General features: G+C 37.7%; 4 protein-coding genes, 1 non-coding gene and 1 pseudogene across 13 annotated transcripts; 3 read left to right on the top strand and 3 right to left on the bottom strand.

Moving 5' to 3' along the window:
- Positions 1-27,024: 27,024 nt before the first annotated feature.
- On the top strand, positions 27,025-36,034 carry LOC129249881 (uncharacterized). Its single transcript, XM_054889557.1, has 3 exons — positions 27,025-27,786; positions 27,846-28,006; positions 35,460-36,034. Exons 1-3 carry the CDS (start codon positions 27,179-27,181, stop codon positions 35,618-35,620), a joined length of 930 nt encoding a protein of 309 aa, XP_054745532.1. The 5' UTR covers positions 27,025-27,178; the 3' UTR covers positions 35,621-36,034.
- A 25,243-nt stretch (positions 36,035-61,277) lies between these two features.
- Positions 61,278-185,483, top strand: LOC129252918 (mucin-5AC). 5 transcript variants are annotated; one of them, XM_054891083.1, is made up of 7 exons: positions 61,278-61,344; positions 62,830-62,856; positions 125,680-125,930; positions 181,915-182,016; positions 182,133-182,283; positions 182,521-182,642; positions 182,717-185,483. In XM_054891083.1, exons 3-7 carry the CDS (start codon positions 125,847-125,849, stop codon positions 184,451-184,453), a joined length of 2,196 nt encoding a protein of 731 aa, XP_054747058.1. In that variant the 5' UTR covers positions 61,278-61,344; positions 62,830-62,856; positions 125,680-125,846; the 3' UTR covers positions 184,454-185,483. The 5 variants fall into 5 exon arrangements, with proteins under 5 accessions (XP_054747058.1, XP_054747057.1, XP_054747055.1 ...); XM_054891082.1 differs by having other exon boundaries at positions 61,289-61,344; positions 62,742-62,856; XM_054891080.1 differs by having other exon boundaries at positions 61,290-61,344; positions 62,655-62,856.
- On the top strand, positions 125,175-125,247 carry Trnak-uuu (transfer RNA lysine (anticodon UUU)). Its single transcript has one exon. It is a non-coding gene; the product is annotated as a tRNA-Lys (tRNA).
- Positions 185,484-189,470: 3,987 nt separating the features above from the next.
- Positions 189,471-204,270, bottom strand: LOC129236049 (uncharacterized). 5 transcript variants are annotated; one of them, XM_054870241.1, is made up of 5 exons: positions 203,941-204,233; positions 195,807-197,581; positions 195,663-195,737; positions 191,812-191,949; positions 189,471-191,727 (listed from the first exon to the last, which is right to left on the bottom strand). In XM_054870241.1, the coding sequence occupies exons 1-5, from the start codon at positions 204,134-204,136 to the stop codon at positions 191,428-191,430; spliced, it is 2,484 nt and encodes an 827-aa protein (XP_054726216.1). In that variant the 5' UTR covers positions 204,137-204,233; the 3' UTR covers positions 189,471-191,427. The 5 variants fall into 5 exon arrangements, 2 of the variants coding, with proteins under 2 accessions (XP_054726216.1, XP_054726215.1); XR_008581620.1 differs by lacking the exons at positions 189,471-191,727; positions 191,812-191,949; positions 195,663-195,737; positions 195,807-197,581 and adding exons at positions 198,837-199,065; positions 199,137-199,388; positions 201,208-203,352 and having other exon boundaries at positions 203,416-204,270; XR_008581619.1 differs by lacking the exons at positions 189,471-191,727; positions 191,812-191,949; positions 195,663-195,737; positions 195,807-197,581 and adding exons at positions 198,838-199,065; positions 199,137-199,388; positions 201,181-203,352 and having other exon boundaries at positions 203,416-204,270.
- Positions 204,271-204,296: 26 nt separating this feature from the next.
- LOC129236047 (putative leucine-rich repeat-containing protein DDB_G0290503) lies at positions 204,297-370,247 on the bottom strand. The gene is made up of 11 exons (XM_054870239.1): positions 370,223-370,247; positions 310,949-310,986; positions 259,168-259,728; positions 258,971-259,072; positions 251,171-251,305; positions 250,923-251,075; positions 208,789-208,992; positions 208,527-208,727; positions 206,075-208,159; positions 204,967-206,004; positions 204,297-204,855 (listed from the first exon to the last, which is right to left on the bottom strand). Exons 2-11 carry the CDS (start codon positions 310,973-310,975, stop codon positions 204,694-204,696), a joined length of 4,668 nt encoding a protein of 1,555 aa, XP_054726214.1. The 5' UTR covers positions 310,976-310,986; positions 370,223-370,247; the 3' UTR covers positions 204,297-204,693.
- LOC129240591 (ceramide transfer protein-like) lies at positions 334,931-336,165 on the bottom strand (annotated as a pseudogene).
- Positions 370,248-423,250: the final 53,003 nt, after the last annotated feature.

A 423,250-nucleotide genomic window follows, 5' to 3' on the forward strand; every position in this document is an offset into this window, starting at 1 on the left:
TGTCAGCTGAATAAAGCGAGAAAAGTCGACAAACATCGTCGCTTTGCCGATTTCGGGAATGCCAAAAGGAGTTTCGCATATACCGCGATGTGTGAAATTAGTATCCCCGTAGGATTATTGCTACACAGCCGCCTGCCAAGTACGTTGATTAAACAAGGTTTCAGGCAAAACGATTTCTACACGATGTCATTTGGGTACGAAGAATCAGCTAGAAATACTGGCGCACTAAGCCAATAAAGGGGAAAAAATAATAATTTTCGTAGTCCCCTCCTCGACCTTTAAAGTAAATTTAAGCTTATAATTAACTGTGTTTTTGTGGAACAATGCCAAAACGCATAGCACTCCGAAGAACTCGGGGAAAGAGCTGAGGCTGTAGAGGCTTTGCGTGCTTGATCACCAGGACTAGTATTACTTGGAGCAATGCTATCATCAGTTCCACCTATTGGTTCGATTATTTTTTTGCGGTCTTGGACAGTCGGTGTAGCCGGAACCGAAGTGTTTGATTTCCTGTTGACATCGTTGGATGTAGGAGTTGAGGCACTAGATCTAGCCTCTACAGGAGTCTGTTTTTTCTGTAGGAGGAGTCTGTACCTGTAGCAGCATCCCCACCCTATTTTTCTGAAGTAGATGATTCGGTGTTAAATAAATCTTTTGCAACTTGTGCGGCTACTAGCTCCGCAACTGCGGCTGTAATTTCTGCTCTCAGTTACCTCAGCAAAAAGTTTATTTGCTACCTCAACCGCTTTTGCTCTGACTCAACAGCGGCATTAACGGCTTCATTTGCTCCATTATCTGTATTTACTATAGCCGTATCATCTGACTTTGGTGGAACACTGGGTGTTGGCGTACCTGGTTGTCATAACGCATTCGCTTGTAAGCCACGCCACCCTCGACAAAGTTCGACATCATTTCATAAATGAGCGATAAAAAGCCATTACGCATGGTGATGAAGCTTTCCATCTGTACCAATATTTGCTTTTGCATTAGCATTCGCCCCGGTCCCGGTCTCGTTCCCAGTGGTTGATGTGATGATGGATATGTTGTCGCCGGCACAAGACCAAGGCAACAGATAAATTAGCAAAGCCTGCAAACTAAGCACCTTGTCTAGTATTTTAAGATTGTTTTCCTTTGTAGTGTTTAAGTCACTTACTACCTAAATACCGAAATCGTATCCACTCCAAAAACCATTGGAATCTACTAAGTGTTCATTCTCGTTTTATGAAATGAACTATCAGGGAAGTCATTGTTTCTTTTTTGGCAACAGAAAAATGTTTTACATCCACTGAGGTATTTTAAATAAATTAAATATGTAATATATGCATACCCACAAATAAACTATTTTTATTTTTTATTTTCCGCAAATGGTTAAAAACTGTTTTATCGTCGATCTTTAGCTCCAAGGCGATGCTACTTTTTTTGGGATTTTATCGACATTTTCGATATTATCGATATTTTCTTTAACACGAAAAATATCTGAACGGAATCGACGAAACCAAAATTGCACGAAATTAGATGCTACAGTATTGGTACCATAAACACCATACAAAATTTCAGATTGTAAAATGTACCGAATTTTCGCTTTGCTTACTTCCGTTGTTAGCACCCTGTAATGCACAACTGAATGGAACAAACAAAAAACAGCAAAAGAATTATTATAATATTATAAATTGTTTGATCGATGCTTTACGAGATATCAATCACAACAGCCAATCTATTGAGAAAATAATGGATTTCTTTTTCTCCAAACTAACATGACTTGGTTTCATATATTAATATATAATATTAACACAACCATGTTTTACGCTTATAATATAGGTTTTTTTTAATAAGAGGTGTTATTTTGATATTCAAAGAAAAATTTTATTTTTTAAATAAATGATCGGACGTTTATTTCATTATAAATAGGCAAATGACCACCACGACTGCTTACAGGACAATATCTTTTTCATGAAATTTTCCATAACCGAATTGCAAAGTGGCTGCCCTATGTCCTCGATAGCCTCACGAATTCCACCTTTGAGGTCTTGAATCGACCCTGAGCTATAGACCTTCTCTTTCACGTGGCTCCAAAGAAAAAAAGTCACAAGATCTCGATGGCCAATTGTGATCACCTCTTCGAGAGATAACACGGTCCGAAAACTTTTCCCGTAAAAGATCAATGGTTTCGTTGCTTGTGTGGCACGTAGCGCCGTCTTGTTGAAAATAAACGTTGTCCAGATCAATACCATCCAATTCCGGCCATAAAAAATTGTTAATCATCTCTCGATAGCGCAATCCATTCACACCTGTAACACCTGTTATTGGAAAACCCTTTACTATCTAACTTAAACACTTGGTCGGAATCATCGGGTGCCAACGTATCTATTAATAAATGCAAAAACTTTCATATTTGTCAGAAACATAAATGTAATTCCTTTAGTTTAAGTTATAATAACATGTAAATTGTAAATTGTGTTAACTTAAAGTTTTTGGGTGTAATTTTTGAAAAAAATTAACTTTCTAAGAACATTGTACATATTTAAGAAAACAACTGGCTGCTAGGCTTAATATTATCAAATACTTGTCATCTTCTTCTTCCTCTTAAGTTTAACAAAGCGCGCCAGTCGCTTCTTTTTCGTGCTAACCGGCGCCAATTGGACACACCAAGTGTAGCCAAGTCCTTCTCTACCTGATCTTTCCAACACAGAGGGGGCCTTCCTCTTCCTCTACTACCACCAGCTGGTGCCGCATCGAATACTTTCAGAGCCAGAGCGTTTGTATCCATTCGGACGACATGGCTTAGCCAACGTAGCCGCTGGATCTTTATTCGCCGCACTATGTCAATGTCGTCGTAAAGCTCATACAGTTCATCGTTCCATCGTCTACGATATTCGCCGTTGCCAATGTGCAAAGGTCCAAAAATCTTACGCAGAATCTTTCTCTCGAACACTCCAAGCGTCGCTTCATCGGATGTTGTCATCGTCCAAGCTTCTGCGCCATACGTTAGGACGGGCATGATGAGAGTCTTGTAGAGTGTTAATTTTGTTCGTCGAGAGAGGACTTTACTGCTCAATTGCCTACTTAGTCCAAAGTAGCACTTGTTGGCAAGAGAGATTCTACGTTGGATTTCAAGGCTGACATTGTTATCGGTGTTAATGCTGGTTCCTAAATACACGAAGTCTTTTACAACCTCAAAATTATAACTGTCAACAGTGACGTGGGTGCCGATACGCGAGTGCGCCGACTGTTTGTTTGAAGACAGGAGGTACTTCGTTTTGTCCTCGTTCACCACCAGACCCATGCGCTTTGCCTCTTTATCCAGTTTGGAGAAGGTAGAACTAACAGCGCGGTTGTTAAGGCCGATGATGTCAATATCATCGGCATACGCCAGCAATTGTACGCTCTTATAAAAAATTTTGCCTGAGCGATTAAGTTCTGCGGCTCGTACGATCCTCTCCAACATCAGGTTAAAGAAGTCACACGACAGCGAGTCACCCTGTCTGAAACCTCGTTTGGTATCAAACGGCTCGGAGAGGTCCTTCCCAATTCTGATAGCGCTGCTGGTGTTGAGCAACGTCATCTTGCATAGCCGTATTAGTTTTGCGGGGATACCAAACTCAGACATCGTGGCATACAAGTAACTCCTTTGGGTACTGTCGAATGCAGCTTTGAAATCAACGAAAAGATGGTGTGTGTCGATTCTCCTTTCATGGGTCTTTTCCAAGATTTGGCGTATTGTGAATATTTGGTCGATGGTAGACTTTCCAGGTCTGAAGCCACACTGATAAGGTCCAATCAGTTGGTTGATGGTGGGCTTCAGCCTTTCACACAATACGCTCGCTAGAACCTTATAGGCGATATTTAGAAGACTAATCCCGCGGTAATTGGTACAAATTGCAGGATCACCCTTCTTGTGGATTGAGCAGAGCACACTTAAATTCCAATCGGCAGGAATGCTTTCATCCGACCATATTTTGCATAGGAGCTGATGCATGCACCTTATCAGCTCCTCGCCGCATGTTTCAATAGCTCAGCCGGGAGTCCGTCGGCGCCCGAGACTTTATTGTTCTTCCCCACAATTGCTTTATATGAAGCAGTGGTAGGCGAGCTTCAAAGTAGTAGGACTCCACGACGCAAATCGACGATTGCACTGTGCATCGATTATGCCAGAGAGAGTGGTATCACTTCCTCTTCACTTCGCCAAAATGTACTGTTTCCGCCATGGTTGATGAAAGAATCTATGTAATTTCATATTAAACTTAGCGAAATATGGTAAAAATCACACCAATGCTATTGTTTACCCACGCCTTTTTGCAGAAGTCACAACTCTTCTACTTCCCTGGAGCCTAATTTTCACTGATGGGTCTAAAACTGATACTAATACCTCGTTTGCAGTTGTCAATTCGAAAGGAGAAACAATCACGGCCGCCTTCCTCCCTAGCTATGCCTCCGTTTACACAGCGCTGCAGCGATCCTTCATTGTATTACCTTCGCTGAAAACTCTTTACCGAAAGCAGCAAATCAGTCATTTACTCGATAATGAACACAATGAATAAGACGCGCATCATCTCCTGTATCCGGAGTAAAATATTAAAAACTAGCGACCGCATAAAACTTATGTGGGTTCCAGACCATGCAGGCATAAGAGGGAACAATCTAGCGGACGAACGGACTAAACTCGCTGGGAAAGAACCACTAATAACTTTCGACTATATTTCGAAAAAAAAGACCTATACAAATTTATACATCAGAGGCACTATAATGCACAAATGCTCAATTGGGGATCCTCTTCTCATCATTATATCGCAAATAATCCAAACAGGATAAAACAAAACTACCCACTAAATTGCCGTTGCAACGATATCAAATCATTTGCCCGCCTTCGTCTAGGGCACACAATCGCCACACATTCATATGTTTTCAATGGTTCCAGCCTTCCATGCTGCCAATATTGTCACTCACTATCTTTAACGGTCTGCCACCTACTCGACGACTGCCCACATTTTGAACAAATCAGGAAAAGTATCTTCCAGAACCAAAGACCTTCTACACTGTTAAGACCTACTTCCTCAGAAAATATATCAAAAATGGCAGAATTTCTAGTTACTATATTTTTACCATAGTCTTAATTAATTAGCTTTCTAGTATCCTTTTACATGTAAGACCTTTAAGCTTTAAGTTGTTACTTTTACATCAGCGAGCCGAATGCCCTGGCAGCTAGTGCTCCTTTTTTTACGTTTAAAAATAATTGTATTATTATTTCACGTCTGTAAATAAATAATAAATGAATAAATAAATATTGTTGTTATATACAAATGCATACATACTTTTCCTCAGTGTAGTGGTACTAATCTACTTATATTAACGGAACATCAAGTTCCAATTAAAATTAGCCTGAAACCAATTGAAATCATCCAGCTGCTCTTTGCTCCCAAAGATGAATGTGACTGATTCTATTTTAACGAATGTGCATATGTATGTGAGAGTTACTTAAGCTGATCCATTTAGGGGCAATCAAGTGCAATGGCAGCGTAGTTGGAATTAGCAACAAGTAACAGAATTTTTAGTTGTCTAAGAGACAAATAATAATATTGAAACTACATGCAACCGCAACTGAGGCACACCAAAGCACCATCAAATCACATGAAAATCGACCTTCATTGCTATGCTGTCTGCGGCCCAACGTTTCAACGCTCCAACGCTTCATTGGCACACCTCAGCACGTAATGTCAAAACAAAGAACAGTGGAGCAGCACATCGTGGATGTCACTAACACTAGCACAGCTGCTCCCCTTGCGGCTAACATGAATTGCTCACGCGATGCGCTAAGTTAACTGCTATGCGGCCTTCTATACCAGCAGATATTTGTTGTTATAATAATGCGCGAAAGAGCATTTTTCGCTTAAGCTTACAAATACTTGCATGCATATACGTACATATATGCGCCTGTGTGTGTGTGCACATTGATTGGTTTCGCATCTTCAAGCATCCTCAATTATTCACAGTCGCATCTCCATATGGTATGAGAATTTGTAATACCTACCACGGTTTGTTTTTTTATTTTTAGTAGGCATGCATAGACTGCTTATGCGTATGCGTGTAAAAAATCGTATGCGTATTTTGAGTGCGAGTTGATAGCTGGCGCTTGTTGCATGGCTGGTATTGTTTGGTGGGTTTAATGATGGTAGTACAGCGCATCCAATTGCAGTGACCCAAAATGGCAATTCGCTTTGAATGTGCACCAATAACAAACATACATACATACACTCATAGATAATAAGCGTCTGCACGTCTGTATGTATGCATGTTTCTATAATTATTTTCATGATCAAAGTCATTTGGTTACGCAAGCGTCAAGCCTGAATATCAGATTGATAAATGAGAAACAGTAGTTAATGTCTATGTGTGGGTTCAACGTATAAAGCAAACGGCGCAAGGCAAATAAAGCCAAATTAAATGTGACAATAATAACTGTTTTTATGCTTAAAAGCTGTCAAAAATCACAATTCATCGCTGAAGAATTGCAAACAAGAAAGATTGAGGGCTTGAAAAATTCTGAATTGATGAAACGCAGTTCTACGATTATGTCATTCTGGGCGCTGATAATAAGCACTTATGAATTTTGCAACAGAATACTCAATATGCAGCAGCTTACGCTTGGTAATTGGAGAATATGCTTATGATTACATCATTTTAATACAAATATTGTAAATCAGTATAGTAAACACCGCACATCACCAAAAAGAAAAATGTATTATAATAATATTCGCAAAGTAGCTTGCCGCAAAGGAGGTCATGAAATAATGACTGCCAAACAACAATAATTTTTTATTTTTTATTTTATGCAAAATTTTCTGTTTTAGGGGAGTCTGAGTTCATATCTTCTTGAGTCGAAACCACACACGAAATCCCAAGCCTTTACAGCTGCAGCATGAAATATTTTCAGCGGGAGCGTGTCATTATTCTGTATTACAAAATTCTGGGTGACAAAATTCTGTAAATTGCAAAAAAATTCTGCTTTTTAAAATTCTGCTTTTTTAAAATTCTGCTTTTTAAAATTCTGCTTTCTAAAATTCTGCTTTTTCAAAATTCTGCATGTTTAATGCGAAAAATTCTGCTTTATTCAAGTTTTGTGATTTTCGTCATACCAGAAGTACCAAAATAAACATTTATTCCATAAATATACATATATGTTTAAGCGATAACAATATTTTAGTTTAGCCAATTACAATATTTTTTGCAATTCTTTTTAAATATGTAGTGTGACTTAATTCATTTCTTTTCTTAATAATTCTTCGCAGCTGTTTGTTTTTTTTAATTATTTTCCTTTTTCTTCTAACTCTTTCTCCATTTTCTTTTCTTGATATTTGAGTTTTCGCTAAAATAAGTTCCTTTTGCAAACTTAGCACAAGATGGTAAAATTGCGAATTTCTTCTTCCAACAATAACTTTCAGCCGCCGCTGCCACGCTTCAATATTGTTTTGTGTTCTAGGAAACGTTTCTGTTTGCGATGCATTATGGTCATGCACTGACCAAAACTCGGGAGAATATTTGGAATTATTATTATTTATATCAATATAATTTTTATCAAACCAAACTAGTAATTTTTTTACACTTTCATCATCGCAGTTATTAAGTAATGTTTGAAAGTAATTCGGTATTTCGCTTGGCAGAAGAAAGCTAAGCTTTTAATCTTTCGGACTTGCAGTGCGAATTCCACCGAAGTCCCATATTTTTGAGCCAATCTATACATAAAAAGAACATACTATTACTTAGTATACATACACAACCATAAAATAGGCTTCAATTACCTCTCCTTCTGAACCTTTCGCCATATTATTTGTCCAAAATGGAACAAACAGCCGCGTAAATCAGTATTTAGGAAACATTGCTTAATTGCCGATATGATACCCATTTCGAAATCGCAAATTATACGCTGAGGGTATAAATTTAGTTCATGGTTACCTGCAATCGTCAGCAACTCGTTAAAAACAGCGACATATGACTTCAACGTTTTTTTGCTCATCAAGCAAAAAACGAGAGGCACGATTTCGCCATGTACTCTGCCATGTATGGAAAAAAGTTGCCTCATAACGCGAGGAACAACATGGAAAGTAAGTTCCATCAACAGCCCAGCAGTCACTGCTACTCAGCATTTCCAATGAAGATTTTGTCCCCAATATTATAAAAAGTTCATCATCGACCCACTTTTCTGCTAAGACAAAAAGCTCGCCTTCAAGGACATATAAATTAAGTGGCATATCAATATCATCTACAGTTTTTGGTTCTTTCATGTTCCATTTCTTTTTTCTAGTCCGCATTATTTTACTTTTTTGGGCCATTTTAGAAGGTAAAGCATCACGGCTATCGCTCGGAGTTAGCACAATGGTTTCTCGAATTATCTGGCTAGCCGGCAAGCATGTTTTTTTAGATAACTCTTTAAGCTTTATATTAGCATCGCGAACAAAACCTTCCACTGCCTCAGGGCTATGGGTATGTACACCGGACCTTTTAATCACACAATGGATACCGTCTTTTAATTCAGTCACCAATCGAGATTTACAGTGACACGCTATTCTCTTGGAACACGACCAATTATATGTCCTTTGTTGTGTTATTCTTTCTAAATAATAGAAATACCCATCAACACCCAACATTTCCTTATTTTTATTTGTTTTCAAAATTCTTATTTCGGACATTTTTATCAATATAATATTAAACCACGCTCTTTCACAAAAAGTCAGCACTTAACAGAAGGTAAACAAACAATATAAGAACCGTTGTAGACAGGTGTGGTGAAATTGTAATTCCTCATTTGTGATAGAAGTTCTCATCTCCAGGTAATATTTGATTGCAAACATACCTATGTACATACCAATGTATAAATGTTGTCAACTATAATTAACGTAGGTATGTACATAGGTATGTACGAATATGTTAAAAACAATGGGGCGCATATACTCAAATTGTGTAAAAAGTTTTACTAACAAATAACCATACCTAAATTTGACAATGAATATCCCACAATGTTCTGTATTACAAAATTCTGTATTAAAATAATAATGTTAACAATGTTAAAGAGGTAATGTAATTATTTTGGAAAAGTGCGCACTTTTTCAAAATAATTACATTACCTCTTTAACATTGTTAACATTATATTTTAATACAGAATTTTGTAATACAGAATTTTGTAATACAGAATTTTAGAAAGCAGAATTTTAAAAAAGCAGAATTTTAAAAAAGCAGAATTTTAAAAAGCAGAATTTTAAAAAGCTGAATTTTGTTTTTAGAATTTTGTACATACAGACTTTCGACACCAACCCATTTTCAGCAATTAAACGTGCAATACTAAGAATATAATTTTCTCGTCCTTTGTCATTTTCACAGAAAATAGAAAAAATATTTGGTATGAGACTAAATTTCCGTCCTTTCTTAGCCAAAGTTACGAATTATCTAAATAAAAAATTAAATAATACATGAAATTATGTGAAGTATGTGCCATTGGAAGCTACAACTTTACTCTACCTTTCAGGCAGCCTACGGATTCCTCTGGCAAAAAATTCAAGTTCTTTTGACTTGATTCAATCATTGAGCCAGTTTGCGATGCTCTCGCAAGGAGTGAAGGGCGCCCTAATAAGTACTGACTGCATTGATCGGAGCAGACAGTAACCTGAAGGTGCAACGTCTGGGGAATGCGGCGGGTGGCGCAAGATTTCACAAATTAAGTCCCTCTAATTTTTCTGGATCGGTTTCGCAACGTGTGGCCTGGCATTGTCATGCAACAAAATCAGTTTTTCATGTCTACCGTTCCATTCCGGCCGCTTTTCTTTAAGATCTCGATTCAAACGCATTAGCTGCAGTCGGTAACGATCGCCAGTGATGGTTTAAGGAGTTCATAACAGATGACACCCTTCTGATCCCACCAGATGCACAACATAACCTTTGAAGCATGAATCTTTTTTTTCGCTATCGATGGACCTGGTTCACCTGTCAGGCTCCATTCCACCATTGTAGTGCTTTCCAAGCAGAAGTAGCCACAATTAAAGAAGCTGTGAATTGTCTGCCCGCCGCAGTAATTACAGGTAAAGGAAGTAAATATTTACTCCGACAGTCGAGGAAGGCCTGACTTCAATCTCGATTGCATCAGAATGCTTCGATATTAGGCTCATTTGGGTTCTCGGTCACAGCGGCATAGAGTGAAACTGCTGCGCCAATGAGTTGGATAGACGGGGCACTCTGGAGACGGCTTCATCGCAATATGAAAGGGTCTGCTGCTGCAAAGATGGGCCTCGCGTCAACTCAGCGAGCGCTGAGCTAATGCACAAACGGCCAGAAAAACGCTTCTTAATTGTGGAACTTTTATTAAAAAATAAATAAATAAATCCGTGGACAATTTTACGTAATTATCTTGGCTTCGGTATTTATAAAATACAGATCGTGCAAGAATTGAAGCCAAATGATCATCGTTTGGTCGCATTTTTGCTGATTGGGCTCATTTAGATTTATTATTCAGATTTATTGGGAAAAGTAGTCAAAAATTTAACTGACCGAATGTCCCACGAAACTCGTAGCCGCGGCGGACATATGTATGCCGGATATCAAATTAAAAAAATAAATGCCATACAATCTTCTCTTATTAATTGGAGCGAGGGAAAGTATCTACTAAATTATAAAAAAAATATTTATGTTTTTTTTATCATTTTAAGTCCAAAAGCTCTTAAAAAGCTCTTTAAGAATGTACTGTTACAAAGTACGCCACATCCAGCAATTACCTGGTTTCAGAAAATAATTTTCAACCATAAGTTGGATCATTGTGCGTCTATCCATTCCATTTCGAAATCATGGAGATGAACACCGTGTACAGTTTTTGAATTCCATGCTGCGATCATTTCTGCTGGGGATTTAAGAAAAACGTTTACTGTAAAAAGTTTCGGGCTACGAGTACATGACAAGAATTAAGTAAAGCTGCAGAAAGCATGTCGAAAATTAAAGATTCTGGGAGTTGAAGAGTTTTCACGTTGTCTGCTAAGTTTTTATGCATGAGTCCGTGGGCTGAGATGATAATTGGTAGTATGTACACCTTCCTTAGCATCAATCATCAATGCCTAAGTCAGAATATTTGGATATTTTTTCTGCATATGTTTTTTGCATGTTTTTGCCCAGAGGAACAGCAATACCATCTATGTAACCAGTCGTTTGAGATTTAACAATCAGGAAAATGTCTGGCCTATTGTGGTCTCTGGTAGTATTTGTTAAAATTGTTCGGTCATAATACAAAAGGTAGTTGGAGTCTTATTGAACAGGTTCTAGGGTGTACGTGAAGTACGGCATTTTGCTTTGATTGGAGTTGTACATCTGCGTCAGTTTTAGATGGATTATTTTCGCGATATGATTGTGTCGCTTCAGGTACATTGAGTTTGTGCCAGTGTGGTGCATCCCGCTAGCACGTGGTCTAATGTCTCACTCCGACTATTGCATCTTCGACATGTGTATGCAGCGTCATTTGGATCTCCCATTACATATTTAATGTAATTTATTGTTGGAATCACACCATCTTGTATTGTGAAAATGGTATACTCCGTTTCGGCAAATATCGACCTGTTGGTAAGCCCTAAGTGGGAAAATTTTTAGTTGACATGTGGGCTCAGCAAGTCTTTTCGATATACGCCGTGAACAGCCATTTCAGACCATCTTTGAATCTTTTCATCTATTGTGTTTGCGTTCCTGATTTCATAGCATTGATTCATCCGAAGTGGGGTGTAATTATCATCCGCAGCAATTGCAGCCTTGTACAGATCCGATTGGGAGCACTTATGTTGAAAGTATGCTCTTATGTTTAAGATAAATTTGTTATGCAGTACTCCAACGTCAATCTGTCCCCTTCCGCCCGCCTTTGTAGGTAGCATCATTCGATCGACAGAGATTTTTGGATGGCGTGACTTGTATTTAGTCATAATTGTACGTATTATTTTATTTTTGTTTATTTTATTTTATTTTATTGATTTTATCTTTGCTTAAGTAGATATAACTAATATTTGGTTTTATAGTAAATTGTATAATTTTAATGCTTTTCAATTTCATGAAAATGTTGTCCGTTCTACTTACCTATTACCTCTGAACTTAATATAAAAAAAAAATATTTGTATGTAGAAGCAGTAGCACGTTAATATGCATCAAAAATGAATCCATATTTTAAGCATACTTTTATTTCAGCTGCAATAAACTTCATATTTTGTTGGCGGAACCTTAATGGTATGGAGAAAGCTGAATTTTGTTGTGCAGTGTAACATTTATAAGCTCAATTTTTTTGAGCTAAAAAGTAATGTCAATTTCCGTTCAAAAATACGATTTAAGCGTAAAAATGAAACCCCTCATTTTTTTTAATTTTCTAATTCGTAGTTTTTATTTATCAGCAATTAATTATGCGGAACCATTCAATTAAACAATTAACTGCTTTTATTTGGCAAATTATTTTAATCAAAAATTTCGCGAATTAACTTTAATTATTCGCACACATTCAGCAATAATTGGAGTTATTAAAAATTACGCAAATCTATTTTATCGGGATGATTATAATATCTAATTTTTATATCTTTGCTTGTTGTGAAGATTCATCTGCTTCCAAGAAATGCTTTTTAAGTCGCAAATCAGCACGCTTGAGCTGACTGACGTTTGTGAACATTTTAAAATTACCTAATAACATTAAAATACATTTAAGTATATATATTTACTTGAAAGTTTATTTTTTTATTTTCAGAATTTCTATTTTTTAAAATAGCTTTAAATTTTGTGGAAATAAATTGCTTCTTGTTAGCGCATCAACACATCAAGGCTACTTGACACCATTAACACATCGCTTCTTTATGTAATTTTTTCACACTTTTCACAAGTTGAATATCCATTCAAAGACTGCACTTATACAGGGTGATATAAATACAAGTTTCTTTTTAACCAAATCGCATCACGGCATCCATTGTTGCGAGAATGTGGCTGCTGTAGCCGAGGTTGGCCAACTCATTGCTGGAACATCGAATTGCTATGGATTTCAATAAGACACATCAGCCGAGTCAGTATGGAGCAAAAGCCAATGCATTAACAGAGAGAGAGAGAGAGACCAGTATAACGGTGTGCAGAATGCAGAAGGTATCGCCAGGTACTTTAATATTCGCTATTTTGGCAACCGATGACGTCAATACTGTGAATAAACAAACAAAAGGAAGAGACGCAAAATAAAAAAATGAAGTGCAGCGTGTTAAGTTGGAAAGTACGAATATTAGAAGTACCCACAAATCAAGTGCTGGTTCTTGTTTTTTTTCTTGATGGTAAGATGGGGAGGAAGGGTATAAGTGTGTGTAATTTCTAGTGTTTGGCAGTTTACATATGTTTTGGCTTACTTTTCCTTTTCGCTTACACTTCCTTTTTGTATGTTCGCAGCAGTGACGTCACGCCGAAATGGAGAGGCGCAACCTTCTATTATATCATTCTTGCCTCAGTATATGTGACGAAATTCGACGTGAATGGATTTAAAATCAGCTCTCAATGAAAAATATAAACAAATCATCACATTTAAAACTTTGCTAATATGAGTTAATAGAAAAATTTGAGGAGTCTTCTTATCGCTTTTGAAGTGAACTTCGTTTTGGTTCTGTTTAAGTGGGCTAATTGTTGCGATGAATATCACTTGACGAATTCGCTCCGTCGGACGAATTAATTCTGTTTATAACAGATGATCAGATTGAAGGTACTTTTCCAGTAGGGGGTTTTTGTCAAGCTAAATGCATACTTTTTTTCAATATTCATTGGCATTTCATCATGGAAAGACTTACGCTTTTCGCGTGGAAAATGTTCATCACGCGCTCAACCCGCCCAACTTGTGGTGTTCAACGGTGTGCCCCATTTTTGGGCTTTCCAACCATGTGCAAGTCTTGAAAATTTGGTTGTAAACCAACAACAGAATCGCAGGAGCAAATGCGCTTTCTAATTTGAAGTTGCTTTGAATATTCTCTTTCAGTAAAAGGACCATAATTCCCCCAATTGTGCTCCGATTGCCTTGAAGCTTTCATTGCGCGATAGCTAAGGCTCCGACGTAGCCTCACTCAATTAATGGCTACTTCAATAAACAAAATTGCCATATTTGGACTGAAGAGCAACCCGAAGCCATTCAGGAACAGCCATCCGTTTGGTGCGGCCTATGGGCTGGAGGAATCATCAATCGTCAATCGTCAATGTAACAGTGAATGGTGAACGCTATCGCGACATGATAAACGTCTTTTCGAATCCTGTAATCTTTACAATATTTGGTTCTAGCAAGACGACCATTGCGGCTACTTGCCAAATAGTCCGTGAAACAATAGATTTACTGCGTCGTTTGCTGTCGTTTCGGTGAGCGATTTATCTCTCGTCTCGGACCAGTGGATTGGCCATCAAGATCGTGTGATATCACACTTTTGGATTTTTATTTGTGGGGGTATGTAAAGTTTAAATGCCTTGTGGATAAACCAGCTTCGGTTGAGGCATTGGAAGCAAACATTATTAAAGTTATTCACCAGATAGCGACCGATGGTCGAATTACAGCGCAGTTGCGGTCACAATTTGAAAAGAATTCTATTTAAAAAATAAATGCCATGAATTGTGCCACGCAAGCATAGTAAAGGTTGCCCAATCAATTTGAATTTCCCTTGTTTTATTTCAATTTAAAATCCGATACCTCTAAATTGATCACCCTTTACTACAAGATAGAGCCAGAAAACGTTAAAAAATGGTGAAAAATTGGAAATTAGCCGAGGTAGGAAAAAATTGAAATAGTGGAAGTGTTTGCGGAAATCATCGGTTTTATCCTTTTTATTTAATAATTAAATTTTTTTAATAAAATTTGATTTTACTTAATGAAAACTTTTTTTTTTTTTATTTAATTTTATTTAATGAAAGAAAAAAAATATTAAGGCCACCCTTTATCGGCACGTACAAATACAATAAAAAGAAACATGGCTCCTAACACCAGGCACTCATATTGAATGTCAAGATTAAGTGGCAACACTTGGCTAAACGCTTGTTGTCATGGCTATGCACTCAGGCATTTACAGATATGTACATTCGTAATTGTTGTTGTAATTCGATTTATTTGTAATTGCATATATAATGTATTTGGGTGATGATAAAAGGCTTGTTAAGGAAACAAAACGGGGAAAAACAATTATTATCGTACAGACCGCATGTTCAAAAAGTACTCGGAATCTTATTTCGAACAAATTGAGGGCATCGGAATTTTATTATGAACATGAGAGGTAATATCGCACGTCTATGCCAATAAGCAACAATCGGCAGATGACTTCAAAATCCTCATAGCACAGACCATTGCTCAAATTGAGTCGGATCTATGTAGCATAGCAATTAAAACTTGCCACTCGCGGTTATATGAGTGTTGCTCTATTCCATTCATATTTCCATAACTCGCATTGTTAATAAGGCTCACACAGCTTGTTTCATTCAACTTCGACTCGCCCTTATTGAAAATATAAAAATTTGTAAAAAAAATATAATTGTGACGATATCTCAAGCGAGATTCTTTTATATGAAAAGTTTCAATTACTTTTTGAACAGATGTTATGTGTGTATGTATGTAGTTGCTTTTACATAGTATTTTGCTTGTCATCAAAAAGTTTACCTGTTCTTTGATGTAACTTCCAAAAAGTTGCAGCATCACACTGTAGTGCCATAAAAGCCACAACGCTGCAATGCTGCCCATACCGAATGTTACGCCGTCAACAGGTCGTGTGCCCAGTTCTGCCGCAACGAATTCAGCGAATGGTTGAGCAGTTGATTGTTGTCTCCCTTAGGACATAATTGCAGGCAGAACAAGCAATTGGAGGTTTCTGCTGCAATTCTTTACGGCAGCTTATTTCGTGGTTGATGGAGAAAAAAAAAGAAAAAATATTAGCATATGCTTAGGTACAAGGTGGCGCAAAATTAATTATGAATTTGGTTTTTGAATAACGATTTTAATAAAAAAATTTTTTTTTAATATTTTTTAATAATAGTTTTTTAATAAAAAAATGATTTCGAGAGATGGAAATCTTTATTTTTACTTTTAGCTGCTCCATTGCCTGTCTGTTTGAATACTACAGCTGACTAGTTCATAAGCGTCAAATACTAGGTGGTTTCATAAGTTTTACGGTTCGATAAGGGAGAGCCTAAATGTTTTTTTTCTGTATGTTAGTACACTCTTCATATGAATGTATGTGAAGTTTCATTTCAATCTGGCAATTTATTATTCGTTTTTTTTGCCGGGGCCATATCCAACCAAATAGACAGGAGAATCTTCTTGGGGTGAAGGCCATCTCTAGGGGTCGGTTCTGGTATTTCATCTTTATCTAACCATTGGCGTTTGTGTTTTATTGTAAAGGATTATTGTAAAGGACTCATTGTCATCACCAGTAACGATACAGTTAAAAAAACTTTCATTCACACATTCACTCTCTGCTAACGGTTGGCGACGGAAAGTCTATGCGGAACCCATTTTCCCAGCTTTGAAGTCTTTCCCAACTGAACCAAGTGTCTGTGAACTGTTCCATGCGATGAATTTAACCTCTGAGCTATCATATCGACTGTAAAATTGGGCTCAGCTTCCACGAGTTTGAGCAAGGCGTCGGACTTAAAGACTTCAGGACGACCTGCGCGCGGGGCATCCTCCACGCCGAAGTTACCACTTCGGAATTTTGAAAACCACTTTTGCGCAGTCCTTACATTCACGGTATCCTCTCCGTGAACAGTGTTGATTTCTGCAGCAAAAGTTGTTGCATTTTTACCACTTTTATAAAAAAAATACAAAATATGCGTTCGAAGATTCCATTTTATTTTTTAACAACACGTCCTTCTATCCGCTATTAAAATCACTTGTTGAGTGCACAATATATCAAAGAAAATATAAATAGTTCCGTTATATTCCGCGAATAATTTTTTGTATGCAAAAATCGTCTAAAAGTGAATTTATGGGTAAAATACGCACGAACTTATAGACTGACCTGATACATCAGTGCCAACGATCTCAAGCCTGATTCGAGCGAAGGCGGGGCAGAGGAACAGGAAGTGGTCCGCTGTCTCATCTTCCTCTTCACTAGCTGCGCAGGAGTCAGAGGTCTCGTTATCCACGATACCCACCACAGTTCAGCCTGAATTTGCAGGATTCGACTACCACTGATGGGGTTGGGGGCTGTCTAAGACCATGAGCGCAGCTTGGCTGTCGCTACAGACACATATAGATCTCCATTCTTCGCTTACAGGCTATTTAGTAACGAGGTGTCATAGAATTTTTTATAATACAAAAAATCAAGTCTCGTGCAGTGATTGAATTGAAAGTGTATGTTTTTGCTATCAATTAGTTCAATAGATAGATGGGTTGCTGAATTTAAACGTAGTCGTACAGGCCTCGAAGACGGTGCACGTCAAGGATGTCCAGAAACAGTAATACAAAATAGCAGAAATCGTAGAAAAAATACAAGAAATCGTAGTGGAAAATAATCAAGTGACTGAAAGAGTTTTAGTAGAAGCCCTAGGCATATCACTAGGCAGTGTAAGAAATATTGGGTTTCGGAAAGCTGTGTGCATAATGGGTGCCGCATTCGCTGACAATGGGAACAAAAACACATACTTTCTCAGCAACATTTAGAGCATTTTCGAATAGTTAAAGCGGATTCTGTGCGCCGAATCATCATTAAGGATGAGGCTTGGGTCTATCACCATGGTCCTTAATCTAAACAATAGGCTAATCTAAAGAAATCGCCCAAGAAAGGGATTAGCATCGGTTTTTGGGATGCGAAAGGAATTTTGTTTGTGAATTATCTACCTGCAAATTCACCTCCTTCATAATGGTATCACAAAGGACGAGTCAGTTTATCTTCATCCAAGAGAGATCATTCCTTGGGCAACCATTCCAACCTAACCTAATCTATTGTAGCTTTTAGACCACCTGAAGAAATAAATTCGAGTTTGTCAGAGAAAAAAATTATTAGGATACCGCACCGCGTCACAAGAGCATTTTGACAATGGCTAAAATCCATGAACTAAAGATCGAATTCTTGGGGAATCCACCGTATTCACCACATTTGTTTCCAGACCTAAAAAAATGCATACCTGAATTGGGGTTTTTCATCAAAAGATGAGGTCATTCCACCTGTGGAACTGTATTTTGCAGCCCTTCCAGAGTCTCACTTCAGGGATGGAATGCATAAATTGGAATTTCGTTGGAATATCAATACACTTCAGGGAGACTCTGCTTAATAATAAAGAGTATTTCAAACCACAAAAATGTGTTTTTCTTTTCGAGCCGCAAAACTTATGGAAGAACCAAGTATGATTGACGTACAATGCCGATGGAATCCCTACATTTGCGCCACCTTGTGCATACACTAACAAATATGAGCATGTGAGACTGGTCATTTCTTCAAGTACATACAAAAATATTGCTAGTAGACGCAAAAACAAAAAATACAAAAATATTTATTACCAAATCTAAGAGGCTTTTTCGGAAGTTACAAGCTTTGATCCGTAGTTTTATAAATTTTCGATTTTAACATTAAGGGGACCCGGTGGTCTAGAAATTTCAACAAATCGATTTTTTGTTTTTCAATATTTCGAAAGTATAGTATCTTAAGAATATACTGTGATATTTTCGTGTGGAAATTCCCAATATTATAGCTTCTACAGCCCATTAACCAGGTAGAGAGCGGTGCGCGTGCTCCTGTACCTCAAACTTTAAACTCATTTATCATGAAACGACTTTTTTCGGCCTGGTGTTGTCAAAAAAAAAGAAGCTATTTAACCGAATCGTCTGAAATTTTAATATGTTGTTCACAACATCAATGGCCATCGCCCGTACTACATAGAAACATTTTATTATTTCAATTACTTCGTATTTGTTTGATTAAAAAACTGAAAAAAGCCCGGTTTTTAGAGTGTCAAATTCAACTATTATTGGGCTACAGGCTGTGGCCTAAGTTTAAACGCGCGTAAACAGAACTTATGCTTTTCACCACCAGATATAAGGTACCAATTTTTACTCTACCAAACATTAACGGACAAACCCTCTCACTTTCACCCAGTGCAAAGTACTTAGGGGTAATTCTGGACTCCAAACTTAGCTGGAAATTAAACATTGAAGAAGGGTAAAGAAAGCAGAAGTTGCTTTATATGCCTGTAAACGTATGCTGGGAAGAATATGGGGTCTTCAACCTAAGTATACATTATGGTTGTATAGTACAAGGCGGTTATACGACCAATTTTAACGTATGGCTCGGTAGTTTAGTGGAAAGCTCTAGAGAGAGAATAGAACATCAAATTACTTGGGAGAATAAAAAGATCAGCCTGTGCAATAACGGTCGGTACAATCAGATTATGTCCTAGGGAGGCCCTCAACGCACTGGCAAACGTTATTCCAATAGACCTACATGTTAAGAAAATGGCAACCATGAGTGCATTTAGGTTAAATGAAGCAGGTCGATGGGAAGAAAAAATTTATGGTCATGCCAGTCAAACTCAGTTAACCTCAGTTAACCTAACATGCCCCGACGGTAACATTCAATAGGAATTTTGCCATTCTCTTTCCATCTATGGTAGGACAAAATATTCACCCTGTGTAAACCGCTGTTCGAGAGTCTGGAACAACTGTCTGGCTTAGATGTCAACAACCTTATAAGGTTCCTGAACCGCACAGACAGGATATAGTCATGCTGTAAATAACTGGTAAACAAGTTGGTAACGAGGATGTGGCAAAAAAATGGTGTGGAAGCACTATTAGGATTCTGGAAGAATCCCCAGTTTAACCAACCAACCAACCAACGGAACATAGCTTTAGTTATACTGCTTAATAATTTTTTTGGTTTTTGGGTTTCAGATAAATAGAAGAGCCAAAATGGACAACAACGTCCAGGTCCAATTTTTCGAGAAATATAAATATCGTTTTCAATTTTTTTTATTGTTAAAAAAAATTCCTAAAAATATCCTAAATTTTCGAGCTCTAGCCCACCGGGACCCCTTAAGATAAATATGTAAACTTTATAACTGATTTGCCGCGAGTTCTTCTGCACACCGCAAGTCATTCCATTGATGAGATTAAGCGTGTACAGTTACAAGTTAAATAAATTGATTTATTTTTTTGTTTCTCTATGGTATTATTGCCATTAATTTGTCTTTAATTTTTTCTTGTTTTGCATTTCGTACATACGTACGCATTCCATATATGGGCCCTAGTGCATGTAACTTCCATAGTTTCCAAACAAATTTACATAACAACAAAGTGTTGCTCAGTTATTGCGCTACAATCTTTGATTCGCTGATATTCATTGGGATACTTCACACACTGCATTATCATCACCTTCATTCGATGGGGGCGCAGCACACACATACGCACTTATGCATGCAGGTGTACCCAAGTATGACTGTTTGCATGTGTGACACAAAGAGCAGCAACAAATCGATGAATACTGCACGCTGCCCGGCATAGATAAATTAAATTTGTAACACATTTTTTCTGAAATGTTTTTCATTTCTGTAATATTTTTTGCTGCAATATTTTTTGTTCGAGGCGTTTGTTTGCTTTTTAGCTTGCAAATCATTGATATTTAAATTCCAACGCATCTTGCATGCAAAGCATGCAAAGAGATTGGAAATTTACATAAATTGAAAAGGGAAATGATGCATCAGCAGTCACATTGCATAAAAAACATTTCATTAATGTGTCAAAGGGGAAATACATAGCAATTTTAATAAACTGCATTCAAAAGCCCTTTTTTAGTTTTTAAGTAACGTATGGAAGTTTTAATGTTTTGGGCAGTAAGATTAAAATGAATATTTTTATTATATATTGAAAGTAAAACTGACGACGAACAAAAAAAAACACACTTATAAATATATATGTGTACAAATCTATGCACAAAAGCGAAAGGCAGTTTGATTGATGTTTATACGTTTGTGCCACCATTCAATTGATGGCGATGCAATTTTGGTGAATTGTGCTGGTGCTGATACCCAGAAAGGTTTGTGAGTTTGCTTATATATAATTGAGATATATTGAAAATTTATATTTATAGCTCGTTTTAGTTCATATTAAGAATTATTATTACTATTAGCCTACTGCGCACTGCGAATAAAAGAGATCTACTGTTGAGATACCCTTTTTAAAAATTTTAGCACATTCTGCGACTTATTCTTCTATAATTTATATGATTGCACGGCAATGCGATACGGCGTAGCCTTTTTCTGCCTAATGTAGGCCATTCACAAATAATATGCCATTCACAAATAATAAACCGAGAGATGATGGCCTCAGAGAGACCAATTTTGTTTAAATGATATCTCAGGCTTGAGCGGCTGACAGTTAAAAGTACCAATTAAAGGTCTTAAATCTGCCGAGTGAAAATAGTTTCTGTCCGGCGTTGAGAATTATTTCGCTTGTCGCTGAAAAATAAAATTTTAGCGAATTTTTCAAGCATTTCAAGTTTTTACTACGAATATGGGTGAACGATATGAAGTGTTACCAACTTCACACTGCTTGTATCTGTAAAACAGCTCATGACATCAACATCAAAATAGGTCTAATGACAGGTCAATACATTGTTTATAAGTCATCAAAAGCTTTTGCGTCTCAGTTTTGTTGAATTTTTTTTCTGTGATGGAATTCAAACGTAATAGTGTGATTGCGTTATATTTGGCTGGTAAATTTCAACCAGCCATTGTTCGTGAGCTCAGTCACCTCAAAGTGAATAAAATGTTTGTGTATCGCACTATAAAACTTTACAATGATACTGGTAGCATTGCAAAATGCTTCGGAGGTGGACCAACCCCAGCAATGGTTCGGAAAGTGAAGGCTCGACTTGAACGAAATCCACGTCGAAGTGGAAGAAAAATTGCCAAAGAAGTGAATGCGACTTATTATCGGGAAAATGTTTTAGAAGTTGCTTTAGAGCCGTGTGAGCCAAGAATGGTTAAAAAATCATGTTCCACACTTCATTTCGTCCACACAATGGCTTTCGAATTCGCCAGACGCAAATCCGATGGACTATTCCATCTGGTCCATTTTGGAGAGCAAGGTGAGGACTAAAAAATATGCCAGTATGGATGCGTTGAAAAAAGCGATTATACGAGAATGGGCCAAAATACCTCAAGATCACATTCGTGCAGCATGCAACTCATTTTTTGACCGTTTGAAGGCTATAGTCAAGGCCAAAGGTGGTCATATCTAGCTAAATATATGTTAAAATTTTAATGATTTTTTAACAATTTTGTCTTTGAAATCAATAAAAACTAATTTCACACAAAAAAGTTATGGTGTTTTGAATAGGTAACACTTCATATCGTTCACCCTCGAATACTAAGGGAAACGGCGGTATTACCTGTTCGATAGTTTGTAATAATGCCAGAGTTACACTCTATTGAATATCGGGACCGTTTCCCTTAGGCATTGCTGAGATTTTGGAAAGGCTGTGCTCAGTCGCTGGGCTGCGGGTTGAGGCCTCAGAGTCAGTTCTGATAACCACAATTTAGACTAACCAGCCGCCGTGGCCGAATGAGTTGGTGCGTGATTACCATTCGGAATTCAGAGGGAGAACATCGGTTCGAATCTCGGTGAAAGATCAAAATTAAGAAAAATATTTTTCTAATAGCGGTCGCCCCTCGGCAGGCAATGGCACACCTCCCAGTGTATTTCTACCATGAAAAAGCTCCTAATAAAAAATATCTGCCGTTCCGAGTCGCTGCTTACTGTTAGTATTTTTCAGGCAGAATTCTTTGCGATCCTGCAGGCATGATCAAATCTTACATTAAACATTTCTCTGATCTGGGTTCTAGGATATAGAAACATAGAGGAAAATGAAATTGCTGATGAGCTTACCAGGAAGAGGTTGACCGAATCGGTCTCAAAATTCACCTACCCGGTCATCGGCTTCCACCTGACTGTTGTTGAAGAGGAATTGCACAACTTATTTCTCAGAAAAGCGCAGAAAAGATGTAGCTCCATTTCTTCATGTGCTATAAAACCCTTTGGCCCCAATACGATATACATACGAAGAACTCAGAAAGTTCTTTTGACTCCTCGCCATACAATTTCCAAACTCGTAGCTGTGTTTACCGGTCATTGGACGATCGGCACACACGCGGAAACTCTGGGTTTACCATTTAATCCCCATTGCAGAAGCTGAGGGGACCTTTTAGAAAAGGAGAATGTTGAGCACTCTCTCTGTAAAATAAATGTCCAGGTTTGGCAGTTAGACGATTAAGGTCACTGGCTGCTCCTTTCTTTTACAACCTGGGGCAGTGCGCTGGCCTAAGTCCCATCAATTTTCTCCATTATGTCGACAACTCTGGCTGTAGGTATCTGCCCTTTGGAGGTATCATAATGGCATCAAAACGGTGCTTTACTGCTACTTGGGAAGTGCCTGAGTCAACCATTTCACCAACTTACTTATTATACTGAGAAAATACTCAGCTGCATCACATTTATATTTAATCTCACTCCTCTTCACTTAGCAGGAAGGTAACCTGAAAGGTAATGGAGCTGCTGCTTCTAACTATGACCTGCAACGGGCTATGATTAAAAAAAAATCGGGAAGTAGAATAATTCATAATATATAATAAACAAATGTCGGAAATATTTCAAAATTTAGAGATATTCCTTCCAATAATTTTAAAGTAACAACACAGGAATTTTTCTGAATTTGGTTCGAAAACCCATCATAAGTAAATAAATTACAAAGAAATTGTTGCTTCACAAAATTTAATAAACCTAAAGGATAATGGACCGATTTCATATCAGAGATTTCATCACAAAGAAACGTGTTTTTTTCCTTATTCACTCCTTTCGGGAGCATAGGGCCTCGACAAGACTTGCCTGGCGTTGGTCTCCTAAATCTATTTTGATTTCTGACAGGGTGGGTGATTAGCCTGCCGTTATCAGTCCTAAGTAGTGCGAATGCCCACCTGTCGTTGCTAGGAACAACGCCTTCTTACTGCTTGGAGCGCCATCTGTGTATCACAGAAGGATCACACAGGTGGTTGAGGACTTCGCTAATTTTCGTGTGTTGGCGCTATTACCGCGGCTGCCCGCTTCCTCTTGCTGCCACTGATGCAATGTGTAACTTTGTGTTTTTCTTTGTTTTTGCTTGTTTTAGCAGCCACAATGCAAATAATGCGCAGACTATTGTGTGGGAGTGAGGAAAGGATAAGTTTTTGGGCTTGAGGAATGAGTTTTTTTTTTCATTTTTTTGTTTTTGATAGAGGGAAAATAGGTAAATTTGCAAAAGTGCGAGGACCGTCCTTTACGGTGGATTTGAACCCACAACCTCTGGGATGGCAGACTAGTGCACTTACGCTAGACTACCTGTATTCAATTTTTTTGCAGTACCACTTTAAAATTGTTGAAATCATTTTATTTCTCAATTTGAATAGAACATTTCTTCTTCCTTTTTTAACCACTCACGCTGTTTTGAACGAGTTTAACAGAGCGTGTCAATCGTACTAACGTCCAAAGCCCGTCGTAACGTACGGCGCAGAATCTTGGACGATGACAATATCCGATGAGACGTCCTTCGGAGTGTTTGAGAGAAAGATTCTGCGGAAAATTTTTGGACCTTTGCACGTTGGTGACGGCGAGTATCGTAGACGATGTAACAATGAGCTGTATGAGCTTTACGAGGGCATAGATATAGCGAAGCAAATAAAGATCCAGCGATTTCTTTGGCTCGGTCATGTCGACCGAATGGATGCAAACTGGCGCCGGTTAGCACGAGAAAAATGGAAAATTTATTTATTCTAAATATTAACACGCTCCCACTTTTTGATTCTTTATTGCCTAAATTTGATGATTTGATGTTGAGCCAAATTAACATTTTTTTATTATTATACTAGCAAGCCCGGCCCACTTCGCTGGGCACACTAACATAGAATAGATATGGCTTAGAACAGAAAAGATATGGTTTTCATATTATTTATTTTTTTAATCTTTATTCAAGCGCTTTGGCATAAACAATATTTTTTGTTTTTCGATTTGTTTTTGAGTAAATATAAAATATATATAAAATATAAATTGAAAATCAGGAAAAAACAAGATTGTTTTTAAATTTCAAATCAACGCATATGAATAACTAAGAAACAAATGTCTTTTTTCCTGATCATCCATTAATTTTTCGTTTCAATTTATATGTTTTATTAAGCATTGGAGCTTTTTTAACCATTATCCATTTATATTTTTCAAAAAAAAAAAACGAAAAAAATTTCATTCACACATAATTTCATTCGGATTTCACATTAAATTCTCAAATTTCGTAAGAAGTTATTCACTGTTCCAAAATCCACTCCAAAAAAATTCACAAACAATTTTTACATATTGCACTTACGTTTTTCCTTATGGCATCCAAATCAGAAAGAAATATTTACACATTGTAACTCACACTGTCAATTTGACAGTTCAGTTCCGCCCCAAGCGTTAAAAAAGTAAGCGACATTATGGCTGGATCAAAAGAACGCTGTACCCGTGGTTGTAATTCGGTGCAAAGACACGGCGGGTCCACGTTTTGGCATATATTTCGAGACCCTAGTCATCAATAGGTATGAAAATTAACCCGTATTAAAGCACTTATCAACAGCTTTTATTTGATATCCATATTGTACAAACACATTCTAGGGTCCACGTTTTGGTCTCTATCTCGAGACCCTAGTCACGGAGCGGATGGAAATACTCTGAACTAAAGCATTCACCAACAGCTTCCATTTGATACCCATATTGTACATACACATCCGAAGGTTACCCGGGTCCACGTTTTGACCTATATCTCGAGACCCTATCTACCAATAGGTATCCAAACTATACGGAAACCATCTTCAATACCTCCTTAACAATGTGTGTAAGTTTGGTTTAATTCGGTTTAAAGACACGGCGGGTCCACGTTTTGGCATATATTTCGAGACCCTAGTCATCAATAGGTATGAAAATTACCCCGTATTAAAGCACTTATCAACAGCTTTCATTTGATACCCATATTGTACATACACAACCAAAGGTTACCCGGGTCCACGTTTTGACCTATATCTCGAGACCCCAGTCACGGAGCGGCATGAAAAATACTCTGTACTAAAGCATTCACCAACAGCTTCAATTTGATATCCATATTGTACAAACACATTCTAGGGTCCAAGTTTTGGTCTCTACCTCGAGACCCTAGTCACGGAGCGGCATGAAAAATACTCTGAACTAAAGCATTCACCAACAGCTTCCATTTGATACTCATATTGTACATACACGTCCGAAGGTTACCCGGGTCCACGTTTTGACCTATATCTTTATTCGAATTTTTCTCACCTTTTAAACCTTCCCTAGACCTCCACGAATAATTCAAGACCAAGATAAGATAAATCCGTTCAGCCGTTCTCGAGTTTTAGCGAGACTAACGAACAGCAATTCATTTTTATATATATAGATTGAAAACTTTCAAATATGTCGATCGTTTCTTTCGTTTTACAGTGAATTTATGATAACATCCTAAACATCCTAAATTAAGAAAAAAATTGTAAAATAGTATTAGAATTATTAGTTTTCTCAAATGAATCTCAAATTGATAAAATCTTTTTCAAACATTTATCAATTTAGAATATTCTCAAATCTGAGTATACGTGAAATCCAAGGCGAATCTATTAAAGGTGGTATCGGTAGATCAGCTGATTTATTTCTTTTCTTTCGCCGTGTCCACATGGCTGTCAGCCCAGAGTGAAACAAGGCGAATTCATTCTTTTTTTTCTACTTGCGAATACTTTTCTTTGACATTCAAACGTACAAAACATTGTTGTTGGTCTAGTGTTACCATTTTTAATGAATTTGCCTTGGTGAAATCTGAATGCTTACTGGGCCAATACTCATTCAATTAAAACTGAAAATTCAATCAAAAAATGTTTACTCAAAATTTTCTTTTCTTAAACTCATACAACTTTTGAAAGGAAACAAACAAAAATCGTAAACCAAAAAGACAAAAAAAAAACGAGCTTTTACTGTTTGACATTTGAGAAAAATAAATTCGACATTTACATATTTTTCGTGTTGTTCCCTTTGTATTGGAAGGAGGAAAATTTTATTTGACATTGAAATTTGCATATATTTTTGGTAAAAAAATTTGATATTTTTATTTTTTAATTCGTTCGTTTAAGAAAAGTCATACCCCAAATGGACCTCACCGGCTCTACAAAGCGCAACTCTCAACAGAAGCGACAACGGCAGCCGCGCTCCTTAAGTCTCGATGATGATGACACCCTAAGCAACAACTCCTCAAGTTCCCTCAATGTTTTGCTTGCCGCCGCTTCCGATTCGGAATCGCAATCGCCAATTAGCGTGCGTGACATGATCAAACGTTATGACACAGCCGCCAAATTGGGCCCTAAAGGTGGTTCTCGTCATCCACAACTACATCAAACACATCATAAACAGCAACAACAGCAATACGGTTTGCCTGCCATGAAATCCGCATATTTCGGTGTGAATCAATTCGGCACCCACTCCACCACAAACCGGTTCCCATTGCGTCAATATGTGGCACAAGTGCAACAGAATACCGGCAGCAAGTGGACGCAAACACAATCGAAAAAAAGCATCCACAGCGGTGAACACAACAATAATAACACAACTAAAAGCAGCTGTAAGCTAAGTGACAACACTTTTATGACAAGGAACAATGCGGATGCAACGGAAGATGGTTGGTTGGTGTGCGAACGCCATGCCTCAGTGAGTGATAGTGAAAATGTGTACATAGCTGATCACACCGAGCGCAGCTCAAGGTTGGTGGTGAGACAGTGAGTTCAATTTAAATCTAAACTTTCTTTGCTGTGCATTGTAGGTCGCCAGCTCAGAATCTAAACGAAGTCTCATGCAATTTGCAAGAGATTACTTCAGGTCAGAGAACGAGTTCAGAGGTAGTCGAGGGCATTGAAGAAGCGAATCCGCAACCAGTGGAGACTTCGTATCATAGTAAAACTACAATTGCCAAGACTGCTGGAGGTAAGTTCAAGGAGGGGCTTTCGGATGTATTGGATAGTATAAGCTTCGAGTTTATAGAAATCGGTTTCAACAGGACTTTCGTATATGCGAAGTAGGGCTTGGTATATATTTTAGTATTGATATGCATGGGAGTTAGACTGTAGGCAGATGGTTGGACTGATGACGGGCCACCTTCTATGAGCAAAACACATGGAAAAGTTGGGCATCTCAGACAATGCACTCTGCCCAGCATGTGGAGAGGAGGATGAGACGGCGGACCAATTTTTATGCGTATGTCCCGCCTTCGCTCGAATCAGGCTTGAGGTCTTAGGCACTGATATGTTAAGAAGCGACCACCTGGGGAAAGGGAACCCGAGTGCAGTACAATGGACTTAATTGTGTCTGAGTGTTGTACTTGCTAGTCTGTTCCGACTAAAAAAAAAGGGATTTAGAATGCATTTCAGAATGCTCCAGTCCATATGTCAACAATATTCAATAATACGAAGAAATTTACATTTCAGGAAATAGTGAACGAACATTTATGTGATGCAATCATATACTGCGGCGGCCGTAGCTGAATGGCTTTGTGCGTGACTACCATTCGGAAGTAGATGGGTTCAAATCTCCGTGTACGCAATACTAAATGATAGAAAAAGTTTTTTTTTAATAATAATCGCCCCTCGGAGTGCAATGGCAAACCTCTGAGTAAAGGTTGGCCACGAAAAAGCTCCTCATAAAAAAAAAAAATATTTGCTATTCGGAGTAGGAGTCAGTTTAAAACTGTAGGTCACTCCATTTCTGGAAAAATATCAAGACGGGTGTAAGAGTCAATACATATATATGAAGCCATATCCTACAAAGCATGATGGTAGATATTAGTGCGATAGGACCTCTTATATAATACAAACATTTATTTACATCCCTCCGTCCGTCTATGTATCTGATTGCCATTCGAGATCCTTTTGCCAATTTTATTAATATATCTTGCTTGATGACTTAGCCTTGTTAAATTTAGAGGGGGTCTGGATTGACACAAAGCTTTGTTTTAGTTAGCATTTAATAAATACAAGTTCCAAGGCGGATCCTGTCAATGGTGCTCTAGGGCGGATCCTCCATAATGTAGGAGACCCCAAGGTAATCGCAGGCGACTACTGTCATTGGTTGTTGACTCCATAAACCTTTGTGAGGCATCCATTTGGGCAGGAACAAAAATGTAGAGTCTCCCAGGCTAAGCGCTCTACGTGTATCTTGCATGTATAGAACTGCTGAACTGAACCCTCTGGTCTTCGTAGCAGACGAAATGAACAGGCTCTATAACGTGCAAGGAGCTCGGTCCATTCCAGAATAAAAAACATCTGAGTGATTGCTGACAGTTGGTCGGTGGCAGCAGCGGTGGGATCAGTCGCAAAACAAGCGTTGGACTTACAAATTTATACCACTTGTTGATGAGTGGTTAGGAAAAAACATGGACTACCACCATTTGCAGTTGCTTAGCGAGCATGGCTGTTTTAGGCAATACCTGAGCCGTTTTAAGCTGCTAGACAGCCCTTTCTAACCAAACTGCCCAAATACTTACGAAAGCGCAGAACACGTGACTTCGACGCTTCCGAGAGAAACGAGTTATTCTCGAACAAGTCTTGGGTCCTCAACCTTCCCCTAGCACCCTCATATGAGTTATGTGCTCAAGCAGTAGTTAGTGGAAGGCAGCCCAAACGTTCCTAGCGAAAATCATGACGCGACTCAGCAACGGCTACTGCAGCGGTGAAGCACGCACAGAAGGGAAGACGGTAGTGGGTTTATCATATTTAAATAACTCTATTACAACCTTTCCGATGTCCATTTTATTTAAGAACACAATGTAAGTAATTGGGACTATCGGCACGTATTCTTCATAAGACTGTAGGAGAGGAGCTTGGACACGTGTACCTAGTTTCGGACATAAACGCGGCTCTACCTAGATGTTATATTTTTGCGGTCTCAGGGTAAGATTTAGCTGAGGTGAGAAGATTGTTATAGTATTAGTGGGAGCGTGTCCCACATACCCTTAGAGTGTCGGCACCTTTAAGATGTTTCTGATATTTTGATTAAAATTTCCTTCAAAAAACAAAAAAAAAAAAATACTTAGTTTGATTCGCCCTTCCAAGTTGATGTAACATTGCTGCAGTATTATCTTCGTATGTATAGTTTATGTTCTCAGAAAATCGGTTCTGCGTTACCGGAAGAATGGTGGTTAATATTTGGCCAAGGACTGTCGTTTCAGTTGCATTTCTTAAAGATTTATGAAGAATTCGTATGCTGTTACATCAACAACCAGGTTTCGACTTTACGCAGTTTAGTTAGTTTTTTGTTGTTCTACGCCTTTATAGCCTTCTACGCCTGTAAATCTATGTTCGGCAAAAAATGGGGTCTCAAGCCAATTGTCGTACTTTGGATGTACAACTTAGTGGTTCTGCCAATTTTGACATACGGTTGCCTAGTTTGGTAGGTAGCTCTCCAGAAGGGCTACAACACCACTAAACTAGAGAGAATGCAGAGAACTGCATGGGAGGGCATCACTGGTGCTTGTAGAACATGCCCTACTGTTGCGCTCAACGTTATTCTGGACTTACTTCCTGTGGATCTGCAGGTTAAATCCATTGCTGCTCAGAGCGCTATCAGGTTGAAGGAGCTTGGCCTCTGGAGACAATTTCCTGTAGGACATAGTCGCATCTTGAAGCAGATCTCCCTTCCTTCTCTGTTCTTCGCACTGATCTCTTCATCCGCAAACTGTGTTTTGAGGGTTGTGCTAAGGCTTTCTTTCCGAGCAGGCAAGACTGGAAGGAGGGGAGAGTCTGCACGGATATAGGTACCTCTGTTTTCACTGTCGGATCCAAAATGGAATCTGGAGTGGGAGCGGGGGTTTTCTCTAAATCAGCCAGCATTTCGGTCTCCTTTAAACTCCCGGAAACGATCAGCGTTTTTCAAGCAGAGGTCTTCGCGATCCTGGAGGCATGTAAAATAGTTCAAGATCGCTGTTGGGAGGGAGACATTAATATTTTTTCCGATAGCCAAGCTACGATCAAGGCACTGTCGTCACCGTATTGCAGCTCTCTTCTGATGAGCTCCTGTAAGGAGGAACTCAAATATCTCGATCGAGCAGGAAACATCTCCCTTATCTGGGTTCCTGGGCACAGGAATATAGAGGGAAATGAAATTACCGACGAGCTTACCAGGAAGGGGTCGACAGAACCAGTTTCAGCTGTCTTCCTCGCTGACATCGGTGTCCCGTTGTCCGTTGTTAAAGGGACACTACACAATTTCTTTCTAGGAAAAGCGCAAGACAGATGGAGGTCTGTCTCATCGTGCGCTATTTCGAAAACACTATGTCCTCAATACGATAGAAAAAGAGCACTTAGGGTGATGGGAATCCCCCGCCATTCAATTTCCAAACTCATTGCGGTGTTCACTGGCCACTGGGTGATCGGTACTCATGCGGAGAAGCTTGGAATTCCGTATAACCCCTATTGCAGAAGCTGTGGGGATCCTACAGAGAAAGAGACTGTTGATGACTTTCTCTGCAAATGTCCGGCTCTGGCGGCTAGGTGCTTGAGATTCCTTAGAGTGCCTTTTGGGGATGACTTGAAGAAATTCTCCAGCCTAGATCCCCTTTTTCTCCTCCACTACATCAACAGCACTGAATGACTGTAGAAGGTTTTCTGTTGCCATAACTTTTCTTTGCGCAGGTCCACATTATGGTATCAAAACGGCACGTAAGTGCTACTTGAAGTGTGCCTGTGGCACTCTTGCCATTTTACCTACCTACCTACCTACGTCTTATTGGGCCACGAATACTGCTTCATATTCAATACTTGCATTTATTCACCTTGAAGTCTATTTGTTCTTCCGCTAACCTTAAAAATTCTTGTGTGGCTGGGCTGTTACAGTAGATTAGACTGGCGACTCCATAAATATTGCTAACATTGTTTCGTTTTGTAATTTTTCTCCATTGAATTAACGTTTTATTTTTTGTTGTGGATCGATAATTGTGGCAATTATAAGGCGAATTATTGCAATATGAAGAAGCCCTTAGCTCTGTCCGCCCCTCGCTTAATATGCATATTAGGATCGCCCAAGAGAACATATTAAATTTTCTTTATGCTATCCCCGAGATTTGTTCTCTGGTCAAACAAATTTTTACAATTATTTCCCATAGTTCCAGGGACGAACAAAGGGCCACAACAAATTCCTTCCATTCAGATCTGTTCTGCGCTAGTCTCTTAGCTTCACTCCAGGCTAAATTTACGGCACGCGTCCCAAACTCCAACAATCATCTTGAAAGTCGATGGTCTTCCTCGTCTACAACTGCCTTGGGGATTCCACTAAATAGCACCTCTTGTTAACTCATCATATTGCCTACGAAGGACGTGGCCAATGCAACCCCATTTTCTGCTGCAAATTTCAAGGAGTATTGCGGTTTGCTGAGTTGTTCTTCACAGATCAGCCAGCATTCAAGATTTTGTTTGGCCAGAAGATTTTGCCATGATTTTGCGAACGCATCGATTAGTGAAAGCATTTATATCGGCCGTTGTTGCATTCCACGTTTCACAGGCATAGAGTAAAATGACTTGACTTTAGACTCAAAAATGCTCAGATTTGTGCGTTGCGAAATATGTGATGCTTTCCAGACTGGACTTAGGGAGCCAAGAGCTTTCCTAATGCGGTTTCTGATGTCTACGCTCGAGCCACCAGACTCCAAGACGATACTGCCCGGACAGAAAACCGACGATCAGCTGTTCTTCTTACTTGGGTGTTTGCCCGATTTTCTCCTTCTATTTGTGGAGTACGTCTTGATGTGGTTTCACCAATTCAGGGATCCATAGTTTTAAGCCGACTTCGAACTGCAAATGGTTTTTTATGAGAAGTTTTTTCATGGTAGAAATGCACTCGGTGGTTTGTCATTGTCTGCCGAGGGGCGACCGCTATCAGAAAACACTTTTTCTATGTGCTTTGCTGTTAGACATCTTACATCACCCTTAATTATTACTGTGTTAGAATTAACCTGGTAGAAGATGTAAAGGGTTTTCCAATAACAGGTGTTATTTTGAATTTGATTGCACTATCGAGAGATGATTAACGATTTTTTATGGCCGGAATTGGATGATACAAGGTGGCGCAAAAGTAACCTTGCGATGTTTTTTTGGCTGTAATTTAAAAAAAAAAGAAAAACTTTGATTCTTCTTGTGGATTATTTTTATTTGGTCTTTTAATAATATATTTTTTACATCAAGTCGAGAATATGATGTCATGTAAATGGCCGCCGCCACAGTTGATTGCCATTTGAGCCCTTTTTATGGCATTTTCCATCACTTTGGCCAAAACTTCCGGCGATAGGTCCTCACATTCTTGACGGATATTGTCTTTAAGAGCTGCAAGAGTCTGAGGCTTGTTGACATAAACCCGCGACTTCAAAAAGCCCCACAAAAAGAAGTCTGGAGCGGTCAAATCAGGCGATCTTGCTGGCCAGTGCAAACCGCCAAAACGGGAGATTAGGCGCCCGGGAAATGCATCCTTCAGCATGTCGGTTGTGGCACGTGCAGTGTGTTCCGTTGCACCGTCCTGTTGGAACCACATGTTTTCCAATCCCAATTCATTAAGTTGCGGCAAAAAGAACTCGTTGATCATTGCTTAGTAGCGCTCACCATTCACAGTAACCGTTTGGCCCGCGACGTCTTCGAAGAAAAAAGGTCCGATGACTCCTCCAGCGAAAACAGCACACCATACAGTGACTTTGAGCGGGTGTAATGGCTCTTCGTGGGTTACACGCGGGTTTTCAGTGCCCCAGAAGCGTAAATTTTGCTTATTTACGTACCCGCTGGGATGGAAATGGGCCTCACCACTCATGATTATTTTTGATGAAAAATCATCTTCCTCTTGGTGGTGATTAAGGATGGCTTGAGCATATGTTAGACGCGATTGGCGGTCAGTAGCTAACAGCTGATGCACCGTCTGGACTTAGTACGGAAAAATCTTCAAATCTTGTACCAAAATTCGCTGTAAAGACCGTCGACTGATACCCATTTGCGTGGCACGTCGTCTGGTCGATGTCGACGGCGCTTCCATGACATCCTCGGCTACAGCAGCAATATTCTCTGCAGAACGGCTTCTCCGGGGTCTGCCACGCCTGGCAGCATCTCGTGTTGTGCCAGTCTCTTCGAGGCGAGCGGCTAAACGTCGCAGTGTTTCACCAGTAGGCGTTGGACGGCGAGGAAATATGCGACGAAATTCACGTTGTGCCAAAGTCACCGACCGATTATTGGTCAAATAAATAGTCAGCAATATTCCGCATTCTGGAGCAGTGTAGCGTAACATGGTTTATTAACGTGTATTTCGCATGTGTTTACTACACAACTCTCAAAACAGAACTGACATTAGAGGCCAATCGCAAAATTTATAGCATTTTCTGATAGGAGGACTACTTTAGCGCCACCGTGTGTTTATCTGGACAACGTTTGTTTTCAACAAGACGGCGCTACGTGCCACACAAGAAACGAAACCATTGATCTTTTACGGGAAAAGTTTCCGGACTGTGTTATGCCTCGCAGAGGTGATCACAATCGGCCACCGAGATCTTGTGATTTAACACCTTGACACTTTTTTCTTTGGGGCCACGTGGAAGAAAAGGTCTACGCCAACAGCCCAGGGTCGATTCAAGACCTCAAAGATGGAATTCGTGAGACTATTGAGGACATAGGGCAGACACTTTGCAATGGAATTCGTGAATTCATGAGGCTATCGAGCACATAGGGCAGCCACTTTGCAATTTGGTTCTGGAAAATTTCATGAAAAGGATATTGTCCTGTAAGCGTGGTCGTGATGGTCATTTGCCTGATGTAATTTTCCACTATTAACGGCATACCTTCCTCTTTATAATGCAATAAACATCCCATCCTTTAAAGGGTGGTTAAATTTCAAGGGCCGATGTTGAATGTGAACCACACATAAACGTCAACGACACCGTTGGACTTCTTTCTTTGGGATCATTTGAAAGAAAAGGTGTACGTCGATAAGCCAGCAACAATTCAAGAGCTAAAGGATGGGATAATTTGGCACATTAACGGCATAGAACCTCAATTATGCCTCAGCGTCATCGAAAATTTAGACCATCGGATGGAGGTGTGCCGCTGAGGCCGCGGCGGTCATTTGGCCGATATTTTGTTTTATGCGTAATTAAGCCACACCAATATTATCATCATAAAGAGAAATTACAATAATTTTCTAAAAAAATTGTATTTTATTCAAAATCAACACCGGCCCTTGAAACCTAACCACCCTTTATATTATATTATATTACAAAGTAGCATTTTTCTTTGAATATCAAAATAACACCTCTTATTGGAAAGCCCTTTATAATGTTCAATACAATTTGTCTACTATAAATCAATGAACATCCACTGTAGAAATTTTATTTACTACATATTTTGGTAACTCTTTGCAGGTGTGCGCATTATTATCGACATCTTTTTCGATCAGGAACACCAGCCCGTTTCGGCGACCGAAGTGGTGGGCAGCCGCGTTGAGACGGATATACCACAAAGCCGAATACTCAACGAATTTCAGCAACAAGCTGCAGCGCAAGCGCAGCTAACGCGTAACTAAACGTGACCAAGCAGCTTTTATATGGATCAGTTTGAGTTCTGCATTGAAAATTGGAGGCGATAAAGTCACCAGTTAGCCAAGTGACGGAAGTGATGCCTGCTTATTGGATGATTGATGAAAAAAATGGTGTTAACTAGTCGGTGACAGCTCGACGAGTTCGTAGTCGAGTGGAGGAGCTCAAATCATTTATAGTTTTTATATTTTGACATGTTTTAAATCACTAAGCGTTATTGTATTTTTGTGACTTGAATTTATTTCTTAACTCTTTATTTAATTCAGTTGCTATGTGTGGATTCCGAAATCGCACGCACAATAGCATCCAATTTCAACAACCACAATAGACTGGAAAATTGAATTTTTTTTTTAGATTTTGAATACAAAAAAAGGCTGTAAAAATAAAAAATTGCAAACATCTTAAATAAACAATAAGAAGAGCTTGCTTTTGAATTGAGTCGTTAAGGCTGATATAAATTTTGCATGCAAAAAATTATGTTTGGGTGTATCAATCAATCCAAAGGAGTCTGGCACGGCTTCAAAGCTGAGAAAAATGCTGAAAAAATATAATAAAAAATGGGTCGTCTAGAGAGCGACAAAGAACATACTTGGCATAACTCATATGCTGGTGAAATCTCAGCTTTTGTTATTCAAATGGCTTTTTTTGGTTTTGTTTTTTTTTTTTCTAAAAACTTATTACATCATCATGTTGAGCTAATTTGTGTGAAGAGATGAGCGCATAAAGTTGTTGTTAATTATATTGACCCTACACACCCCCTTTGCTGATATAGCAGCTTCAGCTTTGACTTACCCTCCTCGCCCTTGTCAGGCATGCCACCGTCTGCCCAGCAGTCAAAGGGGATTCCGCTTTTCAAGCAAACGTTATTGGAAAGGTAAAGTGACAAAGCGTGGTAAGTTTTATAACCCAACTGTGTAGATTTTCTTTAACTTTTTAATGGAAATTTTTACTTTCGTGCAAGTTTTAGTAAAGGCATTTGATCGCGTCAGTTCGTGACATAGTAAGTGAGTGTTGCAAGCTATTTCATGTGTCTTGCAACAAAATGTTATTTTCTTTGAAGGGAGATGTGCCTAATCGTGCTACAGTGTGGACTCGCTTTTGCCTTTCCAATGGATTTCATACAAGAAATGGTTGTGTAATATTCAAACTTGTGAAAGAGTTGTGCACAAATCCAACCTAATTTAGTTGGCGTTGCAAAGGTGCGAATGTAATAGGACTAACAGCTGAATAGACAGGAGCATATGTAGTTTAGGGTGGCTCACTTTTGAATGGGGTTTTTTTCGTCTTAAGGCTTAACACTTGTTAAAAACTTGGCATAACTTTTATATCCGTAAATTTATTGTATTTTAAAGATATACAACGAAGCACTTAAGTCTAAAGTACCTGGCCATTGAATTATGACCGATGCCATTTTTTCTGAAAAATTCAAGTATTAGGTAAAATTTTCCATCTAATTTAAGCTTTTCCAAATAAAAAAGGGTATTAAGGGCTCTTTAACCTGTTCTTAGATGTTTTTAAGAATTTTCGGTCAATTGGCCTGCTACGATTTGAAAAGGATCAGTCTTTTGGCTTATAAGTGATAAGTTAAGTGTGCAAGTTCCAGTGCGAATTAATTCGATCTTGTATGAATCTCTGTGTGAAAGAATTGAATAGTAAATATTCATATACCTAAAATATAACAACAACAGTAAGTACAAAATATCACATGGATTATCCTTTTTTTCAAATTTAACCAGTTTTTTTTTAGAAAATGGGCCGAAAGTCGGATTTGACATGGGGACAAAAGCAACAAATTGAAGTTCTTTTGAAAGCCAAGAACCTGAGCTATGCATGCATAGCAAGAACCGTTGGAATATCCAAGGCGTGTGTGGTAAATGCTGCCAAAAAGTGTAAAAATACCCACAACGTTTTAGCGGTAACTTCAAACAATCGCCAAAATTGTCGCCGAGAAGGCATCACCTCAACCAGGCAGGATCGCAAAATCGTCCAAACAGTTCTCTGGAACAGGAATGATTTTAAGAGAAGTTCAGGAATTTGGAGTAAATATTTCGGAAAGAACGTTACGACGACGCTTATACGAAAATGGACTTTTTTGCAGGCGACCAGCAAAAAGGCCAAAACTGACAACGTGTATGCGAAATCGGCGGAAACTTTGGGCACAACTTCACAGGGACTTCAACGCGGAATATTGGAAAAAAGTAAGTTAAAAAAAAACATTTTTTTCCTTTGTCAAATAGCAGTAAGAAGATGTGAATATTCACACTTTTTTGTGGTTTTGTTCTTCTTCTTACATATCATCTTAAGCGATGAATGCCGATTGAAAGCGGTCAGAAAAACAGCAAATTTTGTTCGCAGGAGAGCCGGAGAACGATATTCTGAAGATTGTGTACTTCCAGTGGTCCCCAGAGGGACCAGGTTCGCTACATTTTGTTGAGAGAACAATGCGCTCTGTCCAGTACGTGGACGTGCTGGAAAATGTTTTGCTGCCATATTTAGAAACCCTGAAGTGTCCGAGAGACGACTATACCTTTATGCAAAATGAAGCTCCATGTCACACATCCAGGATAAGTATGAATTGCCTGAAAAAAATTTGAGAAAAACCTTCTGAACTCGCTCGATACGATTAATTAGAATTACTGGGATAAGGCCACCAAACGAGCGCAGCATATTCCAAATTGAAACGTACGAAAGACATGTAAAGTAGTTTAAGAGTATATGGACCAGATAACTGTGCACAGTTCCGCCTAACAAAGCCTAATGTTGAATAAGATTTCTTAACAGTATGACCAATATGACTTTTAAATGTGAAATTCGATGAAAAAAATAATGCCAAGGCCTTTGGTTTCATCAACAAAGAGTTGGATAAACTGTATCGAATCAACAAAACATTATGAATTTTTGAAAAAAAAAAGAATTATTTTGAGGCATTTCTTAATAGTCAAAGAAAGGTGATTATTAGTATACCAGATATTCAAATTATCAATACCAGATTGCAGTTTATCCACGTTATTTAGATGTTTCCTGATAGGAAAATGTTTTTTTCTGACCTTGTTTAATATTGGTTTTACTCAGATTAATAATAATAACCCATTAACCCACTATCCCACCTAAAACAGTGGCAGCTTCACCACATACACACACACACACAACTGCTGTTTACTACTGACCTATTTTCAGCCGCTTTATTTGAAGAAAAAGCCTCAGAAATATTGGCTAACCGCTAATTTGGCTGGCAGGCTGCCGCCGTTGATCACTCACTTCAATTTGGGCGCTCATAAATACTTTCCATTTGCGAAACTCTGGATGCCAGAAGGGCATACAAATTGAAGCGCCCATTCACTCAAAAGTGTAGCTAAGTAATTGATCATTAGCGTGCGGGCAAATTGATTTGAATTATATACTGGAAGAGCAGCTCTTAGGGCAGCGGAATTGTGATTTAAAAGAAAGGGTTCGTGGCACGAGTTTTAGTGCAATTCTTATAATTTTTAAAGTGGGTATTTGAAGATGTGCCTTTGTCTTATCTTTGGCCTGCCATTCTCTTTTTGTTTTCTTTTAGCTTTTATGATATTTGCATAATATTCGATGCATTGTGTGCATAAACAGGCGAGATCCAAGGCGATTTACTAAAGGAAATGACTCAAATAGCAGCGTACAAAAAGAAAAAAAAAAGAAAAGCATAATTTGTTTGTGTATTTTCGAAATAGACATTAAAGAAAAGTACCGTTTAATAAGTTGCACACAAATTAACGCTATTGTATTTCTTTATTTGCTTTGGCCATTCGAAATGCCATCATGAAATACAAGCCAAGTGAGAACCGTAACAAAATGCAAGCAAACTGCCAAACATTGCCACAACAACAACCAAATCAAAATGAGCTTAAATAATCGAAATAAAAAAACAGTCACAACAACATCACTATCATTGTACGAATTGCAAGAGTTACCGGATTCAACATAATACAACACCCACTGCACCCCACAACTACCGCTGGGTTGTTCATAATTTGATGTTCCGTGGAAAATTCGATTGTAATTTTTTTTTTTTTCATTAGACGCTTTGCTACTTTTTTTGACCTGCTTTAAATACTCACGAAACTAATTTAATGCACCACCAACATTGCCGTCATTTTTGCTGGCTCACAAGTAGCTGCATGCATGCGCGTGTGTGTGTGTGTGTGTTTTGGCAGCAGCATCATCAGCAAAAAGAGGTACATCAGAAGTGAACAGCCGTCAGTAGCAGGCCTCAACGATCTACGAGCACAGCAGCTGCCTCCGCAATACTTCCATGTACTCGTACTTGTAGTGTAGCAGTCGCCAGCAAAAAAGGGCCAAATTTGCCGCCAGCGATTGCAATATGCTTGTACATAGTTGCCGGTGATGTGATCCACCACGGTGTTACCGTTTGGTGGCGCTTCTGTTGCGTTGTTTGCGCCGCTGATGCTGTGCGGTGCGTTTGCGCAACTAATGCGCCGATGTCAATGTGTCTGCAATAGCGACTGTAGCGCCAGTAGTGGCAACAGCTGGGCGCAGCAAATATCACTCATGGAGTCATGGAGTGCCGCGCGTGCGCCCGACAAACAATTTCGGCTGTCAGCGGGAAAGTGCTTAGTATTTTCATGCCAATGCAACTGCGGCTTAAACGCTTTTCTGGTCTACTCACATTTTACTTGCCCCATTTCAAATTCGTTTTGAGCGCTCCCACAGTGTGTACCAATGTGTGCCGGTGTGTGTGTGTGTATGACAATCATATTCAATGCATTGGGCAATCTAATTTGAATGGGTCTGCGGCCGTAAAGTAATTACGGTAGCAAATTTCGCCTGTATGAATAACAATAAAATTGATTTTTTCTTATGTAAATTTGGGAATCGTTTTAAACTTGCGAAAATATTTACATATTTACATTACAACTTCATTTTTGATTACTCGATTAAATTGATTATTTTTTAGTGAATTGAAGGGAAAGTAGTGAAATTCAATGAACATCAAATATGTAGACCAGCCTTCGGAAAATAAGGAAATAATTCGATATAATTTTTTAAAATTTACAGTTTTCATTATAATGCGAGAAAGGAGGAAAGTTAATATGGAGCTTGGGATGCAATTTTATTTTAATCAGGAAACAAAACATGCTTAGATATTTGCGCGATTTTTAATTCCATTTTTAAAGTTGAAAGATATTTTTGGGTGTTTGGCCGAGCTCCTCCTATATCTGTGGTGTGCGTCTTGATGTTGTTCCACAATTGGAGAGATCTACGGTTTTAAGTGGACTCCGAAAGGCAGGCAGTTCTTCTGAGGAGATTTATCATGGCAGAAATGCACTCGAAGGTTTGCCATTGCCAGCTGAGGGGCGACCGCTATTGAAATTGAAATTTTCATTCGCCGAGTCAAGCTCCTAAAACACTCAGTCTAAAACGTCCATTGTATTTAGAGCTCTGGCAAGAGGGTAGATAGTCAAGGAGAAAAGGAGAAAAGTATCAGAGGAAGAGATAGGAACTAATAGAGAAAGAGACAGAGGTAATTAGTCCTATAATACTTTTCTAGATCTTTGGTAAATCTGTAAATATCCTTCAGTTTAATAGAGCGAATACGAGGGGTGCCTTTTATATTTCGGGATTAGAGAACAAAAACAAACTTTAATCATCGAAAATCACTTTATTGTTTTTCAAAATATTCTCCATGAAGATCTATACACTTTTGCATGCGTTTGAACCAATTGTCGAAGCACTTTTGCCACTCTGAATGAGGTACCTCCAAAACATGCATTCTGAATGCCGCAACCGCTTCTTCAGGTGTCGAAAAACGTTGACCTCTCAGTTTGTTTTTTACGTACGGGAATAAAAAGAAGTCATTCGGTGCCAAGTCAGGACTATACGGCGGATGACCCATTAATTCGATGTTTTGGGTGCTCAAAAATGCAGTTGTTTGAGCCGATGTGTGAGAGCTCGCATTGTCCTGGTGAAGAGTGATCCGTCTATGGCGATTCGTTTTCCTAATTTCTTGGAAGACAACTGGCAAGCAAATGGTTGTGTACCACTCAGAATTTACTGTTCTGCGTTGTTCTAGTCGTACGGTTGCGACATGTCCAGTTTTTCCGAAAAAACAAGCGACCATTTGCTTGGAAGTGCTTCATGCGCGAACAACTTTTGTTGGATTTGGCTCATCTTGAAACACCCATACAGTCGACTGCTGTTTACTTTCGGGCTCATACGCGTAAATCCATGATTCATCACCTGTCACGATGTCATAGACGTGTTTCGAAGCCCCGCGATCGTATTTTTTGAGCATTTCCTTCGACCAATCGACACGAGCCTTTTTTGAGCGATTGATAAATTGTGTGGGATCCAACGCGAACAAATTTTTTTGACAGTCAAATGTTTATGCAATATTGAATGTATGCTGGTCCCACTAATGCCTAAGATTGTCTCAATCTCACGATAGGTAACATGACAATCTTGCAATATCAGTTCGCGCACAGCATCAATGGTTTTCTGAACAACAACTGATTTTGGACGACCTTCACGAAATTCGTCTTGGAGTGAACTACGACCACGATTGAATTCACCACACCATCGATAAACACTGGTCCTTGATGGAGCTTCATCGCCAAAAAATGAATTAAGTTCATCCATGCAATGTTGCTGAGTTAATCCACGTCGAAAGTTGTAAAAAATACTCGCACGAAAATGTTCACGATTTAATTCCATTTTTGGACCGAGATGAATTTTTTAAGTTACTGTAAACAACACAAATAGCACTGGTATTTCAAAACGTTCTGAGTACGTAAAAACGAAAAAGTGTCAAACTTTGCGATACAGCTGTCAATTGTCAGATTGCAATACCAGGGTTGCCAAATCCCGACATGTAAAAGGCACCCCTCGTATTATTCATTCTCCTGATATCGGAACCCAAAACTTGTAGTCTTGCTATAGCAAAGGCAGGCCACTCACAGTGAAAGTGCTCACTGCCATCCGCCTCTTCCAAGCAAGACTGGTACACCGGATCCTTAATGATTCCAATGGTGGTCATATGCTGACCCCATGGGTTGTGTTCTGTAATAATACCGACCATAAATCGAACGTCTTTCCTTCCTAGTTTTAGTAGAGCGTTTGACAGTTTTCTGTTCGCACTTGTCAAAAACACTTTGGAGCTCTGCAGCGTTCTAGACCAGACCATCGCTCTTTATGTAAATTGCCTACAAAATCGCTGATCCAATTCATGATTCCTGCGGAACTGATTCCGATTATTGGCTTTGGCCCCTGTGGGGCTGATCTACGGTTGGCCAATTTATCGGCAATTTTGTTTCCTTGAACATCGGAGTGTCCTGGAACCCATATAAGTACAAGCCTGTTCTGTCTTGTGACAGAATTAAGCTTCTTCTTACATTCTTGAACAATCTTTGAGGTTTGCTTCGCGTTCTCCAGGACCTTCAGTGCAGCCCGACTGTCACTGAAAACTCCTATCTGTTTTCCGCTCCATCTCCTCTCGATTATACATTCGGCTACTTTCAGGATGACAGAAATTTCCGTTTGGAAAACAGTTGCCATTTCCCCCATAGCATAGTGATACTTATTACTATTGTTTAAGTACCATCCGGCTCCAGACTCTATTTCATTCTTGGACCCATCGGTAAAGAAAATATCCACATAACCTCCCTAAATGCATTCTGGATTGCTCTATTGCTCACGTAGTGGAAATCTGACATCAAATTTCCTTCCAAATGAAACTGTGGGTATTAGGTCGCCTTTAGGTGCCAAAAAAAGTGGATACTGCTCAAATAGTAACTTAAATATTTCTCCCGAAGTTCCGTCTTCGTGCCCGAAACCATATGGAGCTTACACAATGATTTTATTGCTTCCTGTTGGATCTTAAGATCCAAGGGGAGCAAATCAATCATAGCATATAGAGCATCGCCGGAGGTTGCACTCATGACACCCGTAATGCATAAACATAAACTTCTTTGCAGTCTGTGTAGTTCCCGGAGTGTGGACTTAACCATGCTTCGTCACCACCAGACCACCGAGGCATAAGTGATTATTGGTCTGATAAACGCCGTGTATATCCATAGGACCACAGCCGGTTTCAGACCTCAGGTTTTACCAAAGGCTCTGCGGCATTGCTGGAAAATCTTAATGCGCGATTCACCTTCAGTGAAACGTGTGTCTCCCAAGTAAGCTTCTTATCCAAAACCGCTATTAGAAAAAAAATGTTTCTCATTCCTCACTAAGACAATGAGAGCTCTTACTCAAAATATCGAATTAATGAGTCATCCACCTTACAACAATGATTTGGCACCTAATTATTTGCTTTTGTTCCCGAATATCAAAGATTATTGTAAATTCAAGGTTAACGTTTTCCAACGCCTGAAGAAGCTGTTAAAGCTAAGAAGCTTTTAAATAGCTTGAGCCACTTATAAGAGGCGAAAGTGCGTTGAAAATTGGTTGAAGGGAACCATTGACTTCCAAGGAGAATTGAAAAACAATAAAGCTATTTTCATAATTATTTTACTGTACTTTTATTATTAGGCGCAAAATATCGGGTGTTTTATTAGCTGCATGAGAACTATCGACATTGATAACTATGGTTTGACAGCTGAGAATGGCAAGCTGGGTTAACATGACTTTTCAGCAAAGTTCGGCAAGTCAACATTAATCATTTCATGACAGAACAACGCTTTCAAATTGTGGAAATTTACTATGAAATAAAAAAAAAAAATATTTTCATAGAATAGTGGCGACATCATCGGTCCTCATTTCTTTCGAAATCCAAGGGGAGACGCGCTTAACAATCGATGTATTGGACTGATGAAATGGACCATGGAATTCGTAGCCGCGGCGGGCATATGCCAAATACTATATTAAAACAATAAATGCCATGAAATTATCTTCTTTCTGCTTTCTTTCCTTAGGTGGCACCATAACCGTATGTGGGTTTTGGTCGAATCTAAAACATTGCGTCGTCTAGCTCGGTTCGCAGCTTGCTGGCGCCAGTTTTTGTTGTTTTTGTAACTTTGCCCTGTCAGTGTAAATCACCGGTCGTCTTCGTCTAGCTCATCTAACGGCAGGCCCAGGAAACTTGCGGTTTCGACAGGTTGGGTCCAGAGAGAGAGAGAGAGAGGGGTGCTAGATAAGTGGGTTTGATGGTGAAAAGGTGGTAAGTGTCGTGCGTGCCTTCATATGCCGGACATATGTTGAGTATGGCGGGGTTGATTCTGGACAGGTAGGAGCTTACCCTCCCACAGTATCCCGAACGTAATTGTGCCAAGGTTACGCGGGACTCTCGGCGAAGTTGGAGCTCTTCGTCTGCAATTGGTTGGGTATGGACTCCGATAACGGCGTTCGGGGATCAGCACCTTAAGAAGGTGGTAACAGTCTCCCGATGAATGCCGTTAATTGTCTGTCTGTACACTGTCCGATCCAGTAGTTGTCGGTCTGTTTTGTTCCGCGTAATTGAGGAGGTGCCTTCTGACGGTCTTGGCGACTCAGGTTCAAGCAGGCGTCTGCATGGATGGTACCTGCGGTAACATCCTATCAGGAACTGCTTGCTGTGCAGTTTATTAGGCTCCTTTACAGGTAGCATATGGGCCTGGTCATGTAGATGTTGAAGTAGGCACATCAGAAGACATTCTGTTGCAGTCCTAATGGCAGTGTTTTGACAAGTCTGTAGCTTTGTCCACTGCGAATCACTGGTTCCAAGCGACCAGACAGGCGTAGCATAGTTTAAAACCGGCAGGCCTATTGCCTTAAATGTCGATAGCAACGTTTCTTTGTCTTTGTCCTACGTGGTGCATGCAAGCGATTTGATTATCTTGTTGCGATTTTGCACTTTAGTGGCCATAGCGGTTGTATGCGCTGAGAAGGAGAGCAAACTGTCGAAGGTAACTCCCAAAATTTTGAGGTTGTTAACAGTCGGAATTGGTGTGTCATCGGAAAATTGTAAGTTCCTCGCAGCGAACAACCGGGAAAGGCAGGTGAGGTAGTTGTTTACCTTAGCGCAGAGGCCATCAATGTCATTGCCCCGTTGGTCGGTCACACCGAGTGCTGTCAGGTTATGCTTTACTTGGGCTCCGCAACGTAAACTAGGTCTCTCTCTCTTTCTGATCGTCCATCAGTGGGTTACCTCTTGAAGCACTGCCGTGCCGGAACACCCTCGTGCATTCTCGATACTTGGCCAAGACGTCACCGCAGCCGTATTTTAGTGTAGTTCAACTCATATTAAGGAAATAGACATGAAATTATCGACCAGACTCTAATAATAAAAAAAAACGCATTCCGACAATATTTCCTGTTTGTATTATCATTTAAAATTCTCAAAGCTCATAAAAAACACCCACTATAAATAAGGCACTCGCACATAGTGCTAATATGAGAACAATTTAGCAGTAAATAGGGTGTTTAGAATTACCTTGACTCCAATGCCAGCTAGCGGATGCAATCAAACGAGTTCAGAAAAATTTCTAAATATTGGTTCAGCGGCATCCGAATATGCGGGCCATACCCATACACATGCATTCAATTTGATTTACATACATATATCCACAGATTGAATTTCATTTAATTGATTTACTCCAAGACATTAGTACAATAAAATTTAAATATAAGAATCCCAATATTATAAAGGCAAAAATAAGATAAATAAATTACGGAAATAAACCACAATCGTAATAGAAGATAAGCTGAGTATTTTGTATTTATAGAGCAAGTTAGCACAATTTACAATTCAGATGATTCATAAATTCTAAATTCAATCTTCATGTCTTCACTATTTAGTGCCAATAATAAATACATCAGAATTTATAAAATTTTCATTGTGCTTTTTAATTATCTAAAGTGATTTAATACTTTGTTGAAATGATTCTAATACGCGAACAAAACTTAGAGGTGTGGCAATTAAGTTATGGGAATTCGTCAATAAAATACAGACAAATTAGATTATGAGCGAAATTTTATTGATGTTATTGTCGACCTTCACTGTAGCCTCCTCCTAAGTCTACAAAGCGATACTTCCACAATTTGAAGCACCCTTTGTAATTCCCCAAGGTTGACCCGTTGACCTCCTGTATGACATCATGATGAATTCCTTTTGCTCATTTAATATATACCAAGGGCATTAATATTTATATGGGCACCGAGCAGAACTGTAAAATGAAGATTTAACTCGCCCATAATTCATATCAAGAATGTCAATGCTTGATTGTAAATATAAAATCAACTTTTCAAATATATTAATAAACTTTAATTAACATTTTTTAGTATATTTTTGCATGACAGAAAAACATTGTGAATGCCACAGAATCATTCTGCAAACGGAATAATTAAGTAGTTCCAGGCGGTAGTTAAAAGAAATATGTTTTTGGTTTAATTTTTTTTAACGCTATGCAGACAAAATGCTACTTTGCATCTCCTCTATAGTGCAAGGGTGTCTGCAAACTATTTAAACTTTGTGTACTGAGTGGCTGAGGCCGAAAGAATGGATGCGCTCACAGCAATGATTGCATTCATTCAATGCTAAAAATTTGTATCTCAAAATTTGTTTTTCATTTTTGACGGTTGAATTCATATTTCCTTTGAGTGACTGCAGCCTCGACAAGACTTTTCCATCGTACACGGTTTTGTGCTGCTGTTTTTGCACCGTCCCATGAGATGTCGTCATCTGCTAGTTCGCGCAGCATCGACCATCTCCAAGTGTTTTTTGGTCAACCGCGACCTCTGCTTTCTTGCGGGTTTCAGTCCGAGCCGTTCTCGTGATGCATCTGGTGGTTTTCTCAATGAGTGCCCTATCATCGCTATGTTCTGCGTTTAATTTGCCTAAGGATGGGTTCCTCGTTCGTTAATCTCCACAGTGCGTCGTTATTGATGGTGTTTGGCCAGAAAATTTTGCAGATGATGCGGAGGCATTAGTTCATGAAGGATTGTAGCCTTTGTGTGATGGTGTTAGAGACCAGCTATGTTTCGCTTCCGTACAACAATACGAACTTCACGCATGACCCGAATATTTGTGGTGCGCCTGGAGAATTGCGAACTCCCCCATACTGTATGCATTCGTCCGAACGCCGCCCTTGCTTTGTTTAGCCTGCAGTTGACATCTTCATATCTCCTTCACCATCTGCCGTGATGATACAGCCATAGCCTTCGTCTTGGCGATGTTGACCTCCAGACCGACTGTGCGTGCCAGCGCGGCTAGTCCGTCTGCCTACGCTTGTGTGTCAGAGCGTCTGTGAGAGAGGAGGCAGATGTCATTGGTGAAATCCAGGCCCTTAATATGCCTGGTGAAACTTAATACGATGAATTTTTTGTGTAGGGTCAGTTGGCTCATGACGTCCTCAAGGACGATGGTGAAGAGAGGGGGCGACAGAAGACAACTTTGCCTTATGCCTGCGTTGGTAAGGAATTGATCGCTGATATCGCCTCTGTAAAGCACTGCCAGTACGGAGTTCTCGTAGAACGCTTGGATAAGGCGGTTTATCTTGGCGGGAACTCCCTTTCTACTCAGTGCCAGCCATATAACGTCTCGTTTGATAGTATCGACGCCTTCTTAAAGTCTACGAACAGCATGTAGAGCGGAGAGCGCCACTCAACTGATTGTTCAACTATAATCCAAAGTGTGTTGGCTTGGTCAACACAGCTTCGGTGAAGGCGAAAACCAGCTTGCTCGTCTCTTAAGGATCGTTCGATATCTGAGTGCAGAATAAGAAAGTTGCAAATGCTTTTCCCAAGCGAGGAAAGAAGTGTGAAATTTTAATAGCCAAAAATGAGTGATTTCAAACCGAAAATCACTTCACACCTCTACAACTCAGGCACCAATTTTTATTGGGTCTATCCCACTGGCGAACGGATGGACGGACAGATGGACAGTTGCATACTCCACTCCTCATTTTGAACTGTTGGCGTTTACTTACATACATATGTGTGTATGTATGCATGTCCGTAGGTGTATGCGGTTATCCTACGGTTAGGCTGCTACCAGCAATTGGTACTTATAACTCACCCGATTTACCATTAATATTGAATCTTATTTTATTTTCATAAATTCTTTTCAACTGTTTTTTCGGTTTCAGTTTTCACAAAAAACATGGACTTGCCTTGAAAATTTGTCCATTAAAAAATCAAATAAAAACTCAATACATACTAAGTATTTATGGCATTAGGGTAGTTCAAAATCCTTAAGACTGGAGGAATAAGAATGAAGCAACAAAATATAAATATATTACGAAAAGGAAAACAATTTCGAAACTATTTAAGACGGTTGCTAAGACAAAACTAGTTTTTGCCGTGCCTAGCCTCATAGCACGAATCAAGAGGGTTTTATAAGTGGAAGGTCTACAGTGGTTTACACTTTAATTTTTTATGAGGACTGCATTGATAGTTTTAAGGCTAGTAATCAAGTAGATGCTACCTATACTGACTTTTCGAAGGCTTTTTATAGGGCCTCTTATAAAATTTTGCTAAGGATATTAGCTTATTTCGGATTCTATTCCAGCTTCCTCACTTTGATCATAATACATGGACAGAAAAGTCCCGGGCCTAACAAAGAAAACACGTTTTTTTTTTGTTCAAAATTTGATTTATTGGTAAAAGTAATTTCCATCAGGAACAACGCAGTCCTTCCAGCACCGCTCTAACATTTCAATACCATACAGCTTTTGCCTCAAAATAGACCTCAGTTTCAGGCCTGTTCAATAGGCCTCTTCAATTGAGCAAAATTTCTTTCGGCGAACTATTTTTAGGTCATATATAGTCAGGTATAGTCAGTAGCCCCTAGAAACCAATTCTGGTGAATGCGGTGGGGGAGGAATTCGAAGTTCAATTCATGTAGATTTGCCAATATTTTGATTGACTTGTGACACGGTGCGTGGTTACTTTTTTGGTCGACAGTGAGCAAATGTGGCACCCACTTTTAACAGAGCTTTTTCATAGTCAAATGCTCTTGAAATATAAAGACAACTCGTTCTTTTGATATCTTTACGATGTCAGCTAACTCATGCAACTTCACTTTTTGATCATTCAAAACGATTTTGTGGATTATTTTGATGTTTTCAAGTAGTACCGCCTCATTTGGATGTCTACAGCGTTGCGCATCATCGGTGTCTCTACGACCCCGTTTGAAGTCAGCAAACTAACGTTTTATTGCTGCTTCTGATGGAGTGGAGTCCCCATAACACTTTTCAAACCATAGCTTCGCTTGAACTGTGTTTTTGCCCATCAAGAAGTAGTGTCAAATTAAAACACGAAATTCTTTTTGATCTCGAATCTCTTGAAAATAACAAAATTAGCGTCAATCCTAGAACAATAACTCACGAACTAGGCGAAAATGAGTGTGTTTGGTTTTTTTTTTCTTTGAAGTAAAGATTTAAGGTGGGCCTCTTATCAGTCGGCTTCAAAAAATCGTTTTTTTTTTACTGCAATCGATAGATATATTATATCAGACAATATGCCCACAAAATTGTATAGCGGAATTCGAAGTGATTTCAGAGTTACAGGCCTGTGTAACGTCCCTCGTGTGAGTATAGTACTGCCTACCTTCTGAAAACTTTGAAAGACGTTTTCTCAAAACCATGTTTTTAAAATGGCGTATAAGATTAAAAAAAACGACGAAAGTTATCGTTTCAAACCGATAATCTATGTAAAGGTAATTAAAATGCGCAACTAATTAACTAACAAAATACAAAAAAAAAAAAATCATTTTTTAATGAGAATAGCGAAAAAAGCACTTTTTTCAATAATTAATTGTGCGTTCTTTTTTCATATTTTTATACAAGTGTAGTATATTATATGCGGGAAAGCCTTCTGAATAAGACAATATTTTTCTTTTGTGTTTCAGGTGAAAACTACGACCGCAATCTTACACGCCGTTTTACTAGCTCACAACGAGAAGCTGTGCGAGATCCCTCATATGGCCGCCATTTTGTATTTTTTTATTTATGTTAAAAATTGTTTATTACTCTTCAATTATGCCTTCAAATAAATGCAAAAGATTATTCCTTTGTGTCGCTTTTTTCGCCTTGAAAAAAAAAATTGAGAAAAAACACCTTGTTTTGAAGCCACTGATAAGAGGTATCCCTTAAGGTTGTAATTTTTCAGAATAAAACTCATTTTTGTAGTGTTTGGTTTTTCGCTCTGTAATAATGGTTATGTTGAGAATAGTTATTTATTGCTTTTTTTTGCCAAAAATAATGATTATTTTTACAGTTTTTATGGTTCTTAAAGAAATATATTTCTTTTAAGGGGTAACACCACTCTACACGCGTAAAATAAACACGATTTTTAAAGAATTTTTTTGTATAGAAAGAAAGGGAAAACAATCACTCTGATTTGGGAAGTTATTACTTATATACTAAACTACAAAACTACAAAGTTTGATCGAAAAATTTTACAAAATGGCGGTATTGGAGACATTTTTGTAATGTGGTTTCTCTTGAAGGAGCTCCGCGGCACGCAGCACAGAGGGTGCAAATTTTAATCTGGAACAAGGAAATTTGTTTTTTCTTAATCTAGATAAGAATAGCTAGAGAAACACGTAGGGGATTTAAAAAATATTTATTTTTGTGGAATTAGCAAGCATTTGAAGAAAAAAACTCTATTTTGGACTAAAAAAACGGCACTTAAATAATTATAACAATCGTTTAAATTAATCTATCGAAAATCCTCTACGCTCTTCTCTTAAGAAGGTTATTATACAGACGTAGTGAAAAACCTGATTAAAAATATTTAAAATTGTTTGAGTTATGCTGCGTGCCAATTTCAGAAAACGTGTTTTGAGAAAAACGTGTTTAAAGTTTGGAAATTTGGAGAAATCGTTAGGTAGCAGTCACTAACGCTTGGTTAAAAGCTTAAAATATAAAAAAAAAATCAATTTTTTGAAATTTCTACAGTGGTGTTACCCCTTAAGTTAACTTTTTATTCGAAAAAAACTTATTTTTATTAAAATACTGATTTTTTTAAATCTAATTTCTTGATCGAAATAAAACTCAATTTTCGAGAGTCATAATTGATGATTAAAAATAATATTTACGATCGAGAATGAAATTAATTTTCAGTTGTTTTATATTCACCTACCCTGTCAGAAATCAAAAACAGATTGACGAAACCAACGCAAGACTGAGTCCTGTCGAGGCCCTATGCTGCCGAGAGGAGTGATCAAGGGAACACTTTTTTTTTGGCTCTGATATACTGATTATTGTGAAAGTTGTAATTTTTTTGATCAAAAATAATCTCAGAAATTTTTTTGTGTTTGGCAGATCGAAAAACTGAAAATACCACGGAAAGTGAGTGTTAAGGGGACAGATATCTGTAAACGGCCATACTTTCCCTGGTTTTCATTAAAATTATTTAAAATGAAGATGTCAATATAGTTTTTTCAAAATTGGCATACGGTTTATTTATACATTAAAATAATATAAAGTGTTTTTTTTTATTTTAATCATTTAAAATGACGGATGTACACTGAATTCCTCCAGGAAGGTCGCAGCGGGGCTTCTCAATCGGCAGGCATTGTAGCATCGGCGTCAGTGACCTGAATACAAAAAAACCAAAAAATTTTTTGTTTATTAATGTCATAATTTCTATATGAATTAAAAACATATGGAAAAAACAGTCGCTGAATGAAATGCTTCACAAAAAAACAAAAAATGAATTTTGGGGCGAATTTTCCTGCTATTTTTGTAAATTCACATAGAAATTAATATCATGAAAATATGTGTGCAAAATTTCATTGAGATCGGTCAATAACTTTTCGAGTTATCGTGTACGCCAATTCGAAAAATATAGTTTTGAGAAAAACGCGTTTAAACGGCAGCATAACTATACCTCTCCCAGCGCTCGAACGCAAAGAATACTCGTAGAGTCGTTACGGTTTACGATCTATAATATAGAAATACTTAAATTTACGTTCTAAACATTTTTTGACATACTCTTAAAGGATTATATTAACATTCTATGAAAAAAAAAAATAAATTTTTTTTTCGAAATTTTACAGGTATTTGTCTCCTTAATTTTTTGTTCTGAAATAATGATTTGAGAGTTGTAACTTTTTTCAAAAACAAAAATTCATTTCTTGAGCTTTATTTTTTCTCGTAGAAATAAAAAAAAAATTTTGTACCACCCTAATGCGCATACCTATGCCTGCTTTATATTTTTCGTTATCTAGTTTTGTTCTTTACATGCATCGTTTACAAATCATAAAACAAAAACATAAAAAACAATCAGAATTAATTAACAGATTTTCTTTCCCTCAAGAAGAGCAAATAAATATCGATTAGGTACTTATTGTACATACGTACAAACATATTAACATAACGCTCGTTTTGTTTTTTATGTATTTATTTTCAAAGTTGTCATTATTTATTCAAACATTTTTTATGTGTGCGTGTGTAGGTGTCGCATCCAAGCATTTCTGATAAAATTTTATTATTTCCAGCTAGTAATGAGCTGGTTTTTCAACTGTCAGCTCGATACTGCATACAAACCTACATAATTGGCTACTTTCAACTGATTGATTCCTATTTTGTTTCTTCGACAATAAACCAGCAAAGTGGCGCTTGGTGCAGCGAACGATGCAAATTCTCACGTTGATGCAGACATCAAGAAATGTGGCCGTTAAAATAGAATCATACGACACCACGCAAAAGCGAAATAAATTTTCAAACTGAACTCTATGATGTTCAAAAGCTGCCGATGTCGTTGTGTGTGTGAACTCTGATTTTTACCACTTTATTTTTGAAGATTTTTAGCAATTAGCTACTGGTTTTGCCATAACCCAAATTCGGCGGGACTTGCTCATACAAATCTATACTTGTTTCGAATGCTAGCGACATGAATAGAATATTAGACCGGCATACCTGGTTATGTACATACCTACGTACATACAGACACATTTACTGGCACTTATTGACAATTACTTCTAATAGTTGGTTTATTTGTTGCACGGGTTTTTTTTCGTTTTTTGTGTTCTTCATGTTTTTACGCGCTCAAACTTGTAGCCATTTACGATCTTTGCGCTTGAAGATGCACTTGTCGATGGCTACGAAAATGGTAAAAGCGTTGCTTAACATGCTGATAACGACTCTGACAGCGGCGGCAAAAATTGAAAAAATTGCAACAATGGCAAACAGAAGGTTTTGAATAATTTGTCCGTAACAGCCTTTGGCAAAAATTAAAAAAAAAAAAATTAAAAACATAAACGCTTTTTTGGCGCACTAGACGCACTCTTGCCACGATGATGGGTCTTAAGTAAAGTCTATGCACATACTACACGTACTACTGAAAGTATTGTAACACAATTTGATACTTCCAAATGTGTGCGCTGTTCGAGATAGTCGCGTTGGCGTTGGAGCAAAATGCATTGCGTTGACATTTTGATTGACATTTTTCGAGAGCTTTTGACAAATAGCAACGAAGGCGAAACAATAAATATATTTGATTAATGAAAAAAGACGAAAAAGGGTATAGCTAATATAAAAAAAAAATATGTAAGCATGTACTTTGTTGCCTAAATTTTATTAGTTTATTTATTTGCCAATTCGATTTGAATAGTGGTGACCTTATTGTATATATTGAAGCTTTTACCTTATAGAAAACAGCAATTAAACCGATATGGTTCAAATCAATCAAATTTACACATAAATCAAAGTAGGTTGCTGGATACTAGAGAGCTCAGTTGTTTGCCTCTCAACAGCAGCTTTTACGAAAGCCTCCCTCCAAACAAACCCTAGCGAAGGCAAGGCAGAGTTTTGTCAACTCATCTCATCTTATCTCAAAAAGGGCTTTGAATCAAGGCAATCAAGGTAGTTCGGGTTGTCGCTTAAGTAGAACATATTTAGAATTTGTAACTATAAAATTCAATAAATTTGAAATTAAATAAGTCACAGTCACACCTAGATATTTTTTTCCCCAAAGGCAGTGAGTGCCAAGCGCTTTTGATGAAAATAGTCAACATTGCCAAAGCAAAGTTTGTTTATCAACGCATAGAAAAAGTAGTAACGATGGATTATTAAGCTCTCCAGAATCTGTTCTATTGGCTAGTTTGGATTTTGTAGCTATTTTTATATGAAAACATAAAAAATTCCATGTAGGGCCTCCCGAAAACTTATTTTAAAAACTTAAAAGCTAATCTAAAACAAGCCATTTCGAACACTTTTATGCGACATGACACCACAGGTGGTATAAGATGTAGTAGAAAAACGTGTGACGTAGTACCTATTGGCTCTAAATTTCTCACTTACAAATCTAAAGGGGTTTTCTCACTAACATTAACTGCAATTTCCGACAGAAAGCTAACATGGAAGTGCAATATTGAGGAAATAGGGAAGGCAACAATCGTCTTGTATGGGCGCAAGCGCTCTATTGGCAAAATATGGGGATTAGAGGTGTAGTTTTCCTCTACAATAGCATTATAAAGCCAGTTTTGATGCATGCAGTCATTGCTTGTAGGAACTCATGGAAGAGGATAATATCGGTTAAAAATCTGGAAAGCTGATCTCATTGGAATCAGTGGGGACCTTCGAATTACTCCCACTCTAGCGCTTAACGCAATGTTAAATGTAGCACTTCTAGATATCGTGAGCAAAACCGCGCCGCTATTAGGCTGAGAGACTCGAGGCATCATCTCAATCTGACTTAGGGACACTTAAGGGGTTACATGGGTTTCGTGGGTTCAAAAAATCGACTTTTTTTTGCTTATTAATTTCTACAAAATTTCAAGAATATTATTCTAAGTTTTCAATTCGATCCGAATAAGAGTTTCGGAGATACAGCCTTTAGAAGGTGTGCGCTCCAAGCCACTTTTATTGTTACTCAAAATTTTAAACGCGTTTTTCTCGGAACCGTGCTTTTAAAGTCAGTTGTCAAATGTTCTCGAAAACTCAACCGATCTTGATGAATTTTTTCACAGGTGTTCGAGATATAATTAAAAAAAAAAATGTCAAGCAAATTTGATCGAAATTTTAATTTGTTTGGAAAAATGTCTGCCAAAACTCCAATTTTTACTTTTTTTCTTTCCTTCCTTCAAGCACGAGTTTATGGTCTTAACTAAAACACTTATTTTTGTTTTTTTCATTTTCTATGATCCTATTAGGAGTAACGCGAACGCACCTTTTTTTCGATTGGTCACGGGAAATGACGTCAAAATGGAGGAGTATTAATTTATTTTTTTTTTTATTTCAGAATTATTCTTTAAATATGTATCTATAAGAGAGAAAAAAGTTTGAAATAAATAAATAATTTTTTACATAGAAAAAAGAATATTGAAAAAGGCCGTTTTTACCCGACGAAATCCATGTAACCCTTAAGTATCCCTAGAAATTTTGGGTTCATCTTTTGAGGGACAGATCAATGTACACCCTCGCTTAGTTGAAGCGGAACTTCCTCCACTCATATTTTATCAAGGGGGGAGAGAGCGGTGGCAGCATTTGGAGACAGGGCCTGGTGAACCTTTCATGGCTGACTCGAAGTTGGGAAGAAGGGTTGGTGAAAGACTATTCTGCGAGGGGCGTGTGTTTCAAGCAATGGTAGCCGCAATCAAAGAAGCACCTAATTAGCTATTCACTTGTGTAATAACTGTACGAGAGTGATTATTTACTCTGATAACCAACCGCCAATAAGTTCCCTGCGCTCGTTGACGGAGAACTGGAAATTGGTCAGGGAATGCCTGGCTTTACTTTATTTAAGGCTCATCTGAGCACCTGGTCATATCGACATTGCGGGAAACCACGTACCGGACGAGCTGATCAGACAAGGTACCTGTGAAGTAGTTTCCCCGCGAATAGAGAGAATCGGGATCCCTTGACAACCTGCGGTCTGCTTCTGGAAAGATGGGCTTCGCGTCAACTCAGCGAGCAACTTGTAAGGTCGCAAAATATTTCTGGCCACGTCTGAATCAGAAGCGTTCGAGGAATCTTCTGAGGTTGACAATATCTCAGCTGTTGAATTATGTGGTGTCTCATAGGGCACTAATCGTGGGGTATGTGGGCTGAGACTCGGCATCTCTTGGAGGTCTTTTTGCGTCAGCTGCATGGAGGGTGAGGTGGAATCATATCAGTACCTTCTCCTAAGATTTAGGCATCTTGGCACTCATTTCTGTACTACGCCTGCAGATATAGCGGGACTTGTTCTTAAAAACCTGATGAACTTCATCAGCAGCATAAAGCGGTTAACACAACTGAAACTCAGTCATCGTTCGCAATCCACAAATACTCAAGCCCCTCCTGTTGTTACTTGATGGTAAGTTCCCTATATGATTCAGCTTTGCAAAATTTAAATTTCGGGCTTGCGTGTACTTGCGTACATAAATATTTTGCTTCGTTTGCTATTCTTCACTATGAATATCTGCATATGCATGAGTGTATGTGTATGTAAGTATGTACATGGGTGTGCAAATAAAGCAATAAATTAATAATGAAGTGTTGCTTATCAAAAATCAATGTTGTCATTTAATTAAAAATCCTCACAAATACATTCACCAATAAATGCAAAGAAGTGAATGCTACTCCAATTAATCATCCCACTCGAGAAAATTGCCGAATCAGCAATCTTTTGGCACGGCATTCTCCTTCGGTAGCAGCAAAAATGATTTCAAGTGAAAAATGGCCCTGAAATCAAAGTAATCAGCAAACAAAAAGGTATTTTGCTTTGCTGGAACAAAAAATTATTTTACAAAAGCATCAGCATTGTAAGTATACGCACTTCATATGTACATATGAACGCATATTTTGGCATTCAGCTATTCATTGAAGCCACCCGCACAAATGCCTTGGCAAATTCGGTTTCGATTATTTGAAATATAGAAATTGTTGTGCGTTTCCAATGTAGAGCGTCTAACCATAATAATCCATAAGCCATCAACGCCTTCTTGTAATGAGCAGCAATAAAGCAAACAACACTTCAACTGACCAAGTCAACCAATTAATCAAGTGGGAATTGCTGTATATTTGCAAAGCGCATACGCAACGCAAAATCTGCGAATGTGTGCATTAATTCCAACATAATAACACTGAATGAGAGCAAACAAAAACAAAACAAAAAAAAGATTTGCTATAGTTGTTGCTCTCACAGCTGCTAAATAACATAAAGAAGCACAATATTTAATTTACCACTTTGACGCTTTGAACATCTTTAGCACACAACACACGTATATGTATGTATAGGTATATGTGCATGTAGATGCCCAATTATTCATTTCTTTCGTTACGTGCGTAGTCTCATACACATACGCACACATACATGTATATATAATCACTTGTATGTGCATGCAAGCCTTAGTTTATTTTTTGCAATATTGCACTAAAAATAACACCAACATGAAATTGAGAGTGTTTAATAGTCATCGAAGGTGAAGTGCACACACTTATCCTACTGCTGTTATTGTTGCTTTTTTACATTGTTGCGTATGCTGCTGAGAAAGTTAATGTCTCTGCAGGCGCAGCAGATGTTTTACATTATTTAAATAAACTCTCATTGACGTATTTCTCAAACATATCTATGATCACTAGCAACATGTTGCTGAGGCGCTAAATGTTTATAAGCGAAGAAGAGAAAATTTAAACAAAATTTGGTATGGCAAATACATATAAATGTATGTAATTGATAATCAAATAACTTCCTTCTGTCATGAATAGGCATTGGCAAACCATCGATATGAGTAGTGTCGCTGAAATGAAAAAGTTTCTCTTAAAAATCCTATCTGCCATTCAGAGGTGCCATAATATGCTTGGAAACACCAAACCACGCACGAATATCTTTAAGAGGTGTGGGGGCTAGTTTTTTTATAATTATTTAAAAATTGGTGAGTGATAATTATTAATTTTTATATCTCTCTCTCTTTCTGTCCCTTGGAATAAATTTGTTTAAATACTAATTGATTGCTTAAACTCCAAACGATTCCGTGCTTACCTTAGAAATTTCTCTAAATTTAGTAATATTTAAAGTTAATGGGGGCAAGTAAATATGTACTACTTCTTTTATCATTAAATCAACTTCCTTTTCTAAGTAATGATCTGCCTTTTTTTCTCACAGAGAACATCTGCACGAACGATTCATTATTAAACAAAACTTATTTTCGCACAGAAAAGTTTGATTGTGAAAAATAGTGACACATTTTGTTCTTCACAACAACTTGCATGTATTTAAAATTAAAAATTAATTAATTTCAAATTAAATAAGTAAATATGTACTACTTCTTTTATCATTAAATCAACTTCCTTTTCTAAGTAATGATCTGCCTTTTTTTCTCACAGAGAACATCTGCACGAACGATTCATTATTAAACAAAACTTATTTTCGCACAGAAAAGTTTGATTGTGAAAAATAGTGACACATTTTGTTCTTCACAACAACTTGCATGTATTTAAAATTAAAAATTAATTAATTTCAAATTAAATACTTAACAAATATCGTCCATGGAGTGCAATATTACAGATCCAATATTGGTTTCCTTTTAAGTCGCTGAAAAGACACTGTCTGAGAAGTGAGTGTAGAAATATGGGGATTTGGATGATCAAGCATTTTCTGTTGGTGAGTAAGTGCAGGTTTTTTAATTTTTGAAGAAACAGTAGGATTTTAAGATCACGCAGAATTTGATTGTTTGTGACGTATAATGGTGCGCTCACAATCATTCTTACAGTCTTCGGTGGGAATATTTGGAGAATTTCTACATTTGAGTGAGTCCAATTGTTGAAGTGGGTTCATACGAGCATCATCGTGTCCGCAAATATGCCAACAATTGCTTTTTCGGATGCTGGTAAGTCATGTGTGTAAAGCAGATATAGATTGGGAGCCATTATACTGCCATGAGAAACATCAGCGGAACTTTCGTAGAGTTCAGACTGTTTTTGAAATATGATTCAATTAAAATGTAATAGTTAATGGGGAGACATTCTTTATTTTATAGAGTGAGCCATCATGCCTGACTCGATCGAATGCTTGAAATATATCGAGGAATGCAGCAGCACAGTACTTTTGTGTTTAAATGCAGAGTGAATGCAATTTACAAGCCTGTGAACTTGCTCGATTTTGCTGGGTTTTTATCTGAAGAATTAGTGATTTGGAATAATCAATCGTTTCACTAGTACTGGCATCAATCTTTTTAAAAAGGTAGTTTCCATTATTTTAGAGGCGTTGGGTAGCAATCCGATCGGGCGATATGATTCAACTTTGTAAGCACTTTTCCCTGATTTAAGAATCATTTTCACTTAGGAAACTTTCCATTGGGGAGGAAAAAAACCTCTTAGGAGAACAGCATTATAAATGTGAGTCAGTAGAGATATTCTTTCTTCGGGGAGCAGTTTAAATATTTCCCCAGGATTGAGTTTTTTGATCGCTTGTTCAATTTAAATTTTTGAGAATTTTTTAAAAGGTGGGCCCATTTATATCTACACATGCTATGAATCAGAAAACAATTTTTGACAGTAAAAGATACATAAAAATTTGAAACAAATGTTATAATACCAGTAGAAAATACAAAAAAAAAGAGTACATATATCGAATTTACTCAAAATTATTTTAATTTTGGGCATCAAAAATCAACAATAAACAAGCGAAATCATTTTGAAATCATACCCATCCCTATCGAAGGTAGTTGTCTGGTCAAATACTCATTTTTTATAAAATCCTGTTGACAAGCCACCTATCTTTATTTTAAGACGTTTACTTGGGTGCCACCCTACTACAAAAATATATATCAAAACGATCGCACTTTATTTTCTTAAAAAAAATGCCTAAAAAATATCTATAAAAAATGAGTATTTGACCAGCCTACTACCTGAAAAGCTTAAAAATTAAATACATAAATATCATAATTCATTTGAGTAACAAGGCATATATTCATCCAAATTCCTCGTTAGCTGCCTCTCATCCAAATTAAACACATTTTAATTGCTTACCAAGTAAAAGTACTCGTTTAAGAATCTAAAATACCTTCACGAGCATGCCATAAGTAACTCAGTTTGTTGAGAACCCTAAGATTAGCTTATAGCTGCCTACTTTCTTTAGTCTCCAAAACCAAAGACTTAAGCAACAAACCGCTGTCAGTAGCTCCACAACACATAAAGCAAAATAAACTGACAGACTACCGGCTTAAGTCTCCAGAGTTGATAGAATACCCTCACTATTCTCCTGCTCTACCAGCCTATTCCACTCTCTTACACTCTCCAATACTCTCTCTATACGCTTGTTGCCGCTTTCCGCTCTCTAGCAACATACCAATGCCTCAGTTGTTATTTCAACTTCCACTCACATATGCATGCACTCATACAAGCACATTTGTTAGCGCTTCTTCACACTTAAGCTTGTTTTGTTGCTTACAGTTGACAGCAACAGTTGCAACTATTCCTGCCGTCACTTGCTTGATGCTTTTGGTTGCTATTCGGCTTTGGTTTTTGTGACCAGTTGTACTTTTCAAGCACACGCCGCTGCGCGCTCGGGTTCATCTACGCTGCTCGGAGCATCTGCAGTTGCTGGTGTTGCTTTCTTGCTGGTTTGTTTTTCGCATTGTTTTGACGATTTGTGCCAACGGCATCTGCCAGCGCGTCGTGCTCTGCCTTGTGACCCAGTGCGAGCGCATGGGTATATGTGTGTGTGTGCACCTCACGCTGGCTGCTTGTGGCGGCGGCACCTTATGAATTTTTATGCCCAAATGTGCATGAATGAAATTTCAGTTCTTGATTAAAGTTCGAAACGAACGGTTGTGCGATTCCAATAGCTGCGGTGTGTGGCACGTTATAAAGTAAATATATTTGCAAATTGCCATCGACTGTGTTTTTTGTTTTTCTTAAAACTGCTTACACTGCTGTGTGTGTTATTTGTGTGCAATGCTATTTGATGTGGAATGGATTTATTTTTGAACAACTGGTTTTTTTTTAATAAAAACAAAAATCATATTTGGAATCAAGAACTATTTTTTAAACAATTTTTAATTTCTATATGTGCGCCAGTGACCCAAATTATATTTTATCAACCGGCCAACACACCACAAAACCAGACCACTCAACCAGGCTAAGCTGATGAGCCTTTGATTGTTGTGCCCTAAAATGGAAATGTAGAAAATGAAAAATCGCATTCTGCGCAAATGTTAACAAGTTTTCCTTGGCAATAATGTTTGCAGCGCCTACAACACAGCGCAATGCGAGACCGAAGCAGCATTGAAGCAACGCCAGCAGCCAGCAGTCAGCAGCAGCAGCAGCGATGCCACAGATTTAGCCTGCTGGCCGGTGAATTGGCAGACAAGAACGCTCCCCAATTGTATTGCGGTCGCGTCTTCATCGTTTGGCGCTCGTGCTAAAGTTGTTGCTGTTGCTGTTGCCACAGCACCGCTGCTGTTGCTGGTGCATTTGTTAAGCTGATGCTATGATGTTGCTTTTGTACTCGCATTCTCGGTATAACAACATTGGCGAAGTGGTAGACGATTCGCATGCGCTCGTTGTGATCTTTTGCACTTTAACCATTTCACGCGACTCAGCAACAACAGCAACGAAGCAAATAGTCACAAGACCATATTCCATTTTTCTATGGAAATTTACTTATTTTTTTTGCTAAAGACTTTCATTCGCTTTTGATAAGAAGTTGCAAGAGCAGTGTTTCAGTAATTGAGCGAAACTTATGGCGAGTTTCCCAACCCTTTTGGAAATTTTTTCGTTAGTTACAAAAACCTGATGTGGCTTTACTGCTCTGCCTTTTCTTTGAAATCGTTGCTGTGGTGCAGATTAAACTTGACTTTTATGCAAACGCATACATACATATTTAAATATCAAAGGCGTAATGAGATTATAAATAATAATTGCAGTATATCTCGTTTTCTCACATACTATTTTCCACCATTTCGGTATTTTTCAAAGCCACGCACAAAAGTTTTTCTTAGTAATTCTGATATTCATCAAACATTGCGCTGTAGCATCTATGTTTCTACTATTCCCACTGTGCTTTTAACAATGCAAATTTATTTGTGTTTATGTGTGTCTGTATGCCTTGCATCTTCACACTAACACTTGCGTAACAAATTTACAAAAATTTTAATAATCACAAAATCAAAAAAAAAAGTTACGAACAATAGAGGACCACGAAACAAAGCGACGAATTATTCTTTTCGCGCAAAAAATAAAAACACTTTTTGTTTGCTTTGTAAAGTGTGGGCGTGAGAAGAGTTTGAAAATTTTCGATATCAAAACAAAAAAAAACAAACAAGATTTATTAACAATATCGGATGATTTTACAGCTAGCGGAATATATCTAGAAAACCAAGGTGAGTTCAAATTGATTCACGTTTGTATTCTTTCTAGCGTAAGCGACCCCTCTTTAAGTGAAGTTTTACATAAAACAAAACAGAGTTAAATTTCAGACAAATTTATTTTATCTCCTTCAAAATATGACCCGTCTGAAGCAACACACATGAGCCAACGTTTAGCCCAGTCCTCCATGCACCCCTGGTAGGCCGACGAAGGGATGGCCTTCAGCTGCTTCGTCGCATTCTCTTTGATCTCCTCTATTGACTGAAATCTCCTTCCACGAAGTGGTAACTTTAACTTGGGAAACAAAAAGAAGTCGCATGGGGCTATATCAGGTGAATACGGTGGTGTTTACTTGGGGTTTGGTCAAATAATCCAGCACGATATGGGCTCGTCATCATCATGCAAAATCCAAGAATTGTTTGCCCACATTTGCGGCCGTTTGCGACGTACAGTATCTCTCAGACGCTTCAAAACGGATAAATAATATTCTTTATTGACTATCTGGCCCGAGGGAAGGTACTCATGGTGCACAACGCCGCCCCGGTACTTTTTGATCATAGGGTACCTGTAATAGGCTACGCTTTAGTGGGCTGCCCGTTATGTGAGGTCTGGCAGAGCTCTTACTTAGGGTATAACTAGTACCCTTGGAATGTTCGCGAGTTTAAGTTATCACGGTAGAACATTCAGCATGGAAATGCCCACTCAACTTTTTTTTCCTTGTTCACTTCTTGACAAAACTCTTCCATCGTACACGGTTCTGGATTTTGCGTTGGTGGTTACTCGCCTAAGCAGCGTTGGGAAGCGACTACTCGCAGTCTAGACTCAGGAGGACATGAAGAAATAGAAGCAATTCGCGGCTTTGGCTTAGTTTACAGACACAGTCGGCTTAGCGAAAATACAATATACACCCACTATTCCAAAAAAAAAAAAAACCCGAACTTTTTATCAGTGCCTATTTTATGATAATTGAATAAAAGATAATTGAATCTTGGCGCTTAGATACAAATTTTACAAAAAAAAATTGTTTCTCTATACTATTTTCATAAATTTAAATGTTTAAATTAAACCATAAAGGTTAGCTATTTTGAAACTTTCCTCTGATTTTAGTAGCTCCTCTGGAATCACATCGCGCCAAAATTTCGCTCATAATTCACTCATGAGTTTTCTAACCTGTACGATAAAGCAGACTGTGGAACAGTACTTGCAAGTTGAAATAAATATCTTGAGGTTAGGTTAGGTTAGGTTATGGTGGTAGTTTCTGTACGACCAACACATTTAGACCTTACAGGTCCAGATATATCCCCCAACTTTCGAGATATCCTCTCTTCAGAGGCTCAGGAGTTCCTTTGCCTTTTTCTTGTTTATTTACGGCCATTGTAGTCCAGCTGTTACGCATTTTCTTCATCTCTCCATGTCTTATTAGCCACATGGATGGTAATGGTAATGATAATGGTAATGGTAATGGTTGTACGGGTTAGACTAAGACCTTTATGCACTGCGACCAGATTGATCTATTATGCGCCCCTAAGTATGATACTTAATTTTAATTATTTAGTGTTGCGAGGAATCGAATCAGATGCTTAGGAGGGAGTATTTGTAAGACTTCATGCTCTGGTGGGTACGAGGCACAGAATTCTGTGTCTCCTGTGACCTAATGCTTCACAATTGGTTCCATGGACTGCTTTTCATCACAACAGAACCTGCATGAACTGGTGCTAGATAGTCCTATTGCACTTAAATATTTATTACAGGCAAAGTGACCTGAAAGTGCTCCACAGAGTAATCTGAGACCCTTTTTATCTAGGGTTAGAGCAGATTTTGCTCTGTTGGCATTGAAGTTCAAAAACTTTTTGGGGTGATTTGCCCCATGGATGATCTTATTCTTAATTAATACTTCCCTCGTGGCCATAGGTGATCCATTAGTATTTCTATCCCTGAGCAGTTGAAGGATAGTACCTTTCCTGGCTAGGTCATCGGATTCACAATTTCTTCTCATGGGATAAATAGCCTAAAAAATAGTTGCAGTGGCCTCTACACTGAAGCAAATATCTGAAATTTTTACAACACAGCCTGGTTAGGAGTACTACCATACATAGGTAAGTTACGAATTACCTGTTAGGATGATCTCGATCAAATATTTCATGCATCACTGCAACCCTTACAGGTCATTGGAAGGTAGCGGATCATGCAGCCTGACTCAACCTCCCGTTCAATCCAATCTGCGGAAGCTGTCAAGCGGAAGAGGTGAAGGAAAGTCTTTTCCACTACTTATGTGCATGTCCAGGGCTAGCTAGGGCACAACTTCGCTCTTTCGGTAAACCTTTCCTACAGGAAATTAATGAGATTTCAGACATCGAGATAAAGGATTTGCTGCTATACTTGGACCTCACAAGATGGATCTGACATAGAAACAAAAAAAAAAAAAAAAGAGGAGAGCAGTGTAGTAAAACGGTGCTGGTCGCTAATCAGAATTATTTCAGTAGAAACACTCATCCACTTCAACAACAACAAGGACAACCATACCTAGGAATTTTTTTATTAATTTTTTTTTTAAATATCGTTTAAACTACAATAAAAACCACATAGCTTGAACTTTCAAACTTTATGTAAAATGAAAAAAAAATTACAAATTTTCATGAAAATTTCGAGCTCTGTCAGAATTTTAGAAAATTTTGGTTATGCTGGCCGTTCAATTTGATTATAATAAAAAGGCAGTTTAAGGTGGCTGAAAATGCGCGTCGACTTTTTATAATTCTTTTAATTTTTCTAATGAATTAATTTTAATAGTTTAAACTACAACAACGAACATATAACTTGTAATTTCAAACTTTGTGCAAAATTAAAAAAAAATCACTTAATTTCAAACTTCTTTCTCAGAGGTTAAGAAAATTCTAGGTATGCAGCCTGTTCAATTTTGTTTTAATAAAAAGACAGATTAAGGCAAGGCGAATCTATTTAAGGTGGTGTTGGTAAATCAGCTGAGTTGTTTTTTTTTTTCTTTCGCCGTGTCCATGTGGCTGTCAGCACAGAATAAAGCAAGGCGAATTAATTTTTTGTTTTCTAATATACTTCGCCAATACCTTGCCATGACAATCAACCGTACAAAACATTGTTGTTGGTCTAGTGCCACCACCTTGAATAAACGCGCCCTGGTTTAAGGTAACTGAAAATTCTCTTTGATTTTTTAATAATTTTTTGGTTGACGATGCTATGCATTTTCTTTCATGCAAAGAATGCTACAATTTTTTTTACTCGTGTAATGGCAAACTATAGAAGACTGCCGCGAAGAACAATCAATGGTTTAGGCACTTTTAACTTGCACTTTGTAGTAACAAATTTCAATGGCTTTTAAAAGTGCTTAACCGAATTTTTTCTAAAAATTTCATTTAACAATTTTGGAAATTTTGTTGAGAATGTGTAAGATTTTTTTTAAATTTTGTACAAAGTTTGAAAGTCTAGGTTATTCAGTTTTTTTGTCCTAAAGCGTGTTTTTTTAGAGGTTAGGTTTTCCAGATGAAATAAAACGTATATAATTTAATGTTATGGCCAAGAATTTAGCTTTATTATAAAGATAAGGGTTTGCCATTATGTTTTAAAATAGATTTCGGGCAAGTGGCCGCCGCGGCTGGCTCGAATAAATTCCAGCCGAGAGGCCCAATTTTCGACCACTTTTTGTAGCAATTGGGGCCGTATGTCAGCAATAACGCGCCGAATATTCTCTTCCAAGACGTCAATCGTCTCGGGCTTATCTGCGTAGACAAGCGACTTCACATTGCCCCACAAGAAATAGTCCAGCGGTGTTATATCGCACGATCTTGGAGGCCACGCCACAGGTCCACGGCGCGAGATAATGCGCTCACCAAAAGTTTCCTTCAATAAATCGATTGTTGCGTTGGCTGTATGGCATGTAGCGCCGTCTTGTTGGAACCAAAGGTCGTCCACATCAACATCGTCCAATTCAGGCACGAAAAAGTCATTAATCATGGCTTTATAGCGCTCTCCATTGACTGTAACATTATGGCCGGCTTCATTTTTAAAGAAATATGGACCAATGATTCCCTCTGCCCATAGAGCACACCAAACAGTGACTTTTTGAGGATGTAACGGCGTCTCAGCAATGGCTTGTGGATTATGTTCCCTCCAAATGCGACAATTTTGCTTATTGACATACACATTCAACCAAAAGTGAGCTTCATCGCTGAACAAAATTTTCTTCGATGCATCGCGCGAACCGAACCATTATTTTCGTAATAAATTTGCACGATTTGCAAACGTTGTTCAGGTGTAAGTCTATTCATTATGAAATGACAAACCAAACTGAGTATAAATCAAGTGACAGCTGTCAAAAAGACCATCTACGAAAAAAGTAGTGCCAACTTGAAAACCTAACCTCTAAAAAAACACCCTTTAATAGAAACTATTTTTGTCTGGAAAAATAAAAAAACAATTAAATAAAAAAATAAATAGTCAAAACTTTGCAACATATTTTGTTGCTATTATTGTGAACACAACTGTACATATGTATAGTTATTGAATAGCTAATAAAAAATGTTAAGCAGTTTGTCTGAAGAAGACTAAATGCGCGTCTTATAAGTTTGGCTGGCCGCTGGAATCTAAAGCCTGATTGCCGCTGCATATCAACTGTTCACGTATGGTGTACATAGAATATTTCCAAAGGCATCATGAAGCATGATGAAGCTTATGCTATAATTCCGCAACGATTTGGAATTTGTTGCAAAAAGCGTTGGTCTACGTGTGAGCAGGGATAAGATGAATTATTTTCTGCATGTGAGCTATAATCTGTATTTTGAACACATTGCCAGACATGGCACTATTGTTGGTTACAATATCGAGGTGGTGAAAGATATCTCCTCTTTGGGGTGCAGTGTAAAAATGGAAGATATCCTTCTTAAAGCAGCATTTTGTTTTCTCCAGATTACTTCTTTAAGGATACTACAAGGCTACTCCAACGTACGCTATTAGATGGTGGTATTCCATTAACGAAGGCACTTTCCCAAAGAGGTGGAAGAAGCAACCACTTGTGCTTCTACCCCAGGGCAACAAAAATCCTGGCGAACCCGAGTCTTACCGACCAAAATGTCTAGACTAGACACAATGGGGAAAGTGCTGGAGAAAATTATTTGCGACAGGTTGTCGTCTTTCGCTGAGGATAAAGGTATTTTATCCACATACCAGTTTGGCTTCAGAATATCCCACTCAACAGTGGATGTTGTCAAATGCGTGGTAGATTTAGCAAACAGAAGCTGTGGTAACTCTGAACATTATAAATGTTTTTAACACAGCAAGCTGGCAGCGTATATTAGAAACCCTCGCAACAATAGGGTCGCCTAGTTATATAATCAGAATAATTGAGAGCTATTTCACTGACCGTAAACTGAGGTTTAGAAGTGACAAAGGTGTTGAGGAGTTTATCGCATCAGCAGCGGTTCCTCAAGGATCAGTTCTGGACCCACTGCTGTGGAACCTAATGTATGACGGGTTTCTAAGACTGGATATGGCCCATAGAACTAATTTCCTTGGATTCGAGGATGACATCGCGGTGGTAATGGTAGCAAAACATATCCACGAAATTGAGAGGATTGCCAGCGAATCATTAAGCAGGATCAAAACTTGGCTAAGGTCTATGAAGCTGGAATTAGCTGAACATAAGACCGATATAGTTCTAATAAGCAGCAGGAAGATAGTAGAAATTATAAATGTATATTTTGGGTCCGTAACCATTAGTTCAAACCCCGCTATTAAATACCTAGGAGAGTTGGTTGACAGTTGTTTAAACTTCAAATCGCATCTGGAATACGCTGTGAAGAAGGCATCGAGTGTGCAGTCCTGTCTGTCGCGAATCATGACAAACAATGGCGGACCTAGCCACAGCAAAAGAATACTAAATACTTTATATAGCAGGGTAGTCAGCTAGGTTCTTTTGTATGCTGAACTGATCTGGGCTGATGCACTGAACTTGAATAGCTTCACCAAAAAACTGACAGCCGTCTATCGGCCAAGCGCTTTGCGGACTATCTGCGGCTTCCGTGCAATTTCGGACGATACTTCCTTCGTTATAGCAGGACTAGTCCCTGTAGACATTTTGGCGAAATAAATGCAGAGAGTGTATATCGTCCCCTTAGTATTAAAATAGCCTATAAATTTTTTGATGTTTTGAGAAAATGAATTTCAAACTTTTTGTCGAAAGTAGCTCTCACTCAAATCTCGTTATGTCTGTAAATATAATATTTATTATATTTTGACTGACGTTTTGATCCACTTTGTGGAACTAGAAATTGACAAAATTTTGACCACATATAAAATCGACGATGGAGAATCCAAAAATTCAATAAAAAATAATAGCCTATGAGCACATAGGCTATTGTTATACTAAGGGGACGATATAAGCCTATCTGAATACGAAGGTAGACCACGTCATAAAACTATTGCAGAAGAAGAAAGGCGTCATGCGATCGCCCACTGGCAAGAGCGGTGGAACAGATCGCCAAAAGGTAGATGGACGCATGGGGTAACATCCATTCTTACGACGTGGTTAGAAAGGAACCATGGGAAAACAAACTTCCGCCTAATCCAATTTCTTTCAGAGCACAGAGTATTTCGAAAATACTTCCATAGATTCGGCCATGACAGTACCCCATACTGCCCAATCTACTATCGGGTTAGCATTGTACCAACTTGTGTTTATGGAAGGCTGTTTAGGTTGATCTTTTCCAGCCGGTCGTGGCTTCTGCTTCCCTGAGGAATCTGGCATAAGATGGGCTCCCCGAGTTCGTTGGTTTCCAGAGTTTGCCATTACTTATGATGTTGGGCTAGAATATTCTGTACATTATCATCATTGTTGGTGAAGCATTAGAGTTTCTGCGTGATCGTTTTCGAAAGAAGCTATGCTTCACTTCTATACAGCGGCGCCCACTTGAATTGGTACGCAAATGAGTCCATCTTCATTTTCCTCCTAAAATAATTGTTTAAAAATAATGTGTGCAGGAAGAAGGAAGTATTCGATTAGATGAAAGTTCGGCAGGTATGATGAGTTCTCAAAACTCCAATGTAACTATTTCTTTAAAGTTTCCTATTGCTTAGATCTGAAATGGTTGAAGGGAGTGCCCACATTTTATGCTCAATGAGATGCTGATGAGTACAACTTTCTCTCAACAAACTGCACTTAGGTTGGCTCAGTAAGTAGGTGCCGGATCAAGCAATGACTAAGTGATGCTCAGCGCATTCAAGATAGGAATTCTATAAGTGATTGCTGGCAATTGTCAGGGTAGACAGGCATTGATGTATGTAGTTGAATGCAGCAAAGCTCAGCTAATTCGTACGAAATGTTATTGCCGGAGAAGGTGACGATGAAGTGAAAATATTTTTCAGTAGTTGGCAAACGTGAACAAAGACCAATGCGCTTTAAGTTGAAGAATTATAAGAGATACAGAGCGATGTATCAGCGAGTAGATTACATGAATGGCACAACATTTAAACGATTGAACCTTATGCATACAGCTAACAATGAAGAGCAAGTAGAGTAGCGAAGAGTAAAACATATTTCGAACAAAACAAATTTCCAACATAATTTCGAAAATATCATGCGTTGTTGAGAGATTTGGTAGAAATGATGTTCAACAAGATTTTTGATTCGTTATTAATTGCGCTGTGTGTTTGTCATTAATTGCACTTTTATTAATGGGGAAATTAAAACGAAAAAAGCAACAAAGTTGCTGAACAACCATACATATAAAATAAAAATAAAATTTATGCCGCACAATACATTAGCTTTTCCTAATCCAGGCTTCCTACGCGCATAACTGACTTTTGATTGTGAAAACGCAAAACATTTGATTGCATAGTTGCGATAGAGTTAACTAAGTAAGTATTTACAAAAAAAAAGCATTTCACTTTCTGGCATGCCTACTACTGTAAGAAATATGTGATTGCATTCATATATATATACAGGGTGTCCAGTGGCCGAATTGGTAATTAAAAGCTAAATTAGAAAATAATTACTAAAGATGAAAATTTGCTTAAATAACAATTACAAATAGGATAAGTGCGGATTTTTTAAATTATTTCCTTTAAATGTTGGCCGTTATGTCGGATAGACTCTTGGAATCTGGACTCCGTATTCCGTGCCACTCGCTGGCGAAGTGATATCGGGCTGCAATTAACCACACCAATTTAGGTGTGGTTTACATTCAACATCGGCCCTTGAAATTTAACTACCCTTTATAAGCTCAAAAGTTTTAAGGCGAACAAAGAAATAATTTGCTTTCATGGCAGAAAATCTTGATGCTAAAATGGTGCATTATCAATTTTTTGGTCACATGTCAGCCTATGCGGCACAAATCTTGACTTGACCTTACGAGTCACTCGGTTTAATAAATTGAAATAAGAATTACTTCGTGGGCAATAGTTAGCATGGCAGGGATGGAGCTTTCGCTATGGCCAATATATTCTCATTGTATCATCAAAGCATAAAAATATATTACTTTAGTTTTCTGCTATTCGAAATTATGTTTTAAAGCAATGCCAAGCACACACACACACACACAACCAAACACCTTTGCCACGCTTCTACGCTTCTTCGCTTCTTTAGTATCGCACCACCCAAACATAATTGAAATTTAATCACTTCCGCAATAGGCAAGTAACTTTTTGAAAATTATGATAATAGGCAAATAATTAAAGAAAAATTCAAAAGTAGAGTATTTATATAAGCGTAATGAACGCTTGAATAAAAAAAGATGCACGCAAATGACAAAAAAGTAACGACTTTGCTTTCGACTTGGACGGAAATCAATGCAAACAGAGCAAATGCGAGACTTAACACATTGAAAAAAAAATATATATATAAAAATAGAAATACGAAAAGCATACAAATACAATAGACTTTTTTGCATTGTGGCAAGGCAATTAAGTAATTGCTGATCAATTAAATTGTGCAAAAATGAAAGTGCAACATTACCGCATAATCCCTATTTCGTGAGTTAAATCGCGCTTGCTAAAGAAAAATTCAAAATTGCGAAAATTCAAAAATTCAATAGAGTATTCAGCGGCGATGCACCTTTTTCTATTAGCAGGAACTGCGGGCTGCCAATTTCTATTGTTGAAAAATTTGCAAATGCTGCCGCTGGTTTTACTTTTCTATTATTCTCAGCTTTTCAAAACACTACGCCAACATGAATAGGTCAATAAACCGAAACGATGAAGCAAGAAATTATTTATAATATAAAATAACTGAAAGCACCAAATGGAAAGGAAAAGAATAACGAAATAATGAATAGCCAGCAGAGGTGCTTATGTAATTTATTTGAGTAAAAAAAGCGAAAGTCATCAAGCTGAAATTAGTCGTAAATTTTTTAGCTTAATTTGCAACTGAGACTTTTTTATTTGTTTTGTTTTTGTGGTTAATTTTGAGTTTAAAGTGGTCAAAGTGGGGGGTGCGAGAAGTCGCTGAGCGACTTAAGCATTTGCGTGAGCTTAAGCGGTTGACTAGAATTGATTGGATTTGAACTATTAACCTAGTTTTGATTTAAGCTAAATATATAACAGAAACTGAATATAGTGAAGTAGTGAGCATTCAAAGCTAAGCTCAGCTTAAACAGGTTACTGGTAATGGAGGTGCATGTTGCTAATTGTAATTCTGGCGAAATTGAGAAATTATGCACAAATAAATTTTAAAAAATCAATTTTTAAATTTAATATAATATTAACTTACTTTTAATCAGTTCGACCGCCGAATCTCGGCAAAACACCAAAACGAAGAAACAGTTTTTTTCTTAAAGCGGGCGCCCCTCAGCAGACAATGGCAAATCTCCGAGTGTTTTCCTGCTATGAAAAAGCTTCTCATAAAGAATATCTGCCGTTCGTAGTCAGCTTGAAACTGTAGGTCCCTCCATTTGTGGAATAACCTCAAAACGCACGTCACAAATAGGAGGAGGAGCTCGGCCAAACACCCAAAAGGGCGTACGCGCCAATTAGATATATATATGTAACCTCTTAAGTATTTTGTAGCCTACTACTGTTCAAATACCCCATTTTTTTAATCTATTAAGATTTTTTAATTTGATTGAATAATAAATCTTAAATAAAAGATATTCTCAACTGATTCCATGTCAGCCATCCGTGTCCTCTTCACCATTGTTAAAGAGAAACTGTACAATTTCTTTCTTAAAAGAAGCGCAAGACAAATGGAGTTCTATTTCATTCTATTTCCACTACATTTTTTTTTTTTTTTGTTTTTTTGTGGATGAGGTAGGATTCAAAATGCCTTCACACTTAGATCGACCGTCATCTCCTGCGTCGTGTAGTGAGGCCACTAAAACGATCTCTCCTCCCCTTCTGGGGAGACACCCTTCCCGCAACTGCTATCTATATTACTTCGTGAGGGCCCAGACCGCCTTCCATAAAGAACCAATTCTATTCACCCATGTCTGGGTCGGCGATATTTGTAGCCAGCTTTCATGCTATAGGATCGTCTTCTTGTGTCTATCCGCTGCACTGTCTTGAGGTCTATCTTTTTTTCCGCAGTACGTTTTCGATGTATTTCTTTACCGCGTTCCAGTTGTCCTCGCGTTCGAGCATTTTGCTGATTATGTTGCTCGGTGCGATATCGCCAATCTGCTCCCTCAGAGCATTTCTTTCCGAGCGAGCCATCTGTAACAACTAAAAACTTGTGTTCGGCGTCATGACTCAGCTCTTCGTAGTAAATGCTCTTGGAATGGGTTACCTTGCCCATGTGGTATAGATATCTTCGGAAGTAGCCGTGGCCTGAGAGGAACTGAGTTAAGAAGTAGTTTGATTTGCCAATTGATGGAATAACTTTCGCCGTCCATCTGCCATTCTGTTCAGTGTCCCATCGGCTTTGCCACCGCAGCATGGTTTGGCATCTCTGCTCTGTGAAGCTAGTGATGCCGTGTTTCTTTTTGTAGTCCCACGCATCCATTCGTTCTCGGAACTTGAGGTCGACAGGTATTTGCCCGCTGATCACGATAATTGCTGCGACTGAGACTGAGTGCTGCTGTTCGTTGCTCGACTTGCAGTGCTTTGCGCTTGGCTTTGCAGTTAGCAAAATTCTCCATGCCTCGCTGCTGTACAGGAGAATTGAGCTTGTGGCCGCCATTATTAGTTTTCTTTTGCTCTGTGTTGGTCCACCGATGTTTGCCATTAATCTACTTAGCATACCCGTGACCTTTACTGCTTTGGTAGTTGCATGCCGTATCTGGGCCCAGAAAGTCAGCCTGCAGTCAAGTTGAATACCTGAGTATTTCACTACTTTTTGGGTCACTAAGGACGCGTCACCTATTTGTATGCTGGCCTCGAGTGGCATGTGACCTCGTGCCATACGGATGACTTCGGTTTTATGTTTGGCAAGCTCGAGGCCATGGTCCTTAAGCCATATTTGCGTCCTTATCATGACTTGGTTCAGCTTCCTTCTAGCGTCCGCAGTGTCCCGAGCTGGTATGACCGCCGCTATATCGTCCGCGTATCCCACTAGATATGTATCTTCTGGCATTTCTATGCTAAATATGTCATCGTAGCTCTGATTCCAGAGATCGGGGCTGAGAATAAATCCTTGAACTGCGCCAGACGTTATCGCTTTTATTTTCTGACCATCTGGTTTGTCGTACAGCAGCATAAACAGCATTGGATGGATGAAAATGATTTTTCTTCCTTTAGGTTTTGTAATCATTTGCAGATAGAGGTCTTCATTATGGTATCAAAACGGCACTTTACTGATATAATACTTGTAGTGTACCCGTGGTACTCTTGCCATCTAACCTTCCTACCCAGCTCATTTGGCAGTATTTCAAACAAGTGCAGCAAAAGCTCATCTCGCAGCTGGCTGTCATAAACTTTCAACACCTACAATCGGATAAATATGGTATGTTTTTGGGTAAAGCATATACCCTTTTGGGGTTTTGTTAGAAAATGCTAGGCCACAAACGAACATCACTTATAGCCGTCCAAAAATACGAGAACTATGAGTGGTTGAGTATTGGAGATTTTATTTTAGTCGAGTTAGAATTAACATATTAAATTTGGTAGACTAATCTTTCTGAACATAAATTAATATGTATAGGGTTAATTGGTATAGGGTTAACACCTCTTGTGATATCCAAAGAAAAGTGCTATATTTTAATATAAATGATCGGATGTTTATTTCATTATAAAGAGGAAGGTATGCCGTTAATAGTGGAAAATAACATCAGGCAAATGACCATCACGAACACGCTTACAGAACAATATCCCTTTCATGAAATTTTCCATAACCAAATTGCAAAGTGGCTACCCTACGACCTCGATAGCCTCACGAGTTCCATCTTTGCCTGGGCTGTTGGCGTAGACCTTCTCTTTCACGTGGCCTCAAAGAAGAAAGTCACAAGGTGTTAAATCACAAGATCTCGTTGGCCAATTGTGATCACCTCTTCGAGAGATAACACGGTCCGGAAACTTTTCCCGTAAAAGATCAATGGTTTCGTTACTTGTGTGGCACGTAGCGCCGTCTTGTTGAAAATAAACGTTGTTCGGATCAATACCATCCAATTCCGGCCATAAGAAATCGTTAATCATCTCTAATCTAATCTAAATATCACCTGTTATTGGAAAACCCTTTATTAGGAACTGGAACTGTCTCTTTTTTCTTAGATTCACAGTCTGTGGTGGACCATAGCTTTATGAACAATCCTCCTCCTATACAGTCTCTCTCTTGCCTCATTTCTCCAATTACGAAGGTTCATCGCTTTTAAGTCTGCTTCGACGTCATCAAGCCATCTCTTTCTTGATCGGCCTCTCTTTCATCCTCCAATTGCATGCAAAGTAAGCACTCTTTTTTGGATTATTTCGTTGGCATTCTTATTATGTGGCCAATCCATCTAATCTGCTTCGAACGTTCGACTAAATTAGTTACGCTGCTATTTATATGGATTATTACTTTGAGGCGTGATTTTTTTTTTAAATAATATTAGTTTGGGGAAAAAGAAATGCATTATTTTTGTGTAAAATTTTTGCGTAAATGGTTTAACCTTTTTAATGATCGATCTTTAGCGCCTGGGCAATGCTATGACTACTAATATGCCAGTCAACTTCAATTATTTCTGTGATTTTATAGGCATTTAATTTTGCTGTTCGAACGGGTAATAAGTTAAAGTAACAGAATTTTATTTTCTTCAGTTCGAAGGCTCACTACCGAATGTGTGAAAATATGATATTTCAGCAGTTTTGTTGCTTAGTTAACCTGTTTCACCTGTTGTGCATTTCCTTAAACTACTCAAAAATTAATTATTTTGCATTTAATAATATATAATTTTTCCCAAGGCATTGCATAAGCTCAGTGAATGTTAGCTCAACTTTTTTGTTTTGTCGTTTAGTAGTCATTTTTAGCATAGGGCTTACGGTGGCTCGGCATGTATTTTAAGAGCAAAGAGTTAAACTGACAATCATCGTTATTTATGATAGACACCCATTTAATATTTTACGGTGTAATAAAATGTAGCGCGCAGCAAACAATAAAAATTCAAATAGGAGTATATCAAATTGCGATATGCACAATTTTAACGGTACATAGGTATCAAAAGAGCATATAATTGTTTGAGCAAAACAACAACCAAAGCAACGCTAAGGCTTAGAATAATAAAAGTGCAAAGTAAGATGATTTTATAACCGACAGCGAAATGAGTTGCTGCAACACTTTGTTGTTTGTTGCGCTGACGCCAAGAGTTACCCTTTTGTTACTTTTCCGTACTTTTGTAAAATTCAGGTTTATGGCTGAAGCGAAATCGCTTCACCTCAACTAATTTTTCTGCAAATAATTTTTTTTTTTTTTGTGTGGAGCTTTGTTGTTAAGATCTATTGAGGCAGACGCGACACAGGAATTCAATAGCAGGAGATGCAGCTTCAATCGATGTGCAGCAAAAGAAAAAGTTATGAAATGTAAAACTATGAAAAGCAGATGTGAAGATGTGAAGGTGAAAAAATAAAAATAAACAAAATTAATTTAGCAACGCCTCGCCTCAGTGTGGAAAGCACATCTCTTACTTGGAGGTTGAAATCGCAAGTATGGCAATTCTATCAGTAAGAAGGAAAAGGTGCTGCTGTATGCAAGCAACACCCCAAATGTCTAAATGTTTTGGGTGTTAGTCTCTAATTTCTTTAGTCTCTAATTGCGATGCACCACAAATGTGAATTTTCGAAAGTGACCAAGTGGTTTTGTGGCTCATAGTGAGGATAATTCATACGCAAACTCAGCGTAAGTAGTTCTACAGCCATGGCTTGGTCAAGTTTGTTTACAGTTATCTAGCAAATTTTATTTAAATTTATCACCGAAAAAAGTTCACTTGATTTATTAATGCATATTTTTATAGACTTATTTCGTTTTTGGCTGAATACTTTTTTCTATTTTTTTTTAATTTTTTTTTAATTTTTTTTTAATTTTTTTAAATTTTTTTCTTCAATAAACTTTGTCCCACAATTTGAGCAACTTTTTCACAGCTGACGTAATAGTGCCAAACATTCACCTGATTCTATACGCGCATATGTATGTATACAGTTGAGAAGTTTAGAATACCCTGCCTTGTGTGTGTGTGTTAGAGTGTGAAGGCAGAAGACAGAAGACTTAAGCAACAAACTTGTTTTGAGTGCTGCCACATTAACATACTAATGTGTGAATAAACTTGTGCGAAGACTTGCTGCAGTTGACAGTTATATGCGAGTGCAAACATAAAACGTGTAATGGTCATCGTATGGGTGTGTTACAAGCAGAAGGCGCGGCGAACAATTCCATAGAGCAGCAGAAGAGTCTAAACGAAACTGAAAGCGTGAGCGTTTGGCAGCAAACCTTTCAATTCTTTTCATTGTCGTCGCTGCACGTATTGCGTATTGTAAATTTGAAATAAGAATTCCGCATGAATAAGTCAACTGGAATCTGTCTAATTAATAGCTCCCACATCTTTCTGCTGACGGCTACTGGCAGTATTGTGCTTGTGAATGACAATAAATAATAGAAATTTAATGCAATTTCGCTGAGCAATTAATAAACCGACAGCTAGCGGCTAAAGTGAGGTAATGTAAGTGGATTTTCATACACACAAACAACAACAATAATGTTTAATGCAACTGCAAATGCTTAAGCAGTGCAAGATTCAAGTGGCAGCGATTGAATTTCATGTTCAATTTCAAATACAGTCAGCGTCAAAAGAAAGTGTATACCATATATTGATAAGTTTTAACTATTAATTTACTTATTTTGCAATTTCACTTATCTTCTTTATATATAAAAATGAATGTTTGTCTGTATGTCATCGATGTACTCAAAAACTACTGGACCGATTATTATAAAAATTGGTATATATATGCATTTTTCCACGGAGAATGTGTGTGTAGAATATGCTCATTGATGCCACTTGCCACCAGGTGCCGCTGCAGAGTAGCTACTTCTGCCCCGTTCAACCGATTGTCATAAAAATGAGTATGACGAAAGAGAAGAGCACGAGCAACGGGCATCAAGGTTGGAAAATCTTCGAGTACACACCTCTGAGACCCGTTTGTTTGAATCGTCTGAACAACGAGAAGTAAGGTTAGAAACGGATCGAATACATACTAATCAGACCCCTCTTCTGAGGCAACTGAACTACGGGAAAGAAGGCAGCAAAATGCTCGAATAAGCACGGCTCGATCAAGACGAACACTGCACGCTGATTTGAATCTTAGTGCATTCCATTATGACAGTAATAATGATTACAGTCTTCATGCAAATGTCGTCATTGGAAAAATGGATAAAATTTGCATGTATTGTAGTGCACTTAAATTTAAAAATGAAACACCTGAAATGTGTTGCGCCAGTGGAAAAGTTAAGCTACCAGAATTACATTTACCACCCGAACCACTGTCAACGTTTCTATCTGGTGTTAGACGTGTGTCAAAGCATTTCTTGGAAAATATCCGCTTGTACAATTCATGTTTCCAAATGACATCGTTCGGTGCAACGAACATCGTGAGCGAAAATTACATGCCAACATTCAAAGTCAAAGGGGAAATTTATCATCGTGCCGGATCGCTTCTACCATTGCCGGACGCAGATCGCAAGTTTCTTCAAATTTATTTTATGGCAAAGAGTGATGAACAAATTGAACAACGATGTCATTTCAATGAGGGCACTAGATGGTTTAGAATGAATTGAATATTTGTATACTGATTTTTTTTAAATTTTTTATTTTAGTTGTGGGTGTAACAACGCGCGCCGGGTACAGCTAGTGTTTTTATAAAAATTCTGTTCATACTGCAATAAAAACCATATAAAGCAAAGTTTCGTACTTTATATAAAATTTGTAAAAATTCCACAAATTTTCATCAAAGTTTCGAATTTTTTTAGAAAAAAGTACAAGTTTAAAATAGTTCGAAAATCGAGTTGGTTTTTGACAATTTTGTCTGCTGACAGTGTTGGGTGTTTTCTTCCATATAAAAAACTGTGAAAAACTAAGAAAATGAACAAAAGCGCGAGCGAAAAAATCTCCAAAAATCAGTGTGGTTTTTGACCTACTTGAACTTTGCAATTTACCACAACAAAATTCAATGGGCTGTAAAATTGCATACTTGAATTTTTTTTTTCAGAAATTCTGAGTAGAAAGTTGGAAATTTTGATTAAAATTTTCCAAATTCTTACAAATTTTGTACAAAGTTTTAAACTTTGCTTTATATGGGGTTTGTTGTAATGTGTTTTTATAAAATAATAACTTTTTTTTTTCATTTAGCACCTTTATTTGTTCATAGAACAATAAGCAAATTATATAACATTTTGCCTAAATAACTTGCATTATTGATCTCCAGTGAGCTATTTACATATTTACATAATAAAGTTAAGAAAAGCATTTTTAGGGGAATATGAGTGTATGACTAATTTCGATATGGAAGGTCCAAAACGTGAAGTCTTTTAAGTCTACGGATTTTATTGGTTTTATCTAAAAGTATAATTGCCAGAGAATTTTCGTGGTAGCTGATCCTGCGTAAGTAGGCTGTGCTAAATCTTTCCATTTCATCTTTTATTTTACTGGCTTTGTTAGTGATGAACCAGGCAGCACTTGTAATAAGTCTCAAAGTTTTCGACTGATATCTCTGTACGATTTCTATATTTTAATTCGAGGCCGTGCCCCAAAGTTGAATGCCATAAGTCCATAATGGCTGTAATATAGCTTTGTACAATAGTAATTTAGTTTCTAGGTATAGTGGTGACTTATGTCCAAGTAACCAAAAAATTTTTTGGTTTTGGTTTTCAACTGATTAATTTTTGCTTCGATATGGGCTTTCCATGTTAACCATTTGTCCAGATGCAAACCTAAAAACTTAAACTTAACGCTGTTACATTTTGGAATCGCACTGCCATTAATTCGCAAGAGAGGGCAGTCATAATTGAGATTAAAAATTAAAATTAAAAGTCAAAACTTGTCAATATGTGGCGTACACTTTTTGTTGACGCTGACTGTATACACACAATATATATATTCAAATACTTGCAAATACACATATACACATGAATATAAATAAACATATCTATACTTAGATATATTTTTGGAATAATATCACATTAGGGTGGTTCAATTTGTGTGCAACGAATTTTTCGACCTCGTTCCTGGCAAATTCAGATTCTACATGGCATTCTAAAAAAAAAGTTCATTGGAACAAATGAAGCCTATTTCGTGTCCCCCAAAATTTGATAAGCACCTATATTTAATTAATACGAAAATAGAGAGGAGCTTTGGCAATGAACGTAGAAAGTAGAAAAATGTAAAAAGAAATTAATGAAAGTAAGAGATATACAATAAAACTAAAGTTGTACCATAACACTAAAAAAATACATAAATACCTGTAACATAACAATTGTGACAACAAAATTTGGGATTCCACAAACAAAGTAAAAAAAATATTTTTGATTTAATAAAACTTTTACTTTAATTTCTATATAAAAAAACAAAGATCTGTTTTTCTTTTTATTTTGTGTAAGTCTTATATGAATTGCAAACAAAAAATGGTTTGTTTTTGTTTATTTTTTGGAAGTCTTAATTCAACAATTTACGTTAAAAAAAACAAAATGTTTTTATTTTCTGAAAGCCCTAATTTGATATACTTAAACAAAATTGGATTTACAATCATTTTTTTTAAGCCTTAAATTGATTTACATAAAAAGTTATTGTTTTTATATTCTGGGAAAGCCTTATTTTGAATTACATCTAAAACAATTATTTTTTTGTTTTTTGGAAGCCAACATATTTTGGTGAGTCTGGTATTCTTCATTTGACTTATATATAAACAATTTTTTTTTTGCAAGCCTACGTAACTACAAAATTTGTTTTTTTATTAAATTAAAAAAAAAACAGTATATGTTTTCCCGGAAGCCTAAATTTCATTCATATATAAGAAATATTTTTATTTTATTTTTATTTTATTTACATATAAAAAAATTTTAGTTTTTCTATATTATGGAAGCGATAATTTGACTTGCATATAATTTTTTTGTTTGAAGCTTAATTTTGATTTACGTAAAAAAATTATTTTTTTTTATATTTTGTGAGAGCCTTAATTTGAATTACATAAAAAAATATTTTTTTGTTTAATTTTGTGGAACCCTTAATTTGACTTACATATAAAACATTATTTTTTATTTTTTATTTTTTGGAAGCCAACACTTTTTTGTTTGTTTGGTAGGCTTGATTTAACTTATAAATAAAAACAATTATTTTTTCAAGGCTACGTATAAAAAACTTATTTTTTTATTAAATTAAAAAAAGTATTATAATTTTTTTCGAAGCCTTAATTTGATTTATATATCTTTTATTATATATTTTGTGGCAGCCTTTATTTGATTTAGAATAAACAAATTATTTGTTTTATTTCTTAGTTTTTTGAAGCCAAATTTTTTTGTTTGTTTGGTAGGCTTCATTTGACTTATATATAAAAAAAATACTTTTCTGCAAGCCTACGTGTACAAAACTTATTTTTTTATTAAATTAAAAAAAAGTATTATATGTGTTTTCGGAAGCCTTAATTTCTTTGATATACAATAAACTACTTTTATTTTATTTTTTCGAAGCCTTTATTTGACTTACATATAAACAAATTTTTAGTTTTTTTTATATTATGGCAGCCCTAATTTGACTTGCATGTAGAGGAATATTGCTTTTATTTTTAGTTTTACAAGCCTTAATTTGACTTATAGAAAACCGATTTTTTTATCAAATTAAAAACAAAAATATTATATTTACATATAAAAAAAATTACATGCCACATTTTTATCATAATATTGTATTAAAAATTATACATAATTAGCTGTGCAGTCTTTAAATTCAATTCCTTAAATAAGTTCTTCAGATAAGAAATACCCAGGAACAACTTTTTATTAAAAAGAAAATAACAATAACATTTATAGTACTTAAGTAACGGTTAGTTCTCATATTAGGTAGGCAGGTATAGCGGTTGTCGGTTGACACACCTAGGCCTATTGTAGGCCCATTGTGATACCACCAGGATGGTCCCCTCTCCTCACTCTACATTGCCCTCATTGAACCAATCTGTGGCTTTAATATATCTAACAAGGCTTGTTATTTTTATATTGGCTACTTCTGCCAAGTTATTCAGATAATTTTTTCCTAAAATATTGAACCTTCTGCTATCCAGAGCCATGCACCCCCATAGAAAGTGTTCTATAGTCTCTTCTTCTTCAAAGTCGTTACAGCTTCTGCATTAGTCGTTATTGGGTGCTCCCAATCTACTGGCATGTCTGCAAATCAGACAGTGCCCTGTTAGGACGCCAAGAAGATTTCTCATGTCCTTCCTGTTCAATTTCAATAGTCGGTTTGTGAGGCCCGTGTTCCATTCTGACCACGTCATTCTATTGGTGCACAAGTTAGCGACTGGGTCCATAGCCCGTTGACAGCTCTGGTAGTGTGTTTGTCTAAAAGAAACTTACAAGTTGCTAAAGGTATAGATATGTTCGCTTTGTCTGGTTGGATCGGTAATATGGTGCCCAATCTTGCTAGTTCATCTGCTTTGCAGTTGCCTTCTATGTCTCTATGACCTGGCACCCAGAGCAGGTTTATTACAAAATACTGTGATAATTCTGTCAAAACGTCGATACATTCTTTTACTGTCTTCGAGTTAATATTAGAAAGAATCCAAAAAAGGGTGTTTACTTTGCGTTCAATTGGAGGGAGACAGAGAGGCCGACCAAGAAAGAGATGGTTTGATGACGTAGAAGCAGACTTAAAAGCGATGAACCTTCGTAGTTGGAGAAATAAGGCAAGAGAGCAACTGAATTGGAGGAGGATTGTTGATGAAGCTATAGTCCACCACAGACTGTGATGCTAAGAGAAAGAGAAAGAGAGAGAGAGTTAATATTAGGCGATTTTAAAGCTTTCAGGGCCGATGGACTATCTGAAGATAGGTTTATATCGCTTGTGATGAAGACACTTTTATTTACGACTAGCAGGCCTTCCCTGATAGCCAGAATTTCAGCTTGAAAGACACTACAGTGAAGGGGTAGCCGGAATGAGATGTTGACACTCATTTACTCAGAGTGAAGACCTCCGCCTATTTGTTCATTTAGCATGGAACCATCAGTATAGATACTGATTCCACTTCTATTGTCCAATATCCCATTGTCAAATCTTCTCTCGTTGAGACAGTTGTGGTAAAGGATGTGTTTGCATGCAGCTCTACTGAGTTACGAAAGTCTGTCTTTTGATGTGAGGGGTATTCGTCTAGTATTCTTGTTTGACCACTTCTATTAGTGGCTAGGTTAGAAGGTTCTCTTAATTATATTAACTTCTCTCATATTAACTTCATATTAATTAATGATAGCCTCTTTTAAAATTTGGAGGCTCAAAATTGAATCTAGAACTTTGCACTCTGGAACTTTATTTCTAATGACTTTTTGTTGAACCCGAGTCTACAAAAAAAAAAAAACCGCCCGCCCTAATGCTCATATACCAATCTGTATATACGTGTTACATGTTGGCTTCATTGCGCAGCCTGTGAATTATCTGGCAAGTAAATGCATTGGGGATGCGCTCCGGTGCTTTTCCATTGCCGCCGCCTGTTGTGTTATATTTCACTTGAAGTTGGTTCGAGTTGAATCTATAGCGTTCGCTTTAATTTATTGGCTCGTTTGATTGCAGCATTCAATCCAAATCCATTTCCTTTTCAACCAAACGTTTCAGTTTAATAGTACGAGCGTGCATGACTAAAGCGGCGGACAGACAAATCGAATTGTTGAATGCATTTCGAGATCCATTGTAGTGCATTCGAGTTAAATTGTATCCACAAAAAATCGTCAGACCACAAACGACTGATTGCCATTTGACCCTAAGTGCCAACCATGATTTGCGCGATAAAAATAAGTTAACCGCAGCGCATTTGTTTGGTGTTAATGTAATTGTTAATCTATGAAATTTTCTTTTATTCGTTGCCTGTAAACACACACACACACATGTGTAGTGATACTCAGTGATTTAGTATGGCCAATTTGGGAATTGAGTGTAAGATCGTCGGTTTGGGCAATGTCGCACTTTAATAGTTGCATTTTGCACATTAGGTGTGCAAACACTTCGCTAACAATGCCTATTGTGCATGGTTAGGTGTTGATTTCCCTTTCAGCGTAATTTAAAAAAAAAAAAATTGAAATGGGTGATAAATTTTCGGTGCACTCCAATCAATTGTAGACTTGTTGTCGATTACAGCCCAAATGGTTGACTTTTACTGTCTACTGATTGAGATAATTGTTTAAAATTAATGGCCTTCGGCTTTTTACACACTAGAAAGTAATTGTAGGGAAAACCTGTCTGGAAAAACCTTTAAGGCCGCACGTTTCATTGAGGTTTACAGTTTATATGTATGTAACTCTCAGCAGCCTATGATCAACAAGACTTAAATCATCTACATTTAAAACTGTCTAATCGGTTAAAGTCATGGCTTCAAGTGCATTTGTTAGTACTTTGTTCTGTTGTAGGGAGACTTAAGGCTTCGATAGTGGATTTTTCAAAGACTTCGTATTTGAAACTTCTCCATGAGCTTCTACTGCTTCAATCAGATTATCAAGTGGCAAAAGTGACGTTCATTATGATTAAAGTGCAGAGAAACACACAGATATATAACCTGGTACTTCTGATACTCCATAGAAATTCACCCTGGCAGTAATGATTTAAATACCTGCTAAGGTAAAAAAGACCAAAATTTAAGTTTCCAATTAAGTTCCAAACTTGCTTCTATTTTCGTAACTTCTTTTTGCCATTTTTTGTACTTTCGTACCGTAATTTTTTTTCTTAAAGAATAAGAAAAAAGTGCGTTTTGTTATACAAGATATAATTTTTTGATTAAAAGATTTCTTAATCCTAAAAACACTATTTTTCCTTATAAGTCATTTAACAAAAAAATTTTCTCTCATGAAAATGCTATTTTTTGTAACAAAAAAAATAATGAAAAAATATATACAATGTCGATTAGTGCCAGTTTTACAATGAAGCAGGCAACAAAAATGGCTTTATGAGCTTTCAAAACTGTAAAAACACAATTTTTCCAATCAGAGGCCCGAAGATATGATGATTTTCAATCTTTTTTTTTTTTGCTAGTCAATTACTTTATTTTACAAAAATAAAAACATAGCATTAATACATCATGTTTCGACTTAACTGTAACAAATTAAAAAAAAATAATAATAATTGTAAAAGTTGTCGCTGTTTGTGTGCAGCCCATTTCTCCAGAAGTGCCTTGCGCTGATCATCACAAGTCCTTGGAGATTCATCTAAAATCAATCGGACAAGAAAAATTAGTTTTATTAATAGATAATCTTGTCGAGAAAAAAAAACCGACAGTTGCTATATTACTATACCTAGTTTGAAAAAAAAATCGAAATTTTTGAAAAAAATCCTTCGATTAGGCAGGAGTTTTTTATTGTATGTTTTTCAAAAGCAGTATAAATTTTATTGAAATCTACCAGGCGGTTTTTAAGTTACTGTGATTACCAGTTCAAAAAACATAGTTTTGAGAAAAACGCATTTAAAGTTTTGCTATCGAGCTCCAGAGCGTCCGAGCGCCCTTTTTTAATTGTTGAATAACTCGAAAATTATTAGTTGGACTCACTTAAAATTTTCACACAATATTTCTAAGATATTATACTTTAAGAAAATGCAAAAAAGTGGATTTTTTGAAAATTCATACCCCTTAAAAAGTTCTTGTAATTTTTGTTATTTTGTTGCACTGTATTTTTATTGCATACAAAGAATATTTTTTTGCTTTCCTTACTTTAGCTATAGAAAGGCAATTACTTTGTACTCAGCAATTTTTTTTAAATTAAGTTCACCTTTATTTCTTCATATTTTATACTATGACCTGACCATCCCATATGAGGCCAAATTGGTTTATGAAAGGCGATGGTATTAGGGTATTGATTGAGATTTTACTATGCCTTGAAATAATATATAATATTTGGAAATATTAGTTACTTAATAAATTTATTACCCCAAACTCTTCCCTCCTTACAATATTTGTTGACGATAAGTTACATGCTCGTAAGTACCATAGGTACATAGGTCCCTTCAAATACTTTTTGCTCGTCAATCACTTTTATATTCATTAGAAATAAACAAAGAATATTTACTTCACTCACATTCATCACTTCATTTCAGTTAATTTATTTTTTCATGCCTCCAACATTAATTTTGCAATAAATATTTCATTAATTTTTGCAAATATTTTTACTCCCGTAAGCTTCACATAAAAATTATTTCTGCATCTCATATTCCCTTTTTATAACTCCAGCCTGGGATTCATGATAACATATTTTCTTTATGGTTAAGTTTTAATACGAAAAATATATTGATCTATTTACATTGTCCATTTATGTGCATTAAATGATTTGATATCCAAAGCGGTCCCAAAAAGAGAAGGAAATAATATTTGGCAGCACCTTTCAAATCTTTGGGAGTACCTTTCAAATCTGTTTTATTTTTGCGTCAACAGGCGTAAAAATTTCGTAGTCCACATATCAGTTTATTTGAAACGTGCACTTATCCTGTTAACTCTATATACCTCCACACTTCTATAACTTTTTCTTGCCCTTCAAATAAATCACACAAGCATTCGCGGCGTTTGTTTCCCCATGAGTTCTTCTATCGACTCACGCCTCTGAGGATGATCCATTTTTCCATATTTGGAATGGTGAAAGAATTGAAGTAGTTATTTATATGGAGATATGAGGGTGCAATACGTAACTTCGTTCGATGTGATTACCGCTTGTATCCCTGAAAACTGCCCCCTTGACTTTGTTGGCCAACAGATGCATCTTGACCTTCATCAGGCTCGATACGACTGTTCTTGGTCGCTGGCGTAATAATGAAATTCGTATTATTCATTGGCGTAGCAACTCGCTCGAATTGCTATTAAAGATCGCCACACATTCCTTTAAAGTTGTCTAGAATTCAACTCCATTGCACTCCAAATTACAACATTAACTTCAAAAATATTCTGCATTATTCATCATCATTGTTGGTTGGACAACCCTGGTCAGGTCTTCGCCTGCTGTAGCCTATGCCTGCAATTGACTCGGTTTCATGCCTGTGCCCTCTATGCCCGAAATCGCAATAAGCCTGTGCCTTCTTCTGACAGATTCCGATGTAGTTGAAACTAGAGTCTTAGTCTTAGTTTATTTCTAAACCCATACATTTTGCTGCTCTTTCAATGCCTGCGAAGGCTTCCCTTTTCAAACTCGACAGCGAGGATGCGATTATGTCTATGCCGTCCGCGTAAGCCAGCAATTCAGTCGATTTAAACAAACAAGAAACCCCTTTGTGTTTACCGCAAAGTCCCTGATAACCTTTTCAAGGGCAATATTAAAGTGAAGAAATGAGAGCCTAACCCCTTGCCGAAGTCCGTTCAGGGTGGCGAACTGTCGTGATGGATTGTTCTGAACTCTTACTACGTCCCTTACATTCCGTTAAGAGTGAGCCATCTTCATTTTTACAGTAGTATGAATGTCTTTGGGTTAAACCCGCGTCTTTGTTCGTTCACGCATTTATAAAATCTTCGTGAATTATGGCAGTTGAAGTGTGCTTCTAGATGCTCCAACTTTTCCTTATTAAAAATTCTCTTTTTTTCCCTACGCAGTTTCTTCTCCACGCGTCTTACATTTTCATACATTTCTGTAGTTTGGCACGTTTTGTCTCTTATCATTGCTTTTCGCGCATTGTTCTTTTTTTCTGTAGCCATTTTGCATTCTTCGTTGAACCAGGAAGTTTTTCGTTTGTCCTCTGATTTCCTCAACACTTTTATAGCTGCAACCTTTATGTTTTCGCATATACTTCTCCAAACTTCATCTACGTCTTCAGAGCAGGTCACTTGGTATATGGATGTTTCAAGATGTTTCTGAAAAACTTTTTCTATATCTGGATAGTCTAGGGTTTCCAAGTTAGTTCTATGAGGTATGTTTGTTAGTTTTTCTTCGTTGTTGTTGTTGTAGCAGTGATACAAGCTCTGCCAGTGTAGTGTATATCACCGATCGTCTTCGTTTGACTCATCTAACGGTAGGCCCAGGAAACTTGCTGTTTCCACAGGTTGAGTCCAGAGGGAGAGGGGTGTTAGATGAGTGGGTTTGATGGGGCATGTGAAAAGGTAGTTAGCGTCGTGCGCGGTGCCTTAACATGCCGCACATATATTTAGTATGTCGGGCTCAATTCTGGATAAGTAGGAGTTTAACCTGCTACAATATCCAGAACGTTATTGTGCCAGTGTTACGCAGGTCTCACGGGGAAGCTCTTCATCTGCCGTAGTTGGTGGTTGGACTCTGATTATGGCATTCAGTGGTCGGGAGATTAAAAAGGTGGTGATGGCCTCGCGATGAATGTCGTTTATTGTCTGTCTAAACACTGTCTGGTCCAGTAGATGACTGTTCGTTTTGTCCTGGATCTCGTCGGCGTAATTGCGGAGGTGCCTCCTGACGCGCCTAGCAGGCCGCTCTGGCTCAAGCAGGGTGGCAAGCAGAAAATGGTCAGAGGCTACGTTTGTGCCGCGTAAACTTCTCACATGAAGGAGGCTGGATTTATATTATATATTTTACATGGTCGATCTGCTTTACCGTTTTGTCGTCTGGTGAAACTCATATAATTTTGCGTATGGTCTGTCTCTCAAACATTGTTCTGCCATTTGACCATGTTTTTGTTGCAGAAAAATTAATGAGACGAATGTTTTGTGTTCATATCACCAATAATTATTTTCATGTCATGCATAGGACACGCCTCATATATGTATGCGATCTAGCGCGTCATAGGAAGCTTCTCTTTCCTCATCTGATTTCTCTTCGGCTGGAAAGTGGTTATTTATTATGCTTATTATTATTATTCCATACTCCTTTAGGAGCTTAAGGATTCAACAAAAGTGTTCCAAATATTTCTATTTATAGACATAAATCTCAGTTCACTAAATGACTTTCCACTTTCATTGCGGATAGTCCTTTGCCAAGTCATCACCGGTCAAAGCGGCATGCGGTATTTCCTCATAAGGCTTTCGCAGAGTATGCCTTATCCATCCATATTTTCTTTTCTTTATTTCACTGTTGATGCTATTTTGGTGCGTACTTCTCCAGAGCTCCTCGTTTGTTATAACTCTTGGCCACCATACAGGTATCTTAAGTATATTACGCAGACAGCTGTTTATAAACGCTTGCTTACGTTATAAAATTTAGACCTTATTGGGATGGTGCATCATCTTACGTCGATAGATTGAAAATCTATTACATTTTGTTGGGTTTTGTCAAAGACAAAAAAAACCTGTTCCGAAGATATGGTGCTTTGGATTGCAGTTGTAGTAAAAATCATTTTTTGTATAGTTCCACTTCCTTTCCATTTAACTTCTTGTACTAGCAGGGTACCCTGCTTATAAAGTGCGAACATTCCATGTAAATAATTTTAAATTATCATAGTCCTTTTTTCGAGATTCCTGTCGTCGGCATAGTTTTTCCTTTTTAATTCGTGGCTTAGTTTCAGCTTCCATGACAAAATTTTCTTGCTTTTTTTTACTTGGGGCTATGTTGTAAGCCTTGTGCTCAAAACGGCCCTCTAGGAGGACTTGATCACCGTACTTCCTTTGTTTCCCTTCTTTCCACTGGGGTTGAGTGAGTACCCAGTCTCGAGTTGGGGTTAACGGTGCCTCTGCGGGAAGGCGAAGAGGGAGATTGGCAAGAGAGCTGAAAAGGCTTCATGCCCTATTAAGGATCTTCCATAAAATACATATCATTCCCCTTTGAGGCATCTTCTGCATTATTACTTTTCTACAAATCTATGAGCCATTTTAACTGCGAATTGTGCCTAAGTTTTTATAAAGGGTGGTTAAGTTTTAAGGGCCGGTGTTGATTTTGAATAAAATACAATTTTTTTAGGAAATTATTGTCAATTCTCTTTATTATGATAATACTGGTATAATTCAGTTATGTATAGAACAAAATATCGGCCAAATGGCCTCGGCGGCCCATTTCCAAAGAATACCAAATGCAAATACTTCCTTATCTAAAGGGTGGTTTAGTTTTAAGGGCCGGTGTTGATTTTAAATAAAGTACAATTGTTTTAAGAAATTATTATCACTTTTCTTTATTATGATAATATTGGTATAGCTCAATTACGTATGGAACCAAATATTGGCCAAATGGCCGCCGCGTCCTCGGCGACACACCTCCACCCGATGGTCCAAATTTTCGATGACGCTGAGGCATAATTGAGGTTCTATGCCGTTAATGTGCCGAATTATCTCATCCTTTAGCTCTTGAATTGTTGCTGACTTATCGACGTACACCTTTTCTTTCAAATAACCCCAAAGAAAGAAGTCCAACGGTGTCGTTGACGTTTAGGTGTGGTTCACATTCAACATCGGCCCTTGAAATTTAACCACCCTTTATATTTTCTTATTGCGTTGTAGTTATTCTTTAATTATTATTTTTGTCTTATTTTTAAAATGTGATTTCTAATACTTTTTGTAGTAATACATAAACAGTCTTATCTTATTGCAATAATGCTATCGAAATAAATAAAAACATTCCAATGTGCAAAGTGGCTTGAACAAATCCAAACATGTTTGTATGTATTTTATTGAAATTGCTTGAAGGCTGCAAATTATTCTGAAAGAAAAAAACAAACGCTCTGAAAACTAGTTTGCATCTTGTTTAAGAAATGAACGCCCAGTTTATTGATCATAACACATCGGAACGGGAAATTCTTTTATGTTTCAAACATTTCTAATTTATCTACGCCAAGCAATAAAAATTCTAAGCACAAACCCGTTACTATTCGAATATTTATAAGTTTGATCAGCATACCGGTATAAACCGCGCTTCGTTTTTTTGGCATCCCACATTGCAAATTCATAGGGAAGGCAATTTTTGTGTTCCTCGTGACAACTAAAAAAAATTTGATTGTGCAGCGCCATGTCCACTAACGATGGTCTATCAAAATTATGAATACTCCGGCAGAGTGGGAGCAAATGGTTTGAATAAAACTCGGCGGCTTTAGAAAAACTTGTTGTACCTACGTATGTATGTATGTGCCTAGACCGAAATACATTATTGTGCTTGCATGTGGGCTTGAGGATTCTTTTGCATTCTTACTTATATTTACAGGGTGAACGATATGAAGTGTTACCTATTCAAAACACCATAACTTTTTTGTGTGAAATTAGTTTTTATTGATTTCAAAGACAAAATTGTTAAAAAATGATTACAATTTTAACATATTCATTCATTTTAGCTCAATATGACCACCTTTTGCCTTGACTATATCCTTCAAACGGTCAAAAAATGAGTTGCATGCTGCACGAATGTGATCTTGAGGTATTTTGGCCCATTCTCGTATAATCGCTTTTTCAGCGCATCCATACTGGCATATTTTTTGGCCCTCACCTTGCTCTCCAAAATTGACCAGATGGAATAGTCCATCGGATTTGCGTCTGGCGAATTCGAAAGCCAGTTTGGGGACGAAATGAAGTGTGGAACATGATTTTTTAACCATTGTTGGTTCACACGAGCTTTATGAGACGGTGCCGAGTCCTGTTGGAACGTCCATGGTCTACGACCGAAATGTTTGCGTGTCCACGGCTCTAAAGCAGCTTCTAAAATATTTTCCCGATAATAAGTCGCATTCACTTTGACACCAGCCTCGATAAAAACGATTGGAGAGCGCCCTTCAGCGATCACTGCCGCCCAAACCATTACTTGCGATGGGAAATTGCTTCGAGTGGCCATACGTAGGCTCAAATTCTCGTATGAGCGTTCGGTCAAGTAAACACGATCGTTTTGAGTGTTTATGAACTGCTCAATTGGGAAATTTTTTCATCAGAAAACACAATGTTCGTGCAAGCACAATAACTCCTTTGCTCTTTCGCATCGACCTTTTTTTTGCTGGGGTGAAAGATCGTGCGCTTTTTGGAACTTCTAAGCCTTGACCTTGAGCTCATTTTTCAATATGCGTCGAATGCTGTCTTGCGATGTTTTCAGTTCTTTGGCCATTTTTCTTCCACTTCAACATGGATTTCGTTCACGTCGAGCCTTCACTTTCCGAACCATTTCTGGCATTGTTGCGGTTTTTTTGGTCCACCTCCATAGCGTTTTGCAATGCTACCAGTATCATTGTAACGTTTTATAGGGCGATACACAAACATTTTATTCACTTTGAGGTGACTGAGCTCACGAACAATGGTTGGTTGTGATTTTCCAGCCAAATACCTATAACGCAATCATGCTTTTACGTTTGAACTCTATCACAGACAAAAAAAATTCCACAAAATTGAGACGCAAATGCTTTTGATGGCTTATAAACCATATATTGAACTGTCATTAGAACAATTTTCACGTTGATGTCATGAACTGTTTTACAGATACAAGCAGTGTGAAGTTGGTAACACTTCATATCGCCCACCCTGTATATAAAGGGTGTTTTTTTAAGAATTTGAAATGGTAATAGAAAACGGAAATATTTTTGGACAAATTTTTTTTTTATTATAATTCTGTAGATAATTTCATGGTATTTATATTTTGAATATGATAACCGGCATATGTCCGCCACGGCTATGAGTTGCAAAGTCCATTCGATCAACCCAAATTTTTAACAACTTTTGCCAATAAATCTGGTCGTATGGCGTCAATGGGGGCTTGGATATTGCAATAGATCGATTGTTAAGCGCGTTGTGGGGCAAGTTGAGCCATTTTGTTCGAACCAAATTTCGTCGATGTACACTGGGTCAATAAGTCGTGGGCCTGGATAAGAACATAACATTTTTTGACGTGATAACGTCCTATAATTCGATTTAGCCGGCTGCACGCACAAAAAAATGTGTCGTTATCTTGCTCAATCGCCGTTACCTTGCTTGCAGTTCAAGCGCGGAATGAACGACAAAGAGCACAATCGGCCCCCGCATTCGGCAACGTTCGACATCTGGCTCTCTCCTACTTGAGTGAGCATATATATGTATGTATATGCGCATTTGTATATAAATTCACCTACTTGTATTTGCATATGCCTTCTTCCTGTGTGCATGGTAATGCACCATTTCTCTGTTGAGAATAGGAGATGATAGGAAAAGTAGGAAATGAAAGAGGGTGTTTCGAGTGTAAAGTGTCTTGAAAAAGGCAAATCGATGATGTTGCCTCTTAGTGTTGTTGACTTATTAACGTCTGATGCACAATCGAAATTGAAGATATCTTTCATGAATTTGATAAATTTTTCGTCATTTTTCACGTTTGTGTAAATGTAACTTGACCTATTCCATTGCGATTCCATTTACCTCCTTCTCTATATCCATACAAAATATCTATCAAACAAATAAAATTAAAACTTGCTTTTGTAAAATGCAACCATTCCATCATTATTTTCTTATGACGTTGTCACGTTAAACTATCGTAACCGACTTTACAGACAACCTCTGTTTTGTTTTTTCAAAAATTCGTCTTTACCTTTGGCGATGATACAATCATTCCAACGAGTTTGTAGCTTTTCTATGTCTGTTTTGTAGAACGATTTATCTTTGGCCTCAAACGCCTAGGCTTAAGTCTTATCGATAACTTCCCCATTTGATTGAAATTTCATTCCGCGGAGCATTTTTTTGAGGTCTGAAAACAGCCAGTAGTCGCTGGGAGCCAGATCTGGACTATACGGTGGGTGGGGAATCAATTTGAAACGTAATTCGTCCAACTTGTCCATCATTTTCATTGATTTGTGACACGGTGTATTGTCTTGGTAAAAGAGGATTTCTTTCTTCTTCTGCGATTTTCTCCTTCAATTGTTCCAATAATTCACACTAATAATCAGAATGAATTGTTTTGCCCTTTTCCAATTAATTAATGAAAATTATACCATGCGAATCTAAAATAAACCGACACCATAACCTTTCCAGCTGCCTGTTGCATCTTTGTTAGCTTTGGACGGCTTTCACAGGATCCAGTTCACTCAGATGACTGCCGTTTCGACTCTGGTGTGTAGTGGTGGAACCATGTTTCCTCCATTGTCACATATCGACGCAAAAACTCAGACTTATCCCGCTTAATAATGTCCAAAAAGCGATTTATATCATCAATTCGTTGTTGTTTTTGTTTCGGCCTGAGCAAAAGCGGCACCCATTTCGTCAACAGCTTTTTCATACCCAAATGTTCATTCAAAACAGTGAACGCACTGTCTTTTGATATCTTCAGGATGTCAGCTACCTCTTGTAATTTTACTTTGCGATTGCTGATTGATGATTTTGAGAGTTTTTTTCAATATTTTCTTGAGTAACTGCCTCATTTTATCGACCAGGACGTTCAGCATCATCGGTGTATGTACGGCGACGTTTAAAGTCAGCATACCATCGTTTGATGATTGTTTTCAATGGAGCAGAGTCCGTATAACGTTTATCGAGCCATTGCTTTGCTTTGACGGTATTTTTTTTTCATAAGAAAACAATGACAAATCAACACACGAAATTACTTTGAATTCATTGTTTTTTAAAAATAGCAAAAGAAGCGTCACTTACAGCACTGTAACTTGGAAAATAATACACCGAATGTCTTGAACAGTATACTTTTAGAGGTTAGCACTATTAAATAGCAACATCGAGATGCTATTAGTGGCGCCATCTAGAGGTCAGACCCATGATTTATTGACCGATGTTATAGCTTGGAAAGAAAAATGCAGTCAGTATGGCTCAATAGCGCTCAGCATTCACCGTACCGGCAGTTGCTTTCTCATTCCAAAAGAGATACGGACCAACGAAGACGGCAGTGCTCTTTGAAATTCGCGTTTAGATTCACCTTTTTCGAAGTAAATTTCCACAATTTGCAAGTGTTGCTCTGGTGTTATAAAGGGTGGTTCAGTTTTCAGGGCTGGTGTTGATTTTAGATAAAATACAATTTTTTTAGGAAATTATTGTCATTTTTCTTTATTATGATAATATTGGTATGGCTCAATTACGTATGGAACAAAATATTGGCCAAATAGCTCTTGAATTGTTGCTGGCTTATCGACGTACACCTTTTCTTTCAAATAACTCCAAAGAAAGAAGTCCAACGGTGTCAAATCACATGATCTTGGCGGCCAATTGACATCGTCGCGACGCACAGTGCGGCCGATTCCCGAAAAGCTGGCCAAAACTCAAAAAATTAAGTAATTGATTCAAAATTTCTTACTCGGGGGTTGTCGGGGTCGCTGATTACGAATTTGATCTTAAAATTTTGAAAATCCATCCCCTTTCCACCCCTATTGGCCACCCCTTCACGTGAAATAGCGTATATTCAAGAACATAATCAAGATGCATGTAAATTTATATGTTTTCGGGGTCGCAAGGTAGCAAGTAGTAGCAGCTGAATCTTGTTTTATTCAGTAACCATTACTTTTTTGAGTAACCTTTAATAGGTTTCAAAGCAGCATATGACGGCGTTGTATTACTATACAGTTTGAAAACTCAAATTTTATACAAAAAATTGCAAAAAATGTATCTACGTATTGCTGCAGCTAAAAATTTTGTGTCGAGGTATTGATATGTACTAAGATTTCTCGTATTTTACTAACCTTCCGAAGATGATTCCATTTGGTTTTGTTCAATTTACTCCATTACAAAATCTTTCAAATGTGTACAACTTTCACTATTCATCGACAGTAATACGATGCTCAAACGAAGGCCACGTTGCGACTGAAAATACAGAGGATACTTAGGGTACAGGACGTTGCTATGAACGGTTTTCACTAGTCAAGGCATTACTGTAGCCAACCCAAAGACAAAAAAACTCTATCTAGAAACTTTTTTTTTCGACTTTTGGCCAGCTTTTTGGGAATCGGCCGTACTGTGCGACGTGAGATTATTCGGCCATCAAATTTTTCGCGCAAAAGAGCCATTGTTTCGTTTACTGTGTGCCAAGTGGCACCGTCCTGTTAAAACCACATATCGGCCACATCCATGCCATAAAAAGTTCGTTATCATCTCATGATAGCGAACACTACTCACAGTAACTGCCTGCCCGGCCTCATTTTGGAAAAAATACGGCCCAATGAAGCCGCCGGCCCATAAACCGCACCAAACAGTCACTATTTGTGGGTGCATTGGTTTTTCGGCAATCACTCTTGGATTATCATTCGCCCATATGCAGAAATTCTGCTTATTGACGAATCCACTGAGGTGAAAATGTGCCTCATCACTGAAGATGAAGTGCGCGATATGCATTTTGATTTGAACGCTCGTTTTCATAATAAGCCTGAATAACTTTAACGCATTGCTCGATTGTGTATCTTTCCATGGTTCAAATTGAATTAATCCAAAATTGAAAAATGTGAAGTGAAATGTAGAAAAAAACTTGACGTTTAGGTGTGGTTCACATTCAGCATCGGCCCTTGAAAATATCAACAAAGTTTTGCATTCTCAGCTATCAAACCATAGTTTTCTATATCGATTATTTTCATATAGCTAAAACAACACCCGATACATTATATGCACACACACACATATATATATTAGTAAATAGAATTCTTCATTCTGCCAGTCAGTGCGACAATTTATCTGTTAGCATTTGCGTTCAGATTCCATCGCTTGCAATTTTAAATTATTTAGTTGGTAATTTATTTGCCGAAGCAACCAGTTCTGCCGGATCGCAAGATGTTGAAATTTAATATAAAGTGTTTGAGTAATTGAAAAAATTTGCAATTGCCACTAAATATTTGTTCTCATCGGTATAAATAATATTCTTTATATTCGTGACACACATTTGCTTACATAATTACTTTTAAATGATGCCACTTAACACTTTTAAAGTACCAATGACATTGCTTTCAAGTTTGCTGCTATTTGCTTAAAATAAATTTATATTTCATGTTTGATTATTTACATACTTGTATCTATATAAGTTTATTTGCTTTGTAGCTAATTTTTTTCTTTACTCGTCGATTTCCTTTTCCGTTCGCTGCATTTCAATTTACTCGTACAATTTTTTTGTTTTTTTTGGCAAACAAATATTGCCATTACTGAAATACGAAATTTTGAAATATTTGTTGACATGAATTTCCTTTTGTGTCGATAATTACAGCTTTGCATATTTCACTGTCATGAGAAAACAAAGCACGGCCTTTGGCCAAGCGGGGTATCAGCTGTTTGGCGAATGCGCAAAAAAAACCGGCATAACCAAAAATGCGAAAATCAAAACGAATTCAAGTTTATATACAATATATTATATCTTTAATAACTGTGGCAACATGGCAAAGAAACTTAAGTCCAGTTATCTTGTCACTTTAATAGCATGATTAGCAACACTTTCAGTTTTTATTACGCCTAATGTGCGCTCGCCAGTTGAGATCTATGTCATTGATAGCTGCTTAAGTATAGGTTTACATCAAATTAATATTATTTTTAGTGAAATAGACTTGCGGATCTTATATTTATCAGTGGTAAGGTAAACTTTACTCCATCGGAGTATATCTCTCCCATCACGCCAGCTGTAATGCATCATGACTCTATCATTCTTGATTAAGGTTAGGTTAGGTTTGGCAGCCGCATCGCACATAGAGACAGCGATGCTACTTAGACCACAATATTGCTCCGTTGTGAGCCATAGGGACTGGGCTACATTTCTCTTTCCATATTAAACCATCCTGAGCTTTTGACATAACGTAAAAGGTTGTTGATACCTAAAGTGTATAGATTATCTATATTCATTAAGAATTAGGATCTTAAATATCGGTTTCTGTTTCTGGCTAGAGCCGGGCATATCTAAAAAACTCTTACTTATTCCTGCAGCTACGACAGAAATCATGCATGTAAACGCCTAATCTCCTTGCATGATTTCCTTAGGGACAATGTCCTGTGAGGGCCCCTACTAAGGTCCTAATTTGAAGTCTACTCAATTTTATAATATTCTAGGACAGACGTAGATTTATTCATGCTTGCCTAGAAATTTCACAGGTATTGACACTAATCCATCTTTGATTTACAGAACTGATTAGAGAGTCCATAACAAGAAGCTAACAAGTTGCGAGAGGTACCCCCATAAAATTACTTATGTTTGACATACAGGTGTCTTCTCTTGCAAGTTGGTCAGCCCTACAGTTCTCTGGTATATCTCTGTGGCCTGGAACCCAGCATTAGATGATACGATATTGTTTGGCCATCTCATTAAGAGATTGGCGACAATTTAAGACACTCCTTGATGTTACTTGGAATGCATCCAGGGCGCGTAGGACAGCTGGGCTGTCTAATAGAATGCAGATATCTGTTGATGATATTCTGTTTATCTCTAACCATTTTAAGGCTTCATGATTAACATTTCACTGATAGAAAGCTCTTCGTAAAATATCCCTGATTCTACACCGGTGACCATTTTAAATCCGTCCGTGTAGATCTAAACAGGTGTGTTGGGTGTTGGATCTTCTTCAAGTCATTCCAGTCTAGTAGGGATTTTCATTAAGAAATTCTTTTCAAAGTATAGAATGGGAGGGTGATAATCACAATCACTGGGTATATCCATATAGGAGTCTAAGATGGTTGACTGTCCATGCGTGACAGTCTTCCATTTTGAGCTCGCTCTGAGCTTTAAAGCGGAACAGGCCGCTGAGTATTTGCAGAAGAGAGCTAGGGGTGGCAGATGTAATATAATATGATATCCAAAGCCATGGATCGCGTGGTTTTCATGACGCCACATATTGCTAATTGCGCTGATCTCTGCGTCTTATTCACTCTTGAGTTAGATTTTTATAACTTTGATAGTACATCGCCAGTGGATCGCATTATTAAGTTCGATTATAGTATAATGCGTATGATCTTGCTTCTTTTAATTGCGCTTTATCTAATTTAGTTTGGAATGATATATTCCAGCACAGTAATATCACCTCTTGCTACTCTCTAGGAACTAAGTTTATAGAGTATCCCAACTTTTAAGCAGAGAGTGTGTAGACTACTGTGGTATATCAAGCGTTTGAAATATCTAAAGAATTTAAAAAATAAATTTTTCAATCTATATAAATCATCCAGTGGCTCCACGCATCTTCTTAAATTTCGATACTTTCTACAAGAGTTGAACTGTTTAAACAAATTTCTATACCGGAATTATATTTTAAGTTTCGAAACCAATATTATATCGAATTCAAAGTCTTTCTGACGTTTCTGACTCTAGGGAATCTTGCGCCTCAATTCCACCTCATCTCTTCTATAATAGTCATTCCGCGAATTCTGCCTCTGACTCGGCAAACCTTTTCAACTGAGGTTGTAATTAAAAGTATTGGTGATCTTAGGAACTCGTCTAAAACCGATATAGATGGTCTATCAGCTATTTTTTTTTAATAAACTGCTTATGCCTAGCTGAGCTTCTTAACTTTATTTTCAATTAATACTCTCTGGCCTCAGGTATATTTGATGACAATTGGAAACGAACGTCTGTAATCCCTGTCTTTAAAAGTGGCAACAAAAATCATGTACGCAATTATAAGCCAATTTCAAAGCTATCTTCAGTTTCCAAATTATTTGAGATTGTTATGATTTGTAAATTGTCCTTTGTCGTTAAAAACCACATTTCTACAAAGCAACATGGGTTCGTCGCCAATCGTTCAACGGGTACAAATCGGGATATTTTCAGCGATTTCTGCTTCTCTGCTTTTGAAAATATGTTTCAGGTGGATGCACTGGCTTCTCGAAAGCTTTTGATTAAGTGTCACTTCGCTTGCTTCTGCTGAAATTGACCGTTTTTGGTTTTCGTTCAACATTCTTGTCCTATTTAAATCCTACTTAACTGATAGTCGCTGCTTTGCAGCTGTTGACAACGTTGTTTCTACAGCATTCACCGCGTCCTCAAATTGCGCGCCAAGGTGGTATTCTCGTACCCCTATCTTTTGTTTTTTTTTTTCATCAATGATATTAGATAGTTAATGCTTTAGATTTTTCAACTTCTTGCTTAACGCTGATGACCTTAAAATCAGTTGAAATTGAGGCCATTTATGGGAAGGTGTCATACAAAAGAGGCCATATAGAATACCTCCGAACGCGTTTGAAAATAAAACAAAAAAAGTTGTGGCTGTATTACTTACATTTTTTTACTTTATTGACTATTATTTTTTATTATTATTATTTTTTTTTTATATATATATTATATTTTTTATTTTATTTATATAATATTGAAGTTTGAGCGCTTTAAAAAAATCCATACTAATGTCAATGCCAATATTCAGACAGCAGTCACTAGTAAATATTAGTGACTTATTAGTGACGATATCAAGCAAGTGGTGACAGTTCAATGAAATTGTGTGATAATATCTTTAACCATAAACAGTTTTGAAAGAGGTGATTAAGATATAAATTTTTTTATAAAATATTAGGAGTTGAAGGGTAAAGTAAGAAGGGCAAGCAGAAGTCTCAACGCTGATTTATAATATTAAATGGCATGTCAATGTCGATTTTTTAAATTTTTATTAAAATATTTTAAATAAAAAAATTTGTTTGTAAAATACTTTGAATAACAAAGTTTGTTTATTAAAATAATAGATATATAGTTTTTATTCAAAAATTATTTTTTTGTTTATTTTTATGTTTATTACAAATTTTTATTAAAATACTGAAACATACTTTTTCATTTAAAAAATTCATTTTTTTAATAAATTGCAATAAAATTATTAAAATAATTATTTTTTATTAAACTAATAAATAACGCAAAAAAAAATAAATTTTATTAAAATATTTTGAGTAAAAAAATTTGTTTGCAAGATATTTTAAATAAAGAAACTTTCTTATTAAAATATTAAATATTTATACTTTTTAATTAAAAAAATTAATTTTAAATTTATTACAAATTTTTATTAATACATAGAATACATATTTTTTTGTTTAAAAAGAAATTCTTTTATTAAAACAACGAATAACGAAAAAAATAAATTTTATTAAAATATTTTGAGTAAAAAAATTTGTTTGCAAAATATTTTAAATAAAAAAGTTTGTTTATTAAAATATTAGATATATAGTTTTTTATTCAAAAATGTTTTTGTTTTAATTTTTATGTTTATTACAATTTTTTATGAAAATATTGAATACATATTTTTTCATTTTTTTAATAAAATGCAATAAAATTATTAAAATAATTGTTTTTTTTATTAAAATAATAAATAAAATAATAAATTTAATTTTTATTAAAATATTTGAAATAAAAAAATATTGTTTGTAAAATATTTTAAATAAAAAAGATTTTAGATTTTTTTGTTTCAAAAAAAAATTTGTTTTCAAATTTTAAGTTTATTCAAATTTTTTATTAAAACATAAAATACATAAATTTTTGATTTAAAAAAGTAATTTTTTTTTATTAAAATAATGAATAATAAAATAATTTAATATCTATTAAAGCATTATACATAAAAATATGTTTGTAAAATATTTTAAATAGAAACATTTGTTTATTGAAATATTAAATGTATAGACTTTTTTATTTAAAAAAGTTTTTTTTTAATTTTTATGTTTATTACATTATTTTTATTAAAATTTTAAATACATATTTTTTTGATTTGAAACTTAATTTCTGTGGTCAAATGCAATAAAATTATTGAAATAACTGTTTTTATCAAAATAATAAATAATATTATTTAAGCTTAATTTTTATTAAAATATTTGAAATTAAAAAAATTTGTGTAAAATATTTTAAATGAGAAAGTTTGTTTATTAAACATTTAATACAAACATTTTTATTTAAATATTAATATTTTTTTAATAAAATGCAATAAAATTATTGCAATAATTGTTTTTTATTAATATAACAAATAATAAAATTTTCTTATTTTCGTTAAAATATTTTAAATAAAAAAATTGCTTATGAAATATGAAATATATATTTTTTACTTAAAAAATATAAAAAAAAAACTACAATAAAACTATTAAATTAACTTTCTTTTTAATTATAAATATTAAAAAAAAATTTAATAAAAAATATTATTATTAAAATATTAACTAATATATATGTTTTTTTTATTCAAAAAATATATTTTTTTATAAAAATGCAATAAAAGATTAAATTGACTTTTTTTCTTGAAATCATAATATGATTTTTAAAAACATTTTTGTATATAAAAAAAAATTTAAATTTTCCTTTTTTTTAATGAAATGCAATAAAACTATAAATATAATTACTTTTTAGAAAAATATATTAAATAAATATTAAATATTAAAAAAAGTTTAAATATAAAAAGTTTTATTAAAATATTAAATAGCAGGTCAGTCCATAAGTTCGTGCTTTTTTTAAAGATGGTTTTAAAATTAATAAAAAAGATGTTTAAAGTATTTATTAATTAATATTATAATATATTTTCCTTCATTATTTTCAATGTCTTCCCTGCTGGAAAAATTGTTTGTCATTGGAGCCAAAATTCGCTTCGATATCCCTTTTTATAGCTTCTTTTGAGAAGCAGTTCTTGTTACTCATATGGGATTGAAGTCCACGAAAAAGGTAATAATCACAAGGTGCAATATCCGGAGAGTATGGTGGATGAGGCATTATCTCCCATAATGTTCGCCTTGTGGTATGAGGTCTTGCGTTGTCGTAGTGAATCAAACCTTTGCGTCTATTCACTAAATTATGGGTAAAATACGCACGAGCTTATGGACTGACCTAAAATTTTTTTTATTTAAATTTTCTTGTTTTTTAGTAAAATGCAATAAAACTATTAAAATAATTAGTTTTTATTAAAATTTAATTTTTTATTAATTTTAAGAATATTTTTTTAAATAATATATTAAAAAAAAACATATTACTTTTCTTTAAATATTGATTTGATTATTGCTTATTGCCCATCATTCAAACAACAGTCAGTGATTACTGATTTTTAATTGTTAGGCTATAAAAGTGACTAGAGACCGTTGTCCGAATGCCCACACCTCCATGTAAGTGTTATTTTGTCACTTCGCTTGTGAAATAATGCTGATGTTATTGCACTCTAAGAAAAAGTAGTTATTTCCGTAGTTATACAAATTTTGTAATCAAAAACCCGCAATGCAGCTGATTAAAATACATTTATTTGTTACAATAACGGACCACTAAAATTTTTCAACTAATTCCTCGACTTAGGCTTATACTTATACATACATGAAAACCAAAAACCAAAAACAGAAAACAGAAAAATCTCGCTAAGTCCAAAGCAGCAATGAAAATTAAGCAAATATCCGTTAATACGATTATTTGCAATACTTAAATGAGTGAATTCACTAAAAATAGTCAATCTCTAGAAAAAAATAATCCCAATAATTTTAAATGGCATCAAAAGTAATTAAAGCCTAAACGAACATTTTAACGTTGCGTTGCCGTCGCCAACCAGAATGCACCGCTGATTTGCTTCATCTTCTCGTTGGCCTTGTCATCTTTTCAGCCACTACACTTGACGTTGTTGCCGCGATTTGCACCAAACTATTGCGTTGGTGTTGCCTTTATCTGCACCGTAATTTGTTATAATTACGCACAACGCTTCAACGGTGTTGTGACTAGAATGGCCATGCGTTGCAACTTGCCAAACTTTATTTGCAATACTTAGAATGAGAATTCGTAGCGACAGATGTAACAAGCGAAAATACGCGAAAGTTGCCTCCTACGTTACAATCACTTTTTTGGCAAGGCCACTTAGCCACTGTCTGTCACTCACTAAGTTGCCACTGGCGGTACGAACAACAACAATTGCCATAATATGCCGGTGCCGAGAAGATGTTACGTGTCTGAAGGTTATGAGAGGTGACGGCGTTGGTCGATGCGCCACGCACACAAACCCAATGCTGCATGCTGTCATCTTGTTAATGTCTGCCAATAACAACAACAAGAGCAGCTATCGCTACGCAACAACAGAGCCGCTCAACGATTATAATCTTCGCTGCCTGCGTTGTTTGTTTGCTGTTTTTGTTGTTTGCTGCTCTGTTGGTTTTTATTAAATTTCAACTACGTTTCCATTTTAAATGATTAATTATGCTCGCCTTTGATGTACTCTACGCTGTATGGGGTTTTGCGTTGCTTTTGTTTTTCAATTCGAATATTTAGCATTTTTAATTTTATTTTAATTACTTTTGTATGCTTTTGATTTGCAAAATGCAATTTTTCCCACAGAAATAGCAGCACACCAATAAAAAAGCAGCGATTTGATAAATTTATCTGCAACTCTGAACTCTATTTTGGCTTCACTGCCACTCATTTATTTGCAGATATGCATGCATGTATGTTCGCATTTACCCACACATGCACACAAATTCATATTAATTAGACTAATGACCGTTAGATAAACCGTTCTTTTTTTAGAGATTACTTTTTTTACTTTGGTCAACTAATTGCGAACCGAGAACGGAGGTGTACCAACTTGACCTTGGCAATTTTTGCATAAATTAGCCAGCCAGTGGTGCAAAAGCCATAGCAACGGCTAATGTTTGTGAATTAAATTAATGCAACTGATCCAAATGTAAAGATAAAGTGGCGAAAACTTGATGAAGAAAAGTAATTAACAAGCGGTTATGGCGCAATTATGAAATTTGCCTAATTTCTAGGTTATTAAGTGGCTCAAAGTGTAAAAAAACTTGAAAAATTACTTAATAAAAGTATAACTTAATAAATTGTTATTATTTAATCACATTTTTTTTGGATTTTTTTTTTCAATATTTAATGCTGTATTTGAAGAAAATAAATTAAATAATATTAATATAGTACAACTAGCAGTAAAACAACGTTTGGCATAAAAACACTTCTTCTTTATTAACGCTTTTATGCGATTTTGGCCGAGTTTAACAAAACGCGCTAGTCGTTTCATTCTTGTGCTAACCGGCGCTAGTTGGAGTCACCAAGTGAAGCCAAGCCCTTCTCCTCCTGATCTTTCCAACGCAGAGGAGGCCTTCCTCTTCCTCTGCTACCACCAGCTGGTACTGCAACGAATACTTTCAGAGCCGGAGCGTTTATATCCTTTCGGACGACATGACCCAGCCAACGAAACCACTGGCTCTTCATTCGCTACGTTATGTCTATGTCTTCGTAAAGCTTATACAGCTCATCGTTCCGTTGCCTGCGATATTCGCCGTTGCTAACGTGCAAAGGTCCAAAAATTTTCCGTAGAATCTTTTTCTCAAATACCCAAGCGACGCTTCATCGGATGTTGTCATCGTCCACGCTTCTGCGCCATACGTTAGGACGCGCATGATGAGAGCCTTGTAGAGTGTTAGTTTTGTTCGTCGAGACAGGACTTTACTACTCAATTGCCTACTTAGTCCAAAGTATCATAGCACTTGTTGGCAACAGAGATTTTCTGTTGGATTTCTAGGCTGACATTCTTATCGGTGTTCCTCGCTGGTTCCTCGAAGTCTCTTACAACCTCGAAATCATAATTGTCTACAGTGACGTGGGTGCTCATACGCGAGCTCGCCGTCTTTTTGCTTGATGACAGGAGGTACTTCGTTTTGTCCTCGTTTGCCAGTAGACCATCGGCTTTGCTTCTTTATCCAGTTTGTAAAAGGCAGAACTAACAGCACGGAACAGAACTAAACATTTTTTACCAAGACGAAATTCCGTCAAAATGTTTCTTTTAGATTCTAGTGACATTTAAAAAAGGATCAAAGACAACCCTTTCAAAACTATTGCAATTGTTAATACCATTTTTTTAAATATTTTGGGAAAATTGTTATGCCAAAACCTAGTCTAAAAGCAGCCATAGCTCACTATTTTACTTCATGTCGGTAAAAAAGTGATCCTTTTCCCGAGTTCTTTGCCTGGCGTAGGGCTCAGCTCTGCTATATTGGTCATCGAATAGCACATTAAATGACTGCTTTAGATCTTAGGCCTTATGCAAAAGATCGGAAATGTTTTCTGGCTTATTTTAAGATCCTTGGCAATGAAAGAAGTGCGCTCGTGGCGTCCGACTTAGCGATTTCCTTGATTTGTTCGATAACTTCGACGTTCGTTCTACCAGCACGGAATCGTAGGTTCATTGAATTGATTTCCACATTTTGTATTGTTTCCCTAAATAACTAAAAATTTGCTCCTTTCACATCGACCGTAGTGATACTGATGAACGTATAGAGTTTTCTCTATTCTTTTGCTTTTATTGTGGTACACTATTACTCAAAACTGGCTTCACTTAACACAAAACTCTCAAAGAACTGTTTTTGATCCGGTAGGTTAAATGGAAATCAAGTCAACCAATGACGAGCTTTGGAAGAATACTCTCTTTCAGATCTCTCTTTTTATAAGTGAACCGACCTTTTTATTTCATGGTGCGCATTGTGACGGCCTTTGTCGTATTCCTGGAGAGAGTCAATAGCTTCTCCTAGACTCATCATTTTTACATGTAGTACCTTCTTCTTTTCAGTTGCACCATTAGCTTCTCCAGCGGGTTTCCCGATGCAGCACCCACCCACTCGGCCCTTATTAGTTCTCTGGCAATGTATTTTACTAACGGCGTGCTGCATAGCTCTTTGAGGAGTCCCTTTCATTTAGAGGATTGTTACGTACCGATTGTGCCTCCTCCGGGGATCTCCGAATAACCGACCTCTTTCGATGCCACCTGCTGTTATTATTTCATTTATTTGTAGGTTTAAAAATTTTTTCCATGTAGTAAGGGTCTCAACTCACGACCGCTATCTCCGCTAGTATACGTAGCTTCCGTTAGTCCCATGGTTATCTATGAGTTCAGGGAGGAGATGAGAGGGTTGGCACTGCCCTTTATGGGGTAAAGTGTTCAGAGCCAGACTTCAGGCCGGAATGAATGAGTCATCTCAACCCTACCTACGTGGCCACGAAAGGTGGCAACAGGCATTGAACGTATCGTGAGACTTGCCAAGTTTTAGTAGGACGGAGAGGCAGCGAACCCTTCTGTGAGTCGTTTCAGTTGGATTCCACTCCCCTTGCTAAGATCACAGAGATTCAATACCCCAGCCCAATCGAAATCTGCTTCAACTCCTGTATACCGTAATCCGGATCTTACTGGAATCAATCCTGATGGCTCGCAAGTCACTCCACATCATTAAAAAGAAAGCCGCTCCTAACATGGAGAACAGACGCTGACCAGGTAGCCGCCCACTATGGGTCAGTCGCTCCTGAATTTTTCTATTTTTCACCATGCGGTGATGGGGACACTTTTTTTTCTTCTTTTCTTTTTATTGAGGGCGGCGTCGAGTCGCCTTTAACACAGAAACCTAGCGCGTTCTCTTATGCCGCGCTCTCCGTTTTTGACGCTTAGTGTAAGAGCAAATTCTGAGGGGTTCTGTTTTCGTGGTACTGAGATTAAGTCTTGGTCAGACCAGGGACTGGTCTCCCTAGATCTTAGTCGCCTTTTACGACAGGCATACCTTACCTCGGGCAAATTCTAACTCCTGACCCGCTGGGGTCTCTCTGTCTCTGTCTTTGTCTCTGTCCCTGTCTTTGTCTTTGCCTCTGCCTCTGTCTCTGTCTCTGTCTCTGTCTCTGTCTCTGTCTCTGTCTCTGTCTCTGTCTCTGTCTCTGTCTCTGTCTCTGTCTCTGTCTCTGTCTCTGTCTCTGTCTCTGTCTCTGTCTCTGTCTCTGTCTCTGTCTCTGCCTCTGTCTCTGTCCCTGTCTATGTCTCTGTGTTTGTCTCTGTCTCTGTCTATGTCTCTGTCTCTATTCTTCCTATCTCTGTGTCTGTCTCTTTTCCTATTCTTCATATCTCCTTTTTTCTGTCACTTCTTTCCTTTCCTTCTTGACTATCTACCTCTTTTGTTTTCAGTCTTCCAGACCTTTTAGCCTGAGTGTTTAGAAATTACCAACCTCTCGGTGCTTCTTGGCTCCTCTTCTTCAAATTTTAATTTCAACAATGCCTGATGTAGCTTTGCAGTATTTTTATTTTTTTTTCAAAATGAGGTTCTTACTGTTTTTGGGAATTTCTGTGGGACACTCGAGGAACTTTTATTTTTATTTTATTTTTTTCAGTTGAAATTTTCGTGAATATCCTTTGTTTATGTTGACAGATAATAGTAAATCACAAATGCAGAAAGTCGCAATAGAGGAAAAAAATATTAATTCTACGTTTGGAATTTTAGCGCCCCCTTAAATTTTTCTTGCCTAGGCAGCTACGGTAGATCCGCTCTTGTGTACATTTTCTCTTTATCATGTAATATTTTTTTAAAGCAACATTTTGAATTAATTGATTTTTATTTACACAGTCCGTGCAAATTTAATTACTCTGTGCTAATTGACCATTGTCAATTAAGTTCAGAAATCTTGACTCCAACATTCAATTGCGTAATTTTCCAATTCACTGGTGCATTTATTATTCGAAAATACCTCCTATTAGGCCTTTTATCAATTGCCTTGTAATTGTAATTTTACTCCCATTTATTTATTTTTTTCTATAGTTATACAAATAATTTTGAATGGTGTACGAAATGAAAGCTTTGCTTTACATTATTGCTTACTTTTCAGACGAGTACTTTAGTGTTTTTTCATTGCATACAATCTTACAATAATGAAGAAGGCAGCGGAAACTCATCATTGGGAGTGAAAGTACATCAAAGTGGCGTATGCTACATACGCCTTACATATTCCACTTGATTGATGATTGAATGGTATATCGACAGACATAATTCATCTTGCGCCCGAGTATTACATGGCTGCTTACACCTCATTTAATTGTTATTGTATAATGAAGCAATTTAGTGTTGAGCGCTTAGTGAACATTGCGAAGCATGAAACTGGATATGTGTCAAAAAAGTACCACCAATTAATTTGAACAACATAGTTTGACGTTAAATTAGCTGTCAAACATGCCATTGGCTATTAGTGAGTTCCAAAACAGCAAAAAATAAAAAAGGGGGAAAAACAAAAAACAAAAAAAAAAAAAAACTAATAATTAAAAACTTATTTAAATAAATATATGTAAATTATCCACTTTAAAACACATTAATATCAAATCGAACCGAAAAGTAAAAAGTGGTCTGTTCACCTGAAGTTTTTGTGAAGTTCGTGCTAATTGGCCTTTGAGCTAAATTTTATAACTAAATTCAAAATTTTATTTATATAAAAAAATTATATTAAAAAAAATTAGAAATTCCAATACCTCGCTTGTGTGAACTAATTGAGACAAGTTCATGACTAGGAGATTGCAGCTAAGTATAAATATTTACATTAACATCTTTAACTCATTCATATCATATCATAATCTGGGGCTAATAGTGGGCTGTGATGCAAACTCACAGAACATTGTGTGGGGAAGCAGCAAATGCAACCCCAGAGGTCTCAAGTTACTGGATTTTATCCTGTCATCCGATTTGGTCATTCAAAACACTGGTAACAAACCAACTTTTGTGACCAGAAGGAGACAAGAGGTGATTGATTTAACACTTACCAATAGGTCAGGTGGAAATCAAATCAACCGATGGCGAGTTTTGGAAGAGGACTCTCTTTCTGATCATCGTCTTATCGAATTCCGACTGGGTAGATACTCAGAAAATATTTGAGTCTGACAAAATATTCAGAAAATGGGTGAATATTTAGGATACTCAGAAAATATATTTGTCTGATAAAATATTCAGAAAATGTGCGAATATTTAAGATACCCAGAAAATATTGCAGGAAATGCAGAGGGGATGTTGAGGAAACTTCAGAGCACCTTCTGTGCGTTTGTCCGGCATTATTAAAAATGCATTTAAAATGCCTTGGAGCCCCACTGTTTGAGAGGATGGAGGACGTTTCAAACGCAGATCTCTCAGCTATGCTTAGATTCGCTAAAAGCGTTGGCATCCTACATGATGTCTACTTTCAGTATTCATAGAAATCGGCCTACATCTAGGGACCCCCACCTAGAGAGCAAAAGGTTTATGCGTGGCTGAAAGCCAACCAGACTAACCTAACCTAATATTTTATATGGAACTCACGTCTAAATACTTGCAATGAAATTACTGGCAGTAATCTTTGACTCCACTTTTCAGTTTCTTAGTCATTTGAATTTTGTCAGCGCAAAATCGTATTCTACTCTTACACTTGCCTTCATTCGACGTTTTGCTTCCGATTTTACGGATCCAAACACTTTAAAGCCATTATTTACTTCTCTCGTACGAGCTAAGCTGGAGTATGCCGTTCATATCAGTGCCACATCAGTAGACTTGAACGCTACTTAGGCAACAGACACACCCCTCAAGTGTTCTATGCGTTCTAAAAAAACCCCATTACATAAAAACCACCATATCGATAATGTGTTGCCGAATGTATCTGCTTGCCAAAGCCCCCTTCGTACAACCAATTACTTGTATCTGGCACAACCAAGGAAGGCACAGCGCATGCCTCCAATTAACTGCCGATGATGATCAATATCCAGCAGCGAAATTGGTCATATACGAATACGCCATGCCCATTCAAGCCATTCAAGCGCCGAAAAGGCTGATATTAAATATGCAGAGACCTGTTGACACACAAGATGTGCATGTTTGGTGAGCTCTAGACGAAAATTTTGCAGCGCTGAGGCAGCAGCTCGTGCGTACGCGCATGCGCAGCAAATCAGACAAATTATTGATTAAAATTAGTAAGCATTAAGTATTGAGCAGGAATACCAAAAACAAAACAAAAAATTACAAAAATTAATGAAAATGTAAAAGAAATATTGAAAACTAGAAGTAGACAAATAACAAAAAACAAAATAAAAATAAGTGTGATTAAGAAGGCGAGATTAAAATGAAGTGTCTGCTTTGTCGGTTGTGGTGTTGCCGCGTCTCGCATTCGAAATGAGTGGTGTTGGATGCACAAGAACTGCTGTGTCGCTGAGTAGCTGAGGAAGTGTCTATCTTGGATGCTTTGCAGTTGGCGGGGGGTGAGGGCTGGGGCACTAACGACTTAAGCCGAAACTCGCCATTGGTCAAAAGGCCATGTCGGAAGATGTTGTTTGATTATAAATTACATAGCTGACAACTCAGAGGCTGTCGTAATAGCTGGCTCGATTAAGTTAACAAATATTGGAATTATGCATTTTAAGTATTGGAATTATGCATTTTAAGTATGCTTTTATGACAAGCGGGGGGAATTTCGATAAACAGATCAATCGAATTCGAATTTATAACGAATTACAATGATTTCATCTTCTTAATTAATTATATGGCGTCTTGTGATATTAAAAAAATTACGAGATATACATAAATGACGTCTAAGGCTACTGCATACACAACTTTGATATTTTACTAGCACGACATCCTTCATTTGTCACATAGCCATTAACAGAAATCATAGTAAAATGTAAATATTTTAATGGTATCGAATGCAATCGAAATAAATGTTCGAGGTTGCTGAGAGCAGCTGCAATTAAAGTATCAAATATTTAACTAATTTTTTATTACCGCTTTTTTGTAAACAATATGCCGAGTGTGTGATTAAGTTTCTACGTTCTTAATGCGATTTTAAATACATCTGATATTTCACATATGCCACGCACCACGGCCTTGTTTAAGCTATGCATACAAATATACAATCAATGTGCATACAAAACGGCGCATTAAGTAATATCGGAATATTTTTTAATATAATATTACAAAAAAAGTATTAATTAAAATTTTTTTTTTAATGTCAAATGTTTATTTAAAGTCATAATTTTAAATTTTCATGGGGCGCCGCCAGAGTTGATGTGAATTTAATATATATTCTTCTTGTTTCACTCTGCATGAAATTCGTCAATGTTTTTGGCGTTAAATTGTCAATTGCTTGGCGTATGCTGCTCTTGAGGGTCTATTGGGTCAGCGACTTGTTTCCGTAAGTAACCCTTTCTGCTTCCTTAAGTCATTCTACCGAAAGTAGGGCAATCAAGCTGCACCGAAAGCCCTTGCTAATCTACGCTGCTCTTCGAAGTTAGTCGGTGAATGTAAGACAAAACTGAACAGTGTTGCAAAACACAACAAAGTTAGTCTTATTTGGGTGCCTGAACATTGTGGCATTACAGGGAATGAAGGCTCTGCAAGAGTTGCCACTAGGTCCTGAACAATTTCTAGGTTTAAATACTACAGCAATTCAACTATGGATTGACGAGTTCATGAGGTCTACCCATAAAAGACGTTTCTCTGAGTTGGGTTACTGCAGAGTAGCCAAGTGCTTTGTGAAAGAACCAGGAACAGGAAAATAGCGACCTTTCTCCTGAAACTCAGCAGAATCGACCTGAGAGCACCACATTGAAAGGGGTAACACTGCCTTCTGAGGTTAATTACTTAGGAGTAATCCTGGATAGTAAGCTTACCTGGAAGAAACACGTCGAGCAAAAGTTCTCTCGAACACTAAAAGTCTTCTGACAGCATAAGAGAACCTTTGGCAAGACATGGAGTCTAAGACCGGAGTTAGTACACTGGTTGTATATCACCCTGATTAGACCCATTACTACATACGCCTCTGTAGTATGGTGGAAGGCTACAATGGTTAATTCCATAGTAAAACCCCTAAACAGGCTACAGAGAAGTGTGTGCTTGGGTATCACAGGTGCCATAAGTACGACATCTGGTGATGCCCTTAATGCAATTCTGAACTTCCAACCTCTAGATCTTCAAATTCGATAGGAATCAATGAAGGTGGCGTACAGGCTCAAGTTAAGCGGAGTCTGGGGAAATGAAGAAAGCACTGGCCACTGTCAGATATGCCACCAGTTGTCGGAGCGTTGCACACTGTTCTCGATGCCAGTGAACAATCGGGTGCCTGTCGTTAGCTTCGGTAGGAATTATGATGTTTTGATCGCAGATAGAGACCAATGGTTAAGTCCAGAGCACCTATTAACGGGATATCAGCAAACTTTCTAGACGAAGACATTAAGTACTCCTATGCTGCAGGACAGATGGTCACGGTATTCTTTACGGAAGTCTATGCCATCTTCAACGTGGCATACTGGCTATTTGAGAAAAAGAGTCGGGGTAGCAGTATTGGAATTTGTAGTGTAAGTCAGCATTTTCTCTGTAGCTGTTCGTCGTTTTTCAGAATAAGACTTATGATATTGGATTGCGTTATACTGAGTATGGATTAAGTTCATACTCTTCCTCTTTCGGATCTCTAAAGATTCATCAATGAATCCAAGAGATTTGTGGAAGAGTAACCTCAAACTAATTTTTCCGTTTTACCACCCACATTTTATTTTTCCTATCTCTCTATTCTTTCTACTGAAATCTATTCGGGTGTAGTACAATGGTCTCCTGACTGAGTGCTTGGACTTGTCCAATCTCCCATAAATCTAATCTAATCTAATCTAACACTTTTTACATCATTTTTTTACTTATTTCTATCTCTCCTGTCAAACATAAAAAAAACTAACAAAAACCAAAACAAAAACAAAAAAATTAAAAAGTTATATGTAAGTCAAAAAATAGGACGACACTTATTTCGACGCCACCTTGTAAACATGTGTACCCATAAATAAAAACAGAATCACTAATAAATGTGTGCTCAGTTTTGCGCAGTTTTCAAATATTTTAATTTTAATTTTTCAAGTCTTTTTATTCAAAACTCTTAAATAATCTTAAGTATCTTTGGAATTGTTGAATCATAGATGTCGCAAATTTCTCATTCTTCTTGTGGTTTTGTTTTTTGTGCGAAGAACTTGGTTGTTTGTGTGTGTGTGTCCAATACGCGTGTCTACGGGTATTTTATTCATCTTCACATTTAACAAATTCGATGCGGAAATTTTTGCATACTGAAGCACTTAAACATTTTTTTTTGCCTCATGAATTTACGTGTAGAGCCTAAAAATAAATGCTAGCGTTGGAAATATGGCTGATGTTTGAAGAGGCCAATTACTTTGCTGTGGGTACTAATATTTTTAAATTTACGGTAATTAGTAAAAAGGTTTCGCAACTTTGTTGTTCGATGTGACAATTTCGCGCCAAAGTCTTGCATTTGTGGTGGTAAAAAAAAACTTAAGAATAAAGAGAATAAAAAATAAAAATAAAATTATGTGTGCTGTAGTAATTAATAGTTTTTGTTTTGTTGTATGGGTTTCAGTCAAAAATGACAGAAACAAGATTACGCCCATCAGAGAGTGCGTGACGTCACGTTTGCCAAGTTATGCAGTGTTTCCAACCATTTGCTCTTCACAATAAATTTAGTGCTTTTTTATACCCAAAATGCGAAAATTTTTTAGTTTAGTGTTTGTTACTTTTTGTTTGTAATTTAAAGCGACCGAAACTGTAAGTTAAAAAACAAACTGTATTATTAAATAAAATAATGTTATAAAAAGTTCACTCTGAGAAGATTTTAGTGCTAATGCAAGTTTGCTGATTCTTATAAAATTTGATATTTTGAAAGTGCAAATTTTATTTGTTGCACCTTTTAAGGTTATGCAAGAATATTAAATCTCTTTCTCTCAACTCTTCTTAAGATTGAAAACCTTTTTACACATTTTAAAAAGCGTTTGAATTTATTGAATGTGAATTAAAACCATAGAGGTGTACTCGTTTCTTCCGCTCCTCAATCCTTAGTGGGACATAGGGCATCAAGAGGTGTATTCATAGTAAAAATAAGCAAAAAAATACAACAAAATACTGAAAAAACCATAACGACATATTTACAAAAAGAGTACCTTATCTAGTTACATAACCTCAAATATAGCAAATAGGTCATTCTCTTAACACAAAAGTTTCTCTTAACAAAAAATCATAAATTAAATTGTACATAACCGTAACATATTTATTAAAAAAAAACGCACTGTTTAAAGACAATTTTTCACGCATAAAAAATTCTTTAAGTAATTCAATAAAAAATTTGGTGTTTTAGTTTCTTTAAATGGGCATTTTAGTGCGTTTTTATATCCAAAGCTAGGCAACACTGCAGTACCTAGAGAGAGAGAGATTTGACTGCTGAAAGCAGAAGAACACCAACAATAACTGCAATCGGGGGCAGTGCGACCAGATGTTAAAAAAAGTAAAGCGAAATAAAACTGAGTGAATTATTGAACAAATTTAAAAAAAATGTATATTTTACAAAATTATTAACCTTACTTTTAATTTGAACGGGCTAGAAAAATGTTATGAAGAAAGAACTAAAACTGCGACACTAAATAACAACAAAAAAATGCTAAATCAAGTTACAAAAATGGTAATCTGGCCATACTGGTCATCAATTGTGCTAATATGACGTCACTCGTTGTCAAATTCGCTGAGAGCAAAGTGACGACACCACGATAGGCGCCATCTCATTATTCTTTCCATCGTGGGTTTCAGTAAGAAATAGTTTTTGTTTTTTTTTTTGGTCTTGCTAGAAAGAATAGAAACATAGTCAGAGGATTTTTTCAGTTCTAATCTTAATATGCAAATCTTACTTCACAATAGCAAAGTATAAAACCATATCTGGACTGTTTAAAAGCAGGCTTTAAGTGAAGTGTTGGCAGCCTGTGAACACTTCATTTGCTGTTGTCAACCAATTGCCTGGGAAAATTTTCACTCCATGTGATTGAGGAAGCAACGAGTATGCGCAAATTATTATATAATATTCCATCTCAAACATATATGCATGCATATATGTACATATGTATAAAGCAAAAAAAAAAGAAAAAATACATAAATTTATGTTGAACTAAGTAAATTCATTTTGAGCCAGTCTCACAGCATTAAATTTGCAAATTAAACAGATTAGGACGAATAAACTCGATTTGGACTGCAAACAAGATTTTTAATTTCCACTATTTCAGTTTATTGCATTTTATTCAAACTTAACATAGCTGGCAGTTTAGCTTTCAACAAACAAAGATGTGTACATGTCCCAAGCACAGCACAACTCTTGATTATAGAAAAAAAATATTATTTAAGCATTGACTATCGGGCTCTACTTTGACACTTTGATAGCCAACAAACACTGGAAAGTATTTTTTAGTTTTTTTTTGTAATGAATTTTCAAGTGAAAAATAGCTTGGCTTTCCCTGCAAATCTCTAGCAGTCGCAGAAATAAATTAAGCTGGACAGTATGCGAAATGAATGGCCTTCAGTTCCCATTTGCTATCTGCCGTAGAACCCAATGGAAAATTTATTTACTATAATCATGCAAATAAACAAGGCGAAAGTGCTGGTAATGGTAATGGTTGCACGGGTTAGACCAACGCACTTATGCACTGCGACCAGATTGATCTATTGTGCGCCCCTAAGTACTTAATTTTAATTATTTAGTATTGGGACGAATCGAACCAGCTGCTTAGGAGGGCGTATTTGTAAGTCTTCAAGCTCTGGTAGGTACGGGCACAGAATTCTGTATCTCCTGTGACCTAATGCTTCACAATTGGTTCCGTGGACTGCTCTTCATCACAGCAGAACCTGCATGAACTAGTGCTGGATAGTCCTATTGCACTAAAATATTTATTGCAGGCAAAGTGCCCACATAGTAATCTGAGGCGGTTTTTGTCTAGGGTTATGGCGGATTTTGATCTGCTGGTATTAAAGTTCAAAAGCTTTTTGGAGTGATTAAAGCCGTTTCCGTCGCTCCAGGAAGGAATAGTTGGTTTTTATTCGGGTCAATTTTTTGGTTGCCTGTTTTAGGTTGTTTTTGTTATAGCCGAAAAATGGGGTTGGTCCAATAAATGACCCTTACGCCCCTTTCTTGGCGTAAAAAACATTTTTTTTTTAATTTTAATAATTGTAGAAATGACGCTAAAGTTGACCCTTCCGAAAAATTGGACCTGGACGATGATGTCCATTTTGGCTCTTCTATTTATCTAAAACACAAAAACCAAAAAAAAATATTAATCAGTATGACTTTAGCTATGGTCCCGTACTAATATAGAATAAGAAAAAAACAAAAAATTGACAAAATGGCGCGAGTTTGAATTTGACACTCTAAAAATCTGTGGGTTTTTTCAGTTTATTAATAAAAAATATAAGAAATAATAATATGATTCTAGTACGGGCGATAGCCATTGATGTTTTGAACAACATATTAATATTTGACGATTTAGTTGAATAGTTTTTTTTTTTTTTTTTGACTTCACCAGGCCGAAAAAAGTGGTTTTGAGATAATTGAGTTTAAAGTTTTGAGAGTGGCCGCGTTTCGAATCTAACTCTACCTGCTCAAACGGCTGAAGAATCTGAAATACTGGAAATATCCTTTGAAAATTTTGACAGTATATTCCAAAAATTCCATACTTTCGAAATATCAAAAACAAAAAAGAATCGATTTTTTGAAAATTCTAGACCACTGGGACTTTTAAGAGTCGCCAGTTTATTGAGTGCATTTTTATACTCTAAAAGGATTTTTGAATTAAACTTAAAGATATTTTAGGCTTTGAGGACTGATTGGCTGATTGACTGCCCCAAAGTATTTTAATTTTTACTTTTTCGAACCCTCTTTTGTATAAGATTTCCAGTGCTTCCATTATAAGGAAAAGCTCCTGCTCGGACGCGGGTTAGTTTCAATCAGGCGTCAAATTAATCAGATGCGCTGATCAACGATCGGTGGACCTATATAACCTGGCAATAAAGCGCATAGGGGAGCCTTGGCCGGGTGCCCGCCTCTATATGATCCTCCGAGAAGACATCCCCAATCGGCCAAAATCTAGAGCCTGGATACCAGACTGGCGGTGATCATTTCGAATGAGGAATCACTGGATCCCCTCGCCAATCAGAAATCGAAGATTAATTACGGCTTCCAATCACTGACACTCCATATCTACAGACAGGATGTAGCCAGTAAAAGTAACTCCGCAGAAAATATGACGTCATCTGCGCGGAGACTACGGTTGCGTTAGACAACCAAACGGACGACGAGGTGGCATCCAATTTCGGCATGGTAGGCGAACTCTTCCGAAAGGTTACAGGGTTAGAGGACATGAGGGAATATTACGAGGTCTCAAATGCTTTAGAGGATGACGAGTATATTCCCACTTCTTCCGACGAAGAGTACTACGCTGACCAAACCGTGGTTGGCTGCCATATAACAACGTATACCAGCGATGGTGGGGGCTGTATAGATCAAACTCCTCCACATTAAGGCGGCTTCAGCCGCACTCCTCCTCCATCTCGCTGAAAGAGAAGAGGAAATCGCGCTCATCCATGAACCATAGGTCATAAATGGTCGGGTTTTCGGGTTGAGCAATAAAGAGTTCAAACTGGTCTATGTCACCGACAACCTTTGTCGTGTATATTAGCGAAAAAACATATGTTCTTATTGATATAATTTAGCGATGCGGATAGCGCAATAATATCAGTGAAGTCCTGCCGAAGGACAATATCGTTTGCCTCGTCAAGATTTGTGTGATCTACGCCCTACTATTTCTGCTTCTACCCCCACTATTCCTTCTTCTACCACCTGGAGCGTCGTACCATTTTTGCGAGTTATTATGCAACCATGTTGAGCTAGTTTCCATTTTTCCCTAAACGGGAAGGTGAAAGTCATACTATGCTAATGATGCAACATTTTATAATATCCACACCCAAGTAAAATAAGCAGGAATTAAAGAGTTTATCGGTCATATACGAGGATCGTTTACTATAAACTACTTAATTGTTTGGGGTGCACCCTTTTTTCTTTTCGCCATAGTCTTCTTTTGGTTTCATACAATTCGTGGCTCTAGTTTGTTAATCCCTTCCGAATAAAAACATTTGTCCCAGCCTGAAAAATAGCTATTCGTTTCTGCAGTCACCTCCTCGTTTGAATAAAATTTGTTTCCCGTCAGCCTTTTTTTGAAGCTGGGGAACAAATCGTTGTTCCAAGGATCCCAGGGAGCTAAGTGTGGAGTAAATATGGGATGTGAAACGAGTTGAATCTCTATTTCCATTAGTTTCGCGACCACAACTGTTGAAGCGTGAGCTGGGGCCTTGTCGTGGAAAAGAAAAATCACTCGACTTCCTCGATTCAAACGAATGCCAAACACAAAGAAATAGAGCGATCTGGCTGAAACTTGGCGTGCGTTCTTCCAAGAGATGCTGCCAACTAAACATAGCCTTGTCACGAGCGAGTAGTGTCATCTCTTTGACTTTACACGGATTTTTCAAGCAACCTTCTAAGGTGCGTTTCATAATCATAAGACACCTTTGGTATACAATTTTTGAACTACCATAAGTTCGCTTTTACTTTCCGGAGTAGCTTTTATTTGACGTCATTTTAACAGTTATAGACTTAAGACTTCCCTCCAATTGTTTTTGGTACGAAAGCTCACTCTATTTTGTAGAACCGTTATCTGCACTTTTGAAAGTCTTTTCGACGTTCATAATAATAAATAATAAGAGGAGCGTGGAAAAATGTTGGCTTACAGGGATTCAGCCTTATCAATCAAATTAATTGAAAAAAAAAACGGGCAGGAGTCATTGCGTTATGCGGAATTTTTTACGTAGTCCTGAGAATTACAACATTTTGAAGGCCGTTGAAAGAAATGTATCACTATCAGGCCGAGAACAGCGAGCAATCATAAGAAAAGCTTCTAACTCGACAAAGTCTTGGCCGCTGTTGTACAAAATAAGGTTTCAAAAACAACAGTTTGGCGCACATTACATCTCTTATTTTCCAAGCGCAACTTGGGTGGAAGTTCTGTTATGGTTTAGGGTGCATTTACATCGAAAGCAACTCTTGATATACAGTTTACGTCATCACCGCGAATGAATAGTGGGAACAACAAAAAAGTTTTGAAAAATAATCTCCTTCATTTTATTCAGGATAATCGGGAAGTGCCCTTCGTTTTTCAGCAGTATTTGACCGATTGTTCCATAGAAACTATGGGTTGGCCGGCGTGTTCTCCGGATCTAAACCCAATAGAAAACATTGGGGTATATAATCAGATCAGCGGCAATTAAGGCAGAGTGAGCTTCTCTAGATGGGAATTTACTTAAAAAGTTAGCAGAATCGATGAAAAAAGGTTACTTTGAGTCGCTAAAGCAAATGGTGCTTCCATAGAATACTAAAATATTCTAGACGACAGAAAAAAATTCGAAAAAGTATACTTCTGTTAAACGATCACTTTAATTAAACAGCGGCTTATCATTTTGAAACGTCACGAAATGCGTTTTTGCTAAACATTTTCTTTATGCATTAAAAAAAGTTCTAAATTCTGTAATGAAACATTTAACTTTTATTACTTTAATCGATGTGTAAAATTTTGATTTGCCTCTGAAATTTATAAGTTTAAATGCTTTGAAAAATTAGGGGTGCCTTATGATTATGAAACGCACCTTATATGAACGAAAATGCACAGTACCATCAACAAAAAAATTAATCAATCAAAAAATGGCTTTTGTTAAGCAATGAACTATATTTTTATTGAAAAATAGTTAAAATTAAATTATTGACTTTGCAAAAAGTTTTCAAACGACCCTCGTATGTAGTCACTTAGGGCGAGTACACCCTTTTAGTGTTTGGCCGAGCTCCTCCTCCTATTTGTGGTGTGCGTATTAATGTTGTTCCACAAATGTAGGGACCTACAGTTTCAAACTAACTCCGAACGGCAGATATTTTTATGAGGAGCTTTTTCACTTAGGATTAAGTGGATCAAAAACTTCTTTTGTCACTTTAAGTTATCTGTGAACAAAAATCATTTACATATAAAAGTTTAACTATATTTTTATCCTAAACTTTTTTATGCTTCGCAAACAAATTAAGTCCACTCAAATAGTTGACTTACTGCCATTCAAAAGCCATTAACGTAACATTAAGTAGTAATTAAATCGCTTTTTAATTGAAAGGTGTTTGCGAAAATCTCAATTTTTTCGCATTCGAATTTGCATAATCATTATCGCAACAAGTATTTCTGCATATACAAATAAAAATATAAAAAAAGTACTTAAAAATTTGCAGTGAATGTACAAAACATTTTCAAAGTAGTCTTAAATGTCGCACTTGACAACTTTAATATGACAAATGATCAGCATTATTGAGCGTTTCGACAGTGTAAATATGTATGTGTGAAAATGGACACTTGTCGATATGGCTTTTATAGTGTAAATATACCATATAAAACAAATAAACTTAGTAGTAATTTTCTGTATAAAACACACAAATAATCTTTTAGTAGAAAAAATAAAAAAGGAGAATCAATTTGTTTCCTTTCATCGCCTCTTAAACGGAGAAACTAACTTAATAAAGGTACGAGCACCGCTGCCCAGATTTTCCGCAGCAAGAATTTTACTGCGCACACTTGAAGTTTAATCGCATTGCCAAAATCTCACCGCAAACCACTTGCATGGAACAAAAAACTGGAAACTAAGCATGCAAATAAAAGGTGTTGGCACTGCGACGCAACGAAATCTTTTTAATGGGTTCGCCAATAACCATTTTAAGCTATTTAAATTTAATTTTGTTTATTTAGTTAATACTCGTATTAAATGGAAATCTCGCATGACGCTTTATCAAAATTAAATCCAATAAAAATTTAGTAAAAAGCTTTTTAATTACTAATAATTACTTCATTGGCTCAGAGTAAATTCGAAGTGGTGCAGAGACAGAAACTAACAGAAAAATGTTCCCACTCAACTGCATTGCAAATCCAAAAAAATTAAAAAATAGAAGAATACATACGTACATACAAACACCACAGGTATATATACATAGTTATTAGCATACATTCTACCCGCCTGCATCTCGCTTCAGTGTGCCCGGTACTTGAACCATAAAATGCAGATTTCTTTCACAACTGACTGGACATCAAAAGTGTCAAATTAACTTAATTAGCAAATGAGCAAAATATGCAAAAATGAAAGAATATTTGAAAGATTCAGGAAAATATGGAACTAGTTTCAACAAGGAAGCACAAAGTGGTGCTTTTAACTAACATCTGGAATAAGCGCGTGCGAACTTAACATTTACACAGTACAACAAATTTATTTATTTTTTTTTAATTTTTTTTTTAAAGCTTGAAAACCAATAGAATTACTAAGTAAGCAAAAAGAAAACGCAGCGCTAGCAACGGAGGCTTTCAGCTGGGCAACAATTTTAAATTTTTCTGCTTGAAATAGAAAAATGGAGTACTTAAACAATTCTGAAATTATAAAATTTTTCTAGAAAAAAATTATAGCAGCTCTTTTTTATTGGTTTATAGTGGGTCAAAATTTCAAAATTGTGATCATAGATATTTTTATATTGCGCTAAAGAAGTTTTATAAGTCGATTTCCGATAGAAATATTTTTTCAATGTTCTATAGTAGAGTTTTGCGAGGAGCATTATGAACCTGTAGCCACTTTTCTTTCGGGGAATTTCTGTGGAAGTTATGGAAAGTTCAAAAGCCAAAAAACACACAAAATATAATTATTTACTCATCAGTATAACTTTATTCTATAAAAGTGGTCTACTTAATATGTACGAGTATATTTAGGAAAACAGTGTACACCCAGCTAACGGACATTTTTCAAAAGCAGGCACTTTTTCAGTAAATACCACAAATCTACAAGAATTTAAATCCCATAACATATTATTAACTTTTTTACACTTTCCTCTTGAGCGGACCCCTCCCATAGGCCGGCAAACATTTTTTATTCCCATAGGTTTCCACTTAAGAGGGTCAGAGAATACACAAACATACACATTTATACGCTCATGGTGAAAAGATTTCAAAGGTGATCTCTTTAACAGACCGTTATTCGGCTCCGAGCGAATTTGACACAATCAGCGGATGGGTTGACGCCATGATGGAACAAAGAGATGGCGCCTATCGTGGGACCGTTACTTTGCTCTCAGCGAATTTTACAATGAGTTACGTCGTTTTAGCACCAGTATGGACAGATTATCATTTTCGTAACTTGATTTAGCATTTTTTTGTTGTTATTTAGTGTCGCAGTTTTAGTTCTTTCTTCATAACCTTTTTCTAGGCTGTTGTAATTAAAAGTAATGTTTATAATTTTGTAAAAATATAAATTTTTAAAAATTTGTTCAATAATTCTCTCAGTTTTATTTAGCTTTACTTTTTTTAACATCTGGTCGCATTGCCCGCGATTGCAGTTGTTGTTGGTGTTCTTCTTCTTTCAGCAGTCAAATCTCTCTCTAGGTACTGCAGTGTTGCCTAGCTTTGGATATAAAAACGCACTAAAATGCCCATTTAAAGAAAATAAAATACCAAATTTTTATTGAACTATTAAAGAACTGGCGGCCGCCGTAGCCGAATGGGTTGGTGCGTGACTACCATTCGGAATTCACAGAGAGAACGTCGGTTCGAATCTCGGTGAAACACCAAAATTAAAAAAAAGAAAAACATTTTTCTAATAGCGGTCACCCCTCGGCAGGCAATGGCAAACCTCCGAGTGTATTTCTGCCATGAAAAAGCTCCTCATAAAAAATATCTGCCGCTCGGAGTCAGCTTGAAACTGTAGGTCCTTCCATTTATGGAACAACATCAAGACGCATACCACAAATAGGAGGAGGAGCTCAGTCAAACACCCAAAAAGGGTGTCCGCGTCAATTATATATAATATATTATATATATATTGTATACCAAACGAGCAAACCTGGTATCCATCATCCTTGTTCTAATAGTGTATGACATAGTACTGGAAAGAATTTATCCACAGAATTGATGCTATGTAATCGGTTTCTATTCAAAGTACTCAGTATTTAGCTCAGCAAAGTTATTGGGTTGCTTACAGTACTCGAGAAAAGTTAATATTACATGAATGTTCGAGCTGTTTAAGTGATATTTTGATGGCACTAGTTTAGATTTCGTTTCATTTAGAGTTCTTTCCTCAGGCCTGTCATCTAAGTATTTCAAATTACGTTTACATAGAGCAGCCGCAAATGGGTCCGGATTCTATGGCGAGTACCCAAAATGAATACTTTGGAACATTAAATTAAATGCGCGCAAGAAACGCGAATGTGTTTTTGCAAAATTACCCATTTATTTGTGTCCCTCAAATATTTTTCTTTAGAAAATGTATTTTCCTCTGAAAATTTAAAAAATATATATTAAATAAATTTTTAAAAAAGAATCTGCGATGTTTCGCTTCAAAAATATCTTTACCATAATTTTCAATAAAATATTGAATGCATTTCAAAATTATTGAAATTTTTAAACACCTTTGTAATTTATTTCTTATTGTTCTGAAGTACCTACACGAAGAGAACAATTTTTCTAAAAAGAACAATTTTTACTATCAAATAATGAGAAAACGAGGAACTAATAACACTTTCACGATATGCAAATGTGTGCAACATTTTTCATTTTGTTCTTCAGCCTCACCAGTCTGAGAATTTCACTAGTTGCAAACTAGTTCTCAATAGTCAAGTGTAAATTACTTTTATTGGACGCGTTAGAAAAAATTATAAGTGTGTAGAAAATACTTTGTATAAGTCCGCCGACTGTGTTTTTGAAAAAAAAAATATATATTGTACATATATAAAATGATAAAGTACACATTTTGAAGATTTCTTACTAATTATAAAAACTTCCATGCCCTTCAATGAAGCATTAGTGCATAATTTTGCAAATAGTAGAAGAATACTAGCACTAGAATTGTGCTAGTAGGGCTATTTACTAGCAACATAAGATTTTTAGCGCATATGCATATACATATGTTTTCTTCTTGATGGACGCGATAACCGTTTGCGCGATTTTGGCCGAGTTCAACAAAGCGCGCCAGTCATTTCTTCCTCGTGCTACATATATGTACATACGCACATACACATATTTTTGTTCTTTTTGTTTTATTCAAATATAGATTAAATTGGGCGTACAGTTCTTGTTGTAGCAGCTACTGCTCTTATCAACCGGAAATTTATTCTCAATTTCTTAATTCAAACGGCAAACAACACTAAGCAGAGAAATGAGAAAAGGCAAATGCAATATATGTGTGTGTATTTACTTGGCTCATTTTCACTCTCTGTAAAATATGTTTGGTGTTCTCAGAGTTCTTGCTTGTTAACAATGTGGTGTTGTGGCGGTGCTGTTCTAGCTGTTGTGCTGTTGCCTTACACTCAAGTAGCGCATTGGTCAAATGATTAGTATGTGCCCGGGTAGCTCAGTCGGTAGAGCATTGGACTTTTAATCCAAGGGTCCAGGGTTCAAGTCCCTGCTCGGGCGGAGTACATTTTTTTTTTATTTTGAATTTATTTAAAATATATGAAATTTTATTGTTGAATTTTATGAATTTTGTGTGTTTTCAGCTTATTATAAAAGTACATGTAGTTATAAATACCTTTTATTTTTACTGTAATTTTTCACGAGGTTCTTGTTGTCTGAAACCAAATAATAGATATTATTTTTCGGATGATTACTAAATTTGCTGACTAAAATTAATAAATAAATTTCCTTAAACATGTTTATTTATTCCTTATTTCCTTATATACATATTTACAATGCAGTTTTTGCATAACTAAATTTTTTCTAATTAAAATATGACGAAATTCTTTTACGAAACATGCAACCACATGTGCAGGTATGCAGTTTCTCAGACAGTTTCAAAATTTTACCTCATACCATTAACGTCTTTTATTATTTATTATTTTTTTACAGTTTTCAAATACAACGTCAACATCGCAAAACTCTGCTCTTAGCTGCATCAGCGGCAATATTGTGCCAAAAACAAACATTTTGGTGTTACTTCGTTTCCTCATTTCCAACGTTAAATCGAGAAATTTTGTAATTCAACACCACCTGGAATAGAGTAAACAGCACTCAAGATGCTCAATCATAATTGGTTAAAGTGGCCGGTGCTAATTTGGTTGTTAAGCTGCTACTATTTGTTGACAGGCACCGAAGGACAGGTAAGTTTGTGTTAAAACATTCCATTGACGCGCGAATGCGCTGGTGTGCGCCTCGAACTAATAGTAATTCCTTATGCTATTTGTCATAAGTGGCATTTTGGCATTAGTTTGAAAATCTATTCATTTGTGAAAAATCCTTTTTATTTAATTAACTGATTAGTTTACATTTCGAATTCGGTTTATTAGCAATTTCCGCTTTTAAAATTTTTTTTACTATTTTCTGTTTAACACTCAATGTTGTTGCAAAAATACTGTTTTTCTTCGTTGGTTGATTACTTTATATCATATTTAAACCCCATCAGCTGGTATCTGAAGCTACAGTGACTCACAGCTTATTTGATGCATGTTTATTAAACTTAATAAAAAAACGATTTGTAATGAGATATTTATGTATTGTTTACCACTGCAGAAAGAACAATAACAAAAACAAAGCTTGCTGAAAAAATATAGAAACAAATAGTTTTCTCATCAAAATATGCTCACAGCTTAAATGATGCAGTGTATTTTATATTTTCTCTGAGAATGCAATAACGGTGAAACTTTTTGTTTTCTGTTTAGCTTAGCGTCTTGTTGTTGTTGTTGAAGTGGTTGAGTTTTTCCACTGAAATAATCCTAATTAGTGACCAGTACCGTTTTACTACCACTGTTCTCCTTTTTTTTTGTATCTAAGTCAAATCCATTTAGTGAGGTCCAAGTATAGCAGCAAATTCTTTATTTCGATGTCTGAAAACTCATCAATTTGCTGTAAGAAAGGTTTATCGAAGGAGCGGAGTCGTGCCCTAGCTGCTAGCCCTGGACATTCACACAAGTAGTGGAAAAGACTTTCCTTCGCACCTTCCGCTTGACAGCTCCTGCAGATAGGATTGAAGGGAGATTGAGTCTAGCTGCATGATCGCCTACTTTCCAATGGCCTGTAGGGGTTGCAGGGATGCGTGAGATGTTTGGCCGAGAGCATCCTAACAGATCATTCGCCCTTGGGATTTTATACGACGGCCATGTGTTTTTTGTTGTAATACATGTAGTTAGTTGCTTCCATCTTCTTTCGGCTAAAGCATGATAGTATGAAGCAATGGATGCTTTAAATGTGTTAGGTGGAGTTGAGACTGTCAGTGCCTCTGCTATTTCTAGTGTCGAGCCTTTTCTTGCTAGCTCATCCGCTATCTCCGGGAACCCATATCATAATGATTTCAAGCCAATGACTAAGCATTTCCAGTTCCTCTCTACACTGTAAGACTAGTTTGGATGAAATGGAGTTGGAGTCCAATGCCTTTATAGCTGCTTGACTGTCTGAGAGGATAGCTACTCTTGCACCAACTTCCTTGTAGAGTTTTAGTGATTTGCATGCTTCTCTGATCGCTAACAGTTCTGCCTGGAACACGCTGGCATAGTCAGGAAGACGAATTGACTGGGATAGGTTGAGCGGCTCCGAATAGAAGCCAGCTCCCACACCACGTCTTAGCGTCTTAAGTCTTTCTCAAAAAATGTTTATTAAGAAAAGTTGAAAAAAGTCAAATTTGTTAAAATGGGAAAACGGACCTTATTTGAAAAAAGGGAAGACGTTATTCGTCATTATAAAGAGCGCAAAAGCCAACGAAAAATTGCAGAAATTGTAGCTATTAGTTCCTCAACTGTCCAGCGCATTATGGAAAGATTTCGCCCCGAAAACAGGATAGAAGATAAGGGCAGATCTGTGTCAAATAAAATATTTAATGATGCAGATAATTACACAGGTCGACACTGAAAATGATTCAAGCATCGGACCCGGCCTATCTTATAGATTTTTCATCGCTGAATACGAATCTGACCTTAAAAAGTTTCCATCACGTCAAGATTTTGAAAAAAATTAGTTCAAAAAGTCAAAAAAACGTGTTTTTGACCATTTTTGACCAAATGTAGTGGATGAACCTGAGGGGATGGAAGCTTCTACCTAGCCTTAAACTGAAGCCTGAACCTTCAGTTATAAGATCCAAATCGAAAATACCCTGAATCAATTGTAAATTTTGATGTAGCACAATTTTTTTAACTGCTCGCGCACGATTTTCATAGGTGCAGCCATGCAGACTAGTTAGCCTTATCATAGTGGTGCGCTGACTTGTGCCTTTTACCTATCATGTTTTTAGTTATTGGGTTTGCTTAGCACGATTCGGAAGTTGTAATTTCAAAATTGAAAGTGTCGGATTCAAATTTTTTTTTATATGTGCTTTTTTTTATATTAGATATATATGTTATCAGAACTGCACTTTACATATCTTTTGTGATAAAAAGTTCATTTTTAATTGACACTTCAACATAAATTGGTCAATCAATATCTTCGAAGTTTCTTTATCATCAGTTTTTTTCAGGACTACATCTCAATTTCTTAATATTAATATAGAATCTGACCTTTACCTACATCAGATATTTTTCAAATATATAAGTTTTTTGGTTTTTATACTTTAACTGATTCCTCAGGTTTTACTATGCCTAGAGTTTGTAAAACGGATCCAAATTTATTCTGTTACATTTGTGGACAGTTTATGACAAGAAAGCAGAGACGCACATTAACTCCTGCTACTAAAGAGTCATATGAATATTATTTTAGTTTAAAAATAATAAATTTTGATAAAAGTTGGACTCCAAACTTTTGCTGTAATCATTGTACATCAAATTTGTTTTTATGGAGACGAGGACAGTGTCCTTTCATGTCTTTTGGTACTCCAATGATATGGAAAGAACCAATAGATCATTTTACTAATTGTTACTTTTGTAGTATAAATACTTCTGGTTATTCTGGGAAGAATAAATGTAAAATCGAATATCCAAATGTATCTTCAGTGACTTACCCGCAAAATCACAGTGAACTCTTACCTGTACCAAAACTACCAAAACTTGCTCAAGAAGACGATTTAGTGACAGATAAATGTACTTATTTACAATCAGTGGATGGTTGTAAAGAACCAGAAGAAATGTCCGATTCTGAGTGTTTTGATACCATTTCTGATTAACCAATTCATATAAATCAGTCAAAACTAAATGATTTATTTAGAGATCTGAAATTATCAAAACTTCAGAGTGAGTTACTTGGTTCTCGGCTCAAAGAATGGAACATGCTTGAACCCGGAACTTTTATAACTCAGAAAGACTAGAAAGCGACAGAGAAATTTGGAATCGTATTTCTCTATGAGTGGTGAACTTGTCTACTGTAATGATGTTGACGGCCTTATGATGGAATTAGGAAGAGAACATAAGCCATGTGAATGGCGTTTATTCATAGACGCATCCAAAGACAGTTTAAAGGCAGTTCTTCTGTTTAATGGAAATTTATATCCATCTGTCCCTGTTGCTCACGCTGCTAAAATGAAAGAGACATATGAAAATATGAAAGTGCTTCTAGATTGTATTAACTATTCAAACTACAAATGGCAAATTTGTGCAGACTTAAAAGTTGTAGCAATTGTACTTGGCTTGCAAACTGGATATACGAAGTTCTGCTGTTTTCTTTGCGAATGGGACGGTAGAGCAAGAGATAAGCATTACAAAGTTAAAGCGTGGCCTAAGAGAAAGGAATTTATTCCAGGAGCCAAAAATGTCTCAAGTAAACCTCTTGTTGATTCAAATGACATCATTTTACCACCACTTCATATCAAACTTGGCCTGATGAAAAATTTTGTAAAAGCCATGGATAAAACTGGTAAAGGATTTCTACATTTAAAAGAAAAATTTAAATATCTGAGTGATGCTAAGTTGAAAGAGGGCATTTTTGTTGGTCCAGAAATTCGCCAAGTGTTAAAAGATGAAGAATTTCAAAAAAAGCTCACTGCTAAGGAAAAAGCTGCCTGGATATCATTCAAGGAAGTATGCGCGAATTTTCCGGGTAGCAGACGATCTGACAAGTACAAAACGTTAGTTGCAAATATGTTGAAAAACTATGAACGCTTGGGCTGCAACATGTCCTTGAAGATACATTTTCTTGACTCGCATTTGGATTTTTTCCCACAAAATTGTGGAGACGTTAGCGATGAGCATGGTGAGAGATTTCATCAAGATATAAAAACTATGGAGAAAAGATATCAAGGAAAATGGAATCCTTGCATGCTTGCTGATTACTGCTGGGGCTTATTAAAAGATGATGATTGCAATTACTCTAGAAAGTCACAAAGATTAACCTTCCCAAGTCTGCCGAATAAAAATCAAATTTTAGAAAATGAAAGTACTCAAAACTAAATTCTTTATCCTTTGTGTGTTTCTTCTTATTCCTTAAAACCTTGAGAAAACTTACAAAGATTAGAAGCATCCGTGAAACTTGTATTTGAAGAACAAATTGTGGATTCAAAAAATTCAAACAAAGAAGGAAGAAATTCCTTTCTAAGGAATAACAAAAAATTACCACAAATGCGAGAATATTAATAAACAAAAAAAAAAAAACAAAAAGGAAAAAAAAAACAAACAAAAAAAATTTTTTAAAATAAAAAAGAACAAAAAAAACAAAAGTGGAGTGTAAAATACTGACAGCCTCCTCGTGGCACATTCTGGGGTCGTGAATTTAATAAATTTATTATGCACTAAAATATTGGTTCACCAGCTAATGTCAGATTATTAAATTTTATTACTACTGTCAAAAATTAGTCTAATATAACTATATAAATTCATCTTTCAATAGTTGTTCGTGAAGTAAAAAGTAATTTAGATCACCATATTGGTTTTTTATTTTTATTTTCGCCATCTTGAATCCGACACTTTCAATTTTGAAATGACAACTTCCGAATCGTGCTAAGCAAACCCAATAACTAAAAACATGATAGGTAAAAGGTACAAGTCAGCGCACCACTATGATAAGGCTAACTAGTCTGCATGGCTGCACCTATGAAAATCGTGCGCGAGCAGTTAAAAAAATTGTGCTACATCAAAATTTACAATTGATTCAGGGTATTTTCGATTTGGATCTTATAACTGAAGGTTCAGGCTTCAGTTTAAGGCTAGGTAGAAGCTTCCATCACCTCAGGTTCATCCACTACATTTGGTCAAAAATGGTCAAAAACACGTTTTTTTGACTTTTTGAACTAATTTTTTTCAAAATCTTGACGTGATGGAAACTTTTTAAGGTCAGATTCGTATTCAGCGATGAAAAATCTATAAGATAGGCCGGGTCCGATGCTTGAATCAGAAAAATAATCATTTTTTGTCGACCAGTGTTATCTGTGCAATCTATGTTTCGAAATGTTGTTGTTATAGCAGTAATTTTGCCCTGTTAGTGTAGTGTAAATCATCGGTCATCTCGTCTAGCTCATCTAATGGTAGACCCAGGAAACTTGCTGTTTCGGCAGGTTTCTTATAAGAGGTGGATTGTTCGCAAAGTTAAAGAAAAACCCGATTTAAGCGGGTCGAGCGAAATCGAAAAATCCTTAGGCAGGATCTGTAACCGTGAAACTGTTCGTAGAGTTCTGCGCGAAGAAAATTATCATGGAAGGACTGCCCGAAATAAGCCGTTGATTGATGCTCGTAATAGATAACAAAGAATAGAGTTTTGCAGACAACATTTGAACAAAGACATTTCGTTTTGGAAGTCCGTTGTTTTTGCGGACGAAAACAAACTTAACCTTTTAGGTCCGATGGGAACTCCTGCGTTTGGAGAAAACGAAACACCGCGCATCAACCATGTAATTTGCGCTCTACAGTTAAACTCGGCGGAGCTATGTGATGGTATGGGCTTGCATATCCTATTCAGGCGTCGGAAATTTAACATTTATGGAAGGAAGCATGAAAAAAGAGATGTATCTGGATCTGCTAAAAGATAATTTAGTACAAAGTGCGGATAAAATGGGCATTAGGGACTCGTTTAGGTTCTACCAAGCCAACAATCCCAAGTATACGTCTGGTAATGTAAAAACTTGGCTTATCTGGAATTGTTCATATGTAGTACAGACACCTGCACAGAGTCCAGATCTCAACGTTATTGGGAATTTGTGGTCAGTGTTGGAAAATAAAATAAGCAACCATGATATTTCTAATGCTTCTCATTCTGAAGCGGACACTACAGGAAGAATGGGGTAAAATTAGTTCCGATTATACAGCAAAACTTGTAGAATCTATGAATTCCCCGACTAAAAGCTGTTCTGAATCAAAAGGGATACCCCACTAAGTATTAGCCGTAATCATGAAATCGCAAAATTAATGCGTTTATGTTTTTTGAATACTTTTAATTTAGTGCATCATTTAGGCTGTGACCTCAAAACTGTAACTGAATTATTTTAATTTGCCATATCTTTCTTATGAAGAATCATTGTTTGTTATTTTTTGTTTTTGTTTTGTTATTAAATAAAACATGTTATTTAACAATAAAAAAAACTATACGATTTTTTTCTGTAACGGAAATACCATAAAATATATTTGATATATTAATAATTTTTTTTGGCTGCATCAAATAAGCTGTGAGTCAGTGTAACTAAATGTTTGAATAAACTTTTGGCAGCAGTAATGCATCATTGATTTAATTTATATTTACAATTTGCCATTGATTTAACATCCACTTATTTAATGCAGATTTTATTAATCGCCGATTATTTCTTCACTCTAAGCAAATTTCTTGTGAATGTGCGAAACTTCCGAATATTCAAAATGCAAATAAACCGCCTGTTAAGCGCCTTTTAGAAAAATAAAAAATTGAACAAAGCATTGATGGCAACCTCACGAATTTAATTTCCAATTAATTTATGGCTCTCGGGTATCGCCTTAATCTCTTTTTTATAACTACGTATGAATATAATTAAATAATTATGCTTGTCAGGCAGTAAGGTAATTTTATGTGCAATCTATGTTTCGAGATGTTGTTGTTGTTGTTGTTGTAGCAGTAATTTTGCCCTGTTAGTGTAGTGTAAATCATCTTCGGTCATGTTCGTCTAGCTCATCTAACGGTAGGCAAAGGAACCTTGCTGTTTCGACAGGTTCGGTCTAGAGGGTGGGTTTGCTAGGTGAGTGGGTTTGATGGGGCATGTGAAAAGGTGGTTAGTGTCGTGCGGGGTGCCTTGACATCCATCAATGTCGAGCTAATGTCGTTCAACGAAGAATAGAAAGCATTTCTTGTCCCCTCTATGAGTGCGCGGAATTCAATTTAGTCGATCATTTTATCGCTTGCATTTCGATGCATTTCTGCTTTAGAACAATCAGCCGTAGCAAATGCAAACATTTCGGTTTTTTAAACTAGTTTAAAACTAATAACAAATCTTCAATTAACAAAATTCAAGTTCAAATCATGCAATATTGATAACTATGCTTTGAGCTTTTTTGCCTTTAATCTTCTTGTAACAATTACCTATGGTACTCTGCTTCTTCACACAAAGCGATTATAACTCAATATTGGAAGCTTCTGGATTAATGTGCGCTTTATCCTTTCAGCATGTTTCACGACAAAAAGATTGACTGCATCTGATACAGTTTTTTTATAGCTTAGTCATTACACACGTACCAAAGAGCTTTAACGATTCACTAACTACTTTATTTTTGAGACTCTGTATGATATTATATAACATCAATGTTGGTCCTTGCGGCACATCCCCATAATTTAAGACAACAGGTTCCGACCGGGTTTTGCACTTGGTTGTAAATGAGGAGCTTGTTACGACTTGACAACTTAGAATTTCTGCCAGCTTTTGCATTTTTAAATTGAGTTCAACACCTTTAATTTTTATGTACTCCTTCTCCTACTTCTACATACAGTTAGAAGGCCGAGAAAAAGCGAGTTCTCCAGAATTTTTTCTGAGAAAATTTTTTAATTTATTGATCTAAAACTTTCTACACACATAATATTATGTTATCTTTTCTGGAAATCTGTATTCTAAGTCTTCGTATTAGTAAAACTATTTATTTGGAAAGGAGCTACAGCTGATCTCCTGGAGCTTCTCTCAAAAAATACGTTTTGCGTTGACATCTACATCTCTGAACTGGATCCTCTGAAATTAAAAAACCACACAGATTTCGTTAAAGTAATGTTAAGTCTAGTAATTAATCGAAGGAATAAGCAAAATAAATTTTTTTGACTAAATGGCGGTTTCTTAAAAACAAAAATCGATTTTTGAGCAAAATTTCGGCCTTAAATTGTTGATAAAAAAAAATTTATCGCTGAGAAAAAATCTTCGATTAATTACTAAAAAATATTATATATTTGAGAAGCTCGTGCTAAAATTTCACACTAATCGTTTTAGCCGTTGATCACCGACTTTGAAAACACCATTTAGAGAAAAAAGCGCTGCCGCTCCGGCCTTGCACTTTCAAGCACTCTGAAACGCCTTTTCAAATTTGCGTGTAACTACGAAAATATTCACGGGAACGATATACAATTTCTGTGTGTATTCTTAAATATATTTACATTAAGAAAAAAAAATAATAAAATCGATTTTTGAAAATTCTAACTGTATATAACCCCTTAAATTTTCTGGTCTATACAAAAATCAATTAATTTGTAGATCATCATTTGTATCATTTGACTGTACCTGTATTGATCTAGTCAATAGTCGATAGCCGTGGTAGTTAGTGCTGTAAGCATATCGCTTTACAATTTTAATTATAATTTATAAAGTACTTTCATTTGAAAGGTTTAAACCAGAAACAAATTATTGAGGATTTGCAGACAGTATTAGGGGAACATGCACCCTCAAATGCAACAGTTTACAATTGGCTAAACGAGTTTGAACGTGGTCGGATAAGCACCAAAGATGAGCCACGCTCTGGGAGGCCAAAAGAGGTAACGACTCCAGAAACGGTGGAAAAAGTGTACAAAATTGTCACACAAGATCGAAGAATTAAATTGAGAGAGATTGCTGACATTGTGAACATTAGTTATGAACGTGTACATAACATAATACATGATGAATTGAGTATGAAAAAGCTTTCAGCAAGATGGGTGCCGCGTTTGCTAACTCCTCTGCAAAAAATGAACCGAATGTCGACTTCAAAAGTTGGTTTAGACATATTTAACAGAAATCCATCGGAATTTTTGCGTCGTTTCATGGATGGAACGTGGATCCACCACTATACACCAGAGTCTAAAGAACAGTCCAAACATTGGGTAGAACGTGGCTCAAGTGCTCCAAAGAAGGCAAAGGTCGTTGCATTAGCTGGTAAGGTTATGGCATCTATTTTTTGGGATGCACAAGGTATAATTTTCACAGATTATCTTGAAAAGGGTAAAACCATCACAGCTGAATATTATTCATCTTTGTTGGATACATTGGACCAAAATATTAAGCAAAAACGGCCGCATTTGAAGAAGAAGAAAATCCTCTTTCATCATGATAACGCTCCTTCACATTCATCTTGGAAAACGCAGGAAAAAATAAATTAGTTAGGCTATGGATTGCTCCCTCATCCGCCAGATTTAGCTCCCAGTGACTTTTTCCTTTTTCCAAATATGAAAAAATGGCTCGGCGGAAAAAGATTTGTGTCAAATAGTGAAGTTATAGCTGAAACAAATGCCTATTTTGAAGGTTTTGAAAAAACTTATTTTAGAGAAGGAATAAATATGTTAGAAAAGCGTTGAAAAAAATGTATTGACTTAAAAGGAGATTATGTTGAAAAATAAATCAATTTTTGAATTGAAAACTTCTTTAGAACCGTTGGGAGTGGTTTGAGACTCGATGAAAGGAAAAAGCGACACTCTTGGCTACGAAGCGTTATATGTTGATACACGTATATGTGCGTGGCTGCGTACTGCTGAGCCACGCTAGTATAGTGAGTATTGTAGTATGTATACTACACTACCTAATATTTGCTTAGAGCAAGCGTCCTACGAATGTTTGTGTGTATGTTAGTACGTCTATGTAATATACGCCTTACGACGCTCATAATAGCAACCGCGTGTGCTGTATTGCGTCCGTATTTTTATATTCGTAAATATTTTCATTTTTAAATATTTACCGCAATTATGCCGAAAAATAATGCAGAAAAGTGTTGTGAATATCGACAGAAAAAAAATCAATAAATAGCATCACGGAATTCATTCACGAAAATTTAATAAAGTATACACCAGAAGTATCGCGGATACTTAGAAAAGATTACGATAAAGTTCCAAAGATTTTAAGTGGCGATTTTAACGTAAATTTTGCATTGGACACAGCGGTTCCTTTAATTGACTTTCTCAATACAACATTCAATTTAAAAATGTGTAACAATCGCACTGAATCGACAACACGATCAAAAACAACAATTGACGCGGTATTTCAAAGATATGTTGACAACATCGAAACCAAAGCATTTGTATCATATTTTAGCTATTATAAGCCACTCGTATCATTTGTTGAAATTGAAAAGATTGAGGATGAATAATAATAAAATGAAGAAAAGAAAATATGAACTTTATAGCAATATTATAATGAACCTATAATTATCCCGCTCCTAATGCTGCTTTCGTCTCATTATCTCTCAGTTGTTTTACGGAAGGTTTCACTTCTATCGCGTCTAACCGTTAGACTGGTATTTTTTTGTTAAAAAACCAATGCCTAGTTTTTCATTCTAAAGACTTATCAATCCACCCTCGTAGTTCGATTACTTCTATTAACTACCAATATCAGAAGTGAGGTTCGTCCATAGTAGTTTTTCTTTTCCCTCCCGGTATACCTGAAAATATTATATATTGCATTTTTCTTTTTCTGTGCGCAAAAATTTGCGTTCTTCAAATTAAATATGATTTGCTTTCATATTCTGTAATCGAATTTAATTTGAAAAGTCGCTCTCAAATCAGCTCTTATTCTCTTCCTTCTATGCAACCCATTTATGTGATTTGGTGCAAAATTAAAATTGGAGAAAAATATGTTAACTTTATTCATTTACACTACAAACCATATGTAACTAAAATAACATACACACATATACGCGCATACATACTTATAACCACAGTTGAACACAAAAAATTTAATAACAATATTTTTCCAATTTAAAACATGCACACCAATACAACCTTCTAATAACCTTTACGCTTTGTCAAGTATGAAATAGCAGAGCTTTCGGGAGACATGCAAATCTTTTCCCCATCACGCTCATCGATCACTCCTTCCTTGCTTTAACATTAACATCTGTTAACAGCATATCTACAGCATGCTAATCATGTGCGAAGATCAATAACATAATTGTTGTTTTTTGCCAAAGGAATGCGTTTTCCAATGCTGGCAATTTGTTATTGAATCAATCAATATATTTATAAATATTGTAATTAAAATTTATACGCAAAGGTCATAAGAAATTGCACACGTGACTAGTTGAGGGTTCAGTTGGTAATGCCTACCTTGAAATGGTAGCATAGAAATTTCCGCAAAAGATAAGGCACACTTTGTTCTAAAATCTTCTAGCACGACATGGCTGCGTTTATTATGTAATAATAATAAAAGTGTATGTATTTATCGTTACCGAAATAACAAATGACCCTAAGCGACGCACCTTTTTTTCAAATTACATTTACAGGCGAAGTAGATAGAAAAAAGTATAAACTTTATAGTTGTTATAAAGTTGTAGCATTTAATTTTAGTACTCCAATTGTTTTTGGATGACTGTAAAGTATTAAAGATTAGCCGAAATTGTAATAAAAAAGAGGCTTACAGATTTTGTACAATTTTGTAAGCACATTTGGCGTTCTCAACAAATTTAGATTTCCGCTTGTTTACTCATCTATAAAATTATACAATTTTACGAGCCGCCCATCCGTACATTGTGAACTAATCTTGTCTATCAAATTAATTACAATAAAAAATAAAAATTTTTTCGCGTGGATTACTCAACAAGTTTTGGCGTGCATTTGGATTGCTATCTTTAAACACAAATTATATTATCTAATTGAACAGTCTGGCACAAAGCACAAGCCATTTAAATTGGTTAGAAATACAGGCAAAAAGCAGGTACAATAAAAGTAAAAATCAACACACGTACATATTTGAAAAAAAAAAATTAATTCTAATATTTTTTTTTTTTATTAATTTTTTTTTTCTGTTTATATTTTTTTGAAGAAATGCGCCGATTTAAGCGTTCGCTGTTATTAATTTTTTTTTTGTTAAACAGATTTAAGCGCGTGGCAGTGGCCTATCGGTTAACACCTCAATCAATCGCAAAGGCAAACCGCCCACAAGCAATCAATTGCCGTTTGTGCTGACAATTACAATATGGCCATTAGCAGCTGCCACAGTACCAACCATTAACTACTTATTTAATTTAGCTGATGGTATAGAATTTTAGTCGCTATAGAATTATTGTAAGTGCAGTAAAAACAGCCAAGTAACTACTGGTTATACAGCAAGTAAAGATACACGACAACGATTGAGCTGCTTCGGTCGAGGAAGCAAACGTTCTGTTAGAACGTTACAGAAATAAAGATGTCAGATAGCGGCTAGTGTTGTCAGCTAATGAATATGAGAAAAAAAATATAATAGAAAACGATTGTCTGAAATTCGCAAAATGCAACAACTCATACCATAACATTTGCCAGTGAGTTGCCTAGAGTCGCTAGAGGGTCTGGAGTGCCTAGAATGCCTAGAACATTGCTGCTGCATGTAATCACCGACAATAAGGCGAGTTAAAACATAATTAGTGGCAATTGCCGATTGTTGCTGAGAATGTTGGTATAATTTGTATGTAGTTATCCAGTAACCTTGATCGCATAGTCAAAACTTGGTGGTAAATGCAGAGACTTTGACAAAGAACTTTGAGCGGCGACGACTAAGAATGAAAAATCTTCAAAACAAAAATACGAAAACAAAAGATTTGAGAAAACTCATTTAATGCAATACAAAAAAAAAACAGAAACAGAAAAAAAAAACAAAAAACAACACCAAAAACTGACCGCCAACGGCAGACAATATGCCTATTTAGTGAAGAAGTAATTAAAAGACAATAAGCTAAGTAATAATAAGAAAAAAAAAGTGGTAAAAATAAGAGAAAAAACATAACAAAAAGCAAAGGTAACTTAGGTGCAACATTTATCATTACATTTGGTTAATTTATTATTTATTAAAATAAGGGCATTTAACACATGACGGAAGCCCTCTTACATGCTTAAATAGCCATCAGGTATCATCACCCATAACTCAAGTCAGTAACAGAGCAGTTACTACGCATGCAGAGGTGCTAAAACTTCAGGGACACCCAACGATTTGGCTGCGTTGTCAATACGTTTAGTCAAAATTTCGTTAACCAGATTTGTAAAATTACTATCAGTTTCTAAAGCGTAAATAGTTCATGTTTTTTTTGCTGCTCAGTTTTTGTGTTCTTGATTAATCCCAACTGAGTAATCGTTTTGCTGTTGAGCACTGCGCGCAATTACGGCGTTAACAAAGGGCCTGGGGAATGAATGATGCAGCCACTAATGCCCGAAAATACGAGAAGAACATGGTTTACAACTGGGCTTAATTAAAGCCCATCAAAAATATAGAGTTTCACATGCGAGCGTTTGAGTTGGACGAATGCGCTGAAACTCGATAAGCGCGAAACGAATGCGAGTATTGGCGTACAAATGAGTTAAGTGGATTATGAGTGTTTTTGGCATTTGTACCTTATTATTGTTGTTATTTACTTTAGTATTAAACTTTATAAGCGATTTAATTTATTTAGGCATCTATGGGAGGTCTTATACGATTTTTTAATGAGTTTTTAAACAATAAAATTATTTATATTGCGTTGCACTAATCGTACTAGGAAATGTACTACTTAGGTGTGTTTTTAGTCGGAAGTTCTTTAATCGGAATTTTTATAATAAATGAGCTTATTAGAGCATACAATGAACGAGATATTTTACTTACTGTTAGTATGTGCGCAAAGGGTGATTTAGCAAGGCTTAGAATTTTTTTTGAACCAACTTTTGTATGATATTGATATGACTCGCGCACGGCAACGCCTGGTGCTATTTATCAGAAAATATAAGCCTTCTCCTTTTCGACTTCCCAAATTAAACAACCACGTTCTCCCGCTTTCATCGGAAGTTAGGTATCTTGGATTGATACTTGACTCCAAGCTCAATAGGAAGCTACACATTGAAAATCGGGTAAAGAAGGCCAGCATAGCTTTCTACCGCCTGTTCGGTAAAAAATAGGGACTCAAGCCACAGGTCGTGTTGTGGATGTATAATACAGTGGTGTTGCCAATTTTAACGTATGGATGCCTGGTTTGGTGGGAAGCTCTTCGGAAGGGTTATAATATCACTAAACTATGGAGGGTGTAAAGGACTGCATGCATTGGCATCACCGAAGCATATAGAACTTGTCCCAGTGCTGCCGTGAATGTCCTTTTGCACTTACTTCCCATCGAGTTTTACGTTATTTACATCGCTGCTCAAACTGCAATCAGGTTAAAGGAGATTGGCCTCTGGAGGCAATCTCTCAAGGGACATGGTAGCGGGCAGTCAGCACCGTATTTCTCAGAACTTCGAACAGATCTATCTACCCGCAGATTAGAGTTTGAGGGTCATGCTAGGGCAATCTTTCCAAATAGGCGGGACTGGATCGAGGTGAAAATCTGCACCGAAGCTTGCACCTCTGTCTTCACTGACGGTTGCAAGATGGAATCGGGAGTCGGAGCAGGGGTTTTTTCTAAACCAGCCAATTTATCTATCTCCTTTAAACTGCCGAATACTGCTATTGTTTTTCAAGCAGAAGTCGTCGCTATACTGCAGGCATGCAAATTGCTTAGGGAAGCGGGAGCGAGGGAGATATTAACATTCTAGGAACATAGAGGGAAATGAAATTGCTGATAAGCTTGCCAGGAAGGGGACTGAATTGGCCTCAGAGACCTCCTACCCGGTCATCGGCATCCCCCTGACAGTTGTTGAAGGGGAGCTGCACAAATTATTTCTCAGGAAAGCGCAGAAAAGATGGAGTTCCATTTCTTCAAGTGCTATTTCGAAAACCATTTGGCCTCAGTACAATATACGAAGGACTCAGAAAGTCCTTTGGACGCAGAAAGTCCTTGATCTGGTCCTGTGTCAAGATAGTTAGCTTAAGAAAGTGCACAGTCAGCTAATTCGAAAGCGATCTTTAAAAAATGGAAATGCAATTTATCCACACCTGAACAGCATAACTTTGAATGGCTCGACAAACAGACTGGAACATATTTATATTTTCGTTTTTCCAAAAAAACTACTCCGGTAGCTACGAGCATTTATACTTGCTATTGACGCGTTGTTTTTATTTTCGAAATGTTTTTCAAAGGACATTTTTGGTATAAATAACACCCCTGAGTAGCAATACTTTTTAGTTCATTTATAGTTTAATTTTTATAGATTATTTGTTTTTTAGCACTCGGAAATTCGCCATTACCAGTCGAGGGGCAAATGTCCTAACCAATTTTTTTTCTATAATTTTGCTGTTTAGTGCACGAAAATTCGAGCCTACGCACTCCCGAATGCTAGTCGCGTACCAACCCTTTATTATGTTATTTAAGGGGTTAGGGGTAGTCAGAATTTTCGAAAAATGGAATTTTTTTCTTCTTGCATTTTCTTAAAGTATAATATTTTAGAAATATTGTGTGAAAGTTTGAAGTGAATCCGACAAGTACTTTTCGAGTTATTCAACAATTAACAAAGGGCGCTCGGGCTCGGAGAGCAAGTAGCAAAACTTTAAATGCGTTTTTCTCAAAACTATGTTTTTTGAACTGGTGATAACTGTAACTAAAAACCGCTTGATTAGATTTGAAAACCATAAAAAACTCGAGCCTGATCGAAGGATTTTTTTTCGAAAATTTAAATTTTTTTTAAACAATTAACTGTCGGTTTTTTTCTAGAAACTTTAAAACATATTTCCTGATGCCGCCATGTTGTTAATTTAAAAAAAAAAGCTTCGATCAGGCATAAGATTATCTATTAGTAAAATTAATTTCTCCTGTCCGATTGATTTTAGATGAATCTCCAAAGACTTATGATAATCGCCGCAGCGATAACTTTTACTATTATTAATTTTTGTTTTTAAAATTTTGCTAAAGTCAAGTCGAAACATGATGTATTAATGCTATTTTTTTATTTTTGTAAAATAAAGCAATTGACTAGCAAAAAAAGATTGAAAATCATCATTTTTTCGGGCCTCTGACTACTTAATGAATGTTTACATAATTTAATTTCAATAGTAACATTGCATGAATTTTAACCTTTTAAATAATTGATATTAAAATGCAAATAAATATGTTGAAGACTAGTTGGCCACTGGAATATAAATTTCTTTCGAATTAAGGCGCTTTTCCCATGTTCCATTTTTTAAACTACATAGAAAATGTTGGAAACCTTATAAAAACTATGGCTTTATTTGAAGGAAGCAACATTCTCAATACTTTTAGAATATGGCTTTACTCATATAATTCAGCATTCACATTTTTTTGGCGTTTAAAAGACGCTTGATTAACACTCTATTTTTTAAATATTATTAATTTCAATAAAATCTGTTGTATTATACCTGTTACTATTTCTGCTAAAAGACTTTGAAAGTCATCAACCAATTTCAACTGAAAATACGGAGGCTTCGAAAATAGGCAGGCACTAAATTCCTCTTATTTAAAAAATAAATACTTAAATGCTTACTTTATTGTTGGCACATATTTATGCTATTGCTGAAAAAATATGCAAGCTAATTGCCATCTCATATTAAGTTCAATAAATAATGTAAGTAGCAAATTACTTGCCGCCGAAATCTTAAAAATGTAAGCCTTTTAATTGTTTACGAAAAATGTCATTGAAACGTTAGCATTACATCTGACCTGTTGCCCATCTTCCATCCGCCATCCTCCTTCCTCTTCTCTTGATACTCTCATTTTCAAATGCTGACATTTGCACAGATACCTCATTTTGCTCAAATGCTCTTATTTTTATTATTACTGTTTTATATTGTTGTTGTCTTATTGCCCTTAACCTTAATTTCAAATATTTGATTATGACCTACAGTAATTTTACATGAACTCACTCACATGGCATACATGCATATATACATACATACACGTACATTCAATTGTTCTTACAACACCAAAAGATCTCACACAGAGCTTAGCTGAGCGGAAAAGCAGAATACTCGTAATTACGAATACACCTACAGCAATGCGATTCAACTGTTAACATTAACAACAACATTCGTAAAACAAAATCCAACTTCGTTTAGAGTATTTACATGCAACAACAACCATAAGAGCACCGATGTCGGTTTGAAACACATCTGAACTATAATAAATTACTCAGCTCCGCGGCCCCAGGGCATTTAACTTGACTCAACTTGACTTCGCCTCTAGGCGTGTTGGTAGCGATGCCACGCACCTCAAATGGCAAATATAGAAGAAAGAAATATGAAAAATTGTTGTGTTTTGCATTAAAAAAAGAAGGGGAAAACGAAAATTGAATGCAAAGTTTTGAAAATATTTACAATAAAAGTTTTGTTGGATTTGTATGCAAAGCCCCAAAGTACAATAATAAATTAATTAAATATTTTTGTAGATGTAGCACTAGGCATACGAGTAGATCGATACGTACATATGTTTGGTATGTTCACATCGCCTTTGTTTTTTGTTTATTCTTATGCAAATGCATATGGCTATGTATATGAATCCTTATGTATGTGTGTGTGTGTGTGTGCATATAATTTGCATGTCTAATATTTGCAACTCTGACGTATGAGCTTGCAAATCATGACAAATGAGTTGTTGTTGTTTCATTTTGAACCACAAAGAACGTGTTTTGGGTAGCTTTTTGTTGTTGGAGAACTCAAAAGTAGACATTGTTTTGGTAGGCAGTTCAGAATGTAAATAAAGAAATATTTATTCTATAAAAAAATGAACTTTAGTAGCTGTGAATTCATTTAAATATGAAAACAATGACGAAAAGTGTTATATTTATAAAATGGATAAATTTCATATGGGGCTTATACAGGGTTTTACAATAAAGGTGTTATTTTGTTAAAATATTAATGGTTTCGTTGCTTGTGTGGCACGTAACGCCGTCTTGTTGAAAAGAAACGTTGTCAATACCATCCAATTCGGACCATAAAAAATCATTAATCATCTCTCGATAGCGCAATCCATTCACCGTAACTCTTGCTCCAGCTTCATTTGCGAAAAAGTAAGATCCAATGGCTCCGGCGGACCATAAAGCGCCCCAAAAAGTCATACGTTGAGGATAGAGAGGCTTTTCAACAATAACTCTGAGCCCCAGTTCCGACAATTTTGCTTGTTGACGAAGCCACCGAGGTGGAAATGGGCCTCATCACTCAACATGATTTTTCCATGGAATTCTATATCAATTTCATGCACGTCAAGAACCCAATCAGCAAAAACACGACGTTGTTAGCCGGCTTGAGTTCTTGTGTTAACTGGACCTTATAAGTCCTAAGACCCAAATCTGTATGCAAAATACGGTGTAATGACTTTTGTGGAATGCCTAATTCCAAAGAACGACGAGGAAAGGACAAACCTGAGTTTTCTTCAACACGTTCGGCTACAACAGCAATATTTTCGGCTGTTCTTGAGCGACGTACACAGGTTTTATTCTTCACATCACTAACTTGTCCCAACAGCTCGAATTTTTTCACCAATTTCTGTATTGCGGTCCGACAAGGTGCTTCATGATGACCTGAAAATGTTCAAGTATTACGAACTGTCTCTGCCAAATTTTCACCATTTTTGAAGTGAATTTTAATCTTTCAATGCGTTGTTTAAGCGTATATCGTTCCATTTTTATTAATGGCCGTAGTTTCTACTTGTCAAATATCAAAAAATGACAGCTTCAAAAGTAACATCTTCCGAAATAGCGGGCTATTCAAAATAACTCCTGTTATTGGAAAACCCTTTAGAAAGTTGGACATGGTTTTTCTCTGTTTTCGGTTATTTTCAAAATCATGCTAAGTCAAGTACCAATTGTTTGGGAGAGCATGACAAATAGGTTCATAAATACATGCCCACTCGAAAGTAGGCGGTGTCACGCCCATTTTTCGAAATTCTTAAATAAACGTATTCTATACTTATAGCTGCCGTAGCCGAATGGGTTGGTGCGTGATCACCATTCGGAATTCACTGAGAGGTCGCTGGTTCGAATCTCGGTGAAAGCAAAATTAATAAAAACATGAAAAAGCTCCTCATAAAAATATCTGCCGTTCGGAGTCGGCTTGAAACTGTAGGTCCCTCCATTTGTGGAACAACATCAAGACGCACACCACAAATAGGAGGAGGAGCTCGGCCAAACACCTAACAGAAGTGTTCGCGCCAATTATTTATTTTTTTTTTTATACTTATAGCTGAAGGTGTTAGATATTTTTTTTTTCCAAAAAAAGGTTGTTATTTTTTTAATTTTTTTCCTTTAGCTCCTATTGGAACAAAAAAAATGTAGAGCATTCTCAAACTTTAGAAATTTTGAGTAAAAGTGGAGGAAAAGTAAAGTGTGTAGTAAAAACATTTCGTTATCAAAATGGAGCGCTTATGAACAACAAGTCGCTCAGGGCTTTGTATCGGTATGTCCAGGACCAGAATGACTTGGCATACATCCCGAAACACGGTTTAAATCAAGATACCACAGACTAATTATTCCACAAGTAAACTTTGGCAAGAGGCCTGGTTTTGTAATAGAACAGAATGGCTGGTAGAAGGGCTTAGAACCCGATTATGACGCATACAAATTCTTTACAGATGGATCCAAAATGACGGAAAGAGTAGAAGCAGCTGTCTTCTGCCCACAGTTTGAACTCCAGAAGTCTTTCAGGTCTCCTAATCACTGTAGCACATTTCAAGCTGAGATCTGCACAAACATCTTAAACCATAGTTAAGCTAATATTAATGTAATAATGGCTGCAATGGCTAGCTCGAAATGCGTGGAACACTGTGTATTGGGTACGAAGCCACGAGGGAATAGAGGGAAATGAGAAAGTTGACGAGCTTACTAAGGCAGGTTCCCGTTTGTCTAGGATGGGTACATCGAATGTATATCCCTCACTCACCGTTTAGAAGTCGGAACTAGACGAGAAACTAGCTCTGGACGCATAGTCTACATGGGAAGTCTCGATCTCCCACAGGATTGCCAAAATAATTCTACGAACTTGCAACACGAAAACAACCAACTTAATGTGTTATAACTCCCAAGGAAGGAATGCAAAATATTAGTTGAAGCACTGACGTGGCATTGCGTCACTCCATATGACGCAGCTTAAATGGAATGGGTCCAAAAAGGCGCGTGTAACCAATGCAAAAAAAGAAAGGTCTACGTTAGAACACCTCCTTTGCACAGCACTACTCTAAACAGAACGGTTGTTGTTGTTGTTTTAGCTGCACAAAAATTCCCCGGGGAATGCTGCTTGAGTAACATTCCTTGGCCGGAAATAAATCCGGCTCGTAACGTAGAACCGACTGTCATGGGAACGAACTAAGCAGAACTCGTTACAACTGTCTGGGATTGGTATACTTTTCATCTCTAAAGGATATTGCTGTCAAAAGTTTAAACTGTTTATTAAAACTCGCCGAGCCTTGTACCACGAACTATGTTTAACACGGGCCCAACAACAGTGGTAACACTGCGGACCCTTGTGGTCTAAGTGAGATCTATTCAGAAAAGCCAGATATAACTTACCTAACCTACATTCAGATATTAATTTCAATTTATTTTTTAACAGATCACAGTTTGCTTCCAATTATTAAAAAACAAACAGTTTGTTGCAATAATTTTTAACAAAAGGTACTTAATTTTTTCCACTTTCTTCACAACCTTTTGTAAGGGAGTGTCAAAGCTCTAATGTCAGAAGTCAGCAAACCTTCAATAACTGAATCGTGGCTTAAACTCCCATTGGAACTGAAAGCCGTTAAGCTAAGCTACAAAGGTTATGAAGAAATAAGAGAAAATATTATAATGTGGTAATTCCCGTATCCATATTTTTAAGTCAAAACTTTTTATTGTTGTTGTTGTTGTTTTAGCAGTAACTAACCACCTTTTCCCATGCCCCTGCCGTAGATTGTTGCTTTTTCATTGCTGCATTTATAAAATAAAACTGTTTAATTAATCAGTAAATAAGTTATAGGTGTTGGCTTACAGTAAAAAGTTTAACTTTAAAATATAAAATTTTCATATTTTCTGCTTTCAATTCTTCAAATTTTCTACATCAAATCAAGCTGAAACGTACACACATACATACACATATCATACCATAAACTGTCACTCCTCTATAAAATAATAGGACAGTTCACAAATAAATACAGCACAACAACAAGGTGTACGGTAAATATGTCATAATTTGCAAATGTCTTAATGCCAGCTAATTTGCACTTAATTGTGGACTGTCCTAATGTAAAATAATTAATGCGTTTCAAATGTAAATTTGTGGCTGATTCATATCGCCTATGCGTCTAAACTTTTACTCTGCTTCAAATTTGTTTCCGAAAATTCCAAAAAAATTGGCTGTACGCAAAAAAGACACCGCATTTGAAATGATATCGCACTAGTAAATCCCCAGAAAATTATGCCACCACCGCGCGGTCTCTTTTGCAGTCTTGCCAAGCATAACGACGAATGCGTTTGCAACTGGCCGCATTTGGTTAGCAAAGACCGGAAAATGAAATTTCGTAAGTCGAGCATTTTTACGCTTTGCTTAGCTTTAATTTATTTTGCGAAGCGTGTTGATGGACAGCCCTGGGTCAATAAAATTCAAGCGGAGTTGAAGGCGGCGGAGCGATATTAAGAAAATGCAAACAATTTGTGAATTTCCTTTCTTTTGCATATTTTGCTGAGTTAAGTAAAAGTTGAACAATTGCGGATGTATTATATTATTAAATGTATTATGCGTGGGTATCATTACGGTGCAATAAAAAAAGTTGATGTCTGCAAGGCGGTATTTGTGGTAATTTTTATAAGTTCGCTATGTTGATTTGACGGACTTATTTTTATACGTTAAATAATGATTCTTATTTTGAATTCACAATAATAAATAATTATTTATGGAATACGATTTCATCCGCAAACTGGGTTTTGAGAATTGTGATAGGGCTATCTTTCCGAGCAGGCAAGATTGGAAAGAGGGAAGAGTCGGCACGGATACTGGTTCCTATGTTTTCACTGATGGATCCAAGATGGAATTTGGAGTGGGAGCAGAGGATTTCTCTATTTCCAATTTATCTATTTCCTTTAAACTGCCGAAAACGAGCAGCGTTTTTCAAGCAGAGATCTTGGCGATCCTACAAGCATGGAAAATGCTTAGCGATGCTGTTGGGAGGGAGACATTAATATTTTTTCCGATAGTCAAGCAGCGATCAAGGCCCTGTCGTCGCCGTATTACAGCTCTCTTCTCGTAAACTCAAACATCTCGAACGTGCAGGAAACATTTCCCTTAACTGGGTTCCTGGGCACAGGAATATAGAGGGAAATGAATTTGCCGATGAACTTGCCAGAAAGGGGTCGACGGAACCGGTTTCACTTGTCCGCTGCTCAGACATTGGTGTCCCCTTGACCGTCGTTAAAGGGAAACTACACAATTTCTTTCTAAAAAAAGCGTAAGACAGATGGAGGTCTGTCTCATCATGTGCTATTTCGAAAACACTATGGCCTCAATACGATAAAAACAGAACGCTTAAGGTGATGGGAATTCCCCGCCATTTATTTTCCAAACTCATTGCGGTGTTCACTGGTCACTGGTTGATCGGTACTCATGCGGAGAAGCTTGGAATTCCGTACAACCTCTATTGCAGAAGCTGTGTGGATCCGGCAGAGAAAGAGACTGTTGAGCCCTTTCCCTTCAAATGTCCGGCTCTGGCGGCTAGGCGCTTGAGATTGCTTAGCGTGCCCTTGGGGATGGTTTAAAGAAATTTTTCAGCCTAGATCCCTTTTCTCTCCTCTACTACATTAATAGCAGTGGATGGCTGTAGACGGTTCTCCCTTCCCAATATTTTTCTTTTCACAGATAGTGGTCCACATTATGGTATCAAAACGGCACGTAAGTGCTACTTGTAGTGTACCTGGGGTGTTTTTGCCATCTAACCTGCCTACCTACCTACGATTTCATTCAGGTGCCTGCCTCGACTGGCTTCGCAGTAACACACCTTGTTAACCCAGTTTTCCAAAAGCTTTGTGACGGATCCTGACTCAACTTCAAGGGCCAAGCAAGGATGTCACCAAGGGGGTGTTCTTCCTCCGCTGTTGTGGTGTTTGGTCGTAGACTCTCTACTAGCGGAGATGTAGGAACACGGGTTTGATGTCCAAGCATATTCGGACGATGTCTGTGCGCTAACATCTGATAAATCCCTAATGAGGCTTTGACTGGTGCATGAAACAAGGTCTCTCCGTCAATCCGAACAAAACCACCATAGTCTTGTTGACGAGAAAACGGAAATTGGATGGACTTAATCTTCCACCACTGAAAGGTATGACACTTGGTTTTTCCGATGAAGTTAAATACATATCTGGCAGTACTCTTGGATAAGAAGCAGACTTGAAGGTGAATCGCGCCTTAAGGATTTTTCAGCAATGCCGCAGAGCCTTTGATGAAACCAGGGGTCTGAAACCTTCTCTGGTCCTATGTTTATACACACCACTTATCAGACCAATCATCACTTACGTCTCTGTGGTCTGGTGGCGACGGAGCATGGTTAAATCCACAATCCGGAGACTATACAGGCTGCAAAGATGTGTATGTTTCTGCATTACGGGTGCCATGAGTACAACTTCTGGCGGTGCTCTAAATGTTATGCTTGATTTGCTCTCCTTGGATCTTAAGATACAACAGGAAGCAATAAAAGCAATGTGTAGACACCATAAATATGATTTCTGGCACGAAGACAAAACTTCGGGACTAAGAGAAATCTTTAAGTTGCTATCTGAGCACTATCCACTGTTTCTGGCACCTAAAGACGACCTCATACCCATAGTTTCATTTGTAAAGAAATTTTATTGCTCACGTAATGGAGCAATCCTGAATGCATTCAGGGAGGTTTGGTGGATATTTTCTTTACCGATGGGTCCAAGAATGAAATAGGGTCTGGAGCCAGATGGTACTTAAAGAGCGATGTTCCGTTCTAGAATGCTGCAGAACTGCAAAGAGTTTTGTGACAAGTTCAAACAGAAAACTGTCAAACTTTCTACTAAAACTTGGAAGAAAAGACGTTCGGTTGATGGTTGGTATTATTACAGCACACAAGCCATGGGGTCAGCATATGATCACCATTCGAATCATTGAGCACCCGGTGTGCCTGTCTTGCTTAGAGGAGGCAGATAGCACTGAGAACTTTCTCTGTGAGTGTCCTGCCTTTGCTAGAGCAAGGCTACGAGTTTTGGGTTCCGATGTTGGTAGAATGACTAATATTCGCTATCTAAAAGTGGATGATATTTACACATTTGCCAAAGAACCTGGAAATTTTTCACAGGACTAACTATCTTTGTCTCTGTCTGTATTCTTTCCTATCTCTTTTTCTGATACTTTTCTCCTTTTCTCCTTGACTATCTACCCTCTTTTCAGAGCTCTAAATACAATGGGGTTTTTAACCTTACCAGATCTCTTGGTGACTCGACCTATTCAAATTTCAGTTTCAATTTCATGAGTGACTTGCTCGTTATTGGCTTGAAGAGCCTAAATCGTTAATGGATTATTTGTATAACATCAGTTCCTCACGGCAGCCCACAAAAAAGGTCTAACAGCAACAAATTGCAGCTTCGTGTTGGTCAATTGGCATCACCGGGACGGCTGATAACACCATTACGGAACTTGGTGCGCGAACGTCGATTGGGGCATCTCAAACGTCATAAAAATTCAATTTCTTAGGTCTCGTGTTTCAACGGCGTGGCAGACTTGTACTTACAATATAATAAAAATAATTACGACGTTTCCAAACAATTATATCGCCCTTTGACCTTTGACACAATATATATGTATGCCGTTACGAAATACAATTCCAATAGGAAATGCCAAAAATGAAAAGCTTCAAAAGAATTTTTGAACTTCGCTTCTATGTAAAAAAATGTAAGTTGTGGTGACGTTTCCGCAACGTTTGCAGGCTTTGCAATTAGCAGCTATTTGTTTTCAGGTATTACACGCGAAATTAAAAAGTTCAATTATTCAATCCCAATAACTCAGTACATATTAACACTTTTTACAATTTATTATAAGATTTATTGTTGAGTTTACAACACCTCCTGAAAATTGCATCAAAACAATCAAAATCCTACTTTCTTTCACTTCGGCACTGATGTACCCGATAATTAATTATTAAATGCACGGCAGTCAGATATTTTTCATTTTGTTATTGTAAAAAAACACACAGGCATATTTGTTATTTATTACCGGCATTAAGTTGCTTAATAGTATAAAGTCTCACTTCCACCGCCGGCTGGATATTAATTAGTCATAATTTGTGGTAATTAATATTGACATACAAGGTTTTTGTTTATTAGGAGAAAAATCAAAAGCATAAAAAAGAATATCTTGTTTCAAAAACAAGATGTTGTATTTCAGCGCACCTGTAATCACCACAGTAACAAAAGAAACAAAATTATCTTAAAGTGTTAATGTATACAGGTCACCTTTACTTGAGAGAAGGATTCAGATTAGGTGATTTCCTCCATCGCAGTAGATGCAAGAGAAAAGAAGAAACCTCTGCTCCCTCTCGGGTTCCAGTCCAATGCTATTCTTGTGATGCTATCTGGTGGTTTTCTCAATGCGTGACCTCTCCATCGCCACTTTCTGCGTTTGCTTTGCCTAAGAATGGGTTCTTCGTTCGTTAATCTCCACAGTGCGTTTTCATAGTGTTTGGCCAGAATATTCTGCAGATGATGCGGAGTCATTTGTTGGCGAAGGATTGTAGCCTCTGTCTGATGGTGTTACAGACCAGCCATGTTTCGCTGCCGCACAACCATACGGATTTCTCGAATAAGCCGAATATTCGTAGTTTGGTGTGCCTGGAGATTTGCGAACTCCCTTATACGCATTTGCCCGAATGCCGCCCTTGCTTTGTCTAGCTTGCAGTTGACATCTTCATCTGCTCCACCATCTGCCGTGATGATGCATCCGAGGTAGCAGAAACTTTCGGCAAATTCCACCGGGCATCCGACAACCAATATCTGCTTTGCATTATTGTGGGTAACTCTCATAGCCTTGGTCTTGAGGATGTCAGATAGTTTGGGAGAGAGTTTGTTCTCAAGATGTCTGGTGAAACGCCGTACTATGCCTGTGTGCGCAGTGTCATTTGGCCCATGACGTCATCCAGGACGATGGCGAAGAGAAGGGGCGATAGGAGACAACCTTGCCTTACGCCTGCGTTGGTAGTGAATGAATCGCTGATATCTCCTTTGTGAAGCACTGCCAGTTCAAAGTTCTCGTAGAGGGCTTTGATGAAGAAAATTATCTTGACGGGGGCTCCCTTTCTACTCAGTCCTAGCCATATTGCATCTCGTTTGATAGTGTCGAATGCCTTCTGAAAGTCTACGAACAGCATGTAGAGCGGGGAACGCCACTCAACTGATTGTTCTACTATAATCCCAAGTGAGTTGACCAAGCTAACGCAGCTTCGGTGAGGGCGAAGATAAAATGTATAAAAATATTTCAACCCACAAAATTTATTTCAGAAAATACAACAACTAATTGCATATATTTACCTCATAATTTGTAAATTCGCTGATGCCAGGATATTTGCACTGAATTGCACTGTGTAATATATTTTGGCTAGCAGCAGAAACATTTCTAGTTACATAAATTCGAGTGCTGCTTTAGGGTGCTCAAATAAGATAATTTGTATTAGTTAGTTAGTTTCATAGGCCATAGAGCACTGCGACCTCTAAGTGATTTAACTATATCAGAATTGCAAAACAGGAAAAATAGATGAGATTAAACTATTTCCCTTCTGCTCGTAGCGTAACTTTCTCCCCAAAGATTTTATGAAAATTCATGTGAATGTATGTGTGTATGTACCTACAAATATCGTTCCATGTGTTTACATCACTCACCATGCCCTTTACTGCATGCTCAGGTGACTTCAACCCAAGCAAACTTCAACTTCATTTCAAGCTCTAACTTAGTTGTTTTCATTGCCTACTTTTGAACTTAGGAGCAGCTACTTTCAGTAAATTTGCGCCATGTAATTAAGTTGTTTGCAACTGAGAAGATAAGAAAAACCAAAACAACGATTATCTACTACTTCTTTCAGGCATTTACATACACAAACTTACATATGTAAATTGTAATTTGTTAGATGCCGCAGAATGTCAAATGCCAAATGCCAAATACCTTGTGATTCCCTTCACTTTCACAAAGTGCAACTCACCCAGCCAAGTCGTTTTGTATTCATTTACTTGTTTTGCAAGTAAATTGCAAGCGCTTAATTGCCCAGCACTCCAGATTGATGCCATGCTTTGAAAAAAAAAATACTAATAAACTTGAAAAAAGTCAAACTTAAAATACGCTTGCGGTATTTATGTTTTCTAATGACTTAAGCAGTCAAGTCTGTGCAGCCTTTAAGCGCATGATGCGCCGACTGGCTTGGGTAAGCTCCTAGCCGGCTCAGCAACTCGAGTTTAGTACTTTTAAATGCCAACCATTTTTTTTTTTTGCTGTATTTGGGATTTTTGATATTTATATTCTCAGTTTTGTCACACTTTTTTGAGTTGCTGAGTTGCTTTGGAGGCATACATTTTGCGCTTAAGCTAAGCTAATCGATTTAGATTGCTTTAAATTTGCAACATTCCACGCACAAAATCTGCATAGGAATGTTAATTCGATGTCATCTGCATTTTCAATTAACATTTTTTTTTTAATTATCTAGCACTGCTATACATCATTGGCGGAATCACAGTGAGTTTGAAAGATGGCCATGAAATTAATAACCGTAAAAATATGTTTACAGAAAACTGCTAACTTAACTGGTTTCACTTTAAAGTTCTTGAAACATTTCAACATTTCTACATATCTAAAGGCGTACATACATACGTATTTCTTTGATTTAGCACTTTTTATAAGTCATAAGGTTTTATAAATTCATTTTGATATTTAAATATTTCAAGAACATGAATGAGTCAAAGTAATTTGCACATTTAACAAATATTTTATAGGTGGATCTGAAAGATCTACAACTAGAATTTTTATGTCAAAGTCAAGCTATGCGACTTGTTATTGGGTGACTCATCGAAATGGAGAAACTGAGAAATAGATGTAGCTCATAGAAAACCAGCAAAAAGTTAGCGGATTCTCACAAAAAATTTAAACTAGATTTAAGGATCGGCAGCTCCGTCCGTCATTTCGAAAAAAATTGAGGCCGTTTTCGCGAGTATATTTTTTTTCAAAGTAAATTTCCACTATTTGGGAGCATTGTTCAGGAACTAAACGATTTGGGATAACTTTTCAAACCTGAACAGAAGTGTCGACACATTTTGCAATTCTTAGCTGTCAAACCAAAGTTATCGATATCGATAGTGCTCATGCAGCTAACAAAACATCCGATACAACAATTAATCGGAAAACACCATAGGTTTGAATAGTTGAAGCAATCCTAGCCAATTTGTGCAATCAAAATTGATGCGAATGCACTGCTAATTAAAATATTCGTATGACCACACAGGGAAGGATTGGATTTGCTTGGAGGGCCTGGTGCAAGAAATTCTGAACTGCGGCGAAATTAAGAAATCGAAAAAGAATTTGGAAAAATTGGTTAAGTTCGATGCCGTCTTTATCTCGTCAACCGTAGCGTAGCGTCGTCCTTTCATGGGCCTCTTCAGTTTCGGGAACAAGAAAAAGTCACAGGGGGCCAGATCTGGGGCATACGGTGGCTGTGGCATCATTAGTGTGTTGTTTTTGGCCAAAAAGTCGCGCACAGGCAACGATGTGTGAGTAGGGGCATTATCGTGATGCAAGAGCCAATTTTTGTTCTTCCACAAAGCCGGACGTTTTTGGCGGATTGCTTCGCGCAAATTGCGCATAACTTGCAGGTAATATTCCCTATTGACCATTTTGCTCTGTGGCAAGAACTCATGATGCACAACGCCCCTGCAATCGAAGAAAACGGTAAATTTTTTAAATTTTAAATTCGACCGAACTTGGCGCGCTTTTTTCGGTCTTGGTTCGTGCGGCAGCTTCCACTGAGATGATTTAGCTTTGGTTTCCACGTCATAACCATACACCCACGATTCTTCACCAGTTATGACCCTCTGGAGCAAATTTGGGTCGCCGCGGACAGAGTCCAACATCTCATTAGCAATGTTCATGCGATGCTGCTTTTGATCGAAATTGAGCAGTTTTGGTACGAATTTTGCGGCGATCTGTCTCATGCCCAAATCATTGAAAAAAATCGAATGGCACGAGCCAATCGATATGGCTAGGTCCTCAGCAACTTCTCTATCGGTGATTTGACGATTGGCCCATGCCATTTACTTCACTTCATTATATTGCTAGTCGGATAGTGACAAGGGAATCGATAAGGTTTTCCATATCTTCCTTTGAGAACTTTAAGTCCCCTGGACCTGACGGAATATATCCAGTAATGCTTAAAAAAGGAGGAGACAGGCTGATTGAGGCCCTGAAAAGGATCTTCACAGCCTGTCTTGCATTTGGTTATATACCATCCCAATGGCGACGCGTAAGAGTAGTATTTATTCCAAAACCAGGAAAAGATGACTATTCTCTAGCAAAAAGTTTTAGACCAATCAGTTTGACATCGTTCATGTTGAAAAGTCTGGAACGAGTGGTGGAGAAACATATTCGAGTGGGGGTATTGCCGAGAAGTCCACTTAGTAGAAATCAACGCGCTTACCAGAGTGGAAAATCATGTGAATCAGCCTTACACGATCTTGTTAGCAAGATTGAAGCTGGGCTGGAAGCTGACGAATACACAATGGGCGTGTTCGTGGACATTGAGGGGGCTTTTGATAATGCCACTTTCGGCTCGATATGTTCTTCTGCCGAACGACACGGAGTTAATCAAGCCATTATAAAATGGATATACTCCATGCTCTCTGAGAGGCTGTTAACCGCTGGTGGGAGCGACGATGAGAAAATCACAGTCAGGGCCAAGCAAGGATGTCCCCAAGGGGGTGTTCTTTCTCCGCTGCTGTGGTGCTTCGTCGTAGACTCCCTATTAGCGGAGATGCAGGAACTCGGCTTTCACGTCCAAGCATATGCGGACGACGTCTGTGCGCTAGCATCGGATAAATCCTTAAGGAGGCTTTGCACGAAAGTGCAGAGAGTCCTTGACAAAATCGATGATTGGTGCATGAGACAAGGGTTTCCGTTAATCCGAACAAAACAACAATAGTCTTGTTTACGAGAAAACGGAAATTGGATGGACTCAGTCTTCCAACACTGAAAGGTGTGACACTTGGTCTTTCCAACGAAGTTAAATATCTAGGAGTAATCTTGGATAAGAAGCTGACCTGGGAGACACACGTTTCACTGAAGGTGAATCGTGCATTGAAGATTTTTCAGCAATGCCGTAGAGCCTTTGGCAAAACTTGGGGTCTGAAACCTGCTGTGGTCCTATGGATATACACGGCACTTATCAGACCAATCATCACTTACGCTTCTGTGGTCTGGTGGCGACGGAGCATGGTTAAGTCCACAATCCGGGAACTATACAGGCTGCAAAGAAGTGTATGTTTATGCATCACGGGTGCCATGAGTACAACCTCTGGTGATGCCCTAAATGCTATGCTTAATTTGCTCCCCCTGGATCTTAAGATACAACAGGAAGCAATAAAAGCAATGTGTAGACTCCATAAATATGGTTTCTGGCACGAAGATGGAACTACGGGACACAGAGAAATCTTTAAGTTGCTGTCGGAGCAGTATCCACTGTTTTTGGCACCTAAAGATGACCTGATACCCACAGTTTCATTCGGAAGGAAATTTGATGTCAGATTTCCATTGCGTGAGCAATGGAGCAATCCAGAATGCATGCAGGGAGGTTTGACGGATATTTTCTTTACCGATGGGTCCAAGACTGAAATAGGGTCTGGAGCCGGATGGTACTTAAACGATAGTTATAAGTATCACTATGCTATGGGGGGAATGGCAACTGTTTTTCAAACAGAAGTTTTTGCCATCCTAAAAGTAGCCAAATGGATAATCGAGAGGAGATGGAGCGGGAAACAGATTGGAGTCTTCAGTGACAGTCAGGCTGCATTGAAGGCCCTGGAGAACGCGAAGCAAACCTCGAAGATTGTTCAAGAATGTAAGAAGAAGCTTAATTCTGTCGCAAGACAAAACAGGCTTGTACTTATATGGGTTCCAGGACACACCGGTGTTCAAGGAAACGAAATAGCCGACGAATTGGCCAACCGTGGATCAGCGGTGCCCCCACAGGGGCCAGAGCCAATAATCGGAATCAGTCCCGCAGGAATCAAGAATTGGATCAACGACTATGTAGGCAATCTACATAAAGAGCGATGGTCTGGTCTAGAACGCTGCAGAACTGCAAAGTGTTTTGTGACAAGTCCGAACAGAAAACTGTCAAACTTTCTACTAAAACTTAGAAGGAAAGACATTCGGTTGATGGTCGGCATCATTACAGGACACAACCCATGGGGTCAGCATATGACCACCATTGGAATCATCGAGGACCCGGTATGCCTGTCCTGCTTAGAGGAGGCGGATAGCACTGAGCACTTTCTCTGTGAGTGTCCTGCCTTTGCTAGAGCGCGACTACGGGTATTGGGTTCCGATGTCATGGGAATGAGTGATATTCATTCTTTAAAACTGGAGGATATTTACAGATTCGGCAAAGAATCTGGAAAATTCTTACAGGGCTAACTATCTCTATCTCTGTCTCTATTCTTTCCTATCTCTTTCTCTGATACTTTTCTCCCTCCCTCCTTGACTATCTACCCCCTTTCCAGAGCTTTAAATACAATGGGCTTTTTAGCCTGAGTGTTTTAGGAGCCACCAAATCTCCTGGTGCTCCTTGGCTCGACCTCTTCAAATTCAAATTCAATTCACTTCATCAATTTTTTCGTCTGTTGTTGAAGTGCTCGGACGTCCGGCACGCCGACACGCTTTTCGTCGTTCACATCTTCTCGGCCTTCTGAGAACATTTTGTACCACCGATTAACCTTACTTTGGTCCAAAGTAGCTTCTTCGTATGACACCGTCAACATTCGGAATGCATCTCGCACTTAATTTCGTGATAATTGATACAGGTTCTTTGATCCATCTTTTTGAATCGGTAAAAATCGACGACGAGCCGGAACACGTGCAAGCAAAGCAGCTGTCAACAATTAACTGAACATTCAAAATGGCCGAACTCGTTGGCATGAGTGAGAGACATGAGTACCAACATATCGCCACCAAAAAATCGAAATTTGAATATACGTAACCTGCGAAAATTCAAAATTCGCGATACTTTTTGAACACACCTCGTATTTCTCATTTAATTTTAATTATTTTTTATGAAAAAAAAACAAAACAAGGCGAATCTATTAAAGGTGGTATCGGTAAACCAGCTGATTTTTTTTTTTGTTTTGTTTTCTTTCACCATGTCCATCCGAATGTCAGCATAAAATGAAATGACGAAAACTGTTCCCTACTTTTCTTTTCTATGTACTTCCTTTTGTTGTGATATTCCAATACACAAAACGTTGTTGTTGGTCTAGTACCAGCACCTTTAATATCCGCCTTGTGTAAAAGCATTACTTAAATTCAAGCTTCTAACTTTGTGCAAGTTAAAACAAACCAACTAAGTTTCATCAAAACTTCAACTTTTTAATCACAATTAAAAAAAATCGGATATTCATTTTTATGGCCCATCGAGTTTAGTATAGCTCAAACTGCAAGCTTCCAGTGGCTCGAAAATCCATTGATTGTTGAAATTTTTTTGTTGGCGATTGCTCAACCTTTTTCTTATGGAAAAAAAAACTAAATTAAATATACTTTTAGATTATTTTGATAAAACTCATATCGAACATCTCTCAGATGTCTTTTTTGCCAGATTTAGAGTAAAATTTTATATTTCTATTTCTTAGCAATTTATGTTTTGACCGAAGACGCAAAAGTGCTGGCACATTGGGCGCAATAAATCTGCTTCTATTTAACCAAATTTTTGGCACAATATCCTTGACATACTTACCATATGTATGATTATGTGCTTTAAAATATCCCACAGATAATGCCGCTGCTTACTGCGATATGAAGGTAATCCGGAATTTTTTGCGACAGACTGTAGATTCGTATACATATTAGGTGCGCAACTAAGTTCTCGCTGTTTGTCAATAAATGCCGCCAGCAGTGTGTGCTAGTCGATTCTAACATAACCTAAACATCATGAACCAAGCTTAGACATATGGTAAACAAACTGGTTCGGCACATTAGTGATTTTATTTTGGTATCAAATACTTTTGGTTTTGTGAAAATGTCTGATTTTGTGCCGAATAATCGTCATTTGCGGGAAGTGTTGATTTTCATCTTTCACTCGAAAAAATACGGCGGCTGAAGCGCATCGAGAGCTACATAAAGTTTATGGAGATGCTGCTTTAGGTGAAACAACGTGCCGAGATTGGTTCCGTCGCTTCAAAGACGTTGATTTTAATGTTGACGACCGGCCGCGTAAAGATAGGACCTTCGAAGACGCTGAATTGGAGGCATTGCTCAATGAGGATCCGTGTCCAACGCAAAAACAGCTTGCTTCAGTATTAGGAGTTACCCGCCAATCCATTTCCAAGCGATTGCATGCTTTGGAAATGATACAGAAACAGGGGACTTGGGTTCCTAATGAGTTAAAGCCAAGGGATGTTGAACGTCGTTTTTTCTGTTTTCACCTATGAACAACTGCCTCAGCGGCAAAAAAAGAAGGGAGGAAGGGTTTTCTTCATCGCATCGTGACGAGTGTTGAAAAATTGATTCATTACAGCAATCCAAAGAAGCGAAAGTTATGGGGACTGCCCGGTCATGCTTCTACGTCGTCGCCTCGGCCGAATATTCACGCTGCGAAGGTTATGCTATGTATTTGGTGGGACCAAGTTGGTGTTTTTTTATTATGCACTGTTGAAACCAAGCGAAACCATCACTGCGGATCGGTATCGACTTCAATTGATGCGATTGAGCCGAGCACTGCGCGAGAAGCGGCCGCAATACGCGGAGAGGCATGAAAAAGTGATTCTACAGCATGACAACGCTCGACTTCACGTCACCAAACCTACCTGGAAACACTCAGATGGGAAATCCTACCCCACCCGCCATATTATCCAGATATTGCGCCGTCCGATTATCACCTGTTCCGATCGATGGCACATGGTCTAGCTGACTAGCAGTTCCAGTCATAATGAAGACATCAAAAATGGCTTGATCCGTGGATAGTCTCAAATGATGGGCAGTTTTACCGCGACGGCATACGAGATCTACCATAAAGATGGGAAAAAGTAGCAGCCAGCGATGGGCAACACTTTCAATGATTCACTTGTAACCATTTTATCAGAATAGAGTTGTATATTCATAAAAATAAAACAGCGAGAATTAAGTTGCGCACCTAATACTTATATGTGGGCACTTGTATTTATAATTAAAAAATATATTATAATTAGAAAAAGTTCACACTCATTACTTCAACCCTTGGCGTTGCTTCACTGTTTACTGTAGAACGTTTATCGCTATATTATCGCTTCTCCTATGCATTCACACAGATAAACAGATAATTTAAATATTTATTAAAGTCTCTTATTCCGCGTCAAATGAAGCTTACTCATTTGCACGGTGATTAGTTAAATATGTGTTGATAAATTGTTGTTATTACCCATAACAATATTTTTACTGCATCGCTGCTTTTGTGTGTCAACGACTTGTTACAAGGCAGCTACATCGGTACATACCTACGCATGCATGCACATAGCAACGCGGCGCCTCGCTTCACATTAATCTGGTGCTGCATTACACAGTGTTGTTGCTGTGCTGTGCTGTGCTGCCGTGTAAACTTGACCGAGTCAATTTGTCATACATTTTGTAAAAGCGACAGATGTGGCAAGCCAACCCATGACAATTCATTTCAAAAGCAAACAGCTGGACAAGCCATACACCCCAACAAGCCCTGCTTATGCCTGCATACTTGTATGTGTGTGTGAATGCATTAATGATCCTTCGCAATCACATTTGATCGTTTTCAAAGTTTCTATTACAGCATAAGTACATACACACTTACAAGTTAAATTTATTTTTGAAAATAAAATAAATTTGTTAAAGTTTTATTTTTATTAGTTTTATTTTTATTAAAATGGAACAAGTTTGATTACACTTCAAAATAATTTGTTCTTTACTCTTCAAGGTGACTTTGAAGACTACTTTTAACATTAAAAACTATACTTATTCAATTTATTTTAACAGTTAGATTTATACTTAAAATGAAGAGAGAAAGAGTTCCCCATTTACTATTACAACAATTACAACAATTAAATATATAACTTACATAGCTAATTATTACAGTTAGATAATGAAGAGAGCGAGAGCGAAAGGGGAAAGTTACTTATAATATATAACTCGCCTCTCCTTAAAGAATTCGAGTCTCGTCGAATCTTTTACAAATATACAATCCGAAAATTTAATAGTTTCTTATAGTGATACAGATTTAAATCACACTTAACTAATAACTTGAAATATATTTAAGTTGTTTAGCGGTTTTTTTTCCAAGATAAATATTAAACTATATTAGCCATAAATATTCATTTCTTATTCTATAGTTTACATTTAAAAAACAAAATAAATATAGTGTGATTTAATATAAAAAAAAATATTAACGAATAGTTTTCCATGTTTTGCTCTACAAATCCATTTCATTTTTTTTTTATTATTATTATTTTTTTTTTTATTTTATTTTTTATTTTATAGACTTTAATGGGCGTCTAAATTGTGCAGTGTCTACTTTATTAGGGTTGCTGTGGTGGTATCTGTTAAATCTTTTAGCAGTTTTTTGTCTAATTGCAGTAGGATTTTTAATATATAAATTAGATTTTTGTAAATTAAGTGTAATATTTTCTCTTTTAATATTTTCTCTATCAATGGTTTTCTTTTTAATTGCTTCAGATCTTACTTTAACCTCTTTTAAATTTACATGTACCTTATTTATAAAATCAATTGGTTTTAATTTAGTCGTGCTGTGAATTGTATTATTATAGTAATTAATTGCTTTTAGTACTAATTCTTCAGAGTCATTAATATTTTCAGCGTTTTTTAATATTCTTATATGCTCTAAGAGAGTCGAATGCATTCTTTCTACATCTGAATTTCCTGTGTGCGAATTCGGTGTTGTAAAATGAGTTTCTATATTATTTTCTTGACAGAACAGCTTTATAAGTGCATTATTAAATTCATTATCCATAATAATTTTATCAGGTTTTCCTAATAATGCGATTCGCTCTTCGATTTTAGTTTTAATTGTTACCATATTTTTGTCATTTAGTTTATGTGCGGTTCCTAATTTCGTAAATTTGTCTATTGTTGTCAAAAAACTAGTCTTTTGTATCTGAAAAATATCGATAAGTACTATTTCATTTGGTTTTTCTGGTGTTGGAGTATGTTGAAATATTTTATTTATTGGTTTTCTGTCATATTTGTTTTCATTACATATTCTGCAGTTATTACAATATCTATTTATAAATTTTAATAATTTAGGATTATAATAATTATCTTTTAATTCTTCGAAATTCTCCTGGATTCCTCTATGGTTACCTTTAATATGAATATCATCAATGATATTCAATAAAGATTCCTCGGATTCAATATCACTTGCAACTTTAGTACAATTTATGAAATTTATTTTATTGTTATTAGAAAATAATTCAATTAATTTGTTCTGTATTATATTATATTTATTATTGTCAAGCTCCGAGTATACCCCAATTTTTCCTTTTTTTATTTCACGTCTAAATAAATCATTCAAATAATGAGTATTATTTAAGTCATTCTCAGACACGTATATTATTTTATATTTTTTAAAAAGTATTTCGGTTTCTTTATTTTTATTTTTAACTATTCTTATTTGCGTCCTATATTTATTAACAATTTTATTTATTCTAAAGAAATTAATATTTAAATATTCTTCCGTACTATGATTTACTTCAACTCTGCTCAAAAAATCAGCTACTTTATTCTCCTTTCCCTTAATATATTCAATATCGAGATCAAATTCATCTAATAATATTTTCCATCGGATGATTCTAGAATTGGGCTCTTTAAGTGAATAAAGCCATTTCAAAGGCTGATGATCAGTTTGAACTAGAAACTTTCGACCAAAAAGGTATGGACGGTAATATTTCACTGACCATACAATGGCTAATAATTCTTTTTCCAGCGTTGAGTAGTTTTTTTCATGTCCATTTAAAGTCCTACTGGCGTAACTTACTGGTTTGCCATCCTGGCTCAACACCGCGCCAATAGCAGCATTGCTTGCATCCGTGGTCAACACAAATTTTTTATTAAAGTCTGGATAGCATAATATTGGTGGATTTGTTAAAATTTTCTTCAATTTTTCGAAAGCGTCAATATAAGATTTGTCATTAATATCAATTTTACTATTTTTTTTTAAATATTTTATTATAGGGCTAGCAACAAAGGAATAGTTTCTAATGAATTTCCGGTAATATCCGGTTAAACCTAAAAACGATTTAATTTCTTTTACTGACTTTGGTAGCTCCAAGTTTTGTATTAATAGGTCTATGAATAAGTTCGTGCGTCTTTTTATTTTTATGTAAAAAATTTTCTAATAACTTATTTTCTTCCTTATTTAAGTTTGTAGGCATTAAATCTTTGAATTTATCCGGCACATTTACTATCACTTCATCTATAATAATATTATTACCGACCAGGGTATTTAATAAAATTGGTTTTATTAAACTTTTCTTTATTCCTATATTGGAAAAAAAATTATAATCTCCGAGGGTAGTAGCAGCACCACTATCAATTAGGCATCTTGTTTTTGTATTATTTATAGTTAATATTACTATGGGTAATGATAATTTCGAGGCTGCACAGGAAAATTTTCTGTAACATGAATTGCATCAATTTCCATTGGTTCTTCATTATTACTTAAATGTCTATTATATGAATTTTGTTGATTTTGTCGTAAATTACTAAAATTTTCTAAGTCATAATTTTGGCTTTGTTGTTGATGATTATTTCTGTTAAAAGTGTTAAAAGTTTGCGTTTGAAAATTTCTGAAATTTCTGTTACAATTATTAAAACCACCACTATTATTTCTGTTATTACGGCTACTATAATTAGGAAAGTTGCTTGAATTTTGAAATCTTTGAAAACCATTCCTATTTAATGAATTATTTGCATTTTGAAAGTTATTATTTGGAAAGGCATTGCTATTTTGATAATCATTATTGTTTTGAAAACTTTTATACGCAAAACTATTCGCTTGTTTATTATTTACTAGTTTTATATCTTTTAATATATTATTTTCTAAATAAAATGTATAAGCTATGTTAATAGATCTAATATTATTTTGTAGCAAAAGAGATTTAATACTAATAGGTAAGTAGTTTACATAAATATCAAAAATTAGTTTTTCATTATGTTCAGGTGTATACAAAATGTCAGGTTCTAAGCTATACTTTGTGTTCATTAAACTTAAAATTTTACTTAATTTATAATGTAATTCCTCAATGTTTCTAGCTTCTTCGTTTAGTGCGTCACTTCTTAAATTAAAAAAACTTCTTTTTACTCCAAATTCCTCCTTAAGCTTAACTATTATACTTTCCCATGTAGGGTTAAATAAGGTTTCGACCGCCTTTAACGCCTTACCTTGCAGTCTATTGCTTAATACTGTTTTTATTGTCTGTACATGTTCTGCTGGCGTTAGCTGCAACACAGTTGCGACGTCCCTCAGGTAGTTGCTGAGCGTATATTCACTGCTCCCGTTAAATGCAGGCAAGCTCCTCGCTTCACGCAAGCTCTCAGCTAACGTCAAAGCCATTGTGGGTGTTGTTGTTGTAATTCTAAGCACACGCTGCTCTGCTCCTTTCTCTAATGGTAGCTGGCTTGCTTTCTCTTTCGTCTTTCACGCCGTTAGCACTGGAATGCACGCCGTACACTTTCTTCTCTTTTTCCGTTAACTTTTAACTTCTAGTAATTTCTTTTCCTTTTTTTTTTGTTTTTTACGAAGCGAATCTTTTTTCTTGTTTGTCAAAGATTTTGTCCGCTTTAAATATATGTATGTACGGTAGTCATATCAATTTGGGCAGTAAAATTGCTCACAAATTATGCACAAATTTGCCGTTTTGCACTCAACTAATAATTTGATATTTTGGTGAGAAAATGCACTTTTCCATTTGTTTTTATATTTACAAAAATCTGCAACTAATGCCACCCACCTGCGCTAAGTTCAAATTATTTTCAACGATCATAAATTTGTTAGAACTATTCTTTCGGATTAGTTATTACACGAAATATTTTTTTTAGTTTAGTTTTTAGTTTTTAAGTTTACAAAAATTTCGCTTTTTGCCACACTTTAGTAATGTCCACTTGAATTATTTGCGGTTCACATCGGTTTGTTGAAAATTTTAACCTTTTCTTTTCCCGATTATCACTGGATATGTTTTAAATAACATATCCCATCCTCGTCGCCAGTTAAATTTATTTTTGAAAATAAAATAAATTTGTTAAAGTTTTATTTTTATTAGTTTTATTTTTATTAAAATGGAACAAGTTTGATTACACTTCAAAATAATTTGTTCTTTACTCTTCAAGGTGACTTTGAAGACTACTTTTAACATTAAAAACTATACTTATTCAATTTATTTTAACAGTTAGATTTATACTTAAAATGAAGAGAGAAAGAGTTCCCCATTTACTATTACAACAATTACAACAATTAAATATATAACTTACATAGCTAATTATTACAGTTAGATAATGAAGAGAGCGAGAGCGAAAGGGGAAAGTTACTTATAATATATAACTTACATTCTTGTATGGACATTCAGGGTGTATGTTGTGATGCACGCAGTTCAACTGCCTTTGGCCGAGTGTTGCATTTGATTTTGTTTTCTGCATTTAAGTTTTTCTTATTGTTTTGTCTTCTTTTTTATTTTTTCTGCCTCAGCTGATTGTTGAATTCATAAGCGTTTCATTTGTACAAATGGTAATTTTAACAGCCATTGAATATTTATAAATGAATGCGAAAAATGCATTGACCAACTGAAGCGTTAATGGCTTTTGGAAATCACTTAAGAGGACAATTTAGCCAACGCTTAATGAACCTTTTGATTTTAGTGGTTTTTGTATTTGATTTGTTAATGAGCTACTGGGCAATGAGCAGTTGTGAAAAACAATAACTCTTGACTAATTTATGTGCTTCTCGCACTCTCGAAGTTTTTAATAGAAATCAAGTACTTCGAAATTTTTCAATTCCCTTCAGTTATTTGCTTGTGTGTGTGTCAAAGTATAAAATTGACGCTAAATTTTGTCAAAACAGTTCTGGGAGTGGATCACGTGAAAAGCTTTGTTGATTTTCGAAATATTGGCCATGAAGATCAACCCACTTTTTATGCATTTTACCCAATTTATGAAGCCTTTTTTGAGTGATTGTCAATTCAATTAAAAAACATATTTTTAGCGACGTGTGTTCTCTGAATATTGTATACCATCGTTTAAGAAAAAAACTCAAGTTGATGCTGTTTACACAGACTTTTCAAAAGCATTTGTTAAGGTTAATCATAGGGTTTTAATTTCCAAATTGAGTGCTATAGGACTCCATTCCCTTCTTTTAAAATGGATTAAATCCTATTTCTCCTCTCGGAAATGTGTTGTTAATGTTGATGGAGCGTCATCTATTTCTTTTATTGCGTCCCTTGGTGTACCTCAGGGAAGTATATTGAGTTCTTTACTTTTTATACTTCTTATTAATGACATTTCTAGTCATTTTAATAACATAAGCAAGTGCTTTTATGTTTCTTAATCTAAATCTTGTTCTCTTATACCCACTTCCTACCACATTTGTGGTTCTAGTTTATCCTATCGAAGTGAAGTTACTGATCTTGGTGTGGTATTTGATTCTAAATTCTCTTTTCAAAAACATATAAATCACACCATTCCAAAGTCTTATTCCGTACTTGTGTTTATTCGACGTTTTAGTTCGGACTTTGTTGATCCTTATACTCTTAAGTTGTTATATACGTCTCTGGTTCGCTCGAAGCTGGAAACACCGTCTTTATTTGGGGACCATATTATGCTTGTCATATTAGTAGGCTCGAACGTGTCCAGGAAGCTTTTGTGCGTTATGCTTTGCGTTCTTTAAATTTCACTGATCCAATTTCATCCTATAAAAGTCGGTGCTTGCTCATAAATCTAACATCACTAGATATTAGAAAGACTATTCTCTCCATTACTTTCCTTTTCGATTTGATAAATGGGGTTATTGACTCCTTATCGCTACTCGAGAAAATCAATTTCAATATTTCTCAGCGAAGTTTACGGAATCATGATTTTTTTTGGTTGGGGATGGTAAGAACTAATTATGCTTCCAATGCTAAAACTCTGGGTGATTTTTATTTCACTTTCAAATCATATTGGCCTGGATTTTTCTTCCACAAAGAATCACTTCAAATTGGTTCTAAATGAATTGTTGAACTAAATTCTTAGTATTATCTAATAATCTTCCTCTGTAAATTATAAGAACTGTTATCTTTTTCTTTCACTCAGTACAATTGAAACTAGTTAATTATAAGTTTAATTTTACTTTGATTAATTTATTCAGCATTAATCTGTTTTCATAGTCTGTAAGAGATACTGTATTTTTTAGACTATTAATTAATTAAATAAATAAATAAATTTTTCCAATATTGAATGTATGTGAAACTAGTGTCTAACCATGACTCAATCTCACGGTATGCCACATGAAGACAATTCTGGCTAGCAGCGATGTTTCTTTTTGAGGAACAACGACGGATTCACGAAATTCATTCAATTGAAAAATGCGATTGTATTCGGAAAACCTAAAACAAGTGGATTGACACACCGTTTTTTATTTAACCCAATCAAAAATTGTAGAAGATCATGGTATGGTTCAATTCAATTTGTTTTTTTTTATGACTTAAGTGAATATTTCAAATATCTGTAAGCAACACGAATTACACTATAAAACTTCTGTGATTAAACGCGTTCCGATTGCCATTAAAACTTTCCAAACCTCCTCTTGCAAACCTCCGAGTGTATTTATGCCACGAAAAAGCTCCTCATAAAAATATCTGCCGTTCGGAGTCGGTTTGAAACTGTAGGCCCCTCCATTTGTGGAACAACATCAAGACGCACACCACAAATAGGAGGAGAAGCTCGACCAAACACCCAAAAAGAGTGTACGCGCCAATTATATATACATATATATCTTTCAAAAAGCTCGTGCACAACTTTCTCTCCAGAAGTAGTGCTGTTCACTGGCCCCCACGCTCGCCCGATTTAACGCCTATGAATTACTTTTTATGGGGGTAAAGCCAGATTTATAGCAAAAAGTAGTCAAAAATTAGACTGATCGAATGGACCATGCAACGGCGGATATATGTTGGATATCGTATTAGAAAATTAAATACCAAGAAATTATCTAGCGGATTATAATAAAAAATTAATTTCAACAATACTTCTGTTTTGTTATATCATTTCAAGTTCTCAAGCTCTTAAATATTTACGCCTACTCTGGTGGCATTAGCAAATGCACAGTGGACATCATTGGAAGTGGTGATAGCGCCGTTCATATAGGTCGCCTCGCCAACGCACTGAAATAATCCTAAAAAGAAAGGAAGAGAAGCACACATGGAAAACCTTTTAATCTAAAAGAATATTGAAAAATATAAACTTAACACACCGGCCAGTTTCTGTATAGGCTGTGTGATGGGATAATTTTTCTCAATGGTCTCGAATGTTTGTAGGCCAGGTGAAAGTGAACGCTCCAGCTCTCACTTTTATATTCATCTCTGACCTTCTCCGCTGGCGCAAGCTTAAGCAAAGTCTTATTGAATAGTCCACAAGCCAGAGCCTTGCGGTATTCGGGGCTTGGATCATATAACACAACAGTGGGTAAAACTTCCGCATTTATTATTTTAAATATTTGCGCTACTGTTTCCTTATCGAATAAATTATTTCCTGCTAGGAGCTTTTCGGTACCAGTGGCATGCACAAAATCGGGATTGATGCCATCGAAGCAAATGCGCGCCGCGTTAACTATGTATAGCTCATGACGCCATATCCATTTCGAGTAGAAAGGCGGCATTAACAAAGGCATGCGCGTTTTGTCCTCTTGGTGTGATCTGTGGCGTGAATGCGTTTTGAGAATACCATAATTTGAGCTGAGAATCGCACATTTTTTATCAAATAAGCTGAGACATAAAGCCACTTACCTTGCATGAGTGATAAACAAATCTCTCTTTTTTACGTTCGCTGCAAATTCAAATGCAGTAATGACCGCTTTACCGGAGGGTGATTTAAGATATTCCAGTAGTGGTATGCTTTCGGAATAAAAACTTGGGCATTGAGTGTCTCGAATGAAAGAAAAATATCGGAGGAGAATTCCAAATGTGCCTTTTTTATGCTGATGTTACGCGCAAGTGTACCTATCTTGTGATTTATTTGTGATTTGAAATAAGAAACGATTTATAACTATAATCTGAGCTGTAGAATAAACGGTTCAATTCAATGAAAAAAAGTGCGCGTAGCATAGTACACATAACGGAAGTGAAACTTTCAAGGCAAACAAAGAAAGAGGGAGAAACCCGAAAGAGAATGAGTGAGAGAGAGAAAGAGTATATATCTAAATAAATTCACAACATTTGCAGAGAATACAAATAGACAAAATTTACAAAAAACGGAGAAGGGTCGACCGGTGTAGGTAAAAGCCGCACACAAACCGTGGCAACAACGCGCAGCCTCTAAGCGTTTATCACCCGCTCAAGCGCAGTGATTCCAGGACCGCAGCAACGGCTCAAATTACCGCAAGGCAATACCAATAAATTCGGCATCGGAATGGTTAGCAGTTTGTAATACGCATAAGCACTAGCCAGAAAGCGGATATAAGCGCAAAAAAGGAAGGACCAAAAAAAATACGAAAAAAATTGGGACCAAAAAACGCCCCAAACAGTAGGCACGAGAGAAATCTAACGCTAAAAAGTAGGCACCAAAAATATATTTCCTACAAGTTTGCACCTACAAACAAGCGCCAAAAAGTATATTAGTCAGTGTTATTTTTCACTTGAAATTAGCAACCACAAGGAAAAACTCAGGAAAAATAGCCTAAAGTGGAACTAAGATATATGTTAGGTATAGCTCTCTCTCTCCCCCCTTTTCCTCTACTTTAAGAAGTTTCACTTCAAAAACACCCGACAGTATGAGCGTATTTTTAATATACATATTAAACGTTTTTTCAGTATATTAAATATTGCGAATGATCAGTCATTTTCTTTTATTTAAATGTAAATAAGCGTATATCCGAGTACATTTAACTTTTGTTTTACATTTATAAAAAAAATTAATCGTTTTTTCATCGTGAAATAGTCTTTGTATAGAATTTCGCCTGAATCCATTGACAGAAGTAAATGTTTTTTTGGCTGACCTTAGTGCAGATCTCACGCATAGTTTCTTCCGTCAACGGCGGCAGCGAGGCATGTGGCACAAACGTTCGCCACATTTGTCAGTCGATCGGGCGCATGACAGACGCCATAGTTCGGCCAACACCAGCGGGTAACAACGATTCTATATTTTAATCACACAACTCATTGAAGTTATATAATAGTAAGTTCAAGGCCAAATCACGTGAATTGTTCTCGCAGATATACAATATTTTGTTCTTCTTATATATATTTTATGTGTTTATGTTGGTATGTAATTGCCATTTTATACTACGAGTATGTAGGTATTCATATTCTAATTTGTAAGAGGAATTTCCAGAGGCTTGGCATGAGAAGGCATTCAATAAACTTTGTGTTATGTTTTGTTAGCCTTTGATGCTGCAACATCTGAAATGACGTCAACATACTTACACACATATACACACACAACTTCATGAATCTTTAATTAAAAAACAGCATTAAAATACGAATCACTAAAAAAAAGTTTATAATAATGAGGAAAAGTTCTCGAAATGAATTTTCTAAACGCCGCTTAGACTGAATTTAAAACCATCATTCAAAGTGCATACATCTGTAGTGAAGTAAATAAAATAAGATGCGTAGCTTGGCATGCACGTAGATTTGTTTGGACAGCTACACCAGTCGGAGATTAGCGAATGCGTTTTTTGCTTTCTGCAGCCGTGTGAAAACATCACTTTTGCATCCTTCATCAACCGTAAATTTTCTTCCAAGATATTGCAACGCATACTGCTTACAGATTAATTACTGAACTGAAACGGATGTAAAACATAAATTTCCCAAATCACTTTCTTTAGCGCTTTAATAATTAATATGCATCCACATATACATAGAAGAATTTTTGTATGGGCTCATCAAATTATTGTTCAGCAATAAATTGTTAAATGATTATTATTTCAATAAAGCAACTACTAATTGCTAAAAACAACTGATTTGCAAAGTGATAAAACTGCGCACTCATGAAGGGTTATTTTTCTAATAAATCTTATAGAAAAAGTTTAATAATCACGTGTAGAAACGCCCTTCTGTCGAGCCATGCGTTTTTGAATAATAAAACATGACTGTGCATGTAATAAATATATATATAAATCTCACTTCGATGCAACGTGACAGCCGATAATGAACTGCAATGCCTATCAGACCTCGATTCGTGTTGCCCAACCTTTGACGGATGCAACAGAGAGCTCACTGAAATGGCGAAAAGCTGATATGGCTAAGGTGTATTTCACATTCTGAGTCGCGCAACTGACAATCATTATTTCACCACTGAAATTTTTTATCCAAACCGCACAAACAACAATAACGTATGTATGTACATGTGATTATTTCTGTATGTAAGTGGCTAACTCAAACATGCATATATACCTTTACATACATACAATATGCAAAAGATCACACACCAGGTGGTTGAATGTGCTTTTTTCCAATATAAAAAATATTTTTGCAAAATTAGAGAAATACTACACCCTGAGAATTAAAAATAGTCAATTTTGCACTGCTGGGATTAATACCGCGTATTCAGAAAGTCCAACTTGATTATTAAAAATTAAATCAATTTCAACAAAATTAGTTGATAAAAATCGTTCTTAAGAATCCCTCCTATCATGTCTGAGCCACTTCGAATTTGGGCTAGTGTTGGCGCAAGGTAACTAGTTTGTGCACTAGTGTTCAAACACCAAATACTCAAGAATTCAGCTCAATTCTTAAAAACAAACTTTTTTACCTGAATAACTGCGACTTTTTGACTAGTGTTGGCGTAAAGTATTTACTTTGTGCACTGGTGTTCAAACACCTAGTACTCAATGATTCAACTCAATTCTTAAAAACACAACTTTTTTACCTGAACCACTTCGATTTTGGTATTAGTTTTGGCGCAAAGTAACTAGTTTGTGCACTGGTGTTCAAACACCAAGTACTCAATGATTCAACTCAATTCTTAAAAACACAACTTTTTTACCTGAACCACTTCGATTTTGGTACTAGTTTTGGCTCAAAGTAACTAGTTTGTGCACTGGTGTTCAAACACCAAGTACTCAGAAAGTCCAACTCAATTCTTTAACACACAACTTTTTTACCAAAATTAGTTCATAAAAATATTTACGGAGAATCCCTCCTATGAAGCCTGAGTCACTTCGACTTTGACCCTAGTGTTGGCGCAAAGTAATTAGTTTGTGCTCTAGTGTTCAAACACCAAGTAAGCACCAAGTACTCAGAAAGTCTAACTCAATTCTTAAACACACAACTTTTTTACCAAAATTAGTTCATAAAAATATTTACGGAGAATCCATCCTAGTGTTGGCGCAAGGTAATTAGTTTGTGCTCTGGCGTTCAAACACCAACTCAGCACTGAGTAAAAAAATTTCCTCAAACTTAGTATAGGAAAGCCTTTCTTGAGAATCCCTCCTATGAGGCCTGAGTAACTTCGACTTTGGCACTATTGTTGGCGCAAGGTAATTAATTGGCGTACTAGTGTTCATATACTGTATTAACTAACGTCTACGTAAGATTGTGCGGTACGACTGCTGCAGCGGCGACAAACTCACCGGCAACTACTTCGTCACAAAATAAACTTCACCAACGACAACTCCGAAAAAAGTAAAAATTTAAGTTTATTACCACTTGTCATGAATGTCACGTTGACACGTTGTAACCTGCAACCAACAACCGTTCAGCGCAGCCGACCAACTGCCACATCAAGCTACTCATTCTGCTGATCCACACTCACGCCCCGAAAGCTAATACTCGTATAACAAAGCGTCGTCTACAGTTTCCTCATCATATTTTATGTCCAGCGCAACAGCTACGAGCGCTCACTGTCACTTTTTCCCCGCATCGTCTTCTTATTTTCTATTTGACTTCGACTTATCTTTTTTATGCCCTCTGTGTGGCTGTTGAGCAAGCGCGCTGTGTTGTTGCTTTCTTGGTTGTCGTTGGCTTGCAGCATTGCAATTTTGCATTCGTGCTGCTTCTCCATCCATATTTCACATACATACTCGTGTATAAGATATGTACTTACATATGTAGGTACTTGCAACATTATGCTGCTCGTTAGCTGAATAATTGGCAACATGCACGTTCACTTCGTCCTACGATTACATACATACATACATGCAAGCATATTAAATAGATTCATATCTCGAAAATGTATCAATCAGATTTCTGATTCTGTTAGTTATTGTCACCAGCTGACAGTTGAGCTGCTCTGCATTCCCTTTGTTCTGCTTGGTAATGGGTTATCCACTTTGAGTTTCGGAAAGTTATTTTAACACTATTTGCTTAATATTTCTTTCGGTTTGCTCACAACTGCAGACAATAATAGAGTCAGACGAATTTACAGGCAGACTAATTTGAGGCTTCCAGATCTTATAACTCACATAGCTTGCGAAGAAAAGCCCTTCATTTCACTCCCTTGCGGACTGTATAACTCGTAAGGTGATGATTGCCATAAGAACTTCGGAAGCCAATTGCCACGGGACGTCAAGTTGAAATAAATACACTTAAAACCCTCAGCTCTGAATGCGCAAGCACAAAGGCACCGTATAACCCAGCCTAACTTTCTTCTCTTAAAATAACATATACATACGTATAATACATACATACATACAGGGTCCGGCACTCGAAGAGTATCCCAATAAAAAGGGTGCTTGGAAAATTACTTTTATTCAATTCAAAGTAAAAAATGTGTGCATATAATACAAAATTGAGAATCAATTTACATTTGCTCGATATGACCACCTTTTGCCTTGAGTATGGCCTTGAGACGGTCCACGGTGCCCGAATGTGACTTGCAGGTATTTTGGCCCACTCGCGGACAATGGTTTTTTTCAGCGCCTCGAGACTGGTGAGTCTTTTAGTTTGGTCCTTGCTCTCCAAAATTACCCAAAGAGAATAATCCATTGGATTCGTGTCTGGTGAATTCGAAAGCAATTGTGCTGACGTTATGAAGTTCGGAACCTTGTTTTTTAGCCATTCTTGGTTCACTCCAGCTTTGCGAGACGGTGCCGAGTTCTTTTGGAACGTCCACCGAAATTTTTGTCTGCCCACGGCTTCGAAGCATCCTTCAGAATACTTTCCCGATAATATTTCGCCCATCTGCGGTTACAGCGGCCCAATCCATTATCTGTGCTGTCGGCGGGTGCTGCCTCCTGGTGGCCAATCCTTTACGAATTGTTCAATTTGAAAAATTTTCTCTTCAGAAAACTCAATGTTCGGAAATTTACCGCTTTCGGCCAAGCGAAGCAACTACTTCGCTCTTTCAAGTCTGGCATGTTGCTGCTTTGTTGTGCGATCAAGCGCCTTCTGGATCTTGTAAGGTTTGACTTTGAGATCATTTTTCAGTATGAAAGAACATTCCATATAACGCAATTCTGGCAAAAGTGGCGGCTCTAGCGGCCAATTCCCAAAGGCATATCTTAAATATGTGATAAATAGTATTTCGGTGAAGTCAAACTTCCTGCTTAGGTTTTACTATAATTAAGTGTTTTTAGAATTCTTTGTTAAATAATTAAAACATTAAACAAATCCATTATTTCCTCCGTAGATGGCTTTAGTGATCGATATCTGTAAAGTGTCGATCAAGCAATTAAAGTTTATGATCATTGCCAATTTGACATTTCACACTAAACAAATATTTTGCTGCTTTTTGTTTGCTCCATTCAGTTGTGAGTGTTAACAAATGGAAGTCAGATAAAAGTCTTCTTTGATAAAGGCAAAAATGCAAGCCAGGCCGCAGAAATTGTGAATGGTGTTTATGGAGCCGATACTTGTAATAGTTAATTACGTGCAATTTTAGTTTCATCGATTCCGTTCAGGCATTTTTGATGTTAAGGAAAATATCAAAAATATCCATAAAATCACAGAAATAATCAAAGTTGACCGGCATGTTAGTAGTCATACCAACGTGCAAGAGCTAATGATCGATCATAAAATAGTTTTAAACTGTTTGCGCAAAAGTTACCCGAATGGCAGATGGTTTTTTTATGAGTAGCTTTTTTATGGCAGAAATACACGCCGAGATTTTCCATTGCCTGCCGAGAGGAGACTGATATTATATATCTACATAGAAAACACTTTTTCTATCATTTGGTGTTTCAGCTCAGACACTCGAACCTGCGCACTTCCGAACGGCAGTCAAACACCAACCACTTCGGCTGTTGGTGGCTTAAAACCTCGTCTCGGCAAAACAATTTAGTAAAACCGAGATAATTTTCGTCCAATTACATACTATTTTTCATAATTTTCGACATGGGCGAGGGTCTATCGAATAATTAAAGGCGTTATACAGCAGCCGAGCACCGTAAAAAAACTGTATTTGTGCGAAAATGAGAAACTGCTGTGTGCGAAATGATTGAGTAAGATCGTCTTATCACATATTGAGGTAAATAGTAAGACCAAAACATCCTGTTTGTGCATGATCACCTTGGCTCCCTCATAATTTAAAAAATGCGCTGGAAACGCAACTGAAGAAAGTGTTTCCAAAGTTGAATGCAAACAAATGCAAAAGTATAGTGGTCACTGAAGAAATGAGAATATTTTGATAAACAATAATACCAGATTTGTTAATTTTTCTTTTGTTATGATAAAAATAAAAAAAGCAACTCAAATAGCAACCCTAGTAGCAACCCTCGTATACCAGGTGTAGGTTTATCATTTTCAGATATTTTGCCTACCAACACTTGACAGGGAAAGTAATGTAAAAAAAGGTGGAAAGGTAAAAGGGTAACATTACCTTGTATTGTTGTATTGCTTACACCAATTCCTCCGGATAGATCTATAAAAACTGGTTAATAGCTTCGCTGAACTTACCAACTATCCTGGTGGATGGCGCAAAGGCTTGGTTCCGAGGAGTAATACCATCAATGTATTCACTGATGGATCAAAAATAGTGGAGGGGATTGGCGCTGGCATATATTGTGCGGAATTAAGCATCAAAAGGCATTTAAACCCCCTAACTTTTGTACTGTGTTTGAACATATACATTTAAGTATGAAATTCGATTTCTTTTACATGACCACCGCGTGCACGTTTTACGAAGTCCAATCGTTGAACCCAATTTTCGACCACTCTTTTGCATAAATCGGTCGAAATTCCAGCAATTTCGCGTTCAATATTGGCTCTGAGCTCACAAATCGTCGCCGGCTTGTTACTGTAGACCAATGACTTCACATAGCCCCAAAACGGGACGGCTTGTTAAATGGACCGTAAAATGGCCGTAATGCTCTTAAAGTAGCAGCAACAGAACGATTATTTTCATAAAAAATTTGCACAATTTGCAATCGTTGCTCAAGTGTGTAGCGTTCCATGATGAAATGTATACTAATAAAGTTTATAAAGGACAAGCGAAAAATAAAAAATATTGCGTCGTTCGCCCTCCCTATCGGAAAAAAGTTGAAGCGCACCTATTGAAAAACGCTTTATGTACTGAAACAAAAATTAACTGCGCAATAAACTTTTACTTGGATAGTCAAGCGGCTATAAAAGCGATAAAATCATACTGTGTATCATCCCAAAATGTCCTTGAATGCAAGGAAGCAATCAACAAGCTCGCTTGCAACCGCAGGCTTTGTGTTTATTAGGTTCTTGGGCATAAAGGCATAGAGGGAAACGAGACAGTCGGTGGAATAGCTAAAGAAGGCGCGAAACTTGCGGCGGATCAAATAAGTCAGATACTTAAATCCCTGCGCACTATTCATAAAGAACTAGAGGAACGCTTGCTAACGAAAGGTAAAATGCAGATGACTTAGCCTGAACAATTGCAAAGTTGCCAGGATCATGTGTAAACACGCATATGATGACAAGTATACTAAATCGGTTGTATCGTTCGATAGAAGAAACTGTACAACTTTAGTTGGTATACTAACAGGGCACTGCTTAGTGGCAGCACACGCTTACAAGCCAAATTTAACCATTAACGACGTTTGCTGGAGATGTAATGAGCCGGGTACAAGAGAACCCTTGGAGCATCTTCTATGCTACTGTCCAAGTTTCTCGAAAACTACACTAAGCTACCTAGGTGCTTACAGCTTTGAAAGGCTGGAATCTATCCCTGAACTGGAGCTCGAGCGACTCCTAAAATTCGCGAACAGTACGCGCATCTTGAGTGAGGTATATTTTCGATAAATAGGATTCTGATCTGGTATCGCTATGGACCAAAATGGTCTCTGCGTGGCTTCGGCCAGGCAGTATAATCGAACCTAACCTAACAACTGTGCACTAGGAACTATTAAAGATGAAATCAGCAACCTGAAATTAGTACGAAACACGCAGAAAACCATGAAAATATCGTTTTTTGTAAATCTTAGATATTTTCAAAATTTTCTTTGCTTTTCCATGCACCAACGTCCCCAAATATTTTTTTAAATTAAGCTTGCATGTCAGAAAAGTAATGAATTAAAAATTTGAGGTTATTCATTAAGCCTCCACTACACATAATTTTTCGAATAATACGTATTGAAAGTTCTTTTAAAAATCTTATACTGATTTCATTTGTTTTTTTTTCATTATAACTATTTTTTTTTTTGTTTTTTGTAACAGCCTTCATCGAATATGGCATATCAATATTTCATATGCTTTATTCCACAAGTTTGAAGGCCATTTCAATGCATAGTAAAAAATATTTGCATGTATGGCATGCAAGCATTTGAAATTTGCAGTGATAAAATACTATACCCATTCAACTACTTAGAATGAGGCTAAAGTATCCATTTTGAACATCTTGTCATACAAAATACCGGTTAAGTGGTGTCTTGAATATTTTCCAGTTCACAACCGATAAATTTCAATAAAAAAAGCGGTAAATCAGATATAAGCTAATGATGAAAGGGTGAATTATTAGAAAATGTTATTCATGTCAAACTTCTTATTTGTCATACAAATTAACATTCAAAAAGGTTCATAAATTTCAAACGAGACGCTAATATTTGCGAGCTCGCCATGAAATTCTGCCTTGCTGCAATACATTTTTGAAATCAAGTTTACTTTAAAAATATTATATTGGGTATCGGACTAACTTTCCCTCCTTTCTTAGAATAAGTTAGGAATTGTTTAAAGAATAAAATAATATATGAAATTATGCGCCTTTGGAAGCTACAACTCTACTCCACCTTTTAGACAACATACGGATTCCTCTGACGAAAAATTCGAGATCTTTTCACTCGATCCATTTATTGAGCCAGTTTGCGATGCTCTCGTAAGAAGTGAATGGCTCTCCAATAAGGGAAAATGGTAATCTGAAGGGGCAACGTCTGGGAAATACGGCGTGTGGCCCAAAACTTCCCAATTCAGTCCCTCTAAATATTTCTGAAACGATTTAGCAACATGTGGACTAGCGTTGCCATGCAGCAAAATCAGTTTGTCATTTTCGACGTTATCATGGTAGATCCATTTTTCGTCGCCAGTGACGATGCGATGCAGAAAACCTCTTCTTTTCTGCCGTTCAAGAAGCATCTCACACGTCACCAAACGTCCCTCGATATCCCTCGCCTTCAATTGATATGGCACCCAGTTACCTGATTTCTGCTTTCTGGACAATTTCCATTCATCGATTCATCTGTCAAAAGCCAACTCTTCAGTCATATCATTAAGGGTTCGACATGCGACTTTATCCAATAATTGTTGTAGTTGAGTATCTTCGAATTTGTTCGGTGCCCCTTCGCGATCTTCAACACTCACGTCGAAATTGCCAATTTGGAAGCGTCGAAACCACTCTTTACAAGTTGGATTTGTTGGAGCGTATTACTATAAATATTGATCAACATACGATACGTTTCAGCTGCACTTTTGTTTACAAGGTTATAATGAAACAAGACTGCCCGCAAATGCTGTTTTTTCGGGACGAACGTAGACATTTTTGACTCAGACAAAAAAGGATATTTACGCTTCAAACGAATGTCAACTACTGTGATCGAGACCTCACATATACACCTTCAAATCACCAGTATATTACTAAAGCGAACACAAATATAGTATCAGCAGCGACACCTCTTTTACGAGGGCGGAAGCTTATTCCCATACCCATACATATAAGTTACACACCTATGAATGTATGTTTTCATCTCACATCTATTGTAAAGTAGAAACTGACCATTTGCAAACAACTCGTGGAAAAAAATTATCCTCTCCTAATGATGGGGCAAACATCAGTCTGATTAATGATTTTTTTCTGGTTAAGAGTTCTGTTTAAAAGTTACGGACAATAACTAGAGCTCCAAGGAAAGTTGTGCAAGCAGCTATCTTTTCGCTAAATAATCGAAGCTCACTGCAAGGATTGGAATCGTTATAATACGATGACTAAGTTAGCGTGAGCAAGGCTCTTTTCTATACCCCTTTGATTCCATTAAAACTCGTACGTGGCCAGAAATTTCACGTAGGACAAAACGGACAGACATTGTTTATTTAACTCAAATCCAGCGTAGCAACTGTTCGCTGTGGTAAAGTTGTGCAACATAAATTCAAAGGCGTTTTATTAATAATTTATCCCGTAATTGGTGAAATTAAGGATCACTGCAGGGTAAAAACGAAAGAGCTGCACTGAACAAGATGAAACAACTTGAACTTTCAGTTCAGCAAATGCTACATAACATGTAAGGCTGTTGGATATGTCTGGTCAGGAGTTGGTCAGAAGCAATTGAGAGACCTTAAAGACTTGGGGTAAATCCTTTGGGGGACCCTGCGTTACTACTACTTAGAAGATCACGAGACTGTGATCGAAACAATTTGTTTCATATTCCATCAAATTTGGTATGGATCTTTCTGGAGTAAAAGTTAGTTACCGAAAAAGCTTCCTTAGAATTACCAGTTCGACTTTCAATTTCATACATACATTCTTGTATATGCATACTTTAATGAAAATGTATGGCTCTTGAATATGCATTTATGGGGGTCGTTCGATGGTCCATGCATAAATTAACACTACTTAAGGGGTTAGGGGTTGTCAAAATTATAATAATTTGAAGTGAATCCCAAAAATACTTTGCGAGTTATTCAACAATTAACAAAGGGCTCTTGAGCACTCCGGAGGTCGATAGCAAAAATTTAAATGCGTTTTTCTTAAAACTATGTTTTTTGAACTGGTGATCACTGTAACGAAAAAACCGCTTGGTAGATTTCAATAAAATTTATACTGCTTCTGAAAAACATAAAAAACTCGTTCCTGATCGAAGGATTTTTTTTCAAAAATTTAAATTTTTTTTAACTATAATTGTCGGTTTTTTTCTTCTCGAATATCTGAAAAATATTTCCTGAGGCCATCATATTGTTAATTTTGAAAAAAAGTTTCGAGTGTGCTTTATCAAAAACACGGATCTACGAGTGGTATAAGAGTTTTGCAGACGGCCGAGAAACCGTGGAAGATGAACGAATGAAAACGTCGACAAGGTCAAGGAAATGGTGCTGGAAAACCATCATTTAAGTTTGAGGGGCGTGATTGGTGACCATCAATTGGGCATGAGACGCTCGAGGCATAAGGCTGCTCGACTCGTTCCAAGAGAGTTGAATTTCTTTAAAAAAATTCATCGGAAGAAGGTGGCTGAAGACTGGGTTGAGCAAGTGAATTCGGATCCAGCGTTTATCCAGCGCATCATAACAGGGGATGAGAAGTGAGTACATGAATTTGAAATGCACAAACCAGTCAACAGGCGGCTGAATGGCTCAATGGCGCTATCCGCATGAGCCGAACCCCAAAAAACCACGTCAAGTCGGTCAAAAGAGAGAGTCATGTTACTCGTTTTCCTGGATTATCATGGTGTTGTGCAGTCGGAATCTCGGAATTCGTTGCAAATGGTTCCACGATAAATAGAGATTATGAGAGAGAATGTGCGTAGTAAACGGACCAATTTGTGGAAAGAAAACTCATGGATCTTGCACCATGATAACGCAAAAATAAAATTTTGGCAAATATCATCGAAAAACCCACGTATTCCGGATTTAGCCTCCTGTGACTTTTTCCTTTTCCCAAAACTTAAGTTGCCACTCCGCGGACGCCGCTTTGAGTCGATAGAAGCCATTGGGGAGAATTCGCTGAAGGAGATGAAGAAGATCTCTTCAAACGCGTTTAAAGGGTGCTTTGATGACTGTACTAATCGTTGGCATATATGTATTGCTTCGAATGGAAGGCGACAAAATAAATTTTGATGATTCCCGGTACTTTTTGGACAGAATATATATAATTTTTGAAATATTTTCTCACATTATAGGCTTAGGCATGGCGAATCTACTGCAGGTGGTGTTGGTAAATCAGCTGAGTTTTTTTTTTTTTCACCGTGTTCATGTGGCTGTCAGCCCAGAGTGAAGCAAAGCGAATTCATTATTTATTTCTAGTTTCTCAATACTTTGCTTTGACAATCAAACGTACAGAACAGTGTTGTTGGTCTAGTGCCACCACCTTTAATGAATGCACATTGGGCTTAGGTATATAGCTAACAAAAAAGTAGCTGCTAAAAACATTTTTATTTTCAAATTTCGCTTTCTTACTTATTCGTAAATAATTTCAAATATTTTTTTTGCAATTTTTCCTTTCAGAGTGAAAACGCTATTGGCGCACATCGCGTATTTGAGAAAACTTCATTCTCCTGCTCTGGACGTCCGGCCGGCTACTACGCAGATGTTGAAACCGGATGTCAGGTACGCATACACACATAATAAATCTGACAATCGGACAACTGCTATTGGCTTATAATAAACGCGCTGCATTTTATTTGTAAAGATTAAACATTTGAAGAAATCCAATATTCCCACAGGTGTACCACATGTGCGATGGCCTGGGGCGTCAATTCAGCTATTCCTGTCCCAATACTACGCTCTTCCAGCAGCGTATGCTGATCTGCGATCACTGGTATATGGTGAACTGCTCGCGGGCTGAGAGCGACTATGCAGCCAACTTATTGATTGGTGAGTAAGAACCAACAGAGAGCCCATTGTGTGTTAAGCACAAACACAGGAGAGAAACAAACGAAAAGTAACGCTGTATTTAACATCACATAATACACGCATATAAAATGTAGTATAACTGATTAATGGTACAGAGCCATGCAAAAAAGTATCACTAGTCCGTTAGACCACTAAAAAATGTTGTATACTTTAAGATGATAATGGGTTAAAAATAACTTATTTTGCTACTCATTGCAGGCCAACGCGACAAGCCATTTGTGAATGATGAGGAGAATAATTTGCGTACACCACGTCCGGACCTCTTGGATCGCCCTTATGCTCCTGATTACTCTGGGGAATCCTTCAGAAACCAATATAAGGTTTGTGCCAATTCGACACATTCGAAATAAACTACTGAAAGCACATTAAAATATTTCCCGTTTTCATTTCATAGCAACTTCCCGCAGTCCAAAATCAAATTCGCGATGTCGACGCGCAGAAAGTTCAGAATAAATTAAATAATGCCGCACAGCCATCACCGGGCCAGCAGCACTGGAAAATACCACCACCCAGCCGCACTATACTCCCGCCTGCCTACGAAGCACAGATCTCTGACGATACCACCTCACAAACTGGCAGCGGCAATGTGCGCTTCATACCCAAAACAGCGCACACAACTCCACCAACCACAACAAAAGTGAACTTCGATCGCTCAAAAATGACCTTCGCGCCAACAACTACTTCAGCCGCCTCGCGTTTCAACAATGCCGCATTACACCAGCGCGGTCAGTCGGGCGAGCATGAGGATTTGGGTACGAGTCACAGCACGCGTTACAATACCTCGGCTGATTTCAACTCCGCTGAGCAGGCAAGCAGCAAACGTAAAAGCTCATTCAATAATAATGTCAAAAGTAGTCGCAGCTCATTCGCTTTTGCTGCGCCGACAGCATCTACAACTACAACAACGGCGTTTACCCCAACCATATCAATAACACCAGGCAACGTCACTACAGTTGCTTCCACAACGCCTGTGAAAGTACCATCAAAGGTATACGAGCCACCCTTCCTGCACCCCATCTACAATGAGAACGACACGCTCAGCACTCAGACGCCACTACGCGCTTCATCTGCCACGCCATTCACCTCTTCCCCTCTATTAGCCAAGTACACCATCACCACTCCAGTACCACCACCGAATCGGCTCACTACTCTAGCCGGCAAACCTTTCACCGCAAGTAATAGTGGCATCACCACAAAAGCGCCGAGTTTTGGCGGACGCAATCACAATAATTTGCTTGAGAATAGCTTTAGTCAAAATTCGAAGGATGCGCGCACTCCCACACCAGCACAAGGTTTTAAGCCGCCCACACCACGCCCACCTGTGAGCACCACAAAGCAGCCGGCAACACAAAACTTGGAAAGCTCACCCTTTGACTACAGTATTCCAACCACAAATCGCTTGCATTTGCCCACACCTGTGATCAGCACGACGAACACATCCACAGCAAGCAGTGACGCCAAGCCGCCAGCCAAACAGCTGTTGCCGCCTTATCAGGAGTACGTGCAACACGATATCGCAACCACACAGGGACCACCCATCTACTATGAGTGGAAAGTGCCATCGAATGGGCTCGAACCACCTAAGATGGATCCGCCAATAGGCGTTGATGGACGCGAATATCCAGAGACAGTAATCGATTACAATACTATTAGTGGTGTCAGCGATAATACGCATAGCGCAGAGCAGGCCAAGACCACTAGTAGTCATAATTTAGTGTCAACTAAAACGCCGCGTGAAAATAGTCAAACCGAACGCACGCCGATCTCGCGTTCTATCAAGGAGACGGGGCAGCCAAACAGCGTTTTCCGGGTGAATGCAGAAAAGCCAAGGGTTACAACTACGCCAGCACTAGCGACTGATCGCTCAGACACAGTAGCCACGCCAATATCAGATATTACACAGCTGCGCAAAGACTACTCGGTGCCGGAGTACCTATTCCCATTGGAGCCGATTGGCCGCACTGGTTACTTGTCGACGGACACATACAACTCGTTTCAACTGAAGATACCAGATCAAGCTGACGATGTACCCGAGGATCATAGGCATTGGTTTGGCGAGAACCCCAAGTGTCCGGAGTGTCATCCATCCTTTGTAGTGCCCGGCACTTGCGAGCCTTGTATACGAAGATAGATGAAGGAAGGGTAAGGAGTTCAGGAGATCTACGACGTCATGCGAACGACGTTAGAAATACTGCGAAATTGTAGCACAATAAAAAGTATATATTTTTTTAGTTTTATTGCTTTCTTGATTGATGTGCTGTTATGCACAAATACATAGCTCCTAATTTGTACCGTTAAGTTAATTGTTTCAATGCAAACAAAACGTGGAAAACTAACCTTAAAGTAAATATTGTAACTGTAAATAAGTATTTCCAACAACAGTGCCTAGCAGTAAAAATAATTAACCAGTGAAAAATCGCATAACAGTAAATAATACTCTATTGTAAATAAGGATGCGCAAAGCTACCAGAATGTGCCTGCACCTTTCCTCCTTACTTATTTCCTTTACCTTTACAATTCATGAAATATCTAACCAAATGCTATTCTTCATGTGAGACTTCATTCAAGTTGAGCGACTCTACTCATTAAAATGAATTCATGAAAATCCTCAAGCAATCATTCCTACCACTCCCAAGCAGCGAGCGCAGCCATTCATGCCTGGGCTGCTCATTCATACGCGTAAACGCACGTTGTAGAAGCCGAATTAGGTGCACTCGTACTGGTTGAACATTCGTAGCTGAATTGGCTTCTAAATTCAATTAAAAATGTTTTTATCGGAGTTCGATTTTTTTAAATAAAGAATGTAATTGAGCTTTAATTGACAATTCGGTTTCTAGATGCCAAGGCGAATCTACTATTATTAAAGGTGGTGTTGGTAAATCAGCTGAGTTGTTTTTTTTTCTTTCGCCGTGCCCATGTGGCTATCAGCTCAGAATGAAACAAGGCGAATTCATTATTTGTTTTCTAGTTTCTCAATACTTTGCATTGACAATCAAACGTACAGAACAGTTTTGTTGGCCTAGTGCCACCACCTTTAATGAAAGCGCCTTGCTAGATGCTATCCGTTGCACGAGCGTATATTTTAGAAGGTATTATGCATAATTTCTACTTACGGTTTATAATATTTATGTAAGTGTATAAGTAAAATAAAAAGTATAGTTTAATATATAATATGTATTTTATTATTTAAGTAAAATTTTTTATGTATTTTTATTTCTTATCTATTTGTTTGAATGTTGTCAAATAAAAATTCAACTGAAAATGCAAAAATGTTCGTGTTGTTATTCTAAGATCCTTTTTTTAAATGCGGAAAAATTATGAACCAATTTACACGATGGCATTTCGCCCAGGGTTTTTTTCACAAGCTCTTTCAAAGAGCTAGAAAATCTTCGTGCATTTACGCGTTGACTTTTTGTTTGCGGCGGTCCTTGTGTATTTGACGCTTCTCTCTCTCTATCTCTTAGCTTCACAGTCTGTGGTGGACCATAACTTCATCAACAATCCTGCTCCAATCCAGCCTCTCTCTTTATTCATTTCTCCAATTACGAACGTTCATCGCTTTTAAGTCTGCTTCGTCGTTATCAAACCATCTCTTTCTTAGTAGGGCTCTCCTTCTTCCTCCAATTGGTCGCAAAGTAAACTCCCTTTTTAGAATTCTTTCGTTGGGCATTCTTCTGATGTGGTCAATCCATCTAATAACCACCAATGAGGTTTCCAATTTCGTTGTTGCAAAGGATGCGATAAGTGACGTTTCCAAACCGATTTTTTTAATTTTTTGTTTTCCTTGTTTACTCCTCACGAGAGCATATACCCTCGATAAGACTCAGTCTTGCGTTGGTTTCTTTAATTTGTTTTTGATTTCTGACAGGGTAGGTGATTAGCCTGCAGCTACCAGTCCTAAGTAGAGGGAATGTCCACCTGTCGTCGCTTAGAAACAACGCCTTCTTATTGCTTGGAGCGCCATCTGTGTCTCACATTTTTGTGGCAGAAGGATCGCACAGATGGTTGAGGACTTCGCTAAAGCATGTGTCTGCGCTATTACCGCGGCTGCCCGCTTCCTCTTGCTGGCGCCACTGGATGCAAGGTGTAACTGTGTGCTTTTCTTTGTTTTTGCTTGTCTTAGGAGCCATAATGCAAATAATGCGCTGACTATTGTGCGGGAGTGAGGATGGAAAGGCTAAGTTTTTGGGTTTGAGGAATGAGATTTTTTGGTTTTTAGGAAAAGGGAAAGTAGGTAAATTTGGAAAAGTGCGAGGACCGTGCTTTACATGGGATTCGAACCCACAACCTCTGGGATGGCACGCTGGTGTACTTATGTTTGACTACCGAGGCTGATTTTTCTTATTATAGTTCTTTCAAATCACAATAGCGATGTCATAATGGCTTATGTCATTAACTTTCAGTGTCCAGATTTCAGCTTTCAGTTTTTGACGTTTAAGCGTGGTTTTGATGATGTGGGGCGGTAGGATATGTTCGCCTCCTTCAGTCGTCGTTCGATGGAGTTGATACTCACATCTATTCCCTTTTTAGCAAGAGTTGTGTGTGCTTGGCGTAGTCGCAAAGGAAGGTCCCGCCTTAAAAAGTTGGACGATCACTTTACCCTGCTTTTTTGTCGTCACTCACTTCAAGCCGCGTTCGAAAAAGTCATCAACATTTTCGTACACCATATACCGCTGATTCCACATCACAACAAACTTGTTTGATTTTTAAATCACTTTTACAGCCGCGGCGTAAGATAATTTCGGCCCTTTCGAATGCGTGCCTAAAAATACCGCCTCAAAACGCTTCGCGTACTTCTCACTCATTTCTGTTTCGTTACGTTGACGGGAAAGCTTCGAACGACACTAACCTGAGTTAGCACTGGCGTCGTATCCCTTGGGTGGAGCTATTACGCAGCAAAAAGCAGAAAGAAATATATCTTAAAGTTACAACAAAAATAATCGGTTATTTTCTTCTGGCACGGACTGTACATCTAGGTGCCACTCTTGAAAGACCCTTTCTCTAATACTTTAACAAAAGGTTTATCTTCTTTTTCTTGATAAGCGCAGTAACCGACATACGGGCCGCCCAAAATCAGTAATCACCGAAAACTCCATTGAAATTGTTCGTAAATTTATCAAAAATGAACCGAAATCATCGTTCAAATTCATGGAATCATCATCATCAGGCGAGGAAAGACGAGAACTTCCTGTGCAACATTGTAACTGGTGATGAAACGACGTGTTTCCAACATGAATCTGAGACTAAGCGCCCAAGGGCCGAATGGAAGGCCTCAGATGAGCCACTACCTAAAAAATCGCGTTTGGAGAAGTCAAAAATCAAGTCGATGCTCATTTGTTTTTACGATTCCAAAGAAATCATCCACAAGGAGTTTGCGCCAATGGGCCAAACCGGCAATGCAATTTTCTATCTTGGCGTTTTGAAGCGTTTGTTGCATCGCATTCGTCGAATTCGCCCTGAATACCGCGAAGCAGGAAGCTGGTGCTTATTGCATGATAATGCACCATCTCATCGATCCACTCTTGTGACTGAGTTTTTGACTAGAAATCGCATTTTAACCATCAATCACTCACCGTATTCACCTGACGGGACTTCTAAAGCGTTTTTCAGTAAGAGCGCTTCAACTTTTTTTTTAATAAAACAGAAATGGTTTGACATTTTTAACTAATTTTTTTTTTATTATCGAGTTTGAACATATACATTTAAGCATGAAATTCGATTTTTTTTGCATGACCACCGCATGCACGTTTTACGAATTCCAATCGTTGAACCCAATTTTCGACCACTCTTTTGCATAAATCGGCCGAAATTCCAGCAATTTCGCGTTCAATATTGGCTCTGAGCTCACAAATCGTCGCCGGCTTGTTACTGTAGACCAACGACTTCACATAACCCCAAAAAAAATAGTCTAGAGGCGTCAAATCACACGAGCGCGGCCATTCGACTGGTCCATTTCTGGAAATAATGCGCTCATCGAACTTACTCTTCAACAAATCAATTGTAGCGTGTGCTGTGTGGCTTGTGGCCCCGTCCTGTTGAAACCACATGTCGTCTAAGTCCATACCATTCAATTGCGGCCAAAAATAATCGTTTATCATGTCGCGGTCTCGATTTCCATTCACGTCAACGAAAAAATATGGGCCAATTACGCCGCCGGCATGTAAACCGCACCAAACAGTGATTTTTTCGGGATGCAACGGTGCCTCATGAATCACGTGTGGATTGCTTTCTGCCCAGTAACGCATATTTTGCTTGTTGACAAAGCCATTGAGCCAAAAGTCAGCTTCATCACTGAAGATGATTTTTTGGCCGTAATGCTCTTAAAGTAGCAGCACTAGAACGATTATTTTCATAAAAAATTTGCACGATTTGCAATCGTTGCTCAAATGTGTAGCGTTCCATGATGAAATGTGTACTAATGAAGTTTACAAATGACAAGCGAAAAATAAAAAATATTGCGTCGTTCGCCCTCCCTATCGGAAAAAAGTTGAAGCGCACATATTGAAAAACGCTATACATATTCAGAAAATTGCATTTGGCCATGAAAGGAAAACGTTTTTCATCCGTAGTGGCCACCCAAAAAGCTTGTACCAACATCCCGAAGGACATTCCGGTCAATGACCTGAAACCCTCTTTCAAAAAGCTTTTACATCGCGCAAAACAGTGTATCGAGGCCAGAGGGATTACTTTGAATAAAGAAACTCGAAGTTATCAGAACAAAGCTTCTGTCGATTTTATTTTAGCGCAGTCTTGTTTATTTTGGACTTCACCTGCACCTTGTATATCTCTTCCTACACTTAGGTGTACGAGTATAGGAGCAGTTCCTGCGTGCTTTTCCACCCAATTAAAATGCAGCCAACTGTTTCAAGGAAGTAATGAATTTATTAAAAATATTTTTTTTTTGTTTTTGCAATTTATTTATATTTTTGTGTTTTTTTGTTTTTTATTATTATATTTTTGTTTAAAATCAAAATATTTGAAATTATTTCTTTTCATATAAACGGTAAAAATTTGTATGTGTATGTATTGGTAACATGCAAAAACATACGCTATACAATTTTTCTTTAAAAATATGGGAGTTTCTACACGTGTTGAATGTTTATACATTTTACTACAATACATAATATTTTTATTTGGATTTTTCATAAAATTTTTTTTCCTTAAAATCTCATCTCTCTTACGTTTCCTACGTCTACCAAGGCAATAAGATGCATTTACAATATCCCACTCGGGTATGTTAAAAAATACCAAATGCATTAGCATGTAAAATAAATGTAAATGTAAAGGCAAACAAGTTTTCGTGAACAACAAACATCAGTTTTTTAATAAAAGCAACTTTAAATTCAGGTTTTCGAAAACCCTTAGATTGAGTGCTCGAAAGAGTATTTACAACACAATGAAAAAGGCGCGCGCATAGCGCAGATGGGAAGGTGGAAGAAAATGGCAACAAACTATGCATTGATCGGAGTAAAGAGGCCACAAATTCCGGAATTACGCAATGCAATTCACCGCTGATTTTAAAATCAACAGATGAGGGTTGCAATTCAAAAATTGGTCAACCAAAGCAGTGGCGTGTTGCGAAAACATTCATGAGAAGAGAAAATATGGAGAAAATTATGTTTAATGCCGAGAATGTGGCAGGAATTTCTTAACTCTTAACAAAAAATAATCGATATTTAGCTACAGTTTAATCGATTTTAGTTCTGAATTCTTATGAAATTGTGAGTTTTTTTCGACTCTAAGCGAAATGCCAACTTTCTCGCTATAGCGAATAATTACAAATAATTACGAGAGGGGAAATAAAATTTACAAAAATAAAATAAATTACATTACAAACTTAAATTACAAGCATTAAAACTTAAATGAAAAATCTACAGTTATGCGTAATTGCAACTAAATGAGCAAACATAAAATTTGTGATATTCGATTTGTGGTCGTATTGTACATTTGTGTGTATGTGTGTATATAGTTAATTAAAAATAAAAATTATTACGTATAAAATAAAATTGCATTAAATGTAAATGAATTGACTTTGGAGTCTTTCAAAAATTCTTCGCTTAATTTGCTCTTCTTCTTCTTCTCCTTCTTTATGTGTTTAAAATTAATTTTTAAGGCACTTTTTTACTTTCATTTAACATAGAAATTTTATTTATTAAGACGTACACATCAACATTTCACTTTGCTGGACTTTGCAGACATTCATCTGTTGTTGTATGTTCATACTTCGCCATTCATGTACACCCATACAAGCATAGACTATGCCAAATAACAACAACAAAAGCAAAATTGCTTTATATATCAGATAAACGCAAGCTTATCGTTTGGATCGGGAAAATCTTTGAAATTCGGTGCGCCCAAATTTGTTGCTGGAAACACTCGACTGATCATCAATCACAAACATTTAGCTGTTACACAGATCTCGTGCCATTTTAATCCATTTTAATTAATGAATCCAACATCAAATCTGCACCACTGAACATTTTAATTTTCTTTTTATATCTGAGTTTCTACTTTTACTGACCCAAATTTTGTGTTTCTTTTTAATTTTTTGTTTTGTTTTTTTTTTGTTTGTTAGTTTTTTTCTTCAATCGTACGTTTGCTACATTTGAATTTCCTTTGCGCATTGCTTTGCTCATTGCAATTTCTTGTAATTTTTTAATAATTATTTTTTTTTTGTGTTCTTTACGCTTTCATTTCTCATTTTTACAACGAATATTCGTTTGCGCCCAATTTTGGATTTGTGATATTTTAGATTTAACTTTCAATTTTCACTGACTAGCATTTCATATATATTTTTCTTGCGTTAAATTTTAACTAAAAGCTTAATTTTTAAGATGTTCCCCAAGCTTTTATGTTTTGTTATTTTGTTTTTTTTTTTTTTTTTTGTGAGTATTTCAGCCTACACGCGTTCATTTTGTTTTTCTTTGTTTGCTTCATAATTTCGCATTGCATCATTACCACAACGCCCGCGCGAATTCGCAGTATCAAATGTTAAAGTTTAGCCAACAGTTACTTATACGTAAGCATAATGCTATACTACACCCACACAAGCCCATACAACTCCATTGGACATTTTACATTTTACAGCGTAGGCGCAACTATGGATCATACGATGCCCCTATTCATAGGCGGCACATCCTTTTTGTCGCATGGATCGTACAGATAAATACTCGGCATCCACAGCGCCGCAGTTGACTCGGCAGTTTCATTCATTTTGTCAGCATCGCTCTTGCGCATCAACTCCTTGCATCTGTTTTCCGTGCTGTCGCCACAATTGCAGTCGACTTGTTTGGGCTGTGCCACCAGCACGACTTTATGCGCTTTCGTCACATCCACGTCGCACACAACAGCCGCCTCATGATTGCAGTGAAAATAGCGATTCGTCAAGTAGCCATCGACGTAGATCTGCATAAACAACAAAATAAATAAAAATAAAATAGCGAGAATTGGGAGCTGGCCGAGGGGTATGCAAAATTAACTATACTTTACCTCGTAGCCGGCAATTCCGTAACAATCATGGATTACCCACTTAACGTATAACGATGTAGCGCCTAAATCAGAGACTTCCGTGATGGTGACGGGGAAACTTTGACGTGGGCACGTCCTAGCACGTGTTGGAGTGATGTTCTGGAATTTGAAAGATATTGCTTACCTAACTTTACGTAGATATACTTATAAGAATAGATGATAAGTGATTTTTAGAAATATTTTTTGTTTTTTAATCTTCCATTTTTTGAATCGCATACACGCAGCAGCGGCTTTAGTTGGGGAAAAGAATTAAGGCATACAAACTTTCGAAGTCATAAAAGCTGTGCCTGGCAGGGCATGCAGAAGATGTCTACTCTTATATTGCATTTTTTTTTTTGTTTTTTGCACTCCTTGATAATAAATCTGTTCATGAACCAAATAACACAACAAATAACTTGCAAATAACACTTTGTAACAGTTGTTACAATACAAATTAGCAACTTTTGGTGTTTATGTACCCAAAAAACTTGAAAAGTAGGGGAAACAGAGAGAGAGAGAGCAAAATAACATTTCATTTTGAGGGGAAGGTGGTAGTGCATACATTTTTACGAGTACTTGTAAGAATTTGCAAGTGAGAAGAACAGTTGATCGCAAAGTAAAAACAAACACGAGTTGAAATTTGCGAATTGAGTCAAAGTTCTAAATTTAAATTAAATGGTGATTAAAATGAATAATAAAATATATATGAATGAGAATAAAGGAAAGAAAAAAGAGCTAAGAAAGGAAGAGAGACGTATTATCCGAAAGAAGAAACGAGGGGTCGAAATACGTTAGTGTGAGGAGCTTGAGATGCTGACCAATAGGAACAACGCCCGAAAATTTTACCAGAACGTTCGACGACTTACAGAAGGTTTTAAGACCGGGGCGTTTTCCTGTAAGAACAAAGACGGTGATATGGTGACTGACATCCAGAGCATACTTAAATTATGGAGGGAACACTTCTCGAAGCTGTTGAACAGTGATAGCTGCGCATGTCACAGAGAATGTGAAGATCCCGATACCCCAATCGTCGACGACGGAATTGACGTTTCGCTATCCGACCATGACGAGGTGAGAATAGTGATACCCCAGCTAAAGAACAACAAAGCCGCTGGCGCCGACGAAATGCCGGCTGAGCTATTAAAACATTTCGGCGAGGAGCTGGCAAGGTGCATGCATCGGCTATGCAAAATATGGTCGGATGAAAGCATGCCTGCCGATTGGAACTTAAGTGTGCTCTGCCCAATGCATGAGGATTGTGATCCTGCAATCTATACCAACTACCGCGGGATTAGTCTTCTAAATATCGCCTATAAGGTTCTAGCGAGCGCATTGTGTGAAAGGCTGAAGCCCACCATCAATCAACTGATTGAACCTTATCGGGCTGGCTTTAGACCTGGAAAGTCCGCCATGGACCAAATATTCACAATACGCCAAATCTTGGAAAAACCCCATGAAAAAGGAGAATCGACACACACCATCTTTTCATCGACTTCAAACCTGCATTCGATAGTACGAAAAGGAGTTACCTGGTGGCTTTGCTCAATACCAGCAGCGCCATCAGAATTGGAAAGGACCTCTCCGAGCCGTTTGATACCAAACGAGGTATCAGACAGGGTGTCTCGCTGTTGTGTAACTTCTTTAACCTGATGTTGGAGGGGATCGCTCAGGCACAATATTTTATAAGATCGTACAATTGTTGGCGTATGCCGATGATATTGGCATCATCGGCCTTAACAGCCGCGCTGTTAGTTCTGCCTTCTCCAAACTGGATAAAGAAGCAAATCGAATGGGTCTGGTGGTGAACGAGGACAAAACGAAGTACCTTCTGTCATCAAACAAACATTTGGCGCACTCGCGTATCGGCACCTACGTCACTGTTGACAGTTATAATTTCGAGGTTGTAAAATACTTCGTTTATTTAGGAACCAGCATTAACACCGATAACAATGTCAGCCTTGAAATCCAACGTAGAATCGCTCCTGACAACAAGTGCTATTTTGGACTAAGTAGGCAACTGAGCAGTAAAGTCCTCTCTCGACGAACAAAAGTAACACTCTACAAGAATCTCATCATGCCCGTCCTAACGTATGGCGCAGAAGCTTGGACGATGACAACATCCGATGAAGCGACGCTTGGAGTGTTCGAGAGAAAATTCTGCGTAAGATTTTTGGACCTTTGCACGTTGGCAACGGCGAATATTGCAGACGATGGAACGATGAGCTGTATGAGCTTTACGGCGACATAGACATAGCGCAGCGAATAAAGATCCAGCGCCTACGTTGGCTGGGTCATGTCGTCCGAATGGATACAAACGCTTCGGCTCTGAAAATATTTGATGCGGTACCAGCTGGTGGTAGCAGAGGAAGAGGAAGGCCTCCACTTTGTTGGAAAGATCAGGTGGAGAAGGACTCGGTTTCACTTGTGGTGTGTGCAACTGGCGCCGGTTAGCATGAGAAAGAAACGCTTTGTTAAACTCGGCCAAAATCGCGTAAGCGGTTATAGCGCCAATTAAGAAGAAGAAAAGATTTTGTGCATTTAGTATTGAGAGTCGGCCCAGTTGAAAGGCGGTTTTGCAGGTGACTCCATTACGCCATCTTTAGTTTGCTTTGCTTACGATTTCTTCAGGGATGAGCAGCTTACATGCTAGTAAGGGTGCCCCTATGTCATTGTCTATGTACTCATCGGTCAATTTGTTGCCGAGTCTCGCTAGTTTATCGACTATGCAATTACCCTCAATGTCGCGATGGCCACGAACCCATATTACCCTTAAGTGAAATGACTCAGCCATCTCGTTAAGAAACGTTCGGCATTTCATGGCTATCTATCTATTAAATAGGAAGCGTCCATTGAAATAGAGGTATGCACTTCTGTCTTCTGCCAAGCCTCCAGTCACCGTGCTGCAGTTTCCCAAATACAAATCGAAAGCATTGAAGGTATCTTTTGTGTTTTATGCTTGCACTTCTTGGTTATTAACAACTCTGGCAATCTACTATATAACACACATACATGCATAGACGGAAGTGAGGAAATATGAAGAAAGCTGTGAAAGAAAGCTGGCTAATGGAGTGGTCGTCATCTGACAGCGATAATGAGATGGAACAAATTATTGGGGACAAAATAAAATCATGTGATGCCAAGCTCGTCATTTTGCATTTTATTAGATTTTTTTTTAATTTAATACGAGGTAGCTTAACTTTTTGTGATTTTTCTCGCCAAAAATTTAACCAGCTGTTCGTAAAACTTGCAAATCATGACTGGTTTTGCGTTCATGTACTTTTGTTGTTATTTTTTATCAATGAGTGTCAATTCTCAGAAAATAATTCACTGGATAGTTTTTGCATGAACAAACCTAATATGTACCTACTTTTAGATGAAATTTTTAAGCACTAAAGACCTTCTATAAAAAAAGATATCCCTCTGCACATATTCTCACTCCTAGACGGAGCATAGGGCGGAAATTTTCAAATAAGTTGCATTTTTATAAGTGGGCGATTAAAAAAATAATTAAATAATTGGCGCGTGCACTTCTGTTATGTATTTAGCCGAGCTCCTCCTCCTTGTGGCGTGCGTCTTGATGTTGTTCCATAAATGGAGGCACTTACAGTTTAACGCCACCTCTGAATGGCAGCTATTTTTTATAAGGAGCTTTTTCATGGCAGAAATACCATCGGTGGTTTGCCATAAGAAAAAAAACTTTTTTCTGTCATTTGCTGCACTACGGAGTGGAAGTCACGCATCACCCCCTTTTGGCTACGGCGCCCACCGCTCAGTAACTAAGTAACTTAGACAGCATTAAAGCCACTTGCAACTTACAGTTATCGCATTATTACCTGTTCGGCTTGTTTCTTACGCCGCGCTTTCTCCATCGCATCCAAGTCCATTATAATAGAATCGATAAAGAATTTCTATTAAATAGAAAATAATGCACCATATAAGTGACACACAGCTTGGTGAAATCAAATCATATTACTTACCAACTCACTGCAGCTTGATTTGTTGAGCGAGTGCTCCGTAGTCGCAATTGTGGTGCAATGTTGTTTATCACGCATCGCTTGACAATGACAGCAGGTACATTCGCTGCTCTTCCTCGAACCGTTAGTTGTAGCTGATGGCGCGGTAAACATATGTGTTTTCGACTGGCTGGGTTCCGTAACTATTCCGGTACCCTCACCGTCCATGTATTCACACTCTTCTTCATCGATCGTTTGGGAACAGTCACGTGCAGCTGACGATTCGCCGTGTGCAGCCGCTGGCATGTAAAAACCATGTACCGGACAAATACAGGGCTGATTACAGATGCATTCTTCGGGACAAGCTTTGTTACATACCATGGAACTCGGTTCAAACGTTGCACCAGCTCCAAACTGGTCATTCGTTTCGCATGCCTGACTAGATGGTTCTGTGCGAGTTTTGCAATCGGCAGCTAGCGCGAAAGCCGCTATCTCCTCAATCAACTCGAGATCTCCAATACAACTGCAGGGCATTGTTTTCGAGCTGCAAAAGTCCTTCGCAGTTGCTTCTTTTATATGTGGCTTTGCTGTAGGCTTACAAGGTTCTGCTGATTGTGCAGCGATTTGCAGTTGGCCTGGAGTTTGTGCCGCCGCAATCGGTGCATGAGGGCAAGGTGCACAGGTCAGTAGGTTGGGTGTGATGATAAGATTGCAAGGTAACTGCAATGGTATGCTAATGGGCTCGCCTAGTGGTTGTGGCTCGGACATTTCTTTCTGAGCGCACGATGCGTTTGGACTGCTGCCTTTGCGATTAGGATTGAATGTAATTTTAAATTCGGAACCGAATGGGCCATTATCCGCTGCCGCTTCTTCGGAGCCAAGGGCGCCAATATTACGGATTTTCGTAGGTGCAACATCACAACCGCAGCCAGTGCCACTCTCGTCCGCCTGATTGATTAATTGTACAATTTCGCGCAATAGCTCGAGTATTGCCACATTTCGAGGAGGACTTGTAAACGCATTAGGGCTGTTCTTCTCAAGAGGAGAAGCACAAACACAATCCATAAACTTTGGTTTTGTGGCACTTTCTTTTTTATATTTTGGTCTGCTTCTTGGCATACAGTCATCCTGATCTGATGACGCTGAACTTAGGGAATAGAACTCTTCATCACTTGTCGAGTTTCGGCCGGGGCAACTGATAGTTGCCATGCCACTTGGCAAGCGTATTTCGTAAGACGGTTTCGACGAAGAGTGCGTCGAGGATATGGAGATTTCGAAGGGGCATCTGTAACTTAACTGACCGCCCAATTCTGACGTGGAACATTGGTAATAACTTTTATCGAACGGTCCAGCCGATGTTCCAGTGGAAGCTTGCGAATTTTGCGATTCTTGTGGACTGGATTTGCTTTTCGCCGAGGCTTGTTCTTCAGCCTGTTGATGCAGGCATGTTCCCAACTGTAGCGCCGGCGTTTGTGGGTGACTTTGGTGTTGCTGCTGATATGCTTGTGGCTGTGGCCTCTGATGTTGCTGTTGCTGTTGGTGCAGTTGATGGTGGGGCTGTTGGAAAGAACGTTGACACGAACACTGTACGGACGATAATGGTCGCGCGTCTGTTGGGGACTGATCGGCATTGCTCGGCGCGTTGGATTCCATAATTACACGATAGTTGGATGGGTAGTTGATGCAGGACATTGCACCGTACTGAGCATGGGGTTCAATTCTTAGGTGTATTGTTTGGGCGCTACTTAGATGCGCGTAATCTCGGTGAGTATCAGTTTGGGAGCACTTCTCTGCTGTGCCTGAAAACAGAAAATAAATACAAAGGACAATTCGCCAAAAACCGAAAATTAGATAACAAAAAATATTTTGACAAAATCTACGAATTATTTCAATAATAATTTTGAATTTAATATTTAGTCCGTGTTCTCGTGTCAAATATACAAAACAAAAACGTAGAAGTGAAAAAACAAATTCAAAGCAGGTGGAATACGTGAAAGTGAAAATAATTTTAGTTAAAACATTCATTTCATATCACATGGAAATAGCAAAGAGTTACAAATACGCAAATGTAATGGAAACAAGGGTGCCTAGCAAGCAACCAGAGGAAATGGCAATGATGATTTATTTGGGGAAAAAGAAATCCATTATTTTCTCAATATATGGCTCTAGGGACCCATATCTCTTAAAGTATCAGTCAAATAATCCATTTCACACTAAAAAAAATTCTTTGTTGTTTTTTGTTTGAACTTTAAACTGCACAAGCCTGCATATAAAGGGTTTTCCAATAACAGGTGTTATTTTGAATTTGATTGCGCTATCGAGAGACGATTAATGATTTTTTGGAATTTGGAATTTGGAAAGGAATTGGATGGTATTAATCTGGACACCGTTCATTTTCAACAAGACACCGTTACGTGCCACACAAGTAACGAAACCATTGATCTTTTACGGGAAAAAATTCCGGACCGTGTTATCTCTCGAATAGGTGATCAAAATTGGCCACTCGATTCAAGACCTCCAAGATGGAATTCGTGAGGCTATCGTGGACATAGGGCAGGCACTTTGCAATTCGGTTATGGAAAATTTCATGAAAAGGATATTGTCCTGTAAGCGTGGTCGTGATGGTCATTTGCCTAATGTTGTTTTCACTATTAACGGCATACCTTCCGCTTTATAATGAAATAAGCACCCGATCATTTATATTAAAAAATAGCATTTTTCTTTGAATATCCAAATAACATCTCTTATTGGAAAACCCTTATAAGTGCACTGAATTTTCGCATCTTTCGACAATTTGTTTGTTTCCCATTTCATGTTAATATTTTTTTTTTCATACTCCTTCAAAACCAAAAAGATCCCATTTTCAAACTTTGTGCAGATGTGTAAAAAAAATCCAACAAATTTTCATCAAAATTTTTTTTTTTTGGATACGAATCTTTGAAAAATGTTCGGGTATGCAGTTTTATAGTCCAATGAATTCTGGTAGAATAAAGTGCAAGTTTCAAGTGGTTTAAAAAACATAGAGTTTTTACCATTTTCTTTTTTTTTATGACGGGGTTGGGTATTTTCCTCCACATAAAAAAATTCGATCGTAAAAAATTTTTTTTCGGTGCGTTTAAAATTTATTTCAAGTAATATTCTAGCTATTATTATATTACAGATTTTTTCTTATACGTCGCGCATTTTTCCAAGATTTAGGCGAAAAATTATGCATGCCATAAGTGCAGGAAAGTGCAAAGGATAGCTTGAGTTGTTCTATACTTTCCTACTATAGAACGCTTGGCTGTGAAAAATATATAAAAAAACGAATAAATTAGAATTTGACGAAACTTTCTCCAATGAAAGTGTTCAGACCATTCAAAAATTAGGTGATTTAGCTTCGTATGCCACGAAAAATCCAAGGCGAGTATATTAAAGTTGGTATCGGTAAATCAGCTGATTTATTTTTTTTTTCTTTCGCCGTGCCCATGTGGCTGTCGCCCCAGAGTGAAGCAAAGCGAATTCATTTTTTGTTTTCCACTTGCCCAATACTTTGCTTTGACAATCAAACGTACAAATTGTTGTTGTTGGTTTAGTGCCACCACCTTTAAGGAGAGGCGCATTCATCTAAAAAGATCAACATGACAACTTTGTAATCAATTAAAAAGCCTTTTTGTGCCGCCCAAGTGTATGGCAGCAGAAAAAAGTTCTTGTGCAACTTCTTCAAGAGCAGCAGCCGCGAAAGGACCCTGTGGGATTTGCTCCAAAGGAAAGAGGAAAGAAGACCTTGTGGAGTTTGTTTAAGGGGTCCCACTTCATCGAACCAAGAAATAAAAGGACCAAAAGACCAACCGCAGAAATGACAGCTGTCTATTTTCCTACTATATAGGATTTCCTGTCTGTTGTCATGCAGATGCAGTTTCCAGCCACCGTTAGGGGTTTAAGTGTTGCGAGCATTTCATTCGGGCATGCAATCGTTTCCGGACCCGAAACAAGTAGGTTATTGCAGCTAATTGAAATTCTATTGAATGCTTTATGGATATATATGTAATAAGTTAATATTGTGCAAATTTTCGTGGTTTCATTAAATTTTCTTCATAATTTCGAACTAAAAGCTTATATAGTTCTACGCTGTTCCTGAAATACCGTACGCATCCTGCATATGTAATCGGCGCCTACTCCCTTTATTGGGTGTTTGGTCGAGCTCATCCTCTTATTTCTGGTGTGCATTAAAATCTTAAAATTTGTATGTAAACAGTGACAAGGTGAAGGCTAAGCACTCGCATGGATCTTAAAACAAATTATTTGAATTAAAAATCGTTCTTGTGTTTCTTTTCAAAAGATCCTTATTCAATCAATTTATTTAACTTCACATTTACAATGTCTTCACTGATTTTGTTGTACTCTTTACTGCAACATTTCTATGCACAAAAGTACGTATGCATATTTACAGTTGTACATCTTTGTCATACTGAATTCATCAATTGCCAATTTCGGGCATCACTGAGATACTCACTAACGGCTAATGCCCTTTACAAACATCAACAACAAATAAATCTACGTTACACATCGCGCTTGTATTCGACAACATCTTCCAGATTTACGGGTTCGCCGCGTATCCGTGCTCCCATCCTTTCGTCGACACTCCACATCTCTTCGCCAGTAATTTCCAAATACTTTGCCTCCGCTTTTTCGCGACAGGGGCAGCAATCGAAATAAGATGTATTGCTGCATTTAGCGCGTGATGTGTAGTCAGAGAATATGGATCCTCGCATGCGACATTTGCATACCTTGATTTTTTCATGTTTGACTTGCTCGATTTGGCTATCGGTGGCTCGTTTCCGCCAAGGGCATAGACAGCAGCCACAGTTGTGAGGGCAAAAAACATTTCCCTCTTCATCCATCAGTGGACTGGGATTGTAGCGGCATGGCGAGCAAATGTGAATATCTTTGTGCTGCGGCAATGCTTTGTAATACTTGGTTTGACTGACCGGCGCTGGCTCTATAGCATTTTCATTTTCTGGAGCACACATTCCACAGGGTGCTCCCACACTGCCGCAATGCCCACAGGGTTGAATATTGAAGGATGCTGTGTCAGGGGATATGGGTTTGCTGCAGATGCTACATGTTGCTATTTTCGATAACTCTTCTGGGACTTGACTTTTTTTGCAAATGACACAGATGCTTCGCGCTTCAGCCGATACGGCGGGTGTTGAACTCTTCTTGCAAATAGTGCAAGGGCCTTTTATTTCTTGGTTCGGTGAAGTGGGACCCCTTAAACAAACTCCACAAGGTTTTCTTTCCCCCTTTCCTTTGGAGCAAATCCCACAGGGTCCTTTCTCGGCTGTTGGTCTTGAAGAAATTGCACAAGCACCTTTTTCTTCTGCCATACACTTGGGCGCTCGTCGGGAACAAATACCACATGGTCCTTTTTCTTCTACTCCACCTGGAGCCACTCCTCTGGAGCAAATCCCACATGGTCCTTTTTCCTCTACTGCACTTGGAGCCGCTCCTCTGGAGCAAATACCACATGGTCCTTTTTCCTCTACTGCACTTGGAGCCGCTCCTCTGGAGCAAATACCACATGCTCCTTTTTCCTCTACTGCACTTGGAGCCGCTCCTCTGGAGCAAACTCCGCTTGGTCCTTTCTCGGCTTGCATTGGGGCGGCTGCCGCTCTTGAACAAACTCCACAAGGACCTTTTTCTTCTACTATAGTCTTGGGAGCTTGTAGAGAACAAATACATGGCCCTCTTTCTTCCGTTCCGACTGGAGGCGCTCCTCTGGAGCAAGCCCCGCATGGTCCTTTTTCGGGTTGAATTGGGGCGGCTGCCGCTCTTGAACAAACTCCACAAGGACCTTTTTCTTCTACCATAGTCTTGGGAGCTTGTAGGGAACAAATACATGGCCCTCTTTCTTCTGTTACGACTGAAGCCGCCCCTCTGGAGCAAACCCCGCATGGTCCTTTCTCGGCTTGAATTGGGGCGACTGTCGCTCTTAAGCAAATTCCACAAGGACCCTTTTCCTCTGTCATACTCTTGGGCGCTCGTCGGGAGCAAATACCACATGGTCCTTTTTCCTCTACTGCACTTGGAGCCGCTCCTCTGGAGCAAACTCCGCAAGGTCCTTTTTCGGCTTGCATTGGGGCGGGTGCCGCTCTTGAACAAACTCCACAAGGACCTTTTTCTTCCGCCGTACTCTTGGCTGCTCGTCGGGAACATATACCACATGGTCCTTTTTCCTCTATTGCAAGTGGAGCCGCTCCTCTGGAGCAAATACCACATTGCCCTTTTGCCTCTATTGGAACTGGCGTCGCTCCTCTGGAACAAATTCCACACGGTCCTTTTTCGGCTTGCATTGGGGCGGGTGCCGCTCTTGAACAAACTCCACAAGGACCTTTTTCTTCTGATACATTTATAGGTGCTCCTTGTGAACTAATGCCACATGGTCCTTTTACAAATTCTATTGAGGCAGGCGCGTTAGTCACTGGTCCAGCCACTCCTCGTGAACAACTACAGCAAATACGCTTAGTGCAAACTCCACATGGATTTGTTTTATTTTCAGCGGAATCGTCTAACTCTGCTTGTTGTTGACTTCTGGGAGACCCTGCGCTGTTGGTGCAAACATTGCAAGGTTTTATTTGAGATAGAACTGACGGTGCGCTCATAGTGGATATTAAACCTTCCGATAACTCTTTCGTTACAGGAGGCACGTCTTGAGATACTGGCTGTTTCTTTGAGCAAATGCCACAAGTTCTTTTCACATTCGTCAACGGTTCGAGTAGCGGTGGAGGTGGCGGGGGTTTTAAAGCCTGTTGCTCTTGACTAATGTCCCGTTCCTTAGGAAATGGTGTAGATGATGTTTTGCTGCAAATTATACCACATGAGCTTTTCGATAATGGTTCCTTTTGTTGTGAAAGGGGTGGCAAGGAGCAAATATTGCATAGGCGTTTTGAAGCTTTTGTTTCCATATTAGGTTCGGCATCTGCTGCAATACCAGGTTCAATCAATTTTGGCATTGGCGGCACCAGCTCTGCAGGAGATACTTGTCCTTTTGAGCACTTTCCGCACCCAATTTTCTGCGACTGTGATGGAAATTTGAGTGGCTGAGGCGGTACGGACTTTCCCTTCGAGCACATTCTACATGGAGTTCTATTAGCGGATTGTGGTTGCATATTCGAATTTTCACCCCCTTTTCCGCATAATGCGCACGCGCCTCGGCTTGCAGACTCCGGCAGTTGCTGTGCCTTCGATACAGCTACAGATGGCACCGATGATGCTGCAATTGTGGCCAAAAACGGTCCCTTAGTTACAGGTGCCAAAGATGGTGTTAAAAATGGATCAACCGAGGGGGTTTGCAGGCTTTCGATTGTGCAAACTTCACCACATAATTTTTTCGTTGTCGAGACCAAAGCAGTTTCAGGTGCTTGTATTGTCACTTTCGACGAAGTCCCTTGAGTGGGAGGTGCTTCCATTGGCAAGTCGTCGTCACCTTTGAAAGGAAATGGCATGAAACCAGCTTGGACGACTGTCATTTGCTGCAACAGGGCCGCATGCAAATCAAATGCTTGTCCAGGTCCTTCCATTGGCATACCTAATAGAGAATGATAATATAATTTGTGTTTGATGTTTGCTGTTTCGTGTTATGCCGCCTTACAGCTCACTTCAGTGTGTGGGGCCGTTATTATTGCAGTGCGTATTGGTTCCATCGAAGAACCCACTTTTGGCATCTGGTCGCGGTAGTGCATCGACATCGGTTCGCTCGCTTTAAATGACTGTTGAGACTCCGAAAAGGGTTCGTCGTGTTGCTGTTGGCTTTGCAAATGCAATTTCATTGGTATTGTAAATGTAATCGGATCAATATGAATATTTGTAGAGCTAGTCGTTTTACTTGCGGCGAACTTTGCTGTAACCTCCAATTGGACATTACGCGTTTGAGGTTTTATATTACGCGCCTTGCATCGACAACCCGCACCGCACCCCTTACGGCCCTTACGACCGCCTCTTTCATATTCCACCAGAAGCGTTTGGGCTGCGATAATGACTTTATTTAACGCATCATGCAACATTGCAGGATCTTTTCCAGGAGGCGGGGCACTTTGCCCTCTCTTGGAACGCACAACAGACCTTGGGGCGCTTATGTCAACATCGCTAAAGCAATCATAGAAGATGTCATACTCACTAGGAGTTTCCGTAAAGTTCGGCTCAACGTATAGTATCTGCGTGGAATTGCCAGCATTTGGTGAAGCAATTCTTCCCGAATGCGCTCCTGGTCTGTTCGAAATTTGAGGCGATCGCTTCGTCTCTTTATTCAATGGGGCACATTTCGTTTTATTTCCACACGATGACCGATTACAGGCCTTCCGTTCTTTATCCATCGTACAAAGTACTGCCAAACGGTTGGTTTTTTGCAATTTTTTTCCTTATTTCTACAGGGAATTTTGACGTACGAAAATTCAATTAACAATAAACGAAAATTCAAAGGAAATTCATTTCAATTTGCTTCCAGTTTGAAAGTTTTATAAATATTGAGCAAAATTAACTGACATTTCATAGTTTTTGGGCGTTTATTTTGTACAAATAAAATATTAGAGATGACATACATAGATTAGGGATGCACAACGGGTAATTAGTTGAAACAGATTTGGCTCTGTCTTCGGGCTCAAAATGGCAGACTATTTAATAAGTCTCGCTTAGCAGACTGGGAAAAGGGTACGCACGCATATTGCGTCATTTACTGTAACATTTCATCACAACAAATTTTTTTTGTTTGTTAATTTTTTTTATACAATTCTGTTCAACATCTCTTTAGAGCGCGCCCTACAAATGTGGTGCAAACTTGAAATACATTGATATGAATTTATACATATTTCAAAAATCAGTTCATAGAGGCTTCACTATCCATCACACAACTCGCGCCGATGCCCATTGATATTTACATTGGATTGGCCATGAGGATTCCATAACTATTAAATACCTCTGGCCGCATTTCTCTTTTAACCGGATAGTAGACAGTGCAGTAGAACTCCGATTCCATTCGTTTGGTATGGAAATCCATGAGCTGCTCATTAATTTGATCTTCGATTTGTTGCATAATCTGGGAAATTGCAAATAATCAGTCATTAATCAACGCAACTCTAGCAACTGTGTACTTGTATGTGGGTGTTTATGTGCAAAATGTATGTGAGCGCATAATGGCAATACGCACCGGCACCTTTAACGGCTTGAATAGTTCTTCGAGCACATGCAGGCACGACATCGCATTCACGAAATGCTCGTAGTTCTCCGCAGATACCTGTTCATTGTTGTCCGTGTCGAAAATCGAATAGGCTTGCAATATTTCTAAGCCATCACGAAACTCCTTGTCGGCTTCCCAACGCTTCAAGAGATTCTTATTGAACTCGTTCAGTTCTAGGGAATTTGGTGGAATCGACGTCTTTAGCATATTCAGAAACACGCGAGTCTGCGAAGGCACGCAATCGAGCAGGCGTTCTGGGTTCATATCGTCATTCACCTGAACGCTACTCTCCTTGCTTTCGATGCAAACGCCTTCAGTTTCTGTCTCTTTATCGATTTTATCAAAATCCGTTTCGGTGCAGACGTCTATTCTATGTAGCGACGCATCTTCGCGCAGCGAATGGAAGCTGTCGAAGCGCTGTAGTATTTCCGATTGGCTTATATCTACATCGCTTACATCATGAAATCGCATCGGTCGATATGCGTTGAAACACGACACAATGCGACGTACTCGTGTGTGTAGAGCGCGGCGCCTCAAACGTCGCTTCCAGTTCCTTCGAGAGGTTGGTAGCGAGAGCCGTTTGATAGTTTCTGAAGCTCTCGTTGTCTCGCGCTGACTTGCTGAAAGCATACGCAACTCGGATGGCACCTCGCATATTTGCTTCAGACAAGTGAGTTTTTCTTTGGGGGTCATGAATAGGGGCTTGAGACATTCGTCAATAACTAACTGTGGGATAAGTGCCATAGCTACTGTTAAATCTTCAACGGGCGCAGGCTCTTCGCCATGTTCCTCTGGTTGCTGCATATTTTCTGTTTGAGAAACCTCAGGAGGCTCCTCAGCGATTTGTTCTTTCACAACTAACTCAGTATTGAGTTCTTCAGTTTCGTCTAACTTAACGCTTACCTCATCGTCCAGCGAATCGCCATGCAGAAGGCTATCTGCCAGTCGCTTCACATCGCGCGCCACACTAGAGAATTGCTGGTGCGAAGGTAGACTTGTATCGCATTCCTACACAAATGGGGATATTAAATGAAATAAATTGTTTTTGAATGTTAATTAATGAATAACAATACGTTACCTTGAAGTTACGCAGGGCATTTCCTAAAGCGGAGCTGGCCGTTTTTAGATCCTTAACATCTTCTCGTTTGAAACGTTTCGATGGGCTACCGCTCAACTCCTGTGCCAAGCTATAGCCCTCCGAGCGCTCCAGCCGTTTCTCCAATTTCTGCACCATCTCCTCCTTGCTCTTCACCTCGTCTTGCAGTACGCGTATCTTGTCTTCAAATTCCTTCTCGGTGGTCTGCAATTTTGCAATCTGCTGCTCCAATGTGGCCACTTCTTCCTTCAGTTCGCTGTTGGTCACTTCGATATGTAAGAACTCCTTCTTCAATTCGAACAGTTGTGCTTGCAAAGCTTCCATTTCCGCTAAATTTCTTGATTCGGTTTCTTGTTGCAGTTTTCGCATAAAACTCAATTCATCGCTCAATGTCTTATTAAGTTTCTTTTCCTGTTCGAGTTGGTCAATTGTTGGCTTTTGCTGCGCTTTCAATGCGTCCAACTGTTCTTTCACACGTTCGAATTCGGTGTTGATCAGTTCATGATCATCCAGTAGGTCGCGATGTTCCTTCGACACACGCACAAGACAGTTCTTTAAGTCGCGCTCTGCATCTTCTAATTGACAGATCTTTTCATTGGCGGCGCGTGCGTCATCGCGCAAACAGTCCTGTAGTTTCTGTATTTTCGATTTGAGGCAACACTCCTTTGCGCGGAACGCCTCTTCGCGATCCTTATACTGCCGCTCCAGCTCCACCCAATGGCAATCAGCAGACTCCATGGCCTCGTAGTGACGAGAATTTAGGTCCCTAATCTGATTTCGCAAGCTTTCCACTTCTTCTTTCAGGTACTGGCACACACAGCTCGACACTTCAGGAGTTTCATTATTGTAAAATTGATTGTCGCAGTTAAAGTTTGTCATTCGGGAGGCGCGATCGAACTGATTACCCGCAAATGCAGGTAACATATCGTTCATACGATCGGAAACCATTGGTGCTACGTTACCCATTTTAGTCTCTATGTTCTTGCCGAGTGAATGACTCTCGTGTGTTTTCTTAGGCGTTTCTGGTTGGGATATGTATTCGTTGCTGTTTGTGCTCGCCCACTGCGTGAACGCGACCGTGGTGTGATAGGTCAATAACAATGGCAACAAATTATGAAGTATCTCTAGATTCTCTTTGGCTTTTTGCTTATCTTCCTCGAGGTGACGAATCTGCGTTTCGGTTGCGTTTAGATCGTCACGTAAAATCAAACACTCAGAACGACAGTCTTTGTACTTGGCACTCAACGCCTCTCTGGACATTTCCAGCTCAACGTTTCGTTGACTGAGAATTTCTAGCTCTACCTCAAGCCGCTGTAGGCGTAAACGTGTGTCGTTTTCAGCCTCCTCAAATTCACACTTTTCTTCCTCGAGTGTCAAGTTTTCACTCTCTAAAAACTCGACCCGATCACGTAGCTCCTTCAATTCCTTTTCGAGTAGAATCTCACGTTGGAGACGATCAGCCAAATGCTTGGTCTGCAAGTCACCGGAACTCTCGTATACCAGAACCTTATTCTCGAGCAATGCCACACGTTCCTTATAATACTGCAATCGCTTTTGCTCGCTTAAACTTTGTGAGAGTTGGGCAGGTACTTTGGTGGCGCCGACCTTATGTGTAGGATCAGTGTGCTGGAGTTTTTGTAATTCGTTGCAAAAATCGCGCGCTGCGTGTGCGACACTTTCGTCCTCGAAATCGGTCTGGGTGCAGACGTTATTTTCACTGACGTCACTCAAGAAATCTGACTCAACGAATACCCCACTCTCGCTAAGGCTGTTACTTTGCCAGGCCTGACGCGACTTACGCGGGGAATCGGTTGGTGTATTCGTGGGCACGAGCTGATTGCTACCACTATTTTGGCTATAATTTGCCTGATGCTGTGGTGAACTATTGTAAGGCGAAACAGTTGCAACAATACGCGCTGCGTTGGAGGGCTGTGTGGCAGGTACGACAGATTTTGTGACTGACTTTAAGTTTGGATGGCTGTTGCAAGTGTTGCTGCTCGCTTCGTATGCGGAACGAGCACTTGACGGCGATGATGCTGAACTATAGTCCGATATACGCGATTTTGCCTTTAATTTTCAGTTGTTTTATTTGGGGAAAAATTTAGTAAAAATATTTATTTATTAGTAATAATAAGTACACGTAATTTGAAAGTGAGTGAAAGAGTATTTTTATTTTATTTTGGTGAACGAGAACGCAAATACGCAACAGAGTAGCTGTCAAAGTAACTTTCAAGTACTCAGGTGGATGTAAGCAAGGCGAATCTATTAAAGGTGGTATTGGTAGATCAGCTGATTTGTTTTTTTTCTGTCGTCGTGTCCATATGGCTGTCAGCCCAGAATGAAGCAAGGCAAATTCATTCTTTGTTTTCTACATTGCCAATACTTTTCTTTAACACCTATAATGAATGCGCGTTAGGTATAAGTGAACGCTTACCAAGTCCAAACTGTTGGCTTCATCGCTCGAGCACGAGTTGGTATTCAGCGAGTTGGGTCCGCTGCGTTGCGCTATCAAATCCATGTGTTGCACCAATCGAATCAACTGTTGTAGACAGTCTTTGTCATCGCTGTCGAGCGTTGACTTCTTCAACATTTGTGAAATTCGACTACGTAGCTCTTCATTAGCGGGATCCAGTAGCTGGGGTGCGAAGAGAAATGTAAATTACTCAAGCGATTTATTATTTTATTCAAACACTTACCACATTAACTTCATCTTCCGCATGCTGCTGACTGTGTGGCGATGCAATGCCAGACTCAACGTTTGTGACACCGTTTCCACATTTGCCAAAAATCGTCTGCATGGGATCTTCTCGGCCCGCCCAAACGTTCTTTGCTGTGGGAAATGTGGCTGTTTGTGATGTATGCGATGCGGTCGAAGCTGTTGTATGGCTCTGCAGTGACCACTGAAAGAAGATACGAATACTCATTTATTATATGTATGTAGGTATGTATGTTTGTATGAAGGTAAGTTAATTCTCACAAAAATTCTTATATCATATCATATATATATATGAATGAATCATTCCCTAATTAAAAGATACAAAATGGTGCATTCATTTATGTGCATACGCACACTTGTGCTCACATAATTGAGGCGGTTTATATTTTTACAATATTCGCAGTACTTTTCTTCGATATTATTTTATAAAAATATAGTTCCTTGTATAGGGTCCGCCATATAACTTTACGGAATTAAAAATGCTATAAAAAAGAAACTACTCAATATTTTTCCAAACTGTTTTTTTTATTTTGATGGAACACAACTTCATTCATATGGCTGCCTCGGCTACCATACCAAGGTCTTTACTCAAAATTCGTCTCAATGATGTCTCCGAAATGTCCAATTGTTGAGAACGACGGTGAACTGATGTTCCTGGTGATTCACGAACACTCTCGGCCACAGCAGCAATATTTTCGGGGGTACCTACGCACGGTTTTTGGTCAGTCACGCTTTGGTTTGTTAATAAGCAACCCAGTTTCTCTTACTTTTTTCGCAAAGTAACGCACATACGCTGCATTCGATGCTTTTCTTCTTCCCATTGCCGTACGTAATTTTCGTACACATTCTGCAACATTACCATGATTTTCAAAGTAATGTCGCAATATTTCCCAGCTTTCTTTGAGCGTATACACAACCATTTTCGTTCAGCGGAAGAATAAAACTAATTTTCTGTCAAATCAGATGACACCTAAGTGTTACCATTCTTCAAATAATACCTAGTTCAAATCCGTAACGATAGATGGCGGGCCCTGTATAACAGGGACCGTAAAAATCGAAGGCTTCTAAGTATGTGCTTCGTATGGAAGAAAATGCTCAATATTGTAGGCAAACAAAAAAAAAAAAATTGTCAAAATACAACGCGAATCATCTCAACACCTTCTTCTCAGCTGCTTTGCTCTCGTCTGGCAAAGATTAAGTCATCTGGGCTCTGTAGTAAATGGAGCTTTTTAGTACAGATTTTGAACTGGAGTCATCATTAGGTCATACTTCTTCGAAAAAGAGGCAAAACATTAGCTTCTATTGCTGGCACCGGATATTACAATACGCTAGCCAAGTATAGGGTTATTCAATAGGTGCGCTTCAACTTTTTTCCGATAGGGAGGGCGAACGACGCAATATTTTTTATTTTTCGCTTGTCATTTGTAAACTTAATTAGTATACATTTCATCATGGAACGCTTCACACTTAAGCAACGATTGCAAATTGTGCAAATTTTTTATAAAAATAATCGTTCTGTTGCTGCTACTTTAAGAGCATTACGGCCATTTTACGGTCCATTTAACAAGCCGTCCCGTTTTGGGGTTATGTGAAGTCATTGGTCTACAGTAACAAGCCGGCGACGATTTGTGAGCTCAGAGCCAATATTGAACGCGAAATTGCTGGAAATTCGGCCGATTTATGCAAAAGAGTGGTCGAAAATTGGGTTCAACGATTGGACTTCGTAAAACGTGCACGCGGTGGTCATGCAAAAGAAATCGAATTTCATACTTAAATGTATATGTTCAAACTCGATAATAAAAAAAAATTAGTTAAAAATGTCAAACCGTTTGTGTTTTATTCAAAAAAGTTCAAAAGTTGAAGCGCTGTTACTGAAAAACCCTATATTTTATGGAACAACATCAATATGCACACCACAAATAGGAGGAGAAGCTCGACCAAATACCCGACAGATGTTTTTGACATTTATTTTTAACCAATTACTTTCTGCCTTTATTGGATAATATTGATGTGGAAGGCCGACAATTTCGACAAAATATTGCGTGCTTGCGTATTTGCCACGAAAGTAATTCACCCGATGTACTATTCCATACAAAAGATTATCGAAAGTAAAGTAAAAAAAACGGTTCCTATAATTTAGTGTTTTTTATACATCAGTAAAAAAATTACAAATCGAAGAAATGGGCATGGAACACCAAATTATAGGAACGGTTTTTTTTTAAAGCGGCTGCCTTTGGGCTGGCAATGGCATACCTCGGAGCGATATAAAACTGTAGGTCACTCCATTTGTGGCACCACATCATGGCGCACATCACAAAATGGAGAGAGGAGCTCTGCCAAGCATCCAATAAGGATTTAAATTTTATATAAATTTTAAACTCTAACTATTTAAGTGCTGAACCTCAAAGCACTTAAATAGTTAGGATTCTTCATAATGAACGAGTTTGGAAGGCAAAAACGACAACGATTATCATGTGTACATCAAATGACTGTTGGAACTCAGTTAAAAGTTTTGCACAGAGGATAACGCTGCACCTGCACCACGCGGAGTGGCAGCGCAAAATGCAGAGAAAAACAAATCAGCCCTCGATAGGAGGTGAACTGTCTACGAACTGGCGACAAATTACAGATACTCCCGTGCTTATGACGGGATAAGGCGGTATAATATTACTGCAACATCTTCTTTGGTGCAGATGCAAAAGAAGCCTTGATAGCGTATAACATCCATACGCCCATGTGAGAGGAACCTGAGAGCATGCCACGCATAGAACTGGTATGACATCAGAGAAACGTTAGAAAGCGAGAAGAGGAGGAGGGATTGTTTTAGTGGCTACATCCTTCGACGCAGATGACGACGATGAAACAAAGACAACGATGATGAGGTGAAAGATTACATAGGTATATATTTTTAACATTTACATATATTTATTTTTAATGTAACTTTTCTTTTATTTAGGGTGTTTGGCGGACTTGCTCGGAATATATGTGAAGCACAAACTTTGAGATTTGCGCCTTTTTAAGCCTTGATTCTCTCTCAATACTCAACCTCTCAAGAGAGAATATCTTGAAAGTCGTGGCTTGCGTCAGCGGTCATTGGCTGTTAGGTGGAAATTCTTCTAGGCCAGGAGTATTTTCGCATGAATGCTGCAGAAATTGTAGAGATGAGGAAGAAAACAGTAGAACACTTCCTCTATAATTGTTCAGTCTAGCTGGGAGTAGAGCAAGATTGTTAGGAAAATGCACTTTTGACTCTCTTACAAAACTATTCGGTCTTGGTATAAAATATACCTATCATCGCTTCATAAGAGAGTCTAATTGGTTCCATGAAAAAATGAGCAATAAGGCTCCCGTGTTACACAGTGATACCCCAATGAACCTACATGGTCCAAGTGAGTCGGCTACTCTAGGCCGACTGCCACAAAAAACTAGCCTAACCTTCATTTTTTCTTCCATACGTAGCCAAAATCAATAACTCAGGTACGAGGATTATTTTAAAAGTAGATGTCACGGCTACTAGTGGACAAAAAAATTAATGAACATAATGCGACTATTCAGCCGTATTTTACTAAAACAAATTATTTGAAAAAAAAAATGCAAATGTAGCTTCACAAACGTAGCATTTTGCGCTCAGCCACTATTGTGAATTTGAATCATAATTTATATGAATTTAGGCCAGAGAGACTAAGGTTCCACCCGGACTGTCAGGCCAGCAATGATGATGATGATGTTTTTTTTTTGTTGTTTTTTTTTTGTCTGTGAGGTTGGGTTAAAAATGCCTTCGCACCATATAGTAACCGTCACTACTTCGGTTATGATTCTACTAAAAATATCCCTCCTCTTTTCTTGGATTTTTCCCTCCACCCCGGGACTGCTCCCGCATTGCTTCGAGGTAGAGGGCCAAGACGGCGTCCTAGGAAGAACACTTATTTACTCTATCTGCGTCGCCTGTTTTGAGAAACCTATACTCAATGCTCTTCAGCATAAGTTTCCATTTCACACTTCTTTTTTTGGGATAATATTCTCCACGAAATTTGCGACGGCATTCCAGTTTTCTTCGTCTATCATCATTTTCTCGATTATTTCTTCAAGTGTAAGCACACCAATAGCTCGTTGCAGACCTGTTCTCTCTACGTTCCACCTCTCGCATTTAAAGGAGTGCTCCGCATCATCATACTCAGTATCTCCATATATGCAGTTTGGTTGGCTCACTTTACCCATTCGCCACAAATACCTGCGAAAGGACCCATGTCCGGACAAAAACTGTGTGAGGTAATAGTTAACCTCACCATGCTTTCTTTCTACCCACTTTTTTTAAATCGGGTATTACTCTCGCTGTCCATCTACCGTACCGTTCAGAGTTCCAACTTGCCTGATAAAGTGTGAGCGTTTGAACTCTAATATCGGAGAAGCGTAGTACTGGGATTCCTGAGATCCCTGGGATTCCTCCCATCTCCGTTTGCGCTCTTGTGCTAGAATATCTATAGGTATGGTTCCGCTAATAACTAAAACCGCTGCTTCAGATACTGTTCTGTATGACGAAGCCACTCTAAGAGCGCAGGTGTGTTGCGCAGATTGCCGAGTTTTCCACCGGCATCGCACTTTTAGCGAATCTGCACATATTTCGTATCCGTATAAGAGAACCGAGCTCATCGTGTCCATTAAAAGTTTTCGCTTGTTCTGCGTTGGGCCTCCAAGGTTTGCCATGAGCTTACTTAACATGCCGCTTACTTTGACAGCTCTTGTGGCAGCATGATTTATGTGCGCCCAGTAAGTTAGCCTTGTGTCTAATTGCACTCCTTGGTACTCGTATTTGAACACTCTTTTTGTCGATCAAGTGGCATAGAGTACTTGTATATCTACTTCTAATGGGATACGTCTGTTCGTTAGACGGATTAGCTCTGTTTTCTCTGGGGCCAGCTGTAACCCATGGTCTTCTAGCCATGTTTGAACTCGGATCATCACCTGATTCAACTTCCCTTTGGCTTCGTCAGTGTTTCGAGCGATTATTACAGCTGCAATGTCATCTGCATATCCCACTAAATGCACATCCTCAGGCATCTCCATTCGAAGGATCTCATCGTAGCTTATATTCCAAATTTCCGAGTATTGATTCTTGGGCCGCACCTGTTGCTATTTGTTTAGTCTTGCATCCTTCTCGCGTTTCGTATAAGAGCACGCGATTGCTTAGATAGCTACGAATAATTTTCAATCTTCAATAGATTATTCGGAATCTTGAATTTTACCTTTGATGATTATGAATGTGAGGCAAGTTGCTTACAGATTCGCCGATTTGACGATTATTTTAAATGCAAAATTGGGTTGCTAAGTATTCAAAGGCATTTAATCTAAATACACATTGAATTATTTTTATTTGAAAATCAAATTTTTGTTTGTTTGTTCGAATGCATTTGAGGCGACAACCCCAATGACAGCTGTACGATGTATCTGCAGCATAGCACAGTGCAACACAAAACAAAAACACAAAACAAAAACACAAAAAAAAACAAGAAAAATAGAAATAAAAAAGTACAAAAAACCGTTTAACTTAAGTAACACGCCATTCAAGCTAGAAAATTAAACGCATCTAACTAAAGAGCAATCAATGTAGCTTAGCATGCATGTGCCCATACACGTGCATTCATACATACATACATACATACATACATACATACCCGCATATGCATTTGTATTTGTATTTGTATATATGCGCTGGCAACAAGCAATTACAACTCGCAGTGGCACTCAGCCATCAGCGGCCAAGCACCAAACAACTGGTGTACATAAATGGCGCCGCTTATTTGGCAACAAATAATTGTTGCATTGCTAAGCTATTTCGCTGCATCGTTCGCGTGTAATCACCGCCATGCCACAACTATTCGCTGCTGAAAATAAGCTGCGTGCCAACGCTTCTCCATTCACTGATCCTTCTTCACCGTTTCACTGATTTTGGTGCTGATTTGCGCAATTAAAATGCACTCAGGTGCACAGCAACTGCACGCTCGTTTGTTATTGTTTTAATTTTTTATATATTTTCGTTTTTATTTATTCATAAATATTGCATTTGTTTGAACTTCTGCTGGTTCGCATTCGCTGCAAGGTTGGTTGGTTAGTTGGTTGGTTGGTTGGTAATTTAATTGATTTTCAACTCGACTGATTTTTAAGGTTTGCAAATATAATCACCTACAGAGCGTTTGTTGTTTTGTTGTGTACATTTTCTGGGCTCTGAAAATTGCGGTTAATAGTGATTTGAAAAAAGCACACAGTAGCTAAGCAAAAAATAGGGGCAGCAAAGATTATGGAAATTTCGCAATAACTCAAATGAATTGCGAGATTATTGCCAATGGACATGAGAGCGAAAGAAAGTTTCTGAGCAGTGCACTGACTTTTCAAAAATGTTAGTTTGATCTAATAAATATTTACTCCATTTTAAGTGTTAAGTGAATTGATTACGTTTTAAAACGAATAATAATAAAATATTGTGTTTCTCCTAACAAAAATGAAAAGTATGCCATGCCATTAAATTAGACATTTTAAAGTGCTTCACTTCAATAGCAACGGAAAATGGAAAATTGAGCTACGTGCTGGTACATTTTATTGATTTTAGTATTCATCTGCGTTAACACAGTTTGACAGTTCGAATATTTTTTTGTTTTGTTACTAACCTCATATCTACTTATGTAGTCAATATTTTGACAGTGACAGCTATTCTATGTTAAAGCACGCCAAAAAATCAATTAAATTTAATATATAACAGTGAATATTAGTAAACACACAAACCTTTTTTATTACAGTCAAAATGTCAAATTACGTCCCAATAAAACAGTATTTGCGGGGAGGTTTGCTTTTGTTATTCAATTTAAAGAAAAGTGCAACAGAAGCACATCGTTTACTCTCAGAAACTTATCCTGAATATGCTCCAGAGGTTAGAGTATGCCAGCAGTGGTTTGCATGAGTTAAAAGTGGTGATTTTGACACAGAAGGCAAAGAGCGATCAGGTCCATCAAAAAAAGTCTGAAGACGAAGAATGGGAGGCATTACTCGATTTAAGATCCATGTCAAACTCAAGAAGAACTTGGAAAAATATTGGAAGTCACTCAACAAGCCATTTCTAAACGTTTAAAAGCAGCCGGATGCATTCACAAACAAGGAAATTGCGTGCCATACGAATTGAAGCCGAGAGACGTTGAGAGACGATTTTGCATGTCTAAAATGCTGCTTAATCGCCACAAAAAGAAATCGTTTTTGCATCGTATTGTCACTGGCGATGAAAAGTGGATTAATTACGACAACCCAAAGCGTAAAAGATCATATCGCACTTGTTACGTTAAAGCGTAACAACTGAAAATCTGAACATTTTCAGTAGAGACGAAAAACTGTTTCCGTAAATATTCATAATATAGGTATTACAAGGGAAAAAATATGTAATTGCACGAAAATATCATTAAAAACAATATAACGGTTGTTTCATTCTTATTTGTTTAGTAGTTGCGCTAAAATAACAAATTTTTGAGTGGTTACTCTTTTCCTTTTCTTTTTGAGTTGTTACGCTTTAACGTAACAAGTGCGATATGTGAAGCCAGACCAACCAGCCAAATCGACACCAAAGCCGAATATTCCAGGTTTGAAGGTAATGCTCTGTATTTGGTGGGATCAGAAGGGTGTGCTGTACTATGAGCTGATACGTTTGAAGCAAGCAATAGCCAAAAAACGGCCAGAAGGCCAGAATGGGCGACCAGACACGATAAATTGATTTTCCATAATGACAATGCTCGGCCACATGTTGCAGTACCGGTCAAAAATTATTTGGAAAATGCCGGATGGGAAATTCCACCTCACCCGCCTTATAGCCCTGACATAGCTCCTTCTGATTACCACTTGTTTTGGTCGATGCAGAATCACCTTTCTGGAATACGGTTCGCCAATGTTGAATGTATTAAAAAATGACTTGATGACTTTCTCGGCGCAAAAGATGAGAAGTTTTTTTGGGATGGAATCCATAAATTGCCTGAAAGATGGGAAAAAGTTGCCGCTTCCGATGGACAATAGTTTGAATAAAATATTTTTTCACTTTTATACTTAAATAAATGGTTTAAAAAAAAAAACGAAATTAATTAGTTGTACAGCCAATAGTTCCGCAAATATGATTCTTAGATTAGTATCTCCTAAATGCACTACAGGGCCGCTAGGGTCGATAATATTTGAATTTATTTATTAGCGAATGCAATTAGGTTTGTAATAATATTTTAGGTGATAAAAATTACCAACTTATAATAAAGGGAGAATGGGAAATTTTTTTCATAAAATTTAAAAGGTTTTCAAATAACAGGAAAAAACATTTTTTTTTAGTTTTAAATTGAGTTTTAAATTTGTTTAAGTTTTAAATTTTAAGGTCATGCACATAAATGAAATTTTTTTGCCTCGCTTACAGCTTTAGTACTAAGTCTTTCATAACCATAGCATAGGGATATCTTGACGAGCTTCGTCAATTATTTGTTTCTTACTAAATTATACTTTATGGTGAACGGCGCCTAAAGAATCTTCATACATTCCGCCTATATTAAGCTGCGACTAGCTGCTTATGCATTACGAGCCTCGTCATGTTGGTCTCCTCGCCGCGGGGATGAGGCTTAAGTGGTGGTGGTTTGATCCCCATACCATGGTGACCAACTCAATACGAACTAAGAGGCAAGTTCCATATAGGGATTAGCCAACCATCCATCCGCTTTACGGCGAAATTGGTGGCCATCCAATCACCATGCGATGATCACCGTACCGACGAAGATCCCTTGTTCTTCTTAAACTCTCGTCATCCATTATTTCCTCTCGTTGCTCATCCTCTAATCCAGGGTGCTATGCGACACCGTGCCCATTGGATGGCTTGCAGCCAAGGGGCTTACCAGACCGGTTGTATCTTAACGGCGCCTCCCTAACACCGGGTCCCCTTAGGGAGTAACTGTGGCCTTGCCACGGTATGGAGCGCTGCCCTGGTGGACCATTTGAATTCCCCTTTATACTACTTAAACTACTGCGAGCAGGTGGTCGTACGAAAAAGATCAACTCAAATACTGACTCAAGCGACGAAACTTCTACTGTAACGGGAGCAAATTACAGTGGTCGTAATGCTACTACCAAACAGACGAAAAACGTTATGCAACGCATGGGTGCCATAGTCCACGAAGACTCGGACCTGGAAAGTGTTGCACGCGTGAATACTAACGAGGAAGAAGCTTTACTTCGCTTCCCGGTGAAGCTTGATGGTGCCAGTTCTGTGAGTAAGAAAGGGCCTAGAGCTAAGCCAATCAAGGAGGAGATGAAAGCGAAAGCACGCTACAAGGCTGAGGTCAAAATCTGCGACCGGTTTAGTGGCATGACCAATCTGACGCAAGCTGAAGCAGAATGATTGGCATGGGCTCAAAAGGAAGTTGAAAGTGGCCGTGCTCACTTTGCAAATCGCGCTGAGTTCGCCAATAAGGTTGAGGAGAACTGGTCGAAAAAAGGCAGCGATCGACCGAAAGCGGATGTAGGATGCCCATCACAAAGAGCAAGTGCAAAAACGTTGCTGCAAAGCCAAACGTGAAGCACAGCAAAAAGGGCGACGAAAAGCCGACAACGTCCAAAGCAGGGGCGGCGGCAAATGAGATTGCCAAAAAGCACCTGATTGTGGCACTTATTGATAGTGGTAGCCCGCTGAGGCAAATGTCGTAGGAGTAGTGGATCACAGATAGGTCATTTTGCACAAAACCTTGCAGCGAAATCTGCAGGAAGACTAAAAGCCCTAAAGGAACACTCATAGGCGACCTATGGGCAAATTAATGTGTTTTCTTTGTTAGGCCCGGTACTTTTCAGTCCATGTGTTGCCTATGAAGAGCAAGTTATCACAAATAGCTTGCAAGAGGATGGGTGCTGATTTTTAAAATATTTGATACTGTGAATTATACGGAAAAGTTAACTGAAGAATTGCGCATTGTCCAGACGATTTGTTAGAACACTAAAGAAAATTAGATAAATCTTTTTACTTCACCTAACCTTTAACCTAACCTCTAATTCTGGAATAACATCAGGACCCACGCCACAAATTGGAGAAGGAGCTCGGGCAAACACCCAATAAAGGGTGTACGTACCAAATATATATATCTATATTAGGCCGGGTCGATTTGTGGGGAGGCAAAACAATCGCCCATTGCTCTGTGAAAATCATATTCTAGGGATCAAAATAAGAAACTATGCCGAAGGAACCATACCTCTAAAACGAATTCTGATGTCCCCAAATATGGGTCGAACTTTTTAGATTATTTTCTATGTAAAGGCCAAAAATGGTGATATTTTGAAATGATTGTATGGGTAACCCCCCAAGGGAGTTCCAGGGGGTGTGCCACTGGCATGGGTTGATCGGCCGTCCAAAGTTAGTGGGGGTCGGTCATACATTTGGACTCGATTGGAGAACTCTAAATGGGTCAAAGTGGGATTTTTCGTTCGACCCAAATTGGGGGACATCAGAATTCGTTTTAGAGGTATGGTTCCTTCGGCAAAGTTTCTTATTTTGATCCCTAGAATATGATTTTCACAGAGCAATGGCCGATTTTTAAATCGACCCACCCTAATGTATATCCATATTTAATATTTAACCTTTTTTCGTCATTGAGTAAGCGTTTTGACCTCTTGCTGTAGTGAGTTGTAGTGCGACTTGTAAGCTTTTCTAATGTTTTTTTTTTTTTCAAAATTCTTAAGCCCTGATGTGTATTCTATAAAAACGTGAATGAAGTTAGAGGAGAAAAATTGCTAGCGCTTAATAGTGGCCGCTTGCTGAAAAAAAAATAAATATGTAAATTCTTCTAGGTTTAATTTAAATTCAGTCTCGTGCCATACTTATGCCGTTGTTAGCATTTACATATAAACAAAAGCACTAATTGACTTATTCACACAATCATTCATTCAGACCTTATGATAAAACTCATTTCAATAGTTTACTGAGCTCTCCGATGTCGCGCATGCGCCATTGAGTGATAACCACTACACAAACACAAATCTGTAAATGTGTGTGTATGTATTCATGTAATGCCTTTGGTAAGCTTCACAGCTGCGAGTTCGCGCGTTCTCATTGCTTAGTCGGTGAGGCAACGTCTCACGCCACAAACCAAGCGCCAGTTCACACTTCATTAATTAGCATAAACATAAAAGACGTATAAAATTATAATAGATTAACAAAAGACCGTCACTTTGGCATTAAAGTTTTAGACGAAGCGTAAAAAAGTTGTAAGACTGGGCTATTCGTACTGTTAATTGCCGGAAATATAGGTCAAGTTAGTGATTTAAAATCAGTGAGGCATTTAATTAGAAAATAAAATAAGTTGAAAATAAGAGGAACTTTGTGGCATAGAACTTTGTTTGAAATAAAACACAAAAAATCAGTACCAGTAGTTTAGCTTTAGAAGCTTGCAAATTTTATGACATTTAGCGGTTTATACCAGAAATTCTGTATCTGTCAAATTGTGTTCTCGATAATTGTAACCTTTTCTTGGAACCGCACTTTAAAAAGGACTATAGATTATCAGGTTTGGCCATCCGAAACAAAATTGTGAGAATAACTTCGGTTACCACGTCACTGGGAACTCGGCAGCAGAATTTTGTACGCTCATTCCAGACGTATTCACACACCATGGTGAAGAGAACTGAGAAGATGAGGCCAATAACAAACCGTTATCCGGCGCTCAGCGAATTCAACAGAATCAACTGATGGTCTGACGTCGCCGGGCTTATAAATAGGTTCAATCACTCGTTATTCAGCAACATAAGCGTAGATTGTATTGATGTAAACAAGCCGCTCTCATAACCCCGGTTACGTCAGACCATCAGCTGATTCTTTCGCTGAGAGCCACTTAACGATCTAATCTTGACCAGACTTCTGCAATTATGTCTATTCAATGCATGGTGAAAATATTTCACGAGTGCATAAATATGTATGAAATTCTCGTACAGATTTTGGCTGGCGACAAGATTGTGTTAGTTATATACGGAAAGAAGTCAGCACAATCTTCACTCATATGCTATGTGCCCATTTACACGCGGAAGAGAGAAGGGAATTTGTCTCCCATACTGGCGACATGGTTTGCCCTTCTTATTCGTATTGCCAATCTTAAAGCAATTCTTGACAGTTACTTCATTCACTTTCTGCTTTTATGGGAGAAAGTTCGGAAGAAGTCAACGATGACAAACATCAGAACGCTGCTTGGGAAATGCAGGATTATTTTTGCTGTTGGTATAATTTAAAATACTTATGGGACATGTTTATGTTCCATTCTAATTTTTCCCCCTCTTTTCTAGATATATATGTTTTTGGGTGTTTGGCCGAGCTCCTCCTCCTATTTGTCGTATGCTTCTTTATGTTGTTCCACAAATGGAGGGACCCACAGTTTCAAGCCGACTCCGAACTGCAGATATTTTTTAATGAGGAGCTTTTTCATGGCGGAAATACACTCAGAGGATTGCCGTTGCCTGCCGAGGAGCGGCCCCACAACAAAAATGTTTTTCGATGTTTCATTTTGGCCTTTCACCGAGACTCGAACCTATGTGCTCTCTGTGAATTCCGAATGGTAGTCACGCACCGCGGCGGCCGCCTCATGCTGTAGTTATTAAAAACAGTGAAAATTCCGTGCAACTTCCTATCACATTTTTCAGGATAACCAACTGAATTGAAGATGGTTTATGAGCCCTCACAAAAATTTACCCAAATTACTAAAATCACTTGTTGTTGTTGTTGTAGCTGACATGCAGTAGCTGCTGGGCTTCCGTCTAAAAAACGCATTTCAAGGGATGGTTCGTCCGACAGAAGTTCGCATAAATAATGCGTTGGTTTCACATTTACCTTAGATTAGTATTGAAACCAAAAAATTGGCAACAATTTTTCAGCATCACTCTACAGTAATACTTGTAATATAGTGACTACATCTGCAAATTTGAAAAAAATGTGGAGCTACCCATACCAAACAGTGATTTCGATCAGGCACAAGATTATCTATTACTAAAACTAATTTCTCTTGTCCAATTCATTCACGGCAGCGACAGTTTTTACATTTATTAGTTTTTTTTTGAAATTTTGCTTAAGTCAAGTCGAAACATGATGCATTAATGCAATGTTGTTATTTTTGTAAAATAAAGCAATTGACTAGCAAAAAAAATTATTCAAAATCATCATTTTTTCGGGCCTCTGACTACCTCTAACCCCTTGAAAATATAAGGGAGTGGAGATATTTCGCATTCTAAAATGTGAATGCTTATTCATAAAGCCACTGTGTCGGAATGAGCCCATAAATTTGGCGCACAGAGAGTGAGTTTTAGAAGTTAGTTAAAAAGTTAATTAGAAGTTTGATTCCACGATTGATAACGTTGTCCGAGCGGCCTGCCTGTGGCTACCATTTTGTTAGTCAAAGGCATCGCTGCCCACTGTGGACAGTCAAATGGAAATGGTATAAAATGTTCCCATTTTATAAAGCATCCACCCTCCAATAATAAACTCCATTCCAGACAATAATAAGCCACCCGCGTGCATTTTAGGTTCTCGTAGGAAACTCTCTGCCCTGCGGATGGGACATGCGGTGTTATTACAATAACACTAAGACGCACCATATAGTTCACGCTCACTCAAAAGCTTTGTAAAAAACTAGTATAAGTATGTAGTGAGAATTTGGATGCAAATTAAAATTAATCGATCATACACTTATAGTCAAATACCATAAGCCAATAAACAATAAACCAATAATAATTCCTTCAAAAAATTGTGTTTCATGCCGCTCGTATAACTGCCGCATCCAAATCGTAAAGTGAAAATAAGAATGCTGAAATGCTAACTAAAAATCACATCTCATTATACATTTGTATGTGTTAGTGTAAATATTTAACTATTTGCATTATTCAACTTCTGGCTAACCGGTTATTAAATCGCAAGATGCCCGTTAAAAATCGAGCTTTCTACAAATACAAAACAGAAATAAAAACAAGTTGAAGTCAAAGGTAAATATTTATATGCAAAGCAATTTCACTTTCCAAACAAAAAGTTGCAACATTTAACATATTATGCTGTCAATTTGCAATTAAAATGTGAAAAGAAAGTCCGCTGATGGGCGTTAATATACTGAAGTAGCGATTAGAATTCGTTAATAATTATTCAAATTCGCATTTCAAGTGCAAATGCCGTTAATTAGGAAAAGTAATTTACTAAAAATTATTAAGACCCAAAAAAACCACTAATTGCTGATTTATTCTATAAGTTTGACATAAAAAAAAAGAAAAAAAAATTAATAAATATTAATAATAAATAGTAATCTGGTATACCTATAAAAAAAAAAAATAAATAATTGGCGCGTACACTTCTGTTAGGTGTTTGGCCGAGCTCCTCCTCCTATTTGTGGTGTGCGTCTCGATGTTGTTCCATAAATGGAGGGACCTACAGTTTTAAGCCGACTCCGAACGGCAGATATTTTTATGAGGAGCTTTTTCATGGCAGAAATACACTCGGAGGTTTGCCATTGCCTGCCGAGGGGCGACCGCTATTAGAAAAATGTTTTTTTTATTAATTTTGCTTTCACCGAGATTCGAACCAACGACCTCTCTGTGAATTCCGAATGGTAATCACGCACCAACCCATTCGGCTACGGCGGCCGCCAATCTGGTATACCTATACATATATGTATAATTGGCGGGTACACCCTTTTTGGGTGTTTGGCCGAGCTCCACCTCCTATTTGTGACGCGCGACTTGGAGTTGTTCCACAAATGGAGGGACCTACAATTTGAAGCCGACTCCAGATTTTTTCCTGGTAGATTTTTTTTATGAGGAGCTTTTTCATGGCAGAAATACACTTGCAGGTTTTCCATTGCCTGCCGAGGGGCGACTGCTATTAGAAAAAACTTGTTCTTCATTTTTGGGTTAGTGTTCCACTCTTCCCTAGACGGGAAGATAACCTTGTGTCTCTTTATAAAATTGAGTACGGGTTCTGTGTGCTCATTCGCCTGGGTTATGCTTACTGCATGTTGCACCCTGTTCAAGATATTGAGGTGTCCAGTAAGACATCCTGGTTTAGGCTTTTCCTTCATGTAAAAAGAGAGTGCTTGCATAGTAGCTTTCTCTTGTATTGCTAAACGTACCGATGGTAAATTTAAAAGCGCTTCCATGCCACCATGGGGTAATTCTCATGGCCTCTGTTATGCTTAGGCACGCTAGCCTTTGTAGTTTACACAGTTTTAATATAGCTGTAGCTTGATTTGTTTTAACCCACCATACCAAAGCCCAATATAGTGTAATAGATCTTACCATTTGGTTGTAGATTCAGAAGGTTATTTTAGGGTTCAGACCCCAGGGTTTACCCAAAAGTTGTTTCGTTGTCCAAAGGTTTTTCGTTGCCATTTTTATTACTGAGTTGAGGTGTTGAGTTTTTTATCCAAGATAATGGGTATATTTAGAACCCTTTTCCTGGTAAATGGGATAATAGTGGTTTTGAAAGGGTTGATTGATAATTCCTTTTTTCTACACCCCCCCAGGTTATATTTAAGGCATTCTGCATTAAGTCCTTTCTAGTCTTTTCGTGGTTGCCTTTAATTATTACAGAAATGCCATCTGCATAGCTTTATACCCTTTATTGTTAAGGGTTTGTATCACAAATCGTCAGCCAGAATAGGCCAGAGCAATGGCGATAGTATCTCCCATTGTCGGACTCCTTTCGCGGCTGTAACACTTAGGGTAACTTGCCGCAGCTTACAGTGTTCAAAGCATTTTGCATTATATTCCAGAGGGTATTTGGGAATTTCGCCCTTATTAATGTTGCAACATCATCTGCTACTTTCTTGTATCCTTCTTTCTTCTAAATTATTTAACAATTGATTCATTGCCAGTATCCACAGTAGAGGAGAAAGTACACCGCCCTGAGGGGTACCCCTCTTGACGGATTCTGCATATGTAAACTATTACAAACATTAGCGAACTATCAGAACTTTGACAATTATTTTAAATATTATCATTAAGCTGGAATGAAAAACTATTCCATGACAAATATTCACTATGACTTGATAAAATAGATAGAAATGTTAAATGAAAATAAAAATAGAAACTAGTTTTACTTATTCGCCCATAAATATTACTGCCCCTGAATCAAACTCAAATTCGCATCACGAAGGCTATTCTTAGTCTATTCGCAAAGTTGTGCTTCAAGCACGCCCACATTTAAATCAGCGAGTCAGTGGCAAGTTAAAATATGAAATATACTCGCATTTTAATCTATAAATTAAATATTCCCAACATTTGATTTACTAACGCGATCCGTTGGCATGAGAACAACTTAAACTTGAAACCGATTTCATGCAGTCACACAGCCAATTATACGCGAATAATTAGTTTATTGCCTTTTGAAGCAGCGCTTTGTCCAATAGCAAGCAGGGGGGAAATATCTCAAAATCTAAGTTGAACATATCAATCAAAAATGAAATGGCTATACTAAATTACACACAACCAATGCTGAGGTGCAGCTAACGAACAACAACTCAGCCCACATTAGCGCTTTGGTTAAGCGCTTTGAAATATAATATAAAAATTAACAAAAAATTAATAAAAAAATAAAAAATAGGTTGACGTCCAATAATGTTTTATAAGTTATGATAGATTCAATTCTAGATATTATACGCGCTCAGTTACATAGACAGCTGCCGTCATAGAAAATATATTTGAACAAAACATAATAAATAATAAATGAACGACCGAACATAATAGTCAACGTTAGTTGGCGCACAACTTAAATCATATTCAATTTAGCTCAACTTTACTCAACTTTAGTCAGCTGCACAAAAGAACGCAACGATTAAATTACCATAATTAGGCGCGCTAATCTTGTTGACGCCGCCACCGTCGCCGTTTGTGCTCGTATGGCGAGGTTACTCATACTCCCCAGTGACCATTTGCGGCTACTGGCTACTTTGCGAACCAACAATAAATAGTCAAATGGCAAGAGGGCGATGGCAGCGCTTATTGTAGTTAGTAACAATTCAATCAACTAAACAAAAGAGTTGTGGAAAAGTGGAACAATAAATAAGTGAGCTGAACAAATTAGCCCCAAATGCGTATGTATGCATGCACGCGTGTATGTGTGTATGTATGTATGCATGCTCATTCATACACTATCGATAAAATATTATATAGTCATTATTATTGAGCCATATATTTCAGCTAATTCTTTAGAGCAAACGTGCATGCCGCTTTGCTGTCTTAAAACCCTTTATCAGACTGATTTCATTGAGTGTCACTGTCACACACCCGCATGGCTGAATCGAAACGTAAACGCCCATTGTGGCTCATTCATAATATAGAATACACAAAAAATATTTTTTTATTTTTTTAAGTTTCGAACTTTCAATTTGTCAAGTGTCCACTGTATGGAAGGTATAAACAGCCATGGGCATACCAAATGCTAGTTAAGATCATAATAGTACTTTCAATGGCATGTCGTGTAATACGATTCAATATTTTTGTTTAGCTTTGTTTGCCTATTTTTAGCCTTAAGCAGCTCTTATGACTTTTAATCATCGGAATTTTGAAAAACTCGCTGAAGTGGTAAAGTTGGTTTTTGCGTAAACAAACAAACGATAAGTATCAGTCTGTCACAATTCTGTCAGATAACTGTTTGTAATTTTGTTATTTGTATATCGGGTATTTTATTGTTTCATTCTGGCGTAGTTTGTACGCGTGTGTAGGTGTATTTCCGCGTACGGACTTAGTGACCACCACCTGTATACAGGCCGTCATGGACTCTGTTATGGTCTTAATCGCTTGGCGCCTTACAAATACACTCACACATAGATATTTATGCAAGAGCCGAGCACTTGGTTTTGTTTTGATTGAAAATCTTGGCACTAATCACCACTGGCCATATAAGAATTTATTGGCGAATAATGGCGCAACTTTTCAAATGCCAAAAGGCAGTAAAAGTAAAGATATTTATCTGTAAGACGATTAGAAAGTAAAAAAATATAAAATTTTTGTTACATTTTTACTGTCAAAATTCCACGGATTTCTACAAATTTCCCAAAGTATTTGAGTAGCAAAGTCGGATGGTCAATGAGTTATGAATTACTTAGAAATGTGGCCGAACAAACTATGTCAATGCCAGGCGTAGGTTTCAGTTATTTATTTTCGTTACAATTTTTAGAAAACCAAGCCAAATCTATTCAAGGTGAAATCGATCCTACAAATACAACAATTTGGTGTGCTATTATTAAAACTTTCTGTTATTCTCCCCGGGGGGGAATAAGTGGGACATAATTCAATAATAAAAGGTTTGCTCAGTAAGCAGCTTTCTCATTCCTACATGAAAAAGCAGCTCCCTTAGCAAGACCTGGGTTGCTAATTCTATAAGGTAGACATAGACATAGCGCAGCGAATAAAGATCCAGCGGCTTCGTTGGCTGGGTCATGTCGTCCGAATGGATACAAACGCTCCGGCTTTGAAAGTATTCGATGCGGTACCAGCTGGTGGTAGCAGAGGAAGAGGAAGGCCTCCTCTGCGTTAGAAAGATCAGGTGGAGAAGGACTTGGCTTCACTTGGTGTGTCCAATTGGCGCCGGTTAGCGCGAGAAAGAAATGACTGGCGCGCTTTGTTAATCTCGGCCAAAATCGCGTAAGCGGTTATCGCGCCAATTAAGAAGAGAAGAAGAAGTAGCCTGGTAACTTATTTTGAAAAATTCGAATTTCGGTTTTTTACATATTTTGAAAGTGCGATATATTGGTAATATACTGTACAAATTTTAGACCGAAATTCGAAATATTGACGAAATTATAGCACATACATCAGAGCGGCTCGTACTTGCGCGCACTAAGCCGCTAAAACTTTAAACGCGTTTTTCTCAAAACAACGTTTTTCCGGATGGCCGTCGTGAAAACAAAATTTCTATCTAACGGATTTTTGATATGTTTCCATTTTTTCCATTTTTTAGTCCGATTTCCATTTTTTAGTCCGATTTCCACTTTAAAAAAGGCAATTTTCTTACGAAGTTCGCCATTTTGTTATTTTTTGTCAAAATCATTTGATCTTACTACCCGCCAGAACGACAAGCACACACACAATTTGTTTTTTCTGTTTCAGATGACCACTAGTGACGAAATCACGCCGGCCAGCCACTGTACCTCTTTTTTTTGCCGCTTGCTGCAGTGTACAAAAATATTATCAAAACATTAAAAAAAAAAAATTTTTTTTTGTACACCTTCTGATACCTTTAATAACATATCAGAAAATCAAACCGATTGAATTTTATTTTCCCTTCCAAAAAATGTCCCAAACATGGCCTCAAAAAACGTGTAAGTTACCAGACTACTACCATAAATTTTGAGTATAAGTAGAGGAAAAGTAAAATTTGTAGGAAAAACAGTTCGTTTTCAAAATGATGTGTTTATGTGCAACAACTCGCTCGGGGGTTAGCATTGGTCGATCCAGAACCAGTATGACAAACGCTTAATCAAGACATTATAAAGCTTTTTTGTTCACAATGCACTTTTTGGCAATTTGAGTCCGATGCTTTTAATATATAGAGCTTGCGGAAGTACTACTAAGTAATTCATCACAGCCCGCAACAGCACAAGTTTTGCTGCTCACGGTAAAGTGCCCAAAAATGAAACCGACTAGTTTCGCATAAGTTACACAAGAATTTAAAAACTTTATTTCTGATGATGAGATGATTTTGAAGCAAGTCACGTTTTGCAACGAGCTACCACAGGGAGAAGAGTTGGATAGTCTCCATGAGGGCAATATCGAAAACTTTGTAGACTTAGAGGCTGGGATTGACGGAATGATGGGATTAGATGAAGCTTTTTCCAAAACAAGAATGTATCTTTTAATTAAAAATGTACACAAATAAATTTAAAAAATATATATATTAAAAAATTACCTAAGTTTGCCAAATAGTTAGTAATGTAAGAAAAATATTGAGTTGTGGGTCAAAGCTCCCAACTTACGTAGGAAAAGCGTTGCAAAGTAATGTGTAAGTATCTTAAACAGTCTGTGTTTAGTCAATTAAATTTATGATGGATCCACAATGAAATAATTCATTATGACCCTATTTTATTTAGGTAACATGAAAGCTTGCCAATAACGAAATTCATAACTTCACGATCTGTCTTAAATATAAAAACTAATTCGAAAATTAGAACCGTTTGTTTCTCCTCAATAAAAAGCGTACTCTTTGCTACCATTTTTACCCATTTTTAAATTTCCATTTCGAGTGTTTGTTTGATAACAGAAAGTAGTTATTTTAGAATATAAAAAATATATATTATATAATAAATTTTATATAAGATTTGGTTTACATAATCCGAACACCCCAAATATGAGTTAATTTTATAACCGAAACTAGTTGTGGAGTAACAAGAGACTACAACTGATTCAAAAGTGATCGATGTGTCCCCCAAAGTTGGTGCTGGAATAAATTTTATAGTATCCAAATAGTGTGAAGGCTTTGGTTTACATTGCATTGCGCTCAAATTATGCAGTTTATCACAAACAACTCTGGGTCGAAAGTATGCAGCAGTGTCTGGTAGAGAATGAAGCATAAACAAAGTAATTGACAACCCTAACTTACACAGCTAAACATACCAGCTGTGACTTAAGGGGGAGGTAGGGTTTAGCGCTAAAAAAAAAACACTTTTTTTGTGAATTTTTTACAGAAATATGGCTTAAGATACTTTAATAAAATCAGTTACATGTTATTGTACATCTTTTCAATAAGTTTTTAAAAAATATTAATAATAAAATATTGACAAATAAGCCCATGACAGAGTTTTTTTGGAGATATGTTTTTCAAGAGGTGCTCTGCGGTGCCAATCGGCATTCGTCGTAGAATCATCTGAAACTAAAAAAGTCGAATTTTTCAGTTAAAGTATGACGTAATGCTCCCCCCTACATTAATAAAATTTTTTTTTTTCATTTTTGTAGTTTTGGTGGCAAAAAAACGTAAAACGAGCATTTTTGGCGAAAAATTTCGCCATATTTGTAAGTGAAAAACAACCTTAAAAAACAAAAAATAAAAAAAAACAGTGTAGGGGGGAGGTATTTTTGATTTAGAAAACGTGTGCCGAATTTGAAAAGAATCGGTTGAATAGTTTCGGAGTTGTGATTGGCACCGACTTTTAAGAAGTCGTTTCGGGAAAAACGCGTTTGAAAAAATGACTCTGAGAAATTATCGATGCTCCGCATTCGAGGTAGAGTGCCTACAAAGGCTATAACTTTGAGAGTTCTGCTCCGATCCACTTAAAATTTTGACACAACATTCTTGAAATGATTTACTATGAGATGAGTGAAGAAAAAAAATTTCGATTTTGTGACCCTACCCCCCCCCTTAAGATTTGATGTTAACACAAGTACAATAAAAATACTAAATTAATCAAGGTTAAGTTAGGTAAGGTTATAATGACTGCCCAGAAAGTGGGCTCACTTGGACGAAGAATTTGAGTTCATATTTTGTGATACCATTGCAAGGGAAAAGAGGAGAAGAAAACCGATAGGGTAAAAAATTATCGAGGGTGGCGGAAGGAAGAGGGATTGAGTATTTATGGATTACGAACGGTGACTAATTTGCGGTTATGTTAGCCGCTTTATGCTGCTGATGTAGTTTATCAGGTTTTTGATATCAAGGCCTGTTATTTCAGCAGGTGTAGGAAAGAAGTGAGAACCAAGATGATTAAATCAAAAGGAAAAGTTGTTGCTATGATTCCCCCTCATCTTCCAAACAGCTGACGAAAAAACGATTCGAAATAATTCAAAGTCACACGGTTAATGCGCCGTGAGGACAGAAGGATTTCGCGAGCTTATAAGTAACTCGGTAAGTTGACGCGAAGTCCATCGTTCCAGGAGTACAGTGCAGGTTTTTTCGATCCTCTCCTTTCACGGGGAAACTACTTGACAGCTCGTCCCTTGACTGGTCAGCTCGTCCGCTTCGTGGTTTCTCCACAATGTCACTATGACCCAGATTAGTCTTATGTCGAAGAATTCGGATGCAATCGAAAGTGAAACCAGGCATTTCCTGACCAGTTTTATATGATCCATAATTGAACGCAGGACCCTAATTGCCGCTTGGCTATTGGAGTAAATATTTACTTTCTTAACAGTTATTACACAAGTGAGTAGCCTATTAGCCACTTCTTTGATTGCGGCTACCTCTGCTTGGGACACACTGCAGTGATCCGGTAACCTTAATTTGAGTTTAATGGGAAACTCCTCGCAAAATACTTCTCTGCCAACCACTCCGGCCAACTTCGAGCCATAAGTGAACAGGCGCACCAAGCCCAGTTCTGAAATGTTGCACCCAGTCCACTACTCTCTTGATAGAATATGGCTGGAGAAAGTTCCGCTTGGTTTAAGCGAGGATAAACACTGATCCGTTATTATCAGGTTCATCCCCTAAAGTTTTTAAGGATACTCAAATTAAATTAATCTGGAAAATACCAGGATTTATTGATTTCACAGCAAAGTTTGCTAAGGGCGATTGAGTTGTGTTGTGAAAAATGCGCAGATCTGTTTGGAAGTCTCTGACGAGTGACAAAGAAAAAATAGTTGCTTTCGTTCGTCAGCTTTTACCAACAAACTAACGACAAGCATTTAAGGTAAAATACTAATGTACAAAATGAGGTTGTTCTATTTAAAGAAGAAAAAACAAATTTACAACTTACTAAACAAATGAAATCATCATCACAAAGCATTGCGGCAGTTTTTGTACTCCTCTTCAATCACCGTGAATACTTGAATTAGCTGTTGTTGTAGATGTTAATCGTTGTACGTTGGCGGTTATAAAATATTGGATTCTTTTTAGTGAGTGCGAATCAAATTCTTTTCGTTTACTTCACGCGAAAAAAAACAAAAACGAAATACTGTTGCTTTACTGCTTTTGCTTATTGATGTTCTGGTTTATTTGTGTGTGTGCACTTTGTAGGTACAATATTTGTGTACGAATGATTGTTGATTTTAGTTGTTGTACTCAAATGAATAGAAGGAGGTAATCGTTTTTGTGGAGATGCTGTGGCTGCTGCGGATGATGTATGTAGCTGTTGCTGTTGCTGTGCTTGTCGGTGTATCAATAGCGCAGTGGGGAACAAGGTGAATTGGTGGCTTTTTCGTTGTTGCTATTTTGTAATTTCAGGGGAACACTGAAACTCAAGTAGCTGACGTAATATGCACGCGCGAAGGTGGGATCTGACAAATACGATCGTTTCAAATTGAAATCGATACCTTTTCACGGATTTGAGCACTTCGCTTCTCCTATCAATACAATTTTTTCAGTTAAGAAAAAAATTTGCATGAAGGATTCAGATCAAATGCCGGTTATTTGTATTGTAGCTTTTTTCTGCAGCTTAATAAGCCTTGATTACACTATTTTTTACTATTTATGCAGTTCAATAGTCAGCTTCTGGTTATGTGACTTTTATACTCTTATATGGATTAGTTTTTTTTACTTGATTGCTTCTTTCTTTAATTTTTTCACCTTTAGACAAAGCACAAACTTAAGCTTGATCTAGCAAGAAAACCAAGGTATTATTTTTAAGCTGACTCTAAGTTAATTACCGTCACTTGTTTTCTATAACGCTATTTTGGTGATTTAAAGTAAACTCTAAAATCGGGTGTTCTTTTAGCTGCATGAGAACTATCGATATCAACAACGATGGTTGAGGAAGCTGAGAAAGGCAAACTATGTTGACATTTCTGCTCAAAAAGATTTGGTTAGCGTCCTCAGTAGCCGAATGGGTTGGTGCGTGACTGACATTCGGGAGTGCGTAGACTCGGATCTGCGTGCACGAAGCAGCAAAATGATACAAACAGTTTTTTCTAATAGGGATCGCGCCATAGCAGGTAATGGTAAGCCTCCGGGTGTATTTCTGCCATGAAAAATATTCTCATAAAAATATCTGCCATTCGGAGCCCGCTTAAAACTGTTCCACTTGTGGAACAAAATTCAAGACGCACGCCACAAATAAGAGGAGGAGCTCGACCAAAGTATACCCGCCAATAATTTTGTTTTTTTTTTAAGGTTTCGCAATCATAAATCGATGAAGGTCAGAACAACGCTTCCGAATTGTGGGAATTTACTTTGAAAAAAAAAAAACGAAAAATAAAATTAAAAAATAAATTAATATCTGTTCGCGAAATTCATAGTGCACTGGCGACATTTTCTAATTTTTCCCTTATTTTTTTTCGGAATGAGGAAGTAGCTGTCGTTACGGTGAATGGCGAGAGCTGCTGGGCCATGCTGACTGAATTTTTGTTTTCAAAAATCAATCAGCTAAACATCAACGACATTTGGTTTTAACAAGGCAGCGCAACTTGCCACACAGTGCGCTTGACAGTCGGCTTATTGCAATATTCAAGCCACTTTTTATTGGAAAAAGACGTTCAGAATTAGACTGATTGAATGGACCAAGTAATTCGTGGCCATGATGGACATACCTATGTCGGATATCATTGACATAGAATTATCTACCAGATTATAATAAAAAAATTAATTTCAACTATATTTTTGTGGTAGTCTAGCTTAAGTGCCCTAGCCCGCCATCCCAGAGGATGTGGGTTCGAGTCCCACGTGAAGCACTTTTCCAAATTTATCTACTCTCCCTGTTTCTAAAACAAAAACTTTCAGTCCTCAACCCCAAAAACTTATCCAACCAACTAAACCAGCGCATTATTTGCATTGTGGCTGCTAAAACAAGCAAAAACAACGAAAAGCACATAGTTACACATTGCATCAAGTGGCGCTAGGAAGAGGAAGCGGGCAGCTGCGGTAATAACACAGACACACGAAAATTAGCGAAGCCCTCAACCATCTGTGCGATCCTTCTGCCAGAAAAATGTGACACACAGATGGCGCTTCAAGCAATAAAAAGGCACTGTTCCTAAGCAACGTCAGGTAGGACTGGTTTGCGGCAGGCGAATCACCTACCCTGTCACAAATCAAAATAGATTAACGAAACCAACACAAGACTAAGTCTTGTCGAGGCACTATGCTCGCGAGAGAAGTGAAAAAGGAAAAAAAAAACAGTTTTTTGTGCTTTATCATTTTAAGTTCTCAAACTCCTAAAAAACACCCTATAGTAGCTTTTATATTTCAACCTAAGCACGTCTTCATTTAAATAATTCTTTACTTTTTGCTCCATTCGTTTGTTGTTCGTTCTCCAGCTGGGAAACAAATGGCAAATGTCAGCTGCCACTCCTTACGGCTGCTGCAATACAGCAGCCACATCAGTGACTTATGGCCACACTAACAAACTCTTTGACTGCTTTTTGGTACAACAAAAAGTGCGCGCGTATCTGAGAAATCTTCCTGGCTGATGAATATATGGCGAAAAAGTTTTTGCGTGCAACGGTTTGTGCGATTTCCCACTTTGATACTTTTTACTTTTTCACAACAGGAGTCTGTTAACTTAGACTTTTTACGTTTGTCTCACTTAATTAGTTAACTTTTTCACTTCTTCTGTTTCCTGACTTTGTGTTTTATTTTTCCGTTTGCTATCTCGCTAATTTATCGCTTTGCATTTAGTTTTCTACTGCTGATTTCGCTAAAATTTCTACGCTGGTATTTTATTTTTATTAGCGAAATTTCGCCTTTTTTCGGGCGCACAAAATACTCCAAGTAAGGCACTAAACTCGCCATTGATATAAATTATTTGATCTTCTAGACACAAACTATTGCACATAGACGACGAAGCGGTACACATTTTTCATTCGCACGCGAAGCTCGTAAGCATGCGCAGTTCAACGCGTTCTATGGTGAACTAATGTAGCGGCAAATAAGAGAATGCCAGTTTGGCTACTTGGAGTGCCACACCACAGCGCTTGTAGGTGTGCTGAGTGAGTGCATGAGCACTTGAGTAAACTTAAGTCCCTTTTGTAGGAGCCGCTGGGGCTAGGTAGCTGTTGCAGCTACGTTCACATAGTCCACCTTTCGCTCCCACCAAGCGGCGGCACGGCACACTCATTTGAAAACATTTGAGTGGTTTTACATTTGTTTTGAGTGTTTTTGTTAACAACGTCGAGTAGTGCACGTTTTCGGCGACCAGTAAATGCAACAAATGTTGGAAAACAGGTTTTGTTTGCTTTACCATTTTTCTTCGTTTGTTGTTTACTTCCACGCGAATTTTGCGCGCTTATTTGCATGACCGCGTTTTGTAGCATTTTTCTATTTACTCCTTTTTGCTTGAACGCCACCGTCAATATTGAAGTCACATGAACAACAATACAAAGCATTGTTGCGATATTAAGATACAGCACAATTATCGTCTCTCCCGCGCCGCCAAGTGGGGTAACTTTTGCTGGGCATAGCCCCATTCGTTTGTGTGCTTCACAATTTCAACTCCAACAATTATTGTTCTTTCGCTTACATCTGTGCCTACAACCAAACATACATACATATAGGTATATGTATAAAAAAGTTCTAACCACAAGCTATCTTTCATTTGCTTTGCCTTTTGTTTACCCTCAATAGGTGTGGGACACACGTTCTATTCCCCTCTTCTTCCTTTCTTACACAAATTTTTCAATAGTCATACTCTAATGGCGCCAAATCTAGGCGCATACATACATACATATGTAGACCCGTATAGTTTTATAACTATTCATTTCTTTTTTATTCTATCTTAATATTTTATTTTTCATTTCTTATGCTTATTTGTGTGCTACATTCATGACACTGTCCGCACTGCTTAGCGGGAGTCATAAATATTTTTGCAATGGCAAAAATGTTAAACGCAACAAAACGTGTGTGGAAATATATTTATGTAGAAACCTGCAGAAGTAAACAAATACAAAGTAACAATTTTTCAACGTTTTTTTGTCAAACTACGAGCGAAAATGTAAAATTGTTATTGTATGCATTTGTAACTCTATTAGAAATGCTTTTCCCCTTATTCATGTTGACCATTTATGGCTATTGGGTAAATATTCTCACATAGCGCTTGAACTTTCGTTCAATAACCTCTCAGTATGCACGACACCCCACGAATGAGAATGATACCGTTTATTTAGAGAATCATACCTGCTTGCTTCCCTTGGCACGGCAAATGAATATTTAAGTGTAAATTCAACTTTTAATTAAATTGAGCTTCCACAATACTAAAAACTATTAACACTCTTATTGAAAAAGGTTTGCCTTAGTAATGTTTTAAAAATGTGGAAGAGGCTGCTTCTCAGTTTATGAAAACCTGAGAGCTGAGAAGGGAGATAACTTGGATAGTGGTCGTTGACTACTGCGGAAATATATATACATTTCTATATGATTGGGTAGGCCTTAAAGATGCTAGAGAGATGCCTTAGACTGCAAGACGCCTCATCTTAGATCCCAAACCCAGCTGAAGGTACAACGTAGAGTACAGGGTAAAGAAAGCGAATATAGCACTTTACACTTGTATGAGAATATTGGGTAAAAAATGGGTTCTCCAACCACAACTATCCAATTGGTCCTACACAGCCATTGTAAGGCCAATACTAACACATGCGGCACTATTCTGGTGGTCCACAATAGAAAAGAAATACAATTAACAACAACAACAAACAAGCCGAACAAGATACGAAGAACAGCGTGTATCTTAACTACAGGAGCGCTTAGCACCAGTCCTACTGAAGCGCTCAATGTACTCATCTGCTACCATTAGATTTACACATTAAAACAATCGCTACTTGCAGCGTGGTGAGACTCAGAGACATAGGAAGCTGGACAACAAGATCGCAGGGACCCTCACTGCTCAATAACAAATCAGACTACACAGTCCCCGACTTTAACTTCAAGAAAGATTTTACGGTACGTTTTCCACCGAGAGTCGAATGGGTCAAACGGAATTTGATTGGAAGATACGATATTGAAATCCACACTGACGGGTCTAAGATGAACTGTGGTGTGGGAGCTGGCTTCCATTCGGAGCCACTCACCCTATCTCAGTCAACTCGACATCCTGAATATGCCAGCGTGTTCCATGCAGAACTTTTAGCGATCAGAGAAGCATGCAAATCACTAAAACTCTACAAGGAAGTTGGTGCAGGGTTTCAGACAGTCAAGGACTTAGACTCCAACTCCATTTCAAACAAATTAGTTTTACAGTGTAGAAAGGAACTAGAATTGCTAAGTCATTGGCTTGAAATTACTCTGATATGGGTTCCCGGTAGGAACTTACGGGGTAATGAGATAGCAGATGAGCTAGCAAGGAAAGGCTCGACACTAGACATAGCAGAAACGGTGGCAGTATCCACCCCACTTAACACAATAAAAGGATCCATTGCTTCACACTGCCATGCTTTAGACGAAAGAAGGAGGAAGCAATTAACTACATGTATTACAACAAAAAACACATGGCCATTACCTGTTAGGATGCACACGCATCACCGCAATACTTACAGATCATTGGAGGGTAGGGGACCATGACTCCCTTTCAATAAGACTTAACCTCCCTTTCAATCCCATCTGCAGCAGTTGTCAAGCGGAAGGGGTGAAGGAAAGTGAACCACTACTTATTTGAATGTGCAGGGCTAGCTAGGGCACGACTTCGCTCTTTCAGTAAGCCTGACTTATAAAAAATTAATGAGATCTCAGACATCGAGATAAAAAATTTGCTGCTATACCTAGATCTCCCAAAATGGGTCTTAGAAAAAAAACGAAAAAAAATATCATCACACGAGAACAGTGGTAGTAAAACGGTGCTGGTCGCTAATTAGGATTATTTCCGTAGAAATACTCAACCACTTCAACAACAACAAAAAGTGTTTTCAAGGCAGAGAGTTATACCAGTCTAATGAGTGATAATCATACTCGCTAGCGGCGAATCTTGCTCGATAACTTTGTTGTTGCTTTCCCATGCAAGTTTTTCACCATGTTAATCGAGTATTGAGATAGCGAGCGGGGAAATGGCGAACAGAAGAGGCCTGACGAGTGATGAATATCACTAAATATTGACAAAAAGGAGAGTTGATGCTTAGGAAACTTAAATTTGAAATAGAATGCAGAAGTTCGAGTTATTAATGAACTGACAAATGCGAGACACATTCTTAGTCTCTTAGTCAGACAAAGATGTATTTTATCGCCACTACTCTTATCCCTTACGCTATAAGTTTTTAACAGATATCTTTAATGTATGTATGTATGTATGTGTCGTACTAAAATGTGTCAGGCCCGCAACAGAATTGGGCGGACAGCGCGTAGCGCATTGACTGGTGGTGCGCAGCTGATCCATTACCGTAGGAAAATTCGGTTGGTTAAACATAATTACGACGAAATTCGCTCGTTAGCTGACAATTTGTGGTTACAAAAAAATTAATTTTGTAGTGAAACCTTTTTGATTGCTATATTTGTGAAGCGGCTCGTTCAAGCACAATGTTACCAAAAAAAAAGTGCGTGTAGCGTAGTATACATAACAGAAGTGAAACTTTCAAGGCAGACAAAGAAAGAGGGAGAGACCCGAAAGAGAATGAGAGAGACATAGAGAGAAAATATATATCTAAATAAATTTACAACATTTGCAGAGAATACAAATAGACAAAATTTACAAAAAACGGAGGAGGGTCGACCGGTGTAGGTAAACGCCAGACACAAACCGTGGCAGTAGCGTTTATCACCCGCACAAACGCAGTGATTCCAGGACCGCAGCAACGGCACAAATTACCGTAAGGCAATACCAATAAATCCGACGTCGGAATGGATGGCAGTTTATAATACGCACAAGCAATAGCCAGGAAGCGGAAATAAGCGCCAAAAAGTAGGCACAAAAAAAACGCCAAAAAATTGGGACCAAAAAACGCCCCAAACAGTAGGCACCAAGGAAATATAACGCCAAAAAGCAGGCGCAAAAATATATTTCCTACAAGTTTGCACCAACAAACAAGCGCCAAAAAGTAGGCAGTGTAATTTCTCACTAGAAATTAGCAACCACAAGGAAAAACTCAGGAAAAATATCCTAAAGTGTAACTAAGATATATATAAGGTATAGCTCTCTCTCTCTCCTTTTCCTCTACGTTATATCTTTTTTCTCTCTCGCGGAACAAACAAGCGCCAAAAAGTAGGCAATCTTACTTCTCATTGGAAATTAGCAACCACAAGAAAAAACTCAGGAAAAATAGCCTAAAGTGTAACTAAGATATATAAGGTATCGCTCTCTCGCGGAACGAAAATACCCAAAACGTTGCATGGCCTTGAAATTTTATTCTCTATTCTTGCTCGTCCTTCGACGCCTAAGAAGTGTCACTTCAAAAAACTTATTTCTAAATTTTTTTACATTTATCGGGTTTTCTTATGCAAATCGAATATTATTGGCTTGTTATTTCCTGCTTTTGCTTGTCAAACAACAAATTGTCATCAAGTGATCGAAAAGCAAACCCGAGGCTTCAACCGGGCGGAGAAAATAGAAATGAATCCAAATATTTCCCCGCCGTAAAAAGAACCGACAGCAAGAAATTCGTCGCCGCCGCAAATCTGTACAGCGGCTACCCGTCAACTCGCAACCAAGGTGGATTTAATAAGGTGACAGCATTCACCCAGCTGAATTTTTCGCCGTAGGAATGGCTTACGTCAAAATGATATGCTTTGTTTGTATGTATTGGTATGTTTACATTCATATGTTTACATTTGCTTGCTGATTTTGACATGATGCTTGCACCAAACGCAACAACAAATACATGTAGGGTTTTACTTATATGTGTTTGCTGTCACCTGTAATAAATTCGCCTTGCTCGCAACCCACTGTCTCCTTAAATTCTCTTCAACTTCACTCGGAGTTGCCTGCGCACTACGCGTAAGTAAGTAAAATGAACCCAAGTGTTTTCTCTCTTTTTCAATAGGGGAAAGAGAAAGAGCAAAGAGATCAGCTTCAACCGTATTCAGGGGTACCACGCGATATTGTTTTATACCATTCTAGGGTGTTTAAGAGTTTTTCGGGTATTTAGGCAGCATCATTAAGATGTTTGCATCGCTTCGGATGAAAGAACTAAATTTAATTTGGTTATGGGTATGGGAAACTGCCCTAAATTAATTGAGGTTATAGAAATTCCAAAAATATTTTCGGTGTTGTAGGTGGGCGAAGGGCTAATTCATAAAGGAAATAGCATAAGTAAAAAGGAGCACAAGCTTATTCAAAATTATCAGACTCTCCTCACATGGATCCAATATTTGGTGTATTGTGGTAGATGGTAGATTTTTCAAGTCTAAAACTACATTGAGAGGGCCCAATCAGTTGGTTGGTCTTTCACACAATACGCTCGTTAGAACCTTATAGAGGATATTTAGAAGACTAATCCCGCGGTAATTGGCACAGATGACAGGATCACAATTCTTATGCATTGGGCAGAGCACACTTAATCCCATAACATTTTGCAAAGGAGCTATGAATGCTTCATCAGTTGAAAATACCACAAAAGAATGGAAGGAAAAACCCCTCAATTAGCCGACCTTGGAAGAACAAGAAGTAAGACCGGTAAAGGCAGGACTAAAGAGTGGTTCCGGAATGAACCAGCATGCTTGATTCAAAATATTCCTTCGCTCTACCTTATGCCTATAATGATTATGCTTTTAGAACAGAAAACAAAGGCTTGAGCAAAATCACGAAAAAGCTCTCAAAGAACCTAAGGATGTAATATAAGTATAATCGCACGTTTTATTTTTATTTAATAGTATTTTTTGGCTCTTGATTGCTCATTGCTTCAACGTTTATGGTCATTGTAATAAGTAGCATGGCAACATTACACACATAACTACAAATACACAGATAGAAAGCAGTGGTCAAATGCAATTGCAGGCCAGAAAATACCCAGGGCATGTAGGAGTATGTCAACACTGCAATAAGTTGCCTTTTGTGGATCTAAAATTGGGTGGGCCCATTGATACAATTTCGAGTTTCTTTTTTTGTTTTGTTGGCAACAACTACATAATCCATGCCTTAAGTGGTTCATGCTTTAAAAGGGAATGGCGCATAATAGAGGACCTCAAATGCTTGTAAAGCAGCATAGAAACTGCAATTTTATTATATCTGTGGCAAATGTCTAGTCTTTTAAGAGCTCAGTACTTCTGAATCACGCAATTGGCATTCAATAAGCAACTAAATTATTTTCCTTCATTGATAAGCCAATTAAGTTCATTTAAGACTCTTTGCCATCTGCCATTGTTGCCAGATAGCGATGTACTCGCATATATGTATGTTTGTATGTTAGCCGGAGTAACAAACACTTAAGTGCAACCATTTAAAGCGCACCGATAAATCACTCAAGCGGCACATAAAATTTATGTGGGCGCAATCACTCTCGAAATGCGAAGTCCGCGGTCTTTGCACAAAGTAAATGTGTCATTCAAGCGCTCAAGCTCACAAGTGGCTCATTCGCATTTCAGCATGCAAACAAATTTTTAGCAAATAAGCTGCATGTGGGCTTACCTTCGGCTAAATATGGTAAACCCTTTAAATATTTGTGTATATTTTTATTTCTATTTTTATTTTTTGTTTGCTTCTTCAAGTCAAGTGTTGCCAAGAGAGAGTGTGGGCAAATTAATTGCAGGTTTGTCGCTTAATTCTTTTGTTTGCCATCAGCGTACAGACAAATGCTGATTCACAGTAGAATGAAGATTCTCAAATGCCACTGAAATGAAATTCTACACATTTTCTAAATGATGTAATTTGCGTAGCACTGATACATTCAACATAAAAAAAGTCTACTGGATATGTAATTCAGTTGGTTGCAATGGTGCTCATGAAGCGTCTAGCAGTTGTCTTGTATTTTTATCGCATATTGCCTTTGCATTATTTTTAATTTACTTTCGCTGCTTTACATCAGAAATTTACTAGCTGAAAGCCAAAAGTCAAACCCCTTCTATGTATTTGAAAACGAGTCACGATTTTTAGAAGCTGCCAAGACTTCACCAAAGCCATGCCAGAGATGCTACCTTGCCAATAATGTGTCTGTTTGACATTTGAAGAGATAAGTAGTGAACAAAATTGAAAAAGGTCTCAAATTGTTAATGCTTATCTTACATTTAGAGCTTAGCTGGGGAAGGGATAGACAATAGGTTTAGTTAAGTCAGAGTTAAGTCAGACGTGATTTCTTTAGGCAGAGCGCCAGGGCAAAATCTTGTATTCATAACATTTGGAATAATGAATTATAAATTGTATATATTTATTTAATTTAAATGTATATGAAGAGAGTATTTTCATAAAGCTTACCTCAAGATGTGCGCTCGGATACTTCTGCCCTTATTTAACAACATCTAGAGCTCTGCAAGAATACCATCTGAATTAAAAGAGGGGGTTATCCTCCTTTTCCCGAACAAGCGTAAGCTATCTGAGTGCAAAAATTGGCGAGGAATCACGTTGCTAAGCATGGTGAACAAAGTAATGGCACACGTAATTCACAAAAGGCTGTCCAACTCATTGAATCAGGCACTAGGCAAAGCACAAGCAGGCTTTCGTTCCCACTACTCTTGCGTCGGCCATGTAAACTCCTTGAGAGGGATCGTGGAGCAGTCGGTTGAGTGGCGCTCGCCTCTTTACTTCTGCTTCATCGACTTCGAGAAAGCGTTCGACACTCTCAATCATGAGGCAATCTGGAAAGCTCTTGAATGCAAAGGAGTGCCTGAGAAAATTGTCACCATCATAAAAGTACTCGGCACTGCAAGTTGCGTGTGTGATCAGCAGGGGCATTTTCTGGAGTTTATGCGGCCGGCTTGAAGACCTACACTATGGGGATGACATTTGTTTACAATCGCACAAATACTCAGATGCATCCGTTAAACTACAAGCGATATGCCATGCAGTAGCACAAACAGGTCTAAAGCTAACATAGGAAAGATCAAAGTAATGCGGATTAACACCAAGAAAACGCAAGCCCTTCAAATCGCCGACACGCCGCTTGAAGATGGAGATGAATTTTGCTACTTAGGGAGCATAATTTAAAAAAATGGCGGATCAAAAACTGACATCCGCAACCGAAAATCTAAGGGACGCGTTACATTTGGATGCTAGACAAGGTATGGAGACCCACATCTCCAGTCACACAAGACTGAAAATACGAGTATTTGATGTCAACGTGAAGTCGGTAGTTCTGTATGGATGTGAAACACGGAACTTAACAACAAGCATATCACAATCATTGCAATCCTTCCTAAACCGTTGCCTACGAAAGATAATGCGGATATTTTGGCCTGATATTATAAGCAACGATGATCTTTGGGCGGCTATCGGGCAAACATCAGTTCACATAGAAATTGTGCGTCGCAAGCGGAAATGGATCGGACACACATTGCGCAAACCACGGGAAGACATCGCAAGGAATGCTAGACTGGAGTTCCCAAGGAAGCCGTAGGTGCGGGAGATCAGCCAACACATGGAGGCGACAAGTAGCAGCAGAGACGGACAGAGCAGATCGTTTCTGGAGTCTTGTTTATTGAGGCCCTATGTTTCATCTAGGAACTATGGGAAAATTTATATATTATATATTTTCATACAAAATTAAATAATAAATAAAAATAAAATAAAATAAAATAAAATAAAATAAAATAAAATAATAATGTAACTATCTTCAATATTAAAAAGTTAAATATGTAAGAAGTGGAATTTATAATATATTTTTACAATAGAGGTCAAAACAGAAAAAAAAACATATTTTTAAGTAAAACATTTATAGACAATGTCAGCAATCATTCAAAGCGTTGGATGTCACATCTGCTAGCGTGGAGATATCCACATCTTCAAATTATTTTATTTCTAACTTCAAATTTGAAAGAAGCGATGAAGGCGGCGTACAGGCTCAAGCTAACGGGGTCTGGGGAAACGAAGGCAATACTGGCCACTGTCAGATATGCCACCAGAAGTCGAAGCGATGCACACTACTCTCGATACCAGCGGACAATCGGCTGCCTTACGATAGCTTCGGTAGAAAGTATGATGTTTTGATCCCAGAAAGAGACCAATGGTTAAGTCCAGAGCACCTGTTAAAGGTATTTCCGCACACTTTCTTTACCGAAAGATCTAAAACCAGTAGCAGATGGTAGCGGATCTGGATGCTGCTTAGACGAAGACACTAAGTACTAAGTACGCTTGCGCTACAGGACAGATACCTACGGTATTCTTAACGAAAGTTTATGCCATTTTGAAGGAGACATATTGGCTAATTGACAAAAAGTGGAAAATAGTGACCTTCCTCCTAAAACTCAGCAGAAAAGACCTGAGAGTACTGGTGGGTGTAATCACATGGCAAAACGCCTGTGTTCAGCATATGGCTACCACGGGAATCATTGGCAACCCATATATCTATTCTACCGTCAGAATTAGGGCACTGCCGAGCATTTTCTCTGTAGCTGTCCGGTGTTTCCGAGAATTAGACTAAGGCTACTGAGGTGCGATGTACTGCGTACGGATACATTTCATAACCTTCCTCTTACGAACCTCTTAAGATTCGTCAATGAATGAAAAAAAATCGCAGAAGTGTGACCTCAACTCTTACTATCCATATAATATCTATCCTGTCTCTCTATTCCTTCCACTGTAATCTATCCGGGTGTAGTGCAATGATCATCCTTACCGACTGCTTGGGGCTGCCAAATTCCCTCCAAATCTAATCTAATATAACCTCTTTTTCACCCAGCAACGTCAAAGTGTAGCTAGTGCAGTGAAGCTAGGAAATATTAAAAACATAAAAATGTACAACGCATATTAGAGTATTCAAATAAATATTACCAATACGACTATTCTTTTATCAAAAGTTTCTGGCTTTGTTGTGAATGAACACATTAAACCTTCAAAACATTCTCAAGACTTTCACAGCTGTTTTTCATCTATCTGGCATCTTGAGCCGGTGCATGAATCGATCGCATTTTGGTGCTCTTCGAAAGCACAGATATACAGCATGGATCAAAAAGCTCGGAACAACCGCTGTGTGACGCTTTAAGTAGGCAGGTAGGTGAAATGGTTGAAGTACCAGTCTGCCACTCTCCAAGTAGCACTAAAGCGCCGTTTTGATATCACTTTGAGACCTCCAAAAGGCAAATATCTACAACCAGCTGTTGATGTAATGCAAAAGATGGATGAGATTTTGCTTGGCGTACTGTCCCAGGCTGTCAAAGAAAGGAGCGCCCAGTGACCTTAATCGTCCTAGCCCGGACATTTGCAGCGAAAGTGCTCAATAGTCTCCTTCTCTGAAAGCCGCCCACAGCTTCTGCAATGGGGGTTAAATGGTAACCCTTGTTTTTCTGCGTATGAGCCGATCGTATAAGGGCCGGCGGCCAGCTACAAGTTTGGAATTTGAGTTGTGTGGAGTGCCCAGAGTTCTCCGCATATTGCGCTTTCATGTGCCTGGGACCCAGTAGAAATGGAGCTACATCTGATCTGTGCTTTCCTAAGAAATAAGGGGGATGCCGATGGCTGGGTGGGCGGTATCTGAGACTAATTCAGTCCGTTTCTTGGCAAACTCATCCAGAAGTTCGTTTCCCTCTATGTTCCTATGTCCAAAAGATTTGATATCCTCCTTATAAGAGTTGTTTAATTTGGATCTGAGACCAATTCAGTTCCCTTCCTGGCAAAGTCATACGCAATTTCATTTCCCTTTATGTTCCTATATCCAAGAGATTTCATCTCCTCCTTAGAAGAGTTGACTAATTTGGATCTGAGACCAAATCAGCCCCCTTCCTGGCAAACTCATCAGCAAATTCATTTCACTCTATGTTCCTATGTCCAAGAGATTTGATATCCTCCTTACAGGAATTTACTAGTTTGGATCTACCCCATGGCGATGATCACGGCTTGGCTATCGAAATTTCCTAAGCATTCTGCATGCCTGCAGGATCGCAAAGACTTCTGCCTGCAAAGCTTTAGGAGTAGTAGCTCTGTGGTTACTTCTGAAATTCTTTTGTTGTAACAAATTTTGGTTGTGTCTGACATGAATCTGCATGCGGTGATGTCACTAACTTTCTACCTTTAAAATTTTGCACTCGCGCGTGGATTGACTTTCACCTCGAAATCACCACTTTTGCAGCAGTAAAAGTAAGTAAAAGTCATTAATGGCAAGTTTTTGTAATGGTCTAACGCCCACCATAAGTTCTTACAATCATTTGACAATCCTCGAAGGTAGGTTTGTTTAATTCGAAAGGTAAAATGCAACACTTGCTACAAATAACAATTTTTCGATGCAAATGTAGAGATGAAAAAAATATTATAAATAAACCTACACTAAAAAAGTTTGTAAATGTAAGTTATTTACAGATACCTATGCTATAGGCCTCTTCGAGGATTGCAAACTTGACGCGATGAAGGGGCTTAGTAGGTGTAATGAACTTGAGAGAAATGTCGACGGTAGCGTAGCTCCTTATAGGTGACCTTTCTAATTTATCTTCTTTTTTTTCTTTTTTAAAAACCATGGTAAGTCTATAGACGATTTTTTTTTTAAGTTTTATTCACTAACAAGCTGAAATTTTTTTGTATTATATTTACATTTATTCATATATATTTTTATATTATATGACATTTTTTTTACATTATTAGTATATTTATGTAAACGTAGAGGAAAAATCTCACAAGCCCTCTCAGCAACATAAAAGAAGGGAGAGGCGCAAAAGAAATGACATCAAAAGTACAAAATTACGTAATATCTAAAACGAATACAGAGAAAGGCAAAGCAGTTTGCTTCTGAAGGATAAATGAAAGCGGTAGATATTAAAAAAACTACAACAAACATGCAGACGTATAAATGTAATTTCCCATAAATCACAGCAGCAACAAGCGCAGTGCTCAGCCAACAGCCAAACTGTTGTTCAACAATCATTCAGACAAGTGACAAACATATGCATACATACATACATACACTTTATATGCAATGCATTTGGCACTTCTTAATCAATTCAGCGCACATATTTGCACACACACACACACACACATAGATATGGAAATATGCATGAAATCGTATTTCTTTTGGCCAGAAAGAAAGAAATCAATGTTCAGTGCACAATCTCTTGGCAGCATAGTGCAATTGCAACTTTTGTTGTTGGTTCTTGAATGCCACTGGTCACTGTCACTGACAAATTGTTGGTTGTCAATTGGTAGCCCGTTTTGCCGATTGCCGCGCACCACAGCTGCGTGGTGAATGACTCAATTCGCTATCGAAGTATCTCGACAAACGTCACTGAGTTCATTCATCGCCAGCGACTGGGCCTGGCAGTCGATTGGTTGGCGGTAATAAAATTATTGATTTCACGCCACGTTGCTGCTGTTGGTAGGAAAACTGTTGCTGGTGCCGATTCGTTGAAAAACAAATAGCCTGGGGCGGACAAGCAGGCGGCAAATTTTTGATATCTTTTAAGTATCAAAAACAAAAAAAAAAAACAAAAAAAAAGTGAAACGAGAGCATTTACATGACAATCTGTGTTGTTGCAACATGCGAAGTGCTGAATGGATCGGCCGTGAGTTCCAATAGGTGTACAATTGAATGGATGGAAAGGCTGGCTTTTGGGTTTTATTGGCCCAAAATGTGCAAAGAAAAGCTTTTTATTAGTCATTTAAACACGTGCATTTAGGAGTAATGCGCCATTACGTTGAAAAGAAAATAGTGAAAAAATCAATTGCTATGGCTACTTGTGTTTTGTCTTATTTTTCTTTTTTAATACGAATTTAAATTCCTTTTCTTCGCTTGTCAGCTTATCTTCGAAAAGTGCGCGAATGTCTGTCGCTTTATGAGAATTTATATTACAATATATATAATACAAATTTCATACAAGTTCCTTGTAAATTTGAAAATCAATCAGAACTTTTTTCCTTATGTAATATTTGTTTCTTTTTTTGCTGTGGTAAGCAACATCATAATATTTATTAAAAAAAAATAAATAAAAAAATCCTAGGTTCGGTCCTGCGATATACATAAGTGATTGAAAACTTTAGCCTGAGCAGATGGTCTGCGCGTAAGCACAGAGGAAACGAAATATACCCTTTGATCAGAAAGTACCGGAAATGTTTAAATAAAACAAAACAGAATTAAATTCTAGGTAAATTTATTTTATCTCCTTCAAAATATGATTAGTCTGAGGCAACACACATGTGCCAATGTTTATTCTAGTCCTCCATGCACCCCTGTTAGGCCGACGAAGAAATGGCCTTCAGCTCCTTCGCCGTATTCTCATCTCATCTATCGACTGAAATCTCCTTCCACGGAGTGGTAACTTTAACTTGGACAACAAAAAGAAATCGCTCGGGGTCATATTAGGTGAATATGGTGCTTGCACGAAGGTATTTACTTGATGATTGGTCAAATAATCCAACACAATTTGGGCTCGGTGCGATGGCGCGTTATCATCATGAAAAATCTAAGAATTGTTTGCCCATATTTTCGGCAGTTTGTGACCTACAGCATCTCTCAAACGCTTCAGAACGGATAAATAATATTCTTTATTGGCTGTCTGGCTCGATGGAAGGTACTCATGGTGCACTACGCCTTGGCAATCGAAGAAAAGAGTCAACATCACCTTCACTTTTGACCGGGTTTTACGCGGTTTTTTCGGTTTCGGCTCGTCTTCGAAGCGCCTCTCAGGCGATTGTTGCTTGGTTTCCATGTCAAATTCATAGACCCATGTCTCATCGCCAGTAATTATCCGTTTCATGCCGGTTGGATCACTTTAGGCTTCAGAAATCATCTCCTCAGCAATTGTATTTCGGTGGTATTTTTGCACGTAATTAAGGTCCTTCGGAACGAGCCTGGTTGTAACGCGTCTCATACCCAAAACATCAACCATAATATGTTGTGCCGTTCCGTATGAAATGCCAAGTTCACTAGAAATCTCTCTTAAGCTGGTATGTTGATTTTCAAACACGATTTCTTTCACTTTCTTCGCGTTTTCATCGGTGTTTGACGTCTATGGGCGTACGGAACGAGGCAAATCTTCCACCACTGTACAACCACTTTTAAAGTCCTTATACCACTCGTATGCTCTTGTTCTTGATAGAGCAGATTCGCCAAATGCTTTTTGCAACATTTTCAGTGCATCGGAACACGAAATTTCGTTCGCAACACAAAATTTCAAACAAACTCTTTGTTCAATAAAATTATCCATGGTAAAATGCGACAAATTGAAAAAAAGTTGACTGATGTAAACAAACGCCAGGCAGACACTTATGATCCGATGGCGTTAAAAAGTGACAGATGTGTGTCTTACAGTCCTACCAACATAAGAAAAAATATGTACCCGTTCCCACGTGCGCGGTTCATTTAAATTAAACATTCCCGGTACTTTTTGATCATAGGGTATGCACTTCGCAACGAAACCGGGTGACGATGCACACATTGAAATCGCTAATGCATACAAAGAGTTGACCAATTTGAACTCCTATGTCTCTTCATCGGCAGTAATTCGGACACTTCCGTGGCAATAAAAGACTGAGAAGGCACGGCAAGTAAAGCATTCTTAACACACATAACATAATTCAAGGCTCGATTGCTACTGCGGATATCAAAGCGAATAAGACACAATCACGAGCTGGACGCATTGCTACATAATGGCAACGCAGTACGCTTTATAAAAAGTCAACGAATCAGATGGATCAGAGGGCACATATACAGAATGTCTAAAAAAAGCGCTGCTAGTAAAGCGTCCCATAGACAATCAATTGGACGGAGAGATCAAGGGAGACCAAATAAATGCTGGGTTGATGAGGTCACGCTGGGTTGATGCGGAAAATTAAGATCACAAACTGGAAAGACGTAATGACGGATCGATCGGAGCGTAGTTGTGGAAGCAAAGGTCTGCACAAGACTGTTGTGCTGATGATGATGATGATGAAGTTCTGTCCTAGGCTGTCTGTTCATTTGCGATATCAAACTAACTTATAGGCACTGCAACTTATAGTTTTTAGCATCAGATGAATGTACACATCTACCACAATGTAGGCCCACGCAAACACATTTTATCAAAATTCTATTTGGGTCTTATGTTTTTTTATTTAGTGCATCATTTATGCCATATTTAAGTAGTTTTGCTTCATTTATCACCTTCATATCATATTTTTTCGTTTTTGAAAGTAAATCTAACTAACATGGTAAGCAAATATGGGTGTGAAAAAATGCTTGTAACTGTATACTTACATATATTGTATGGCAGTAAAATATCAAATTTCGCTTATAAATTTAAAATACAAAAAAAAAAAATAAACCAACGGATGATGCTAATGAAATTTGTTAATTTTAATCATTCATTAATATTCTCTGAAATTTAAAATTGTTAATTTTAATGTTTCATTAACATTTTCTGAACATATTTCACCTGTTTCTAATCAATCATTAACATTCTCTGTTGCTACTCTCTGTGTTTTCATTTTCTGTTTACAGATATCTCTGCTTAACAACAAAATGTACGCCATGTTCCATATTTTTAATTAAAAAAAAAAACAAAAACTAAAGGGTTTTTAAGTTTCAAGGGCTGGTGTTGATTTTGAATTAAATACAATTTTTTTATGAAATTATTATCATTTCTCTTTATTATGATAATATTAGTATGGCTCAATTACGTATGGAACAAAATATCGGCCAAAAGGCCGCCGCGGCCTCGGCGACACACCTCCATCCGATGGTCCGAATTTTCGATGTTGCTGAGACATAATTGAGGTTCTATGCCGTTAATGTGCCGAACTATCTCATCTTTTAGCTCTTAATTTTTTGCTGGATTATCGACGTACACCTTTTCTTTCAAATAACTCCGCAGAAAGAAGTCCAACGGTGTCGTTGACGTTTAAGTGTGGTTCACATTCAACATCGGCCCTTGAAATTTAACCACCCCATACAAAAAAATAAACCAGCGGAGAATGTTAATGAAATTTGTTAATTTTAATGATTCATTAACATTCTCTGAAATTTAAATTTGTTAATTTTAATGTTTGATTAACATTGTCTGATAATATTATATTTCACCTCTTTGTAACAGAGAATTATTAACATTCTGTTTCTACTTCACAGACATCACTGCTTAACAGCAAAATGTACGCCATTCTGTTAAATATTTTCCACCTTAATTTACAGCATTTCCATAGCCTATCTCAAGTGGCTTTACTAATAACTTCCTACCAAATAGTCATTGCCTACTTTTAGGCGTGTATTAAAAGTCGCACAACTCACCTTATCGTTCGTTTCCTCCAACTCGAGTATGCGGAATTCTAGCAGTTCATTTTGTTCACGCAGCTCATCCGCCTCTGTGCTTAACTGATGCTCCTGCTCCTCGAGTTGCTTCACACGTAGCATGAGTTGTTGTAGTTTGGCATTGTTGTTTACCTGTACCAAAACAAAAAACCAAGAAAAAAAAAATTAAAAATTTAATATAATATTTATGCGTAAGTCCCACCACCACTACTAAATATGCAATTTACCTCCATGCTCGACTTTTCAGCATCCAGAATGTGCTCCTTGGCCAAATTTAGTTCCGCATGCAAATGCTCATTTTCTTTTTGCAGTATTTCATTATCCTTTTGTAGTTTTTGCAAGTCTGTGCTGTAGGTGCGAATCTGCAAAAAAAGTATATTAGTAAAAATTTAAACTACCTTTAGACACATTCACACGCACGCAACTGCAAGCGGCTAAAGTAGAATTAGCAAGCAAAAAAGTTTGAGTCTGAATCACCAAAAAAATCAACTTTCAAGATGACTTGGGATTTATGGAGGATGTGCACAATACTAGTATCATTTGGAATAGTTACCAGAGCCATCAGTGTACATGTATGTGTGTATGTATGTATGTATATGTAATTGTTGTTGTATTTGCAAATGTTGTTTGACAAACCTTTAAGAGTGTTTGCATTGCCCTTTGCACACACACACACACATAAGTGCATTGATATGTATGTAGGCGTACTTTATGGTATGACTCCGCATAAGGTTGCGCCCATATTTATGCTCATGCATATGCATGTATGTGTGTATGTAAATACTTGTGCATGTTTGCATTTTTATTGCACACTTTGTTCAGATTCAACCCCTTTACAGCCTTTGCAGCCTCACAGGTTCATTAACGAGCGGCCATAAAAATCGCCATTAAAGTTGTCTCGCCACATACTCGTTAGGCCAATGGGTAAGCGTGTTGAGCGAGAGGCAGTGTGTGCGTGATGTGAATGATTCTAAATATCTGGCTTATTTCTTCAAAAAAGCGTCTTTCTTGCCATCTGCAAGCGTTCTGTGTGGCTTCTTAGCTTCTCACATAATGGCGATTCACTCAGAATCAGTGCCATCTACAATCACACAGCCAAATGCGCATGAAACGTATATATGTATACCTACATACACCTACCAACATAATTTTACAATCTGAATTCTAGTGCCACAATAGCAAAAAGTAAAAAGAAAAAAACGCGCGCATAGCGCACCAAAACATAAAAGCCTGAATTATTGCCTGCCTGGTTTTTTGCCACACTGAATTTGCAATTTTTGTCGGCTGCAATAAAAAACTTGAAAGGATCGAAATATCTTCGCTTTTCTTAAAAACATATAACAGTGTGACAAAAATGTATTTGAACCAAAGCATGGCAACATAATTTTTTGAAAAGTTTATGGACTCATATTTATTGGAAACTGACAACCATTTCGCCGTTTTTCAAAAGTGAGAACCAGAACTATGTCTGTCATTATACCATAGACCCATTTCAAAGCTCTCGACTGCAGCCGAACTGCTCGTATTTAGCAGCCAAGATTTTAATTTCATCTAACCAAGATGGGTTTGCTTCCAGAAGAAAATGTGGAGTCTTATCTAGCAGGGTTTAGTGTATAAAAAACATAAATCTTTTTTAGCAGGGTTTTACCCAATACGGGTTGGGAAATAAGTTAATAGCGTTTTAATATCTCCTTTTACTTTAAAACGATTTGTTCGCTGTTTGGCAAAGGGCCAGTATTCATTCGATAGAAATCTCTCTGCTCCACAAAACTATGTTAATTGCATTTTTGAGTTATTTAATTTTTTATTAGTTTTGAGGCTTAGAAATGGAATACCCGGTGGCAAAAATCAATATTTTCTACACCTGCTCTTCTTTGTTTTTCAGCGAGGTCAAAAAGCTGCCGAAGCAGCCCGGGACATTTGCGGCGTATATGGAGAAGGTGTCATAGGCGAGTCTAGAGCACGAAAATGGTTTGCAAAATTCCAAAAAGGCGAAGGAAGGCTTTCTGAATTTGGCAGCGGAAAGCTTTTTAAACTCGATGAAGAACGTCTCAAATCACTTTTGAAGAAGAACGGACGCCAAACCAGCCGTGAATTGGGGGAAGAAAGGAACTAATGAACTGCGATCATAAAAGGATTCTCAATCACCTTCATGCAATGGGATTTACTGAAAAATTGGAAACCTGAGTGGCTCGTGCGCTCAACAAAAAAAAAAAACAACAAAGAACAAATTGCTTCTCAGAACAAATTGCTTCTCAGCATCTCGCCCGCCATCGAGCAACACGCAGTCATAAACAGCGCTTTTTGTACCGAATCGTCACGGGAGATGAGAAATGGTGCCTATACATCAATATGCAGCAAAGAAAGGAGTGGGTGGCTCTAGGAGATACGCCAAAGCCCAGAATCAAGCCGGATCATTATGCAACGAAGATCATATTTATGTACTTGGTAGGATTGGGCGGGCATGGTGCACTGGGAATGCTCGATAAAAATGTCACGGTCAGCAAAAAGCTCTACATAGCCAAGCTACACCGCGTGAATGAGGCTATTCGACTGGAAAGACCTGATCGACATGGTCAAACCATACTCTTCACGACAACGCCAGGCCCCATGTCGCATAAGTCGTCAAAGCCGCACTCCAAGAGCTCCAATGGGAAGTCCTTCAGCATCCGCCATATTCTCCGGACCTCCGGACCTTGCACCGACCGATTACGATCTTTTCCGCTCCCTGTCAAACCATATGAGGGGTAACAAAAAGGTCCTTAAAAACTGGCTCAACAACTTCTTCGACACCAAAGCAGACGATTTCTAGCAGAACGGCATCAACAAATTGGTTGAGAGGTGGGCGAATATATAAATGACTAGCAAACCCGGCCCCCTTCGCTGGGCACACTAAAATAGAATAGATATGGTTTAGAACAGAAAATATACGGTTTTCATATTATTTATTTCTTTATTCTTTATTCAAGCGCTTTGGCATAAACAATATTTTTTGTTTTTCTATTTGTTTTTGAGTAAATATAAAATATAAATTGAAAATCAGGAAAAAAGAAGATTGTTTTTAAATTTCAAATCAACGCATATGAATAAACAATCGTCTTTTTTCCTGATCATCCATGAATTTTTCGTTTCAATTTATATGTTTTATTAAGCATTGGAGCTTTTTTAACCATTAACCATTTATATTTTTCAACAAAAAAAAACGAAAAAAATTGTTTTTTCCACGAACACATAATTTCATTCGGATTTCACATTAAATTCTCAAATTTCGTAAGAAATTATTCACTGTTCCAAAATCCACTCCAAAAAAATTCACAAACAATTTTTACATGTTGCACTTACGTTTTTTCCTTATGGCATCCAAATCAGAAAGAAATATTGACACATTGTAACTCAAACTGTCAATTTGACAGTTCAGTTCCGCCCCAAGCGTTAGAAAAGTAAGCGACATTATGGCTGGCTCAAAAGAACGATGTACCCGTTGCCACTGCTCCGAATTACAACCAAACTTTACGAAACCCATTTTCAATACTTACTTAACAATGTGTGTAAGTTTGGTTTAATTCGGTGCAAAGACACGGCGGGTCCACGTTTTGGCATATATTTCGAGACCCTAGTCATCAATAGGTATGAAAATTACCCCGTATTAAAGCACTTATCAACAGCTTTCATTTGATATCCATATTGTACAAACACATTCTAGGGTCCACGTTTTGGTCTCTATCTCGAGACCCTAGTCACGGAGCGGATGGAAATACTCTGAACTAAAGCATTCACCAACAGCTTCCATTTGATACCCATATTGTACATACACATCCAAAGGTTACCCGGGTCCACGTTGTGACCTATATCTCGAGACCCTATCTACCAATAGGTATCCAAACTATACGGAAACCATCTTCATTACCTCCTTAACAATGTGTGTAAATTTGGTTTAATTCGGTGCAAACACACGGCGGGTCCACGTTTTGGCATATATTTCCAGACCCTAGTCATCAATAGGTATGAAAATTGCCCCGTATTAAAGCACTTATCAACAGCTTTCATTTGATACCCATATTGTACATACACAACCAAAGGTTACCCGGGTCCACGTTTTGACCTATATCTCGAGACCCTAGTCACGGAGCGGCATGAAAAATACTCTGTACTAAAGCATTCACCAACAGCTTCAATTTGATATCCATATTGTACAAACACATTCTAGGGTCCACGTTTTGGTCTCTATCTCGAGACCCTAGTCACGGAGCGGATGGAAATACTCTGAACTAAAGCATTCACCAACAGCTTCCATTTGATACCCATATTGTACATACACATCCGAAGGTTACCCGGGTCCACGTTTTGACCTATATCTCGAGACCCTATCTACCAATAGGTATCCAAACTATACGGAAACCATCTTCAATACCTCCTTAACAATGTGTGTAAATTTGGTTTAATTCGGTGCAAAGACACGGCGGGTCCACGTTTTGGCATATATTTCGAGACCCTAGTCATCAATAGGTATGAAAATTACCGCGTAATAAAGCACTTATCAACAGCTTTCATTTGATACCCATATTGTACATACACAACCAAAGGTTACCCGGGTCCACGTTTTGACCTATATCTCGAGACCCTAGTCACGGAGCGGCATGAAAAATACTCTGTACTAAAGCATTCACCAACAGCTTCAATTTGATATCCATATTGTACAAACACATTCTAGGGTCCACGTTTTGGTCTCTATCTCGAGACCCTAGTCACGGAGCGGCATGAAAGATACTCTGGACTAATGCATTCAAAAACAGCTTCCATTTGATACCCATATTGTACATACACATCCGAAGGTTACCCGGGTCCACGTTTTGACCTATATCTCGAGCCCTATTTCCATAATAAAATATGATCCATGTTACTCGTGGATGATGTAGCTTTCGAATGGTGAAAGAATTTTTAAAATCGGTCCAGTAGTTTTTGAGCCTATTCGTAACAAACAAACAAACAAAGTTTTCCTCTTTATAATATTAGTATAGATTAACTTAGCGTCCGCCGTAGCCGAATGGGTTGGTGTGTGACTACCATTCGGAATTCAGAGAGAGAATGTAGGTCCGAGTCTCGGTGAAAAACCAAAAACGAAAAAACGATTTTTCTTATAGCGTCCGCCCCTCGGCAGGCAATAGCAAACCTCTAGGTGTATTTCTGCCATGAAAAAGGTCCTCATAAAAAATATCTGCCGTTTGGAGTCGGCTTGAAATTGTAGGCCCCTCCATTTGTGGAACAGCATCGAGAAGCACACGACAAATAGGAGCAGCAGCTCGGCCAAACACCCAAACTTGCTAAATTGGGCTTCCATTCTGTTTCATTCATTTCATTCTTTTCTCCAATGGTTGAAATATTGCCTAAGCAATAGACGTTGTCTAGTTACTATTGACGGTGTTTCTTAGGAACCTTTTACTGCCTCTTCGGCAGCTTCACAAAGAAGTATTTTGGGTGCCATATACTCTTAAACTCTAAAGCTACTCTTTTCTTGTTTTGTTCGGTCTACACTGGAATATGCAGCATTTACTTCGAGGCTTTATTTTCTCCCAGTTTTCTATAAACTTGAACGTGCACAAAAGGTTTTCTTGAAATTCACTCTCCGTTCTTTCAGTTTTGCTGATCCTACAATTCATGTTTGTTTCTTATTAGTCTCCAATTTTTTGAAAGGAGGGGAAATATTCTCTACTTTTCTTTCGATTTTAATATAATAGAAGTGGTCCGCCTTTGTTGTGAAATATCAATTTTCTTGTACCATCGAAATCTTTATGTAATTTCAATCCCTTCTATCCAGATAAGACACACCAAATTTAGCGAAGTCCTCAACCATCTGTGCGATCCTTCTGCCACAAAAATGTGACACACAGATGGCACTCCGAGCAGTAAGAAGGCGTTGTTCCTAAGCAACGACAGGTGGGCATTCCCACTATTTAGGACTGATAGCGGCAGGCTAATCACCTACCCTGTCAGAAATCAAAATAGATTAACCTAACCCACACACGACTGAGTCTTGTCGAGGCCCTAGGCCCTATGCTCTCGAGTTGAGTGAACACGGAAACAAAAAAAAAGTATGCAACGAATGCTCGCTCACTGCCTGCACCTTGCGAAATCAAGGAGATCTCGCATTCTGTCTGCCTTGATTTCTCATTATCTAAAGATTATTTTCCCTCTGTGTCATATTCTGCCTTGTAATACATTAAATATAATAATTTTTTCCTGTTAATTTATTACAGATATTTTTTTCATAATCTACTTTGATTGTAAATTCTAGCTTTAAGTTAAGTAGTCAGTAGGAGCTTTGTTTCTTGACTTATTAAATAAATAATTATTAGTTACTGAAAACCTTCTCCGTCTCTCGTTTTTCATTTCATGCGGGTTTACAATTAACTCAAACTGCATCCTTTTGCCGCTTCCGATAGTTAGCGAACCACCTCTTCAGCCCTGGCGGGAGTGTTGACTGAAAAATATCATCTAGTAGCGTGGAATGACTGACAGTATAATATAGAAACCCTTCTTCAAGTTCAACGCTACTAGGACAGTCCTCTCGCAGAGGCGGTTTTGGTTAAGCCTGCAGTTTATCTGGGCGTTTGTGACGGTGAGTGCTATGGTGGTGCTGTGCACTCGTCGGAGGTTTCACTCTCCCTGCTTTCCACTTGTCAGGGATAATGAAAGTGGCCAAGGACAGGTTGAAAACCCTTGTGAGAAATTCTACTCCCAAAGGACCCAGTTTAATCCGTCAGGGCCAATGGCTTTAGATGATTTGGTTTTGGGGATGGCCCCCTAAGTCTCATCACAGGAGAAAGTAAGTGGCGCACTGTCGTTAGTCAGTTTGCGCAGCCGTCTGGTGGCACGACGCTTGGATCTGTCGGCCGGAGGATACAGTGTGAATAGTCGGCTAAAATAGCAAGCGCAACTCTTCGGGTTCGAGAAAGTGCAACCGTTAATGGTGATGGCCACCTTGTCGTTGTGCTTCGTCGGGTTCGACCAGACCCACTCACACCAGTGGTGAAGTTACCAGTCTTCAGGTGCTCAACCCATTTGGTACGCTTATGTTGATTTAACAGTTGCCGGGTCTCCGAATTGAGATCCCTTATGCGAGGATCCCCGGGATCCAAGTGGTCTGAGACGATGTTGAAATAATCAGTTCAATAACAACGCGTCAAGGAAATCAAAGGTAATCAAAAACTGTCTGTTGACCAATCGGTCGGTCGGTCAACAGTAGCCTTGATTATATTGTTGGCAAAGACAACTCGAATGCGACGAATTCATAACTGAAGATGAGACTTGAATCTAAGTGTGCACAGGTCGCACGCGCAACACACTAAAATGCAGAGTTAAATTTATGGCTGTGGTGTATTTATGTACGAGTCTATATGGCAATTGTATTTTCTAATATTTCTCTACCTAACCAATGGCACAGGCAAACCGATACTGAACTGAAAAGGGAAAACTCAATATTTTTTTTTATCAATTAATGCCAAGACACATTCGATGGGAGACGGCAACTACCAACGGGTACATGCAGTATAAAATGCCCCTGAAAAAAACGAGTAGCCACTTGCAAGGCAAAAGAAACAAACAAAAAAACAACCCACAAGGGGAGTGCACTGCCCGGATCTGTAAGATAAAGTGTGTCACGCGCAGTCGAAGTGCATTGTCATCGGGCAAAAGCAGCAGCAGCGAGAAGATAGCAAAAACTATGGAAATTGTTTAAGCAAAAAGATAAAAAAAAATAAATAAAATTCACTTTTGCTTTTGCTATGACGCTATGGATTATCTGCTTTTTGCCTTCATCAGTCATATAGATGATATACATACATACAATCGAGTCGGTAAGCTTGTACGAGCGGCTTGAACAAAAGACTCAACCGCCAAACTTGTTTAACGCGAAATATAATAAAAAACACGTTTTAAACACTTTTTGTTCAGCGGTTTTTGCATTTAACAAAATAAAAAAACACAAATAGTGAAAAAACGCTTAGCCGCAGTCTCCATTGAATACTCACCATTTGCCAGATATCGGCCGTGTCCAGCCCGGCTGGTGGCGGCTGTGGACTTATGGATGGCGGCGCTGATGAGAGGGCCGAGTCCGAATCCGAATTGTTGTCCTGCGCACAAGAAGACGAAGAAGAAGCAAAATCAACAAACTAATAATGTTTGTGCAAATATTTGCGGGCAACAAAGCCACACAATTATTAATTACCTTCATTCGATCGTCGTGCATGTCGTTGTGATGACGATTATCCGTTTCAGCTGTTTGCTTAGTTGCTGTTGTCACTGTTGTTGTTGTGCACATATTGTCGATTGAGTTCGATTTTAGTGGTGTTGTTTCAGCGGGTATGTTTGTTGTTGATCTGCCTAAAGAACTTTCCGCTTCTTTGAGAGATTGCGTTAATTCCTCTCTCGCATAGTTGGTTGCGGTTGTTGTTTTTAGTAAATTGTTACAATTCTCATTATATGTTGTTGCTAATGATTTAGCTGATGGCGTTATGTTGTTGTTGTTTTTGTTATTATGAGTTTGTTCATTGTTGACATTTACATTTAAATTAAGACTAACACTTTCTAAGGTTTTCAGATTGAGATTGTTTTGTGTATCAGTGAGTATTTTGTTTGTATTTGTTGATGTTGTTATTGATGCTGTTGCTGCTGTAATAGCGGCAGTTGATTTATCATTTGCGGCGCCAGTAATTGGCGTTGTCGGTTTGTTATTATTTTGTAGATTTTTTGTATTATTGATCAGCTCAATATCCTTGAGTTTTTTCACCTGCAAAAAGGAATGAATGAGAAGAGGAACAGAGTTAGTGAAGAATTAAATAATCAATATGCGTAATTATCTATATATTTATATGAGTACATAAATTTAAAGTATAATCAACATAAATTCAAATTTAGTTTTCTATTTTTTTTATAATATTTCTTTTCTTAATTTTTACAAAAGAAGCTCCAGTAGTCATTAGCTGTTTCCTGCATATTTTCTATATTCTATCCGTAGAATGGTTATCTAGACTGGGTCGAAAAAAAGTTGCAAAAGTCCATCCCTGTATTTATGGTAAAGCTTAAGTTTAGAGGATTTCGGCGCATTAAAAATATTTCTTGATTCTTCAAAAACCATTATTATTTATTTGTTGGGTTATCTGTTATCCAATGCCAAACAGTTCATTTAGGCCACTACATAGACTCCATTGTGTTGCCAGTGTTATGTATCTAGAAGATATAATTGTATATAAGGGGGTAGGAGTAGTCGGAATTTAAAAAAAAGGTTCATTTTTGCATTTTCTTCAAGTATAATATCTTAAAAGTTTTGTGTGAAAATTTGAAATGAATCCAAGAAATATTTTTCAAGTTATTCAACAATTAACAATGGCGCTTGGGCGCTCAGTACCGTTCGCAAAACTTTAAATGCGTTTTTCTCAAAAATATGTTTTTTGAACTGGTGATCACTGTAACTTAAAAGCCGCTTTCAACCATAGATTTCAATAAAATTTATACTGCTTTTGAGAAACATAAAAAATTCGTGCCTGAGCGAAGGATTTTTTTTCAAAAATTTCGATTTTTTTTTACAATTAATTGTCGGTTTTCTTCCCAAAAATCTGAAAAATATTTCCTGAGGCCGCCATATTGTTAATTTTGAAAACAAAAGCTTCGCTCAGGCACAAGATTATCTATTAATAAAACTAATTTCTTTTGTCCGACTGATTTTAGATGAATCACCAAGTACTGGTGATGAACACCGCAAGGGACTTCTGGAGAAACGGGCTCCCCACAAACAGCGAAAACTTTTACAATTATTAAATTTTTTTTAAATTGTGCAAAAAATTATTGAAAATCATTACCTTTTAGGGTCTGACTACCCCTAACCCCATAATTCATAACGCACGTCTTCGTGAGTTTTAACAAGCCATACAGCCTTTTGTCAGAACCCCTAATATTCGCTTCGTTGCATGTGTTACACGCATTGTTCTGTGCTTATCCCAATTTGGCTGCGTCATGTGGGGTGAGAAAGTGTCCCGTAAGTACTCCAACCTATATTCTGCAATCTTTCTTAGGCAGTGATAAAATAAAATTTGCAGTTTTGGTATTCCAAGTTCTTAGCATAATTTTGGCAATTTTGTACGAGGTTGAGTGTTCCCATATAAATTGCGTTTCCAGAGCTAGTTCGTCATTTAATTCCATTTGCAGAAAGCAGAGACATATACATACCTGTCTCACGAGCTCAATCTTGGCAAGCGAATACCTGCCTTAGCGAGCTCATTAGCTCTCTCATTTTCTTCTATTCCTTTGTATCCTGGTACCCCATAGTGACCTGCCCATTTCCGTTGAGTTCATTCATTGTGGATCTGCACTGTTGAGCGAACACATGCCGAGTTAGCCGCTTGGCGGTCAATGAAAATGTTTGTCTGATTGTTAAGAGGAGCTGCTTTTGTTTTAACCCTCAAATGTGCAGTTTATTATTTTTTTTTTAGTTTTTAACAACATATTTTTTATTGAAAAACCCACCTAATATACCAATCATAATGGAAATATCATTTGAACGTTTCTGGAGTATTATTTCGGTGGAAAATGATAAGAAAAATATTGAAAAATAGTTTTGAAATACCTCAAAAGCTTAGTTTATCTTTGAAGTTATCTGTGCATCATTAAATTAGAAGTGGTTTGGAATAAAATATGTATTTCTTTACGACCCGACCAGCCAAAAATCACTTGAAGTTACCACAGTGGTGAACAATTAACCCATTAACCCTGCCACGTCACAGGGTACTCAGCAGCCGAATTCTGCATGATAATTTCACTTGCATTCACACACCCGTCCAATCAGTCGTTGTTCAGATGACAACGAAATGAGATTATGTTGATTTTTTCCTAATAGGTGGCGCTAAAGTAATCCTCCTATCAGAAAATGCTATAAATTTTGCGATTGGCCCCTAATGTCAGCCTCGAAGAGACTGGCACAACACGAGATGCTGCCAAGCGTGGCAGACCCCGGAGAAGCCGTTCTGCAGAGAATATTGCTGCTGTAGCAGAGGATGTCATGAAAGCATCGTCGACATCGACCAGACGACGTGCCACGCAAATATTTATCAGTCGACGGTCTTTACAGCGAATTTTGGTACAAGATTTGAAGATGTTTCCGTACAAAGTCCAGACGGTGCATCAGCTGTTAGCTGCTGACCTCCAATCGCGTCTAACATACGCTCAAGCCATCCTTAATCACCACCAAGAGGAAGATTATTTTTCATCAAAAATAATCATGAGCGATGAGGCCCATTTCCATCTTAGCGGGTACGTAAATAAGCAAAATTTACGCTTCTGGGGCACTGAAAATCCGCGTGTAACCCACGAAGAGCCATTACACCCGCTCAAAGTCACTGTAAGGTGTGCTGTTTCCGCTGGAGGAGTCATCGGAACTTTTTTCTTCGAAGACGTCGAGGGGCAAACGGTTACTGTGAATGGTGAGCGCTACAGAGCAATGATCAATGAGTTCTTTTTGCCGCAACTTGATGAATTGGGATTGGAAAACATGTGATTCCAACAGGACGGTGCAACGGCACATACTGCACGTGTCACAACCGATATGCTGAAGGATGCATTTCCCGAGCGCCTAATCTCCCGTTTTGGCGATTTGCACTGGCCAGCAAGATCGCCTGATTTGACCGCTCCAGACTTCTTTTTGTGGGGCATTTTGAAGTCGCGGGTTTATGTCAATAAGCCTCAGACTCTTGCAGCTCTTAAAGACAATATCCGTCAAGAATGTGAGGACCTATCGCCGGAAGTTTTGGCCAAAGTGATGGAAAATGCCATGAAAAGGGCTCAAATGGCAATCAACTGTGGCGGCGGCCATTTACATGACATCATATTCTCGACTTGATGTAAAAAAAAATTAAAAGACCAAATAAAAATAATCCACAAGAAGAATCAAAGTTTTTCATTTTTTTTTTTAAATTACAGCCAAAAAACATCGCTTTACTTTTGCGCCACCTCTCCAACACAGTCTCAGTTTCTTTTTAAAGATATCCCCTGTTACGTCATCCCATCAGCTGATTCTGTCAAGTTTGCTCAGAGCAGAATAACGGTCATACCTCCTCAATTCTCTTCACCTGGCCATTAGGGAGCTCAAAATTAATAAAATCAGAAATACCAGCATAATTAATTGCTATAAAAAAAGTACACGCATGCTGTTACGCAACACCAAAATGATGCAATCTCACCTTTTCTTCACGCAATAGTTGCAAGTAGCACTTTACATATATACATATGTATTTGTATATGTACCATAAGTAAGTCTGTAAGTAATTAAAGCCAAGAGATGCGCAATTAAAAATGTAAGGGCTATTAAAAATGCGAAACGAAGGAAAATACAAGTACAACTTTTTTATGATGCGCAAAAAATGCATAACTAATTGAATATGCATGGGTGTGTGTGTATGTGGAAATGTTGCAAAATTCACGTGCATCCCCTTGTCTGGTAGTTTTTGCAGAGTTCAAGCCGTCAACAGTCAAACCAATCAATCGAATTTAATTGCCTAATACAGCGGGTTGGAGAAGCTACCAACGAAGAAAAACAAATACAAACACAAAAACACTTAATAGTCTTGCATGCAGCAGCAGCAGCAGCAGCAACAACAACCAAAGTAGGAAATCAATGTGGCGGGACGCCCACTAATATTTGTACGGGGTCTGCCACAATTCCATCAACCATTGCATACCTCAGCGCCTGGTTGCTGACTGCCGTTGGTCGACCGCCGATCGCCGACCGCTGACTGCTGATTGTTGAAATGATGATTGAATTGTAAATGCAAACATTTGACTCGCATTTTTCGCTTTTGCCCGCAAAATGATTTCCTTCAACACACACGCACACACATATACAGCCGCGCATTATGTAAATACATACATACATATGTACATATATGAATGACGGCATTTGATTGAAATTAGCTGGTTGCCACATATCCGCATTTGGCGCGTTGCATGTCATGCGAATAGGGGTTTTCTTTCCTCAAACTATTTTCGTTATTAGCACAAAAGTTACTTGGATTGCATTGCATCGATGTTGTTGTTATTTATGTTACTGCGAACACCCACGCAATCTTTAGGCGAATTTTCAATAAACACTTTTAAAAGCTTAACTGCTATACGAAAAGAAAAGAACAACAACACATTCACATATGCATTTCCTATGTGTGCGTGCCTATGTTTGAGTTTGAGTTTGAGTTTTATATTTCGGCTGTCTGTTGTTTTCCATTCTTGTCCAACTGTCTACATCGAATGTGTTTGGGCTTTTGTTTGTGATTGACAGCAGACGGCAGTGAACAACGAACGGTACATATAGAGAAACAACGGCCGCGACATGTTGCACATGCAACGCAGACAACAGCCGCACGTAAATTTGAAACAATAAATCTTTTTGGGCAGTTTTTCGCTTGTAAGCGAATGCAGCAACAACAGCCAGAATTTCCCTTATAAAAAATTACATGCGAAAATATGCAAAATACTCGCAATTTGTGTAAATGCAGTACAATTTATGTTGCTGTTACTGTTGCTGTTGTTGTTGTTAGTACTATTTGAAGCATTTTGTTTTTTAATTTTCGTAATGTTTGCTGCACTTTTCGTCATTGTGTGTTGCCTCTTTTACTGCAAATATTTGAGTTCATTGTACAACATTTGTGATCAATTGTGTTGCAAGTAGTGTTGCAACAACTAGAAACCTTAAAATTTAGTTACAATTGGGGTTGCTGCAATCCATTTTTAAGTATTAAAAAAAAATTTATTAAATAAAAAACAATTATTAATTGCATTTGTATTCTACACTTGAAACGTGACCGCTATATTTTAAACTTAGAGTTCCGTTATGAAAAAAATTTAAAGGCTGCTAAATAGGCGTAATGCAATTTATTAGTTTTGTGAGAAATTTAGAAAGCTGCCCAAGAAAGGGGACTTGCGTGACTGCAGCAACTGGCGAGGAATAACCCTACTTAACACCATCTACAAAATTGTAGCTGTGATTATACAAAGCAGGCTCAAAGATATCGAACGCTCCTTAAGAGACGAGCAAATCTGATTTTCGCCCTCACCGAAGCTGTGTTGACCAAGCCAACACACTTCGAATTATAGTATTAGAATAATCAGTTGAGTCCCCGCTCTTAATGCTGTTCGTAGGCTTTAAGAAGGCGTTCGACACTATCCAACGAGAAGCAATATGGCTGGCACTGAGTAGAAAGGGAGTTTCCGCCAAGATAATCCCATAAATCCTCATCGAAACCCTTACGAGAACTCCGAACTAACAGTGCTTCACAAAGGCGATATTAGCGATCCATTCACTACCAACGCATGCGTAAGGCAAGGAGCAAAAGCAACAGCACAGAACCGTGTACGAAAAAAAAAAACAGTTTTTACAAAATGAGTTCAGTGTACCAAAGACGTATTCCTATGTGCATATCCTAATGGTTCACAAAGTGGCACGTACATCTGCAGCAAAATATTTGAAGACGTTCATAAATAAATTGGTACAACGGTATACTGAAGTTAAAAACATTGACGACTTCCCCAGAGGAAGTCAAAGAAAGATACTTCTCCAAAGCACAATCAGCAAATTATTGATTTGTTTGTGACAAAGCCGTACTTTTCATTGCATGACGCTGAAGCAATTTTAAGGAAAAAGTGGTGTTAATGTATTCAAAGACATGATTCGAGGATCTCGAATTCCGGAACACATTGAAAAAAATCTTATCGCTCTCATTATCACACATGGAAAAGTGACTTGCATGGGCTAAAGCAAATTCAGAACGGAATCGGGCAAACGCTATATTGACGTATGGATTTTCCTTTTGGACGAATAGTTGCATATATCGATTCTGGTGTGCTGTTGATAATCGACAACTTGAATGAACTGTCAAGCAACCAGTTAAGGTCCATGTTGTTGGTGTTGTAACAGCATAAAAATTCTCCATGCATGTATGGGAAATGCTGCTGGAGAGACCTTCGTTGGATCCGGTTAATTCCAGCTAGTTAGAACCGACTGTCGTTTGAACGAGTCTTAAGACTCATATTTGGGGCTTCTTCTCCGAAAAATATTTGCCCTTTATTTGTGTTTACCGTCAATTTGAACGCAGTTTTCATGAATAAAAGTTATCATATAATCATATATCATCATATAAAAATATAAAAGAACGACAAAAAAAATAAACAAAAAATAAAAAAATTAAAACAACATTAAATCAAAATCACAAAATCAATTACTGAAACATTTAAAAAAAATATTACAAAAATAGAAAACAAATTAAAAATAAGAAATAAAACTAAAACAAAAAAAATGAATAAATAAAAAATTAAAATTAAACAACTAATTATATATTTTTAATTAAAAAAAATTTTTTAACTTAACCAAAATTAAACACAAAAATAAAAAAAATATAAATTTGAAAAAAGGAAATAAACGAAATTAAAAAACTAAATTGGAAACAAAATTTTAATAAAAAAAATGTCTTTTTAAGGAAAAAAACACCTCGGGTAAAATGCTCAAAGCGGGTGTTCTCAATCGTTAATAATGTACCACAAAAAATAGTCTGATGGAGTCAAATCGCAGTCTTTAGGCAGTTTTCTACTGATTTTTCGATTTAAAAATTTTTTTTTTTGTTTATAAAGGGTATTTCAGACGCCTAAATAATTCCTAGACGGTACCTTTTTTAAGGCATCTTTGTCATTTGCCAAGTAGACAAATTTGCAATTTTACCCCAAAGAACAACACGTTAAAATTATTGAAACTTAGTATGAAGATTTCGTGAATTGGTTCGTTCAAAAGGATGCTGACCTTTGACACAAAATCAGCTTTAGTAGTGTAACTCATTTCACACTGGCTGGCTTTGTCAGCAAACAAAATTGGCGCATCTGGGGTAATTTAAAAAAAATCATTACGATAATTAAAATTTATAATGTTTTTCCGTACTCATATATGAGATGTTGATAGATACGTGCCAGTAGAGAATTTCCGATTCTTTCTAAAAAAGTTAATATTTCTACCTCTGAACACGCCAAACTACATGCTTCACCTAGAAACAGGATTTTTACCACAGTTTTTCGATACTCTGTATACTCATATGACTTTTATCGACTTTTATTTTATGACATAGTCTACCGGCAAAGAGACTCCCACGCATCTTAGCTAAGGAAGCAATAAGGCAGAAATCGCATTCGGTTAAGAAGTGAACTAAAATATACAATGGTGTAGAAAAGGATCTCTCCCTAAATTTTTGCCCCTCGTCTATTAAGATTAGCTTGCCCTTATTAATAGACAAATTGATTCAGAAGGAGGTGCTAAAAGGCATTTGTTTCTGAATGAATTTACTTAGTTTCAAATTGAAGTGCTATGCAGACATCCAACATCAAATGTTAAATTACTATGAATTAAATTAATTTCTCACTTTGCGTTCGTAAGTCAGAAATAATGAGGTTATCATTGTAATTTTTTACTTACAAAATTACCCATTTAACCTGAGCACTCAATGTGATTACATTAAACCATAAATTTATAAATATGCAAATACTCATATGAATGCATGCATGTACTTAGTAAGTATGTACGTTTAGTTGTAGATTTGTGGGCAAGGTGATTTAAAAAAAAAAAAAAACAAAAAAAAACACAGTTAACAGCAAAAATGTCAAGGTAGTTTCGGTAATCACCTTCATCATGCAAAATATCAGCACTTAACAGAAAACAAAAACAAAGTGCATACATGTATGTATGTATGCATGCATGTATGTATGGATGTATGTTTTTACGTAAGTATATGCATATTTACGATTGCGGATCATTGGATGTTCGCAGAGTAATGCACTGGTAGTAATTTATTGCTGATAGGCAAATGCAGAATGAAAAGAACATGGAACATTCTGTCAAAATAGTACCAGCAATTGGTCTATTGGTTTACTATCCATTAAAATTTATGGAAACTAGTGAACTTCTCTTTCGAAATATTGAACTTATGTGAACAAATAATACTGAAATAATTCAGAAAAAATTGCAAACATATTTTTCGAAATCTACAGCAGTCTCAGCCGCTGATTCTGTTTTTCGTTTTCTATCGAATAAAAAACGGGCAGCTGGTAGTGGTGATTTGGGTTTTCGAAAGAGGATTTCGTAGTTGTTATGCTAGTAAGATTAATGTTGGATTATGTGTATTTTATTTAGAGACCATATCACAACGTTTAGAACGAATATAGAAAAAAGAATAAAATTCGATCTCGCTTCTTTTAATTTTAGTGAAACCTTTCCTTCATATGAATCAAGTTGCGCACATCTAAATATAGAAACTCTAAGTAGTAGGTCTGCATCATGGTGAAAAGATTTCGTGAGGTGTGCTATTCAGATTGGCCGAGCGTGTGAATACACAGTGACTCACAGCTTATTTGATGCAACCAAAAAAATATATTAAAATATCAAATATATTTTATGATATTTCCATTACAGAAAAAAATCTTATATTTTTTTATAGTTAAATAACACGTTTTATTTAATAACAAAAAATAACAAAAGATGTTTCTTCATAAGAAATATATGCCAAATTAAAATAATTCAGTGACAGTTTTGAGGTCACAGCTTAAATGATGCACTAAATTAAAAGTATTCAAAAAACATAAACACATTAATATTGCGATTTCATGAGTACGGCTAATACTTAGTGCGGTATCCCTTTTGATTTAGAACAGCTTTTAATCGGGGAATTCATAGATTCTACAAGTTTTGCTGTATAATCGGAACTAATTTTACCCCATTCTTCCTGTAGTGCCCGCTTCAGAATGAGAAGCATTAGAAATATCATGGTTTCTTATTTCATTTTCCAGCACTGACCACAAATTTCCAATAACGTTGAGATCTGGACTCTGTGCAGGTGTCTGTACTACATATGGACAATTCCAGATAAGCCAAGTTTTTACATTACCAGACGTATACTTGGGATTGCTGGCTTGGTAGAACCTAAACGAGTCCCTAATGCCCATTTTATCCACTTTTTGTACTAAATTATCTTTTAGCAGATCCAGATACATCTCATTTTTCATGCTTCCTTCGATAAATGTTAAATTTCCGACGCCTGAATAGGACATGCAACCACATACCATCACACTGCCCTCGCCGTGTGTAATTGTAGAGCGCAAATTACATGGTTGATGCGCGGTGTTAGGTTTTCTCCAAACGCAGGACTTCCCATCAGACCTGAGAAGGTTACATTTTCTTTCATCCGCAAAAACAATGGACTTCCAGAACGAAATATCTTTGTTCAAATGTTGTCTGCAAAACTCTATTCTTTGTTTTCTATTACGAGCATCAATCAACGGCTTATTTCGGGCAGTCCTTCCATGAAAATTTTCTTCGCGCAGAGCTCTATGAACAGTTTCAGTTTTACAGACTTGCCTAAGTATTTTTCGACTTCGTTCGTTAATTTTGGAGCGCTTAAATCGGGTTTTTTCTTTAACTTTGCGAACAATCCACCTCTTATCTGCATTATTAAATATTTTATTTGGCGCAGATCTGCCCTTATCTTCTATCATGTTTTCGTGGCGAAACCTTTCTGTATGGGCTGGATAGTTAAGGAGCTAATAGCAATAATTTCTGCAATGGCTTTTGCCTTCTATATAATGACGAATAACGTCTTTCCTTTTTTCAAGTGAGGTCCGTTTCCCCATTTAAAAAAAATTAAATTTTTTTAACTTTTCTTTACAAAAGTTTGTTGAGAATGATTTAAGACGCTAAGCTAAACAGAAATAAAAAATATTTCACCGTTATTGCATTCTCAGAGAAAATATAAAATACACTGCATCATTTAAGCTGTGAGCATATTTTGATGAGAAAACTATTTATTTCTATATTTTTTTAGCAAGCTTTGTTTTTATTATTGTTCTTTCTGCAGTGGTAAACAGTACATACATACATATCTCATCTCAGAACTCGGCTGCCGAATCTCCCAAGTGACGTGTCAGCCGCAGTTCCCCTCACAATTTTCTTTTTCATCTTGGGCCTGCATATCTTGCTTGCTCTTTTATTGCCAACCTCTTGAGTGGAGCAGTTGACCTCATGGAAAGAGTTGCTATCGAATCTAAACAAAGTTGTATTTTTAAATGCCGCCTTCTGCTCTAATAATATTCTTTATATCCTGTCTGTCCTTTTTACGGACTTTTCCAAGGCCCAATTCCAGGCACTCTTTTAACAGAATACGCATACATATGCGCTTGCATACAGAGAGAAAAAAATTTATGTTCACAATCCCTCAGAAATCTCTGACAGCAAATAAGCGGCGGCTTAGTTAAACTTGAGTTGGCTTGAGGTATAAATAAATATTGTTTAACTAAATTTTGAATAAAGAAAATCTAGAAAAACAGTCATATATGTATTTATATTGAAAAAAAGTATTTTTTATACAATAAAAAAAAATTAATTAGACGTGCATGCGCAATTAGTGGCATCCATATTCATAATATTATAATATTTTTATTCATAAATTCATTTGACTTTTTCTCGCCTTTTTCTCACCCACACCCGTAGCATTCGCAGCTTGTGCTAATTTCAAATGCGTTTTTCCTCATTTCTTCGCTATTGTTTGCACCACAAACTCATACTTTCAATGAATTTATATGCATTTGGCCCTTCCTCTTTGGCTGCATTTAAAAAATCTGCTTTTCCATTGAACTGGAGCAATTTTATGTGTGAAATTGTTTTATGACCGTCTGCGTCTAAGCTACTTAAAATTTTTTTATCACCTACGCTTGATCTCAGGCACAACTACACGCAGAGGCGTGTGAATGTGTAAATGTTGGCAAAGTCAATAGCGCCAAGTATCAAATGCAGCCGGAGGGTACAGCATACCGGGCATGCAGAAAAAAGTAGTTATGTATCTGGTACAAGCGGCGGTAAAGTATTCTTGACTTTATGCATAAAAGTACAAGAGAATAGTTAGGTAAGTGAGAAGAAATAAATATAGAGATGGAAATTTCACTTCACTCTATAGGAAGCTTTCAACCGCACCTTTAGTTCGGATTTTGAATCTACACCGAGGATAATAGAGACGATGACGGCATTTCAGGTTTAAGTCCAATGACTATTTTGTGGAGAAGAAAAAGTTGGAGAAGTCATAGCTTACATTAGCTGTAGAAACTGTCAGGTGGACCGAAAGACGTGCACTACACTTCTTCGACTTCTACCAACTGATCACAACCAGTTATGGCACTTCCTACTTTGGTTAATGAAGTCAGCGTCAATAAGTAGATCAACATTTCGCTCAGCTATAACTGGAAGGTATCCATGAACTGTTGAAAAATCTAACTAGCAGCTGAAATTACATATAGCACAACAGATTGCTGACTAGTCACTTTTTATTATTAAATTATCTAAATAAATATGATCAGTATTAATAACAGCCTCGTTTACTCCGCCCAGCTAAAGAAACAGTATACGATGGAGCACTGAGTACTGAGAGGTGCCAGAGTTTAAAAGAAAACATGTTTCAAAAAGCAAACATCTCAGCTTTTAAGGCACGAAAACGGATTCCCATTTCTAGAAACCCCATTAGGGGGCACATGCAAGCTGCTGTGATGGAATGTAAGATAACTTAGTGCTATTTTTTGAGGGAAGCTTTCACCTTTGAGAATATAAAAGATAATATAAAGAGTCTACAGATGCCAAAGGAGCTCGAGGCACCGTTCTACGGCAAACTACAGTCACCTTGAAGCAAATATTTATAAAGCGTTTCGCTATTGAAAATGTGCGCTCGAAGGCGTCCACTGAATAATCACTCAAAAACGACAAACATGAAACGTTGCGATATGCAGTCACGTCAAACAAAAGTGTACGGTTCAGCAGGGATTCTCTGCTTTTAGCGTTGAGAGTCGACCACAATTACCGTTCGCTATTCTTAGCGGCCTCGGTAATCTAGCGTAAATTCACTAGCCTGCCCTCCAAAAGGTTGTGCGTTTGAATCCCACGTAAAGCACGGTCCTCGCACTTTTCCAAAATTTTCTACTTCTGTTTCTAAAAAAAAATCACTTTGCTCAACCCCAAAAACTTATCCTTTCCATCCTTAATTCCGCGCAATAATCTAAGCATTATTTGCATTGTGGCTGCTAAAACAAGCAAAAACAAAGAAAAGCACACAGTTACACATAGCATCAAGTGGCGCCAGCAAGAGGAAGCGGGCAACCGCGGTAATTGCATAGACACACCACTTTAGCGAAGTCCTCAACCATCTGTGCGATCCTTTTGCCAGAAAAATGTGACACACAGATGGCGCTTCAAGCAATAAAAAGGCGTTGTTCCAAAGTAACGACAGGTGGGCATTCCCACTACTTAGGACTGATAGCGGCAGGCTAATCACCTATCCTATCAGAAATCAAAATAGATTAACGAAACCAACGCAAGAGTGAGTCTTGTCGAAGCCCCTATGCTTCCGAGAGGAGTGAACAAGAAAAAAAAGAAACTCTTAACACAATTTCTCAAAAATAAGTAGCTTGTAAATCTGTTTATCTGTTTATGTACTCGACAGAAAGTTTAGTGCCGAGTAGTGCTAGCTCATTTGCCCAACAATTCCTTTCGTTGCCGAAAAGGCCAAGAGCCCATGTTAAATTTGGTGAAAATTATTTTGGGAGCTGTCGGCTACTTTGTGAGAGATTTTAACGCCGCGTAATTGCCAGTGGAAATGTAGAAATTCCTTCCAGGTATGTGAGCATTACGGTTTTTATTATTCAAGCTGAAAAAACATTACAGTAGTCAGGAAGCCGGAAACTGAAGGAGATCCCCAGACGTTCTGAATATACACCTGCGGCCATTTTACCCTCGAATTTTCAGCCATTTGTGTATATATGGATAGACTCAAACTGTCTTAGAACGTCTCATTTGTACACTTTGCTGGAGGGTAGAAGCATCGTAAAGGTTGATGGGAATGAATAGTCTATCACTAAGCTCAAAAATACCAGCTAGGATTTTATCGTGAAGGTAGCTTCTCTATACCACTTCCTACTGGATTCAATCTTATAACTGCGGTTCTAGCGTCCTGCAGGTCTACTGAAAAGTGGGTAAATGTGTCGAAAAAAGGCACAAGGAGGAAAGAAGTTCCATTTATCAAAAAAAGTTTGTCATTTGCTCAGATGTTAACATTCAGCACAACTTTATCCCAATGGAACTTTTTGGAATGCGTGAATTTTATATGAGATGTACGAGATGCTGGATTTTACTTATATTGAAATACGAAGCAAATAGGTAACAAGAAAACTGATAAATGCAAAAAGTTAGATATGAAATGTCTAGCTCCAAGCTGCTTCTTTTAGAATTACTATGATAAAAATTTGCATTTTGTTCACTCACAAATTTGGATTGAATTTTCGAGTAGTGGTTAATGAATCCCACTTAATTTCTACAAAGTCCGTCTGAGCATTTTCTGATGAACAGAAAAACGTTAAAGTGGTATTATGTAGTACGAGGGTTATTTGAAAAGTCTGCACAAAAACAAAAACTACTTAATTCTTTGGGGTAAATTTGTTTACCTTTACTCGACATAGTCTCAATTTGCCCAACACTTTTCTAGTTTGTTGAGCCCTTCCGAGTAATAGACTTCAAAGTACTTCTCAGCAACTGCAACACATTTATGCCAGCATTTGATCTAGCTCTCGAAACACTTTTGGAACTGTATTTTCGGTATAGCCATCCGAGCCGTCTTCGATGTTTCCCTTACTTCGGCAGCCACAACGCGTTCCCGTAATGGTTTTCTGACTCGATCAAACAGGAAATGGGGGCCATATCAGGTGAAATCGATGGCTCTAATGGCTGTTGGATGGTATTCTTTTCGTTCTTGGTCAAAAATTGATGGATAATGGTGGTCCAAATAATAGTCTTTATTAACTGTCTAACCTTCTGCCAAAAATTCCTGGTGTACAGTACCGTTATAATCCATAAAACCCCTGAGCATCGCTTTATTTTTTCACTGAAAACGACATAGTTTTTGTTTGTTCTTGGTTTACTCGGAGCTCTCCACTCACCCGCCTGATGTCTGGATTGCGTGTCGTACACAGAAACTCATGTCTCGTCTCCAGTAATGATGCGTTTGATGAATGCTGGGTCGGATTTAGCTTTGGAAAGCATGTCTTTGGCGATATCTACGCAATCCCTTTTTGCATGAAATGCACGTCTTTTTCAGCAACTCGGCGCAAACCCAAATCAATAACTATAATGGGCAGAGCAATGTTCAAGTACTCTGTCAGCTCTATGATGGTTAATTTGCAGTTATTGATTAACTTTTCTTTCAATTTATTGATTTTTTGATGATTGTTTCAATGGATTCACGAGCTCAGACACAGATGTGACAAAATCAGTTGGTCTAGAACGTCTCCTAACGGTGGTTCCGGGAACTTTTTGATCAAGGTGATACTTTGTCGTGATGAAAAAGGAAAGTCTCTCGACTTCCTCGATTCAAATGAATGCCAAATACAAAGGGGTTATTTGATTAAAAACAAGTACAAGAAGTTATTTTTTTTTTATTTAATACAAAAACACAACGAAATTCGACTGTCATAGTCTAAAATGAAAGGTGCCACATAACTTCTTTGAATATATTCGTACTTCTCACTTATAAATACTTTTATATATGTACTCCCATTTTGTCTATATCAGACCATAAAGAACAGCACCTATGGTAAGCACAAATTTGCTCGAAAAAAACACAAAAAAGCAGCATCCAAGTGTGTTGCATTTTGAACTTTAGTTGTGTAAATTAAGATTGTAATTTCTTTCACACACACACACACATAGTTTTTATTTATTATTTTCTTAAAATTTTATTGTACTCTACTTATTAAGGTCAAGTAACATTATTACTAAATTAACAACAAACTCAGTTCAACAGTCCACGAGCAGTACATTGGCCCAAAAAATAGATGGACGTGCTGACCAGTCGGCCGGCTGACAATTTGTACACCAGCTGAATGGGCGCATGTGTTGTCATCCACAAAATACGTACACACAACTGACAACTGTGTTAAGGAAAACAAAAAAATTTAAAAAAATAACAACAGCCAAAAACGGAGATCATTGTGACAGACGGCTTTCAATCGGCGACGTACAAATGTCCACAAGTGAAAAGTGCGAAAGCGCAAAGGTATTTTTGTTCATTTATACGTAAGTATGTGGATATGTAGAGGCCTGCGTTAATATGCGAACATTTAGCACAATGAGTTTAAATTTGAAAAATTGTTACTTTATTTACTGAGATTTTCATCATTTATTTTTATTTTTCTATACATTTAGAAACTATTCTGGAGAGTTTTTGTTAACATTTGTTGTTTCTTTTTTTATTTTTATTTATTTTTATTTTTTTTTCGTTTTTTTTTATGTATTTCGTTTGTGTAGTTGTAAGTTATTGTATTTTAATGATTTAGATGTTTTGGCATTTCACCCGCATTTTTTTTTTTTTGCATTGAACATTGTTAAGAATTTCATGAATATAATAGAAAAAATGGCACACTAAGGCAAATAACAATGTAAAGCATAAGCCGCGACAATTTGCGGATTTCCGATTTGAGAGCAAAGTAAAAAGAAGTAAAGTGATTTCCAAAGATTTTTATATATTACAAAAAAAAGTATCAAACAAAGTCTGTAGAAAATCATATATTTTGTCAGGAAACTACTTAGTATCGCTTCGATAATTCATTGGGTGTAAAAAATTTAAAATATCATGCAGCTGGAGTAATCGCCAAAATTTGTTAACATATTTTTCCAAGTTTGTTGCTTAAGTCTTTTGTGAAGTGGGCCCGTTACACTACATCCAGTATCCAGTCTTAGTTAAGGTATAAAAAAAAGTTGTTTCACAACTGCGGCATGTCGCGAATTGTAATTTTTTTAAACAAATCAATGCGACAAAGCGCGTAACATTAAGATTCTTCTACTAAAGCCCTTAAAAGGTATTTGCGAATGAGCTGCTATTTTAATTTCATATTCATATTCACATTCATATTCATATTCATATTTATATTCATATTCATATTCATATTCATATTCATATTCATATTCATATTCATATTCATATTCATATTCATATTCATATTCATATTCATATTCATATTCATATTCATATTCATATTCATATTCATATTCATATTCATATTCATATTCATATTCATATTCATATTCATATTCATATTCATATTCATATTCATATTCATATTCATATTCATATTCATATTCATATTCATATTCATATTCATATTCATATTCATATTCATATTCATGTTCATATTTAAATGCAGAAAATGCACAAGACCGCGACCGAAAAAAATTCTCAAAAATCAGTTCGATTTTTCACCTACTTGAAACTTGCAATTCATTATACCAAAACTTATAGAGCTATGCAACTGCATACATCAATTTTACTCAGAAATTCTGAGTAAAAGTTTGAAGTTTGGTGAAAATTTGTCGAATTTCTACAATTTTTGTACAAAGTTTGAAACTTTGCTTTATATGTTTTCTGTTGTATTATAAACTGTGTTTTTATAAAAGAAGAATAGAAATAAAAAAGAAAATAAAGAAATAATCTGAACCTGTCAATATATGGTGAACACTTTCTTTTGAAGCTGACAGTAATTGCGAAACTTGTGAAACAGTTGAAACTTCAAGACAATCAATCAAAATTGGTGAGTGTTATCAGTCCAACCCACTTGAAATGTACAGTTTCAAGAAAACCGCATTTAAAATTTTCCGAAACACGAAACATCGAAGCTCTTATGCAGATACATGCTTTTAGCGCTCCGATTCCCAAGAAGAACTGGGTCGAAAATATATTTCGCTTAAATTAAATTTAATCTACTTGATCGTCAAAGATAAGGAAATAAGATTGCACAAAAAAAACACAATAAAACTTTATTAAAAAACAAAATTAAGAACAAATAAGAAAAGAATTACAAAATATAAAAAAATAAGTAAATAAGTTTCACAAAAATAAAAATACAATTTAATTTTTCAAAAGAACTTAAAAGAAAAAAAAAAACGAAAAATAAAAAAACAAAAAAATAAAAAAAATTATAAAATAGCGCTTATTGCGTAAAAGTTTTACTTACACGTACAAATAATAAAATAATAATGAATAAGAATCAAACAAAATAAACAAATTCACCACTTTTTATGCAATAATTACTCAGGAAATACTTTTTAAAAGAAAGGTTGGCACCAGTTTTTTAATTAAAATTTAACAGATAAATTTAATGACATTTTTCTATTATACAATAAAAAGGTCAAAGGAACATAGAAAGTTCACCCAACGTCTTTGTTACTCTAGACTCACTTTGAGCTATAGGTGACACTGGAAACTGAAGGGTTAAAATTGAATAGACCTCCAACTAAATTAAAAATATTATTCCAAATAAGTGCGAAATAATTTCTCGAATGTTCGAATACAACTTAGAACTCACTGCATATCAGAAGCAAACAAAAATTATTTAAGTTCTCTATAATTTATAAAAAAGTTAGCAAAAATAAAACCACCCACTCAGATCTAAGAAAAATTGCTTGGGGCACCTGTGTACTCTCACGAGTTTGTTTTATAACTCAGTGTTGCCATATATGCGTAAAATTGTGTAAGGTGAATTCATGATGCATCATGCAACACAAATTTAATAAAAATTTATTTATTTTTATTTATTACTGAGTTTTTTTTTGCATTCAACTCGTTAGCTACTAATCGGAAAGTGAAAACAGCAGCAAACAAAAATGGGCAACGAAACTAAAAGTGGAAGTAGAAGTTGTGGGTGTAGCCATCGAACAACGCCACAACAAAAATATTATAGTTATTCAAAAATATTAGCTAATAAACTTTCAGCATTAACTACTGTATAGTTAACTGACTTTATTGATTTGTTTGCTAGTAGTGAAACATAAACCAGCCTGCGCCGCCTTTTAAGGCAGCTCAAATAAAAATTAGCGCGAGGTTGATTTGAGCTCAGCTAAAAATATTAAATATCTACAAGTAAAAGGCTGTTGGAAATGATATTTTAGCAAAAAGTCAGCAAGAATATATTATTGAAAAATATTTGTTGTTTAAAAATGTTTTGTTGATTTATAATAACTGTTGGCTTTTTCATACCTGATTTTTGCTCTTTAATTTGGTATTAGAAGTCTTCGAACTATATATTGGCAGTCAACAGTGCACGACAATTTTTAATTTTTTAACATTTTATCAAAAATTTTTTATTAAAAATCATTATTATTATAAAAAAAAGTTTACTAAAAATTTAAATTTTGTATACTACTTAAGTTTTCCATTTTTTATTGTAATATTACTTAGAGCAGTTTTAATAAAAGTTTTTATTAAACTTATTATTATAAAAAAATTTCTAAAATTGAAAATTTGGATAGTAGTTAACTTTTTCTTTTTTTTTAACATACATAAATTAAAGCAGTTTTACTAAAATTTTTTTAAAATTATTATTATAAAAAAGAGTTTACAAAAAATTTAAATTTTGGATATTACTTAAGTTTTCCACTTTTTAACAAAACTTAAAGCAGTTTTACTAAAAGCTTTTATTAAACATTATTTTTATAAAAAAGTTTTTTTCTAAAATTTAAATTTTGGATGTCAGCTAAATTTTCCTTTTTCAACATAAATTAAAGCAGTTTTATTAAAATTTGTTTATGATTAATTTTTTTTAACCTCTTTTACTAAAAATTATTAAGTATTATTATGACAAAAAATTTTACTAAAAATTTAAATTTTGGATATTACTTAAGTTTTACACTTTTTAAACATAACTTAAAGCAGTTTTGCTAAAAGTTTTTATATTAAAAATTATTATTATAAAAAACAATTTTCTAAAATTTAAATTTGTGATATTAGTTAAATTTTTCTTTTTTTTAACATAAATTAAAGCAGTTTTACTAAAATTTTTTTATGCTCAAGTTTTTCTTTAACGTTTTTTATTAAAAATTATTATTATAAAAAAAAGTTTTCTAAAAATTTTAATTTTGGAAATTACTTAAGTTTTCCATTTTTTTAACATAATTTAAAGCAGTTTTACTAAAAGTTTTTATTAGAAATTATTTTTATAAAAAAATTTTTTTCTAAAATTTAAATTTTGGATATTGAAAAGTTAAATCTTTTTAACACATAATTTTTTTAACATAAATTAAAGTAACTAGGTTTACTAAAAAATGTTTATTAAATTAAACATTTTGTTTTTTTAAGTTTTTATAGAAAATTATTATAATTATAAGAAAAAATATATTTTAGATTGAGTTAAGCACCAAATTTAAGAACTGACTGCTACTTTGTTTTGTCTAAATATTCTCTTGCTCACTTTTTGCTGGCCTGCTGCTTGGGCTTTTCAGCTGTAACATAGTGTAATTGGCCGAAGCAGCGCAGCACTCCAAAATATAATAAACTTTTGGCATGTGAGCTCTAAAAAATTGGAGGTATAAAACAAATATAACTTGCCCTAACCACTATTAACCCGATCCCCTACGATTTCTTCTGATATGCAGCCCGTTGCAGAATTATAAACAAACCACTTTTTTTATAAAAATATAATTAATACTACAAGCAAAGTCAACAAAAGCCAGCAAACATTTAAAAATTTCATCAAAACTTTGAACTTTGTAACCAGAATGCTTAGAACTTCTCTGGGTATGTAGTTTTAAAGCCCATGAAATGTTAGTGCAAAGTACGAGTTTAAAATGACTACAAAATATCTCTGAGCGGGGTGTATATGAGCAGAAATCGTAGGTGTAAGAATTAATGTTGATTAAGGCGATTTTTTATTTCTTGTAGATACTCGAATAGTTAAATTTCCGACGATATATAAATAATAAGCCTGTATACGCCTAGTTCGGTGGTAGGGCTGCTACCTTCATTGTTCTTTGATGAGAGATGGCACCCGAACTTGCCACGTATCCGAAGAAGCTGCTGATGAAGCAAGAGTTGAAAAGAAAACTGCAGTCATTTGTAAATGGATATTGGCGCCGTATTATTGTTATTTGAGGGCCACGAACCATTTCTAACCAACGTCTGTGGCAATTAACCAAACAAAAATCAATTGAGAAGGAAATTATGCGCAGAAAGTACAAATGGATCGGGCATACGCTTCGAAAAAACGCGGACGAAATAGCTCGTTCCGCTTTGAAGTGGAATCCACAAAGTGCTTGAAATAAGGGTCGGCCTATATTGACTTGACAAGAGTATTAACCCTTTAGCCTATAGCCACGAGTCTGACTCGTGGTAAAGAATTTGTGCCATAAGCGAAAACAACGAGTCTGACTCGTGATAAAGACTTTGTGATCAATTGATTATGATTACTTCCTAGACATCTTAAAATTACTATTTGTACCTAAACATTGTTTATTATTTCACAATTCCTTTCGTTGCATTGAAATATATATGTTACGAAAAGTATACACTTTGCGCCAGTTCGGGTATACGGCTGAACAGTTGAATGGCACGGCGCGCGAACGAATTTCTTGCGTATTATAGCTCGCGCAATTGGTAGATATCGTGTAGGCTAAGGGGTTAAGGGTAAGGGGACTAGCAAGTTATTCAACGAACTAAAATATGTAGCTAGAAACCGTGATTTGTGAAAACTTTCGTAGATCGCCCAAGTTCTTAATTACGTAGTGGATTGCAATTAGAATGAGGCAATAGTTAAAATTTGTATAATCGATGAATGGAGATTTCCCTTTTCTATGAGGTTACAATGCTACCTCTACGCTTCGCACCATCTTCGCACGCTACTTTTCAAACATTGCAACTCTAACCTTTCCCACTGACACAGTGAAATCACTACTAACAAGCCAAGTATTGGCAAAATGCCAATGGAAAATAAATTCCTGCCACACTAAAGATGCGCCAAAATGTGTGTCATAGGAAACAGACATTGCAACTACCAGAAATGCGCAAAAATGCCTAAAGGCCCAATCCACAACACAAATCGAAGTGGAAAGTAGCAGTCGCCAAGAGTCAACAAACTGAGTTTTAGCAGACAAAATACAAAAAAAGGCGCACAAAAAAAGCCACGAAACCAACAAACACAATAGCAAAGCAAGAAAAACCAAATAGGAAAGCAACAACAACAAAAAGAGCAAAGCAACAACAGTAGCAACACATGGAAATAATAAAAGAAAAAGTAAACAAATCAGCATCAGCAGCTATTGTCAACAAATATTTGCAACCAATATTGAGGAAAGCGACAATGCAACCTGCAGCGCCAGTAGCAATAACAACAAAAACCAAGTAATCATTGCTAAAGAGGAGGAAGCACTTGGGCGCACAACAAACAGGATTGGAAAAGTGCAATCGATGGCGGCGACGGTGGCAACACTTTAAATGCTGCTGGTGTTTAGTAAATAAACTGTAAAGTGACTGCGTGCAAGGGAGGGGACAGAGAAATAAGCAGCAAGACACCTCTCGCGCAATGACGAATAAAAACGTTTAGTGTTTTATGCGAGTCGTTGTATGTTATATGTATTTAGTTATATGTATTTAGTTTGTAGCCGTCCCAGCCATAGCCGCAGCGGATATCTTTGCATATTTTTGCTAGCTGTCCACTTTAATTAAACAATTTCACTTAGTGGGCGCATACACAGAAAACAGCAGCCTATGCAAGCGTACATGCACTTGTTGCATGCCACTTCGAGATCGAAAGCGCTGGCTTAGCGAATTGGAAAGTTGACGCTGTTAGAGAGTAAAAACAAATGACGCTAGCGGGTAGCTAGCCAACAATCAATCTCAAGTGAAGCATTTCTGGTGGCTCTTTTTTTGCAAATTGCAACTTGTAAACAAATGAAAGGTAAACAACAGCTGGAAAAAGTTATGCTGATGCCTAAAAATTAGAATACGTTGAAATGCGTTGAGTAATCTTGCGGTGATTTCTTAGCTTTCGTATGTGAGTCTGTAATATTCCGCAGTTTTGCAACTTAATATACGAATGCATGAAACTTCTGTGAAGCCGGAAGTCCCAGATGTCCAAATTGCAATCGCCATTGCCCTCACACACTTGCTCTTTGCCGTTAGAAGTCAGTGAACTGCTACGCATGCGCATGAAATGTAGCACTTATGGGCATTTCTTGACCAGCCAACTCGTCAAGTAAACAAAAGCACAAAACAAAAGACAAAAAAGGTTTCTTTCTTCAGAGTATTTTGCCTTTGCGCTGCCCAAGATTGGCTTAAGTAAATTAAGTCATAACCGTAAATCTGTATCCATAGTTCTAAGTATTAACGTCGCATACCCGTCGCATTGCTTTCCACGTTGCATGCATTCTCGCACACACACACATGCGCACTTCAGGCTAACACTTTCAATAGACGTATGTGTGTGTAAGTAAATACGTTCACATAAATGCTTACGATGTGGGTTTGTTCTGGCTCATGTTGTCTTTTGTTCTTGTTGACTGACTACTTGGGGCCGGTGGAGTGTTGCACGGCATGCAATTCTAAGCCATAATGAACGACTTTGGTTACCTTTTATTGTTAAAAGCGAAGTAGAAATGGATAAAGCACATTCGTGCATGCACACTCACACATACATACACATGTATCGAATTATGCTTGCGTCTATGAATGACTGCATTCATATGGAGAATCGGCAGGTATGGAGAAACCTTTAACGAGTAACAACGTGCCACCAAAGACATTCTTATTGTATTTGAAAATAAGTTTAATACTTAGCAGCAGCACCAGAACTCTCATTTCTAACCACTTTCTGTATGTGCGTATGTGAATACGCGTCTGAAGGGATTTGCGGTTAACTTGGGCCGCTACAAACAGCAAAAGCCACAAGCAAAGGTGCGCATGCAAACCTATTGTTGGCGGGCAGATGAGCAGAAAGGCAGAAAAACAGAAAATTAGAAGTGCAGAAAGCAATAAAATACTCAGACATTGTTGAGGTAGTGGTTTATGGATGTTTATCAATGCAATTGCTTTTACAGCAGAATACAAGCAGTGGGATTTGAGCCGCGTGCGGCAGTAAACCAACAAACCATTAATCAGTATGATGCTAATGATGACTGTACACAAACACATGCTTACATATATCCATAGTGGATAGCCTAACAGAAAACTCCTTGGGTGGCAAACTCTGATAGAAGAAAAATTATACACAAAATAAACTCAAAAGGCTGTAGGATACAGAAAGCGCAGGCAGGTTTTATTTACCCAAGTCCTTAGGGAAAACGGTTTTAGCCTGTAAAATGGTAATTATTCAAAACATTAAATATACAAGTAGGTTTGTGGTGATTTGTTTGACTTTTGAAAAGTTTTAAGGTCAACCACACAATTACTTAAGCCTCACCATTCAAGTTAAGGATGTTCTAGTCAGGATGGATCGATGTTGATAGACAATAGCGGTCATATTATTTTGGTTGCTTCAGTAAAATTTCTTTATTATGCAGCCAGTAATGCGGCGTCTCCAAAATTAAGAAACACATTTTTCTAATAGCGGTCGCCCCTCGGCAGTCAATGGCAAACCTCCGAGTGTATTTCTGCCATGAAAAAGCTCCTCATAAAAATATCTGCCGTTCGGAGTCGGCTTGAAACTGTAGGTCCCTCCATTTGTGGAATAACATCAACACGCACACCACAAATAGGAGGAGGAGCTCGGCCAGCGCCAGCAAATGATAAAACTTGATTAGGTCTCTCGCGGAGGTAACGGAAATTCGCAACAAAAATCGGGCGAACGGACACCGCTAGACTTTTTCAAGCTTGCAGGCCTATGATAAAAACCCGCAGTCAAATGATGCCCTCAAAGTCATCATAAGTACAAAATAGCTCCTCATCATAACCTAGGCCATACAGCAGACCCATTGAAAATTTAATTTGGATTCATGTCACCAAGCGCAACTGCGGTGGATATTTAAATGGGTGAGATTCCCAAAGAATAAAGAAAAAACACAGTTACACATTGCGCCAGCAAGAGGAAGCGGGCAGCCGCGGTAATAACGTAGACACACCAAATTTAGCGAAGTCCTCAACCATCTGTGCGATCCTTCTGGCAGAAAAATTTTAAACACAGACGACGCATCAATCAATAAGAAGGCGTTGTTCCTAAGCAACGACAGGTGGACATTCCCACTACTTAGAACTGGTAGCGGCAGGCGAATCACCTCACCTGTCAGAAATCAAAATAGATTAACGAAACCAACACAAGACTGAGTATTATCGAGGCCCTATGCCCCCGAGTGGAGTAAACAAGGACAAAAAATATTCCCTAGAAACAAACTTACGTGGAGCGCTCAAATAAAAAAAGTTGTTCACTAATATCTCACACAAAGCCTGCTTTATTTCATTTCTAGCCGTTCCCATGGAAAAGCCTATAGATTTTAGAAACACTAAAATATACATCGATTTTTGAATATAGGACGTCGAAGACCACGGAAGAGAAATGAAGAAGGCGTCTTGCATAGATAAAATGAGCGCCCAGGCCTTTCGTTGACCTTTTTCTCTAAGCGGTGATGTGTGTCTTGATCAGGCACAATTTTATGCCTCGAAATGGCAGTTATTTTTTATGGGTCGCTTTTTCATGTCAAAATACTCAACCAGCCAGTTTCCAATTTCCCTCCGGAAGACGACCGCTATTTGTATAAAATTTTCTGTTATTTGCCATTTCATGTTCACAGTGGACATCGAACCGGGTACCATTTGTTTTCAATGAGCTAAAATAGTCGAAAATTAATGCTGATAACCTATCAATATTTCATATTCTTTTAGAATAGAATAGAATACATTTGAGGTTTGCACTTTGACCTCATCGGTGTATTGCATCCTCTACTCATCACGGCACCTCATCCAAACGCAGTTCCCATATTAAACTTAGCAAAGAAATGGGTTGGCCTAAGCGTTTATACATGCCTTTCTTCGGGCTGCAATTGGCCGAGGAGTCTCAACCTTTTCCGCGCTATAGCACCACATTCAAGGAGGAGGTGTATTGGAAGGTCCATGAATTGGTTGCAGAAACAAGAAGAGTTAGTGGACCACATCCCAATCCTGTGGTGATGGCTGCGCAATCAGCAATGGCCTGTAAGAATGTCATTTTATTCTTAAGGAAGGTTACATCGCTTTTGATTGTAACCCCAGCAAGGACAAGGCAGACATAATTTGGGGCATATCTCTTCGCTCCTAAAGAATGTCCATAAGCATTCTCAGTTTAGTCTTAGCGAGTGTTATGCGTTTCTTAAACCTCTTTTGATTGTACCCCCAGCAAGGACTTCACCTGGCACTGCACCATAATTTGAGGCCTGCTAACTTCACTTAGACATAGCTCTTCACTTCTAAGCTTCTCCTTGAAGGTGTGTTGTCCCATAGCAAAGAAGGGCTGGAGTCCTTTGTAACGAGGCCGCAGCCTCTCTAACCAATGCGTCCGCCATTTCTTTCCCATTTCTTCCCCTATGCTCTGGAATCCATATGAGCCGGATGCGATTGTGCGTTCCTGAGGACTTAATCTGACAAGATGACTATACCTTGAGTGATGCCTGACTCGCTCAGAAAGGCAATTCGCTCTTTCCGATGGTTTCTGTCGTCATGTGTTCACAACCCTTTAAAGTGCCACAGAGAAACTTCTTAACTCCTATTCATCTAACTACGAGTCTTCATCAAAAAAAAGTGTTCCAGGCAGGCAAGCGGCATAAATTACTTGCGAATATTTATGTCAGTAATAGATTGCAAATATTTTGGTTTGCTGGGCAATCGCTCATTCGAAAGTGTTAGAGTCGCATTCATAAAGATTCTTTACGCCAGCTTCCATATCACTCTACTGCAGCACTGACTTTCATGGTTTGTCTCGAAACGTGTGATGGCATATAGCCCACCGCATGCAGATTGACTAGAAACATCCGCGTACTTTAATGGAGAACAAACGCTTTTCATAGGCAAGTCACTGAACCCACAACAAGCAAGCGAATTGAATTTCAAGTGCAAGCCCCTGACTCGTTGCTGAAGGGCAAGGCGACTGAAGCAGTTTTATACCTCTGCTTAATGCATTCGTAGTCCGCGTTGTGTGAATATATTCGACTGTATTTTATTGCAATAAAAAAAGCAAATTCTCACATGAGAATTGCCCAGCCCAGTCGCCAAAACAAGGCTGTGAGCAGTTGTCTGAAAATACATAGCTAAGCGCATTTCCTACGAATTAAAAATTAGCTACGAACTGATCAAAGTCACCAAACGCCAGAAAAAGCCAAAAACACGTAAGCAGCTCTCCCTACAGTCTGCGCATGCGCTGTTGCACTACTTTGAAATGTTGCAACGGCTTCGTTACATTTGATTGTTCTTTCTTTTTTTTGTTTTTTGTTTTTGTTTTTGATTGTTTGTTTTGTATTTTGTGCGCCGACGACTGCTTGGTTACTAGTTCAATTTGGCCTGCGGTCACATAAAATTTTCTTTTGATACTCGCGACAACATGCTGCGAAACGAGCACAACAACAACAACAACAACCACAGTGGTAATGGTAATGGCAATGGTAGTAATGAAAGAGGCCGCAGCAAAAGCCTAAACTGTAGCGTGCGTGCCCTAAAGCTGGCGCAAAGCCACCAAAATAAAAGCAGTCTTCGGCTGAATTTGAAGCCACGTTGTAGCTGCTTTTGACCCTTCAGCGGAACATCGTAAAAAGTGGCTTTTGCCGCAGCAAAAGGTTCATTAACGAGTTCAAGTGCATTTCGATGTTTTGCGGTTGGGTTTGCTTGTTATTAGTGCCTTTGCTTGATGTGTAGTTGTGCAGTTGTGCAGTTTGGCTGGTTCGTTGACAATTGGCAATGGGCACAAAAAAGTTGTTCGTTGAATGTTGCACGTTTATGTGGCAACAAAATGTGCTCGCTGCTGCACAGCTTTTGGCGTGGCTATTTGCAGGTAAAAATAGCGTTAAAATCAAGCTTACAAATGTTTAAGAAAATAATGCACCGCCATGTGTTGGTAGGAGCTCGAAGACTGGCAACTTCTCGGCAAGTGTACCGCGCCGATATATAATATTTTGGGACAGTGAATTGCAAGTGCACTTTTTTCAGCAATATATAAGACATGCATGTACACAAGCACACATACATATGCACTATGCATATATGTATGTGCAACATGTTTCACTTACTCTCCATTCAATGCATTTCTTACCGCGCGTTCGGTTTCGTTAATAATTGACTTGCACCGCAGCTTATCGCTTACACGCTCGCCATTGTTTCGGGTCAACATGCACAAACTATTGTGTTTGTTTTCTTTCGCCAATTTTAGCATACCATTTCTCGAATGAGGTTAAAATTTATGGCGAAAATAGCTGCTTAGAGTGAGTAGAAGTGATTATTTTCGCATTTGTGCGACGGGCGGAATTGAGTCGTGATTGAATGACCGAAAAACCGTACGCTATAACAGAAATCCTTGCTCAATCATGCTGCATATAGTTATGTGTGCTTATGTTTATAGGTCCATATGTTGCATGCCACAATCGGTCACTAATCACAATGCAGCTGCTGGAAAATTCCTGTTTCACTCAGGCTTCACATAAAACTGACGACTTGATTTCATTGTTCCAACTCTACTGTTGCTAGAGTTAGGCATGCACATATGTATATGTCTATGTGTATGTATGTTTGTATATATACATAAAAATATGTATTTTTGCAGTCCATTTAGCTTACAAACTGCACCGGCGGCTATCAAAACTTTTGCTGGCATTGATTTGCCTCAATTTGTGGCATTGAAAATTTGATTTCCTCTACTTTTGGCACGAGTCGCAAATCATATTTTGATTGAGGAAATGGTGGTGTTAATTTGGGGTATTAAAGATAGATAATCACATAAATATGTACATATTTTCGCGTGTACATTGTATCTGGTCGTCAATGAGCTGCTTAATAACAGTAATATTCACGTATTTAGGCCCAGCTACTAGCTATATTTGTTGTTGTGTCGCTTGGTTTTCCTATATTTGTATGTAGAAAACTACTGTTTATTGTCTACAAGTGACTTCGATTTGTCACTTCTCTGCTCGCTATGTTTGGGCTCTTCTCGCTTGACGAAAACTTTGCACGAGAAAGCAACAACAAAAGTTATCGAGCAAGATTCGCCCCTAGCGAACATGGTTACACCTCATAAAACTGGCATAACTCACTATTTTCAGTGCTGCCAAACAAATTTCATTAGACCGCGTTCATGCAGAGCACATTTTGTTGCTTCAACTTTTCGAATTCTTTCACGGTAACTTCGTTGTTCGGAATTGCTTGTGGTTTACAGTAACTGCAAAATTGAGAAGAATGAGAACCCAAAAAGTGTTGACAGATGCTTCCCTGTACGCGTGCTTACTAGTGCTTCCACGCCAATGTAATTTTTGGTAGCTCTTTTCCACTGCTGCCAAGAGTGGAACAAGACGCCCTATATTGGAAAGCCATGGTGAGAAAATTCAGAAGCAGTGGCCAATACAGGACCGTTAACCGGCTCTCAGCAAATTTGAAAGAATCAGCAGATTGGCTGACGTAACCGGGGTCATAGCAACAATTTTTTTTACGAAAAAACTGAGATTGTGTTAGTGATACACAAAACAAACCAGCACAGCTTCCGCTCAATTTACTTCGCAGCCGTCTGAACAACGACTGAATGGACGAGTGTGTGAATACTAGTGAAATGAGCAGGCAGAATTCTGCTGCGAAGTTCCTGTGACGCAGAAGCCGAAGTTATTTGGTCAATTTCGTTTTTTACCATAGCTGAAGACCAAATCTGGTTTTTTATCAGCTTTGATGGAAAACTAATATATATTTTTTGTTTTTATAGAATACCTATAGCATAGGCATGCACCTTAATTTAAGAAGAATACATGTCGGCATTTTTAGGCAGTTAACACCGTATTTCTCTGAACTTCGTACAGATCTCTCTATCCGCAAACTAAAGTTTGAGGATCGTGCCAGGGCAATTTTTGCAAGCAGGCAGACTCGTAACGAGGCATAAATCTGTACCGAGACTATTACCTCTGTCTTTACTGACGGCTCCAAGATGGAATCGAGAGTCGAAGCAGTGGTTTTCTCTAAATCAGCCAATTTATCTATTTCCTTAAGACTGCCGAATAGTGCTAGTGTTTTTCAAGCAGAAGCCTTTGCGATTCTGCACGCATTCAGAATGTTTAGGGATCGCAAGAGCGAGCGCGATATCAACATTTTTCCGATAGTCAAGCTGCGATCACGACTCTGACGACGCCAATGGTGCAGATCCTATAAGGATGAGATCAAATCTCTTGGGTGTGCAGGTAATATTTCTCTGAACTGGGTTCCTGGGCATAGGATCATAGAGGGGAATAAAATGGCTGATGAGCTTGCGAGGAAAGAGTTGTTGTTGTTGTGGTTCTTGTTGTTGTTGTAGCAGTAATTTTACCCTGTTAGTGAAGTGTAAATCACCGGACGGCTTAGTCTAGCTCATCTAACGGTATGCCCAGGAAATTTGCTGTTTCGACAGGTTGGGTCCAGACGGAGAGGGGTGTTAGATGAGCGGGTTTGATGGAGCATGTGAAAAGGTTGTTAGTTTCGTGTTGGGTGCCTTCACATGCCGGACATATGTTTAGTATGTCGCGATTAATTCTGGAGAGGTAGGAGTTTAACCTACTTCAGTATCCAGAACGTAATTGTGCCAAGGAGTCGACTGCATTGGTCTCAGAGGTCTCCCACCCGGTCATCGGCATCCCCTTCACTGTTGTTATAGGGGAACTGCACAACTCATTTCTCAGGAAAGCTCAGATCAGATGGAGCTCCATTTTTGTGCGGTATTTCGAAAATCAAACAATAGACGCAGGATGCCGATTGGCCTGAGGACTCCACGTCATTCAATTTCCAAACTTGTAGCTGTGCTTGCCGATCATTGGACCATCAGCATACACGCGGAAAAACTAAGTGCACCATTTAGTATCCATTGCAGAAGCTGTGGGGACCCTTCAGAGCAGGAGACTGCTGATCACTTTCTCTGTAAATGTCCGGGTTTGGCAGCCAGAGGATTCAGGTCACTGGGGGCGGCTTATTTTGACAGTCTGGGGCAGTGCTCCAACATAAATCCGGATGAATCTTCTCCATTACATCAGCAGCTCTGGCTGGCTATAGATATCTGCCTGTTGGAGGTCTCAAATTTATATCATTTTATGCCAATCTGGTATTTCAACCATTGTATTTTGCGTACCTGAAATCTAAGTCGAAATTCAACTGTAGCTGTTTTAAGCTCCAAGTGTTTTTTGGTCGATCGCGACCTCTGCTCCTTTGCGGGTTCCAGTCAAGTGCCATCCTCGTGATGCTATCTATGGTTTTCTCAGTGTGTGACCTATCCATCGCCACTTTCTGCGTTTGATTTGACTAAGAATGGGTTCCTCGTTCGTTAATCTCCACAGTGCGTCTTTACTGATGGTGTTTGGCTGGAATATTCTGCAGACGATGCGGAGGCATTTGTTGATGAAGGATTGTAGCCTCTGTCTGATGGTGTTACAGACCAGCCATGTTTCACTGCCACACAACCATACGGACTTCTCGCATCAGCCGAATATTTGTAGTTTAGTGCGCCGGGAGATTTTGCGAATTCCCCCATGCTGTATGCATTCGCCCGAATGCCGGCCTTACTTTGTTTAGCCTGCAGTTGACATCTTCATCTGCTCCAAAGCAGAAGCTTTCAACGAATTCCACCGGGCATCCGTCAACCAATATCTGCCTTGCGTTATTGTAGTTAACTCCCATAGCCTTGGTTTTGGCGATTTTGATCTCCAGTTCAACAGTGCGTGTCAGCACGACTATTTTGTCCGCCTTCGCTTGCATGTCGGAGAGTTTGTGAGAGAGGAGGCAGATGTCATCGGCGAAGTCCAGGTTCTCAAGATGCGATGCCTTTTTTGTGCAGGGTCAATTGGCTCATGAAATCATCAAGAACGATGGCGGAGAGAAGGGGCGACAGGAGACAACCTTGACTTACGCCTGCGTTGGTAGTTGGATCGCTGATATCGCCTCTGTGAAGCACTGCCAGTTCGGAGTTCTCGTAGAGGGCTTTGATGAGGCGGGTTATCTTGGCGGAAAGCCCCTTTCTACTCAGTGCCAGCCATATTGCGTCTCGTTTGATAGTATCGAATGCCTACTTGAAGTAAACGAACAGCATGAAGAGCGGGGAACGCCACTCAACTGATTGTTCTACTATAATCCGTAGTGTGTTGGCTTGATCAACACAGCTTCGGTGAGGACGAAAACCAGCTTGCTCGTCTCTTAAGGAGCGTTCGATATCTTCGAGCCTGCTTTATATGGTTACGGCTACAATTTTGTAGATGGTGTTAAGTAGGATTATTCCACGCCAGTTGCCGCATTGCTCCAGACGGCGGTGATGTGGGGATGAAGAATTTCCGCTGATATTTGCGGGTCAGCTGTTTTTAGTTCAGGCTGTATGCCATCTTCGCCCGCCGCTTTGTTGAGCTTCAGCTTCTTAATTACATCCTTAATCTCCGCTAGGCTAGGGCAGTTTGTTGCTATTTTATTGTTGGTTGTGGTTGTGCTGCCCACTTCAAAACTACATAGGTATACTGGTAGGTATACTAGGTAGTTGACTTTAGTCCGAGAAGAAACTAACTTTGGCACTAAGTGTATAATTTTTGTGACACAAAGTTGAAATTTTGCTTTTATAGCATTCACTCTTTTTTACGCTTCGCTATTTTTTCGCAACTTCTCGATCTCACTCTCAAATAATGCCAAAAAGGGTACGTGAACTAAAGGGCAAAAAATTTACGCAAAGTTCAATTATAATTGACCCACAAGTGTCTGCATCTCAGTGTCCGCTTGTGTATATGTATTCACTCATACAAAATCCAGTTAATTACATTCCGCAAATCACATCCAAGTCCTTTCAATAGTTATTCAACATTACCTCTTTCAAAATAGTATCGACTTTATTTCATATCAGGAATTTTAATTAATATGCAAATGATTGACGAATCAATGAGTTTTTCGTTAAAAAGAAGCATCCAAAACTTGTTTTAATCTCAAAATCAACTTTCACTAATTGAAAATTATGCAACCCTTCGAAATTCACGGGAAGGCTCGTAATGAAGCTGCAATGAGCGAAATTGCAAGTTACGTCTTTAATAAAATTGAATTAAGCTCATTTCGCTGATGAATCTCTTCCATTGCAACAGACAAGTGGCAGTATTAAAACGTCCACAGCTTAATATCTAGTTTGGTGCCTTTATTTATTTATTGTTTTTGTTGTTATTCAATTTTTTCTTGATATGAAAATCGCATAAATCAATCTTGCACTTTTCTTGAATTACAAAACGCACACTCAGTAGAAGAAATGGGCAGCAGAGGTAAAGCAGCTGCAAAATCATTGCAAAAACCAACATAAGGAGCTACATTTATACACACATACATACATACATACATACAGACATATATGCATGCAATACATGGTTCAATATGAGAGTGCGATATGAAATACGAAAACGCGCTCAGCATTACCCGGTAGTGGTAGCGGCAGTAGCAAGTAACAATTTTACTTTTACTCTAAAAAGTGAAAATAATATATTTACCAAATAGCCGAAAAAAACAACAAATGCAACAACCATTACGAGCAAACGCCGGCAATTGCTTTGTTGCTCTGAACTGCTGGTGAGCGGCACAAAATCAATTTAAAGACTTACAAATTCGTTTTTTTTTTTGGTTTTTTTACTTTTATGTTGCAGAGCAGAGCGCACTGCTGTTACCACACATGCATAGCGGGCTGCTGAGTGCCGCCTTTTCAATGTTGACTAGCAATGCATGCAACCGGAGATCACGCCGCGCATCTGTATGTGGACGATCAAGTGTCCAAAAAGTTTACTTGTATGTGCATATGTATGTATGTGCAGGTGAGCGTGTTGGTGTCGAATTGCCGGAAAATAATTGTAAGCTAAAGACACCCGCTGTAGTCCGTTAACCACCAAAAAGAAATTAATACTGCAAGCGATTAGACGAAATGGTGTGCAGTCAGCTTCGGACAAGTGTCTGTATGCCAGTTGATCACTTACCCAGTGGTTCGCCTCACATTTGTATTATATATTGTAGATTAAATTATTCTTCTTTGATTGCTTTTGTTGGAAGCGAATTAATCCAATTGAAGTATTGAGGCCACACGCATTCATATTTTTTAATTTTAATTTCAATTAAATCGAATATAATATTTATAACTCCCAATTCAGTGTAACATTAATGTTGGTAATGGTAACGGTTGTACGGGTTAGGCTAAGGCCTTTATGCACTGATCTATTGTGCGCCCCCAGTATTACTTAATTATAATTAGGAGCGAGCAATTGTAGGTCTTCCTCCTCTAGTAGGTACGAGCCCAGCATTCTGTGTCTCCTGTGGTCTTCTGCCTCACAGTTGGCGATTAAGTGTTCCATGGACTCATCTTCATCACAGCAGAACCTGCATAATCTTGTACTAGATAACCCTATTGTTAAAGGGTTTATTACAGGCAAAGTGACCTGTAAGTGCTCCTCAGAGTTATCTGAGGCCCTTTTTATCTAGGGTTAGAGCAGATTTTGCTCTGTTGGCATTGAAGTTCAAAAACTTTTTGGAGTGATTAAGGCCGCTTGTGCCACTCCAGTGTTCCCTAATTTTAATTTGGATCCATTTTTTGGTTTCCTGCCTTATATTATTTTTGTTAAAGCCGAAAAATGGGGTTGGTCCAATAAATATCCCTTCTGCCTCTTTTTTGGCATAAAAGTCTGCGTTCTCGTTTCCATCGTTCCATTGACTTTGAATTGTCAATGGGTTAAACTGTTTGATTATATAATTTTTCTCCCTTTTCGCGTTAGTAGATTTTACAACTACAATTGAAATTCTACCTCATTAAGGGGGAAAAACAAAATAAAACTAAAAGTAAAATTTCAAAGGAATCTTTAAGTAGCGTTCACCTGGAGAGCAAGTACTGTATAAGGTGGCGCAAAATTAGTCATCCAATTTCGTTTTTGAATCATTTTTTTACTGAATAGAATAAAATTTTGAGTAATGGAAATCTTTATTTGACCTTTACACGCTCCATTTCTTGTCTCTTTGTATACTGCAGTTGTTTAGTTCACAAGGATTAATGCCATTTGCACAAATTGTAAGTTTTCCTTTATAAACAACTCGAGAAAGCAAAAAACGGCCAAAACCAGCCAATGGAAAAACCAACAGACGCCGTTAGTAATTTGAATAAAACGCGACAGAAAGGCTGAACATATCTGAAATATCTACCGAAGATAGCATTTTTGGACCAGTCCGTAATAAACGTGCAAGCTTTTTATTAGAAAGCTTTGAATAGTTGCAAAATTTTAAATTTTTAAACAGATTGAATTTTCACTCTACACTAATTTTAATTTTTTTTTTAATTATTTTTGTTTTATAAACACTTATGTAATAGAGACTCCATTATTACTTCTTTTGCACGGTTTTTTGGCAAAATATTCAGTGTTCCTTCATCTTACATCCCAAATTCACCATAAGCCGTATGTACTTTTTTACACGAGTTTTTTTTGCACGCAAAGCTGTACTCTGTTCAGGCCGTAAAAAGGCTCGCAACATCCTGTCAACATGTTGCCATCAACATGATGCCGTCAACATGTCTTCACGTCTGTGTATAATCAAATTTATTTGGTACTTAAAATTTCGTGAATTCGTTCGTCGTTTTAAAATATTGTGTTTAGCAAGAAATGTAAAAGTCTGCCTAAAAAGTAAGTTTGCTTAAGACATGTTTTTTTATCTTATTGGCATAATTCTTGGCCTTATTAATGGAATGCGTAAATACAGGAAATACCATAAACTTCATTAAGAGGAGGGAGGTTTTCATCACCTTAATCAACAGTAGCACCATTTCTACACCCACTATGCAAGCAACATTTCCAATAAAGATTTTTTTTAATTTTACTGTTTTGAGTATTTTTATACTGATTTGATGATTTCTGACAATAGCTGCTGTTCATGTGAAATAAAATGATAGTGCCAGCGAGATTTGGAGGCGGAAAACGCAGAGCAACGCTTTGGCATGCCTCAATAATAAAAAGTTGCGTAAAGTTTGGCAAGTGATTTCGGATGCTACTTAATCCATTGGTGCGATTTGGAAGGAAGATAAAAAGGGACATAATTTTATACCATTTCTGAAAAGGGAGTAGAAAATTGAAAAAAGCTCGATGTAAATCTTAGAATCATTTTATGTTATTTTATGAATGTCGGAAATAAAATGCAGCTTAACTTTTATACTTTTTCAACTTTAATGTTGGATTTTAACAATTTATGCAACTTTCAATACGTTTCACAAAGCTTTGACAACCTATGCCTTAAAAAACAAAATTTCCCACAAAAATATATTTTCCCGTTCTTAGAGGGGAATTTTTGATATTCCCTGTGCCAAGCCAAATGAATTGTTTTGGTCCAATTTTTTAATCTGCCCGTCATGGTATTTGATTGATGTTGGATGTGAATTTATCCAGTTTCACCAGTCGTTCTTTAAGGGGGGAAGCTGGTCTAGAATTTTGAAAAAATCGAAAATTTTTTTTTTGTCTTAAAAGGTGCTTTAGGGTCTTAGAAATAATATACCATTCGAAATACCTTTCTCCGGAGACGTACGTAGGATTTTTTATTTATATTACATAGTTTTTTTTTTAATCAACAATTTTATGTCGTTCTTTATAGTGAAAATTGTAACTTTTTGTTCAAACGTGCACCATTTCGCGAAAAAACAAAATATCGAAAAAATCCTACGTACGTTTCTTTCTGTTGTTATATAGAAACTAAAAAAATTTTATTTTTTGATCCAGGACAAAAATTAAGGAGTTTACGTCTTCGGCAATGGACCCACTAGAAAAAAAGGCGCCTTAGGAGAACTGCTGGACAGCGGCCATTTTGAAATTAATTCAGACGAAAAATTTTGTATTTGTACCATGAAAGCTATATTATTAAACCTATTTCACAGATTTTCGATTGATTCCTTTGTTGAGTCAAAATAAATTCATAAAATATGCCCATTTTTTGCGCTCTAGACCAGCTTCCCCCTTTAAGGCTTTAGGGGTAGTCAACATTTCAAAAAATTCAATTTTTTTGTTTTTGCATTTTCTTAAAGTATAATACAATATCTTAAAAATGTTGTGTGGAAATTTTAAGTGAATCCGATAAATACTTTCCGAGTTATTCAACAGTTAACAAAGGGCGCTCGGGCGCTCCGGAGCGTTCGCAAAACTTTAAATGCGTTTTTCTCAAAACTATGCTTTCTTATCTGGTGATCACTGTAACTTAAAAACCGCTTGGTAGATTTCAATAAAATTTATACTGCTTTTGGAAAACATAAAAAATCGAAGGATTTTTTTTCAAAAATTTTGATTTTTTTTAACAATTAATTGTCGGTTTTTTTCTCGAAAATCTGAAAAATATTTCCTGAGGCCGCCATATTTTTAATTTTGAAAAAAGCTTCGATAAGGCACAAGATTATCTACAATAAAACTAATTTCTCTTATCCGATTGATTTGAAATGAATCTCCAAGGAGTTGTGAGGATCACCACAAGGGACAAACAGCGATAACTTTTACAGTTATTAATTTTTTTATTTTGAAATTTTGCTAAAGTCAAGTCGAAACATGATGTACTAATGCCATGTTTTTATTTTTGTAAAATAAAGCAATTGACTAGCAAAACAAAATTATTGAAAATCATCATTTTTTCTGGCCGCTGACTACCCCTAACAGTTTAAGAAGAGCCATGTATAACACACGGCAATCAGTAACTGATTCGTTTAAATAAGACTACACTTTTTAAATAAAAAAGGATATAATCTGTTTGCGTAGAAGCGCCAATCGAAGAATGTTCATCCTCTAGTTCATTCCATCAAGCATCACTAAACAACTTCGCCCTCTTCCGATTTGAGCTGATCTAGAAATCTGTTGGCGAAAAGTGATACACGCAAACTTTTTCGCTTGGTTTCAATCATTTTACTTTTCATTTATTTCATTTTCATTTTGTTTTTCCAGCATTCAATGATGTGCCGCACGATTTCACCCAATATTTTCTTTTCATTTTGTCTTTTGGGACCAGAACCAACTCTCGCTTACTTTTGCATACGTTTTGAGGCACAACAAAAGCAGTAATTTTTTTAGCAAAAGTTTCTATGCTTTTGAGTACTTTTTCTTTAGAATTGGCTCCGAAATAAAAATTAGCTTGTAATTAAGTAGCTCAAAATGGCTCAGGATGAAAATTAAACATCCTACATCACTTTCATCATCATTCATTTTTTTTTTTCAGTTCTATCAAAACATGCAAAATTCTTGAACGAATTCATAAATCACAACGTGCTGTGTTGTCAACATTTATGAATTAAACTAGCACAAATTTTGACAATCAGGTTGATTAACTTCAATAAATCTTTTTTATCTGCCCGAACTCAAAATTCGATGGCAAGCAATAAAGTTGTATGTTTTCAGCTATAATTATGAGCGTTGCAAAATGTTTCAAAATTTTCATGCTGTCATAAATGTTCAGATTTTATTGCTTCCGTTTCAAAACAAATACATAGCGTCACACGTATGTACAAATGCATGTGTGTACACTTGTACCAAGTCGTGTCTTTATGATTTCCTTGCCACATTGTTATTCATATTTACTGTCACTTTCAACAGCAGTCACACAAATATCTACATTCAGACCCATAAATTTACTCTTCAAATGCACTTTCAAATAATACTGCCGCCAACAGCAATCAACTTAAATGACATGATGGAGTTTTTAAGTAAAACTTACACAACTTTATCAATAAATGGAAGCGGCAGACGACGAGCATCGCAACAGTTTAGCAAATGTCATTGCCGCCACAGTGCTTTGTGCAACTGATGAGGTGTTGCGTTGAAAAGCATCATTTGTTTGATGAGTGCGCTGCGTCACAAAATAACAATGAAATCAGTTAAATTGAAAACAACAAATAATAAACACCACCAATTGCACACTCCATGTAATCTTTAGCGTTTTCGCAAATTGCGCGTATTTACATAAAAATATTTTTTCAATATTTTCAGTGCTTACAAAGATGATTATTTGCATGTCATTATTGATGTTCAGCTGTTGGTACATAGAAAATGTTGTACAGCCAATTTCGAAACCAAGGCTTTTGATGTGTACATCTCTCGTCGAAACACCCCAACGTTGTTATTTAGTGGTGATTTTCAGCTTGCATTTCCAGCCAATTTGCTGGGCACTCAGCGCAGTTAGGCTGTTTCAACACCGCAAATTCACTTGACTTCTAGCTTTACAAAGTTTACTTGCTTCGGCTGTCGCTCAGTACAGCTGACTAAGCGATTTGTTTTTTGTTTTTTGTTTTCAAAAATATATATAGACATACAAAGTTCGACTGGCTTGTTGGCCGATACCCATACACTTTCATGTGCGCGTGTGTGTTTGTTCGTTAGCAAGTTTAATAGCCACGTCGTTACATTGTTTGGTTGTTTGGTGTTCCTTTGGTGAATTTTTGTAATTTTTTTTTCACTCATCTATTTGTTTGATTTAGTTCAGTTCACTTTGATTTTGAGCCCCCTAAGTGAGCGACGCTTGCAAGTGTATTTTAAAATTTATTTACTTTCACTTGTTAGCCGCTGTAGTTGCTACAGTTGCTGTAGCAGCAGTTGCAATTTCGGCAGCTCAAAGTGCAAAGAAATGGAGAAAAATAAAAGTAATAAAAAAAACATGAAAAGAAAAGCGGCTTTTGTGAGCTGGCTGCTATTTATCATTCCTTTGGAACAGTCGGCGTATTTTTTTCTCCAAAGGATTTTTAAATGGAATTAACGAGTATTTTCAGAGCAATGCCGTTGGCAATCATTTGCAGTTAGCTATGCCATTGCCGAATTTTTGCATTTCCATTGGCTTGCAGTGAAGGCATCCGTCTGTAAATTACATTTTGCGGTACCTACCAACAAAGAAAACATTTTCACTTTCATTATACGATATTATACAAGGTGGCGCAAAATTAATCACCCCATGGGAAAATTATAATTTTTCCAAAATAAAGATTTGCATCACTCAAAATATATATTTTTTTTTGTGTGTTTTGCATTTATTAAAAAAGTTATTCAAACACCAAATTGATTAATGATTAATTTTGCGCCACCTTGTATGTTGTAGATAAATCTTCAAGTGATTAATGATCGTGCGCGGTAAGATTTTGATTGTAATATTTTCTAAACAAATGGAAATAGGCCATAGGGCATTTAAGTTTACTCTCCCTCAAGGCTAGAGAAATCAAATTAAGTGAATATAAAAATGTTTGAAACTTTCTGAGTTGTACATGTAAATACATATTTTTTTACATGCATAATTGTGCATATATGTGTATTTTTTTGTCGGGGCAACTAACAAGTACAGCACTCAGACAACATTAAGTCCATTGTACTGCTTTTAATTTTCATTAAATCTACCCGATCTCCGAGTAGATGTTGTGGGGCCAAGGAGCTTCTTAACACATCAGTGCCAAAGTTCTCAAACCCGTTTTGAGCGAAGGCCAGGTAGAGGCACAGAAAGTGGTCCGCCGTCTCATCCTCCTCTTTACAAGCTGGGCAGGGTGTACTATCTGAGATGCCTACCTTGTGGCCCTTCATCAGTCTAATCAGCTGCCTACAGTCCCTTCTGCTTAGTGACAGTTGGAACCGCGACAGTCGGTCGGACATGACAGGTAACTTGAGTTTCGTCCATCTGCAACCCCGTGCCAAGCTTGCCAAAGAAGTTGGTCTCGTTACTCGTGACACCCACGACCCATGTTAACATCAAGCTATTATGTCTACCAACATAGATCAGCCCGGATTTATAACTCGACTACCCTTGAATTGGTTGGACGGCTGTCTAAGGCCATGAGCGCAGCTTGGATGTGGCTGCAGACATATACAGATCTGCCTCTCCATATGTTTTCCACAAATAAGTTCATTACTTCTTGAACAGCATACACCTCTGATGGAAAGTGTAGTTTTGCCCCGCTAGATTCTAGCTAGACCCCAGAGCCGGAGCCGTGGTCGGTCCTGGAGTGACACAAGGCTTTTGCAGAGGGCCGAGAAGTCGTTGTAGGTTTTCCTCGATCTGTTTTAAATGGATGTAAATGTCGACAAATTCAAGAAAGTGGTGCTGGAAAACCATCATTTAAGTCCGAGGGAAGGTAGCTCCTGACCTTAGCGTGTCTCACGAATCAATTCGCAACATTTTGCGCCATCAATTGGGCATGAGACGCGTGGCTGCTCGACTCGTTCCAAGAGAGTTGAATTTCTTTCAAAAATTCATCGGAAGAAGGTTGCTGAAGACATGCTTGAGCAAGTGAATTCGGACACAATGTTTATCCAGCGCATCATAACAGGTGATGAGACGTGGGTATGTGAGTATGACATGCAAACCAGTCAACAGGCTAAGCAGGCTGAATGGCGCTATTCACATGAGCAAAAACCCAAAAAACCACGTCAATGTCGGTCAAATGTGAAAGCCACGCTACTCGTTTTCTTTGATTACCATGGCGTTGTGCACTCAGAATTCATTCCAAATGGTTCTACAGTAAATAAAGAATATTATTTGCAAGTTATACGACGTTTGAGAGAGATGTGCAGATGGCCCAATTTGTGGAAAGAAAACTCATAGGTCTGGCACCATAATAACGCACCGTCTCACCAGGCTCATATTGTGAACACTTTTTTGATCAAAAATTCGAAAAATATCATCGAACAATCACCGCATTCACGGGATTTAGTCCCCTGTGACTTTTTCTTTTTCCCAAAACTTAAGTTGCCACTCCGCGGACGCCGCTTTGAGTCGATAGAGACCATTAAGGAGAATTCGAGAATTCGCTGAAGGGGGGAGCCTGGTTTATAAGGTCTAAAAATTGCATCTCTTTGCGATTTTTTTTTTTAAGGAAAAAATTAATTTAGCAGTGCAAAGTTGTTTCTATCGTTTAATGAACATTTAAAAAGTATAAAAAAATTTTGTACTGGTTAAAATAAGTTGAAAAAAATGTTTAACATAGAAAGCCTTAGTAAATTAGTAGAGCGCTACAACGCTATAGTTTCCAACTGGCGTACAAGATACAGCTCGTAATTATTATCTAAAGCAAAAAATTCAAATGGATTTCTAATTATCCTGATTTTTTATTCTAGATGAACTAAGAAAACTGGGAGAAATTCCAAAATTTCAACTTTTTGGAGGTTTTAAAGAAAAAAATGCCTTTCTATAAAAAAACAATTCACTTCAACTTGGTATAAAAATCTTGAAACATTTTTTTTTATCTATTTTGTTAGTTCAAATAGAAGAGAATTTAATACTGAAGAAAACAAGCTATGATCCATTTCAAAAGGTTCATTAGTTTTTTTTCATTCATGTACGCCAATTCAAAGAAATCATAAAAATGAAAAGTCGAGAAAAGAAGATAAAGTTTGTACTATAGCTGTCCGGTCACAGCGTAACTACCTAACGCTCGCCTACCTTTGGCTTTGTATCTAGGGAAATATTGAGAATTAGGTTCTGTAACTTTGTGTGAATATTCTGAAATATATTAGGAATCGCTTAAAACGAAAAAAAAAATTGATTCTTTTGACCTTATAAACCAGCTTTCCCCCTGAAGGAGCTTAAGAAAATCTCTTCGAAATGTGCTTTGATGGCTGGACTAATCTTTGGCAAGTATTGCTTTGAATGGAGCCCATTTTGAAGGCGACAAAATAAATTTTGATGAATAAACAAATATTTTGCGTTTTATTCAACAATTCCCAGTACTTTTCTGACAGAACGTAAATTTAAAATCGGAAAATACTTTCGCAAGACACGTGGAAGGAAAAAGTGACAATATCTGTCTTTAAGGATACAAACTAAAAATGTTTAAATTATTTAAATTTCTCCAGAACTCAAATCTATTGCTTACATCACAAAAATGTGCCTCGCTTCGTAGGATTATTGTTTATATTAGAATTACAAAATCTCATAAAAAGCCACTGCATATCATCAAACGCATTTGAAATTATAAAAAATGTACTTTTTTCAATCATTTTATGCATATATCCGAATAGAAAATCACCAGCATAACCCCACTTATTCGTTGCTTCTTTGGTGTCAGAACAAAGACTGATTTTTAGAGCGTAAGAATTCGTGTATTGAGTGTTCTAATCGCATGAATAAGCTTTGCCGACCACTGCTTTAGCGCGATTCTCTAGTGGATTTTTTTTTTTCTTACATGTATTCAATTTTTTTTATGAAACCAAAAAATTGGCGAAAAAAATTTTACCCGACCTATGTGATATATATAAGTACATACATACAGCCATATACATATTTATGTACGCAATTAACCAACGCCAGCACAGCACCGTCAGCTCAAGAACTAATCGAGTTGGTGCGCAAGCTGTTGAGCGTGCCCATTTTTACTCCTGATCGCATGTGTTTGCACTGAACCTGAAACCTTTCCTCACCACAATTCTAAAATTACACATAACCACTTTACCCTCTAATTAATCGAACCATCACAGTGGCTAAGCCCACTTCACATTGCCTTTTCTTCAACCACAGCGCAGTAGCGAAAAGTTACTTAAAAAGTTTGGAAAAAAACCTTACTCAAGCAGCCATTACTCGACTGGGTTGGAGAGAAAGCATTGACCTTTCGAACTGATGCTTTAACTACTACATATGAATACATATACATGTGTGTGTGTGTGTGTGTGTCAATAACCACTAAAGTACTTGAATATCGATCTTTCTCATAGTCAATCATTCGAAAAGATTCTCAAACACTTCAGGTGCACGCCCAACTGCCGGCAGCAGCGTACAAAATTGGTGAGCTTTCAAATCTGCAACAACAACTAATTGAAATGCTAAGAAAAACGGAAGATGCAAAGAAAATGTTCAAAGCAGAAAACCCGTGGGGCTTCCTCTCTCCTCTGCTACTTCTTCCATTATGTAGAGCCTAAAGCATCAATGCATCAATGGGCACCTGTACTATTTAGTAGCAACCAAAAACAACGGCACCACCAAAACAAATGGAGAAATGAAGATGTTGTCTGTACTGTTTATAGGAAATACCCGCATATGCTGTTGCAACGTTTCGTTTAGCTGAACGTTGCTGAAAAAGCAAAAGCAAGAGCACAACAAAAAACGCTGATAAAAAGTAGAAAAATTATAACAGCGAAAAACAACAGCTAATAAATATAGCGCAGCCGCCAATTCAAGAAGCGTGGGAAAGCCACTGCGGCGCCTCATTCAACCACACCATCCAGCCCGTTTAAAGCGCTGGCGAGGCGAATTGCGGTAATTGCAATTATCTATGTAGTGCAACAACGGTTTGTAGTCTCAACGGTTTGCCCAGCACACTTGCGCTGTGCCGAAAAGGTTCGATAAAAATTGCTTACAAAATTTATGTAAACATTTAAATTCGCTGTAAAGTTGTTGTAAACATGATAATTAAAAACACTTTGTTGTGTTGGCTTCGTTTTCTTTACCAGGGCTTCATTTTCTTCACCAGGGCGGTGTGGGGCGCGCAAGCGCTCTATTGTGCTCGTCATGCTTAAGCGAAGTATAGATGAATATTTTCTTTGTTTTTTTATTCAAATTGTCATTAAAAGGAATTAATATGATTACAGTATTTTAGCTGAGCCAATATTTGCTGATCACTAATTACCGCGAGCTAAAAAACTAATTTCTTTTTTGTCTTTTGTTTTATCTCAGAGGAAATAATTGGACAGGTTAGCGAAAGTTAAATAAGCAGCCACACAATTTAGTTTTGGCTACCTACGAAAAATATATTTTAATATGAATACCCTCGCAAACAACAAACAACAAGCCATAATCATAAATCAAAAAAATGGATAGATGTTTTCACACTCTCAGCGGCCACCGGGGTCGAGCGTGGCTGGTGCGTGGCACATCGATTGCTAGTTTGCAGATTTTCACACATTTATCTGACCTGTAGCTATGCCAAATTTCCGCGCGCATTTTTCATACGAAAAAGTTTCTCGTAAAATCATTTGCCAAATCAAGACGTTCAGCAACGCCCTTCAACCGCACAAATTTGTCCGCTCGTCGGAATGGTTGATAAGTGGCATAAAAGGCATTAAAGTAATTAAAATTTCTAAATCTGCCACTGATACTAATAGACCAATTAAAATTTGTTGAAAAAAAAAACATTAGTGTGAAAAGAGAAGAATATACCCTATGATCAAAAAGTACCGGGAATGTTTAATTTAAACGAACCGCTCACGTTGGAACCGGTCCATATCTTTTCTATTGTTGGTAGGGCTGTAAGACATACAACTGTCACTTTTAGCGCTATCGGATCATTTGAGAAATGGTGTACGTAGCAAACGGCTGGAAATGTGGGCAAATAATTCTTGGATTTTGCATGATGATAACGCGCCATAGCACCGAACCAAAATTGTGCTGAATTATTTGACCATACACCAAGTAAATACCATCGTGCAAGCACCGTATTCAACTGATATGGCCCGTGAGAGTTCTTTTTGATTCCCAAGTTAAAGTTACCACTCCGTCGATAGAGGAGATCAAAGAGAATGCGACGAAGGAGCTGAAGGCCATCCCTTCGTCGGCCTACCAGGGGTGCATGGAGAGCTGGGTTAAACGTTGGCACATGTGTCTTGCTTCCGACGGGTCATATTTTGAAGGAGATAAAATAAATTTGCTTGAAATTTAACTCTGTACTTTCTGATCATAGTGTATTTCTGGTAGTTCATCGTTTCGAATAGGGCAGAAAGACGACTTGTATAAAGTTATTAATACAAAATAGCCGAAACAGTGTCAAGGGTGCACGAGACAAGATCTTTCTGTCAATCCGAACAAAACCACCATACTCTTGTTCACGAGAAAACGGAAATTGGATAGACTTAGTCTTCCAACACTGAAAGGTGTGACACTTGTTCTATCCGATGAAGTTAAATATCTAAGAGTAATCTTGGATAAGAAGCTGACTTGGGTGATACACCTTTCACTGAAGGTGAATCGCGCATTAAGGATTTTTCAACAATGCCGCATAGCCTTTGGTAAAACCGGGAGTCTGAAACCTGCAGTGGTCCTATGGATATACACAGCACTTATCAGACCAATCATCACTTACGTCGCTGTGGTCTGGTTGCGACGGAGCATGGTTAAGTCCACACTCCGGGAACTATACAGGCTGCAAAGAAGTATATTACGGGTGCCATGAGCTGGGCCGTAGAGAGCATATCGAGGCCCCGGGGGGAAATTGCAAAAGCGGGCCCTTTCCAATTATGTCTAATTCATATAAATACGTATAATCTCTAGTCCGGGCCCCTCTGAGAACTCCGGGCCTGGAGGAAAAAGTACCCGATCCCCCCCTCTCTTCGGGCCTGGCCATGAGTATAGTACAACCTCTGGCGATGCTCTAAATGCTATACTTGATTTGCTCTCCTTGGATCTTAAGATACAACAGGAAGCAATAAAAGCAATTTGTAGACTCCATTAATATGATGCCTGGCACGAAGACGAAACTTCGGGACACAGAGAAATCTTTAGGTTGCTAATATCCACTGTTTTTGGCACCTAAAGACGATCTGATACCCATAGTTTTATTTGGAAGGAAATTTGGTGTCACGCAATCCAGAATGCATTCAGGGAGGTTTGTCGAATATTTTCTTTACCGATGAGTCCAAGAATGAAATAGGGTCTGGAGCCGGAGGGTACTTAAACGATAGTGATAAGTATCACTATGCTATGGGGGAAATGGCAACTGTCTTCCAAACGGAAATTTTTGGCATCCTGAAAGTAGCCGAATGGATAATCGAGAGGAGATTGAAGCGGGAAACAGATTGGAGTTTTTAGTGACACTCAGGTTGCACTGAAGGTCCTGGAGAATGCCAAGCAAACCTCAAAGATTGTTGAAGAAGATGCTTAATTTTGTCGCAAGACAGAACAGGCTTGTACTTATATGGATTCCAGCACACTCCGGTGTTCAAGGAAACCAAATTGCCGATGAATTGGACAACCGTGGATCAGCGGTTCCCCCACAAGGGCCAGAGCCAATCATCAGAATCAGTTCCACAGGAATCATGAATTGGATCAGCGATTATGTAGGCAATTTACATAAAGAGCGATGATCCGGTCTAGAACGCTACAAAACTGCAAAGTGTTTTGTGCCAAGTCCGAACAGAAAACTGTCAAACTTTCTACTAAAGCTTGAAGGAAAGACGATTGGCTCATGGTCGGTATTATTACAGGGCACAGCTCATGGGGTCAGCATATGACCACCACTGGAATCATTGAGGACCCAATGTCCCAGTCGTGCTTGGAGGAGGCGAATAGCACTGAGCACTTTCTCTGTGAGTGTCCAGCCTTTGCTAGAGTACGGCTACGAGTTTTGGGTTCCGATGTCGTGAGAATGAGTAATATTCGTTCTCTAAAACTGGAGGATAATTACAGATTTACCAAAGAATCTGGAAAATTCTCACAGGGCTAACAACCTCTGTCTCTGTCTCTATTCTTTCCTATCACTTTCTCTGATACTTTTCCACTTTCCTCCGAGACTATCTACCCTCTTTCCAGAGCTCTAAATATAATGAACTGTTTAGCCTGAGTGTTTTAGGAGCCATAAAATCTCTTGGTGCTCCTTGGCTCGACCAATTCCAATTTCAATTTCATTCATTCATTCATAAAGGGCTTGGTAAATAATTTTACGATTGATGTAGAGACACATAGAAATGAAAATAATTCGATATGCCTGAGAATGGTAATGACCGAATTAAACCTCACTTGGGCGAACACTCACCGTCAGTTAGCTTTTGTCCATCCAAGGGGGAAAGAGGGCAACTTCTTTCTTAATTAAGCGCTGACCCTGCCTTCGGGAAGCAAATTATTTTCACTGAAGATACAAACCAAGTAAGCATTTAAACGAAGGTGTTTCACGGTTCTCATTCCACTTCAGGCAGTGCAGAATTGTTTGCTTTGCTCTACGAAATGTTCTGCCATAGTTCGTCACACAGTTGCAGTTATCAAGTGAGAATTTACTTTTGATAAGAAACCAAATTAGCTGCGTGTATTTACTGCTACAAAATAAGCGAACAACAATCGCCGTTACAAAACCAATTAAACTTCTTTTGCTGTCACTTCCTTACGACATCTAAAAATGTCAAAATCAATAGATGGAAAAGTGAAAGTGTAAATTGCCATCAACTCAATGTTGCCTGAAAATATTGGAAATATGCGTGCAGCATACCCAAATAGGTACAACAGCAACCTGCGCTATGCCAAAGTGTTGCATGCGCCAGTGGCAAAAAAGGAAGTGTGGCTGCGATATTTGGCGCATTCGATACGTAAACAAGTGGCGCGTGCGCGAATTTAGAAATATTTGCCAAAGTACTTTCGTCTCATTAGCCATACCCGATGGGGATTTTGCGCGTTGTGTCCACACGCGCAGCAGGCATTTGCGCGACAACTCGCTCGAATTGGTATTGCAGGAACAGAGTGTAGTCTCTAATGTGTGTGGAATGTCCACCAAGATATTTGATTTCAGCTCAACGACCTATGCATCCAATCGATTAATTATCCCATAGTTGCATCAGTCATTCATCCAACGTCGCATGCACTGAAGCATTCATTTTTGGTCTGCCTCTTTATATGCTGCTCTGCGGCTGTTTGCTTGCCTAATAACTACGCGCTGCCGTATTAACACGCGTGGCAATGGTGTGTGACATAATACGTACATATATGTATGTATGTAGCTTTGCATAGCTAAAATACGTAAAATGTAATTGCAAGTTTCCTAGTAAACGTATTTGTTTTATTTTTTTTAATTATTATTTTTGTGTTTTTTTCGTGATTTTTTTACTGTTGGTTTTTAGCTTTTATGTCTGAGATCATACAAAACTCAAATATCTAGCGAAATTTCAAGCAAGGGCTCTACACATTTCTGCTGTACTATTTAAAATTTTTACTTCTGTAAATTCTTCAAAAGTTTTGCTTAATCAAAGTGTTTCTGATGGTACTTCTCTCGAAAGTTGCTTCTTCAGAAACAAGCTTTTGAATTTGAGGTGGCAAAGAAATCTGCTCTAATTTTTGGGAAAATCACTAGCTCGCAAGTCTTTTAAGTGAAAGAAAATACTCAACATCGTACGCAAAAAAAAAAACATTCACAAACCAGGGCACTTTTAGAGCGACTTCAAAGTTGCATCTTATTGTACGAAAACTGAATGGGCTATAAAACTGCATACCCAGAAGTTCTTTAAAAATACTGATTAAAAATTAGAAAATTTTGCTGCCAATTTTTTGGAATTAAAAAAAAAATTAATTTTGTTTTTAATTTGTTTTTGTTTTTTTAAATTTAAATTTCATACAAAGTTTGGAACATTGGTTTATGATGTTTTTGCTATAAAATGAACTATGTTTTTACAAAAAAAAAATTGGCATACAAATTTTCACAAATATTGTAAAAAGATAAAGTGACTTAATTATGTGAGCACAAGTCTATATGAAAGTGAATTTATTCAACCTTTTTTTTCTTGAACCATAAATTCACAAATAACAATTAATTTGTTCTCCTATATATATATATAACGGGTGATTTTTTAGCTATTATCTTTTTAAACAGTTGGTGTAAACAGCTGACGCACGTTTCGTGTTTTGTTCCACGCTCAAACATCTTCAGTTTGGTCTATAATTTAACCATGAATCGTCTTACAAACGAACAACGCTTGCAAATCATTGAATTTTATTATAAAAATGCGTGTTCTGTTAAGAAAGTTTATCGCGCGCTTCCTCCATTTTATGGTCAGTTTAATCGCCCCTCTGAAGCGGCTATTCGAACTATTGCGACTAAATTTAGAACCAAATTTACATTATTGGACATCAATCCACCAACACGCTTACGTAGAGTGCGAACTGAAGAAAATATCGCAGCTGTATCGGCCAGTGTTAATGATGACCATCTACCTATTATCGACTCGTCGCCGTTCGCAGCAATTGGGCCTCTGTTACTCAACAACGAGGAAAATTTTGCGAAAGGATTTAGGTGTGAAGCCTTTCAAAATACAGCTGGCGCAAGAATTGAAGCCGGACGACCTACCGCAACGCAGAATTTTTGGTGAATGGGCTCTTGGAAAGTTGGCCGAAGATCCACTTTTTTATCAAAAAATTGTGTTCAGCGACGAAGCTCATTTTTGGATCAATGGGTACGTAATGGGTAAATTAAGCAGAATTGTTGATTTCGGAGTGAAGATCAGCCAGAAGAATTGCAAGAGCTACCAATGTAGAAAAGGTCACAGTTTGGTGCGGTTTATGGGCTGGAGGTCTTATTGGACCGTACTTCTTCAAAGATGCTGCGAATCGTAACGTAACTGTGAATGGTGAGCGCTACCGTGAAATGATATCGAACTTTTTTTTGCCCAAAATGCAAGAGCTTGACTTGCATGACATGTAGTTTCAGCAAGACGGTGCCACATGCCACACAGCACGCGTAACAATGGACTTGTTGAGAGGCGAGTTAGGTGAACATTTTATTTCACGTTCGGGACCTGTCAATTCGCCACCCAGATCGTGCGATATAATGCCTTTAGATAATTTTTTGTGGGGCTATGTTAAAGTTTATGTCTATTCAGACAAGCCTGCTTCAATTAACGCATTGGAAGACAACACTAAAGCATTTATATGTGAGATACCGGCCGAAACATTGGAAAGAGTATGCCGAAATTGGACTAAGCGGATGAACCATTTGAAGCGCATTCGCGGTCAACATTTGCATGAAATAATCCTCAAAAATGAAATTGTATGTACAGTACTATCGATTTAAATAAAAATTTCATGCATTTTTCTGAATTTTACGTGTGTTTTTTTTTTAACTTTCCTGTAGCTCTTACGAAATCACCCTTTATAATTGGCGCGTACACCCCTTTTTAGGTGTTTGTCCGAGCTCCTCCTCCTATTTGTGGCCTGCATCTTGATGTTGTTCCACAAATGGACAGTTTCAAGCCGACTCCGAATGGCAGATATTTTTTTATGAAGAGCTTTTTCATGGCAGAAATACACTCAGAAGTTTGCCATTGACTACCCTGGGGCGACCGCTAGTAGAAAAAACTTTTTCTTCATTTTGGTGTTTTACCGAAATTCGAACCTACGTTCTCTCTGAATTCCGAATGGTAGTCAGGCACCAATCCGTTCGATTACGGCGACCGCCGCTCGTTTGTTTTCCTCATTCGGTATTTTTTTGTATCAATGAAGGAGAAGGGCTTGGCTTCACTTAGTGTGTCCAACTGGCGCCGGTTAGCACGAGAGAGAAACGATTGGCGAGCTTTGTTAAACTCGACCAAAATCGCGTAAGCGGTTAAGAAGAAGAAGACATTTACTGTGAACTTTTCCTTTGCATACGATAACACTGATTTAAAGTTTTTATAGTTATCGAATAGTTTGCATTTACTTCTTATTGAATTAAGTGCGACACAATTAAAAACGTGGTGTGCATAAGAGTTTTCCTCTCAGCAGCCACATGCGCTGTATCGATAACACGAATCCTGTGTAAGTAACTGCCGTCATAAGTGTGGGAAACCAATATTTTTTTGATAAGTTTGATATCTTTAATATCGATTTTACAATTTTTGTACCAGGTTTTTGCTTGTAACTTTGTGAGAAATTTGTGCACAAAGCGGCCTAACCTTTTTGCATGACAGAAATCTATCGTACCACTCAGAGCAAATGTTAGAGTGCGAATCATTCTCGAAGCTTCTTCGACAGTGCACTCAACTGCGATGATAGTGCCATTTTCTGCTGCTTCGTTCGCAATTTCATTAAGGTTCTAAACTTAACAATGAAATATTCATTTATTGCAAAATATACCAAAATATGCGCTTAGAAATGTAGCTCAAATTTTGTATTTTATATACATATTTTTTTATTTGTTTTTTGTTTTGGAAAACGTTTACACATTTCATTAGCACGTTGCTAGCATGCATGAAAAAAATAGGCTCTTATATATTTTGGATTGCCCTGGTCTTTAGTAATAGTGTATAATATTTAGCATAATTGATTTAAAGTCAGACTTACGGTAACAAATATTGTAGTACATCGCATTATCAACTCACCTAAAAGAAAAAAGAAAGAAAACACCGTTAAATTTTGTAATATAGTGCGTATTTAAATATTTACATATATATTAAGGCATAAAAAATGTCAACCCATGCACTTTTTTGACGAATCATGCAACCAATCGAAAATTCCCTTAAAACAAAACCAAAAACTATACGAGTCTTACATAACACATACACACATCTACATATGTATGTATGCGCGTCTTCGACATTTCAAGAGTTTGTTAAATTTTATTCCAATTTTCCTCTCTAAGTGTTTTATTTTTTCGATATGGAGTCAGGAAAAAGTGTCTGCTACTTTTAGGAGTCAAACACTAAACTGGGCCAATGTTATAGTTTATTACACCGGTTAGAGTGCACCTTGCGACTGCATGCACACACAGACACATCTTTACGACTTAATCTCAATTATTAACATTGAAAATCAACTCATTCATAAATTACCTCAGTAAAGCAAGCGCAGCAGTAAAGCCCAAAATGAATTTCACTTTGAGCGATTTCCAATTTTATTCATCTCAAGCACACATACATACATATCAGAGAGGGGTGGGGGAAAATTGGAAACAAACTGTAACGACTTTTCTAACTGTAGTCGGCTGTTGGCGCGGCAAAAGGAAGTCCACACTGGCAGCCGCTGGCTCAGTTACAAGAAGTTTCACTCTTTAAATTGTCACTTTATTGTCAGTCAATTGCCAATGAACAACCAGCAATAATAACTGGCAACAACCATTTGCGGTAATCATTGAAGAATCAATGAAAACTCAACAGAATTTTCTCCATTCGCATTAGCAAAGCAGTAAAAGTAGCAGGTAACTGCTGCGCCAACAGTAACAGTAACGGTAACGGTAGTTTCAATTGCGAATAATGGCCAATTTTGGTCGCCGTCAACCAGTGCGTGCTGCCAATTTTCAACAAATCACAGGAAAATTGCAACTTCCCCAACGGCAGTAAATGACGCTCTTACTCCGCTGCACAACTGAATACATTGACAGTCTGCAAGTAGTTGCCATTCTACCATTATTGGCCATAAATGGCTTTGTTCACTGATTTCAATGCTGCCTATAAAATACAGAGCGAGTGAATTCGCTTTTTCTTTATTCAAAAAACACAACAAAAAAAAATCAATTTTAGTATTTTTCCAAACGAAAGTTCTTGTTTTGCCTGGAATAGAAATTTATGCCTCACCGCATGTTACCCAGCCATCCTGTTAGTCGTCGGCCAAACTGGCGGAAAAGCGCACCGTATTTAACCAGTTCACGTAGTTGTTGCACCTCTCGCTCACGGCTGTATGTAGTTGCAACTGTTGTCACTGTGGCAGCCCACTTCGATGTGGCGCACTTAACCCATTATGTACTAGCGTTGCCATATGGCAACACTGTAGGTTGAATTTACAGTTATCCAAAACAGCAAAAACCAGCCACCTTAGATTGTTTAAGTTATTATATTCGTGTAACGGAAAGCTTTCACCATTGACGAAGCGATTTTGTTTCTATTTTTTCCTTAAATTCGGCGAGTAAGTCTATGGTTTTTCTAGTGCATTTTGTGAATCGCGAAAAAATGTCGCATCGGAAAAGGTAAGTTGAAATATTTTTCATAAATGTACATATATTTTTTTGGTTGTAAATATTTTAGTATTATGAATGTATAAATATTCTAAAGCAACAACAATTTCTTGTGAACTAATTTCTAATTTTCTGTTGTCGAGGTTATTTCTCAGCGTTGCCAAATGGCAACGCTAGTCCATATGATGTACAACTATTCTAAATAATAACTTTTTTGTGTTAGCTTGAAATTGCATGAGATAGAAGATGAATTGGAACAATGGGATGATGCTCAGGATGTTTACATTGAGCCACCGGAGGTTGCAGAATACACCGACGAGGATTCAGCGGATGAGGATTCTGGTGGATTCATTGACAACTTGACTGGAAGACAACTCTTGGCTACTGCTGAAATCGTCACGCGGAGAACGTCTTTTGAGGAAACCGAAGATGAGGTTACAGCTCATGGTCCAGCTAAAAAGCGTAAAGTCAGCTATAAATGGAAGAAAGCTGACTTGCCAGATTTACCCTCCACCGAATTCGAAACGACAATTTCTCAGGACTACGAAGGCAAGACTTGTACGGATATGTTTGAATTATTTTTTGATGAGGGCGTTTGTCAGTTTCTAATTGACCAGACCACTAAGTACGCATTATTTTTGAACTGCCCAGATCCCCGTATAAACATAGCGGAACTTAAATGTTTTTTTGCCATTTTGATTGTCTCGGGTTATAACAAGTTACCAAGTAAAAAATCGTACTGGGAAACTGGCGATGATATGCGAAATTCTTTGGTATCTAATGCTATGCGGCGAGATAAGTTTATACAAATCATGCGATTTGTTCATGCGAGTGATAATACTCAATTGAACAAGAACGATAGAATGAGTAAATTACGACCGTTGATGAACGTTTTAAAAAATAAGTTTCTTGAGCACATTCCAATCGAACAAGATCTAAACTACGACGAAAGCATGATTGAATATTACGGAAGACATGGATGTAAGCAATGTATTCGGAATAAGCCTATTCGTTTCGGATATAAAGCTTGGTGCCTAAATTCTGTCAGTGGATATTTAGCTAATTTTGAGGTGTATCAAGGTTCGATTCCAGGCTCTAATTTGGAACATGAGCAGAAATTCGGTAAAGCGACAGCTCCAATGCTAACTATGATAAACGAGTTACCTCTAGCTATGCGGACACAAAAGCTGCGGTTTTATTTTGATAATCTTTTCACAGGTATTCCACTATTGATGCACTTGAAAAAGATGGGTTATGGTGGTACTGGTACTCTTCGCCAAAACCGATTACCTAAAGAATGTCCGATTGCTAAAGTTGAAACCATGAAGAAGAGAGAAAGAGGTTCGTATGAATATGCTAGTCAAGGCGACGTCGTTGTAGCCCGCTGGATGGATAACTCTGTTGTGACAGTCGCCTCCACCGATCATAAAGTACACCCGCTTGGTACAGCATCTCGATACTCGAAGGCTTGTAAACAGAAAATCAAAATTCCTCGACCCCATCTTATTGGTGCTTACAATCAATCAATGGGAGGCACAGATCTCATGGATGCTCACATAAATAATTACAGGATTGGTATTCGAAGCAAGAAATGGTGGTGGCCTATCTTTACTTGGCTTATTGATGTTTCAGTAAACAATTCATGGATTTTGATGCGCAAATCCGGTAGGAATATTTCTCAGTTAGATTTCCGTCGTGAAATTGCTCAAACATATTTGAAAAAGTACGCGAATCCTCCAAAAGCGGGCGGCAGACCATCAACCTCTCAGTTTGGAGGAAGGATACTGGAAGGAGTTAGGTTTGACGGATTACATCATTATCCCCGGTCTGTTGACAAGAAACGAAGGTGTGCTGGTGAAAATTGTCAAACTATAGGCAGGGTCACATGTTCAAAGTGTAATGTAGGATTGTGTCTCAAGTGTTTTGAAAAATTTCATACGAAATACTAATTATAATAAAAATAATGTATAACTCTATGAACTATGAATAACTCTACTACAAGATAAGAATAGTTAAACTATAATAAATACTTGTTTTCTTAACACAAATTAAGTTTTATTTCATTCAAAATAATTCATCAAAAATTTTGATTTAAGTACTCGTATGTGCCTTGCGTTGCCATATGGCAACAGTCTAAAACTCAAGAATTATAAAAAAATTTTATATTTTTTTTTCATAATATATTTATTTAGACATCATTTAGTATATCCATGAAAATACTATTAAATATAACGTGTTTTGAAACTCCGTCCCTAATGGGTTAATATTATATAAAAAATAATAATAAATAAAAATTTGCAGATTCACTGAGCTGCTCAATAACTTATCGCAAAAGTGGTCGCCCAAGAAGTAGAAGTTTTGCATGGGCGAGACCCAGCGAGAAATTTGGCATTAATGCCCTTATAAAAATGCATTCTTGTGCGTATTAACGAAGACGTAGCAGCAAAGTGGCATAAATACGGTGGCACTTAGCTATGCATCACTGCATCTCAAGAATGTGCGCCAAGCCTCTTTGTCAAATGTGCCTCCAAAGTATTTCAATTGTCTTGTGTTGCAGCTGAGCTACAAATACATTTAAGTTGGCAGCACTCGCCCATCCGCCGCTTGGGAGTGTCGGCGTGCTGTACAAATTTCGCGCTCGACTGCATTTGTTTCACTGTTCCGCCAAGGCAAATGAGGGAAATTGGCAGCGGCAACAATTTGCTGCCCACCTTAAATGGCCAGCAGCATCAAAAGGAAATTGCTGGCTTTCTTAGTTGGAAGCTTCTGTGTGTTTTTTTTTTTTTGCTTACTCGTATTTTTCTGTTTCTAATGCGCACCAGTACATAAATAACAAGCGCGATGTTTTTATTTCTTGCTTGCCTGCTTTTGGGTTAGGCGACGCTGACAAGTAGTTTAGATCCGCTGTTCATTTTTGGCGATGCCAAGAGTTTGCAGCAAAAGAATTAAAACAGCTGTTTATGCTGTGGCTAAGTAGGTTAGTAGTGGATGCAATGCATGCGTATGTGTGATAAGAAGTGAGAGTGTTGGCTACTTGACAGCAAAAGTTGCAGCAAGTAAGACGGCACTTTATCATAAACATATCTACAAACTGAAATTAGTAATAATGTAAGGCCGTGGACCAGCAATGGCAAGCCTGACGCATGCGACGATGTGTTTCCAGTCCACACTTCCCGTACATGAAACGTTAAAAATGGCAGACATTTTTTCTTGTACAGCAGCAGTTCCCAACAGTCAATTGGAAATTTTTTGATAAGAATCAGTCTCCTCTTAACGCATTTTTTACCAACCGGACAGATTACACATCAATACCTTTCGAGGGATTCAGTTTTCTGATTTATAATTGGCGCTCCCGCCCTTTTAGTGGTTTGGCCGCGCTCGTCGTTCTATTTGTGATGTGAGTATTGATATTTTTCCACATATGTAGGCGCCTACAGTTTTATTCCGCCTCTGAACGGCAACTGATGTATTGTCAACTATCCCAACCTGTGCCATCGTATGCCCCGAATTCTCATGAATGAAAAGTTTTTAAGTCAATTTTGTCAACAGTAGCCCCTACCGGCTAAAAGGAAGATTAATTTTAAAGGCACGTATATGGACAAATACTTTGATATAATTCGAACAGAAATAGTTAAAATGTGTGCACTTAAAAAAATTGTGCAAATGGTGTCAAATTAACACAAACAACGATTAAAGGTTAAGTCAATATATTTTGCAGCAATGCCGAAAAACCATCAACTGATCGGCGTCTTAGAAATGTTGTAGTTCATTTAATATTATTAAAAGTGAATTTTTCTAATTCATTACTCGCTAGATATCTTTCCCTTTCACACCACGGGCAAGACACTTCACATCCTACTGAGCTTTGGCGATTACAGAGAGGACAAATACGTTTTATGGAAAGGCTTTTTATATCTTTTCATTGGCGTGATTTTTAAGTAGCGGGTCCCAAGCTCAGCGCACAACCAGCTATCCTGGAATGATTCTCCTTCTCACGTTGGCTCACTCCCGAACGGTTGTTCGTAAGCTACCCAGAGGATACTTGGGCTAATCCCGAAATTGTGAGCTACTTGAACCATATGCAGAAGAATCGTCCTGGCCACTCCCGAGTGAATAGCGATCAGTAACTTTCCCAACTACCGTGGACTTCTATGGAACCATCCTCCATATGTAGAAGTTATGCCTTCTCCAAACTGGATAAAGAGGCAAAGCGAATGGGTCTGGTGGTGAACGAAATACCTCCTGTCTTCAAACAAACAGTCGGCGCGCTCGCGTATCGGCAACCACGTCACTGTTGACAGTTATAATTTCGAGTTTGTAAAAGACTTCGTATATTTAGGAACCAGCCACCAGGAACCTTGAATTCCAACGTAGGATCTCTCTTGCCAACAAGTGCTACTTTGGACTAAGTAGGCAACTGAGCAGTAAAGTCCTCTCTCGACGAACCAAACTAATACTCTACAAGACTCTCATCATGCCCGTCCTAACGTATGGCGCAGATGCGTGGACGATGGCAACATGTGATGAAGTGACGCTTAGAGTGTTTGAGAGAAAGATTCTGCGGAAAATTTTTGGACCTTTGTACACTATCGAAGGTGAGTATCGCAGACGATAGAACGATGAGCTGTATGATGAGCGCAGCGAATAAAGATCCAGAGGCTATGCTAGCTGGGCCATGTGGTCCGAATGGATACAAACACTCCGGCTCTGAAAATATTCGGATCGGTACCAGCTGGTGGTAGCAAAGGAAGAGGAAACCCTGCATTGGAAAGATCAGGAAGAGAAGGACTTGGCTTCACTTGGTGTGTCCAACTGGCGCCGGTTAGCACGAGAAAGAAACGACTGGCGCGCTTTGTTAAACTCGGCCAAAATCGCGTAAGCGGTTTTATACGATTTGGTATTTTAAAACAGCGTGGACTAATTTCTTTCCTCTAGCCATGCAATTTGATAGAAGCAACACTTTCACCTCTCCGTAATTAGCGCATCATCAAAAAAACCATCACCACATATGTATGTATGTATGTGCATTTGTATAAGAGGTGTGGCTATTAAGCAACGAGACTGACTCTGTAAAAATTTTGTTTAAGATTTCATACAGATTCACTTAATACTAACGCTAGGATTATACACTTGTCTAGAAGGTGCTAGAGGAACAATGCAGAATGAAGCGGCGCATAGTGTAGCTCTACTTTAAATTCAAGTTATTTCCAGCGAAACAAAAACATTTGAATATCAAGGAAGACTACGACTTCAATGACTTGTGTACAGAAGTGAGAGATGCTGTACTCGAAAGAGAAGGCTTCACGTTAAACAGCTGGTGGTCGCTGGCGTGTCGCGCATGCGCTTTTTCTAAGCAGTGTTGGAAAATTTAGATTCGAATTCCGTGTGGTGCAGCAAGAGTTCAAAAAATTTAAATTATGATTAATCTACCAAACACGTATGCGTTCAAAATATACTTTTTAAGTTTGTTAAATAAGCGTGGATAAATGTTTGATCGCATGCGGGTAAAATGCTTTGCTATGTGGCTTACAGTTACACCAAATCTAATGAATGCAAAGCTTAAAGAAATTGTGCTTCGTTATTATGATCTATAAACACCGGCAATTCAACCGATGGCCTAAACTGTTTTCACACAGTAGTTAATCTGATTGTGATGTACAAACAGCCGTTTTAACGCACACTTGAACAAGACTTCCGACAATTTAATTTCCATCTACATACAGCCATGTGAGCAAACCTCCCTAAAGTATTAAATTGAAACTGTTTAAAATAATGCCTCGCCCTTTGTCTATCCATCTGTCTTTTACTTTTTTTACTTCCATAGCTGAGTTATGCCACGTGCGGGAGCAGTTCATTAAAAAGACATGCAACATATAACGCAAATGTTTTCTTAAAGAACGAATTCAAGCAGCCACGCGCACACACACACAACATATATGCTATTCACACATATTGAGTAGGGGGAAATCACTCAACTGTAGTATTGTGGGGGAATTTTCGTCTTAATATTTCAGCAGAGAGCGCTGCTAAAAAGGCAACGGGACCACCGGCATTTTTATGTTAAGAATGAACTGCATTTCAGTAAGTGTATTATGTGCGTGTGCATTTAAAAGTATAAAAAAACAGTTGCGTACTTACACAAGCCAATATAAACGTGAAAAGGGCATTTATACAGTTTGCAAATAATTTGTTGAAAACACATCAAAGTGCTCCTATACGAAGGGGTAAAGTGGAAATACACGTGTTGCTCACAATTTGCATGTATAGTACAGGGTGACCACAAAAAAAAAAACACAAGTTTTCCTTGCTGCTATCCCTAAATTTGTGCTTTGGTAAAAAGAGCTACCTATTTTTAATTATTATTTTTTAATTTTATATGCACCCGTGCTGCCAATGATTTGCAAATTACCATAGAATTCCCATGGGGAAAACTCGCTTTTCAGTAATAATTTGGTATATAATTATTTAATCTCCGCTTTTATCTTCCCTTCAGAAATATATAAAAAATTATATACAATAGTTTATCTAAAAAAAAAATTAGTTATATTTTATTGAGACCGTAAACATTCTCTATAAATAAAAAAACTCCATAAATAGAAAAAAATGTCTAATACAAAAAATTTTAAAAACATTAAAAAAATTGACTATTTTTTATTGAGACCCGAAAAATTCTCTATAAATAAAAAACAAATTCTAATGCAAAACATTTTAAAAACATTAAAAAAAAATTTAGAATTTTTTATTGAGACCGTATAAATTCTATATAAATAAAAAACTCTATAAATAGAAAAAAATTTCTAATAGAAAAAATTTAAAACATTAAAAAAAATATTCCGCTCGTTATTTTAAATTTTTCTTACCATTTTTCGGCACTTGTGAAGAGAAATTACGATAAAATAATATCAATATGCAAACATTTATACCAAATTTTAGGGGTTACATACGTCCAGAATTTTCAAAAAATTGATTTTTATACAGATTATTCTTCTATATATCGATTGTAAAAATTCCCCATAGATCCAAAGTTATGATGGAAAATGTAACTGCTCGATGAGAGTTTGATGCGCACAGATGGCTGTCCTTCGTTTGCACTTGAAAGTTTAAACTCGTTTTTCTCGAAACTACTTTTTCCGGCACGGTCTGCATGATAACTCATGCAGTTTTTAATATTTTTTAGTGCGGTTTTTTTCTATAGTTCTATTTTTGATATTTTTATTAAAAAATTTGATAAACAAAATTAAAGTGTGACATTTATAACGTAAAACGCATACTTTTTTTAAAATGCCGCAAATTGCAATTTTACAACTTTATTTTACAAGCATTTTTTTACTTTTTACAGATCCATCAACATTTCAAGGAGTCACGTGCTTTTTTATGTACTAATTTTTGTAAAGAAAAATTAAAATAATTTTTTTATAAAGTTTAAGTGCTAATAAACAATGCATACAATTTTCTTATATTTACTTCTATTGTTATCCCTTCTAAAACCAGTTTTCCTTTTAGCGCATTCTTGGCGCTGCTGGACGTATAATATGTAACCCCTTAAATTGTATCATTGTTGTTTGCTTCAAAGGATATTTGTATAGAGTTACAGGTTAGAGCGACTGAGCATATGCGCCAGTAGTTCTATTTATTCTGGCCAGGCTATCCTCTCCCGCCTATTCTCGGCAGATATTGCACGGCCTAGGTAAGTAAAATCTTCGACTTGTTCAATTTCTTTGCCATGAAGCATAAAATTGTTGTCATTTGTGGTATTAATTTTTATTGATGCCGTTTTGTCGATGTTGACTTTATGGCCAAATTTATGAGGTGGTATCAAGAAAAAAAATTTTTTTTTTTGGACCATCCTAATGCATCTTCAGTGCGAATGCGAACCGCTGCAATTGCCACTGACACGCCTTCAGCGGAAATTGGCACGCGTCTCAGCTACAGCAACCGCAATTCAAAAATAAAAACGAAAAAAAACCTACAATGGTTTAATAATAACTTTGCGACAGTCGGCAACGCATCAACGACAAGACAGGAAAAAGGGGAAAACAGCTGTTGCTTTTAATTTGTCGCTAACACTTTTGACTGGACTGAATTGCGCAAAAGCAGACTCAGATGTTAAAGTGCAGGCCCACTCACTCATTTCTGTTTTGGTGCTGAATTGTTGTTTTTCGCTGCTTTTTCCTTAACACAAAGTTCGTGCAATCAGCCGTGCCATTCTGGCGTTTGCTTTATTTTAATCTCTTCGCTCACTTTGCTACCATTTAAATGAAATTTGCTAATTTTACGAGTACCGGATGTTATTGCAATGTTTTGTTATAAAGGCGTTGCTGCATACTTACACAAACAAATACATATACAGGCACACGTAATATTAGCCGGTAGCCGGTGCTTATGGCGACGTGTAGCTGGGTAGCTGAGGGCAGATTTGCTTACCATGAAATCAACAAATTTTGTGAGTTATTTTATTAGCCATTAATCTGAGCCAACTATTGTAGTGACCAGGCCAGGACCACTCAACCGCACAATCATACAACTATCGAATTTCACACGCTATTACTTTTTATTGTACAATGTAATTGCATACCCACAGACATATACATAGGCACGTATGAATGTATGTAAGTGCATTTGCTCGTATGATGCATGCATGAGTTAAATAATTTTTATGATGTTGCATAATTCAACACAATAAGTATGTATGTAGACGTCGCCTACACTCTGCACTTCCTTACTGCTTATGAAAAGTATACTACTTCCTACTTTTTGGAGATTCAATTTCCAGCAGTAAAATGAGGAATGAATGACTTAGGAAATCGGTAATTGATATGAAAATGATCTCATTAGCGCAGGTTGAGAGTGTTATTTACGTAATTTAACTTAACTCAGTTTACGTAACTTAACTCAACTTAATTCACGTAACTTACCTTAACTCAATGTACTTAACTTAACTTAATTTACGTAACTTAACTCAACTTAAATTAAGTAAGTTAACTAAACTTAATTTACTTTACTTAACTTAATTGACATAACATAACTTAACTAATGCACTTAACTTAACTTAACTTAATTTACGTAACTTAACTCAACTTAATTTTCTTTACTTAACTTTTGACATAACTTAACTTAACTAATGTACTTAACTTAACTTAATTTACGTAACTTAACTTGACTTAATTTATGTTATTTAACTAAACTGTATTAGTTAAAACTTAACTTAAGAAACTTAAAAAGTTGTAGATTTTATTATTATCTCGGAATCGGTTATTGATACGAAAATGATCGCATTAGTGCAGGTTGAGAGCGTGATTTACGTAATTTAACTTAAATCAGTTTACGTTTTAACTTAACTCAGTTAACTTAACTGTAGTTTACTCGTAATTTAACTTAACTTCATTAACGTAACTTAACTTAATTTACGTAACTTAACTCAACTTAATACTTTAACAAACCTGCTGTAAAACTGTGTTAGTGGTTAGTTAAAACTTAACCTCAGAAACTTAACAATGTGCAGATTTTATTATTAACTTAAATTTCGAAATTGGTTATTCATACAAAAATGATCGCATTAGTGCAGGTTAAGAGCGTAACTTACCGTAATTTACGTAACTTTACTTAACTTAATATTTTACCCGACCTATCATAAGAAAAATTGTGTTAATGGTTAGTTATAACTTAACTTAACTAAAGAAATTTAAGAAGCTATAGACATATTCTATTACTAACTTAAATTTCGATTTTAGGTAAAGCAGAGCAGTGAGGGAACCGGTCTTGCGATTTCCCCGATTTCACAATTCTTAAAAATAAATCCGTATAGAAAGTATTTTTCTTTGTTTTGTCGGGGCAACTAGCAAGTACAGCACTCAGACAACACTAAGTCCATTGTACTGCACACGGATTCCTTTTTAATTTTCTTTAAATCTACCCTACCTCCGAAGAAATCTGGGTAGATATTGTGGTGGCAAGGAGCTTCTTAATATATCAGTGCCAAAGACCTTCGAGCGAAGGCAGGTCAGACGCATCAGAAAGTATTTTGTAGTCTCTAAGCAAATATAATAAAAAAAATTTCCCAATAAAAAAGAACAATTCCTTCACTTTTGTCGTGTGATGTTGACAATGGAAAGTTGTAATTTCTTTGTAATTTTTAAAAATTTCTAGCGAAGTCTGTTCAATTTGAGCTCGCTTCGAAATGTGTCGGAACGAGAAAAGTAGGGTAGCTAAAGTTACTAACTTTATGAATGTTCTGAGACATTGTCTAACCCCTACATTACAATTGAATTTTTTTCGTAGTACACAGCAAAATCTAAACAACATCAGTACTCTGCTTCGATAATTACGCGTCAGTTTTCAAATGATAAAGCGATATCTACATTTTGTTTGTTGAACGCATAAAACCATCCCCTTGCATTAAACGCAGCATTTTCAACTATTTTAAACAAATTACAGCATAAGTCCTTGCATTTATGCACAATCATCCTAAAGAATCGCATTAAAAATTTGCCTGAAGAAGAAATTGCACGGCACTCAGAAGGCTCATTCACGAATTTCCTACACTCTCAATCTCTCAAAACTCGACATTTTCAAATATTCTCTGTGAATATACAAACTTCTGTTGGCACTCACTCGAAATGATATCATATGCCACGCACGCATTCGAACCTCTATTGCAGGCAGAGAATTGGCCATTAAAGCAAACACATAAATCTTGAACAAAAAATGCTTGCGTAACGTATTCTGGGCACCCAATGAATGTTGGATGAATGTTACGTATAACTGTAAATAATAGCTAAGAATACATAATAATATAAAAGGAAATATTTGAAAGCCTAAGAACCGAAATAGAATTGTAGTGGAAACAAATTTAAATTCAGCTAACAACAAAACACTCAACGATTTTATCTGGAGCATGCATCGAGTATTAAAAACGCGAAAAACAGGCATGAAGAACAAAAGAAGTACTGGCCTCTTAACACTCACTCAAACACAAAAAAAAGTCGGAGCACATGCTTCACATCAAACTTCAGTAAACGGCCACTTGATTAATTTTATACATCCACATGCATGTACGCATATGTATGCATAGGTGTGTGCTATGTAATTGCTGTGGAGCTGCGAGCATGCGCAGCACACTTGTACGCTGCTGGTAGATCAATTGGAGCTGATAATTTGGTGTTGTTGGGCATATAAAACGAAGAAAAAAAGCAACAAATACCCACGCATACAGTCGATTTTATAAATGTCTGGCCAGCGCTGTTTGTTATGTCAATTTATGTGCTACTATGTACTTATGCTTATTGCTATGACTTTTGCCTTAGGTTTGCTTTGCTATTACCTCTTTTTTGCTACTCCTTAATTTCTATGCTTTCTTCTGAATGACACTTTGCTTACTCTACTCAATTAGAAATTCTGAGCACTCTCGTTAAAACTTATTACAACAATAACACATTAGCCATTGGTGGTGATTATTAACCATGATTTTAACAGGCTTTGAACCAACTGCGGTTATGCTATGAGTATTTATTTAAATGACTTCACCTTGTACATATACTTATTTTCTCTAAACCAGCTTACATAAATACCCTGCAGAAAAGTTCACTGACTCTGAGGTAGTGAGTTCAGATCTGATACCAATTCGTACCCTTGTTTATGCGTTGATATCCCGTGGGACATTTGCTAACCTTATATGATATATTTTTGACGGCTTGGAACAAAAGCGCTTTCTATGCATCTTAGAGCTTTATTCACTAGTTCCAATTCAGCACAGCACCCAGTTTTGAGTAAATCAGCGTAACATAAAAACTACCCCTTACGATCAGAGATACGTAGTAGAGATCGAGGTAACGCCACGGGGACACACACATCGGGGCCTCCAATTGTATATAGGTGAAATGCACTAAAGCACCGTTTTGATATCATTATGAGAGCTCCAACAGGCAGATATCTACAGCCAGCCAGAGCTGTTGATATAATGGAGGAGAGTGGTGGGATTTAGGTTAGCGCACTGCCCCAGGCTGTCGAAGAAAGGAGCGTCCAGTGACCTTAGTCATCTAGTTGCCAAACCCGGACATTTACAGATAGTACATACGTACCCTCCAAGCATTTTAATCGAATTTAATTTAACATGGAAGTTTTTTTAACACAGTTTAGTGCCCAACGCTACGCCCATTAGGTTAGTTTAGGTAAAGGGCCCGTGTTACGACGCACATAGGACGAATAGGGGCCCCTGTGATACCACCGGAACTATCTCATGCTTACTTCCCTTCTTACTTCTTTAAGCCATTCTGGGGACTTTATAAATCTAGCTAATATTAGTCCAGCCTTTAATCGCCAAAACTTGAGCTTGGATTACGCGGCAATGATCAGGTAAGCAGAAAGCTATGCTCCTGCCTGTAGTATCCGAATAGACACAACCTCCCACTTGGTCGTTGTGTTTAGAACCGTCGGTATATATACTGACTCCATTTTCATAAAATATTCAACCAGTTTTCCAATTATCTCTAGATGGAAATTTTGATCGTAATATAAGACCTGTCAAGGTGAAAGTCTGTCGAGTCGTAAAACTCAGTGGTAACCAAAATGCAGGGAAACAACCTGAGAATAGGCGAATGCACCTGTTTTTCGTTTTAACCATGATTCGCTCAATTTTAGAGCCACTTTAACACTCACATTTTTATAGTCTCATTTATCAACACAGACCCATACCGCGTAGTTCAAAAGCCTGAGAACTGGAAATTTTTAAGACTGTAAGACTCCACAATTGCTTTTGCTCGACAGTACCTCCATCTCAAGTGCACGCCTTTTTGATCCCCTTTTCTTAAAATTAGTGTAAATATTATTGTACATCATTTCAAATGGCAGTTTGGATGTTTTCAGGGACACCCAAGTTACAGACTGTATAAGCGGTAGGGAGTGCAAAAGGTTTCGCATTTACGTTAAGAAGACTTCCGAGCACGAAAAATTGAGCAAATAGCGTAGACAGGAAAGTCATCACTGAAATATTTAACATCTCAAAGTGCTAAGTTAGCATACAAATCGTGTGATTCTGATTTAAAAGCAGAGTCCAGAAAAGCCGAAAGTTTTTTATTCTTAAGATTGTCTAAAAAGAAGGTCTGAACACAGACAAGAACTCAGAAGTAAAAGCGTTAAGAGGCTCCATATCTAACATTAGCCGGATATTCTTCCACTTTTTTACCCAATGAGCGCCAAGGCATGCAGTCTTCTCAGCAAAAATGTGCGAAAGCCTGTGACTTGGCAGAATAAAACACCGCAAGACAAAGAACATTTTAGCTCGGAATGCATGCAGATATTGCGGAAGCTAATCTTTTTCCAAGTGAATCATATAATTCGGAGTATTTATGGGCAAAAAAACGTAACGTAGAAACACTTGTTTCAAGAATGTTTCACAACACCGGCATGAATCACAATTTTTAAATATTATATGAGAACAGACCTTGCAGAATTACGCTGTACAAATCTATAGTCCGACTAGTTCTTTGTTAAAGATCGGAGTCTGGGACAATAAGTGAAAAAGACAAAAACAAACTTCAAATATTCGAGGAAAAAATGTTTAAGGCTTATCTTCGGTGAAGGCAAAGACAACGGCGGGGGGCGTATAAGATGGAACCATGAACTGGACCAACTTATAAGAGGGCACATGTTGGGCGGTTCATCAAAGCTCAAAGACTAAGGTGGCTAGGCTATACCCATGAGAATGGTCCCATGAGAGCTCAACGAAAAATAATTGACGCTAAAACTTTGTTGCAAATGCAGGAGGCAGACCCAGATGAACATGGATTGACGAACTCGAGACTACATGGGGAAACTCAGGGTCAACAACTGGAAGAAATCAACCAAAAATTGGAACAAATGTAGACATTTTGTACAGCAGATCAAAGCTTACAAAGAGGAGTAGCGCAAAATGATGACGATATGAGATAGAAATATCGTGTTTTGTAAATAGAAAGAACAAAATCAGCTCAAGATGGCTGCCCTAAGGATCTTCTAAGAAAAATTAAGTTAGGCTGGAGCAAAATTCTTGCGAGTAATTCCTTGTGTTGTATTATAGAAGTAAGAAGAGACCAAATACATTTACGTAAAATCAATCATTTGAACTCTCTTCACCAGGTGGAAATAAAATAACTGCCAATCACACGTATCCATTTACACAAATACCAGCAAATATTGCTCAACAACCTCAGGTTTCCCAGCAGGGGGCATTCATACATACAAACAGACTACAAAATATAAATAAAAGTTCCTGTAATAAATCCACGAATTTTTTTTCAGTTGAACCTTTGTAATTTGATTTCAAGACAGTCAGCGATACGTGAAAATATTTGATTAGGGAGCGTTGAACACTTGTTTTAATTTGCTAGATCCGCTGAATACCTACAAGTAAATTTAATAGAGGAAGAGTAATGACTACGCATTTACGCATTCTACACATTTGTAGAAAATTTATGCGCAAATTGCCATTTAACGAGAGATCACTGAACGAAAGCACAATAACCTCTTAGAAGATGTTTATCTTTGTCACGTGCTGCTGAAAGAGGAAAACTTTTTTTGGAGAGTGTTCACGCGCCATTCTTTACTTTTGTAAAGTAATGCAAAGCTTTACACCTATTGGAGATGTGGTAGCTGCCACCCTTGACAATTCATTGATACATCATCCCCGAATTCTTTTTAGCCGAGATGTTTAAGCTGTGCTAGCAAGTTAAATATTTGCTAGGCAATAGAACCTGAAAATGTAACTTTACGCATCAGAACTTTAGTAAGAGTAGAATCCACAAATGAACAAGGGTTCACTATTTATTGCTCCGATCAGGGCTGTCGTGTATCCTTGCTTGTTTCGTAATTCGATACTACGACTTGTCTGTAAGAGTGACTGGACTGGACTGGGCTGGGCTGACTTTCTATGAACGGTAGAATCACAAAATTGTAGGCAAATGCTGGTAATTTCAATGAAATATTCTTAAAATCAACTTCATTGCAAAAATATTTAAAAAGGGATTAGCTCTTACCATTTCTTCTGCCTATAGGTGTAGTTGCAAAAAATTAAGCCATGCTCAAAAGTGCCCAACGAGAACTATGTAACTGTTTTTTCTACTAAAAGACAGTACTACCATCACAGCCGTGAAATGTTGCTAGCGACATGAATTTGGCTTTCCACGAAATGTTGCTAGCATTATTGATCGACAAATGAGAAGAAACGCAAATTTAAGAGAAATTTATATTTATCGCCCCAGAAGCAAATGGCAAATTTTAATAAGAAAAGTGTTTTTGACCCTACGTTGGACACTTTTTTAAAACCTTCGGTTGGGCACCCGGGTCTGGCCTTTTTTCGTCCAGGTCGAGGATCCTTTTTATAAGGTTATATCCAAAATCGATAGAAAATTAAATTGAAGTAGCTGCCTAGAAACTCAAGTCGTCAGCTACTCGAAAAAGTTTTCACTCAATTTTAAATGCCAGTACATTTTAAATAGATGTGAAAAATGTTGCTGGTCACATGTTGATGGACACAAGTTGCTGGATACATGTTGCTCACATGGTGCGGTGCTTTCACGGTGTGAACTGAGTACTGCTTTGTCATGAGACACACACGAAATTTCACTTCAAATGCAGTTTGTATGGATTTTGACGCGAACTTAGCACAGGGCTTAAGTTATTATGCAGCAGTTTATGTATGCAGGTGCATCTAATGCCCACAGTTGTTTCATGTATGTCACACGATCATATTGCATTATCCTCTTGGTTGACATTCACGGAATTAGATCTTAAACGTGATTAAAAACGTTGTACCTGGGATTCACAGTGACAAGGGATGGAGCAGGAGTGGAAATATCGGCAACGCAAAACATGAAAATTACCCTGATATTTTCCACAAGCTAATTTCAATTAAACCTCACGAGAGCAATGTTTTTCATATTGATTTGCAGTAAAAATAAAAATGTGAATAAATACGAATAATCGGTACTCAATACATAATAATGGTCCCATAAGGAAATTAGCTAATGTTTTTACTTTGCTTAGGAAAATCAAAATTTTTTTTTTATTTAAAAATTGGAAAAGTAATGAATTACAATCACAATGAATTAAAAAGCATTAGCGGCTAGGCCATCAGCTTAAAAAATCAAATTTTTGTAACATTAAATATTTTTTAATTAATTTAATATATGGAAAATAACAATAAATTATTATTTTAATTACAATAAAAAAAAAGGAGCACTAGCTGCCAGGGCTTACGGCTCAAATATATATTAAAAGAAAAATAAATATATTGTAAAAGAAAAATTCACATTTAAACGCAAATTGGAAAACTCAAATACTATACACCGGCGTTAAACAACTTTATCACAGCGGCTTATTAATAAATTAAAAAAAAAATTTATTTCTCAAAATTTATTTTAATAATTTTTTATGAAAATGCAGTTCACGTTGCTGCACAAACCATAAATTTTACTAAGTTTTAAACTCTGTGCCTATTTAATTTTGGTATAGTTGTTGGCTGTGTGTTTTTCTACCATATAAAAAATGTCGAGCATTCGTTATATGGAGAAAATGTGCAAGAGCGCCAGCGAAAAAAATTTTAAATTCAAGCCAATTTTTGGGGCACTTCAAACTTGCACTTTGTTGAACAAAAATTCAATGGGCTATAAAACAGCCAAGTCAACGGTCCTATTTATTATATCGAAAACAAAGCAGAGTGGAAGTATTCTTCTTTAACTTAGTAGCGATTTTAAATTTAGTAATGCACGCCTCGCATTGTGTGAAGGAATTGGATCAATGAAGTTTAAAGATCTGAGTGCGAAACGAAAAATTCCTTTTGAATGCGTTTAAGCCTACTGATGTGGTACTGATGATATGGCCTCGAAATGAAGACGCCATACTCTTGGCTCGTACGAGTAAAGTAAATAGTGACTTTCAAGTGTAAGGATCCGTAAAAACGGAAGCAAAACGCCGAATGAAGGTAAGTGTAGAATATGATTTCGCGATTACGAAATTCAAATGACTAAAAAATTGAAAAGTAGAGTTAAACATTACTACCAAAATATTTAAAATAATTTTTTTTTTAATTCTACATATCCTGTTTTTCGCTTGCTCCATTCAGTTATGAGTGTCAATAATGGAGTCAAAATTCGGTATATTTTAAAGTTTTTCTTTGATAAAGCGGCAAGCCAGGCCACTAAGATCGTGAATAGTGTTTATGGTGGCGTTCATGTGACAGCTAATTACGTGCACTTTTGGTTTCGTCGATTCCGTGCAAGCATTTTTGATGTTAAAGAAATGATCGAGAATGTCGATAAAATCACAGAAATAATCGAAGTTGCCCGGCATGTTAGTAGTCGTACATCGTCAGGAGCTAAAGATCGACCCAAAAAATAGTTTTTAACCAATTGCGCAAAAATTTTAGACCAAAATAATGGATTTTCTTTTCCCCTAACTAATATTTAAATGGAGTGATTCCTTTTCCTTTCCTTATGCCTTTTTGTAGCTGTTATTAATTTTGCACCCATAGTGAAAAGGTGTGAAGCAAGTAACCTTCTCGAGGTGTCAATTGAAAAACATAATTTCATTTTTTCACTTCGAATAAGCAAATTTGATGATAACCTGTTGCTTTGTATGCATGTATGTATGTGCATACCATAACACCGAAGACCGCGAAACACGTGGAATAGTTTAAAGCAATAATTGGCTGAATTGTATTATACATATTTATGACGAATGAACGAAGACATGGAAATACGCCAATGACCACCAACGAGGGCTTATAAATTATTACTTTTTTGTTTCAATTAAATTGAGAAAACAAAACAGGCGTGCAGCTCATGTTGGCCTCAAATAGTCAAAGGGACCAGAGGGGAGCAAATATCAGAGACAACCAACTGCAACATTTATTCGCCTCTGCAAAGAAAAAGGAAGCCGGCAGCGCAAAACAATGGGCAATGGTTTGTAATAATAGAAGCAACAAAGGTATTTCCTCCATCTTCAAAAGGAGTGGAATGAAGGAGAGTACTTTGAAGGCCAGAGCGCATAGCAGTCGCAGTCGAATCGGTTCAAGAATGATAGAAACATAGATTGTGCACATCAGAGAGTGCGCGACGTCGCATAAGCTGAGTTGTGCAATGTTGCCAACCATTTGCTCTTAGCAATAAATTTAGTGCTTTTTTATACCCAAAATGCGAAAATTTTTAAGTTTGGTGTTTGTTTTTCTTTTTTTAATTTAAAGCTAAGTTAAATAAAAACTGTATTATTAAACAAAATAATGTTAAAGAAGCTCACTCTGAGAAGATTTTAATGTTAATGAAAATTTGTTGGTTCTTATAAAATTTGATATTTTGAAAGTGAAAATTAAATTTTTTGCTCCTTTTAAGGTTATGTGAGAATATTTAATCTTCTTCTCTCAACTCTTCTTAACATCGAACACCTTTTTACACATTTTAAAAAGCGTTTGAGTTTACTAAAGGCGAATTAAAACCTCTAATCGTTTCTTCCGGTTCTCGATCCTTAGTGGGACATATGTAGGTCATCAAGAGGTGTATTCATAGTTAAAATAACCAAAAAAATACCAGCAAATACTGAAGAAATCATAACGACATTTTTACAAAAAGAGTACCTTATCTAGTTACATAACCACAAATATAGCAAAAATGTCGTTTTCTTAACAAAAACTCATAAATTAAATTAACATATAACACATTTATTAAAAAAAACGCACATTTTAAAGACAATTTGTCGCGCATACAAGGTTCTTTAAGTAATCCAATAAAAATTTGGTGTTTTATTTTCTTTAAATGGGCATTTTAGTGCGTTTTTATACCCAAAGCTAGGCAACACTGTAGTAGCGAGAGAGAGATTTGACTGCCGAAAGCAGAAGAACACCAAAAACAACTGTAATCGCGGCAATGTGACCAGATTTTAAAAAAAGTAGAGCTAAATAAAACTGAGTGAATTATTCAACTAATTATTAAAAAATGTTTACTTCACAAAACTATAAACATTACATTTTAATTAGAACAGGCTAGAAAAAGTCATGAAGAAAGAGCTAAAACTCCGAGACTAAGTCACAAAAAAATGTTAAATCAAGTTACGAAACTGATAATCTGGCCATACTGGTGCTAATCAACGTCACTCAATGTCAAATTTGCTGAGAGCAAAGTAACGGTACCACGACAAGCACCATCTCATTATTTTTTCCATCATGTAATCAGTTCATATGAAGGCTTGGCCTCCTTCTGGCGCGTTACAAAATCCATTTGGCTCATTTACGTCTATTGAAATTTGTTAAAATATGATTTTATATTTAAATATGACTTTATAGTACATTTAAAAAATAATAAATTTGATATTGAAAACTAACAAATAAAAAATGTTTAATATTTCAAAAAATATATTTTATGATTCTACAAATTTTGTTAACGTACAACTTGAACCTTTTATTTTTTTCAGCGCTTTTGTTGTAGTTTACCATTTTTATACAAAAATTTACTTTCACACTCACTCGCATCGAATCTGCATGTGGTCACTAACACACGATTTTATGATTTTCGTGATTTTTTAACACGAATTTGATTGGATTGTGTGAATTGTGGCGGTTGCACTTATTACTCGCAGCCACACACACACACACACATACGCAAGTACATATCGCATACATAATTTCCCACCATTTCGTTTGCATTTCAACACACAATACGCCAATTATGACTGGTTTTTTTTCTGCTTTTTTTTTGTCAAAATAAATGACATGGATACGAAGTATTACATTCCATAAATTTAGACCCATACTCGCATGCGAATGCCCCTGAGCCATTTATACAAATCGCACATGACTTTCATTTTATATTCTGAATTTGTAGCTAAAAATTGCAGGCGCACGCAAAACTAAAGATTTTGAATCGGTAACTTTAAAAATATTACAGAAATTACGTTGTTATTTTACATGTGAATGATTTTGAGTTTTTGCGGAATTCAACAAAAATTTCTCACGCCTACGCGTACAAGTGTTCACCTTTGTGCGCATTAATCTTGGTGGTCTTCTTTTAGCTTAGTAATGAGAACACAGAAATTGATTTCGCTTCACCATAGATTTCCGAATTGAAGTTAAAGTCCAGTAAGACCCAAAGCGCGCCCCGCACTCAGCTGAAAAAGATACTGATTTGGACAAAAGCAAACCCAAATACCCACGCTGGGTATTTTGTAACAAAGCAGTTTTCATTTCATACTCTTCATTTGCTGCGATTGCAATTTTTCGATTTGCTATTGTCGTTGGTGCTCCAAACGAAACCACAGCTGCACATTGCCGCTTCTGCGGAACGACCCTTTCGAGCAAAATCGGCACTTTATTGGCTTTATTGCTTATCGATGCAATTGTCAACGAGGCTTGTTAGGGGGAACCACAAAAAAAAATAAAAAGAAAATATAAAAAAAATAAAAAATAAAAAAATACAAATAATAACTTCAACAGAAACTTGATTTTCGGCATCCTCTGTAATGGCAAAGAAGAAGCATAAGCGCCTCAATCACAGCTTTGTGTTTTACACACATCTTATAACCGGCGACCGGCGTAAAATTTAAAACATATGTATGTATTTGTAAATTCATATGTATGTGCGTGTACAATTTTTTTATAAATTAGTTGTTGCGAAATCCCCCCATTATTGTCGATATGATTTTCATTCTTCAGTTGTATATGAATGCAACACACACACACACAAACACATTTAAAGATGTTTCCTTTCGTACTCGCCTGGCTCGCCTGTGTTACCTGCAGCTCTGCAATGCATCACTACTTTGATCTGCTTCCAACAAATGACCAACTTTGAAGGAAAGACCGCAAGTGGACTACAGTCTATTGCTACTCAGGTGTCCGCCGTCTGCTCTGAGCTGTAAGTTAGCCGATTGAGGTTAAGCGGTTGTCGGTAGTTGGCTGCACGAGATCAGCCTATGCAACATCGTTGGGCATTTCGTACTTTATTCAATGGCAACAACTTCGATGCGGCAACGAGGCAAGTGGCATAGTTTTTAGTTTTTTTTTTGTTTTGACTTTCTGGACTTCAACGATATTGATATTAAACCAAAAAATGTAAAATCAGACAAACAGTAACGGATTACCAATTGTGGTTTGTGGAAAATTCAACAACAAAACTAAAGTATTCGGTTGCGAAAGAGTTTTAATGCTTTTAGTTAGACAACAAATTGGCTCTTTATAAATCAATTTCTGGTATTTTAGCAATTAACTCCAGGCATCTAATTATTTCCTGTTAAATAAAGGGTGGTTAAATTTCAAGAGCCGATGTTGAATGTGGGCCACACCTAAACGTCAAGTTTTTTTTGTATTTTATTTGACATTTTTTTTAATTTCAGACTAACTCAATTTGAACCGTAGAAAGATACACAATCGAGCAACGCGTTAACGTTATTCAGGCTTATTATGAACACGGACCTTCACATCAAAATGCATATCGCGCACTTCATGATTTTTTCGGTCAATTTAATCGTTCAAATGTGTGTACAATCGGGAAAATTGTGCAAAAGTTTGAGCAAACCGGGTCTGTAGGAGATGTGAAAACACCAGTGCATGCTCGTAGAGCTCGTACTGCAGAAAATATTGCTGCTGTTCGCGATAGTGTGGTTAAAGAGCCGTCCAACTCAACTCACGCTCGTCGTTGATGAACGTTATGCACAAAGACTTGCATTTACATGCTTACAAGGTGCAATTGACTCAAGAACTAAGGAACCTCTTGAGCATTCCAAGCGTCGTCAATGGCAGGAAATGGCAACAGTGAATGACCAATTTTCAAAGGAAATCATCTTCAGTGATGAGGCACATTTTCGCCTCAGCGAATAGTGTTCGCTATCGTGAGATGATAACGAACTTTTTGGATGGATGGTTTCAACAGGACGGTGCCACTTGTCACACAGCTAACGAAACAATGGCTTTTTTGCGCGAAAAATTTGATGGCCGAATAATCTCACGTCGCGGTGATGTCAATTGGCCGCCAAGATCATGTGATTTGACACCGTTGGACTTCTTTCTTTGGAGTTATTTGAAAGAAAAGGTGTACGTCGATAAGCCAGCAACAATTCAAGAGCTAAAGGATAACATTAACGGCATAGAACCTCAATTATGCCTCAGCGTCATCGAAAATTTGGACCATCGGATTGTTAAATCACAACCAAATTTTTTTTTTACCAAACAAGATCAATGCCTTCACATCCCAGATTTGCCCTTATCTCGCTTAAGCAAGGATTGAGTTCAACAAATCACTGCATTCACCATCTCATTTCCATAAACTGCCTAGCGCAAGTCGAGTCGTGATATCGTCCATTCGCTCTATCACCAGCCATAACCAAGTCAAAAATATACAGAATTGAGATATTTAAAACGGCTAGTTCGAGATTTCCTGAACTATAGCAACCGAATGGCTTGGTGCGTGACTGCCATTCGGAAGTATACAGGTTTGAAACTCCAAACAATTGACCTTCGCGAGCATAATGTAACTGGGATTATTTCTTTCTGTGTTGGGTGCATGCGGACCATGGGCCAACGCCAATGATTGCTGAGATTGCAGTTTTAACTTTGCGCGATTTTACATACCCTCTTCGATATTTTTCAGGACAGTTTCAACGGCATCAATGAAGTCATCTTCTGGTAACGTGGAATGCGGACCCTCCTCCAAATCTAGCCCTGGGTACGAAGTACGTTTCATTTTTTCTATTTCCTCTCCGTATTTTCGATTTTTTTCTTTAGCACTTTTTCGCCTCATATTTCATTTTCGCCATTCATAAATTATCGCTTTTATTAATTCAAGCAGTGTTGAGGTATTGTCAATACCCCCGAAGCGGTTCGACGAAATGTGATTGATTCTCCCTTAAATTGATTCTCGTCCAAATCTAAAGGTTTTCCTGTTACTTTATTAAGATCGACGCATGCGTCAAAGCACCTTTGCACAGTTTCAATCTGCCCGAAGAGTATATCCTTGAAAGTCTCTAATTCACCCACTTTTTCCTTTAGGTTTCTTTGTACTTTTTTCAGACTGCTGCCACTGGCCACAAACACCGTGTTTAATAGCCAAGATATCGCGCTACCATGGCGACCTTGTATCTGTGCTTGCCGACTCCTCCTTATACATTTGTAGCACCTCGACCCAATGAATGCGATCTTCGGGAGTATCCGCTCGTAAGCACCAATTGTTGTAAATATTTACAACCACATCGAATTGCAGTTCGTCGGTATCATGTGCCTTAATTGTAGCTTTGCTGAGGCTGATAGTTCCCCGGCAACCAAAATCTGATTCCGATTCAGATTTGTAGTAAGGAAGTGTAGCATTTTTTAAAATAATATAACGAGGTTGCCAGCCATATATGGTATATAATTTGTCCATTTGCTAAGATAATCACGGCGCTCTATACTATCATCTAAGTATTCATCTTCCGTATCATCGCTTTGAGAGCTTGTATCAAGGGGAAAATATCCCATATTCCATAGATCTTGTGACTCCACTGGTATAGAAGATAACATATTGATATGACTTAATTTAATATTTACACTTATCGGCATCGGATATGTGGAGTTATTGAGATTGTCGAGATTTGGAGATTCCGTAGACAAATTAGCATTCATTTTTTCCAAGAAGTACACATAAAACTGCGATTGCCCTTATTATTAGTACACAACGGACGCGGCAGTAAGTTATACTGTTCGATTTATTGTATTGATTAATCTTCATAAAACTATGACTTTGACGTATATTTTTGAATACATACATATGGTACATACATATGGTGATTGTTGCTGTTTTTATTCTTTTCTTACACACAGAATGGTTTTTAGCTTATATTTTCTAATAGCGATCGCCCCTCGGCGATCAATGGTAAGCGTCCGAGTGTATTTCTGTGATGAAAAAGCTCCTCATAAAAATCAACTGCCGCTCGGCATCGACTTAAAACTGTAGGTCCCTCCATTTGTCGCATCTCCAGCGTGCATCCCTCTTCTATCCCTTTAACACACCTTGCGCATTTTCATTGTGAGACAGTGGCAGAAGTCTTCTTTTGTCAGCTCCTTTACGACACTTTCTCTTTCACAGCTTCTAAGAACTCAAATCTTCTTCTTTTTAATGCAGAATAAGGCCGGCTCGACTAAAAACCTCTTAAGGGGGTATTCTGGTCTAAAAATTTGAAAAAATCGATTATTTTTTTTTTGTTTATTTTCAAAGTTTAGACCTTCAAAAATATGCCCTTCAACGGATTTTTCAAAATTCGAATTATTTTCGGAGATACAGCGGATTTCGTGACGTGACGTCTAAGCCGGCCGAGTGGAGCGAATCGCACAACGAACGGCAGATGTTACCGAACGATTTGAGGACTCGTTCTTTCCACAAAATCTTTTGTATTCCACACAACCTTTATTTATTCTATAATATACTAGCAAACCCGGCCCGCTTCGCTGGGCACACTAAAATAGAATAGATATGGTTTAGAACAGAAAAGTAATGGTTTTCATATTATTTATTTCTTTATTCAAGCGCTTTGGCATAAACAATATTTTTTTCCTATTTGTTTTTGAGTAAATATAAAATATAAATTGAAAATCAGGAAAAAAGAAGATTGTTTTTAAATTTCAAATCAACGCAAATGAATAACTAAGAAACAATCGTCTTTTTTCCTCATCATCCATGAATTTTTCGTTTCAATTTATATGTTTTATTAAGCATTGGAGCTTTTTTAACAATTATCCATTTATATTTAAAAAAAAAAAAAAAACGAAAAATTTTTTTTTTCCACGAACACATAATTTCATTTGAACATTCGGATTTCACATTAAATTCTCAAATTATTCACTGTTCCAAAATCCCCTCCAAAAAATTCACAAACAATTTTTACACTTTGCACTTACGTCTTCTCCTTATGGCATCCAAATCAGAAAAAAATATTGACACATTGTAACTCACACTGTCAATTTGACAGTTCAGTTCCGCCCCAAGCGTTAAAAAACTAAACGACATTATGGCTGGTTCAAAAGAACGCTGTACGCGTTGCCAGTGTTCCGAATTACCACCAACCTTTACGAAACCCATTTTCAATACTTACTTAACAATGTGTGTAAGTTTGGTTTAATTCGGTGCAAAGACACGGCGTGTCCACGTTTTGGCATATATTTCGAGACCCTAGTCATCAATAGGTATGAAAATTACCCCGTATTAAAACACTTATCAACAGCTTTCATTTGATACCCATATTGTACATACACACCCGAAGGTTACCCGGGTCCACGTTTTGACCTATATCTCGAGCCCTATCCACCAATAGGAATCCAAACTATACGTAAACCATCTTCAATACCTACTTAACAATATGTATAAGTTTGGTTTAATTCGGTGCAAAGACACGGCCGGTTAGCGAACACACACAAAAAGTTGACTTTATTTTATATATAAGATTTTTTTCAGTTTGTGTCCGAAAAATGCAAATATCTTACGGAACCCTTTTTTTCAAAATAAAATGTAATCCATGTTACTCGTGGATAATGTAGTTTTCGAATGGTGAAAGAATTTTTAAAATCGGTCCAGTAGTTTTTGAGCCTATTCGTTACAAACAAACAAACAAACAAAGTTTTCCTCTTTATAATATTAGTATAGATAAGCTTTATACTTCTATAATATAAACCTGGAAATATATAGGCGATTAATCCAGAAAGAGTAGTAAATATTATGATCTAAGTTATTCTATCGGAATTGTTGCTCAAACTTCAAACGCGATTTTCTCAAAACTAATTTTTCCAGATGGTCGTCATGACATCTCAAGTTCTATTCGACCGATTGCTTTGAAGTTTGATAAGAATTTTTTATTATACATACATCTGTCTACCGCGCCTGTCTTCGATTTTGAAAAATTTAAGTTTGAAACATTCTTCATTTTTCATTCAAATTTGAAAAGGTAAAAAATAGAGGGAAAAAATATTTTATTTTTTTTCAAGTTGACGCCATTTTGTGAATATTTTTTTTCTTTGATTTAGCGTAATGCGATAGCGACATCCTAACTAATGAAGAATTTTTTAATTTGTTTGTAGATTTGTAGATCACTACAAGGGTTGGAATCATGTCAACCATGGAGCACTGTTTTTAATGTAGTCTCCACTCCGCCGGCCTGTAATTCCACGATTTTTTAATTTTTTTTATTAATTTTTTTTATGCTTTCCAATATTAATAAAAACCATAAAAAATGGATAGTAAAAATATCTTAGTTTTAAATATACCTAAAATGAAGGCGTCTAGGGCGTCCAGAATACCCCCTTAACAGGCAATGCGGAAAGAATTGACGTATAGTATTTCTATAGATACTGCTCACAATTTTTTCAGCGAAGCACAAGCAGACCTCAAATTCCATAAACAGCTGATTTGTTTACAAAAGCGAGAGGCTAATTTTGGCATTTTGACGCCCAACACAGGCAGCAAAAAAAAAAAAAAAACAAATCAAAAAATCAACACGATTTTTGAGCTACTTGAAACTTACCTTGGTTATAGTAAAATTCAATGGACTATAAAACTGCATACTAGAACATTTTTTATAAAAGTGCTGATCAAAAAGTGTGAAATTTTGACGAAATTAAAAAAAAAAAATTTTATTTAAAAAAACTTTTAACTTGGGTTGCCGTATTTTTGGGGATTAAACTATATTTCATAAAAAAATTGTCAAATTTTCAAAACAAAATTGTTCATCAATAAGAACCTGTGCTAGAGCTTTTTAGGGCAGCGTGCTTATAAAATTCTGGAGAAAGTGTTGTCGATTTTGCCATAAACAGCTCTACCAGAAAGAACTCTGTTAGTGGCAAGAAGTCTGCAAAGCCTTCTAAGCTTGAGAAAGCTCAACAAATTGATTACTTTCAGGTTTTCTAGGCTTCGAAAATTAGCTGTACAGCAGTTCGCATTACTCTAATTATCTTTTAAGGCACCCTAATTTACCTCTTGGGGCATTCGCGCAGTAAGCCGCTAAACCTGAAATGTTTGGCATGGAGTTCTAGGTGGCTTTATTTCTCATTAATTCTAATAATTAATATGTCTACGGCCTGCGGGGTCAATTTATTACATTTATGAAAAAACAAATGCGTTTGCACACATCTTGATTATCGGCGCAGTTGTTTCATATCTTACATACATACCTACATACATACATACTCTTGTGCACTCCCCATTTCGTGGTGTTCATTTAACTTCGTATGCGCCTGCCACATAAAAGTATGTGCAGCCAATTTTTAATTTCCATAAATAAATATTTTTCTCCACAAACTCACAAGCTAAACTTCTTGAAATGCCTGCATTTAAATGCGCCCAAAAAGCAGCACGCACACATGCACAAACACCTGCGCGGATATGCGCGACGTTCATACATAATTTTCGCTGGACCAAAACCAGCTAATTGGCGTTGTTGTAAAAGCGAAAAGCGAAAGTAATGGCCACATTTCGCCAGCAACTACAGCGGCGCCGGTAGGAGCAGCAGCCGCAGGTACCAAACAGCACCTAGCGGGTTCTGGCTTTTCATTTATCTTAATTTTATTTCATTTTATTTTGATTTTTTATTTCTTTGTATATTTTGTTCGTTTTTGCTTTTTCTCGGCTGTTGACTGCATCGTTAATTCGTGCGCTTGTTGCCTGTTGCTGATACAACCTGAGAGATACAAGAACTTTCTCCTTTATTGCTGTTCACCTGACTGTAGCAGATTTGGTTTATTTGCTTTTTGGCGGCAACAGGTTTTCTTTTTTAATACGCTTGCAACAAATACAGCCGCAAAAAAGCGATAAGTCTTACTTTCGGCCGCTTAATGCGTAAATGTCGAATTCCCTACCTCGCAATTATGACCGCAACTATTTGAGAAAATAATTATATTGCGCGTAAGTAGGTACTAGGCTAAATCATGTCATTAGGCGCAGAGAGATAAAGGAAGCTTGAAAGCAAATAATACGCAAATCTATTCAGCAGGAAATGTTGCCAGCGAAGTTCTTCTTCTTTGCCAACTATGAACTATGAATTTGTAAAGAGCACTAAAATAATTTCATGGCTTTTTTTCTCACCGCCGGCTACTATTTGATTTTTTTTTTTTTTTTTTTTTTGCTATTTCGTTAGTTGAGTTCAATTGGGATTTCTTGGTTGCTGGCGCACTGAACTCAAATTATTGCCAAATTAATGTAATTTACTTTTTCTTTCATTGCATTACTCATTATTAGAGTTGGCGCATAGATTTTCTTTATCTGTATAATAATGCCAGTTGTTTCTTTTTTTCAACTAAAATTTCAAATTTATTTACCTCCGTTCGACAAAAATGAAAAATTTTTGCGAAGTATATAAATCCATTTATATGAATGAAATATTTTCTGAAAGAAATTTGATGAGCGTAAATATAACTCTTAGATATAAAAATCCCCCCCAATGAAAAGATATACAAAGCCTCGGCTGAGAACTAGCTTTACTCATGAAGACCCCTGCAAACGAAATAAAGAATACGATTTGCGTGCATACACCTGAAATACCCGGTCCCTTAATGGGGGAGATGCTTCTGCCCGGCTGGTTGATGTCGTCGTGCGAGTAAAGGCTGACATCACTGCCATTCAAGAAATGCGATGGACGGGGCAAGGCAAGAAAAACGTAGGACCTTGCCAGATTCCCGCATAAGAAGATACACCAAGCTACCTGGCTGTCTCCTGATCGAAAAACGCCAAACCAAATCGATCATGTTGTGATAGATGGAAGACACGCTTCTAGTGTATTAGATGTACGTACGATCCGAGGACCCAACATCGACTTGGATCATTACCTTGTTGCAGCCAAACTGCGCACACGCCTCTGTGCAGCAAAAAACGTACATCTACCTACCCAAAGAATGTTCAACATCGAAAAGCTGCAATCACAACATACATCCAGAAGACTCCCCACCCGACTCTCACTCCTGCTCTCAGAGAGTACTGCCCAACAAGTCAGCATGCACGATCCATGGATCAACATTTCTTCTTCTCTGCGTACCGCCGCCGGCGAAGAAATCGGATTCCAGCGAGCCCGAAAAACCAGTTGGTACGACGAGGAATGTTATGCTGCCACCGAAAAAAAGATGCTGCCTACAGAGCCACGCTGTGATTGGGGCGCAAGGCGAGCTATGTGGGATCGCTAGCGAGAGCTAAGAAAGGAAGAGAGGCGTATTATCAAAAGGAAGAAAGGACGGACTGCCAGCTGAGCTATTCAAACATGGCGGCGAGGAGCTCGAAAGGTGCATGCATCAGCTTCTAGGCAAAATAAGGTCGAATGAAAGCATGCCTGCAGATTGGAATTTAAGTATGCTCTGCCCAATCCATAAGAAGGGTGATCATGCAATCTGTGCCAATTACCGCGGGATTAGTCTTCTAAATAACGCCTATGAAAGGCTGAAGCCCACCATCAACCAACTTATTGGACCTTATCAATGTGGCTCTAGACCTGGAAAATCTACCACCGATCAAATATTCACAATACGCCAAATCTTGGAAAAGACTCATGAAAGGAGAATCGACACACATCATCTTTTCGCCGACTTCAAAGCTGCATTCGACAGTACGATAAGGAGTTACCTGATGACGTTGCTCAACACCAGCAGCGCCGTCAGAATTGCGACAGTTGGGACCTCTCCGAGCCATGGTGGTGAACCAAGCCAAAACGAAGTACACATCGAAGACATAGCGCAGCGAATAAAGATGGAGAGGCCACGTTGGCTGGGTTATGCCGCCGGAATGGATACAAACGCTCCGACTCTGAAAGTATTCGATGCGGTACCAGCTGGTGGTAGCAAAGGAAGAGGAAGGCCTCCTCTGCGTTGGAAAGATCAGGTGGAGAAGGACTTGGCTTCACTTGGTGTGTCCAATTGGCGCCGGTTAGCACGAGAAAGAAACGACTGGCGCGCCTTGTTAAACTCGGCCAAAATCGCGTAAGCGGTTATCGCGCGAATTAAGAAGAAGAAGGACTATCGATATCAAAAACTACGGTTCGAAAGCAGGAAATGGCAAACTGTGTTGACATTTCTGTTCATCAGGCAAGTCAACATGAATCGTTTAACGCCAGAACAGAGCTTCCGAATTGCGGAACATTACTTTGCAAAAAAATAAAACAATGCCAATTCGCGAAGCTCGTAGAGCAAAGTATTGAAGAAGACCCCGAAATGTCAATTTGTCGTAGCTATCAACTTGTTGGCCTTTGTTCTTCGACTACGTGGAAAATCTTATGTATAAAATACAGCTCGTGTAAGAATCAACGCCAAATGACCACAATTGCAGATTTGGCCCATTTAGATTTACTGCTCAGATTTATCGGAAAAAGTAGTTAAAAAATGGGCTGATCGAATAGACCATGAAACTCGTAGCCGCGGCGCACATATACCGGATATGGTACTCGAAAAATAAATGCCATGAAATTATCTAACAGATTAAAATTAAAAAAAATCAGTGCAACAGTATTTCTGTTTTATATTATCATTTTAAGTTCTCAAGCTCAGAAAAAACACCATTTTTAAGCTAACGTTAAGGAGTTAGAGGTAGTCAGAGGCCCGAAAAAATAGTCACACAAATTGAATACATGAAAAAAGCTATTCAACTTTTTTTTTTTTTTTAATTTTCCACAATTTTCAATAAGTGTTCCAAAACATGCAAAAAATTACTCTCCTACAGCTACTTTTCTTAGCTATACACAAAAAAATTTTAAATTTTTTAAAGATTTTGTGAAAAAGTACACAATTAAAAAAAAGCGTACAAATACATTCGGAAGGTGCGCCGACCCCAATTACACCCCAGTGTGCATGGAAAAACGTTTATGACCCCTTATTAGCTGTCAAGCAGGCACTAGAAACCCACTTTGGTCAAACCTGTTGCAGCCACGAACTTAGATAATTACAGCTGCAGTTACTGCAACATCTGTTGATAAATGGCGTCACTCAACGCATTGCGACCAACAGCCACTTCATCACCATCAACCAGGAAAAATTTATCAAAAGCCAATTACTAACGGTTATTGCGTAAAATAGCCAACGCACCAAATAAGCGCGCAATCGACGCATAAATCGCGAAGTGAGTAAATCTCGAACTAGCAGCCGTCTGAAATGCTTGATAAATATGAATGAAGTAATGAATGAAAATGTTTTTCACGCAAAAAAATTACGCCATTGAGTCAAAACTAAAAACCGAGGCGTTTTCTGCAGCACGTAATAAAAATCCATGATTGAAACCTGACAACGCGTACTGACGACGAAGGTTTCCACACCCATTCACAATCGCATAAATGTGCGTATGTGCATATGTATGCTAGTAGATTTGTATGTGTGTATGTATGTGTGTGAAACTCATTGAGTCCACTGCCGCTGTCCGGCTGCGAGCGAAACAACAGCAGCAACAATACAAAAAACGCATCTGATCTACTAACATCGTTTAAAAGTGACAAGTGAGCTACAAAGCGGCAGTGCCTAAATGGTGGGCAAACATGTTGCCGCCGCCACCAGCAAACAGCGCAAACCAACCGAGGCAGCGAGATAGCCATAGACAGCCGACACCGCCTAGCCAGTAGCATGTTGCAGCAGCAATTAAAAGTTGAGTGAAACAATCGCCAGCAATAAACAAAATATATTTTTTAACACTCGTGCCTGTTGCTGCATTGTACTCTCCGTTTTTGTTTGGCGCTCATTGCCAGCTGCTTAGCTGCATGATTGCAATCTCAACAAGCCTGCCACAACTCGTGTTCTTCCTGTTGGCGCATTTATTTATTTCTAATTAACATTTTTCACATTGCCTATTTTCTAATGCTCATATCTATGTCGGCTCATAAATATTTATGTATTGCGATTGCAACATGCCACAGCAGCGGTTATCGCAAATGTTGCACAGATACATGCACACCTCCTGCTCATACATATTTGATTAGTTCAGATGCAGGTATGTTTTTTTTCTAGTTTTGCTGTGTCGATAAACACTGCCATTTGTCACTGTTGCATTTCGCTTAATTATGTGCACACATACACGCATACATACATGCACGCATACATATGTATATACTATACACATACATGCGTGTGAAATAACGAGTTGCTAACTGATTAAAATTAATTTTTGTAATTAATTTGCTTTAGAAACTATCGCCGCTAGCCAAAGTTGTGTTCCGCTCACTTAATTACCTGGCCGATGTGGCATGACATATATCCAGAACATAATCATATGGTAGGAAAGAACGTACTAAGTATTTTTGAACGTAAATATGAAAGTTGCTGCATATTTCATGGCAAGGAAAACATTTTTCTTTATCAATTTTTTTGTTTTTGCAACGTTGTGGAACCAATGATAATACCATATTACAGGTTGGTTGAAAAGTAGAAAGCAAAAATAAGAAAATATGAATTTTTAAATGGAACTAGTTTTTTTTTTTTATTCAATATAACTTCGACGACGCTCCAATAATTTTATAGCATCTCTTACATTATTTCCACAAAGCACGACTCCACTACTCTCCATTGAATTCTTAATGATATATATGTATATATATATATATTTCCGAGGCTCCTAGATGGAGCATAGGGCCACAATAAACAAATTATAATTAATTTTATCCAAGGCTAAACATTTAATTTCGTTCCACACACGGCCTGCTTTTATTCCTTCTGCGTCGACCTGACGCTTCAACGTATTGGCTGGTCTCCCACGTCTGCGGCTGCCTTGGGGGTTCCAATCCAGTGCTGTTCTTGGAAATGGGGTTAGTGACGCGAACACATAGCCTATCCCACCCAAACGTCAACCTCACCTTCACGCGGTACCCCCCGTTTAGAACAAACGAGGCTCTGGCGACCGAGTGAAGGCGGGATAACCTTTCCACCAGCGAGGAGGAAATTCCTACGCCATGCCCGCCTGGAGGCAGACCGGCAGCCCTGGATCCAGGCTCGGATGCAGAAGGCCAATCCCCTACTCATATTAATTTAATGGATTACAGAAACCACAAAAAACAAAGAACTCTTAATGAAAGCAGCATTAAATATTCGAGCTGATTTTTCATTTGTAATTCTTCATGTAAAATAGAGAGTACTCGTTCAACTGAAATGGCTATGACACAGGGCTGCTATTTATAAAGCGCGGTGAAAAGACCGTTATTCGGCTCAGAGGGAATTTGTCAGATATACTGAGGTCATTCGTATCCAAAGTTCCGCTCAAAAAACATTTTTTTTTCACCAGACCTAACGAGCAAACCTGGTATCTATCATCCTTGTTTATAAAGGTTCTTTCCAAAGTGAACGTCTAGTAAATAATTTCTGGGCGGTAAATTTTTATACACTTTTTCACCGCTTTTTCGGTAGATGCCACTTTTGAAGCTGTCATTTTTTGATATTTGACAAGTAGAAACTACGCCATTAATAAAAATGGAACGATACACTTAAATAACGATACGCTTAAACAACGCTTTGAAATGAATAAAATTCACTATAAAAATGGTAAAAATTTGGCAGAGTCGGTTCGTGAAACTCGAACATTTTTGGGTCATCGTGAAGCAACTTGTCGCGATACAGAAATTGGTGAAAAAATTCGGGCTGTTGGAACAAGTTAGTGATGTGAAGAATAAAACCCGTGCACGTCGCTCAAGAACAGCCGAAAATATTGCTGTTGTAGCCGAAAGTGTTGAAGAAAACCCAGGTTTGTCCATTCCTCGTCGTTCTTTGGAATTAGGCATAAAGATTTGGGTCTTAAGGTTTATAAAGTTAAGTTATCACAAGAACTCAAGCCGGCCGATCATCAACAACATCGTGTCTTTGCTGATTGGATCGTTGAAATGAATAGAAATGATCCGGAATTCCATCGAAAAATCATCTTGAGTGATAAGTCCCATTTCTACCTCGGTGGCTTCGGCAACAAGCAAAATTGTCGGGTCTGGGGCTCAGAAAATCCCCTCTCTACCCTCAGCGTGTGACTGTTTGGTGCGGTTTATGGTCCGGCGGAGTGATTGGACCTTACTTTTTCGAAAATGAAGCTGGAGCAACAGTTACGGTGAATGGATTGCGCTATCGAGAGATGATTAACGATTTTTTATGGCCGGAAGTGGATGGTATTGATCTGGACAACGTTTATTTTCAACAAGACGGCGCTACGTCCCACACAAGCAACGGAACCATTGATTGAATATCAAAATAACACCTCTTATTGGAAAACCCTTTACAATTTCACGCGTTTGAACAATGCGTTAAAATTATTGAAACTTATTATGAAACAGGTCGATCTTTAAGAAAAGCATACCGCAAAATTCGTAATTTTTTTGGCGGAAGTAATAGTCCGGATAAGTCGACAATTCAAAGGTTGGTGAAAAATGTTCAAGTAACTGGTGCTGCCGATGATAGAAAAAGGATAAGCAGACCTAGAACTGGGCGTTTTGTTCGAAATATTGTTGCTGTAGCGGAAAGTGTTGCTGAACAACCTTCAGCAATATCTCAACGTTCTCAACAATTAGGCATTCATTCATCGACTGTTTGACGAATCTTGCCTGTAGACGTGCTCACGGTGGCTATTTAAATGCTGTCCTTTTTCACAGATAATTGTAAAAAGCCGTTTTTTGAATAAAAATAGTGAAATCTAAAGGAATCTAAATATTGACTTTATTTTAAAACAACGTCTAGGCGCGTGTTTTGAAAGCGCCACAGCTTTTTTACCACAAAAGTATCAGAGTAAAATCTCATTAATGCCCATCATGCTAATGTCCAAGAATACCTCAATCTCACGGTGTGTACCGTGACAATTTCCCACAATCATTTCGCGCACAGCATCGATATTTCCTGGCACAACAACTGATTTATGTGACCTTCCTGGAATTCCATTGTGAATTCCGAAAATCCATTGTACCAGTTTTTTACGGTGCTAAAGAATGGTGGTTGATCGCCGTATAATAATTTTAGTTCATCGATGCATTCTTGTTTCGTTAATTCACGTCGGAAATGTTCATGGTTTAATTCCAATTTATTGCCGAGATGAATTTTTAAAGCCACTCTCAACAAAACCAATATGGCTCACTCATGAAAACGTTCCGAATGCATTTATGTAAAAATATGTCACCTTCAAATGGCTTGCGAACAAAAAATTATTTAACTGATTGAAATAAAAGTGTTTGAAGTATTAAAACGGCGTTGCTTTCAATAGTTTTCTACCAACCTTAAGAAAAGGACAAACAATCTGGGCTTCGTTATCAGGGTTTCTTGGAAAAATTGATAGTAGAAATAATTCAAACTCCTTCTGAGATAAATTAAAGTGAATCTAACCCATTATTCTGAAGAGTTCAACACTTTTTGAAGTACAAAACGAGCTACTTCCTAATAAAAACAAAAACGAATGACCGAAATAAGTCAACTAAGCTTGTGTTGGGCTACACGGCCTCCGATACGAATATTGAATAGAATATTGAATAGTCTCTTACTTAATTTTCTTTTTCACTTAATTTGTCATAAATTTCCCGAAATAAAATAAGAATATCCCCATTTTGGAACTGATTTCTCCCTCTCTATCCCAGTTGCTTCTGGAAGTAATGCACGTAATGCAAATTTGAGCGAATTTTATTAAGACGTTATCGAGGTAAACTTATCTACCCAAAATTGTGTGCCTTCTTCCATTTTTTCAAAATTTTACTGAAGAATGATCTCATGGTCAAGCCTTACAAGATCCAAAAGGCGCAGGATCTAACACCAAATCAGCAACAAGTCAGACTTGGGAGAGCGAAGAAGTTGCTTCGCTTGACCGAAAACGGTCAATTTTCGAACATTGTATTTTCTGACGTGACAATTTTTCAAATTGAGCAATTCGTAAACTCTTGAAATGATAGGGTTTATTTGGCAAACGAAATTTGAGCCTTCGATTGGCCACGAGGAGACGGCACCCCCCACAGGTAATAGTTTGGGCCGCTGTAACCGCAGATGGGCGCTCTCCAATCATTTTCATCGAGCCTGGTGTCAAGATAAATGTGAAATATTATCGATAAAGTATTCTGGAGGTTACTTTGAAGCCGTGAGCAGGCAAACATTTCGGTGGCAGACCATGGACTCTTCAACAGGACTCGACACCGTCTCACAAAGCTCAAGTGAACCAAAGAATGACTAAAAACCAACGTTCCGAATTTCATAAAGTCCACACAACGGCTCTCAAAGTCACCAGACGCTAATCCGGTGGATTATTCTCTTTTGGAGAGCAAAATCCGAACTACAAGATTTACCATTCTCGAGGCGCTGAAAAAAGCCGTTGTCCGCGAGTGGGCCAAAATACCTGCAAGTCACATTCGGGCAGCTTGCGATTCGTTGATTCGTTTCTGGACCGTCTCAAGGCCATAGTCAAGGCAAAAGATGGTCATAACGAGCAAAAGCAAATTGATTCTTAATTTTGTATTATTTTCACACATTTTTTTACTTTGGATTCAATAAAAGTAGTTTGCCAAACTAAATTTATGACCTTTTTAATTGGTTACACATCGGGTGCCGTATTTCATAATTTTGCTTCACTTGTAACATAGATTTTTTTGTTTTTGAAAATTGCTGCTGTATGGTTGTTGTTGTAGCAGCAAAAACATTCCCCATACATGGACGGAGAGTGTCTGCTGAAGTGACAGTCCTTAGCCGGTTATAAATCCGGGTCGTTCTGGTTGTGCAGAACCAACTGCCGTCGGAACAGGTGTCGTTGGGTGTGCTACCGCAGCTCAATGTAAATTATCTGGACAGTAGAACCCCACTCAGTGTGTAAACCAAATTCAACTGCAAAACGAGTGGTTAAAGAGGTTGCATTTTTCTCGTTAATATTAAAAATAGATTCTTTTTGCAAAAGCAATTCTTACATTTACGTACGCTGGAGTGGAATTTATATTCACTCAACCCAAATTTTCCGTTTCTGAAATCAACTGCAAACCCTGCATCTTTTTTACGAAGAAATTAGGCTATAAACTGCAACCAGCGAGCAAGTGAAGCATAGCAGAAAACCCAATAACAGCAACCTCAAAAAGGCCGAGGACCACTCAGCAACGTCAGCAGCACACACTTTTGGCATATCCACGACAATACCGCCAAAGCAGAGTGAATAAAAGCAGCGAATGGCAAGGCAAAGGAAGCATTTTTTATTTGTTCGCATGATAAGAGTAGATTAATTTCACTTTTTCGCTTGTGAACGGACCACAACGAACTGGTTGGCTGCCGGACGGCGAATTGAGTGCGTGCTGGCGCATACATATTTACATATACTCGTGTATGTATGCGTGATTATGATTATAGTGATTTTGCGGTCATGAATGGGAAAAGATTGACGGCAGCAACAACAGCAAATATTCATATGTAGTTAAATAAATCAGTAACAACAACAGATGCTGCAACAGGTAACCGGCGATGCTACGAGTATGAAGTAGCGTTGTTTTGTTGCTGCACATGAAGATGTTGCCACTTAATCACATTCGGCAGCACACGCAAAATTGCGCAACACTTACAAAGGATGTTGTTGTTGTTGTGCACACTTTACACCAAATGAGCTTATTGACCCTATACGTATGTATGTGTATTGGGGGGAAAATAACGGTGAGCAAGAAATTAACGTAGCCAAGGAGGGAGGAGTGAACGAAATACGCAGATAAATGTCATCAATTTAGTTGACAGCCGTATTAATGATGGCAGGACGCGCCAAATCAGTGATCTCACACAGCAAAGTTACGCGCAGCATAATTCACGTATGCCTATGGTATCATATATATGTGTGTGTGTGTACACAGCTACATGTGCACATCCATATTTATTAAATAAGTCTTTAGAAAGGTGCAGCTTCTGCCCGAAGTGCTGCGTGATTGCGTGCGGTGCGAACATTAAGATGCGCCGCTCACCGACTCGTTGACCGATAATGCCGACATGCGTGTACGGGCTCATAATTTATTATAATATGTTTATCAGCAGCGAAAATTTGTTGCTATTTGGACAATTTTTATACAGCTATGCCTACATACATATTTACATACACATACACATAGGCAAGCACGTTGTTTCGCCGCAGTGAAAGTTATGTAGTTTTTCCTTGTGGTTGTTTTTAACTACTCAGACTCATAATAAGATGAATTATGGCAACTTAAGCTAGCGTTGGTGCTTTTTTTGTAGCCCTTGTTGTTGTAGTCGATGATGTAAGTGTTAAGCTGCGACATTTTTTAGGCTCATAATAACTTATTCTCATTTACGAAGGCAGAAAGATTTCAAAATCATGTTTTTTTTTCAAAATGCAGGCTCAAGATTTGCAAATAAAATAAATCAGAATTATTTTGGGAAAAATGCATGAAATTAAAACCACGAAAATCGCATAATAGCCATTACTGCTGCCAGACCATTTTAAAGTGTTTGACTTCAACTTATTTCGAGACACTTCAAAGTGCACAATGCACATACATATACACCCATATGTATGTATGTATGTATGTACAAGAGAGTTTGTAGAGCTGTGAAACCATCAGCGATAGCCGCTGGGTGACTACCTGTGTTTTTAAAATTGATTTATGGTTTCAGTTTTGTCAGTATATGAAAATAAAGAGGTTGTTGTTGTTATTGTAGCAGCATAAACATTCCCCATACTTACATACGGGGAATGCTGCTGGAGAGATAGTCCTTGGACCGATTTAAATCCGGGTCGCTTCGGTAAGGGAGAACCGGCGGAAAATAATGAGGTATTTATGGGTGTTGGAGAATTGATAGTTTGAGAGAAACCAGAGTCTTACACCTAACAGAAAGTGCATAGCGCAACATTTATTCAATAACCTGGAAATTCAAAAGCAGTTTCACTGAATAATTGTCATTTCTAGGAATGCCAGCTGAACCTTACAGTCCAATAATTTTAATTACTGCCGGGCTTTTTTAAGAGCTTGAGAACAAACAAAAAGAGCAGAAGAACAAGAAAAACATAAATTTTGTTGGAATGCATTTTTTTATCACAGAGGGTCCGGCACTCGACGTGTAACCAACTTCAGACCGCTCGCGCAGCTGTTTGCCCGTACATCAGCTGTCTGTTATTCGGGTAAATGGCAGTCCAGAGTACCTATTGCTAATAAAGTTTTTGTTTATCGCACCATTACTCGTTACAATGATACTGGTAGCATCGCGAAACGTCATGGAGGTGGTCATCAAAAGACTGCAACGTCACGTGAAATGTGTCAAATGTGAAGACGCGACTTGAGCGAAATGCCCGATGAAGTGCCAATCAAATGGCAAAAGAACTGAAAATATCTGACCATAGCATCCGCCGCATAAGCTCATGATCTCACATCAAAGCAGCAACAAGTCAATCGTGAGAGAGCGAAGGAGTTGCTTCGCTTGGCCGAAAGCCGACAATTTCCGAACATTCTGTTTTCTGACGAGAAAATTTTTCAAATTGAGCAAGCTCCCGAAGCTCCTAAAACGATAGAGCTTATTTGACCGACCGTTCGTTCATACCAGATTTAAGTCATCAATTGGCCACTAGGAGGCAGCACCAGCCACAGTTAGTGGTTTGGGCCGCTGTAACCGCAGATGGGCGCTCGCCAATAGTTTTCATCGCGCCTGGCGTCGAGGGAAATATTATCGGGAAAGTATTCTGGAGGTTGCTTTGAAGCCGTGGGCAGACAAACATTTTGTTGGCAGAACATGGACGTTTCAACAAGAGTCGGCACCGTCTCACAAAGCTCGAGTGAACCAAGAGTTGCTAAAAAACAACGTTCCGAACTTCATAACGTCCACACATTGGCTCTCAAATTCACCAGATGCGAATCCGATGGATTATTCTCTTTGGGCCATTTTGGAGAGCAAGGTCCGAACTAAAAGATTCAACAGTCTCGAGGTGCTGAAAAACGCCACTGCCCGCGAGTGGGTCAAAATACCTGCAAGTCCCATTCGGGCAACTTTCGATTTGATTCTGGACCGTCTCAAGGCCATGGTCAAGGCAAAAGGTGGTCATAATGAGCAAAAGTAGATTAATTCATAATTTTGTACTATTTTCACACATTTTGAATTAAATAAAAATAATTTTTCAAACTAGATTTATGGCCGTTTTAATTGGTTACACTTCGAGTGTCGGACCCTGTATTTTATTTTTTTTTTGACGTCCATTCATTACTTCTCGAGAAAAGTTCAAAAATGTGTAATTTCGTGCTTTTCCCGGTCATAAACTAAATCGACAACGACCTACTCCAATTCAAAACAGTGGAAAATTAATTTAATTATAAAGTTCAATTTTTTATTTCTACCGCACCTATATTCGCTCTAAATTTCCGTGGTTTTGACCCATGGAAGGTGCGTTTCATAATCATAAGACACCTTTGGTATACAATTTTTGAACTACCATAAGCTCGTTTTTTCCTCCCGGAGTAGCTTTTATTTGGCGTCATTTTAACAGTCATAGACTTAAGACTTCATCAATTGTGTCTGGTGCAAACGCTCACTCCAAGAAGCTGCAGTTTTGCTAGTCTTTTTGGCGCAAGAGCCCCTCTTATTTTCCAAGCGCAACTTCGGTGGAAGTTCTGTTATGGTTTGGGGTGCATTTACATCGAAAGAAACTCTTGATATACAGTTTATATCATCGCCGCGAATGAATAGTGGGGACGACAAAAATGTTTTGGAAAATAGTCTCCCTCCTTTTTTTCAGGATAATCGGGAAGTGCCCTTCGTTTTTCAGCAAGACAATGGCCGAATCCACGTGAGCAGTGAAACAAGACCGATTGGTCCATAGAAATTATGGACTGGCTAGCGTGTTCTCTGGATCTAAACCCATTAGAAAACATTTGGGGTATATTAGTGAAAGAGTTTACGCCAACAATCGCCAATTGGACAACACCAACGAGCTTAAAGCGGCAATTAAGGCAGAGTGGGCTTCTGTAGAGGTAAATTTACTTAAAAAGTTAGCAGAATCGATGAAAAAGGTGTTTTTGTGTCGCTAAAGCAAATGGTGCTTCCATAGAGTACTAAAATATTCTAGAGGACGGAAAAAAATTCGAAAAAAGTAGACTTTTGTTAAACGATCACTTTAATGTGCCTTATCGTTTTGACACGCCTGGAAGTACGTTTTTGCTAAAAATTTTCTTTATGTATTGAAAAAAAATTTTAAATTCTGTAATGAAACAGATAACTTTTTGTACTTTAATCGATGTGTAAAATTTTTACTTGCCTCTGAAATCTATAAATTAAAATACTTTGAAAAATTAGGGGCGTCTTATAATTATGAAACGCACCTTAGGTATACACATTTCTAATTTTTTTTTCCACTACTTCACACTACACTCCAAGTTGAATTCCTAAATATGATTATTATCTATTTTCTAATATTTCTTTCTCATAAATCACAAAAATCACTAATCCATCATTTCTTATTCATCGTCGCGCCGTTTCAATAGAAAAAGTATATGAATTTATATAACACCACTGGGAAACAGAAACACAGATTCTGCTCACGTACTTTTTGCGAATGAGTTACTAAGTAATTGAATTTCTGAGAATTTTGCAGCATTTACTCTAGAGGAAAAATATTAAAAAAAGATATACAAAACGCAAGGATGACAGATACTAGGTTTGCTCGTTAGGTATGATGAAAAAAAATTTTTTTTTAGGGGAACATTGGATTCTACCTAGCTTTAGCGAATGACGTCAGTACATCTGTCAAATTCGCCCAGAGCCGAATAACGGTCAGCCTCTAAAATCCTTTTCACGATGTACAAAACGCAGGAATTTTTTTTCAAGGGGCGCAAGATGAAATTCACCACGTTCCCTCATAATGAAATGTCATTTTGCTCTCTCAATACCCCTTCCATGCATTTGCTTGCAAGGTTTTTTGAGCAGAATTAGATTTGTTCCTTTAGTTTTAGAGCGAATTTTTGGCGTATTTCTCTTTGATCTCCCTCAAAGAGAAAAATATTCAAAATAGTAAAAACACACAAAACCAATAAAAATTATCAGGTTTCACGAACAGCTGACAGAAAGTGCATATATAGAAAGTGCATATCAAATTTCATTTAAGTTGAAAATTAAAAGTAAAATAACTGGATTAGGAGAAACGAAAAATTCAAGAAAAACTGTAGGTGGTATATTCTCCAGGCACATTTCGTAGAGTTCGAAGTCTATTTATTTACTTTTTATAAATCTAAATTCTTGATATTGATTTTAAAGGGTTGGGAGAAGTCAGAATTTTCAAAAGAAAAATGATTTGTTTAGCATTTTCTTCAAGTACAATATCTTAAAAATATTTTGTGAAAATTTGAAGTGAATCTGACAAATACTTTTGCAGCAATTAACAAAGGGCGCTCGGGCGCTCCAGAATCGATAGCAAAACTTTAAATGCGTTCTTCTCAAAACTATGTTTTTAGAACTGGTGTTCACTGTAATTTAAAAACCGCTTGGCAGATTTCAATAAAATTTATACTGCTTTTGAAAAACATAAAATACTCGTAGCTGTTCGAACGATTTTTTTTTAATTTCGATTTTTTTTTTAATTAATGGTCGGTTTTTTTCTCGAAAATCTGAAAAATATTTCCTGAGGTCGTCATATTTTTAATTTTGAAAAAAAGCTTCGATCAGGAACAAGATTATCTATTAATAAAACTGATTTCCCTTGTCTGATTGATTTTAGTTGAATCTCCAAGGATTTGTGATGATCAACGCAAGGGACTTCTGGAGAAACGGGCTTCACACTTATATAACTTTTACAATTATTAATTTTTGTTTGTTTTTTTTTTGAAATTTTGCTTACGTCAAGTCGAAACAGGATGTATTAACGCTATGTTTTTATTTTTGTAAAATAAAGCAACTGCCTAGCAAAAGAAAAATTATTGAAAATCATCCTTTTTCCGTGCCTCTGACTACCCCTAACCCCTTAATTTGCCTAAATTGTAACCAGCTGCCCTGTGTTATAGCCGGCAGAAGTTTTCCAGTCTAGAACCTTTTTCTCTTTTCCACTACAACAGCATTTGTTCTATTTCGCTTAGTGTACTTGTTGAGAAAACTGTATAAAATCCACTGTAGTTTTCTTCGCCGCTGCATAATAAAAGAGGAGTTAGTAAATCTATTTTTTGTTTATTAAAAATTTTATACTTTTATCGCCGTCCCACTGTAATTGAATTAACACTTTGCACTTTAAATCAATTTGCATTCGTTTTGCATAACTGGATGTTTGCCAAGCCACTCGCACTCGACGCATTGACATACAATCGAGCAGCAATTAAGAGCAAACTATTACAGTTTTACTATTTGCATGAACTCAGCCAACAGTCATATTTGGATTTTACTCTTTCTTCGAGCTACAAATGTGCAATCAAGCCACAATTAAACACATAAAATGTTCAAAGTCAACAATTTGCATACTCGTATAGATTCATGGCATGCCATATAGCTGCATAGAAAGCCACTTCACTGCACTTCACATCAACCAGCCAGTGGCCAAAGGGCACTCCTTGTACACCTGAACGTACAGATACAGATTTTCGCGCAGCGATATCGAAAAAAGGTTGTACGCGCGTTTATCAGCCATTACTTTGACGAAACCGCACCCAAATTTATTTTAAAGAAAAATCAAATAAAAGTAGAAAGAAATCAATTATAAACAATGGTCAAACAAATCGTAAATGAAATGTAAAACTACAAAGCGTGAATATGTGCGCTCACGCACTGCGCAACCACTGCGCAAAGCCTCAAAAAACCATCTCACAATTCAATGGCTTATCCTGTTAAATGTTGCAATACCAGATTGGCGCGCAGCTAATCATCATCAGCAGTGGACAGACATAGGCAAACCAAAAATAGAGTGCAGCGAAATTAAAATTAAAATTTTATTTATAAAAGCGGCAGCGGAAATAAGTAATTAATGAATGTAAAACAAACAAAATTATTTGAATAACATACAAATATGTGTACTTATATGCCCGTCTACTTGTGTGTGTGTTGGTATATTTTGGAAACTCACGCGTGCGTATTATTACGAAAGTTTTATAGTTCCCCCATAGGAAATTGCAAGTGTTGGCGTATTGGAAATCGGTTGGTCATTAGTGGCGCTTCTTCGTACGCTGAACTGCCGTAAATGGACAATTTGAGTGATTCTTCATAGTGAACAAATAATGTTGCTCTCCTCTATTGGTTGCGCCAACGCGTTGCCAACCGAATTCACAGTAGACTGACTAAAATTTTGAATACCGGTATATTTGCATGCGTAGACAAATAAAAAATGTAACAAAAACCGTAATGACAGCTACCGACGCGGCGACTTACGATGAATGCAAGCATAAAAAAAACTGAATTTCAGTGAATTGAAATGTAAAAGCTGTCGGCGGCGAATGCAGAATCAAAGGTGTTAAAAGAACCTGACGGCCTCGTCATCGTAGCCGCGTTAACGCGCCACAAATTTTGTCTTGTGCAAACAAACAAACAAAGAAGTAAGACATAGAAGTGAAATAAAAGTAAAACTATAGGCAAAGTTGTGCCAAAAAAAATATGAATGGCATTTAGAAGTTATTACATATTGGCGACGTTGATCAGGTGACACCAGACACAAGAACTACTTTTAATATTAAACAAGTAGATATTCGAAAAAAAGATGTTTGTAGGTGACTAAAGACGCATGTGTGTAGCTGGTGTTTTTGATTCAGATGTATAAACTTTCAATAGGCAAATCAACTTTGCCAAGTCAGCTTTGCCAGCCAATAAAACAACACTTTCTCCTCCTTAAATTTTAGAATGCAAATTAGATCGGCATTTGATAATTATCGAATTCTTTATCTCAAGCTTTCTTCTATTCACCTGTGTCGAATCGTTCGTCAATATTCAGGCTAACTATTGTATTTCAAGGGGAGGATAAAACTGTCAGAAGGGACCAAATGGGGGCGGCATATAACAGGATGGAGTCTGCCCTAGTAGATAGAAGGCTCCGTTTAGCACCTTGGGTTCCTCCAATGCTCGGCAGGAACCTTGGTAGAGCTTTTGTAACTACGGCGCTAATTGTGCTGACTTCTTGAAGGTCATGCGGAAGTCAATTATATAATCTCTAGGTTATGTTAGGTTGGAATGGTTGTCGAAAGAATGAGCACACTTTGACGACGATAAACGGATTCGTCCTTTGTCATACGATACCATTATGAAGGAGTTGAGGTGAAAGAAAAAACCGATGGGATGAAAGGAGAGGGCGATGAGAGGTGGTGGTGGGATATTTAGAAGGATGGATTTAGAATGTGTGGATTATGAACGATTACTGTGCTGCATTTGCGTCAACCGCTTTGTTAACGCCAGCTTTATCAGCAATCGTAGCAAAGAAGTAAGAGACAAGATGCCTGGACCTTAACCCGGCCAGAGCAGGGCAGCTGAGGAGAAGGTGCTGAGATGATTCCACCTCACCCTCCATACATCCAACGCAAAAAGGACTCGAGATTATTCCAAGTCCCACAGCATGCATTCCTCGCGCATAGTGTCCCTTGAGAAAACCCACGAGATTCGAGAGTTGATATTTTGTCAACCTCAGAAGCTCGCCTGAGCGCCACCGATCCACACGTGGCCAGAAGGATTTCGCGAGCTTACAAGTTTGTGTACTTGCCAAAAGCTCGCTGAGTTGGCGCGAAGCCCATCTTTCCCGGAGCAGACCGCAAGTAGTCAGGAGGATCCCAATTCTCTTGCTTTGCAAGGAAATCACCTCACATGTCCCTTGTCTGGCCAAGTCATCCGCCTTACAGTTTCCCGCAATGTCGCTGAGACCAGGAACCGAGATGAGGCTTATGTCAAAGAATTCGGAAGCAGTCGCAAATGAGGCCAGGCATTTCCTGACCAGTTTCGAATGCACCGTCACTGACCCGAGGGCCCTTATTGCCGGAGTAAATATTTACTTTCTTAACTGTAAGTCTCCTCCAACCTTTCCTTCCAACATCGATCCATCCGTGAACAAGTTCGCAGGCCCTGTCTCCAAGTGTAGCCCCCGTCCACTCTTGTCTTGATGGAATATGAGTGGAGAAAGTTCCGGTTGTTCTAAGCGAGGGTATGCATTAATCCGTTGACAGGGTGATGAACTCAAAGTTTCTAAGGATGCTTGAGTGCCCATAAGTGAGGTTGAGCCTATAGCCCGAAGCCCCCAATCTGATTGCGGTACGTGCAGCGGCAATTCCGCCTGCGATGCCTACGGGTACCACATTTAACATTGCGTTGGGGGTCAGAGTAGGAGTCGTTCGAAGCGCCCCACCGATTCCAAAGAGTGCCGACTTCTGAACTCTCTCCAGCTTCTTCATCAATGTCGTCCTCTCTAGTGAGCTCCTCCAGACTATGACTCCATATAACAAGATAGACTTTAAAATGGTATTATATAGCCAAAAAACAACTCTAGGCAAGAGGCCCCATCTTTTGCCAATTGTGCGCTTGCACCCATACAAGGCGATTGTTGCCTTCCTCACTCTTTCCTTAATATTGTGCTTCCATGTAAGCTTACTGTCAAGGATAATACCTAGCTACTTCACCTTGTCAGAAAGCATCAGAGGAGCACCCCCTAGTGAAGTTGGCCTTTGGGTATTTTATATTTACTGGAAAATAGGACGAGTTCCGTCTTAAGAGGACTCACCGACAGACCGCAATCCGTTGCCCATCTACGTTCAGATAGCCCTGCATCAAATTTTACAAATTGTACAAAGTAGCCACAAATTTTCCTCTAACAATTAGTGTCACGTCATCCTCGTAAACAATTACCCTGCAGCTCCCTCTCACCAGCTCCCCCAGCAAGTCATTCACAACAACAACCCAGAGAAATTGTGAGAGAACACCACCTTGCGGAGTGCCCCTCCTCATCTGCCGGTGGATGGAGATGCCGACCCACTCTGCCGCGACTGTTCTGTCGCTAAGCATTTTGTAGATAAATCTTCTAAGGTCGGTTTCGACCCTCAGTTTACCCAGAGACCTAGTAATTACCTCCGGGAGGAAGTTATTAAAAGCCCCCTCAATGTCAAGGAAGGCGCCCACCGCAAACACCTTCTGAAGAAAAGATTCCTCAATCTCTTTCACAATTGTATGCAGGGCAGATTCCACCAATCTACCCTTGTAATAAGCGACAACCGACCCCAAGGAATTTCGCCTCTAGGTACTGTATAGCTGGTTCAGACTGACAAACCCCATTTCATTTTATTATCGTTTGGATACATTTCAAAGGGGTTTTCAAATGGTTGCAATCTATACAGATTTTTCTAAGGCTAATATTCATTAATAGCCAAACTTGAAGGTTTCGGAATTTTGTGATGGAAATGCTACTAAAAAAAATATACTCAACAATTACGGAGTTTTAGTGGACTAGTATCGGGATTTTTGAATATCAACAAAGGCGAGCGTCTTCGGATTGACATCCCATATTCATTTTAACTTTCAATTTCAAACATAAAATTTGTACCGTGAACGCAATGAATGGATTCTAGCCTTTGACTTATTTCTTTCTTTATTACAACTCCATTAACCATTACAATTTTTTTATTGCCATTTCTTCTAACTAACTTTTGAACCCGTGCATCAGTCACCTCAACAATTATATTTAATTACAAGCCTACGACGAAGTATACAAATCAAAGCAGCAAGTAATGTTATGATGCATACATACATACATACATACACACTTCTATATATAGATAAAAAATTTCGCATTTACAATCTGCAACCATCCATTGCAACTTTTACTTTTCGCCCATTTTGTGTTGCGCCAATGGACTTGCGAAGTATGGAGATGCATATAAAGGCAAAATTTACAAAGCAAAGCACAAAGCAAGAAAACGAGGAACAACAACAGCCATAAACGCCATGCAAGTGGGAAGAAAATAATCAACGCTGATGCAATTTCTTCGTGCAATGTCAATAAATCTGCGCAGAAATGTGCCACAACGAAGCATTGCATATCATATGCGACACAACTACACGCACATTCATGCATATCCATTAAATATTGTATATCTACACTTGTTCAGCAGCAATAAAGCAAAATGTTTTGGCAAAATCGCACGGCGCACAGTCGCACGGTCAGCGCTGCAACAATCTTAGCCATCATCGCCATTATGTTGCACTTTGGAAGACTTCGCTGTTGAACTTGCGTCTTGGCTATTGATTTGTTGTTACTGCGGGTAGCTTCTCGCGCATAGTTGAATATTAGAGTGAAGCATAAATGCGCCACAATGTGGTGACTTTGAGTCTGCAAATCGTTGAGCGAGCGGTTGGACTTTAATGCAAACGGCAATAAAATTGTAGAGAGGCAGGTCGACGCTTCGGGCAGATTACCATGAAACTTGTACGGACATTAGCGAAGTTATGTATGTGATTTGACTACTAAAAAACCAATTTTATTTTCGAAAATTACATTAAATAACGGCAGGCATTTTAAGCATCGGCAATCAATTCAATTCACCACTGGGATGCTTATGACATGCGTATTAGGTATCCTAAGCCTATGAACTATCGATTGTCAAGATGTGAAATAATTTGAATAATACAAACTAGAAAGCAAATTAACTGTTAACTATAGCACATTGTTGAGAGAGAGAGGTTCCGTAATGGTTTTGCTCTATGTCTACCGGGTTGCCCATTTTCGACGGACCCGACGGATTTCGATGACTCTTTGGGCCCATTCCAATCGACGATGCTTGTCCGCAGGCAACAATCTTTGCGTCAATTGAATCTTATACGGGAATAAATGCAAATCAATGCGGAAAATTTGTTGTAAAGTGGTCCGAGCAATGCCCAACTGCTGAGAACGGCAATTTTGGGATGTCCTTGGCGACGCCTTGGTCGGTTTTGATTTGGCCTCTTTGGATTAAAAAGAGCGTCAGCAGTCGAAAACCTTTCGTACAAACGTTTAATGGTGTTCTTAGAAGGCGCACTTTTCACATTATTTATTGTAATTTTTTATACACACGTTGAGTTTTCACAATTGACTTCTTTTGTTGAATGTAAATTCCAGCAATTTGGGAGCACTCGCGTGGCGTGTACTGTTCCATGATAAAAATCTGCTTGGACTGACGCTTTCAACGCGATATGTCATTAAGCGATCTGACGTCTCTGTCAAAAGATACAGGGTTGCCAGATGGGTCCGTCGAATATTAACAACCCTGTATATGGTTTTGCTCGACCATCGAGTTCTCGAAAACCAGATCTGATTTATTAACTTTCACGAAATATTAACTTTAAAAGGTAAATATAAATATTTATTACTTTTATTTGACAATTTTTTTAATTATTAATTAATAGAAAATTAATGTAATTAAATTAAATTTACAAAAAAGAATTTAAGTTAATAAAAAATAAGAATTTATTCATTAAAAAATATTAAAAAAAATTAATTAGAAATTAAAAAAAAACAAATATTTTAGTTATTTATTTATTTGCATGGACATCTAACGGTCAGTGTTCGGTACGGATGCCTACCAAATTCGAGAGCTGTGGCTTTGTTTCATCTTCGTTAGCATTAGAAGTTCTCTCGAGCGCTCCGAATCTACCCGAGGCCAAACGGATCTCGCGATTTTGCACGTTTGGGAATTAGCCCAGCCCTAGCTGAGTTGACGGGAGGCCCATCTTTCTAGAAGTAGAAAGGAGCCCCGTTTTGCGTTGACACCGTCTCCAGGGTACCCTGCTAGCTCATTAGCCCAGCAGTTTCCCTCTATGCTGCAGTGACCGGGAGCCCAAATAAGCCTTACATCGAAGTATTCGGATGCAATCGAGAGACAAATCAGACATAAATTGCGGCTACCTCCGCTTGGAAAACGCTATAGTGGAGTGGAAGCTTAAATTTGAGCTTGATGGGGAGCTCCTCGCACCCAACCAACTCTTCCGTCAAACTTCGAGCCATCTGTAAACATGTTTGCCGAGCCCCATTCCTCCCTTGAGCGAATATGAATGGAAAAAGTAATGCTCGGGCCCAGCACCATGGGGATGGACTCAAAGTTTTTAAGAATACTATGGTGTCCGAAGCTTCAGTCTAGCTTATGTCCCGAACTCCCCAATTTGTGTGCGGCGCGTGCAGCGGCCCTTTTCCCTGCAATTTTCACGGTTATCACATTCAGCATAGTGTTAAGCGCTAGGGTTGGAGTGATCCAATGCGGACAGACGCTTGAGCCATCTCCAGCTTCTTAACTGATGTCGTCCTTTCCAGCGAGTTCAACCAGACAAGGACTCCGTACGACAATTGGCTTTATACTTGTTTTTGAAGCTTAGAAGATGTGATTTTATGACACTTTTCAATATTAAAAAAGAGACGACTCATAGGGCACCAAGAAAATAAATTATTCAGCTCAGACTGTATGACGGCAGAGTCACTAGAAGGAAAAGCACGAAAAAAATGAATAAAGAAACTAGCCTGACACTACAGACTATACAGATGGCAGTAAAATGGATTGTGGTGTTGGAGCTGGCATATATTCTCACAGACTTAATATTGAAAAATCTGTGCGTCTCCCTAATGCTTGCAGTATCTTTCAGGCGGAAGTACTGAGGGGACAGGTTTGGACTGTAGGGAGGGTGGGGAAGCACCGGAACCGCCATCTTGGCCAATGCAGAGGTGCAGAGGAAGACGGTGTGCGCCGGCGCATTGTCGTGATGAAGGGTCCAATTGTTGACGAGGTCGGGCCGAAAAAGATGATCAGCATGGTTTTGGCCTTGAATTTCGACATGCGCGCCTTCTTGGGTCGTGGCGACTGGCTCGTGTGCCGTTTTACCTGGGCACTGGACAGAGATTGGTCCCCGTAAGCCTCCTTGAGTAGCCAAATGGTTTCGGTACTCGTTTTGTTTAGCTTTACGCAAAATTTGATCGAGTAACGTTGCTCCAACGATCGCTGCATTTTCGCCACTGCAAAATCCTAACACACTTTTAAAACAGATTTCACGCGCGGAGCGATGTTGACTGCACCGCTTTTGCCAGCGAACTGGGACCGGTTTCTAGTGGAAGGGGAAGGTCCAACGATCATTTTCCCCCACCAGCCGATTCGGTTGATCGCTTGGCAGACGCTCCGCGCGGGAAGGCTCATTACTTTTCAATCAAAACCTGTAAAGTTACCTTAATCTGGGTCCCGGGACATCGGTGCATTGAAAGTAACGAAAAAGCAGATGAACTATCAAGAAGGGGATCTGCCATGAATAACGATCTTGCAGAATCGGTATTCACACCATTAGGTACAGTCAAGAGTGCAATTTCCCTAAAATACCTCCGAATCGCGGACTGTAGATGGAGAGACCAGGCGAAATGCAAAATTAGCAGAACGTTATGGCCCACGTACAACCTTAAGCAATCGTCGACATTGATAAATATGAAACGACGGTACACCTACGACTAACGGCTGTCATAACTGGCTTTTAGTCTATCAGAAAACAAGCTGCCAAAATGGGTATCCCTCACAATACATATTGTTATAGTTGTACACAGCCGGAGAAAAAGGAAACAACCTGATGTCAACAACCTGATAAGGTTCCTGAACCGCACAGACCGGATATAGTCATGCTGTAAATAACTGGTAAACAAGTTGGTAACGAGGATGTGGCAACAAAATGATGCAGAAGCGCTAGTTGGATTCTGGAAGAATCGCCACTTGAACTAACCAACCAACCAACCAACTCTGAGGCGCACCAGAGATGGCAATAAACTGTTGCGAAACAAGCCCATCGATAACTACTGAGCTGCTCCTCGTTATTAAATAAGATCCAGAAGAGCAAGACATGCGAATTTAGTTACTAAAGTCGTATAGGCTTAAATAATATTTTTAATTCAATATATTTCTAAACAAACTAAATCGATAACGAAATTCTGGTAACATATTTTTGCCCATTAGAAATCAAAACTAAGTTTCATACTCTCTTTTTCCAATTTTTTAAAAACTCTTTAGCACTTGAAGCTCCCACTAGAGTAATGTATTTGGAGATGGAAATAAATGGAATTTATGCCACATTTACTTGTATATCTCATAGCTTTTAACAAAAGGAAAGAATTTCAAACAAAAGCTCTCAGCTTCCTTTGAATAAATTCCTGTATTGCAGCAGAGAGTTATTTGCATAAGTATGTATGTACAACTTCTTCCCCTTGACAACTCATGTAAGTATGTAACATACTTTTTCCCATACACTTCCACGTTATTATGAACGGTATTTTCACTTTGAATTTGAAAGGAAATTACAGAGATTATGGCAAATGGAAATAACGCTAAAAATTCAACTGAAATTGAAAGGAAACAGTCACTTTCGCGACGCCGTAAAATAAAAATAAATACCGCACTTCAAATGCATACAAACATACATACATACCTAAGTATTTATGCGCATTTGAGTAAATATGAAGGTTTACATATTTATTTCTTTCCACGCACTTTGTTTTCAAGGAGGCGAACCATTTTTTTTTTTTTAATTTTATTATTATTATAATTAAGTCTAGCATAAAATCGCGAAAGGTATTTGCATAAAATTGCATACCACCTGTGTGTATGTGAGTACCGTGCAACATACTCGTAAACTGTGTAATTACTGTTAAAAATAGTTGTTATGTATGTGCAAATACAGGGCCTTTCCTGTTCGAATTTCTTTAATAAATTAAATCTCCGTGTTTGCGTTTATTGATATATTGAGCGCAAAATATTGCGTAAAGTATTTGGCCCAATACGTGAAGAAGATGGCGAGCACAGAATCAGGCACAATAGGGAGCTGCTAAGTACCTGCAACGCCGAAGTTATTGTAAGATTTATCCAGTCATAACGCATCAGATGGGCAAGTCACATCATCCGCATGGATATCGGTCGGCCACAAAGACTTCTGTTCGACTACAAACCGTTGTGCTCAAGACTCCGCGGCAGGCAAAAAACAACATACATAGCAGAGGGCTTACAATTGGATAAGTGATAGTTTCCAACTATTTCCCTCATGTACGCCTATTTTTTTTCCTTGTTCACTCCTCTCGCGAGCATAGGGCCCCGACAAGACTCAGTCTTGCGTTGGTTTCTTTAATCTATTTTGATTTCTGATAGTAATGGGAATGCCCACCTGTCGTCGCTTAGAAATCACGCCTTCTTACTGCTTGGAACGCCATCTGTGCCTCACATTTTTCGGACAGAAGGATCGCACAGATGATTGAGGACTTCGCTAAATTTGGTGTGTCTGCGCTATTATTGCGATTGCCCGCTTCTCCTTGCTGGCGCCACTGGATGCAATGTGTAACTGTGTTGGTTTTTTTTTTGTTTTGCTTGTTTTAGCAGCCACAATGCAAATAATACCCAGACTATTGTGCGGAATGGAAAGGACAAGTTTTTGGGGTTGAGGAACGGAATTGGGGAATTTTTTTTTCAGAAACAGGGAAAGTAGGTATATTTGGAAAAGTTAGAGAACCGTGCTTTATGTGGTATTCGAATCCACAACCTTTGGGATGGCAGGCTAGTGCACTTACAGACTAGACTACCGAGACCGTATGCCTATAGTTGTCATTTTTCTTTTTCTGTGACGCTTTCAATGGCACTTAGGCATAGTTAAGAGTTCGAATGGCCCGAAAAAATTTCGCTTCTTGATGATACACCCAAATTTATTATAAGACTTAAAAACTTCGTCACCCATTTTTTTTTTAATATTTTTCCGTACCGTCAACGATTTGAAAATTACAATTGAATTTGCATAGGAAAATTCGCTCTTCCATAAATTTGGTACAAAACCGTTGACACGAGAAGAACGTAAAGATTTCTTAATATATTATTTTCCTTCTTCTTAGAAGTGAAGAGCGAAGACTAAAGGACGTTTCCTGGCTCCAAATTATGGAGCTACGCCAGGTGAAGTCCTCACCGGTAGGGTATAACCAAAGCAGGTTCAGGCAATGACTCTTCCTAAGAACAAACTGAACATGCAAGCGGGCATTGTCACAGGTCACTGCAGATTACGTAGCCATCTGCACAGGACTGGGGTATGTTCCACTGACTCCTGTTGTTTCTTCGACCAGGCCCCGGAGACTCCAGCACATCTTCTTCTCGAATGTGATGCTATAGCGCAAATTGGGATGAGACATCTGAGCCGTATGCGGCCGAAAGAAAAGCACAAAGGCTCAGTCCAACTCAACTCAACCTTGGGTTTATTAAAGGGACCAGTCCCCGGTGACTCCAGCTCATCTTGTTCTCGAATGTGAAGCTATAGCGTGAAATGGGATGAGACATCTGAGCTAATTGCGGCCGAAAGAAAAGCACATAGGCTCGGCCCAACTCAGCTCTACCTTGAGTTTATTAAAGGGAGTGGGATTGTTTTAGTATCCACGCCACTCGACGCCCTTAAACCCTTCCTCACCCACCAAAAAGAAAATAAATGAAAAAAAATTAAAATAAGAAAATTTATAGCACCACTCTTAGAATATGAAATACTGACACGGAATGTACTTATAATTTGTGAGACTTATGGGCCAAATAAAAATATAAAAATAAATAAATAATTGGCACGTACACTTCTGGCGCGAGCTCCTTCTCCTATTTATGACATGCATCTTGATGTGCTTCTACAAATGGAGGGACCTACAGTTTCATGCCGTTCATGGCAGAAATACACTCGGAGGTTGGCCATTGGGGCGACCGCTATTAGAAAAAACGTTTTCTATTATTTGAGGTTGGGTATGGGCCAAATCCTTAAGCGAAATTCGTCATACGGCTGTTGCCAAATCGCTGTGAACCGCTTTGAAATGACAAGTTTCTATCTTTTTCAATGTTTTCCCTTACAGCAGCGATATTTTCAATTGTACGGCCAGGAAGAATTTATGTCTTGTAACGAGCCAGTTGACTAACATTTCTCGCTTGCCTTGCGAGCTCTGTTGAACCGCTAAAGCATTGAAGAATATGCCGTTCCAAATACCGGTTTCACAGAGCCATCATTTCTGTAGTGGATTTTAATTATTTTTGCACGGTTCTACAGTGAATCGAACTCATTTTTGTAAACCGCAGATTTTCTACTAAACATTTGTCAAAGGGACGAACTGTGGCAGCTGCGAGGTAAGACCAGTAAACAAGACGTTCGAACCTGTATGGACCCTGTATTTATGTATGTATGTATGTACATATGTAATTTTGTCTATTTCTGCAGGTAGAGGCAATCGCGGAACAATTAGACGCAGAGGTGATTGTCAGTTTGGCTTTGTGACCAAGAAAGAGCGGCAGTTGAGGGGGTGTATAAGCCGAGATTTATTTAAAATATGATGCATGCCACAAAGGTGGGAATTGATCTTTAGATGCCAGTTAGCAGTTTAAGCGGCATAAAAGACAATGTACGCCTGTACGTCTAATAAATATTTTTACTTCAGCTGCTGTCATCGGCCAAAAGTAATTTGTCTAGCCGCTGTGGTGATTAACTTTCAAGTCGATGTATTTGTGTATAACTAAAATACATTTGTTTGCCTGTGTAGTTGCGCTTGTTGGTTGGTGTTACAAAATTTCCCTGAGCTAACAGTTTGACAACTGAAACAACTGACATAATCGCGCCCGCGTGCATGCAACCAACCAAACCACTCGCGCTAATCGCATCAGACTCCAATCAGACTACTTTGCATATATTAAGTCACAGTGGCTGCAATAACAACAACAACAACAACACGGCGGTGCATGAAAAGTGTAACAATGCAACCGCTCAATAGCAACAACAACAACAAAATCAAGATCGCAACGGTGACACAACCCCAACTACGGACACACGGACTGCCAGACCAACGCAGGCGCAGTGAGCGACGTCGACAAAGAATACAAAGCAGCGGCGTTGGTGACGCTAACGGCACAGACTCCCACGGCGTCGCTTGTCAACGCTTTTATAGCGCAACTTGGCTTGTGGCCACCGCAAATGTGTTGATCTTGTTATTGTTGCTCTATTTGGTTTGCAGCAGCCTAATTTTTCAAACAGAAAAAAACAGCATTTTTTTCAAATTTGATTTCAACTTTATACTCACTTTATTGCCATTAATGGTAATCAACTAATTTGAATAAACTGCAAGAGTGCGCGGCGGCACGCATGCGCACAACGGGAACGCGTCTTAATAGCACGCACACACCGCACTGCCGATGCATTCGCATAGGCGCATGGGTATTTGCGGTTTTAGTGCATTTCGTGCGATTGCGTGGAAAATTCACAGCCGCATTACGCATTACGGATTTTCAATCGAAGCTTATGCGTGCGTCGATTACGAAATGCCAAAACGCCAAGCGGTGGACAACCCGTGGAACCACTTTGCCGAAGCGAAGCAAACCACACGCACGTATGTATGTATCGGAATATCTGCTAACTGTTTCACACGCTGTTCACTCGATTTGAATCAGAGACAAAACAACTGCCTAGCCAAGCCAAGAGCCAAGTCAAGTCGGGCCATGCGGCGGCGCTGACCAGGCAAAATCGAGTATTGAACCTCAAAAACCCCGGGCCAATGCCGGCTATGACCGCCGCGGCCGCAGCAACTTGTCACATAAATTTGCATTGACAAACGTGGAGACCTAGCAGCATGCCATATAGCAACAGCAACAACAACAAAATAGTGATGTAAGCAGCCAACAAGTTCGGTTTGCTGCCACTGCCACCGCCACCGCGGCCAGAAGACAAATGCAGCTGTGCACTAATTTGCGGTTAGAAGGCGAGTGTTCCAAAAGATTCGAGTACATTTACATTTGTGCGTGCGTGTATCCATGTATGTATGTGTGCGCATTTGTTAAATTTGACAACTCTGTTCAATTGTCAAATAACTACACAACTCGCTTGTCAACTAATAAAGTTTAGCGTGGCATTTTCAAAAATAGTCGAGAAAATGGAATATTCACGAAAAAAATGAATTTTGGGTTGTGACTTTGTGGCTACAACATTTCTTACCGCACATCGTTGTTTTCAAATTTCTTTGCTGAAAAATTCCTTTCATTTCAATCATTTTCTGTAGCCGCCCTTTCACATGCCATTGGAGCAAACAATAAACAATTAATGTTGCTGTATATTTATAGATATTCGAAAGAAAGAAACAACTGTTTATTATGAAAACTGACAAATGACAAGCCTAGAGGGAAGTGATCGACCGACAGCAGTGACAACGCTTTGTTGGCCACTTTTCACACACTCTTCACTCATCACTGCGGCTGTCACTTTGACTTTCTCTGCCTGCTGTTATTGTTGAACGCAGTCAAAGCCAACCAGTGCCCCAAGCACTTAAGTTTACAAGAAAACAAAAAGGTGCTAAACAAATTTTCTATAAGAAAACTTTGCAGGTGTGTGTGTGTGTGTATGCATATATGAAGTGCTATGAGTTTTTACAACCTTCTTCGGCCGCAAAGCGCGCGCAAAAAGTAAGCAAATAACCCACAAGCCTCAAACCGGTAGCTCTATCTACTATTCCACTATAAACGTATCTCGCCAACAACAAGTTCTGTGTAGAACTTCCCTTTTATTTATATCTAACTCCTTCTGTTTTGCTCTATTCTAGCAACTAGTTTTTTCTTTTCTTTTTTTTTTTGTGCCCAACTAATTTCGTCACCTAAAAGCTATAAACCAACGGCATAAGCGCTCTTCCAGGTCAAGTGCAACTATCTTCAATAAAAAAAAAGTAGTACACACCACTTTTAGTAGGCAGTGTGGATAGTCATATGAGTTCGTGAGTTATCCAAAGTGTAATGGCATTTATAACTTTTGGTCTACAGATATTAAAAAAAAGTATTCAAATGAAAAACGAATGCGTTTAGTTTTTACTTACGAATTATTTTCAAAATGCTTATGTTGCTTACCTGAAATGAAAAGGAATAAAAATATTTTTTAGTGATGCTATAAAAAGATATTTAAATATGATAATCTAGTCTTAAATAAATAAAGATGTCAACTAAATTACGTAAACACTCCAGTATGGATTCCACATCATGGGAACAGCGAGTGTAATGAGAAGCTGGATGAGCTTGCATGGCTCGGATTCTCCTTAAGCTCAACTGAAGCGGAGCCAGTAGAAGTGCGCTTCCGCCGAACTAAGGCAAAACAAGTCTCACTATTACTATATTACAGCGTTGCAAGTAGACAAACGAATTGGTATGGCCGCTGTCCGGCATTGGGGAACAGAAAAGGCATGGACTTCAATCCGACAATCTTATCCATGCCCCTTGACTCCATGCCATTAGAAGTCCTACTTGAAAAGAGATAGAGTGTAGTGCTTCCAGAGACTCAATTGTGGTCAAACGCTAAAAATGAGCACTTCAAATGCTGTTTTCGCATTTTCACGGATGGCTTCAGGACCGAGCACGGTCGGTCTCTGGTGTTTACGTGGAGTCCAGCGACTACACTTTGCTCTAGGAATGCACGCATCTGTGTTTCAAGCGGAGGTGCATGCCATTCAAGAGGCAATGAACTTATTTTTGGAAAGCAGGCAGAGAGGCAGATATGTACATATGTGCCCGCAGCGACAGCAAAGCTGCGCTCATGGCCCTAGATATCCCTCCAACCACTTCAAGGGTACTTGAGTGCTGTAAATCCAGGCTGAACTATGTCGGTAGACATAATATCCTGATGCTAATATGGGTCCTGGGACACGAGGGTATCGCGAGTAATGAGACCAACTTCTTTGGCCTGGAGCCCATTGTGCCACTTCCTTTAGGAGCCAACCAAGCTACGGTTAGCAAGCTTGGCACGGCGAGAAACTGCAGATGGACAAAACTGATGTTAACTGTCATGTCCGACCGACTGTAGGGTACGGTACACTAGACAGGGCTAGTTTACTGTGGCGGCAGCCCTTGATCGGGAAAACCCCGAGTCATTCCGGTAACGTAGAACCGGCTTCCATGGGAATGTCGCAGATCCTCCTGTGATTAAGCAGAAGGAACTGCAGACAGCTGGTTGGACTGATGAGGGGCCACAAGGTAGGCATCTCAAATAGTGCACTCTGCCCAGCATTTGGAGAGGAGGATGAGGCGGCGAACCACTTTCTATGCCTAGCCTTAGCTCGAATTTGGCTTGAGGTCTTTGGCACTGATGTGTTAAGAAGCGACCACCTTGGCTCCTTGGCACCATAAGATCTACTCAGATTTCTTCGCAGGTCGGTTAGATTTAAAGATAATTAAAAAGGGAACCTGAGTGCAGTACAACGGACTTAATGTCGTCTGAGTGCTGTACTTGCTAGTTGTCCCGACAAAAAACAAATGTTCAGGAAAGCATGGCGTGATTAACTAACTGCTTAGATACAGCCTTCCTTGATAAATTATAGCTCATTCTCAATTGAAAATAAAAAACTATTCAAGAAAAACATGATCATACATATTAACATATTTCGCTCCTAGTCGAAACATAGGGCGGAAACAAATTTTCTCCAACGCTTTTTGTCAGGCGCTATGTGTTTGACTTCCAAGTTCCAGCTAGTGGTGGAAGGACTCTCGTGGGAGACTGTGCGCATCCTAGTTTGACATAGGCGATATCTGCGTTGACTTCCTTGCGAATATCATTGAAGACCATTTTGGCAACATTATCATCGTCTCTACGGAGAGTATTCCAGTCCAATTCAATTCCGTTTACGTCTTTTTATTTCGGAATTAATTGTTCAGCTTTTAATAAGCAGGAGAAGGTATATATTGAAGTTTGTTCACGGCCAATAGATACGACATATAATTCGGAGGTATTTATTGACAAACCTTTGAAAACGTCGACTTATGTGGTTAGACACAAGCCAGGTCTCATAACCAGATAGGAGAACCGATTTTACGCTGGTATTGAAGATTTTAAGTTTTATTTTTAGTGACAGAGTGCGAGATCGCCACAGTCTGCTTAGCTTGTGAAACGCAGTTCGTGCTTTACAAATACGAGCGCAACCATCTACTGTAATTTGGCTACGGAGGTAACAGAACTCATTCACATCTTCGATAATGATGGCGGTTTCGTTGGTAGTAAGTTCAAGAGATTTGTTTGTTGTTTGTGTTCTCATAAGTTTAGTTTTTGTGAAGTTTATTTTTTTAAGTGAAGTTTATTTAGGAAATAGAAATCTTGAAAACTCAACCAACAAAACAGCAGAGGATTGAGGTATCAAAACGGCGCTAGACACTAATTAAGTGTCTCCCTGTTCAGGAATGACAATAAATTTCGTAAAAAAGAGGTACCTGAATATTCCAAAAGCAATGTGCGCAGAAGCTTGGACGATACAACACCCGATGAGGCGTCCCTTGCAGTGTTTGAGAGAAAGATTCTGCGGAAGATTTTTGAACCTTTGCACGTTAGCGACGGCGAGTATCGCTGGCGATGGAGTAATATGAGCTGTATGCGCTTTACGACGACATAGGAAGAGGAAGTCCTTTTCTGCGTTGGAAAGATCAGGTGGAAAAGGACTTCACTTAGTGTTTCCAACTGACGCTGGTTTGCACGAGAAAAAAACGACTGGTGCGCTTTGTTAAGCTCGGCCAAAATATCGTAAGCGATTATCGCGCCAATTAGGAAGAAGAATGTGCTAATGCGTCTTCAACCTTTTTTATCAATTTAAACTATGCTCGCTAGCCGCTTTTTTCGCTCGGTCCAACTGACTTCAAATAGAATTACCAGATTCGGTCAAGTACTTTTTCACTTGATTTATCAAAAGTAGAAAGGGACTTCCACGACAGACAGGTACTGCCTCGAATAATTTCAGCACTAAAGCATTTATAACCTCACTTAACCAGCAACGGCCTCTGCAAAGTTTAAACAACATAAAACTTTCACATATTATTTCCTCTGAACACTCCAAGCACCTTCTCATTAGCTGTTGTTATCGACCTAATCTTCTTTGACGGAGTTACTATCATATATAAGTTTATCCATACTTTTCTGAGTTCAAGACGAAACTAAAACTACCAACCAAGGCGAACGGTGCACAGAAATTACTTGAATATTTTTTTGGCTCTCATGGCAGTGCCAATAGTTAGAGTGGAAGCGAAGTAGTAGACGAATTGCTTGCCATTCCCATGGCAGCCGGTTCTACGTACCGGAATGACTCGGGTTTTTCCCGACCAAGGGCTGCCGCCCCAGTATACTAGCCCTGTCTAGTGTAACCCATATCATCCCCCGCCTTACGTCACAGGAGCAAACTCCCGCAGCAATCCTGCTCCAAATACTTCTCCTCAGAGCTGGAATCGAATCCAACCCTGGGCCAGAAGTATTCTACTGCTGCGTCTGCCACAAACGGCTTCACCCGAACTCAACCTCGGTTAGGTGCAACAAGTGCAACGGGTGGAGCCACCTTAAGACCTGCTCGGGTCTTAAGTCACATAGGGAGTGGTCCACACGGTATGTGGCCAAGTGTTGCTCCCGCCAGCAGGCGACAAATGCCTCCACGGCTAACACACCCCCTGATAGGCCGGCACCACCAACCGCCACCACCACAAACACCTCCACGGTGAGGAGCCTATCGGAGCAACACAACTCCCCCTCAACCCCTCCCCTTCCTTCCAGCTCCAACCCCAGTGCGGGGACAAACCAGCAGCTCCTGGTCCCCCGCACAGTCTGTTCCGTGTGTCAGGCCGTAATACCTCGGAATCTGGTAACAGTCCAGTGCAATTCCTGCAATGGCTGGTGCCATTTTCGGAGATGTTCCGGCCTGCGCACCACCCGTGAGTGGACAACTGCCTACGTTGCCCCCTGCTGCAGAGCTCTGCACCCACAACCGCCCCCGGAGGCGCGGCCGCCCATCACCATCAGGCCGCAACAGCCACAGTGGATTGCGCAGCAGGCCCAACGCAGACAACACCACGCGTCCCTCACCCCCCGGATTACACTGACCTCGCCGAGAAGCTTCAAGCTTCTCCAACTAAACTGCAACGGACTTATGAGCAAGGTCGACGAGATAGTCGACTTTATGAACCGGCACAGTATCAAGATAGCTGCGGTCCAAGAAACAAAGCTGCACGCTAGGTCATCTCTGATCACCAGGGATGGCTATAACGTGCACAGACGTGATCGCGAGCGAGACAATGGTGGTGGCCTAGCGTTTATAGTCCACCACACTGTGCAGTATCGTCTTATCGATGAAGGAATCGACCCCAGGGACAGCACCTTAGAATGTCAAGGTATAGCTGTCCGGTCAGGCGATTCCGAGCTCGAAATATTTAACATATATATACCCCCTGTCACCTGCTGCCCGGCAGGATATCACCCTGATATAGGTGCGCTCCTCAGAGGTGAAAACCGATTGGTTGTAGGTGACTTTAATGCGCATCACGATCTTTGGCATTCAAGCCTGCCAAATGATCGTAGGGGACAGCAACTGGCAGAGCAGATAGACGACTCGACATTCAGCACAGTGAACGACGACGCCCCCACCAGGGTAGTGGGCAATTGCAGCAGCTCGCCTGACCTAACAATTGCTAGCGCTGGTCTGATAAATAGCATAACGTGGCGACCTATGCTATCGCTTGCATCAGACCACTTGCCCATTATCGTCTCGATCGAGAGACCTGCCGATTTCGTTTCCGCGAATCACCGGTCCTATTTTAACTTTAAAAAAGCTAATTGGGCCGGCTTCACGGAATTTACTGAGGACACCTTCGCCGCTCTTCCCATCCCCACTGATGTGCGCGTAGGCGAACGCGCATTCCGCAAGGTGCTCACAGCTGCTGCGGCTCGCTTCATCCCTGCTGGAAGTTATAAGGACATTCGTCCTCATTTCCCAGCCGAAGCAGCCAGTTTAGCGAACGAGCGTGACCACCCACGCCAGGCCGATCCCGGGGATCCCCGCATAAGGGATCTCAATTTGGAGATCCGGCAACTGGTAAACCAGCATAAGCGGACCAAATGGGTTGAGCACCTGAAGACCTGCAACCTCACCTCTGGGGTGAGTAAGCTCTGGTCCACCGTTAGGTCTCTGTCAAACCCGACGAAGCACAACGACAAGGTGGCCATCACCTTCAACGGTTGCACTTCGTCGGACCCGAAGCGATGCGCGAGCTACTTTAGCCGGCTTTTTATATTGCATCCTCCGGGCGACAGAACCAAGCGTCGTGCTACCAGAAGGCTGCACAAACTGAAGAACAACAGTGCGCCACTTACTTTCTCCAGCGATGAGGTTCAGGGGGCCATCAAGAGTTCGAAATCATCGAAAGCCATTGGCCCTGACGGCTTAAACACGCTGATGCTGAAGCATCTGGGACCCCTGGGAGTAGGATTTCTCACAAGGGTTTTCAATCTGTCCATGGCCACTCTCATCATCCCTGAAAAGTGGAAAGCAGGGAGAGTGGTCCCACTACTGAAACCTGGGAAACCCGCCAACCAAGGGGAGTCTTATCGGCCGATAACTCTCCTTTCCCCAGTAGTGAAGACACTTGAAGCCCTCCTACTCCCACTCTTTACGAAACACCTGGCCCCAGCCCCACATCAGCACGGTTTCCGACGAGTGCACAGCACCACCACTGCACTCACCGCCATAAACGCCCAGATAAATCGCGGGCTTAACCAAAACCGCCCCTGCGAGAGGACTGTCCTAGTAGCGTTGGACTTGAAAAAGGCTTTCGACACAGTCAGCCACTCCACGCTACTAGATGACATTTATCAGTCGACACTCCCGCCAGGGCTGAAGAGGTGGTCCGCGAACTACCTGAGCGGTCGGCACTCGTCAGTGATTTTTCGAGATCAAATGTCAAAGCAGAGGAAGATTAAGCAAGGCGTACCGCAGGGTGGTGTCCTTTCACCCTTGCTTTTTAACTTCTACATCTCGAAGCTCCCCCAACCACCAGCGGGAGTTTCCCTGATCTCATACGCTGACGACTGCTCGATAATGGCGTCGGGCAATGACATCGATGGCCTGTGTTCCAAAGTGAACGTCTACCTCACCGACCTTTCTCGCTTTTTCACTGCGAGGAATCTACAACTTTCCCCCACCAAGTCCACGGCGACCCTTTTCACCACCTGGACAAAGGAGGTCAAGCTGCCCCTTAAGGTAAAAGTCGACGACACACCAATTCCGACTGTGAATAACCCCAAAATTTTGGGTGTAACCTTTGACAGCTTGCTCTCCTTCTCTGCGCATACAACCGCAATTGCCACTAAAGTCCAAAATCGCAACAAGGTCCTCAAATCGCTGGCCGGCAGCACTTGGGGCAAAGACAAAGAACTGTTGCTTTCGACATTTAAGGCAATTGGCCGGCCGGTTCTCAACTATGCTGCGCCTGTCTGGTCGCCTGGAACTAGTGATTCGCAGTGGACTAAGCTACAGACCTGTCAAAATACCGCCATTCGGACAGCGACCGGGTGCCTCCTGATGTCACCTATACAACATCTTCACAACGAGGCACAAATGCTCCCAGTTGCGGAGCACAATAAATTGCTCAGCAAGCAGTTCCTGCTCGGATGTTACCGCAGGTCTCATCCCTGCAGACACCTGCTTGAGCCCGAGCCGCCTCCCAGGCACGTCAGGAGACACCTCTTTGACTACGCTGGCGATATCCAGGACAAGACCGACCGTAAACTACTGGACCGGACAGTATTTCGACAGTCTATAAACGACATTCACCGGGAGACCGTTACCACCTTCTTAAACTCCCGTCTTGTGAATGCCGTAATTGGAGTCCAACCACCTCCCATCGCAGATGAAGAGCTCCAGCTTCCCCGTGAGACCCGTGTAACATTGGCACAACTACGTTCTGGATACTGTAGCAGGTTAAACTCCTACTTATCCAGAATCGACCCCGACATACCAAACACATGTCCGGCATGCGAAGGTACCCCGCACGACACTAACCACCTCTTCACATGCCCCCTCAAACCGACTCATCTAACCCCCCTCTCCCTCTGGACCCAACCCGTCGAAACAGCATGTTTCCTGGGCCTACCCCTAGATGAGCCAGACGACGACGAACGATGATATGACTACACTGACAGGGTTACCTATGCTGTTAACAACAACAACAACAACAACGAATTGCTTGCGTTGCGTGCAAACTCGCGAGTGTTCATAGTGGAAAACGAACGAAATGTAATTGATTGATATTCTTCAAAGATAGCTGGTGGAGAGAGAAAAGGTACAAAGTACAATCCAAACTTTAAGAAAACCAACCTTTCCCCTATGCGACTCCTGATAACTCAATTTAAAAATGAGACAGAAACCCACTCGCGGTATTTTTTAATCCAAGATAGCTCATTTTAATTAATTAAATGGTCATTCATACATTTTGCAAAAGTAACTCGCGTTTATTTTTTACTTTTAATTAAATGAAACGTAAATAATTCACCGCAGCGATTAGACTTCACACAGTTTACCGTCTTCATCTTCATGCTTAGCTTCCACTCTGTCTGCAACCTTACAGTCACCTTTTGAAAGGTCTTTAAAATCGGCTACTTCCACTAAAGCAAATTCTTTTGTGTCAGTCGACAGTGTTGTTATCTGTCGTTCTGTTGCTTATTGTTGTTCTGTCTGAACAATAGGGCATCGAGAATCGCACGGACGCACAACGCGTGGAAATTTCGAAAATCCGCTACCAAATTTTCAGATTTTTGCGCAGGTACTCTAGGCTGTGAAATGGAAAAGATGTATGCTAATAACACAACAACAATAATTGAACTAAAAAAAGAGAAATCGACAGAAAGGGATTCGACTTTCCTCTAATGAAAATGAACCGGCTCTATGCCAAAAGGTCATTTTAAATTTTATCACTAAGGCCAACGTCACGACTCGGCCTTTTAGTTTAGTATATTCCACGCATGTTTCTTATCATATTTACCTTCTGCAATAGCAAATAGCTGATTTTCATACTTGTTTACGAAGTTGCAGATAAAGTTACGTTTCGAAGAATTTCAAAGTGTGAAGTCATCTTCTTTTCGTGTTCACAGAAATACCCTTATTTCCTTCCGGTATAGAGGTGGATATACGCTATCAAAGAACCTTTATTTGTTACAGATTAAAAGAATGTACGAAGACGAACATTCCAGAAGACTATCTCTTATATTTTTTTTTCTGCATTTTGTTGAATATCATTGAGTACATTTATTCTTTTTCATTAACCTCAAATCACTGGAAAGCAAAGCTACTATCCTCTCTTCTAGTCTTTTGTGTTTGACGCAATAAATGGCGATATTTATTACCACTCATGGTGAACAAATTTTAGAGGTCTGGCCAAAATTAGACCATTAACAGGCTCTCAGCGAATTTGACCGAATCAACTGATGGGATGACGTAACAAGGGATGTGTTTACAAAAAAATTGAGATTGTGTTCATGACGAAATCAAACATTTTAAAGTAATTACAGACTTGTACCCTGTAAATAAATCTGTTAAGTCCAGTATGCACAGTGTCGGGTAATGAGTTCCACACTTTAACAGCGTTAATGAAAAATAATCTAGATGATGCTAGGTAAAGTAAATATTGGAACGATAAATTTGCTGTAGCTGCGAGACCTTACTAGTATCAACTTCTCTGTCAGGCGGGTAGAGGACTTCAATAATGTAAGTTTGCACATAAATATGCAATTTCTAGCAGACAAATAAGTGTTAAGGCAACAGCCCAGTAACCTTGATCGCTAGGCAGAGACATGATCGTATCTACCAATTCCATATACATACCACGTGGCATTATTAAATGCCACATTAAGTTTATGGCAGGATGTGGAGTCAAGTTTGCTGTACACCATCTCAGAGTAGGTAATGAGAGGCATAATTAGCTGGAGAAATAGTTTGCGCCTCGCTTTCTCTGGCGTGAATGTTGCAGAAACTCTCAGCTAACGCAATGTAGCATAAAAATTCCCCACAACCCTATTTATATGGTCAGCTCAGATAAGTTTTATGTTAAGAATAAACCCCAAATTTGTTACCTTATCCGTAAAGATAAGGGATATTGTCAACATACACCACACAATTACACATGGGTAAGACATATGACTTTGACGCGTTCAAACATAAAGAGTTATCAGTAGCCCAAACAGAAATAGTAGCCAAATCACGGTTTATTTTGAAATATAGATCTTCAACGAGGCAAATACGATTAGGCAAGTACAATTTGTATATCATCAACATAAGCATGGACATTCACATACTGACAAACCGTAAAAACATCATAGACAAAAAGACTGAATAAAAGTGGACCAAGAATAGACCCTTGCGGAACACCTGTGTGTACATATTAAGACTGAAATGTTACTTTTTTGGTCTAAACCTTCTGCGTTCTGCCACCAAGGTGGCTGGCCATGAACTTCAATGCACTGTCTTTGAAGCCGCAATAGTGTTTAAGCTTCAAACATAATACAATAATTTGTGATACACTGAGTCAAATGCTTTAGAAAAATCAAGTAAACAAAGTAGAGCCAAGTCACCGTTATCAAAACTAATTCTAATATCGTCCAATATTTTAACCATTGCTGTCGAACAACTGTGACTTTGTTTGAAGCCCGACTGCAGTGCAGAAAGAAGACGATTGTCCTGTTCAAATGATGAAATTTGCGTGGCCAGTATGCTGATATACGAAGCAGCATTCGCCTGCCGAAGCCCTAAGTGACGTGTCAGCCAAAGTTCCCCTCAGAATTTTTTGTTTTCACCATAGCTAATGACCAAACCTGGTACTATAAATTTGTCATCCTGGATTACCACTCACTTCTGCTTACTACTCGTATTCAGTCTCATATTTCAATCAATACTCTTCAATGCTTAGAATGCTTTCGAGCTCTAGCCAAATGGATTTACACTGTAGGTGTCCTAAACAAACCAAGAAAATTATGCTTTGAGAAAGTTGTATTTTATAGGGAACGGTGGAGGAAGCGTGGGCATTGCAGCTTTATATAAGCATGAGTTTTGTTTGAATAAGCCGTACGTTTCACAACAAGCAGCAGTGCTTAAGGGGTTACATGGGTTTCGTGGGTTCAAAAAATCGATCTTTTTTTAGCTTATTAATAGCTAGAACATCTCAAGAATATTATCCTACATTTTCAAGTCGATCCGAATAATAGTTTCGGAGATACAGCCTTTGGAATGTGTGCGCTCCAAGCCTCTTTTATTGTTACTGAAAACTTGAAATGCATTTTTCTCGGAACCGTGTTTTCAAAGTCGGTTGTCAAATGTTCTCAAAAAACCGATCTTGATGAAATTTTACACAGGTGTTCGAGATACAATTTACTCGTGCTTGGACGAAGGATTTTTTTTTTCAATTACAACTATTTAAAAAAATTCCAATTTTTCTTTTTTTTCTTTCCTTCGTTCAAGCTTTATGGTCTTAACTAGAACATTTATTTCTGTTTTTTCATTTTTGACGATCCTGTCAGGAGTTATGCTGACAACGCGGACGCACCTTTTTTTCGAGGAGTCACCGGAAATGACGTCACAATGGAGAAGTTTTAATTTTTTTTTTTTCAAAATTTCAGAAATTATTCTTTAAATATGTATCTATAAGACAGAAAAAAGTTTGAATTAAATAAATTATTTTTACACAGAAAAAAAATATTGAAAATAGGCCTTTTTTACTCGACGAAACCCATGTAACCACTTTAAAAGTGGTGCAGTGTCTAGCTTTTCCCCTCCCAATAGAGTCCGGACTAGACTTATTTATGTATTTTAGAAATGTAGACAATGGAATCTCTTTAATACTTACATCTATGCTTGGTTATCATATCTCGCGAATACTTTTAAAATTATTAAAAAAGATTAATTGAAATACTTCACTTAGTATTTGCTTTGCAATCACCCAAAGCAATTTGCGCCAGTGTCAAAGCCCTGACCAGCACTTTTTAGGCGAAATTCAAAAAACCAAAAAAAAAACAGTCAGCTTAAAACTTGAAATGCCATTATTAATAAAAGGAAGCGCATTTCTTAACGCAAATTAAAATTCGAAGCACATTTGCATGCCTTTAATGAAATTAAGAAATCGAGTATGCGGACACAAATGCGTATATTTTTGAAGGAAAGCTTATAAAAGGTAGGCTGCGAACATTAAACAATGCGAAACTTGCAACGAAAAATATTTATGCAAATGATGCAAGTATTGGGTGTTCTTTTAGCTACATGAGAACTATATACATATATATATGTTACCGCCGTTCCTTCATGGAACAATGGAACATAGGGCTTCAATAGACAATATAAAGCTATGTTCGATTTGTTCAAATGTCTCCATTGAGTTTCTGTAGAATATGGCCAATCCATTTCCATTTTCGACACCGAATTTCAAGGTGAACAGGCGTTTTCTTAGCCCGGAGATTGTTGTTGGAGACAGTGTTAGGCCAAAAAATGCGCATGATCCTAGGAAGGCTGCGGTTGTTAAAAACTTGTATGTCACGCACAGGCGCGGTCCAAGTCTCACATTCGTAACAGTCAACTGACCTAACATTGGACTCGAATATTCTAGGTTTCATGCGCCTAAACATACATATGACCTTCACACCTTGTCCAACATGGCAAACACTGCACGGCCTTTTGATATTCAGCTACCGAGCCGCCGCCTTTATTGAGATATATGAGAACTATCGATATCGATAACTACGGTTTGGTAGCTGAGAATGGAAAACTGTGTTGACATTCCTCTTCAGTAAGGTTTGGTAGGCTTCGTTTTACGTCAGAACAAAAAATTAAATAAATCTATTCGCGAAGTTCGTAAAGCGAGGTGTTGAAGAAGACGCCAAAATGTCGATTCGTCGTCGTTCTCAACTTGCTGATCTTTGTTCTTCGATTATGTGGAAAATTTGGTAAAAAGATCTTGGCTTGCGTGCCTATAAAATACAGCTCGTGCAATATTTGAAGCCAAATAACCATCGTTTGAATCGCATTTTTGCTGATTCAGCTCATTTAGATTTATTTTACAAATTTATTGCAAAAAGTGGTTAAAAACTGGACTGACCGAATGGACCGTGAAACTCATAGCCGCGATGGGTATACGCCGGATTTCATTCCCATCTACCTGATTATAATAAAAGAAATGCCTTCCAACAATATTTCTATTTTGTATTATCATTTTAAACTCTCAAGCGCCTAAAAAACAACCTTACAAATGATGATATTGGTGATACTTTTTCCAATAGGGTGTTTTTGACAGATCACGCGAGTCGTACTGTCAAACTAAATACATACTTTTCTTCAATATTCATTAACATTTCATTATGAAAAGACTTAAACCTCAACAACGTTTGCAAATCGGGAAATTGTATTACGAAAATCGACGCTCTGTGAAACCAACTTATGTTGTTCAGCGATCAGGCGCGTTTTTGTGCTGAAGAGCAACCCGAAGCCATTCGAGAGCAGCTATTACATCCATTGAAAAGAACCGTTTGTTACAGCCTATGGACTGAAGGCATCATCGGCTCATATTTCTTCAAAGACGAGGCTGGCCCCATTGTAACTTGCGAATGGCGAACACCATCGCGCCATGATAAATGACTTTTTGATGCCGTAAATTGAACCCTGTAACCTGCACAACTTTTAGTTCCAGCAAGACGGCCAATGCGGCTACTTGCTTGGATTTACTGCTTCGTCGTTGAGGCGAGCAATTTATCTCTCGTCTAGGACCTGTGGATTGGCCACCAAGAACGTGTGATATCACACCTTTGGACTATTATTTGTGGGGCTATGTAAAGTATTGGCTTCGGTAATCTAGCGTAAGTGCACTAGCCTGCCATCCCAGAGGTTGTGGGTTCGAATCCCACGTAAAGCACGGTCCTCGTACTTTTCCAAATTTATCTCTTCTCCTGTTTCTAAAAAAAAAAGAAACAAAAATTTCATTCCTCAACCCCAAAAACTTATCCTTTCCATGCTTACTCCCGCACAAGAGGAAGCAGGCAATCGCGGTAATAGCGCAAAGCGAAGTCCTCAACCATCTGTGCGATCCTTCTGCCAGAAAAATGTGACACACAGATGGCGCTCCAAGCAGTAAGAAGGCGTTGTTTCTAAGCGACGAAGGTGGGCATTCCCACTATTTAGGACTAGTAGCGGCAGGCTAAGCACCTACTCTGTCAGAAATCAAAATAGACTAACGAAACCAACGCAAGACTGAGTCTTGTCGAGGCCCTATGCTCTCGAGAAGAGTGAACAAGGAAAAAAAATGTAAAGTCTTAATGCTTAGTTAAATCAGCTTCGATTGAGGTATTGGAAGGCAAAATTAATGAAGCTATTCACGAGATACCGACCGAAGTCCGCCAGCGAGTAATTCAAAATTCAAATTCAAATTCAAAAATTGGTGTTTAGGTATGGCCGAATTGAAAGGGCCAACATTTGAAAGAGATTATCTCTAAAACATAAGAGTGATGAATGGTTCTATACGAAACTAATAAAGAAAGGCCAATCAATTTGAACGGCACGTTAATCACCTCCCCAGTCAGAAATCAAAATAGACTAACCAACGCAAGACTGAGTCTTGTCGAGCCCTATGCTACCGAGAGGAGTGAACAAGGCACCAAAAAAAAACAAAAAGAAAAAAATAATCAGTTTGAATTTCCGTTGTTTTATTTCATTATTTAACATCCGATGCCTCTAAATTGACCACCCTTTATGTATATGTAATTAAAAAAGAAGAAATATGAAAAAAGTCTCAAACATTTCGAATGCTAATAAAAGCTTTGCTCAATGAATCACCGGGTAACATAAAAAAAAATTCTAAGAAAAATTGTTAACTGTACAGATTCTAATGGCTCATGGGACTAGATAGACTTACATACGCACACACCTGCATTTGTAGCAGAGAAAGTGAAAAAAGTGAAATTTTCAGGGAAACTTAACCTATGCATGTACACATGCATACATGCATACATACATATATAGGCTTATATGTACATTTATCAAAACTTGAGAAAACTAATTGTGAATATCGTTTTGACGAAATCGCATAATTTTAATCACATTTGAACCGCTCTGTCACTCAAATTCCATTTCAAATTTTCTCCTCTTTGTTCGGACAACAATTGTTGTTTTTTTACAAGAAATAATCCCAGGCGAATGTGTTTTTAATCCCCTTGAAATCGAAAGCATTTACAAAGTCAACAGCTGGGTGCAATCATACATAAATACCTACGCTGCACAGTTGTCTTTCTGTACGCACACACACATTCATGCACCTGCGTGTGTGTTTGTTTGCTCAGTTAGTAAGTATTGTGTGGAAAATTCACACATCTTCGATGAAAGTGAATGGCACTCACATCACTAAAAAGTTATGAATGGAATGGATTAACAATGTGAACAGCGGCAAGAGCAACAACAGCGACAGTAGCAACCAAAAAACAAAAAAGCCAACTAAAAACTTAGCTGCAATATTGAACTTACAACAGTTGTAAAAAGTGTGCAACAAACGACTAACTGCCGCAAAACAATTTTCCACAAACGCATGCATTGGTGCAGCAGCTATTTCGATTTTCCTGCGTCGCTGATCCATTTAGCCAATCATGGAATTGTTTCGCTGACGCTTTGGTGCATTTTCATTTCAATTAAACGAACATTTACGCATGCGCAGACGCATGCCACCGGTGCGCCATGTAATCGTCGTTGCACTTGTTAGCAAAGCGAAGCTGATATTATTATTTTCTATTGTTGTTGTTGTTTTAAGCACGTTAAGTGCGTGATAATTCATTGTACAGCAAAATGAATGCACAGGCAAAATGCTTTCTTACGCACGTTTTTGTTTTACACTTTTTATTGCCAGAAATTAGTGAATAATAAAAGCAACAATTTTACGCATCACAGACATTTAACTGTAGTTGCTTACATACGAACACATTTGTGTGTATGTGTATCACGTATGTAATGCATGTATGTATGTATGTATGAAGATGCCACAAATCGAGGCGAGATGGCACGTCACACTTAATTGCAATATAGAAATGCACGTTTCATGAATGCATCCATACATATACACAGATTCAATTACATATACTTACACACACATACATATATACGTGTGTGCGTGCGCATATGTGTATGCCTTTCCGTTAGTTACCGTGACCCATTGCGCGCAAGGCACAGCGTACGAAAACGAAAGCAGCAAAACCACTAGAAAATCTATTACGAAAAAACGTTTCACACTCACCACTGCAGCGCAATCGAAAATGAAAGTTTCAAGACGCGTATGCGGGCATTTACGGGGAACCAGCATCGCCGGTGAGTGCGCATGCGTACCGGCCAACCTCACTTACAACATACAAAGTGCACTTGAGCCTGCGACTTAAGAGTGCTCGGGCTGTATGGACGCTTTGACACAAGGGTGCTTATCTCGACGCTTTTTACGATTTTGGCAGCTGCACAAAGGAGAAGCTTTGCTTGCACTTCACTGGAACTTGAAAGAAAGTTTCAATTGTTTGCCGAAGGCGCTATAAGATATGGTGTGAAGTTGGATGCCCTTACGAATTTTGTGTGAGAAAATTTTTTTTTTTTATGAAAATAATTCAAAGCGACCTAACCAAATACAATTGGTGCTTCAATAGAAATTTTTAAAAATTCAATAGCAACAAAAGCAGTCAAATAAATGGAGAAATAAATCAATTCAGTTCACTGATAATGGAACTAAGCTCATACATGCCGTTTCTATTCTATGCGCAAAGAACGAGAATCTATAAGTATGCACCGTTGTTTTGTAATTTTCGTTATGGATTCGGAAGGTGCTTCTCATTGTATTAGGGATTTTTTTTTAATATTCCTTAAAACCGAAGCTTCAGTGCTTTAAAAATCGTATAGAATCTAACATGCAGCAGAGAATATAATATAATATTAATGAAATTCTTCTTCTACTTTATTTTCTTATTCATTTACGAATGTATAGCGTTCACACAGTATTTTATATATTTTGTCAATGAAATGAGAAGTCGCATATCTTTATATACATATAAAAATGAATGTTTGTCTGTATGTTATCGATGAACTCAAAAGCCACTTGACCAATTATTATAAAAATTGGTATATACATATATGTATTTTTCCACGGAGAAGGCAACTTCTGCAGAGTAGCAACTTCTGCAGAGTAGCAACTTCTGCCTCGTTTAACCGATTGGCATAAAAATTAGTATGACCGTGTATTTTTACACATAGGAAACGAATATGACATGTTCATAGATTCGACAAACACTGCCCATTATATGTACTACGCTCAACATCCGCTGATGAACTTAATGCATGCCTTAAATCATCAGTTCTATGGCGTCATTTACAGAAATTGACTTTAAAAACTAACATGCGTGTACAACTACAACGGGATGCATCGGCTGGAAATTTTGCAAAACAATTATTGGATATTGGAAATGGGCGAAAGGAAATCGAAACTCTTTAAGATCACAGAAAGCATCGACGAATTGGTGCAAAAAGTTTTCCCAAACATTGCACAAAACTACAAAAACTCAGTAAGCGTGCTATATTAGCAGCCAAAAACATCGATGTCCATACCATCAAATTCACCATTCAGCATGGAATACCCAGTGAAACGACAACATATAAGTCTATCGATACTGTGGAGAATAATCAAGTCGAGGTTGTGAACTATCTAACTGAATTCTTGAATTCGCTTGATTTGCCAGACATGCCGCCACACGTTCTTACATTGAAAATTGGCGTACCCATCATTCATCTTCGAAACATAAATCCACCACGACTTTGCAACGGAACCAGACTCTCAGTCAAGAAAATGATGAACAATGTTATCGAGGCAACAATTTTGACTGGAAAATTCAAAGGTGAAGACGTACTATTGCCACGTATCCCAATGATCCCGACAGATATGCCATTCGAATTCAAACGTTCACAGTTCCCGGTGCGACTCGCTTTCGCAATAACTATTAACAAAGCTCAAGGACAATCGTTACAAGTGTGTGGATTAAATTTGGAGAATCCATGCTTCTCGCATGGACAGCTCTATGTGGCTTGCTCACGTGTCGGAAAACCTTCTGATTTATTCGTCTACGCACCAGATGGAAAATCAAGAAATATTGTGTATCCCACAGCACTCCAATAAACATCGAATTGAAACTAAGCTTTGTAATGTCACAATTTTTTCGAAATAAACAAAATCAATAAAATGGTTTAGAATGAATTGAATATTTGTGTACTGATTTTTCTTTAAAGTTATTTTTCTTAAATTTATTTTAGTTGTTGGCGTAGCAACGCGCGCCGGGTACAGCTAGTGTTAAATAAAATTCTCTGCCTGCACGCTTACATGCAAATCACAAATGAGAGCGATGTACTGCTGTTAATTCATACAGAATACAGCATAAAGGGAGAGCTTTGTATGCATACATAGTGCTAATGTTAATGCTATGGTGCCTCTTATGTTATTAATGTGCATAGATCAGGGAGAAACTGTGTAGGGAATTATATAGAGTCGTTTATGTTAGCACCAGAGAATGGCAAGAGTACACCGAAACAATACGTCAGATTTATGATCTGTACTTTTAATACCCAAGGGTTATCAGAGAATATTTTTCTTTTTTAATTCCATTAACATTCTATGGTATTATAAGCGCCGCATCAGACATTTTTTACTATTATACAGGGTGGGTCAAATAAGACCTACTAATGTTAAGCACAAATAACTTTTTTATTTATTGACATATTTATTTTTCTCTTTTTGTAGGTTATAATTGAATTGTTGGAAATTTATTATGGAACCCTGCAGTACAACACAACGCGTTAAAATTATCGAGTTTTTCTATTCTTCCACAATTAGCCATACAAATTGATTTTTTAAATAATATTTAGATTTCGGATGAAGCGCATTTCTATTTAAATGGTTATGTCGACAAACAAAACTGTAGATTGTGGGGCTCTGAAAATCCAAGGGCAACACACTAACATCAGTTGCACCCATCTAAATGTACTGTTTGGTGCGGTGTTATGGCCACTAGAGTTATGGATCCATATTTCTTCGAAAATGAGGATGAAACGCCGGAATCGAATTCAGGATCCTCTTATAGAACATTGATTGCAAACTTTTTGCGGCCATGGCGGAGCAGCATCCTAATGTGTGGTTTCAACAAGACGGAGCAACTGCGCATACTGCTAGGCAGTAATCTTTAGTCACTAGTAGGGCTTTGGCTCACGTTGTATAAGTATTTGTTTTGAATGTTCTGTGCGCAAATACGTTGCTACTTTACATTTTAACATCAGATGTGGAACTTAACATTTCTCCCAATAATCGACTTAGCGCATAGTTTTTCATACAAATTTCGCAGGTCTGCACTAAGCCTCATGGATTTTTATAATTTGTTTTTTTTTTTGTTGAAAAATACCTCGCGACCCTTGAAAGAATTTGCCTCATTTTGACTCTATTGATAGCAATTGAAAAATTGGAAAAATCGACAAAAAGTACATAAATAAAATACAATTTCTGCATCTTTAACTTTGCAACAAACATTCGCACTTTCCTACTCTTTTTCATTTCTTACTCTAAAAAATATAATATCAGCAACTGTAGCACAGATATTATAAAGCCAAAATCCGCATTTACCTGCTTTTCGATATCTTAAAGCTTTAGTTATCTTCAAAGCTTCAATCACAACCAGCTGAAATTCCATATTCGATTGTTTTCTCACTCTGCTTCGTGAGGCTGAGCCCATTTCCCCAGTGCCTTAACAGCATAAAAGGGTCATGTTTCAAAGTTTAATAAAATCAGTAATTAATTACTGGAGCTTAATTCTACACCTGTACGTATACAAATCAAGAAACCAGTTAATATATAAGCTGTCTGAGCATTTTCCGAACCCAAAAATCTTACATAAGAAGATCGTCCACTTGCTAAAACTGAAAATGAAGTCACATTAATTGCTCTATTAGTCATATTATTTTTTAATCAGCTTGTGGCAAGTGAAACAAGCTTGTGAAACAAATACAAACACATGTAAGAGTTTCCCTTACCTTCCCTACCATAGCACTACGCACAGCTTCCAACCTTTTTAAATATCCAATTATAGGATTTTCATTAAAAACATAGCCCAACTTTTGCAGAAACCAAATTGGAATAGTTTCAGCGCTTTAAATTCTCAAAAAGCTTCACCTCAAAAGCTCATTCGATACAGTTTTTCATTTGAGTGCAGGCCAAGGTCGTGCAGTGAAATTCGCCAGAATCAGTGCTAAGAGATTCCAATACTTGTGCACGATTGATGAAATACCGAAACGATCTGACTTATGAGCAAGCGATCTACTTTATCCACGTACAATAAAGTACTGATATGTAAACAGATGCTCAAACTAATAGGGACGTATGGAATCCAATTATGAGGTTGCTCAAGCACCAGCAATCCTTTGCAAATACGAAAGTTTCAAAACAAAGTATTGAGATGGGCTATTAACACGCAGTGGCGATCTCGCACGTGATCTTGGTATTGAGCGAGTTGCTGCGGTAATCCAAAAATATGCCATATCGCTCATTAAGAGGCTCTGGCACCATTTTAATAAAGAAGCTTTATTACCCTGAAACCAGCCTTGCGCTTACCATATATTATATATAAGCATACATAAATCCCATTTTTCGTTCCCAGGATAGTAGGTATATTACGTTAGCAGTAGATCTTCACACTTAGTAGCTAAAAATTAAAAAAAAAATCAGTGTTTCATTTTCCTGCTTCCGCTTTATCTTCCATCTCTTAGAACACAATTTTTGGCATTATCTCTAAAATAATTTCCTTTGCACGCTACGCTCTTATTACAAGAGAGATCCCCTTCTCTTTTGGTACAAGCCAACTTTAGGTTAAATTCCCGAATGTTGAACCCAATCTTATAATTAGCCTATGTGGCATATTGCGCATGAGTTGCAAACGCCCCCTAATCTATCAAACTAATATTTTTAGTTCGACAAACTAACCCACAATCGCCGCAGTTTCAGGCACTTGCCGGAATGGCTGCTCACACTCCACCCAAATCTTAATTAATCTGGTAAAAACATTTAATATGAAATTATGCCACAGTATAATCGATTTGAAAAACTCTTTGTGAGCGCACCGCAACAAAAAAAAAAAAAAACACCGCTAATTGCACAGCAATAAAACTTCCAAAATGTATTATATTTAGAAGTGGATTAGGTAGTCGTGTAGTTTACAAAGGTCAAATGTGGAGTGCGCGACTGTAGGATGTGAGAAAAGGGCAACAACGTATAAAAGGCAACAAAAAATGAAGGATACCTGCTGTGGCAACCAATTGAAACAACACCACCAATCAAGTATGCACAAATATTCGCAACGCTTTGAGCGCAAATTAGCGATTCAATCCAATGGAAATGTTGCGAAAGCGGGTGTAGAAAGAAATTATAAAAATAATGAGAGTTGTATAACATAATTGTGCTGATTTTTTGATAAAAATGGTATTATACATTTGTTTATTTTTACTAAAAAATATCACTTTTGCTTGAAAAATTATGTCATACCAAAAGTCATAAAAAAATGAAAAATATTAGAAAATAAAAAATTATATTTGTATGTATTTAATACGTATTTAGAAAATTCTATAAGCATAAAATAATAAACAACTTTCAAACTCAACGCAGTCTTTTAATAAATTAAATAAATTTCTATCTTTTTGTGTACTTTTTTGGGTTAGCAAACGGTTATCTGTTGGAGCGCAAGTTGTTCGTTCATCGGTTCAATCAAAGCGTTTTAACAGTAACAACGTTAAACCGCAAATAAATATGTATTGTAGTTTTTTCAAAGGGAATTTACACAAAAAAATCATTCAATGCCTGAAACGTTGGTTGCGCTTGCGCATTGACCGTTGTGCGCTTTTATGTGTGAGTGCTATTGAAATTCTTTATTTGACTCTTTTTTATTGATCTTGGCTTTGTTAGTCAGAATTTTACAGTTACATGCTTGTTAGTTCATAGACATTAATGCATACATACGTACATACATACAAATATTATGAAAATTGTGGGCTAAGCTGCATTAAGACCAATTCACAGGTGGATCAAATGCTGTGTCGTGTTATGTGTACTAGATAATAAACACAAATATGTGAAAGTGTTAGATAAATAAAAAAAGGTGCTAAAATATAGAGGAATAGAGAATATTTCGTTATAATGCGATTTCTCTTAAGTCACCGTTTTTGTTTGCGCAGACTAGCCGTAATATGCTTTTATAAAAATTAAAAATAAATAAATAATTGGCGCGTACACTTCCGTTAGATGTTTCGCCGAGCTCCTCCTCCTTTATGTGGTGTGCGTCTTGATATTGTTCCACAAATAGGGGGACCTTCAGTTTTAAACCGACTACGAACGGCGAATGGCTTCTTATGAGGATCTTAAGCTGTCGAGTTCACAAGTGTCAAATATGATTGACGTACGACGCTATTTGCAATAATTATAAATCTTCCTATTGGATGACTAATTTTGCGCCACCATGCATATATGCATATTGCTTTTACCTACAAATTTCCTATAAATACATCTTACATGACACATTTTTATAGTTTAAGCAATCATGGATTTGAATCAATAATTTCATAGTCTTATAATTAACAACAAAAGTGTCCACGTCTAGCGTTTCACCTGCATTTATTTCGGTCCCATTCGGTCCCAAAATGATTTGCTAGTAATTAAAAAAAAAGTCAGTCATTGGTATAACTCCGTCGCAAAATGACCCAAATCAAAAATACGAAAGTACAGAAAATTTAGGCTTAAACGTTTCCTAATGACACAGAGAAACGACGAGGTTTCCAAGATTTCCTTATTGAATCTGTTTTGTTTGCAAAGTCAATAAATGTTCAAATTAGCGGCAATTAACAGCATTAGGTGGCCTGTTTTTATTGCGGGGCGCTCCAATAAACAAGTGTTTTATGGCTTTCGTTACAATTATGCATACACTACCATGTGCACATACATACATACATACACAGATTCACATTCGTTGGTACTGACGTCTGCGCATATGCACCACTTTGTTGTAATTCGCTTATTGGCTGCGGCGCAAGCGCTGCATCTGCTGGGCAACCAAATTTCATTATTCGTTAAATTACTCATGCTTCATGCATGCATGTGTCGATATGTGTGTATAAATATGAGCAAGTGTACGTATATTTGTATGACTAGATTTTTTGTTGCTTTAGCAAAATACGAGTATAACCTGCGTACTACTCATAATAAATATTTATTGTATTTGCATTGCTCGTTTGCTGCATTCGTGCAGTCCGAAATCAAGCTTCGCAGTTCGTACTTCGCTCTTCGCTCGCATTCCCTTCTTTGTTGGTATATATTTCCATGCAATGTTTTTTTCTTTTCTTTTTTATATGAATAAATTACGAATTTTGGTTTGCTTTTTATTTTTATTTTTCCCCGTCTTTCTTTTTGCTTTTTTCGCCGCTTTGCTATTTTAGCTGTATTGCAACATTTCTGATGCTCTTAGTTGATTGATATGACACATACATACATACATACGTACACTCTCATAGCTAATTTCGTAGTCAATAAATTTTGCTTTGCTATTCGTAGGTGTGCGTAAATAACTATTAACACACAAAGGTTTTTACGATTCGCCTTTTTGACTTTATTAACATCGGTAAGCGCGCATACATATGAGTATACGTATGTGTGCATGTAGACATTTGAATTTAATTATTTTTTTACAGGTGCAATTTGGAATATTTCTATTCGCCTTTGGTTAACGAATTTGTTGTTTTAATGGCCGCTATGCTAACCATTGAGGAAAACGAAAGTTTCACGCCCTTAAGGTGTTAGCTGCTTCTCACAAGCAAAAATTATTGGATTTTTTGATGTATTTGCTTGTTTAACATAGGTATTTGTTTATGTTATGCAAAAATATACCCATCAATTAAATATGCTTACATATACATACATATGTACATATGTGTACGTATGTAGGTATGCATGTGCATGAGGCTTTATGGCACAGTACAATAAATGTCAGATTTACGATGATGTTTTGTGGTTAGGAAGATTTAGCACATAGATAAATATTTGCTCGCCAGTCTATCAGGTATTTTCAATACTTTGTATGAGTTTCAACTGGTAGGATTTTTAATTTTGTATGCAAAAAGATTGATGGAAGATTTTGAGAAACTAAATGTCAATTGAAATAACTTTAATTATTATTATATTATTATTTGTCACGCATACAAATTTCTTTAAGTGATTCAATAAAAATTTGACATTTTATTTTCTTTAAATGTGCATTTTAGTGCGTTTTTATATACAAAGCTAGGCACCACTGCAGTAGCGAGAGAGAAATTTGACTGCCGAAAGCAGAAGAACACCAACAACACCTGCAATCGCGGGTAATGCCACCAGATGTTAAAAGAAAGTAAAGCTAAATAAAACTGAGTGAATTATTTAACAAATTATTAAAAAATTTATATTTTACAAAATTATAGACATAACATTTTAATTAGAACAGGCTAGAAAAATGTCATGAAGAAAGAACTAAAACTCCGAGGCTAAATAACAACAAAAACAAAGCTAAATCAAGTTACGAAAATGGTAATCTGGCCATACTGGTGGTAAAATCACGTAACTTGTTGTCAAATTCGCTGAGAGCAAAGTAACGGGACCACGGTAGGCGCCATCTCATTATTCTTTCCATCATGGGTATCTATCATCCTTGACAAAAACCGGCTGCCAACAGCCCTTTATTTTTTTCACCACAGCTATTGGCCAAACCTGGTAAATTTTTCATCCTTACATTGGCCTAACCTTTTTTTGTTTACAAATCTTACCTCAACGGACTTTCACGCCTCACTTATTTTCACGTCACGGCAGAGTTAGAGCTTTATTAATCAAGATTTAAACATCATTTTACTCAACTTAAGCCAACTTCTACCATACCACCAAAATGTGTTTCCAAGGCGGATAGATTACCAGGTTCGCTATTTAGCTATGGTGAAAAAGAAATTTGTGAGGGGAGCTTTGCCTGCCGAACTCTGCACGATAAGTTCACACATATTCACACACTAGTCCAATCAATCGTTGTTCAGACAGCAATGAATTGTCATTGGTTGATTTTGTTCAATATCACCAACACAGCCTCAATTTTTGTTTTTGTAAACACACCTCAAGTGAACTCAGCCCAAGGCGAATTGAGAATCTAAGGTGGCACCAGTTACTATATTTTTCGCGATTTTGACAATTGTGGCGTCAGGTCCCTTCGCAATACAAAACAAACGAACAAAACAAACAAAAGTAGGAAAAATTGCATGTTTGTGATTCAGTGAATTGAATTTGGTTATATTATGATTTATGAGATTAAAACTAATCAAACTGATGAAAACGAAGTGGCGTTGTTAAAGCACAACATACTATAAAACCTCCAAATACATTTTTTTGCGTTTTAATGCGGAAGACGCCGTGGCTAAAAAACATTTGATTATGCGTAAAATTTCTTGTGTTTGGTTGTTACCATTGCTTTTGCCTACTCTTCTTCTTCACAAGCAAGTAATTCCCCTCCTTTTTTTTTGTTTATTGATGGACTCTTACTTCACGGCGAATTTGGAAGGCTCAATCTTCTTCTCTATCATTGTTGACCTCTACCCATCAGCTAATTCTGTCCAATTCGCCGGATAATGTTAAAGAACTGAATTTGAAATCTTTTCACCATGATGTGTTGCTTGTTAGCCAAAACTTAACTTAACTTGGAAAATGTAGAAATCTGTAGGTTTTAGATGGAGGTCTGTCTCATCGTGTGCTATTTCGAAAACACTATGTCCTCAATACGATACGAACAGAACGCTTAAGGTGATGGGAATCCCCCGCCATTCAATTTCCAAACTCATTGCGGTGTTCACTGGTCACTGGCTGATCGGAACTCATGCGGAGAAGCGTGGAATTTCGTACAACCCGCATTGCAGAAGCTGTGGGGATCCTGCAGAGAAAGAGATTGTTGAACACTTTCTCTGAAAATGTCCGGCTCTGACGGCTAGGCGCTAGAGATTTCTTAACGTGTCTTTTGGGGATGGCTTGAAGAAATTCTCCAGCCTAGATCCCTTTTCTCTTCTCCACTACATCAACAGCACTGGATGGCTGTAGACGGTTTTCCTTTCCCAATATTTTTCTCTTCATAGGTAGTGGTCCACATTATGGTATCAAAACGGCACGTAAGTGGTACTTGTAGTGTACGTGGGGTACTCTTGCCATCTAACCTGCCTAACCTACCCAGGTTTTAGATTCCTAAGTTATGTTTCTAAGCGGCTACAGGGCCATAATAAACGATTTTTTGTGTGACCGGAAACTGAAGACATGAACTTGAACGATTTCTCATTGCAGGCGCCCCAATGGGAACTACTTCATGCGCTACTTGCACAAGTATTTTTGAGTAGTCAGGCTTACACGATTTTTTATAAAAGTTAAGATTCTTATAAAAGTTAAGAGTTTATTTATTAATTTATATTCCCAACACCAACGCTAAACGCAACCAAACTACTCACTAAACTAGTGCGAAATACTCACCTTTACTTCTGAGCGATGCTCATCTAAATCCATTTGTAGATACAACATTTCTAAGGATAATTAAAAAAACACACACACAAACGAGCCGTAAGTGAAACCGATGCCACTGTGCGCTTCAGATGCAGTGGCACAAACTGTTTTTGTTCATATCACAGCAGCGAGAGCTGCTAAAGCTGACTCAATTCTCAGCTAATAAATTCAGCCGAACTGTGAAGACTTTTTGTGGTCATCTTCACCGCTACAGCCGTTGCACTTGCATAGTTGACACTTGTTATTGTTGCTGATATTCTTGGTTTCTTTTGAATTCAGTTGCGTTGCGTTGAGTTGAGTTGTTGATGACAAGCGCGTTGAAGATGATGACTTTGTTGACAACGTTTTGCATGCAATTTTTTTTTTTTACTAAGAGATGTTAAAAAGCGGTGAATAGAGAGATGATGTTGGTGCTGGTGCTGGTGATATTTGATGTTGCTGTTAGTGTTAATGACAGTGAGACTATTTTGTGATGGTAAATACTGTTTCTGTTTTTTGTTGTTGCACTTAGCTGTAAACGCTGCTATAAATTTAGTGTTAAGTGCAGTGGAAGTTTGGTAAAAACAGCGCGGCGTAACAGCTTAACACAACAGACATCGATAGGAATAAGCGCACATATGCGCGCACACACACACACACATATGGTATGCAGCACTGTAATTACTCTAATTTATGCACACACTTCTTATGCATTTGATTTTTCAGATAAGTCCTCTTCTTGACTATTTTTAGGCTAAGCTTTCTATGGCTGCGTAGCAAAAACAAAAATATGCACACAAGCAGGCAGTCGCATGCATTGCCAATTATTTCATTACCGCTTGCTACCACACGTACATGCTTTTAAAATATATGGCTAAAATTTTAAACGCTTTTCACTGACCTCAATGGGTGCGTATTTTTCAATAGTTTTTTTTTTGCTTTGTTTCGTTTTGTTTTTTACTAATTTGTTTGCATTTTGTTTATTTGAAACTTAGATTTTTTTGCGTGTTTTTCTTCTGTTTGAAACTTGAGTGCATAATTGTTGGAACTGTGGCTTTTTACTTACTTATGTAGTTGCTGCGATTATTGGTTTAGTTGGTGTGGCTGTCTTTTTTCTGCTTTAGTTTTTAATTTTTCTGCTCTTGCTGCCACCACCTGCCGGTAAGCTGTTTGTGTTTGTTATTGTCACTTGTGTTGTTGGTTGTGTTGGTGGTGTTAATGATTTCTTGGTTTTTCTGTACTTTGGTTTCTGCACGCATACATAGGCACTCATGTATTTGCGTTGCTATTTTTATATTTCACTCTCTTAATTTTTTTTGTTTTTACCTTTTTCTTCTCCAACTGCAATGGCAAATACACTTATTTTTTGTTTTTTTTTTTTGCACTAATTTATTTTATTGTGAACAAGTGCCATACTTAAATTCGGCCCCACAACATTCATATGTAGCTGCATATGTATGCATATATGGCCTTATGTAGGTGCACGCCTGCTTACATTATTCCTGCTGTTGGTTTTGTTTCTGCTGCCCGACAAATGCACAAAAGCGTAGAAAAATGCGTATCTAATTTGCGACAAATAACAACTGCACCCTCGAATTTAATGCAAAAGGGAAAATGCTAAAGAAAAAATGTATAGCATGGAGTTCAAGCAAAATTAACCCTCTAAGGCACACATAGAGAGTGCGGTGAATTGAAAATGTATGCAGCTTGGTTATGTGTGCGATCTAATTATTAGAAATCAATTCACTCATAATTTTTTTCTTTCAGTTTTTCGTTGATTTCTGCCGTTATTAACAATAAGTTCGAAATTTTTTCTCATCACAAGGTCTGTCAATATCAAGCATTAAAATAATTGACTTGAAAAATGTAAGCCTTAAAGCAGTTTTGTATATTAAAAAATCAGTAATTAAAATTTACTTAGTCACAGAAGTGCATATCTATGTAGATTTTCTCATTTTAAGGCTATTCTGTTAACGCAGTTATGTTAATAGAATGAGGGAAATTTCTGCTGTGTTCTGTTAAGTTCGATATGTTACGATAAAATCGAGTGCAGCATAAAGAGAACTTTAACAGACTTCCAAGCACTGTTTCCCTGCATTAACAGAGGATATGAAAAATTTTTTCAAGCAATTGATTGCACTTAAGATTTAAAAAGAGAAAAAGTCTGACAAGACTTTCTTGCTAAACGGCGGGTTAATTTCAGCGGAATCCCTAGCATAAATTATTTAAAAATAAATGCGTATAATGTCAAAAAGACAGATATATGTACATATATATATACAGTGTACTCTCTCCTAACAGTCACCTCTCTTGAGCGGGCACCTCCCATTTTTAGCAGTGCACTACCTAGCAGACCGTTATTCGGCTCTGAGCGAATTTGATAGATATGCCGACGTCATACGTTTTGTGAAATTTAGCTTAAGCTTAGTGAAACACGAAACGAATGACGTAGAATCCGAAGTTCCCCTCGAAAAAATTTTTTTTCTCCATACTTAATGGGCAAACCTGGTATCTATCATCCTTGCCTCCCATAAGCGGACACTTTTTTAGTACACACCAGCAAATCCTTCAGAATTTTTTAAATTTTTTTCCTCTTGAGTGGACAATCCTCCCATAGCACCTTAAACTTCTCTTCTATTATGCACATTACCGTATAAACACAGACCAAAACAAAATCATGCAAAAACGAATAATTCAATAAATCAATTAAAAAGATTGTGAGTAATTTGGATTTTAATCCGATTCATTAAATGCATATATAAATATTAATTATGAATGCATATTGATTAATTGCTTTTTGCAAAAAAACTAGATATCAAATAATAAGCTTATACCGGGTGTCTTTTTAAGAGCTTGATAACTTAAAATGATAAAACAAAATAGAAAAATTGTTGGAATGCATTTTTTATGATAATTTGGTAGATAACTTCAGAGCAAATATTTTCAAGGTCCTATGCTCCACCTAGGAACTATGGGAAAAAATATGTATGTATTTTTCGAATATTCCCGCGACTACGAGTTACATGGTCTATTCGATCAGTCCAATTTTTGACTGTTTCTTCCAATAAAGCTGAATAATAAATCTAAATGAGCCCAATCGCCGAAAATGCGACACGAACGATGGTCATTTGACTTCAATTCTAGTACGAGCTGTGTTTTATAGACACGAAAGTTACGATGCTTACGTAAAATTTTCCACGTACTATAGTCGACCTACAACCTCAAGCAATCGTTGACATTAATAAACATGAAACGACGGGACACCTGTAGACTTACGGCAGTCATAACTGGCTTCTGGTCTATCGGAGAACAAGCCGCCAAAATGGGCATCCCTCACAACACATACTGTCATAGTTGTAAACAACCGGAGGAAAAAGAAACAATCTTCCATTTCCTCTGTGAATGCCCTGCCCTATGGAAGGACAGAATGTTAACCCTGGGCAAGCCGCTGTTCGAGAGTCTCGAGCAACTGTCTGGCGTAGACGTCAACAACCTAATAAGGTTCCTAAACCGCACAGACTGGATATAGTCCTGCTGCAAATAACTGTTAAACTATTTGGTAACGAGGATGTGGCAACAAAATGGTGCGGAAGCGCTAGTTGGATTCTGGATGAATCACCACTCTAACCAACCAACCAACCATAGTCGAACGAGACAAGTGTAGAATGACGACGAATCGACATTTCGGCGTCTTATTCAACAATTTGACCTATAAACTGCGCGAAGAGATTTATTTATTTTTCAATTTTTTTTTTTTCAAAGTAAATTTCCACAATTTAGAAGCGATACTTGTAAAATTTCGGAAACAATTTTTTTTCATAAAATGTTAATATAATCCTTTAAGAATGTGTCAAAAAAATTTTAGAACGTAAATTTAAGACTTCTTATATTATAGATCGTCAATTGTGAACGTTTGAACGCTGCGAGAGGTATATTATAGTTACGTTGTATTCAAACTTTAGACGCGTTTTTCTCAAAACTATATTTTTCGAATTGGCGTACAAGATAACTCGAAAAGTTATTGACCGATCTCCCTGAAATTTGGCACACATCTTTTTTATGATATTATTTTCTATATGTTTCAAGTTTTCAAAAATTTTTCGATAAAATATTTTTTTCGAAGCAAAAATAGTAGGAAAATTCGCCCCAAATTCATATGGAAATTACGACATTAATAAACAAAAATTTTTTTGGTTTTTTTTACTCAGGTCACTGACGTCGATGCTACAATGCCCGTCGATTGAGAAGCCCCGCTGCGACCTTCCTAGAGTAATTAAGTGCACATCCACCATTTTAAATGATTAAAATAAAAAAAGAAATTTTTTATATTATTTTAATGTATAAATAAATTGTATGCCAATTTTGAAAAAAATATATTGACTTCTTCATTTGAAATAATTTTAATGAAAATCAGAGAAAATATGGCCGTTTACAGGTATCTGTACGATTCATGATGGCTTGCCAAACTCTACTGAACAGAAATTTCAACACATGATGCCATTCTCAGCTGTACAAATCATAGCTATCGATACCGATAGTTCTCATACAGCCTCGCTATATGCATACAGCCAAAAAAAAAACACCCGATACATACTTTAGGCCACGCTTCTACTTTGATAATTGTTCCACAAATGGAGTGATCTTTAGTTTTATACTGCATTACATTTTTTATGCGCCGCTTTTTCATGGCAAAAATACGTTCCAAGTTTTGTCATTGACTGCCAAGACGCGACTGCAGGTAGAAATTTTTTTTGTTTTTGATTTAAACGAAGCCGGTCCTCATTAAGGTTTGTAGTGCAAGCCATTTATCTTCCCACTCACGCATACTTTGAAGAACGCAATCATTGATGTTTGAAGCTCAAACTGTTATTCATAATTTCACGCTATTTTAGCGTCAGTTATAGGTTTTACCCATTCAATCGTATCTGGTATATCTTTTTTCTAAAGCCTATCGGCAGTTAATATGCAATTCAACGCCACGGAGCAACAAAAAATGAGTGCGCATGCGTGCGTTTCTTCCGGATTAAACTTGAACACACACACAAACATGCACAAAAGCAATTATATTTATGGGAAACAAATCAGCTCGTGAAATCACAAAATCAAAATTGTTGAATGCAAACAGACAAGCAAATCAAACAATGGCCAATTGAAGTCAAAAGCTTTGCTCAGCACGCACCATTCGCGGAGCTCATATTTATTTCATGATTTATTTCATTTTCGTACTCCCTTGTTGGCATAGTAAAGCGCTTTTATTTACTCGAATTGAATTGCCATAAACAAAAACTAAATTTTAAATCATTTTTCATTTTTTAAGATGAGTAGTGCGAACCTAATTAAAATAAGTATAAAAAAACCACTTCATTTCGTGCTGCAGCCATCATTCCATAAAAGTGGTTGCGAAGTAATTTATTGTTTAGTTGTTGTTGCGACCGCCGCTGACAGTCGCTTCACGCACCGCTGCCGCTCATACACAGCCAATTTGCATTTTGCAGAATGTTTTATTGACAATATTTTCATTAGGTTGTTTGGGAATCTATTTACAATTCCTAGGTGCGGAAATATGTTTGTATGGATGTGTGCTATGCATATACAGACATGCAAATGAAAACATGAAATGGGAATTTAACTATGTTCATGGCTATAAAATATATTAAACAGAATGTAAATGTGAATTAGAGGCGGGCAGATTTTGCCTTCAAAATACATAGGAAAGACAATGAAATGATATGCAGTGCATAAAAAAATATGGCAATGATGTCAGCAGCGCCATTTGAAGTGACAGGCGGCAGAAAAAATTAATGGCATAAAACTACATACTTATGTATGTATATATGAAAGAACATCTGTTTCAGTTGTGAGAATCTGCGCCGACATACATACTCGTACACATGAACATATGAATATTTGTATGTACATACGCCGCATCAAAGCATCTGCTAGCCGCCCACACCACTCAATTTGAAATTTCTAGGCCACTTTCATACAAAAATATTGCATTGCATTTCTTTTTGCATCACTCGCAATAATTCTACTCTCAACTGTTTACATACAAATCCACGTAACTGCAGCCGCGAGTCACCATTTCTTTGCACACATCCATACGAGTATATGCATGTACATGTGTATGTACTTATACAAAAAAAAAAAGCCGACGACCCACATACATGCATTGCTGCTGATGATGCGACTTGCAAATCAAGTGAAAATGAATAGCTAATGCGAATGTGTATGATTTAGTCGTAAAGATTCGCACCTCGCAGTGAATCACTCGCAGTTCTCGCGCACAGATATGAAGGAGAGTAAAGCATTGCTATGGTTAAAACTGTTATGTACATACATAGATATATATTGTATGTTAAGTGGTGTTTGGATGTTGCTTTTCTGCTTGCGGCTGTCTGCATGAAGGTTAGGAGGTGTGTGCGAATAAAAAACAAAAATACAATTTGTAGATTAGTATCCTCACGCAATTCACTCGCATATGTATATGTATGCATGTATGTATGAATGTGCATATGTTTTTATAACTCCAGACTTGCACTTCTGCTCGCAGTCCACATCTTCAATCCACATAAAACACACCGTCCGTCCACCTTGCACAATAAGAAATTCTCACACTCAATTATGAATTCGTTAATTTAATCTCTACACACATTTCTCTGTACACCTATGCACATACATACACATGTTAAGTAGTTTTCTCGCACTTGCAAAATGCTAATTATTATTTGTAATTGCCTGGAAAATAACGATGACGAATTTGGCGCATCTGCTTTGGAACTTAAGTTTTAATTGAATAATAGCAGCCCCACAGAAATTTACGCTAAGCGAAAATGAATGCAAAACTGGTTGTAGGTTGGGAATAAAGCCGTAAAAACAGATTGTAAAATATTCACTTTTCTTAAAAAATTCTTGATTCATTTAATTTTTGTATTACAATTTTTGTGTTTTTTATGTATTTCTCGGCATTCAGTCATACAGATCTGTGACATTTTGAAAAAAAAAATGCACCTGTCAACCACTAATTCGCTAACATTAACAACTTCACGCCCTTAGCCACAAATATGGGTGCTTTTTTTTTTTTTTTTTTTACTAGAAAATGATCGCTATCAATATTTGCACTGCGGCATGAGTGATCGTCTGAGGATTTCCACCGTCTCGATATTAAAACATGGTCAATTTGATTGGATAAGAAGGTGCCAGGGATTGCCCATGAGTACTACTTAGATACATATTCGTGCTAGTTGCGAACTGGCAGAGCCTTTCTCCATTGCATGACGTCACATTATGAAGGTAGTGTGGGCCCGCAACACGTCTGAAGTGTTTCTCCTTGCCGATTAGTGCGTTAAAATCGCCTAACACGATGATAGTGTCATAGGAACAAATTTTTATCATTGAAGACTCTAGGATTACATAGAACGAGTCCTTTGTCAAGTAATCCGCTTCCTCCGTGGGAGCATATATTGAGAATATGGTCATATTATTAAATTTCCCTTTAATGCGCAGGGAGCATATGCGTTCATTTATTGGTGTACAGCCAAAGAAGTATTTCGACATTTTTTGTGACAGTAGAAAGCCAGTACCACATTGACCGCTTCTGTTTAGCATTCCACTACAGAAAAGCCTGTATTCTTTTTTCCTGATTTCTCCCTGTCCTTTCCAACGCAGCTCTTGAAGAGCTAAGATATCTACGTGGGACTTACTCATTTGCATCGCTGCTTCCTGCATTGCTCTTGCTCTTAGGAGAGTTCGAATATTCCAGGTTCCGAGAGTCAAATCATTTGTCCTTTTTCGTTGCTGAGGTCGTTTGCCATGATCAGTTTTATTTATCCGAGGCTGTGAACGTTTCTTAACATAAACATTTTTGTAAGTGTGGGTTGTTAGCCCAACGACTTAACCCTATTTTAAGGCAGTGGAGACTACCGCCCCCAAAAATCTTTTTTATCAACGAATTGTCTAATGACCCGAGCCCGAGGACGTCCAAGGTTAACCTGGCTTGACCAAGCCATAGCCGACCTGAAAAAGCTACGAGTTAGGAGCTAGGATTGGAAGAGGATTGTGGATGAAGCTAAAGCTCACCCTGAGCTGTAATCGCTACCTGATGATGATTTGATGATGACTTTTTTTTTAAAACCTTTAAACAAATAATTAAAAAAAATGTGTTGGCTGAATTACTATGAATTAAAACATACATTTTATTTATTTACCGATCCTAAAGCAAAAACTGCTAAAGTCATATAGAGGCTGTTTAGTCGAAAGTTCACAGATATGATTTAATCTAAAGGTCAGTCCGCTGACAGTAAATTAAAGGGTCTACTTTTAACAAACTCATCAATGAAAAATTTTTATTTTTTTATTTTTTATTTGAGATATCTAAAGGCTAGTACTAACTTCACAGCCCTGAAATTTCGCTGGCAAATTGCATTTGGCTTGCAGTGAAATTTCGCTAGCAACTTGCACTTGGCTTGCAGTGAAATGTTGCTAGCAACATTGATTATCAAATGAGAAGAAACGTGAAATTTATGAGCGGCAGAAGCAATTGGGAAATTTCGTTTATAAAAGTGTTTTTAAACAAATTAATACACACACAAACACATATATTAACACAAAAAAATATAAAGCAGATTTACTTACACTCCTTGCGAGGATGTTTCGCTTAAGAGTGCCTTGTTTCGGAGTATTCGAACACAGGCACTTCACTCGCAAAGGAACAGGCAGTTTTCGTTCAATGTTAAATTACATTTGCATTTCAAGTAAGTGTGAAATGTTACTGGCATCATGTTGTTGCCATGCTGCGCGGCATGAACTGAGTACTAGTTTGCCGTAAGATACACACGAAATTTCACGCGTATTTCACTGCAATGGAATTTGTATGGATTTTCACAGCCATTTCAAGGGAAACGCGAATTTAATACCTGTGCTTAAGAAGAAAATCGTATTTAAACTAATAAATAGCTTAGTGACCGAGGTATTCGGCATATGTTATGTTATGTTATGTTATGTTATGTTATGTTATGTTATGTTATGTTATGTTATGTTATGTTATGTTATGTTATGTTATGTTATGTTATGTTATGTTAAAAAAGCATAACATGTTATGTTATGTTAAAAAAACGTAACATAGATAAGAATTTATGTGCTTTAAAACGGCTAATATTTAAAAATATTTAAAATAGTTTTAGATGATTTCAGATGCGGTTTCTGCCGAAATATCTCAGAATTCTATACACAATGAGAGCTGTAAACTTTGAGGTCTCCTAAAATTAAACACGTTCGTAATATTTGCTAAAATGTGTCGACTTCTGGAGTACCGCAAGGTAGCATTCTTGGTCCTATTTTGTTTATACTTTTCAGTAATGACGTTGATCAGTGTTTCAAGTAATCGAAATATTAACTCTATGCAGACGATTTCAAACTCTTTCGCAAAATCTCCTCTCTATGGGCTACATTGTTCTTAAATGAAGATTTAAATGCTCTAAACGACTGGGATCTGCAAAACAAACCCCCTTTCGTCAACTTATTATGTTTCAAATTTAACTCTTCTCTCAGACAATGAAATTCGTGGCCTTTGTGTAATTTTTGATTCGTCTTTTACGTTCATTACCCATGTTAACTCTATTATTCCGAAGGCATATGCCAACTCTTAGCTTTCTTGTGACGCTATGCCAATGATCTTAAAGACCCATATACTAGAAAAATCGTGCGAAGGTGGAGTATGTCTCCATCACCAGGAATCCAATGTGTCCCTCACATTTCTTTAGAATTGAAAAAGTTCAATGGAAATTTGTAGGTTTTGCTCTTCTACCTTTACGCTTTGATAGTCCCTTGCCATCCTACATTGCTAGGTGCATGCTTATCAATATTTATCACTTCAGATCCGACGACTTGTTCAAAGCTAATTGCTTTTATACGATCTAATAGGCGGCACCATTGACTGTTCAAATCTACTCGGCCAAATAAGTTTCAATGTTCCTAATTGACTACTTCGCTCTTATAATCCATTTTATGCTGAAATTCTCAGATCTACAGTCTGTTTCAGAAGAAAAGAACCGTTTTTTTTCTTGTAACTTCAAAATATATTTCGTTCTGCTTTTTGCTGCGTAACAGTCCCACTGAAGGGCTACGACGCCAGTGCTAACTCAGGTTAGAGTCGTTCGAAACTTTCTCGTAAACGCAACCAAACAAAAATGAGTGAGAACTGCGCGAAGCGTTTCGAGGTGGTATGTGGCGTGGGAATAATAATGATGGCGCAAATAATTTGTATATATGTATAATTTATAACTTTTTTTTGTCGTACGTCAATCATATTTGACACTTCTGAACTGAACCGCTGATGTATACAATCAGACAAACAATGAAGCACGTAAAGGTCAAAATGAAGATCTCCATCATCTTACTTAGAAAAAAAGATATTCGAAAACTAAATTCGATGATTTCTTTGGTGCCACCTTGCATAGTACTTGTGCCTCCACCTGTTTATGTATTCGAAATAAAGAATATTTCAAATAAAAATATTTCAAAAATTATACTGCTTTTGTCGAATTTTTATTGTTGCAGCTAGAAACGGCTCATTTATTTCTCAATCACAATGACGTCATAGCCTTAACGCAATATAAATTCTAGAGCTTGCATTAAATAATTGATTTTTACATGTCGTTGCATAAATGCCTTTAGTTATCAAAACCAAATGTGAGAGAATTTCCGTATGCCACAGACGTTGCAGGCCTTCTAATATAAATTGCCTGCTTAATATTCCCACAAAAATGCATCGGACTACTTTGGGCATGTGTGAGTGTGAGTGAGTGTAAAGGCATTACGCAATGCTGATCCTTCCGATAGGAAACACTTAAATCACAGCGCATTGAAAGAAAGCAAGGAAATGCATGCATCGAATTTCAATGCGACTCACACGCAAAGCGACTCATTGCAAGCAAATCAGGGCACAAGTGGGATATGCATGTCTGTACATATGAAGGTACGTACACATACATGCATGTAGAGTCTTACGCAGGCTCAGGTGAATGGAAGACAGGAAAACATAAATCTCGCGCACCAGCGTTAACTCATATGCGAGCGGGGATTACAAGGTATAAAGTGCGAAGGTATCGTCAGCGGCTGTAAATACTTGGTGGCGGTGAAAAGTATTTAGTTAGAGTAGGACATGGTTTGGGAACACATTCTGATAAATGAAAACTCATAGCAGTATTAAATAAGAAAATTAAAATTATTGAAATGATTACTCAACTATGGAATCTTAGGTGTGAAAAAATATTTACGTATGCAAGCACCTACACACATGTCTTTTATTTCCATTAGTTTTTATTTTTTATTTAATAGTTTTTTTTCTTCGCAAATATTGCCTTACTGTATGTAGGTGTGGCAGTGCGATTCTCCGCTCCAAATAAGGGAAACCAATTTCACCTTTAATTCTTCACTTTCTACTTACGAAACCTGACAAGCGGTGTTTGACCGATTTTAGCGAAGTTATCGCTGAGTAGCCGTATCCAACTTGCCAAGCGCCTATTGAAGTGGTTACGGTAGTGGAAGTGAAATGAATTTAAGGGTGTCGAATTTCAGATGCAAAGGCAAACAGCAAAAACAAAAACAACAGCAACAACAACTAATACTCGAATGAGCACTAAAAAATAAGAGCACAAGTGTACAAGTGCAGGTATGTGTATGAGTGTAACGGGTGTTCTTTGTAATACATATATGTAACGGGTGTTTTTTTGTAATGTATGTAACTTTTGGTAGGAATATCTGTAAAACCAGGCGTTCAATTAAATGCTTACTTATGATATTTCTGTTTAACCCACTTTGACAAAATACCAAGCAAAGCCTTACACACTCGAGCTGCGTTGCCAATTGTCGGAACTAAATTCTAAAATTTTTGGCCCGTAAAAAACGTTCAGTTTTTCGATTGTTCAGTAATAAGATTAGAAAAGTGACTAATGAACGGAGGCCAACTTCTTTAGCCCGTTCTGTCACTCCCTTCTGCAGTCATCAAAGTCACGGTTAGAAAAGGCTTTTTTCAACTCCCCAGCGAGCTTGGCAGGCTAAGAGAGGCTGCAGATAGACTAAACTCATGTTACCTGTCTTGTCCGAACGAGTGTCGCAGTTGCTCTTGTCATTAAGCAGAGGGGACTGTAGGCAGCTAGTTGAACTGATGAGGGGCCACTTTCTATAGGCGAAGCACATGGCAAAGATAGGCATCTCAGATAGTGCACTCTGCCCACCATGTGGAGAGGAGGATGAGACGGCGGACCACTTTCTATGCGTCTGCCCAGCCTTCGCTCAAATCAGGCTTGAAGTCTTTGGCACTGATGTGTTAAGAAGCGACTATCTTGGCTCCTTGGCACCACAAGATCGACTCAGATATCTTCAGAGGTCGAGTAGAATTCTTTTCTTCTACTCGAAAAGGAAACAGGAGCGCAATAAAATGAACTAAATGTTGTCTGAATGCTGTATTTGCTAGTTGTTCCGACAACAAAAAAATTTATAGGCGATATTGCTTAAATTGAGATGACACTCTGCAAGAGACCTTTCACTACGAAAAATAGACTGGTTTACATGGCGGAGGCATCAGCTCTTCATACTTTTTCAAAACTGTGCATAAAAAACCAATTTAAGACCGATTGATCTCAAGATGTAGGCCGCTGAATTCGACGACTCAGTCATTTGATTTGACTCCTTCTGACCACTTTTTGATTGAATACGTCCAGTCACTAGTTTTTGATGATAAAGCAGCTTAATTGATGCCTTGGAGAGGCAACATTCGGCGTGTAAGTCGGTTTTAGTAGAAAATGGGGTCAAATTGACCCAATCAGTTGCATACATGTACTTATATATGCATATCCTCCAGCTTCAGTTGCAATTTGTGCGGTCCTTCTTTGTTTAATGCCGCCAATGGGAGCGACCTACATATATTTCCCCCGACAGTCGGTTCTTCGTAACCGGAACGACCCGGATTTATATCCGGTCAAGGACTGTCACTTCAGCAGCATTCCCTGTATATGTATGGGGAATGTTTATGCTGCTACAACAACAACAATCTACAGTTTTAAGTCAACTCCAACCGGCAGATGGGTTCTTTGAGAATTTTTTCATAGGTGCGTCATTGCTACCGAGCGGCAAAATCTAAAAACTACGGCAAAAACTTAAAAACTTTTCTAACACTTTGATATTTTATGCACAAACTGGAGACCAAGCGGTCGGTAGTTACTAACAAATGAATCGAAATTATTTCTAAACACTAAATGTCATAAAGTTTTCGAGTGGATAAAACCAAAATGTTTGCAATTTCATTTTTTTTTTGTATTTAGCTTGAAAAATATACATACACCCCACACAAAAGCACCCGCTACATACGTTTGCATAAACCACGTTCCAGCGCATCAAATAAAATCGTTCAAATGAAAAGGTTGCACTGTTTGTTTTTATTTTTTTGTTGTTTTTGTTTTCTACAACATATTTTATTTTATTTCCAAATGACTTTTTATTTTTTATTTTCACTATTATTTTCGCACTTTAACCCTTTCTTTAGCTGTTTACAACTGCAAGCCCTGGAACTGCTTTACTGGCTTCATTAGTAAACTGGCCAAGTGACCGTTGCATTAAGCGCGCGTATTAAATTACAAAAACACAGGCACACTCACGCTAAAGCAAAAAATTCAGGCAAACACTTCTGCTGCTAACAGTTCGCCCGCCAAAGAATCGTATTGATTGCAAGACACTTTGCGGTTTTTAGAAATAAATTTATTTTTTTTTTTAGTTTTAAACAATATTTTAGTCTATGCAAATTTATGTTTGTATGTGCAACCATAAAAAACTTTTTTATTAGTTAAAATTGCGTTAGATATTTTTATTATTGAAAACTTTTTATTGCATTCACTTTTTTTAAATATTCATATCAAAACACTTGAACTCTTCCGTTTTACGGTGTTTTTGTTTTTAGATTTTTTATTAAGCGTTAAGTGGTATTGTACACGAAACAAGCGTTTTATTATAAGTTAAAAGTTAGTAACGCCCGCGTATTCATTCAAGCATGCGCACCTGAACGTCTCTCAAACTCAACTGATGCGGAGCTACAACGCAACCTCAACTAACCACAAGCCGTCGCATGAGAGTACCGATTGTTGGTAGACAACACCTGCGGGCAGACGGTGGCTTAAACAAGTTTCTCTCTTTTTCTACTATCTGCTTCTTTTTGCATCACTTTTCAACAGTCAACGATGGCCTGCAGCATTTTAGTACGTGCACACACACATACATATATAAGTAGCATACGAGCTTGCACTTTGCTTTTGTTGTCTCACCAACAACAGTCGCACCAGTCAAATTAAGCAGTGAGAAAATACGCATTGTGAGAAACCGGCTTTTTTATCAGTTCGAACATATTCGAGCATGTTGGTTTGGAAAAGTTCGAAAAGAAAACTGTTTATTATTGTTAATTAGATTACTTGCATATGAAATAAAGAATTAAATCAACCACTAATGTTTTTTTTTTTTTTTTCAAAAAATATGTCATCTCATTACACGGCAACTTTACGAAAATATTGACATGTAATGTTGCATATTTCATATGAGAAAAAAACAAGAAAAATTCAACACTTGCAGAAGTCATATAAAGGGTCTTTCAAAAGTGACCACTAGATGTCAATAGTGAATGATTTCTAGACGCTACTTTTTTCTTGTGTCATATTTCATATTTGTCAAGTAGACAGATGTATAATTTTAAGTATGGGTACTTACTCGATAAAAAAACGTTACGAAGAAATAAAAATAAAAATAAAAATAAAAATTATTACGAAAATGATCCATCTTTAAGAACACTAAATTGCAAAATTCGTGATTTTTTGGTATAAATAAGCGTCGAAATGAGTCGACAATTCAAAGGTTGGTGAAAAGATTTCAAAAACTGGTTCTGATGAGGATAGAAGAAAGACTGACAGATCAAAAACGGGACGTTCTGTTGCGAATATTGCTGCTGGAGAGCAAAGTGCTTGTCTAACAAACTTCAACATCGGACGTTCTCAATAAACATTCTGGAATAGATTCTTTGGCGGATTTTACCTGTAAGCGATGACCTCGTCGGGAGACATTAAATGATGAGATTTTTCACATATAATTTTTAAGAGCCGTATTTTGAATAGTCAAAATTGAAATAATCTAGATTTTTACATGATTTATTTAAAAACAATATCTAGGCACGTCTGTTGAAAGAACCTTTATTTCCATTCTTGTGATATTTTTTTTGTTGTAAGAATCAAAGTTTTCTCAACTCTCGTACAGTAAATAAAAATCAGCTAGGCAGCGCTCACCTTTACTATTTGTGATTGACTTAAAATGCTTTTCTTATAAGAGACCAAAGTGCAATATTTTTAGAAAAAAACACGTCACTCTATGAATATTTGTACACGTTACAACCCGGGCGCAGGGCACAATAAATGTAATATTATTACGAGTGATGAAAACAACAAAAAATGTATGTATTGCTCTCCAGAACCAACTCTCCCACTAGACTGCAGCAACAAGTCAATTAGCTCTTCAAACAAGTTCGCTGCGCTCTTTGTTGCACTTCAAGCAGTTCATTCATTATTTTCAACCGCTGCAACTTGTCTAAATGCTCTTTGCGCTCCTTTATACTCTTCATCGTTACCAACAATATTATTTGTGTATCTTCTCCTAGCTCTGTTTACGGTGTTTCTTATGTATGTCCGCCGCTTTGATGTGTGTGCTCCACCTTGTAGATGATTTGTCGTGTGGTCATTTCGTAGATAGTTTTGTTTTTTCATGCATTTGTTGTAATTTGTTAATCTTTTTAGATTTTTTCTGTGCAGATGTTGTAGTAATTTTGAACTTTTCGACTTGTCACTGCGCGCACACCCAGACATATCGGTGTGTATGTATCGATGTCGGTTTAAACGTCATTTTGGTTATTATTTTACCCTCCACTTCCGCCTCATTCTTCCACACTACTACAAGCATAGTTTTGGTTACGCCTATAATTATCTGCTTTGTCACCTTTTGTTAGGTCAGTGTTCCCCCAATACGATATGTTTTGTGTTTTTTTTTTTGTGATATTTGCTTAGCGGCGTACCTTTTTTGAGTTGATATTGATATTTTGTTGCTGAATATTATCGTCGATTCTTAGATAGATAATTATGTTGAGAGCTTTTGTTGGCATATTTTTTTCTCTGCACTCCCACTTCAGATTGGTTAGCTGATTAATCGATGATTGAGGCAGAGTATGAAATTAGTTATAAAGGAGGAAAGATTTATTGAGGCCTAACCTTAGGAAATGTATTATATAAAAGTAGAGGGCGGGCCATTTAAGGGTATTACGTAATTTTGAGACTGACAATTTAAGAAGTGAATATCGCGAACTTATTTCAAAAGCCAGTATTACAGGCATCAGACATTATAAAAACTATATTGGCAGATCTTTAATATATCGGCACCGAGAAGGATTGCTGTTGTGCGGAGAACCCGAAAAGAGTTCAGATCCCTCAGCGTAACATTACTGGAATTATGAACTACTGCCTAGCAAACCGATAATCAATAATTGAAAGGGTCGATTTGGCTAATAAACTAAAATATTTATATTTTTAACTAAATATTGAAAGTAAATGGTCGAGTAGACCAAATGAAAGTTTTTAAAACCTTTCGAACCCTGTTTCTAAGAAATAATATTTACAAGGTGAAGTCCAAAATATTCAAGACTGACGTCATAAAAATGTTTTTGACGGCGCCATCTTTTAATGAGTTGGTGCGTTGGAAGTTACATCCCTAGCTGACTTGCAGTGAAAGCTTGCTGACATTCGGTTCAGTAGAAGCGAAGTTATTGCGTCGAAAGTGTCAGTAAGTTTTTTTGTGTCATCGGTACAAAAATGTATTTCGAACAAAGAGCTAAGATAAAATTTTGTTTTAAAATCGGTAAAACTTTTACCGAAACATTTGAATTGATGAAAAAAGCGCATGGCTTTCTCGTGCCAGAGTTCATAAGTGGTTTACACGTTTCAGAGATGGTGCTGAGGACATAAATGACAATGAACACCGAAAACTCTATCGAATTTGTTCGTAAATTTATCATAAATGCACCGAAATCATAGCTGAAATTCATGGAATCGGAGTTGAATATTTCCAAAACATCGATTTATCGCATTTTAACTAATCATTTGGGCTTACGAAAGGTCTGTGCACGTTTCATTCCGCACAAGTTAACTGAGGACCAAAAATTGCTCAGAATTCAACATTCGAAAGGCCTCATTAAAGAGGCGAGGAAAGACGAGAACTTCCTTTACAACATTGCAACTGTTGTTGAAACGTGGTGATCCAACATGAACCTGAAACTAAGCGTCAAAGTTCCGAATGGAAGACCCTAGACGAGCCACTACCCAAAAACTCGCGTTTGGAGAAGTAAAAAATCAAGTCGATGCTCATTTGCTTTTACGATTCCAAGGGAATTGCCCACAAGGAGTTCGTGCCAACGGGCCAAACCGTCAATGCAATTTTCTATCTTGGCGTTTTGAAGCGTTTGCTGCAACGCATTCTTCGAATTCACCCTGAATACCGCGAAGAAGGAGGCTGGCGCTTATTGCATGGTAATGCACCATCTTATCGATCCACTCTTGATTTTTTGACTAGAAATCGCATTTTAGCCATCAATCACTCACCGTATTCGCCTGATATGGCTCCTTGTGACTTCTACGTATTCGGAAAATTGCATTTGGGCATGAAAGGAAAATATTTTGCGCTCATAGAGACCATCCAAAAGGCTTGTACCGACATCCTGAAGGACATTCCGGTCAATGGCCTGAAACCCTCTTTCGGAAAGCGTTTAGATCGAAGTTATCAGAACAAAGCCCCTGTCGTTTCTATATTAGCTCAGTCTTGTTTAGACTTCACTTTGTATTATATGACATCTCATTTTTCTCCAAGTGCCAGGAAATTTGCAAAACCAAATATGTATTGGTTTCTGAGAAATAAATTAATGCAATTTCCAAACTGTAAAATACTTAAACCTTTCACTAACGCACGATAAGCAGATTGTTGTAGCTGGTATTTATCATCGCCACAATTTCAGCTTTTGAACATATAAGTTTCTTTAGATTTCCAACAGATTTTTTTCCATTCGTTGCACAACTTTTTAAAATTATAAATTCCTTTAGTATCTTCATTTCAGAAATGTACATCAATAGAAATATATCTGCCGGGTATGTGGCTTAAACCATATGAACGGGAATCATTATCTCTAATAGAAAACAGAAAGCTATGTAAAAATATATTTAAAACACATTTTTGCTTACACTGTTACTTAGAATATAAAATGCTCTTAATATTTATACAAAATAACTTTAAGGTAAAGAAACAGCTGTTTACACCCGCAAATCGGAAAACCGGTGCTCATTCAATAGGGGCTGCTGATAACAACTTACAATGAAAAATAATACACTCATTTAACTGATTTTGAACATAAAATACTAGAATGCGAGGATGATAGATTACAAGGTTTGGCCATCCGAAGAAGAGATGTGAAAGTAACTTCGGCTACCACGTCGTAAGCGATTCGGAGGCAGAATTTCGCCTGCTCATTTCACACGTGCTCTTACGCTTTTCATTCGTTGCTAAGCCAACAACTAAGTAACATGAGCGCTGGTTAAGTTGATTTCTTTGGTATATCACCAACACAATCTCAGTTTTGTCGTAAACCGCTGTCATGGCCCCGACTCCATAAGCCAATCAGCTGATTCTTTCAAATTTACTGAGAGCCGGTTAGCGATCTGATGTTGGTCATACCTTTTGCACTCTCTCCTCCGTGCTAGAACCTACCAATGGTGGTATTATTTCATTAGCTGATTGGTGCCTGATTATCAAAGTGAGATAACCAAGCATCGTGCAGTGATTAAATTTTTTTTTTTTTAAGGTTTAAAAGCAAAGGAAATTTATGAACGAATGTTGAAAGTGTATAAGGACTTTTCGCCATCAATTAGTACTTATAGTAGAAAAATGAGTTGCTGAATTTGAATGTGGTCACACAAGCTGTAAAGGCCATCCAAAAACGGCAACAACACCAGAAAACGTAGAACAAATACAACAATTTCGTCTAGTGACTGAAAAAGATTTAGTAAATGTCTTAATCGTATTATTGGGTAGTGTAAGCAATATTTTGACTGAGGTTTCGGAATTGGGTTTCAGAAAACTGTGTGCACAATGGATGCCGCATTCGGCACACAATAGAACACCAAAACATTCGAATGCGATTTTCTCAGCAACATTTAGAGCATTTTCGACAAGATCAAGTGGATTTTGTGCGTCGATTTATCGCTATGGGGGAGACTTGGATCTGTCACCGCGATCCTAAATTAAAACAAGAGGCCAAAGAGTGGTGTGAAGCTGGTTTTTTAGCTCCAAAATTAGTTCGAGTCCAGAAATAGCATCACTTTTTTGCAATGCGAAAGGAATTTTATTTTGGAGTTAAAGTTCGAATGGTTTGAGCATCCAACGTATTCACCAGATTTGATCCCTAGCGACTTCCATCTGTTTCCAGACTTCAAAAAATGCATGGGTTGAAAGCGTTTTTCATTAAATGATGAGTTCATATTAGCTGTGAAAGCTTATTTTGCAGCCCTTCTAGATTCTCACTTCAAGGATGGAATCTTGTTGGAAAAAGTGTATTGATGTTCAGGGAGACTATACCGAATAATAAAGTGTATTTGAAACCATAAAATTAGTTTTTTTTTTTCTTATAGAACCACAAAACCTATTAAACAACCTAGTAGTTGAGGTAAGAGAGAGACCGAACTGGAGGAGGATTGTTAATGAAGCTATGGTCCACCACAGACTGTGAAGCTAAGAGAGAATAGTTACAAGCCAGTCGATTTTTTTTTAACACAAAAGTCAATTAGAGGTATACTCCTCACGCTACCAGACATTTGTTTTCGCCACAGCCAGTTCTACGTTAACGGAACAACGTGGATTTTTATTATCACTTCAGCAGCACCCCCTAAAAATGTATAGGAAATGTTTATGTTTCTATATTATAATAACAACAACATTTACTCATAATTGTCACCACTTATGCAACAGGAGCTCTAGCGTCTTGGTATCGTTGTAAACAACTATGGATATGATTTTGATATGGAAAATGAAAATTTTGCAAATTTTATGCAGCACTATTTTAGATAAAGAACTGCAATACAGATCAGCACCGCCAATATAGATAAAAAATATTACTTCTCAAAAACCAATTCGAACTAATTAGACTCACTTTAGAATCGATTAAATGGTTTTTCGATGGGGATATAACATTTCAGTATTTAATACTTCAGATAGCGGACTGAAATTTATTTCTGATATGGTACATTTGCCATATTTCATAAGACCACAACGCTCACATTGCAGCGATCGATTCTTTTCAGCCAATATTCCACCATTATTCAACACTTATCGATCAGAAAGCTCTAAATTTCGCATTGGATATTGTTTTCGAGCTCAAGAGGTTTAACTACTTGAGTTGTAAATGTTTGGATTAAAATTCGTGCATGAAATTCGTCCCAATGTATACTGAGAAATTTTAAATTTCTGTACATAAATGGCAGGGGTCGACTTATTTGGAACTCAATCTCTTACGGTTCCGATATTTTCGGTACTTCAACTGGTACTGAGTCTCACTAGCAAGAAAATTCAGAAAATAATGAGTATTTTAACTCGAATTTATCCACTGTAGTTAGTGCAGCCGGTCGGGTAGGACGATTACTGCCACCAACTAGGAAGTGCTTTAGTAATTTTTAATAACTTCCAAGCATTGCTCTTTCACGCCCTACGGTAAGAGCGTAAACCTCAAATTACTTAATTGATTTTGCTACCAACCACTTTTGAAGTTGTTTTCATATTTATTTATTTTTTCTACAATAAAGTATTTTATTTTCTCACAATCGACTCACCTCCATCGGAACTAACTCAACTGTGATCAATGCCCACTGTGACAGTTCAATGCAAATATTTTATAAGTAAATAACTAAAATGCATAAATTCGAAAGATTCTTTTGTTTGAGTTCAAATTTCACGCGTATGTCATATCCGTTCGCATCAACAAAAGATGACAAACTCAAAAATGCATAAAATATTTGTGTATTCTCTCACATATGTGTGGGTATATGTGTGCGTGTGCATATGTCAGTATAACTGCATTGTCAAACCGCCACCAAAATTCTTAAAAATATAATAAATTTTTTTAAGAGAGAATCAAAATTGCTCAACTAAAGTCAGCTCTGCTGTAGGCCTCGGTGTAAATGAACTCAGGTCAGGGGATTAAGTGCGAACCTATGTGTGTATGTATGTATGTATGCCATGTGTATACACGCCCTTTTTGTTTACAATTACTAAACTGGTAAAATTACCTGCCTATTGAATGTCACTAAGTGCAGTTGATTGCCTCAAATGTTGGGCTTGAGTAGTCAGATAAGAATATTTGCGTGGGTGGAAAAACTCTTTTCATTCTCAGAAATTTCATTTAGACCAGCTAAAATTGTGTTTACTTACATAGTTTAGAATTGGGGGGAAATGAGAAACAATTTAATCGACATTAAGATTTATTGACCGGCACATGTATGTAAATGTAAATAAACATATACACATGTGTGTGTATGCGTGTAGGTATGTAATGGCTAGCCGAATGAATGGTTGATTGAGGAACCACGCTAGTTAGCCTGAGTCATGCGGGCTATTCGAAATACATACATACAAATGTATATATTACACATACACGTGCACACACACATCTTTGTGCACTGGTACACTCGTAGTAACGTGGAATGAGAGACCCTTTAGGTAAATTTGTTCGTACGCGATTGGTGCTCGTCGTCAATTTCGGTAATTTTACACAAGATGCGATGTAAGCGATTCCAAGTCAAGCGATCCAACTATTTTGGACACTGTCATCAATAACTCTAAAAATTCAGTTATTTTTGAGCTTTATAAAATAACAAGGCTAAAAGATGATGCAAAATGAAAAAATTTTGACAGTATTGAAAATATTTTTTTGTTTTTTTAATTTTTAGGATAAACAAAACTATGAGTGTTTTTTTAGGGGTAGATAAAAAAAATGAAGCAGAATGAAAAAATTTTAAAATTAATGCAGTGTTGGAAACATGTTTTTTTTTTTAAGTTTTTAGAACAAACAAAACTTTATAATTTTTTTTTTAATTTTTGTATAATTTTTTTTTTGACCTTTTCAAACATTTTTTTTTTTTTTGCATTTTTTAGGATACAATTTATTTTATATAAATTTGGTTTTGGCAAGAAAATAATATTTTATTGTTCACACTTTTTTGGGAAGTTTTTTTAAGGGGAGATCAAAGATGAAGCAAAATGAAAAATTTTAAAATTAGTGCAATGTTGAAAACATTTTTTTCCATTTTTTAGGACTAACAAAATTATATTTTTTCAATTTTTATGATAAAATATACTTTTTCACTGAAAAAAGCGCAATTCTTGACATTTTCAAACTTTTTTTTAATTTTTTAGGATACAATATATTTTCTAAAGTTAGGTTTTGGCAAAGATATAATATTTTATTCTCCAAAATTTTTTGGGAAGCTTTTTCAGGGGTACCTACTTCAATTTAACTTGAAAATGTATGGGGATCCCATTATGAAATTTGCAGGGATTACTAAAGAGCTATCAACTATTAATAAAATAAGGAGGAGTTTTTTTTAAAACAGATAAACTTCTCAAAAAATGTTGAAAAATAAAATATTATTTCTATATCAAAACAAATTTTTAGAAAATATATTGCATTATAAAAAATTAAAAAAAAAAAATGTTTTGAAAATGTAAAAAACCGGAAGACATTTTACTGTAAACACCTCAAGGCGAATCTATTAAAAGTGGTATCGCCGTCAGCCCAAAATAAAAGAAGGCAAATTCATTTTTTGTTTTCAATTTTTCCCAATACTTTGCTTCGACAATCAAGCGTACAAACATTGTTGTTGGTCTAGTGGCACCACCTTTAATAAATGTGCTTTAAACACTCTACACTACAATACTTTCAAAATTAAGTCATTCTCAAAATTATAAAAGGCTTTTTAAAAAAATTTCAACTTACTTCCTAATATTCTCTATCCCACAAATAAACCAGTTTTTAGAATAATTAGCGAGAAAGTGCCCAATAATTGGCTCACTTGCGATTGAATCGTTCATTTGTCCATAAACCAGAAATTTTATTTCGATTAACAGGCATAGGCATTAATAATACTTTAAACTAAAAACTTCAATGAATCCATTTTTACCAAAAAAACACACAACATTCGTAAGCAATTTGATTTTTAACACTATTTCTACAACGATTTTGTGCATACCTATTTCGGCCTTTGGTAGAAAAAGCGTCAATTACTTAAACCAATAAGAAAAAAGCGTCAACAATATTTCAGCTGATAAAACTGGCTACAAGTTGCCGAAGAAATATTGTTTGAGCAGTAGACTAACTAGTTCTAGATTTTCCTACATGGGATGTTGCTCGAGAAGCACTGCAGAGCAAGCGCGAAATGTAAAAGAATAAAAAATAATATAAACACATAACTGTGCAAAATTTACTAACTGGTTGTTCATTAACTGCTGAAAGCTTTGAAAATGAAATAGCCAAATTAATATAAATCGATATTTTGAAAACCTTCCCCGTGGTCTTGAAGATAAATGCTTGGCATGGATCAAATGTTGGATTCGCTAGAAAAAAGGAATGAGTAGAGCAGAAATCAAATTTTAGATTAGCTGGTGAGAATAAAAAAGAATTGCTTCGACTTTTGAATTAGGCTTTTTGCAAATTTAAAACATTTATTTAAAATTCAATTTATTGTCACCACTTTCGAGTGCGTGCCCTTTGCCAAATGGAAAGATTTCCTCCGGTCACACATTAGAGTTTCGATGCTATTCTATGCATATAATCGAAATTTGCCAAAAATTTGAATTTAAAGCGATTATCGACGCATTCACCTCTGCTAAAGCAAGTAAACTCACTTTTGAATGCCCAAAAAAACGTTTGAATTTGAGACTTATTTTTTTGTCTATAAAGTAGTGTTAAATCGCAGTTTTTTGCTTAAGAAATCATACTACGTTTTACCTCAATCCCTAAAAGCACAGAACAGGTTGGAAATTGAAATATTATAGAAGAATTATTTTATGGAATCTGCGACTTTTCTTCTTTTCTTTCTTTCTTCTTTCTTTTGATAAATTGAAACGGAAAAGATAACCTTATTCTCAACTTTTCGAAGTAAGTTGAGGAAAAAAAATGCATTAAATAAAAATTTAAAGGTAACCCCATTCTCATCAATTGACAGCATGTTTGGACATGATCGGACTTGTCACTTCACACGTGCCAAACGAACGCTGCAGAAAAGCTCTTTTTCACGTCAGAGGTGACTTACGGCCGATAAAGGTTATTATAGCCATCATTTGCTATCCACGCGCCTTGCCGCAGAACTCAATTAGTTTCGCCCTTTCCATTGACAAACCATGAAGATTATAACCGCCGAAGACAGCAAAGAATGCAACAAAAGAATTAATGACACTTGACGGCTCATGAGAAGAAGATCTCATTTTTGCGTGACCAGCCAAAGCGTAAAATGCTAATAGTGTCACTGTCAAAAATTACTATGTTTATGATGCGCCAGATGACATGAAATGTTAGCAAAATGGGTTGACGACGAATAAACTAATGATTATGTTAATTATGTTGATTAAGTTTGGATTTGCTCAGTTTCTAGAGTTGACACATTAAGATTCTTAATACATTAACGCATAGATATTCTAAAAATAAAAAATAAAAATGAAATAAAAACAAAAAAGAAATCGAATACAAAAGCATTTATCTGCATAGATTAGTACGTGATTGGCGGTCTAGCCTTTTCTTTCTTCTGCTTCTTGTTTATTTTATCAACTAACCTAGTAAAATTAAACTAAATTCGCACTACGACTTTCTCCGTTTCATATGCGTTACGTTAGGCACGGATGGGTTGAATAATAGTTTTAGAAAAGTATAGAGAAGTAGAAAAGTTTAGAGTAAAAAAAAAAATTAATATCTATTATCACAACAAATTTCTTCTTATCAATGAAGAGTAATGCCCCAAAGTTTTTTCGCAAAGCTTGCCAGTAAAAGTTATTCAGAAGCAAAGTTTTTGGCGAATATTCAGCTGTTCTCACTCAGCCGAATGTCAAAAATTGCACCAACCTGTTCGGCAATATTTGTACTAAAAACTAAGACATGTGTGGAAAGCATTCAGTGGTGACACCATTTCTAAAATGTTTTCTTATTCACATAATAAGTCCAATGTTGACTTCCTGTTCAGTCTGTTAAAGGAGATAGGATTGAGAGTTATTTCTGTGAGCAAAAGGTTTGTGTGTAATTGAAATACTTTATTGGCAGATATGGCGAGCTTTTTTATTTCTTCAACTATTGTGAGAAATTTGAAGTCACGCTGTTTTTGGGCATTTGTGATGTCATATTGTGCGTTTGTCATCATTCTTAGGGTTTTGGACTGGATTCTTTAGAGTATTTTGATGTTCGAGTTAGCTGCAGTGCCTCAAATTTGTATGCCATAGGCCTATATTGGTTTTAAGATAACTGAGTAGAGTACAAGGCGAATTCATTAAAGGTGGTGGCACTAGACCAACAACAATGTTTTGTACGTTTGATTGTCAAAGCAAAGTTTGGAAAAATTGAAAACAAAGAATGAATTCGCCTTTTTTTATTCTATGCTGACAAAGGGCACGGCAAAATAAAAAACACACCGATACCTCCTTAGATTCGCCTTGGTAGAGTAAGTGAGAGGCATGAAAATTTCAATTAAGTAGCCAGTATACGTTTCGGAGTTTAATTCTAGCTGCTTTGCGTTTGGTGAAAATATGCGTTTTCCATGTAAGCTTGCTGTTGAGGTGCATGCAAAGTTATTTTGTTGAATGATTACATTATTGGGCAAGTGTTGCGTTTGCGTGTAAAGATAACTTGAGCAGATTTTGTCTCGTTAGCTTTTATTTTTCAGTCTCTCAGCCATTGAGCTATTTTATCAAGTCTTTTACGTCTTTCTCGAGTTTGAGGGAAGCCACTGGTAAACATTTTTGAGCAGGTATTTGAGGCACAATGAAAATCATCTAGAATACTTTTTTTGTGTTATCTAAAAGTAATACAGAAACGCAGACCTAAGGGGTGGAGGGGCTAAACCAACCCTTTAATTAAAAAAAAAAAAAACAATTTTGTATGCAAAAAATGTTTTTGAGGCACTTTGAAAATGTATATGTTAAAATTGAATGTTTGAAAAATAAAAAAAAATAAGCCAGATTATTTGGTTGGGTCTGAAACTTTGCCAGGTGATTGCAAAATAATTTTTTTAAAAGTGAAAAAATGTTTTTGAGGCACGTTGAAATTTTTACCACATATTATTTATAATTTAAAAAAAAAATATTGCCAAAAAGACAGAATGTTCTGATGGGACTTTCTACCTGCCAGGTGTTCCACAATATTTTCGTGAGTGCGAGTGAACAAATACCTGCTCAAAAATGCTTACCAGCTCTCCTACTATTCGGGGTGGAAGTCTATAGAGAGTACGGCTGAGTCATTTGCAAAAGTTCCAATGACAGTTTCTTCTCTGATTGGTAGATCTTATGGGTAAAGCAAGTAAAGTATTGGGCACGTTATACTGCCTTGGGGTACGCCAGCTAAACTTGCATAGAGTTCAGACTGTTCTTCGTTTTGTTTAACAAAGAAGTGTCGGTCTTTGAGGTAGGAGTTGATAAAAGTTGGTTAACAAATAAAATAGATAGCAAAAAAAAAAAATGGATAATAATAGAAAAATGAAGATTGAGTGTTTTTCTAGGCGAATAACTGAAGAAAATTAACAAAAGCATATTTTTTCCGATCTGCATATTCAATCTGCAGTTTTTCAATTACATATGTCAAATTTTAAAATTCTTATAACGGGTGATTTTTTAGCTATTCTCTTTTTAAACAGTTCGTGTAAACAGCTGACGCACGTTTCGTGTTTTGTTCCACCCTCAAACATCTTCAGTTTGGTCTATAATTTAACCATGAATCGTCTTACAAACGAGCAACGCTTGCAAATCATTGAATTTTATTATAAAAATGCGTGTTCTGTTAAGAAAGTTTATCGCGCGCTTCTTCCATTTTATGGCCAGTTTAATCGACCCACTGAAGCGGCTATTCGAACTATTGTCACTAAATTTAGAACCAAATTTACATTAATGGGCATCAAACCACCAACACGCTCACGTAGAGTGCGAACTGAAGAAAATATCGCAGCTGCATCAGCCAGTGTTAATGATGACCATCTATTATCGACTCGTCGCCGTTCGCAGCAATTGGGCCTCTGTTACTCAACAACGAGGAAAATTTTGCGAAAGGATTTAGGTGTGAAGCCTTTCCAAATACAGCTGGCGCAATAATTGCAGCCGAA

The sequence above is a fragment of the Anastrepha obliqua genome, chromosome 1, assembly GCF_027943255.1.
Source record: "Anastrepha obliqua isolate idAnaObli1 chromosome 1, idAnaObli1_1.0, whole genome shotgun sequence".
NCBI classification, from domain to species: Eukaryota; Metazoa; Arthropoda; class Insecta; order Diptera; family Tephritidae; genus Anastrepha; species Anastrepha obliqua.

Bases quoted from the DNA above. Each gene is read 5' to 3' on its own strand.
- LOC129252918 (XM_054891083.1), top strand. From the start codon at position 125,847: ATGCTCAATCATAATTGGTTAAAGTGGCCGGTGCTAATTTGGTTGTTA. The intron at 125,931-181,914 runs GTAAGTTTGTGT...TTTTCCTTTCAG, and splicing joins TGACAGGCACCGAAGGACAG to AGTGAAAACGCTATTGGCGC. The intron at 182,643-182,716 runs GTTTGTGCCAAT...TTCATTTCATAG, and splicing joins CCTTCAGAAACCAATATAAG to CAACTTCCCGCAGTCCAAAA.
- LOC129236049 (XM_054870240.1), bottom strand. From the start codon at position 204,136: ATGGATAAAGAACGGAAGGCCTGTAATCGGTCATCGTGTGGAAATAAA. The intron at 203,353-203,415 runs GTAAGGCGGCAT...ATTCTCTATTAG, and splicing joins CCCACACACTGAAGTGAGCT to GTATGCCAATGGAAGGACCT.
- LOC129236047 (XM_054870239.1), bottom strand. From the start codon at position 310,975: ATGCGATGTACTACAATATTTGTTACC. The intron at 251,076-251,170 runs GTAAATTGCATA...GTTTTGGTACAG, and splicing joins CTGAAAAGTCGAGCATGGAG to GTAAACAACAATGCCAAACT. The intron at 204,856-204,966 runs GTGCGTATTGCC...GCAATTTCCCAG, and splicing joins TCAAGCCGTTAAAGGTGCCG to ATTATGCAACAAATCGAAGA.
- LOC129249881 (XM_054889557.1), top strand. From the start codon at position 27,179: ATGGACCTCACCGGCTCTACAAAGCGCAACTCTCAACAGAAGCGACAA. The intron at 27,787-27,845 runs GTTGGTGGTGAG...TGTGCATTGTAG, and splicing joins CACACCGAGCGCAGCTCAAG to GTCGCCAGCTCAGAATCTAA. The intron at 28,007-35,459 runs GTAAGTTCAAGG...AACTCTTTGCAG, and splicing joins AATTGCCAAGACTGCTGGAG to GTGTGCGCATTATTATCGAC.